The 424564-nt window shown below is 41.3% G+C and overlaps 11 protein-coding genes and 1 long non-coding RNA gene across 33 annotated transcripts; 9 read left to right on the plus strand and 3 right to left on the minus strand.

The window, feature by feature from the left end:
* The first annotated feature begins 17024 nt into the window (after nucleotides 1-17024).
* On the plus strand, nucleotides 17025-83285 carry DGKA (diacylglycerol kinase alpha). 7 transcript variants are annotated; one of them, XM_088138246.1, is made up of 25 exons: nucleotides 17025-17178; nucleotides 18027-18077; nucleotides 53758-53853; nucleotides 54557-54633; nucleotides 56931-57060; nucleotides 57282-57362; nucleotides 58228-58277; nucleotides 59245-59319; nucleotides 60241-60360; nucleotides 61554-61671; nucleotides 65564-65652; nucleotides 66607-66726; nucleotides 67860-67958; nucleotides 69435-69518; nucleotides 71191-71264; nucleotides 72140-72214; nucleotides 72322-72407; nucleotides 73522-73611; nucleotides 75448-75608; nucleotides 76035-76099; nucleotides 76479-76569; nucleotides 77003-77201; nucleotides 77461-77581; nucleotides 78110-78170; nucleotides 79772-83283. In XM_088138246.1, exons 3-25 carry the CDS (start codon nucleotides 53784-53786, stop codon nucleotides 79868-79870), a joined length of 2235 nt encoding a protein of 744 aa, XP_087994372.1. In that variant the 5' UTR covers nucleotides 17025-17178; nucleotides 18027-18077; nucleotides 53758-53783; the 3' UTR covers nucleotides 79871-83283. The 7 variants fall into 7 exon arrangements, with proteins under 7 accessions (XP_087994372.1, XP_007427065.1, XP_087994371.1 ...); XM_007427003.3 differs by lacking the exon at nucleotides 18027-18077; XM_088138245.1 differs by lacking the exon at nucleotides 17025-17178 and having other exon boundaries at nucleotides 17730-18077.
* Nucleotides 83286-86136: 2851 nt separating this feature from the next.
* On the minus strand, nucleotides 86137-100149 carry PMEL (premelanosome protein). Of its 2 annotated transcripts, none has more exons than XM_088138250.1 (12): nucleotides 99993-100149; nucleotides 96249-96377; nucleotides 95644-95790; nucleotides 95389-95526; nucleotides 93198-93359; nucleotides 92467-92871; nucleotides 90818-91195; nucleotides 89342-89506; nucleotides 88804-88897; nucleotides 88327-88529; nucleotides 87802-87892; nucleotides 86137-86764 (listed from the first exon to the last, which is right to left on the minus strand). In XM_088138250.1, the coding sequence occupies exons 1-12, from the start codon at nucleotides 100147-100149 to the stop codon at nucleotides 86617-86619; spliced, it is 2217 nt and encodes a 738-aa protein (XP_087994376.1). In that variant the 3' UTR covers nucleotides 86137-86616. The 2 variants fall into 2 exon arrangements, with proteins under 2 accessions (XP_087994376.1, XP_007427067.2); XM_007427005.3 differs by having other exon boundaries at nucleotides 89342-89503; nucleotides 90761-91195; nucleotides 99993-100059.
* Nucleotides 100150-103674: 3525 nt separating this feature from the next.
* Nucleotides 103675-116159, plus strand: CDK2 (cyclin dependent kinase 2). The gene is made up of 7 exons (XM_007427006.3): nucleotides 103675-104119; nucleotides 105927-106004; nucleotides 106409-106532; nucleotides 107893-108063; nucleotides 111309-111410; nucleotides 112207-112410; nucleotides 113019-116159. The coding sequence occupies exons 1-7, from the start codon at nucleotides 104004-104006 to the stop codon at nucleotides 113121-113123; spliced, it is 900 nt and encodes a 299-aa protein (XP_007427068.1). The 5' UTR covers nucleotides 103675-104003; the 3' UTR covers nucleotides 113124-116159.
* A 3227-nt stretch (nucleotides 116160-119386) lies between these two features.
* RAB5B (RAB5B, member RAS oncogene family) lies at nucleotides 119387-147664 on the plus strand. 5 transcript variants are annotated; one of them, XM_007427007.3, is made up of 6 exons: nucleotides 119387-119475; nucleotides 134633-134932; nucleotides 135930-136081; nucleotides 140861-140983; nucleotides 142702-142795; nucleotides 145108-147664. In XM_007427007.3, exons 2-6 carry the CDS (start codon nucleotides 134770-134772, stop codon nucleotides 145218-145220), a joined length of 645 nt encoding a protein of 214 aa, XP_007427069.1. In that variant the 5' UTR covers nucleotides 119387-119475; nucleotides 134633-134769; the 3' UTR covers nucleotides 145221-147664. The 5 variants fall into 5 exon arrangements, with proteins under 5 accessions (XP_007427069.1, XP_025021693.1, XP_025021692.1 ...); XM_025165925.2 differs by lacking the exon at nucleotides 119387-119475 and adding an exon at nucleotides 119581-119897; XM_025165924.2 differs by lacking the exon at nucleotides 119387-119475 and adding an exon at nucleotides 121009-121108.
* A 310-nt stretch (nucleotides 147665-147974) lies between these two features.
* Nucleotides 147975-167773, plus strand: SUOX (sulfite oxidase). Of its 3 annotated transcripts, none has more exons than XM_088138252.1 (4): nucleotides 147975-148109; nucleotides 157376-157442; nucleotides 159988-160159; nucleotides 160630-167773. In XM_088138252.1, the coding sequence occupies exons 2-4, from the start codon at nucleotides 157387-157389 to the stop codon at nucleotides 162058-162060; spliced, it is 1659 nt and encodes a 552-aa protein (XP_087994378.1). In that variant the 5' UTR covers nucleotides 147975-148109; nucleotides 157376-157386; the 3' UTR covers nucleotides 162061-167773. The 3 variants fall into 3 exon arrangements, with proteins under 3 accessions (XP_087994378.1, XP_087994377.1, XP_007427070.1); XM_088138251.1 differs by lacking the exon at nucleotides 147975-148109 and adding an exon at nucleotides 149972-151632 and having other exon boundaries at nucleotides 151750-157442; XM_007427008.3 differs by lacking the exon at nucleotides 147975-148109 and adding an exon at nucleotides 151710-154192.
* An 8995-nt stretch (nucleotides 167774-176768) lies between these two features.
* On the plus strand, nucleotides 176769-244396 carry IKZF4 (IKAROS family zinc finger 4). Of its 4 annotated transcripts, XM_088138255.1 has the most exons (10): nucleotides 176769-177016; nucleotides 186812-186933; nucleotides 203240-203294; nucleotides 209774-209919; nucleotides 214164-214268; nucleotides 220264-220524; nucleotides 225610-225777; nucleotides 236932-237081; nucleotides 237856-237987; nucleotides 238217-244396. In XM_088138255.1, exons 6-10 carry the CDS (start codon nucleotides 220284-220286, stop codon nucleotides 238963-238965), a joined length of 1440 nt encoding a protein of 479 aa, XP_087994381.1. In that variant the 5' UTR covers nucleotides 176769-177016; nucleotides 186812-186933; nucleotides 203240-203294; nucleotides 209774-209919; nucleotides 214164-214268; nucleotides 220264-220283; the 3' UTR covers nucleotides 238966-244396. The 4 variants fall into 4 exon arrangements, with proteins under 4 accessions (XP_087994381.1, XP_025029451.1, XP_087994380.1 ...); XM_025173683.2 differs by lacking the exon at nucleotides 209774-209919; XM_088138254.1 differs by lacking the exon at nucleotides 186812-186933.
* A 2178-nt stretch (nucleotides 244397-246574) lies between these two features.
* On the minus strand, nucleotides 246575-258875 carry LOC103055399 (uncharacterized). Its single transcript, XM_007439026.3, has 4 exons — nucleotides 258709-258875; nucleotides 254488-255485; nucleotides 253001-253124; nucleotides 246575-251739 (listed from the first exon to the last, which is right to left on the minus strand). Exons 2-4 carry the CDS (start codon nucleotides 255172-255174, stop codon nucleotides 250742-250744), a joined length of 1809 nt encoding a protein of 602 aa, XP_007439088.1. The 5' UTR covers nucleotides 255175-255485; nucleotides 258709-258875; the 3' UTR covers nucleotides 246575-250741.
* A 5451-nt stretch (nucleotides 258876-264326) lies between these two features.
* RPS26 (ribosomal protein S26) lies at nucleotides 264327-267907 on the plus strand (the record flags this gene model as incomplete). Its single annotated transcript, XM_088138256.1, has 4 exons — nucleotides 264327-264473; nucleotides 266079-266256; nucleotides 267023-267153; nucleotides 267811-267907. Coding segments are annotated over 4 exons (492 nt in total), but the record flags the coding sequence as incomplete, so codon positions are not given.
* A 17927-nt stretch (nucleotides 267908-285834) lies between these two features.
* Nucleotides 285835-383808, plus strand: ERBB3 (erb-b2 receptor tyrosine kinase 3). Its single transcript, XM_007423530.4, has 28 exons — nucleotides 285835-286225; nucleotides 332666-332817; nucleotides 336344-336530; nucleotides 344490-344615; nucleotides 346302-346367; nucleotides 347590-347708; nucleotides 348304-348445; nucleotides 348676-348789; nucleotides 352584-352704; nucleotides 353176-353249; nucleotides 354263-354353; nucleotides 354695-354894; nucleotides 356547-356679; nucleotides 356777-356867; nucleotides 359639-359793; nucleotides 361824-361877; nucleotides 365632-365773; nucleotides 366870-366989; nucleotides 368608-368706; nucleotides 369318-369503; nucleotides 371081-371236; nucleotides 371725-371800; nucleotides 373763-373909; nucleotides 374060-374157; nucleotides 375020-375169; nucleotides 376071-376142; nucleotides 376924-377191; nucleotides 377941-383808. The coding sequence occupies exons 1-28, from the start codon at nucleotides 286144-286146 to the stop codon at nucleotides 378480-378482; spliced, it is 3963 nt and encodes a 1320-aa protein (XP_007423592.2). The 5' UTR covers nucleotides 285835-286143; the 3' UTR covers nucleotides 378483-383808.
* LOC148216317 (uncharacterized) lies at nucleotides 314243-321831 on the minus strand. The gene is made up of 3 exons (XR_015795722.1): nucleotides 321726-321831; nucleotides 319812-319902; nucleotides 314243-314377 (listed from the first exon to the last, which is right to left on the minus strand). It is a non-coding gene; the product is annotated as an uncharacterized LOC148216317 (long non-coding RNA).
* Nucleotides 383809-385947: 2139 nt separating the features above from the next.
* PA2G4 (proliferation-associated 2G4) lies at nucleotides 385948-407031 on the plus strand. 2 transcript variants are annotated; one of them, XM_088138257.1, is made up of 13 exons: nucleotides 385948-386229; nucleotides 389191-389319; nucleotides 392107-392212; nucleotides 392560-392629; nucleotides 394784-394876; nucleotides 395914-395977; nucleotides 399039-399117; nucleotides 399304-399382; nucleotides 400923-401056; nucleotides 401756-401850; nucleotides 402598-402725; nucleotides 403325-403378; nucleotides 404043-407031. In XM_088138257.1, exons 1-13 carry the CDS (start codon nucleotides 386142-386144, stop codon nucleotides 404106-404108), a joined length of 1185 nt encoding a protein of 394 aa, XP_087994383.1. In that variant the 5' UTR covers nucleotides 385948-386141; the 3' UTR covers nucleotides 404109-407031. The 2 variants fall into 2 exon arrangements, with proteins under 2 accessions (XP_087994383.1, XP_087994384.1); XM_088138258.1 differs by lacking the exon at nucleotides 385948-386229 and adding an exon at nucleotides 387127-387216.
* A 2311-nt stretch (nucleotides 407032-409342) lies between these two features.
* ZC3H10 (zinc finger CCCH-type containing 10) lies at nucleotides 409343-420164 on the plus strand. 5 transcript variants are annotated; one of them, XM_025163611.2, is made up of 6 exons: nucleotides 409343-409512; nucleotides 410311-410333; nucleotides 411712-413862; nucleotides 414136-414295; nucleotides 415017-415070; nucleotides 417609-420164. In XM_025163611.2, the coding sequence occupies exon 6, from the start codon at nucleotides 417643-417645 to the stop codon at nucleotides 418828-418830; it is 1188 nt and encodes a 395-aa protein (XP_025019379.1). In that variant the 5' UTR covers nucleotides 409343-409512; nucleotides 410311-410333; nucleotides 411712-413862; nucleotides 414136-414295; nucleotides 415017-415070; nucleotides 417609-417642; the 3' UTR covers nucleotides 418831-420164. The 5 variants fall into 5 exon arrangements, with proteins under 5 accessions (XP_025019379.1, XP_025019378.1, XP_007423594.1 ...); XM_025163610.2 differs by having other exon boundaries at nucleotides 414136-414275; XM_007423532.4 differs by lacking the exon at nucleotides 414136-414295.
* Nucleotides 420165-424564: the final 4400 nt, after the last annotated feature.

Here is a 424564-nt window from a genome sequence, read left to right on the forward strand (position 1 = left end):
CCCCTTGGGTAAACTTGTTGCCAGGAAAGAGCGCTAACATCACCATCTGACCTCCAAATCTTAGGTTGACATTTCTTTCAGATTTTGTCTCCACTGTTATATAGTAGTTAGGATAACAACTGGAAAAAGAATAATTTTTCTGCCCCGACTTCTTTATTTGTACATACTGTGCTGCCCTTTGCTATGAGACATGAAGATCACAGGCACTGCATCATTGTGCTTTTCCTTAGAGTTAACTCCTCTATTAAATAAACTAAATAGTGCAATAAGAAATGTTGCCAATGTTTTAAATTTTTCAGTAAGTACCTTTCATATGCCACAAACTTATTTTAAGTATGACATCCTTAAAAATGACTTTGCACTGATAATACTGCCATTTTCTATCTACATTTCATCAACTTGAAGAAAGATTGTTTTGTTGGGGGGCGGCAATTGTGCCCTTGGCCACTTGTGTTTTAAATCTGCAGATTTGTATCCCTTGAAATGAAGCACATATACAGCTCTCTGGAGCATCTGTCCTCTAAGCATCAAGGTGGTCTGGCAGCTCTGTTGAAAGCCATGTGGAAAGCTATTATCAGCCAGCCCAGTCTTGTTCTGAAGACTCTTAAGAGTGAGGAAAGAGGGCTGGCTCTTTGGAGTACCCAGTAGCTGCCTGCTGACACCTTGCTCTGAAGGTGGCCAGAGCAAGGCACAGTGGGGAAGTCTCATGCCTGCCCCAGTACCTCCTCCGAAGGATTCTGGGAATGAGGCATCAAAAGTACCGTGTGTTCTGAAGAGCCAGGCCAGCTATTTTCCTGTCACACAGAGGAATGGTGCCTGGCATGGCTCTCCAGAACACATGCCAGGCACAAATGATTCATTGTGAGCAGGCCTTAGAGGAAAGTATTGTGGAAGAGCTGGCCACTGCAACATTAAGTGGTCTCCGTAGCTATTTCACTCACAGTGCTTCCTTGTGAAGGTCCTCCTGAATAACACAAAGTAGGGTGGAAGGGGACAGATGAATGATCTGTCATTGGTGGGTGGCTTAGTGTCTCTCCCCCAACTTTCAGGCAGCAAGTCCTTTTGGCTGTCCTGCCAAGGGTGGTCCCTGGGAAGATCGCTGTGCAGAAGCCTAAATGGAATATATGAACTATATGCCACAAATGAACATTTTTTTGGAATCCAAAGGGAAAGAAATGGTTGGCAGACAGGGGTCCTGTTCACAAGCGATGAATGCTGTACAGGACTATAATTATAGTTGTGTAATAATATTATTTTGCCAGTGCTACATATTGCCATTAGAATGCTTCTACGGCTGGATACTATCCATACAGGATAAAAATCTATCTGGAACTGGGAATGCCTGAGGAAGTGTGCTTAGTTTAGATCCTATAGTCCTTAAGACTTGGTCCAGTGTGTGGAATGGGTCCAAAGATATTTTTATTACTCCAGGAACTGCTGTAATTCAGAAAGCAGGGCACTGACAGAAATATGATATTTGCACTCTCCAAATGGTCAGCTGGAGGCAGCACTGACGGCTTCATCATGTTCCCTGCCCACTGGCCTCATCCATACCCTCTCATTGACGTGCTTTCCTCCCATGCTTGAGATGGAAGGAAAATCTGTTGATTGGAGAAGCGCTGCCCCCACAACATTCCTCTTTCTGTGCCTCCAGAATCTGGCTGGCAGAGTCATTGCTGGCACAAGGGGGTGAGGGTTAGCTGCTGCTATTCTTACAGGAGTGAAGCACAGCAGAGAGAATCCTTCTCCTTTTCTGCTGCCTGCCTGGCTCTCCCCAAGCCAGGCACATACTCTTTACCTTCTCTGCTCGTTCTGATCACAGAAACAGTAGCAAGTCACCGCCACATCCAGGCCTAGCACAAATCCTTACCGTGATGGCAGAGGGCTGCAGCTGTTTCTGCTGTTGGGGGTGGGGGTGGGGATGATCTTCAGCAAGGATGGAAGTAAAGAAAGGTGCGGCAAAGGGGAAAGGAACAGGAAAGGCATGGCTGGGGTCAAGGACAGAGGCAGACAGGTGATGTGGAGATTAATTCCCTTCCCCCGCCCTGCTTCTCTTTGCTTGGGTGCCTGTTAGGGAGAGAAAGGGGGCAGGCAGGAGAAGAATGAGGCAGGGAGTCAGAGGAGACTGAGACTGGTTGTGCAGAGGTTACTGGTGGGAATAGGGACCTCACAGAAAGCATGCCGCCTGGTCGATATTCCCCGGAGCAAAAAAGAAAAGAAAGCTTTGACTGTCAGGAGATGTTGTGGTCCCTCCAGCAGCCAAAGAGGAAATAGCCATGAAAGCACAGAGAGCCCAGCAGCTGGATGGGAAGGGGTGATTCTGCAGTGGGTCAATGAAGCCCAGCAGATCAGCCACCTCCGTCCTTCTCCTCTTCCTCTCCCTGCAAGACAGGGTTGTGGCAAAGAAGAGGAAACTCCACAGCCAGATCACCTTGATCTGGCTGCAGCCTGCCTCAGCAGTGGGCTGGCAACAAGATGAAGCCACTGCTGTGAAGGTACGTTATCTGTAAAAGGGAAGTGAGCCATCTTGGAGCTGGGGCACGGAGGCTGTGGGAATGAACACATTGCCAGTAATCCAAGGTCAGCTGGAGCGAAGACAGTTGCACGGGCAAATTCAAACCCCTCCAGAAGCATCAGAGAGTAGAAACTGTGCTGTTTGCAATGGCTCACTGTGCAAACTACTTGGGAGAAAATCACATTTTATCAGGCCGCCTCATGGTGTCTGAGGTCTGATAGGAATCCATTATTTTAATATCTGTGCCTTTTAAAGTTTCTGACTATGCGTAAAGGTAGCAGAGCAAATGTAGTATTTTTAACTTGACTTGTTTGCCACAGCCATAACCCAGGGTGAGGGCTAGGAAATTTCAGAGTAACTTTGAACAGCCTGAAACGTTGGTGTGGGTACACACAGAGCCCTAGATCTTTAGGCAGATAATAGCAACCTATTTAGTATCTTTTGTTCTTGTGCTATTTCTGGCTATAGGCTTGAATTTCTGCAGCTCTACTGCTCCCAAGGTGTTTACAAGCTGAAAAAGAACAGTTCTGTGGGTTTAAAAAAAAATTTTTTTTGGTCAAGATGCTAAACATCAGTAAGTTTTGTTTGAATCAGGCGGTTGTAATAAGCAGCTACATACAAACATTCCAACAATGCTATGCCCCTTTGGGTAAACAATATTATACAAAGCCCACAACAACAACAAAAACAACAAGCTAAATAAATTAAAGGTAGGGGACAAGAAAAAAGGAAAGAAACATAACTAAATCTAGTTTCCACCAACACCATGCACTATGTGTCTCCATGTCTTTCCATCCTTACAAACCCTCCGCATCCATCAGCGGCTTCATACCTTGCCTTTCGTTCTTAAACTTCTCACCTCTCTTTTTAAGGGTTCATCAACTCCATCTAACCACGATTTTCTCAGTCTTCATCTTTGTCTCAACCTCTTCCTTCTTCCTTCTTGATATTATGATTTAATTCTCATTCTTTCTGTATGACCAAACCACCTTGAGGTACTTCTTTCCTACTTTGGTGTTCAATCCACATTCATTCATCACCCGTTCCTTCTTGACTCTCTCTCTTATTGTTGTTATGAACTCTATTCCCACTGCATGCAACTTACTTTCCCTGATATACTCAACTCTCCCTTCCATACAACAAAGTGGGTAGAAGCCCACTCTTACATACAACTGTTTTCCTTTCTTCCAAGAAATGTCCATGCCTTGTAATTGACCAGACCCCAGATGCTTCCCATGATCTTTCTCCTAGCATCTGCATATCAAAATTTCTCAGTCCAATTCCCATCTTTAGTAAACATTCCACCACAATACACAAATTAATCTACTTGCTCTATGTGTTTGCCTTTTATGTACAACTTGCAGTCATTCACTCCATCTTCCCTGCCATACTTAGACAAAGTTGTCCAACTCAGCTACTGTTTTCAGATCCATGACCCTTGTTGCATCCCTTAGCGGGGAGTTGCCTACCTGCTAACTCTTCCAATTCCAGAATGCCATTTAAACTGGTTTAAGTACAGTCATGATGTGGCTTTGCAATAGATGTTTCATTGTTTCTCATTATTTTTTTTATGGTTTTTCCTGCTGTTTTATTTGGTTTTGTTTTTATTGCTGCTTTGTCTTTATTGCATTCTGCTTTGCAAAAAAATTACCTGAAAAATAAAATATGATTGGGGTTTCTTAAGTAAAGAAGACAGTTCTTGATAGCATATTAGCTGCATGAAATTGTTAAGAAACTGAGATTGGAAGGTGAAATTTTGTATATTTCTGCCCTGAGCAGGGAGTATTGGTGGGGGGGGAGCAAGGGACATAGCCAGTGCTGCCACATTGGGACCTAAATCTGCCCCTTGTGTACTTGTGTGTGACATCATGATGCAATTATGAAAGGGCAGAGCTTGCATTGTGACATCATTATGTACACTGGCCAGCATCATGACTAGTTGTGCACAACTCTGTGAATGGCTTCTGACTGCTGAAAAAGTCTAAATTGGATGCATTTTATATTAAATTGTCAATGTTTGTGATATGGAATTATGTATTTCTGAATCTCAGGTATGGAAATATAAGCCAATTCACTAGTTTTATCCTCTTTACCCACATATTGTGCAGTCTTCCAGCAGAGGGGAATTTGCACTGGCCCCAGTGATGTATTTTTGTTTCTAGAACATGCCATATTTGCTACGATTTAATAGTTCAATTAGATTCAGAGAAGCAAACAATAGTATATTTCTAATTTTGTTCTGTATAAGAGTTGTATAAATGTTTATTACATCAGATTTGTTATCATATATAAGCATATGTGTATGCTTGACTCAAAACCAGACCCAAGTTTTTCACTGCCCCCACAAAGCTCACTGTGCACACAGTTATCTTAACTTGTTACACAATAGGAAGGTTGGAAAATAAAAGGGATACTGTCGATGGTATTAGAACGTTCATGTTTTGAGTGGAGAAACATACATCATACGGTATTCTTAAGCGCCAGCGTCAGCTTACAAGACATTGAACAATTCCAGTTTTCAGAGAGCTAACTTTTGTAAAATACTCAGTTTCCCAAGTCTCAGCAAAATATTTCTTGAGGACCAGATGCAAATCAATGCAGTCCTGTAACTGTTTGCTTAGAACTCATACTGACTACAGTGGAGCTTCTTCATGCAATAAGCCTGCAATACAGGCAATCCCCTACTTGCCCGTATTGCAGACTTATTGCAGAAAGGTAGTATTTTTTGAAGGTTGCTATCACTCCCTGGTCCATCGGCTGCAGGAGGGAGGTGGTGTTGGGAGGCAGATACACAACCTTCGTGTTCGGATGGAAATCATCCAGGTAAGGTGGATGACCTGGGGCATTATCCAATAGCAGCAGAATCTTGAACTTGATGTTTTTGTGTGGCAGTGCCTCTCCACTTCTGGGATGAAATGGTGGAAAAACCAGTCCTCAAAGATGAGAAAGGCGACCAAAGCTTTCTTGTTAGCCTTCCACACGACAGGAAGTGAGCTTTTTGAGATGTTCTTGAGAGCTTGTGGGTTCTCAGAAGGTAGTCTAGGAAAGGTTTTAGGCTCAGGCCACCAGAAGTGTTGCCACCTAGCAGCACAGTTAGCCTATCCTCTGCAGCTTTGAAGCCTGGCATGGTCTTCTCCTCCTTGCTGATGTATGTTCTGTCTGGCATTTTCTCCCAATAAAGCCCCATTTCATCCACATGGAATATTTGCTGGGGCAAATAACCATCTTCCTTGATGATCTCCTTGAGGGTTTCCAGGAACTCCTTGGCTGCAGCCTCGTCTGCACTTGCTGCCTCGCCACTGACTTTCATGTTATGAAGGTTCATACCAGCCTTAAAGCGGTGGAACCACCCATGGCTTGCAGTGAACGCCTCTTCAGCAGCACCTTCACCAGCCTTCTGTTGTAAGTCATGGAATAAGCTCTGGATCAGCATTAGGCTAAGTGGAACATGCTGCTGATGTTGGTCTTTGATCCACATGCCAAGCAGTGCCTCCATCTCTTCCATTACTTTTCCTCTCCTCTTGCTTATTATCGTGGATTGCATGGCACTGAACTTTTCACATGTTCCATGATCTTGTCTCTATTCTTAATGATCGTTCCGATAGTGGAACAATTCATCCCATAGGAACTTACCACGTTCACCATCTTCTCCCCTCCTCCATTTTCTTCAATATCTCCATCTTCATGAGCATCGTAATGGATTGCCGCTTCTTTGCGCTACCCTCCTCCCCTTCAGGACTCTTGCACTTAATTGCAGACATTTGCAGTCTGCAATTTGCAGTCACCACACACCAAACACAACCGACCATGTGAGAAGTCAGGACCGGAAGTTGGAACCGGAAGTCAGGAGACGGCGGGAAAGGGTTAGTTTGCGGCATGCCTCCTCCCGACTTCCAGCCCAACTTCCGTCTCCAACTTCCAGGTCCATCTTGTTCGTATTGGCGGAAGTTCACAACTTGAAAGTTTGCATCTAGGAGACTGTCTGTATTAATATTGTTAATAGCTATCATAGAAATGTTTCTCATCCCCCAGTAGCAGAAGAGGGCAATGTAAACTTGCATTGGCCATATGGTAGTTGAAGTTCAACAGCATTTAAAGGTGGCTTGTTGTACCTCCTGTTTCTTCAAACCATGAGGAAAAGAGACAAGAGAAGCTTCTAAGACACAGAGAGGAAAAAAAGCATAAAATGTCAGTGTTATTAGATACTTATTTATTTGTTTGTTTGTTTTGTGGTTCGAGGAAACCTGGAAACAAACAAAGCCAGTAAAAGTCTCTTTTTTTTAAAAAACTATCATAGCAATTCAGTTAAGTTCACTTGGTTGTTGTTCTGAAAGGAAAATGATGAGGAGATAATGCAGAGAAAGGAGTGGGCGACGAAACTGACAACTGAAATGATGCTGTTAGGGGAAACCTAGCAACAGTCCCTCATGTGGAGAACTGGTACAACTAAATACAAGTTGCTCCTCCTTCCACCAAGCTAGTGCATGAAACTGAAGGCTGGTATTTGCACTGCACTCATTAAAATAGGGGAAACACCCCAACTTAGTTTAAGCAGGGATAGGCAACGTTTGGCCTTCCAGTTGTGGAGCAAGAACTACCTCCTCCCTCACTTTGGGACAAGTTGGCTAGAGCTGATGAAAGTTGACTTGCCACACATTGCTCATCTCTGTTCTAAAGTAAAATTGCTTTGCGATTTGAGATGTATAGGTTGAGAACAGCATTTTGAATGATGCTCAGAAGACTGTGGGAAACAGCCCTAAGACCTGAAAAACAAATATTTGCTTCTAAGGCAGTGGGGGGGGGGGGCGGGCTCAACTCAGCTGCTACTTCTGCATCCTCTGAAGATACTTCAAAGACTATTTCCCATAAAGGGCTTCCTATTCTTCATTCAGTACTGAGAATTTGCCTGTCTTTTCTGCAGAACCAACAATGGGGCGGAGGAAGTGCATTTAGAATATGATTTCTTTGCTGCCTTTGAGGTGTTGAAAACACAGACCGTTTTCTGGGTCAGCAGCATCTGTGATAAAATGTTGAACTGTTATAGCACTTTACTATGATAACAATAATAACTGGTATAATAGAATACCAATTATTAGAAACAAAATAATCCTTGGTAGCATCTCAAAATCTTATAGATACATAATGCCATGTTATTTCACGATATACAGACAGACTTCATCCATACGTTGCAAGCTATAATCAAAATTCATGCCACAATACACTTGGTAATCTTTAACACGCTGAAAAGGTCTCTCTTGTCTGATGATGCGTACATCTGCCTGAGAAAGGAGAACTGCACACATTATGTTTGGGATGCCCCTACAGAGGCTTCCCTGTGCACAAGCCATTTTAAAAATAGATTAATGAACCAAGCTGGGAATTCCATAGGAAAGCTCCTGGCAGACTGAAGAATTTGGACAGGTGCTACATTTGATGAAAGACAAATTATTTACTGTGTATTCAATTCAAATTATTCAAAGTTGCCTTTTGTAGAAGAACTCAGGGCAGCATATGTAGCACTCCCTTCACCTACTTCTCCTCACAACAACAACCCCTGTGAGGTGGGTTGGGCTTAGAGGGACCAAAGTCACTTCGGGAGCTTTCCTGACTAAAGGTGAACCTGGGTCTCACCACTCCTAGTCTAGCACCACACTGGTTTTCATTAAGCAACAACAACAACATTATACGGCTATATTTTTATAGGAATGTGACTGTGGATCAATAAGGTCTTGTCAGAGAAGATAAATGGCAGCCATGGAACTGCAACCAGGCAAAATTTATTTCTTTAGACTATTTCTCAGCTTAGAGAAATACAATTAAACCTAAAGAAATACAATGAAAAGAAACCTCAAAACATAATTAAAACAATAAACAATCCAATAGGTGCTATATTTCATTCTCTCTCATATTGTTAAAGTTATTATAACTTGGGAGTTTACTGGAGAAATGTCCAGTTATATGCTATATCAGCAGTTCCCCCTCTTTCTGGGCTAGTGGACACACAGAGAAATTTGACAGCATGTTATGAATGTTCTTGCAAAATGACTATCATGATAGGCATGACCAACACAGAATACCCATTTCCCAAATATTATGCTGCAGCCCCGTCATTCTTATTTTCTAAGAATGGCTCTGGAATATAGGAGCGGCTTGAAGTCTTCTTGGAAATACAGACCATATTTATGGCTCGTGCTTTGTTCTGCAGATATGTCACTGAGAAGAAGGAAAAGGATTTTGGGCCCAATTTTTTTCCTTTGGGTTTTTTTGGGGAAGGACCAACTGTTATGAGTGTTATATATTTATTAGGGTCTTAATGTATCAATTTTACTCGATTTCCTGGCAAAAGCTGGCAGAAAATCATGCCTCCATTATTCAACATTTATCACTCAATTTTGGCTGTGTGATTTTGAGCTCAGGGATCCGTAAGAAAAGGCTTTGAAGTCATGAGTGACCTATGAAGCTACGGACATTTCATTGAAAGAGATGATGTAATAAGTTACTGGAGTAGTCATATGAGTATTGAGCCATATTGACCCCCTTCATATTTAGAGGGGAGCAACTGTATGCCTACCGCCTTCTCTCTGGTCTGTGTGTTGTGGGATCTTGCAACAATCCTCATGGTCTTCTTGAAGGGAGATGAACTACAGATGCAGGTCAGTATGAATACAATGATCCTTCTTTTGCTTCTCAAATAAGTAATCAGTGTACAAGGCATAATGGGATCGGCCAGCTTCCACTGCTCTGCAAATATTGTTTTAATAAACAAAGCACTTTGCCTGAACATCCCTATTCTTTACCGCACTAATCAGTAATGACCTTCTATAACTCTGCACTATGGATCCATCTCCCCAAAAATGAAAGTAGAGATCTCATTGTTCTTGACATAGCAAAATTTGCTATACTACCAAATAACTCTTTGAACTATTTCTGATCTATTATGTTGCTAAATTCAAGGGCAGAGCAGGAACATATCTGTCCCAATCTTAGAATGATTGCAAAATTTTCTCCTGGTATTTGCAGTTTCTGGTTTTGAACCCCCTGGATTCATTATTTTGTAGTCACCCATAATTTTTTGTGGGATGTTACTTAGGTATTTCAGTTTGGGGAAGAACATATATTGGTTCCATAAACATGGACACTTGCATGGTTTTATAAGTTTCTTCAGCTCCTACTAAATGTCTCATCTTTATCTGAAATAGACTGGCAACTCTATTATTTGTATACATGGACATCGGGGCCCAGTAATGGTCTATCAGAGTTTCCGTAATTTTTGCTCCACTCATCAAGTGGAACCTCAATCACTCCATGCAACAAACTTATTTGTTGGATACTACAGGTAGTCCTTGTTTAAGCAACTGCCTTAGCAGTTATGACAGTGATGAAAAAGTAACTTTATGACCAATCCTCTCATTTACGACTTTTGCAGGTTTGTAAAGCAAAGGAAAGCTAAAGTAAGCTCATAAGCACAGTCACAGTTTCACTTAGTGACCACTTTGCTTAACGACTGAGTTGCCAGTCCCAATTGCAGTCGCTAAATAAGGACTACCTGTAATATAATGTGAAACTTCACAGTAGATATATAGCACCATCTTATATCATAATCTGACCAATATGCTTCCAGTTTCTATTCAAAATGTATCATACAATCCATTGTTGACTTCCCAGACTTAGGAAACATAAAGCTTGGGGGTGGGGGGAGGACACAGGGGGATTCCTAATAACTCAGAAGGTGGCTCATGGTTAAAAGGGATCTTGATGAACTTAAACACTGGGTCCTATCCAACACTATGCAATTCAATAGTGAGGAATGTAAGATATTCCTGCACTTAGGTATGAAAAATCAGATGCACAGGATTTGGGCATCCTGGTAGATGAAACGGGAGCCAGAAATGTTCAGGCCACACCTGGAATACAGCATCCACTTCTGGTTGCCACAATCAAGAAGGATGCTGAGGAACTAGAAAGAGTGCAGAGAAGAGTGGCAAAAGGCTTGGAAGCTAAATCCTATAGAGAATGGTTAAAGGAACTGGTCATGTTTGACCTAAAGATGAGAGATTCAGGAGACTTCCAATATTTGACAGCAGTCTTCCAATATTTGTCACAGGGAAGAGAGTGTGGATTTATTTTCCATAGTGCCAATGGGTAGGACAAGAACCAATGGGTGGAAGTTTTATAGAGGGAGATCCACACTTGAAATAAGGAGGAATTTCCTGACTGTGAGAGTTACATATCAAGCCAGTGTACGACCTGAGAGAACATGAGGTGAGAGGGAATATTATATTATGTTAAGCTGCCTTGAGTTTCTGGAGGAAAAGTGTAATATGAAGTTGACAAGTAAATACATAAATATGTTCATCTTCCATATAGGTTCATAATCCTACTCATCTTTACATTGAACAAGTTGACTTATCTTTCTGCAATGAACAAACATAAATCTGACACCAGAAATAGCAATATTTTTAAAAAAGAAAACAAAAGGGGAAACATACAACTTCAAGACACTATCTCTCACCTCATGATGGCCCTTCTTAAGGAGAGCTACTGCACAGACTAATCTATCCAGAAACAGTTGTTAGGGTATTTATTTCAGAGAAATTAAACTGATCAGAATTTCTCATCACAGTACAGTTGGGTTGTACATTGCACTAAGCCACGCTTAGCTACACTTTACTGAATAAATGTTTTACAAATCACAACAACCAAGCTTATATAATTATTGAAGCCAAACAAGGCCACCTAATAGCTTAGCAGATTGAGAAAATCCAACCTCTATGAATTACTTAGCTCAGCAATGCAAGGATGTCACACCCACAACTGTCTTACATCTATCAGTTGGCAAGTCACACTTCTTCTGACCTCTGTTTTACAAGTGTCCCATTCCCTGCCCAACAATGTCTGTGTGTGTGTGTGTGTCTGTGTACACACACACACACAAAATACTCTTCTCTGGGATAATAGTCCAGGAAGTAGGCTGATAGTATCTTTTCTGACCAGCAAATATTATTAAAAGGCATAAGCTTTCACTAGCTGCAGTTCATTTCATCAGATGCATAGAGTGGCTAGACTGGAGTGGCATTTAAATTGGGGTGAGGCAGTAGGGAAAGGAGGGAAGAGCTTGATTATACAGATGCTATATGTGCTGCAGATGACTAGTCCCTTATCAATTAGCAATGGTAATGTGCTAAAAATCCATTGTGTCTGTGATTGCCTATGATCTTTTGTTGTATGTGAGTTCAGCAATCTCTTGTTCAGTTGTTAGGAAGTGAACTGTGATTCCCTCCCAAAGGCTATCTACAATACATTGGTGAGGCTTAAGGTGCCTGGTTTGGCTCCCACTCTGGACCTTAGCCCTCTGGACCTTAGCCCAGGCAGAGGAGTCCAAGGCAATGCAGGAAGTTGCTAACAGGCAGGCACTTGAGCTCCCCACCTACAGACTTGGCCATCTGTGCACCTGGTGTTTTCAGAGCTGAAGTAACAGTTCCTGTCTCTTTATATTATGTTACTCTCTGTTAGCAGGTGGGGCTTCCTTTGGGAGTGGAGATTAAAAGGGTGACATTTTCTTGCCATTGAGATGTGGGGCTGGAAGGATTAATTAGCTAATGATAGTAATTGGATCGAGAAATTTAACTGCTGAGTGGGCTGCAAGTGTCTCTGTGTATGTGACTGTTTACAAACCGCAGTACCAACACCTCCCGCCCACACATATTTAACAGACAGAGGCGACATCTGCAGCCTTCAAAGGGGAAATTCCAGATGCAGCATTTATGACATCATAAGTGGGAGGGAGTTCTTCTCCAGGCATCCCCTTATCTGGGTATAGCACCAGCAGATCCTATCTCACCAGAAAGAAGGAAACCAAGTTAACTATCTTAAAGAAATCACCTCCAGTGTGGGGGTGGGGGAAGGGAAAATAACCAGACTGACCACATAATGAAGCCTAACAATTTCAGTTACAACCTGACTGAGTTGTCACCAGTCCCATGGAAGCAAATTTTGTCTCTTGAGACTTGTGGGATTACATCAACAGGGCTAAGAAAGATCACCGACTATAAATAGTCAGTTCAGCAGTCTCTGCAATGAAGTGAACTGCGTTAAACAACAACAAACAACCACTCCAGACCTGTAGAAGAGTTATAAGCAGGGCCAGCTTGATTTCTCTAGAAAAGGCTCAGTGTCACAGCAATACTAGCTCTTCATCTACCAGCTTCAGGAACAATGGTGAAGTTGTACCTTCTCCCTTCTTCTCTCCCCAAAATAGGACAACTCTTGATACCAGCCTTCAGAAGTGCAAAACTCAGGTCCATTAGGAGATGTGGACTACTTAATTTGTTTGTAAGTGTGTGTCCTCCCAGAGTTATCCCTTTAGTGGCTCACAGTTATAAAGGATATAATAATTCACAACAGAATATATTTCAAACCATAGATCATGGCAAAATACGCCACATTGTGAATAGCTAGAGTTCCTTCCAGAATATTACCTGGCTAAGATTTTAGGATGAAACTCAGAAAGACTCTTATACAGATAGTCCTCACTTAACAACCACAACAGGGACCAGAAAATTCATTAAGTGGGATGGTTGTTAAGTGAGTTTCGCCCAATTTTACAACCTTTTTTGCAGCAATCATTAAGTGAATCACTGCAGGTGTTAAGCGAATCACACAGTTGTTAAGCAAATCACACAGTACCCCATTGATTTTGCTTGCTGGAAGCTGTCTGGGAAGATCATAAATGGCAATCACGTGACCCTGGGATGCTGCAACTGTTGTAAATGCAAGCTGGTTGCCAAGTGCCTGGATCATGATCACGTGACTGCAGGGGTGCTGTGATGGTTGTAAGTGCAAGGACCAGTTGTAGGGCCCTTTGTTCAGCACCGCTGTAACTTCGAATGGTCACTAAACGAATGGTTTTTAAGTGAGGACTACCTGTAGTCCAATTTTAAGCATACCTACTCAGAAATAATCCCAACATCATCCAGAAGGATTTTCTCTTTAATAAGCAGTGTGTGCTTAGTATTTCAACCATACAGGAGCAATTTACTGATGGAAGTTAGTTACTGATGTTGTAAGCCTATAGATACTTCCAAGGTGACACATGTCTATTCAGAAAATAAGATATATGTTGATGTTTGCTCTCAGATAAATGTGTATAGGATTGCAACTTGAGTATTTGCAAAACTGCACCACTTTCCATTGCTCACTAAGTTGGTCTGGATGAATGGAGCATCTATTGGCTTGGACTGACATAGCAAGCAGGTGCTTCCAGTTTTACCATCCTAGATTCATTCAGATAATATTGCACATTACTGTGAAAACAAAGCCAATTCAAGCATAATTTTTTTTCCTGGTTTGGAAAGTTCTAAAGAGGCCTTGTTCTTTCTTTATTGCCATTTATAGTACTCTCTTATAGAAAATATAGGGAAGACTATTATTTGTTGGTTGGAGAAGGCCCATTAATGGATCAATGTTCTGACCTACATCTTTTAAAGCACATTCATATATACTATGAAATGTCAACATATCTGGGCAACAGACATGTTTCATTTGGAGTGAGAAAATACAGAATCAATATAAATTGTATATCCTTGGAACGGGCATTCCAAAACCACAATTTTCTTAATACAGAGATGCATAATACATGTGCCTTAATCAAAATGATTGGCGAAGAACTTCCTCTGCAAATCTTAATGCATTACTTATCATGCTAATCTTCTATGACCCTAGCTGGATGAAGCAAAAAAGTTAAATATTTAATCAATAAAAACTAAATAAACATTTTTCAGCTGTAGCTTGATCACATCTGTTCACACAAAGGGGTTGAAACAGGCACACGGCATTTATACAAAAATCAACAGGATTATTGAGTCCAAAGCAACCCCATCACCACCCACGCAAGCCTCCTTCCACAGGATGGCCACTGTGGATGCCAACTCCCTTTACCTTGAATTTTAACTGGTCCATCCGAGGCAAGCTAAGAGCACACTCAGCAGAAAGCGTCTTGATTCCCAGATGCCTAAGCGTGCCCCACACACAGAGGGAAAGAAATAGGGAAGTAAGGCACTGCTTGCATTTTTCATATCGACTTGCACACGTACAATTATATATAGTTAATAATGTCACTCACAGAACCTCCCAGTATGCATTTTTATCTAGTATTGACAGGTAATTTAAAGATATGAAACCCAGCAGCCAAGTGTACTTTGACCTTCCACCATGTGCCAAGTAGCAATGCTGAGAAAGACACGTACATGCACAACGGAATACAGACAGATGGAGTCCAGACAGAGGATGGGGGTCAACACCATCCGCCTGTCGCTCACCTACTCTCGTGCCTAAGTTTTCTTCTTCTCTCTTCCTCTCCTTTAGCAGCAGGTAGAGGCAAGTACACAAGCAGCCTTGTCCTAGCTGTGGGCTTAAGTTTGTGCCAAGAAGGAAACCCTGTGGAGGAAACAAACAAATAACAGTGATGGGTGTAACTTCTGCCTGAGCCAAAGAGTGAGCAGGGTGTGTGGAATGCATTTGTTCAGAGCCCTTTGCAGGACAGATTTTCACAAGCACCTAGTCCCATTTTAATGCTCCTGTAAGGACCAGGTTGCCTCTAAGTGTCCAGTTCCTCCTGTTTTGTCCTAATACAAATATCTACACTCCTGGAAGAAGGAGCCAGCAGTTTCCATGACCACGTTATAGGCATAATGTGTAAGGTTCACAAATTTGCAGTGCTGCAGACACAATGGGAACTGTAAAATAGAATGTGAAATTTCAGGAAATCAAATTATTTTCTTTCGGCCAGTAAGATATAACTATGTTTGGAAGAGAACCATTGGTGTAAAATTGGTCTGTAGGTGACAGACTGTTGTTTTGTTGAGGGGGGGGGGTGGATGGATGGATGGATGGATGGATAGATAGATAGATAGATAGATAGATAGATAGATAGATAGATAGATAGCCTCCAAAGCTGTAGATTGTACACTGTATGGGCTGGTAATGAAAATTAGTCCTAATCTTTCAAGCACAGTCCTTACTGGATGTGTTAGCAATCCAGCTTTGTGTCAGACTAATTTATATAGCCATCATTGTCAAAGTGGGATGTTAAATATATATACAATATGTTTTTAATAAGCTCCCAACTTTGTATCTTGAATCAGTCCTGAGAAACTGCTTAGGTTTGTGTATTGTCCTAAAGCATGATTTGTTTTAACTGTGATTTGTTGTGAAATCTGCAGTTGGATAGACTCACAGCACACCAACCAAACCTCAGTATGCTTAACATGGCCCTCTTTAATTCGTGCCCTTCACATGAATTGGGACTGCAACTCCCCTAGTCACTCCTATGCTGGCCAGGAATTCTGGGATTAGCAGTCCCAACATGTCTGGAGGCAGCCAGGTACAGGAAAGCTGGCGTCTAACATGATCTAGGAGCACACCCACTAATACCTTTCAGTGGATTTGAAGGAAGTTAAATAAGAAAACACTGAGCATGTTTTTTTTTAATGATGTGCTATTTAAAATATACCATTCTGAACAGATGTGGTGTGTCAGTGTGTGTGTGGTTGGTAGTTAGATGAACACCCACAAACAAAAGTGGATTCTCTGCATCAAAATGTTTAAACATGGAGGGCTCTGCCTGGTATTCCAGCTTGCAAACCTGCCTTTTTTCAGGATACAGCCCCTTCCATCCATCTTTCTTACAACAACCAACCATATTTGTCTTGTTTTTTCTTTTTGCTTCTCCAACACTGATGCTTTTGTTTTCAGCAGCCCAATTTTGACTATATAGTCTTTATTATGTAGTGTACAAGTCTGTTTCTAGCACACATGATAATTAATTGTTTGATGATGTGGAATGATCTCAGTGAGTTTAATAACAGTTGGCTACTTGCTTTAATTGCTGGTGAGATTTGGTAGATTTTTATCTATGTATCAAGGACAAGGAATTTTCAAACAGCTTCTGGAAACACAAGAAGCTTATCAGGGTCATTCAAAACCGATTTTTCTCATGCTGTCCAAATGGGAGCAGATTTAGCTCTGGTGAAGCAATAGTCCCCACCTGCATCTTCTAGATTCTTGTGCACCCTAAGGAAGGATAGAATTATCTGCAGAAGAAACACCAGTCTATTTTTGTGGAAAAGACTCCAAAGATAATCTGTGAAAATCACCAAGCTGGGATGCTCTTTTCCTCCAGAACGCTTCACGTAACTTTCCCTCTCCCTTTTGTTCTTGTGATCTCCGTGAAAACTTCTTCATAGACAACTGAACTGTGTAAGCCTGGATGTGAAAGGACTGCGAAAGAATTGGGGCGAGGCAATCGAAGGAATAATATTGAAGCCACGGGGAGAGCCTCCGGGCCATCTCCCCATTCCTCATTCTTAAGAGATAGGTGTGCTCTTTAAAACCGTGGGGCTAATTTCAGCTCAAGGCCCACCCTTGGAACGGCCCGTTCTTCTCCGTGAAAGCAGCTGTGCTCTTTTGGCCAGCCGTCTCCACCCTCCAGAGGTGCACGTTGAAGGTACACAGCGCGAGAGCCAAGTCGAGAGGGAACTCCTTCGTGCTGATGTCAGGCGAAGGCTGGCTCGCAAGAGGGTGTGATTGCGTTTGGCTGAGCTTCAGACAGCCCTCTATCTTCTCCTGCTAACTTCCAGTCTGCTGAGGCGAGCTGCACGAACAAGGTACGGCACCCTCCCCCCGCCCGCTTTCTGCTTCTTCTCGCCTCGCTCGCTCGAGAAAGCGGGTGGCGCGCGCGCGCCGAAGGAAGGCATCCGACGAGGGGAGCGGGGCGGGCGGTAGCAGAAGTTGGAGAAGATGCAAAGCGCGGACGCTTTCAGGGCCGGCGGGACGCCCTTGGGCGCCAAAGGGATTCTGAAGCGGCCGTCCAAGCCCCTGGCTGCGCTCTCGGCCGTAATCGAAGCAGTTGCGATTGGGTGGGGGGAAACCTGTGCAAATGGAGTGAGATCCTCATTGCCGCTCCCGCTCCCAACTCTTTTCGCTCGCCCTCTTGTCTTTCGGCCCGATTTGGGGGAGGGGGAGTGCCCGCGCCTGGGTATGCGTGTAGATATGTGCGTGCGGCCGAGAGTCTGCGAGAGATGCAATCTGGGAAGGGTCAGAAAATAGGTTTCTTTAAAATATGTATGACTCCGAGGCAGGTCCTTGAGGAAGCGAGCTGACGACTTCTTATTTTAGCAGCCAGGGAGGGAGGGAGGGTGCGAGAGAGAGAGAGAGAGAGAGAGAAAGAAAGAAAGAGAACTTTGTGTGTTCCAAGCGAGAAAAGATGGGTATTGAAACTGTAGCGTAGCGTCTCTGGTGATTCACCTCTGGCTGATTGCAGAAATGGCACGCAGTGTTGCCCCGAGAAGCCGTGCAAGCCGCAAACTTTCTTTGCTTTTAAACGGTCCCTCCCCGCCCTCTAAGAGGAAGGAAAACTATTTTAATCCAGGCAGTTGTGGGTTGGAGAGCGCGTGTTGAGAACTACTTTCAACGTGGATGTTGCCCTGCTGCTTCAGCTTTTCTTTCTTTGAAGGCTCTGCTGCTTTATCTGACCCCGGGGAAGGCCTGCCTGGCTTCATTTCCTGTGAGTAAGTGGGCGTTGATTCTTTGGATTTATTGAGGATAACATGGCATTGCATGCCTCAGTTTAGCAGCATAAGTATGGAACATGATCTTGCGCTGAGGATCTGAGTATGCTTGTGCTCTTTCCAAATGGCTCTATCTATCTCTGCAACGTAGGAGATAATTACCTCCAATTAACTTTAGGTAGCTTACCCTTAAGAAAAAGAAAAAAAGAGCACATTTGAAAGAATTGCTTGGTATTTCTTCAAACTAAAAAATGGTGAAGTCCCTTTCTAAGGATAAGAACGTAACCAGTGCTCTGCTGGATCAGATTCCTGGCCCATCTTGTGTGGCAGTCTGCTCTCACAGTGGCCAACTAGCTATCTGTGGAAGCCCACTAGTCTCCTGGCAGATGCCCTTCAGAGGCAGTGCCATCCAGGCTAATAGCCCTTGATCCCCATGACTCCCACGAATTGGTCCAACTGTTTTTTGAAGCCAGCCAGACTGGTAGCTAGCACCAAATCGCTTAGTTCTGCTACATACAATATGGTCTAAGAAAAACAGCCTCTTTTTCTGCCAGTAGGGTTTATTCCACAGCCCACATTGTAAAAGTGTCAGAAATAAGTTTTCTTTAGTTTCCTTCCTGAGGACTCTTAAATGAAAATGTGGAAATGTCATAAGAAACAGTATTTTTTGAATAGCTAGCTTGCATTACTGTACTATAGCCTCTCTGTCAGTCTAAATGATAGACAGCAGCCAAGTTTCAATATACACCTTCCCACAGGCATCAGGAGATTCCCTCAACCCCTCCCCACCAGAAAGCTTCAGAAGGAATTTCAGGAATTTGCAGCGGAAGGAGACTTACTCCTTTGCACACAGAGTGAAAAGACCATATACTGGTTCAAATGTGCGGGAGCCAATGCAGTCAAGGTAAACAGAGAACTGACACAATTTGAACAGTTTGTGGTTCAAACTGTGATCTGATTGGGTCTATAATGAAGTCTTCCACTTGGGACCTAAAACCACGGAGGCAGCTGGAGAGATATCCAGAAGCTAGTGGGTTCCAGACTTCTGGGGCCCATGGAAATGTATCAGTCTGACTACCTCAAAGTATTTGTAAGATGAGAGGAAACCTGACCAATCACGAATGTCTTAAAGTGAAAGCCAAAATAAACCAGGTTGCATCTACAAGTCATGGGCCAGAAGAACTGTCTGGTAAAGACTTTCTCAAGAGAGTAGTCTACCCCCTTACCCAGTAAGGCAAGTGAATGTGATATTGGATGGGCATCCTGTAGTGATTTGGAGAGACACCAGAGCTGCAGTCTCTACTGTATACACCTCACATGTCAAGACAGTACTTTGTCAAGGGACAAGTAGATATAGCCCTTCCACTGAAAAGCTATCTTTTCAGTGGAAACACTGGAATGGAATTTTGCAATGATGGAGGATCATCCCTATGCCCTGCTATTTAGGGATGATTGAGCAGAACACATATGGAAGAGCTACCAAGAAGGCTCAAGAATCAGCTGAGAATGGACGTCCTGATCCTGACATAAGGGATCAGCTGGAGTGAGGAACTGAGTTCAGATACAGGCTGAAGGTGGAAGGCCAAGTACCTCTGGTAGCAGAGAATAGGCCCACTCACCCAGGATCCCAACATCCATTAGATGGCACAGAATTAGACCTTAGAATTAGCATGAGCCTCCTCAGTCATCTTTGTCATCAATGTCTGGGGAAGAAAGATGTTTCTGTATGGTCTACAGAAAACTTCATAAGAAAACAGTCAAACAGCTCTCCTGTGCCTTGCACTGATGACCTGCTGGAGCAACTTTGGAGAGCCAAATACATTGGAGTAGCCAAAGGATACTGGCAAAGGCCCTTGGCAGAAAGTGATGTGGTGCATGATGTAGGCTGACTTCTCCATAAGGTGTTTGAATTTAACAAGTTCCTGCTTGGCCTTTCCAAAAACTGGTCCCTGAGCTGCTCATGGATTTAAATGGCTTCCTTCTTTTGGTGGCTTCAAGTCAGTCTGTCTCGTGACAACTGCTTGCACAAGTCCCTACTCCCTTGGCAAGATTTCAGAAGTGGTTTGCCCTTGCCTCCTTCCTAGGGATGAGAGACAGTGACTGGCCCAAGGTCACCCAGCTGGCTTTGTGCCTAAGGCGGGACTAGAACTCACAGTCTGCCAGTTTCAAAGCTGGTATCTTAACTACTGTACCAGACTGGCTCTCCCTAAATGGTTTTGCCATGGTGTATTTAGGTAATGTGGCCATCTTTTCAACTACCTGAAAGCAGCAGCTAGAACACCTAGAAATGGTTTCGTAGTATATCAGGAATACCAGATTTACTATCAAAACCAAGATATTCACAATTGACCTGAACCAGATCGTTGGGTAGGCCATTTTGTTATATCACCTTTGGTAGGAAAGGAACAGTCTATCTAGGAATGGTCTGTCCCAACAAGAAAAAAGTAGACGTGGTTTTTCTTCGGATTAGCCAGTTACTAGAGTTTGTACCAAGGAAGTCAACTCACAAGAACGAACCCAGTGTGGTGTGTAGGCTGAGGAGTGCTGGGTTGCATTTGAACAGCTGAAAGAGTCCTCAGCAGTCGTGTGATATTACGAGTTCCAGACTTTGCTATGTTATGCCTCATATGTTATGCCATTGATGCCTCAGTAAGGGGTCGTGAGACAGAGTTAATGCAAGTGGGTGCAAACCAAGCTCTTTATCTGGGGATCTCCTGATGATAAAGTGTCAGGGAATCACATTGGTTTGCATCAGAGAAGGAATGTGAGGCTGTTGTCTGTCTCCTTGAGAAGCTAAGCCATTACCACATTACCTGTGGGGCCATTGTTTTGAATGCAGAACTGCCCATGTTACATTGAAGTGGCTAAAATAAGTCTAACACAAGAAGTTTGTACACTGGAGTCTTGCCCTAGGAGTATGATTTCAAGATTAAATAAATTTCAGGGAGGATGAACACAGTGCTAGATGTGCTGCCCAGAGATTCCTTTGAGGAAGTCAGTGGATCATAGTGGACTGTAGAGGAAAAGTTGATCAAATAATGGAAGGATAGCGTGTATATGTTATCTTGTTTCATTTTCTCTGTATAATATTTCCCATAAGAACTTTCAGGAGATGTAGGGTGATTTCAAAGCAGCTTTGACTCCTTAGTCTACTTTTAAAGTGGGAGGTGTTTTGAATAACCAGCCTCATTGTCAATACTGCAGCCTCGCTGCCAGTCTAACTGCCACACCATGTCTAAGTTGGAATACACACCTACTCCCAGGCAAGGAGGCTTGGGAGATTCTCTCAACCCCTCCCCTACTTGACAAAGAAAAAGTTTTGTTCTTTTAAAATACAAATATAGTACTCTGGAGACATGGAGCTAGATGTTTTTGTGTCTGAGCTGGAGAAACAAGTGGAATGTAGCATCTCCCCAGCAGCTCTGATAAATGTTTGCAATTAAGCCAAGAAGTTGCTGGAGGTCCAAAGGCAAAGAACCAGAAAGCTTTGCTTCAGAATTCAAGTTGTCTCTAAGAAGTAGGTAGCTGCTTTAATTAGACATTGTGTTAAGTTATATCTTTCTGCATTCATTTTAAATTGAATTCAAGATATAAATTTCTCTTAATTAATTTCTTGGGAGCTGAGGTATAAAATCATTCATTTATAGCAGTCCTGGTTGAGGACCATCTTGTGATCTGCCAAGAACATTGCACATATTTTGTAAATCGAGTTTTCGATATCATGTCTTTTGAATTACATTTTTAAAATAAAGTTTGATTTTGTTTATCATGTATAAGATTGATTTATCTCCCAAAGGCTGGAGGAAGGGCTGAAAGCACCAGTCACAAGCCTTTATGCTACAGGACAAAATGTTGTGTTACATAAATTTTTATCTTTGATTTGGAAGAAAGGTGGTCACTTTTCCATGTCACTCTCACCATTTCTACATTTTCCCTGAAAACAGATTTTTGTGGTTTAAAAAAAAAAAAGAGTAGCTGCCCTGTGACTTTTAGTTGGAAATACCAGAAGCTTTCTTTCAGGGCATATGCAATGTTATAGAAGTTAGATAGGCTAGATCTGCAGTTAAAAGTGCATTTCCATGTATTTATGAGTGCTTTTATCAACATTTAATCGGTTACATTGAGAGGCAAACAGATCAAGTCATATGTCTCAGAGGCCTTGAATAATTACTGTATTGTTTAGCTAATGTGCATCAAATGCGAATAAAATTGTAAAGTGCTTTGGATAGTGAATATTCCTAAAAATTAGTAACAAAATCTTTAATAAATTTCCCCCCACCATCTCTGCTGAGATTATAACTAAAATTAAGCCAGCAGTGATCAAATAGAGGCATATCAATTAGTAGTGTTAACATCTGCCGAGGCTGCCATGGAGAAGTAGCTCTTAGCTTCCTGGAGTGAATTGCAGTGGTTCTAAAACAAGGCCTATGATTCCTTGTTGGATTCACTTCCTTTGTATTTTGGATAAACCTGCCAAGCGTTTTTCTGATAATTCAGAAATTCCGAAAACGTTATGAGTCATCAAGGTGGTATGGCCAGAAAACAAACTGTGTTATTGCATGTGTGCAAAACAGTCTAGTGGTTTGGAGAAGGCTGGTGTAAAAATCTCACAAGGTTTAAGCATGCTGCCTGATCTTGCAGAAGTGGATCATGAATGTTTGAGCCTGTTTATTTTTTTAAGATGCAGCTGCTCAGCATAGAGCCATGTAAGAGTTTTATTTTTAAAATTCTTTGTGGTTCTTGTAAATATGAAGTTTTCGGGGAAATACAAGTCTGGAGAATTGCACATCTAGGATGTGGCATTTATTTTGGAGGGGAAAATATTTTCTTGAGTATCTTCCAATACATATTTAAGCATGTATTATATATTTTATAAATATATTGTGTTGAGGTTAGGGGTAGTGGAAAGGAGATAGGCAAGAGATGGCTCAGAGTTATAAAGAATGTATCTTTAGGTTTCACTATTTGTGCTCTGCAAAAATTCTTCAACTATGCTGAACGAGTACTTATTTTTTCAGCTATTAACACATCAAGAATAACGTCTAGTTTAATATAAAGTGTTCCTGCTGTGTGATTCAGATGTGAAGCAATCAAAGTGTGTAGGGTGATACCTTTAATTGAACTATCAGCCAGTATTTAACAGAGGAATTTTATGCACATCTATTGAGAAAATGGTTCTGTTGAATTTGCGAGGTAATATTAGAATTATAACCAAAAAGCTGGTTTTTCACTCTGTAATATATGGCTTGACGTTTTAAAGTTTTTTCCTAGGTTTGGAGAAACTTTTTTGTACAGATGGAAAAGGCTAGGGAACAGTTTGCTTGAACACAGTTAGTCCTTGCTTAACGACCATTCATTTAACGACAGTTCAAAGTTACGATGGCCTTGGAAAAAGTGCTTTACGACCTGTACTCTCACTTATGACTGTTGCAAATTGCCTCACCATCTCCCATGGTTAATATGATCGTGATTTGCGACCTTTTTATCATAGTCATTAAGTGAATCACCATAGTCGTTAAGCAAATCATGTGGTCATTAAACAAATTCTGGCAAAAAAGGTCAATTTTGGAAGCTGGATTTGCTTAACAACCGCAGTGATTCACTTAACAATCATCATAAAAATGTCATAAGATCAGGTCCGGTCAACCACCCCACTTAACAACCAATATTCCAGTCCTTATTGTGGTTGTTAAACAAGGACTCCCTGTAGAAAGAATCATTCAGAAACCAAATCTAAAGCATGGGTAGGAGTCCTGTCCCACAGAGGAGGCTCTTTTCATGGACAGAGATAATCGTAAGCATAAATATTTTTTGTAATCAAACAAGCAAACAGCAGAGACATGGTTTAGCACACAGTCCAAGAATCATTGAAGCTAATGATTAGTTCCAAACAACTAGGGTTACATAAAATAATTAAATCAGGCTGCAAAAGAACTAAATCCAAGAGTTTTGATCTAAGGTGGGAGATAGGAGTTGAGGCAGCCTGTCACAGGAGCTTACAAAGCAAAGTTGTTGATCCCAGCACTGCGTTACATTCCAATGGTAAAGTTTATTTCAGAGGCAGCAAACCTTTACCTACAACATAGCTGGGTTACATCAACTAACTCCACAGGTGGCTGGAACAAACCACGATGACGCAAAAATGATGAAATGTGCATTGCCATGTCACGACACACCCCCTAGCCTTTTGTATCTGAGTCCTGACATTGAGTATGCATACACAGATCACAGATCACACTGACTTCCAAGTGAACTTTTACTCCCAAGGAGTTCTTGCTTGCATGCATACACTTGCGAGCCACCCAGACGTCTGATAATCCACTTGGTGATCCTGTTCCCCCACAGGTTTAAATATGGTTTAGAGGCATCTTTGTCAGAGTTTTGGGTTGAGGGTCCTTTGCTAATAGGCAGCATATTTTCCCTGCCTTCTGAGTTGGACCAGAGTTCTGGGCATTTGCCAGCTTCAGATTCTTCCCCAGGAACATCTTCATCCTCCAAAGATGAGTCTATGACATCAGATAATCTAATGTCAACTTTATAGTTTGGACTTCAGTTCCCATCAGTACGGCCACAGACAAATTATGGTAGCTGTAGTGTAAAACTCTGAAGAACACCAGGTTGTCTACTCCTCATCTTAAAAAAAAAAAAAAAAAGTTATGAATACATTAATCCAAGCCTACAACTTCCTTTCTGGTCTAAGGTTGCACTTATCTTTGAGTGATGTGGCCCTGCAATCCAAAAAGTGGGTGGAGCTGGGCAAAAATGATTTGAATCAAATATTATTTATTTATTTATTTATATTTCGAATTTAGATACACCCATCTCACGAAGAAGTGACTCTGGGCGGTTCACAATAAAATAACAATTAAACATTAAAATACAATAAAAACAGTATGAAAATACAGTAAAAATACAATAAAACCAAACACATACACAAATAATAATATCTTCCAAGATACTGGTGATCAGTAAGGTGTTAACATATGGGAGCATCTTCAAGGTGCTAGCCACCCCCAGGGTTGGTTGTCCCTTTTTTTTTGCCCCAAGCCAGTTGGCAGAGCCAGGTCTTGACTATCAATATAGTTTAAGTAAATGTTCCCAATGTATTCCTTTGGTCTCATTAAAAAGTACAAGTTGGTAACACTTGGAGAGATTCTGGGGTTACCATCTGTGGCCCCTGGTTGTGCATTAGTGGCTTCCCCACTCCCCCTTTGATCTGGAATTGTCATCCTTCGTTCCCTGTGTTTTGGAAACCATTCTGTGGGTACGACTATCAGCACTTTGCATCCTAAAGCTTTGCTGACCTGATGGATAGCAATGTTGGTAATAAAATGATACTGTAGCATCAACGTGCAGTGCGGATCGTAAAGGTGCCACTGTCCACTTTTAAAAGCTCCTTTGCCTTGTTTGTTTAATTTTATTAAGAAGAAAGAAAAGAACACATAGAAAGTGCTTTAACAAAAAAGTGAAATACAACAAAGAAAAAAGTTAATGTGTCATTATAACAGTAAACAATTACAGTTCTTCATATACTTATCTAATGCAAATGTTATTCGAGTGCATATATATTTCTAATACATTTGTATGATTATGTTTTTTTTAACCTACTGTATTTTGTATAGATGAGTCCCCTATTTCATTATAGTTGTCCATACAAAGTCTGCACCTCTAGGTGATCCGCTCATAAGTAGCTCCTTTGCCCTTAACCAACTTCTATGTATATGTATAGCCTGCTTTTATAATTTACTGTTCAGCATGACTGGAGGATTAATGGTGAAGACTTTCTTAAAATTGCCACATGGGCAGTGGGAACCTTTAATTACTATAGTCTTACAGCTATTTATAGATAATTCATTATAAACATGAAGAGAAACAATTTGAGAGCAAATCAATAAAGCCTCTCCTCCCAGCACCTATTAGTGATGAATAGCCTATAAACTGCTCCAATACTCCATCTGCCAACATTAAAAATAAATAAAACTGGCCAAGCAAGCGAGGAGACTGTAAATAAACGTTGCTGGGACCTCCTGCTGAATAGGAAAAAGACATGCTTTTGATTTCTCATTATTGCAGTGTCTCATGACTCTATCGGCTAGTTTGTTTTCCCTGTGGTGCCTTTTGTCTGCTGAACTGATATTCTAAGATGAAGGGCAGATTAAAAATACTTTTAATAATAAATCAATATTATAAGAGGATCTGAGCCACGGGGAGACGACACGCTTCATAATACGGCACTATATTTAGGGCTTGTGCACGGCCATAATTTTATTCCACTTTCTGCTAATTACAGAACACCGGTGCCAGGCACGGGTTCTTCTGCAGGAAAAAAACAACCACCTTCTTTTGTCGACTGAAAGATCTTGCCGTAAACTCACTTCTGGCCTAAAGCGGAGCTAAAATTCGGGAAAGGTAGCTCCCAGCCTGCCTTTCCCCGTAATTCAGTAGGGTGGGGCAGTCATCAGGTTTACCCCAGAAGGAACATGAAACAGAAAAATGAGATGGAGAGTTATGGCTGTTGTAATTGCAGAGTGGGAGAACAGTTTGGCTCTAGGTGAAAATAGGAGAATGCCATAGGACAGTGTTGGGAAAAGTTTCTAAGTCAGAGAGAGCATGTATAGCTGACAACATTCTGTGGCAAATATCTCAAAAATGGTGATTACAGTCAATCAGGTAGGTCAGCCTTTCTCAGACAAGCATCCTCCAGATAAGCTGGGATTACAGCTCTCATAATTCCCAGCCAGCAAAGCATTGGCTGTGGCTGGCTGACAACTGCAGTCAAAACACATCTCTGCAAGGTGGGGAAGGCTGCACTATTGAGTTGCAGTTTGATTTACAGTGGGGAGCGATAACTATATTTTGCCATATAAATGCAGCCTTAAAAGAATAGGTGTGTCCCCAAATTCATTTTCAATTAAACAAACCATTAAGTTACATACAGTGAAGTCTGTGTACATGTGAAAATATTTTTAGAATCATTCCTTGTAAATATGTTAGGTTGCAAACAGTTTCAGTTAATTGCTAGACCATTTTTAAAAAAAGATACGAAAAATCCTGATACGGTGGGAAGAATAAATTAGAGTTTATTTTTATTGCCGATCTGCAATATTAAAATAACGCTTTGTATTTTTATGGCTACCTCTTTAAAAAGTTATTTGCGTATTTCTGGAAATCTGATTGGAATCCAGTGGATCATTGGAAACACATCCTGTGCTTCACGTTCTACATTATCCATCTGTGCCCCAGATTGTATTCCACTGGATTCGAAGCATTTTGATTTCTTATATCCTTTGTACTTTCCCTGTTTACCTTAATTTTATGGCTTTATTTATAGTTAAGTAATTAATATTCTATTTTGATTCAACAGCCATCTCATCCAGGAAAGTTGGCATAAAACTAATTGACAGTCTACTGATCTATAAGTGTGGCTGCCTACCCAAATTAGATTGGTGAGCTATTTTGTTATTTAGTTCCGTTTGGGAGAGAGGAAAAGCAGTGCCGCAGTAAGAAATCTTAACCTACCCTATCTCCCACATGCTGTAGTTTTTATTTTAAAATTGCCCTTTGTATTGAAGCAGAAATATGCAGACATTCTGCAGTTATCAGTATGTTTCTCCTTATGTTCAGTTTGAGGGGTAAAAATGAATGAACAGCAAGACACCTTGGAATCACCTTTACGGTCTGGATTGATAAGCCACAATGGCTGCTTGATTTTTAAAAATACCCATAGGAGTTGAAATCACAGACATCTCATCATTATTTTTGCCTCTTTAGCTGATTTCTGAACAGCTGCAACCAGATACCTACACATGTCAAAGTCCATATTTACCCTGTTCTTGGACAAAGATCAATGAACTTTACCTATTTCAACTGCAATTATTTTTAATTTAGGTATATAAAATAACTTCCTGTTCAAAAATTAACTCAAAAACCAATTTGGGCACTAATCTGCAAGGAATATTATCATTAAACTAAAAGTGGACATTTCAAAACCTGTAAGTAATTTGGACATCTGGAATCTTACTGCACTTGTAAGAACTTTGCTATCCAGCGTACTGGGGACAATCCACTATATATTTGGATTGTAAAAGTACTGTACAGTAGTAGCAATGCTCTGACAAAAAATGCAATTTATTGAATGGAGCAGGATGTGACATCTGGTGGATAGGGGATATAGGTGTTTCTAAAGATCTAAAATGTTGAGTTTGTTTTTGGATGTTCTTTCTGTAGTATTTTGAGAAGACTCAGCTCTAATGCAGAGAAAGGTAGAGGCAAAGAGAAGAGAACAACCAGCAGCAAGGTGGATGGACTCAGTTGCAGTGGGTACACCATTGGAAGAGCTGAAAGACCAGGTTAGGGACGGATCATCATGGAGAAAATCTGTGTGAGTTGCTAAGAGTCGAGACTGACTCACTGGCACTTAATCAGTCAAACAAGCATATGCATGTATTTTGAAAAGTTGATTATGGGGGAAAAAAAGCTTGGAATGTCTGCCTAACCTTCCAGTTCTTCCATTCCTAAATAATATGTTTTTCTTTATTGAACAAGTCCTATAAAATTTTATATCACAGGGTTACCCTTGGATAACCTGGAGCTAGCATGAGGGTCTGACTTTCTGCCATGTCAGGAGATAGAGGTGGTAGTAGTAAGAAATGTCAACAGAAGATTGTTTTCTCTGTGCAAGCAAACATCTGTTCTCTCTCTTAAATTGTGCAAAGTCCATACAGGGATCTAATAAGCTCAGGTGTGTTTGCTCTGGGATTTCAGGTGTTTCTTAAGGTGTGCTTATTCCCTGGGTGATGGACATTGTAGTTGAAGGAAGGAAGGAATATTTTTTTATAGTAATTTTATTAAACATTACAATTAAAAAGATAAAAACTAAGAAAAACAAAAGAATAAAAAGAAAAATAGAAAGTGCAGAAAATAAAAAATAGAAAAAAAGAAAAAATAATATAATAAAAATATGTAAAGAAATTATTTCTCCCTTCATCACAACAAGTATAAACAATTTTAGTAACATTATCTACTATTAAAATAAAACAAATGATCTCTTCTTTCCATATCTTATCTCTTATCTATAAACAAATCCTTAAAACCTCATAGTTCAGTCCTAGTCAGCAAAAGTCTATTAAGAATTAGAGATAACATATCTATTTTAACCTTGATCAAATAAATCAACTTTATATCCTTTTAATGATTTTGATCTTTAATCCCTTCAAATAAAGTCCTAGAACTTGATTTCTTTTCATTTTTTCTTAGTCCCTTCTCACAAAATTCTTCAAAATTTTAACAAATCTCTTTGTAAATCCAATATAGGAAAGTTATCCAGGTCACTCTCTTGGTTTGTTATTTGTATATCCCTTTTAATTATTAAGACATCAGCTGGTTTCTTTTGTATGTCCAATGTAGCATCTTTTTCCATATCATTCTTGTAGCCTGTCATTTTTAAATTCACTTTCAGATCAATCTCAGTCTCGTCCGGTGAAACTTGTTCCGCTTCCATAACATCTTTTAAACACATTCTGTCTATGATGGCAGACACTCTTAAAATTAACTTCTGGGTCCATTGTAGGAAGGAAGGAAGGAATTGTTCTTTAACGGCTGCTTGTAACTTGTCAGCCGTTGAATTTACCTGATAGATGGAGACGCAACCTGTTATATTTCATACCTTCATTTCCCAGTGGGAGATGCATTGACTGAGCAGGTGGGGTGGGGGAGAGAGAGAGAGAAATTGTGGGCTAAGATGTGAGAAGAGGAAGAAGGGAACTGATGTTGCCTGACCTTGTTATAATACCAAAGCTCCGAAAATACGTGAACGGGGAAAGCAGGAGCAACATGAGAAGAACAAAGAGAAGGAATCCTAAGTACAATTTAGGTACTAGGTAGAATGCACTGGAGGTTACAGACAGAGAGGAAACATAATTAATGGATTTGGGAACACTTCCTGTCTCAGAAGTACTCTGGCCTTTTCTCTTCTTCCTTTTCTCTTTCTAGGACTGTGCAATGCTTGGGATTTAGCTCAGAAAAGGTAGTTTGGCGTACGTGGGAGTGCAAGTGCAGCACCTTCATTAAATTGTGCCTTTTTCCCCAGGATCATGCGGCTGCTGCAGGGAGGTACACGTGTGCTCAGAAGCACTTTTAAAGAACCAAATCTAAAGCACTGCACAGCCCTAGTGGTTTCTGCATAATCAGAGGAAAACTCCACTCCCCCCAATAATCAAAGTTTGTAAATAAAAAGCAAAACGTATATTTTTTAGAAAGCCCACAATTGCTTGAGAAGGACTGGAAAGCTTTGAGAATAAATAATACACTAAGTTGTTAGTTGAGGTGACAGAAATTGGAGGTGGAAGAAATGGGGAATTGGTGTTCCAACATTGTTGAGAGAATCTTTCGGAGGTGGTAATTAAGGAGAGGATTAGTATGGGTCAGGGGTGCTATGAGGATAAAAAACCCCTCCCATCTCTGGATTATATACAGCTCTTTCAGGAACCAAGATAAAAAAGACTCTTCAGAATCTCTCTTTTATTGCTTCGCTCTTTCTCCCAGGGTGTTGAATAACGAAATAATAAAATCTGAATTCCCGGTGCTGTATAATAGAGCAGACTGAGATGCACTACAAGGTTCCTCTTCCACCACCATCCCAAGGGTTGACAAGCGAACTTGAATGAATGATTGCTGATCATTTTTTATATACTGTTTCAGGTTCACCTTCAGCAAGCAGGTTACTGTATTTTTCCATAAATCTGTTTGATGAGAATTGACCAAAGAGGGACAAGATTGAGATATCGTGCCTCCCTCAAAGTGCACTCTGTCTCCAGCCTTTATTTATATGGCTGGACTCAGGACTGCCTCTTCCCGATTATGTGTGCCCATCCCATCAGGTCCAGCAGAAGAAGTATGTTGCGGGTTCTGTCTATTAAGGAATTACATCTGGCAGAACACAGGAGACGGGCCTTTTCTGCTGTGGCGCCCGCCCTGTGGAACATCATCCCTCCCCAGGCAAGACTGGTCCTATCCTTGGTAGCCTTCTGGAAGCCCCTCAAAATATGGTTATGTCAACAGGCTTGGGGGTTTCAAGGTAATGGTGACTTAATGAGATGACTACATTGTCTGTAACATTGAAGATGCTCTCTTCTAGTCTTTTTTAAAAATAATATTGATGATCTTATTGTGGAATGTTTTTAATGTTTATTTTTTATGGTGGTTTTTTATTGTATGCCGCCCAGAGTCACGTTTGTGAGATGGGTGGCTATATAAATGTGATAAATAAATAAATAAGGGAGCAGGATAGGGATCAGATGAAGAACAAATAACAAAACAAACTCTGTGATGCTTCTTTCATGCAGGATGGGAAATAGAACTGTGATTTCAGCCCATGTTTTAATCTGCTTCTCTGTCCAAACCAGTAAATTGCCAGTCATGAATGCAGAACTTGTTTTAGGCCCAACAGGCAACATTATAAGCACTAAATGCCATTGTCTACCTGATGGCATTCCTTGCAAACCCTGGGTCTATATTGTGAAGTTGAAACACTCCTCCGCCTTGTGAATTAACTCAAGACTTTGCTGATGAAATGGTGAAAGAAAGCCCAACAAAGGAAAGGCATTGAAAAGAGAGAGATAGGCTTTCTCCTTTTTGCTTGCTTGAATCACCAGTTACGGAGCCTGTCACGTGGCTGGATGAAGTTGAAGCCACCGGGAAGATCCCAAGTGACACGGAGAGGCAGTTTGGACCCCGTTCTGATTTTACAAGGTACCAGCCAGAACAGTGCTATTTTGAAGAAGCTGGTTAAAAAGACAGAGCAGGGATAGACAACTAAACTACAATGGAAGGAATAAGACCTAGGATCCCTCTTCCAACCTTCATTTTTCCTTTTCCAATGCCACGTCCACCATTTCAGAGTCAGAAAAGATTATCTTTGCTTGTATGAAGGCCAGCCCAACTCTTGTTTTGCTTTCAGAAGTAAAGGTAAGATGTTCCTCATCTGTGTCTGGGTTGGCACTTGAGCCTCACTTCAGCCTGGTGATGGAAGACGGTTCTCCATACTGGAATCAGAAAGCCAGCTTAGGAGAGCTCAGGCTGGCTGGTGGGCAAACCAACCTCTGCTTTCTAGTGAAGGAGAACATCTGGAGACTTCATGAGGGTCAGGCGGCCACCCTTGCTGTTTCCAACATTGGTGTCTGAGCAGCTGCACCTTCAGCCTATGGCCAACTTAGAGCTGTTGTGCTCCTAGGCAGGGCAAAAGATGAAGGCAACCTCATGGACATATGGGGAAAAAAAATTACCAAAGCACATTTGTGCTGTGGTTAGATGCAACTGGGGAAGACCCTTAATGGATAAGACTGAAGCATGGCCCAGTGCTGAGGTGGGCTTCTGCCCCCTGTGCAAGGAGGTGGTAGTGGTTATGACTCTCTGCCCACTCCCTTTTGTTAACAACTAAGAGGGTAAGGGAGTGCTGCCCCCCCGAATATGAATCCACATCCAGTGATGGTCAGGCTCACACTATGCTGCCTGCAAATAACGCTTAATCCAAGCATCTTCCCATTGTTGGCAATCCTAGGCAATCTTGGTCATCAGCCAACAGTAAGGCTTCTGCTCTCCAGTGAAACAAGCATTTGGACAGTGGTTGAGGCAGCCATCAGGAAGCAAGCAGCTAGAGAGTCCAGAGGTTTCAGATCTAACATGAACTATTGAACAGCAGGTGGTGGTTTTGGATGAACAGCTCTTTGGTGTAGTGGAAAAAGCTGGATTCCAGAGGTTTATCTGCTTGTTCCTGACCACCAGCTCCCTTTGTGCACCATCTTCAGCAGGCAGATAAGGCCTTCCAATATTACTGATGGAGTGGCCCTGGTGCAAACCTTCGCTGCAAACATTTGGTCCAGTCAAGATGGAGTGAACACATCTTGCTTCTCCTTCTCTCACTGTGCCATTATTACCACCAGTACCTCCTATCTTGGTTCATTCCAAGATGCTGGACCTGACTTATGGAAGACGAGGTGAGCATGGCCATGTTGCTTGTAGGAAAGAATTGACTGACTGGGAACCAAATTTCAAGCATAGTTTTATAGTCGTTAGATTGTGCAGAGCATTTTTGATTGGGCAGAGATGCTTCAAAATGCATGGAAATGTGAAGGCAGCTCCTGTCTGCAACTCATTAAAGCAGTCGTGTCTGTTTTCATGATTGTGCAGCTGTAGTAGAAGCAGCCCCATTGTCCTGGGAAAAGACATGGTTGCTATATTGAGTTGCACATGAGTGCTGAGTTTGTGCTTCTGTGCATTGTGATGAACCTCTTCCTAGTTGATTCTGAAACATTTCCCAGCCAGTGAAGAAGAGTCTGTCAGGTGTAGTCTATCAGCATCAATTGAGCTGCCTACAAAAAATACCTGATTGTGCTGGTCTGGAAGAGGCCAGCATGGTAATAGAGAAGTGTTGTAAGATATTTTGGCATTTCCACTGAGAAGGGAGGATGATAGACCAGTTCCCGGCCAAGTCCGCAGCTGTTGGAACTCCACCTACCTGCTGTTCAAGCAGCAGTTTCAGAAGCTCCTGGCCATGTGTGACATGATGAGCATGTAACTGTGTACCTCCTGACTGCTGAGAATACAGACTTATGGCTGAGGAAGTTTCTCCGCTTGAGGTATTTTCTTTGTGACAGACCTCTTAAGAATAGAAACATTCTCTAATGTATGATATGCATCTTATGATAAAATCTATCTATCTATCTATCTATCTATCTATCTATCTATCTATCTATCTATCTATCTATCTATCTATCTATCTATCTATCTATCTGAGATAAGTGCAGTTAGACAAGATCTGCCCTTAGTTCTTCCAAATGTATCCCTGAGAGAATTCCAGGAGAAGTTGGATCCAAGGACAGTGGAGATTTTGTACCCTGACTGTAGTCATGCAGCAGCTAAAACCTTCCTAGTTGTGGAAGGAGCTGCCAACCAAGAATACCACATCCAGGAGAAGAGGGCTAGGCATCAAGGAGATGTTTCCCTCCTAGCAGCTGCTAAAGTCCTGATTAAAGGATAGGGTTCTCCTTGGCAGGCCTGAGCATGCCAACCTCATCTTGGGGTAGCATGTCCTAGAGCAGTGTTTTTCAAACTTGGCAACTTAAAGATGTGTGGACTTCAGCTCCCAGAATTCATGCTGGCTGGAGAATTCTGGGACTTGGTCCACACATCATAAAGTTGCCAAGTCTGAGAAACACTGAGCTAGAGGAAGGTGAGGATGCTATCCAGCTACCTTCCTCTGATGGCTTCTCGCATGCAATGGTTTGGTGTGTATGTACTCTGTGTGTGCTGCTTTTTCATTCAGGGATAAATTTAAGAAACTGAAAATACTGTCTGTATTGATTTGGTTGTTGGTTGTAGGTAGAGTTTTGCATCTTAACTTGAGCTGTAATAGGGTGCTGTTGCTGACAAAGCTTGGGAAAATAATAGTGGGAATGGGTGGTATTTTAATTATTTTATCATCTTAGTGCTGCTTCATTGGATGAATAGTTCAGCCCTCTTTTGCACTAAGCATAGCCACCTGAATGGGATGTTGGAAACAGTCAAGGATATGCAAAATTTACAGTTCTGGAGTACACCGTTCTGGTTTTCTCCCTAAATGCTCCATTTTTCTGATCTGGCTAAGAAGTAGATCTCCTGTTATAGGAGATTTACTTTTGGAAAAGTTCTGAGCTATCTCCAAATGGCTAGAACTGCATATTCCAAAAAAGAAAAAACCCAGAGCTTTCTCAGGGATAACAAACCATTCTATCCCTGGAATAATGAATTTTGCACTTGAGTAGAAACATTTAAAAAACCTTGTATCATAGCAACTGATGGAATGATTAGATTGGGAGGTGCTAACCAACTGCTAATTGAGGAATGTAAGAGAATTCAATGTTTGTCCTAGTGTTGGATCCATTGTCTCAGTGTAAGACAGTTCTCTGTTTTATCAGTTTATGTGTGTTTGTGTGTGTTCTCATTTTGTTGTAATAGTACCTTTTGTCATTTTTTCTGCAAGTTGGCTGGTGAGTAGCAGTCAGCGTGGGCTGCCAACCTACCTCTTTTTATGGCTGTGGAGTAAAAATTAAGAGAGCAAGAAACTACTACCAAGTTCCTGTTGTTTCCCCTTGTTTCATATGGCTGGATCATTCTTTGAGTTTTTGTTGCAATAGAACATACACCACTCAAGTTCTTTTTAAGTTTTGTTCTGTTCTAATTCAGCTGAATCTCAGTGTTCTGACAGAAATATCTGGGTGAAATAAAAATGTGTTTTTATTTTATGCACACCTATAAGCAAAACTAGGATATGGAAAGTCAGCGATAAAGTCAGAGATAAAGGGCAGTTGTGCGGTCTTGGTGAACCTTTTTTCCAGAGAAGACTGATGGAATATTTATAATTGGATTCTACAGGTTGAAGATGGGTAGAAGGTTATCCAATTAGATTAGGTCAAGTAGCAGAATCCTATACCAGGACCGTTCCTTGTCAGTGTAGAGAACAGTACTCTTAATGCATTTGTCAGTAGTGCAAGCAGTCTTGAAGAATTGTTGCCATTGATGGGATTGGTTGAGCATCAATGCACAAATTAACCATGGGATTGTAAGCAATTTAATTGACTTTAAGTACAAAGAAGAGAAGTGCTGCTTACTGTGGTTCCTTTTGTGTTAGTCATTTTACTGTTCTTTGATGGCAAATAAACTCAATATGCAGCTTATTCTTTTTTTTTTTTCTGACAATTTCTGAGAAGTAATATAAGTACCCATTGGTGCAATGTAATAATATATTAGGTTGCTCTGATGTGACACAGGAGGGTGCTGTTTCAAAATGTGTGGGGGTAGAAGTATTACAGAGTGGAGGTGGTACCCATTATCTGGAAAATAAGCTAATAACTTATTTAGGAAGTATATCTCCTGTCCACCTTTGATTAAAAACATAGATCTGAAATGGTTTAAAAAAATAAATATATCAATAAATCATAAAAATGCCTAAACCTAAGATTAAGAACAACATATATAAAACTGCATCTCTCACTATTTCAAAGGCCTCCTGAAAAAGAAAGGCATTTGCTACCCTTTGGAAGGCAACCACAGATTGGATTTTGCAGAGATCCGGAGGGAGAAATCTCAGCATTAAGAAATCTCTAATTGTTTGAGCTACTAATATTGTTACTGAAGCTTTTCGCACATGAATCTGAGAACAAAGGAATATGCCGGCTTCTATAGCTAGTCTGTAGAATTCAAGTAATTTAAAGATGAGTGTGTCATCACTGAACTAAGCCAGCAAAAAAAAAGTAACTAAATTATGACAATTTTGTAGGATGGAGAAAAATCATTTTAAATTCTCCTTTCCTCTGTTTGTCATTCTCTTGCTTTTGTCAAGTTACCCGTTTTTACTGCCCACACAATCCCACAAGTGTTAATCAGTTTCAAAGCCTCCAAGTGTGACAGGACAAACTCTAGTGATGCATCCTCAGGGACTGCTGTATATTTTAGTTGCAGACACGGAGGGAAGAGCAACGTTGGGAGGTAATATGAGATAAACATTGAGATTGATCTGCTTCTGTTAATTGAACTGCGGGGAACTGGTGCTTGTTGCCCCCAAATATTGGATTGTTGTACTTCCTGTTTCTTTAAGCAGCCACCTAAGTGACCTATGAAAATATATAATGTTTTTCAGCATTATTAGGCAATCTTTGGCCTAACTTGAAGTTCATGGAATCCCTTGAAGACAGCAAGAAAACACAATTTTTAAAAAAAAACTACACGGGTTGTTTTGAAAGAAGTGTATTTGTTGGTGGTTTTGCAAAGAAAACGGCAGAGGGGAAGAAGTGGGCGAGGAAACTGACAACTCAAATGTTGCAGTTGTTGGAAGCCTAGTGACAGTCCCAGTAGAGGATTGTTACAACTGAACTATAATTGTGCCTCTTCCTATTGATTAGATAGCAAGTGGAACTGCAAGTTGGTGTTTGAATGCTGGGTGTAAAGTAACAGATTCATGGACCTAATAATGTATATGGAGGACTGGATGATGTATGGCCCTCCAAATGCAGCTCATATAATTCTCTACATTAGCCGTGTTGTCTAGAATTGAAGGGAGTCATGTCAACATCTGAAAGACCACATGTTCCTCATCTCTGCTTTGAGTGAATACTAGTGTTGTTGCAAAGTTTAGTTACCTTTGTATATACCATAATCATACAACTGGCTTTAGTTTGAAAGGCTGATTCTTAGCTCTGGGTAGGTGACACAATGTTGGATCTGTGATGCCTTGATGGATTTTCTCTTTGGGTTATATGGGGTGGAGGAAAGGACCGTCTTTCCCTATTGCCAGTTAAAGACATGTGTAAATAAGGTTTCATCCAATTTTGGGAGGCCCAAGGATGGTAGAGATGGTAAAAGGTTGCAAAGTGGGAGGATGATGTGTCACAAATGTACAGTACCTGTACTGTAAGGCCGGGTTTTTGTTTCTGAGTTTGGGGGTGGTGCCCCTTCATGTAACCTGTTAAACTTATTTTAGCACTTATACTACAGGTTCCAGGTATTTCCTGCCTCAAAATGGTGAGAAACTGGCACCAGGTTTTATTAATTATGACAGGAGGAGGTTCTGGAGTTGCAAAAGGGGTTTGGGGACCACATGCAGCCTTGAGGATTCAGGTTGCTTTCCGTTGATGTACACAATAGGGGTAAAGGGAAGGAAACAGAGAATTGGAAAACATAGCCATGGGTGTCTTTTTTTTTGTTTTTTTGGAATATAGCAGACCCGTGACCAGGCTTTGTAGGATAGGTGGTTGATCCTTCATGCTCCATTAAGGAAGGTTTCATTTTCTTCACAAGAAGAAGCCAGATGGCTTTAAATGAGCCCTGTGTATCTCTCAACTACATCATAATGCAGAGAACAACGCAGTAGAGGGTTAAAGCTCTTTTTTTTTCTTTCCAAGTAGTTGCTAAATAAGAAATGATTAAAAATTGTAAACTTTCCAGGCACTTAAAGTTGTGCCTTAGCATTTGATCCATCCTGAACAGTGAATGTCCTCAACTCATGGCAAATAAGCATTTCTCCCCCTTTCCTTTTTTTGGGTGCTTACAGGATTCAGTTAAGGGGAGAGAAGACAATTGGCTCCAGGCTTAGTTTATGCTGCCAAGTTTTACCATTCTTATATGGCACAGTCTAGAAAGGCGGTGAGCAAGTGCTATGTTCAAATACATTTGCTAGTGATACCATTGTTGTAGCAAAAGAAACCCAACATCAAGAGCAGAAACTGGGAAGTCTGCCTTTTACTCTCTCACGTAACTATTTTGTTATCTCTTGGATTATATTCTAACTTCATGTTGTACATAATTAAGTTGACTTTTCAATGCGTCTTGGCAAAATCAACATGTTACCAACCTGCACCTCTATTTGTTATACATACGTAAATATAATATGGGAAATTACATGTTCACATTGCCCACATACTTACCAATGAACATGAAGTTTTGGAAGATTGAAGACCAACATGTGTTGGAAATATCTAGCCTGACCAATTTGTGTTCCCTATTACATTATGCAAGATTCCTATGAAGGCATTAACTTGAACATTTTCTTAAAAAAATAAATAAAATGAAAAGCCACTTATCCTCTTCTTGGGAATTAGGGTTGCTTAGTTGCTGCTGGCAGAAGAAAGCTTTATGCATCAACTAAATAAAACATAAGAGAAAGGTAGTCTAGCTAGCATATGGCATAGTTAGTAATGACATCCCATAATCTACCAATACGGTATACATATAAATTCTTCTTGAATGTGGGGTCTTTTTGCCTATTTGTTTTAGGTTCAAAATGAAACCTATGATTTATGGTTGGCTGTTGCCAGTCCGCCAGGGTTTTACTTTTAAGTATACATCTCTCTACCCCATCCGCCTTACAGACCACGTAATGCATATGCATTTTCTTTCTTTATGGCTATACTATCTTGGTGGCATGTGGCCTGTTGTCTACTTACAGAGCTGCGTTATGATTGCCTGCATTTGATGATTCAAGGGGTATCATCTCATTGCCCTTTCCTATCACTTTCAGATAGGATTCATTGCATTTGGGCGGATACTGCTATGACTTTCTGATAAGGAAACTTCCTGAGCAGATTCCAAGGGTTTCTTCCCCTGCGATCTGAGTCCAGCCTAAGAGACTGGGATGTTGATCTCTGGCTTCTTTCTTTCTAGCATCTGGTTTGCATTGTGAACTCCTGCCCCCTCAAGCCAAGGGCATCTGCTGAAAATCTAAAATTAGCAGCGTGTGTTGATCTAGTTAGCTGGGCTTGGTGACTCCAGCCTCCTGGGCTGGCTCCAGAGCTGACTCATTTCTTCTATTCAATGTATTCTGCTCAGACATTTGTGAAAGTGTGATTAGATTCATGTCTAGTGTAGCAATGTCCCCTTGGGTCTCATTTTTGTAGTTCTAATAGTGATAGAAGAATGTGTTTCCCTAACTTATTTGCTGCAAGCTGGTTTCATTTTCACCGCCGGGATTGGCTCTTTCAGCATTCAGGGTTGGGTGGAAGAATAGGCTCTCCCTTTTGTGCTGAGCCTGCTGACACATGCCTCAACAGATTATGAGATGGGCCACAGAATTTACAAATGTAAACCAGCATTTTTGTGGCGTCCTGCAGCTGAGCTCTAGGGTAAGGGGGAGACCCTTGCTACTCAGTCATTCTGGTATGATAAAGCAAGAACTGATTTAGAGCACGTACTAGATGAGGGGAACAGTAATTCCCCGAAGTCCTATAGGGCTTGGCCAAAACAAAAGTTTCTCCTGTGACTCAGATATAAGACTCATGAAGCAATGTGCCACTTCCTGCTCTGAAGAAAAGGCAAAGTGACTTCACAGATGCCATACGTTCAACCGCATTGGCATTTGTTTTAAACTTCTTCCGAACAGAGCATTAGCTGTTTTTGTCAAATGGGTACAGTGTTACAAGATATAAAGAAGAGTACCATGTCCAACTATTGCATACAAGTCTGTCTTTGTTGTAAGCAATTCAGGTGTTCCTGGGGCCATTGCAAAACATCAACAAGTTATCATGCAAATCACAGAAGATTGATCACAAGGCCTTATTGCAAGCACTGTATATCTTTTTCTTCTGTTCTTCCAAGAGGCATCTGTGATGCAAAGCGATAACCATCTCCTTGCCGTTTGCAGGCATCTTTTTATTGCCCTTTAGGCCTTCTGCTATGGAGTACTCACTTCATCACCACTGCTTCTGCCCTTTTATTATTTATTAAAAACATCTATATGTAAGACTTCCCATTAAAACACATTCAAGCAGTTTGAATGCAGTCATAAAATGAAAATAAATTGAGATAATATAAGATAGATACTGTAACAATACATGGGGGGAAATGTCTCTATCATTCACACAGAAAAGACCTGCATGAAAAGATGGGCCTTATTTGTCCCAGCTGCCAAAACAACCCAAAACCCAAACCCAGAACAACCAATCTTTGCTGCTTTCCTTTCTGCTGATGGAAAAATACCAGGGGAAGACAGACCACCAGATATTTGGAGACTGAAGGGGACCCCTTTTGGCTCAGATGTTCATGACATTCATAATGTTACAAAATCATGCATTTATTTGCCTGATAAATATACACTACCTCTGTTTGAATGAAAATGGAATTTACTTTGGTAGTTTGTACTTCTTTATCCTCGGGACCCTCTTCCCCCGTCCCTCCCCCCCCAAAGTCACGATGTTGTCTAGGCCCTCAGAGGAACTGAGATCTGTGGTGTTTAAATAGCTGGGAATTTGTATTTACAGAGCCAAGTTGCAAAAAATCCCAAGTTGCTCGATTTGAATAATTTTGAATTACTGACCATTATGCACATCGTAAGTTGCATTTGGGAGCTGAGCTAGAAAATAATCTGTACTTCTTCAAGATGAATCCATTAACAGGAAGACTGTTGAGCTAATTGCACAGACTGAAAGATGGAATAGACAGATACATAATAAACTGTGGTATAGATGAGAAGCATGTGTCTGATTATTTTAAAATATAAGTGATGGGATTTTCCCCTGGCAAAGATACATTGTTTCCCACTTTCCTATTTTTCTGTAATGAGAATTCTCTATCAAGGATAAGACTTGAATGCTGAAAACTAGGGATCCAAATGCCATTGAATCCAGTTGTTCAGTGGAGGAGTCCTTATTAAAATATCTTCCACTGAACAACTGGATTCAACTCAGCTTATTCATTCTAAGTAATTGGCACCATTTTATTTAAGAAGGCTTGTTATCATTTCTCATTTGCCATAATCTTCCTGAATTAGGAGGCAGGGGAGTAGAAAAGGGGGGTCAAAATAGGTTATTTTCATCTACTAAATTCCCTCCCCACCCTGCGATATCCCTGCATCACAAGACATACACCTCTGGGGCTCTCAGAAACCTAAAAGTGCGGCCATCAGGCTCCAAAGTTTACCTGCCTCTATTTTACTTTAAATGTTACCAAATTCAGTTCTGGGATTTGACCAGTCAGGATTTTTTGTTTTTAATGGTGAATGGTAGCTTAATTAAATAATGGTAATAGGGATTGAAGATAAATAACAATCTGATGAGAATAATTTTATCTTCTAATTTACAGAAGTAATTACCTCCACTGTAAAATAAGTAAAAATGTGCATGCAATCTGTTATTGTTCCAAGTAACATTATAACTTCATCTTGAGAGATAAATTGGTGACATACAAGAATGTTGAGTTCTTGTTTTCAAATCCCCAAAACAGCAAAAGACGAAGGAGAAGCCTATTGACAGTGGAAGATTGAGAAAAGTAGATCCGTAATTTGAGCTTGCTGCACTGAAAGAAACGTAAGGAGAAAAGGAATCCTTCACTGGGTACTGTCTCGCACACTATTTCTAAACATTAAATTACACAAAAAGGCCAAATCTGCATTTCTGAATGTACAAAAATTTTCAATTGCTTAATATTGTGCAAAAAGGCAAAGCAACTACATTTCAACACTAAAGCCAACTTCTTTCTGTCAAGATAAGGAACAATCAAAGACACTTTAGGGGCTGAGTAAGGGCCCATCTAAGTGAAAAAAACTATACCAATAAAGAAAATTTATTGTTAGTGTGCTGCTCTTGATTTATTTTCCAAAATCTTCCCTCTGAGACAAGCCACTTCACGTGCCTACTGAAAGGCAGCTGCAATGTGCTGTCCTTCCATCCCTTCCTCCCTCCATCCCATCCCATCTCAACTAACTCACAGTACAGCATGCAAGTATATTGCAAAGCATAAGTGGAGCATATATTTACCAACACTGCAACCAACAATAAGAAAAATACAAATACATCGGAAGCAGAAAATTAGTTAGTGAAACAACTGGTTTATTGGATGACAAGGAAATTTAAAAAGTATTGAAAAGATTAGAGGGAAGGTAAAAAAAAAAAAAAATTCTGAGAGAAGATATTTGGCAAGTAGAGGTGTGCAGATGTTTTAAGGTCAAAATGTTCCAGTCCTGTTTGTTCTGATCTCACCAGAAGTCTTCTGACATCAAAATGGGCTATTCCAAATTTACTGGAAGTGGTCTGACCTTAAAATGGGATACTGACTGCCAAACAGAGGTTAGAATGGCCTGTTTCGAGGTTGGACCATTTCCAGGAAAAGCTCATAAGGTTGGATCAGTCTATCTGACCTCGGAACAAAATGCTTGGAGATTGGAACACCTTGACCTTGAAATGCTTCGCTAAAAAAGGTGATAGAAATAACCTGGCCAACTGTAGACCAATTAACCTTTTAAGTATAATTAGTAAATTATATGCATGGTACCTATACATAAAATTGAATACCTGGGCTATTGAGGAGGACATTATTGATCCTGGATAAGCAGGATTCCAGGGGGTAGATCAGCAATTGATAACTCCTGGTGTTACAATTCCTTGCTGAAAAATGCATCACACAGCTACATTCTAAATGATATGCTGAGCTGGTTGATTTCTGAGTAGCATTTGACCTGATTTGAAGGAGCAAGCTATGGGTAATTTTAAGTAACTCCTTGATAGATAAGCACCTCCCACTTCTGATATATGTAGTATGAGAAGATGGGTTTACAAATAAGGTACAGTCCCCAGGGGACCTTTCTAGCTATATTAAGACTTCTAGGGGGGTGAAGCAAGGTTGTGTATTAGCTCCACTTCTTTTTAATAGATACATAAACTTACTAGTAAAAACTGGGTATTCATGCCCCAAAATTAGCAGAAAGAAGAATTCCCATTCTTTCATATGCAGATGATGCAACAATACTTTCACACATACAATTTGGCATGAGACAAGAAATGAAAACTTCGGCATCCTCTTGCAAAACTGAACGCTTTATTATAAGTTATGAAAAAACCAAAAAATTTAGTGCTTTCCAAAGCAAATGAAAGCACAAATGGACAATTAATAGCTATACCAGTTATTCAGTGTAAGTATCTAGTGGTTATTTTCCAAAGCAGTAGGAAATTAAAGGCTCAAATTATGTATGCTGCTTTGAAGGCACAGAGGAGGGCCACATCCATTCTAAGATTTTATAGAAAATGAGGGAAATTTGCCCTGGCAGCGATTAAGCTATTTCAGGCCAAATGATCAGCACAAATGATGGATCCATCTTCATATTTTACAACGTATGAACAGATTCAATCAGCTTTCCTTAGGGCCACAATAGGTGCCCCCGGATGTACAGTATGTCTAACATAATCCTAAGGCTGGAAGTAGGCTTGCCAGTGTTGAAACTCAGGCCTGGTCCAGAATACTAACAACTTGGATCAGAGATACTTTAAACCCCAGTGGATTATTTCCGCTGTTAATGGATAAATATAAAGACAACCGGCAATTAGTTTGAGAACAAAAGCTCATTACCTCTGCTTCTCACTTGTATAACTAAGCCAACCAGGATATGAGGATACTATGAGAATGGTTAAAGGATTTGGAGCACCAGAAGCTGGCCCAAGCTCCATGCTTCTGTTGCTTATTGGGTGGATGATACTAATGGTGGCCCGGCCAATTATTTCCAAAATCTTATTTTTTACCAACACAGATGGGTCTTTTCAAGGGCACTCATTAATGCTTTCCCCTCTGCAGTCTTGGAGGGCAGATATAAAAAGAGTTCATGAATAGAAAAGCTCTGCCAATGTGGAAAGAGGGAAAGAGAATCAACGGCTCACATTCTTCCCAGTTGTTCCTTTAGTGAGCAAACCAGACAACCAAGGATAACTCCACTTATTAAAAGGCTGAAAGGGCAGTCCACACAATTTCAACTTCACCTGTTGCTGAAGGATACAACCCTAATGTTTTGGTTCAAGTTGTATGATTCTGCTCTAAAGCCATACAAAAGCGTAAGTGCCTTATGGATAAAAAACGTGCAAGGCAAAATTCTATGTTTTATCCCATTTTAATATTGTATGTCATAGAATTATTTACTTCCTCCATTTGTTTTTTCTGTCTTTCTTATTCTCACATGCATCCGGCCAAGAATAGCAAAGTAGCAAATAAAGTAGGTAAGTTTTATAGGTAACAGGTTTTGTAGTTTAATAAACTAAATTAACTAAATCAACAAATTTTATTGCTTTTAAGTTTTAATTTGCTATGCTATCTTAAATTTACCCATTTTACTTATGCGTACATGGATATTTTGTTTTTTCTTTCTTTTTTTCTTTTGCACTAGTCATTGACCATAATAAAATTTGTTCTGTTCTCTTCTGTTCTGAAAAGTTTTGCAAGTAAAGATAAAGATTCTTTTAAGGTGAGCTTGATTTCTGGTAGCTGTATGGTCACGTGTGTGCAGTTTTCTTGGCAGTTGTAAGAAGTGGTTGTCAGGTTCCTCTTTTGAGATGTTCTTTCCAGGCTAGCATATCACTCTAGTATTGTCTGGCAGGCTCCCCTCCAATACTAACCAGGCCCAAACCCTGCTTAGCTTCTGAGCCGAAACAAACATGGCTGGTGTTTTGCATTACTTCATATGAATGTGATGCTTGAACTGATATTTTCAGGGAAGGATCTGAAGAACAAAGGCCAACAGTGATAACAAGGCATAAAGCTTGAGGGTGGTGCAACACATACCTTTCTATGAATTCTTCCTTCGGAAAGTAATCCTTTGTCCCCAGTCATAATACAGTAGGTGGAGGGATTTTTTTTTCTTCTCTTTGTATTTTCCTCCTCCTTAGCAGCGTCCAGATGTTCTGTAACATTCAAAGAAGGCACAGCTGCTTCAGTTGCACTCCTAGCAAACAGTTATGAAGCTAAGTGTTGAAGCCATCTCCATTAGTAAGAGTTATAGTACAAGACTGAAATACATTTTTCTTGGTAGCATAGAAGAAGCGATTGCTCAAGGAATCACTATAAAAGTGGTTGGGGTAAAAAATGGCTGCATGAGTTGGGTTGGGAAATGTATGCAATGCCTTGTGAATGAATATATTACAGTGTCCAGATAAAGTGCTTGGGTTGATTAGCTCCGGAAAAGCACCTTGGAGTTATCACAATTACTTTGATGAAAACATATTTTGTTATGAAAAATACCAATTCTATATTTGGAATCATCCAGAAAAGAAAATCACACAGTAAACATCATATACAACTTTATAGTCTCGTCGTATTTGGAATGCAGCATTCAGGTTACAAAACCTGAAGAACAACATTATGGAATGGGATAAAATACCCCCCCAAAAGGCAACCAACTTGACTCAGAATCTGGAATCTATAAGAAAAGGCTACATCTGGTGCCTTTTATCTTAGAAAAGCAATGAATAAGTATTCTCATAACTCTAGAACCTGGATAAACCTAATTGGGAAATTCAGGACAAATAAAAGGAAGTATTTCCTTAGGTTGTCTGACCAAATGTTGTGGTGAGTTGGAGGATATAACAAGTGAGATTGAGGGGAGGGAAACTCCTCTTTTCAAAGTCTCATCCCTTTCAAAGGGATATTGTCTTTTGTCAGCTTTGGCCAGTAAAAGAAGACACCATTGTTTGTGCTCTAGCTGGACCACCTGGAAGTGAAGCCCTGCTTCTGGAGCCCTATGTCGTTCTCACTGGAAAAGGCATGGAGAAATAAAAGATGGTGAACCACAGGTGACAGTTGGCAGTGGCAAGTGCCATTCAAGATATCTTGGGTCAGATTAAGCCCACTGACTAAAGGATTCCTATTCCTGTCATAGTGCATAGTTCAAATATGTTGTTTTCTTTTACAGGATGTAATGATAGCTGCTAAATTGGATAGCTTTAAAAGGAATCACACAAATTCTTGATGGATCAGGCTCAGATGTCAAAGCTGCATCCAGGAACAATACCAACTGGCCTTTCAGTACCAATTTTATTGATTGAATACATTTGATTTGATTTGTATGGCTGCCCATCTTAGCAAGTGACTGGGCGGCAAACAATTTTAAGATAAATTAAAAACAAATTTCCATCATAAATATAAAAATTAAAATACACAGCAGTGTAACACAAATGCCAAATGAGAGCTTGTTCCCAACAGCTGCTGTTCTTGTGGATTTTCCATAGATATCTGGCTGGCCCTTTTGAGAAGAGAACATTGGCCAAGGCAAGCTTTTGGCCCAATTCACCAGGACTTTTATGTTCTGAATGTTTTCAGTCTCAGAGCATTTATGAGCTGAAAAACTGCATGGTTATTGACTTTCTTGATGTACCACCAGTTGGGAAACAGGACTGATCGCAATGCTTTGATTTGCTGTTTATGGTATTAGGTCCTTGGGATTGCTATTTATATAACGCCCCCCACCCCCACCCCAGGCCTGCCCAGTTCATAAATTAGGTGCTTTATTCTACTGTCCTGTAGCTCCAACACTCTCTTGTGTTTCCTCCTTCTCTTTTTCTAAGGGACGTGTACATATACATGTGTTTATGAAATAGTATTAGCCCATCTTTGTAGCTTTGCTAGCTACATGGAAGAATGGGGCCTCAGATTCATGGGATTAAGTGTTTGAGGGATTCAGTATTGGCATGGCTTTATAATTTAGCACTCTCAGAGACCAAAGGGAGTTCTGTGGTTTAAGAGGAACATTTCTAACTCAATTATCTCAATGGATCTCTCTGCCCTTAAAAAGTATGAAATTATGGCTGAAGCCACTTAGTTCTGTTCCCAGAATGCATTGGTTGCCCTGCATGGGCTGTACTGTATTGTTTTAGCAGTGAGAACCATGCTCTTGTTTCCAGCAACAAAACCGCTGTTATTTAGTGGCTTCAATAACCTTGGGCAATGTTATTCTGGTTGCCAGGGAAACGTTTCCTTTGTTGGAGCGCACAAACTATTGGGTGTAATTTATGGATTTATTTACGTTTTGGTCCTGACAAGCAGGTTACAGTTGGGAAGAGAACAGGACTGTGGCCTGCGAAAGAGGAGCCGTTACTGAAATGCTAAAAACTGAAACTCCCAAGCCAAGCCCTTGTGCCCTGAGATTTATTTCCTTTCAGTCCTGGTGGTCAGCCCCTTTTGCAACTTTTGAAAATTCAAGCTCCAAAGTCTTAATTCTTCAAGGACGGCACCTAAACTCTACGGTCCACAAAACAAGCCAAATCGCAGATACTGTATATATGTTTTCCTTAATTGACAGGCCATATGTTGACTAGTTTGACGTTGCTTTAAAAAATATTTTTATGTTCTGCTTTATTTCCTTTTTTATCAAAGAGCAGAAAGAACTGGCAGAATGTGATGAGACACACGGGAATACTTAGAACTGGCATAGAGTGGCTGGGTGGGTGGGGAAATGAATCGTTTGTATCTGTCGTGCTCTGTCATTTCCCCCCTCCTAAAATGCAGACCAGCCTCCAGCAGCATGACCAAGATTGCGGGCGATAGGATTTGGTTCGTGTTGGTGTAATTGCCACGGGTGCCTGGTGCTGGGTACTGCCTCTGGCAAATCACACATCCTCATCTCTCTTGTGCCCTCAAATGCTCAGAACTCCGTTTTGTAAATCAAGCTTTTTTCTTTTAAAGCAATATTTATGATGCAAAAAATAGGATCAATATCTACATACGCTCCATATGTTAAAGAATATGTTCAGTAACAACATTTTTTGGTGAGATAGTGTTGATTTAGAATGGCTAATTTTGTGTATGTGTGTGTGTGTGTGTGTGTGTGCGCGCGTGCATCTATACATACACTTGCACGTATAGTCAGGAGGCTCTATGTAGCTTTCCCCCCCCCCGGAAAACATTTTCTCTCTCTCTCTCTCTCTCTCTCTCCCCCCCTGAAAAAAATGGGTGGGGGGAGAAAGTGGTGGAAAACGAGAGGGTTACCCTATAAATAGTAGGTTCTCAATCTTGAGTCTGTAGCTAGAAAAATACCATAAAGTTCCTTAACCGTCATAACACTTTTTCCAAGTCACAATATCCTTCCATCTGCTCTGCTGGAAGGCTAATTTCATAAAATGAGCCCTGTCCTTGAGGTTCTGGGGTGGCCAAAGCAGTTGGCCATGCCCAGCTATACTGCCAATTTTATAAATAAATATGAATCTAAACAGTGAACCAACTGTTGTCACCCTCCCCGCTCCCCCGCCATAGCAAACTTTCCAGACTACCTAGATGAATTTCTGCTCACTCTTTCAGGCAGTTTGCTACTACCTACCACAGTGTTTCTCAACCTCAGCAACTTTAAGAGATGTGGACCAACTCTTGCTGGCTGGGGAATTCTGGGAGTTAAAGTCCATACCTCTTAAAGTTATGAGGTTAAGAAACACTGACCTATCAGGTAGCAAAATTTGGTGCAGTGGCCTTTGGAGGGCAGTTACAAATAGCAAGCATTCATAATCAAAGCTGATCACCCATTTCTTTGGGCTTGTAGGGTGTTTTAAGTGGCCTTTAGCCATAATAAAGAATTCATTCATGAGAGGGATATGAATAGAAGAATTGTTATCTTGACCCTTTATAAAGATTCTGGGTTGAGACAGAACAGTTGCACAATGAAAATTTCATCTGGAAGCATCATTTTTGTTTGTTTGTTTGTTTAATACTCTGGGACTAGAGGGGAACTATCCCATTTATTGTTCTAGATGAATTAACATACTTAAAGATTAGGTGGCCATTACTTGATGGATGGCATTGTTACAATCTGCGTGGTAAACCTAGAGTTCCTAAAAATAAAAAATGTGGCCTCTTCTTAGCACTGAGGCTAGAAAAAGAGCACCCCGGTTGTTGCTTTTGGAGAAGATATTGGTTGGGCCTTTTGTGCTACAGCTACCCAGTCTGTTTGGGAAGGAGAGTTTTGTAACAAGGTTACCATAGATCTTCTGTGCTCTTTCCCATGAGGGAAATTTAATCTCAACATCTGCCTTAGTATTTCATCTTTCTGGGAAAGGGGAGCCAAGAGGTAGTGAAGGGCTGCAAATTGTTGCTAAAGTTGGCAGGCCCACTGTGGGTCAGGGTTGTTTGGTTTTTCTTTTCTCTCCCCCCCCCGCCCCCCGCCCCCCATATTGATGAATATCAGGAACAAGGTGTGTGGCTAAAGAGACAACAAGGGAAGGGGAATGTGGGAAAGGATGAGGGAAAACTGTGAAGAAAAAATTAACAGCAAGAGCATGCACACCTGCAGTGCTAGAGTTAAAAAGAGGGACGGGGAAATCCATATGGGCAATAAAGTGGCTATTAGGGCTGGAGAGGGCCCTTCCTCTTCCATTCTGTTAAATGCTGCTAATTGCAATCAGTCCTATTAGCGCTAATGGGTTTGAGCACAGGGCCCTCTTCTGCACACCCAGTGGAGAACATGGAGCGCTTGGTATTCCTTTTTAGCTCAGCAAAATAAGGGCTGGGTGTGTCAGAGCATGAATTAATGATACTTCTGGGAGGTTCCTGCCTGAAGCATGATGAATAGCAGCTGGATCAAACCTGGGAGTGAAATGGAAAAATCTGACCCAAGAAGATGCTGACTCTACTTTTAGGGGGAGGGGCTTGGATCATGACCTAGGGAAACTGAGGCATGGCATATTGTAGTAGCTATAACTTTGACTCACAACTTTTAGGGCTCATTCTAGGTCCCCCTGTTCCTTCTTACCTTGGACCCCAGAAATACTTCCTTTATGTATTTGTGGAAATGTTGTAGCTCAGTGGTACAGGACTTGCCACGTGCATAGGTATACAAGGAAAAGTCCTTAGCAATCCCTAGAGCAGTGTTTCTCAACCTTGGCAACTTTAAGATGGCTGGCTGGAGAATTCTGGGAGTTGAAGTCGACCCATCTTAAAGTTGCCAAGGTTGAGAAACACCGCTCTAGATGGATGTGAGGAAAAAAGGCTTGGTCTCTGCCAGTCAGTGTGGATTTGCAGGATATGTGCCAATCAGGTCCTAATGCATAGGGAGTTTTTCATATATTTGCTATTGGACTTCCCCTCTCCCCTCCCTCAATTACAAGATAGCATAGGCAAGTTGTAAGGGGCAAAATGCTCTTCAGGAAACCAGCTTCATTTCCTCTTTGCATCTCTTACTGGGAAATCCATTCCCATGTGAATCTTCTGGTCTTTACTTTCCCAACTGAGGAGGTTGGATGTTCATTGTGCCCCTTGCCTCTCAGCTTATGTTTTACACACATACTCAGCCAGCAGCTAGCTGCAGTGAACTGCTGAATGCTGTCTCATAATGGTTAAAGTGCCATCTGGGTTCATAGATGGTGCATTTATTACTGTTTATTATTACTAACACAAATTTGAATGGAGTTCCTTAATTTGCCTAGTTAAAATAGCATAATTGTTGATGGTCTTGGAATATAGCATCTTTCATTTATTTCCCCTTTTTCTAACTATGTAAAGTGAAATGGCCCAAACAGTGTCTTAAACTTTACAAAGGGCATGGCAGAGCAGGAAATAACTTAAAAAGGACTAATTTGGCTCATAGGAGAGACAGCTGGAAAAGGTTACAATGGCTGGAAAGTAGAAAAAAAGAGAAAGCCCTGACACTAATGGCACTTTGGGGAAACTGTGAGGGTATGAAAGCCTGGCCCTGTATGGGTGTGGTTCACTAGGATTGTAAGCCCCCCAAGATGTATGGAATCTGATGGGGAATCTTGGGCATTGTGGGGAATTGTCCAGAAACTACAGTAGGTAATCTTGTTAAGCCCTTATTGACCTATGGAATAGGGAAACAGAATGGACCCCTGAAACAATCCCCCCAAGTGCCTGCTTCAGGGCTGCAGACCTGGATTTTTCCTGGTTACCCTGGAGAGAGCTCCAGGGGAATGAAGCAGGCCAGGAGGCAGCTTGAGCAGAGTGGTATAAGATTGAATGAATAATTGCACATTGAAGCCAGCTGGATGTTACTGCAGTGCCTATTGCATGACACTAAAGACTGCAGAGAAGGCTTACTTCATAGCCGCCGTTGCATCCTCAACTAGCCGTCCAGTAAGATTCTGTAGGGTGGCCAAGGACTTATTGTTACCTGCTCTAGAAAGCCCAGTGTTGCAGCTCTCAAAGTATTGACGTGACAGATTTGTGAAGCATTTTTATGCCAACTTAAAGGATGCTTTTAATACAGGTCACAATGCGCAGTATACCATTTGGTCTAATTGTGTGGGATCACTTTCAGTTTATGAAGCCTCAGGTCATGGACAAGATGGTTTTAGTTCTCTGGCCTACCGCATGCTCCTTTAACTCCTGCTGATCTTGACTTATTCATACTAGTTGAGGGAGGTTGTCTAGGTGGATCCAGAAAGTAGTGAGTGGAGGAAGTGGTACCTCCAGCATTTCAAGAGGCAATGGTCTGTCCAGTCTTGAAGAAGCTCTCTCTAGATTCAGAAGATTTGATCAAATATTGCCTTACTGTATTATAAATATTGCTTGTTTGGATAAGTTGCTTCAGAGGGCAGTGGGCTTGTTTGGGTAAGTTGCTTCTATACAGTTGCCAGTTCTTGAGTATACACAGCTATCTTGATCTTTTTCAACCTGGGTTCTGGCTTCATTTTGGAAACTATCAGCTTGATAAATGTTAAAAAAAGGCAAAGGGAGTATGACTCCTTTGATTTTGCTTGATGTTATAGCTTTTGATATCACTGACGCAGTCTCTCTCTGGACTATCTTCATAAGCTGTGGGCTCAGATCTGTGTCCACACTTTGCTTCTACTTTCAAGAGCAGCCTCAGAGAGTAGTACGGTGACTGTGCTCTGGACCCTGGGCTGATGCTACCCGTGGGTGTTCCAAAACATCTTCCCCACTTTGAATCTGAATGTCTAAAGAGCCCTGTGGCTGTTCTTAGACCTCCTGCTTGTCACTGGAATCCTAAGTGAATTCTGTGGCCAGGAGTGCCTATTGCCAGCTTCAGCTTGTATATCAACTGTGACCTTTCTTGAATAGTCTAGCAGTGTTCATGCATTGATCACTTTAGACTTCAATTACGGTAATGCACTCTGTTTGGGGCTTCCCTTGTACTTGGTCTGGAAATTGCAGCTGGGGAAAAATGCAGTGGCCAGGTTGCTGAGCAGGGCACTTGATGTATACATATTGCGCATGTGCTGAAGCAACCGCACTGGCTACCAATTAGCTGGTGAGCCAAGTTCAAGATTTTGTTTATGGCATCTAAGGATACTTGATAAGCCATCTCCATCTTTACCATTAAAGATCTTATTGATTGCTGAAATTGTTGGGGAGATTCTACTGCATCTGCCTAGATCTAGAGATTGTCACCTTGGAGTCGCTTGCAGATAGGCTTTTTCTTGTGGTAGCACCTACACTCTGGGAAGCTTTCTCCCCTGAAATTCACGAGTGCCTATGACATCTCAGACTGATCTCTTGACCCAGACCTTCTTTAAGTAATATGGGATGGGATGAATGGTTTTTGTTTCTGGTATCAGATTGGGGATTCCAGATTATGACATGTTCTTAGTTCTACTCAGTTTCCAGAACTTTTCTTCTTTAAGTGAGCTGCCAAAAAAGTACCCCCCCGCCAGCTTCCTGCTCATCTCCCTTGCACTCACTGCCAGGATTGTATCTCTGTAAAATGTGTGGCATTTCCGCCAATAACACTCAAAACCTCCATTAAATTTTAATGGGATTAAGTTTGGCACCATCTGCAGCAGAATGGTATAAATTGCTAAATTGATTTTTCCCCCCAAACTGCTTTTCCTTCAACCTTCTACTTGGGTGATCTTGTTGTCCATCTACTGCCTTGCCTCTGGATCTCTCCATCTTTCCTAACCCTGTCGGGGTCTCTGGAAATGGGCTTGCCTTGGGGCAAGAGGTGCCACAATTGCTCTGCCAGCTGCTCACCCACCTACGCAGGTAATTGGGGACTGTCCCTTTAACAGGCTGAATGCGTGAGCTTGTCCAGATTAAAAAACTGCTGTGCAACATGTTTCCTCCTTTTGGCGATGCCCCACCGCCGGCTTCTTTTGCTCAGCTTCAGTCGGGATTCCACCTGCATCAGGAGCAAAGCCGTTTGGGTATATATCTGTCTTCCTCCAGGAGTTAAATCTGCCAGTGGTACGTCTCTCTTTCTGAGCCTGTGCAACTGGAATCTTGCCTCTCCAGTGGCTGCATGTGCTGTGGCAAAATTCCCGGTTGCTGCTCTGGAAACCAATCATGCCAGGGAAGAATGTGCCGGCTCAGCGGATCAGTCCGGAGAATGTGAGGAGACCAGAGAGGGGGAGAGAGAGATTGTGCCCAAAGCGCCTTCTCTGCCCATTTCATCTTCATCCCCTGCTGTCTAACGACATCTCCTGACTCTTCTATTTGCAGGCGTAAAGTGGAGCAAGAGCAGCATCATGTCTGACAGCAAGGAGTGGGCCACCCTCAGCCCGGAGGAGTTCACCCAGCTGCAGAAGTATATTGACTGTGAGTCCTTTTCCTTCTCCTCTCATACCAGTAGGCTGCCCCCCACCCCTTGATAGGAATAGAGGCCAGTGATCCCTATGGGCAGGCAGGACCATTAGAACTAGAACTCCCTCTCTAAAATCAGAGGTCATACCAACTCCTTAGAACTTGAATCTGGTTTACTTGAGTTATTGAGAAAGGAGGAGCAGCCATTTCTGTGCTGGTCCAAGCAAGGCTCATAGGATAATTCTTTCATGCTACTCCATGTCCATCTGTTCCCTCCCTCCACTCCACTCTACCCCCCCCCAAACTCAGTAGTATTAGCTTGATATCTCATGTGCTATGCAGAAACCACAATCGAGTATCCACAGACAAATATAGAGGAAGGGATAGTCTAGTTTGTGAGGAATCTGACAGGCATAATCTTTAGCCTTTGGCTTATCTTGAATTAAAATTCTTGGGCCACCCATCCTACAAAGTTAGATGCCCAACGTTTTAACGCCCATGTTCAGAATGTTCTGAAATTGTATCAGCTGGATTGGACATCTCACTGCAGCCTGCTGATACTTATACCACTTTGAAACTTAGGATAGAATTCACAGAGTTCTGATTCTTGGCCAATTCATGTGTTCTGCCTGGCACATCTCCTGGTTATGGCATGTACTGTATCAGTTCCTACACTTCCCCCCCCCCTTCTCAATCTTCATTTTTCTTTGCTCTACAGACAGCAGCAAGAAAGTGCAGGATGTGCTGAAGGAATTTTATGGAGAGGGTACATTGTCCCAACATCTGCAAGGGGATGTGAGTATCCTCCTCTTCTTCTCCCACAAACATCTTCATCTGTTGCCTTGCTAGATTGTATATTTGCCCTAAGTGTTTACAGCCAAGGTGGCCTTGCAGATCAATATGACATCTTTCCAAAACCTGTGTACTACTTTGGGTGTCTTCTGTCTTTCACGCATAGAACCTGTGTTTCCATGGTGCTTAACTGCATCATGGGATGTCATGGAGGGCAGTAAAAGTGTCATATAAACTCTGAAACCCAGCTGTTTGACCCAGAGTGGGTTAGATTTAGCTCCAGAGAGACCTGATCTTGTTTTCAACTAAACCACTCTTCCATCAACTCCTCTGCCATGTCATAACCATACTTTGTAAAGGTTAATGATCTCTCCCAGTATCTATGATCAAGATAAAGTCCTAGAGAGGCCCCATGAAAATGGAACTGCATTTAGGGAAATGGTTCATCTGTGTGGCTGTTTTGGTTTCAACTACTTTTTGGTCACACTGGTGTTGTGCATGAGAAAAAGGAGCAGAAACAAGTGAGGTAGAATGTGGCTCTCTGAAGCCTATCCAAGGTAGCACAATGCCCATATTGCCCATGCCTATCTCCCTCCTGGAGGAAAATAAAAAAATGCAGGAAGTGGTTAGGGAAGTGACTGCATTCCAGCCTTCTTTGTAGCAGTTAGTGGGAGAGGGAGACTAAAAATATGGTTGCTGTCTGACCCAGCTATTTCAGATGGTTGACATATGAAAGTGAGATGCTAGTATGGGTCAGCTGTGCTATGCAAACAGAGCCATAGAATTATAGAGAGGGCTTTGTAGGCATTGTAGTCCAATGCCCAATTCAGGACAGGAAATCCAGTGCTAGAGCTAGAAGATATCAGTCAGATTCTGATTGAAGACTTCCAGCAGAGAGGACCCCCCCCAAGGAATTGGTTCAGTTGTCAAACTTTCGTGTGATTAAAACATTTCTCCTAATGTTTATATAACACCTACCATTTTGTAATCTAGTTCTAGCTCTACTTCCTGAAGAGGCAGAGAACAACCCTTTGTCCACTCTTGTGTGATAACTCTTTCCAAGACTACCTGAGGGGCTCTCAGATTCCCTCTATTGGTCTTCTCTTCACCAGGCTACAAATACCCATTTCCTTTCATCTTTTTTCCTAAGACTTATTTTCTGTATTCCCAAGGGCCTTTGTTGCCATCCTCTGAACCAATCTCATTGTGTCTTATCAGTGGTAGGCAACATGGTGACCTTCAGATGTTTTGGACTCAGCTCTAGCATGCATGACCAATAGCAAGAAGTTGTTGTAGGCCAAAACATTTGGAAAGTACTGCATTGTCTAGCTCCAGTCCACATCCTTCTCAAAATGTTTCTTGCCCAGAACTGAAAGCATAACTTTAAGTACAGTTTGAAGTATTATTGTTATTATTACTACTAATACTTCAGCTTGGTTGCACTCCTGGGTCTTCTTTTGTTTCATTAACTAAATTTCTTTTCTACTGTTCACCCTAGTGTACTCCCCCCACCCATCTATGAAGAACTTGGCCTTTGTTTTTTGTTTTCCATTCTGTCAGTTATTTGAGGATTTATTCCTGCCTTCTGAGATGTTGGTGAATCCTTTAATACATTTTATGTTACTCTCAGATATGATATTCTCCCACTCCTTCATTTAAACTGAACACATTCAGAAGTATAGAACTCAGTTATGTGGCAGCCACTCATGACCTCCCTCCAGGCTCTGTGAGTTTTGCAGTCTCATCTTCTAGTCTGCAATGAACTAGCTTTTTAACCAAAATGAGTTTTTGTCCCACAATCCCTTTTGCTAATTATACTGGTTTTTTAGTCTACTTATATTCCATCTTTCTGTTCAGATAGAACACTTAAGGTGACATATATCATAAAAACTGACTTTAGCCTCCCTTCCTATATTCTGACATTCTATAGCCCCACTATGGCTCATCCTAAATCTGTCTCCCCCCCCCCCCATCACCCCACATGTTCTTCTTGTTTGAATTACTCTTCTTGTATGATGATTCCTTCTTGGGTCCATTAATCACAGTTTCATTAGTTCCAGTAGCAACCAAGCAATGGGGAACAGCCATCCCCCTTCCCATTAAAATGAGAAAGGAGAAAATTTTTACCCTTCCCTGCATATAATAATATATCTAGCACTGAAGTGACACATTATTATCTGATTCAAAGCTCCACTTTTGGCACAATCAGTAGAGAATGCAATGCAATACAATCAGTAGTTGTGATTCCTTGCATTCTTCTCTTTTGCTTTGCCTTATTCCTCTGATAATGCTGTTCTCAGTTAATAGACTTTGAAGGCTTCAAGCTCTTCCTGAAAACCTACTTGGAAGCAGAGGAGATCTCTGATGAACTTTGCTGTCACCTCTTCATGTCTTTCCAGACTACAGCAGGACAAGCGACAAAAGAGCCAGGTATCCCATCTGGCAAACTGCCTCCCATAAAACATTGTCTTTTCTCTGAGGGTTTGGGGAAGGAGGTGGGTTTGCATCTTTTCTGTCCCCTCCTTGTCCAATATCTCTCTTTGCCAAGGATCTCGTTGGTGAGGGTTTGGTTTGGCAGCTGGAATATCTTGCAGTTCCTAGGATGAAGGATTACCAACACATCTTAACCCAATGTACTCTCTGCTTTTCAGCCAGTGGTTTCGTTTGCGTCAATGACGTCTCTTGTTACTTCTCACTGCTAGAAGGCGGGAGGCCTGAAGACAAACTGGAATGTGAGTACTGCAAAAGATCAAGAGAGCAGGAGTAGCAGCCAAAGGTCTCAGTTTAGCTTGATTTTTGGTGGATGAGTGGGGAGGAGAGGCACATTGTGACAGAGAAAATCTGATCTTGGCATTTCTTCAGGACAGAGAATCAACTTGCTGTCATTAACATATCTCTGGCCTGCCTGCCTGCCTGCCTGCCTGCCTGCCTGCCTGCCTGCCTGCCTTCCTTCCTTCCTTCCTTCCTTCCTTCCTTCCTTCCTTCCTTCCTTCCTTCCTTCCTTCCTTCCTTCCTTCCTTCCTTCCTTCCTTCCTTCCTTCCTTCCTTCTCATAAATACCACTTTAACATTCCAAGAGTCTCCTGCCAAATATATTATCATATGTACATATAATTTTGATTAATTTTTACTCACTTTTCTGTGAAAGAGGTTTTAACTGGCTTGATATTCAGAGGGGTAGCATTCTCTAGTATGCTCTGGGCAATCATGTTCGTCTCCCATTTGTGTGAGACAACGGTCATTCTTTTCCTGATATCACTCTTAAGCCCATACAGTTTTGTCAACATAAGAATGCCTCTGATGCTCTACAGTAAATTTGTAGAAGTCCTTTGAAATCTTTTCTGAAACCTGACCTTTTAAACTGTTTGGGAATTTGTGCAGGGTGTGTGCAAAAGAAATACATCTTGCTCTCCAACTGAAGAAGCCTGCTTTAGTAATATGCTTTGCCTTCCTCATGTAAGATTAAACAAAAACCCTTGATGAATTGTTGACATTGTGGGAAGATGCCTGGAGCAAGAGGGTAAAGGCACAGTTGCATATATTTGGTGATCCCTCATCTAGAAGCTTCCATTTCTGATTTCCTTTTTTCCTCCCACAGTCACCTTCAAGCTTTATGACAAAGATGGAAATGGTCTTCTTGACAATTCAGTAAGTAGCATGAGGCCATGAGAAGATTATATAGACTTTTGGAACTGGATCCCATCTCCCTGCCCCTTTTGACTTCACTTCAGGCAGAAGAACTGGTTTATCCACACAACACACACACACACACACACACAACACAGTGCCCAGCTTTTTGTGCTGGAATAGGCCCAAGGTATTTTGATGCCAAATCTTTCCATACAAATCTTTCCAAAGTAGTGCTGTGGATGAAGTATTGTGCTGCAATATAGCTGACCCACCTGCTAGTTTATATCAGTCTGATTTTCGTTGGTTCCTGTTTGTTTAGCACCAAAAGGTACCATCTTTTTTGGTTTTGAGCAGAGTGCAGTGAACTTGCTCCAGGGGCTGTGGTGAGGCCACAACAAAAATTAAATTTGGTTTGATTTAATGTGAGTATAAATGTAATCACGGTTAAATCAAGATAATTAAATACAGTTAAAATAATTCTTAGAAGTTTTAGGAATGAGGGTTCCCATTCTTTCATATTATAAAGGATATTTTGGTAAAACTTCTGAAGGTACTCTGGAGACCACATCCTGTGGAGGCTTTGGGAGGGAGAAGAAATTTGTTCCCTTCTAATTAAACAGCTGCATGGCAGGAAGGAAATCAGCAGGTGATACTTTGCCCCATCACTTTATCTCCTGGAAGCCAAGAATATCTCATTTTCAATAGGCTAGGACATACTGTTTTTGTTTGATTCCTTTCTACTCTCTGATAAGAACTGGGGGCACCTGCTTTTAATCTGAGCTCTAAATTTACCTTCTGTCAGTCTTCACCAACACAGTTCCCCTTGATATACTGGGCTACAACATCATGGATATCCGTTGTTAGGAATTCTGGGAACTATAGTCTAACATGGTTGGAGGTGCCAGACTGGCAAATGCTTGCATGCTGGCCCTTTCATATGAGCCACCACACTTTAATACTGGTTCTAAACTATGTTCTTCTCTAGGAAGTAGATCGCATCATAACACAGATGATGCGCGTAGCTGAATATCTGGACTGGGATGTCACTGAGCTTAAACCAGTAAGTGCAGAATTCCTTCAATTGCTTCTTGTACCCCTTCCCCATCTACTTACGACATATATATGCTTATATGACCATGATGGGCTCTGTTGGCTTCAGAATGAAGGTGTCTGTGTCAGGGGCTCTGGAACTGGGGTTGCTGTCAATGATACTTTTTGCAACAGCGCCAAAAGGGAAAAAGCCCAAACTCTGTGCATTTAGGAGGAAAGATGAGGAGTCAGTTGGAAGAGAAGGAACCTAGAGCTAAATGAGGTACAGCAGGATATGGCACTTTAATATAGAATCAGTATTTAGTTAATGGGATTTACCTAATAAAATGGTGTCTTCCTTTTCTGCTTCTGTTAAGAGATGAGAGAGGTTTTGAGTTTTCTGGGTTTTGGAGGAGGATCTTTTTTTCAGGTTTTTTTTTTTTTCCAGGAGATAGAGTGGTTGAGAGAGTATAAGCTCTTACTCCGTGTTTCTGCTCAATAGTTGTTGCCATTTAGATATGTGTACAGAAGAATGAGGGATGCTGGATGGGTATGAGGGATAATTATGTATTATTGTTTTGAATGATTTACGTTGAAGGGCTGGTTTTCCTAATTCAGAAGGCATAAGATTAGTTCTGTGCCTAATTTTAGATACAGCATTATCTTAACTTGGGGTTTCTTTTCACTTTATTAATGGAGCTGTTTTTCAAAGATTTGCATGAATAAGGACCTGGGAATGAGGAACCAGTTCAGTGTTGTGCATGAGGAAAGAGTGGTGCCTGCCTTATGCTGCAGATAATTGTAGCTTCTTTTACAAAGAAAGGCATGCTCTCGAAATGCTCCTCTTAAAATGAGGGTTGCAAGCCAGTTTGGGACAAATGAAATGCAACAAGCAGGGAAATTGCTCCCTCCTAAGGCTCCCCTTTTCGGATCTCCCCTCCCCTCCACCCAGATCCTGCAGGAGATGATGCGTGAAATTGATTATGATAGCAGCGGTACTGTCTCTCTCTCTGAATGGCTCCGCGGTGGTGCCACCACTGTCCCCCTCCTGGTGCTACTCGGGCTGGAGGCGGTAAGTGCAGGGGACAAAGGCCTTTTTGCCTTGGTTCTAACTCACTGTTGAATGTGGTGTTTTGATTTTCTTGTGCAACACATGATAAGGAAAGCAATTGGCTGATTTCTTTGCCTTCCCTGATCCATCGTCTTCCCATCATGACACTAGAGTAGGGATGCTGGTCTGGCTGTCTCTCACCTCTAGGCTCCTTCCAGTGACCCTGCTCCTATCTCCTATTCTGTTGTACCCCAGGGTGAATCAAGTTAAACATTTTAAAAAACAGTTCAGAATCACACAGAGAACTGTGTCATAAGCAGCATTTTTACTAAGGATTTCTCTCCCCTTTCCCCCCTTTTTCTATAGACAACAAACAAGATATTACCTATTTCTCCATGCTCCTGGGGGGGAGGGGATATTCTGGCATGCCACTGTTCTGCTATTTCAGCCTTCCCCTAAACTGGTGGTGGCCAGGGAGTTAAAGCACTTAGAGGACTGTTCAGTTGGTAGTCTAGCGCTGTTTGCAATTCTGTTGCTGTCTCCAGCTCCATTGGGAACTGCAGCAGGATGATGGCGTGTAAGGCTGACTGGGGACTGGAGGAAAAGGCCAGCATCATCCTGAAATGGCCATACGACCTTCAGCTAAGCACCTGATTTCACCTCTGACATAACAAATGGTGAAACTAACCGATTTTAAATGTTTCAAGCAGCTTTGGATGTGGGTTGGCTTAAGGGGGAAAACATTACTCAGGCAACTAAGAGGACTTAAGGCCACCTTGCTCTTGGGCTAGGAACAAGATGAAGGCAGGACGCAGCAGAAAAAAAAGTGGTCTGGGCAAGTGTGTTCTATGGCAGGTGAAAGGTTAAAAATGGCCCTCGTTTGCTCCTAGGGCACAGCTGTGTGGTCTCATAGTGAACTTGGTTGCATTTTTCTCCACAACAATCTAATTGCTCTTTGAGGAGGCACGAACAGAAATTTCTGTTTTCCGGGGAGCTTGAATACAATGGACATTTAGGTGCAAGCCGTTCCATGCATCCTCCAAAAGTAATACTACTTTTGTGCTCAGGAAAAGCAACTTTTATCCCAAATCCTGCCTCCACTCCAATCTTCTGTTCCCCCTCAGGGAGCCTTGATACCTCCCCTTCCCTTCGGCTCCCAAACCAGCCACCCCAAAAACCTTCTCCTTAATGGCTGACTTTCTCCATTGCTTCAGACGATGAAAGACGACGGGCAGCACCTGTGGCGCCTGAAGCACTTTAACCGTCCTGTTTACTGCAATGTGTGTGAGACGCTGCTCTTGGGGCTACGCAAGCAGGGGCTGCGCTGTACTTGTGAGTGAGTTGCTCTCTCCTGGGGTTGTGTGGGAAGAGGGGGTATGGCTCCATGGTCCGTCCGTCTTCCTGGTGGCTCAGGCTTCCAGCACTTTAAGGGGCTTGAGACAACTCTGATGGTGGAAGCAGGAGGAGAGTGTTTCCTCCAGCCACTGCTTTAGCAGAGATCCTAGTAGATCGAATGAGAAGCTGCAATGTTCCAAGTCACTCCATTGATCCATCTAGCCTAGTTGTGTCAGTCCTGACTGGCAGTATCAGATTGAACTTGGTCTGACAGGAGTCTTTCCCAGCCCTCTCTGAAGACACTTAGAAAAACTGGAATCTCCTGCGTGCAAGGCAGGTGCTGTATCATGAAACTTGGTCCTTCCTTGGGAATTGCTGTGTTTCTGTGGCTCTTTCACCACTCTGCCAGCTAACATCTCTCATAGAGTAGGATGGCATCATATTGTTCAACATATTATCCGGGTGTAGTCTCCCCAGAAGGTCCTGCTGGTTGGGGAATTGCACCAGATTTGGGTAAATTGTCTTAGATGTGACCAGGAAGAATGGAGAAAAAAGCACAATGCTCCCTGTGTTTTCTGACATTTAGTTCTGCTAACAAGGTATGGACAAATGTCATGTCCAAAGGCCCCTCCCAACATGACTTTAGTTGCACAGTGGCCATTGCTACAACATGGTTCCTTGTCCTAATATCATTTGCCCTTTTCTGGGAGGCAACAGTGACATGGAAAGGAGCAATGTGATAAAGATCTCCTGTGGATCCTGAGATTTCTGATGCTACTAGAATGATTTGCATCGGCACTTGAAAGCTGTAATAAGAACCAAAAAAGACCCCTCTTCCCTCAGTAGACTCTCCTACCTGTATAGGGAGTGATGTATACATGCATTTCAAATCACCAGCCATCTGCCAAAGAAGCAGTACCATGGATTCTATGACCCATGTCGTGTGTTAACTTAGTTAACTGGTCCAAATCCAGAATTCTGTAACCTAAAATCAGATCTAGTAACTTCATTGTGAAGATTAATGTTGTTCACAGGTTTCTCTTATTGGATTATATATTACATATTAGGCACAACTGAAAAAATCCTAAGTTTAGAATTGTACCTAACCCCAGAAAAAGGTAAAAGAGTTGTTTATTTTTATTCAATTACAATTTTTCAGAAGTGGGGGTTATAGTGGAGAAAATGTTTTTCTCTAAAATCTAAATCTAGCACAGTCATGGCCTTTTGCCAAATTAGATTTCCATGTTTCTGTAATAATTCAAACAGTTCCCAGGGAAAACCTAATAAGAAAATGAAAGGGGACTTTCCTTAAGAGCTTTCTTGCAGCTTGGCCAGCGCTACTGTAATGGAGGATGAGGCTTTTAGAGGTTTCTCTTATGGCTGAAATTGACTACCCAGAAATTTCTGGTGATCAAATATGTGGATTCTCAAAAACTACATGCTTGTATTTTTGCTTTGAAAACTCCATGGAATTCCACCCCCGCGGCAGAAGCACTTCCTCTTCAAGCTTCTCCTTGAGAATCAAATCAAATATTTTATTTTTGAACAAAAAAAAACCAGTACAAAAACAGCAAAACAAACCATTGTATAATCACATGCAGATTTTGCTTTGTACTTTAACACTGTTCATCACTTTGAGTTGCCCAGAACTCTTTGTCAGATGAAATAATGCAGCAAACAGGTGGAAGAAAGATTTCTTTCTTTTTTTTTAAGTGCAAAGATTAAGCCAATTGGTTGTGGCCATTAAGTTTTCTGTTTAGACTCAGTCTGGAGATGGAGATTGCAGTTGGATTGAATTAGTCACAAAGTTCTATATGAACCTGCTATTCCTAGCTGTAATTTGTCTTTTACCTTGGGTATGATCTGTCTTTTACCTTGGATGAAATACATAAGAATTCTCACCAGACAACAATAAAAGTTATATATTCTTATATTAGCAAAGCTGGAAAATAAATTTAGATTAGAATAAATTTCCTTCATCATCATGTGTTTGCTGTGTAAGTTCTCCATAATCACGAGGACAAGAAACTTAAATTTTCTTTAAAGGAAAAAAGAAAGGATTTCCAGAAGCCATCATTTTCTATGAGGACCAATGAAAATGTCACAAAAGAGCATGCAACCCCTTGAGTTACCCAGTTTAACTGCCCCTGTAAAAGAAAGGAGAAACCTTTCAAACCTGGTTCATAAAATTGGATAGGTTTTGGATGGGTGAGATCATGTTTTAAATTAGCGGTGAAGTCAAGCTCAATTCCCGGTGATTGTGTAAACTGAACCATGCAGTTTTCTCACTAACAGAATGAAAGCTGTTTGCTGTTGCCACCTTCTGATATTTTTTTGACTTCCTAATCCAGCCTTCAATTCTGGTATTCTGTGATGGATTCCCATCCAAGTTTTAATGAGGTCTCTTCTGCTTGGCTTCTGAGCCAGGCAAGGTCAGCCCCGTGCTGCCACCTGCAGGAGCACAGTAACACTGCTCGTCACTAATTATGTTGACAATTTACATTCGTGGACCGGACATCAAGTACAGCATTCATAATGGCAGTAACTTAATTTATCCAGGACAAGCATTTGTCTTTACATATTCTTAAGTAAAAAATGGATGTAAAAGAATTCTGCTATGGATTCTATTTGGATCAGTTTGAGGATTTTCCCTCCCTGTGAAACAAGCACTAGTATATACAAGTCTCACTAGTGTTCTTCATGTTTTAAAAAAATACCTTTTTAGATATATGTAATAGCTAGAGACATTGCATATATGTGTACATGTGTGTATCCTGTACTCACAGCAGTGCAAGGCTGCTTGTTAAGGATTATTTCTTCTTCAGTACTTGGAATATTTGTGTGATCTGGCCACCTAGAAATATAACATTAGCTTTCTCTGCCTCTGAACAAGCCAGCAATTTTTTTCTCTGGGTGTTTATAAAACATTCAGAGAGAGAGAGAAAAGAATGCCAACCCAGAAATCTCTCTCAGCATTCCAAATTCAAAACAGTTGCAGCTTGGTTATTTAGAAAGGGTGAAATTCCTTCAACAACAGTCTGCTTGTGCTTAGCAGAAGCCTAAGAATTAATGTTGACATTAAACAAGAAGATAAAACTCTGCTAAATTCTCGTGTTCTCTTTTCCAAGAGTTTCTTTTTAGCTGTGTTCTCATCACACACTAAACTGGGTCATTAAACAGGTTAGTGTGTCATGTGAATATTTAAACCAAGAGTGGGGTTAGAGAAAGTTGCTTTTATCCTACAATAGCTAATCTTCCACGGTCAACATGTCATGTGAACATAGAAGAGAGACTTAATAACAGGTTAACCCTCTCTTCCAGGCAAATATCCAAAGTGGCCCCACAAAAAACAGGACTTCTTTAGAAATTCCTCCTCTGGTTCTTTTATTTTTCAGCCTTTCCTCTCCATGACATTCATGTTTGGGGATAAACCTGGCAGAAAGGGATTCAGGGTGCCTTGATCAACCACCTCCAATTTTGTCTGATGATGCTGATCCTGACTGGGTCACTCACCACAGATTTTTCTAATGTGATTTTTGCCTAGCTAGATTTCTTTAAAATGGCTGCTGATCATTTAATCAGGCCTTCCCTGCTTATCTGCTGCTGGCACATGGGGGCCTTTCTCCAGGATAGCACCAGGGTGGTTCAGCTGTTTCATGTGAACATGGTTGCTGGATCTCTATGTCTGAAAAAATACTCAACAAAAAAATAAGGGCGAGGAAGCTATAGGGAGGGAGGGGAGGAGATGCTACACTAAGTTTGTAAGATCAACTCTTGATGGAGAAATTTTATACAGAATACAGAAAAGCTGTATGCTGCTTGTGGGCAAAAAGTGCTTATTTAGTTTCTACTAGCATGTCATTGAATCCATCCTTCTTTTTTCCAACAGTCTGTAAGTACACAGTGCATGAACGCTGTGCTCGGAAGGCTCCTCCAAGCTGCATCAGCACCTATGCCAAGAACCGCCGTGACACCAACGTGAGTAACCTAGCAAGGGAGGGTTCTGCATCTATCAGCCAGCCTTCTGTATTTCTGCCTTCACTATCCAGGATTTCTGGTTTCTCAGTTTCCATTGTCTCCTTCATCTTCCCAATCCATCCCTTCATTCTTCTAAGAAATCTAGGCGGTTCTCCTGTTTCCATTCCTCAGTATGTGAGATCAAAATTGACCCTTTTTATATCCCAGGCAGTTGTTCCTTTTTGCCCTGACTCATTTGTTATCTCTGCCCTTCCTTGGCCTTGGTATCAGTGTCATAATCACCTCCAGAAGTCTTTTGGAGGAATGAATGTATTTTCCATACATTCCATACAACTTGTATTGTACGCTGAGAGACGTATTAAAAAAAAAACCAGGAAAAAAGTATGTGACAGCCAAAAGGGGTCATCTTTTTAAAAAGACAATGTCTAAATTAATATTTAATTTAAAAGTAAATAAAATATATACTCTGTTTCTGGTAGTGGCCAATTAGGTACTTATGGGAGGGCCAGAAGTGTGGCATGGGAGCAGACAAGAAACCATTCTCCCTTATGTATCTTTGCTACTATTTTTCAAATTAGCAATGGATTCTCAGTAGCAAATGAACAGGCTGGAGGAACCATGTGTGGTTACAGCTGCCCACCCCTACTGCTATCTAATCCTGAAGACTTTAGTTCATTCAGTAGTGAGTGATTAAAACTTCAGTCCTTGCTTTTGAAAACTTACAGTATTCTTACTTTTAACTAAATTGCCTGCAAGAGGTGAGAGAGAATGCCAAGAAGATCCCAGGAGTTCTAGTTCCCATCCCTTCCCTTGTCCCCATTTTATCTTCTTAGACCTCCCTTCTTTTGAAGAGTGTCAGGAAGGTAGAACCCATAGCTTGGGGGCTGCAGTTGGGCTGATCCAGCCCGCTAGTTTTCTCTCCAGATTTCATTATTCCTCACTTCCCTCCTATAGGTGCAAGCACATGTTTGGGTAAGAGGAGGCTGTGACGGCAGTAAGTGTGACAAGTGTCAAAAGAAGATTAAGAGTTTCCAGAGCCTCACAGGCATGCACTGTGTCTGGTGCCATCAAAAGGCAAGTTGATGACTCATGATTCTCCTTGCTTTAAATGGGGATACTGCCATCAAAAATCAGGAGGGGATTCTCATTAGATGGTTTTTATTCTGTAGGTAGTTCATGCACAAGAAAAGTTCATTTGCCTGGCAGGGAAATTTGGGGAAATATTATTTAGGGGTCTGTGGAGAGGGGCAATATTCCCTGGGATTACAGCATGAGGAAAAGGACTATGCTGTGGTCAGTATTCTGGTTAGGTTGTCCCACATTTGCCATTTCTGTTTAAAGAAAGCCTGAAATGGGATTGTGCAGAGCTTATTTCACTAAGACATTTCTTTCTTGGGCCTCTATTTATGCCATCTCTAATTATATAATATATTTCAAATGAAACTGAAAGGGAAGGAGAATACAAAGGAAAGAGTTCTCAGGAGCATTTTTGGGGAAAGGAGGATCTAAATGAGGGTTGTAGTAGAGCAGAAGCCCTAACCGTATCTGCTCTCTACCTATTAATAGATTAACTGTCCAACATTATGATGACCCCATGGATATTTTGCCAGGGCCAGATAATTTTCATCAATGTCTAAAAATATATGTTTCCCTGTTTTAGAAATACTGTATACACAAATAAATGTATTTTGGAGATAGTTGGGATTTATCAGTTTACTTCTCAGGTTTCAGACTCACATCACTTTGAATATTGACTCTTTCGTAGATATAGATGGATATAGAGTTGGAAGGGCAGAGGCATAGATAAGGTCATTGTTTGTTTAACAAATTGCCTTTACAGGACATCATTCTTGCAAAGGAGTACAATTTGTTTTCATATAAGCATACCTAATTTTCATATATGGCGTATATGATGTAAAATCTGATGTAATCTTCAAAAAGCTTACTGTTCATTTCTTCCAAAAATTTAGAATTCAGCCTTCTATATCCAAGTCAAAATCTTGTTTTATCAACTCAAAGTAGGGTTTTTTTCCCCTTGCTTCATGATACAGAAGGCAAAATCATAAGTAATGAACCCAACCTGATGTTCCCTGGGAGAGGGAAGAAAAAGTTGTATCTAAGGTTTTGGTGGGGTGTCTGCCCACTTTCAATGTTTTGAGGCCTAACCCGGCATTGAGAAACACTTGCTGTGTGTCTTGATCTTCTAGATCCATGATGAGTGCCTGCCTCTCATGCCTTCCACCTGTGACTGCGGGATCCTCAGGGACCATATCCTGCCTCCTTCAGCAATCTACCCTGTTGTATTGGTAAGAGCAAGGAGTCTTTTCAGACAGTTATTGTAATTGACAGTCATGTGCAGAAACTTAAAGGCAAAGTTTAGAGTAATCTTTGCATATAGATCAGTGTTTCTCAATCTCAGCCACTTTAAGATGTGTGGACTTCAGCTCCCAGAATTCCCCAGCCAGTCACACATTTTAAAGTGGCTGAGACTGAGAAACACTGATCTGTATGCAAAGATTACTCTAAACTTCAACAGAACAGTATGACTGACAACAAGAAGGACCGTGTTTCTCATCCAACACATAGAAGAGAGGGGAAAATAGGAAAGCATGCTTATTTTGTTATGGATCCTCTCATGTTGTTTTGCATGTGCTTGGGCGGTAGCATAGATATTTAAAACACATCCATACCACGCACGTAAAAAAAGGAAAGTAAGCAGTGCCAGTTCTTAAAGGAAAAAAAAATCCTTAGTTGGGCAATATCTTTATCGGGACCAGTCCAAATGCCACAGAAGCTTGGAATGCAGATTTCCAAGTTCTCCAGAACTCTTTTTTCAAGCAAAAGGGTACAAAAAGCAGTGGATGGAAAAGAAAAAAACTAAAAAAAAAACAACCAACCCAGGGTGTGCAGTGTGTCATTTATCATGTTGATGCTGCTGCAAGAGATGTTTGGGTCTATTTCCTCTTTTGGGAGGAATGGCCCAAAGTTATTTTTAAACTGTTTTAGTTTCATTCCTTTGGGGGGGGGGGTGCAGCCTCCTGTGCGTGTAGCACTTAGGAGGAAGAACGTATGTTTCTCTGAGGTTCAAATTGCCTTCATCGTATGCTACTTGCAGTGTAATTTAATCTACAAGAGGAGAGTCAGAGGGAGGGGCCACAGCTCAGTGACAGAGCACATGCCAGGCATGCAGGAGGCTCCCAGTTCAATTCTTGGCATTCCTGGAGAAGTGCTACCGGTCAGTACGTACAAAGTTGCCATAGATTGAGCAATAGTTTGACTTAGAATAAAGCAGCTTCCGATATTCATCCGGGGAATCTGCTGTAGAAGCACACTCACCCCACTTCTGATGTACACGCAACCTCCTTTCTTATTTTGAGAAGCAGTGTAAAATATTTGGCGGGGGGGGGTTGCCAATCATGAAATGCCTCCCCCCCAGAACAGGCTAGTGAATAGATGAAATGAGATGACTTTGCATCGGTAAGGGACTAAGCACAAGCTGCTCCTCTGAGCAGTTTCAAAAGAGCAAAGACTTTGAGAAAGCTTTGAGCAATAATCCCTTTGTGCTTGGGAAGGGGGAAAAAAACCCCTCCAGATCAAAGCAGACCATCTGCTTGAAAGAGGAAGGAACTGATCTGTTTTGGTTCTGGAGACCTGCAAACATAACCATCAAGACAGGAGCTGTTTTTTACAGGCCATGCCTGTGGCATTCCTACCCAAAACTTTCTCTCCCAGCTGCTGCCCAGCTCTGGTGTCCCACTTGCCTTTCCCCCTGTGTGTCACAGGAACGGCAGAACAGCCAAAAGAACGGGACCCCTTCAGATGAACCAGTTCAACCATTCACTACTCCTGAGGGACAGGCCTTGCGGGTGAGTCTGGGGTTACGTGGATGGAGCTGGTTGCCAAGCCCTCCATCCCTCTCAGGGCTCGGAGCTCTCTGAGCACTCCCTGCTGTTCAGGGTTGGGGTAAGCAGGGTGGGAGGGAAGAGAGGCCATCGTTGGGGCTGCCTGTTCCCCTGTGTGTAAAATGAAAATCAGCACTTTTATGCTGAAATTATTGTTATCAGTACTTGTTAGAAACTAGGGTGAGTGGTAACAAGCAGAGGCAATTAGCACATTTCCAACGTTGGGTTTTTTTTAGTTTGGTCATAAATCAACGGAGGAGCTGCAGGCTGTGAATTAGGCAGAGAAAGACCTGCAGAGAAAGTATTGTTTGCCTGTAACTCATAGCTGGAGCTTCAGTTGCCAAGAAGAGCAGGCCTTGTTGCAGTCCAGTAGTCTGAGCCATTGTAGCGGCCATATCCAGCCCAGAGGTCATAAGCAGGGCCTGTCAGAGGAACACGGGTCTGGTAAGGGAGAGTGGCTTCCAACATGAGGAGGGAGGCTGGGAGATGCCCTGAATGAACTGGGGTTCAAGGCCTTGCCTAAGTGGAAGAACTGATGCCCTTTCCTCTCCAGGAGACATGTCAATTTCCACTGCTTGGCTCTCCATTAGCTGACAGCATCCTTGAAGGCTTGGCACTCTCTGAATCGCCAGCATAGGGGACCACAAAGGAGAGCTGGGGGGCAAATGACAAAATCAGCATTGTGCTGCCACCCTGCAAACCCCACCCCTTTTGTATGTGTGTTGTGACATCCCATACAGACAAAACAGGGAGAGCTGTTTCAAAATGATGAAAGCATCAGATCCTGCGGGTGCCTCTGAACAGCAGTCACCTGTACTGGGCCTGGGTTGTTACGCACAGATGGCTGACTGCTTGTTGTCTCCCAGCTACAGGGTGGGGGTCTGTCAGGTTCTCCTTTTCAGCCTTGGAATCAGAGGAGGACGAAAGAGACATCCAATACATCAAATTTAGATGTGGTAAATTGTGGAGGAACTGATATTGCTCAACTGCAACTTCCAGCAGCCCTAGCCACCTTGGCCAGTAATGAAGAGTGCTGGGAGTTGTGATTCAGCAACACATCTAAAAAAAAGGACCAGAGGGAAGGGGTGAACTGGAACCCTTCCTTCCCTCCCACCCTAGCTGTCTGTTAATCCCAGCTATCCTGCCTTTCCATTTGGAAAGGAAACCTATTTTAGAGCATTCCAGATGCAGCTGCTTCTCATTGCAATGAAAGATTTATCAGATCAGAAGATAAATGCAAAGCTATTTCTGGTGGGCACATCTAGGGATTAATAATGTTAATGTTCCTAGATGTTTGCGCAATTGATTTTATTTTAGCCATTAAGGGATGGAAGAGAAAAAACACATTTTTTGTTTAAAGCTGATTGACATACATTCATAGCAGTAATGAGAATTGTTATGTGCATCTTTGCTATCCATAGACCACTCTGGGAACAAGCCTTATAGTAAAGGGAAGCACATGTAGCTGCATGACTAAGACTGATGTAATTTCTGGCTACCCAGCCCAGTCTATCCCTGTTTTTCTATCTCTACGTGTGCTGTGCTGTATCCCAGTCTGAATCCTACTGTCACAGTACAGGGCAGTCAGATCTGGCCATTTACCAAGGCTGTTTGTGTTTCTAACCCCTTTCTACAGATCATCCCTTTGCCTGACACACACCCCTTGCTTGTCTTTGTCAATCCTAAGAGTGGTGGAAAACAAGGAGAGAGGTGAGAATGGAACAGGGTTGGAAGTGTGAATGTGGGAGTAGGGGCAGGCTAGGCATCTTAGGATCAGTGCCAACTTTGCTTTTGAACACAGTAGCTAGAACTAAGCTTTTCTTAGTTCTTTTCATTTTTTCTTACATTCCCAAATGTTTCTCTTGGGCATAATATAAAACCTGGGCTGGCTATATAATGCCCATGAGTCCAGTATCATTGGTGGAACCCCAAAATTAAATTAAAAAAATACAAATTATGCATGTCTAAAAGTTGGGTGTAGTGGTTAAGGCACCAGACCAGAAACCGGGAAGCTGTGAGTTCTAGTCCCACCTTAGGCACAAAGCTAGCTGGGTGACTTTGGGCCAGTCACTATCACAGTCGTGTCTCAGCCCAAGGAAGAAGAAGACAATGGCAAACCACTTCTGAACTCATGCCAAGAAAACTGCAGGGACTAGTCTAGGCAGTCACCAGGAGTCAAAAAACTGACTTGAAGATACAAAAAAAAATAAAATAAAATAATCAAAATTGTCAAATTCTGTGAAATTTCAATATTTTTGCATGAAAATTTGCAGGTTGTCTGTAGAGAGATTGCTGAAACTTCACCAATGATAGGACATATTTAATTTTTAGTCAATCATTTGTTTAAAAAACGTTGGCACCCATTGCTGAAAAGGTGGCCATCTCTGATGCAGAAGATACAAGCATGGTTTGTCTCCATGTTTGGGAAGGTTCCCAAGGGACCCAGAGTTGGGGTTCCTGATCAGATCTAAAGGTCACTGGCATCCCTGTTTTGTGGGATTCAAAATTTATTTCTCTGTCAAACTGGGTTTCTAGTTCAGATTTCACTGCGGTAGTTTTTTTGACTGGTTATATCTTGTTGGCAGAGTGCTGCGGAAATTTCAATACCTCCTCAACCCACGACAGGTTTATAACTTATTAAAGGGAGGTCCTGGACCTGGGTGAGTTAATGTGAAGTTCTGTACATCAGTCTGATTTTTCTGTTTACCTATATTTTGTGTCTTTTTGCAGAATCAGTAGCTAATTTTTGTGTGTGTTTTTGTTCAAGCCTCAATTTTTTCCGAGATGTACCAGATTTCCGTATCCTAGTTTGTGGTGGTGATGGCACTGTGGGATGGATCTTGGATGCCATTGGTAAGTATTTTTATATAATTTTATTAAAGATTTTTTTAAAAGAAGATAGAAGCTAAACTAATATAAAGTGAGAAAAAGGAAAGAAATCAAAGAGAAAGCTAAAAGTGCAAGAAAGGAAAAAAAAGTAAAAGAAAAATAGAAAAGAAAGAAAAAAGATACTGTACAAAGAATTGGCTTCCAATCTTCTTTACAGCAGTTATAAGTACAATTATAAATTTACCTCTTACTCTATGGTTAATTATAACCCTCTTCTTTCTATAATCTATTCTGTCTAATCATCAAAACCATATATCATAACTTCATTTTTTTCTGTTTCACACAAAAATCCTATAAGGGGCTTCCAGTCAGCAATAAATGTAGATATTGTCTTTTCTCTGATCAAAGAAGTCAATTTAGCCATCTCAGCAAGTTCCATCATATTCACAACCATTCCTCCATTGTTCAGTCTTTTATAAATTTCATAAATTTCAGTCTTTTCAGCCACATATTTTCCCATTGTTCCATCTGTATTATAACCAAAATTTTTAGCCCACTTCATCATACATTCTTTCACTTGTTCTTCTTTTTCAAATTTCAGTAAAGGTTTATATATTTTAGCAATTACATGTTCATCATTCGTACACAATTCAGTCTTACAGTGTTCAAAACTATAAATTCTTTTTTCCCTTGACAAAATTCTAGTATCTCATGATAAGTTAGCCATTTGTGTTTCCCTATTATTTCTCATCTATAAAATGCTTCTTGTGCTGAGAGCCACAGAGGTGTTTTTGGGCACAACCTGGGTTTGTATCTGTTCCATATGCTCAGTATGGCATGTCTAACATAATGATTTTCAAAATCCACATTAACCTTGACTTTATCGTACCACCATTGGTAAGTATTTCAGAAACATGAATACAGTTTCCTAGTTGCTGTGGTTCATTAATTAAAACAATATTTTTTGCACCAAAACCCAAAGGCCACTTAAAAGTATCAGTAACATACTTACCTTCCTACCAACTGGCTGTCAGCTAACATCCCTGTTTTCACTCATGGCATCCTATAAAGAAAGGACTGTTGCCAAATAATTCTAACAAATCATGCACAGATTCTTTTTGTGTTACTTCCTCCTCAGATAAAGCCAACCTACCAAGCCGGCCACCAGTGGCTGTCTTGCCTCTAGGAACTGGCAATGATCTGGCCCGCTGCCTTCGTTGGGGTGGAGGTGAGTAACAACTACCAGCAGGCCTAGTAGTCCTTCCCTCTGCTAAACCTATGAACTCCCAGAGCTTGAGCATTTGCTTTGATCTTATGAAGGCTATTCATCATATCATATTTCTTCCAAGCCTTGGTTATGACCAGTGAGCCTACTGAATACCAGCATGGAAAGGAACTTGAGAGGAAGGCAACCAAACTAATGAGCTTAGTCAGCCTCTTGATTTGTTTCTGGAGTTGTAGATTCTGGGTATGGTCTATTGTGGTTCCAGGAGATCCCAAAACTTGATGTTTGGCCCCATCCCCACCTCATGGATGTGCGAGAGACGCCATGTTGCTCCAAGGAATGTGAATTATTAGTTAAATTGAGACCTTTCATTTTTTCTAACAAAAGTTCTGCATGTACAAAGATTGCAGCAATTAAGGAAAAGAATGCAGTAGTGAAACTCTAATCAGCATCTGACCCAGAGAGTTTCAGAGAAGGAGCAACTGATAATTTAAACATGGTTTGGAGTCTTGAGAGGGAGATTAGATTGAAGTGCAATCAAAAAGTTCTAAACTGCACTAGGGAAAGAAGAAAAAACTATTTGTACTGAAAAAAAGATAGGAAAATGGAGAGAAGCTTTGGATTTTTTCACTTGCTTGCTTTTATGAATTTGAGTTTTGATTAAAGTGGGACTAAGTAGTGAATGAAGGACTCTACTTTCTATTTGGGGGGCGGGGGCTGGTCTTTAAGTCATTGTTGATACCTGGCAACTGCCTGGACAAGTTCCTGCAGTTTTCTTGACAAGATTTTGGAAGTAGTTTGCCATTGCCTGCTTCCCAGAGCTGAGAGAGACTGGCCCAAATCCATTGGTTCATTAATTTGGTTTCTTTTCATCTCTACTGTGTGCTCTTTTGATTATATTTATATCTTTCTGTACCTTTAATTTGTAATGAAATAATTACAATGAAGGAAGAAGACTTCATTTATAAATGAAATCTAGAAGTATGTCTGGGAAAGGATTCTATTCTGACAATAAGGTTTGTTGTTGGGAATAAGGTGATGTCAAAATCTAAAGCTTTAGGAGACAGATGAAGTTGAGCTCTAAATAAATCCCATTTAGAAGTAGACTTCCACAACATGATTAGGCTTCTCTCATATTCTATCTTTTAAAAAATCCAACCTGTAGAATTTGAATTCATATATTCATGAGTTGAACATATGAGTCCAAGTATTAATACCTCACCATTTATAATGAGATATAGCAATTAAGAGGGATGAAGCCCAGTTGGGGCACCCTTTCTTCAGATCTCCACTCAGCCATTTAATTTCTGCATACTTCTCATGGTCACTGCCTTTCTGAGCAGGAGTAAATAGTCAAAAGCACAGCTACACATCTGAAATGAATCAACTTCTGCTTTTTAAGGGCTTCTGACAGAGTTAGCTCTGTATCACAACTGTTTTCCATTCTGGCTTAAGTTATTCCACACTAGCAATTTATAGCATCTTGTAGGGCTACCCAACCATTTTTGTGCCAAAATAATAGTAAAGCAGGCAATCTTTATATCACTTTACTGATGGGTAGGTGATGCTGTGAAGATGTTTTAAGTTGCTAGTATGAAAACAACCTTAATTTTGCTCTTAAACAGTACCAATATGAGCAGTAGCATGTGAATTAGTGTTACTATATAAGCAGGAAAAACAAGCTTGAACTTCCGGGCTGGATTCACTCTTAGTTGAAGATTGCCTGGACAAGGTGAGAAAAGGCCAGATGACAGAGTTTTTTCCCTGGCCTTTCCTAAAAAGTGTGATCATAGATCAATGACCGTTAATTCTCCTGACTAATGCTCTGTCCTTTCCCAGGTTATGATGGTGAGAATCTGGTAAAAATACTAAAAGATATTGAAGCAAGCAGCATCTTACAGATGGATCGCTGGTCAGTGCAGGTGATGCCAGAGAACCCTGATGAGAAAGGAGACCCTGTGCCCTATGAGATAATCAATAACTATTTCTCCATTGGCGTAGTAAGTATGGTGTGGAGGAACAAATGAAAACACCAGAGAAGGATCAAGAAGGCAGGGAGAGGATATCTACTCTCTACATGCACCAAGAGAAAGAGCAGCAATGGTGCTGTAAGCTTGTCGATGCCCCTGAAGACAATAGGCCCAGGAAGAAAATGGCCATCATAAACAGCCACAGGAATGAATAGGCAGAAGGATTTAGTGAGCTCAGACCAACAGGAGGACACAAGGTGGTAGCATTGGGATGAACTAGAGAGGATGTTAATGGATTTAAGAAATGGAAGGGAGAGAGTACTTGGGGTTGTTCCACTCTTGCTCTGAGATGGGGCATACCCTTCCTCATGGTTGCCTCTCATCTCAGGCGTCTCTCATCTCCACAAAGCATCTCTTCAGTCCTGACTTCTTCTCTTTCACTTTCCTTTTCTTCAGGATGCCTCTATTGCCCACCGATTTCACGTCATGAGAGAGAAATACCCGGAGAAATTTAACAGCAGGTTAGTTCAGTTGGGGAAGGGAGGAGGGGGGAGGGAGCACCTAGTGCTGCTATCCTGTTTCTTTTCAAGGTTGATTTGGCAGCTTTGGAATCTCAAGTCTTCCTCTGAAACCTGGCCTGTTTAATTCTTTTGTGTTCAGGAAACTCTGCCTCTAGCAAGGTCCCCACTCCCTTTGACACCGTGATTTGATTTTCCTGGGAATATGTAAGGGCAGCTGCCACATGGTCACATAGAGAGGATGGTCCTGCACTGGGCAGTGAAAAGGGAATACTCTCCCATGGAGTGGGGCTCTTGGCTGGCAAGCCCTGCCAGTGGATGTGCTTGGGCAGAAGTGGGGCTCACCTGTGCACCCTTTCTACGTTGCCCCTTTTCTGAATAGGATGAAGAACAAGCTCTGGTATTTTGAATTTGCCACATCAGAGACCATCTTTGCCACATGCAAAAAGCTCAAGGAGTGTTTGTCTATAGAGGTGAGCATTTTCTTTGTGGTCTTGAGGTAAGCAGCTGTTCTGGGATGGGAATGCTATTCACTCCTTTAACCAACATGCAATTCTTTGCAGCAGTGCCTACCATAGAGTCAAGCTTTAGTATGAAAATGATTTTGTTTTGGCCTTGCAAATTGTTTCCTTTGAACATGTCTAAAGTGCTTTTCTTTCTTTTATGCTGATTAGCCAGGAGCAACCTACTACATATTTGGCATTAGGACCAACTCAGACAAAATAGTTGATAAGAAGCTTGAGCTCTCAGACCTTCCTGCTCATACTAGTGTCCTTTCTGTGCTTTATCCCCAGCTATGCAAGGATGGATTTAGAACTTGGATTCTATAGTGCTGTTCCAATTGCATTCTTAAAAAGCCAGTTATTGTGTTGCTCACCTTCTTCTTTCATGTATATCTCTACCAAGTGCTGCGGGCAGTCCCTTGACCTCAGTGGAGCCCTTTCTGGAATAGCTGTCCTCAATATTCCCAGCATGCATGGTGGTTCCAACCTCTGGGGTGAGACCAAAAGACCTTTGGGGGAGGCAGCAGCACGTAGCACAGCTGGAGGAGCAGCACAGCCTCAAGTCATCACTGAAGCTGAAATCCTGAAGAACTGTGTACAAGGTGAGCCAGAAGGGTGGTTAGATGGTACAAAGTTTGGAGCCTTGTAGATTGGGCTATTTACCTTGTAGGTATGACAGATAAAAGCAGGCATGTCTTGAGAGGGTGAATGAAGAATGGTGTACGATTCCTAAGAGGCCAAGATAGATTAATATTGTGCTGCCCCTTCAGAAACATTGCAGTGAGGATTTACTAGGAAAGCTTGAGATCATGGGGTGACTTTTCTTATCTTTGGCTTTTCTCCCTCTAATTTTCTATCCAGATCTGAGTGATCGGAGGATGGAGGTGGTGGGCCTGGAGGGTGTGTTTGAAATGGGACAGATCTACACAGGTTTGAAGAATGCAGGCACACGGCTGGCCAAGTGCTCTGAGATCACACTGAGGTAAGTGGGCTGTCAAGTCAATGAGTGTATTGTCTCCTCTTGCAGTTGCTGTTTGAGACTATCACAACCTTTCCTACAACTTTCCCAAAGAGGGCAGGGGAGGAAAGAAGCCGTGCACCTGACCATGGTACATGTGAAATAATAATGCCTCTGTGAACATTCAGAGTGAATTTCTATTAGTAGTAATTGACACCCTTCTAGGCTGAGTTGAATCAGTACAGTTGTATACAATGACTCAGCCAGTGTTCTTAGGCAGCCACTATCCCTGAGCCTCACCCCAGTCCTACATCTGCCATATGAGACTAAGAATTCTGACCCTAAAGATAGCTGTGGTAATAAGTGATATGAAGGTGTGGTGGTGCTAGTTGTAGTACCAACAGATCAAGGCAGGAATTCAATGCTAAGATGCCCCATATTTACTGTTATCTTCAGCACTTGTTCTTTGTATAATGGCATGAGGACCTCTGCGAAATCTGGGTGTTCATAATCTCATGCCAACTTCCTGTTTTTCTCATGTCCTTTTTGCAGAACCTTCAAACATCTTCCCATGCAGATCGACGGAGAGCCATGGATGCAAGCGCCGTGCACAGTAAGCATCTACTAAGGCCATATTCTGTGTTTTATAGGGCTGGAGATGAAGACCTACCTTGGCGAGGGCACAGAACTCCTACGAGAAGCTGCCTTATTATAGGAGGCTTTCTAACCAGCTCATGCACACAGCCAGTGTCATTTTACAAAATCTCAAAACTGCAATGCGTTAATTGCTGGAATATGAAAATTGCTAGGAACAGTAGATGAAGGGGTTTTATTACTTTAAGCTAATCCATAAAGGCAGACATTTCGTGAGAATATATGTAACCTAAATGATTTCAAATAAAATATAATTTCACAATGTCCATCGGCAATGAATACCAATTAAAAGCTATCAAGAACAGATGAGTTTTTAAAACCCACTTGAAAGCAGCTACAGATGGGGCCAGCCATTTGCCTTCTGAGAGGAAATTTTATGAAATAGGGCCACTGAGAGGCGTTCAATCTATCTCTTGGGTGGTCAGTAAGAAGGCTTGTAAGAGTGATCTTAAAACTTAAGTAAGTTCATGTCATATGAAGGCAAACCTCAAGCTTCAAGTGATCATTGGCTGCTTTCTGTATAGCCAAAAGAACATTTCCTGCACCCCCACCCTTTCTTACAACACAGCTGATCAGTGATCATCTGGGCAATGAGGAATAAATGATTATTTCCAACAGTGATCTTCATCAGGATGGAGTATGATTGATTTAGTGGAGTATGATTAAAGCCTTTTCCCTTCACCGGTGGTTCTGTGTGTAAGCAGGAGAAAATGGCTGCATAACATGCTTAATCGGATAATTTTAAGTGCTGTTGTATTGTGCAAATTCATTAGCCTGACCTTTTCTTGGCTAAGAACACCCACCACCACCAAGAACTCTGACTTAATTGTAGAGTTACTTATTCTATCCTGGCCTAAATATCACACATACTTGGAAGAAAGATGAAAGAGAATTAACCCTCTCTCTGCCTGAGCCTTCTATTTTTGCTAGGTTTTTTTTTAGTTTTCAGTATGGTTTTCAGTTAAAAAAAAATGAAAGAAAACTGGAGAGTAGTTCCAACTCCATTTGGGTCACTGCAGATTTTTTTTAGGACATTTTTTCTCAAATTTCCAGAAATACTCCAAACACCCAGGAAGTGACAGCCACCAGAAAAGCTGGTAGGCTGTTTTTCAAAACTGCCACTCCTAGCAAACTGAAGCAAGCCACATTACTAATGAAATAGTTGTCCAAGAGTAGCAGCAGGCATAGTGGGGATTGGACTGGTGGGTATGTTCTTGTCCACCCAGAGAGCTCTAAAGGCCAAAGTATCACTTCAAACAGGCTGGCAACTGCTAAGTAGTCCTCCACTTCACCTGGACTCAGATTAGGGCTTTAAAGGTCAACTAACTGAGCTGGAAGCTCTATCTTGATGGATTGATTGAATGCCATCAGGTCAGTGTTGACTTTTAGTGACCAGATACCTATCTATGTCTTAGTTTGGGGAAGAGGAGATGCAGCCAGACAGTGATTGGTGTGTTCTAATCATTCAAAAGCTGTGGTATAGATGGTTGAATGGGCAAGTGGAGGAAAGGCCTGAGTCCTGCTGAAGTGTTGACACGTCTTGTTCTGTCTTTCTTTCAGATCAGAATAACTCACAAGAATCAAGCTCCAATGCTCATTGCACCGCCTCCCCGTTCCTCCAGCTTTTTTGGCCTGAAAAAGGGACCTCAGGAGACCTAAACAGGGTTTCTGTTCCTTTCAGGAAGTAGCTGCCTCCACAGAAATGCAACTTTGGGGCCTCTGTTGGGAAATCCTGCCGCTTTGCACCACAAGGATAGCCCTGTTCCGTCACCACCATCCATAGCAAATTAGAGGAAGCCAAACTTCTCCTCTCTAGTATTTGACAAGGCGGGAGTATGCTATATCAAAATTCTTAGCTTTTGCAACACAGATTGGCCTTGCCAGTTTCCTAATCTGAAGCAGGAGAACTTGGGCCCTCTACCCTTTTAGGTTTTGCGGCACCCTGTAATTTGGTGTTGCCCTCAGGTTTCCTACCTATGTTAGTATCCCTTTTAATGTGTGGATGCCAAATTCTTCCTTTTTTGCCCACCAAAAAGCCTCTGTACACTGCTGTCTCTTGTTCTTCAAATTCTGTTCCTTGTAGATTTTGCTCTTTGCACTTGCAGTAACTACTGAAAGACAATGGTGGCACCAGCTGTTCTTTCTTTCTTTTCTTCCTTCCTTCCTCCTCCTCTCCTCTCCTCTCTTTATTTATTATGATTCCATGCCAAGTCCTTCCCTGTACAGTTTTCTCAGAAGAGCTTCAACGTGGTAATAAAGGGCTGGGCTTGGATTTGTTCTCCCATTGTAGTCAGTTTTCTTGGTTGTAAGCAGATATTAGTTCTTAGGCTGTGGGTGTCCCAGTTTTTAAAACTTTATTTGCCTTTTGGTCAAAGCTTGTAGAAAATGAAACAAGGCGTTTTATTTTGCTGGGGATACGTATGTGCATGTGCATGTGTAAGTGTGACTACATGTACACAAGCAATCTTACATGATTTCAGCCCACAAAGGATAGTGAAATGGAATCTCACCATTGGCTCATTTACTTGCAGTTGTGGGAGCATTGTCTCAGTCAGGCCTAGCTACATTGGCATTGAATACTAGGGCAGGAATAGCCCTTTAGATGTGATGAACTTCAACACCTAACCAACACAGCCAGTGGCAAATGATGCATTCAGCAACATCTGGAGGGCCACAAGGTCCCCCCCCCCCAGGTTCTTTGCACACTGGCTTTGTAACTGCTTGCAGCTGTGCAGCAAAATATGCCCAGAGGCATGGAACACTCGTGCAATGCATTGCAATCGTATGGAGGATCCAAACTGAAGACCAGCATATTTGCTGGTACAGCTGCTCATGATGAAAACCTTAATTGGATTTATAAAGGTGTCAGCCTGGATTTGCTGTGTGTTTCCTGCTTTGTGGGTTATCCTGCACTATATTGTGTGCAAGAAGGCAGTGTAAGAATTTAAGGGTAATAGCAAGCACTATAGATTTTCACTGTTACTGGATTTCTCAAATCCCTTTCACCTTTAGTCTGTACAGTATATGGATAGTTATGACTTTAGGGCCGTGGAAACAACTTCAACTTCATTCCTACTGTGGGAACAACCATGATCCAGGAGTATGTAATACAAGAGGGATAGTAGCTGAGTTAAACATGTGCATTAAGAGAAATAGCTTTTGTTAGAAAAGCCTCTTGTTCCCATAAATGACTGTGATACGATTAAATTCTTAAGACAAGTTTACCAGCTGTCAGTTTATCTTCTAAAGGAAAGTGTTTTTTTTCTACATTCCTGTTTTTTTTTAAAGTAGAAGAAAATAAGTAGGAGTATCCATCTGTCTTTTCAATATCAAAAATGAGCCCCCCTCCCAAAAAAAGAACATGGTTCCCAAAGCATAGTAGGCATGATTAGGGAAAAAAATGTAGTCTATCAAAGAAAGATGTTTGCTATAGTCATCCCACATTCTATCTGTCAAGGACTGGGATAGCTTTTTAGTACCAAGTATGCAAAAACTTGTTCAACAAGATTAGGGGGGCACTAGACAATTGTCAAGAAAGTTTTTCACTATCCATCTTATGAAGTCAGAAGGCTGCTTTTTATTTCAGATTAAAACCTATTGTTTATTCCTTTGTGGCACGAGGGTTGTGCTCTGCTTCAGAATGTATCCGAAGACTCAGATGAAGATTCCTACCATACTTCTCCAGCTGAAATTTCCAGGCACATGGCACTACAGTGCAATTGTATTGTGTGAAGACCCAACACTTTTTTTCTGTTGCAAGGCGCCCATGAAAGCAGAACATAGTAGAAGAGCTTATTCCCTTTTCCCTGAAATCATCCTTACCTTTAGCTGATTTTATCCCCATAATGTCTCAGGCCTGCCTTTGGGAGGCACAAGCTTTAGAGGCCAAGTGTTGGTTAGGGAAAGAGTAGAGCATTTATTTTCCCTGAATTCAGCAGAGGCTGGGTTCACCTCGTTCTAAGACATCAAAGGGGTTGGTTTGTAATGGTGAGTCCAGCCATTGTGCTTTGTAAACACTGGTTTATAGCTTAGTGTGAACCCAGCCAATGTGGCTTATCAACAAACCATAGCTAGGTGATGTATGAACCATTCTCTCCCTCACACTTTCTTCAGTAAAACATCCTCTGCTGGAGGGCTGTGCAATAAAGGAGGAAGACTCTGGCTTGTTAGACCTGGTTGCAATATATTGTTTTTGGCCTGGGATGGGAGATAGGGATCCATGCAGTATCTCAGGAGATACCACGCCTTTCTCAACAGAAGGGCAGGAGGCCAAAGTCAATGAACATATCATGTTTGAAGAATTAAGGCCTTTCCATACTTCCATTTTTAGCACAATAGAAGTGCAGTTGTTCATCTACTGTATCTAGCTTTGTACATTTGTTGCAGCAGTATCACGTTTACACACACAGAGAATCTGGCACTGCGGTTTTTGTTTGGTGACTTGTACAATGAAAAAATGCAGTTGGTGTGTCTGTGTTGTAGGATCATATGGGAAAATCCATAGCAATTTTAACCTACAGGTATTTGTCTCAGAAGTACAACGTGCTGATATCTACGGTTTCCAAGGTTCTGGAAACCGCCGTGGCTGTTTTCATGAGCTGCAGACAAGTGCTGTGTATGTGCTCTTGCATGTTCCCAAGTGCCTGTTTCTGGTTGAATCTGAAGCACTGCACAGGCCTAACCTGGTTAGAAAGTCAGGCTGAAACTGGGGAGGCCCAGTTCACATCCCCATTCAGCCAGGAGCCACACTGAGTGATGGGGCTCAGAGCTCTGCGATTAAAATGGGAGCGAGGGGAAGCAAGAGGCACATGGCCTAGGGCTTCCAGAGGAAAAGCACAATGTAAGTACTGTGCATTACTGGTAATGAGAAAACCTGCTACGTCATTTCAACGTATTTAAAAGCAACATCTAACACGGCTCTCAACTTAGCAGCATGAACTGGCAAAACGGAAATAAAAACATTTCAAAATAAAAGACATCAGATGTTGCATAAAAAAAGAAATACTTTTTTGTGCCTGCTGAGCATGACAAGGCTACTTAAAAGGGTCAGTATTCACAAAGAGTTTCTTAGATTTTATTGGACTTAAGGATGCTTCTGCATTATTATAAAATAAGGAATGAATCTGAACGCAGGCATCCTCTATTGAAATTCTAGTAGGGTATGGCATGGGTGGTGCGTGAAGGAAAGCAGGCAGTCTGGTGGTTGTCTCCAATACTGTAGTGGAAACAAAACAGTTGGCTGCACCAGAGTGGACTCCATTCAGAACTCTGCCTTTAGTCTTACACAGCCTTTACTCTGTCTTGGTGTTAGTAATATTGTGAAAGTTTTAGTCCAGTTGGGACTCAGGCCCTCAACAAATCTTGAATTAATGTAACCTTCATGAGCCTGGGGCCCTCTGGATGTGTTGGACTACTGCTTTTACATCCTGGAACCAGTCTGACCAATGACCACAAGTCAAGGATGCCTGACTGGGGAAAGGTTAATTAGGAAATGGAAGAATTTATACAAGAAGATATACCAAGATGGGCATTGTGGCCAAAAATGTGCAGCTCTAAACATCATAGTTTGCCCTACTGTAGGATTGGTTCCACACCCAGCAATTCTAACAATATCTGTTCAGCAGACATTGCTGAGTTATTTCTACCTTGGCTGTGAAACATACTCTGCAAGTGCTGTGAAGCTAGTTTATTTTTTGAGATGCTCTGGTTCTCAGGAGCTTATGGGTGGGCTATTGATCCATTTGTGGAAACACTTGCCTCCTGCTCCTTGCACCAGCAAGAGTTTCCAGGGAAAAATGGCTTTGATGACTTTTCAGCACTTCACATAACAACTCCTGGGATTTTTGCAGACAGCCAAATAAATGCAGTATGAAATAAGGATGAAGATGGGGAAGTCATTTATTTTACTGGCCTTTAACATCATGCAGTGGGTTTAGTTTTCTGGTGTCACATTCTTGGCATCTTGGAGTAGAGCAGTAATTTTTTTCACTCATTTCTGGAGTTTCCAAATTGCTTTGGGGGGTTTCAGGAGCAAAAACTGGTGTGTGGGAGGAACCAAAACCACCTTACAGTAATAGGCTCAAATGGGACAAATGATAATCCCTGATCATTCCAAAATCTTCCTGATGAGAACTTTTTATTGATTGAAGTGACTTAAGTGATCAGCTCTTGCTTGCTGCCTTTGCACTTTCTGCCTTATTTCACCCTCAACTGCAGGTAAGTTAAACCTGATAAACCCCAATCTTACTTTTGTGGATAATGATACAAACGTAATAAAGAAGAAAACCCTCATCAGGATGAGTAGCCTTCTTGCAGAACTATGCCAGCTTTTGTTTTCCCCCAAAGTTTTGTTATAAGGCGATACAGGAAGTCTTCATATTGCTGTGGCAAAGTGGTTGATCTGTTTTTGGTGGTGGTTTTCCCAAATGGCTTGTAGCTGCTCATACAGATATCCATCTGTACTTAGAAAAATCAAGACAGCTAAACTAGTCTTAGATTGGAAGTCAAGCATATCAGTTTAGTTGAAAAGCCCCCTTTATACCCTGCAGTTTCAGAATTTGTAAAGAGGTCCATCCCTATACAACAGTGTTTCTCAACCTTGGCAACTTTAAGATGCGTGGACTTCAACTCCCAGAATTCCCCAGCCAGCATGGCTGGCTGGGAAATTCTGGAAGTTGAAGTCCACACATCTTAAAGTTGCCAAGGTTGAGAAACACAGCTATATAATATTTTGTCTTCACCTACTGAATTACTCTGTGTCAAATTATTTTTCTGTATTGGAGTGGGAGTGGTTGTGTGCTTAAGTGACTTTCATTCTAACAGATGGCTCACCCATCCCTCTGCATTCCATGACTTTGTCCAGAAATGTAGGACCACAGCAAACCCTGCCTCGCCTGCTGTCCAAGAAACCCTAGACCATGCCCTTGCCTGAGAATTATTTTTGATTTAAATTGTGGATTCCTTTGCCTGCTTTGACTTGCTTCATATCACTATCTGCCCAGGCATCCAATTTCAAAGGAGATTTTGAAGTTACAAGAATATGAAATGGTTGCAGATATTCATGCTCACTTTATATCAGCCTGTCCTGTTTCTCCTGTTCTCAGTGCTAGCACCTCTCTTTGGAAGAAGTTTTTCCAGAATTTGAGATGCCACCCTCGTTCCCCACTTCTAGCTCTAGAATTGCCCAGGCATGCTTCTGTTTCTTCTCTCTCATCTCTTTCTGTAGTGTTCCCTGGAGCCACCAGTACCCCAGTTTGAGCTCTGGTATATTGCTCATGTGCAGTGTCCATCAACGGGGCAGCTGGAAATCTATTCCCTTATGAGGTGGCCTATTGGCGCTGACCAGGTCAGGCAAATTCTGGACTACCATTCAGCTAGCAACTGGGGAATCGCCATTTGACTGCTCTTCCACACATAAATGGCTCACATGGTGTAGACAATGATCACACTGAGAAGTAGTCCATCAACCTTTGATATATTTGTTCATGACACATAAAGGAGATACTGGTTTTTTTTTAAGAAAAGATGGACAAACAAAAATTAAAAAATACTGATCTGCTCCATTGGTAAATGATACCAGCCTACCATCTTGTTGGTTCTGTCTGGGTTTGCATGATATGGGTTAAACCTAATTTGCCTCTTCCTTGGGGAAATGCTTATGCATAATGGTAAGGCACTACTGGGGACACCTTGGAAGCAACCAACTCTGAGCCATTTCAAGCATGGCAGAGTTCTGTCACTTCATGCAGCTTGTTCCTTTTTTTTTCCTTAATTTTTTGGGGGGGAAATAAAAATTTGCAGTGGCTGATTGGAGCTGATGCCACTGGAGACAAGGTGGGGGCAATATTATCTCCCTCACGTCTGTCTTCCCATGATTCAGTTCCTCATCTAGTTATGGGGCATAGAAAATAAAATGGGGTGAGAGTTACTAATGTAGCCCCATTTTTGAGGGGCTGCTTTAGGATGTTTCCTCTGTACCAGAAACTGGTTAACAGGGTTAGCCTCTTATCATTTGTTGGAAGAGGTGGTCAATTGTGGGAGGTTAATTTAGACACAATCCTAGAGCTAAACCCTGTTGCTGACTTCCTCCTTGACCCAACTAAGTATGTCATGGGAAGAAACCCAAATGAATGGCTCTCTTGACTATAATTTTTTCCCTAGAAGCAGCATGGCACAGGCTGAATGTGATTGTGGTGCTCTAAAAACTACACTTTGATGCTGTCTCTATCTCCCCACCCAGGTAGGCACTGAGATGGTACTTCAAGGTATCCAAGTGTTTACTTGGCTGGCATCAGAAGAACATCAACTTAAAGGAAATATAGGGGGGATGATCTCCTTTTCGGGTGTGGGCTCAACATGGCATTCAGGTTTTAGTTTGCAAGGCTTGTTGACTTTAATTTCCATCTTTAGATAACATGGCCACTGAGCAAGGGGCTGCTTTCCCCCTTGGCCCCCTGGCCCAAAAAGAGACGTACAGCTGTGCGATCAGGAAACCAGTTCCTTGGAGAAGGGCCAGCAGACATCACGGCCCGTAGAGGGATGTATTTCAAATGCCTGTAACCAAGGAAGATGTTAGTAACAATCTTGAGCAAATGGAAGTTTGAGAGCACCAAAAATATCTCATTGTTTCTTACCCTGCTTGTTCTTTTGAATAAGAACTCTTAACATTCTTTATTTGACAAAAGAGAAGAGCTCAAACTGTAAAGATTTAGTCTGCTGTTCAACAGCCCCATGAGGGACAGAGACCTCCACCAGGTGGACTCTGCAAAATTTCTGCCATAAACAATATGACAAGACTGACCTGGCCATTCAGTGGTTAGTTTATAGTTGGAATAGTATACAGAAAGCCAAGTGGCAAGATACCCTAACCCTGAAAAAAACCAGAACAGCCAGTGGGAGCAATTAATGAAATTCTGGGGAGGAAGATTTGTTGTGTAGAAGCTTCACAGAAACTTTGAACATGGATCAATTTGGGAGGCTTTTAATTCTGCTGATCAAATTAACTCCTTTGCTATGTGTTTAGGCAAGATGTCACATTTTACAATTGCCCTTGCTACTATGGCTGGCCCTAGTAAAGCTGCTCCATCTCTACTGTTCTTTCCCAGATGTCAAAATACATAATGGAAAATTGTAATAGATGAAAGGAAGTCTGTGCTTGGATCAAAACTCCTCTGTGGTAGGCCTTGTTTAAGGAGTGTAGCTTCAGGGCAAACCTTTGCTTGTGATCTTGGAGAGTCGCTGTAAGTCAACAACAGGCCAGATAGACTCTTTCTCTGTCCTGATGTGGTACAGGGCAACTTAATATGCTCCAAAGATTAATCGCCTTGCTATTTCAGATCCATCCCAGATGCCATAAAGACTTCGTTTTTGTGGGTGAGCAGTCAAAAGCATAAATCCCCTTGCATCATCTCCCAGCCAAAGCAGAATATGACTATTAGGCCAGGATTTAACCCACAGCCCTTGATCTTAGTTGGGAAATGTCAGACTTTCCTATCTTCAACCACGTGTTAGTAGCTACTGTAGCTCCTAAGTTGATATATTTACTCCTGGCTCACACTGTCCAACCCAAATATGAATGGGAGCAGACTCACCGACAGGTGTAGATAGCAGCCCCCATGGCAGCAATGGCCAGCAGCATTCCAACTACAAATGTAATTTGGGCTGAGGCTGGACTTCTTTCTGCTGTAAGAGACAAAGGAATTTAGTGTTGCTTATCATGAGGATTGTGTGCTTTTCTTTTAGAAATATAGGGCAAACTATTCCCTTAGAATAGCCCCATATTTCTAATGGAAAAGTATACAACCCTTACTATGAGCAACTCTACCTCAATTTTACCATACTTAAAAGCAAAAAACACAGAGAAATTGGTTACGTTCACATATGCTGTGTTAAGCCATAATGCAATTTATTTGTTTTTGGCTTAGCATGTATGTGAACCTAGCCATTGTGGTTGTTAACTGTGGTTTAAGGTTTAGAATGATGTATTGTGTTTGGCCCCTGGTTGTCAGGATACTGGGAGGAGAGATTGCAATAAAACTGCTGATTACTATAAAGAGAAAACAGAAGGAATCTTGTCCTGCAGAAGACTAATTCCACAACAGAACAGTGGGCCATACCCTGGATGTTGACTTGGGTGCTGGCAACAGCCAGGGTGTTGGCATCAGCCAGTGAGATGTTGACGCAGTAGAGGCCAGATTGATTGAAGGCCTGGCGCAAAACAAGCTGGCAGTCTGGGCTTGGCGGAACAGGATTGCACACAGCCTCCTGGACTATCAAACACTCAGGATCTGAAATAGTTGTGCACACTTCTTCAGGGAGGCTACAAGTGAAACAAGGCTATTAGTCCATCCATCAGAAAAAGGCCATTCCCTTCCCATGACCCTCCCCTCTCCAAGGTTTCCATGTTACTGCTACGCTGTTCAAATATTGCCATTCAGGAATCTTTCCCACCATTCTGAGAGTGACTTGTTCCACAGATCTGGTTGCTCTGTGTCTAATACCCTTTCTTTTTGCTCCACAATCCCACATGCTTCAGCCACCATTTTAAGAAAGTGGGAATCTATCAGAGTCATTATTTTACCTATGAAACCTACCTTCCTTGGCAGGTCACAGTGAGATCTACTGCGTTCTCAGCAATAGCAGGCATCAGTGGCATTACCTGCACAATTTCCACACTCTCTATGCCCTCTGCAATAGAAGTGAACAAAGAAATGTTCAGTACACAAGCAAACAACCAAGCTCTGAGAGCACTGCAGACTCCACAAAATGGACACACCTTCAGATTTGGAAACTAGAATGTGGAATGGACATTTTAACTTCCACAGGACATCTTTATCTAACTTTTAGCCCCAGGCATGTCACATTATTCTTGCCTAATCTATCTTCTAGTTATGCTGGGACCACAATTCCCAGAATTCCCTGTCAGCTTGGAACTTAAAAAAATACGTGGAGCAGATTGATTTGGGGAAGGCTGTCTTACAGTGATTACATTAGTCTGTCATCTTCTATAGGTAGATGGCTCTGCATGTGGTTTAGGTCCATCCTCCTTGCCTAATGATGCCCAACCACCTTTGGCCTAGCTTGAATGGATGCTCAACTGTTCCTCTTGCCCACACCATTCCCTAGACTCACGGATGATATCCAGATGAGTAGAGAAGGTTCCATAACGATAGAGGAGGCATCCAGTGGGTGCCTGGCGTTTCACCAGGAGCTGGACCACATTTCCTGCGACTGTTCCTGTGACAGGCGTAACTGAACCCATTAGATTGATGGTTGCTGTGTCTTCAGATGTATCTGTTGGAAAAATATTACTGGAAAAATATTACAATATTCAAGGATAAAAGCTCATTTTTATTCCCCCATGGCTTCAGGTGTCACTACCTCAAAAATGGTAGTACTTTCCAGATGTTCTGGACCACAGCTTCTGACAGCCCTTGCCATTGGCTCTTGCCTGGGGCTGATGGCAATTGAAATTAAACATCTGGAGGGGACTAGGTTGCCTACTCCTGGTTTAAGATGAGCAACAGGAATATGATAACTGTTTAGAAGAGATAGGTGTTGCTAAGGCAGCCTTCCCCACAGGCATCTGGGGGGGAAATAATGAAATATGTGTCATGACAAACTCTTTCCCTTGTGTGTGTGTGTGTGTGTATTGTAATGCCACAAATATGCAAGTGGTGGTGCTTGTGTCATATTATGACAAGTTTTGCCATTTTGGTGAAACACCTGAACTCATCATTAACCTGATGCTTTCAGAGGTATTACAGTTTCAAGAAACTGAACATGCAGTCCTAGCACTAGAAGGCAACAGGTTGGGAAAGGCAATACTAGGACATCCAAGAGAAGAAATACTATCATGATGTCAGCCCTTTGAGGTAGACCAGACTAGGAAACCAAAGTCATGCAGCTTAATATTACTTTTATTATAAAGTTATAGTAACAGAATCTTGGAAGTCTGAATGTGCTTCCCCTTCCCTTTATTTTCAGGAGAATTAGGGAGGGTCTTGTCTCAGATTACAGTTCTGGTCCGGACTCAAATCTTATCTGACTGTTGCCTTGGTAATGGCTTTTCTTCCTGTTCCTCAAGGTCATTCGTTGTACCCATTACGCATGCTTTCTTGCATATGGGTTGGAAACCTCATACCTCAAATGTTTCTGAACCACAACTCCTACTAGCCCTATGTGGCATGTCCATCAGCAAGAGATACTGTGAGCAGTGTTTGGAAGGCTTCACCTCTACTCTAGAACGGCCTTAACACTGCATTTTTTTTAATCAATTGGGGAAACTTTGTAGAACCTCCAAATAGTCCACCAGATGGCCTACTGTTCACCCAGTTGATTTAGGTCATTCAGCCACCATACTTTTCCTACAAATAGTTTTCCATTCCTGCCTTTTAGGTCAAACTCCCCGTGATGAGCACAACTGGATTTCCTCTCTGTTCTATAATGTCATTGAGAAACTCTACCCTTCACATGCAGATAAAGGTAAAAAGCACAGCCAAAAGCACCAGACTATTCTCAGAGGCACAAGGAATCCCCTGCTAGGCCTACCTGCTGCCAAAGAGAGAGGGGCATTAGCTGTGGTAAAAAGTGTTGTTGAAGCCCCTGAAAGCACATTTGTAGGTGCTGCAGATGACAAAGCAGTGGGTTCCAGTGTGCCTGGGTTGTTCTCAGGTACTACTGTGGATGAAGAACCAGAAGCCACAGAGCCTGGTGGAGATGCAGAAGCTGCAGTAGATACCAGGGCCATGGTATTTGGGAGAGATGCAGACATGGCGACCATCACACCCACAGTGGGTACACTATCTTCAGCTGCATCGGATGATGAAACACTTGCAGGTTCCACAGAAACAGGTGCTGAATCTGCTCCTTCAGGCCTGGCACTGATGATTGTGGCAGGAGCTGCTACAGCTGTGGCCACAGACGCTGCCTCTTCAGTTTCTGCTGATGGTACAGTGGAAAGCACTGAAGTTGCAGAAGCTGGGACTAAAGATGCAAAAGGTAGGTGGGATAGAAGAAAGAGAGAATGAGAAATGTACTGAACATAATTTCTGTAGGACAGTTAAAACCTACTAGACGAACCAATTCTTTTGGTATAATTCATAAACATGTCCCATCAAGGGCTGGTGTGAACCCTGCATTTTATTCTTTTATATAAAGCTTCCCTTTCAGTTTGGCATAGGCTGGCTATTCATGGAATAAGTTAGGCAATGGGACTGTTTCAAGAAACTGGAACAGCCTTTCCCAACTGGATGTCCTCTAGATCTGTCAGGTTTTGATTTACACAGGCTCAAGAGGGTCCTATACATATAAGGTAGCAAAGGTTGATTTGGAATATGAGTCCCACCCAGAATATGGAGTATCAAGGATAGTTTTTGCCTGGGAAAATATATATTCCAGGAAAAGGCAGAAGCAGTTTTGTGGATTCAAGATTTAGAACCAGGATATAGACTCCTTCTCTTGTAATGAAAATGCTTGAATATTGCTCTAGAGGGAGCAAAGAGGGAGAAATTAATCAACTCTGGAAAAACCCTAGGAGGAGAATAAAAGTTGAAGAACTGTTTTTGATCTCAGGAACATTTGGGGTTTCCGGGGTTTCATATTTTCTTTAAGAAGCTTCCCCAAATCCCAGCTGCCATTCTAAAGGATTCTAAGGAAGCATCCCCCAACTTCTGCCCTCCAGACCACAGGTTTCAACTACAATTCCTAATCATCCCCAACCCTCAAAGTCACTAAAGTTGCAAGATGAAAATCATGGGAGCTGCCGTCCAATTCATTTCCAGGACAATTGGTTGGGAAAGTTTCTGTAGGATTCATTCAGCTAGTGTCCATTCTTGTTTGGATTCATCACCCAGTATGAACTGAGAGTGAGATTACAACATACAGACAACTCCTTGATGGTTTTGAGGATTAGAAAAGATGGACAAAATGTCATTTAGGTAAGTGACTGAGGGGACCCCTTCCCATCCCAGTTTTTCTAGAAGAGTTTGAAAAACATCGTGCTCAACTTTCTACTGGTGTATTATGCTGCTGTTCCACTTCCTGTTGAAAGCTCTTAATTATCAACACTCCTACCCTAGACCTGAAAATTCATTCTAGAAATAAAATAGATTATGTCAACATCTTAGCTGTATTCCAATTTATTTGAAAAATATATTTAGTCTCAGTACAGAACCTGAGCTTGTTTTTTGGAGCAGAAAAAAATCAGGTGAATACTGGCTAAAAAAAGCTAGCAAGGAGAGGAGCTGGGTACTTACCAGAGGTCAGAACCTCTTCAGAGCTTGCCCCAGTTATGCTACTTATGGTGGAAAAAACACTGGAAGCTTGAACCGTGGTACCACTCAGAGTGGTTGTAGGCATGATGAATGGCTCTTCTGAAGTACTGCTTCCACATGAGGCCACAGGGATGGCAGCCTGAAGCACCACACGTGGACTGAATATACCAGCAGAAAGGTAGGTGTGAGTGACCATGGTTGCCCGAGAAATCAGTGTCCCACTCTGGTCACCAAAATCCCAGGAGTAGGAAATGTCAGCATCATGGAGGTATTGGCTAGGATCATGGAGCTGCACAGCAAAGGAGATGGCTCGGTTTCGCACAAAACGGCTATCTGTCCCATCTATATCAAGAACTTGTGCAATGTTCACTTTGAACGGGATCTGGTCTGGGAAAGGAAGCAGAGGATCAACGGTGGACATGGAAACTTAATTTGGAGAGAGTGAGCAGCTTTTATGGAAGAGACCTGCTCCATTCCTCCCAGGAATCCAACTTGGCTACTCCACAACTGGCTTTGTCTTCTTATCAGTTCAGCAGCTCCTCTTCTGTCAACCAAAAGCTAGCTGGAATTACAAGGAAACCTAGCCTTTCTAGCTTTTATTATAGATCCCTTGGCCGTTTTAGATGTCTACGTTCAGAAGACAGGAGACAAGGTCACTAAACCCCTAGATTTATCAAGCACTGTCCCCAGCAGAGTCCACCATTCATATTTACCCGTGATGCTAAACTGTGATGAGGTACTACCAATAGGGATGAATTTCTCACGTCCCCGGTAATGATAGACTTCCACATCCATGGTATAGGAACCCAAAGCTGTATCACCTGTTTCAATGGTCAACAAGGATGTGGGACCATCTACTACTTGCCAGTAGCGCCCTGCAGGGAGAAAAAGAATATGGGAAAAACACCAGTAATGAAGATAGCAGGCACAAGATGCCACTTCCTAAGTTGAGAAGGGAAACTGCCATTCCTCCTGGTACAGTTTATATCAGAACTGGATGCTTTCCAGATGTGCCGGCCACCGCTCCTGCAATTCCCAGCCAGCATGTCCATTGGCCATCTTGCCATTTGAAAAGCTAGTTAAAACTTGGTAATAATGAGTCCCTTTTTTGGTTCAGATAGCAGGAATACAAGTTAACTTCAAGAAGAAAAATAGGAATGTAAAAGAATGCAGTTAGACATCTGGAGTCCACCATAGCTCAGGCAGTTTACTGACTATGCTTCCTAACAGGGATCTTGTGCTTTCAACTGCTACATAAATAAGCAGTACTTTAGCAGGACTTTTTTTTGTATTAGCCTCTGAAAGTCATCTGCTGAATATATATTTATATCTATCTATCATCTATCTCTCTGTCTCTCTATCTGAACATAGTCTGAAGTATTAAAAAAGGCTGAAATGATACCAATTCTATAACTTGCACAGAGAAATAAAGAACATGAGCGTCAGCCCAATACAGCAAACAAACAAACAAACATCTATCTATCAACAGGAAACAAGCTGTCCAGAAAAGAAACAACCCTAATCATTTATGTAATAAATCTCATATCTTAAAGCTAAATCATGCAAATATAGGTTATCATTTAGTGACTGCAATTGGTTCCGATGACTCGGTTGTTAAGCAAACTGGTTGTTAAGTGAATATGTGACTGAAAGAGAGAGAGAGATGTTGCAAAGATCACTGGTTGCTGTAGTCTCATTCCGATAAAGTTCTCTCCTATAGCGTCTTGTGCCTGACCCATTTTTTTTCCTTTTCTTGCCCCCTCACAGGGCTGATTGCTTAAACAAGCTACCTCTTCCTGAGCTGCTTTTCTCCACAGCACAGCACTTCCCTAAAAAGTGCTAACCACAAGTTAACAAGCTCACCAGTGACCTTGATTAGTTGATTAGAACCCTCCAGCAGCTGGCAGCTGCTACCTGAAACTGACCAGACCTTAATCAATTTCATACTGAAGGCTTTTGTTGTGGTAAATGTGTGCATTGGTCAGAAAATGAATTTTTTATTACTGTTTATTACTGCCATATTTGCAAATGGTCGCTATCTGAGGCAGTCGCTAAATGAGGGCTACCTGTAATTAGGAAGTAATCTTCACAGGGAGGCTACCTTTCTCTATATGCTTTTTTTAAAAAAATGCAAAACACTATTTTTTTAAGGAAAATCATTTTCAATAGCAGCTCTATTTATCTATTTGTGTGCCGTCCGACTCAATAAAGCATATTCTCACAGATAGATCCATTCATTCACAGTGAAAACATTCCTAATTGTGCCACATCCTGTGGATTTTCCTTTTATGTCAGCCAGGAAGGGGCCTTTTCTGCTTTGGAACACTTTCTCCTTATCATGTGCCAATTTTGTTTCAGTTTTATGCACGTATTGAAACATGTTCTGTCTCCGTGGCATATGATATCTCACAATGGTACTCTTTGAGGACTCAAGACCGTGGGTTTATACATTTTATGTGATTAAATATAAATCACTACTTTTGTTGCTTTATGATTTACCTATTTTTATTTGAAATCATGTGACATATATTTTGTTGATGTTTCCCACCTGGATATACTCAGCACAACAAGCGATGTAAAAATATTTTAAAGAAATATAAACATTTATAATAAGCCATGCACAAACCACCTTATGGTTTAGCACAATGTATGAATTCAGCCACTGTCTAGCTCAGTTTTTCTCAACCTTGACAACTTTAAGATGTGTGGACTTCAGCTCCCAGAATTCCCTAGCCACCATGGCTGGCTTGGGAATTCTGGGATTTGAAGTCCACACATCTTAAGGTTGTCAAGGTTGAGAAAGACTGAGCTAGCTTGTTATGCTAGAGTAACGGAGAAGAAAAGACTGTGAAGGACTCCGAAATGTGTGGGACCCTCCCACTAAGGGCCCAACCAGCAACTTACCCCAGGTCTGCCAGACATAGACAAACTTGCCACGCCGGCGATCACTTGAGGAGAAGGGTTGTCCATCAGGAAACACATAATCAGAAGCATTGGCTTCCTGATCTGGGAAAACAGGATCCCCTTGTCTCATACGGGTGCCTGCAAAGAAGAAAGAGATGGAGAAATGAAAAAAAATGGTGAATAAGGCTCTGGAGGGCCTGAGTTGAAATCGCAGCACCCCTACAGGTATATTACATTTGAACATGTGCAGCTTACCATTTATGGTGCAGTTCTGGCTCCATACTACACGTCCATCTGCCAGCACAGTTTGGCTGTTGGGAAAGCGCAAAGCAATGCTGAATGTGGCTCTGGCCCCTGTTAAAGTTGGGGCATCGTTGCTGATGTCAATTGCTACATTGCCGCCTAGAAAGAAAAAGAAAAGGAAGGTGTCCAAAAGTTTCTGAGCTATGCCACAGCTGGGGGTGCACTTCCATATATCCACTTTTGAGGATAAAAGAGGGCACAGGCTTGCAAAAGTGTGTCAGTGCCAACTTAAAAGAACAGAAGCACATTTAGAAACAAATGGGATAACTGCAGGAAAGACACAGTACATCTCAACAAGGAGGCCTGTGATCGGGTGACCACAGAAGTCCACACAGAGATGCAAAGATGCTGATCTTTGGGTTCTTCATGGTTGAGTGGAATTTAGGCCAGACAGAGGATGCCTCCCCACAGAGGATGATCCTTTGACAGCTGTTCTGAAGAACTGCGAGTAGGGTCCATGGCCACCCTAACCACCAACCCTGAGGCCTAGAAGCCTCAACCGATTGTTTCCCCTTCTTGTTCAGACCCACTGCCCTTGCATCAAGCTTATCCCGTACCTCGCCAGCAGTTTGACTGCCTGGGATCTCCTTCTCTCCACCGGGGGTAAAGGTTGGAGTTCCACGTCTTGTATGCCGAGTACCCCTGGCTCCCGTTTTGTCCCCATCTGTTGTTCCTGCCACTGACCCCTAAAAGAAAGACATTTACTTCAGTCCACTGGGGGAGTGGTCAAAAAAGTCCAGAGGGTAGGCACGACCATGGAGTTGAACCCCCCTCCCCATGTGTAGCACAAAGAAAAGGGGACAGGCTTCAACTGCATAGCTGCCAACCTCCTCTCGAATTTTTTGACAGCCCCCCCCCCAGATGCTCCTGCTTTAGTCTGTTTTCTGCCTCATAATTTCTAATATGTCAGAGATAAAGTTGGGCACTATGGCGTAATATCACTCTAAAAGTCACTTTGTGATTCCTATCCCCCCCAAGACTTTTATTTTTCATTGCTAGAAAATGTTAACTTAATTCTGCCAAAGCCTGCTTCTGAATAAGTAAATGAACCTATGTGTGTACATAAATGGATTATAGATGTTCAAAATATATTTTTTTAGTGGCCTGATTAAAGACCATCCTGAGCTGGATGGACAGCGAATGGATGTCCTAGTGTTTTCTGCTCAATTCCTTTATGGCGATCTTGGGGGCCCCTGTCTCATGCTGAACCTGCCCAGATCTGAAGGTCCTTGAACATGCTGGGTCCTTCCCAAACTGTGCAAAGTCTTCTCTGGAAAGCTACACTCTGGATTTTAGGAACCTGCACAAGACACATCAGACCAGTCTTCGGTTTTGATGTGTGCCAGGTTATTTTTACAGCTTTCCATATTTTTCACTTAAAAATGAAAAGTGACATAAAATTGCACCAAGAAGGCACCCAAAAGAACCAAGGGTCTCTTGTCTTGAACAACGGCATAGAAGAGGAGATTGCAGCAAAGGTAGCATGTACGGACCTTCAGAACTGGAGGGCTGTAGTTGGCCTTTGTATAGTTTGGCAGAGGAATCCCCTCCAATCAGCTATAACAGCAACAGCATCTGTTTAACTGATATTAATTTTAATACATTTAAATCTTCTAAACTTTAAATAGCATTCTCTTCTGTGACATTAAATGTTATAATTTGAAGGCAACTTTCAGAAGGCTTCTGGGGCAGCATCCAAGGCTTGAGAGCTGTCTAGTGCCTCACTCATATCACCTAAGGGGACCTCTTCTTGCCCCTGGGTTGTATGAATCAGCCTCTAGTGGAAGGAGGGACAGAGGTGGGGTTAGGCAAGCTTTAGACCTGTAGAGGCTGACCTCCCTTACTGCGCAGTGACTACAGAGGCCTGCCTCAGCTGAGAGTCACATGAAAGAGCTTGAACAGAGGCCGCCAAACCCCATGTGATATGAGCCCCCCCAGCACTGGGGTGGGCTGTGCTGTCACATGCTGTCTGTACCTACAGCAGAGGAAAAAATCTTGAGCGCTTAGCCACACCATTGGCAGTGGGGAGAGACAGTACAGGGAAGGGTGTTCCCAGGAACTTATGGGGATCAGAGAAAGCATGTAGGAAACTATGGGGTGAAAAGGAAAATAGCATTCACCCAAAGTTAGAAAATAACGTTGTTTCCATTTTCCAAGGTTTTATCATTAGTTACACAGGCTGCTCCAAGACACTTATCTTAAAAAAAAAAAAAAACTTTCAGTTCTCCTGAATCAAGGTAAAAAAGGGAAGCAATGGAAAAAACTCACTGCAAAATAAATGGGAAGCTGCATTACACCTAACCAGCCATTTCATTCAGTATTGTCTACGTTAATTTTCCCTAAACTGGTGAGAAGGGTTGGACTTCAGTTCTGGTTGGGAATTACTGGAGTTCAGGTCCATCAGATCTGGAAAGTATCAGGTTGGGGAAGGCAGAGGCTGTCTGCCAAGAATTTTTGCCCACCTCCCTGGAGATGTTTCAGTAGGTAGCAGCATCTGTTGGACTTTCTTTGGCCTTGAGAGATAAGCAAGATCATACCTGACTAGTACTTGGATGCGCAATCACCAGGAAATCTTAGGGCTATAAACTAGATTGGAAAATCAAAAAACAGCCCCGAAGACAGCAACAGCAAGCCACTTCTGTACCACTGCTGAGAAAATATCAGCATATAGTCAGCAGGAATTGAGCTTGGCTCAAGGCAATTTTACCCTTTACTTGGGGATATCACGGAATGGACTGAATTTGGGATTTGCTGCATGTAAAACAGATGTTCTAACACAAAACTATGGCCCTTCTCCTCCTTCTCAGGGCCATGTCCAGTAAACATTAGTTTGTGCCAATTCTTACTGAAGTTGCTCAGAAAGACCCATACCTGGAAACTTCCCTGATGAAAGAAAGGAAGAATTCACAAAGAACAAAGGATACACAACCACAACCAGTAGCTGGAAGTTAGGCTGGTAAGATTTGAAATGGAGGATCTTCCCACACGCCCACTTTAACGCAATCAGGGTGATTAATAATTGGATCTGACTGAGCATGGAGAGACTCTCCATCATCAGTCTTCAGAAAATTAGGCACACACATTCCATATCCCAAACCACAAGCACCAACAAAAGAGGATTAGTGAGTCTTGTCTGCCTAGACACAAATCCAGATCACCACAAGGTTTGGCTTTTACAAGAGTTCTGTGTGTGCGTGAGGGGGTATGTAATGTAACCATCAAATTAACCCAAAGCTCCAATGGATTTTCAGTGGCAAAGTGGCATCGCTATTTTTTATCACACTAAGTAGGGGTAAAATAGTCCCAAATAACATTTTTATAAGAATTCTGAATATTCCAGGACTGATCCAAAATTTATAACTACAGCAAATTGGCTTTTCTTTTGATGCCAATATTTTTTTCCTCCATGGCTGACCTCTAGATGAAGACTATTTTCTAGGTTAGAGCTACGTGCCAGGGAATCAATTTGGATTCTCCACTCACTGCCCTTCACTGCATATCTTATTTGCTCACCGTTCCTTCTGCAAAATCTACTTCCCATTCATACAGTTAGCAGTTGTGAAATGAATCAAATCTAGTTTGATTTGTAGATGTACAAGTGTTGTACGTGCATGTAACATATATTATTTAAAACAAATCTTATTTAATCTTTAATCTAAATTGATCTTATATAGAATCATATTTTGCTGAGAATGTTTTTATTAAAAAGGAAAGTTTGAAAAACAATGGAAATCTAGATTTTGCATGCAAAAAATGTTTGAAGGTATATATGCATAAGAGGGGTTCTTTATTCAGTAAAGTAATGTAATATATACATACATACATATACACACACACACAGTATATATATATATATATAATAAAATGCTCCCAACATTAATGTTTATAGGAGTTGTAGGCCTAACTGTACTGTACGGTTTTGTGTTCCTTTGATCCCTGTGCTAAATTGCCTGGTTTGTACACTCCCAAATTAGAATTATTCTTCTGCAATTCAAAAATTTTTCTTTTTCTAGAAAAAGAAGATGCAGATGAGGAACTTATCTTCTGATGGTGATGACAACACAGTAAAGGAACAGCTGTTAAGTCTCTTGAGCTGTGAACATTTTCGAACCACAACACAGAGAATATTCAGAAGATCACACTTTCTACATAGACCAAATCAATAGATGCTACTCATGCTATAGCAAGTGGTTACCTCACAGCACTGAGTTAAGGTGGGAGCTCAATCTGATCTTTGGAAATATCCAGGCACACAGGATTCTAATTTATGGTGGGGCAACTTCTGTGGGTGAAGTACTTACTGCGTTGAGCTGTGGCAGTAGCCAGGAGGGCCCAAACTGTAGCCCATAGGAACAAGGTCCGTGACATCTTCAAATCTTTAGTTCTTTGCAGTCTCTTGAACAATTGATGGCAAAAGAAGGCAAGAAAGAACCTCCCGCTATTAAAAAGGGAGCTCATTTGCATATACCCACCTCTCTTTGGAGCATGAAGGCATTACTTTCTTTCCGGCAGGGGACCGTCTCCCTCCTCTTTCTAATAACTGGGATGGGGGAAGGGGGAGACCATAGACTGTGTGATCTGGTCACAAGTTTGCATTGTGGTGAACACAAAGAGGCCCCCTCTTTAAATCCCATAGCTGGAATGCCAGGGCAGGGGATGGGCGATGCTTAAACACTGAGGTGCTTCACAGCAGAGAAGGAAGCTTGGGGTAATTGGAGAGATAACAAGAGAGAGCCAAATGACTAGTTATGCAACTTTGTTAAAGGACATCACTGGGGTGAGATTACAGGGCACACCACCACTCACCTCTTGGTTGCCTCTCTGGACCTTATCCAGGTCCAGATTTAAGACAATGGAGCCTAAGCAAACTACACCAAGCAGCTAAAGAACTCAGAGAGGTAGCTGATAGAAAAGCGAAACTTCCAGTTAAACCCTTCAAGTTGAAATTGATTCCATAGCAATATTAAAGATGCATGTGTCTAGGGGTTTTTGATAATAATAAAGAAGTGGTTTGCTGTTGGCTCCTTCTAGTATGCCTTAAAAAAAAACCACCTTCCTAATCTAGCCTAAAGCCCTGCAATTTCCCAAGAGTCTCCGTCCAGTCCTCCCTCTGTAACAGCAGAGCAAGTAGAAATCAGGCCTGATCCTAGTCAACGTTTGAAGATTAGCCAACATCAGCTAGATGCTACCACACTGCTGGATCTTTATCACTCTAAGAAATCAAGGACTTGTTGCTATTTCAAGGCCCATCAGGACATGATGGCGAGCCAAAAGACTCTGAAACCCATCCCGATTACCTTTCATTCAAACTCAGTGCTGATCTTCAGCAGTTCACACTGTCTCTCAACCTCATCTGCCTTATGATATTGTGAAAGCAAGTATGATACTTCCAACTTCACTATCTTCGAAATTATATAGAAGTATATACTTAATACAGGAGTATATATTTTTAACAGTATGAAGTCATGGACTGCCATATCTTTTAAGCATAAAAGTGTTATAAAATATAAGTTGCTTTATAAAGATAATAAACAAGCCCATATATGATTGACTGCATAGATCTGCTTAGTTTCTGGAATGGGATTTGTTCTTTCCAAATTCAGTATCTAGTTTGTATAACAAATTTTGCCCTCAGTTAAGTGAATTTTGCTGGTTTATAATCTATAATCTATCTATCTATCTATCATCTCAATTATTCCTTGTTGCATGAAAACACTAAATTTTAGCTCCCCTCCTAAGATGGTTTATTTCCCAGAATTGTAAGGCACATCATCAGGTTTAGGGAAAATTAAAGCCACTTTAGAGAGGCAAGCAGGCTTCATGGTCATTAAGAACTCTCCCAGAATAATTAGATTTCATGGAAAAGTATACAGGTCGTCCTCGCTTAATGACCAAAGTTACAATGGTGCTAAAAATGTGACTTACAACCAGTGTCCGAAGTTACAACCATTGTAGCACCCTTGCGGTCATGCGATCATGATCTGGGCGCTTGGCAACCAGCTCGCACTTACAATAGTTACAGCATCCCAGGGTCACATGATTGCCATTTACGACCTTCCCAGCCAGCTTCCGGTAAGCAAAATCAATTGGGAACCACGTGATTCACTTAATGACCATGTGACTCACTTAATGACCACATGATTCACTTAACAACCACAGTAATTTGCTTAACAACTGCTGCAAAAAAGGTCATAACATCGGGTCCGGTCATGTGATGATTCGCTTAAGGACTGCATCGCTTAGTGACCTAAATTCTGGTTCCAATTGTGGTTGTTAAGCGAGGACTACCTCTAGACATTGAACAGACTTTCTCTACACAGCATATGTCTGTTTTCATTTCTGTGCCTGCAATGGCTCACAGAAGCATTGTGTTTCTTTAACAATTTCCACTGCCAGAGTTCTTAAATCAACCAAAATTTGTATCTCAGTTGCTGTTACAGAGGGAGGACTGGATTTTACTTCAACCAGGAAAATCCCACCAAAACTCTATGCAAAATAATAAGTGGACCACAGATCTTTTTTTAAACATGGCAATATTCAGAAATCAGTGGAGGAAAAGAGAATTTCCCTGGGATTTGCTACTGAAAGCCACGGTTATTCTACAACAGCAGCGGGCAACCTGTAGGTCACAGATTGCATACAGTTCCCCAGCCACATTTTTGTGCATCTTGACATCTAATTGCCAACATTCAGTGGTCAATTATAAAATAACAGTGCAAGGTCTTGCCAATTTTTGGCAGAAAATGACCAAAAGTAGATTTATTAACTCACTAATAAGCCTAACACATCTATTATTATGTTAAATCCCATTGGGAAAAATTCTAAAAAGAGAAAGTGGCCAGAAAATTCTGTTAAATCCTTTACGATTGAGTTAAAATATCGCCATTTTAATCTTGTATCATGTCAAGTATTACAAGTTGTCAGCAACCTTTGGAGGAGTTCTGGAGGTTGCACCCAAGGCTGTGCATACCCCTGCCTTAGAGGCCATTGAGAGCTGCATTTTAGAAAGGAAACTCTTCTCATGACCTTGTATTAATTCGTTCACACCCAGAATGCATCCATAATCACATGGAAGAGGAAGAAATAGACATTTTAACCAGTGTGCCGGGGGTGGGGGTGGGGTGGGGGGAGGACCTAATTTTAAAAACATTTCTCAGGAGCTTTTTCAATGAAAAAAAATAAAGCAACTGGTTCCATTGTTCAGACATACACACACAAACACAAACCACAAAAGACAGCAGTAGACAACACTGCATTAGTGAACAGCAATTCCTTGGAGCCATGTTCCTGTACTCATTATAGCAGTGGTTCTCAAGTGGGGACAACTTATAGTCTATGAAGATACTACAGAGGGTCCACATATAGAGTGTGTATAAGTGTGTGCGCACATGCATGCCAAAATCCCTTAGAATCACAAATGTTGCAAGATTTTGGCGTTCTCACCCCAAATCTCACAAGATTTTAACACTAAACCCCTCAGATACGGTAATCTCAAAATACTTTAGCCATATTTAATTACTAAAAAATAATATCTATTTCACATTGGGGTTGGATGGAGACCATCTGGGTGGGGTCACACATGCCAGGGTTCCCACAACACCTTGTTGCCCTCCCCTCCATTTACCGGGGGATCTTCAAACTGGCCAACTACCATCGCCACCTAGCGAGACGGTTGTGCAAACACAGCCACCATGTTCAGCTGATTTTCTCCTTTGTGTTAATATCTATTCAAGGTCTTCTTCTGTTGGTTTTTAAAATCTACCTGAATTCGAATTAATCTGAAGCTTAACCCTGCTGTCGTCAATAGAGACTACATCAGATCGGCATTTTCGCATGAATCCGTACTTAGGCGCTTATCATCAAAACTCTCCTTCTCGAAAACTACCGTACTCGCCCTTTAAGAAAAACTTCCCGTATTCTCTTTCTCTCCCGCCACACAACGTGCTTCGCTATAACCCTGGAGCCAATAGGGTGGAAGGAAGGGGCGGAGCGAGTGGAACGCGGGAAGCCGGAGGAAAGGAGGAGGGGAGCTGGAATCGTTAGTATTGTTTTAAGTTCAGCGTCGCGCGCGGGAAAAGGGAGCGAAAGAGAAGAAGCCGCGGCAACGCAACTGCCGAGCAGAAATACACCGCGTTCGATCGGCGTCGCGTGAGTGCGTGGCCATTCGAGTCTCTTCTAACCGCAGCCACCGCCGGGCGGCCCTGCGACCGTGCCCTGCTTGGGTCTTGCGGACCACCACCTCTCCTTCCTTCTCTGTGCCGCCTAGGATCTTTAGGGCAAACTGGGATCCACCCCAGCCAACGTCTCCTCCGATGGAGAACTTCCAGAAAGTGGAGAAGATCGGGGAAGGCACGTACGGCGTGGTCTATAAAGCAAAGAACAAAGTCACCGGCGAGGTGGTCGCGCTTAAAAAAATCCGCTTGGACACGTGAGTGGAAGACCTTTCCTCCCCTCCATCCAGCAGCACCCCCACACACACCCCCCACACACACAGTGGGAAGAGTGATCGTTTCTCCGCTTAAAGGAGAAAGAGGAGCCCGAACCTCGCTTTGCCTTAGGAAGAAGCCGGGAAGCGTAGCTTCGGAGTGGTGGGCGAGGAGCAAAGGGTATGGGGGGGAAACTGAGACTTGTAAGCCCCGGCTGCCTGCTCGGCTCCTCCTCCTTCGCCATTAGGGAAGGCTTAGATTGAAGGCTTGGTTAAGCGGAGGGCGGTTATGCTTTCCTCTGTTCTTGATCCACGTCCAAATTTTTTAGAAAGTTACGAAGACCGAGAGGAGACGCGCAGTGCCTCGTCGCCTCCGCGGCTCCTCCTCACCTTGCTTTAATAAGGTGATAATTTTACCTGCATGCAAATGCTGCGTGGCCCAGAACAGTGCGCGAGCTCTTTCGCCACGTAGGTACCTGGCGAAATAGATCGCTTCGTACGCAGGATGGGGCCCGTGGGCTGGGAGAAGCTCTTGAGAAAGGGGCAATGGAATTAGCATCGCCAGGGAGCTTGCTTTACAAGTTCCTACTTTGTAATTATTTCATTATATGGCTGGCTGAGATTGGAGCTAAGGTGAAGCCGCCGGAAAGCCCTGGATTTCCTCCATAACTGAGCAGTTGAGGTTGCTATTTCTTTGCTGCTTTTATTAGTTGACTGAAGAGAAAGGTGATTCTCCATCTCTCTCTGACTAACCAGTGGCCATATTAGCCTTCCCTAACCTGATCCTTGCAGATGCTTTGGACTGCAACCTCCAACTTCCTCCCCAGCCAGGAAGACATCTGGAAGGCACCAGGTTGGAGAAGGTGGCTGCCTATCTAAAGGAACCTCTAAGTAATTTTCTTCCACATTTCAAGATAAAAGTATGCTGCCAGCAACAGAGAATCTTATGTGTCCAATACTTAAAAATATCATTCTTTGCTATGAAAAGTAGTGCAAAATACTTAACTAAATAGATGTCTCTCTTGTGTGCAGTAGAATACCCAGCTAGCATCTTGGATTCAGTTAATGGTGCTAGGTCTTGAGTCAGCCTTACTTTCTCCCTTTGTTTTGTTTGGGCATGATAAAACCATGGGCATTGGCTTCATTTATTACATATATCCCCCCTTTTCTTTTCTGCTAGAAGCTGAAGGGTGGTATACATGTACATCTTCATTTCTTTCCTTCCCCTTAATGATATCCTCATGGTAATTCTGTGAGCAAGAAAGAATGATTTGAGGAATATTTATATTCTGGATTTTCCCAGGTTTTGTCCCTGTAAAGCTAAGGGAGTTAGATTAGAAGCCCAAACTGTATTTTTTTTTTTTTTTAAAGCTGGCCCTGCCTTCCTTAAAGGTGTTGCAAACCCAGGTAACTAGAAAGTCAGTTCTAAATAAAATTAGCAGTTTACCTTAATTGTTTAATTTCTAAAACAAGCGGTGTTCTAGTACTAACTTTTGTCTATAAATCAATTGAAGGATTCAGTTTCATATGTGAACCCAGACATTAGATACAAAATCAGCAAGAAAATGGGGATGGTTGCCTCATTCATATATCAAAGATTGTTAATACAGGAAGTTCTAGCATATCCTATTTAAACTTCATTACTGATCTGTTGTTCTACCTGTGTTGAATAATCATCCATTATGCACAATTTTTTCATTTACAACTTTCTGGTGCTTAGTTTTCTATCTTAGCATCTCAAATAGTCAATTTAGTTTAGTGCTAGTTTCATCTCCTCCCTTCTTAACGTGATACTTTTCCTTGCTTTCAGAGAGACAGAAGGTGTTCCCAGCACAGCCATCAGAGAGATTTCGCTCTTAAAGGAATTGAACCATCCCAACATAGTCAAGTAAGTATGAGGAGGACAGGAGGAGATGATCTGGACAGAAGTAAATAGAATGCTATTTTTTGGTAGGTCTTCAGGCCATTTAACAAAGAGACATAATTGAGGTGCCAGTGCTGCAGTTTCCCAGCTAAATTGGGAAGGGGCATTTTTATGGACCAGTATCTAACAGTAACTGATCTGGGATAAATTGCTTCAAAGATTTCATAGTAAACTGGAAGTTACACAATTACTTGTTCCTTATTAATTCTATTTCTGCTAAATTTAGAAACATATGGGCAGCTTGGATATAATTTGTGGCCTTCTGGGCCAGTAATGGCATTGAACTTGTGACAAATCTATAGTTTCCTCATCAGCATCCAAATGTTATTGTTTGTCTTCTACCACTTATCCCTTCCTTGACTCCCCAGATTGTTGGATGTAATCCATACCGAGAATAAACTCTATTTGGTCTTTGAATTCTTACATCAAGATCTAAAGAAATTCATGGATTCTTCTACTTCCATCAGTGGTGTAGAGTTACCTCTTATCAAGGTAAGCTATGCAGAGCAGGTGGGCAAAGAAAAAAGCAACATAGTTCTGGGTTCACAGGTACGCTAGATGCATTTCTTTTTACTTGACGAAAGAGCTGCAGGTCTGCAAGCCAAGGATTTTGAGGAGAGTTTTGTATTTTCAGTGGAATATGCACTTAAATGTAGAAGGTCATATAGAGCTTCTCCATGAATAATGTGTGCAGTAACACTGGCTTTGCTCTTAAATACTGCTGAGTTGACTAAAATCTTTATATAGACCCAAATGAAATCATATAGCTCTGCTAATTGTTCGAGGTGTTTCCTCTTGGTTATGTTTTTTGAAATGGTAAAACAAAGCAACAGCATCCTCTACTTTGGCTTACCAAATGGGGGTTGGAGGCAGCATAGTCCAGCAGTATAGCCCTCCCTGGCTTGTCCTTAGGGCAAGCTGTTTGTGACCTTACAGACTGAGAGTCTGGGAGATGTGCCAGAGTGGGGAAGGACAAATTGCTGGGTTTGACCCTGGTCATATCCAAAAGACCTGGGTGTGTGTATGTCTCTAATTTAGCATTCTGTGTGCCATTTTATGAAGAACCGTGTCTTCGCCTAATCCCATCAGACCCAAATTGACATTCCCTGCCCCAGACAAAGCCCTCTGCAATCCCATCAAACCAAAGAAAAGAAGCCTCCTCACCTGCTCAAGGGCAACCCTTAGAAGGGAATTGCAACAGAGAACCCCCAATCTTCCATTCTCTATCAGCTGATGATCTTAATATTCTGTCTCCATAACAATGAACTTGCTCAGGTCTGCTGCCCTCCTGAAAGGCCCATTGTGCCTAACAATAGAACTCACCCCAGGTACACTGATAAAGGGCTTGCCTAGCTTTCCCAAACTGGCCAACCAATCAGATCCCTAGGATTTCCCTCCTTGTGTCCCTCAACTTCTTTAAAAATCTTTGCTTTTCCATTGTTCAGAGTCCCTCTTTCTTGTAAAGCGGGGGCACCCAACCATCGTTGCAATAAACATGGTCCTCAGCATCATGCTCCTTCAGACTAAATCCACGGCATATTTGTCTTCCTTTCATTCCATTTATTTGTCAATTTATATTCTATCATTTACCCCTCTTATATTCCAAGTTGCAGTCCTCCATATACCAGATGGGCCCACTGATATGACCCATTATGGCTTTGGTCAATCAAGGTTTCAAATAATATTACCTAGTAAGATAGAAGGTAGACTAGGGTCCAGCCATAGTCTTACCCATGTTACATGCAGCATTAATGGTAAATACAGTACTGGTTAGTCTTGGCACATTTTGGCCAATAGGCCACAAGTACAACCAAAGCCGTTTTACTCCAAGTATGTTCATGTTTTTTCCCAGAGCTATCTGTTCCAGCTGCTGCAGGGCCTTGCCTTCTGCCACTCCCATCGTGTACTCCATCGAGATCTTAAGCCACAGAACCTCCTCATCAATGCAGAGGGAGCAATAAAACTTGCCGACTTTGGGCTTGCTCGTGCATTTGGTGTGCCAGTGAGAACCTACACTCATGAGGTGAGCAATTTGTCCTTCCCTACTCTGGCATTCTTTGCTATGCAGGTAGTCCTTATGATGGCAATTGGGACCGGAATTTCTGTTGCTAAGCAATGTGGTCGTAAACCGCATTGCTTAATGCGGCAATCCCTGCAGTCCCAGTTGCCGTTGTTAACTTAATCCCATGATCATTAGGTGAGGCAACTTCCTGCTGGCTTCCCATAACCAAATCAGTGGAGAAGGCAGCAGGAAGTTGCAAGTCCCAGGCAGGCAGGTAAGAGGCGGGGGGGTGCGCAAGGACACAGCAAAGCTCAGTGAGGGTGCATGGGGGGATGTGAGGGAGGCATGGGTTGGGGAGAGTGCACAAGAGGGTTGGGGAGGGTGTAAGGAGATGCACAAGGGAGGTGTGAGGCTTGGGGAGGGTGCGTGGGAGTGCCCTGGCAGCACAAACATAGAGGGGCTGGGTAGGATGCGCGATTGGTGGAGACTTACCCCAGTGATTTGTGACCTTCCCTGCCGGCTTCCCCACTGACTTTTTGGGGAAGTTGGCAGGGAAGGTTGCAAATGGCAATCACATGATTGTGGGGCACTGCAACCAGTCCTAAGTGCAAACTGATTACCATGTGCCCAGATTGTGATCATGTGACCACATGGATGCTGGGATGGCTGGAACTCCCAGGATCATTTGTAACCACCATTCATTCAGCACTGTCATAACTTTGAATGGTCACTGAGCAAATGGTCATAGGTCAAGGACTACCTGTAGTCTGTTCGATTTGGGAAATATTGATTTTCACATTGTAGCTACATACAATTACTGGCTCTTTTCTTTCTCTTTTATATTTCATATCTATCTGTGCACACACAAACATGATTGACTGATTGATTGATTACATGCCATCAAGTTGGGGTTAACGTTTAGCAACCTACTCCAAGATGATCTGGCCCTTCAAGTTATCCAATGGTATACCAGTTTGTACTGTAATTGAGTCCATTTACCTTGCTGTTTCTCTTTCCTTCCGCCTTTCCTAGGCTTCTCAAGAGAGCTCAATCTTCACATAATATGTCCAAAATATAATTTGAACCTGATCAATTTGTGCCTTGAGTGAGAAATCTGGATTGATTTGTTTTATGGTCCATTTTTTTTCTTGGCTTTTTTTCCTATATTAGTGCTTCTCAACCTTGGCAACTTTAAGATATGTGGATTTCAACTCCCAGAATTCTCCAGCCAGCATGCTCTATATGTATACACAAACATATGTGTAGACACGAGCATGGGTAATACTAGGAAAACATGACAACTTCTTTAATATCACACTGGCCATGCATGTGGCACAAATTTATTTCCTTCAGATTTCCCTCACCCACCCAGGTTGATAGCACACAAACTATTTGCATTCCAGTTGAAAGTGACTGTATTCTAAGATGTTTATGTTGAAATGCAGCTGCTGCACAGGTAGTCCTTGACTTAGAACCACAGTTAACTGAGAATCGTGGGTCACTGAAGAAGGACCCACCCCAAGCCAAGCCATTCCAGGCTTGGTCCCTCCCAGCCCCAAGAACCAGTAAGGTAAGGGATGCCTCCATCTCCCCTCACCCACCTATGTCCCCTCCATCTCTGCCCTTTTGACCACCCTGCACCCTGCCTTTTGGGGTGGCAAGCAGTACCAGAACCGTGCAGCTCTGGGCATGCTTGCCACACCCTGGGAAGCTCCAGCCACCCCAGCCCAATCTCAGCTGCAGTTGCCCTCACCACCCTGCACTCCGAGTCCCTTGCTGCTCTGCGCTCCATTGCCCAGCTGACCTTTGCCACTATCTTCTTGCTCCAAAAAGCCCCTTTGCAAAAAGCTCCTGGGCAGGACAGGGCTTTTGCTTCACACAGCAGGGAGGGGGAGCCAAAAACTCTGCCCAGCCCTGCCCAGAAGCTTTTTGCAAAGGGGCATTTTGACATGCTGCTTAGATGCTGCTTTTAGCTTTTGTGTGTGTGTGTGTGTGTGTGTGTGTGTGTGTGTTTTGGCAGTGCACCAGAAAGCTTCAGCTCCAGAGTTCCTGGGAGCGGGCTTATCTACCCGTGGGGGAAGGAAAAAAAAAGTGAGAGGGAAGAAGGGAGTGCTGCTTTTTTTTTTCCCTGCAGCATTTTGGCATACTGAGCTCCAGGAGTTTTTTGCAAAGGGGCTTTTTGGAGCAAGAAGTCATGAAGAGCAGCTTGGGTGGGTGGTGGAGTGCAGGGTGACAGGAGGCCAAGAGGGCATAGATGGGGGAGATAGGTGGGTGAGGGGAGTTGAAGCACCCCTGTGATCATAAGTGGGCAGGCTGCCAAGCGCCTGAATTTTGATCACGTGACAGCAGGGGCACTGCATTGACCGTAACTTCAGGCACCAGTTGTAACTTTTTTCAACAAGTTCGTAACTTCAAACTCTCGCTGAATGAATGTTCGTAAGTCAAGGACTATCTGTATTAATTTCTGGGAGTACAGTTTGGATCATGTGTCTTAAACTATCTTTGTTGGCTATGTTTTGTTTCCATGCTCAGTCCAAAACACTGATTAAAGTTATTTTAATTGAAAAGTAAAGCCTAAATGGCTAAGATTTGAATATTTTAGTAATAGTCTTCCATTCTGTTCAGCACGGAGATCCTGCATTTTCTGTTGTAGGCCAGGATAGGACAACTGCTTCCTAGCTGCATTAAGTTCTGTGGTATATAAACAGGAAGATGTTTGTTAATATTAATCACATTACTTCACTGTATATGTTCACAAGAATATCCTTGGCATCACTTCCCAGACTACCTCTGAGATGGACAAACCCAAGAATGATTTCTGAAATACTTTTTCCTCTCCTCTTATCTAGAAAACATGTTCATTTAATCATTGTTGACACCATTTTATATACCAAATAGGATACAATAGCTCAGGGATCCCATTTTTTGTTCTTGGCTTCTACAAGAAACTGGGAGCTGCCTTATGCTTATTGGTGCCTCTAACCTAGTTTCAGAGTCTTTCCCAGTCCTCCCTGGAGAGGCCAAGAACTGAATCTGGCCTCTTCTGTATGTGGGTCATGTGTTGAACTGTTGAAAAGTGACTCCAGTCCATACAGTGTTTCTCTTAAGTAGCTCTTAATCTGAATTAATTTGGTGGTACTATATGACGTGTTACAAAAAAATGGGAGGATAGAGCTTGTGACGCAGAGAACAGGTTGAAAGTGTCCATTCCTGAATAGCTTGCTATTTAATTGTACATCCATTATGGGGTTTGTGCTTCACACCAGGTGGTGACTCTTTGGTATCGAGCTCCAGAAATTCTCCTTGGCTGCAAATACTATTCAACAGCAGTGGACATATGGAGCCTGGGGTGCATCTTTGCAGAGATGGTATGTATTTTGGGAATGAAGTTGGGATGGACCAGTGAACTGGACTTGAATCTGGCACTGAAAGGAGGCATTTGATTGGCAGGAGCAAGAAATGTAGCTAGTGATGTTAAGGTCTCAAGGTTATTGCGCAGATGTGGGTAACTATGCCATTGCAGACCTCAAACATCTGAAAATACTGCCCCTCTTAAGACCATCTTTAATGCTATACAACATGCTCTCATTCATTCATTTCAGTGTGGGAAGCATGGGTTAGGTTAAATAAGGCCTGCTGACAGGATCAGTTGACTTCCAAGGAATGAATTGGGCTTTGGAGAAAGCTGCTTCCTTCCTGCTAGGGGCTATTTGTGCTCCAAAAGTGGAGAACTGGGTCATACATTGAGCATGTGCTGAGGACTGTTTGTCATGTCAAATGATTGGAATGAAGGAATAGATTCCTTCTGTCCATCTTAATTATTGGTGGTCTGTATTACTATATAATCCTTATCCAAGTGTCTTCATATATGGGGCTTTTAACTCTTGGAAGGGCCATCATGATGAAAATTATGGGTTTTTTTAATGTCCTCCTGTTTTTGTCTCATAACTGTAGTTTGCATAATATTTTTGATAATTGTATATCAAATAGCCAATGAAACAGAATAAAAGCACTGAGTAACAAAGAACAGTGTTAAAACATATTGATTCTTAACATTAAAAATTGGAGTACTAAATATGCCACACTGTAAATGGAAGACAGAGCAACTAGGCTAGGAAAGCATACCGTACTGTGGTTCTGACCTTTTGTTCTTCTGCTAAGTAGTTAACCCGGAGAGCTCTCTTCCCTGGGGATTCAGAAATCGACCAGCTGTTTCGCATCTTCCGCACACTGGGCACGCCAGATGAGACTGTGTGGCCAGGAGTCACCTCTATGCCTGACTATAAGTCGAGTTTTCCCAAGTGGGCCCGACAGGACTTTAGCAAAGTAGTACCACCACTGGATGAAGAAGGCAGAAAACTTCTAGCAGTGAGTTTTATGTAGAGTGAGAAGTATTCTGATCTGAAGCATGTGGTTACCATACTAATCTAAGAAAAGGTATGGGTACTTTAAGGAGCGTCTGACAGAACTGGCAACAGCACTGCCAAATCAAAAGCGCCTTTATTGATTTGTGCTATATATAATTGGTATTTTTTATCTAATTCTTATTCAGAGTTTGCACTGTGTCCATATTTTCCTGTGTTGTCCTGCTTTAAAGTTTTCTCTCCACTTAGCGCCAGGACTGAACCATGTCAGTGTAGAACTTGTAAGCTCTACGCATGCATTATCCACCAAGCGTTGACTAGGAGAAAAAATGGTTTTCGTGTTTATTTTGCTTTGAGTTTCCTGACTGTTGTAACTGTTCGTATTCCTTTTAGGGGACAGACTCTAAAGTCACACTTTTAGTTGCTAGATTTTGTTTCTTGTCATTAACAACTTGTCATATGAGTGTAACACCATAGCACTGACTTGGGCAAAATATTTGAAGTGAGAGTTGAGAAGTGTAAACCACTTCAACTACCACCATTTTGACTATAGTATGGTGTAAGATTGTAATGAATCTTGGTTTGATTTGATACTCTCTTTTTCCCCTTTAGCTAATGCTGCATTATGATCCCAACAAGAGGATCTCGGCCAAGACTGCTCTCAATCATCCCTTCTTTCGAGATGTCACAGAAGTTTTGCCACATCTCCGCTTGTGAAATGGAATTGGGGCCAGCAGCGTTGCTGCGGTGCAGGCTCTGCAACATGCCTTTTCCTTGGGCAGCCCTGGTTGCTTGCACTTAACTTTTCAACTTAACCCTGAAGAGAACACTGGTGGTCCAGTTGGGGCACAGCCTACACTTTTAGGATTTTATTCCTGAACTCACCTTAAAGCACTAAGCTGAGCTTGAGGATTCACTGATTCCAAGCTGCCTTGTGAAGAGAGAAGGGCCTCCAGAGCCACCAGCCACAAGGATTCAACCCGCTTGAGAAGCACCCCTTTCATTCTTCACAGGTTTCACCCCCCATGAGTCCCATGCCATTCTCCTTGGTGACTTCTACAAAATAATGTATTCTGTATTTGCTTACTCTCCAGCCGTTAACATCTCGGCAAAAGTACAGTGTAGATGCTTCTTTTTCCTTCAGTTGTAGAAGGAACTTTTATTATAGAAGGCTAAGGGACTTTGGCAACATCTGTCATGGTGCACTCTTCATCTGTGATGCTAGTCAGTATAACCCACTGATCACTAGAAAAATCCTGAAGAGATGGAATTGCTGAAGCGTGCCCTCTGGCAGTACAGTATGGCTTGCTAACTATTCAAATGAATACTGGCTACATCACTAAGCTCTTTTTGACATCTGATATGCAGAGTACTTTTTTAAAAAAAACCTCCAACAATTGCTCATTTGGTGGGGAAATGGGCAAATCTTTACTCGCTCAGTATTGTGTTGTGTTATATATCTGTTTTCTTATTCTATATCAATAAGCTGATGGTCTTTCTGTGTTTGCAGCCAATTAATACCTTATGCTTGGCAATTGTGGTTTGCCATTCCAAGACCATCTTCCTACAATAGTTGGGAAAGTTTCAGATGCCATAGTTCTGATGGATTGGCCTTACACCCTTGGCTTCAAGTAACATCTTGCAAATATAGACTGCTTAAATTGTATGTGAGCTTTGCAATACATATCTAGTTGTCTCCTATAATCTCCAGCCACACATCTTGAGCAAAATAATGTAAGTCTTACACTCACAGAATTCACATTAGTAAACTTTTCTGGCCTGGAGAGCCTGGAAATATCAACGTCTACATCTTTGTGTCAGCCTGTTTTGGAGGCAGTTGGATTGTTCAGGGTATATCAGCCAAATGTCATCTAAGATCTGATTTTTTTTTTTTAATTTAGTCTGAACAGTAGCTAAACCAAAAATCATGATTGGTTTCTGGTCAATGCCACATGGAGGTGAAGTATAGTCATAAAAGTTTCATATTGGAGAATTTTTAAGGACCACTTAGATTGACCTAATGGTAGAATACTTTCCTGCAAAATTCAGGATTTAATTCCAGAGTAAGGCAGTGTGAAGTACAGAAATCTAAAGCCTGTCTCTAGCATGCAGCAATAACTTGGAAATGTTAACTTAAATCTAATTTTGAAATAACTCCAAATCTCGCTCTTTTTCAACCAATTGTGTGATGCACCCTAAATATGAGGCTTCACTAAAGCCATCTGGTATTTGCTTTCCTGAAATGCATATTTTTATTAAAAGCATTTACGGTAGGGTAATGCTCATTTATTGTAGGAATGAAACATGTACAGCATTTTAAGATAGTGAGGACTATACTTTCCTCAATGGGGGAAAAGTTCCCATTTATTCTATGCCGTAGTTCTTATGTTCTACACTTATAGATGAAATATCCATTGTTTCAAATATGGATGGAGACTTTAAAAATTCTATACATTCTATGAACTGCTATATTTTGATTTGGAACAGAATACTGAACAGTCTGATATGCACGAGTCTTCACTAAGAAAGTTGATTATTTTAGGACCTCTAAGTTAAAATGGACATTCTTGCATAAGATTGCTTAGACTAATAATGCAGCAATACCAATGTGTTATATTTTTCATGCCACTATTTACAAGTAATATTTGGAACCATGGCATCCTTCTTCTTCTTCACTGTTGGACTGGAAATATATATATATATATAAGTTTTAAAGAGAGTTCTGGATTTGTTAGTCTAAGCACCTTGACTTTTTTGTAATATAATCTTTTAAAGAAAAGTAATTATTTTATTTTGTTAGCTTTTTGTAAGACAAATATTTCTAAATACAGTACTACTGTGAAATCAGTTTATAAATAATTAAATACTAGCAATTTTAACATGTGGCTTCCTTTTCTTGGAAGCAAAGGTACTCATTTTATTATCAGCTTCATCACAGTTAAGGATTTTTGGGATGAAATGTAAATGGTCTAGATCAGGAGTTCTCAACCATTTTGGTTTCAGGATCCTTTTACAGTCTTAGAGATGATTGAGGACCCCCAAAAAGTTTTGGATTATGTAGGTTATTTTGACTTTGCAACCCCCTGAAAGGGTCTCGGAGACCCCCAGGTGTCCTGAGACCACACCTTGAAAACCACTGGTCTAGACTTTGCATTTCCCCTGTATATACATAGAGACATGTTTAAACCTTTGTTCTGAAATAGAAAAGATTTAATTATATAATTGTCTTTTGCTACAAATGGTTTGTACTCTGTACCAAAGCTTGCCTTTTATATCCAAGATATATATTGTTCTCTTGCCTCTTAGATCCAAGAATATGCGATTCAGTAGGGATACAGTGATCAGGACAGATGTTCTTTGCAAATCTCAAAAGATTTGCAATTATTCTGCAAGTAATTCTGAATTACTACTGTCAGGGAGACTTGTGAAAATGAAAATTGATATGTGGGTGAGTCTAACTAAATTATGAGTATGTACAGTCTGTAGGTCTACTGCTATTGTACCAAGTTCATAAGGTCTTTTAACATTGGTCTAAAGAGCTAATTATTTTCTACAGTACAGTAGGTTTCAAGGCCCCAAATGCATTACTCTACAATTTTGAGATGATGTCCCAAAGTCACCCACTAACCTGCTGTGGCTAACAGTGGACTAGAATCTGGGTTTCACTTCTAGCCCAACACCTTAACTGCAACACCACATTACCTATCTTTGAAAAATTATGTGAAATCCAAGGTAATCAGCTCTCCTAAGGGAATAAATTGAATCAGTATTCCAATCACATGATCATGTGTGAGTTTGGGGGGTCCTCCCTAACTTAAACAGTTATCTTGACAACAGATTTGTGGAAGCAAATCAGATCCCAGTTAAAAGGCATCTATGGACCACAGCGAAAGGGTTGCCAATGCTCACAGGGCTAGAAAAGATTTAAACAATTGCCAAAAATGTTACCTTCCATCAATCTGTAATTAGGTAGTATGTAAATGGAGAAAGTGCAACACCATTGTTAATCTTTCCAGGAGTGGTTGTCCAATGAAAAACACTTAAATACAAGGCACACAACGCTGGGAAGCTGCAAAAGAATCCTAGGATAATGACAGGTCTGCAAGCCACTCTGGTACCAGTAGTCATGAGTCCACCATAAGCAAAAGACAAGAAGAGTGGTGTACATGGAAGGATATCAAGGAGGAAATTGTTCCTCTCCTGAAAGCAGATTGCCACCCATACCAATTCTGTCAAAGGGCGCTTGAATGATCCAGCAGGCCATCAGATCTATGTTCTGTGGGCAGATGAAAGTGGAACATTTTGGTTCTATGCTGGAGAAAGCAAGACACTGATACATCTGTGAGGCATGATGGTGGGAGTATTATGGCTTGGGGCTGCTTTGCAGTCCTAGAACTTGGAAAGCTCACAATCACTAAGGGAATTCTGGACTCTGCTAACAAATTCTATGGGTTATCAAAGTATCTGTAGGTTATGAAACCCAGCACATGCCCCAAAATATTAGTGAGCTGAAGCAGTTTTGTATAGAGGAATGGATCAAAATATGTCCAGGCCAACATCAGGTATTGATCAACACTTATAGGAAGGATTGGACTGAAGCCATTCAGAACCAGTCTGATTGAAGACAGCCAGTTTGGTCTAGTGATAAATGTTCCACGCTAGAAATCAGGAGACTGAGTTCTAGTCCTGCCTTAGGCATGAAAACTGGCTGAGTGGCTTTGGGCCAGTCACTTTCTCTTAGACCCCTCCCCCCACTTGTCAGGCTCGGGTGACAAGCCAGTCAGTCAATTCCTGTAACAACCAAATCAGCGTTTGGTTGATCCAAAAAAGGAAGACACTGCATGCAGGAAAAACGCTAGGAAGAAAAAATTGAAGTAATTGTTACTAAAGGAGATGCTACCAACTGCTAAATCTAAAACTTCACATATTTTTCCAGTAAAGGCAGTGAAATGTGACTCTTCAGTAAAAACATGACACAGAACATAGTCTTGGGTGTTTCGTTTTTAACTAGAATCTCTATTAAGAGAGAGAGAGTTTGGTGTAAAGTTAAGGCACCAGGCTAGAAACCAGGAGGCCGTGAGTTCTAGTCCGGCCTTAGGCATAAAGTCAGCTGGATGACCTTGGGCCAGTCGCGCGCGCTCAGCCCTGGGAAACAGGCAATGGCAAACTACTGTACTGTACTTCGGAAATCTTGCCAAGAAAACAGCAGGGACTAATCCAGACAGTTGCCAGGACTCAACACTGACTCAAAGTGCATGCATGCGCACACACACACACAATTAATAGGACTGATGAAACTCCCACTGCATTTTAGCTAGCAGAATTGTTGGATTACAGAGTTCTAATGCTGATAAATATACTGTACTCTCCCCTTTGCTGTTCATATAGGATGTATACATTTAGTAATGCAGTGATACCCAGCCCAGGAAGAAAATTGTTCCTTCATACTTGGGTTTGGCTTGTAGCAAAACTTGAATTTGGACTTATAAGCAATGTGGCGTGAGCTCTGAGAAATGTAGGTCAGAACGGTTCACAGCAATCTGCAGTACTGTCCAGGTCACTTTTGTACTATATGTGGGAGGAAGACCAAAGCTAAGTACTATGACACTATTTTTAAAAAATGGAGCTAATATCCAATAGTGAAGGGTAAAATTAAAAACAACTTGTATTGTCCTCCATTGTTGAGGATTCTTATTTTTAATTGTCAATCTATATGATGAGCCTGATTTCTGATATTAATTGCTAATGATATTAGCAACATGCAAACTGACTCTATTGTCCACAGGACCTACATTCATATTATCTATTGTCCACATTACCTACATTCATTACCACACTGTTTACATTTTTGATGTATGAGAATCGATGATGCTGAACACTATCAAACAGGCAACAGCAGGCTCATCTCAACCACAGGAAAGGGATCCTTAATTTACCATCTCGCTCCCCGATAGAAACACTTCGCAGAAGCGGCTCATGCTCCGTGGACTTCGTTCCCTTTCGATTATGTGAAAGAAATTGCTCAGATGAAACAGAAAACCAGGGGCCGTTGGCTCCTATACTTTCTCTCTCCCAGTTGCTGAGATCTAACCCTGTGGCTATCCCTACTTTTTATACTAGCCAGAGGATGGACCCGCCGCCTTCAAGGGCCGCAGGTAGTCGGATCCTCAAACACCAAGCGGTAGTTCACAGGAGGGAGAACTGGATTAATCCTCCCCTCAGCCGAGTTTCTTTCTTTGTGGTCCAGCACCTCCTTGCTGTATGAATCTTAAGCGTTACTCAGAAGTAGGTCCCGCTGAGACCACTTTCTCCTTAGCAACGGCGCTCGGGAGCGCAGTTTCAGTGCTCAGGCACATGCGGCGCTTGCCACACCCCTCACACGATTTCCCCTTTCTAGAACTCCGCCCCAGCTCACGCGGTCCAATGGGGTCAAGGGTCACATGACTCCCGGAAGTCACTTTTCCCCTAGTGCCATTCAAATTCTCCATGCCTTTTCATTGGCCCCAGGCGACAATGTGATCGCTGATTGGGCAAAGAAAGTTCGGCGCACGTCCACCTACCTTCCTGTCAATTACCTTCGGCCTCTCGCTAGGAGCCATGGAGGACGTGATCTGCGATTGGGCAATAGCAGCTACAGTGCGAGTTGTGACTGGTTGGCGATGCCAGACAGGTCCGCCCCCTTAAGTCACCTTATTTGTTGTTTATGAAACCTCCTGAATCGGCGACCATTCTACTGGCTGATTTACTCGTCGATTAAAACAGCACTTGTCTTTTCTATTGGCTAGAAGCTTTTTAACTCGCTATCCCGCCTCCTCCGCCGCATTGGTGCTAGAGCTGCTGCCCGTCCTTCCCTTCGCGGAGTTCCAATTAGCTAGATGAGGCAAGGGTGCGGTTTCCCATAAGATGATTGGTCGAGAACGCGTTCTCGCGCCCCAGGTGCCTAGCGCCCATTGGTTTAGAACACAGTCTAACTCCGCCTTCCGGCACAGAGTTGGGTTTGGTTGAGGTAGTTTGTTTGTGTGCGAAATAGTCGAGGGCCGCGAAGTGGGGGGAGCCAGAGCCGTCTCAGGTACCTGTGTGGGGCTCTTAGGCCGCGCCGGGTGTCTGGGTTCTCGAGGGATCGTTTTTGCTCCCTGGGAGTGGCTCCCTCGGGCAGCAGTTACTTGGCTACAGGGGGGATAGGATGAAGTTGGGCCCTTCGTATGGATGGGAGGGAGCAAGAGGAGGGAGTGGGCTTGACTAGCGATTCCTTCTGATAGGGAGACGGCGGCCTTGTGGCTGTGGGAACGGAATGAGAGGCTAATTGGAGGGCCTGCCCTCTCCCACCCGGCTACGGTGGGAGGACTTGGGAGGGATGGATATGTGCACGGAGCGAGGTGGTCTGGAGAAGCCAGAAGTGGGGTGGAGCGAAGGACCTCTAACATCCAGGACAGCTGAACGGTGGCGAGCGGGGTGAAGGACGTTTCTTCGCATTAAGAGTTTGACTAGGAGGTAGAGTTGAAACGGGGTCTCCAGGCGTGAGCGTTGTAGAACATACGCGTCGGAATGGCGACTGTCTCTCCCGGGAGATGTTTCTGTATGTAGCCTTTCTGACGTAGAGAACCAACTGGGCTGAGTTATGAAGACTTTCTACTTAAGTGGAAATGATGGTAGAGTGGGATCAGAATAATAATGGGCTGTCGTGAGAAGTTCAGGGGTTATTAATCGATCAGTAGTTGACATAAACTGCGCATGGATCCTTCTCGTGGTCACTTCGATACTGTTAAGCTTCCCTTGACTTTAAAGCTATTAGGAATTTCTAGTACAGAATAGATTGCGTGCTTACTCATTAGTAAAATCTGGTTGAATTATTGTAGGACCTATCAAAGGTTCCTAGCCTGCTTCTTGGGTTAAGAAAAAAGAACTTTGTACTACCACGATAGTCAGTGAACTTAGTTGTTTAGGATTTTGCTAGCTGTTGCACGACCCAAGCTTGGTTGCTTACTTGTTAAAGCTTTTGCTGTTTGTCTTTCCATGTTTTCGTTACGTTGAAAGGTTTATGTCTTCACAGAGCACTGAGTTTCTCCCCCTTCCATGGGTTTCCTGATCAATTATGGTTCCTTTCTTAAATGTAGTTGCCTAGGAGGAGCAAATGGTTTCGCTCTTTCAAAGAAGAGCCAATTGCATGGTCAGCATTCAGAGTGTCTGTGATTTGGCTTAAATTTATGGTAATACTATAGTCAGGCATGTGTGATGCTTTTGCTAACCCTTGTAATTAACCTCTGAAAGGCATATTGAGGCTTCATAGATGTTTTAAGGGGGTTTCTGTTTTCCTTAAAGTTGTACTCCATTAAAAATGCATTGATATGGGAAAGCTGCCCAGGAAACAAGAGGGAAGAGAGAAGAAACCCTGATGTTCCTTGTTAAATCAGTATAAGAAATAGACTTAGCCAAGATGCAGTGCTTAATGTATCCTACATCCATAAGGTATTATAAGGCTTTGCTAGCTGATGGAAATGCACTGATACCAAACTTAAATCTAAGAAGGATGTAATGTGAAGAATAAGTGAATGAATTTCCATGTATTGCATTATGGATTATTTAAGAAATAGTGTTTTCCTAGATTGAATTCTCCTGATTCCACACGGGTGTAAAACTAGATTCTGGATATTATGAAGGATACAACTCTTGGAGATTAGCAGTAAACTTTATTTTGTTTAATGGTGAGAAACTTTCTTTTAATCTTCACAAAGTTCTCTCTCCCTAGTTTTATCATTACTGTCCTTTGCCATTGTTGCAACTTTTTTGTTAGACAACCAAGTGATTTTTCTAAGCTCTTCTTAAGAACGAGAGTTTATTCATTATCAGTATAACTGAAATCAAAGAATGTTTATAAAAATAAAGCTAGTATGCATAAGTGTTTACAAAAACCTGACTGAAATGATAAGCTAATGTAGAAGTGAATTGCTATTACTGTATTTAAAATTGATGGTGAGTATGGATTCATATTTTTGGCCAATACTGTGTCTTCCATCCATTTTCAGCTTTGGCTGTGCACTTGTCTTTTTCTTCCATTAAAATTTTAATTGAAAAGTTACATTTAGATTCTTAGATCACAGAGTTGGTTTTAAATTTTATCCTTCCATTTTTTTCTGTATGTTATCTTTAGTTCTCTCTTTGCAAAAAGATTTCAATGCCTTTGTCTTCCTACTGTCTATAGGTGTGCATTTGCTTACTAATTCTAAAAATGTCCCATCACTAGTTTGGGATAATAGTATTCTTTACAGGTGACAAATCTCTTTCCCATTATGGAAAAGAATAGTTTTAACTTGTTACTTCATATGACAAACAGCTTGGAATCTGAAAACTAGAAGCTTTTCATCTTGAAAACACATCCAGCTCTTTTTGTCACAATGGCAAACTGGGTACATAATTTGCCGATTGTATGCATTAAATACTGATTGCAAGAAAGAATGAAAAACTTTAACAGGTTTTATGGTTATGCTTTAAATACTGGGTAGTAAGGGAAAGTTGTTATCTTCATAATTTGCTTTTAAACGTCCTCTGAGCATAAATCAGCAGGAATTTAGAAACAGAATGCAGACTGACCTTGGGTCTGATTAAGCATGGCAGTGTATGTCATTCCTTATTGATATTAGGGAGCTATGGTTCCTTCTCCTGGTTGGCCCTTATTGTATAACTTTCTGACTTGAACTATTTGAAAGTGGAGTCCTTTGTCTTAATCTGAGTGAAAAGGTAATTGTAGTTTTTGTTGGTAAGGAGCTCTCTAACTCTCCAGGGCATTGGGTATGTTTTGCAATTCCTGCTAGGTCTTAACAAGCCTTGTATGTTCTTCCTTTGTTGTATATTAATCTACTTTACTCGTTAACCCTTGTGAGCAAAGGGGCAATCTAAATCTAAGCCTGAATTGGTTTTTAAGTAAGATGAGCTTCATATGAGCTCTGCGTACAAGGCGTTCCATGAATATGAAGTAGCATTTCTGTTTAGGTCTCCAGCATTCATTTGGACAGTGGTTCTCTCTTGATCAGGTTAGAAGTAAGATACAAGGAAGGAAGCTATTTAAAAATAGGTAGGGGCTAATCACATTAGGGCTGTGGTATAACCAACACTTTGAACTTACTTAGCTGCTTGAAGGCACTGTAAATTTTGGAGCAGTAGCAACATCTACTTCCTACTATCAGCCCTTCTTAGAAGATGAGGTATTACCTTTAGGGATCACTTGCAAAGGTAGAATGTATCTCTATATAGAATCTCTCATATTAGCTGAGCCTTAATGTTATTGAGGAATTGATCCAAATGGGAAAGAACTGATTACAGTGGTAGGTTGAGTGTTCAAGTAGTTGGAAACAGTCTCAAATTCTCTCTAGCTTGAGATTGTCAACTTATCAACAGTATAGAACTTAAGTGATAGAAAAAATGTCCAAGGCACTGTGATTTTATAGAAGGCCAACGTATTTATTGTATGTGTTATAATTAATTTGATACTTTTAGTGTTGTCAACTTCAAATTCTTGAAAACAAACATATCCTTTTAAGAGCCTTTTTCATTCCTTTTTAAATGTGTAGAACATGTGTTACAAAGGTCTTTTTATTATTTATCCCTGTGTGTTTTGGGCATCACATATATACATGCTGCAGGCATATTGCACTGCTTACCCATATGTGACTCTTACATAACTCTACTAACTGAGCTGGTCTGTTTAGGCAATTAAAGGAGAATTGTGCCTTGGGATGGGTAGGCATATATAGTCCTATGCATGCATAAGTATTCACAGAGGTGAGGATTCTTGATTTCAGGCAGAAAAAACTCATTTTTCTTTAGAGTAAAAAAAAAACTTGTTTATACATAGTGGTATGAAGATCATGATGGTACATGATAGCTAGAGTCCTCCAGTGTATATTTGCTGCTTTAATGCACAGTAAACAGTTGGTTGTCTACCATCTCAAGTAAGATGTAGCTGAAGGTTTAGGGTTAGGATAGACTACTCCTGTAAATTTTGTTGAGAAAAATATCTTAGTGGTTAGTAGGTACCCTAACAAGGATACCCTATATATAATCAGATCTTTAAATAATATATTGCTGATATTGGTAGAAACTCATCTTTTTACTTAAAAAATGACATGTCTGATAGCTATAGTGGCAATATTAAATGAACTAACAAATCAGTGAAATAAAGGGCCTTGGGATGCATGAGATGAACAGTCTGAGGTAATATCTCAGCTGCTTTCTGCGTCTTGTTCTTAAGCTCTGACGCAATATCCCTGGCAAACTTCAGCTTCCCAACTAGCTCTATTATATATAAAGACTTTCAAGCTAGGACAGTAGGAGGAATGAACATGTAATCTCAAATCTTCTAGGCTTGTCTTTGAATGTGTGCAGTGCAAATATAGCTAGTTACAACTACTATATTACATTTTATGTTTCTGCTTAAGATGGAGAAAAGCTTGACTTCAAGGTAAAGTCCATCAGTTATTAAATTTGAAATTAGGAGATTCAATTATGTATTCTCGCTTCAGCATGTTTTTGCTTAGTCTTTAGGGTAGTGTATGTAGTAAAACAGTACACTGTAGTGTGGATTGGATATCTGTAGGACCTCTTTGTAGAAAATCCAACTTCCATTACTTGAACAATATGTTTGGTTTATAAAACTTTGCAAACTATACTGAAGAGTCACAGGTTACCAGGTTCAGTGTTTGTGAGAATTCTAGCACAGAGTTTTCTACACTTATTATATCTATGATGTTCTTAGTCACAACAGCACAGAACTACTAACTTGTTTAGCTGTAAATAAAGTTCATAACTTCATATACAAGAGATAGATTGTAAGATGTTCTCAACCTCTGTTTTTTGAATATCTTAGTGGTTGTTAAAGGTATTTTCAGAGTAGAATTTATAAAAGGAAAGATTCCTGTGAAGGGGAGACCATTCTGATTTACATTTTGGATATAGTAACAACTGGTATCAAGGTGGTAAAAGAAAGAAGATTGGCTCTTTTAACAAGTAGATATACAAATGGTTAATCAGCATGACTCATTAATCCTTAGCTGGCACAAGTAAATACTTGTCCCATCTCAAATACTACTCCATATATATAAATTCATTTCTATCTATGTGGTGTCCAGTTTACCACATTATCTTCTAGATCTTTGCTATTCAGAGGTTACGGTTAGTCTCCTAAATTTTTTGCTTTGTGTCCAAGTGTTAACTTTTTTCTTTCCAGTTCTAAATTAGTCAGAAGGAAATACAAGTTGTACAGAAGAAGAATGCTGTGCCAGATTTTGAGTGCGTTGCAGAAAAATCAGAGTGTGCTCATGAACTACTGCTGACAGAGGTGGTTTGCTAAAACAGTGGTTTTGAATTGAAATAATAATGACACACCACTTCCAGTGTAGCAGAAAATATGTCAATCTTGTTTGGACAAATCTCTACAGAAGTGTATTCACATTGCTAAGCCTGGAATAAAATAAAATAAAAAATAAGATAAATAAATATATGCCAAATCTTAACTCATAGATAGGTGAGTTATCGTCCTAAAAATAGAATAAAATAATCTTAGGGACAGAATTATTTAGGCATATAAAATTGCTGAGTTGAACATTCTGGTATTTCCCCAAACATTGATATTGTGTTCTCCAGAATGTATGTAGAACTTATACAGATCTTTAAACACTGTATCTGAAAAGCACTATTTCCTACAAATTAATGACTTTTTAATCACAACCAAGGGAAATGGTCTAAAACCATTTGTTGTTTGTCAACTGAACCATCACCAAATCTACCATTATATTTATTTTAAATATTGTATGCTAACTTTCTAGAGAAAACCCATCAGTGGATGTTATAAACATAAGAATCTCACTGCCAACAAGAAAGCTGTAATCAAAGACTCTAGCTTAGCTCTAAAACTGGCTGTGTAGAGTTATAAAGTGGCTCAAAAAATAAAAATCTCTATAAATAATGAACCAGTTGAAGAACATATCTCAGGACATGTCAAACTTAATTCTGGACTTTTTCTTTGTGCAAGCTGTACAGAAAATTATGTCTTGTGTGCTTTAGCATTGGGGGGGAAAGACAGCTGATACAAAAAGGATAAAATGTTTGGCTTTTCTGTTGCCAGCCATCTTGGATGTTCAATGGGGGAATCTGCTGTATATCTATTGTACAACAAAGAGTGAAATCAGAATCACTTTTATATTATTTGAGGACAAAGCTCCCAAAGAACTATCAACAATTTCAGCTTTTTTCTACATTCAGATGGTTAATCAGCGTTAGGAATTCCATCAAAGAAAAGGCCAGACATATCCTACATGATAATTTCTTTACTTACTTTCTGATTTTTATTAGCATTTCAGGCTTCAGAAGCAAAAATAATAATTGTAACTATAAATTTCAATTTGTCCAATGACTTTCAGGGATAGCAAATGGTTTGGTTCTCCTTGGTTTTAGTCTGACATTCCTGCTAATTCTGATCACCAATCTTATCTTTGGTAATCAGAATTAGCAGGAATGTCACCCACCCCTGAATTGTCTTTGAGTGACTTGCTAATTTCCTGTGTTTCCACACTTTTAGAATCTGGATGATTAATAGCACAAACCTCAGAGCCTACTTGCATGTGGCATTAACAGAGCAGGGTAGGATAATTCATATTATTTAACCAACTTCTGAAAGGCTTTGCTTCCCTAATTCATTGTGTTATGCCTCCCTGGATAATACAGAGATACTGTAACTTGAGAAGCTGGATTATCTACTGTGAAAAATCAAGGCAGTATGAGTTTTTGGGCTGTGTGTGTGTGTATATATGTGTGTATAAATGTGATATAACATCACATTTGGGTATAAACATTTTCAGGTCAGCTGAACTTCATCATGTTTAATAGGGTAAATGGGTGAACAATTAATAGGGTGAATGGGGTAAACAATTGCAAGGTATACATAAACTCTGAAAAAATTGAGCAACTAGATGAATGTAGGTTGGTAGGTTGGGAAAATGGATGGAGATAGAATAGGAAACTGATGGAGAAATTTTAAGGTATACAAATGTTAGAGGGGTAATAAACAGTATGTGCTCAGTTGTGAGGAATGTCAAAAGAAGTGAAATTGGCTGTGCATAAGAGTGCTTCTGTCTACTTTGTTATATAGGAGTGAGAATTGGTTATGGCAGCTGAAACATAAAAATATGTTGAAGTAATCCAATCCTATTATGTAGGATATAACAACGAGAGAAGTTTAAGAATGAATGAGAGGAGGTTAGTTCATCATGTAGATAGAATAAATGAGGATTGAATTACAAAATAAATATTTGAAGGAAGATTGAATAAATTGTGGGAAAGGAATGGGTAAAAAAGATGTTTGAACAGAGTTGATGGAATCCTGAAAAACAGATGTGAGAAGTTTAAAGAACAAAAGTCAGTTTATGAAATATTGTACAGATGTACTAGAACCAAGGATAGGAAAGTATGGTGAGGTATAGTGAATGGCAGTGTAAACTAAATCTTGTTAGATTTCCTTTTGTCTCATCTCCTGCCTTTTCTTAGCCTTACTATTGCTTACTGTTTTTCTGCATTTTGCATAAGATGGCTTATCCCAAAAGGGATGAATGTATGTACATAGTCATTGTTAATCCAGTTATTTGTCCAGCCAATATATTTATACCTGGATGTTGGAAATCTTAATCTTTTCATTGGTTATTTATTTCAGACTGTACCTTAGCTCTAACTGGAATGTGGTTGATAAATTCTTGTTATTCTGGATTGTATTCAGCATGTAATGGCTTTGCAGAGTTAATAAGTAAAAACACTTCCTAATCAGATCACCTCTAAAAGTGCCTGATTAATTCACCTAGAAGAATTTTTGAAGCCTGTTACAGCAAATATAGCAAAGTCTCATGGCATAATTTGCTAGTCCTGTGTTTCTGCTGAATAAGAGAATGGACTTTGACTTTGCTATAAGGATTACTTTGTTAAAAAATAAAGACTTCCTAAAACAATTTCTAGGAAAGATTTCAAAACAGAAACCATTCTGGCAGTTTCTTCTATTTCCTTGAGATATTTCTGGCAAAGAATTAATGCCATAATGCTTTTTGTTAAATAAGTTATTATACAATATATCTGTGGAACTATATAATTTAATAGGAAATTATATTGTATAACTTTCCCTGTCATTTGGGCTCTGCAAATATGTTGAGGGTATAGCCTCTATAGTTCCCAACACTGGTCATGTTGGCTATGGATTCTTAGTATTGTAGTCCTTATATATCTGGGTGGTGCTATATTTGGGAAGGTTAGTATAAATTACATAATGGGAGAATTGAGGATTAATTTAGTTGTATGTTGATGAGTATCTTGATTAAACTTGATAATTGCACAGAATTTTGTGAAAGAATCCCTATTGCTATTTACTCTTTCCAAAAACAAATGTTTACCTCAGTGATGAAGAATTCAGAAATAGTATGCATAGATATTCTCTGGTTTGTGAATATCAATATATACCATTGGCTTAATGTAAAAGTTTTGCTACAGGCTCTATTTATCTATCTTACCTTTAATATCTAACCTGTTACACTGTCAAATGGAAACAAATTGGATTAACTCCTGCATGTGCTATTCTTTGGATAGAAAAATTTCTAACATTTAGATAATGATTTTATACAGTAGGTTTATACTGTGACCACAAGTGAACTGCTAGATATGTCGGAGAACTCTAGGAACCTTTTGGAAAATTTAGATAGATAGATAATTAGAGCATAACATGTCAGCAAGTTTGTGTGAATAGACTAGTATCAGCTGTGCAAAGTTTGTCTAAAAAATATGGGCAGGGTGCCAGTACCTTCATTTTTCAGCTGTTTTATATTTAAATGTAGGTCTTAGAAAAGATTTAGCTGTATTTAAAGTTGCTGGGTGATATCTGATGGTTTACCTGACACTAAGACTATGGAACTCCTTCAGAAGTTCTTTTTCACAACACGGAGGAGTGCATACAAACCAGCTCTTTCCAAATAATTAAAGTAACTGCAATTTTTTCCAGGTTTGTGTGGATGCTTTGTAAGTGGCACCTGGCTGTCTTGGCATGCATGTCCATACACTGCTGATTTGCTTTTTTTTCTCAGTGCCCAGTAAAGTCAACCCTTGCTTGCACCTGAGAAACATGTAGTTCAACCTCCTCCAACCTGATTCTCCTAATGTGTCGAATGGCAATTTCCTTAATTCTTGGTTGCCATGGCCAAGAGTTGCATTGGGTCAATGTGTTAGGAATTATAAAACGTTTATATAAAATGCATTGAGTTGGGGAAGAGTAAGCTAAGTATACCACTGATAATTACTGGATCATATCAAAAGTCAATCTAGCCCAGCAATGTTTTTCAAACAGCGGCCAATCAGAAGCCTGTGGGAAGTGCACAAATAGAATGTGAAAGCAATAATCTCTTCCATCATTGCTTCCTGCCATCTTGTGTGATGGTCATATAACTATTATGTCATTCATAGCTTTAGTTTTTCATAAGGATATGTAATCTTTTAAGCTGCCTGTACTAATATTTGTACTGTGTTGTATTGTTTTTCTGTTCATGCCCAATTTGGATGATCATTTCTCATCTTTCAATATAAAACCTTTCCCTGGGCATGTGTCTCTGATCTTTTCACAGTAAAGTGTGGCTAAAATTATAAAGCTTCTATCCATAGTTTATGTTTGCTCACAAGTGCTTCCAAAGAAAGTGTTTTTCTTTACAGTCTTCAAAGAAAACTAGTATAAATTTATATGTTAACTTTTTTTGTCAGTTATAATTTCAGTAGTTATTAGTCAATGACTGAATATTGTATTGGGTTTGATCTCCAGTTTTAGATTTATCTCATTGTAACAGGCTTTACACATTATGCTAGACTATATTTTGAATCAATTATAATAGTGAGTTTATGCAATACCTTATGCAAGAACATTCTGGCTTAATGCACTGTGTGAATCAGACCACAATTGCAAAAACAAAGCTGCATGAGTAATTTCCTTTTTTTAAATATAATTTTTATTAAGAACTTTGATTACAATAGTAAAAACTGATACAAACTAAACTTACAGAAAAAGAGAATAGGAAAAAAGAATAAAGTGCAGGAAAAAAAAGAAAGAATATAATAAGGAAAAAGAAAAATATATAAAGAAGTAACTTCCAACCTTCATCACAACAGGTATAAACAAATTTAGTAACTCCTCTCCCCCTATAAGGTTACAAACAGATATCTCTTCATCCCATATCCCATCCCTTCTCTATAAGCACATCCATAAAACATCAAATTTTCAATCCTGGTGTCAGCAAAAAGTCCATAAAGGGTTGCCAGAACTTTGGGGGGGGGAAAAAGTCTTATTTTAACCTTGATCAAATAAACCAACATTAAATTCCTTCCTTTTACTTCTAACAGTCTTAATCTTGAATTCAATCAAATATTGTTGTAGGATTTGATTTCTCTTCAATTCTTTATCTCATCACACAGATTCTTCAAGGCTTTAACAAGCCTCTTTTGTAAATCCACTAAGATGACATTTTCCAGGTCATTCTCTTGGTTTATCATTTGTATTTCCCTTTTAATTTTTAAAACTTCAGCCAGTTTCTTTTGTATATCCAGTAAAGTGTTGTTTTCTCTTGGCGTGTCATTTGTAGTTCCACTTTTGGTACTTTGTCTTGTCAGATAAAATTTGTTCCACATCTGTCATTCCTTCATTAACATCTTTTAGACATAGTCTATCTATAGAAGCAAACATCATTACTGACCATGTTGATATTGTAGATACTAATTTCTGGGCCCATTTTTCAAATATCTCCTTTAATGTTTCCGATGTTATAATGTTTTGTTGCATGAGTGATTTCCTAAAACCTTAATATCAGGAAATGTTTTGGTATCATTTCCAGTTGTCTGATGGTAATTGTGCTTTGTTTTGGCCTACAGGTTCCCCTTATATTGTCTTACTGCTCCCAATGAAACTTTGGAATAAATTGTTAAAATATTGGAGAACACTCATCCAAATAAAGTCTATCCAGATTTCAAAATAAATATGTCCTGCATTTTCAGAAGTCTTATGCCAAACTGCAATTACATTGTAAATAGAATATTGTTATTAATTAGGGAATTTGAATTCACAGCTGGTGGTAGATTTTCATTTCTTGAATGAAATGCACACCTGTCTCCAAAGCATCTAGCTGAGATGTGAAAGTTACCTAAAATAATACCTGCCTCATATGATGCAGAAAATTCATTGCATTCACACATTGTGCTGAACTGTGCTTTGTTGAACCAGGGTCAGTCCTTCAGATAAGCAAAATAATAAGCTTGTTCAGCCAGTTCCTAGTTTATCTTCCTTCTTTCTTCAGCTGTTTCTTGACTTGTACTTCTGTGAATTGATTTGGTGGAAAACTAAACCCAACCATAAGCCAGGAAGCCCATTTCCATTTCATTCCATATCTCAAATACAGTTAATAACTGAACAATAAACCATGGTTTCAGACATGAAATCACTGTCATAAAACAAGCTATGACTTCTTTGTTCCCATTCACATATCCACAAAGCCAAAAATGAGCAACCCTCATTAAGACTTAGCACGGTGTATAATGAACTCAGGATGGTGCTAAAACATAATATGGTGTAAACGTAATGTGAATTCAGCCATTGTGATTCATAAACCATTGTTTATGGCCTAATTCAATATGTGAACCTACCATATCTATGTGGTTGCTAAGAGTCAACAACAACTTGATGGCACATAATCATAAGACCAGAATTTACTTACATTGGTTTGGGATATAATTTTGATGTACAGTCAGGTCCAGAAATATTGGGACATCGACACAATTTTAACATCTTTGGCTCTATACACCACCACAATGGATTTGGAATGAAACAAACACAATGTGCTTTAACTGCAGACTGTCAGCTTTAATTTGAGGGTATGTACATCCAACTTAGGTGAACGGTGTAGGAATTACAACAGTTTGCATATGTGCCTCCCACTTGTCAAGGGACCAAAAGTAATGGGACAGAATAATAATCATAAATCAAACTTTCCCTTTTTAATACTTGGTTGCAAATCCATTGCAGTCAATCACAGCCTGAAGCCTGGAACTCACAGACATCACCAGACGCTGGGTTTCATCCCTGGTGATGCTCTGCCAGGCCTCTACTGCAACTGTCTTCAGTTCCTGCTTGTTCTTGGGGCATTTTCCCTTCAGTTTTGTCTTCGGTAAGTGAAATGCATGCTCAATGGGATTCAGGTCAGGTGATTGACTTGGCCATTGCATAACATTCCACTTCTGTCCCTTCAAAGACTCTTTGGTTGCTTTTGCAGTATGCTTTGGGTCATTGTCCATCTGTACTGTGAAGTGCAGTCCAATGAGTTCTGCAGCATTTGGCTGAATGTGAGCAGATAATATTGCCCGAAACACTGCAGAACTCATCCTGCTGCTTTTGTCAGCAGTCACATCATCAATAAATACAAGAGAACCAGTTCCATTGGCAGCCATACATGCCCACACCATGACACTACCACCACCATGCTTCACTGATGAGGTGGTATGCTTAGGATCATGAGCAGTTCCTTTCCTTCTCCATACTCTTCTCTTCCCATCACTCTGGTACAAGTTGATCTTGGTCTCATCTGTCCATAGGATGTTGTTCCAGAACTGTGAAGGTTTTTTTAGATGTCGTTTGGCAAACTCTAATCTGGCCTTCCTGTTTTTGAGGCTCACCAATGGTTTACATCTTGTGGTGAACCCTCTGTATTCACTCTGGTAAAGTCTTCTTTTGATTGTTGACTTTGACACACGTACACCTACCTCCTGGAGAGTGTTCTTGATCTGGCCAACTGTTGTGAAGGGTGTTTTCTTCACCAGGGAAAGGATTCTTCGGTCATCCACCACAGTTGTTTTCCGTTGTCTCCCGGGTCTTTTGGTGTTGCTGGGCTCACCGGTGCGTTCCTTCTTTTTGAGAATGTTCCAAACAGTTGTTTTGGCCACACCTAATGTTCTTGCTATCTCTCTGATGGGTTTCTTTTGTTTCTTCAGCCTACTGATGGCTTGCTTCACTGATAGTGACAGCTCTTTGGATCTCATCTTGAGAGTTGACAGCAACAGATTCCAAATGCAAATAGCACACTTGAAATGAACTCTGGGCCTTTTATCTGCACATTGTAATTGGGGTACTGAGGGGATATCACACACCTGGCCATGGAACAGCTGAGGAGCCAATTGTCCCATTACTTTTGGTCCCTTAACAAGTGGGAGGCACATATGCAAACTGTTGTACTTCCTACACCGTTCACCTGAGTTGGATGTACATACCCTCAAATTAAAGCTGACAGTCTGCAGTTAAGGCACATTGTGTTTGTTTCATTCCAAATCCATTGTGGTGGTGCATAGGGCCAAAGATGTTAGAATTGTGTCGATGTCCCAATATTTCTGGACCTGACTGTATATAGTCTGAGTTCACACACAGTGCTAAGCTGGATTTTAAGCCATGTTTGTTGAACAGACCTTAATGGTTTGGTTTGAATATTATGCTATTTTATAGTGGGTGAGTTTGTACAGCATACTGTGCCAGCATTTCTCAAAATATGAGTCTGGGCCCAGCATTTCCTTGGAGAGCCACAGACACTTTGTTCCTGCCTACTTGCCGCCATTCTAATATAAAAAGAATTATAGACAAGTAACTTGAAGCTATATTGAAAAAGATAGCAGCAGATCAAAAAGATAAAGAATCTTACAAATAACGGATTATTTTTCTTCTTACTAAATGTTTCTCTCAGAAGATTGTTTCTTTCAGTGATAGTTGTTGTTCACGCTCTTCCTCTTCCTGTTGCCAGGAAGATCTTTTTGATCTGCTGCTATCTTTTTCAATATAGCTTCAAGTTAATTGCCTGGCCTTCATGGTTTTTAGTCTTCTCAAGTGGGCCCTAAAGATAGAAAGTTGAGAAGTCCTGTCCTAGACTAGCTAGCTAGACTAAAATGCATCTTACATCATGTGTAAACCATACCATAGAGTTCCCTTCTGTGTGGATGTATTAAAATGCTAGTTCAGGTACTGGGGATCAGTAGTTCATTCCTAGTTTTTCCTAGGCTTTCATAATGATTTCGTTTCTTTTTCTAGTTTGTGAAGCCAGAATAATAGCAGGATCTAAAATAGAAAGAAATTGGCAGGTACAAAATGCAGGTGGTTTAATATGTGGCTATTTGTGCCAAAGATATCAGTTTGTTCTAGGAAAAAATTGAATGTATGTGTTTATGAACTGCTTTGCCAGATGAATGCAGTGGAAAACAACATGGAGCTTTTTAATTTGTTCTCAAAGAATTCCCAAAAATACCATAACAACAGGATACCTAGGAATTTGAAAAGCTTAGCTTCTTTTTGTCTTTTTATTCCAATATACACATTAATCTTTAAATTGGGTTGGGTATGAAGAAAAATTTGCCTGAAAAAAATGATGAAAAATGTTTGGCTGATCATTCTGCATTATGAAGTTTGCACACAGTTGTTGCCTATAAATTCTAGTGATGGCCTCACCAGATTTTGTAATGACACTGAGATGTTAAACGCTGTCTTAATGTAATATTTGGGCAAGTTCAGTGATGTTTCTCCTTTAGATCTGGCTCTGGTCATCACATGATGTGACAGGCATTCCATGCCAAGAGCTGTTTGCTACACCTTAAGGAATGCAAGCAAGAAAGATATCTGCATGAGTTGCTGACTCATTGATCACAGAGATTCATCACACGTGTGGTGCTTTTCTTTCCAGTCTTAACTCTGGAAGGCTGACGTTTTTAAAGGTTTGGTTTCCTCAGTGGTCATTTCAAAAATAATTTATTTCTTAAAGATTGGGCACTGGGGTTTTAGTATTTTAATTCCTGTATGTGATCCTTAGGTAAAATATAGGAGAGAGCAAGAATCTAATTTGCTTTTTTGCTGAGTTTATTTTAATTGGATTGCATGGTGTGGGCTGCTTGTGGGGTAAACATTGTTAAATATAAAATGAGGGGAGAGCAATACTATACCTGTACTCTTATGTCCTCTTCTGACAGAGCTGCCTTTTTCATTTCATACATGGAGGAACTAGACTTGTTATCTCCATATTACTTAGGTTTCATTGAAGTAATTTTGTTGCTTAGTTCTGTCAGTCATTCCTAGATAAATTTGCAAATCCAAACCTCCTTGGCATCCTTCACTTATTAAAACATTAAACTATCTCTTATTTCAGAAATAAGCTACTTGATACTGGAAGAAATTGTCATCCTGTTCGAAGCAGGTGGGGGGAAAATCCTGTGTCACAAGCTCTGGTCAGTGGCGGTAGTTTTTGCATTGGCTGGAGCACAGGTTGCTCTTGGAGTCTAGGCCATGACCAGCAGAGGAGCTGCCAGGCCGAATGGGCAATCACAAGCCAGCAAGATCTGCCAATTCAAGCTAGTACTGTTGGGCGAATCAGCAGTAGGCAAGTCCAGCCTGGTGCTGCGTTTTGTCAAGGGACAGTTTCACGAATATCAGGAGAGCACCATTGGAGGTAAGGAAGCTTCTGATATCTCTTCTTCAAAGGAGCAAAAGCTTTAGCTTAGACCTTAGATACTCCCTAGATCCCATCATAGCTGTATGAATTTATAGTCTCCCGTAGGACATCAACATTTATTTGTGTGGTTCCTTATGCTTTCATCCCATAGTACTCTGTTCCTTACCTTGCTCTTTCAAGAATCCGGTGGGATAGTGATGAGGTTTACTGTACTGTGATAAGTAAATAAATAAATAAATCAGAATCCAGATAATTAATCACCCATTTTAAAATGTGTGTTGCACAGCTCAATGCTTTACTTTGTCTACAAAAGGCTTTATATGGGACAAACTATTCACTGGTTTTCAAAATTATATTTTAAAATAATGCACTTGTAAAAATAACTTATGAACCTTTTACATAATTGCCTTGATAAGAGTACCATAGAAAACCTGTTTATAGGGACACCTTTATAATCACTGGGTCATCAAAACTCATCATTTATGAGAAATACTACACTGAGTTAAAGCATTTTTATGTATGAACATATTACATTTTTGTAAAATAAAACATAATGTTTCCTTTAAAAATACTATTTAAACTTAAGGCTTTTTTGTTCGTAGTTAGGATGGGAGGAGATCTAAATTCTGTACCAGTTAGAGACATGTTGGAAGAAAGTTTGTTTTTCTGCATGTAGTTGTTCTAAGAGGACATTGAAGCATGTGTTTCTTTATCTTACTTTGAAATAATTTAATTCTAGGAAGGCTGCATCACGTGATCTCTACCTGTCTAGCTGGCCCTAGCAAACTTTGTTTGCAGGACAAAAGTTTAACACACCTTTCACTTCTGTGTGCAGCTCTGTACCGATTACCCCATGCATAATTAGATAGGCATTCATTAAATGACCTCTAACAATTTGATGAACCAAACAGCTTAGTAATCCTGTATTTAAATTTAAAGGATTGCACCTGTTCTGTTCTCATCTCAATAACTGGCTTTCTGTTTTCTTTTACAGCGGCTTTCCTCACACAGTCTGTCTGCCTAGATGATACAACAGTAAAGTTTGAAATTTGGGATACAGCTGGTCAAGAAAGATATCACAGTTTGGCTCCTATGTATTACCGAGGGGCTCAGGCTGCCATTGTGGTTTATGATATAACTAACCAAGTAAGTTTTCACTGTTTGCTAATGTTCAGAGAGAAGTGAGTATTGTTAATGTGAAGGGTCTGCTAACAGGCAGTTTTTAGCTTCTTTAAACTCCTCTTCTTATCCTCTGCACATATAGATCATTTTGATGTGGGGCAGAAAATTTAGCCTCCTTCCATCTATATCTCCTGATGTAGATGGCTGTTTCCATTTATGACTGCTGGGTGCCAGGAGAGTTAAAGCCTCTCCCTGCAGACTGTCTTATTAGGATTGCAATCCTGATAAAGGTCACTGTTTTGTTGCAGTTGTTGTCTCCATTACCACCAGATGTTTGATCAGCTGGATGGTTGGGAAAAATAACTACCAGATTCAGAGCACACAGAACATTGGAGGTTCTTTCTGGGTTTTTGAGTTGCCCATTTAAAATAGGTGACAGTTGTTCAGAAACGCTATCCCTGCCTGATCGGAGACTTGCACAATACCAGTTTAATATGAGCACAAAATTCTTCACCACAGTGGTTGACTTTTGATTTCTTTGAAAACCATACATTGCTGTCTGTGTCTGTCAGGAGTGGGGATGGACAATCTGCAGCCCCTGGACCTGTTTTTTGTAGCTCCCTGGTAATTCACTGCTGAAATTAGAAGGCAAATTGCTACAAACAACAGATATAATTTTGGGTAGAATCATTGGAGAAACTTAACACATTTAAATAGCAAGGCTTCCCCAGATTGCAGAGGATTCTTATCCAGCCCATTTGTGTGATGTTACAATATTATTGTCCTATTATTGTCCTATCAGCTACCAAAAAGAGGGCAGTCTTTTGTCACCAAAACATTGCTTGGCCCCTAATTTGAAGAATATATGTGTGATCTTCTTGGTGCATTTAGTAAATACAACTCTTGCCCCAAAGAGATCAAATTATTCTGGACGGCTTAAATGATTAACTGGGATTTCTAAAAAGTACTGGTTAAAAAGTTATTTAGACTGAAATAGAACTTACTTGCAAATCACCATATTTAGATTTTCAGTTGAATATAGCTACTGTGGGGTGGGTTTGTATCTAATGTTCAGATCATATTGTATCTAATATTGTATCTAATATTCAGAATCACTCGGATTGAAATGGGCAGTTATGGAAATTGAATAAATAAAATATTCACTGATGACATTTGATATCTTATTTGGAAATGTGTGGGTTTTTATTGTATAATTATGTTGGCATTTTGATTCCTGCCATTAGCTGTTTGTTGCTGTGTTTATGTGAAGATAAAGCACTGTCAGTTTTATATTTCCATTAATTTAGCTTTATATTCAGCTAGCTTAAATGTTACAATGATAAAGGTACTCTTGTCTATAAACTCTGAAACTCTTGACATTTCCTGTACCGTGCAAGGGACATCATTTCTTTTGGCGTTACGGAGGATTTTAACTTTCCTTGGTCCATGCTCTTTGCGCATAAGGATGTGAAATAAGCTTACTCTTTGCATGTACATCAAATCAATGTGCACCTCTATTCCAATAATTATTTTCAGAATTGATGTAATATATATGTATTATAATAAGAACGTTGCTGTGCTTATCCATTTACTTATTCTTTTCTGGATGGATGTTCCTGTCAAAGATTAGGAGGAGGATGCTCTGCAACTAGTTTTAGTGATGGTCACTAGATTAGCTGGCTTAAGGAAGGAATTAAACTAATTCAGAGTAAATTAGGTACCATCTACAGACATTAAGAGCCAGTTTGGCTCTTAGTATTAACTATTATAGAACCATAAAAGGCCATAAAACTGTTAATGGAAACATTTCATATCTGTGGAGAATATTCTGGATGTAAAACTAATGCTCAAATAATCACTAGATTTTTAACACAAGAAGAAATTAATTTTTTGCAAGAAGAATCTGTCAGATAGCACTTTCAGTGAAATATCTTGAAAACTATCAAGAAATATATCAAAACAACTATGTTAAATTATGGCAAGAGATTAAAAGAGACCTTGAAAGGTGAAGGAACCTAAAGCTATCTTGATTAGGATCAATTGCCATTAAAATGAATGTACTACCCAAGATAAATTATTTACAGGTAGTCTTCGCTTAACAACCATTCGTTCAGCGACCTTTCAAAATTATAATAGTGCTGAACAAATGGTATTTATGACTGGTCCTCAAAGTTATGGCCCCCGCAGTGCCCCCACAGTCATGTAATCAAAATTCAAGTGCTTGGCCGCCACATGCATTTATAACTGCAGATGTGCTTCAACTCCCCCCACCTACCTATCTCCCTCCTCATCTCTGCCCTTTTGGTCACCCTGCATTCCACCAGCCCCAGCTGACCTTCACCATTTCTTCCCGCTGCTGATGAGGCGGCCTGCCCTCTCTGCAAGGCCACGGGGAGGCCTCGCAAGATGCCAGCAGCTGCCTTGGCCAGGTGCACTTCAGCAGCAGGAGGAAGAAGATGACAAAGGTCAGCTGGGGCTGGCGGGGGGCAGCAGGGGTAGGAAGTGGCAGAATGCAGAGCAGCCAAAAGGGCAGAGATGGGGGGGAGATAGGCAGATGGGGGAGTTGAAGCAAAGGTGAGCACAGCTGGGCAGGATAAGCATGAGGCCCTTGCCTAATGACCGCAACTGGGACTACCAGAAAAAAATTTGCCATCACTAAGCGATGCAGTCACATGATATTTCGCCTAATGATCACTTCATTTAGCAATGAGAATTCCAGTCCCAATTAGGGTGGTTGAGCAAGGACTACCTGTACATATGCAGATATGGTCCACTCAGATTCTATGAATAGATTAAAAACACAGCAAGAACAACTTAGTGAAGGCTGGAATATACTATGGTTGATGTATCTATAAATAGCCAGAAAGATAAAATCAGATCTCAAAAAGGAAGGAGATATATTAAGGGGAAAAAAACTGAATTTGAAACGCTAATACAAAACCAACACCACCTATTAAGATGTATATATACATTTTTACTTATATATGACAGATACAACAAAGAAAAAAACTGTATGATAAAATGGACACAAAATTTTAAAGAGACAGAACACAACAATGGGAAGAATTATGGACTAAATCTATAGGATTTACACCAAGTTAAAACCTAAAGGAAAATTAGTATAAAATGTTCTACAGATGGTATACAACCCTATCAATAATGTCCAAGATAGATAAGTCATACAGTAATAGATGCTGGAAATGTCGTGAAACAGAAGGAATGTTTTATGACGTGGGGGACATGTAAAAAAATCCCCAAAATACTGGATGCAGAAAATGCAGAAAAGTGTGGGATTTAAATTTAAAATGAAACCACTTTTCCTATTAGGTATAATCTCAGAAAAAACAAGAAACATACTAATTTAATGAGATACATGCTTACAGCAGCAAAAATAAATTTCGTTCAACATTCGAAGAAGGATACAATTCTGACAATATGTGACTGGGAACTTAAACTTGGAGAATACGCAGCAATGGGAAAACTAACAATATATGTACATAATATAAGTTTAACAATTTAAGCAAGAATGGTTCCCATACATACAACACGTCATGCAGCACCGCAAATATAATCACAGTTTGACTTCTAAGGGGGTTTCTTTACAAATATTGCAAATCAGTAGATGTAAAAAAAGGGGAAAGTCAGAAATGCTTTAAAAAAAGCTTTAAAAAAAAACTTTTACTTTTTTTTCTTCTTTGCCTTCTCTTTTTCTTATTTGGTTTTTAGTATTTTAATTTTGTTAAACTTGCTTTATCCATCTATTTTTTTTATTAACACACACACATATACACACACACATATGCCAAGTAACAATACAGTGGAGATTTCAATACCGAGTAATTTAGCTTAAGACTGAAACCTTTATTACATAACAAATACCTAGGTGTATGTCTCAGCATGTTGTTCTTTCATCTCTTCCTTTTCAATGCTACATTTAAGTTTGAATGAAAAAAAATTATAATCACTTGTAACACTGAAATATATACTTTTCTTTTTTCTTTATTTCCAATACAGTACTATAAGATATCTACATAAAAAAAATCAAGAATTTAATTATACTATACAAATATCACTGTATTGAAATAATATAATGTATCAAGATTTATAATAACACAATAAAAAGGAAAAAAAAGAGCCAGTTTGCCACTTGATCTGAACTACTGAAATTAATAATAGGAGAGGAATACAGGTAGTTCTTGCCTAACAACCACAGTTGGGACCAGAATTTAGGTCGCTAAGCATTGCAGTCATTAAGTGAATCATCACACGACTGGACCCAATTTTACAACCTTTATTGTGACAATTGTTAAGCGAATCACTGCAGTTGTTAAGTGAATCCTGCGGTCATTAAGTGAATCATGTGGTTATTAAGTGAAACACGTGGTTCCCCATTGATTTTGCTTGCCAGAAGCCAGCTGGGAAGGTCGCAAATGGTGTAACCATCATAAGTGCAAGCTGGTTGCCAAACGTCCGGATCACAATCATGTGACCGCAGGGGCGCTGCGATGGTCGTAACTTTAGGCACTTTAAGTAAGCCACCATAACTTCAAACGGTTGCTAAACAAACGGTCATTAAGCAAGGACTACCTGTATTACCTTCGTGACCTCTTCCTTTCATGGCTTCCCAGAGTGATTTGGCCACTGGGAAATGAAATGCTTAAGTAGTTAGACCTTCATTTTAATCCAAAAGGTCTCCTTTTATTCCATGAAAATCAACCAGTTTGAGTAACTGCTGAAATATTGCATTGGTAGTAGTTAGGAAGCATATTTTTCTGATATTTTTGTGTTTTTCTTTTCTGAAAGGAAACATTTGCACGAGCAAAAACATGGGTGAAAGAACTCCAACGGCAAGCTAGCCCAAATATTGTTATAGCCTTAGCAGGAAATAAGGCTGATCTTGCCAACAAGCGCATGGTAGAATATGAAGTAAGTGATATCTCTTGATTAAGTTTATTTTTGGACAGAAGGAATTGTTCAAAGATTGGTAGACGCTTCTGTAATTCTGCAATACTGAACATCAATTTGGGACCATCCAGCTTAGTATTTTCAACTCTGGCTTTCTGATGCCTCCGGGAAATATCTTTGAGCCCTGTCCTTTTAATTAGAGGTAACTAGGATTAATATTTAGAGTTTCTGCATTGAAGGGTGGCCCCCAAAAGTTGCAAGTGTGGCATTCTTACTAATGTTCTATTTTATTTCATACTTAATAATATTTTTCATGCCTCTGACATAAAGCAAATATGTATTCCCCACATTTTATTATAAGGCCTTTACCATGAGTTACCCGTATTGCCATACTTAACAGGTAAGAGGGAATTATTGCTTTGAAAGAGATTCCATTATATTGATAATTTGGCCCAAAGGAAGTACATAATGTGGGTTCAGAATAGTTGCAGTGCATATAAATATAGTGCCTGTGGATGTGTGGAAAATTAAAATTTAAGAAGGGGAGGTTTACAAATGCAACAAGAAAAAAGCTCAGATCCACAGAGCTTCCCTCAACCTTATTTTCGAAAGAAAAAGATGGTTCATGTACATGAAATTGTGATGCAAAGTAGGCTTGTGGATGCAGCTGCTTGGATGTACGGTATTAAAATTAGCAGTCTTTAATCACAGTTACAGGCACCAATTCACACCAGTGTACTACATGTTATTCACAATATAATATCACGTATAATATCACTAGGAAGTGAGAGTGATAAATATAAAAATTCAAAAGCACGTTTTTGATTGAGGAATTTCTGAATTGGCCCATGAACCCTTTGGTGATTACACTCTTAAAACTGTTACAATCTTCATGCCATTCTCCACATAATTTCCAGGTCTGTGAAGCAGCTAGAAATTGCTTTTATTAAATTAATAATGAAATAAAAAACAGGTTCAGGTTGCATAGAGATGAAATAGAATCAGCAATGATTATATACAATGTTGCAAGCTATTTTTATTGGATGTATATAATATCTTTCTTTCTAGACCCCAAAATGTACATTTTTCTCTTAATCCTCATAACAGCCCTAAGATCTAGCTTAGGTTGAGAGATGGATTGCTTCCTTTTGCCCTTTTAGATCTATGATATTCAAGGCTCAATGTGGTAGAACTCAGTAGGAAAGTTTTGTAACATGTGTAAACACAGCATTTTAAAGCTAAGGTAGACTCTGAAGCTCAGATACCATTTGCAGTTTGTTTACTGTACTTTTCCAAACTCCAGTCTTAGAAACTTATCTTTGTATGATGTTCCCTTATATCTGTCATCATGACAGAGGATCTAGATCAGGGTTTCTCAACCTTGGCAACTTTAAGACGTGTGGACTTCAACTCCCAGAATTCCCCAGCCAGGGCTGGCTGGGGAATTCTGAGAGTTGAAGTCCACATGTCTTAAAGTTGCCAAAGTTGAGAAACCCTGCTCTAGATTGAAATGGGGGTTCTAGTTAACTTATTTCATCCTAGTGGTTCTGTTAGGAAAGACAAAATGCTCTCCCCTCCCAATTGCCCAAGCCCATTTATTGCTATTCCTCAGAGATATCCATTCTGAGAATATTGTATTTTAAACAGTAAACAATGTTGTCCACTTTGCTTTGGCTAATTTAGAGCATTTAAACTTGTCTAAAGTTCAGCCTGTACTTCTTTGTCTTATTGTCCTGCAGGAGGCCCAGGCTTATGCAGATGACAACAGTCTATTGTTTATGGAAACATCAGCCAAGACAGCAATGAACGTTAATGATCTCTTCCTCGCAATAGGTAATGTGCAAGGCGTTCATTACATTACTTACTAAGGGCTCTGACTTAACAAAGTTCAGATGGATTGGTTTCACATCAAACTATCCATCTTGATGGATAGCTGTTTCCTTCATGTGAAACTGCCTCCTCTTGTTTAAAGATATTTGCAAATAACTGCTGATTAGAGCACATATGTGGAAATATTCTCTAGCTAACCTGTTTTAATAGATGCAAATATTTTCTGAAGAGAGGGAGAGCTATTTGCAACTATTTCTATAGGCTTTATGTTACACACTCATGGCCTACAGTTTAGAGCAGAGATGGGGAAACTTGTCCTCCAGAAGTTGCCCAGCTACAGCTTTTAGCATCCCTCACCATTAGCCATTCTGGTTGCAGACTTCCAACCATAGTTCAGCAATTTCGGAAGGGTCACAGGCTCCCCACCCTGATTTAGAGCTTACATTTCATTTCCCCCAAAATGGCTTTCATGTTCTTAGCATTCTCAAGAAGGAGAAAGTGAGACAGATACCAGCTATACTTTCTAACTGTCCTCAGAGTTTGTGCCTTCTGAGGACCTCAGCTGTTTTACTGATGAAGTCATCTGTAAATTTAAGTTTTGAGCCTAGTTAGCTAGCAGGGGACAGCAAAAGATTATTGGTTTCTCTTCAGGGTTTGCTCAATGCTAGCAAGTGGATTTATAAGGGCTGTAATTTCTTATTTCAGCCTATTCTGTATAAATCATCAGTGTACAGCTTTTTGGTGCCAGGATCTGCACTTGGCTTTTAAATGGTATGTTGAGAGTTACGCTCCAAAAAGGGGTGGGCGAGATTAAATTATTTAATTTGGCCTTAGATATAATTGATTTTCCAGTCATGTATTTAATAATCCCCCCCCATCAAATTAAATTACAATTTTGGAACAAGTTTTGGAATTCCCTGGGACTGTATGCAATCCTGGGATCATACAATGTGTACCTCTGGCGTGAATAATTATGCATTTATCAAATTATTGACCAAAAATTAAAGAAATACTACCATCACCCCACCTAACCAAGTTTGAATGGTGGGGTGGGGGTTGTTTTAAGCTGGCCCCTTATAAATTCCAGCTTAGGTAGAAGTATAACACTTCTCTGTATTACAACCCTTTGCAGTTCTGGTTTTTATGTGATCATACCTATTTAGCATTCAATGCAATATCTATTTTGACTTTAATTTCATTATTTCCATGGTGGATGGAAATATTGCAAGTATTTTAGTGCAAACCTGCTATTTTGGTATACCTAGGCTCACTGCTTTTATTCCAATAATTGGTCATGTAAGAGCAGGGACCATTTGGTTAGCCAGTGCTGCAGAAACCTGACATTGCTGGTACTAAGCTTCAGCAGTATCAACACTGTGGAGAACTCATTGGGAATGTCCTCTAGACCAGGGTTTTTCATACTGTGTCCCCAGAACCCTAGGGTTGTGCAAGAACTTGATGGGATTCCATAAGAGATGTCTACTTAAGCACAGCCAGTTTTCTATCACTACAGTTTTGCCTCTTGATCAGAGGCTCTGGGATTTTTTTTTTTTTGTACCTAAAGGTTTCCACAGCCTGGAGAAGTTTGAAAACCCCTGCTTTAAACAGTTAAATGTAGATGAATTTGCAAAAAGAAACTTTCATGTCTAGTATGTTCTAAATAATTCCAGAAGAAAAGGATGAGTTCTTTTGGTGTACAGAGTGAGTGACTGATAAGTCTTGGGTAAGATTTGTTTTGTCTTCTGATTGCACAAGCTGTGGATGCCACAGTGTTCAATTACATCCCGCCTGTTACATCTGTGATTGTCTAGCAAGTGCCTTAGACTTGTGCATGAGAAAGCATATGAAAGAAGAATGCTTAGTATTAACTAGCCTGAAGTATTTTATTTAAAATGTTCATATCAAGTCATTTCATGTGGATGGCTTACCTTAATTCTCTCTACTTTTGATTATTGTGTTTTAGTGTGGTAGACTGTCTTCAAAGACGGGTTTTTGAAGGCTAAAAGTTGATACATAAATGGATTAATAACATGTGTTACTATATATTAATATTTAAATATAGGTGAATTATAGAATAAAACAACATATAATCAATAAAGTAATTCAAGCAAAACAAATCGATGGTAGAAAAGCAATCCTAGTTCAGCAGGGGCCCCAAGCATGCTTCTAAAATAAGTTTTAACTTGTCAGATGAAGGCCAGTAATGGGGGAGTAGCATATAGCTGCGGTACATATGTATTTTATTTATTCAGAACTCTATAGGATTAAATGAAGTAACTACTTTCCCTCAGTAACATCTTTGTCTGTTCTTCTAGCTAAGAAGCTGCCAAAGAGTGAGCCCCAGAGCACAGGTGGTGCTGTGGGGCGGCGAGGTGTGGACCTTCACGAGCAGTCCCAGCAGAACAAGAGCCAGTGTTGTAGCAACTGAATGGTGGCGTTCAGGCAGCAAGAGATAAGATATAATCTCCATTTCTACCCCACTCCACCTCACCTCCCCTCCAATAACAGCATTGGCACATTTGGAAGCCGTCCCCTCCGTCTCCTGAGAGCTCCGTTTAACTGCACATCTAATGCTTCAGAAACCATCACCAGACGTCTGTTATCACCACCCAAAGGAAAGTGGAGATAGACCGACCAGGGACTTAACTTCCAAAAACAAACTCTTATTCACTTTGTATTATAGGTGCAAATAGCTACCTACTTATTTGGATCCCCCTGCTCTGTTTTCTCCCTGATAATACTCCTTTCCTTTGCCATTTCTTATCCCTCCAGCGCACGTACACCCATACACATTCACACTGTCTTTGCTCTGATAAAATATGTGTTCTTAGTCCTATAACATCCACCACCACCCTTCACCTCCTCTTTCCTTCATTTTCTTTAATAATCTGGGGGACAGTCACAAGCAAGGAGAAGCATAATTCTTGTAGATTTATTTTTTAAGAGCAAGATTAACTGACTTTCTCAAAAAAATGCACAGTTTTTTGAGAAGATCTTCTTAGGAGTTCTCTTACTCATTTTCCATATTCAGAAAAGCTGCAGTGTCCTCAGTTAACTTTTTTCAGGGCCGAGTTTTATAGCTAGATTGGAGAGGATGATGGTATTTGCTTGGATTTCCTGGCTATGGCACAAGAGCGGTCCTATGTCTCAGTGCCATGAATACAAGAATGAAATGGTTATAAATGTAGAGTATAAGAAATACTTTTCAGGACCCTTGGATTGCTCTTGATTGATGCCTTATATTTTTTTTGTTGGCCAGGACCGTATGGGGAGGGGGGAGGGGGAATGGAAATAAGTATGATTTTTAAAATTGGTGTGAAGGCTACAGTGTCTCTCCTCTATTAACGTTCATTTGTCAGTCCCATTAGGTGAAGAAAGATAGAATCACTGTCTGTAGAAATAATGTACAAAGAAGACTAAGTTCTCTTTGTTACCTTGGACCCTGCATCAGGATTCTCCTTGAATAGATTCTTTCCACTTAGCCTGCACCTTGCAGTAACATATACACAACATTTGTCCATTAAGTAGGAAGGTGTTCTAAATTGCCAAAAGGAAAAAAGTCCATGTGTCCTTAGCAGAACTTGAATAGAGACAGTTCCCAAGGGTCACTGCAGATTTTAGAAGTTTTAAGCTACATGATTGGGATGCAGAAATGAGAAAAAAAGGCAGCACTCTTGTTGGGAAGATTTGCCAGCAGGAAGACTAGTACTGTACTCGGTATGTTTTCCTTGTTGAGAAGCACCAAGCTTTTTGCCTTCTGAATCCTTCCTCACATACAAGTCTTGGCTCTGTAACACTGCTGAGAAGTGGCACTTTGAGTAGCTGCTTGAGCAATTCCATCCCTCAGACCTCAAAGGCCATCTAAACTTGAGAACTGTTTAACAGCTTTTTTGTGCTTGCAAACACAAAAAATTAAGGAGGTGGGTGACTCTGGGATTTTTACTTTCCTGCTATTAGCTAAACAAAAGTAATAGCTTTTAAAATTTAACTGTAGATAGTGCTGCACTGTAAAATAAAGTACTCCACCCTCTCTCAAATAGCCAGCAACAATCTGTTCTCCCTATAAGAACTGTCTCCCCTCTCAACCGTGGCCTTTACTAAGTTAATAACATATTCATCCAGCCCCACGCTCTCCCCCTAACTGTTCGGTTTTTTCATGCTTCAAACTTGAATACAGTTTCTGAAGAGGAGCTGTTTCCCGGTGCTATCTAGATCTGGTTTTAGGAGCATTTCTTGGATGTATTATGTCTACTCCATGCAAATTTCTCACATGGTTGAATGTTCTACCACGACAGCTTGACATGGGTTTATAAACACACACACAAGCACATCTTTTCTCCATTATTTCCCCATGCATTTTAATACTGTGTTTTGCACATAATTTCCTCTTGTATTCTATATAAAGGCTTGCATTTTCTCCCATTCACTGGTGTAACTTAAGTACTGATGTCCACTTAATCAGTGTGAGCATTTAGCATTTAAATTCTAAGCCACCTTGTAGCCTTATGTGGAAACTGTTAAACTCTGCACTGCTGCTGGCATACAGCATTACTATGCTGCCATTATAAAGGCTAGCTATCTCTGGTGGTGGCTTTATTGAGCTGGAAGCAATGAATGGTGGAGTCAAACTAGCCTGTAGCTTTAATTCTTCAGCAAGAAGCTGCAGAGTTAAGTTGTATGTGCTGTAACATCTTCCCTCACCCAATTCACATACACAGTTACCTCTTCGGGTTTAATGTGGCTTTTCTCTAGAAAGATTCATATAGTCTGTCTGTGATCATCTATGTTCCCTTAAGCATTTCTCAGTACTTCCTAAGGCTTGTTTCAAATCTAATCCCTTTTTTGTTCGAACCCCCATAGTTCTGCCTGAACCCTGAAATGGAGTGTTGTACTTACAGATTCATTAACTGTAAATTCTTCTTCGCTGACGGTGCTCTGATTACATGGACATAAAATGACACTTGCACCCATTGTGGAGGACCCAGGAGGAGTCAGTAAGCATGTCCTCTCCCTCTTCAATAAAGCTGAAATACTGCATTGTGCTCAGCTCATGGCAGTGGAAAAGTCGATTTCATATTTAAGAAACAAACCCATTTATTGCCCACAACTTGTTTTTACTGCTTCTCTGTTAACTCCTAGACCAAGCGAGGACACTGCAGCTTTTTCTTAACAGAGCAATTCCCCCTTTTTCCTCAACTTACTCTTCTCATCTGATCAGAATTCTTTTTTTTCTTCTTCTGAGAAACCTCTTCTATTGCATTTAAAATAACAAATCATGGTAACAGAATTCAGCTGCTGATTTACCAATGTATTTAATGTAAGTAAACAAAAATCAGTGTATTAGATGAGCTTGCTGCTTTATTGTGATTTAAAATACATGCTGAATGATGATAGAAATACGAGGGAACTTTGAAAAGTGTAAATATCCTTTTGCAGGGGGAAAGAGATGGCACCAGCCCAGAGCTAGCCCAGCCTAGAAGCAGATTAGACGGCTACTTAGGATACTTTTGAGTTCAAGAAGTTTCCTCCAAAGTGCCTAATAAACCAGGCTTAGCTCTTGGACTCTTGTCAGTTTACTGGGAAAGGTAGGGCTACATATGCTAGATCAGTTAACGTAAAATAATTACTTAGCTTAAAACTTGAGCCTGCCATAGGCAAATATGATTCTGTATAGCAGAAGACAGTAGAAGAATCAAACCCAGCAGGTTTAGATAAAACTCTTCTTAAAATTCAAGCAGCACAAGTTTTATCTAATGAAAAATAAAGGGATTTGAAATGGATAATAGGATATAGAAGTACTTTATAACAAATTTTCTTAGAATAAGTTACAGAAAATATGTATAGTGATTAGTCCAAGCTACTCATCTTTATTTGGTATACTTCCGCTTATTTGAGTAAGATTTTGTTCCCCCAAAAAATATTCATAAAATTTCAGCCATCTACAGCTATTTCCTGAAATGTGATCACCATAGGATGGGCATGGAAAAATTCCACATACTAGCACCTTGGACATTTCTGCTGAAATTCACCTGGGAAAGAAGCGTCAGTTCAATTGAAAAGAGTTAATGGTATTGGCTTAAGGGTGAAAAATGCTCCCAATTCATCATTCACAAGGTACCTTGTATGAGTTTGTAAATAAGACATCTGTAAATACTGCCAAACATGTTGGGTAGCAAAATGAACAACTTAACAGTGTGTGAAAATTGCTCATTTTTTTCCTAATGAGAGTATAAACCTTTTGCAAGGGTAGTGGTAAAGATATTTAATAAATACAGCCAACTCCCAATCTTGGGGAATCTTTTAGGCATTGCTGTCTCATGCACAATTTCCAGTTTTGAAGTTGGAGAATCCAGATCTTCAGAGGCTGGAACTCTTACTTCCAGTGGTCTTCGTGAGCCTCTAGCATACATTTATGCAGCTGTATGCGTAGGGTTGGAAACGGTGGAACTCTGCAAAGGTGGGGTTGGAATGTTTGTTTACCTTCTTGGCAGAAACTAATAGGAGTTGAAGTCCAGGCACTTCTGGAGGGCCACAGCAACTGGGCCACGATCAGTAACAATCACCCACCTCTAGATTTCACCGTTGCCCCTATTAAAATCATGCAATATGAATATATGTTTTGTGTTTCAAACATGCAAGTGAACTGACAAAATGAGAGCATGAGTATCCCTCGGCTTATTGCATATTATGTATTACAGCTTACTATGAGCTGCTTTCTGTACATACTGTACCATCAGAGCTGCAACACAAATTATTCCATTATTAATGCTTGTGAGCCTGTACTTGCATCTAAGCCACATTCTTTCCTTCCCCTTGTAGACACTTCTTCAGTCTGGCCACCATAAACTTTTACATTAGTATGCGGAAAGCAAGGACTCGCTCTAAAAGAAAGGGCAACTGCAGCTTGGCAACACTTTTGACTGTATTTCTGCATGGTGGCCTGTAGGGAGTGCTGCTGAGTAATGTCAGTTTGGGAAGCTGGGGCCTTGGATGGAATATGTTATTTCCAAAAAGGATGAAAAGAAAAAACTTGTTGCAAAAATTATTTCAGTATTATGGATTTTCCTTGGGATGAGCAAATTAAATGAATACAACAGGGGCCTAAACCCATTTTAGTCAAGATACTCACTGCTGGTTAATACTGGATTCAAACTCTCTTAGTATTTCATGTTCTATTCCTTTTCTTTTCCCCAGTAATTATCAAAATACTATTGAATTCCTGAAGGCTGATTGTACTGATAATGGTTAAAAGTGGAACCAGTATTTGGGGGAAAGGGTTTCAAACAAATGTGTCAGTTCAGTGTTTGCCCAAAATAGTTTTGTTCTATTGAATATTGCTAAACACCAGGAGTATCCTCCCCATGCACACATTCTTGTCCTTGTCCACTCTCAACCCCCTACCAGAACGAACTTTCTTTCCTGCTACCCCAGTTCCTTTTGATATAGATTTAGACATTATAGCCTGTCTGTCTGTCTGTCTATTAGCCAGCATTTATATTAATGGATAAAAACGGCATCCTTGATCAGAACTTAAAATATAAGTAAACCAGCTGAGTTACAACTTGCTCTTGATAAATTAGACAAAGCACCTTTTTAGACTTTAAAGGGTGGCCTCCAGAAACAATACTTGACAAAAAGCTACTGTGTGTGGATAGCTTTGATCAAGGGAAATTTTGTCAAAGTAATATACCATTTTTTTCCTCCAACAGTGTCAGTTTGTCAAATACTCAGTCTGCCTTTTTGGAATGTGGACAGCTTAAGGATTCTAATCATTTTGGAAGACATACTTAAACTGAAATTATATACTCCTGTAATTGATCGATCAGTAATAGTAAACCTGAATCCAATGTATGCCTGTTTTTGAAGTTCCACAGACTTCAGTGGGATGCTTGGGAAATATATGTGAAACTCAAGAACCAACACACTCTTGGGAGGAAAGCTAGTTGCTATCAGGATGATTCACATGAATATTTTATAACATGACATACTTTTCCCATAGAGCCAGTATTGATTTTCTACATCTGTCTTGTCGGGCAGAGTGATAATCACAAACACTCCTGTTTGTGCAGAGCGCAGCAAAAACTCCAGGAAAATATTAGCCATGAAAGCAAACACAATGCAATGTCCATTTCTTGTTTCCCAAAGAAATCCAGTCAGAAAATATATACTAACTGGTGTTTATTGATAAAAATGCAAAATTCCATAAAATACAAATATCATACAAAATATAAAGAAAAACACATCTTATGTAATTGTAGCATCCAAGACTTATTAGCAACACAAGCTTAACAAAATCTCTAGCTACAAACTCTTAGAGAAGAGGTACACTACTTGGTAATTTGTTACAACTACATAGCCCATAAAACCTACATAGTGGCTAACACTAAAACAACTAACAACTACTCAGAGAGGCTGCACATTTTCCTCCCCTTGTATTATAGCTCTATGCCACCCCCACTGGGTAACTAGCATACACACGCCAATAGGTGGCAGTAAATAGCACAATACACAACACACAATAACAGGTGTTTTTCACATGATCTCTGTAGTCAAAATATTATTTGTTATTGTAAAGATAACGAGATGAATCCTTTCCCATGAGAAAGAAAATCCTGACATGTCTTTGCCTGCACCCTGCCAATTTACCACCATTATTTTATGATATCAAGGTTGGTTGCCTGTTTTATATAGCGCAGCCCTTTTAAAATCTTCTGTGAATGTAGATGGTTTGGGATGCCTTTTAGAGTTAGCTGGAGGGATGTGACTTTTTAATAAAGGCACCACCATTTCCAGAGATTCACTGGCTGATTTTACACTTCAGCCTTGGTGTATAATCCAGTGTTTCTCAACCTTGGCAACTTGAAAGACATGTGGACTTAAACTCCCAGAATTCCCCAGCCAGCATGCTGGCTGGGGAATTCTGGGAGTTGAAGTCCACACGTCTTAAAGTTGCCAAGGTTGAGAAATGCTGGTAATAATCAGTTCTCTCCAATTACAATGTTTTATCTAAAAAAGTATCTTCTAGGGCTCCCCCCCTTTTAAAATTTAAAACACTACTTCCCCAAAAGCTTTAACCATCTTAACATTCTTGAATATAAATTGAATAAAAACACTTGCAACTATGCTTTTAAACCAGACTTTCCAATTTTTTTTATCACAGCTAATAATTTTTAATGCCAGAAAGGTATTCTAAACAAGTAAAGAATAGACGTGTATAAAACAGCTCAAATTTGAAATTCCCTGTTTCAATCATTTTGGAACTGTTTTGAGCTCAAGGACGTTTTGCTGTATTTTAGTGAATGCCAACTTCATGTAGCAGCTGTGAAGATCTGAACACTCTTGGGCATGAATAAAAATTGCCCAGGAATGTTAACGGTTACATTGTAGCAGTCGTAAGTCATGTGTTGATATTAACATGGCAGAGGTACAGTAAATAAATGTTAATGATAGTTGGATGTGTTATTCTCTCATGCACACTTAACAATTTTGTTTGCACTGAAATGAGAATAGGAAAAGTTTGTACCACTAAATGTGTAGAATAGATGAAGAAATGCTGTTTCTAAATCTTGAAAAGGGCTCTTTTCATTCACCATTCATGATCTAGCAGAGGCATTTATTGCTACAATCTTAATTGCATTCTGTCATTTTTATTACCAACAGTGTCATAAATGGGGAGGCTGGCTGTTTATAGTAAAGAAAATTCAGCATAGGAATCCTTAGTCCACTATTAACCCATGTTCATGTATCTTAATTGTGTTATAAAATATTCAGCATGAGTTCCTGATGCTGGAGAAAGTAATCTCAGAACTCTCTATTCTGCATGCCAGAACATGTTGCTTGTCAAAAAGAGTGGGATAGACTGGTTGAGTGCTATCATTTGGCTTCCAGTGTTTTCTTCCTTTGCTAAATTTAGCCAGAGACAATCAAGTAAACTAGGATTGTTAATGATCTGGTTCAAGTGGAGGTGAAAACTTCACAAACTTTCCCATGTAGCAAATGTCTGTACCTCAGTGATACAGCAAGTGCTTTGCATACAGAAGGTTTTAGGTTCAGTCTTCATCAGTTTTGGGAAATATGCCACAGCACCATATGCGCTCCTTGTTTTCTTTGTGTAGGGCACTCTTCTATCATATAGGAACAGCACTACTGTATTAACTACTAACGGTGAAGATGACACCTTTACTTTTTGCCCAGTATCTTGCTGGGAATCATTGTATTCCATTCTTCCTTGAGCTACTTGAGGCCTTTTATGTGAATTAGGTGCTTGGAGCTCAGTTTTCAGCATGTTCACTCAGAGGTTTGGGGGATTCCGTTCAGTGGGATTTACACTCAAGCTTAGTTGTGCAATGTGGTGCAGTGGTTAAAAATGTTGGTCTTGAGAGGCATGGGTTCAAGTCCACCCTTAGCCATGGAAACTCATTTCCATGTCTGAACTCAATCTTCCCGTAGACGGGAGGGTGGGGATCAGACTAGTGATCAGGTGCACCACCCTGAGCTCTTGAAAGAAAAGGGAGGTTATAAACCTAACCAATACCAATCCATGTGACTTAGCTTAGAGGCTTCCTCCTGCCTTAAGATATCAACTATCCTAATTTGCATTTTACAGATAAAGGACCTGCAAAGACTCTGGAAGGGAAAGCTTCCTCTGGACATAGCATTTACCAACTTCCCAAGCCATTACAATCTTCTGTTTTAGACTATAATAGTTAAATGCGTTACATCAGTATAGACGCAGGGTTATATTATTAACATGATTAGAATAGTTAATTATAAAAAGTTGAAGTTTTGTGCAATCCTACTTTGGCAAAATGCCAACTACCTTAGGGCATTTAGGAGTTCACTTTTTATTCTATATATTTAAAAACACAGTAGGTATTAGTAAACATGATAGACTTCTCGGGCCCCTGGTGGCTGAGGACTATGGGATTTGTACTCCAGCATCCTCGGAAGGGCATGGCTTGCACAAGGCTGAGCCACCCTGTAGGACGCCCCGCGCGCTTCGACCTAAACCAAGCAGTCGGAACCAACCACAGGGTGAGATACACCCGCAGCCCCCAATCTGTGCGGGCGAAGGCGGGGCCAGCCTGGCGGCACCTGCGCACCACAAACTCCACGCGGCAATAGGAGCATCTTAAAGGGCGTGCGCCGGCGAGGAAGCCTGGGGTTGAGCCACGTTCCGGAGGGACTTGTGAGGGTAATTTGCATCCGCACGTCATTGAGCTTGGAGCGGGCGCTGGCCGGGGCGTCTTCCCGCTTTTCGAAGCCTTCCTCTTTCGCAGCAGGCGCTGGTGGACGAGATCGTAAGAGCCGGTCCTCTCCCTGCGGTCTCTGCAAGGCGAAGGCGCGTCGCTGTCGCCGAGAGCGCTCCTTCCTCGGGCCCCAGGCAGGCTCGACTCGAAGGTGGGCGGAGGGCGCGAGGACCGAGAAGGTGCTGGGCTCGGCCCGAAGGGAAAGGAGTGGGCGGCTCTTCCTTCAGTGGGGATTGGGGGGAATCGGGCTTGGAGTGCCAACAGCGTTTCGGACCAGATCCCGGCGGATTAATCGGGTGGAGTTTGGGGCAAGTTGTCTTTCCAGCGCGCTTGCATGGTCTGGCAGGGCCAAGTGACACGTGTTGGGTCTGTCCTTGTGTCCTCCGCTCTCGTTGGGATCTTCTCCGGAGCGCGCGCGACCTTTCGAGTTGGAGGACGGCCCGCGGGATCGTCGCTCCCGGCGCCGGAGTGTGCCGCTGGCCGGCCTTGGGACTAAGCTCTGAAAGCCTTTCCCTCTTTCGGCGTGGTGGTGGTTCAAAATGGCCTGTCGCTTGCTGTGATCGAAGAGAAGACCTGAGGGGTCTCCTTTTAGCGCTTTAGTCGTTCCGCTCTAGAATCGTTTGGCATCCAGCCCGACCTTACAGGGCAGTAACGCTGAACTTGGTGACCTTCCCGTTGTATTTGGCTACAACTTCCGTTGTCCCTAGCCTGCCCAATGGTTTGATTCGCTTTTTCTGTTAGAGGTATTGTCCACCTTTTCCTCAGGAAATGAAGATGGCATAAGTAATATCCTGTCCTTTAATTGTTGTCAGTAGCTTCGACTGAGAGTGAGTGACTGGCCCACAATCACCTGCTGCCTTATGGTGGACTTGAATTTGGCTCTTCCTAGTCCAGTACCATAACCATTACACCACATTGGCTCTTAATCAGGGGTACAGTAATGCTATTCCCAACTAACACAGCCAAGGGTGATAAAATTGTAATTTAAACGTGTCAGGGATATACCTGAATGGAAGAAACTATGTACTTGGGTGAATGGCTCATTTATATGCAATAGGGCTTAACTGGGTAGTGTCTAGATGAAAGCACTGTAAAATTTAGCATATACTCGTATTTTTGTTTCACAACTATTGGGTATTTTCCATGTATAACAAAATAGACACCATGACTTCTAAGCTAGTTTGACACACAACTGTTACTGTAAGTAAAGGTTTTTGTCCTACCACATATTTTTTAGCTGACCTTTTGCTATCCTGTTCCTATTTTTTTTTTTTTGTTTCTTTCCCCATAATCCGACATACAGCAGTGAGCTTCCTTAATAAAAGTGATGGGAAAACTGCTAACATATGATTTTTATGGTCCTGTGTAGATAAAAACAGGACTGAAAAACAATATAAAATGAAAAATTATTATGTAAATGGGTGTAAAGCAGCAATACACAACTTCCTTGACCTCTGGCACCTGTTTTGCTCTTAAGCTTTGCTGCTGCAGTTCCCAGAAAAGCCCCAGAATGTGTGGGTTCCTCCCATGCTACAGAAACTCTGGAGGCTGCAGAAGTTTTGCTTGTGGGTTGCACAAAATCTGTATATTTGCATAGAGCTTCTTTTTAAAAGGTCACTTATTAGCAGTATGGGAGAGGTTATCTTTCTGTACTGTATTTGGGAAGCAAGGGAGGGGTGCCGGATGTGCAACTCCAAATTTATTTCCTGGAGTTCTAATTGTCTGTAGCCCCTTAATTGCTGGGTATGTGTCTGGTTAAGGATATTTTGCTTAAAATAATATGAACTTGCTCAGGTGTATTAACTGTGTAATTGTTTAGAATTATGTGCATGTGAATAATGCAATAGACATTCTTAGCAATGTTATACCATTAATGTATATCACATATTCAAAGGCCATCATATACAATATACCTTATCTAACTAGGATTAGCATACGCCTTGCAGTATAGGCTAATCTAGTCATTCCTATATGTATCATAGGACCCAGGTGATACACTGGGCCAAGAAAATTGTATTACTCCCCATAATTCAGATGAAGCCTAATAGCAGGAAGTGCATTTTTCATTTAAATTTAGCTTAAATTTGCCCATAGAGAAATAGATCTATCCACAAAAGAATAAAAACAGATCAGAAAATGTATCAAGGAATGTTCAGAATTTTGAAAGTGAGCTTTCTTGTTTTAGTGCAATATGGGACACAGTTGAAAAAGGAACTCTTCTTTTGCTTTTCTCTGTGACTATCAAGCTACTAGAGCTGTCAGTGGCTTCAGGAAATTTCTTGGTATCTGTTCAGAGTTGATGGATTTCATTAAAAAACAGTCTATCCCTATTCCTCCAACCAAAAGCTTCAGAAATAACAATGTCTAGAAAGTTGGATTTGGACCTGGACTTGCAACCTTTCAGTGCAAGCTCACTGGATGGCTTGGGACAAGCTATTATTTGATTCTAAGTTATACTTCTAACTGGATGTATTAGACACCAGTTTTCATAATTCCTCAGCCAGTCTGGGGATTAATGACTATATATTTGTTTGGAGAAGTTACTTCAAAATACTGTCTACCTTATAATTGAAATAGAAATAGACCATGTTGCACAATTAAAATGGGTAGAGGTCCTCAGTTATTATTTGGAGATTTGCCTGTCTAGGTCTTCTGCTCCACTTTAGTTTCCATCTGCTGGAACAAGCCATACTTTTATTTAATCCCCCAACAGCTGCCTGTGTCTTTTTTTTTTTCCAAAGAGAGCCGGAAGAAACTGCAGCTGAATGTTTCCCAGTGTTCTTTTCAAAAAGTCCATACTATGATGTGATCTCTGGGTTATATCTGAGCCTTTTTTATAATGAAGCTAGGCTAAAGAATTTTTGCTCATTTAAAACCAGATGGAGACCAGCTTCACTGAATCTTATTCTCAGGCTTGCCTGCCTGCTTACAGGAAGTTACAGATTTTATAGGAACTATAGTGTCCCATAGAATAATCAGATTTGACAAACTACTTTCTCAATTTCCTGCAATGAAAGAAGTATTGAGGAAGAGGAGGAACTGCATAGCTTTGTCAAGAACTAGGGTTGCTGATTCCTACTCTAATTGTGATTGTTCATGAATTACAACTAATAATAATTACTAAATTTACATGCTGCTCGTTTCCCAGCGACTCTGGGGGGTTTATTTAAAAAACATTTAAAAAACAAAGAACAATAGAGAAAACATAAAAACAGCACAAGACAAAGAGACAAAGATGGCAGAGGGGAACAGAAAGAAGAAAGAGGCATCAACCGTCTCTTTTGGGGATTTTTTTTTCCTGCAAACTTTTGCTGATTCTCTCCTTTGCATATAGGTCTGGGGAAGATGATCCTGTCCAGATCCAGCAGAAATGGTCTCTGCACTCTTCAGAGAACATACTGGTATGGAAAAAGAGTTACTGATTTGAAGGCATATTTACAGTGAAGGGAAATTTTTAATCCCAAACAATACATCCACATTCAGAATTCCTGCTACTCATAATCCTGTCAAAGTGGATGCCAAAAGCTGCTGTCCAGAGCACTTTGTCAATGGAATCTCAGAAATGGTGGCAATAAATAAAGATATCAGAGATTTTTTTATTTGTTAGAACTATCTTGACAAAGTTAGAAGGGTAAAACTCTTGGGTTCAGCTAAAATAATTTCTCTAAGGAGAAAAAAGATGAGATAACTTGTCATTATATGAAGATTACTCAAATGATATTGGAATATCATTGCTGACCTTTCCCCTTTAGGTCCATTTTTAGACAACGAATTTGTTTCTACATTGCTACTATCTTACAGGATTGAAAGAAAGGCAGTAAAGCTCAAAGGTTTTCTTTTTAATTGACCCAGGAGTGTTGATACTGTCAAAAAACTTCTAAGTTACCCAGCTTCTAACCTCCGGCAAGACTAAATCAATTTTATCAAATAACGTAAGTCTTCCAAGAGCTTATCTTAGCCTGTCACCTTCTTGCTGTTCTCCTTTCAAGCCTGTTCCAATGCCATCCTACTATTTTCCTCACTCCCAAGTGGTGCTACAGATTCTATAACCTAATAAAAAGAAAGCCAGACACCTTAACTGAACTTCCCTAAACAACCTTGTTTCAGACTAATTTGCCTTGGCTTCTTGCCCTGATATATATGGACACTAATCTTATCTATAAATGCTTCCTTTCCCTTTTAGCGTGGCTTCTGCCTCTACAGTTCCAGGCTAAGGATACAAACTTAGAGATCTTTTTTATTACCCCTTCAATTTCTCCTTGAGTGGAGGCGAAAGTTAATCAGTAATCTTTGAGCTTCCTGGAAAGCAGAAATCTGCCTCCTATTGCTACTGAATGCAAGAATCCTATGTTCAGAAGTTTAGGCTCTTCTACAAAGATTGAGTGATCACAGTGTAGCAGAGAACAGTTGTTTTTTTTTTAATTGATGTTATATTAGTGGAATACAATGCTAGGTGTAATTTTCTGAGGCTAGCAGTTGGTCACCATGTGGAGGATCGTAGAGTCCTGTGGGAGGTTGCTCTAGTTTTAAGCCTTTAGGGAAGGGATGGGCAATCCCAGCCCCATTTCTGTGATCCTCAGAATAATCCCAGTGGTACCACTGACATTTGGTGACTGGACTGCTGTTTTTTGTTTTCCATTACTGGTTTACTCATGCATTTATGCATGCACAGAGCCTGGAGAGGCATGTTAAGCTTCCTGAAAAGTTTGATCCACGTGCTCTGGTGACATCATGGTCTTGCTGGCCAAACCCATTCTGGCCTTAGAGGCCCAAATGATTTTTTTAAGAAGAAGGAACAATCCAACTGCAAAATGTTTGCTTGTCTCTGCTTTCAGGGAAATGTTTTGCCTGTTTCTAATAATCATCCAGAAGCTGCTTTCCTGCTGGCTTTATTTTAAAAGTTTCAGAAGCTGCTGCAAGTGCTGAATGCAGGGTGCTTTAAAAAACAAAAACCAAATGCTGACAAGCCATAAGAATGCCAGCCAGGGAACTGAACAAACTCTTGTTTTATTGATCTGGCAAACAGCCCTCTAGGTCGCATGTTCACACTTCTCTCTGTGGAAATAGGAAACTGACCTTTTGTTTCAGAAGATGTATTTGAAAGTAGGCTAGGGAATTCTTAAGTTTTGTTACTTGGAGACCAGAAAAGAGCTCTTTCTTTCTCAGCCTTTCTGCTTCCTGGCAGCCGCACTCTAATGCTCCCCCTTCCTTGTAAAATGTATTTCTAGTTTCCATTGCCTTCACTTTTCTGTATTACATCACAGTTTTGTAAGTCTATGGAGTGCAATTCAGCACATTCTAAAGATTACAGTTACGCCACAGTGCGTTCAAAGGACACTGGGAGACCTCTTATATTTGCTGCTTGCAGAATAGAGTACGTGCTTTCCAGGATCAGAAAGGACTCATCCATGGGGTGCACGCAGTACCCAGCTTGAAAACCATTTAGCTGTCATTACTGTCCATGAAGAAGTGAGGGGTAAATAGCTTTGTGAGGTTGCTGAGAATTCTGGATTGGCAAACCTGAAGCCCTTCAGAATATAGGGCAGGCCTGGTAGAAGGGTTCAAACATCCATCTAGTTTGGCATCCTCCTTTCATGGGTGACAAACCAGTTATTTCCAGGAACTGTGTAAACTGGGTAATACTGAACAGCTGATCCATGTTCCTTGTCCCTAACATTCAGAGTTATAGCTTCTAGCTTGTTATTAGGTTAATTTCCATAAACATGTCTCTTTTCCTCCCTCTCTTTTTAAAAGCCCCCTAAGATAATGGATATTTCATTGTCTTTCTTTGGGAAACTATGATGTGTCTCTCATCTTTCATTAAGAGTTAGGAAGGCTTAACTTGGGGGTGGAGTGTATGCATACACACACACACACACATACGTGCATACATACATACATGTCTTCTTAAAGTACTGCATTTTGCCTGTTTTTTTTTTTAAACAGGTTAAGAGAGATGACTTGGAGAACCTGCCCTCCCACTTGTTGGGTCAGGATTCCCTTCTGTGCCCATAGCACTTGGGACACTGCTGGAAGCAGGAGGCGCAGGCTTATGGTGGCAGCGGGGGCAGGTCTGGGTGTATGCACCATCTTGGCTTATGGAAATCACCATCGGCAGGTGAGTGAGTGAAAGATGGGATGGCATAGTATGTCACCAAGGGAAGAATGGAACATGAAAGGCTTGAGGCTGTTGTGGGAGGAAGTTGTTGAAACTTTGCCTTGGTTGAGGCTTCTTAAATGCTTTGCTTCATAACTTTCTGATTTAAGAAAATGGACCCTATTTAAGGCTGACTGGCTCCATTACCGAACGGGCACAAAAGGTATGTTCCAGGCCATGTGCAGTCACCGTTATCCCATTCGTGGCCCCATAACGGATAGAGTCAAATATCTGCCCCCCCCCACGTTTTTTTTATTTTGCTGCTTAAAACTCCTGAAACTGCTTCCCTAAATGGGCCCTGGCACACCCTATTTTGGAGTGTGGCCCTTGACATTTCAAACCATGTCTGGTGTGGCTCTTGAGCTGAGAGAAGTTGTGCATCCCTGAGTACCGTTCCTTTCCTGATCGTCTCTCTTCTGGTTTTCTTGCAGGGAGCCAAGGCTGAGCTTCCAGTACCCACACCTACTCCCTCATTCCCTCGCTTTACCCGAGAAGAGGTGGCTCGCCATCATAATGAAGCTAATCGGGTGTGGGTGACTTATGGAAGTGAAGTTTTTGATGTCACTGATTTCTTAGAGCTACATCCTGGGGGCAGAAGTAAGATTCTTCTGGCAGCAGGGGGTGCTTTGGAACCATTTTGGGCTCTCTATGCCATGCACAAACAAGAGCATGTACAAGAGATCCTTCAGGAATATAAAGTGGGAGAGCTGAGCCCAGAAGAGCCTCCTCCGCCAAGCCCTGATGACCCTTATGCTAACGATCCTCCACGACACCCTGCCCTCCGAGTCAATACCTCCAAGCCCTTCAATGCAGAACCTCCTCCAGAGTTACTCTCAGAATATTTTCTGACTCCCAACCAGCTCTTCTTCAAGCGCAATCATCTTCCTGTGCCAGTTGTGGACCCTGAAACGTACCGCCTGTGTATTCAGAGTCCCTCTGGACAGACACTTTCCCTTTCTCTGCAAGACCTGAAAAAGAATTTTCAAAAGCATGAAGTCACAGCCACCCTACAGTGTGCTGGCAATCGTCGTGCAGAGATGAACACCATCCAGAATACCAACAGGCTTGGGTGGAGTGTTGGGGCTATTAGCAATGCCTGTTGGGGTGGTGCCCGGCTTCGGGATGTTCTGATACAAGCTGGGTATCAACCAGGTGATGAGGGGCATGTCTCCTTTGAGGGCCTGGACAAGGATCATAGTGGCACTGTGTATGGAGCCTCCATCCCATTTAAAAAAGCCATGAGTCCTGATGGGGATGTCTTGTTGGCTTATGAGATGAATGGGGAGGAGCTGCCTCGGGATCATGGGTTCCCACTCAGAGTTATTGTGCCAGGTGTAGTGGGGGCTCGTAATGTTAAATGGCTGGCCCGGATTACAGTGGGACCAGAGGAAAGCAAGAGTCACTGGCAGCAGAAGGATTACAAGGGATTCTCTCGTTCTGTAACCTGGGAGACAGTGGACTTCTCCAAGGCACCTGCCATTCAAGAGATGTCCATCCAGTCCGCCATCACCGAGCCATCTCCTGAGACCTCTGTCTCCCCTGGGGAGCTCACGGTGAAAGGCTATGCCTGGAGTGGTGGGGGGCAAAGGGTGATCCGTGTAGATGTTTCACTGGATGGTGGAAAAAGCTGGCAAGAGGCTACACTAACTGGGGAGGAGCAGTTGCCTGGCCGAGCCTGGGCTTGGAAGCTATGGCAGCTGGACACTTCTGTGCCTGCTGGAACCAAGGAGTTGAACATTGTCTGCAAGGCTGTGGATACCAGCTACAATGTGCAACCTGAGCACGTGGGGCCGATCTGGAACATTTTGGGAGTGCTCAACAATGCTTGGCATCGGGTACATGTCTGCGTGGGAGAGAACTGAGAGGCCTGACTGTGCCTAAAAGCATGGAGGGCTATGGATCTTGGCTTCTCTACATTTATCTGCTGCTGCTGTGGGGACATTAGCCCATGCCCCTTTGAAGAAGCCAAGAAGAAGAGCTGAGTCCTTGAGTGGGAGTCTTGTGACTTCTGGCCTTCATTCCTCATTCCCTGTACAACTCCTGAATGTAGCAGTTTTAGGACTAGGGTGCTTCTCTTTCTAAGGATGTGGTGGTCTCAGAGGCAAGTGTTGATGACTCTCCTTCACTTAGCTTTCTCCTTAACTGAGATCCACTTTCCTCAGGAATCTTGAATTGTAGCTTTTATAGTCTTCAGAATTTTTTTCAGTTGTCAAAGTTACCTACTTGTTTGCTGTCTGGAGATCTTTTTTAATACCCCCTCCAAAGATAGAGATTTATTAAAGGTATTTGATCACTTAACACTAAATACCCCATCATTTTAGGAACATGGCCAACTTTATTATCTTGCTTTCTCTTTTCAGTGGGGTGCCCACTTCAATCTTACCATATTTAATGTCTTTAGCTGTTTTATGGGAGAACTTGAGTAGCTGATATTTCTCCCACTTTAACGCTGAGCAGTATCAGAAACTGTTAGCATTCACCTTTAAAGACTTGGGAACCTTGCCCCACATCAAGTCTGGCACCCCACTGAAAGGAGAAAGCAAGATAATAAAGTTGGCCATGTTCTTGTTGCATGAATGCACTTAGACCACCTCTTCTCTTAAGCTATCATTCTGGACAGATTTTGCTGTCCCCTAGAATCCATAATACTGGGGTAAGAAACCTGATGCTCCCAGCTGCTTTGATCTACTGCTCTCAAGCAACACAGACTTGCTTATGTCTGACTTAGTGGTTTCTCTTTTGTATTTCAAATGTTTCTGTGTTGTAACCACAGAATAGGATTCTTGAACCATTGGAAGACTGGGAAGAAGAGCAGATTTCATCAGTTGTTATCCTCACGGGAATTCTTCGTGTCTGGGGATCTACCCCTGTTCTTTATCTGTGGAGAAGGGTCTTGACATGCACTTTGAGAAATGTTTTAAATTAAGTCTCCTGAGCCAGCAGGTTTCAGAGAGAGAAAGGCTCAAGAAGAGAAACTGCCATGTACGGGGATCCTGTTCTGTGAAAACAGCCAGGCAAGCAGGGAGCCTTCTGGTAGGAAAAGCGATCTCTTTCTTTGAATGGCCTGAGCTTCACAGAGGGGCTCATGTTGCCACAAGAATTGCAGCTTCTGGTGGTAGCAGGTATTTAATTTTTCTTCCAGGCCATTCTGGGATCCATTTTCGTTTTTGTACAGAGAAGTCTCTGTGCCCTTTTGAGCATGTTGTGCCTTCCTGACACCCTTCTTGATACCCATGATACATCCTATTAATAATAGTATAGATTAGGCCCAATTGAAATTCAGAAGTGAATTATTTAAGATCCTAGATCAGTAAAAAAAAATATGTTTGACTGCCACCTAAAAAATAGTAAGTGCCAGATTAACTGCCCTTGGAGAACAGCCTACAGGTGGAATGCCACCAAGAGAAAACTCTTCCCTGCTTGTAACCCATTAGTTATTTGGCACTAGCACCTTGAGAAGCTCTAGCCATGATTTTTGGGAATAGCCAGACGGGGGGATGTCAGAGACTCTTCAGCTGCCCCAAATCTAAGATATTAAGCTCAGTATCTCAGCACACTGAATTGTATCTAGAAAGGGACAGAAAGCCCATGGAATTCACATAAGGTGCTAAACCATAGTTTAATCATGACTTAATAAACCATAATTGGTCCTGTATGACTCATGAAACTGTGAACCCTATTTTATAACCATTAGTGGCTGGGTTCACGCAACATTCTAGTCCAAACACAAGCAAACCTCACAATAGCTTAGCATGTCATTTGAACCTGGACCAAGTTCCTTCTTGCCACCCAAAATTGAATTTTTGTTACATTACTCTTTGCTTCTTGCAGATCAGGGCCATCCTGCTTGAGAGCAGTAGATTAAAACAGCTGGGGAGCGGGATAGATTTCCTGCAGGCGGTTATGCAGAAGCTCTTCTGCAAGATTGCTTTGTTGCTCAGGACATCAGTTCAAGCAGGCAGCTGGATTGATTCCTTAAGGTTGACTTAGGAGCTTGTTTGCAGTTCACCTGAATGTTGGCACTGCTATATCAATCCTCAGCATGAGAGTTGGTGGTAGTGAAAGTGGTCGATGTAGAGAAAGCATTTCTGTGGATGTATTCAGCGTGGCCCAGGATTGTCTTCGCATCTTTGATAGGCTAAAGCAAAAGAGAGAATGAAAAAGTATCAGATGAAAGTTCTCCTGTAACACTTCCTAAGCTCCGGAATCCAATTTTGAATGAACCCCCCATCCTACCATAAAAAAGACATTTGTGTGCCTTTTTCACCCTTGTTTCTTAAAAATACCATTTGCTTCCCCATGTTGGAAGGAGTAGGAAATGAATTTATTTTAGTAATGCTCTCACCCTCTTGTTGGGGACTTGTAGAGATTGTAGGGCTAGGTAGATCTTCCCCACTGCCACCATACTATAGCACTTCATAAGGGGGAAAGCTATCAGGAATTGTTTTACTTTTGCTGAGGTAACTACATTTTACGGGTAATTCCAACAAATTATTCTGTTTGGTTAGACCCTGGATCCTGTTAACTCTAGGAACACCAATGGTGGGGAATGGACCTTTCAGTTATTCAGCAACAGAAGCTGACTCCCAGGTTGGCTGATGTTGGATCATGATGTCTATCACCCTCAAGCAAAAATTAAGTGGCCAGAAATGGTAGAACATAGATCAATTCCTCAAGTGGTGCTGGGTTGAGAAGGCTGGGTTGATATGGCATCATGATTCAAGCAAAGCCCAAGCGTTATTTTTGGAAGCCCAGTACACACTTATCAAACTTATCCAAGAGCCAACATGCATGGAATCTCCTGAGTCAAAATTCTGATTTTGAAATGAGGAACTTGGTATTTGTTTTCATCATTAATTGAGACCAATCCAAGTTAAGTTTTTCCATACTCTGGCTGAAGTTATTGTCTCCTGAAAAACTGGAAGACTGATGTTAGCTTTTTTCTTAGTTTCCTTTGTTTATGTTTCCAGCTTCCTTGATTGTATTTATAGCATCATAAATAAGGTGAATGTGTGTGAGTTTGTGAGATTCCATTGTGAAGACTGGACTCCCAACCATGATCCTCCCTCTGGGCTTGATCTGGACCAGTATTCTGTGTTTCAGAGAAGGGCCTGGGCCAGCAATTACTGACTCTAGACAGTTTCACAAAACCTGGACAATACATATACTGAGATACAAAGAAATACATGACAAATGGATACATAACTGAACCTAATGTTTTCTGCTATGATAATGTGGCTACAGCACAGACTTCCCCTTCCTGATCTGACCTAGCGAGTATACTCCTCTCCTATAAGCATGCTTGATCATAGCCAGGGGGGAAACTACAAGAAGTTGTTTCAGGACCTTAAAGAGTCCAAGAAAGAAGGGAGCTGCCCTTTTATTTTCTCCTGCCTGGTGCAGATTTTTTTAAAGATTTTTTTTTATTCCCCCTTTATTGTTTTTATAAATAACTTGAGGCAGCAAACATACCTAATACTCCCTCCTCCTATTTTCCCCACAACAACCACCCTGTGAGGTGAGTTGGGCTGAGAGAGGGACTGGCCCAAAGTCACCCAGCCAGCTTTCATGCTAAGGGGGGACTAGAACTCACAGTCTCCTGCTTTCTAGCCTGGTGCCTTCACCACTAGACCAAACTGGCTCTCTCAGTTCCATTGTCCTCATAGCCAGTGGGGGAGCCCCAGGATCAAACCGGTACAGTCAAGGAACTGGGTTAAAGGAGAGGAAAAAACTGCTCCATATTCCCGAAATGATGTCAAAGGGGAAGTCATTTCCATATACGCCCTGGGCTATTCTCTCAAGTGGATGTTTTGTTGCCCAAGGAGGTTGAGTTAGTTAGCCATAAAGAATGAACAACAGTATCAGGGATGAGTAACTCGGTGCCCTTCATGTGATATGAGAATTACAGTTCTCATAATCTCTTTAGCCTTCACTGGTGTTGGAAGGACATCAGGTGGGCTATGGAATCTAACTGGAAGGCTGTCTAGACTGCTGGCTATGAAGGGGCCAAGTGCCTTGTCTAGTTACTAGGGCTGAGCCTTTCCCAAGATGATACTTTGGTTGTCCTCTTGGCTGGGGATGTTGAAAGTTGTTCTCCAATACATTTTTCACGTTGAAAAGAGACTTCAGGAAGTGTGACCACATCTATAAGCAAACAGGACTATTTTCTGTTAGTTGGTATTAAGGATTACAGAGAATTGGTGGCATGCAAAACATTTGTGGTGAGAGCCTGTAGTTATATCAAGTTGTGTTGATGGATTTAATTAGCTAGACTCTACCTCTGGTTGTAGCACATGCAATTTTATCAGACGGAGCTTTCTTATCCTGTATTTCAGGCTATAGGAATTTCTGTCTTTGCAATCTAAGCAGACCAGCTGGTCTACACAGTAGTTGGGAAGAAAGGTCAACCAACTGGCCAGATAAATGTAATCCTGTGGATATCATTAAGTGTGTCCTGAGCAGTCTGAGTCCACCTGCAGGAGCTAGTATAACTATATAGTGACTCCTTATATTCTGTTTGTGATCTGTCTTCATTCCAAAATTATACAGGAAGCTGGCGCTTGTCAGAAAAGTAATGCATTTGTTGTGTAACATTTGAAAGAACCCTTCCCCCATAGTAATCAATAAAAGCTCTATCTTGGTTTTCATTCCACCTTTGTATACAGTACCTTTTCTCCTTCCTCTGTTACAAGTTGTAGATGCTGTTGTTTTCTTGCTCTCATTTAGATAAGGAACAGCCAGGGATGAACCAATAAGGCTGTCATTTTGTTAACAGGACTACAGAAAGCCGCCTTTTTCACTTGCGTTCCAATACACCAGGGAACTCAGTCTGGGATCTTTTGTATGTAAAACAGATGGTCTACTGCTGAGCTATAACCTTTCTCTACTAGGTACCTAAGGAAATGATCTGTTACTGAATGAGATTTGGGTTTGAAATTAACATTTACTTCTTCCATGTAAGAAACTGATTGATTGATTGATTGATTGATTGATTGATTGATTGATTGATTTTGGTGCCTTTGAGTCAGTGTTGAATCTTGGCAAATACCTGGACAAGTCCCTGCAGTCTTCTTGGCAAGATTTTCGAAAGTAGCTTGCCATTCCTAGGGCTGAGAGAGGGAGACTGGCCCCAAGTCACCCAGCTGGCTTTGTGCCTAAGGCGGGACTCGAACTCATAGTCTCCCGGCTTCTAGCTTACTCCACCTTTCAAGACCTCGAGTTGATATACTTCCCCACTTGGATCCAGAACACAGGGGGGGTACTCTTGGGCTTGTGGAACCTTCTTCTGTGCCCAGGAAGATCTTTCCGCAACACCCCAGGGATCAGATGACCCTACTGGCTTTCTGTAGAGATGTAAAGTCCTGGCTTTTCCCTTACGCACTGGGTTGGGATGGTAGGTCAGCCTATTCTGCAATATGTGTGTGTGTTATCATTGCCAGCCTTTTTGTTCACTTTTTTAAAGTGCTTTTTATGCATTTCTTTGAAAGTGTATGTATTTGCATTGTAACTATCTTTGTGTTTTATTCCTTTTCCTTTTCTGTTACTCTATTTTAAAAGCAAAAAAAAAAAAAAATTGCCAGCCTTGATTATGTGTTAATTGCATGTTCTTTTTGCTTATTTTGGTTTGGCATTGTATTTTTTTTATTTTGATTTTTTCCCCCTGATTTGTATTGTCATATGCTACCCAGAGTTACAGCTTTTATTAAGTACTATGGGGGGGAGGGATTCTTTCAAATGTAACACAACAAATGCATTATCAATCTCTTAAATAAAGAGTCATTGGGAATCAGATGGCATACAGATTTGATAAATAAAAAGTATTCCATTCTCCTGTTTTGCCTCCAAACAACAACCCTGTGAGGTAGCTTGGGCCAAGAAAGAATAACAACAACCAAACAGCAACACTGAGCTGCTGTGCCTGACCAGAACCTGCTCTCTCTGCAGCTAGTCCAACGGTTTAACTACTCCACCGCACTGGCTCTCTTTTTTATCCCATACTGTCATTTTAATTAATTTGAGGTATAGGGGAACTTGCTTTCACTCTCTGGGATATGATGGTGGATATACCCACACCATCAAACTTAAAAGTTTGGTCCCTGTGGCCTGTCGGATGTTTGGATATAAAGACAATAACCTTACTGGTTGCTTTCAAGCAACTGAATGCTGTGACTGAAACCAAACTTTGTTGTACTCCACTTTTAGTGAGATGGATGGTCATAAATAATTAGATAGATAGACAGACAGACAGACAGGTTGCTTGGTAAAAATGAAATGGAATAGGGAGAAGAAAAGAAAATGTATGTTGAAGCTGTGTCTAAATCAGCCATTATAAACTACAAATTAGCCAACCGTATTTTAAACTAGTACAAGTAGTCCTCATTTAGCAAGTACAATTGGGACTGGCAACTCAGTCATTAAGCGAAGTGGTTGCTAAGTGAAACCGTGACTACTTATGATCTTACTTCAGCTTTCCTTTCTCTACAGACCTGTGAAGGTCATAAATGTGAGGATTGGTCATAAAGTTACTCTTTCATCACCGTCATAACTGAACGGTCACTAAATGAGTCAGTCCCTAAATGAGGATTACCTGTAGTATGTAAATGGAGCTTTTATTTATTTATGTCATTTCTATACACAGACTCCCTAAGGACTCCTAACGGTTTGTAGAAATTGACAATAAAAACCATAAAATACCAACAGAAACCATAAAAACAAAATGTTTCCTGACGCCTAACTGAAAACCTGGCATCCAGCAACTTATTATTCCTCATTCATTAAAAGAGTTGTTTTTTAGAGTCTCTGAAAGTTTGTTCATTCATGGTTCAGTGTTATGTACAAACTCAAAAAACTGAGTTGAATAAACCATGGTTGGGTTAACCATTGGTAAAGATATTATGCAAATATGAACTTTTTTAGATGGGATGTGAAAGTACGCCCCAAACATACACATTGCAATGTGGATGTTAGAGGGCTAGAATGATGAAATAAGCAATTAAAAAAAAACACCCTTGTTTTTAAATACCACTGTTAAATCAAAACTGGTCCTCATCCTTAGACAAAACAGAGTGATCGCTCCTTAAGACAGAAAATAAAAGAGACACATGGGCTGAATTCACATATTATCTGGTTTTGAACTTAGTAGGTTGTGTGAACCCTGCCTCTGTGGGTTATGCTTAACCAAGTATGAGTTCAAGCTGGGTGTGAAGCTTGAACTCTGGCAAAAACTAGCCAACCTGGCCAAGATCTGGTGGGGACATGATAGCGTTTTACTTAGCAATTCCAAATGTTTGAGAATGACCCCAAGTACAACACAGTAGAGTAAGGAAGATGACCTTGACAGAAACACGCAGGAGCCTGCCGTTAGCTAGGCAAAAGGGGCTGAAGATTTTTAAAGTCCAGAATGGCTGGAAAACACTCAGAGGCAGCTCAGGCAGATGCCTCCCTAATTCACTACATATAAGAAGGGGAAGGAGGTGCAGCACAACCAGACTTGTTAAAGTTCTGTCATCTCAATAAAGGTAGTTTTAGCCTTCTGGGGGAATTGATTTCCTGGTCTGCTCTACCAAATGGGGCTGATTAGCCATACTAGATTCCAGAAAAAGGTAGGTCTGGATTTGTCTTTTTTTTTTTTTTTTGTCTGCGCTCAGTCATTGCTGACCCTGCAGTGACTGCTTGGACAAGTCCTTGCAGTTTTCAAGGCAATTGTTTTTCGGAAGTGGTTTGCCAGAGCCTCCTTCCCAGAGCAGACCCCAGCTGGCAAGCACAGGAGGCGGGGTTTCCGTTGCTTCGCGCCCTTTTCGGGTGCGCGCGGTTTTTCGCGCTTACCGGCAACTGCTCCCAACTCCTTTTTTTTTTGCAAGGTGCTGGATTTGTCATTAGCCTTAGGTAAACCTAATGGAGCCTAGTCATGCCAAATTAGACTAGGTTAGTGTCGGAGAACTCTGCTATGAAAATAAACAGTAGCCTAATAAAATGTACTAGAGATGAAAGGATTGCTTTTGCTTCAGAATATATCGCAGTTTGAGCCCAGTGATTTTAAAAAATGCATAAATAAATAAACAATGTATGGTATAATTTGAGGACAGTCCTGATTCTGTTTCCCTGCCCAGGACTGATATGTTTGAAGTGCATCTTGAATCTAGATCAAAGAGATTCTTAGAGGCAAAGGTAACGTGGATTATATCAGTGCTGCTGATATAAGAAGAAAGAAACTGGTTTAATTAGCTAATTCGTCAGCAATAACCTCCAAAGAAGGTCACATTAGCACACATAGAGTGAAAACAACCACTTCTAATGTATTCCTTAGACAATGCTGCCAGCTTCAAAAAGAATCTTAAAATTGGTCAAGAAACAAATTTAAATTTATTACTAAGCATAGTCCTTCATGGGAATTTTTTTGTGCTACTTACCTTTCCAATTACCCTATGGATCTGAGTATTATTATTATTATTAACAAATGAGAAAATCCACAGGCTTTGTGCTTGAGTATAAATTTAATCCTAATTTATCACAAATATGAAAAAACCCTTTACAATATTTTTAGTCATCTATGAAAGGATCCTATAATATCTAATTTTATTTCTATGAATTAGGTAATCATGATACTAAACTGTATAAAAACATCCAGCTTTTAAATATAAAGTATTGTTTCTCTGCTGGAGATAGGTTTCCATTAAAAATAAGAAATTGCTCATTGTCTATGTCTTCCTCACACCTTTTCAAACCATCACAGCACCAGGTAGACTGTCTACAGCATTGACCACAGTCTCCTCACTCATTCCTAACATATTGATCTATAATTTTTGAAACATTGCCTATTTTGATTGACTTTTTGGGTTGGTTTATCATGAATTTTTGGAATTTTCTTACATGATCCTACTATCAGTGCTTTTCTAATCAGAGAGGGGTGATCTTGTAACTGGTAATTCTAAGGTTTTGTGAGGAAATATTTACAATTTATGTCTTACGGCTCAGTAGGGCGAAGGAATTAGTCCATTCACTCACTTTGGACATTTCCATGCTGCCAACCACTTCTACTCTCCAATACCTCAAAAGCATTTGAAAACTTTGTTGACTTTGCACCTGTGGGAACAAGAATCAGTGCATCTCAGAAAGAAAAAGGGGATATTAGAAGAGGCTTGAGCTGCAGCACTTCTATCAAACCATCTCCAGGACAGAGCGAAAATAGCTTGTTTCCCCTACTCCCATCTCCCGGAGTGATTGAGTTGTTTCTGCATGTGGAGATTCCATTTTTACTTATTAAACTTATCCTCTTAGGCCCACTTAGCTGGAATTAAGTGCCATACTAAGTGCCAGTGGGTTTTTCATGCTTAGGTTAGCAAGCCAATTATTCTAACAGCAAAATTTATTTATAATTTAGAGAGCCATCCAACTCCATAAAGACTCTTGGACCGTGGACCATATAACATTACAGAACAGTTAGAACCAAAATAAAAAGAACAATGTAGTCCAGACTCCAAAAGGGGGGAAAAAACATTTAAGCTAACATAAAATTCAAAAAGAGCCTTATCACCGATCCTAATCCAAGGCCTGGGGGAAAAGCCAGGTTTTTGGTCTTTTTAAAAACAGCCAGGATGGGAGCCATACGGATCAGGGAGGAGAGGAGGTGATGCTTCCTGGGACCCATCAAGTGACATCATTTGATTGATGGGAGCAGAGCATGCCAACTCCGTCAAATCATACAGGTTGGGCAGAAACTATTGGGTTCCAACAAGCAAGTTAATTTACTTAACTTAATCTTACCTGCTGGAACAATTTTGTGGTGGGGAGACATTGTGTCTCAGGCAGCAAAGGCAACACGATCATGTGGCTCCATAAACACTACAAAATCCCTATCAGGATCAGCAGGCTTGAAACAGCAGCTGGGTGGCCCAAAACCTCACGTCATTATTCCACATTTCTTGGAATTTACGTTCTCATATGACTCTTTGTTGATTTGTACTTCAAATAAACTTGTGCTGGTAACTTATATTGAATCAAATTGGTGGGGCACAGGAAGTGTAACTTCATATAATGTTAGTAAAACACTAAGTCAAGAAATATAAACTCTGCCTTGTTGCAAAATAAAAGTGGCATTGATTGATTGATTTATATATTCATACATACATACATACATATAACAGAAGCTGCCAAGTCTCCACAAGATTCTGGCCTACTTACAACTTTAAAAATAGGAAGCAATAATACAAGAACCTAAGTCTTAGATATATTCAGATGCTGATTAATATGCAGCCTTTCTCTTTTTAGAGAAAACACACACATTCGATTCCATGATGGAATACGCGCTTAAGGAACTAGCCACTGAATTGCAAAATAATAATAAAAATAAATCTATATATATATCAAACACCAGTGTATGTGTGTGTATAAATTTTAAAAAACTCTTCTCTCACCTCTATAGGAGGTATGTGTCTTTCGTCAATCTCAGATCCTCTACCGGAGGCCTGGGAGTTTGAGGGTTCTGCGCAGTATCTTAGCTGTTCCTAGCACTGCACAATTCTGGTCAGAGAGCTCTGATGTTGTTCCTAGGATCTGTTGGAGCCACTCTCCCAGCTTAGGAGTCACAGCCCCGAGTACTACTACCACCACAGGGACCACTTTGGCCTTGACTTTCCACATCCTCTCTTCCTTCCTTCCACATCCTTCCTTCAGGCCCTGGTACTTCTCCAGCTTCTCATACTCCTTCTTCCTGATGTTGCTGTCACTTGGCATTGCTACATCTATCACTGGCTGATTAACCAGTACCTGCCTGTCCATCTGGATCTGGAAGTCCCACAGGATCTTAGCCCTGTTATTCTCCACAACCTTCTATGGAATCTCCCATCTGGACTTGGGAGGGTCTAGCCCATATACTCTGCAGATGTTCCTGTACACAATGCCAGATACTTGGTTGTGCCGTTCAATGTATGCTGTTCCTGCCCGCATCTTATACCCTGCCACTATGTGTTGGACTGTCCCCGAGGCCTCTCTGCACAGTATGCACCTTGGATCCTGTCTAATGTGGTAGACTCCTGCTTCTATAGATCTGGTGCTTAGTGCCTGTTCTTGTGCTGCTATGATCAGTGCCTCAGTGCTGTCTTTTAGTCCAGCCCTTTCCAGACACTGGTAGGATTTCCCAGTGTTAGTCACCTCATCTATCTGTTGATGGTACATCCTATGAAGAGTCTTGTCTTGCCATGGTACTTCCTCTGCTTGAACTTCCTCTCATGTCTGCTGCTGCCTCAGGGATTCTCTCAGCAACTCATCTTTGGGTTCCATCTTACTGATATACTCCTGGATGCTCTGGGTTTTCTCCAGGACAGTGGCTTTGACACTCACCACACTGCACCCACCCTCTTTTTGGCTGGTGTACAGTCTCTAGCGTTGGACTTAGGATGGAAACCTCTGTACATTGGGAGGAGCTTCTGGGTCTTGCAACAGCAGTCTCCATGTCCTCCTTTGGCCAGCTCACTATACTGGCAGGGTGCCTAATGACTAGCAGGGTGTACGTGTTGATGGCATGGATCTTGTTCTTCCCATTGAGCTGGCTCTTCAGGACCTGTCATCCTTTGATGGTATTTGGATATTGCTCTTTTCCTATCTCCTCATTGTGGTTCCCATGTGACTGTGGGATACCAAGTCTCTATGTCTGCTATGTCTGCTATCTAGTCTCTAGGTCTGCTATGTGGCCTGCTGGTAGTTCCACCCCATCAGTCTTAACTACCTTCCCTTTCTTTACTGCCATCTGGCCACACTTCTCCAGTCTGAATGACATCTCAATGTCCTCATTGTAGATCCATGTTTGGGTGGATTGGGGAGTTGATGTCTTGTTCACTCTTGGCGTACAGCTTGATGTCATCCATGTAGAGGAGGTGTCTGATGGCAGTTCCACTCTTCAACTTGCATCCGTATCCAGTCTTTGTGATTATCTGGCTGAGGGGGTTGAAGCCTATGCGGAACAGCAGCGGGGACAGTGCATCACCTTGGTATATGCTGCATTTGATGGTCACTTGTGCAAGGTGTCTTGAGTTGACTTCCAGTGTGGTCTTCCACAATCCCACTTTCTTGAGGAAGGTCCTTTGTGTCCTGTGAACTTTGTGTAGTGCCAGGCACTGACAGATCTATGTGTGTGGCATAGAGTTGTAGGCTTTCCTGTAGTTAATCTAGGCCGTACTCAGATTGGTCCATCTAGACCAGTGATGGCAAACCTTTTGGGCTCAGCGTGTCAAAAATTCAGAAAATGCCTAACTTGACTCTGCTGTCGCGTCACCACCCCCAACCAAAAGACAAACAATTCTTTACATATTCATTAAAAAAAAATACAGTCCAATCATGTGTGGTGCTATGTATTATATAAAGAAACATCAAATAATTTCAAAAATGAAATATGAGTAAAACAAACTCAGTTTCTTTAGTAACTCAAATAGGGAGAATAGTTGTTGGGTGTTGGTGAACACTGGCGTGTCACCCAAAACATTGTGGTGTATCACCTTTGACACATGTGCCATAGGTTCGCCATCACTGGTCTAGACCTTTTGAGCAACTGCTCTATCTATGAGCAACTGGTGTTTTGAGCCTCTAGTGTTGTTCCCAATGCCCTTCTGAGCTGTGTTCATGTACTGGCCCATATGGTCCTGTAGCCTGGTGGGTATGATGCCTGATAGGACTTTCCATGTTGTGGGGAGGCAGGTTATTGGCCGGTAGTTGGCCAGTGCTGTTCCCTGTGGAGGTCTTTCATGATCAGCACTGTCCTTCCTTGTGTTAGCCAGTCTGGGTGGGAGCCTGCTGCTAGCAGCCGGTTCATCTGTGCTGCTAGGCGTTCATGCACTGCTGTTAGTTTCTTTAGCCAGTAGGTGTGGATCATGTCTGGGCCAGGTGCTGTCCAGCTCTTCATGTTCTTGACCCGCTATTGGATGTCTGCTACTGTGATGGTGACTGGTTCCTGTTCTGGGAGATTGCTGTGGTCTGCTCTCAGGTCCTGCAGCCACTTTGCACTGGTGTTATGTGTCTTCTCTTTTTCCCATATGGTCTTCCAGTATTGTTCAGTTTGTGCTGTTGCTGGCTCTGCTATTACTGTACTGTTGCACTGCAGTTGGGAGTACACCTTGGATGGTTCTTTGAAGAACAGGGATTTATCTTCTTGGCCTCTGCTTCTCTAGTGTATCTCCTTAGCTTGGCAGCTAGTGCTGTGAGCCTTTGTTTAGCAGTCTCTAGGGCTTCAGATGGAGTCAGGTTCATGTATTTTTTCAGTAGCCGAGTCTTATCCTTAATCTCCACACCCTTCTGTAGTTCCACCAGTTGACTGAGTTCTCCCCGGGTTGCCTTGATCTTAGCCTCCAACCTCATTTTTGGGAGGGGGGGTATGTACTGCTGTTCTTCTTGTGTAGCCAAGCATTTCCAGGATTACAATGGCTCTAGTATATACCAGTTCATTGGTTTGAGTTATGGTGGTAGTAGGGATTGTCTGGAGGCTCTATTGACATCTTCTAGCATACTATCCAATGGTACTTCTCCACTGACCCTTGGTAATTGGGCTCGAGGGTTGACCGTAACTAGTTTATCCATGATGTTATGCCTCATATCAGCTGCTGTGCTCCATAATGGAGGGGTGGCAGTGATGTTCCAGCTTCAAGTGTTGGCTGCACATCCAGCTGTTCTTCCAGGTCTTCTTGCATCCGGGACGTAATGTATAGTTGCTCTATTGTGAGAGCAGCTTCCTCTTCACTATGTTGAAGCATTGAGTAACTAGCTGTTTCTCAGTTAGTGTGGATGTAGGTCTTCTCTCCATCCATAGTTCCCTCATATGTTTCATATATCCCCTCTCATTAGGTCTACTGTTGTAGTAGCATTCCATCAATTCCAGGTTCTCTTGTCTCATCCATGTATGGCTTATATCTATATCTATCGAACACTAATGTGTATGTATGTGTGTGTGTGTGCGTGTGTATATATATATATATATATATATATATATATATATATATATATGCATACATACATACACACACATACATACCAACTCAAGGTGGCATACATACCTTGCCTCCTATACTCCTGCCTCCTATTTTTGTTTGGACTGGGATATAAAGAAAACCCTGAGATCTTAAGAGCAATCCGTTCCATCTAGTTCCCACTGTAAAGGATCAATTGACAAATGTAATACCTTTTATTAAGGAGCAAGCCGGGGGTACTGACGCAACCAGCGATATTAATGAATCGCATACTGTACTGTATTCGACTTCGAGACACGCCCCACCGCTTTCCTTTACTGTACTCGCGGCCCCCTCTCGATGCTTTCGAAGTTCGGCTGTGCTGCCTTCTCTTTCCCCTCATAACTCCAAACGCCGGTGCTGCTTAACATGCTCATCGATTCGCTAGGCATTCGAATTTGTTCCTGCAATTCAGGAATCTCCGAATCTAGGCTCTTTCCCACCCCTCCTCTGGCTACGACGCTTCCTTCCCATCTCTCCATCGATTCGTTCGGTCTTCTACTTACTCCCCTTCTTACAACGGAACGAGTCTCTTGGAGTGTGTTCGATGCGCTCAGTGCTCACCCACCCCCTGACGGAACGATGCCCTGGGCGCTTTCATTGACCACTCGAACCTCTCGACACTCTTCTTTCCGTGCCTGTCTCCTAGCAGAGGGACCGGAAGTGGCTCGGGGAGGGGAGGGGGGCTCGGTCCCTCCTCAGGTGAAGGCGCTGCTGATGGAGCCGCCGTTGCGGAGCAATTGAGCCCCCCTCCAGCGCCCCCCACCCCCCTCCCAGCGGCTGGGCCGGGGGGGCCCTCCCCATAACGAGCTTGGAGCCCCGCAATTAGGTGAGGAGGAAGAGGCACGGTTTACGGGGGCCAGCCGGGGACAACGAGCAGAGAGGCAGCCGGAAAAGTGGGGAGTCGGAAAGTGGGGTTGAGATAACAGAGGGGGGACAGTTGGGGCAGAGCTCTGAGGCTCCGAGTGCCTTGGGGAGAGGCGACATGATCGGGGCTGAGAGGCGATGATGGGAGCCGAGGCAAAGTGTGGCTGCTTATTTGGAGTCACTATTGTAAGAGGTGGTAACTAAGGAACTGCTGCCAGTAGGGAGAACGGCTCAGAGGAAACTTGGGCTGCGCCTTGGGGAAGCAAGGATTTGCTGTGCGACGAAACAAAGAGGAATTGTGTACTTAGGGGTGCCTGGGGGGCAGTTGGGAGTGCAGCTGATCGTGGGTGGTGGAGGCAGCTGACGAAGTTGCAGTTATTGAGGGGTGAGCTTGATTCAACGGGTTGCGAAGTGCAAGGAAGCAGTTGTCATTTTCAATGTACTCTTGCTTGAACTGTTTAAAAGCAGTCACAAATGTTTGAAGTCCTTTAGTGATAAGTACTTTGAATATTGCCTTGTGCCAAGGCTACAAATCATAGGATATTATGCATGTTTTGGAGACTTAGTTTCACACCATAGTGACATCTCTTTTGGCCAGAAATATGTTTCCAGCTGTACCTTTTTCTTGTTGCAGTTATCTACCATGCAGTATTTTATCTTCAGGTACAACTTTGCCTGAAAGGGTGGGTGTTTTGGCAGGGTGCTTCTGTTGCATAATGCTCAGTGTAGCTTCCTTCTAGGAAAAATCTTATGTGCATTAGTTGTCAACCTGGGGGAAAAACTGATAATTTTTGCTGATTTGAAATCCAAAATACTCTAAAGCTCACTTATATAGTTTGATTATCTATAGTGCATTTCAGTGGAGAAAAACTTCCCTCTTGCCAATAAACTTTGTTAGCAGCTGGTTACTCTAAACCCCAATCTTTTGTACGTTCCAGTTCTTGCTATATTAAACAGTTTGTTATTAAAAAAGCATTTCATTTTTAAAACATGATAATACATTTTTCCTCTGTGTGTGTTTCTGTGTGTCTGGGAGAGATGAAAATAGCAGCAAGTGCCAGTATCTCTGAAAATGCAGTCTAAGAAAAACCTGTTGAGCAATGTGTAGAAAGTTAATTTTCACTATTTTGTTCTCTTTTAATTTGAGAACTTGTTTGCTAATACATTGGGATTTGCTTTTGGGAGATGATTATTATTCAAACCAGCTAAAGGTCAAACTGTAGGGCCCACCTTGCTTTGGAACCAATGGTTTATGTGGGTAGAAATCAATACTATAGCATCCAGTATCAAATTCCAATTTGCATAGCTCTCAGGTTAGGCTGCTTTGTCACCTCTAATTAATAAAGGTTTGCTTTGAGGCAATCAAAGGATGCTAAGCCAGCTTTTGTCACAGTATATTTAAGTGACAAGTTTGTGTAAGGCTTTCTGACAAGTACTTTCAGCTACATTGGAGAAGTGGCTACTATGATTATCTTGATGAATCATTTGATCACTCTTAGATTTTGGGTGAGTTTTTTGCACATTACAAAACAGTTATGGGAGTGATGGAAAATGTGTTCAGTTATTGAAATCTAGCTAGTGGAGTCTCAGATCAAATCAGAGGCTCAGTGTTATGAGTGAAACAATATCTACTGTCAAAAAGCATTATTTGTGGTGGCCAAAGTGCTCTCTCTTAGTTAGGTTACTCTACAAAACAGACTTCATTCATTCTCTAGAGCAGTGTTTCTCAACCTTGGCAACTTTAAGATGCGTGGACTTCAACTCCCAGAATTCCTCAGCCAGCATGGGAGTTGAAGTCCACACATCTTAAAGTTACCAAGGTTGAGAAACACTGCTCTCGAATATGTCTAATTCTATCAGGCAAATGAATCTTAGGATGGTTTTAAGATTGTTAACTTTATGAGCTGGCACTGACTTTGAAGATAGGGATTTTTTTTAGTCCAAAACTGGTTGTTAGGTATCATTTTTCCTTTGCTCCTTTATGCTAATGATATGCCATGTTACTTTCTGATCAGTGATAGTTTCTTTGTCTTCATTGGAACAATACAACTTGCTGACTTGAAGATCTTAGTGTTTAATATGATTGGATAGATTAATTTCATCAGACTTCATTATGAAATGGGCAATTTCTTGTTACTGACTAAAAACTGATTTTATCATAATTTTGGGGATTTTCTCTTTCAGGTATAATAGCCTAGCTTTATACAAGTTTAGTTAGAAATAAAGCCCCACTGTGTGTAATGGGACTATAAGGTTGACAATGATGGTTTTGCAGTCTTTCTGGCTGACAGAGTGACTCAGTCAATCTGTTTAGTTTATGATAAAGATTTCTATTAGGATACACTACCTAATTTATAGTTCTGAGTCCAAGGTGCTGTATTGCATCACATACAGGTTGAAAATATGTAATTTTGATAAATGGATGGTGTGCTATATTTAATGCCTCCTTCAGGTGGCTGTGGTGGAAGAAAAAACAGGCTATTGTTTTTGTTCGAAATGATGGGGTTCTACATGTGTTAGCAACTGTCACTTCCAAATCATCTTTTGTGGTCTCAAGTTCAAACAAGAACCGTTTTTGAGAACCTTGCTCAGACTGTGTGTCTAACCATTATGGCAAGAAATTGTATGGAACCAAGTTTTCTGACACCCCTGGAACTGTAAGGATATAGTCGTAACATTACTTTAAATTATGCAGAGTAATTCTAAGTTTTAGTGGCCTTGGTTAAGTATATTATGGGTAGCTTTGGTTCATTATAATAAATCTTTCAGTAAAATATTGTTTTTATTCTTTTTGCAAGGTTTCTACATTCTTTTAAATTTTGGGACAGAAGGGCTTTAAAAATGGAGCACACTAAGATATGTTTTGACTGTTTAAGGATGTTCTGTGCTAGTACTCATGTATTTAAAATCTGGACACATGACTATCAAGGGTTAAAAGTGATATCTAAGGAGAAAATTAGGCCCATTTTCCAGAGCTTCTTTTATAAAAATCGATTAAATGTGGCTCAAAAATTCCAGACCATCTTTTAGGGCAAGCAAAAACAGAAAAGTTCAGAAATGGTCAGTTGTTTTAAAATGAAACGGAGTATGAAATTTCCTAACCAAGATTTTGCTAACCAGAAACTCAACCTTATGAATAATGGATTTATGGAAATAGGGAATAGTCCAGATAATGATGGAATCTCTCTGTCTATATATGGCCATTTTTCCTGTTGAGGGAGGTTAAGTTTATCACTGTCAGAGATTCAAACAAACCATCTGCTCCAATCAGTATCAGCCCAACCGGTTAGAATAGTTAGGGAGAAACTTCTTATAATCTCAGATTTCTGAGAGGTTTGAGGGGCTGAGGCTAGATGGCGCTGCTTTTTTTCTGGCAGTACTGTACTCTGGAATAACTTCCAAAGGGAGATCAGGCTGGCCCCCTTCTTGTCGGTTTTCTGGAAACTTTTAAAAACAGAGTTGTTTTGGAGGACCTTACCTTGAGTTAATATCTGATGCCAGCTTGATTTTTTTTCTTGTTTTATTCTTTGTTCTTGTTATTTTTTGCGACTTTAAGTTTCTGTGTAGGGGCTGACAGTGGTTATTTTTGTCGTGATTGTTTTGATTGGTTTTAACCTCATTGTGGATATTTTAATTTTTGTTTATGCAGCCTGTAAACTGCCAAGAGTTGTTTGTTGTGGGGGAGAAGTTAAATAAATACAATGTTAGAGCTTTAGATTAAAGTTGACTATAGTTTCTTGAAGTTTTATCTTAGTTATGAAAGATAAATACATTTTTTAACCAAAAGTTAAAAGTGTAAAATGATAATTAAAAAAATATTTTGGATCAAATTCCTTGGCTGAAATACTTTGGGATATTATTCTTGTTAACATCTCCATTTATTTGAATGCATTTACCTTGGATATGCAGGGTGGGTAACATCTAAAAATAGTAGAAAAATAAAATAATGTATATTTTCAAATATGCAGAGCTGCATATCTTTTATTGCCAAAAGCATGATCAAATTTAAAGGTGGTCCCTGGCTTGTGTGATTGGTTCAGGCAAGAAGTTTGGTTGAGTTACCTTGAAATATGTCACCACTTATAGCCAAGGGTGGCACGGTTTCCTCAGGATGGCTAGAATTTTGTAATGAAATGTTGACATCATGGGTATTTGGCCTTCCACCATGTAAATTGATGATTATGTGAGGTCAGATATAGAGAAGAAGGCATAGATGTGAGGGAAAACTGAGTCGCAGAGGGGAGAAAGAGAAGCTGGTTAATTTCTTTTTTTCTATGATCCACTTCAATTTGAAATGTGTATGGATCTATCCTTAATAATGGTAGTTATAGTATATCTCCATTTCTCGAAATATTAGTGTTGAGAAGTGGCATACACTATTTATTTTCTGCGGAGGCTGAATTGCAGCAGTAGGAAGGAGTTTTCTACTTCAGACAAAAGCATTTTTAACTTAGCCACTTGGATGGGCCATGAAAGTTTAGCCTGCCAAATGAAATGATATGCTCCTGTGTTGACACTGCCATTAAGCAGATTATGGCCCAAAGAACATAGGAGTGGTGGACAAAAGGCATAAGAATGTCAGCAGTGGTAAAAAGTTTTCCTAATTTATTAACTCCATTGTTTATTTATTTAGTGAACTTGTTGTTTAGTGTGGTACTGAGGTAGTATCTTAGCAGTGGTCTTTTGCCAGGTGCCTGTGTATGTCTGTATGCCACCTATCTGAGCTCAGCCCTCTGACACAGAGAAGTGCAACTTATAATCATTTTTGCAAATCCTGATATCTAAATTCTCTATCATTATCCTGATGTTCCTAATATATTTGTTATGCATCACACTGATAATAGTGATGCCACCGAATTATTCACAGATTTAGTTGATTTAATTCACATTAATTTTCATATTACAATGCTAGAACAATTATGAAGCAAAAAGCATACTTCTTTTGTTTTCAGATAATCCATTAATGTCATAACAAGAATTGTAACATTATGATAACTTTGGGGGAAAAGGAGAAATGCTTCCTTTAAAATTGCAAGTGCCATTTGCATTTTTTGAAGTAGTTCTGCTGGTGCTATTCTAGTGCTTGATTAGTTGAGTCACCTTCTTAGCCCATTATGCTTCTACTCTTATGCCCATTTATCTGGAATTAAGTGCCTTGAACTCAGTGGAACTTGTTTCTGAGTATCCTTCTGCAGTATATAGGATTGGCCTGTAAACATTTTTGTTGTAAGTGTTATTACATATTCAATGTTTCAGCTCTAATTTTTGTACCCTGTTTGGGACTGAGGAGAATGAAGGATGAAGCCATGTCAGAGGCCCAGAGAGAGTTATAGATACCAGCTACAAATCTGAATATCTGAGATCTTACTAGAATCTGGACTCATGCAGAGAATGAAGTGTGTGTGTGTGTTATCTATACTAGTCTATCAGTAGCAGCCCTACTGTTATGATTATTCTGTAGCCAAAACAGGGTTCTGAAAAAAGAGAGAGCTATCAGCAAATCCAGGAAAAATCCAAGGTTTACAGAAACCAAAAAGAAGGAGAAGGAGAGAGAATGAGCATTAACTTCCCAGAAAACAAAAAAGTGAGGACTTGAGCATGTTAGGTGGCCATGGAGTACTGTCTTCTGGGGACAGTGCCCCCCACAAATGAGAGGGAATGAAATATTCTGGAACAGAAAGGCCTGCTTGGAATATTGACTGCTTTTGTCTGACAATTTCTGCTTGTGACATCTGAAAATGCAAGAGCTTTTGCAGAACTTTGAGAATTCCATGTAATGCTGTTTTATTTTTTGCTGCTTACTTTCTTTCTTATATTCACGATGACAAAGAAATATGACAAGATTCTTGTTAAGAACCTTACAAACAAAATTCTGGGCAGATTTCCTACCATCTTGGGGTAAGCAACCCATGGTCAGCAAACAGTCCCCATCTTCCCCAGATTGCCACCAAAATGTGTTGGGCCAGGTTTTGGAAGAGTACTTAATAAGAAACGAAGTGGATAGATTAAGAAATTTTTAAAAAATTACACACATACACACAGTGTCATCACTGCCACCTCCCTTTGGTGCTTGGAGTCCAGAGCAAAAGAGAACAAAATGGTTAACCACTCTGCAATGTTCAGTTTTTTCCAAGGATCAGTGGATATTCAGAATTCTTTACTTAGTATTGCCCATTTTTCCAGTCCCTAAAAGCTTCAAAACTTAGACTGTCATCACACAAACAATCTATGCCTGTCATGATGCCTGGATTGTGTGTGTGTAAACTAGTAGAGCTCTCTTCCAGTTTACAAAATCCTTTTAGCCGCTGACCAGCCTTCCTTAGAGAGCTCTCTTCTCTTTTTAGAATAAGAAAATTCTACAAAGCTGACATTTTTTTCACAGGATTGCTAACCTGTATTTTCCCATGCCTATCCTTACAACATAGTTGCTTAGGAATTCTCATAGAAATAATCCAATAACTGGTCAAATATGGTATTATAGAGACATAATGCAGTGACTTCTTGCTGAATTCCCCTCATTATATACACTAAGGCAGAATACTTTTGTGAAAAAGTCTCTTTTTTTTAACTACTTGCAATGCTCCCATGGATTCCAGCAAATTTGTTCTGTTTTGGTTTGGCCCTATTTCTGTGACACAGGATTTAGCTAACGTGGGTTTCCTGGGGAGATGAAAACAGCATGGGAAACTGGGAAGGTGAACTACCCTCCCTGTTTAAATTTCTATCTTTCTGGGAATTGCCTCTTGCTCTGCAGTATTTCCAACCAAGTTGCTGGCAAGAAAAGGTAAAGTGTGTGTTTGATACAGAAATTCCTGCATGAATGTTAAAGTAATGCTCACATTACTTTGGCAGTGGTCCATAAGTCATTTAAAAATAATAATTATTGACTTTATTCCCCATAAGTTTTTAACTTCTCTCAGAAGATCCAGACTCTCTTATCATCTGTGCTTAATCCTTTAAGAATAAAAGTACCTGGTGCAAGTGGTTTGAAGAATTTGTATGTAAATTTCTTTCAGAGAATAACATTTTAGTGTATTAGCCTACAAGGTAGACATAAGGGAGATATCTAGAGCTCTGTTTGAAATAAGCATAAGTGCTAAATGGAAAGGTTATTTTTTTTTAATATTAAATGCTTGAATTTTGAACAACTCTAAGGTTACTCTGACAAATGAATATATCACAGGTGTGGGCTACAACAGCATATTAGTGTCTTTGAAGTCTATAGTTAATATGCGTATAATATTTTTATTAGTTAACCCTAGAAAGCTGAACATGTATGTAACAGAGTTTTTGATAACGATTACCTATCATTTTGCACTAAGATGGTCATAGACCACATCTAGAAGACAAGTTTTAGTCTTAGCATGCATCCAGTTAGCTAAATGTTCAGTAATGATTCACTCTAGAAATGATAAAATATGTTAAGAAAAGCATTTGTTACTGCTACTGTGTTTTTAAGCACAAAGTTAGAAGTAGTTGTTTAACTGAAAGCTGAAGTTTGAGATTTTTCAGAGAAGAGCCAGTTTGGTCTAGTGGTTAAGACACCAGGCTGGAAAGCAGGAGACTGTGAGTTCTAGTCCTGCCTTAAAGCATGAAAGCCAGCTGGGTGACTTTGGGCCAGTCCCCCTCCCAACTTACCTCACAGGGTTGTTGTGGGGAAAATAAGAGGAGGAAGGAGTATTAGGTATGGTCACCACCTTGAGTTAGTTATAAACAAATAAGAAAGGTAGGATAAAAAAATTGTGTGCGTGCATGTGTGATGAGAGGCAGGGGAAAAGCTTGTCTACATTTACAGCATTGTAGTGTGATTCTTAAATGTAACAAGAGTTGGAACTCCTGGGAGCTTAATCTTGAAACATGGAAAAACAGTATGTACTAATCTTCAAATTTACGCAAAGTCTGATTCCACCTCTCTTTCAACATCAGTTTGATTCACATGCTGCACAGGTTTACTTTGGCACTTTGAAGTGTTCACATTCATACAAGTGCAGCGCTGGCAGTAATAGGGTGCCTTGCAAATTGCTTCCCAATTGCGTTCTCTCTTCTTTTGCCATAGGATTCCACTTTTCACTCAGTTTCTCCCTGCCACCGTTACATGTTCATAGTTAAGAGTATCAGCATTTTGGGAAAACATTTTCTTCAGTGCTCAATATTTAGCTATGTTAGCTTTTTGTTAATTTACAAATAAAAGGGTTTTTTTTAAGCTTGCTTTTTGAAATATTCCTGATGATCCAGATTTCCCCTTCCTCTTCCTCTGAATGGTTGGTTCATCTGACTAACTTCTCTTTGCAACAGGAGTGGAAAACAAATGTTCACAGAGGAAAATAGGCTACTGCTCATGGAAACAGTGGTTGAGGAAAAACCAGTAGAGTTTTTCTAGACCTGACTAAGTTTTCCCATAACTCAGTAAGGTTCAAGGTGTTAATTATGGTCTCCAGTTACCAGGTTAGCTTCAAGTCATTGTTTTCCCTGAACTACATGCTTTTTGAAATCCCTGAATGGAAACATACAATTGCTAATGGGGTTTTAATGGGAATTGGGTGCTTAACTGCTTCTTTTCCTTGCCTTTGTATCTCAATGGTGGCAGCATATGATAGAAGTTTGAAAAAAGCTGCTTCTCCTCTACTTCTCTTTCCACATGCACAATTGCCAGCCCTTTCAGTTCCCCTCTTGCTCTTACTGTAATCCATTTGTTCATTATATTCTCCACTACTGATAGTAATTCCTTATGGCTAAATTGAAAGCACGCTACTTCTCAATTTTGCTGTGAAGAGCTGCAGTAATTGGATGTCTTAAATAAAAGATTAGTGTGGGGTTAAGGGGGTTTGCCTAATGCCACCAGACATTACCAGTAAGGCTAGGACCCTTTTGTAAACCCTATGAAAATTTCATATTTTGAGAATTAGGTATGGCCTGGACATAGGTCTATTATGAAAGTTGAATTATGTGTCTTGAGTTAAACTTTGATGGGCTTTGCCTTTTAATTGAAAAAAAATAAACCTTAGTTTGAGGGCTGATTTGTATTATATTTTGGGGCTAGATATACATGTGATGTAAGATTAGAGAAGCTGATTGTGGACATGTTTTGCAACTACTGATGTGTAGCCTCAGAAGTGAGTCAAAGCTTGAATTGGACTTCCTTGGTATAGGGAATAACTTGCTGCTATTTTTTGTGGAAAATATTTTTGTTTTCTTATTTGTGTTGCAAATCTGTGATCTCCCTTAGAATAGTATTGAACTGTAGAGCTGGAAAGAGAAGGATCATTTAAGCCACCACTTTGCTCTGTGCAAAAACCCAAACTAATGCATCCCAGGCAGGTATTTTTCTAGACTCTGCTTGAACACATCCAGTGAAGGGGAACCCATCACCTCCCTGGATAATTGGTTCCACTGTTGAAATGCTCTTCTTGTCAGGATTTTTTTTCTAATCTTAAATCAGCATTTGCCTCCCTCTAACTTAAATATATTATTCTTTCTTCTGCACTCTGGAATGAGAGAAAACAGGTCTTGACTTTCTATGTGATATCATTGTGGGTGTCATACCCCCATTCAGTTTTTTTTTTTAAGGCCAAACATATCTACCTTCTTTATTCTAGTCCCCTGATCATATTCAGTGCCCTTCTCTGAACCCTTTCTGATCCTCAGAACTTGATGTGGAGTTTGTCCAGTGCAGAATAGGGTGGAATCATTTCATCCTGTGATTTGGAAATTATACTTCTGCTGGTGCAGCCTAACTTTTCATTTGCCTTTTTTGCAGCCACATCACGCTGCTGGTTCATGCTTTTGAGCGAGAATGGATATTCTTAACGTATTGTGCAGCTCCTCCTCAGTGTAAGGACTGAAGCTGAAGAGGCAAAAGCTGCAGCTCTCAAGTTAGAGGTAAACATTATGTCAACAAAATCAAGTGCCTTCCTAGGCCATGAAGAAAACACCCAAGTATCCATTGATCTGAAAAGGCAAGAGGAAAAAGCCTAGAATTTAAATGCAGCAGCATAGATTTATATAGAGGTTTGGAATTTGTGTTCTGCAGTAAACAAGCCTTCTATATGTGTATATAGCTTCATTCTTGGCTTTGATAAAGAGACTGATTAAGCCAAGTCATGCCTATGGACCTTTTGCGGATTGAGCCAGTTCCTGAATATGGGATTAAATGTCTGGAAAGCCCAGCTTTACAGCTGAGCCTACTGTAAGCTTGACATTTGCCTTTTATTCCAGCCATTCAATTATTATATTCTGGTCATGTCAGTCATCCCATCACACCTCCATTGTACTTATCTTTTTAGCACTTCTCTGCTAACTGCTCAAGCTCTCCTGGTTTTTTCCCATGCTCCGAATGTTAGTATGTATACAATGAAGACCATTAACTTTATGAGCCTATGTTCTTTCTGATTTTTCTTTGAGTGGTTTAAGAGGCCCCATTTCAACAGCACCCCCACTTTCCAGGGTGTACAAGTTCTTACCTGAGGTTCTGACTTCAGGGTTTTTGTTTCTACCTCCACAGGCTTGTGTTTAAAATTCTCCTAATCAGACTTACCATGTGTTGGTAAAACATTTTTACCATGTGAGATGCAATCCATTTCATGCCAGCAGTCTGTTAACTAGATAATTCAGATGATGGGCCTGGAAACCAAATCTCTCCCATCGACACTATTTGCATTGGCAGTTGTTAATTTGCAGTACAGGTAGTCCTCGTTTAACAACCACTTGTTCAGCGACCGTTCAAACTTATGACAGTGCTGAATGAGTGCTAGTTATGACCAAATCTTGTACTTACAGCTGTCATAGTGTCCCTGGGGTCACGTGATCATGATTTGTGATCTTCCTTGCTGTTTTCCCATAAACAAAGTCAATGGGGAAGCTGGCAGGAAGTCAGAAGTCACGGTCACATGAGGTCCTTGCTTAACAACCTACGTGGTCCTCATTTAATGACAGCAGTTGGACTGCCGGAACTGCCATTGCTAAGCAGCATGGTCACATGGTCTCTTTCTTATAACTGCATCACTTAACAGCGGAGTTTCCAGTCCCAATTACCATTGTTAAACAAGGGCTACCTGTATTCTTTCCCTTTTTTATTTCTCTTCCATTCAGTAGAAGAATGGATATGAATATTACCTGAACTCCCAGAGTGTTAGTGGTAGAACAGATGAAGTCAGAAAGGCATGTGTCGGCCGCACTATCTAGACCAGGCTAGAAAATCAGCTCCACAGGAAGACTAGAAGTATGATTTATTGAGATAGGCTATACTAGCAGAATCTTGCAAGTCTAATTGTGCTTTACCTCCCCTCCTCATTATACTCCAGTGAATCAGAAAGGTGTTGACTTCAACTGCTTCCAGATATTATCTTGCTTCCAGGACTTATAGAATTTTCAGCTCCCTTTGCCTAGGTAACAGTTCTTGCATATTTCTGTCAAGGTCCCCTCCCTTACTCTCTACAGCATGAGACCAGAACACTCTGTTACCATAACAGTGGTTAGGTGTCAACAGCTTGCTCTGCCAAGAAACAAATAGGACATGATACAGGAGTGGGAGAAAAAGATGTAGTAGTTGAACTTTAGGTCTGCTATATATATTGAGTCTTGCAGCTTGTAGTAGCTGGTTTGTTGTTTTCTAATATCTGTAGTACAACTATCTTATCAAGAACTATGTCCTTGATTCTCTCTCTGCCTACACATATCTTCTCTTTCAAGTATTGGTTTGGCTTGACATAAGGTCTTGTCAAAGTCTGCAGTAATAATGCTTTTTGCAATATTGCTTGTCCCTACATGCATCACCACACATTTCTTTTAATTTCTCATAAAAGTGAGTCACCAACAACCATGATTCTTCTTTTTGACTTTTTATAGGGCATTGTTGCATCTCTAGAGGTACACCATTCTGTTTTCCATTCTGCAGTATCTCTTTTTTCTTTCCCAGGACATCAGAGCCTGTTTCATTTGCAAAGGCCAGAATTTTTTTTTCAGTAGTACAAAATATTTTCTACATGTATTGTATGTGCTTGTTGTTCTCATTCACAGTAATTGTTCCTTTCTGTATCTATCTGCCTACAGAGGGTTTATTTATTTATTTAAAAGATTTGTGTGGCTACTCATATAAAATAACTCTGGACAACTTATAACAAATAGGTAACAATTTTTTTTTCATTATGGCACTGAATCGGAATGCTTGTCTGGAACGGGTGCTGTTGTTTGGAGGATTTTAGTATGTTGTGGATGGTTGGAAGTTTAATGTTTTGGAATGGATGGTGGAGTCCTTTGGGGTTGTTTCCCAACTGGTCCGAGCTAGACTGGTCCTCTATCTGGCCTGTGCAGCTTGTATCCCTTGCTGGGCTGTTTGGTGGCTTGGGACAGAATCAAACGTGGAGCCCATTGATCATTCTCTTACCTGGGTTGTGGCTTGGAGAGTTGGTCTTGGAGGATTGGAGCCAGCAGTGGTCGCGGCTGGACTGTTGGATCGCCGGGTGCACGGATTGGCTGCTTCACGCTGGAGGTGCTCCATGCATGTTGCAGCATTTGGTGACGTGGTGGTAGGAAGGAGTCCGGCACTGCTGACAATGATGGAGGAAGCTCTCTATCGGCTGACAGAAGGGACGTGTGCTTCAGAGTGAGGATGAAGGTGCTACAGAAGTGCAGATGAGGACTGCCTTTTCTTCTCATTGTGGTTGCGTGGAGGTGAGGGGTTTGGCTGTGGTGGAGGCAGGGCTGGGTCAGGGAGGTTGCACTGCCTGGGCCCTGTGGCTGCAGCTTCTGTCTCCCCACGTAGTTGGGTAGCCATCTTACCTCCTTCCTGGCTGGGAGCTGGAAGGCATCTTGTAACAGCCATTTTTGTGTGGGCTGTTTTCAAACGGAAGTCATCACAACCCACAAGGACTTTGACTGGGAGGATTGGATTAGGAAATTGGATTGGTCATCAAGTAGGAAAGACTGTGAGTTGTGGATTGTGATTCTGCCTACCTTCCCACAGGTGAGAGCCGGGGGAGGGTTTTTTTGGATCATTGGGACTGTGAATATTTGGGTGTCTAACCAGTCTGATGAGAGAGGACTGGCTGAAGGCATTGTGTGGTGGTGAGGTGGTTCCATGATTAGCTGGAGGTGCTGAGTGCTCTGCAGAAGTGTCTCTGGTTTTAGGGGCCCCTGGTTGGTTGGTTGATTGTGTCAGTAAGGTGAGGGTGTGGGCTTGGGCATGGACCTTTATTGACAGGGGAGGGGGGAAGGCTCTGAAGGGATGGGACAGGCTATAACATCCCAATACAGGTAGTCCTCGATTTATGACTATTTGTTTAATGACCATTCCAAATTATGACGGCGCTGAAAAAAGTAACTTATAGCAGGTCCTCGCACTTACAACCGTTGCAGTGTCCCCTCAGTCACGTGATCAAAATTTGGGTGTTTGGCAACTGACATGTAGTTGCAACAGTTGCAGGGTCCTAGGGTCATGTGATCACCATTTGTGACTTTCCCAGGGGGCTTCTGACAAGCAAAGTCAATGGGAGAATCTGGAGTCGCTTAACAACTGTGGGGAAAAAAGTTGTAAAATGGGGTGTGACTCATTTAATAACTGCATCACTTAGCAACAGAAATTCTGGTCCCAATTGTGGTCATAAGTTGAGGACTACCTATAGTGATGGGTAAAGGGAGATATGATGGGAGACAGGTGGGCTGCTCATGGGGACCATGCCACAGGTATATTGTTCCTATGGTGTATTCTAGCCCCACAAGCTTGTTCCCAGGCCCCAGATGGCAGACCTTCAAGGGCCTGGGTTGTTGGCTGCTGCTGCTGCTGCTGAATGGCAGGTCAGTCTGCAATAAGGCCACCCTCATTCACGACTTGATTGTTGATGAAAAGGCTGACCTGGGATGCATTACCGAGACCTGGCTGGGACAGGGGAGGGGGTTCCCCTCTCTGAAGTGTGCCCAGCTGGGTTCCGGGTATGGCACCAGCCAAGACCCCAGGGTAGGGGTGGTGAGGTGGTGGTGGTCATCCAAGATACTTGGGAGGCATCCAGGGGCTTGCCCCTCAGATTGCTGGGTGCGAGACTCTATTTGTTAAGTTGGGCTCTAAGAGGGATCAGTTGGGACTGTTGCTATTGTACCAGCTTCCCTGCTGCATAGCAACCTCCCTACCTGAGCTTCTTGACTCCATTGGTCAGGTTGGTGGTAGAGGTCCCCAGGCTTATGGTCTTGGGGGACTTCAGTTTGCCTTCTCTGGGTGTGGGGTCTGAGGTAGCTTGGGAGGTCATGGCTACCATGAGAGCCATGGGCCTGTCCCAAGTCATCCAGGGCCCAACACATAATAGTGGTCATACGCCTGACCTGGTTTTTCTGCTGGAGCAGTGGCAGGATGTTCTGGGTTTCGGGGAGATATTAGTTTCTCCCCTGTCATGGTCAGATCATGCCCTGGTGAGCCTCCAGTTCTTTGGCACCACTCTGCTCCACAGGAAGGCTGGGCCTATTAAATTGGCCCATTCCAGAGGGAGCTTGGGTTTTTTTCCAGTCTGCTACATGGTCTGGTCAAAGGCTTGGCGGGTGCTTGGAATGGGAGAGCAGCTGTGGCTCTGGACTGGATTGCGCCTGAGTGGCCTCTCCGCACCCATGGATCCATGGGTTTACAGATGAGTTGAGGGAAATGGAGAGGGCAAAGAGATGCCTAGAGCACTGCTGGCAAAGACAATCAAACACGAGCTAGAACCATTATTAGAGCCTATCTTGTGATGGTAAGGGCAGCAAAACACAATTATTTCTCTCCCCTTATTGCATCTGCAGATAGCTATCCAGAAGCCCTGTTTTGGGTGACCTAGTCCCTCCTCGGAGGGAGTAATACTGGAATTCACCTACAGGGTCACTGTGAGGAATATGCTGAACACCTGGCGGATAAAGTCACTTGGATTCGCTCTATGTGGGACTCCAGCCTTAGGGCAGAACCAGAGGAGATTAAGGGGGTTGAATCTTGTACAGTTATCTGGGGGGAGTTTGATCCCATTGAACCTGAGGAAGTGGACAGGTTCTTGTAGCTGTTAGTTCGGCCACATCTGTGTTAGATCTGTGCCCGTCCTGGCTGGTCAAGGCTGCCTGGGAGAGGACAAGTGATTGGGTCTAGGCAGTGGTTAATTCCTCCTTGAGGGAGGGGGTGGTCCCACCAGCTCTTAAGGAGGCGATGGTGCTGCCTCTTCTCAAGGGGCCATCACTTGACCCAACTAGTATGGACAGTTTTCATCCAGTCTTCAACCTCCCCTTTTTAGGGAAGGTCGTAGATAAAGTGGTCGCACGGCAGTTTCAAAGGACCCTAGATGAAGCGAATTATCTGGACTGGATCCCTTTCAGTCAGAATTCAGGCCAGGGTTTGGGGCTGACACAGTATTGATCGTGCTCTTGGATGACCGCTGGGAGAAACGGGATGGGGGTAGGGCATCCATCCTTGCTCTTCTTGACCTCTCAGTGGCTTTTGATACCATCAGTCATGGTATCCTTCTGGACCAGCTTTGGGAATTGGGGGTGGGCGGCACTGTGTTGCACTGGTTCTCCTCCTTCCTCTGGGATCAGCTCCAGTCGGTGTTGATGGAGGGGAGAGGTCCAGCCCGCAGCCTCTACTTTGTGGGGTGCCCCAGGGCTTGGTCCTCACTTATTTAACATCCATGTGAGGCTGCTGGGTGAGATGATCTGGTGGTTATCTCCACCCTGAGCTGCCTGAGTGATCCCGTGGATGTCCTGTCCCAGTGCCTGGAGGCTGTTGGGGCCTGAATGGGGCACAGTGGGCTTCAGCTCAACCCAAGCAAGACTGAGTGGCTTTGTTACTTGAGCCTTCCAGTGGCAAGATTTTTTCACCTTTGGTCCTGGATGGGGTGACATTGCCCCAGACAGACCCTGTGCAATCTGTGGGTCCTCTTGAACTCATGGCTCCTGCTCAAAGAGCAGGTGGCAGCTGTGGCTAGGTGGGCCTTTGCATACCTTCAGGTTGTGTGCCAGTTGCGCTAATTCCTGGCCTGGGAGGCTTTGCTCATAGTCACTCATGCCCTTGTGACCTCCTCCTGTCTGGGTTGCTACAATGTGCTCTAAATGGGGCTGCCCTTGAAGAACATCCAGAAACTTCAAGTGGTGCAGAATGCAGCTGCACGGGTAGTAAATGGTGTCAGATATTCGACACATGTAACACCACTACTTTGTGAGCTGCATTGGTTGCCAGCGTGTTTCTGAGTGCAATTCAAGGTGCTGGTTGTCACCTTTAAAGCCCTTCGTGACTTGGGACCAGGTTACCTGAGGGACTGTCTTCTCCCAGTTGTTTTTACCCATCCAATTTGGTCCAGCAGGTTGGGCATGCTACAGATCCTGTCAGCCAAGGAATGTCAGCTGGTGGGGACTAGGAAGAATGCCTTCTCTGCTGCAGCCCCTGCCCTCTGGAACATTCTCCCTCCAGAGATTAGGATGGCCCCAACCCTGTTGGCCTTTCGTAAGGCCTTGAAGACCTGGTTATGTGCCCGGGCCTGGGGCCCTGAGTGTGTTGAGGGCCCCGTTTCCTGGTTATATTAACATCTATGGTTATAATTTTTCTCGGCTGCTATACATATTTATTTTTGAATTGTGTTTGTACTTGGTTTTAACTGATTTTATTATTGTTTGCCGCCCAGAGTCACTTGTTTGAGATGGGTGGTGATAGAAATTGAATGAACAAATAAATACATAAATAAAACAAAATACAAAATTTTTTTTAAAACCTTCTCATGCACCAAGCCCTATAACAATCCTATCACAAAACCACAAATTTTTGGCTCACCTTCCCTCCTAATCCAGTGCCTGAGGGAAAAGCCAAGTCTTAAGAACCTTCTGGAAGGCAAGAAGCGTAGAGACCCTCCACGCCTCAGAGGGAAGGCTGTTCCACAAGATAGGTGCAGTTACAGAAAAGGCTTGCTTCCTAGGTCCCACCAGATGACAACGCTTAAGCAAAGCCACACTATCCAATCTAGTTGGATGGGTATTTAAAGAACCAGCACCTTGAATTGAATAGGAGGAAACTGGGAGCCACTGCAGCTTGTGCAACAGTGGTGTAACACAGGCAAACCATGGGGTGCCCAGAACTGTGTGTGCTGCCATATTGTAGACCAGTGAAGTTTCTGGATGATCTTTAAGGACAGCCCCGTGTACAGCGTGTTGCATTTGTCCAAACGGGAAGTGGCATTTGTCCAAACGGGAAGCATTGTGACCATTAGTAGGTCTTCCTGGTCCAGGAATGGGTACAATTAATGCACAAGGCTAACCTGTGCAAAGGGCCCCTGGCTGCAGCTGCTACCTGCTCCTTAAGCAGGAACCACAAGTCCAGTTGGACTCCCAAAGTGGTTGCTTCTGCTGTCCTTTTTTCTTTGTAGAGTTTCCTTTCTCTAAACTGATAAATCCCCATCCTTTCTTCTTGGCTCAAGTGTGGCCACTTGCTGTTGGCAATCTTTTGACTTTTTCTTCATGGATTGCTACCAGTCCTTGCTACCAATTTGAAGAAAATATATGCCATGTTGTTTTCCGGCAAGAAAATGAACATGTCTCGATCATTGCAGGTCACAATTGGCAGGCTTTTTTTACAAAATCTTCTCTTTTTCTATTTAGAGTACCATCAGTAAAAAAGCTTTCTCTTCTTGTTCCTTTTTCAGATTAGTCAAGTATCTTGTTCAGTGACTCCCTAGCAAACTTCTGTTAGCCGTTTGTTCACTTCCTCACTGAATTTTCCCTAGAACCAGGCTGCCTTATACAGGTAGTCCCCGGGTTACAGACGACCCATAGTTAAGAGCGGAGCCTATTGTAGCAAAATTTGTGTTAAATACACAGCGATTCAAGGTAAATACACAATGGTTTGAGTTCATTACACAATGCTACTTATACAGTATTAAGCAATAATACTGTTCTGGCTTATGTACAAATTTGACTTAAGGACAGACCTTGGGAACAGAACTCAGGTTCTTAAACTGGGGACTACCTGTATCCTCTTACAGTCTCTGTTTACTCAGCAGGAAGCAGTCGCCCAATCAGCCATGATGTGCATTCACCACCTGTTAAGACACACCTCCTGGAAGGAGCAGCTCTTCAGGAGGTGACCTTTTTGCCTCTCACAGCTCAGCCTGCAGTCCCTCAAAACACACAGTTCCTCTGATTACTCCTGTAATCCTTTTGAGCTCTCCAGGCTAACTGTTGTTAGCAGTCCCTAATTGTCTGTCTTTGCTCTACATAGAATAAAACAAACAGATTTAATAAGAGGAGGCTGTCTTGAAAAAATATAGTATATATTAGAGTTTTGTTTGTTATGCCCGTTGTGAAAGCAGCAATAGCAAAGTATGATGACAGTTATGAAGAGTTATTTAACCATTTTGCAGCTATATTTTTTATAGAAGTACTTTAATTACTGAAATAACCTGATATGTCTAATTCTATTTTTGCCACATTAAAATCCTTGATTACTATAATTCCTTTGGGAGTGCAGTAGGATTGCCCGAACAACCCTGTGGTGATTTGGAAAAATATAAAGAAAAAAATTAATAATAATAAAAATATTTACTAGAGCATGCATCAACCTGTAATATAGTCTTCTAAGCCAGAGTTTTTCAAACTGAGTTCTGCAGAACCCTAGAGTTCCATGAGAACATGATGGGATTCTGTGAGATAGTCAGAAAAAATAGTCCACTTGAACACATCTTTTCTATTACTAGAGCTTTGCCTTTTGATTGGGGTTCTGGGATTTTAAAAAAAGAAATCAGGTTCTGTGGCCTGAAGAAGTTTGAAAATTCCATAATACGCTAACATTCTGAGGGCAAACATGGCAACGTGAAGATTCCTTGGCTGCAGTTATATGTTAGTTTTTGCTTGAAACAAACTTGTCTTTTTGGTTGTGCCCAATAAAAAAATTGAACTTGGATTTGGATTTTAGTGTTGCCTAGAGGTTGGATTTATCGATGTCTGTCCATTTTATATGTAGAAGATCTTATTTTTGTATAAGGGTGATTTGAACTAAAAGCAGTGAAACTTTTATACATAACTGCAGTTGAAGTGGTATATATGCAGCTAGTTAATCATAATGATGATGATTATTATGATTTCTGAGAAAAATCTTTAATAACATTATCGCCCTGTATGTTTTAACTGCTATGTTCTCCTAGTTCTATTTTATTTTCAATATTTTGGAGCCATCCTGAAGATAATATGTGAACAAACTGGTCTAAAGCATAATGTGGTTTTTTTATTGTTAGAGTTGTGGCTTGTTAATTATGCTTCGAGGGATAGTAGTATGTTTGACTCTGGCCATTGTGATTTGTTCCACAAATTACAGGTAAAAGCTGTGGCTTAGCACTGTATGTGAATGCAGTGCTATATTAGAAATATATATTTTGTATAGAGTTTTTGCACTGTATTTGTGCACAGTTCATATACATTTTTGTCAACATGTTTGCTTGATGATTGTGTCTACGTTGGACATGCATTGCAGTGGCATGACTTTGATATGATCACATTGCTATTGGCATAGCAATACTACACTATACTGCACTACAGGATCTATGGGTAGGGTGGGGATTTTTGAAATGTAGAAGACTTGGTAAGTAAGACACTCCCTAAATATCTATCATAAGTTGCTTCAACATTCTGGGCTTTTATCCGCAGCAACAAAGAGAGAGAAAGCTAAAATTTCAACAACTCAGAAAAGGCCTTCTTATGTTGTACTTTGTCATTTCCAGCCAGAATAGGATGCTGGCTGGGGATTATCAGATATTAAATCCAATATAAATTAAGGGTTCTAGATTGGGAATAGCATGGCACATCTCATAACCCACACTCTTTTTTTCCTTAAATTCCATAAACCCTTTGGGTGTACTTGTCTTTACATTGAGCTTTTAAGAAACTTCAGTTGGTGCAGAAATATTGGAGTGTTTAGGATTATCTAATTGAGTGATATCTTCTTCTAAAGCAGATACATTGGTTCTTGGGACCCAAGTCAAAATGCTGGTCTTGGTCTTTATAGCTCTATAAAGCTTAGAGGCTCTTCTACAAGTCCTCCCATCTGCAGAGGGGAGGCAGGTAGTCAGTCACCTGAGATATCTATTTTTCTTATTTATCTTGCCTTTCCTCCAGGAGCTCAAAGTGGCATATGTAACACTCCCTCCTCCGATTTTTCTCCTCAACAATTTGGACCAAGTAATTGGCTCAAAACCACTCAGTGAGCTTCTATGGCTGAGAATGGATTTGAACCTGGATTTTACTCTCTGTAAAGTTAAGAACCTCGTTTCAAAACTGGAAATATATTCTCCATTTTGCTATATATTGAAATTATTTTTACTAGCAACTCATAAGCAGTAACAATAAAAACTGCTGATGTTCATGTCTGTTAATTATATTCATGCTGGTAAAAGTCGTTTCACTTTTATAATTTCTTAAGGACTTAAGGAAGGATGGATCTTTATTGTTTCCTTTATAAATTTTATTAAGTTTTCCACAAAAGTTAAAATACAGAAAAATTAAGAAAAAAAGAAGGGAAAAAATAGGAAAAAGAAGAAAAAAGCAGGGGGGAAAGAGGGACACAAGAAAGAGACAGTAGCTTCCGACTTTCCTTGGTACAGGTATAGATAGAAAATATATTTGCCTCTTACTTAATATCTAAAAATTTACATAGTAAGAAATAGTTTTTAATCTAATATTCAGAAAGATTCCTAAAAATTATTCTATTTGAATAATACATATAATTTGTACAAGATATTTCTATAAGTATAACATCAATCAGCAAATCCCAAAGTCAAGGTTGCATTTTTTTGAGTATCAAGCAAAAAGTCTAAGAGTGTTTTCCAATTAGAGACATAGTTAGATAGTGCCCTGTCTTTGAGCAAAACAGTAAGTTTCACCATCTCAGCCAATTCCATTAATTCAATATCCATTCTTGGGCACTAGGTATTTGTATATTTTTCCATTTTTGCGTATATAGAAGTCTCACCGCAGTTATCATATAAAGAAATAAATTTCCGTGTTGTCTTTCCCTTTGTTTATCGATCATACCTAAAAGAAAACTCTGGTTTCAATTGCAAATATGTTTTCAAAATCTTTTGAATCAAAGTACATATCATATTCCAATATTTCTTGATTACATTTCCAACAAACATTTGAGATACCTTTATACATCTTTGACAATTTATCTGATGTTAAATACAAATGGTAATCATTTTATTAAAAAATTCTTTTAACATATAATTAAGAGTAAACTTTAACCCTTTATTCCTCATATTTTCCAACTGGTCTAACATTATATTATATACAAAGTTTTTTGCCCATTTAACCATACAATCTTTAACATATTCATCTTCCAAATTCATCTTTAACAAAAGTTTATATATTTTAGCAATAAGACGTTCATCATTAGTACACAAAGCATATTCAAACTCAGTTTTCTCAGTGGTAAATTCATAGTTTTTCTTATCTAGTTTAAATTTTTCCAGCAACTGTGCATATGTAAACCATTGGCAAACAAAACCTTCCAATTCTAATTCTTCTCTCCTCTTCAAGTTAGGTTCTCCTTCAGACAACAATAAGAGAGTTGCATACATCAACCATGGTTGCTTAACCGTCATTTCTCTTCTATAGAAAGCTTCTTGAGGTGACAACCATAAAGGAATTTTTGGAGACAGTCTTACCTTATATTTATTCCAAATTCTCAATATAGAATGTCTGATAAAATTATTCTTAAAATCAATGTTAGCTTTCACTTTGTCATACCATAAATATCCATGCCATCCAAATCTTAACTTATGTCCTTCTAACTCCAGTAACGTCTTGTTTTGTAAAATCATTCATTCTTTCATCCATACCAGACAACAATCATTATGCAATGACATTATAGGTGTGAAATTACTCCCCCCCCCATTACCCTTTCTGTTTGCTATGATCTTTAACCTTGACATGAAACTGTTAAGTGAGGTCATCTGGAATTTTGGTTTGAGGGATCATCATTAATTGGATGATGCTCCAGCCTTTTCTCCATCTTCCAAAATCCAACTAAGAAATGAGGGTACTAAATCAAAGACTAGTTTCAGGGATAGACTCACTGATGGTCAGTATACTGACATTCTTTCCAAACTGTAGATATGTTTTCATTATGCAAATTTACTGACCTGCCCATAAATTAAATTGTAACCCTTGAAGCAGTTTTTCACCCACCATGTGACATTAGTTGCTCACCATCACAATTAGAGGCTAATAATGTGTGTGGCTGTACAACCATCTGTTTTCCAGGTAATGCTGGACAATTTGTTTGGAATATACTACTGGGTAGTTGGGGGTATTGGGAGATTATGGAATGTTCTTCTCCTGGCCTTTTATTTTAGATATAGTACACTGTTGTGAAGGAGAAGAGCTTTGGTAGGCCATGCTGTAACTACAAGAGACTTAAAAGAATCCCACCCAGTTAAAGGACAATGTGAACCACAGTTTGCCATTGGTTCCCGATCCCTTGAGCATTGGCAAATCCTATCCTATCCTTGTTTGATCTCCAAGGCATGCAAACTGCCGAATAAAGCAGCTTTTCAATACTTTGGTTTTAGTCACGTGGTTGTGCCCATGCAAGGGAATTGTGGATCCTGTTGATGCGACCAGGGTTGTTTGTCACGTTGCCATGCAACCTCTCTGCCTTCATAACCTGTTAACTTTTGTTGTATGTATTTGAATGTTAGATTTGTATAGCTCACAGTTTAGAAAACAAACAGCTTAGGGTTCTCTTGAATTGCTATGCTACTGTAAGTGTTGTGTGTGGTTTGAAGCTGGCAGACGATATCTTAGCTCTTGGCATTGTGTTCCATCCCATTCATAACTTCCCTCTTCAGCAGGATAGAGCTTTAAGCAAGGGAGGGGAAGCTCATTGTATTCTTACTAAGGAAGGTCTGTATTTCCTTGATGAGGCTTTTTTTTTTTTTCTGTTCATTTCTGGGGTCTGGAATTACAAGGGAATACATCAAGGCCTGTCTAGATTTTGTTTCCCTGTAGCTTTTCAGTAACTGTTTTCCATCAAGAAAACACTGATCTTTCTTTCTTTTGTAAAGATTGCAAATCAACAACATCATGCGAAAGTTGCAGTGTGCATGTCTGTTTAAAATAATTGGGTTACTTCTGAAGGTTTTATTCCCTAGGTTTTGTCACTTAGGGAGGAAAAATTCATTATTTCAAAGTGAAAAGAACTTCAAGGGCTTCTGAAGCCACTGTGCTCTACTTTTAAAGTGCTAATGTTCTCAACTCACGGAGCCTGAGGGGATTCTAGACACTGTCCCTGTTTCTCGCTTGTAATAGGTAAAGTCTGAAAACTTGTATTTTAGGTTTATATCTCAAGGAAGTATGAATTTTACCCTCCCTTGGAGGTAAAATCATACCACAGTATGTATCTTTTTAAATTATCAAAGTCTGTTACAAAGCATATGAATATATGTAGACCTGATTTGATTTCTGTTTATTTTCTTGTGGACATTAATGATCCCTCTCCTCCCTTGTCTGTCTGATAGCCAGAATAGATTATCACTGCTTACATTTAATATCATAAGTCTAAGCAGCAGATATATATTCAACAAAAACGTGTTTAAAATGAAGGGAGATTGTTCTGACTGGATTAATTTAGCCATATTAGACAAGTATTCTTTCTCTACAAATTGAGTGGATGTAGTGAGAAGGGATTTGGAAAGGAGAAGAATAGATGGAAAAAGTATCCACAGAACTGAACAGCTTTTCAAGAACAGGCTATTGTGGACATAATTAACAATTGAATTTCACATGTTGTCAGACATACAGTTACCAAATTGCTAAATTTTTGTCTGACTGCATTTGACATTTCAAATTAATCTGAAACAAATTGTCAAAATAATCAAACCCACTTTTTAAAACCCCAGAATGTATAAATATTTGTGAGGGCTTCTACACTGTCAAAACCTCATATTCCCATAGTTACCCATTATTGGATACTTATGGCCTCACTCCAAAAACCAGTTGCAGTGAAAGCATACTTTTATATAATATTCTAAGAAATATACAATGTTCTGGTTTGTGAGTGATTACTTCAGCAACACAATTATACACCTGAGAAAGGTAGTAAATGTCGCAGTTTCTCGTTCTCTTGGTTGGCATTTTTAACCTGTTTTCTCAAACTGCTGTAACTGATAAAATTACTTATAACGGTCAGACAAAACAAGTTAAGCATATATGGAACAGAAATAAATGCTGGACAGAGAGATCTCATATTGTGAACACCCTTTAAGGACGTTTGCATATTTTGTTCCATTCTGATGTTTAAAAATTATGAAAGTCAGTGAGTTTCCAAGAACAGTTTTCAGCCTAGGATAAAATATCCTTAATGAAAGGTGAATTTTCCTTAATGGGACTTTCATTCATACTCTATGTTTAGACAGCATTTTGACTTTTAGTAAAAGGTATTAGTTACTTGGTGTCTTTTACAGGATAAAAATGTATATTTTTATTGTGTATTTTGTACTCAAGCAATTTGTATAATGAAGCTCAAGCTCAGATACTTTGGTCACCTAATGCGAAGAGAGGACTCTTTGGAAAAGACCCTGATGCTGGGAAAGATTGAAGGCAAAAGGAGAAGAGGACGGCAGAGGATGAGATGGTTAGATAGCATCACTGAAGCAATGAGCATGAAACTGAGCAAACTCAGGGAGGCAGTGAAGGACCGGAAGGCCTGGCGCAGTATGGTTCATGGGGTCACGGAGAGTCGGACACGACTTAACGACTAAACAACAACAACAAGTCCTCAGTTAACAACCATTTGTTCAGCAACCATTCAAAGTTATGATGGCGCTGAACAAATGGTACTTACGCCTGGTCCCTGAAGTTATAGCGATTGCAGTGCTTCTGCAGTCACAGGATCAAAATTTGGGCGCTTGGCAGCCTGCCTGTACTTATGACCACAGGGGCACTTCAGTTCCCCCCACCTGCCTATCTGCCCCCCATCTCTGCCCTTTTGGTCGCCTCTGCCGGCCCTGCTGCCCCAGCTGTCCTTTACCATCTTCTTTCTGCTGTTGATGAGGCATTTTTGTGAGGCAGCTGCTGGCTGCACAAGGCTTTCTTCCAGAGGCTGCATGTGGCCTTCTCACAAGGCTTCAGAAGCCTTCTGAGGCCTTCCAAAGCCTTGCTTGAAGGCTGCATGTGTGGCCAGCAGGTGCCTCATGAAGGGCCAGCCCAGGTACGTCTCATCAGCAGCTGGAGGAAGAAGACCCCAAAGGTCAGCTGAGTTTACCTTCAGGCTTATAACATTAGTTCAAAATGGCTTGTGGTTTTCACTCATATTTTTTTCACCATTAAGTGTAATTAGAGGAAAGTCATTAAACATATAAAATGTGAATTAACTTCATGAGATGCTAAGTTTCAGTATTACATTTAGCATGTTCTTTTCTTCTCACTGGCAAAGTAAAGCTGTGTTTTTGTATTTAAAACGGTGCAGTGTCATTATAGAGACTCAATTTTCTTTAAAGTGAATTGCAATGGACAGTTGTTACTGTAACTTGCTACTGAAGGATTCCACGTTAGCAGTGGCCTGTTGTATTCTTGACCAATGAAGACTGAGCCCAGCATTGCCTCATCAAACAAGACTGACAGCTCTTCGATGCAACTTTTTGAAGGATCATTCAGCTTCTATTTTGTCAATTAATTATTATTTGGCAGTTTCCTTCCTTGCGTGAATGGCAACTGATTTTGGACATAATAACAAGCAACTTGGAGGAGTATTTACTATATTTTTGTTATTGAATATGCAAGTTACTAATATGTGAACTTGCAGACATGGATACAGCTTTTTATTCCCAGCAGAAAATATGTTTGTGTTTGTGCATGTGTACGAGAGAGAGAGAGAGAGAGAGAGAGAGAGAGAGAGCGAGCGCATGTTATAATTTGGCATCTGTTTATGCAGTTCTAAATTCCAACTGTGTTTGTGCGTGAAATATGTTCATTTCTTTTTGCCAATGTTTTAAAAATGATTTGATATACAATTGCAAATAACATTGCAGCGATAACCTGGAAATATGTGTTAATACAGTACAATTAAAGTGGTTTAGTTAGCTCTTGTATACTCAAATAATATGACATCCCAGTTGAGCCAAAGGGGAGGATTATCTAGCAAAAAAAGCTCCTGTTTTAGCTTGCTTGGTGTTCTGACAGACCCCTGTTTTTCTCCTTTTTTTCTTAGTGAAGTATTTTCAAGATGGAGCTAGAAGACTGCAATGGGCGATCTTACATATCTGGTATGGGATTTTTTGGCCTTTCTCTGATTGAAATTGATATTGTAATATATTTTGTCTTATTCGTATATCTTATTATAAAATACATTGTAGGACTTCTAGTTTTTTTTATCAGAGTAAACTCTACTTCCAGCACTTTTATACAAGAATGTTCAAAATGACTGAAGGTTGAGGACCCTCATGATTTCTTTCCCAATGTAAGGTGGGAATTAATTTCTCCATCTGTTGCTCTCTTGAAGATCTGGGGATAGAAGTATGGGAGAATAATTTTTTTATCCACCTTTTTGCCCTTAATCTGTGGTGCTTGCTCCAAGGAATGACTGATAATGGAGGTCAGATAATGTAAGTTGGTTCAATTCAACAGAAGAAATATCCTAGAGCAAGGGGTCTTAACTTGGATGTGTGAATAGATTTTGAATGGAAAAATAATTTCAACTTTATTTTCACTAACTTAAAATTGAAATTTAGCTTGTCTTGTAATTGATTTAATGGATTAATAAAGAAGCACATGCATTACTCTATTGCATATTTATTGTTTCTTTAGTATTTTGATAATTGTATTTGAGCATAATTGGTTTCCTTTGTAACACAGTCTATATCTACACATTTTATTTTGTGCATTCTTCTGAGAAAGGGTCCATAGGTTTCATCAGACTCTAAAGGGGTCCATTGCACAAAAACATTAAGAATCCCTAGCTTCGAAAATTGTAACTTCGTTCCTTGCCTTCCTTATAGAGTTCTGGGTGCTCTCTGAGCTTGGTTGTTTACTTGCAGATGTTTCATTACCCCACTAGGTAACATCATCAGTGTTAACGTGGGGTTTGCTGCATGTTTATATATAGTAGCTTGCCCTGCCAGATTAGGTGGGGTGAGCTTTCCCCCTTGGTGGTTCCTTGATTAGAGTATTGTTTTCTGCCAAAACTGGCAGAGCAAGCTACTATATATAAATAGGCAGCAAATCCTAGCTGGGTAACGAAAAGTCTGCAGGCAAACAACCAAGCTCAAAGAGCACCAAGAATTCCACCGTTGGATCCTGAGCTATAGATATTCTCTTCTATTGGCTTCCCTTCCTTCCTCTACCCATGTTCAACTCTGGTCAATTCCCCAAAGCACAATTTGACTCAGGAGTTTCCATACCAGGTTACTGAGCACTCTCATCTTTTTCCTGGCTCTGTTGGCTTGAAGCAGTGTGCCAAAATTGGAATGGTGAGGGATGGGTGAGGTGGTCTTACCAGGCTGCTGCACAGTGATTGTGCTTGGAAGAGCAGGTGTGGAAAAATACTGGAGTTTGTCCTCAACTCACTGTCAAATTTGGCATAAATTTTTGCTATGAAATATAGCAGACCTGCAGCTTGGGCCACTAATTCATAACAATTAAATTAGTTGTTTGTCTGACAGTCTCCTGTTCTAGAAATGATAGGTTTCTCTAAGTTTATTAGCTGAGAATAATCAATTCACTACAAATTTAAATTAAACCTTTGTCCACCAGAATAAAGAAAAAACCATTTTTCCATCACCTGACTGATGCAAACAGTTCTCACTGAACACAGTCTGTTTTCCAGGTTTATCTGATAATGGCATACTTAATTTTCCTTCCCCCAATTTTTGTCAGCTTGGTCATTGGCTGCATTTTTTGTTATTATGGGATTAATATGGGATTCAGCAGTATATATGCATGTAGGCACCCCTTTGCTCTCCTTTTTGAACCATCTCTCTTGTTAAATCTCCTGAGATCCTTTTTGATCCTATCCCTTAGCAGAGTCCTAGGCGGTCTATGAAGTAGCTGATTAGTGACATTAGACTGGAAGGAAAGGGATTGGAAATCACTGCAACAAAAATGCTGTGGTTTTTATCTCCTCTGGTGGGATGGACAATTCTTATGCCATTTCTTTTTTCCAAGGAAGGAAGAAATCAGAACATTTGTGTATTTAGAGGAGAACCTGTGCACGTGGGTTATTTATCTGTGTCTATGTCAGAAGGGAAGGGGTGTGTCTGTGTCTGTCTCCTAGACCCACACAGCCAGGAGGAGGAGAAGGACTAGCTGATATTCCCCCTTGACCCATCTTGGGCTAGCAGCAGCCCACTACTTTGAAATTTTTGGAAGGACTCCCCCCATCTATTGTATTGTATTGAAATGGAAATTCTTTTAAAATTAATTGCAATGCTTGGGAGATAAGGGGTTAGGGGAATTCCCAGTGTGAATTTAATTTAATTTGACTTCCTCTATGCATGTAATTGTTTATTTTACAGATGGAGGACTGGAAGTAAATTCCTTTTACTGTTGGAAAGGGAGGGAATAAATTTATTAGTACTATTATTAAAGTTGGGATAGGTGGGGCAAATAAATACAATAATTGTAAAGGTATGTAAAAATGCTAATAATTTAATTCTGTATCTTAATTTAATGTAAGTATAAATGTATTTGGCCTGACTTGGCCTGGTCTTACTTGTGAAAGGCCTTGGCTCTGTGAAAGCCTTTTTGAGGTAGTACCTTGATAATGTCTTCAAACTTCCTAATGTGCCTGTGGGCTTAAAAGTATCAGCCTGGTTGAGTATTACCCCATTCCAGATCACACTCCTGAGATGTGGGTTGGGCTGAGAAAAAGCGACTGGCCCAAAGTCTCCCAGGCATCTTTCATGCCTAAGTGAAGACTAGAACTCATGGTCTCCTGGCATCTTAGCCACTATACCAACTGGCTCTCAGTTTACATAAAGGTTCATAGGATTCACATAGGAAGGGAATGTAGAGAAGATAGAAAATGTATTTCTTGACCAAACTGATGGATGAGATGGACCAAAGGCTTTTCCAGTTATATAGTGTTTACAGAGGATTTAAATGGTACCAGGAACACAAATGAATAAATTAAACTCTATAAAGAACCTGCGTTGATATAAGTAAAATCCATACTTTGGTTGGGGTGGGAGAGGGGCCAGATTGTCTTTGGAAGAAGAGCATATGTATTTTTATTGGACAGAAAAACATCGTAGAAGAGTAATTGTGAATAAAAGGAAGATAATCAGAATTACTTGCAGATAAAACTTTATTGATTTAAATAACAAACACATGGAATATGGGTGAGATGGAACCTTTGGAAAAATGACCTGGCTGTTATGTTTTGAAAGAATGATGAAATAGATGCAACTTGTTGGCAAGGATTTTGATTACTAGAGCTGTGTCTGATACAGTAATTACCATTAGCTTACAATCAAACCCACACATTTATTGAAGAAAAATTCAGAAAGTAGAGCACCTTTTTTTGTAGACAAAATGTACTGGTGAAGTTACTGGGAGATTAATAGTTTCCAAAAGCATAAAGAATTAAACTGATGTGATATAGTCTGCGATGCAAGATGTTGGTGTAACAGAAGAAGAATGAGCCCAATTATGGTAGGAAACTACTGTACTGCTATGAATGAGCAATCTTTTGAAGCTGTGGGGTGGTGCCTTAGAGCTGAATATTTGAGAGCTACCTTAATGAATTCCTGTCACGTGAAACATGTGCTTTGTGATTAAGGATGCAGTAAATTGCCTTATGTAGTTACCTATCTAAAGTGATCAAGTTAGGAGGGTGAAAAATTAGTAATCTGTAGGTCACAAATCATAGTAATTAATAATTGTGTGCAGAACCAAATGAACAATTATACGTGGCTGTTTTGTGAAATGCTGATTACTCAGTATTTGGAAATGTGGACTAACCACATAGACAACTACAGGTAGATTTATAATATTCTCCAGGAAAATAGATCTACTGGAGATCAGGTTATGGGAACAAGATACGAAGTTCTAAAAGGCTGTAGACTAACCAAGCTTTTAGTTATTGATTGTTCAGGGAAACTGTGGAAATAATTTAAATCCTACTGGCTAAAATGCGAGAGATGCTTCCTTGCGTGTATGGGAATTAGTGAACAAATATGCATATATAATATTGAACACTTTAAGAATTGCCATTTGCTATGGCTGAAACCTTGTACACTCGCTGATCTTAATGAAGAGTCAGTAAAGAAGTAATGCCTGCCTATTTGGCTAATAATGGGGGTAAACTTAATTACACGTGTGCAGTCCAGCGTGCTACAAATTATCTGTGTCCCCTTTTCCACTGTGTTCTTCCTGTATTATTTTTGTCACACTACTGTGTCATGTGGATCAGGAAGAACAGCTAATCAGGTAAACAAAGCTACAGTATGTGAGAAAAAAACAGAAGGGAGGAAATGATTTGAGGAATCTTTCCCATTCCAAGAAATATAAATGCTTGCTGCCTTTCAACTGCACCTTTTCTTTTCTTTTGCAAAACATGGAAAATACTTTTTCAACCAGGTGTTTCCAGTGATAAGAGAAACTGTTTAATGCTATCCCAACAGGAAGAAAAAGTGCCACTGTTATGATATGTATATGGGATAAGTTTCTCCCTCCCCTAAAACAAGATCAAGATTTGATGGCAGCCATAAAATTTGGCTAGCTACCAGAGCCTGTTAAATGTTGGACTTTTGCTCCCACTTATTTTTGGATTGGTTAATAATGCTAGAAATATTTTAAACTTCATCCAAATCATGGCATCTGTCCTGTCACTGCTAAGATTTGTAACGTCATCCTGTTTCTTAGCATTGGAAGCAGCATGTATTTTCCACTATCTGTTTTCCTCTTTTCTGGGTCTTCCATCTTCTTTTTAAAAGTTTATAAATTGTATATCCCTCTTTTTTTACATTCTTACCATGAGAAGTATTGTGGGTGACTCATTGAAGAAAAAATATTTCCAGGGCAAAAATTGCTGGTGTGTCTTCCCCTTCTATTTAAAGAACTTTTAACGTGCTCACTCACATAATTTTGGCAATAGCTGTCCCTTCTTAACTACAATAGCCATGAGCAATATTCCTGGCATTTGGTTCATTATTCTCTATTCAAGTCTTTTTGACTAACATAACAAAGGTACGTAGGCAGGCCCATATAGTCACCCAAAGTTGAGCTTTGCTTGATAGAGGGAAGTCTGCTTTTATTGCATAGCATTACAGTGCTTATAGATGTACTAGAATTACTATGTGTTGGGGGCCCCAAAACAAATATTAGAAGACCAGGCTTCCACTTGTATCATAAGGAATTCCCTTCCTTCTTTCCCTCGAAGCTTTTTGTGTGAGCCATCACCAAATCTGCTCCAGGGGTCTTCTAAGCTTCCAAAGCAGAATGGGAACAGTGAGGGCTGGGGAAGATGGAAAATCCAGCCAATTCTGCAAATGGGCTAGAAAAGTCAGAAGATTATGTACAATTCTTTTTTCTGTATCAAATTCTCTTCACTATTAATAATGAGAACTCAGGAAGTAAAGGCTTGGGCTGAAATAATTAAAGGTGAATTTTAAATTGATTAAAATCACGTATTCTAACCGCTTACCTGATCCATTTTAAAAAGTGTCCCTGATTAATTGGGCGAAAGATCTTTAATGCTATTCCTAATAAAACATAGATAAAAATAAGGGTAGCAGTTACCATCTCACTAGAGGTAATGTCTCTTCTCTCTTACCCATCGGGAATGAGTTCCTTCAGAGAAAATGCTTGCTGTTGCATTTATGCATAACTGAAAATTTTAAATATTTCTTTTAAACTATTTTTATTATGTGAATTGATTACATTTGTGTAACACTCCTATATCATCCTTTTTTTTCTTTTTGAGACTGATCTTTTTAAAAAGGTTAGGATAGAAATGTAATGTATGTTTCCAATAAAAAATCAAAAGCTTAATTCCAGGAAGTTGATAAATTCTGAGTAGAGATAGCAAAAGGAAACAAATCTTTTCTGTATGGATTTCAATAGAATAATGGACTTTTCTTAGGACACATCCAGTATATTTAGGCTAGCTTTCAAGGTTCTTTTTAAAGGCTGAATAGTAATTTATCTCTATAGATACTTCTGTCCAAAAGAGTAGAATAATGCATTTTCTTTATTTCTGTTTTCCACATATTCATGATTTTCCACTTTCAATTTATAACAGGGAATATTCTATTTATTTATTCTCACCATGCACTGATAGTTTGGATTTGGCTACTGCTTTGTCATGATAATTAGACCAAAACACAGGGACCGTTTAAGCCTCATTGGATTAGGTCTGAAGCAATCACCAGTATATTTTTCCTCAATGAAACAAAGAGAGACCTTATTTCAGTTTACAGAGTGCTAAAAACTCCTGGATGGGTGCCCTTACCTTTTTAGAGTGGCACATTCTTTCCTGTACAGCATCCATGACAGTTGCCCAAGTGATGGCGAGCAGATAACTGGTTTTGTTGTTGTTGTTGTTACCCTCAGTTAGTCTGGTCAAGATTTTTTTTTTTATTCCCCAAAGCATGCCACCCAGAAGCTGATTTAGAAGACAGGACATAAAGCATTGAGGGAAGGAGCCTTAGTCTGAGCCCAGGGGGACAGAGATTGCAGCCGTATAGATTCCTGCTCTCACAGTGCTGCTTGACTGTAAAATGACGGCCGTTTCTCTCACTTCCAGGAATCTCTTCTTCCTGGAAGGTGAGTGGCTGAGTTCACCCTACTGCCGAGATGCAGCCACACACACTCACAGTCTGTATTCCACTGCTGTTTCCAAGGAGTTGGCTGTGATAACACTCCAGGGTATCTTCAGCAAGCTAGAATAATGTAAGTTAAACGGGGAGGGTGTCTGTCTGGAATAACTCCATGCTGCTTCTGTTTTTATTTACACTTGGCGCCATGGGGAGTGTTGGTAGAGGGTGTTTTTGATGCCATGCAAAACAGCGGAGGAAGTCAATCTCTAGAATTCCTTATCTGTGCAAGGAGAACAGTGGCAGCTTGGAAATGCATCTGCAGGCTTTTGGATATGGATGAACAAGGAACAACAAAAAGAGCGAGATAAGACAGTTTCTGTTTATGAAAGGAACTGATAAGCCTCTGTTAAAGACTCCCAGTTTTCCTCCTCTCCCCTCCCTCCCTGACTTCAATAAAATCCTGGGGGAGAGGTGGGACCATAATTCACTCTGTATGTTATGGCATAGTGCAGAAAAAAATCCTTGGTCCAAGTAACTCGATGGTACTAGGGAGAACAAATTCTTGGTTTAAATTGCTGATAGTTTTTGCTGGCTATTTTGCATAATCATGTTATCACTAACTTCTAATTCAAAACATTACTAGGAATATGCCACTATTTCTGGGCATGCACATAGGTGAAAATGTACCTCAGATCTTTCTGTTTAGCCCTTTGAGGAATCAAGGTGTTAAGACAGTGGTTGAGAGATGATCATCCGGGTCCAAAAGTCTCAGTTCTAGGGAGATGGGGACAAAACATTTCAAAATTCATAAATACTTAGCTGTACAGATATTAATCCTGGGTTCATCTGGCTAACATTATATGTTTCCAGGAAATGCTGGAACATGTTAAACAATGTGAGTGTAAGAATGCAGATGCAGAAGAAAGTTACCTGTTTCTCTACTAAAAGTTTCACCACTCTCTCCAGATTTGAGCTGGCATTTAAAGTATACAAATGTTTCTAGGAATGGGAACACTTAAGGGGAACTGAAAGGTGTGGGGAACTACCCCATGAAACAGTTGTGGAGGAATTTGACCTTGTTTGGAGTGCAGTCTCTGGGTTATCATGATAGATCTGCTGTCCCAGATGCATAGCAAGTGCCAGCAGGGAGGTTGTCCACATTGTTATATGTATACATTTGTATTATCACCCTCAATAGTATGTCTGGAGGTCACCAGAATAAATATAAGGCTTAGAGAAAGCAAATTATTAATAGCGATACATCTGGTATTAGGGTGCCCTGCTGGCAATTAAAGAATATTGTCTCTCTTTACTGTGAATAAAAAAAGTTAAGCTAGGCTCTTGTAGGGAAGCAGATTTACAGCAGCAAGAGTCTACCTCTCACTAAATTATGAACAGAATTCACATACTATACAAAATCATTGGTTTCTGAATAATTAGAATATTCAGTTCACTGGGTGACTTTGGGTCAGTCACCCTGTCTCAGCCCAACCTCCCTCATAGAGAAAAATGGGAGGAGGGAGCACGTGTGCTGCCTTGAGCACCCAAGCAAACTAGTTCTAAGAGATAACTAAATACAAGAGGCCAAAATTGTAAACCACAATGCCAGAGTTCATACTAGCATGCTGGTAAACTACATTTTGGCTTAATGTGGTGTGTGATCCCAGCCTTTGCTAGAGCATTTCAGGCAGTCTAACTAAATATTTCTCCATAAATAAACATTACAATGCACACAGCATTAGAAGTCAAAAGAGTTATGCTAGTGTTCTTCTAATAAGTATATTATTAGTTTGCATTGGAAGAGCATTTGTTTATCTGATCCCCAATCTGCAATTTGAAATATAGTTATGACAGTTTTTAGCCATCTTAATAAAAACGAAGTAAATTTTTATAGAGTCTACACTTAGAGTTTTGTACTGTCTGCTTTGCTTTCCCACATCTTATGTACGGAGCTTCTTCTGTTGTAACAATCTTGGTTGCTCCTTCATTGCATATCAGTTCTGATGCAGTGACTCTGGTTTTTCCTTGATGTCAGTTACTGATTAGCATCTCTTATACTGTAGCTTGATCCTGATTTAAGATGAGTGTTAATAATCTGGATTTAGTAGTAATATAGGATTGCTACCTAGATTAGAATTCCATTCAGACATAATGTGAAAACTCTGGTTTAAACAAACCACAATAATGTCTAAGTCTCAGCATTTTAAATTGTGCCCCTTTTCCAAATTTCCTTTAAACTAGTCATACCTAATTTCTGTAATTTTGCATTATATGGGATGATTTAAGCATCATATTGCATTTTAGTCATTTAAATTTAATATTATCAGCATGTTTCACCCCATTCCTCCTCCAATATATTGTTGGCTGGTCAGAGAGATAGCTATTTATATATTCTTAATTAGTCACATGTAATTAAAGGAGAATGTGGTGAGGAATCATTTTTACCTTGCAAAATGCCTTGAAAGTTCCCGGTGACTTTTTAGTTGGCAATGGTTTCTAAAATGTCCAGGAGTGAACTTTAGCAGCTGAAACTTAGTGCTGCAAGAGACCAATAACCTCCAAAATTCCATGAATGCTGGAAGTCTGCCCAAATTTGGCCTGGCTTATAAATGGAATGTGGGGGCAGGTTGGATAGAGAGTAATTTGAATTTGTCTCCTTTTTTCTAGGATCAATAAGATCTCTTGAAGATCTTATGAATCTCTGTTCTTCAAAATCTCTTGATTGGTTTGATTGAGAAGTACAGCTATAACAATGCCTGTAATTTACAGAGACAATTAATAATTATGTCTAAGTATCCTAAAGATCATTCCTAAACTGATATGTTATCATACAGACCTAAATTGGTTACAGTTAGATATCATCTCACGAGAACTGAGAAAGAAAGAGCCTCATATTTTGTCAGCATTCATAAATGCATATTGAGACTGATAACGCCCCTCCCAAAGTATGTGACTGCAGCCGAAGCATACTTAAGGTACTTAAGACATTTTAAGAAGAAACACGGTAGGATAACTTTTGAATAAATATGGAGAAGATTTCACTATTGGAATTTTTTTTAAAAAAATGATATAATGGGCTTTTAGAATTTTAAAACTCAGAAGTAGGCACATTGGATTAACCAGTTCAGTAAACTACAATATAGGCAGAGGATACCTAAAACAATTAGAATAAACAATTACTTTAAATTCTCGTGAGTGTGTGTGAGCAAGAAAGATACAGTCTTTATAAAAATAATTTTGCAAAGAGTATAAAATGGTATTATATGGGCAGTAATTACAGGTAGGCACAGCCAGGCAAGTATTAAGAGAGAGTGTTCATTGTAAGGTTCTTTTTCTTTTTAAGTACAAGCACTTTTATATGATGAAGAATGTGTGACTGTGAAGAAACTAAAGGTTCACTAAGCAAATACAGCTCTACTGAGAGTTTTTCCTCTTATCGTATTCAGTTAAATAAGAAAAACAACAGCAAATCAGGAGTATTATTCTAATAAAGAAATGAAATCAAGCTTCTAATTCATTATGGTGAACAGTTTTGGACTATTTATACATGTAATAAGATCATTTTTCCAGATTCCCAAATGAGCAGAATATTGACATGAGAATGAGAAGAAATAAATCCACACACTTAAAAATAAAGAGGTTTGATGTAGGTGCACTTTGAGATAAAGTAACCTAGCACAATAGCTTAGTTTCTCCAAAAAGGCAAGTTATCTGATGTTTTGAACATGCTGAGGATCTAGCAATTTATAGTTCTATGGCCATACACTAGGTCTTGTTTATATATTTATGAAAGTTCATATTTAAACTGAAGTCTCTCTGTCTAATCATTGGCATGATATGTACACTTTTTAAAGGAACCCCAACTGCTACTGCATATATTGATTACAAGCATTCAGGTGGGAACCATATTATTTTGACAATGCACACTCAACAGCTGCCAGAATTCTGAACATGTTTGTGAATTCTCAGTCTGATGAACATGAGCATTACAGCCTTTATGTAATTTGCTTGGCTTTACCAGTATCTGGTATCTCTCTTCTGAACATTGATCAGATGCAGGTCAGCAATGAGTGATGGGTCCAGAAGATCCTCTGATCATCACAAATTATATTGTATGAAAATACAGTATGATTACTATACTGTGCTGTTTTGATTCTGATAAGCTTGGATTTTGCTTCCTGTATTATTCACTAGGAGCAACAGTAGGTAGTTTTTCTGTAGCAGGTTGCAAAGGCTACATTCTCTTTAGTTACATGAGGAGAGACATTTTTCTCCTCAGCTATCCTGGTCATAGAGGAAATATATTTATTTCTTGAGATATTCTTGCAACAAGTTACCTAGATTTATCTCTGCTCCCTTCTTCTTTCCTTGCTAAAGGTAGTGGAGATTCCTCTTTGGAAAAGGAGTTCACCTCCACAATTGTGGGGCCCACAGTGAGCACACCAAACAGCCAGCACTCCTCCCCAAGCCGGTCCCTTAGTGGTGAGTACACAATTTTCTGATTCCAGTAGGTTACGCCTAAAATGTGTCGCACTATTTGTGGTCAGAGCAGAGACTGCCTCTTGTCTGTCTAAGGCAATAATTGTTTTCCCTTTAATTTTATCTGAAAAGGCCTAGATAATGACCATCAGATTAAGAATGTGCCTGGCATTTATTTTGTGTGTGACGCTGGTTGAAAAAAATACAACAGAGAGAACAAAAGAGTGGGGCTTTCTGGATTTTTCTGCAGAAAAAGTTATTCTTTTTCATTGCTTTATAGTTTTCACTCTAAACTTAGGAAGCCCCTTGCTCAGATATATACATGACATATTTTGTCTGAGAAATTGAGTCATTCCACAATTTTTGTTCGTATGGCCAGTCACCAGCAATTTGGATGGTTGAGGAGATAAAGATGGAAAATTTTGGGGGGAAGATTTATATATATTGATTTAGCCTTTATATCTTCAGCAGCCATATTTTCCTGCTAAAATAGCAACTGACATTTGTGAAAACTACCAATTTTGGGTGGCACATGCATACCTGTGCTTCTCTTAGACAGAATGTACATTACATATATAGAAAATTATTATTCTTAAATTAGTTTGTTTCTATTATTCTGTCTGATAGTTATTCTTCATATTAGGCATTTTTGCCATTTTTAATTTGAAGCTGAAGAGTTTATATAGGTGTCCAATACTGAATTGGAAATAATACGACGGAACCCACTTCTAGTAATTTAGACCCAGTTCAGAATTTCCTGTAATGCATTCAGGGCCTTGAAAGCTGGTTGTATTAGTTGAAGGCATTCTATTACTTGTGCAGTGAAACATAAAAGGAATTCTGCATATGTTTTGTCAAAGCCCCAAAAGATACCTTCCCCTTTACAGGGAGAAGCTGGCTGATGTTTTGCTCCTGATCTGTCTTGATTCATTGCTGGATAGGCCAACAAGCTTATGTCCTGGTGGAGCAGAAATATTGCATAACATGTTTTGCCAGCATGATCAAATACTGCTATTCTTCTGTAAGGAAAATTGAAGAACAATAGTTAGTCATCCAGGATTGGAAAAACATCCAGATTCAACCAGCATTCATGTATTTGAGCAGTTCCTGCCCCAGTGAGCAACCTTGTACTTCATATTTATGCACAGCAATGTCAGGTTGTGTTGGATCTCCAGAGTGCTGTTTTTGATAAATAAAGCCTTTTTCCCCTGTTAAATCCATTATTTCCTACTCCTCTACATGTTGTGATACAAGTACCAGCTTCCAACATTATTTATTTATTTTTTTGTAATGTGGTAAACTTGTTTAAATTATTTCTCATGACACACACAAATACCCCTTTATTTTTCTACTGATAAAGATACGGTGTTTAGAGCTGGAGATCCTAAGCTGATACAGTGCCTTGCTCTGCACTGGCTCACTGCTGCACGCAAAGGCTAAATGTTGACTTGCAAAGGATTTCAACTGAAATTTTAACTGCATCATTTGCTTCTCTCGTGTGGGTGTGTAAATATTTGTATATTGTTTCCCATTAAAAAAATGTCTCCCAACAATCTGAATGTAGAAGCTGCTGCTTTTCTGGAACCAAGAGCTCGTGTGTGTATGTGTGTAAGAAAGCACCTCAGTAGCCAAAATGGATGGCATGCTAACATACCCCTATCTTATCCTGTAGAAATGCCCGAGTCCTGCTCAGTGTACTACCCAGTTGTAAGCCATATTTGTGAAGAGATTTCTTAGGCAACTCTGCTGCTGAATATGTCCTTATACAAATAGGGACACAACAAAGTCTACTAAATTCTCTATTGCTATTAATACTAGATGTGAATGTGTTCACCCTTTGTCTGTCTCTGGATAGACAGAAGGCTGTCAAAATGGAAAGCCATGAAATCCCATTATATTAAATCCTATCAATTCCCAGTTTTTCCTGAGCAAAAAATTGGTCTCTGTGGCACTAAGACAAAGTTGAGCCTCTTGCAGCTCCCTTCAAGTGTGCTGAACTGCAACTCCCATAATCCCCAATCATCATGATCAGTTTAGGAAAGTCTTGTTGTATCTGTTTGCCTTCCAAAAAACTAACTATGATCTGAGTCACTATTTACTCCCTCCCATCATGCCAAATAGAACAATTTACATCTATTTGTCCAATTCTTTTAGAAGTACTTTAATGGAGTAAAAAATGTGGGGACTCAGGTTTATTGGACATAAAGGCCTAGTTCCCACACCCAGCCTTTTAATTTACGCTGAGATATTCTGGGCTGACAGGCAATTTCTATAACTAAGCTGCTCTGGTTGTCTATAAGTAGTACCTGTGTATGCCCATCAAGGTGCCTCCCTTGCACCTTTTTTTCTTCAGTTCTGTATCATGATAAGCTATAAGAAGATGTGGGGGGAAGATGTGTTGGCAATGACCTACATTCTTAACTGTTTTAATGCTCTGTGGAATGCCACAAATGAAGCAGCTTTTAGCAAAAAATACATCATAATTAGATGATAATAGCTACCTTTATTTTAGAGGCTATCTCACAGTGTGTGGGTTTTCCAATAATATATAAGGGGGAAAATGTTATCTTTGGAGTCAAACTAGATACAGCTGCAGCACCTGTAATGTTCATATGTCTGCATGAAGTGAAAGACTTCCTATCTGAATAGAAACATAACTGAACCTCTATCTCCTTATTGTGCTATGTGCCATTGTCCCGGGCAGTTGTTTTCCAGCCTGATACAAGAAATGGGCTGGGTTCAAAAGACCTTGGGCCACAGATCATGAGGCAGTAAGGAGGGGTTTAGGTCAGCTTCCTTTTTAATTGTAAGAAGCTTCATCTTCATTTTTAAGTGAGCAGGTCAGACACAGAGAGAGGAAGCACAAGCGATCAGCAGTAGGGCATTTGCTTACATCTTCACACAGGAGGAGGAAAAGCTCTTGTCTGAAACCCTGTTGAGCTATTGCATCTCAGCATCGACAACACCGAAATGTATGGACCACTGATTTAATCATTTAAGGCTTTTTATAATCCTAAACAAGGCTTCCCCATTGCATCTAGTCTAGTTTTTGTTTTTGCTACCTTTCCAGTGCCACAGAATGCAATGTAGAAGAGAATGTACAGATTAGGAGGAGATGTGAATATTAGATACCATCTCTACAAATACATTTCAACTGAAATGGAATGGTTAAACAATTATATATCATGAAATAGAAACAGGACTTCCTCATTTTTCATACTGTAATTTGGGGAGCTATATTACGGTGCAGTCCCACACCAGATGCCCTTTGCTTTCTAAGTTGCAAAGTCCCACCTGATGTACCAGATTCCTTCAATCTGTCCACAGTGGAAAAGCATCTATCTTCAGAGTCTCAGGATGGAGCTTTCCCCCACTGCTTAGCAGTGATCCTGTCCACATTGTTATTTGGCTGGTAGGAAAAAATGGGTAGAACTTTAAGGATCTCTGAGGACCATTGTATGTCTCTTAGCTCATAGGCTGTTTGTGCCTAAGGCTTTTATTTCAGTTCTGGGAACATGTCCAGCATTGTAGCTACTTGCGCACTTTCTTTAATGAATGAAAGGCAAAGAATATTTGTAGATGATATCTATGAAATGCTTCACATTCATTTACCAGTTGGCTAATCAGATATGAAACAGAAATTCCAGATTCCTTTAGAAAGAAGGAATATCTTACTTCTAACTTCTATCTTGCTATCTTACTTGATTTTCCTGGTTTTAAATACATAATATATTTTATCTCTTGAGAGCATCCCTTGGACATTATCTGATGAGATTGGATTTGCTAGTCTACTGCATTTTCTCCCAACAGGAATTAGCACTATACTCTAATATACAGTACTGTGCAAAAGTTTTAGGCAGGTGTGAAAAAATGCTGTAAAATAAGAATGCTTGTATATTGTAATTGTTTATGTTTATCAATTTACAAAATGCAAAGTGAGCAAACAGAAGAGAAATCCAAATCAAATCAATATTTGGTGTGACCACCCTTTGCCTTCAAACCAGCATCAGTTCTTACATTTGCACACTTTGTACACTTGCACAAAGTCAGGGATCTTGTAGGATTAGAGTCAGGTGTATGATTAACCAATTATACCAAGCAGGTGCTAATGTTCATCAATTTCATATGTCAGTTGAAACAGTCATTAGCTGAAACAAACGGCTGCGTAGGAGGCTTAAAACTGGGTGAGGAACAGCCAAACTCTGCTACTAAGGTGAGGTTGTGGAAGACAGTTTCATGTCACAGGTTATACACCATGGCAAGACTGAGCACAGGAAGGTTTCTCCCAGGCAAAAATTTCAAAGCAGAGTGGAGTTTCAAGATGTGCTGTTCAAGCTCTTTTGAAGAAGCACAAAGAAACGGGCAACGTTGAGGACTGTAAATGCAGTGGTCGGCCAAGGAAACTTAATGCAGCAGATGAAAGACACATCATGCTTATTTCCCTTCAACATCAGAAGATGTCCAGCAGTGCCATCAGCACAGAACTGGCAGAAACCAGTGGGACCCAGGTACACCCATCTACTGTCCGGAGAAGTCTGGCCAGAAGTGGTCTTCATGGAAGAATTGCAGCCAAAAAGCCATACCTCCGACATGGAAACAAGGCTAAGCAACTCAATTCTGCATGAAAACATAGGAACAGAAAAATGGCAGCAGGTGCTCTGGACTGATGAGTCAAAATTTGAAAGATTTGGCTGTAGCAGGAGGCAGTTTGTTTGCCGAAGGGCTGGAGAGCGGTACAATAATGAGTGTCTGCAGGCAACAGTGAAGCATGATGGAGGTTCCTTGCAAGTTTGGGGCTGCATTTCTGCAAATGGAGTTGGAGGTTTGGTCAGGATCAATGGTGTCCTCAATGCTGAGAAATACAGGCAGATATTTATCCATCATGCCATACCATCAGGGAGGCGTGTGATTGGCCCCAAATTTATTCTGCAGCAGGACAACGACCCCAAACATACAGCCAATGTCATTAAGAACTATCTTCAGCGTAAAGAAGAACAAGGAGTCCTGGAAGTGACGGTTTGGCCCCCACAGAGCCCTGATCTCAACATCATTGAGTCTGTCTGGGATTATGTGAAGAGACAGGATTTGAGGCAGCCTACATCCACAGGAGATCTGTGGTTAGGTCTCCAAGATGTTTGGACAATCTACCTGCCAAGTTCCTTCAAAAACTGTGTGCAAGTGTACCTAGAAGAATTGATGCTGTTTTGAAGGCAAAGGGTGGTCAAACCAAATATTGATTTGATTTGGGTTTTTCTTCTGTTCACTCACTTTGCATTTTGTAAATTGATAAACATAAACAATTACAATATATATTTTTGAAAGCATTCTTACTTTACAACATTTTTCACACCTGCCGAAAACTTTTGCACAGTACTGTATAAGTACAGGTATCCTCGCCTAACAACCACAATTGGGACCGGAATCTCAGTCGTTGACTGAAGTGGTCGTTAAGCAAGATTACCATGTGACTGTTTCGCTCAACTACCACAATCCAGGCACTTCCGGTTGCGGTCATTAAGCGATCTCCTGGGTTGTTAAGCAGACTTTTGTGGCACTCCAAAAATAAATAACTATGATGGCATCAGATTTTCTACAAATATCCCCTTCATTAGATGCATGCAGCATTATACTTGGGTGGATCTCCAGTGGAAGGTACTATTCCTCCTTTCTTATGGCAGGTCCTAATTTAGTTTGAAATAGTAATGCAATTTGACCTTTCTTAGTTTCATGGTCTTGAATTTAGTAATTGGAAAATTCTAATATTATGAGAGAAAGGGAAGAAAGCATTATTTCTCCATAGCATGTATTACATTAAAATTTATGTTTTTTGTCCAGTCTTAAACGCCAAAGGTCCTTCAGTAATTTTTAATTTTTGCTCATTACCAAAGTTTCCATCATCCAGAGCCCTTAGAGTATTTTTTTTTAAATGCTTACTATTTGCAAGTATTTAATACTATACTGTTAATAGATTGTTTTTTTATTCTTTTTTTTCCCACAGCAAATTCTATCAAGGTGGAAATGTACAGTGATGAAGAATCTAGCCGGCTGCTGTCACATGATGACCGGCTCATTGAAAAAGAGGACAGCGTGATTGTAGAGGATTCCCTCTCTGAGCCCCTTGGTTACTGTGATGGAACAGGACAAGAACCGCATTCCCCAGGTGGCATACGGCTACCCAATGGCAAATTGAAATGTGACATCTGTGGAATGGTGTGCATTGGCCCAAATGTACTGATGGTGCACAAACGCAGTCACACTGGTGAGCAGACTTCTGGGAAGCATAAGCAGTAAAGGCTGATGCTTATGCTTGTCCTTTGCATAGTTCTTTAAGGTTTTAATAGTCTGAGACCCTGCTAGTCCTACTCAGGTCTTCTAAGGTGCTTTTGTATTGAGTTGCCAAGCACTGAAGCTAGGATCTTCCACAAGCGTAGTTATGGAACTGTGGGCCTTTGCTTTGGCAAATCTAAGACCTGCTGGTGATTTTGTTATTAAGACAGGCTTTGAACTGGGGAATCTACTGGTTCATACTCTTACAGTGCATTCGGAAAGTATTCAGACCCCTTTCACTTTTTTCAATTTTGTTATGTTGCAGCCTACAACATACAACCGTTCAAATTCATTTTTTTTCTCATTAATCTACACCCATAATGACAAAGTGAAAACAGAATTTTAGAAATGTCTGTAAATTTATTAAAAAGAAAAAACTGAAATATCACATGTACTTAAGTATTCAGACCCTTTACTCAGTACTTTGTTGAAGCACCTTTGGCAGCAATTACAGCCTCGAATATTTTTTGGTATGACACGACAAGCTTTGCACACCTGGATTGGGGGATTTTCTGCCGTTCTTCTTTGCAAATCCTCTCAAGCTCAATCAAGTTGGATGGGGACTATCGGTGGACAGCCATTTCCAGGTCTCTCCAGAGATGTTCAATAGGGTTCACGTCAGGGCTCTGGCTGGGCCACTCTAGGACATTCACAGAGTTGTCCCTAAGCCATTCCTGTGTAGTCTTGGCTGTGTGCTTAGGATCGTTGTCATGTTGGAAGGTGAACCTTCGGCCCAGTCTGAGGTCCTGAGCGCTGTGGAACAGGTTTTCGTTGAGGAGAACTCTGTACTTTGCTCCATTCAGCTTTCCCTCAACCCTGACCAGTCTCCCAGTCCCTGCTGCTGAAAAACACCCCCACAGCATGATGCTGCCCCCACCATGCTTCACTGTTGGGATGGTATTGGGCAGGTGACGAGCGGTGCCTAGTTTCCTCCAGACATAACGTTTAGAATTGAGGCCAAACAATTCAATCTTGGTTTCATGAGACCAGAGAATCTTGTTCCTCACAGTCTGAGAGTCCTTCAGGTGCTTTTTTGCAAACTCCAAGCAGGCTTTCATGTGTTTTGCACTGAGGAGAGACTTCCATCTAGCCACTCTGCCAGAAAGCCCAGATCGGTGGAGGGCTGCAGTGATGGTTGTCCTTCTAGAACTTTGTCCCATCTCCACACAGGATCTCTGGAGCTCAGTCAGAGTGACCATCGGGTTCTTGGTCACCTCTCTTACTAAGGCTCTTCTCCCCCGATTGCTGAGTTTGGCCAAGCGACCAGCTTTTGGAAGAGTCCAAACTGTGCCAAACTTCTTCCATTTGAGAATTATGGAGGCCACTGTGCTCTTGGGAACCTTCAGGGCAGCAGAAATTTTTTTATAGCCTTCCCCAGATCTGTGCCTTGCAATAATCCTGTCTCTGAGCTCTGCGGGCAGTTCCTTTGACCTTACGGCTTTTGCTCTGGTACAGTATGCATTGTCAGCTGTGAGGCCTTCTATAGAGAGGTGTGTGCCTTTCCAAGTCATGTCCAATCAATTTAATTTACCACAGGTGGACTCCAGTTAAGGTGTAGAAACAGCTCAGCAACTATCAAGAGAAATGGGAGGCACCTGAGCTAAATTTCAAGTGTTGTTGAATACTTATGCCAATGTGATATTTCAGTTTTTTATTTTTAATAAATTTACAGACATTTCTAAAATCCTGTTTTCACTTTGTCATTATGGGGTACTGAGTGTAGATTAATGAGGAAAAAAATGAATTTGAATGATTGTAGTATCAGGCTGCAACATAACAAAATTGAAAAAAGTGAAGGGGGTCTGAATACTTTCCAAATGCACTGTAGCTTCTAAATAATGCTAGCTGTTAATATAGGTCAGAGCTGAGTAGTGCGCAGCCTTCATTGTAGCTTCACATGGCCTTTGGGTTAATTTTAAAACACTATTGTGATTTAAGTATATGTTAAGTTTATGAATCCTTTAGAACCAACTGTAATCCTATACTATTGTGACCTACAGTGCAATCAGAACTTCATCTAAGTCCTGTTAATAGATAAAAAGAATCAGGTTAAACAAACAACACCCAGAACACTGTACTGTGTCATGTCTTTGTTGAAAACCGTCAGCCAACATTCACTGTTTTCGGAAAAAGTATGAGAAGCCCAGGATAATCAGGTCTCTTAAGGGAGTTCAGCTGAGCCAGATGTTCCAATCAAGCAGATGATGATCAGGTATGAGTTTGAGGGACGTGCATGTTTGTTGCTACCATTAGAAGTATATTTTTGCAACAGAGGCTTGTGAAGTGAATCATATTCCAATCAGAGGACATTTTTGTAGACCACAAAAAGATCCTCATGAAGCTAGTAAGGGTTACAACACCATTGTCAAAGACTTTTGTCTCCATCAATCCACAGTCAGGCAGATAGTATACAAATGAAGAAAATGCAACACAATTGTTATTATTCACCAGAACAGTCGCCCAACAAAATCACCTCAAGACCAAGGTGTGCAGTAATCACGGGGGTTGTAAAGAATCCCAAGGTAATGGCAAAGGATCTTCAGGCCACTCTTGTAATTCTGTATCAGTGTTCATGAATCTACCATAAGAAAAATACTGCTCTCCAGAAAGCCTGCTGTTGCTCATCTCAATTTGGTCAAAGACCACTTGAATGATCCAGCAGACCATTGGATTAATGTTCTGTCAACGATGAAACTAGTGGACCTTTCTGGCATTAATGAGAAACATTACGTTTGGAGAAAACAAAGTGTTGGACTCCCAAACGAAGAATCTTATCCCAATCGTGAAGCATAGTGGTAGAAATAGCAAACTTCAGGAGCCAGGTGGCTCACAAGCATTACTCTAACAATGGATTTTGACCTGTACCAGCAAATTCTATAGGTGATTGTCAGTGTACCCATCCATGAGCTGAAGCCTAAATGAATGTGGGTCATATAGCACAACAATAATCCTAAACACATAAATCAATCCACAATAGAATGGCTGAAGCAGAAGAAATTTTATGTTTTCAAATGGTTGAATCAAATCCCTGAATTTAACCCAATTAAAATGTTGTGGCAAGACCCAGAGAGAGCAGTTCATGCAGGATAAACCAAAAATACCGATGAATTGAAGTCAGACTGAGCCAAAATACCTCCAAGCCAATGTGTGGATCAACAGAAAGAGGAAATGTTTTGTTGAAGTCAGTTACTACATTTAAAGGTTCTCTCATACAGCTTTCAACCAAGGCAGTGAATATTGGCTCACTGAGTTCAATAAAAGCATGCCAAGAACATTGTTTTGTGTGGGAGTTTAAAGAGTTCACAAACTTTCGTTCACTGCTTTAGGCAACAGCTCAGTTCATACCTTGTTAAGAACTATTTCTCCTTTTCCTTCAGCCAGCTCCTTGGAAAAAGAAGATACTGGAAAGAGAATGAGTGAAAAAGAAGGGTATAAACAGTATTAAAGAATGGGTGTCCCTATCACTTCACTTTTGATTCTTATACTGCTTGCTTTAGCCTAATATACTAAACCCTCCCCCAGCAAAATAGTTAAGGCATAAGTGGAAAAGGGCATTCCAACTATAGGTAAGAGCAACACATGAAGAGAAGGCATTCAGGAATTGTTGCATAATGAAGCAAAGCATAAGTCAAAATAAAGGTAACAATATAATGATATTTCATGATAGAAGTACAGATAATGTGCATTATCATCCCCCAACTGCTCCATGGATGAGCTGCTTTAGTTGTTTCTGGAAGGCCATTAAGATGGGTGCTGAGCTGGCAACCTTGGAGAGATGGTTTCATAACATAGGAGCTGCATCAGAAAAATATTGTCCTTGAGCCTGTGCTTCCTTATCTTTTTGGTAAGGGGGGGTCTGTTAATAGATATTGCTGGGTTGATGCATTGGACAAGCCAATTCCACATGGAGAACTGTGCATGTGCCCATGCACACACATACTCACACATATATAACTGTAAATGGTGTAATGTAACATCAGAGGAAGAGGTGACAACTTGGAAATTTATATCATTGACAAAACAATTCTAAAACATTTGACAGAATTATTAAAAGTCCTCTATTTTACCCCTTGTCAAAAAAAGTGAATCAAATGTTGAGAAACACATATGATTGCTACAAATATATAGATTTATTCTAGGCTGTTCATCCCACATGCTTAGAAAGTACACAGTTCTTGATGTCTTGATAGATTCCAATTGTTGAGGATATAGTTAAGAAAGAGTATTTTGTTGATACTCAACAAAATTTTTAAAAAATTATTTTAACATTAAAAGAGGCTAAATTTTGCAACCTTTTAAGCATCCTTTTCCCAATTTACAATAGGATTTGCACTCAATATTCCATAGGTTGTATAAATGATATCAATTTCATCAAATTATTACAGCTTCTTAAACAGGATTTCTGGTTTAAGAGTCTTGGTTCATTACTCCAAAATCTTTCATGGATCTGGAACCAGAAGTAGCAATAATATCAGGACTAAATGGTCCAAACAAACAAATGCTTGAGTTGAATCTGCTGCCGAAAAATGCTCTGAGCTAAATCTTTCTAGGTTTTAAGCTCTCCAAACATTTGTATCAAAGAACAAATTTAGTTCAGAGCAATAATATAAAGAGAGTCCCTATTTTTGTCTCCAAAATGGATTTGCTGTCTCTTTTTAAATAGGGTTATTCCAACATACAAGCTTTTTATGGGTTTTTAAAAAAAGGAATAGGTTGACAAAAGGATAAAAAGCCAAGCCATTGGCAGATTCTTTCCTTGCCAGCAGTACAGGAATGTTTGCCACTGCCCTCTTCTGGGGGCTTCTCTTTCAACTTTCAAGTCTAACCTATAGTCCTGAAATTCCTGATACTGTAGTTTCTTATTTAAAAAATAATCAGGCCTGACCATGTTTAGCTTCTGAACCTAGGTTGGTGCTAAAAGGATGAGAAGAAAAAATTATGTACGAGATAGCTTCAGCAAGACAAAAGAGCCAAGCAAGCTTCTCTGGTGACTTGGTTATGGTACCCTTCCTTCTAGGTGAGAGACCATTCCATTGCAATCAGTGTGGTGCCTCCTTCACCCAAAAGGGCAACCTCCTGCGCCACATCAAGCTGCATTCAGGCGAGAAGCCCTTCAAATGCCCCTTCTGCAACTATGCTTGCCGGAGAAGAGATGCCCTCACCGGTCACCTCCGCACACACTCAGGTGAGTAACCAACATTCCTCTTGGGTCAAGTACTGTAGGATATCTTGTTAGACTGATAGACTGATTTCTTGCTCTGCTGCCTGTGCCCAGACCACTGCCAAAATTACTTGGTGTTAAAGAAAGTCTTATTGCCCACTGCCTGCATTTCTTCTGTTCTTATTTTGGCTCGATGCCTCCAGTGCTTCCTTTTGATTTGTACCTACTGCAAGTATGACATCTTTCTCTCTTGCAGATGCTATTTACATACATATCTAATACTTCCTTCCAAGAACTCATTGTAACATAGATAGGCTCTCAAATCTAGCAGTGGCTCTATGCAGTCTTTCTTAACATTGAAGGTATGAGTACTTTCATACCATTCTCTACCATTATCCAAATCTTATTTTTAAGGAATGTCTCAACTTAAATTGAACCTGGAAATCTTTCTGCTAATGACATTACTTTAGATAAATCAGTGAAGAATCTTCTGCTATACCACAAAGACTAACAAATTTATGATCACATAAAGTTCTTCTAAATCAGTCTACTTTATGAAATGCATAGACTGTAGTCTGTATTCCATGATAAAGTTACTGAGATCCACAGAAGCTCCTACAGTAATGAATTGTTAGCTCTCAAAGTTCTACAGAAATGCTTTCTTTTTTGGCTGCAACAAACTTATATGGCTACTTCTCTGGAAACAGTCACCTGTTAAAAATGGTCATCATAATCTCATGAAGAGCTGAATTTATTATATTTCTTTGTCCAATAGATAAATCTGATATATTGTCCTTGAATAAAATAAGTACAGTGGGGCAAAAAAGTATTTAGTCAGCCACCAATTGTGCAAGTTCTCCCACTTAAAAAGATGAGAGAGGCCTGTAACTTTCATCATAGGTATACCTCAACTATGAGAGACAAAATGGGGGAAAAAATCCAGAAAATCACATTGTCTGATTTTTAAAGAATTTATTTGCAAATCATGGTGGAAAATAAGTATTTGGTCAATATCAAAAGTTCATCTCAATACTTTGTTATATATCCTTTGTTGGCAATGACAGAGGTCAAACGTTTTCTGTAAGTCTTCACAAGGTTTTCACACACTGTTGCTGGTATTTTGGCCCATTCCTCCATGCAGATCTCCTCTAGAGCAGTGATGTTTTGGGGCTGTCGCTGGGCAACACGGACTTTCAACTCCCTCCAAAGGTTTTCCATGGGGTTGAGATCTGGAGACTGGCTAGGCCACTCCAGGACCTTGAAATGCTTCTTACGAAGCCACTCCTTCGTTGCCTGGGCGGTGTGTTTGGGATCATTGTCATGCTGAAAGACCCAGCCACGTTTCATCTTCAATGCCCTTGCTGATGGAAGGAGGTGTTCACTCAAAATCTCACAATACATGGCCCCATTCATTCTTTCCTTTACACGGATCAGTCGTCCTGGTCCCTTTGCAGAAAAACAGCCCCAAAGCATGATGTTTCCACCCCCATGCTTCACAGTAGGTATGGTGTTCTTTGGATGCAACTCAGCATTCTCTCTCCTCCAAACACGACGAGTTGAGTTTAGACCAAAACATTCTACTTTGGTTTCATCTGACCATATGACATTCTCCCAATCCTCTTCTGGATCATCCAAATGCTCTCTAGCAAAATTCAGACGGGCCCGGACATGTACTGGCTTAAGCAGGGGGACATGTCTGGCACTGGAGGATTTGAGTCCCTGGCGGCATAGTGTGTTACTGATGGTAGCCTTTGTTACTTTGGTCCCAGCTCTCTGCAGGTCATTCACTAGGTCCCCCCGTGTGGTTCTGGGATTTTTGCTCACCGTTCTTGTGATCATTTTGACCCCACGGGGTGAGATCTTGCGTGGAGCCCCAGATCAAGGGAGATTATCAGTGGTCTTATATGTCTTCCATTTTCTAATTATTGCTCCCACAGTTGATTTCTTCACACCAAGCTGCTTGCCTATTGCAGATTCAGTCTTCCCAGCCTGGTGCAGTTCTACAATTTTGTTTCTGGTGTCCTTCAACAGCTCTTTGGTCTTGGCTATAGTGGAGTTTGGAGTGTGACTGTTTGAGGTTGTGGACAGGTGTCTTTTATACTGATAACAAGGTCAAACAGGTGCCATTACTACAGGTAACAAGTGGAGGACAGAGGAGCCTCTTAGTTACAGGTCTGTGAGAGCCAGACATCTTGCTTGTTTGTAGGTGACCAAATACTTATTTTCCACCATGATTTGCAAATAAATTCTTTAAAAATCAGACAATGTGATTTTCTGGATTTTTTCCCCCATTTTGTCTCTTATAGTTGAGGTATACCTATGATGAAAATTACAGGCCTCTCTCATCTTTTTAAGTGGGAGAACTTGCACAATTGGTGGCTGACTAAATACTTTTTTGCCCCACTGTAGTTATATTGATTGTTGACATGGAAATGAATGGATAGGCTTCACAAAGATCTTCTAAAATATGCCATTTTATGTTGTTTTTTTAATGTTATAACAGCTAGATTGTTTTTTGTAGAGAGTGAAATCTGCTCATCTATTTTGCTTTTATTGTTTTTCCTTGGTTTCTGTATTTGGATTGGGTTAGGGCTTTTTAACTTCATATGTGTTTTTACGTATCTGTGATGCTTGTCACTTCATATTTCAAGTGTCAAATAGGAGAAATGGTTGTTAGATTTGTCATTATTACGATGGTTTCTTTATTCTCCCAGATCCATCTAGTGATTTCTTATCTAGACAAATTATGTGTTGTAAGACAGAAAGCATTTGAGCTGCACAGAAATGTTCTTTGTGTAAGAACAATGTCTCTGTTGTAGAGGACCTTGCAGAATTGGTCCAATAAAAAATAACTGAACTTTGTCCTATTCACAAAATCAACACTTTGAGCACTTTTCTCTGTTAGATTAGAATTTTACAGAATAAAATTACTTATGTTCCAGTCTCTCTACTGTATGACCTTGAACTGAATAAGCTACCTGACACCTTCCAGAAATTTTGAATTACATCTCTGAATAACTGGCCATGTTTGCTGCTGCTGCAGCAGCACATCCAAGATCCTGAAAGGCATTATTAGGTTGCCTGCGCTTGATGATCATACTGGGTGGTTTTACATGAATAGTATTAATGAGAGTCATCATATTGCTATGCCCTTTCTTAAGATTTTAGTAAAATTTACAGTGTCCATTTTTCACTTGGAACCTTAGTTATTCTTGTGTTCTCATCCTTGTGAAATGAACTAGTTTCAGTAAATTTGAAGGTACGTGAATTTTCCATGAATGGCTAGTATGATCCACAGTTAAAAACAGTAACGTTTCTGATCTGGGAAAAGAATACAGTCAATCATCTTATTGCTAGACTATAATTGTTTAAAATTTAGAACTGGTTATGAAGTGGGGGAGAGGGTACTTACCTGTTGCCAGTATCTTATATCTTGATAATAGATGAAACTGCACTTTGGGTGAATTTCACCATGTTGAACACAGCCAAGTCATAAGAAATTAGTCTTTTCAAGTCCAATTATGTATAGTTTTTCTAAGCATGTATTTTATTCTCATTTCTGGGAAAATGAATATCACAGCCTCTGTTGCATAGCTGAGGATAGAATGAAGTTTGTTCTCTTCTGTACTGTAATGGGAGAGATGGAAAAAATGGAGAGGAGAATGTGCATTCCAATATAAGTGGCAACACATTTGTAGAGCAGCCCATCTATTCTTTTGAGAACGATAATTCTGACTTCAGTTGGAATAGTGTTTTTGTTGCATTCTGGTTTTTATGATATTCCTCTTGTCTTGATTGAATTCATTTGAAGGTAGGTAGTGATTTGTAGTAAAAGTAGTTGTATACTTGGAGAATCATAAATACTTGATCTTCATGAACTTACATTCTACAACAATCAAAATCAATTGTCGCTGTGTCTAGCCAGTTTCCACTTGGATTGTTTCTGGTAACAGTTAGCAATAGTGACATCTTGGATTTTCTGACACTTTGGCGAACTAGCCAGTAAGTGTCCAGTATGCTTAGCATGGACTCAGTATTATTTGGTGTGTAACATTTTTAGACCTAAAAAAAGCTGAAATTTGGGGGTTTGTTTAGTAGCCATTAATGAAAATGTGTTGGCATTTGCCATCAAGTGTTTTGCTGTCTTTGTGAAGATCAATTCAGGGTCATTCTGAAACATCAAAAAAAGTCTTTTGTGAGAACTGGCATATCACTTAAGTCAGTGTCCCATCTTCAGAAGACTTGTTCACCTACTGAATATACTAGCTGGGGCTGGAAGGCCGGCTTCTTCTCTTTCGTGGCTATTTACAAGCAAATTAATATAGAAGAATTGTATCATCTAACATGTTGGGGACCGTAATTCCTGTGCAACATTGGTGCCTTGGAGATACAGTATGTGACAAATAAATCAATTGGTCAAAGCAATTTAAATAGTCTTATTAATTACAAAGGTTAACCATCAACAAGAATTAGTAAGATAATACTTGTTGCTATTCTACCTCCTCTCCCACTTGCCACTTCTCAATGGTGTGGTAATTATCTGGGCTTTACCATTTTAAAGTACAAATGAGGGTCCTTATTCCTCATCCCACCCAAAGCTAGCTTTCTCCATGATGTCCTTGTGGTTTTGTGGTTTGTTTTTTTTAGCAGGGAATGTTTTTGGGGATAATTATGTAAATTCCCACCTGCAGAATGCCCCATTTTTCGGACATTGACAAATAAAATGCACCCAGAATGGAGCAGCAGAATTGATCTTTGTTTTCTTTTTCTTATTCATTTCTTTGTCACCCATGACATCTCTTGCCTCTCCAAAATACACAGTATTTGAAATTGAATGTATCTTAAAGACTCATAGAACATTGCAATCCAGGTGTAAGAAAATTAATATACCCCTATCCATTACAAAAGCATATAATCTGTGATAACTGGGGAAGCATTGATTTGCAGAAAGCCGTAGATGCTGACCTTAAGAATGAGGAGGCAGTGGGATGACCAAACTGTGACAACCATCTTCATGCATCTGTGTTGCTTACAGCAGCTATTCTCCAAGGATTCCTAGGACCTATAGTTCCATGGCAACAGATCAGGCAGAATTATTGGCATCTCCACAAATTGAAATCCTCAGAGTTGCTTGTGGTCATGAAAACATACATAGTCCATCCCTTTCTCCCAAAGGAGATTAGGGAGGTATACTAATTTTTTAAAATGTGTGATAATGTTTTTATTTTAATAACTTTTTATCTTTTTATAATGCTTGCTTTTATTCACTTGTTATTTTATTTAATAGTTGTATGCTCCCCAGAGTCACTTTGTGTGAGATGGGCAGCTACATAAATGTGACATACATACATACATACAACATAATCAAGTAATTACGTAACAGTTATTCAAGCAATTGTATATAGATTGAAATATGCAGTGTAATATATATTTGCTGTCTCCTTCTGGCCATTTGTGAAAATGTAATAAATGAGTACCCTAAAACATAACTTAATTATTTGGATCATTAGCACTAGTTTGGATGTATAACCCAATCTACTTTTTCATGAAATCACTGAGTATTAATGTTTACAGAGCCTTAAATGGAGATCTTTGCAGAACAAACCAACTATATCCTAATTTATCCTATTCTTTTTAAACTATCAATAGGAGAGCTTTCTAGATATATACCTTTTAATTAACAGTGAGGGTTTGGAGAAAATGTATGGTGCTTTTTCTCTTCATGTCCTTTCTGTCCTTTATCTTTTCAACTCCTGCTAAGATTTGGTTACCTCAAGGCGATGAAATCTGCAGAACAATTTTGCATTAAGCAACAAAGGATTGGCATAAAACCATGTACAGGCACCAGTACGTATTCATTTGAATTTCTAGTCCCCTACATCCCAATACTTTAGGCTCCTAATCATAGTTTTAAAAAAGCCTCCAAAAGTAAACCTAAAACACAAAATAATTAAATATGACAATGATTTTCCAATTTCATTGTTCCCACTAAAAGCCTGTTCAGATAAAATGCTTTTACAATGCTTTCTAAAAATGTATGGCCTGTCTGAGTCGTAAAGGGAAGGGAGTATTATAGGTAAACGGGCAGCTGAGAAGGTTCTGTCCTTGTAGAATGTACTGATGATATGCTATACTGTGGGCTCACCCTACTAATGTGACCATTATGCTTGAAGCTTAAATGAGCCAGCACAACTTGGTACAACCTCAGCCAGAGAGTGAGGTTAGGAAGAGCTGGGAAACCCAGTCTCAAATCCTCACCTTAGACTTTACAGAAGGAAGTGAGGGAAAAAAAACTGTAATGGGCTACAGAGAAAGAGGCATTTTCTCTTGATACATGGGGTTGAAGCCAGGACGCCTATTCATAGGATTTCGGTTATGTGAATGGCTTTTGCATTGAAGCTAGAAAGGGATGTATAACGTAAACTGTGTGATCTGCAGACACCGTGTTCTTATTGTATTATTATTGTATTGTAGAAGATATCTTGTTAGTCCAGTGATGGGATACAGTGACCTGTGTGATTCTTGCCTCTCATATGATTGACAGTAGCAGAAAAAAAATATGTAAAATGAGCAGCATAATGATTCATATGGGGTGTGAAATTCCATTTTCTTGACTTGACATTTGAATAACTTTGATTCAGAGTTTTCTTCTTATGTCCATGCAGCATACAAACTTTGAGGTGTAGCTCACACCGTATCTGTCTGAAACTAGCATGAGTACATGCGCAGTCTCTCTCACCATATATAATATATGCAAATCCAGGTAATCCTTGCTTAACAACCACAATTGGGACTGTCAGCTCCATCGCTAAGCAACATGGTTATTAAGCAAGACATCACGTGACTACAATTTGTGATTTTACTGTCAGTTTCTCCATTGACTCTGCTTGTCGGAAGCCATCTGTGAAGCACGCAAATGGTGATCACGTGACCGCAGGATACTGCAGTGGTCATAAACACCTGCCAGTTGCAAAGTGCTCAAATCTTGATCAAGTGACCATGGGGATCCTGCAATGTTAAGTGCGAGGACCAGTTGTGAAGTTACTTTTTAGCACTGTTGTAAGTTTAAATGGTCGCTAAACAGAGCAGCCATTAAGCTAGGACTACCTGTATATACAGACTAATTTACAGGTAGACCTCGCTTAACAACCACTCGTTAAGCGACGATTCGAACTTACAACAACGCTGAACAAGTGGTACTTACGACCAGTCCTTGTAGTTGCCACCATCGCAGCTTCCCCGCAGTCACGTGATTGCAATCCAGGCATTCAGCAACCAGTTCACAATTATGACATCACAGTGTCCCACGGTCATGTGATTGCCATTTGTGACCTTCACTGCTGGCTTCCAACAAGCAAAGTCAATGGGGAAGCTGGCAGGAGATTGCAAATGGTGACCATGTGATGTTGCACTTAATGACGTCGCAGGATTCACTTACCAATGGCAACCAAAAGTGCTGGAACTGCTGTCATTAAGCAGCATAGTCACGTGACGTTGTGCTTTACGACTGCATTGCTTAACGACAGAAATTCCAGTCCCAATTACCATTGTTAACCAAGGACTACATGTAAATTGAAAGTTGGCAATTGTGCATATACATTTTTCACATAATCTATGTGAATAGATGTGTTGATACACAAAACCTCAGTAATATTTTTTGCTGTGTCAGAGAAGGAATTCTATTCCTAACCTTTTTTTTTCTTTTGGAGTTATTTCCAAGTGATATGTACTGAGTCTTATCCAGCTCTAGGATAGAAGAGAGACTAATAGTCTAATCTGTCAGTGGCCAACTAGAAGCCTATAGAAAGCCCATGAGTAGGACAAGAAAGCAATAACAGATTTTCAGCTGTGGTCTTCAATAACAGATACTGAGAAATATATTGCTTCTGATGCTGTAATTAATATCTAGCCATCCTGACTAGAAATCTTGATAGCCTTATCCTCCATGAATGTCTGATCTCCTTTTAAAGGTACATCAGTACATCCTTTGGTAGCAAATTCCATATTTTAAATAGGTACTGTGTGAAAAAAATACTTCCTTTCATTTGCTGTAAATCTCCCACCATTTATGATCATGGATAACTTCAGGTTGTAGTACTGAAACAACTAACTTCCTTTCTGCTTTTTGCACATATGTGTAATTTTCTAAGACAAAAAGTTCCAGGTGTTGTAATCTTTAGACCTAGGTGAATTGCTTCACTCATTTCTTCTACAGTATTTCATTTTTAATTCTTTCTCTAATAATCCCCAGCATAGTTTTTGGGAGTTTTTTTAAACAGTGAACTGCACACAAGATTGACCTTTTCATCTACATTCCCACTACCACCCCATATTCCCTTGCCTGGTAATCCTCACCACCAGCTCAGATACCGTCAACATATATGTGAAACCTTGTTTGTCTTAATAGGCATCTCTTGCTTACACTGAGCTGCAGCTCCTACTTTAATGCTTATTCCCTAGTTTAGAGATGATTTTGAAGGTCCAAGCTACATTTTGGGACTGAATCACTCTAAATCAGTGGGTATCATCAGCAGATTTACCCTTACTGCATATACTAAAGTCTCAGTTAGTTATGAGTATATTAGAAAAGACTGCTGCAAACATCATGGAGAAGATACTTAGTTCCTGGCAGTCTCTGAGTTTTAGTAGTTTAACCCATGACATTGAAAGAACATACTTTGATAAATCACCAGTTATTGCCTGGAGGCCATTGTCTATTCATTGGGAACTTCAGCTTCAATAGAAGAGCCACTGCTTACAGTGTTTATAGTACTACTTTCTAAAAAAAAAAAAAGGTACAAGGAAATAGTTGTGCATGAAACTGCAACCAGTTCAGACTATTGGTTTACAGTACACTGACCTACACTACTTCTTCAGAATTTCATACAGAAGTATTTTCCAGCCCTACTTGGGAGATGTTGGAGGTTGAACTTGAGATCTGCAATCATCTGCCTTATTTCTGAGCTCTGGTCCTTCTACAAATTGCTGCATGGCCAAAAATGGCCAAAATACTGAGGAACATTCTGCTTTATTATCTGCTATCAGAAAAAGAAAAAAAAATCAAAACATGTTAGAAATATTGACAGAAATATGGGAACAATCAGTCACAGTTCCTTCTCAAATATCTGTTTAGAAAACCTTTTTTGAAGTCAGGATTTCAATTTGATTCTGTAGAGAAGCAGTGCTTTCTTTTTCCAAGGCCTGATCTTTTATTGCATCACTGTATTTTCTTTGTCACTAAACTTCCATGGGTCAAAACACGTCAGTTATAGATATTAGAAACAAAACATTAGGATTGGGATAGTTAGCATAATAAAAAAATAATAAAATCATACATCAGCAGATTATTAATGGAGAAAATAGCAGAAGGGGGAATAGCAGCATCCTTATCAATGTTTGGATTGTGGAGCTGTAAAAATAGCTTGTCCACCTGGGAGAGGTAAGAAAGGAATAATCTATCATCTCCCTTCCCACCCACCCCATAACATGATATGCTGTCCTCGGGTGATGCGGTTGCTTTCATCTCTGAAGATCTGCCTGCAAAACAAAAGCGAGAATTTATAAGCCAGATCAGCACATTTCATCATTTAGAACTAGGTCCAACCTGGATCCATAGACTGGGGTCTCCTCCTGTTTGATCACCTCATTTCAAAAAGACACACACTCCTTTTTGTTCTCTCTGTAGCTCAGTAAATGTATGAACTGGGCATTTGCGTTTTACCAATTTTGCCACAAACTCAATTTCTAAACAAATGTCATAGTTGTCATAGTCTTTCCCTTCTCATTGCATCTTTCTTAAAGTACATTGGGAAACTGTATTTCCTGTTTCAGTATTTCATTATTTGTTCTAGCAACTAGGTCCTAAGAATGTATTTGAACATCAAAACCAAGAATGGGGAGGTTAGAATAGTCTCATACGTTTTTCACAGTGAATCAGCTTCATCTCATATGGAAATTTAGGAGGGGGGAATTCATCCCCCATAATAAACAAACAAACAAACACACTGCTTAAAAGTTACTTACATGATGGTCCATGGACTATTGTCTTCTTTTTTCTTCTTGTGTTAGAAGTACCAATCGCCTAGAACCGCTAGAAATTATCTGACCTTGTTATTGTTATGGGGAAAATGGTTACTATTTCTCATGAGAGAGATTGGATCTGAAGACTTGTGTTGCTCTCAAAAAGATCTGAAAAAAATAGCTCCTTCCTTGTAAGGAATCAAACTGGCAAGGCAGGGGGGACTACAGGTTCCCAGGCCAGAGAAAACCAAAATATCAGCCAAGATCAGGAGCTTTTCAAGGCCATAAAGAGAACAGCCAAGTATCACTTGGCATGGAAAGGTGGAAATAAAAAGCCTAAAATTTAAACCCCGGAGCACAACCGTATGTATAAGCATTGGCTTCTGTGTTCTATGGTGTGTATATGGCTTCATTATTGTCAGCAATACAGAGTCGATTTTGTCTGGCTGTTTCTATGAAAGTTTAAGTGACTGGAGAACCCAGATTCACAGCTGCGTTATCACCCGGTGTTCACTTTGCCTGTACAAGGACCATGCAAGAAAAATCAATATTATTTTTATTGTCCAAATGGGGAACCAAATATAACTCACCAAGTAATATGTGAGACAGAAACACAACACCTGGATTTCCTGAAATTAGTATAGTCCACCTGGGAGAGGTAAGAAAGGAATAATCTATCATCTCCCTTCCCATCCACCCCATAACATGATATGCTAGTTTAGGTGGGAAAACTGAGCTTGAAAACTGAAATTTCAAGCAGGTGGTTATTATCTGTTGCCCTAACTCTCTTCTTCAAGAAATAGTGGCTAAAAGTGAACCCATACCTTTAATCCAGAACATATTACACCTACATAAAATGTTCCTAGCTGGTGGGTTTGGGTACCAAAGGTGATATAGCTCAGCCAGACATGTGATATAAACAGCTCTCTAACTGAAGGCTGTGATGTCGTTCTGTGTCTGCACAAGTTCTTAGTTATCAGGAACATAACTGTGAGAAATATATTGACAGCATAGCAGTTTTAAGTTTGTGCCATATACTTGTGGTCACACGCAAACTGTCCACACTTCCCAATTCTTGCTGATCCATAGGTTGCTATGATAGTTCAAGTGATAACAATTTTTATTATAGGACTCCTTTTGTTTCTGTTCCCTTTTTAGTCTCTTCCCCCACAGTCGGCAAGCCCTACAAATGCAACTATTGTGGTCGCAGCTACAAGCAGCAAAGCACGTTGGAAGAGCACAAGGAACGCTGTCACAACTACCTGCAAAGTCTTAACACTGAACCACAGTCGCTGGCTGGCCAGCAAGGTAAGCCTGCTGCCAGGCTAGAACAGAGACAAACATAAGAAGAGTGCCATTGGTTGTTTTGTGATGGAAATTTGGAAATTTTTGCAAATATTAAAGACACTGGGAGGCTCAATAAGGATGGCACAGGCTACCTATAGAGACAAGCCTTGGCTCAATCTTCCCACACTGATGCTTCCCCCATATGTTGAGCTATTGCTGCTACTAGGCCCAGCCAGCATAGCTATCAATACAGATAACTGTGAATGGTTGCTAAATGAGGATTGCCTGTATGTTTATTGTGAATTCTGGAAGTTGGAAGTCTAACACATCTGGAAACTACCAATTTGAGAATAGCTGGTCCCAGTTGGTACAAAGTCCCTTTTTCAAATGCCATTTACTAGTTTAGTATTATAGTCATTGCAGTTTCATTTATATTTTTTGTATCAAGACTAGGATTCTCATTTCTAGGGTGGGTAGAAACTAGCTTTAGTGGCCAGACATGGGGATGGGAGACATGAGAGGTGCTAGTACTTAAATACCATGAAGCAGAAGAATAGAAGCTAAATGAGATTATCATGGACAGGGGCAACAGGCTCTAATAGGGTCAATTCAAGTTAGCACTGGGTGCCAGTTCTATCCTTATCTATTCTGCTGTATTTTTTTTTCTCCAACAAATTAATTATCAGTATCATTCATTTATTGCTTTTGTAACCTTGTACATGTCCTTAAAAGAAGAAGATAGGGTAGAATTATGCTGGACAACCAAAAATGAAACCAATTTTGTTTTATTACCAGGTGACGAGATGCGAGACTTGGAGATGGTGCCGGACTCCATGCTTCATTCCTCAGCAGATCGGCCGACCTTTATTGACCGACTAGCAAACAGCATCACCAAACGAAAACGCTCCACACCTCAAAAATTTGTAGGTAAGGTGCATCTCAAACATTTCTGGAAAAAGGGCAGGTGTTCTTGTCAGCCAAGAGTTGTTAGATTATAGGATGTCTTGGGTGCTTCTCCCTGAGCTGAAGAACTCCCACCTATAGGTTTTTATAGTGTTGTTTTTCCATCAACATTATTTGTCTTATTCTCATAATAAGCTTATTATCTGATAGTAGAGTGGATTTGTAATCTGATCCCTTTTACCCCATGCATTAGGAGAGAAGCAGATGCGGTTTGGCCTCTCCGACATGGCATTTGATGTCAACTCCAGCTTTGAGAAGGACGTGGAGATGGTGGCTGCCCACCATCCCATGGATGCGAGCTTTGGCAGTTCATTGTCATTCATGGGAGCAGAACATTTGCGCCCCCTCAGACTCCCACCTACAAACTGCATCTCTGAGATCACACCTGTCATCAGCTCTGTCTACACTCAAATCCAGCCCCTTCCAGGCAGGTTGGAAATTGCAGGTAGTCGGGAAGCTGCTGAAGGCCATGAGGATCTTCCTGATGGGACACAGATTGTGTATCGGGCATCACGGGAGCCAAGCATGGTATCACCTAGCAATGGTTGCCAGGATTCCACAGACACTGAGAGCATCCATGAGGAGAGGGGCTCACAGCAGCCGCTGCTGTCCAGCATTGGGAATTGCACCAGCAGCCGGCAGAGTCCAGCCTACGCCAAAGAGGACCCAAAATTGCAGGAGGGCATCATTCCCACCACTACTCGGTCAACTCCCAGTTCAGCCAAAGAAGCCCTACGTGTGGTGAATGATGAAGGGGAACAGGTAAAAGCCTTCAAATGCGAGCACTGCCGGATCTTATTCCTGGACCATGTCATGTTCACCATCCATATGGGCTGCCACGGCTTCAGAGACCCTTTTGAATGCAACATCTGTGGCTATCACAGCCAAGACCGGTACGAGTTCTCTTCCCACATAGTGCGAGGGGAACATAAAGTAGGCTAATCTTACTCTGTCCCCTTACTCATCTCTCCCCATCTCTAGTGCTCTATCCTAGTTGGGCATGGAACTGTTCATTTCTTTTGTACTCCTTTGCACTGACTTTGGCTAAAAAAGAGAAATATTAAAAAAAAAAAGAACCCTAAGTTAAAAAAAATACAATGAACTTGAGACGGGGAGGAGCTCATAACATTTTGCCTTTCTCTATGCTGTGTTATTTAAAAGTTGATAATTAATTTTAAAATTTGTGCTTTTCTTTCACACTTGTAGTTATTTATTAACTTTTCCCTTCCTTCCTTCCTTTTTCTGAATAGCTTTTTTAGTCATTTCACCAGGAATGTCCTTTACTGAGGAGCAAGTAGGGGCTGGCATACACACCAGCAGCAAGCTTGTCTCTTTAAGGTCTAGGTCTCTTCTTCTTCTGTTTGGACTTTTTTTTGGTTTCAGTCCCCATATCTCTGTTAAGCCACCATGTTAGGTATTAAGAACCTCAGATCAGGTGCTAAACACATTATAGAGCTTCCCCCATTCAAGGGGCTAGGAAAGCCACGGCTTGAGGTATATTGCCGTTCAGATGAACCGTATATATCTTCTTTTTATGGGTGGCTATGAAATGGAGCATATAAAGTATCCCGCTAGGAACGCTGTGGTCCCAAGAATTTAATACCTCTCTGCATCTACTTAACACAGCTTTGAACTGATTTGTGTTATTTCCTCTATTGGGGCCCAGAAGGGATAGTGAATTTTGCATCTGGTGATGATGAAGGAGCTACAGTGTTTCAACGAAGATGATGAGCACTTTGTATATGAAGAATGCTGCCTTTCCAAATTGAACTGAGGATTAGCATTGGGAAAGCAAACGCTGTTTCCAGGATGCAATGAAGGAACCTTAGCATCGTCTGGTTAAGATATATTCTGCTTCTAAAGAGTCTGGGATGTCCTGTCTTCTCTCCAGATGGGTTGTCTGAGCTAATTTTCTTTGAGCTTCCTATGGTTAGCGCTTAAAGAATAATTGTTGCTGGAGGCTTTAGAATCAGGGTAGGCAAAATGTAGCCTTTACAACTCCCATCATTTCTCAGTACTATCTGAGCTGGTTGGATTAATGGGAGGTGGAGTACAGCAACATTTGGAAGCTCAAAGGTTGCCACTCCAAGTTTTGGAAGATGTAAGCCTCCCAAGTGAGTGCGTGTCATTAACTTTTCTCTCCAAAAGTATGTAGGTTCCTTAGAGCATTAATGGGCCTGGCTTTGCTGACCATTAATTGATCTGTAAGACACAAAGGAAGAGTTTTCAATGGGAGGTAAGAAAGATGCTAGCAACAATTGCTGGAGTCAGCTTAGGAATCTCTCTACAACTACTAGAGCCAAAGGAATGAGGAGTCAAGTCCTGCCAGTGTCTCTGTTCCAGTGCCTAACTTACACCTCCTCCCTCAGATTCCCAGCAATCAATTATTGCTGAGCAGCTTGGAATTGGACTTAGTTTCTCAGTCAGTTTAGCTGTCCTTGTTTGTGTCGATCAGTTCTAAATAAGCCTTACGGATCTGTGTCCAGAAAGCATGCCTTTTGTGGACCCATGATCTGAGAGTGGCAGCCTTGTGGTGAAAGTTCTCTGTATCTATGGAAGACCATACACTGCTCATCCCAAACTAAGGGGACGTAACAGTTTGCAGCAACAGTTTCAAGTCTCCTTAAAGAGAAATCTTTTCTCCAGATCAGAGACAACAACAACTTCTAAGCTGATTTTGCTGAAAAAGTAAAGGAAAAGCCAGCAAGATCTGCATGGTAATGAACCCCCTGTTTTTTCACAGGTACATGGCCCATGGTATCAGAGGGGAACATTAGATTTCTGCAGTAAGGGCCCTGCAAGGACACCTTATTATGTGTACTTAGTGTCTTAAAAGCTTTGATCATCATCAAGGGCAAAAAACTCCATTCTGTAATTGGGTTGCAGATTGCTGCTGATAATAGGCTGTAGGCAAGGGATAAAATCACCACTTGTCTGTATTATGCAGTCATTCCCCCCCTCCCCAGTCTGAGTGGAAATCCTGTTGATAATTGCTTTTCAAGAGGGTAATCACCAAATTAGGAGGGTTATGTGCTGAGCCAATAAAACTTGAAGCTTGCCTTTTTCCAGGGCTTGCTCTATCTTTGTCTGTTAGAAACATCTCATCTGACAGAAAGGGGTGTAAGATTAAAATAGCCTCTCTAGTCATAGCTGGGCCATGGATGTGGCAAGAGGGGGAGCGCTTTTGGTTTGAGATAAATGCCCTTAATGCATAAAGATACGTTGCTCAACAGCAGCCCAGGGAACTGCTTCCTTGCAGGATAAACCAAAGGCTGTTCTTTTTCTACTTAAAAAGCAAACCTCAAGTTGCAGTGTTTTGTTTGTTTTCCCTCTTTATTGATTTTTGTGATGTGAAATACAGAACTGAGCTTTTTTAAAAAAATAAACAGGCCAGACCAATTTGATTAACTGGAAAGGCCTGATTGGATGAGATGTTTTGGGGAATTGGCCAAGGAGATGGGAGTGGAAGTTTTCTTTAAATAGTCTGACTCCGCTTCTGCCATACTTTAAAAATGTTGACCTTTTCTGGTACAATATCACTTTCTCCCTTCTGCTTTCTCTTTTTTACATTCAGTATACGAATGGCATCTTAGAGGCTTGGGAGGCATTTTGAGCTGGTCCCAGCAACGTATATTTTCAGCAGGAGAAGTGGACTAATACAGTCTTTGTCATTCTGATTATATTGTGCAATATAAATGAAACATGCTGAGAGACTTTGCCAAATTGTTAAGGGAGTTTGAAAGTCCAGTTCTTATGTCTTTATCTATTAGAATGATACTTCTGGCTCCCTGTAGTTCTCCTGGCCCTAAGGTAAAGGATTTTTTTCTCCTATTGATGTACTCATGTCTTCTATTGATGTACATTTAAAGTATTCAACACTTTTTGTGATTGTTAATCTAAAGAGTTCTTTCACGTGACATAGTTTTCCCTATAATAATCTCCACGATTTCAGTGCTCATTAGAATGTCTTGTGTGAATGAAATCCTAGAGGGAATTATAGGAACTCTCCTTTGAGTGGAAAAGGTCACAAGAACCAGCTTTTATACATTGTAATTTTGAATGTTTAATGTCATCCTGCTCTAAAGGTTGAGATTCCTTCACTGCCTCCTTTAAAACTATGAAGATTTTTTTTTAAATTAACACCACAATTTGATAAGATTATAATTGCATTGAATGAATGAATTTAAGGTGTTATTCAAAGTGTTCAGGTTGTGCTCCAGAAATCTGAGAGAATATATCTTTAGGTTTCTTCTAAGCTACTGTTAAAACATACAGGTGGGTTCCTGGGAAACCTTATGAGAAGATCTGTAAAAGCAAAATGTTGGACATCAAATACATATTTATTGCATATAGTAAAACCTCCAAGCTGATTTCCAACATTCCCAACAAAATAAAACCGTTGTATTTGTTGCCCATTTGGTGAGCATGGAGATGTGTGTGTGTCATACATACATAATACACACACATACCACACACACACATGCACCTCTTTCAGAATGAGTTACCCAAATATTTGTCCTTGGGCAAGAAATGGGCTACTCAAATAACTGTCTAAGACAAGAATTTTAGATTCCTCTGCTAAGTTTTTTCCCTAAAAAATTATTAGTTCTGGCAGTACAGTATAGCTTGTTCACGTAAGTGCATCTGAAGAAAGTCCAGATGGTTATCATCTAGGCATTCAGTGTCACAATGGAATTAGACCTCTGAGAAAAGGGAAGGTGCAGATAGGCCTACGTAATAATAATAGAAATGAGAGGAGCAGTCCCTAAATTCAGTTGTGTGCATGTTTCTTTTCCCATGTGAATCTAGATCTAAATAGAGCATGTATAGTCACTCCTCAGTTTTATAGGTAGCATTTATCCCTTGTGGGATCAGACAAACAGCACTTCCTTCTAGGTACCTGAGACCTTCTGGACTTCTGGTATGCTGTATGTTCTCCAGAGTACTGGGGTGAAATCCATTTACTTTAACTGGAGAGCATACATTTAGTCGTTACAAAGTCCTATAACCAAATTCCAAAAATATCCAATTCTGCAGAGAAAGGATGCCAACTAAGTTTATGTAATCAATCTTTTAAGCAAAACTGGAAATAAAACAGCAAGATTTATACCTGTTTTCTTTCCATATACTGTACTAAATCCGCCGAAGCAAGATAAATACTTTTTCAACAGATGGAAATTTGAGCTTGTGTTAAAGATACCAGGAGTATGAGTTTTGCTGAGATATCTCTTTGATGTCTGAGTTTTATTATCAGTGCCCTGATATTTTCCATGTGAGATGTGAATTACTTCTAGTTCCAATAGAAAAAATTATGGAAAGATACCTTTTTTTCCCCCATGCAGACTAAAATTTCTGTCAAAGCAATGTAAAACATATTGAACAGATGACCAGATATGCTTTCCATCTGAATATATTTGTCAAGAGGAGGAAGCATTTATTGGCTTCTTAGAAGATGACGTTGGGAAGAAAATACGCTTGTGACGTTTTCCTTATTTATGTACTGTTCCTGAAATAAGCATGAAACTTTGACAAGGAAGAAAGAAAATAAAGCTTAGATAGTTGGATACTGACTTACTGAAAGCCAAAGATGGCCCTTGGGTGCTTGGCCTCACTTCATTGCCACACTGATAAAGCACCTAAAGTGTCATTTTTACTGGGTTTTTTAAAAGCTATCCTTTGTGCCTCCATACAAAGCCCACATTCAGAATTGCTCTGCTTCCTGTTTCTAGTGGGAATAGGACCACTCTATGCAGGAGCCATTTATTTTTGTTTTAATGGGAAATATTAGACAGTTCTAGAGCTAAATTAAGATGTCCAGAACATCATTTGTGAACTGTATTTACTGCACTGTGGAATGGTACTAATCTGTCTCCGCCCTGCTTCAGGGAACAAGAATCCTGCTTCGGACTTCACGTATTACCTCCTGCTTGTCCCCTTTTGTGAAAATGAAAACAGGTTTGTTTTTAGAGAAACAAAGCTCTGAAATTTCTAAGAAATCAGTGTTCCTTTTTATTTTTGCTTTCACCTGTATGAAGAGCCTAAAAAAACAAATGTAGGAATTTTGTAAAACTCCAGGTCTCTTTAACTTGTGTAAATATATATATTTTTTAACCAGATGTATGAAGAACAAAAAAGATGTGCAATATCCCCAACCTGCTACAATATTCTTCACTTGTTTCTAACAAGCTTTCATTTGTATATTGTTAATGGGTTTGCTGGTGTGGCGCTCTTCTCCCCCCCCTTTTTTTTTTTGGTGGGGCTAAACTTGCTTTTAAATAAAAGAAAAACCTCTTACTGCAAAAGCTTTTTTGTATTTGTAATATATTGTAAGTACCTATTTGTGTAATGGAGATTATACTACTGTTAAGTTTTGTACTGTACTGGCTGAAGGTCTGTTATAAATAAACATGAGTAATTTAACAGTCGGGTTCCTGGCTGTCCTTAGCTAATATTGCTGATACTTGTGCTGACTCTTCAATCTTAGATCAGCATCCTGATTCAGCGCCATGTTGATGCCTTGCACAGGCTCCCTCACTCATGCCAGCAGAATGAGCAGATGAGCAAATTGGAAGGGAATTTGCATGTGGTTCTCTTGCTTGTAAAGAAATCAACAGCGTAGCCCTTTAGAGAAGGCAGCCTTTTTGCTTCAGAGAGATAAGCCTTGTGCTAAACATTTACATATCCAAGCGCGAACTGTTATTCCATGATTCCAGGGAAACAAAGGTAAAATGTAAATCAAGGGTGGACAATCTCTTTGGGCGGGAACCACAACGCGCTCTCCTGACCAGCTGTTAGTCTACAGAATGCTTTCTGGTAATATCTCCAGAAGGCAAGGAACCAACGTTAAGCTATTTTCTTCTTTAGCTTGTGGCATAGGGAGATAGGGAGTAGGAGGTAAACTGCTTCCATTTTGACTTTTAAAAATGATTTGGAATTACATCACCGTTTGGGGGGTTGTTGGAGAGATTTATGGGTGGAAATGGGAATGGTTAGCCTCCCAGAGACTTTCCCATGCTTGTTTTCATGCCTTTTTTTTTTTTTTTAATCTATATACCTGAAAATAGACGGTTTTACCATCAGACTTATGTTGCATGATTTCTGGAGGCACTGGAGAACTGCATGGAAGCCATAGGTTCCCCCACCTAGGGAATAAAAATGAACCATATACTGTGGTATAGAATTGAAATGTATGAGCCTACAACAGACTTTTGCAGAATCCCTCTTTAAACTAAGATTAGAACACACGCTGGCAGCTGAACTACAGGTCTTTATATTTAGGTACTTTAGAAGGAGTGTCCATGTTTCTACTTTTGAAAAATGGAAGGCTTTGATAATTTATTTGTTGCTGAGTACCTAATATTTTAGCAGTTCAGGCATAATTGGTGTGTGTGATGATCGAGTATAGGCAGAAAAGAATATTATGTACTGGGAGTCACAATGGATGTGGATCTAGAGTACAGTCCATTTTAGGAGCCCCACATCTTAATAATTAGCACTTTCCGTCAATGAATTGACTTTCACTTGTAATAAAAGAATAAATGAAGGAGCAAGTTCCTTTTTATCTCTATCATAGGAATCTGATACAAGAGTACCTTCTTCCTACTCCAGCTGCTACTTATAGTGGAACCTAATGCATATGGGAGGTCTGGATGAATACGTTAATTTTAGTAGCTGTTAACGGACTGCTTCACACAAATATCCCAATCTCAGTGGCAGATTCCAAGAGGGAAAATCTGAATAAAAAGGCTATTTTCTCTGGCAAAAGAAAAGTGCCCTTCAGCTTTGGCTGTTTCTAGATCCTGATTTATAGAATTTATTTTATCTCAAAAATGCATTAGTTTCCCTATAACTAAGGACAACATTCAATAAAACAAAGTTTTATTCAACTTTGATTAAAGTTGAAGTTAACAAGGGTATTTGATTAAAAAAAACCCTCACATATTTTACATATATATTTGGGATTGAATACCCTTTTAAAATTTGCAAAAACCTTCCTACAAAGGTTCTTCGTAAATAGGTGGTCACCACCATGACTGTTCACCCCCTCATCAGCATGAGGCAGGAAATGAGATTGAGCTCTTAACAAAGAAGTTAAGGTCTGAAACAAGTTGGACAAGCTAAAATTTTAAAAACCTTCAAGAACCTAGAAAATAATGTCTTCCCTTTTTAAATTTAAGAACTACCATTCCCTCTTCATGAGCAAAAAGAACAAAGACTCCAATACTACCAAGGGGATTTATATCCCCAACAAAATGGCGGTCATTTCTTCCAATAGCAATACTTGTCTCTCCAATGTAATACTATACTCCTTAACTGATCAAAAGGCACATAATATTTCTGCTTTCTTAAATCCTTTTTATTTTTGTGCACTGTATATTAGTCCTGTTTTCAACTTTATGTGGGCTAAGTGAAACCTGACAGCATTTGCTTAACCAATTTCCATAGTTGTGCATGTTTATCCAGGCTCTCATTAAATCAACAGCTTCCAAACTATGTTTTTTCCTTTCCAGGAAAGGAAGTGATAGGTCCAATGCTAATTACAGATTTTTTTTCCAAAGGATTCATTTATTCTGAGACTTCCAAAACCTTGGGGCTTAGCTCTCTTACGTAATTTCTCTTCAGCTACAAAAAATAGAAGCCACAAACCTGTATCCTTTTTTTGTGCTCATCTCATCCAAATAATTCATACTTTGCAGAATTGTCCACATTTTGTTACTGTCCATCCTACTTATTGTTGATTGATGTCCTGCTCATCAATCAAAAATCAAAAAATTTCCCATTTTTGTGGTATTGCAAAAAGTCTGATAATCTAACATTCCGAGCTGGGTACACATTAGGGCTGAATAAAATATGCAAACATATAGTAGATTACACCACTGGGTCTCAACCATTTGTTTCTTAAGGCCCATCTGTCATTCAGTGAAACAAGTGGGACCTATTATGATGGAAACAAAACACCCATTTTTTTGCCCAGAAGGACCCTTATAAGCTTATGTAATTTTTATGCAGTTATAATTTATCCTTAATGGAAAGTTTTAAAAACCTAATTAAAATGTCAGTGACTTATCTTGTCTCCATCTTAAAATATTTCTGAGTCCCCTCCTCCTCCTTGATATGTTGACCCTTGGGAATTATACAACTTCTCCTCTTGGCTAAGCATTGACTCAGAATGTGGGTGCTTCAGCACTGTATGTACTGTTCATATGTCTCCCTATACAAAGATTTTACACCCTTTTAAACCAAAAGCTAAGTGCCAAGTTATCTTCTGCATGTCAGCTTTCTACCATGATTATACCCCAGCTTTGATAGCACACTGTCATGAATCCTGTTCAGATAATATGAAGAATATAATCCTTCCCTCCAGTCACTGATTTGCCTTTGTTTACCAACAGCACCTCACACAGGAGGCTGAGTCAGTCATATGGCCACCGTTTTTTAATTTCTTCTAGCCACCGCAAAGGAGACTAGGTTGCCATTTGTCACTTCCACCAATCCCAGCTTCCTGCCTCCCCACAGGATAAAACAGAAATTGGGCCTCTCTTGGATGGTGTCTCAGTCCTGGGAGTAGGAAAAATCAAGAAATACTGATAAGCAGTTTGCATGAACTTGATCTATTTGGGGCTAAAATTAATTACCCCTTTCCCCTCTGAATTAAGGTTAGTGATTGATTGATTGATTGATTGATTGATTGAATTTATATGCTGCCCATCTCCCCTAGAGGGTGACTCTGGGCAGTTCACAATTAAAATAAAACCCCAAAACAGTTAAAAATATAAATGTCCACATTCATTTAGTTAAAAAGATGAACTATATAAAAAGACCATATACATAAAAAGGCTAAAAACATTCAAGATGATGGGGAGGGTAGAATCAATTACCCCACGAGCCAATTTCAAACGTGCAAGCCCCCATCCAGCACTCAGGCCATCTGGCATAGCCAAGATTTCACACTCTTCCAGAAGGCTATGAGAGTGGGGGCACACCACGCTTCAGGTGGTAAGTTGTTCCACAGAGTGAGGGCCACGACAGAAAAGACCCGCTTCCTAGACCCCACCAGTCGAAATTCCTTGACTGGTGGGGTCCACAACATGCCGAGTGGGGCGGGCTGATGTAACGGAGTGGGCCGGGCTGATATAACGGAGGTGAGACAGCTCCTCAGATAACCTGGTCCTATGCCATGAAGGGCTCTAAAGGTATTAACCAACACCTTGAATTAGACCCAGAAGCAAACCAGCAACCAATGCAGCTTGCATAACAGAGGTGTTATATGGGCCCCCCAGGGGCATTCAGAACTGCCCGCGCCGCTGCATTCTGCGTCAGCTGTAGCTTCCGAATTTTTAGGATAGAAAGTTTGCCAAACATGCTTACTCCCACCCTGACCTTGTTAGGGGAACAGATCCATAAACACCGTAAGTTTTATGAACAAACCACATAACATTCAGCAAGCCAGCTACTTGTGTGAGAGAAACTAGTCCATATATTAGAGTACATGAGCACAGACGATGGAGGCCGAGAACAGGCATCTCTGATGGCTTTCCAGTTGCTGTAAATGCGGCTGAGAAGCTGTCGTTTTTTTGCTGATTTCTTAAAAATACATATTTACCCTAGGAATCTAAAATTAACTCCTAGGTTGACAAGAGGTGACAGAAGCAAATGAGGGAAGAAATGTTTACAACTGCCTCATTGCTTACCATTCCAAACTCAACATTTAACAAAAAGAGGACTAATGATATATAGGATCATAGTTCTGTTTATTAAATCATGTGCGACTGCCAGTATTTTTTACCTCTATATCAGGCATCTTCTAAAAGAAATATGTGAATTGTGTATTAGAAGTCTGCTGAGTGAGGTATCTTGCCCTCATGTTACTTTATTAAGGGAAGAGAGAAAAAGTTACAAAAGTGCCCAAATACTTAATAATTGAGCATCTGGCTCTGGATAAGCATGTCTTGCTTCTGGAATTCCACCAGCATATTTATAAATTTTATCTTCACAATTATGAACATTAATAACCTCTTTAATTTAATGTTAATATTAAATATAACCTCTTCAACATGCTAAGTTCTTTACTTCTTCAGAATCATATGCACAGTCCTGCCTAAAGTTGTTATATGTACTTTTTGCCAATTCCAGATTAAAAATTTGAATTCATTCTAAGACACCTTTGGAACAGGTATCACTTTATCATAGTCAATAGAGCATGCTCAGGAGCTACTATTTCCCACCAACCTAAGCTTACCAATTTCATATTCAGCTTATTTCCATTCAAATGGCAATGCTGGCCAGAAAATAGCAGTGGGAGATCAGCCACTGAGGTAAACTGAATTGCTACCTACTTTTGTCTCCTACAGTTCCAGGGCCTTTAATAGATGAAATTGAGCAAGTCAAGCTTTCTCATAAATTACTGTCCATACCTGAGGCCAAGTCTCAACAAAATAAAAGTAACAGCAGCCAGTAAAAAGTGACTTCATTTGCTTCAAGTCCCCACACTGCACAAACAAAATTTAGATATTGCTCTTTTTGCTCACTATCGCCATTTGCAATCCAGAGCTTCATCCATGTCTTTTCCTTCATCAACACTGTAATTGGGAGGTATGTGAGGTAACATACCTCACATTGGTCAGTCTACTAGCAAGTGGGGGCTGGGGCAGAGAACCATGTTCCATACCTTTGGGGGTTGTCTGCTTGCCAGAATTTATAAAAATGAATCTCAGAACTACTTTAGCTACTGTAACTCAGACGTCATACTACAGTTAGCGGTGTAGTCCACAACCGACATGTATACAAAGCCCCAACCCCAAATTCTGCCAGCTCCTTTCAAGAATTTCTAGTCACAGGCTGGGAAAGTTGACCTTCCTGACATCTTAGAGATGTGTGGCCAGTCAGACTAGATGGTACCAAAGGCCCAACATGATAAAAAGTTCATCCTTATCACATCCTTATCCTTCTTCAAATTATCCTGGAGGTGAGCTAGGACAGAAATGAAAAGATGACATTCAGCATCCCAGATGGATTGACAGCTGCTTGGGCTTTAACACAGAGAAGTGGAAGGTGATAGAGCTATCATTATTATCAATCTAGAAAGGTTACCAGCTCATACCATTATCACAGCAGTATTCCTGTACATTGCCTGAGCTCTGCTGACCTTATGATGATCTGGCTGCTTTTTCCAGTTTCTGCCTGACATTTCCTAGGCAGAGAAAAACTTCATTAAATCATCATATGGAATTTGTCCTGGCCAGACTTTGAATATATTACAGAGACAGGTGTGTTCAGTTTCTGTCTCTTTTTAGTTGTCTGGAAGCTATTCTTTAAGAAAAGAAAGCTATTCCTCTTTTACCTGGCCAGCAAAGGGAAGTTAATTACTTGGAAAAGGATTATTCCAACTGGTGCACACAGAGTCATCTGTGTTATTTCAGCTGCTTCCAAAGGTTACTGTATGCAGATAAAGGAAAACCAGCCATATAATGGAGGAAAAGACAAGTTTACTCTTGGTGCCTTTTCTATCCTAACTTAACACCTCTATCTATAAATGCCCCTCCTCTTTTTGGAGTGTTGTATATAAAAACACAAGGAGACGGCATGATGAGCAGCTACCTTCATGTCCACTTTTTGGTCAGTAGTAGAGGAATAGAAAAAGGAGCTTTGTGAAAAGCTCACTCTCTAGTCTACAAAATGATTGATCCCTCTGTAAGCAGCTGTGTAAGAGTGATAAGCATCAGGGACTGGGAGAGAGAATCAAGCTGGGTTCTGCCTGATCTTCCAGTTCTTTCTCCAGCTTCATCTCATGAGCTTTGAATGGACTTTTAGCTTGAGATTCAGTGGACAGGATGGCCTCACTTCCTTTTGGATTTTCTTTTGAATGGCACCTCTGATGTTTCACCAGCACTCCCCTCTGTCTGAATCTTCTCCCACACTCAAGGCAGCGGTAGGGTTTTTCTCCCGTATGGATTCGTTGGTGTGTAATGAGGTCAGATAGCCTAGTGAATCTTCTCTCACACTCATCACAGGAGTAAGGTTTCTCTCCAGTATGGATTTTTTGGTGTCGTGTGAGATCAGAAGGGTAGGCAAACTTCCGGCTGCACACCTTACAGGAGAATGGCTTCTCCCCTGAGTGTGTTCGCTGGTGAGAGACCAAGTTGGAGTGCTGGATGAACCTTTTCCCGCACACCCCACAGGCGTGAGGTTTTTCTCCTGTATGGATCCTCCTGTGTGTAGTGAGAGAAGATGAGGAAACAAACCGTTTCCCGCAGTCGGTACAGGCATAAGGCTTCTGGCCCATGTGGTTCCGCTCATGGATCTTAAGAGCAGACTGGTGGCTAAAGCATTTCTGACAATAAGAACAGTGGAATGGCTGCTCTCCTGAATGACTCCTTTGATGGCTGACAAGATATGCCCGTTGGCTGAAGGTATCTCCACACTCAGAACAGATGTGAGGCTTCTCCCCTGAGTGAATTTTCTGATGTCTTGTAAGATGGGAAAGCTGGCTAAAGCTTTTCCCACACTCAATGCAAAGGTAGGGTCTTTCGCCTGTGTGAACATTAAGATGTTTTGCCAGATCTGAGGGACGAGTGAAGCTTTTGCCACATTCGATACAGACATGGCTTTTCTCTTTCCTTTGGGTTCCCCCAGAGGCTGGGCGGGCTGCCACAGTCTCCTCTTCCTTGGACTCTGGATGCTGTTCCAGTTCCTCAGTTCTGCTAACTAGATTGACACCTGCAAGGGGAGGAAGGCAGTCACAATGCTGTTCCATAGATCATTGCTAAGGAGGAGGTAGGCATCTCATATATGCTTTTCTAAGCATTCTTGTGCTAAATCAAACCAAAGTTAGACCAGAATTTTGCCTTCTGTAGTGTCCAACCAGATTGCTCTGGAAAGATCTCTTCAGGGGCTTAAAGGAATCAGCCTTCCCATCTTGTTTGTCTATTGCATCTGGTATTTAAGAATGATGGTACTTGTAAAGTTAACTAAAGAATTAGCGATCACCACATATTGTTACATTGTGGTAGCAATTTCCATAAATTGTTTTTGAGCTTTGATTAGACATCGTGCCCCTTCCAATGAGACTGGCTACAGTTCCCATAATTCCAAATGAGCATGGCTACTGGCTGAGTATTCAGCATGGTTTTCACTGGCTGAGAATTCTGGGGTACTGTAATCAAACACAACTGAAAAGTTGCAGGTTGGGGAAAATTGTTCAGTCTAGACATTACCATAAATTTAAGTGTCCATACACAGCAGCAATGTGTGGTAATTTATGGAGTATCTCATGGTCCTGCAACTAGAACCTAATATAAGAAATGTCAAATACCTGTAAACTGAAGAACCCAATGTCCATTTTGAAAATCATGGGAATTCACAACTATTTTAAACATCCTTCGTGAACACTTGTATTAGAATTAGAGGTAACTTTGAGGCGTTATACCTCAAAGAAATTTATGAGCCTCTGTAACAAACACTATAAACATACACTATAGTTAAGGGAAGAAATCAGAACACAAATTTAAACATTAAGAGAGAAGCTAGATAAAGGTAACATTCAGTTCTGGTCTGAAAAGGCTGGTGACAGCAAACATGTTTTTTTCTTGGAAGGCTATGGAGCTCAATAAGGAGCAGTCTTGTGAGCCTTGTGATCATCTGACAAACTAAAACTGAATGGGCAGGTTCACCAGTTTTCAAGATAGTCTCATTTTTGGAGTTGAACTTCCACATCCTGCAGATTCATGGAAATACTGAATGGCTTCAGAGACAAGATAGAATTCTGCGGAAATTCCTTGGAATAATTCCCATGGGAAAGAGGAGGAGTCTGTCAGCATCACTTTCTGGAACTATACTGTGAAGCTAAAAATGAACAATTCCCACCCCACCCACCCACCCTACAACATATCCCCAAAATGCCATATACTTCATGAAGACTCCAATCCACAGCTGTTCTAGAAGTGGCAAAGGTGCAAACTGAGGCTAAACATGTCCTTACCCACTGAGAGGTTAACAACATCCACCCTCCTTATCTTGCTGTCAGATTGCTGCTGGCTGACCTCCAATGACGCTCTCTGTGCTTCTGAAAAGTCCACAGCCACGTCTTGAGATGATCGAGGCTCCTGAAATAACAGTGAAGGTCAAGTTCATGGAGACATGATGGGTGAAGGTGTACTGAACTGTAGGCAGTATACATTGAGTATATTCAAGGATCCCAAGATAAATAGCTCTTAATACCACCAAAGTATTGTGTACAGCTATTGCTTTTTTCCCTTCCTTGCTAGATTTCCTGAAGAAGATGGAAATAGAAACAGCAAAACATGGAAGAGTTATAAGTAGCCGATGATAAAGACTTTTGCATCTATAAATGAAGCTGGGTGAAAAAACAATAAAAACTTGTTTTTATAAACTTCAGGGGCAGCAACAACATTAGTGGAAATAGGTGAAACATTATATCTCACTCCCTTTCATCACTTAAGCATCTCCGGACTGCCAGTAAAGTAACTTTCATTATGACCTGAATTTGCATCTAATACTATTGATATACTCCATTTATTTGGTACAAATGTTCTCTCTCCATCTTGAAGAATGGAACTTCCACTTCTGCAAGCATTTATATTTTTTTAGAATGATATGTGTGTGTAATGTTACAACTGCAACTTATAATTGGAAGAAAGCATTTAGAAGTAACATTGGGGGACTTTCTCATTAATTTTGGGTGGGCAATTAGCAGCTCTCCAGATTTGTTAAATTTCAGTTTCCTCCAAGCGTGATAGCATAATTGCCAAGAGTGGGGGATGATGTCGAGCTGAACTCCAACAAAGTTGGATGGTCAACATGGCTCACCCTCTTTAGCCCTGTGAGCATGTTGATTCCCAATAGTGATGAGTTTATAGGAGCATTGGACTGCCTGCCCATCAGACGATACCCCCAGATAGGTCACATTAGCAATAAGGAGGACTTTTTGAGGTGATCAGGGAAAGCAGAGCAAAATCCTTTCTTTATTGCTGATTCTGAGCCATCAGAAGTTAACACTGTACAAATTAATTATAGTTCCCATTTTGCTGTTTCTCAGTGTTCCGGCTTCCCCAGCCTGTTTTGGAAAGCCGAGAGTTCAGAAGATGAAAACTAGCCAGAGAGGAAAGAAGGGGGTCTTTTTCATTAACGGAGGATCACTTCCTTTCCCTTTATTCCAAGCAGGAGACTGAAGAGATGAACATGTTTTCTCGCTGCTAGTTTATGCAGCTAGTAGCAGTTACTTCACTTTTTTAAATAAAAAGGTGAAAGGTTGACAGCTGTGTTCCTCTCAACATCCCTCAACATTGGTCCTATGTCTTGGACTGACAAGAGCCATAATTCCACCCTAAGAGGAGCAGCGTAAGCTTCCTATCCTAAGATGACATAACCCAAGTGAAGCATCTGATTTCATGAGCAGAGAGAGAAGGGAGCCAGGTCTGCGGCTGCCCTCGAACGAATGGGTCTCACCTGCTCCTCCTGCTGCTCGCCTTCTTGCTGCCGCAAGATGAAGCCTTCGGCCAGGGCCACTGCTTGGGCACAGGTCTCTGGGCTACGTTCCCTGACCTGACTTTGGATTTCCTGGGGCAAGATGGTCAAGAACTGCTCTAAAATCAGCAGCTCCACAATCTGCTCTTTGGTACGACTCTCTGGCTCCAGCCAGCAATGGCAGAGTTCCCGCAGGCGGCCACAGACCTCACGAGGCCCCTCGGCTTCCTGGTAACAGAACTGCCTGAAGCGCTGGCGGTGCAGCTCTGTGCTGGGGGAGTTTTCTTGCAGGAAGATGGCCTTGACTTTCCCAGAGTCTTTTTTGCCTCTGTTGTTCCTGCCACCCAATGCTTGCTGGTCTTCTGCACTGAACGCAGGCTTCAGTCGGGTCACCCCGTCAACTCTAGGCCACTGGCAGGCCCCAAACACTCTCTCAAAAGTGATCAAGTCATCCCAAGAGGTCAGGTCTGGAAGCCCTGGGCTGCCCCAGACTGTGGCCGGAGAGGGCGTCATCTTCAGGAAATCCCACCACTGAGTGGGCATGCCCTCCGGCTGCAGTGTTGCCCGGTGGGGTAGCTCCCATCTGATCCTAGGCTGAATGGCAAAATGGTCTCTTCCTGTTCCTTCTGATCCCTCTGCTGGCCCAGGCCCTGCTGGCACTTTCTCCATTTTCTGTACCAGGCACACCGTCTTGTCAAATGTTTCCTGAACTATTACCTCTCACACTTAGTCAGCCACACTTATGTATTCAAATCAGATATTTCACCCCTCTGGAGATATATCCAAATCCAGTGTTATCCCTCCTCCCCCCATTATTGTCTTGCCATTTTCAGGGCCTCCCCTACTTTCACGCCCTGGCCCTCCTGTGTCCTTGAGCCAGTTTAAAAAATAACTCCACAGCAACTGTGGGCTTGAAGCAAGGGGCCAAGGCCTGTCAGTGACTGGCTCAGAGTTCTTGTTCAGTTATCTGGAGCTTCTTCCTGGAAAGAAACAGAAATAAAACACCATTTATACATTTGTCTCATCTTCCCAGAGAGCTTGGGAATGTGTACACAAAGTTTTGAATTTCTTCTTTAAAAAAAACACCAAAACCTTGAGCCAGGTGAAGTTGAGAAAGAAAGTTGATCACCCAGAGAGTTCAGGGGCTTCTCTGAACAGACTGGCCAACACATCATATATTTTAACATGGCAGATATTAATGCCAGATATGGCACATACACCCATATATACACTTACTGCCCCAGAACTAAGTTTAAAATGCATGACATGTAGCAAAAGAGTGAAAACCACAATTATGTTGCAGCAACAAAACAGTAATGCTGCTGTGTAGATTATGAAAAAAAGATGCTAACTCCTCTAAATAAAGTTGTTACACTTGACTGTGATAATTGCTGTTTTCTTCCAACTTTATTTTTTTTTGGTGCAAAAAATATGTGCCATGGCTTCTGCCAGCCTTTCCCAAACTGATATACAGATAATCCTTGCTTAGCAACCACTCGAAGTTATGATGGCGCTGAATGAGGCTTATGGATGGTCCTCAAAGTTGCAGCAGTTGCAGCATCCCCATAGTTACGTGATCACAATTTGGGCACTTGGCAACTGGTGCACAATTACAAGAATTGCAGTGTCCCATGGTCACGTGATCACCATTTGTGGTCTTCTCTGCCAGCTTCCATGGGGAAGCTGGCAGGAAGTCATAAGCCATGGTCACGTGTTATCACTCTTAACAACTGTGAGTGATTCACTTCATGACCGCAACTGGAACTGCCATTGTAAGTCAGTGCAGTCACATGATTTTTTACTTTACAACCATATTGCTTAGCGACACAGTTCCAGATCCCAATTATGGTTGTTAACTGAGGACTACCTGTACTCCAGACATACAGGATGTACTCCAGAATATCCACTGACAAAGCTGGCTTGGCAGTGATGAGAGTTGTAATCCCAATATCTGGAGGACACCATGTTAAAGAGGGCTGGATTATATTTCAATGAAAATCAGCAATACTAGTTTAAGAACTGTACTCTGCCAGTTTGGTGTAGTGGTTAAGGCATCAGGCTAGAAACCGGAAGAATGTGAGTTCTAGTCCTGCCTTAGGCACAAAGCCAGTTGGGTGATCCTGGGCCAGTCACTCTCTCTCAGCCCTAGGAAGGAGGCAAGGGCAAACCACTTCTGAAAAACTTTGCCAAGAAAACTGCAAGGACTAGTCAAGGCAGTCACCAGGAATCAAAAACTGACTTGAAGGCACACACAGACTCTGTAAGAACATCTCACTTTTGTGCTGAGAATAAGGAACACCTGGATTTCACTGATTTTATGCATCACTGTATGAGTACTGTACAATCTGATTTACAGCTCTCCCTCTCTACTATGTACCATCTTTCCTTCAGTTTTCAGAAAAGCACATGATATTCCCAAGGAAAATTTTCATCAAATGTTCTAGTCAGGCCCATGCTTCCATAATTGAAGAGACTGAACCACTATGAGCCCCATATTTCTGACAATGCTTTGGTTTGAGAATCCCTGGTTCGTTATCTAAGAGTTTGGGACCAGCTCCATCCTTATGCAGAGAACAGCTGCAGCCCACAAAGTTTTGCTGCCTGTCATTTTCAGTAAAAAGGATCAGGGAAGAGGCCAGGAGAAATCTCCTTCCCTTCTCTTTCTGAACCCTTTGAAAAATCACTGCACATGGCTGACAGCACTGGTCTAGATGGAGGAACCTTTCCTCACTGGCTCCATCCAACCTGGTGCCTTCCAAAGGTGTTGAGGTTTCAGCTCCAATACCTTCTAGCCATGGCCACATTGGCTAGGGCTTACGGGCCCTGAAGCGTCAATGCTTCTGCCATGTACCAGTCAGGGTGAAAACGCCACAGAAGCAGCAGCATCAGGATTTAGCGGGAGGCCACCTGCTCTCTGTTTACACATGCTGTCTTTGAAAAATTGCTCTCCTCGACTCTGGGTACTCCCTTCTTAGGAGGCTTTATTGGGCTAAGTATCACCATGAAATAAGCTCCATGTCAGGCGATTTGTAATTTATTCTTCTCTGGAGCAACACATGACAACAAGTGATGGGCCAACCAAATTCACAGATGTACATTTTCCCCTCCCAGTTTATGACAACTTGCACACACTTAGGGGGGAGAGGAGGGAAAATAAATGTCAAATATTCTTGACCAATACTCTGAAAGAGTTTATCACTTGGAGCCATTGAATGGTGATGAAGGATGTTGTCTAAATATTTCCCTGGCATTTGTTGTTTCCTTGCTTGTTTCCTTGCCGTTTGGGTGAGCTATAATAGACTAAAAAAAGGAAACAGAGGTATTATTATCTGAAGACAGACACCAAGTGCAGGCTAAGCGCAGACTCCTTAATCAGCTCGGAAGGTAAATGCCTTCTGTGGAGGAGGAGTTCGGGGGCTGCCCCCCATCATGCACCGCCCCTCCCCGTGGGTCCTCCGACCGCTCCTCAAGCCCCGCAGGCAGCGTCGGGAAACCGGAAGAGCCTGTTGGATAGATGGGGGGACGGGGCTTTTATCGGACCCCGTGATTCTCCATCTCCACGCTCTCTCCTCCTCCCTCCCCCGATTACAAGGTCCGATAGATTCTTCTTTACCCGGGAGGCTGGAGAACTCTTGGGTGGAAAAAAAATGGCTTGATGGGACACCCCCCCCCCAGTGCCATTATTCAGGCTTGGTTAACGAGACACAGGGAAAATCCCCCTTCCTTTCTTCGCCATAAAGACACAAAGCACAAATCTGGCATTTTGTTGCTGTTGTCGATAAGGAAGAAGTGAAGCCCACGCTGGCTCCCCCCCCCCCCCGCCACTTCTGTCTTCTTTTTAATTTAATGCATCCATGAAGCTTGGAGCGGACTTGTTTGGCTGTAGCCCGGTGGGGCGGAGGGCCAGTGACGAACTAGCAGCGCTGGACAAAGGAGGCGAAGGGGCTCCGTCGGAGGCCCGCAGAAGCGCCACCCTGCCCACCGCTCGCGTGGCTCGGAGCCCCCGCCGCCTAACTTCACAAAGAGGCGGGTGGCGACCCCCCGAAAAAACTCTACCGAAGTCCGGGAGAAAGCCCCCCCTCCTCTCCAGCCCCTCCCCTCCCCACCCAGATTTTGTTCCTCGACTCCGCCTGATTCCCCCCCCCCGTTCCCGCCCTTGCAGATGCATCGGCTTCCCTTCGCCCCGCTGCCCCTCAGACTCACCGCTCCCCATAATTCCTGCCTCCATGAAGACCCCTGAGATCTCGAGCCCCGCAGACAATCCCACCACCCCTTAATAAAAGTCAGATTCCAAGGCTTTTAATCCAGGGCGGAGCAGGATGGAGCCTTGGCTACCGCATCCCCCTCTCGGCTTCCTGGGCCTCTCCAGGGTTTAGCTCTCGCTCAATAGGACTAAGCCGGCTTAAGTCCAAGGGCTCCTGTTTAACTGGTTTGAGGATCGGGCTGCCAGTCATTGTAACTCTTGACGCGCCTCAGCACTGCGGGGGTGTGGGGGTGTGGAAATAGTTGAGGGTGACTTTGACGCTTGGCAGCGCTAAGTATTCCTGGCGGTGCTTAAATGCGAGCCTCTTCTTTGAATCCCATGGCACGAAGTATTTTTTCCCCATGCTAGTGCCACCTGAACCAAAATAGCCAGATGCAGAGTGCAACACATTTCCAAAGCAGCAATGCACAACGGTTTCTGAATGTTTCTTTAGCATGTCAACTAGCCAAACCGGGGACCAATTCAGTTTTTATGGCTGTGTCCCACTTACTGGCTGTTTAACTTGAAGGTGTTAAGGTCAGTATCTCTAAGTGAAGCTGTTTCCCATGTACAGTATAAAATACTCTTGAAGTGGGAACCAAGATTCTGTTAGTAGGCAGCAGTCAAGTTTGCAGAGCTGAGGAAAGGATGGCAAATAAATATTAGCCTCAAAATGGGATATTAGGGATGGAGCTGCACAGGCATCTTGCATATTTTTTAAGTTAGATTCAGAACATACAGAATGGCTCAGATTTCATGCATAGCTTAATATACTAAACTGTATCTCGGCATGGAACTCTGTTTTTGTACTAGCTGCAGTCAGTGGGACAATCTGTTAGGCCATGCCAGCTTCAGGTAAAAGGATCCAACCAGATATGGGTCCACTCATTGGCTTGGTTCATACACCATATCAACTGGGTCCAATGCAGAGATGGATTGGTGATTTTATGGGTGTCCTAACCCAGTTAATTAACCAGACAATCCATTATTTTTTTCTGATGGTTTTACCCTTCTAGCCATCAGGCTGCTGGAGACAGAAAACTGATTTTTGCCAATGATCTGGTCTGAACCAGGCCTTAAAATGATAGGTTACACTCAGTAAGGTCAACTGAGAAGGTCATCTTGATACTGTTTGATGTGCCTAATGGTTGCTAAATCCAGAAGCAGACAGCATTCCTTTCTCCCCTTTGGGGCTTCTCTACAACAGATAAAGCCATTTTCCCTGGTGATCACCAACATTTGCACAAGTACATATTGGGAAGAAGCATTCTGGTTCATTTTTAAAAACAAGTTGCAGTTTCAATTCCAAAGATTGCATTCTAGTCAAGTGATGGGGTGCGTGTGCGTGCATGCATGTGTGTGTGTTTTATTTTGTTGTGGCTTGGTTATATTCTATTGGAAGTTTAGGATTGCATATGCATAATGTATGATTTTTGTTTGATTTTTCATTACTTACTCCTTTATGATATGGAGCTGAATAAAGATGTGAACTGAGCTCTAGTGCACTGTTTGTACCAACATGAGAAGTTTTTCTAGTTGTATGGGGTTAGATGAGCATGAAACTGAGCAAACTCAGGGAGGCAGTGAAGGACAGGAAGGCCTGGCGCAATATAGTTCATGGGGTCACGAAGGGTCGGACACGACTTAACGACTAAACAACAAATGGGATTGGAGGTGAGGAGTTCATTTCCATGTCACTAACTGCTGCAGTAATCATCAAATTAAACACACGTTGAATGTGCCCTTACTTCGGCTACTCATTTTGAAACTTGAGGATGAAGCAAAACATATCTAAATATTGTATTGTTGAAGGCTTTAATAATATATAAATATTAATAAATTAAATACCCAACGCTAACCATTCCCTGGTATATCCTTGCAAATCAACAAAGACAAATCTATTGTCGAAGGCTTTCACGGCCGGCATACGATGGCTGGTGTGGGTCTTCCGGGCTGTGTGGCTGTGTTCTGGAAGTTTTGTTTCCTACCGTTTCGCCAGCACCTGTGACCGGCATCTTCAGAGTGCAGGAGCACAGACAGGAGCAGTTCTCTCTGTGCTGCTCCTGTCTGTGCTCCTGCACTCTGAAGATGCCGGTCACAGGTGCTGGCGAAACGGTAGGAAACAAAACTTCCAGAACACGGCCACACAGCCCAGAAGACCCACACCAGCCAAAGACAAATCTGTACCCTTTCATGCATAAAGCTCACTCTGGCATTCCCAATCTTATGAGGCATACACCATAATTTCAAACAGGTCGAATGTCTTATTATCATGGTACTATATGTAAAAAATGTATTGAATTTGTATCCCTGCTTCACTTTATGAACTCTCCTTACCTGATGAGAGAGGGCCACCTTAAGGAACAGGATTTCACGACTTTGATTTTCCATTTTTGTGATGTTAGTATTTGGGGAAGCTATTACAGAGTATGTTATTTTTAAAATTTCGCCTAGGATTTAAAATCTCAAAATAGTAACATCAGCAACAAATGAATAAATATATATAAGAAAACCAACCATATATATAGTTGTCTGTGTGGTATTTCTTGGATAAAAGAAAATTATTTTGTTTTGAAGTTACAGTTTAAGAAATTGTTTGAGGCATGTTGTTTCTCATCCCCAAGGAAAGCTTTCTCACTCATATGATCACGTTATGCATGCAAAACAGAACCAGTGTAACCATTCTCTTCTGCTAAATGATGGGACCTGTAACTGTGGGTTATGTTGATGCCACTGCAATTTAATCCTAAATCAGGAAGATGCACTCCATTACCATTATACCTACATTAAATTGTATACATTGAAACAAAATATCTGGGTCTAGGATAATACATGTAAAAATTATATCTCTAGGTATCCTACCCATGCTATAATCTGTTCCCAACATCCTAAATAAGAATATGGGAGTATAATAATTTTATTGGCTCTTGTTCCTTTCTTGCTCACCAATGACTTTTGTGTCAATTGTGTCCATGTATTTCAACTGTCTTGCCCTTCCCCCCCCCAAATGGGTTAGGGTTATTGGTCAATGGTTAACAGTAATCTCTGCAAATTTATGTGCCAATCACAACAAGTATATCATACCAATCAATTAAGTCCGCAGTGAGCAAAAATTTCAGACATGAGCTTTTAACACTAGTGGCAGGCAAAAAAGGAACAAGAGCCATTTTATTGCAACATTACTCACATTTAGACCATGTTCACATGACATAGCTAATTGAGATATCCCCTCTCTTACATTAATTGTGTGTGCTGATAATACATTATCAAGGATATCTTGATTAGTCAGTCATGCAGTGACCATATTTACAGTCCTCCCAGCCCCAGCAAAGAGGTGGGAAACTCACTTCTCTTCCAACTTCCTGGCATTTTTTTTTCACTATAGTGAAAATAATAATTTTAAAATCCCCAGTGACACAATCATGGTTGGTACCACCACAGGCATTACTGAAAATGAAAACAGACATACAGATGGGATGTCTAAAGTGCCTCATTTTCACAAGGCCTTTCTAGAACTTCATCAGAACCATTTTCAGGCAATTAACCCTTTGGTCAACCCATGTGGACAACAGCATGAGTTAGTTTAACCCCAAACAAGACCAGGATTGAGACTAAATCTAATTCCCTTAGGGTTAATGGGCTGGGTCATTTTAGTTTTCATGTCATCCCTGACCTAGTTAAGTGTGCCTTACAAGTTTTGTAGAGTTTTACCAGTGCAAGTGCTAGAATGGCCAGCTATTCTAGCCCCAATGCATGGAAGCTCACATGCCCACTGCAGTCCTTATGTTTGAATTGATTGTATCATTGTCATCAAGTCACGGTCGACTCTTAGCAATCACATACATAGATTTTCTCCATGGCGATTTGTCTCTAACCTGGTCTTTCAGCTCTTTCAATGGTGCCCCAATCATTGTAACTAAGTCCATCCACCTTGTTACTGATTGTTCTCTTCTCTCTCCTTCCACCTTTCCCAGCATTACAGCCTTCACCAGAGAGCTAGATCTTTGCATAACGTGTCCGAAGTAGGATAATTTCAGCCTGGTCATTTGTTCCTTGAGTGAGAACTCTGAGTTGACTTTGATGATCCATTGGTTTGTTTTCTTGGCTGCCCACAGTATTATCAGGAGCCTTCTCCAACACCAAAGTTCAAAAGCGTCAATACTCTTTCTATCCTACTTCTTCAAAGTCCACATGTCTGAACACTATCTACTACGGTATTTGCTAACACGTTATAAAACAGCTTTCTGAGACACGCTTGTAGTTATTCTGATGCTGCCCAAAAGACAGTTCGTTAGTACAGATTGCAGGAGAATGTTACCTATATTATTAGGAAGACGTTTAACCAACAGACTTCATGAGAACTCTGGAAATGAATAGCCTCTGCCCCCCTTCATTTGAAATGTACAAAGAACCCATATAACTTTGATTTGCAGTCATATTAACATAGGGATCTAGAGGACAAACTGAATTTGTCAAATCTGAATTTGTCAAAAAGTACAGATTCCCCAGTCATCAACACACCTGTCTCGAGTCTTAGTAAACAAAGCTGCTTGAATAGATACCTAGCACGAGCCAACTGTTATTCAGCCCACTCTTAAAATGGAATTCTGCACTACGTGTGCTTTCTCTTACAAGAAATGTTGGAGAGCCACCTAAAACTCCAAAGGTATGGAAACGTAACAGTTAAAAAATGCTAATAATGCAAGTTAAATTACGGTTATATGTTGGATTTATTGCAACAAAAGCGGGAAAAAAGACAAATAATTAAACTGCAACTTTAAAAAATTGAGTAAACGGGAGCAAAAAATTACTATGCCTCCCTTGCAAATTCCTCAAGGCCTCTGTTCCCCTCCTACATGCCCAGCAAATGCTCCGCAAAAGAACAAAAGTACAGTACAACCCTTCGTGCACGCGCTAGACTGTCACTCTAGGACAGAAAAAAAACCACAAGTCCCAATATACACTTCTTTAACAGACGCAAGAAACTCAAGTTACGCTCCCGTAATGCATTCTGGGATACATCCGGGAATTTTCAGATTTTAAACTATACAATATCCTTCCGCTGAAATCAGAAAACATATAGTCCCATTCATAAACGTCCCAGAGATAAACGAAGAAATAGGAACGATTTTTTTTTGCCGTTATGGAAATCTATATTATGTCGTATTATTCTCTCTCAAACCTTCTGAGAGAATCAAAGGGTTTTGACTGTAGAAGGAAGTATTGCTAAGTGTTTCCGCTTGGCGGAGGGAAGCAATATAAGGGAACCAAGGAAAGAGCCAGGCCCTCTTTCGCCTCCTCAGCGTCAAAATGGTGGGTGCCGCGCGCGCGAGGTAGCGGGCCGCAAGAGGGAAGCGCGGGAGTCAAAACCAACCCCAGAGAAGGGGAAGGAAGAATCTGAGACATCAGTGAAGTTGAAGGAGGGAGGGGAGGTGGCTGTTGTGTTAAATCTTGGCCCACGGCATATGCGTCCCATTTAAGCGAGCTTGGCGGAAAGCTAGTCCTGTGGTCATACTCGCCCTCCTCCGGTATCTTGGGGCTCCTGGCACATCCCCCCCCCTCGTCCCCTCAGTGGTAAAGTCTCTCTTGCCCCGGGGAGTTCTCAGAACATTGCGAACGTTCTCGGCTCGCGATCCTACCCCCAGCAGGGACGGGCCATCCGCGTGCGCCTCCACGCCTGCAAGAGACGGGAGACCGCGACCTTTCCCGGTCCGGTGGCCTCCAGGTGTGCTGGGTTGCGATGCTGTGCTAGTTGGGAATGATAATGGGGTTTACACTCCGGAACTTCTGGAGGGCACCAGGTTAGGGGAGGCCATTGTAGTAGGGCGGGCCGGACTTACATGGCGCCTGAAACCAAGCTGGGTTAGGACTTCGATAGCACATGTTCTGTATCTATTCTGGCTTCTCTGGAAAAGAACCTTAGTGAAGGAATGTTTAGTGAAAATACTTTATACAAACACAATTTAATGTGAAATGGACAGTCTAGTAATTCAACTGTATAGCCATAGCATCTTTAAATGCTATTTTTTCCTGGAATGCTCTAGGCGTTTCCTGGAAGGCACATGCCAAAGGCACCTTACTCCAGTTTAGAAAACTTGATTACTTGATTATTAATAAGATTTTTTTAAAAAAAGTGTAAGAGGCAAATATTGGGACTGTTTTGTGGGGAAGACATTTAGAAATAGATTTAGGGTGTGTAGAGATAAGATGTCCATCTTTTCCAATATGTTGGTTTAAACACTGGCTTCTTGGTATGTATGTATGTATGTATGTATGTATATATATATATATATATATATATATATATATATATATAAAATTCAGAAGACATCTTTCGCATTAACATATGAATGTTTCCTCATACATGTGGATTTGCATTTGTCTTTTTTATTTTTGAAAAAAAACACAAGAAAAAACTCAATAATGGTTCTGTTTGTATGTGTACATGCACATACACATGCAGAGAAAATAATGGAGAATATATAGTTTGTAGATAGAAGTTCCGTGTAGTCAGCTCTTGGGAAGCTTGGAAAGTATCAAAGCCATGTGATCCCTGCAAAATACAGTGGTACCTCGGTTCACGAACTTAATTCGTTCTGCGACTCTGGTCGCGACCCGAATTGGTTGCGATCCGAATCAAATTTTCCCATAAGGTTCAATGTAAATATGGTTAATCCGTTCTGACCCCTACGAATTTGGTCGCCAACCGATTTTGATTGCGACCCGAATCAAATTTTCCCATAAGGTTCAATATAATTACGGTTAATCTGTTCTGAACCATATGTTTTTTTTTTTTTAACCACAAAAATATGACACAAAGTACAGTACGAAGAGAGAGAACGCTAACCTTGCTCAATGCGACTTCTGGCATGGAGGACAGGAAGGCGGGTGGGGAGGCGGATATTGCTTGGAGGGAGAGTCCCCCTCCCTACAGGAAGCCACGACCATGTGTCACAGCAGGGAAAATGGCCGCGGATCCTGTTCGTCACCCGATCCGGTGTTCGCGAACGGAGCAAAATTTTGTGAACGGTGCTGTTCATAACCCAAATTGGTCGTGAACAGAAGCGTTCGTGACCCGAGGTACCACTGTATATGTTTGAGTTAAAGAGCTGTTAAGGAGATAGTGACAGGACAGTAATGCTACCTGCTTGTCAAAGTAGGTACTGTCCTGTAATAGTACTGTTTGCCCTTAGAGGAAGGTATTTTCTTGTGTGGTGGTTCTAGAATTATGTGAGCCACCGCAACATATTCTCACATTGTATCACTTTGCATTGCATAGTCGGTCTTTCAGTGATTAACATTTTGTTACAAATTTTGTTCCTTTAAACAGACAAGGAAGAGAAGAAATAACGGCCGTGCCAAGAAGGGCCGGGGACATGTCCAGCCTATACGCTGCACCAACTGTGCCCGTTGCGTCCCCAAGGACAAAGCTATTAAGAAATTTGTCATCCGAAATATTGTAGAAGCAGCTGCAGTCCGAGATATCTCTGAAGCGAGTGTCTTTGACTGTAAGCACCTTCTCTTGCTGTGCCCTACTTTTAATTGCCAATGTAAAGTTGAGACCAGAAAATTAAAGCATTAGGAGAAGACATTGCAATGAAAGGTCATATCTTCCTTCATATTGGAGATGAGCAATGTGAAGATTGATGTTTTCTAGCCCACTACTGTGGTGCTCATTGTTAATATTCTGTATTCGCCTGCTGTGTCTGATAGGAATCTTTTGAATTAAAAACCTTAATGCTGTTTGATATTTCATCATCCAAATCTTTCATATTTGTGGTATTGTAATCTTCACTGATTCAAGATCCATCAGAAGAAAAGATAGGAAGGAAAGAACCAGAAGTAGAACTCAGATGAGAGTTCTCATAAATTTCAACTGGAGTTTGATGGAAAGTTTACTTTTGCAAAAAAAAAAAACCCAAACCCTCCATTGGTTTTAATTTGATATCTGTAGGAGTGGTAGAAGTTGAGATTTTTCTTAGTAAGATCTTTTCTTGAGGAACCTTGCTTTAAAATTAATTGTTGAGAGGGCAGGAAATTAAGTTCTAGCTGCTGAAAATATTTTGTTCAGATTTGTTCATTATGTCTTATTTGGCAAAATAAAGTTGAAGCGTGTTTTTCTTTCTACTTTTTAGATTAGGTAATTTATTCTTTCCTGGTGATGAAAAGAACCCTTGGGCAGATTGTAAAGTAGACTTTCAGGGGGAACCATGAGAACTGACTGTTTTGTCTAATGTTGAAATCTTACCCAGTTACCTTTTGTTTTTTCCTCAGCCTATGTGTTACCCAAGCTCTATGTGAAGCTTCACTATTGTGTTAGCTGTGCTATCCACAGCAAGGTGGTGAGGAACCGATCCCGTGAGGCCCGAAAGGACCGCACTCCTCCTCCCCGGTTCAGGCCAGCAGTAAGTGTATGATCAACTGCAAGTTACTGCATTATGGCTAACCAAAAAAGAAAAAAATCTAACTTAGTTGGTGGAGTACAAATAGTCATGCCTTGTTTTTGCATGATTATATAAGCCAAGGGTGTGTAGGGGGCACTCTAAAAGTTGGTGGGGCCAGGGCCCATTTTGGGAAAGGATTTCAGTAGTTTCCAACCCCCCTAGATTATGTATTTATAAAAGCTAATAATTACCTGCAGCTTTTTAATCTAATAGGAAATGAAAGGTTACAAATAAAAGGGATGCATATTGTCAATGAACTGTTGAAGCAGTTAGCAATATATATATAATATAAAATATAATATAAATTATATTACATTATATAAATATAATAAATAATATTAAATAATATATAATATTTTTATTATTAATATATAATGTATTATCTGTATATGTTATATATTATATATCTTATATATTTATAAAATAAATATAATAAATATAAAATAAATATAAAATAGTTACCTGGCAGAGGCCACATATGTTCTTTGCTTTACAAGGCAGCTACATTTTGAATCTCTGCTGAGATAGAAATTAAGGACTTCTTAATTTGTTATAATTATCATTAGTGATAAAGTTAAATGAATGTCTTCTAACACACTCCTTATTTTTCTCCTTCAGGGTGCTGCACCGAGACCACCCCCTAAGCCTATGTAAGGAGATGGTTTTAAAAGATGTAAATTCCAAATATTGATTCAATAAATACACTTACAAGTGATGATTGTTTGTGTTAATCCTAAAGTGTTTTTAAAGGGGTGGTCTTTGAAAGTGGCTGGGGTACAAGTTTAATTAAATTCCTTTTAAATATGCTGCAAATAACATTAAAGAGTAACTTGAGTGACCCAGCTAGCCTTGAAAACACAACTCTTCAGCAGAGAGGGCATGTTACGGGTTCTGTCGCCTAGGGAACTACATTTGGCAGGCTTCAGGTGGCGGGCCTTTTCTGCTGTGTTGCCTGTGCTGTGGAATCTTCTCCCCCCTGAGGTGAGGTTGGCCTCGTCATTGCTGAACTTCCAGAGGTCCCTTAACACTTGGTTGTGCCAGCAGGCCTGGGGACCCCAGGGGACGGGGGAATTAGTGAGGTGGCTCCCTTATTTTTAACATCTTTTTATTCTCTTTTATTTTGTTTTTTATATTTTAATGTATTTATTGACTGTTTTTAGCTTTGTTGTACACCGCACAGAGTTGCCTGTGATGAGATGGGCAGCTATATAAATTGGTTTAATAATAATAAATAATTTCGCTCAGCTCATAGGACCCAATATTGCTTCATGAAGCAGCTTTGAGAGAGCTCTCAAACCTTCACTTGATGGCAACACTTTTTCTTTAAGGGGGTTCCTCCCATTTCTGAGAGTGTGGACTTATCACACCCTTCCTCCTCTTGCATACTATCCTAAAAAAAGTATCTCAGTGGTTTACAAGTATCCAGTAAAATGTACCATTCCAAATGCTGTAGAATAGCTATTGCAGCTTTTAACCATTGCCTTCCAGAATTAATGTAACAAGCAGCTATCTGAAAGTTAATTGTGGTTTATTGAACAGGCAGTAAAGAATGAAAAAATCTTAACGCAAAACATTTTTCTGGATTTTTTTTTTTTTTTTTTTGCTGTCATGGGGATATGTATGAAATAACCGATTCTGCAAGAACAATACAAATGCGGTATATAAAATTAATTTTTGACAGGATCCTGTAAACTAAAATAAGTCTTGTTATAATTATTAATAGTTTATGAGGTACATACATGGTGAAATTTAGAAATCTATGATTGGGTGTTGGCAAGCCAGTTTGGTGTAGTAGATGAAGGCACCAGACTAGAAACCAGGAGACTGTGAGTTCTAGTCCTGTGTTAGGCACACAGGCAGCGGGGTGACCTTGGGCCAGTCCCTCTCTCCCGGCCTTAGGGAGAAGGCAGTGGCAAACCACTTCTGAAATCGTGCCAAGAAAACTGCAGGGACCTGTCCAGGCAGCCTCCAGGAGTTAATGCTGACTTGAAGGCACCAAAAAAAAAAAAAAAGATTGGGTATAGCACAATACCTTGGCCATGCAGGTGGTTTGTGTAAAATATTGGAAGTACAGGCAATAAGCTTTCAAGCTAGAGGGAAGAGTGGGCATCAACGTGCCGATGGAACTGCCTATTCCTCCCCTCGCCTGTGCTCTCCAAAAATCTTCTCTAAAGTACCATCATCCTTGTCCTCTGGAGTAGATCTGAAGAGGATGGCAGCTGCAGTAGCATGGGAAAATCTGTTTTCAGGTGGATGGCCAATAACTGGATTTCACCAATAAATTTTCCTAATAAGGGACATTAATCTTTCTGTAGTACAAGATGGACTTTGATGGGAAAACGCAGTTTAATACCAAGAGGTACGTGTGTAGAATTTTAACAGGAATGTTGAGAGTTTCTCTGCTTAGAGATTCTACTCGTGCATACGCAGCCCTCTACTGTGGAAATCCATCCGAGCATGTGACTACTGGTGGTGTCAGGGAAGATCATGAGTATCCTGTTCCACTTCTTGGTGGCAATAGTTAATATAGCTGAACACTGTTGATCTGTAATGTTTATATCTTACTGGGAATAAGTCTTAAGCTATACTTTTGGGTTGATACGGTATTCATTTCAATCAGTTATTTAACAAAAGGCATATTTCTGAAGAGGAAAAGCAAGTACTTGCATTAAATAGATGTTTCTCAGGTGAATGCCTGCTACAAATGCCGTGGTTTGCCGTGGCTGTCTAGAACAAGGATTTGCCAAATCACAAATCAAGCGCTAAGACAATTTTGCCTGAGCTAAACAAAGCTGGACATGTCATGTGTTGCATTATTTTCTTTATAAAATAGTAGTGCTATGTATATGTCTCTGCTTATAATTAAAAAGCAAGGTAGGAAAAAGTAAATTAGTTCATACTGAACACCTGATGGATAAAATCGCTCAGATCCGTTCTCAGTTGGAAGCCAAGCGTGGAGTAGGTCCAGGGGAGTTGCCCAGGGAGCGTTCTTGCCCAGTTATCTGGGAATGGTTTGATCCTGTTGCCCCTGAGGAAGTGGACAGGGTCCTCGGGGCTGTCAGTGCGACCACCTGTGGTTTAGATCCTTGTCCCTCCTGGTTAGTTAAAGCTACCAAGGAGGTGACTTTAGGGTGGGATCTGGTGGTGGTTAATTCATCCTTGCAGGAGGGGGTGTTTCCGAAGCCTTTCAAAGAGGCTTTGGTCCACCCACTCCTCAAGAAACTGCTGCTAGACCCCACCCTCCTGGACAATCTTCGTCCAGTCTCCCACCTCCCCTTTTTAGGAAAGGTGGTAGAAAAGGTGGTCACGCGGCAGCTTCAGAGGATCCTGGAGGAAACGGATTATCTGGACCCCTATCAGTCAGGATTCACGCCCGGTTATGGGACAGAAACAGGATTGGTCGCACTTTTAGATCTCTGGCGAGAGCAGGATGGGGAGAGTGCATCCATCCTTGCTCTTCTTGACCTCGGCGGCTTTCAATACCATCGACCATGGTATCCTTTTGGGTCGGCTGCAGGAGTTGGGGCTGGGCGGCACAATGTTGTGCTGGTTCAGCTCCTTTCTCCAAGGCCAAACCCAATCGGTGTTGATAGGGAGCGAGAGGTCCAGCCCCTGGCCCCTACTTTGTGGGGTGCCACAGGGGTCAGTGCTTTCACCGCTCCTATTTAATATCTACATGAAACTGCTGGGTGAGATCATCCGGCACCATGGGGTGAGGTATCATCAGTATGCTGATGATACCCAACTATACATCTCCATCCCAGGTGCCTTAAGTGACGCTGTGTCTGCCCTCTCGCGGTGCCTGGAGGCTGTGGGGGCCTGGATGGGGGACAACAGGCTTCAGCTGAACCCTGGTAAGACGGAGTGGCTGTGGATACGGGGAGCCTCAGGATCTAGGAGCTTGTCATCTTTGGCTCTTGACGGGGTTGCACTACCCCAGACAGACCCGGTGTGTAATCTGGGGGTTCTCCTGGACTCACGACTCCTGCTCGAAGAGCAGGTGGCAGTCGTAGCTAGGAGGGCCTTTGCACAACTTCGTGTTGTGCAGCAGTTACGCCCCTTCCTGGATCAGGAGGACCTCCTCACGGTCACTCATGCCCTGGTCACCTCCGGGTTGGACTACTGTAATGCACTGTACATGGGGCTACCCTTGAAGAGTATCTGGAAGCTACAGCTGGTACAGAATGCGGCGGCGCGGACAGTTCTTAATGCCCCTAGGAGGGCACATATAACACCTCTGTTGCGTGAGCTGCATTGGTTGCCAGTTTGTTTCCGGGTCCAATTCAAGGTGTTGGTCATCACCTTTAAAGCCCTTCATGGCATGGGACCAGGTTATCTGAGGAACTGCCTCGCCCCGGTTATTTCAGCCTGCCCCACTCGGTCCAGCAGAAGGGGCAGGTTGCAGACCCCACCAGTCAAGGAATTTCGATTGGTGGGGTCTAGCCAGAGAGCCTTTTCTGCTGTAGCGCCCGCCCTATGGAACATCCTGCCTCCTGAGGTGCAGTGTGCCCCCTCCCTCGTGGCCTTCAGGAAAGGGATCAAATCCTGGCTGTGCCAGAAGGCCTGGGGGCCAGAGGGGGGCCCGCACCTGTGGAGATGGCTGGTGGGGTGATGGGTTGTCCTCCCCCCCAGCATCTTACAGGTTTTTTAGGGCTAAAATCATAGGAGGTTTTAGGGCATTTTTAATATATGTTTTTTAATTATTTATAGATTGTATTCATGTCTGGAGAATGTGTTTTTTCTTCTTTTTTATTATTGTGAGCCGCCCAGAGTCACCCATTGGGGGAGATGGGCAGCATACAAGTTTGAAAATAAATAAAAAATAAAATATGTATAACTTCAAATGCTGTTGGTTTTGGCCATAATTAATCTTCAAAGGCCTCAGCAGGTGGCAGCACCTGGCCAACCTTGTCTGAGTTTGGAAGCTAAGCTGGGTCAGACCAGTTTAACTCTGGGATGGGAGAGTACCAAGGAATCCAAGGGTTGTAGTTTAGATTGGAAAATCAAAAAATGTCCTGGAAGAGGTTAATGCTTGTTCATGAAATCAAGCTTGCTTCAGCTGAGACATTCCCTTTAATCTTCAGAGGGCCCTAAGACTTCACAGCGATTTGCCATAATAATGCATCTTTTTAAAGAGGCAAAAGAAGTAACTGCAGACTTCCAAACTAGGAGAGGAGCTGGAAATAAGGTATTTAAGGAAGATGCTTGGGCATAAGTTGGCCCTTGTATCTTTAAGACAGATCTGCAATACGGAGCATAGATTTCTTGGTGTATCCAGGACTGAATGACCATCTTATTGGGGCAGTTCTCCCTTCTTAGTAACCATGGCACCTGCAAGTTGCTGCCAAAATTCCCAATGTTCCCACTGCCCTAAAAATTGTCTCTGGATAGGATCTGGAAGGGTGGCATGTTCTTAAGAACATTCATTGCCCTTGTTTTCATCATTTGACAATGTGGCAGTAACCTTTTTGACAGCCAGCATAGTAGTTATTACTATAATAATGGACAGCACCAAATTTAAGGTCGCTGTAGTTCAGGGGTATGTGATCGATGTCAGTGGAAGGTCTGCACTCCAAAAGTGGTGATGGATTCTGGCATTGGGGGGGTTAAGTGGGTGCCTCTAGCACTCTGCTCCTTAAGCGCCTTCCTCCATTGCAAAAGAAATGGAGGAACTGTGTGCAGCAAAAGGGGTGCTGACAAGCCACCTATGGCCCCCGAGCTGGACTCTCGGCACTCCTGTAGTTCCTGCCAGCAGCTGAAGGGGTCACCAGAGGGCAGCCTCAGGCGCTTGCTTTGCTTCCCAAATCTCAGCCCGGTTGAGGAAAGTTCCTCCATTCCAAGTACTGTAAGCAAGGGTCAGTACTGTCCATTAAGAAAAGCATGTTCCCTTGTTTTATGAGTGCTGTGCCTCAGAACAAAGGGACCAAACAGCGGGAAGGGAAGGGAAGGGAAGGGAAGGGAAGAGGTGAATTTAAAGACAAGATAGGGTGGCCTTAAGGCCCGTGAGACCAAGCACCTACCAAAAAAAAAAGTAGGGAGGAAGCTGGTAGGTGGGTTTTCTTTTTATCTCCCTTGCTCTCTCTCCCATGGCAAAATACTCAAGTTTGTTAAACTGGAATTTTGGCATTGTTCGTGCAGTACATTAAAGAAATAACATCATTTGTGGCATAGTACCTAGTTCTTAGTACCTTAGTACGGCATGTGCTGTTAACCTAGTCAGTTATGGCAATATAGCAAATTATGGTTAAAACAAATTGTGAATACAGGGTGTGAATCCAGCCCATATCTCCTGATGTGAAATTTACATGGGACTGGGCTGAGCTGGAGCCCAAGGAAAGAATCCGTTTTGTGGTGGGAATTAGCTCTATAACCTTTTTCCTCTCTGGTGTCACCTGTGTCCAGTGTGATTTTCCTTCTGGGGAGGTGGAGAGAAATCTTACCAGAAGCAAGGATGCTTGTGGGGGGGAGCAGTAAGCGTCTAATTTGGGGGTCAGATGGGCAGGGTTGTGGGTTGAGCTAGATTAGTTCTGGGTTGCCTCTGAAAGCTGCTGTAATTGAGGGAAAGACCTGGACACTTAAGTTTCGGTCAAAGCATAGTTATGGCTATTCATATTGTGCCTAATTGTCCCCTCTCCACTATGATAATGCCAGTTTGGAGAAGAAATGTATTGGGTTGAGTCAGAGATTATACCTGCCCTTATTGTGATTTATATCAAGGCAGATTATAAGAAAAGATGTTAAGGTCCTTTTGGTTATCTAATCACAGCTGTCCATCTAATGTCTGATTGTTGGTCTTAACCCTGATTTCTGTGGCTCTTACCTTTGGATGGGGTTACCATTAGTGGAATTGGAACTGAGCTCTGCCCTTCAGATCGGTTTTGAGTTTTTGAGTTCCCTTTGTCTTTTCCCCTCCATTGGAAACATGGTCCCAGATCCTGAACAGAGGGCTCCCTTTGGAGAGCTACCAGCCTGAATGAAATCAGGCCACAAGGCTTCCAATGGGCCATTGTTCCATGCCCCGGGACGTCTTTGGCTGGATCTCCTCAGGATATTTTCCTTGGACTTAAAATAAACACTTGCTCTTTGTTAGCTGCGGGATTTTATGTTTTCCAAAGTGGGAAGACAGCTGCTACTGTTGCTTTTTCCCAGAAGCCCTCTGTGGAATCTCAGATCTCTTACTCCCATAGCATAAAATAATTTAATTATGTCTGCCTGACACCTCTGGCATTCCATATTAAGAGAGTAACAAACTGCAGACTTCGGGGCTCCGCCGTCATGTTCTCTGCATATCTCACACAGCAACCGCACTGTGAATGGCCCCATCTCCTGACTTCCCCCTCCAAAAAGGAGTGCGAATATAATAATCCTTTCTCAGGACTAGACTTCATGTGTCTGATGAAGTGGAACAGAACCCTTACAAGCTCGTGCACAATACACTGGATCGTTTTTAAGGTGCCATAAAATTATGGCAACAAGCTGAGCCTTGTCCCTCCTTAATGACATTTGAAATAATTCTAGGAAAAGCATTACATTACTGTGGAGATTCCTTTTTTTCAGACAGGCAACAATAGTTGGTTATCTATTATGGATGTTTTCAGTAGAGGACCAGTGACTTCAAGTGCATCATGATGCAAATTATGTCATGGTGTGGTCAGTCACACCATGACCCAAATTATATAATTCACTTCCTTAGTGTGATTATGTCATAATACATGTATCATCACTGTGGCTTCTACCAGGTGCCTGTGCTATCTAGGACTTTTATATTATTTTATTGTATCCTGTTATTTATCTCTATTTTACCTCACTTTTAAAACATAGAAAACTCAGGGTAGACTACACCACCACCACAAACCTATAAAATTATTTTTTTTTAAATTGTAAGCTTTGGAGTTTGTCCAATAACTGGACATCATGTTTGAGAAGTACAATGTGTGACTTGTTTTTCTCCAGTAGGCAATTCCAGCTTTTAATTTTGAACACCCTCCCTGTAAAGTTCTGGAAAATGATGGGAACATGCAATAGAGCAGTGCAGAAAACCATGCCTGAGCTTCCCTGCTTTGTACCCAGCATGCACAACCCACTCTTCCAAACAGATATGTCTACACAATTCTGTTCTGTACACTGGCAAATGCAAATCCCTTTTGGGGCTGGGAGAAGGACTAGTGAACTGCCTTGAAGGTTACATTCCTTCTCTTAATGGCTCTCATATCATTTCCTCCCACTCTCCACCTGATCATGTCCATAGTTCAAGGCACCCACTCCTGATTCTTTGCCATCATCTTCCCCTCTCCTAGACAGGACCAGTGACCTTGCCAATAGCTCTGCTAAAGGTCTCAGGATCCCACCACTCCCTCCTGCCAGGATGCCAGAAAGCTGGGGCAGAAAGAACTGAGAAGTTCAGCCTGCTAGGAGGGAGCTGGAAGGCCACACTTTGTTGAGTCTTCTTCCCAACCTTGCATCTGTCTAGAGGAGAGGCAAGGGGTGGCTATTTCAGACTTGCTTCTTTCCAGTGGAAATACAGGATGCTGCTTTACCTTGAGTCAGACCATTGATCTGTCTGGCTCAGCAATGTCTCTGTACGTTTTGGCAGTCACCCTGCAACGTTTTCATAATAGAATGTTTCCCAACCTTGCCTGCCTGGAGATGCACATGGTGAAACCTGGGCTCTTTTGCATGCAAAGCATGTGCTTTCCTACCACACTATGGCTCTTCTGAGGAAGGGCATTCCTGATTAATCCAGTCATGGGAGACCTCATCTTAACACACTCCGATTCCTTTTCCCATTGATCCTGCCCTTTGCATGTCTTCCTTTATGAAAAAACAAGACAGAGGATGAGGTGTCCATCCACCCTCAGTAACCCATCAGAGGTTACTGTGAGAAGAAATTAGCTGAAGCTGAAGGAAGGTGCCATGATTTCTTAGTGTCTTTCAATTCCTTCAGTAGAGCAGAAGCTTTTGGAGAGTCCAGCAGCTCATGACTCTAAATCAGTTGTTTCCATGCTGGTAGGCTTTAGGCATGTTGAACCACAGGTCCCGACACCTCTGTATATTAGTGTCTGGGAATTCCAGGAGTTGTACTCCAATGACGCAAAGCCAAACAGGTTGGGAAGGGCTGCAGTAAACTCTGTCTTGCACAGAGACAAGTGGTAGGACGTGGCTTTGGAGAAGAGACAAATGTCAGCTTTTTCATTTTAGATTCAGCTATGCTCATTTAGGAGTTGCCTATGAGAACACTGGAAGCAATTTTCTGTGATCCTGCCTAAGGAGCCAAACATGCAAGGGGAACAATTAATTAAAATACTTAAAAATCCAAAGGAATGTGTGGTAGAAACAGGCCACCCATTGCTTGGCTGCTTTTAAAAAATGCAGAGTAAAACACGTTTGGTTAGTAGAGAATATTTCCTGCACAATTATGCTTATTTGTTTACTTCATTTTCAAAATCTCTATACTGCCTTCCCAAACAACTCTATGTAGTGTAAAATCTAAAAAACAAAAATCCATCCTTAAACTAATAAACCCCACCTTTATAAAATAACAAATAAAATAATAAATCCTTCAGCACTGAAAATATAGCTAGAAACAGCCACCCAGTTATCATTGGACAAAGTATCAAGCATCTACTTAAAAAGAAGCGTCTCCAGGATCTTCTGGAGTCCCAGAAGCGAAGGACCAAATGCCCTCCTGGGGCAGCATAATCCATATGGGGGCAACCACAGAGAAGGCTTTTCTTCTGGCCATGTGTGTCTCATGAAGTTAGGACCTTAAACAGGCCTTCTCACAGAATGGACAGAATCATTTTGGATAAGGCAGTCCCTAACATAGCCTGCTGCCATCCTGAGAGGGCTTTATAAGTAATGGCCAGCACCTTAAATTTGGTCTAGAAGTGTTATGTGGCAGTACTGGGATTTGCCTGCTGGCAGTCTGGCTGCTGTACTGGGTATCAGTTGTAGCTTCAGGGTTATCTTCAAAGATAGCCCCGTGTAGAGCTCATTGCAGATGTCAGCAGTGATGAGCCATGAACACCATCACCAAGGCTTTTTGGTCCAGGTACAGTAGAGTCATACCTGGTGTACAGCTGACTGGCCAAAGGCTCCCTGACCGTGACCTCCACCTGCTACTCAAGCAGGAGCATTGAATCCAGAAGAACCCCCATGTCACAACCTTCTCTAGAACTGACACGGAACCGACATTTTTGGAAAGCCCAGCTGTTTACAGACAAGCAGCACCTCTGTGTTGTTAGGTTTAATCTGAGTTTGTTTCTCTCCATCCAGTTTCTCACAAGACTCCTATAGCAGTTCTGGCCCAGACTGGGATGTAATGTTCAATTAAGTGTCCTTTAGTGTAGTGATAACACCTCATTTCAAAATTGTAGATGACTTCTCCAAGTAGTTTCATACAGATTTTAAATAACATTGGGAAAGGGACTAAGCTTTGTTGTAGCTCATGACCACAGGATCAATTGCTCCTCTTGCACAACTGGAAGAGTTGTATGGTATTGTCCAGCCAAGTAAGAGTGGAATCACTGTAAAACAGTGCCTCCGAATACCAGTCCTGGTAGGTGTTCTCTAAGGATACCATGGCTAATGATATTTAGTACCACCAAGAGATCTAATAGGAGCAGGAGGAGCATACTTCCACCAACTGATGAAGGTAATCCACCACAGGGAACCAGTTCTGTTTCCATCTATGCTGGGCCTGAATCCTGAATGGAAGGGATCTAGATAATTTGCATTTTCTAGAATCCTCTCTAGCTGATTCCCCATCCCTTTCTCAACAACTTTTCCCCAAAAGAAAGGTTGGAGACTGAGTAGAAGTTGTCTAATACTGGTGGAGTGAGAGATTACTTCTCAAAAGAGAGGCATACCACTGCCTCTTTTAATGTAGGTGGCATCTCATCCTTCCTCAGAGAGGCATTATACCCACCTCCTGAATCCAGCTGCACATTTCGCCCACCAGTTGTCTGAGTAAGTTAGCTTGGGAATGAATCCAGTCCATGGTTGATGGAGGTCATATTACAAAGCATCTTTTCTACTGCCCAGGATCCATAAGCTCAAAATAATTCCAGCTCACATAGTGGTAACCATTCACTTCCATAACTCTACCCAATTGGCATTTGTTTGATTTCAGAGTTGTGGTTGCTTTCAATGATCTACAGTAGGAGTGGGGAATTACTTTTAACTCTCAACATGAGATGCTTCTCTGGACTTACACATATTCATTCATGTAACTGAGGAATGAGTCCTGATAAATAATCTGGATGACTTTTCCAAAGTGGCTGCCATCAGGGAGGAGCACACACATCCGGTCCCCCTTTGTGATGCTAATGAATTCTGCATGTAATCTAAAGAAAAACCCGTTCTTTAAGTCTCTGACAAGATACTCCATATTCTGGTACACCAGACACCTTTCGAAGTGGCAGAGCAAGTACTACTGCTAAATGGATGTTTGTCAGACAAATGTCTGCCATAGAAGTCTATGAGTCATACCTGGCCACGGCAGTGTGGAGGAAGGACTCTGCTTTATCATGAGCTGACTTGTTGACATCCTGAATTGAACAGATTATCCTGCAACACCAATTTGCCTTGCAGAAATAAGGGTGGTGGACACAGTCTACCTTGCATCCTTTTGCTTAGGGAGCATCTTACTTGATATGTTATTGCCTCAGCTTGAATCAGATCTGTCTCTGCTTCTTGTGTAAACAGATGTTCTCAGACATGATGAGAACACGCTTCTCATTCTTAAGGCCAGCAGAGCCTTGGTTCAATCTGAGGCCATTGGCAGAACATGGGTCTATAGACAAAAATGCCACTAGGCTTACTAGTGGCATCTACTACATAGTGCTTCAGTTTACAGTCTGTTGACCTGCCAGATTGTGTTGAGTTCTACTTGATTTCAGAGCCAGTAATACCGACAATACCCAGTGAACACAGATTAAAATTAAGAGGATCCATAAATATTATGAAAAATAACTACTTCCACATAGCAAAGATGCAACAAAGCTAATGTGATTTCAAGTGTCACCACATTCCAGATATGCCCTATTGGAAAGGTATGTATTAAAATATTTGTAAAAAAAAAAAAAGTTTGACCCTTAATGATTGCTACCTTGCGCACTAATATTCTTAAACTGAAAATGGATTCATATGTTCTCTGTTGTTGTTTTTTCCCCCACATCTCTTGGACAGTTGCATTTAAAAAAAATACCTGAAACATACCCAATGTATGTTTCAGAAATTTGATCTTGATTTTGTTAGGAAGGAATGAACTTGGCTACAGTATTTTTACAGTTGTAGTTGGTCTCCAAGGTAGTCTATACTTTCAGCCACAGAGAGGCGCCAAAGGGCAACAGCAGATATTTCTTCCACCTTTCTAGTACCCCAGTTCTTCTCAAATATTGATATTCCAGTAGTTAAGGGGATTATTTGTCATGACTGAGGAAGTGTTTCTGTTTTGATTCAGAGTAAAGGAATAAAGTCCACAGGAGAAGAAACAGTCATTTGGGGACAAAATGGAAACTGTTTCAAGCATAAAGGATTAAAGCAACCTGAAATGGATGAAATCAAGTCCTTAGGAAGACTTGAGTAGGACACAAGAAGAGCCTCCATGTTATTTACCAAGGTTTGCCTTAGGCTTGCTGCATTGGCTTCCAGGCCAAGACTCAGCCAGGGGCCCTAATTAGTTAAAAAGTAATACTCTTTTTCCTCTCTGCTGTCACTTACATCCGGTTGTGATTCACCTTGGGTGGGGTGGAGAGAATTCTGGTTTTAGAACCCAGCCCTGCCTTGAGTAACAGAATGATGTGGCAGGCATGGGGCTCCTCCCTCTGGGCCAGGTGGGCAGGGCTCTGGGCTCACCTGCATTCGTTCTGGGCCATACCTGGAAGCCCCTTTAACTGAGGGATGAATGTAAATATGGTCAAAGCTACTCATATTGTGCCTGTTCGTGAACCCCAGGAGTGTTCCTGAGGCATGGTCAAAGAAGTCAAGATGGTGACCGCAACAGTGCAGTCAAAGCTTCGCCTATTTTTTATTTATGCAACACTGATGAAAAACGGAGTTTGATTGCACCATGGCGGACACCATCCTTTGATCACACCTTGAGGTCACTCCTGCAAAAGCTAATAGTAGCCTAACAAGGGGCAGACTGGGTGGTGGCATATCCTAAAATTGATTGTGCTTCTGCCCTCACAGTGATTCAGAATTGAGGTTGATTGTAAGCATGTTTTTAACTAGAGGCATTGGCATATCAAGTTGTAGACCTTACATGCAATGGGGGATTTTGTCTCTGCCATGTTTTGTTATCTCAGTAAAGCTAAATTACCCAACTGACTAGGGCAGAGTTTAATCTCCCCTTCCACATTTGTTCTTTAAATTTTGCCCCTCCTTCTGGTTGCTGCTGGGGTCTGGTGTCATTTAAATGTTTCAACTTTGGATGCAGAAAAAACAATCAACCAATTCTGTCCTATAATTTCTGGGTAGCCACAAACACTGCAGTTTATTAGTGATTATGCTTGGAAACTATTAAGTGAGTTTAGAAACTATAAAGTAAGTTGGATTTAACTTTGACAAATCTCAGTTGGGTGGTTTGAAGCATAAAAGGAATACTCTGCAGAACTGTGCCTTCCTTCAGTGATTTGTGTGTCTTGTGTGACTTTTATCATGAGTCCATAGTCTTTCAAACAAAACCGCATATCAAAGCCAGGTGAGCCTTAATCTCTTCTGGTGGGGAGTCCTTGGCTGGCAAGCATCCATGAATATTGCTTTCCCTCTCTGGCTACTCTGATCTCATTTCCTCCCACTCTCCTCTGACTATGGCCATTGTTCAGGGCGCCTACTCCTGAATCTCTGCCATCATCTCTGCATCATGTGTTGTGACCTTGCCAATGGTGACACTTTCCCTGCTGTGTTCTCTAGCTAAAGATCTTGTGATTCCGTAAATGGGGGACACAATTCCAGCCCTCTTGCCAGGATGCCAGGATTCTGGAAGTTCATGAGTTGTTGTTGTTCAGTTGTTAAGTCATGTCCGACTCTTCGTGACCCCATGAACCATATCGTGCCAGGCCTTCCTGTCCTTCACTGCCTCCCTGAGTTTGCTCAGTTTCATGCTCATTGCTTCAGTGATGCTATCTAACTATCTCATCCTCTGCCGTCCTCTTCTCTTTTTGCCTTCAATCTTTCCCAGCATCGAGGTCTTTTCCAAAGAGTCCTCTCTTCGCATTAGGTGACCAAAGTATCTGAGCTTGAGCTTCATTATCAATCCTTCCAATGAGCAGTCAGGGTTGATTTCCTTTACGATCAACTGGTTTGACCTCCTAGCAGTCCAGGGGACTCTCAAGAGTCTTCTCCAGCACCACAGTTCAAAGGCATCAATTCTTCGGCGCTCGGCCTTTTTTATGGTCCAGCTCTCACAGCCATACATCACTACTGGAAAAACCATAGCTTTGACTATGCGGATCTTTGTTGGCAGGGTGACGTCTTCTGCTTTTTAATATGCTGTCTAGGTTTGCCATAGCTTTCCTCCCAAGGAGCAAACGTCTCTTAATTTTATGGCTGCAGTCTCCGTCTGTGGTGATCTTGGAGCCCAAATAAATGAAGTCTGTTACTGCTTCCATTTCTGCCCCTTCTATTTGCCAGGAATTTATGGGTCCAGATGCCACGATCTTAGTTTTTTTAACGTCGAGATTCAAGCCAGCTTTCGCACTCTCCTCTTTCACCCTCATCAAGAGGCTCTTTAGTTCTTCTTCACTTTCTGCCACTAGGGTGGTATCATCTGCATATCTGAGGTTGTTGATGTTTCTCCCTGCAATCTTAAATCTGGCTTGTGATTCTTCCAGCCTGGCATTTCTCATTATGTACTCTGCATATAGGTTAAATAAGCAAGGTGACAGTATACAGCCTTGTCGTACTCCTTTCCCTATTTTGAACCAATCGGTTGTTCCGTGACCAGTTCTAACCATTGCTTCTTGGCCCGCATACAGATTTCTCAGGAGACAGGTAAGATGGTCTGGTACCCTCATCTCTTTAAGAATTTGCCACAGTTTGTTGTGATCCACACAATCGAAAGATTTTGCATAGTCAATGAAGCAGAAGTAGATGTTTTTCTGGAACTCTCGTGCTTTCTCCATGATCCAGCAAATGTTGGCAATTTGATCTCTAGTTCCTCTGCCTCTTTGAAACCCAGCTTGTATATCCGGTAGTTCTCAGTTCACGTACTGCTGAAGTCTAGCTTGTAGGATTTTGAGCATAACCTTGCTAGCATGTGAAATGAGTGCAATTGTGTGATAGTTTGAGCATTCTTTGGCATTGCCCTTCTTTGGAATTGGAATGTAAACTGACCTTTTCCAATCCCGTGGCCACTGTTGCGTTTTCCAAACTTGCTGGCATATTGAGTGCAGCACTTTAACAGCATCATCTTTTAGTATTTTAAATAACTCAGCTGGAATACTGTCATCTCCACTAGCTTTGTTGTTAGTAATGCTTCCTAAGGCCCACTTGACTTCACTCTCTAGGATGTCTGGCTCAAGGTCAGTGACCACACCAGCATGGACATCAGAGACATTAAGATCTTTCTTGTATAGTTCTTCTGTGTATTCTTGCCACCTCTTCTTAGTCTTTTCTGCTTCTGTTAGGTCCTTGCCTTTTTTGTCCTTTATCATGTCCATCTTTGCACTAAACGTTCCTTTGATATCTCCAATTTTCTTGAAGAGATCTCTAGTCTTCCCCATTCTATTGTTTTCCTCGATTTCTTTGCATTGTTCATTTAAGAAGGCCTTCTTATCTCTCCTTGCTATTCTCTGGAAAAGTGCATTCAGTTGTTTATATCTTTCCCTTTCACCCTTGCTTTTCGCATTCCTTCTTTCCACAGCTATTTGTAAAGCCTCATCAGACAGCCATTTTGCTTTCTTGCATTTCTTTTTCCTTGGGATGGTTTTAGTTGCTGCCTCTTGTACAATGTTATGGACCTCCATCCATAGTTCTTCAGGCACTCTGTCTACCAAATCTAATCCTCTAAATCTATTCATCACCTTCACTGTGTACTCACAAGGAATATGATCTAAGTCATACCTGAGTGGTCTACTGGTTTTCCCTACGTTCTTCAATTTAAGCCTAAATTTTGCAGTAAGCAGCTCATGATCTGAGCCACAGTCAGCTCCTGGTCTTGTTTTTGCTGTCTGTATAGAGCTTCTCCATCTTTGGCTGCAAAGTATATAATCAATCTGGTTTCGGTATTGAAAGTTCATGAGTGCCCATGAGAAAATAGAGGGTAAATTTTAAATTGGTTACTTTCCCAACAGGGTGGAACCATGAGCAAAACTGCTCCCAAACTTGCCAGATGGAAGGTCAGCGGGCTGAGATTGAGCATCACAATGGTAGAGAAAAACAGAAATATTGTATCCTCACACTCAGCAACTCTGTTGCTGACTTCCTAAGATTTCTACATAATCACATCCATAGTCATGGCAAATAGATGATGGGCTGTTGAACCTTTTCTCAAATCCATAATTGGGGATGAGATCATCTACTCACCTTAGAAGCCAGCCTTTCTGATTCCTAGATTAATTTGCATGTAGACAAGGCTGGTCTAAGTGCCCTTCACTAGTTCAGATGTTACTTCCCAAGACCCTCCCATGCTAGGTGGTAGCATAAGACAGGGAAGGACTGTTGTAGACTGGAGGAACTCATGCTTAAAATGAAGAAGGTCCCAGATTCAATCTCCAGCTCCAATTCAGGAAATTCTGCCTGAAGTCCCAAGAACATTACAGACAGAATGGAACTAAGATGGACTAATGATTTGTAGAAGGCAGCTTCATATGTTTCTTCTACTGTAATATGTTCAGCCTCTTCTTAGCTTCCAAATATTACACTTTTTTACACTTTGGAAACCTGTTCAATGAACACATTACTTCCCAAGATGTATTCCATATATTTTTCCAGTAACCTTGTAAGGCAAGCCAAGCTAAACTGAGATAGCAAGCTACCTAAAATCTTTTGGTGAGTCTTGTGGCTATGCAGGGATTTGTAGCTGGATCTCCCATAACAAAAGGGAGTGATGATGGTTAGCCTATGATTGTGTCCTCATGATACATTGAACAACAAACTAGTCCACCAAATGTTGATTGATTATGTGCCATCAAGTTGATGTCGACTCCTAGTGACTGGAAATAGATTTTCTCCATGACTATCAGTCCCTAAACTGGTCTTGCAGGTCTTCCAATGATGCATCCTTTGCTACTATAACTGAGTCCATCCACCTTGCTGCTGGCCATCCTCCTTCTCTTTTATTTATTTATTTATTTTATTTATTTATTTATTAAATTTGTCTCCCGCCCATCTCCCCCCAATGGGGGACTCTGGGCAGCTCACAACACGTTAAAACAATAAATAAATATACAATTAAAACCTACAACAATTCACATTCACAAAAATAAAAGGGAAAAAAATCCAGGAGGCCAATGGTTCATGGCAGTGATGCCAGGCCACTAAGGGACAAGCCAACCCCACACTTGATGATCCCCCTCCTCACCCCAGGCCAGATGACAGAACCAGGTCTTCAGATCCCCCTGAAAGGGCAGGAGTGAGGGGGCCAATCTCACCTTCAGGAGCAGGATATTCCAAAGGGCGGGGGCTACAGCAGAGAAGGCCCATCCCCTGGACCCCGCTAGTCGGAGTTTTTTGCCGAAGGTCTGGAGCATGCCCTCTCTGTGTGATCAGGTGGGACGGGATGAACTCGTGGGGGAGAGGCGGTCCCTCAGGTAACCTGGTCCCATGCCATGTAGGGCTTTAAAGGTGTTAACCAACACTTTGAATTGGACCCAGAAGCAAACTGGTACCGATTGCGGCTTGCAAAGCAGTGGTGTTATATGGGTCCTTCTTTGGGCCCCAAAAATAGCTTGTGCAGCTGCATTCTGGACCAGCTGAAGCTTCCAGATACTCTTCAAGGGTAGCCCCATGTAGAGCGCATTGCAGTAGTCTATCTGGGAGATAACAAGGGCATGAGTGACCCCTTTTATTCCACCTATCCCAGCATTAGAGCCTCTTCCAGAGACCTGGGTCTTAATGTGTCAAAAGTAGGATACATTATGTAAGAGACAAAGTAGAGTACCAAATGTTAGCCTAAGAAATGTTGTTAACCCAACCCTTGGGGTTAATGCAGATCAGATTAACTTTAGTAAATGGGCTAACTGGGATAACTATGGGGGACAGATTGTGAGCACTAATAATCTGTGGGAAGTACAAGAGTGGTGGTGGAAAATGGTAGTAGGGGGGGCAATGAAAGAGATTTCTAAGTTATCCATGAAGAAGACTTCATTTTGAAGGTGAGCACATGAATGAAATGATCAAATGCGACAGAATCGCTTTCGTTTGGGCCCCATCCGAAGCTATCCAACCACCAGCGATTGCTGTACTGATGCATCAATTAATTTATATCGCGACAGAGATGGTGGGACGATGTTACAATAAACTGCTGGCACGGGTCGACTCTCGCGCGCGCGCTCTCCTTCTCAAAACAAATCTCCGCTTTTCATTCCTCATTCCGGAGTCTCTCGTTGTCCTCTGATTGGCCAGAGCGCGGCGCAGCCCCAGCCAATTACGCAGGAGCTTCTCTTGAATGAAGTGTGTGTAATTTGTGAGTTGTGTGTGAGTAAAACAGATCAAAGCGCCACGGCCGGGGCTCGTGGCTCCGATGGGGGGAATTTGCCACTTTGGGGGACTAAGAAAAGGCGTCGACGGAGGGGACTCGCCAAAGACCCAGTGAAACAGGAAAGCAGCAGTTGATCGCCCCCCGTCAGAGCTGACTCCTTTCCCTTGGGTCTGGATCAGGTGCCTCTCATTTCGGCGGCTGCTTTCCCATCCCACGGCGGAATGCTGTAGCCTGAAATACTGTACGCGCCGGGAGAAAAGGGGAAAGGGCTCTCCTCGAGTAAAGCTGAAGACCTCCTCGCAACCATGAAGAAGAACCAGATCCGAAGTTGCCTGCCTGCGCTAACTCTTCTCCTGTGGAGCGTCCGCCCTGCAGGTTCTCAAGCAGGTAAGCCCTCGTCGCCTGTTCTTTCCCGCGGCCTCGGGTGGTTGTGAGCGGAATCGTGCGGAGAAATTGCCCTTTACGCGGGGACAATCGAGTATCTGTTTAGCCCTAAACAGGATCTTAAGCTGTGGGTGTGTTGAACACGGGCGCGATGCTGGCTTTCTCGCTTCCTGGAAATCGGACCCCCGAGTCGGGATGGAAGTTTTCTCTTATTTGGTCCGCGGCGGGGAGGGGGAGCGGGCGAGAGTTTCGCCCCACCGAGCGACGCCTTTGAACCTGCGCGCCGCCGCCGCCGAGAGGCAAAACCTGTTTGTCTCCCTCCCCGGACACCCCTCTCCTCCCCTGTCAGAGGGAGCGGTGAATGGTTTGGATTTAGCGTTTAGTCTGGTTTAGTTTAGTCTAGTTTAGTTTAGTGTTTTCGTAACGTCCTCGCGTTCGAGGCTAGATCGCGACTGACGCGGTGGGGTTGGAAAGAAGCGCGGGGTATCCCCAAAACCGCAAAGGGAAAGCCGAAACTTAAAAGACAGATCTTCTGTGGAATTTGCAAAATGTTGTTTCGCCGGCTTCGCCGCCTAAATCATTCTCTGCCTGAAAGGGAGTGAAGGGCTGGGCGTCGGGAAGTTTTCTTTACCAGGGCGCGGGGGGGGGGGGGGAGTATTCTTTAGGGCATTAGTCAAAGCCGTGAAGAACCCGGGCTTGTTTCTAGCGCCTTCCCTCGGAGCGTACGTGGAGAAATGCCCATAATTCGTAAGTGTCTCAGAACATGTACAGAGAGCGTTTACTCTTCCATAGCTGCCCACAGCTCACCCTTATATAACTGAGATTTGGGGTCTAAAGGATGCTAAGGGTCACAGGGTGTGCTTTCCAAGTGATTCTGAGCTTTTTCGTGGATTAAATTTTGTCCAGAACTGTTATTGTTATGGGTAACAGGTCTGTTCTCCAGAATTCTATTAACAGCCACAAACATTTAATTTTTCTGAGAAAGTAAAATCAAATTATACCTGTATACACACACACACACACACACACACACACACACACACCCATATACTGTACCTTCAAACTACAAAACATATTTTCAGTTGCAGACATGGTAGGATACATGTGCCTTTTGCTAATGATGTTGGCTGACATAAGAAAAGTGAAGCAGAATTAGTAGTTAGATGGGACACCTCCAGGAGATCCCATATTTGTAAACTATTTAATAAGTTTTTTAAAAATCCAAGAAGCAATGGCAAACTTTTCTCAAAGCAGGAAATTTATTTATTTGATTTATACTCTGCATTTCTGTCTCTCTGAAAATCAAGGTAGCTGATATGAATAAAACAACCAACACATAGATCAAACAACAATATAACTATAATACAGATAAAAGTTAAACATTAAAATAAAATATATTTAAAATTAAGAATTAAAATTAAGAATTAAATGTTTGGAGGAAGAGATGCGATGTGCTTTCACCAACCTCCTAAATACTGCTTGTGCACAAATTATGCAGAGGAGGCTTCTGATTAAGCAGCATCTCCTTGTGTGTTTGGGGGAGGACTTCTCAGAACCCTTTCAGCCTTCCCATCATCCACTGCTGACTTGCACCAGGGAAAGGAGAGGGAAAACTTATTTTGCAAACGCTGACCCCACCTAAGATGTCTGTATGTTGGGGAGGAAGGTGCCAAGTGTTAAGATTAACATTAAATTGCACTGAAGATGTTACCTAGTTGGGTAATGAAATGTCTGCAAGAAAACAACCAAGCTCAGAGAACCCCAAGGACTCCACAGTTCAACCCTGAGCTACATACATTCTCTTCTAAGATTAAACAGACACCATTAAGGGAAAAAAGGGTTTGATTTACGAAGGGCTAAGTCCACTGGGTCTTGTTTTATGGCTTCTTACGCCAACCGGCAGGGATAAGGTGGGGGAGATTCTTTAAATAGATGCTGTTCAAAAGGTTAATCACACTGCCTAGGCACTGTGGTACTTGATAGGTTCCCTTCTTCCTTAGACTCTGGACGTAAAGGCACAAGAAGTAACCCCTTTCTAATGTACTGCTCCCTCCAAGTCTCTAGGGCATGATTCCCATCCTTCCCAGTCACAATGACCATTCTTATTGTCTCGATCTACATTTCCAGATTGGAGGTGGCTTCCTTAAACCAATAAATTGGCTGCACCTTGAGGTGATGAGAATTTCTGAATTGAACCAGAAAGTCAGATCGATTGGATTACCAGATTTTGGAATTGATTTAGAAAATCAGTCTGATCCTGTCTGGACTTTGGAAAAACATGTTTGTGCATGTGCCAATTTCCAAATTGATCCAGAATCTTTCCAAATTAATTTAGAGTATCTGATTCAGTTTGATGGTTCAAACTGCTTTGGAAATATGATTTGAAAAAAATAATTGTTTTAATTAAATTGTCTTCAAATCAAATCTCTGAACGGAATAATTGCACAGCCATAATAAAGTATGCTTGAGTCACTAAAATACTTTCCGATGAAGCAAAAGTATGTAATATCTACCTTGTCCCTCAAAGAAGACCAAAAGGCCAGTTTTTCATTCCAAAAAGATACAGCAGATAAGCCAAACTCAAAGAGGAAATAACTTTCCTTAAAATGAAGGAATTGTAGCAGAAATAAAACCATTTCAACATCTGTCAAAGGTAGAGCTCTGCCTTTGGCATCAGGACTTTGGGTTTTTTTAGGTACAGGTATTCCTCGTTTAGCGACCACAATTGGGACCGGCAACTTGGTCGATAAACGAAACAATCACTAAGGGAAACCGCGACTGTGCTTATGATCTTACTTCAGCTTTCCTTTGCTTTGCAGACCTGCAAAAGGTCATACATGCAAGAATTGGTCATAAAGGTACTTTTTTATCACCGTTGTAACTGTGAATGGTTGCTCAATGAGGCAGTTGCTAAACGAGGACTACCTGTATATGCTTGCTGCTAGGAAAGGGAAGTGGGGTTCTGTTTCAGGTGCCAAAATATCTGGGTGACTTTGGGGACAAAGTATTTATGAGGGGCAGCAACCCTTGGCTCTGCCTTGAGCTATAAAACTTCTAGACCCAGACCGATCACACACAGAAGGCCACTTTATTTCTTCTCCTCCTCCTAAACCAAACGGGAAACTTGAAAGTCTATTTTACTCTGCAATGTTCTTGATGCTTAAAATAAATAAAATAAAAATTCTTATAAAGTAGGGTCTAGAGAAGCAAGCTGCTAATCTGGTCCAACTCTGAGGGTTGTGAACTGAAATGGAATTGCAAGTATTTGAGTTTAATTAGGATGCAAATCTGGGAGGCACTCATCCGATTAGCCCCAGCCTGATTTCTGCTGCAGACGATTGGGACATTTCCTCACTTGCAGCAATGCCCCCAGGAGGGAAGGGAGGGGCTGGGGATCCTCCTTTGTCCTGGGCCCCGCTCTCCAAAATCCAACCCCCTGCAAAACTCATCTGTTTCCATCTAACTGTTCCCCTTGAGAATTGCTGCTGGGGACAGTCACTCACAGGAATGGCATGGGTATGTTTTTGCTTTCTTAATTTAGGGATTAATGGATTAGTAAACTGCCATGTGCATGTTCAGTTGAAAAGCAATGCTTTAAATCACACCTGACAAACAAGGTGTCACTTGGTGGTTGGTAGCAGCCAACAGCCAAACAGGCAGGGCCACCCACAGGGAATGATCAGAGAAGTCAGAACGGGAGCCGCGATCAAAGCTCTGTCTGTTTTTCATGTGAAACTTTGCTTGCACTGTCATGACTGCCAACTTGAAGCAAGAACCAAAATTGTTGGCCCCCATCAACAACAATTACTTGAGTTGTCCTGAGCTCTTATTTGCATCTGCTGGTGGACTGGTTCATCAGGTCCCTTCCTTGCTTCTCTAAGGCTGTTTCTACGAAATGCTCGCCGGGTGGTCACCCAACATACTTGTTTTGCCCAGGTATCAGGTGCAGCCTGGCCGTTAGAACCTCTTCTGATGAAGTGCTGCACAGACGAGTAGGGAGGGGTGAAGTGATCGAGCCCGATTTTGCTCAAATCAAACAGAAAAAAAACCCCAATCAAACTTTTATTCCAATGAAAGATGATCTTCTCCCAGTAAAATACCTAACAGATAAAAATAAGCTACGTGCACCAAAATAACAAAACAGCATAAAAGTAAGATGCAAGCCAGAATAAAACAAGGGAATAGAAATTGAAAAATACAAAGGGGACGAACTACAGGGATAATAAAAGAATTTCCTACTAGTGGGAATCCAGAAATGGGGTCCAGTTATCCCTGTCAAACTGTCTCTCTGTGCCAATTCAGGTGTTTTCCCTTCAAAGTTTCAAAAGAATATATTTGGACGTAGGCCTTTTAAAATGTACCTGAGAATTTGTATTTGCTTCATGCGTATTTCTGCTAATGCATGTACTTTGTATGCAGTTTTCCTAATATTCACCTTTTTTACAAGCATTTTGCTTATAATATGGTTTTTGCCTGTATTTTCACCATGAGTACACTTTCTGGTATTGTTTTTCACTGGAATAATTGCATTGAATCCGTAAGATGGCTAATATCAGTGCATAAGGGTGTTTTAGTTCAAGCCCTGCAAATAAGTTCTCATTAAAAATAACTAGAAGTGTTTCTTCCCTTTCCCTATAAATGCTTGATTCTGTTTTGCATTTTGATGCAGAGCTTGATTTTGTGTGACGTTTTGGTGGTTCTACCTTCAGCTGCTAAATCTTTGCCTTGTGCTATGATACACGTCTGCATCAGCAATTCACCCTTGAACATTGAAGTGATTAAGCCATCAGATAGATGCAGCTGCACATTTAGGGGAAGTTGCCTTTTCTGCAGGGAGTTGTAATTGGGTGTGCCGTTTTCTGCACCAGCATTACAGAGTTGTGGTCCAGGTCTCCTCTTCAGAGCTCTTGTTGCCTGCTTGTAAAGGAATGATTCCTCAAGTAGACTGACCAGGATATACATTTTTGTGAAATCTTCCCAACTTGTCAAAAGTCCCACCTATACTCCTTGGCTAGAAAATCTCCTCCTTCTCCTTCTCCTCCCTCCTCTCTTTTCTCCTCCTCCTCCTGTCCTCCTCCTCCTCCTTCCTGGGTTAATGAGCTGATCTCTCTTTTTTTTTTGCAGGGTTTGGTGGCAGCTGGAGGACAAGTGCAGTGAACTTTGTTTATGTTTTTGCAAACAGGGTTTACTAATGAGCCCTCTTGCTTGCCTCTCCCTGGCATATAATAGAGGCCAGGTTTCCCTGGTTGCTTGGAACCAGTTTTGTGTCAACATTCTTGACCTCTGCTAATTGCTTTCCCCTTGTATGCCGCAGTGATTGTCAAGTGGAGAGAAAAACAAACAGTGCCTGTCAGAACAACAGGGAGGAAACCCTCCCTTTCTCTAGTAGGCCCAGTTCAAACACACACCTGCCTAGGACAAACTGGGACTAGGGAGAAACCAGAGCTGTTTTCAGAGTCCTTGAGCCACCGTACTATTCCCACACGATGGCCTAAAAACTTCCTTTAACAGCAACACCAGCAAAAAGTTTCCCCTAAAATAGTATTTTGATGAATGCACCTAGATGAGTTTCCTGGCATTTTTCATACATTTAAGTGTATAGAACACAACTTTTCCAGAGTTGCATTTGTCAACTCTGCACCAAACATGATCATTCTAATGTCTGAATGCTTTCTCAAGAGTGCTGGCTTAACACAGAATGTGATTTCTTACCAACGCTTACTTTGAGAATATGAGATCAAAAGATGATACACTGAACATGATCTATCTGGGACTAAGATAAAAGTGGAACACGTTTGAGTTGCATTAAGTGCCTGCGTTTTTCATTTTAAACATCCAAACCAGTTCCAGTTTGGCCATACTTTGAATGCATTGCTTAAGATGCAAATCAAGCAGCCAATTAAATTATATAGCCTAGCCTTGATCCAGGAATTCTCTTCAGCTGATATTTGGGCTCATTCTCATTATTCTAGGTTAAAATGTAGCTTCTCCAAGGGCGTCCTATATTGATCTGAAGGTTATGAAATCCATCTCAGCTTCCCGAAGCCCTGTCCCAACATCTCTTCAGCACTCTCCTCCACTCAGCATTGCTCTTTCCAGTTATCAACATTTCTGCATTCACACTTCCATTGTGTGTGGTCTTTTCTCCATTGCAGAAAGAGGCATTGTCTAGGGAGGACAACTCTTAAGATGGAAGTCTGCATTGGCTTCCCTTTGTCCAGCCATTCCCTGCTCTGTTAATAGACCCAGCAACCTTACGTAGGTCCTTTTTCTCAAGGTTCTTGCCAAAGAATTGTATCTTAGGTAGGGAGGTACCTGTAGATCAGTTCTATTTGGATCCTCCCAACTGTGTTTGCTACAAATTACTTCTCAGTAGGTCACCCTGCAATGAAACTCAGAGCAAGAGCAAACGAAATGCAAGTGCCCAAGTAAACACTCAACTCCAATTCCCATCATTAGCAAGTGAGTCAAACCCATGTCACTGGGGAAGGGAAAGCACAAAGGTAGGAAGCCACCAAATCTATTATGTATTTGTCACTGATGTATGCTGCCCTTTCTCCAAGACTCTAAGGGATGCTGCTTATTTCTATATTTACAACAATCTGGCAAAAGAAAAGAAAAAGCTATTGGAGTACAAGATAAGTAATTGTGAAACCTAATAATGCATCTGCTTTCATTTGCTGCAGATTAAACTAGATTTTTTTTTTTTTTGGTACCTTTTGTACCTTTAAGTCAGTCTTGACTCCTGGAGATTACCTGGACTCTGCAGTTTTCTTGGCAAGATTTTGGAAGTGGCTTCCTGTTGCCTGCTTCCTAGGGCTGGGAGAGAGTGACTGGCCCAAGGTCACCCACTGGCTTTAGGCCTAAGGCAGGACTAGAATTCACAGCCTTCCGGTTTCTAGCCTGTTGCCTTAACCACTGCACCATACTGGCTCTCCAAACTGGATTTGCCAGGCAGAAATGTAGGGGTTCCTGTGTTGTTAGAGACAGACTGTTTTGCTCAATGTTAAACACAATGGGTGGAATTGGACACCATAATAAATCAAAGACAATCAAACCCACATTCTAATGTGGGGTTCTAGATAAGGCATGCCTAAATTTGGGTTTGTGTGTGTGTGTGTGTGTGTGTGTGGTTTTCGTTTCAAGGTGCTACATATGTATTTGTCTGGAGGAGAAGCATCTGTGGGGCTGAGATGAAGACGGTCAAGAGGCAGTGGCCTAACAAAAGCAGTTATTTCTGAGATACGTTTGTTTCTAACTGGAATGTCTCCAGTTTCTAGCTCAGACTGTGTTTCCCCCTCCAAGATTAAAGAACTCTTTGTTGCCAGAAAGCTCCTTTACTTGTTTGCTAAGTTAAAGAGGACTAAACATCTTAGATCTCATGCTTGGTGTTTAATTTGAAAAATGGGAAGTGTTACTGAATTCACAACGGTAGTGTTTACCTTCATTGGAATTTGATTGTGGATGTCAGGAAGCCATAACTGATTAATTTTAAAAAAATAATTAGCAGGTCTTGTGCCAGAAAAATGGTTTTTGCTGGCTGTGATGATTCCCCAGAGAGAGAACAGCCCTTGGTGCGGGCTTAGAGGCTTTGGATAAGCTGTCTAGCCATCTTGCTGGAGAAACAGCCTAGAATACAGTCATCCCATAGATATTTCTGCAAGTCGAGCAGCCCAGAGATTCTTACAGGAGGTCTTGGCAAGTTTTGATTCTTGAGATGCATGGAACTGCCCTACTTGCCCTGAGCCTCCAGTGAGTTGTGTTTGCCTACAGCAGTGAAGTCTGACAGGGGAATACTTGGAACAGAAGGGACCATGAGACAGAGGTGGTTCAACTGCACACTCTCTTCCCAAAGCAAAACTATCTAGCTTATCGTCATCATCATCATCACCACCACCACTAGGGAAATCCAGGACACATGGTGGCAATGAGTGGAGAGCCTGGGGTTGGGAGCATTGTGGTTAGAATATTGGAGTAGGACTCTGGCAGCCCGATTCCTGTCTTTGGTATTGATTATCTAATTTCTGGTCCTCAAAAAAGTATAATGTTCTCATGGGTGATCAGGGCCAGCTGCCATCTCTGAGCACAGCCAACTTTTCAGAGTTCCTGTGAGGATAAAATGATGGAGAAAAATCTTACCAGTTGCCTTGAGTTCCTTGAAGAAAAGAGGGACATACATAAAAAGGGTGACTTGCTGACACAGTTAGTTGAAAATATTTCAGGCTACCAGTTGCAAGAAAAGACCAATAAACCCTGCAAAGCTTTCTAGCAAATTCCTCCCTGATAATAGTGAGTTTCAGTTCTAATAATTTTTGAAAAGGGGTTTCCCCCCACTCTGCCTGCCTCAGGGAGTCCACTGCCTGTCTATAAACAAACCCTGGCTAGAAAGAGAGGACCCATCCCAAATATGCTGGTACTCTGGTTGAATCTTCCCTACATCAACACCTGAACCTCTTTTTGAGGCTTCCAAGTGCTTTCCTTCTCCCTCCAGACCACCACATTTCAGATTCCAGTTACTTTAAAAAGGGAAGTTACAACAGCACAAATATGCTGGTACTCTGGTTGAATCTTCCCTACATCAACTCCTGAACCTCTTTTTGAGGCTTCCAAGTGCTTTCCTTCTCCCTCCAGACCACCACATTTCAGATTCCAGTTACTTTAAAAAGGGAAGTTACAACAGCAATCAGGTATCCCTTAAATGGTCAGAACCCTATTTTAATGAGAACTAAGAAAGACCTCAGTCTCATCAAAGACCCAGAAAAAAAGAGAAAATCTCACCCCCAGCCCTGAGAATGACCCCATACCGATACGTGAGCGTCCCACCTTCTGCACCTCCTGTCTCTCCCAAAGACCGGAGTGGCTTCCCACTTGCAAAAAGTCACTCATCCCCTACTTACTGCTTTCCCAGATGTATCACACCCATCAGGTGCAGTGGGGATGAGAGGAGTGGTGATCCCACACATCTGGATTGGGAAGGCTCTACTTCAAATAGTCTGGGATCCTGAATCATGGCACTGATTGCATGTTATGCTTTAGTGCTGGCTCCCGTTCCTCCCGTCACACTTTGGCTTGCTTTCTCTGTCGCCCCTCCAATTTTTCAGCAGAGGTACAGACAGACGAATCTGCATGGTACAACGGCAGGGTAGGCCAAGGGGCCGTGCCCCAATCCCGCCCTCCGCACAGAGCTTTAGGCTGTCAGAGATACATGGCCAGGCTGGGGAGGACCGTCCCTCCCACCTGAATCACTTGTGGAGGGACCTTTCATTACAGGTAGGGCTGGCTGAGTAAACCGCTCCCAGCAAAAACAAAGACTGCTGGCCATGAAGCAACTCAAACAGGCAGCAAGACAAGAGGGAAAATACTAGAGAGATGGTCTGCTCTGGGGAAAAACAGCTGGGCAGCTGACTCTACCACAGCTGGGATGGGTCCTCTCTTTCTAGCCAGGGTTTGTTTATAGACAGGCAGTGGACTCCCTGAGGCAGGAAACAAGATACATGGTGAGAGGAGAGGCAAGGAGAGGAGAGAGAAATTTCATGGCCCTGCAAGCACTGAGCAGTCCTGGAATATGGGAAGGGTTTGGGCCGGGAGAAATGTTGTGGAAGATGGTGCTTACCATGGAGTGATTCTACTAGGCAGCAAAATTCCAGGCAGCCACTAGATGGCAACAGGTAGTCTGATTTTCTGTATCTCTTGGCTGCCTCAGCTAAGCATCCAGATTTTTGGCGCCCAGGTGTGGTAGCCCTATTATACTCATTTCTGTATGATCTAATGTATACACCAGACTGACCCATGTTTTGTTTAATCATGATTTCTTGAATGCCACAATTGGCTGGCCTCACCCAACATCTAAGCCAAAACCAAACAAGCCACATTATAGTTTAGTGTTGTGTGTGAACCTGGTCACAGTCAGCCTTGCCCCACCAAGTACCTCCCTGATTTGTTCTGAGTCTGGTTTCCAGAATCCTCTAGATTGAAAAAGGCTCTCCTAGTATTTTGATTCCTTGCTCTCTTTCAACAATTTGAGATTCCTTCCCTAAAGAAAGGTGTGTTAGATCAAAAGAGAGGAAGATTGCATTTACCCATTTCCTTGGGAGTAAACTCTACTGAGCTTAGTGAAACAGGACTTCTTTCTGAGGTAACTTATCCAGAAGATATGTCTTCTGGCTCTTTCTGTTTTACCTTTTATGCTCTGCTAAAATTAATCAGGATCTGGGACAAACCAGGAGGAGCTGAATGCTTGCCTCTTTCCTCTTTCAGGGCTAAGATGGGAAAGGAGGAAGTGGGGGGGGAGTCACCACCTGTGCCCTCCAGGGCAGCTGCCTGTGCTAATTTTAGGCCTTTCAGCATTGACATTGGCCCCTGTAAAAATACCTTCCAAAGTTTGCCTTCTTGGACATTCTTACACCTCCTCCTGACCAAGGATTGCCCTTTGCAACCTGGATATGGCAGGAGAAGCACAGATCTCTCCCTACAAGGATCGCTATTTCACAGCATCCATTCTCTTTGCTGTAGTGTGAAAATTCATAACTGGGTGATTGACAGTAGTAGGCCCTCAGCATTTTATGCTTGACATTTGTAGCCTATGACTTCTCCAGAGAGCTTTGATGACTTTAACTCTCCTTTTCATATCACAAACCTGAGGCTTCAAGAGAAGTTCTGAATGCATGCTCCTGGTGTCCTGAAAGGGAATTTGAATCCTTTTCTCCCTCAATCTGGCAACTGCTAGACATCCACCACAGACAATTTTGCTCAGAAAACAAGGATGAATTCAGTCCTTGTGGATTAAAGCACTATTTGGCCTTCCTAGAACTTCTCACTTTCTCCAAGCTGGAGTGAAGGTGGCATTATAACTGGGCCACAGGTGTTTTTTTTCCTCCAAGAGTCTTATCGAAATCTCATTGAAGTCTAAGGGTAGACTGAGTGTATTGCCTCCACAGCAGTAGTAGATGATGGACAGAGGCCTTCAAGGTGTTTCCATTTGCTGGAGGACAAAACTCCATGTTCCACTGTGCCCTTTGGCTGACATGGAGGATGCTGCCCTACTCATAGTAGGAAAATAAGATTCCATTGCCAGCCTGGTAGGTTTCTTTAGGGGAAACCCATGGATTGGGGGGATCTTATTTTGTCCAGTGCTTCAGCAAATTTGTTTTGATCCAATCATGTTGTAGCTGGTGGATAGTTGGATAAAAGAGCCGTGGATGGAGGTTGATGGGAGAACCTTCTGCTGTCTTACATCTAATTGATGGTCACATTTAAATGTACAGGAAGGAACTCCTTGAGTCACTTAGCAAATTACTGTCACTCCTTACTTGGACTTGAAGAGAAACTTTCTGGTCTGTGTTTTAATTTGTTTGACCTCTGAGTCACCATGGTGTCACTGGAGATGCAGGGCCAAAATTTCAGCCCCTTTTTGGTGGGGCTGTGTGAATTTAAGGGGCAAATAGGTGCCCCAAGTTCCATGACCCCAATTTCCAGCAGGATTAGGGAGTATTAATAGGAAAATATGGTGCTTTAATTCTCTTCCACACTAGTATACAGAAACATGGGGACAGTGTTTTCAAAAGGTTGCTGTAAAAAGCACAGTAGCAGGGCTTTTAACGAAGATGAGGTATTTTAAAACACAGAAATGCCTGTACACAGTCCCTTTCAAGCTGTCTCCTTTTGCTCCCAACAAGCTTGCAATTGCATTTCCACCATGTCACTAACCGTGGTTTAAAAGACAGCTGTCTACCTGGTGCCCTCTGGAAATGTTGAGAGGATGTGTGTCACCAACAGATCTGGAGGGTACCCATCAGAGGAAAGTAGGTCAAAGGCGAGCTCTGTTTCTCAAGTACTTGTGCACTGGAGGAACAAGCTACCTCTTTACAATCACCACATCGGTTTGAGTTCAGAAGTTGTAGGAGTCTTGCCAAATGGTCAGTCTGGAACCAGGAGCTGTTTGCTGCCTCTGAGCTCTTATTTTTCAGGCTGCAGAACATATTTTGGGAGAAAGCAAGGTCTTGAAAAAATGCCTGGATACTATAGGATGCCATATAGGAAAACGTTGACATGTTCTGATTGCAGTGGGCTCTGATAATGTGGATAAAATAGAGCGACTGCTAATCAGGTCCCTGTTTCTTTCATTTCCACTAAAAGGCAGCTCAGACAGAAAGCAGATTCATTTCCAAAAGTTCTCCAGGATATGCTGAGGCTCCAGCATTTGACCACATGACTTTGCTGATCATCCTTGTCTCATAAAGCTGGTCTCTGGAGATATTCTAAAGGACGTAGGAGAGAATTATGTTTTTTTAAATAAGAACTTTATTAAGTTATAAAAAGCATAAAGGTAAAAACAAACAAGAACTAATAATCAAAGAGAAAAGTAGAGAACAAGAGAGTTAGAGATAAAGAAAGAATACAAAAGTGATGGAACGTAAAGAAAAGGGAAGAAAGGAAAAATTACAAAAAGAATGACTTTGGACTTCTTAGGCAGCAGATATAGATAAATCATATAGTAACCTCTTATTCTAAAACTACATCTTAACATACATATTTTGTATAACCTATTATTTTAACTAATCATCAAATCCATATATAATTATTATTAGAACTATCTTTTTTTTGGAGGAGGAGGGGGTTTTCTCTTCAGATTGTTCCAAAGTTGGATTTTCCTTTTTCTCATTCCTATGGAAGAAAGGAAAGAATTGTATTAGTTAGACTGCATGTCTGATTGTTAAAAACTGTTCTGTAGTAGATGAGCACCAAAGAGATGAATCAAAGCCAAGGTGAGCCAATGTTGGTCCCAAGGGCTGCCCTTGTTTCCCATGTTGGCAGAAGAAGAACCTATCCACCATCTCTTGTTATCCTTGCTGAGAATTCAGGGCGTTGGTTTCAACACTTCTGGAGATCACCCAATTGGGGAAAGCTGCACTAAAGCCAGCAGAAAAAACAAAACCTGAACTATATGTGCCAGGATTCTGGCACTGGAAACCCTGGCTGACCTGAGAAGATCATTGTGGGAGAACCAATGGATCTCAGAAGGCCCTCCTGACCACATGGAAGGAAACACAGAAAAATGTCTGCTGCTGAAACCGCCCCACTTAACTGGCTATTGGTGCTCTGATTCTTTCTTCCCATAAATCCTGTGCAGACAGCGAGTGTGTCAAGCATGTGATTTGCACAGATATGGATGGTGGTGGTTCTCTCTCTGATGGCACTGGCCCCATTTGGCATCAGGAGGAAAAAGGGTGGCTGGGGTTGGCAAGGTTTGATGGCCGTTGGCAATGGCCAAGTGCCAGGTCTGAGTACATCACTGGGTGCCAGTGAGCTATAGAAAATGGAGCTGAAGCTTTGGGTAGGAAAAGTCAATCATGGTATGTTTTGTAACTTTCTGTAGAAGTCAACAGTCTCCTGGGCTTGGCCTTGCAGGTAGACTTTGAACTCAGCCTACACAAATGGCAATCATGTTGCGTGCAAGACAAACAATTGCTATCATTATTTCTCCAAAAAAAAAAAAAAAACACCTGAAATTTACTGAGTGCTGTGCAAAGGTTAAACGCTGACAGTTCCTGCTCATAGCCTTGCAATTTAATGGGTGTAACTTAAGAAGAAAAAGGAAGAGGAGGGAAGAGGAAACATCTACAGGTTGTTGAGGGCTGAGTCAAAGTTGTTGTTTTTTAGATTGGAAATATGCAGTTCAGGTTTAATTTTGTTTCAGGATCTGTGTTGTAGAGCTAGAAAGGCGTCAAGAGCTGCATTTATACACTGAAGTATGTATAGAGGATGTGAGAGCAGAGTTCTCACTGTAGGGGTACATACGTTACCATGCTAACTATCTACAAACATTGCTCTCTGCACAAAAGCATCATAGAACTGTCAAACATTCTGAAATATCCAGGGGTGCATCATTCTATGCTGTCTCTAAATCACCAAGTTCTGTTCTGTCTGCAAGGCACTTGTGTTGATTTGGAACTGACCTTGGCAGCTACCTTTAACAGAGGAAGCTCACAAAAACTCAGGTGGAGGGGTACCACTTTCATTTAGCACAAGACATGCTTAGTTGTGATTTTGGGCATTTCAGGCTTCCATTGTGGAATTGGCGGGAAACAGGGAGGAACTAGGGGTACCCCACAGAAAGCAAGATTCATAGCCAAGCTGAGCGATCTGCTCTTGGATATGTTCAAGCTCATCTGGTGAAACAAAACAGTGCATCTTAAGCAAATGCGGGGGCTGCTTGATATATCAGAACCAACAGAGGTAGAACATTTATGTGGGATAATCATGTACATTTTGAAATGGGGGGGGTGGCGAGCATTGATTGCACCTTCCCTAAACACTGTCCCTGATTGTGAAGGTTCTCTGCCTTTGTGGTAGAACGGAATCTTCTGCTGGGAAATTCTTTGCTGTGAGCATAAAAAGGTTCCTCTTTGTGCTGATTTTCATGAATTCAGCCTCTCTACTTTTTCTCCCCCTTCCTCGTCCAAATGCTTTATCCCTCTCTGCTGAAGTTTTCAGACGTGGCTTAGTCAAGCCTGACAACCTCTTTCTGCAGCCTGAGTCATTTTCTGTCTCACCTTTTGATGTGAGACAGTAAGAGGGTGAGGGACAGAAAGGAAGCTGGTGGTCTGAAAAGAGGCTGGGGACCAGAAGGAGAGAAAGAGATAAAATGCTGGACAGCAAGCCCAAAATGGAAACAGCGGCGGTGGCACTCTAGCCAGAGGGAGGCTTTGTGGATGTATGTTGCTGGGCGTGTAGGAATGTGGCTGGTACAGTCCTTAGTTTCACGTGGCAAATACCAGCTCCACACAGGAATGCACAGAGATTGCTCTGAATGAGGACTAGAGTACTGGTGGGTTCTATCTAAAAATTGCTCTGGGCCACCTGGAATGTAGGAAACATTTAGCAGGTGGGCTGGTGTCATTTTTGAAGGTATGACTCAGATTCCTAAAACCTTTGAAAATGTAAAGGACGGGGTTTCGTACTAATCTGCGTCAGTGCTCTCGGTGCCCCTGAAAGAACGGTGGTCCCTCAGTCACGTTCATGCCAATTCTGCGCTGTGAAAAGCTCAGCTCTGCCACATTTCCAAATTTGCATATATTTGCATACCCTTTCTTCCTCCTAATCACAGAGGAAGCTCGCATAGATTTGCATGTCTTTTTTCCTCCTCCTAATCAGGGTGAAAGCTCAAGAGTGTCTGTGCAGAAGGCCGAGATTTACTCCGCTCCCCCTGCGTGCATTCACCTGCCGCTGGTTATCCATTCAAAAGCCTATCCTTGCAGCCTTCCGCATCCCTTGGTGAGGAAAGCAGGCGTTCTCACGATGGTGAATTTAGCCCTCTTGGCAAATTCGGCTTAGGCAGGACGTGATGGCGGCAAAGACCCCAAAGTATTCTCCAGCTATTTCCATTTCTTGGCCACCCTGGCAGCTTCTCCAGTTGGAGGGAGCTCTTTTTCCTGCTGAGAACATGGATTTCTCTCTCCCCCCGCCCCGCTTCTTTTTTTTCCCTTTTAATCTGGGGACATGGTGCTTTCTGTCTCTGTGGCTCTTTTGTTCCAGGCTCCTGGCTGCTCTGACAAGCCAGCATTATAGAAAAGCCCCTAATGGGCCACAGCAGTGAAATGAAAGGCAGCCCAACGCCTTTTCCATGCAAGGGCATGAAGGCTCCTCATTGTGTAGCCATGACAGCCTTTTAATTGGAGGGAGCTCTGGGTCAGGACCCCGGGGCAGCCTGCAGCTCCGAAAGGCCTGCCTCTTTGCTACCCGCCTACCCCCGGCTAGCCAGCAAAGCGGAGGCCGGCGCTGTGGGGAGGAGGGAGCGCCCCTCCCTCGGAGAGACGCGGGAAGCCCCTATTTTCTCTGGGAGGGAAAGGAGATGGAAAGAGGATGAGAAAAGGCGCTCAGGAGGTCATTTATTTCAGGCCTGCCCGTCTGGGGGGGAAGCCAGGGAGGCACATGTTTGCCCCTGCAACTTTTCTTCCTCTGGTCCATCTTTTAAGGTTTCCCTGCTGCATGTTATTTGTTCCTCCAACAGAGTCAAAGAGAGGATTTATTTCTCAAAGTTAACCAGCAAACTTGTTACTAAATATACCTAGGTTGCCCCTGTTTAAGTTCAGTGGTCAAATTCCTGCACGCCATTGGTTCTCACTGATTCCTAGACTATGTTTTTGTGGCTGTCTAAGGTAGTGTTTCTCAACCTTGGCCGCTTTAAGCTGTGTGGACTTCTACTCCCAGAATTCCCCAGCCAGCATGGCTGGCTGGGGACTTCTGGGAGTAGAAGTCCACATAGCTTAAAGCAGCCAAGATTGAGAAACACTGCTCTAAGGACTAGAAACCTGTTTTTGAAAATAGAAATAAAAGACAAGCTTAATACATCCTAAGCATTCCCTTGAACAGGGGAGGTGCCTCAAGAGGCCAAGTTTTGCCCCATGCGGTACTTGTGGTGGACCTGATCCTGACCAATTTTTGCTTGGTTTTTTGGGGGGGTGGGGGTGAGGCTTGGATTTCTGAAACAAGTGACTTGACAGAGGTGTGTTTCCTTTAGGTCTTTGCAAGATGGAAACCTCTAATGTATGTATGCATGTATTTGTTAGATTAATATCCCATCTTCCCTCCCAGATTTCAAGGAGGAATACATAACACTCTCTCCGCCCATTTTTCCCTACAACAACAACCCTGTAAAGCAGGTCAGGGTGAGTGGAAGTCACCCAGTAAATTTCTATGTCTGAGGATGAACTGGTCTCTTCAATCCTAGTCCAGCACTTGAACCACTACGCTATGCTCTACTCTTATCCTTGGAGCTTTATTTTTCCATTTTTCAAGCTTGCTCTATTTAAGTTGCTTCACTCCTCTTCTGTTGTCTCTTAACTTGAAGCTGACATAATATTTTTTTTCTGTCTACATTTCTAAGTATTTGGTACTCTTTCATAATTGTGCTGATCCACCCTGGTCCTGCAAGATCTGTACTGGCCTATGTCTCCCGCCATCTTCAGTCAGAACTGGATTTTATAGGAAGCCATAAGAAAGCCATTCGCAGCCTGCACAGCTCAACTTCTAGCATCTAAACCAGAAAACCTCCCTTTCTGGGAAGCCCGGCAGTAGAAACAAATGAGCCACTGTCGTGCTTTCTGTAAGAAAGAGCTGGATTTTAATCAACCAGCCATCTACTAGAATGATACATTGCTCCAATTAGCAGTAACCATGAGAAGCTATTAGATCCATTATTTACTAGGCTATGCCCAGTTTGGGCCTTAGCGTGCCCTATTCTTCTTGGCCATGTTGACCGGGAATTCTGGGAGTTGGAAGGTGAAGGCTGAGGAAAGTTGCCCAGTTGTGGCTCCAGATCTTCTACATATGCACCTCCAAGGGTCCATCAAGCCCTAACTTCTTCCTGCCCTAGCCCATACTTTCCCATCCAAAATCGGCAGTCCTAAGAGAAGGCATTGCCACCAGCACCAAATATCTATGCGTCTACCACCAGGGACTTAAGTTGTGAGAAGCCGTACAGTTTCTGCCAAAAGGTCTCTTTGTGCAGCTAGCATGGTTGCTCTGACAGCCATTTCCAAGCCCGCCTCATCTTGTGAGAGATTTTCTCTGGTTCTTTCAGAAGCCCCAGAGAAGGCACCTGCTCCTTTAAGGGGTTAACTTCTGACCGCTGTAGCAACCATTTCCTCTGTCAAAGCTCAGAGACTCTGCAGGCTTCCTAGTCCGACCAGTCCAAAGCCAGTAGGAATTCCCGTGCCTCTTCTTTGCTAGCCTATTTTCTGTGAGAAGGAAAAGGAGTGGGCAAAGAGACAAAAGGAGGTTGATGTCAACTCTCCCCCCCCCCCCCAGTACATAAACATTTATCTGGCTTTTGGAGAGCACTTAACTGAACACTTTGGCTCCTGCCATATATGTATTTGTATGTGGGTTAGTGATGGTGGGAACATATTTAATAATTCTTTCTTTGTTGCCCTTAAAACCTCTTTTACACTTCAGCGAATGGGTGGGAGGATATAAATATAAAACAAAAATGAATAACAAAGAAATAAACCCAGTGCAACCTGCAGTCCTTGATGGATAACTTGAGTTGTGGGAGTGTGGGCCAGGTAGTGCCTTCCCAGGACCAAACAAGGCCATGGGTCAGACTCGACTCATCGGAAAACCCTGACATCATGTTTTCCAAAGCAAAAACTGAGGAGGGGGTGTGCAATTCTGTACCACTGATCTAACTGGAATTACAGTTGAACGTTTGAAGCATAGAGGTCTTGTGTGAAGTTTCCTGTTGCTGTGGCCTGTCCATCTCTTTCCCACCCCCAAGATGTAGATCCTTGTCCAGCTCAAAAAAAAAGAAAAAAGAAAAAAAAGGATAGACCTTCCTTAGCAGCTGCGCTCTCTCCCTCTCCTCTTCCCTGGTGAAATGTATCCCCCTCCTTCCCCCATCCTTGCAGCCCTATCAGACCAGCATGCCATAGATATCATCCATATTCCATACATGCCTTTGCAACCCATAGCAAACATCATAGCAGCACGGCCGTCTGATAATAGATGACAGCTTGAGCTACTGTTCATGGCTGGACAGCAAAACCTTTCAGCAAATGTCTCTCAGCTCCTTGAAACTTGCCGGGGGGAGGAGGGAGGGGGAGAAGCAGCCTTGCTCTAGACAACTGTTGAGGAATAGTAATTGGCCAAATGGCTGTGATTTGAGGAGATGGTTGCCCCCCAAAGGATCACCCATTAATGATTCCTATTGTTATGTGGCTCTAGAATTGTGTTTCTCAACCTTGACAACTTTAAGATGTGTGGACGTCAACTCCCAGAACTCCCCAGGCAGCCATGTTCTGGGAGTTCTGGGAGTTGACGTCCACACATCTTAAAGTTGTCAAGGTTGAGAAACACTGCTTTAGAACATTAAATTGTTGAGAGCGTGTGAAGAACTTTGCTCCTCGTGCAGAACTTGTGAACCAGGTTCGTTCTTTCTTTGAATCGTTATGCTCCCCGTCAAGAAAATATCTACTCTGGCCAGTCCAATGTAAAGTTGTACTGTAGACTCAAAGAGTGGAAGATAAAAATAGTATTTGCCTGGTGCCAAGCAGACATTAGCAGTGAAGACAAAGCAAACCTTCCTGGAGAGAACAAATGCCACAAGGAGATCATCATCATCATCATCATCAAAAAGAATCTTTGTTCTTGACCCACCACCACTACCATCTCACCTCAGATGCTAGAGGCATCTGGAGCATAGCTTCACTGGACAGTTTCAGTGCCTGGGCCAAGCAGTTCTACTTTTCTTCCAAAATGTGAAGTTGATTCTGCAATTTAATCATAATATACAAATGTCAACTCTTTGTCATTCCCGCTCTATTTATCTTGCATAATGACCGCCATGAGGAATAATAAAGAATTATGACTCCTTTTTCTCTCTGAATCCTGGTCCGGCTTTTATTGTTTATGATATTTTTCTAAAAATGCCTCCTGCATTTTTAGAGAAATCAATGCTTGCTTTTTGTTTTTTGTTTTTAAACCAATGCAGAGATCCTTTGGACGTTGAATTCCAAACTTGATGCCAAGCTGCCTGCTTGGAGAAGAACACAATAAGCCCCTCTTACTAACGCTTGTTTTGCAAACCAGGAGTTGAATTGCAGGCCAGTGACTGGTCCTGGGTGCGTCTATGGTTCTCTTTTTCAATTGCATTGACCTCATTTTCTTACTTTTTATTCCTGAGCAACTTATTCATGTGTTCAGACTAAGGGTTGCATTCTCACGTCTTCCATTTGAACTATTTGTTTATATTTAATTTTGACTGAAATTGCCCTTCCAAAGGTGCACAATCACAGGCTCATCTCTTCTGTTGGCAAGGTACAGTTTTGGACACAATGGGTGAAAGCGTGTAGCCCTGTTTTTCACCTGCCCAGCCCTAGCAGAGCAAATGCCTACAGTGCCCATTTCACTCCACCTGACTTTTCAGTTCTCTTTTTCACTTCAAGGGCTGTCCTGTGGACACATGAGCCTTCGAACCAAACAAGGCACCTTCTGAATTCTGTTCTTCTCAAAGCAAAAAACAGCTGCAGCCTCCAAAGAGTAGGAACTCAGGGCACTTTCAAAAGAGTTAACTTCTTGATCTCTTTGAGGCAGGAAAAAAAAAAGCAGGGCTGAATCTAGCTCACTGCTCCTCTTTCAAACAGCTGACCAATAGACTTCTCTTTTGGAAAAAAGTTCCATGTCTATAACCTTGGCTGTTCAAAGGAGCAGGTTAAAGGCAGACAGAGGGAAGAAAGTTAATATCATAAGGGAGAAAATATGCCCATTTTGTGCCCTGTAGAGTGTAGAGTGTAGAATTAACTCTGAATAGCGTTAGAGCAGCTTTACCAGAGGGTAGTTGTAAGAACATGGTAAGTAAGAACTGGTGTCCTGAGTTGGCTTTTTTCATCCTCCCTAGTAATTCTTGAGGTCATTGTGGTTTGGAAACAATCTACAGCTTCACTTATGAGAATTAGCCAATTGTGGTAGTCAGCCTGGTATAGCACTATGGGCAAATCAGGATTTAACCAGAGTTTCTTCATCCTTAGTTTAAAGCTTTAATAAGCACTACACCATATTCTCTGATTTGTTTTTCAACTACCCACTTGAGATGGCTGATCTGGGTTAATGGTTATAACCACACCTGAGCTCATTTTCATATTAATAGGAGTCTTTAAAGGATGAGAATGTGGCTGTCTTTACAGCCATGTCTCCAGGAAACCATTACAAGCAAATGGCTGAGTTAATTCAGATGTTGATGACTTAGTTCTGTTAACATTATGCTCTCAATTGGATATTCTTCTGGCAACGAAGGATGTAGATCTGCATTCTTAGTTCAAATGACATTCATACATTCCCCTTTTTCAATTTGTGCAGCCTTCCATACAGGAGGAAGAAAATGTTAAAAGTGGATAAGGTAGAATTAAGTACACTGAAAATGATGCAAGGGCTGGATTGCAACAGCAGTAACAAGTTTTGAAGGGTTAAAGTACAAAATTAAAATGTAAAGCAAAATGAAGGGAAAAAAACAGCAGTAGTTTATTTTGGAACACTAATTAGGACTGTACAGGATACAGTGTTTTCCCAAATTTAAGAATTAAATCAGGCAAATTTCTATGGATGTGTTGAAACTCCCTCCCTTCTGATATTATCAAAGCATTTATGAGTCACCTGATTCTCTGTGAATCTCAGGCGCAGTAAGGCTTAGTTTACCAGGCAGTTTAGAAGTTATGGACTTTGGTGCAATGAAATGAGCAAAAGTACTTCAGAAGTGAACCCAGGCTAAAATCCATACTGATAAAGTAGTCTCTGCTTGATAGGGCAAAAGAGAAAGTAAAAAAGTAAAAACAATCTTCCATTTCAGTAACTTGGATGCTTCTGGGGAAAAAAAATCTCTAATAGGCTAATAATGACATATAAAGTACCTAAAATGAAAATGCTTTGTGTGATTGAGAGAAAAAAAATAACTTCTGTATAAGGGCTCATTTTTATTTTACTTGATTTTTAAAGATCTATGAACACCTTAATTTGCAAAGGTCTATCTGTAATTCTAGGGTTATGCTTTCTTTTTCTCCCACTAAGAATATTGTTAGATGAAAAATCAATAGATTGGATGGTCCAGTCCATAAACTTTGGTTTGCAAGTAAGATTCACACATTTCCACCCCCTGACTTAATTCTGCTTCTAGAACAAATCTCTGATTCTGCTTATTTCCTACACTTTCCTTTCCCTGAACTATTTTATATAACCTCTTAGATCCAAATCTAATCTTGGGCTAATATCCTATATCTGAGAGTAGATCTCCTGGATGACAGGGGGCTTACTTCCAAGTAAATCCAATTGGGATTGTGCTGTTAGTGCATATAAGTGAAACACAGGTGTGTCATGAGTTTACTCCTGCTATTGTAGTCCTCTGCTTTTCCTCGTGTCTCCCTATGTTGAATTATACTGAAAGTGCTTTGGTATACTTTCTCTCTGCCCATACTTTGAAGAGTGCTGTAGATACTGATGCCACCTTGTATGTAACAATGATCCTCCTAACAGATGGTTTTTCAGAACATATTTTGAATTCCAGCATAATAATTTCACATACATTTTCCATCTAAGTAACAGCATAACCAACTTTTGGAATCTAAGAAACATTGATGTTAAAGACGTTTCAGCTGCAGTGCTGAATATGCTTCCTTGGAATTAAGGTCCATCTAACCCAGTGAAACTAATCTCTAAAAAGGCATGTGCAGAACTGGGCTTTAAGGTTACGGTTCTGAACTCCTTCTTATGAAGTAAAGTACCAAATGAACACAAGGAACCCAGCTTTTGAACAAACAGGCATAGAATGTAACTGAAAGGCTAGAAGATGAGCTTGGGATGGGGTCTAATTTAGGCTCTGATCACAGCAAGTCTCCCTGTAGCTTGACCCTCTTGAAGCTGTGTGGATTATAAGTAGAGAAATTGATTTCACAGTGCAGGGTGCACTGTGAAAGTGACATGTAGCTCTGTGGGCTTCACAACAGGCCCTTTTGTGGAATGACGGGTTCTCGAAGTCTTGGCACGCTCCCCAGAAGTTTCCTAATTTGGCTTTGATGAATTTGCTGAAAGGCTATTTTCAGTCCCCATAGGATCAGTCAGAAAACAGAAGCTGCCATTCACGTTCTGTAAAATGTTACGGTGGCAGGTTGCAAATAACTCCTTTGGCCCTCCCTTGGGTTTGTAAGGAGCTTGAAGGTGATTAAAACGGAGAAGAGTCAAATACTTTGTTTATTCCTTATCTTTGTTATGCTCCCAGTTTGACCTTTATAAAATAATTATTGACAAGTCAAAACCTGTGTGCGGAGTGGTGATTGTTATCTCCAAACAAGGCTGCTGTGTTTGAGAATTCTGGATCTCCCTTCATATGGATATATTTTTGGAATTTACCAAGGTGGTTTGGAAGTTATATCCCAATTTGCACGCTTTAACCAGTTGGCCTCTCCAGAAGATGCTAATTAATTAGTGTCCATTTATCTATTCATGTTGAAATTTGTGAAGGGCACTTTGCAGGCTACCTTCTAAATTAGGTTACCATCAGAGGCATCTGCAGCTGGCCACAGGGATGCCAAAATGATAAAAAGTGCATTGTGTCATCACAAGTTCCATGGGTTCATACTTATCTCATGACATCACAATGTGATAGCCCACATTTCAACACTTTCCACTTTCCTGGGGACACCCCTAGTTACCAGTAGCCCTAAAATGGCATTTGATGCTTTACCCACAGAGCAATAAGCAGAAATTCAACAAGAAACGTATTCCCAATATTATTTTCTTTATGGGCTTTTGTGGAAGACAATCCTTGGGCTCAGATTTATCTGCATAACTGCCTGTGGCTTTCTGTCAGAACAGATAAAACACAGGTTCCCAACTTTGCCAATCAATGCTTTTGAAGCTGTTACATCTTTAGTGGGCTCCTGATTTAGATCCAAGATGGCTCAAAATAACTGAAATGTCCTAAAATGTATTAGAATTATTCATGGAAAAGTCACATTGATAGCACAAGGCAGACAATGCATAAAAGAATTCTTGCTGCTCGGATTTCCATCTCTATATATTATAGAGTCCAGGCATTTTCTATCTATTGCACAGCAAAGACAGGCGGAATTCAAGCTGGTCAAGCTCTGTTTTTTTTTTTTTTTTACTGCATCATACAGTCATATGTACATCCATCCTTCATGCAATTGCCTTTTGGGATAAGCAACTATATGTTAAGTACTAAAAAGGAGCAAGTCAAGAAATGAAGACATGAGATAAGTACAAGAAAAAAAATATGGCTAACTCTACAATACCCTTCACTTATTTATGTAGTTACAGCTTTATAGCCCACCCGAAGCAAGACTATGGGCTGCTTACAACAGAGGGAAAAAAGTAAAAATAGCAATGATGCATGCTCCCCCCTCCCCCCATCCCAAGGATGTTGCTAACATTCATTTAGGAGTGTTTTCAGTGATCTTTGTGAGTGATGGAGCTTCTAAGGGAAATAGAGAGTTCCAAAGTGTGAGGTCTACCACAGAGAAGGCCTAAAGTCTCCCTAATTTCAGATGGAGGTGAGACTCTTAATAGGCCTTCTCAAGACGTTCTTACCAGATGGACAGATTCAATTTTGGCAAGGCAGTGGCTGATACTTTCTATCCTTGCAAGCAGCCCCTGCCTCCAGCCTGGTCCTTTACCACTTGTTACTGACATTTGTTTTTTAAACTTCTCACCTCTATTTGAAGATCTCATCAGCAACATACAGTCATGACTTTCTCGGTTTTCCCCTTCACCTTGACCCATTCATTCTTCCTTCATAATTTCATTTTGTGATCTGCTTTTCAACTCATTCTCTCTATATGAAAAAATCATCTCACTATACTTCTTTCATGCTGGTCACTAACTTTTGTATTCAGTCCACATTCATTCATTACCCATTCATTTTTAATCCTCTTTCTTGTTTCACTGTACCCGCTTGCACTCAAGTTATTTTTCAACGTTTCTGCTATTGTATCCAATTCTCACTTCTGTATAACCAGTGGGCAGAAGCACACTCTTAAACAGTCATTTTAGCTTCTTTCGACAAACAGTAACTCCTTGCAACAGACCACACTACTTTCCAATAGCATCTGCACGTCTTAAAATTTCTCAGTTTTCTCCTTTCTAGCAAACATTTACCAAAGTACAGAAATTCATCTACTTATTCTGGTTTTCTACCATTTATGTATGCTTTGCAATAACTCACTCTTGAGTATTTTCCCTGTCATGTAAAAATACCTTGATATTTGATGCATTAATTTTCAGATCCGTTTGTCTCATTGCATCACATGGTCTGTCTTACATACACAGCAAATAATTAGGTTTCTCAGCCCACCACACAACATTATCTGCATACGAAAGTACCCAGTTATTTACTTCGCCAACACACACATCTCTAATGTCACCACAAGCATTCCTTATATATTTATATGTTTGTACGTTAGATAATCAGAAGTACATCATACATCCTTGCCTTACTTCCTGCTTAGCACTGAACCTTTTGTAAACATTCCATTTACAATTAAACATTTTACTTTCATCATCATATCACCCCTACTGCATTCAATTTCATGTTTTTACAAAAGACTATATAATTCAAGCCTATTCGCCACCTTATACTTTTTCTACATCAACAAATGTACAATAGAATTTTCTCACGTTCATAGTTCCCCAGTGATCTGTTGAAGAGCTAAAATCTGGTCTGTACACTCTCTGTCCAGCAGCAGTTTTTACTGCAGTTTCCAAATTTTGCTCATCGTCACCTCTTGTACAGTTTCCATCAAAATTCCCCAATACCAGTTAATACCTCTATAGGTGTTGCTTAAGTTTTGCTACCTTTCTCTTTGGAAGAATGCCATTATTGTTCTCCATACATGTGGATTCAGTCTGCATGCATGTTAAAAAAGTTGTCAGCCACTCCATAAACAAACCACGTCCATATTTTAACATTTGTTCAGTTGCACCATTTAAATTTGCAGCCTTATTTTTCAATCTTATCACAGCATTTATTGCTTTTCACATTTTTTTTCTCAAGCTCTAACATATTAATGGTATTTGTTTCAGTTCTGTTGGTTTTTAATTCCATTCACTCTGCTGGAAACTGTTTAGCTCTTTCTTCCCATCAAAATTCTTTGGTGTTTTCTCTGCTGCTTTAAAACTTATCCATTCCTTACTCTTTGATTACATTCTTTGCAACTCTTTCTTTCTGTATAAGGATATTATTACAATAACTTTCATTTTTGCAGCAATCATTCCCTTATATGCATTTTCTTCTCATCCATAGTCTCTTTCATTTCATCACTACATATGCCATTTTTCTTCATACTTCCCATTAGCTTTACTACTCATACTTTGTGGCATTCGGTAGCATCATTCTTTTCCCTCTATTTTAAGCAGCTTTCACATCCTTGTTCCTTATGTCCACTTTTTGTTCATTCTCTTGGGAGACTTATCTGTCTTTTAATCATTCTGCAGTTGTTCTACTTTCACTCTTGTTTCTTTCATGTCTTCCTTTACACTCAACACTACCAAATAATGGTCACTCTCACATTCAGACCCTCTCATCACTTTTGTATTCATCGCTAATTCTCTTACTCTTATAAACAAATCTATCATGCTTTTCAGTTCACTCCTTTTCCATATATATATATACGTACGTACGTACAGTATGTATGTATGTATGTATGAACAAACTTAGGCATAAATCACAAATTTGAAACAAACAGCAGATGCTGAGCATATGCTCACTAAACAGTCTTCATTGAATGGTCCAATCGTTTTTTTCAGTATTCTCTCATCTTGTCTCCTCTCATCAATTCATGGTGCCTAATAGAATAATTTTCCCAATTTTCTTGACCATTATACCAAAGTGATTTACTACTGCCTTCTTCCAGGATGTTTTTTCAACTCGCAGGTCAAACCTCCAGCCCTGGGATTTATTTCCTAATGGTCTCCATCCAAACAGTAACCAGGTCTGTCCTTCCTCAGTTTTTCAAGATCAGCCATGGCTAGCTACGTATTATCATATTTGCTATATATAAAGTCTCCAAAATGGGCAGACCATGTTGGATTCATCCTGTGATTAGAAAAATTATATGCCTGTGTGAAGTAGCAGATGAGAAGGACTATTCTGGAAAAATATAGGATGCAACAGTTGGAGTCTAAATACATTGAGAAAGAGGCGCTTAAGATGATATTTGAGGAGCACATACTTACACATGATTCTTAATGAATATTCTGATCTGTAGCCAAAGAAACACGCAACTCACTCTTTTTGTACTTGAAAAGGTTTTGAGATTGTGTTTTGCAGGCACCAGCTTCCTGTGCCACCAGGCAAACATCTTTTGAAACTGTGGAGAGCTTCAAATGCAGTCTGCTATATGATAAACCTGAATAATAGGGCAGCTGGCCATTAAAAGTGGGAAAAACCTAACTCCTCACTGAGACTGTCCCAAATGTAGGTTTTTGGAACTTCTGTTTGATAGAGCTGTGACAGAGAAGAAGCAAATGCAACAACCATACATACAAAAGGAGAATATATGATTTTTCATGTCCTTGTCCTAAATTAATTTATTTTAATTTGCAGGAAAACAATAATTGGCAAAAGATTGCCCATGCACCAAGCCTGTGGTATTTGACATTTATATACCCATGATATTGTAAAACTCAGGGCTCTCAAGTTACATTTTTTGAGACAGAGAATGTATTTTTAACTTTCACAAGGGCAACAGCTGTCCAAATTCTACCTATAGCTATAGGAAACTCAGAGTCTTTACTGTGTAACAAATCTGTTTGAAAGGCGGCATGGACAGAATTATTGGTATTCCTAACCTAATATTTCTTAGCACACCCTTTTGAGGCAGTAACTGCAATCAAGCACTTTCTCTTACTTCAGTTTATTTAATTTTTAAAATTTATTTTATTAAAAAGATTTGTATGGCCACCTATCTTAAAGCACAACTCTGGGCAGCTCACAGCAACAATAAAACCACAAAACCATATCACGGAAAGTAAAAATCCAGTGCCTCAGTGATCCCCCTGGGTTGCCCCAACAACCAGCCACAGACACCATGACTCTACCCCAGTGCCTGGGTAAAGAGCCAGGTCTTTATGGCCTTCTGGAAGGCTAAAAGGGTGAGGCTTGCCGGATCACCCAAGGGAGGGTGTTTCACAAGATAGGGGCAGCCACACAAAAGGTACACTTCCCAGATCCCGGTAGATGGTAACATTTCAGGGACGGGACCTGAAGTGTGCCTACCCTATCCAATCTGGTAGGACAGGCAGATACTCTCAGGGAGAGGTGGTCCAGTTGTATGTGTACTGAAATAAATTCAGATTTTCTGTGCATCCAGACTCTTTTTCCCACTCTTTTCATTTTTGTTTTTCTTTCTATTTTACATAATAAGTTATTTGTGGCAGGGACCTGACAAATGTCGTGTATAGAAATGGTCACATCTGTGGTGCAACTGATTTTTTGTTCTTGGGGAGAATTTCAGAGAGCCATAATAGTAAGATTTTTGTTGTTGCTGCTGCTGCTGCTTGAAATAAAGGACAAGGTAGAGTCTGTCCCCATCTTGAACAGGCACCAAACAGTTTAGCAGCCAAATCAGATTTCACTGCTGATAATGGAACCAACTGTGGAAAGAATAATGGATTGTTAATGTAAAAATAATACCATGACAATCAGTAAGTATACCTGCACTCTGCCATCTGCTCCATGACTATAAAATGTTGGGTGTTCAGTTTTCCTTTAAAGAAGAAAGAAGGGTTGGGGGTTTTTTTGTTGTTGTTTTTGTGTGTGCTTTCAAGTCAGTTTTTGTGTGTGCTTTCAAGTCAGTTTTTGACTAGTCCCTGCAGTTTTCTCAGCAAGGTTTTTCAGAAGTGGTTTGCCATTGCCTCCTTCTAGGGCTGAGAGAGAGGGACTGGCCCAAGGTCACCCAGCTGGCTTTGTGCCTAAGGTGGGACCAGAACTCATGGTTTCCCGGTTTCTGGGCCAGTGCCTTTAACTACTACATCAAACTGGGCCTTGGGGTACCCTTATCAGCTCAGGAATTGCCATCAAGCCTCTTTGGAGCTGCCCCCATCACCTGCTACTCTCTGAGTGGGACATCTGGGCATTCCTTGCACAGTTGCATCCTCAACTGCATCTTATGAGCTAAAGGTGCTTTCTCAACAGGCTTTCTGGCACTTCCAGGTCTGTCTTTCATTCCTTGCTTCAGTTTCCTGCCTCAGAGGTTCAGTTACCTAAGATGGCTGTTTGATTGTGGGGCTACCCTGTTAATAGTTAATAACATTAACTGAATGTTTTTATAGCACTTAGGTCAGGTGCTCAGAGTATGTTCTATGCCATCGGGCTATATCCTTCACAGCAATGCTATAACAGTTGTTGTTGTTTTTTCCCCTAATTTCTATCCTGTAAAGGTGGGGTGTGGAGGCAGAAGCTGAGGTGAAGAGGCCTACATTGTTCTTGGGGAATAGAGGAGTAATTTCTGCTGGTACTTCCGGGTTCATGGGCCATTTTCTGTGTCTTAACCATTATGCTACTTTCGTCATTAGAAGGCAGAGTTAAAAACAAAAACAAGAGTTGGGATAACAAAAGTATAAGCAGTTGGAATGGAGAGGTATTAATATAAAAGCATTACGGGGTTGTGTAAATATCATTGTTGTGTTTCAGGTTGGTTGGGTCAAGGCCATGTCTGTTTGTGGTTTTAATTTGTAAAGGAGCATAGTGGGTGGATAATTATTTACTCGGTGATGCCTGTATCCCAGAGCACCACAACACCCAAACACTTCATCACCAAACTGAAATCATTGACTGCCTTGGCAGAACTGAAATAAAACGTAGAGGTCCTCAAGCTGTCCCCAGTATTTGGTGGGGTGGGTGGGTGGGAATTGTTCTTCCCAGCCTCATTTATGGTTAGGAATGGAAAAAGTGCGGGGACAGTTTCCAGAATATGCCCTTCTTTTCATTCAATCCCCAAATCTATCAGTTGGGAGCTGTAACTCGGGAAAGAAAGAAAGCTCATCCTGGAAATTTGTTTGGAATACCCAAGCCAGACTTTGTACGCAAGGCCTAAATCTACTCCAATTTCCCCATAACCTTTCTTGATTTCAGCAGTCCCATTTAGGTGGATAGCCTATTGAAGGGAACAGGATTGAAATGACACAACTTTAATGCTTCTTGGGTAACTGTGATCTCATAGCTGTCTCTCCAGAATCTCCTGGAATAAAGATGGGATACAGGTATAATCACAATGTGCTAGGAATCTGGTGTCTTCAGATGTAGGGAGGAGAACCCAGGAGCAGGGATCATGGTCTCTGCTGTTTTTGTGGTGTCCCCAATGTCAGGAGACTGCAATCTCATTTCTCCTATTTCCAGTAGAATTTTGTGGACTGGTGGTAATTTTTCTTTCTTTAAAAATATTGATTTTCCACCTCCAACTCTCCTATTAGTGAACAGAACCCTATGATTCACTCCCAATGATTCAGCTTTTATTTGTCCCCTCTCAGATGAGGAGCGAACAGCTGGATCCATAATGAAGTGTGTATTTGTACATATATAGCATCCAAAATAAAACACATATCTTTCAGCAAATGAAGATGCAAAGAGGCAGAGTTAATTGAAACGGTAGGAGCTGAACAGGTGGTATTTTTAGAATCTGCTAGAACATCTTCTTTGGGGATCTGTGTGTTTTATTGCTAGTTTGCAAAAGATAAAGGGATGAAAGAGTGTTGATTTAGTTGGGAAAAGGTGAAACAGAGGAGTATTAAGGAAGAATGATTGATCCTGCAGCAAGATGAAGTTACTAATTCCTTTCATTACAGGTTTTTTTCTTAGGATAATCTACCTATATTACCAGCTGGCTCTCTCTTTCCTCTCCTTTTCCTGCCTTCTCTCAATGAGGAAATATGTTGATTATTGGAGCTGAACAATGTATGTAGTCCTCCACCTGGGGGGCTCTGAGTCATCTACTGAGGAAATTGGACGTGAGCGGTCTGGTGAATTTGGTTTGATGTTAATTTGTTGATTGAGGTTTCTTGGGAAGATTTGCGCTTCTTATACCTCAAGTTTCAACTCTTAACCAAACTCTGATTTCATCCAAACTGGTAAATGTTGATTATTCTAAAATAATGGGTGACTTCATTCTGAATACCCTTGCCTGAAATATAAGGTTACCTCTCACAGAATCATAGAATTGGAAGGGGCCACTGAGGCCAATCTTTGTCCTGCTCTAGCCTTTGATTGAACCCATTAGGATAAGGGGGAGTCCACCACTTCTCTGGATAAGGGTTCTTACTACTAGGAAACTTTTACTAACATAGTGTTGGAATCTGCTTTTCTATCCATAAATTCATTGTTTGGTGTTCTGCAATCCGGAACAAGACAGAACAGCCTTTGACCCTCTATATGACATCCTTTTAGGTATTTAGAGAGTGCCATCTCCTCTTCTTAAGGATAAACTCCCAATTCTATTCTTTCTTTTTATGACTTAGTTTCTTGCCCTTTGATCATCCTCTTTGAACCTGTTTTAATTTCCTGAGTCCTCCTTAAAATCTTCATAGTAATTTTATTAAAAATTATAATTACAATAATAAAAAACTAATACAAACTAAAAAAAAAAAGAATAAAAGGAAAAAACAGAAGGTGCAGAAAAGAAAAATAGAAAAAACAGAAAAGAAAGAAACAATAAGACTATAATAAGGAAAAATAAAAGAAATATATAAATGACCCCCCCTTCATCATAACAAGTATAAACAATTTTAATTACTTATCACCTTCTCTTAAAATACAACACATGATCTCTGCTTCCCATATCCCATCTCTTATCTATAAACAAATCCTTAAAACCTCGTCATTTCAGTTCTGAACAGCAAAAGTCCAGTAAGGGTTACAAGAGATAACACCATATCTATTTTAACCTTGATCACATAAACCAAATTTATATTCCATCCCTTTACTTTTTACAATCTTGATCTTTAATCCCTTCAAGTTCATGTCCTAGAACTTGATTTCTTTTCATTTTTTCTTTGTCCCTTCTCACAAAATTTTTCAAACCTTTAACAAGCCTCTTTTGTAAATCCAATTTAGGAAAATTACCCAGGTCACTCTCTTGGTTTGTTATTTGTATATCCCTTTTAATTATTAAGACATCAGCTGGTTTCATTTGTATGTCCAGTGTAGCATCTTTCTCCATATCATATTTGTAGCCTGTCAGTTTTAAATCTACTTTCAGATCAGTCTCAGCCTTGTCCAGTAAAACTTCCATAACATCTTTTAAACACAGTCTTATCTATAGAGACGGACACTCTTAAAATTAACTTCAGGGTCCATTGTTCAAAAATTTCATTCAATATGTCCAATGTTAAAATATTTTGCTCCATTCTGTATTAGGAAGTCAAATTTAAGTGTTCTTCTCCTTTAATTGTAATTTTTAGTTCCTTCTAGTTCCCTCTAGTGTCCGACCTTCAAAGTCCCATCCTATCATATTTTTTTTTAAGAATTCAAAACAAAAGCATTTTCCCATGGGAAGGATTCTTATAATTAATTCCAAAATCTTATTTCAAATCCATCTGGACCCCTAGTCCATTTGTAACTTTCCAAAATCAACATTCTAATCACCCTTTTGCTGTTTTAAGTCCTTAAACTTGTATTTAAAACTTATTTTGCTATGGATTGAAGGCAACTCACCTGGCAATTTCCAAAAATTGATTAGAAAAATAAGTATGTGAACCCAGTGGTTTGAGTAAGTTGGCTATTTCCTCATCTCCCACAGCATTAAATCGACCAGAGACCGCTGTCTTGTGGTCTCCTTGCGAGGAGCAACCATCTGGAGCACTTGTGGGTGATCAAAAGTCCTCTCTTGTCTGGAGAGGAATTATGAAGAGCCACTCTATTCACTGGCTCTTCATTCCACTGCAGTCGTCGGCTCGCTTTTGCAGAGCCGTCTTTAGTTCATCATTTCTTCCCCAGTGGTCCTGAGTCCTCCTTAATATGTGGTGTCCAGAGCTGGACATAAAAGTTGAGGTGAGGTCTGACGAGTGCAGAATAAAGTAGTTTCCTGTGATTTGGAATCTGCACTTCTATCGATGCAGTCTAAAATTTCCCTTTTTTGCAGCCATATCACACTGTTGGCTTTATTCAGTTTATTGATCAGCTACTATTCCAAGTTCCTGTATTCTTTTATCCCATTTCTACATCTGTGCATTTGATTTCTGTTTCTAAGTTAACTTTGTCTCTCTTAATTTTTTAAAAAATTTTTTAGTCTATTCGTCTCACCCATCCAGATGGTTTCAAATTTTATTTCTGTCAGGGTATTAGCTATCCTATGCAATTTTGTGTCTCTTGCAAATTTGATAAGGATTCTTTCCATGCCCTCATCCAAATTGTAAGCAAAAATATTGATGAATTCAGGGTGCAAGATTGAACCTTGTGATACCATAATTGACATCTTATTCCAGTTTGATTAAATGCCACTGATGAGCACTGATGGTGTGAGATTTTTGAGCCAGCTGTGGGTCTATCAACCAATCATACCATCTAGACCATACTTAATTAACTGTTAGATAAAATGCCATAAAGTGCTTTCTGAATGCTTTGTGGAAGCAAGATATATTAATCCTACAGAAGTCTTAATTTCTAATACAGAAATTAAGACTTGAATCAAGCCGAACTTGGGTCTTCATGGACATGTAGTTTTCTTGGCAACATTATGGAATTTATTTTATAAATTCTGGTCTAGCCTTATAGCCCAGTGACATTTGGTGGTCTCCCATCCAAACAATAACTTGGGTCAATGTTGCTTAGCCTTCTGAGATCATTCAAGTTCAGCTACATGCTATCACCTTGATCAAAAAATGAGGCAAGGTTAGTTTGGCAAGACTTGTACTTGACATATCCATATTGACTTGTGGCAATTACTGCATTGTTTTCAATGTACTTACAGATTGACATATTTATTATCTGCTCTAGAATCTTTCAGATACTTATGTTAGAGTGACTGATCTGTAGTTCCCTGGATCCTCCTTCTCCCCTGTTTGAAGGTAGGAATGTTTGCCCTCCTCCACTTACCTGTCACCCATTCTCCAGGATTTCTTCCATAAATGTTCAGCTAAACCATCAGCAAGTTTCTTCAGCGCCCTAGGATATAATTCATCTGGTCCTGGAGATTTAAGGTCATTCAAAGGAAGTAGAAGTTGCCTGATAATGTTTCTGTCAGTCTCAAATTTCAGTACTCATCCTACTTTCCACAAGTGTCTGGTGGAACATACACCTTCTTCTCAAAGAAGACAGGGACAAATAGGAGGACTTTTTTTTTGTTGTCTGTTGGGATTTTGCTGTTTCATGCAGCAGCTGAGATACTGATTCTTTTCTTTAAAGAGTCTCCCCTCTGCCCCAAGTCTTCACCAACTACAACAAAAGCTGAGCTTTCCTGACACCATCTCTATAGTTCTGAGCTACCTGGTTTTTCATCTCCAATCCTAGAGAATATATGTGAAAGCCCTTCTGATTAAGCAATCCGTGCTTCAGGCAAACACTTTTCTACCAGTCATTATGAAATACAACCCATCTCTTACCAGTGGTCCACCATAACTCTCCTGTATAACCAATCATTCATTTGCAGTGGATGAGAACACCACCCAATTTCTTGAGCTTCTGTCCTAGATCTTCAGAGTTCATGGCCATATGATTGTGGCTGTTCTTTGAAGTGTCATTTATCCTCACATGGATTTGTAGGAAGGGATGATTGGACATTATTTTGTCACTTCCCTGAGTCCTGCTCTAGGCAGACAGCACACTTCACAACCTAATGGGTCCACTTGAAAAATATTTGTTTCAACTCACTATAGTAGTAGTATCAACTACTAGGATTGCTCTTTGTCTTATTGCAAGGAACAATTGCATCCCCTCTACTCTTGAAGAACTCCCCATCCTGTGTCCTGTTTTGCAGGATCTCTTTTTCCTCCTCTGAAAAGCCTTTTTCTTCTGCCAACTAAAGGCCAGGATCAATGGGAAGTGCCACAAAGGATCCAGGGAACCAGTGGGTTACAAATAGTTTCCTCTCCTCTCCTTTTCTCATTAAAGATGTATAGAGTGTTGATATTCTTGTTTGTGATGGTGGAAGTAAACCCATTCTCCCTACATCTGAAAAGTGGAGCTACAGGCTGGAGCACTGAGAAAGTAAAGTTTAAACATCAGTGTTTAAACAACAATGTTGTTTTTTCACAACTTCTGTCAATGTACAGTACATGATTTGACACACCCACTCAAGCAGCCAAGGTTATAATTAAATAGTCAACATGTAGGTTGACTCGTGGCCTGCCAAATTAACTAAAGTTGGTTTAGTTATGTAAGAATGGTCTTATATATTGCTTTAGTTGGGTTCAGATGACTCTCTCTCCAATGTTCAGGGAATGGATGAGGATATGTGGATCTCAGTCTACTTCCTTCTTATGTGGCGGATCTTAGTACACATGCACAGAGCCTTTTTTTTAAATGCATGCAGAATGCATGTAAGTGAGGCTGGCTGTGCCCTTTCAGAACTCCCCACCATCTTTCCATGTGCCAAGGAGGTCATCTCAGCTCTGCATTTGTCTGTGTGATTCCTTTGTGGAGCCATGTAGCTGACAGCGACTCCCGAGGGCTCAGTAATTAGCCTCTCAGGCATTTTGTTTGAAACATTGAAATGGCTGGGTCCTCTGACTTCTACAGGTACTTCCTGCATATCTGAATAGACTTAGAAATGGCTTTCTGGAGCTCAACCCTGGAACCATCCAATTCCCAGTGAAAATCAGGGCCTACAAGAGGGTAAAGCATGAACCCATTTCACAGGAGGGTTACTTACCCAGCATTTCCAGTGCAGGACTGGGACACTCAATGGACCTGATGAAAGGCTCTTATGGGGCATTTTTTAGCGAGAGTCTCTGATTTATATTTCTTCATTCATACGAGGCTGCCATTTCCAGGAATAGATTGTATACATACCATTGGAGGAATAATGTTCCTGTACAAAAGCCAACTCAGGTGTCCTTGCTTTGATAGGGCAGAGACGCTGAAATTATGGTGAAGTCTATGGTGGCTGGGGGAGGAGAAATAGTTCTTATCTCAGCCTGGGCAGAGACAAAACTGCTTTTTTTCCTCCGCTGCTCAGCTCTGAGTCACGTCTGGGACTTGAATAGCGGCCCTGCAAAGGACTTGTCACTATGACAGGGGGACAAAACCCAGTGTCCTGGCTCCTAGCCCTCTCCGGCTTCCAAACCACTACTTGTCATTTCCTCCCCGCCCCCTCCAGCCCAAACTCAGCATAGACTCCAAAAATGACCGTCCTTTCTTTGTAATACACGTCTACACCATTGAGGGCTGCCACCCAGGGAAAAGTATTCAGCATTTTGGCCTTAAACTCTTAGAGCTGTTCAGAATGGGGAGGTCTGACCTGGGATCCCAGTCTCCAAGGCTGAAGAAGGAAAGCATGAGGGATGATTGAGAGGTGGTAAACATTTCCTCCTTCCCGCCTTCCTTCCCACCCCTCTTTTTTGTACCCCCCTCTCTTGTACTGTTATCTCTTCAGGAAGTGCCTTCATATGTCTGGCTGTTGCCTCCCTCCCAGGCTGGAGCCACTGTCTGGATTAGGGAGAAGGGGGTGGGGGCAAAGTTGCCAATGCTCTTTTATCTCTGCCTATTTTGCCCATTGAGGGAGGAGGCTGCCAGCGGAGTGGAGTAGGAGAGATGTGTGCCATTCATGTCCAGGGGTAAGAAACAGACTCTCAAAGGCAAGTGTACAACACGGCATCTTCCTCCACAGTATCAAGGACACTAACACCACAGCGTGCAAAGAAAGTGAGAGTGTGGGTATTAAGAGAGCGTGTAAAGCAGTGGCTAGCTGAGATCTGGGATTTCAGCTGAATATGGGGAAGGTTCTGTACTAGCCATTGTTTGGGTCCAGAATCAGATTGTCTTTCTAAGCACATCAGTTGTTTATACCTAGATAGGAGGCCTATTAAATGTAAGAAATCTGGCTCTGGCCTCTCATCTCTCAATTCTCATCCTGAATCACACACACACACACACACACACACACGAGAGGTGTGAGTTGGAACTCAATGTTGGAGGCTGCATCTCAAATTTACTTTGGTCCATTCCTCCAAATAGATAGTCCTAAATCCTTGGAATAAATTTTAGCAGTTCAACAAGAAGACATTGGATCAATAGAAATCCCTGTTTATTCGCTCCCTCTACTTTGGCTTGCTGACTTTCTTACAGGCTTAGATTTAATTGTTGTCATTCACTTGAGACCATTTTTTGGTGGAAAAGTGATGGGTGGGAAAATATTGTAGATTAGAACAACACAATCTCACTAAGGCACAGGGTGGGCAAACAATGATTGTAATGGAAGGACACAACCAGATCTAATTGGTGAGTGAGTTGACTACCTTGATGAACTGTCTTGGGGCATCACTTTGGTGGATTCAGCTGCATCCTCTTGAAAACTACTTTACATCATGGATGTTATAGCTACTCTTCTTGCCTGGCTTGACCAACTCCTGGCTGCTTGAAAAGTCTACAGTATAGGGGGGAAGAAAAGAAGTTGGTTGGCCAATTGCAAGAGCAAGGGATTATTTGCAACCTGGCCCACTTCACAGGATTCCTGCGAACACGTACCTAGTTGTGAGGACCCACATGATGCAGCCATCTTGATAAAGCAAGCTCTTGTGGGTCTGGGCTCAGCTTGGAGGAGAGACTACCTGGAATACCCATGCATGCTGCTTTAAATGGGTTCTGTAAGAAAAAAAAGTAAAATAAATAAAGGTTTGCCAAGGAGCTGATAGTTGTCTATAGTGGCACCCCAAGGACTCTAAAATGAGAAAGGATAATGATAGCTTTCGTTTTCATTTTCTAATAATCAACTGCATACTATATTTCTGGCTGTAGAATGCTTAATACAGTGTTTTCTGACACCTGGTAGATGCCCTGGCCGTATTACTTAAGGGTGGTAAGAATTGAAGTTAAACTCATCTGGAGAATACCGGATTGTGGAAAGCAACATTAAGCTGACCAAAGGCAAAAGGATATTTTAGCGGGTGCACTTTTTCTTCTCTTGCAGTACCCTTAGATGCATCTATCAATCTCCTTTCTTCTGCGTAATGGATAGATTTTCAGGACACCTGTTCTCTTTCTGAGGCTGTAGAACAAGAGTGAGAAACCTATAGCCCTCCAGACAATGACTCTCAGCATCCCTCACCATTGACCATGATGGTTGGAGTTTTGGGGAGTGATAGTTCAGTCATCCACTCCTGCCCTAGAGCAGGGGCTTCCATTCCATGTTATCCTTGCATAGAAACTTAGCAGGAGTTCCTTCATGAGAATATCAGCCATGTTGGCCTTCTTATGCAGTGCAGGGACTGTTGAATCTATTGTATATGATTTCTTGGATTGTTCAGATGACATTAAAATTCATGTCAGTCAGTGTTTCTTTTGAACTTAGTGCAGGCCCTAGAACAGTCACCCCTCCAACTCTTTGCAGCATGCTAATTGGGTGGCTGTTGTGAAGCTGCCTGATAGCCCTGTGGCTTCATTGAGTTGCAGTGTGGTAGAATACCCCGGAGAGAAAGAGAGAGTAAGGCTGGGAGCAAAAACCAAGCCAGTGCCTCTGCAGGGGACGTGGAGTGGAGGCTGCTCTTAGAGCAGCTCCAGTTCTATGGCTTCATGTAGCCTTGGGGCAAGATCTGTTATGTCCTTGCTAGGGTGGAGTTCTTAGCCAGGCCTCCAATTCCTTCCACCTTCCCATGGATAATCAACCCGTTGTTGTCCAGCCAGGACATTGCCTGAAGCAGCCTCTTCAGAAATGGGGCTGGGAGCAGAGCAGCCCATCCAAGGACAATGCAACCCCTGTGACTGTACTTCCCGCCCTTTTCAGAGCTGGCAGGGGTTTCTGTCTCCACACCCAAGAGGCCCAATTCTTCTGTGATTGCTTGGACCCTCTGGATGACTCATGGGGTGAAAAAGATTTGAATTATGAGATCAGCCAGGAGAACCATGGAACAGATTTTAAATTATTGAATAGACTTTTAACATGCCTCTCAAGTTAAATTCATCAAGCGGGATCAGTCTCTTAATTCTACTAGAGATGCATCACAGAAGCAGTCAACCAATGAGTAAGGACTGTGATCTTCTAGATGTTGCTGAGCTACAAAACCAGGATGGAGTCATGGTTAAAGTGCCGAGCTGGCAGCAGGGACACCTTCAGCCCTTCAAGCTCACCACTTTGGGTCAGTTATTCTCTCTTAGCCAAGTTGTTGCTACAGAGGAAAATTGGAAACGGATTGAGTTCCTTATCAACAACAATAATAATATGTCTCAGCATCCTTTCTAACTCCCCCTGCTGTCTGGGGCTGCCAGGAGTTGCAGTGTAGCAACATCTGGAGGCCCATTGCTTCCCTCCCCTTATGCTCAGGAATCCAGTGTTGTCATTTCTAGCCACAACTGTATCTCTTTGTCTTCGTCCCTGCGGTTAGGAAAGTTGTGATACGTGTTTGGAATGCCAAATCCTGTTGTGTTCTGGGTACCAACCAACCCTCTGAACGTCAGTCACTCTGGACTCTTAATTGGCTGAAACTGTTGGTTGAGCCGGTTGGTTGGTGGGTTGTGCCACACTTGGCAAAAGAAGCTGCCCAGCCAGTTTGGTGGTGTGTCAGTTTTGAGGTGATAGGAGGAGAAAGCTTGTGAGCTTAGGAAGGCTTACATTTAACTCCTGTAAATGTCATAGATACTAAACAACTGTACACACCCAAACTGGGGCCTTCAGTAGGGCAAAACATAGCAGCAATTCAGTAGTGTGAAGCCTAGCCTTCTCCCCCCATCCTAAAATCATTTATTAATTTCTAGAGATTCTTTTTTTGACTGCATTACTATCTCATTTATGTAGAAAGAAAGCCCACTGAACTTAATAGTACTTTCTTCTGAGTGTGAACAAAGTCCTTCATCTCTTAGTTGAACGACAGGAAATAAGCAGGATAATATATATATATTTATCTCCTAGAATTTATTTTCTAAATTTTGAAGGATGGAGCTTTCATTATTCAGTGACGGGGGAAAGTATTTTTTGCATGCTCTTTCACTAGGCCTACAACTGAAATTGCTTCTTTATGCACCTACAATCTATTTATTTACTGGGTATTTGCTTTTTCTGGACCACTAGCTTCCCTTTATGCACCTACAATCTATTTATTTACTAGCTATTTGCTTTTTCTGGACCACTAGCTTCCCAGACTAGGATCAGAGGTCATCCAGTGAAGCGACTGGAAGGAGATTTTGACCAAACAAAAGAAAGCACTTCTTTACACAGTGTATAATGAACATGTGAAGTTTATTTCCACAAGAAATAGTGATGGCCACTAACTTGGATGACTTTAAATGGAGATTAACTAAGTCCATAGAGGATTCTTTTAAGGAGCTATGAGTCCTGAAATGTCAGTCTTCAAGAGAGCTCCATTAGCAATATAGGACACAGAGACATTGGCAATATTCTGCAAAAGCTGATATTTCTCTGCAAACATTCCATATAACAAAAATATTAACATGGGGAAAGGGAAGGTGGTTTTTGATGGCTGTCTCTAGTTTCTAAGCAGAGTGAATTATTTTAGCTCAGTGTTTCAGATGTTGTCCACTTATCTTAAAGTTGCCAAGTTTGAAAACACTGCTTTAGCTGTATGATCCAATCACAATGCTTTGGGGGAAGAATGCAGGGGGCTGTTCTAGAATTCAGTGCCCTTTGCTTGTTCTCTCTCCTGACAGCGGAAATATTTAACCATTAAATAATTTTGGTGGAGTCTGTGGACTCGGGAAGCTGCAAATTGGATGTTTGTTTGGAAATGCTGGATGTTCAAGTTCTTGTGCCACTGTATCTCCTCATATCCATCATATGCCCTGTGTGACTACAGTTTCAATTATTTGATGACTGTTTTCCACTCATCTTAACTTCCTAACCCCAACACTTATTTTGAAATTTTGCAAGGTCCCTCCCCTGAAGCGCCTTTCTGATGTAACTATTTTTCATATCGATTGCTAAGGCACAGAATAGGAGGTCTGCTGAGTCCATCTTGGACATGAAAGTAGGTGTCAGGATCTACGCAAACCAGAACCTTCAATTGTTTTTATTTTGCTTTTATTGTTAACCATACTTTTGCTTTTATTGCTAACCATAGATCAATAGTGAAATACTGGGAATGTTATTCTAACCGTTTGCTTGACCTGCCATAAAAGGGGGGAAGAGGAGGCCAGGTGCCGTTATCTCTATCTTGAAACAGACATCCAAGGCCAGGAGGTGTGAGAACCGGGGCAAGGCGCGAAGAGCTGCAAGCGGGAATAGAAACCTAGAGGGGGGGGAAGTTGGGCTTAAAAGGGCAAGGCTTTGCTATGTAGAATTAGACTCAACAAACTATGATGCTGTATGCTTCTCCTGAATAAAGAAATCTCTGATGGAACTTTTGGTCTCCAGAGGATTTACTGAACTTTGGGATTGAGTGTGCAGACTCTGACAGTAGGGCTGCCAAATCTGGGCTGCAAAACTCCAGGCGACCACTAGATGGCAGCAAAGCAGTTTGCTGCCATCTAATAGTCATCTAGAGTTTTGCAGTTCAAAACTGATAGCTCTACATTAAATGAAAACCAAATCACATTACAGGTAGTCCTCAGGTAGCGACGATAAGTGGGACCAGGAACTTCATCACTAAGTGATGCAGTTGTAAAGTACGACATCATGTGACCACGCTGACTTACATCAGCAGTTCTAGTTCCCAGTGTTAGGTGAATCCTGTGCAGTCATTAGGTGCAACGTCACATGATCGCCATTTGCAACCTCCTGCTGGCTTTCCCATTGAGTTTGCTTGTCAGAAGCCAGCAGGGAAGGTTGCAAGTAGCAATCAAGTGACCGCGGGACATTGCAATGTCATGATTGTGAGCCAATTGCCAAGTGCCTGAATCACAGTCACGTGACCGTGGGGATGCTGTGACAGCTGTAATTACAAGGCTCAGTCATCAGTCTGCTTGTTCAGCGCCATCGTAACTTTGAACAGTCGCTGAACAAGTGGTTGCTGAACAAGGACTACCTGTATGTTTTAGCATAATGTATGAACCAGGCCAGTGCCTCTATAACAGTGTTGTCCAAACCTGGCCACTTTAAGATGAGTTAACTTCAACTCCCAGAATTCCCCAGCCAGCATGGCTGGCTGGGGAATTCTGGGAGTTGAAGTCCACTCATCTTAAAGTGGCCAAGTTTGGACAACACTGCTCTATAACAAAGAAATTATGACAGCCTTAGCAGGACATAGTTCTGAATTTGGAAACATAGTTCTGGAGAAGATAGAAGTAGACCATTTTCTTTCTCCTTAGCAGGAAATCCAGCTAAGTCGATGGATGGATGGATGGATGGATGGATGGATGGATGGATGATGTGTCATCAAGTTGTTTTTGACTCCTAGCAACCACATAGATAAATGTTCTCCATGACAACCTGTCCCTAACCTGTTCTTTCTGGTTTCCCAATGGTGCACTCATCACCACAGTAACAAAGTCCATTCATCTTGCTGCTGGTTGTCCTCTTCTCTTTCCTTCCACATTTTCCAGCATTAGAGCCTTTTTCAGAGACCTGGGTCTTTGCATAATGTGTGCAAAAGTAGGATAATTTGAGCCAGGTGATTTGTGCCTCGAGTGAGAATTCTGGGTTGATTTGTTTGATGATCCATTGGTTTGTTTTCTTGGCTGTCCACGGTATTCTCAGGAGTCTTCTCCAACACCAAAGTTCAAAGATGTCAATACTCTTCTTATCCTGCTTCTTTAAAGCCCAGCTTTTGCTTCCATAGAGCGTCACAGGGAGTACCATGACTTGCATGATCCTGATCTTTGTAGGTATAGACACATCACAGCATCCAGGGATACAAATTACTGCAGAGATTATTCTACTGACTAAAGACAAACGCAAAATAATGGCCAGCAAGGTGTACCCCTGGGCATGTGCCCAGCCTGGGGATTCGTTTCAATCCCAGAACAATTCTGTTCAAGAGAAATCTATCCTCTTTCCTTCCGCCAAGATTTCTAGATTTAATTTGGGTAACAGAAAAGGCTTTTGTTTCTGCTGTGACCGTGAAGTCTTTGCTGACCTCCTGTGAAACTTTGTGTGCAACAGACCAAATTGTGTTGCAACTCACATCATTTGTGTAATGATATCATAATGGAAATGACACAGGATTGATGCAAATTGCATCGTTTGTGACAATTTGCATCGTGACGTCATTACACAAATGTGCAAATACATACAAATGATGGAATTTGCATCATTTATTTACAGTTCAGTTCACCAGACATTGGGAAAAAATGTGTCCCCCTTTCCCCCCATTAGTTCATTAAAGTGAGGTGTACTACTGAGGATCTTTGGAGGTGTTCTAATAAACTCCAGTTGACGTGGTTTAATCCAATCTAGTGAATTAAAGAAGATGGGCGCCCCACCCTCTTGTTATTCATACTGTGTTTATATGCAGGTCTTGATTCAAGAATCTATAGTGCTTGTGCATAAGAAATAGGACGTGAGGTATGCATTTAAAGGCTGGATAGAGTTTCCTTCTTTGTTATATATTAACTCTGAATCAATGCACTCATGGAAAACAACCAGTGGGTCAAAGCTCCCTTAACCTATGGTCTGTGACCAAAGTGTGGAGTGCAAATGCCAAATACTGAAGATTATACCTCTGTTTTCAAGGCAAAATAATCCAGTCCAGAATCTTCACTCATTACTCCCCTGCTCCATTTTTGTATTTGTTCATCTAGATTGGCACCTCTTTCCCCTTTACTGATAAATGTGATTCAAAACAGTAAAACTCCACCCATGTACAATTTAATCAATATTGAAACAGCTTTTGAAGCTTAGTCACAATATTCCACCTGACTCCAGTGTTTTTTATAGATTCTTTTAATTAAAAAAGGTACACAGGTGTAAAGAATCAAGCTTTAAAATTTTCATTTACAAGGATGTCTTTGAGCCCCACAAACCTTCTGCCAGAAACATCTGGGGGAGGGTCGTCAAAAAAGTCAAGATGGCAGTTGCTGCAGTGCAGTCAAAGGCCCGTCCCTTTGTAGGTACACACCACGCCAAAACACATATGACAGGGGGAAGGCTGTGATCATGCTGCTGTGGCTGCCACCTTGACTTTTGTGATCCTCCCAGTAGATGCTCAGAAGATTAAAGTGGCGGAAGGCTGTAGCTCAGTGCTTTATTTGAAAGTGTGCCTACTTGTCTGGAAAAAGATAAAAGCAAGGTGGGGTATTGGAAGCCGCTGGGGAGGAGGTGGCCAGGAGCAGCCTATTCTCTTTGCCTTCTTGTTCATGGGCATTTTATGAGTGAAAGTTCCATGGTGGCAACTTTTTTGTGTGAGTGCCTGTAGCATGCTCTCAAACTCCGAACTGTGCTCACTGACAAATTGGAGATCCCTGCACTGATGGTGTGTGCTTGTTTGTGGCTTAGTGTATTGTGTGAGCCTCACCCATTTTGGTTAATTCAGCCAACTGTGGCTTAGTGTGTTCTGCAACACAAGCTCTTATATTTATGGCGGCAGAGTAAGAATGCCACCCTTTGGAAACATTTTCATCTGATAAGCTATAGAGTCAGGTATATGAGTACCATTCACCCAAAGAGTGTGCATCTTATCTTCACTCTCATGGTGAGTGGCTGGGTTTATATATCTAGTGCTTTGTTTGGTTTTGACTTGCTGTAGTGCACAACTGTGGCCATTATGGTTTGAAAGCATAGTTTATTACTTAGTAAGTGAAACCAGCCAAATGTGGCTTCTTTAAAAAGCAAGATTAATAGAAATTCTAGCTTATGGCCTATATGGATCCAGCAGATAGTCCTTTTTACTTTTTCAGGGCTTACTTTTCCAGTCTACTGTTCTGATCTGATCTCTGTGGTAGATACAGGAAGAGTAGTCAGTTATGCTTGCTTGCTTGTTTATTCAATTAATATTTTTATATACCACTTCCTGTTACTGTAAATCTCAAAGTGGATTTTGTGTTTTCAGGTAACTAGATCCAAAGGGGGTTGATCCTGATGTCATCAAGCATCCTAGTTCCTCATGGTTTCAGCCTTATCACACTCTTCCTCCTCCAGCGTGGTTAATTTGTACTACTTAAGCTGTGGGGGAGAATGTGACTGTTTATTTACCTTCTGGGAGAGGGCACTGGGTGTGCAGATGCTCGTGGTTTTCATTCATCTGTTTGGCAGTGTGCCAGCTAGGACCGGGTGAATTTGGTCAGAACTAGGAAGCAGGGCACCACAGTGACTATTTTATACCCTTTTCTAAGCTGCTTGGTAGCACTGCTTCCAGTAGAGCAGCTCGCAACCTCCAGATAGGTTAAGATGGCAGTTTTCAGCATTCCTAGTTAGCATTCATATTTTGACTCAGAGGTCTTATTGTAAAAGTGAATTATAGATCTATACTCCACAGTCCGGGGTGACAATCTTTCTTGAGGCTTGGTGATGGATCTTCATACACTGTAAAACTGAAAGTAAAACTTTTTGGTCTTCCTAAGAAACATTGAGCTTCTTCTGTTTGGATGTGACTTTCCTACTCCTCAGGATAAACATGTTCAGAAGCTAGGGAGAGGGAAGAATTAATAATAGCTTGTAAATGGCAAAAGGAGAAAGGAGGAGGAGGAGGAGGAGGAGGAAGAACAACAGCAATAATAATGGGGAATGTAAAATGTTCTAGTTTGTAGGACACACACCTGAAATTTCTCTTTGGATATTAGCCATCATTACTATCCTTCTGAGGAATTCACAGGTAGATGTCTATCTGTATTGATAATAGTTCCAAGAAGGAAGCAAAAACTGAATTTGGCAGGGGATGCCATCAAACATAGTTGTTTGGCATTGCCCTCACTGGATTTTGCCACATCTTCTGATCCTTTTTACCAGTTTGGATTAGCGGCAACCTGTTTTAGGAAAACCCCATTATGGATTATGGTTCTGTTTCTTACATACCTTTGTTATGTGTATCTCTGTTCCTCTGCCCTGGAAGCATTACATTAGAGTCCATGGGGAATATTTAAGGACAACAGCTTCTCTATTTCCCAGCTTTTTGGTTCCCGTACAAAATGTACCTGAGATTGATCCAGGCTATTTTGGCTGTAGATTTATTCCCAGTCTTGCATTCCTTACAGCTCCTCCTGCCAGTTAAAGTAGCCCAGGCAAAGTGAACAGGGGCAAAATTGACTGGAGTTAATTAAACCAGTTTGAACTGTCTGCTATCTTTTTTCCCCATGACTTGAAATGAAATTGCCTTGAAATTGAAGCTCCCCATCCATAGAAACTATAGGGACATAATGAGATTTTGCTCAATTGCAGTTGCCCTTGGTCATGATGCCATTAGATCATCAGGGAGCTTATTCCATCTCAAAACTGGGACAGCACCTTTGTCTAGTAACCCCTTTATAAAACTGACTTCAATGTTTAATCATCTGTCCTTGTCCCTGAAGAATTCTTCAAATAGTAATCCTGGAAGAGGTAGCAACAATATCTTAGCACCATCATAAAAAACTAATTCATGTGTTTTTAGATGGAGCCCATGACAGTGAAACTGACCTAAGACTGGTACAGGGTAAATATATACTCATCAAGACTGATAGTTTGATTAATTTGATAGAAGTGTTTGGAACGAAGTGCCCTGTAAGAACTTTGATCGTCCTGGAGCACCTTATCTGGTCCATTCCTGATATTTAATTGTGCCATGCTCTAGTGGACATGGTTGATCAAAACAGAAAGTGGTGATATGTGGATGACTCTGCTTTTTATGATAGAGACTATTATAGAATGATGACTGAACGATGGCTAGTGGGCTTCATGAATGATTTATGCATTTCCTTTCTTTTTTTCCTTGCAGTCTGTGCAGGCACCCAAAACGAGCTCAGCGTGACAGGAGATGCCCAGCAACGGTATCAGACACTGTATAAAATGTACAACAACTGTGAGATCGTCATGGGTAACCTTGAGATAGTGCTCATTGGACAAAACCAGGATCTTTCTTTCTTGCAGGTAACTAGGAGTGGTGAGGGACTTACACGTTTTCCTTTTTTTCAGCAGGTGTGAAGCTAGCACAGAAAGTTCACTGTGGGAATCTTGGCTTTCTCCATCTACTGTACATTCATAAGTCAACTTTCTGTTTCCATTAATGACTGTGAATAGACATGACAAGCCATTGTCTCACTTGCCCCTGGCACATTAAAAAACAAACAAACAGTGGTACAGCATATCTCACTGGGGAGGTTTCTTACTTTGTTATATTCTCCAAAAAGATTCTAGTTCATTTGACTGATTGCAGAGAAAAACCAGAAAATGTCTACATATCCATTCCATTGTATCCCATCATTCTTTTCCCTTCCCTGAATACCTCAGTCATGGGAGACTAATGATTTTGAACAATTTAAATAATTTAAACAGCTTTACTCAGAGGTACATAAATTTAGGATTGGAGCTCCATTTGTATAATTTAATGTTTTGAAGTATCAAAAATTTCAGTAGATCTTAGATTATGGCTTATTCAATGAAAACTAATACTTTGGGCTTATTTATTTATTTCAAGAACTTACATGGCCATTTATTTCACACAGTGATCTTATTGGATTCCATCGCATTTGTATAGGAAAAGGATGAGTAAATGATCATATTGTTGGAAATTCAGTGAGAATAAGATTTAATTAAAGAATATGTTTTTATGATGTCATAAAATTATTATGTTCTGGGGAAAAGTAATCATATATATTAATTTGACCTTGAGCCTACATTTCTGAGTAATCAGAAGTCCCCAACACTTTTGGAGCAGCAGGAATTTTGAGAATTTATTGTGGATTGCTGACAAAATGTCCTCAGTGGAGAAGGGAGTTGCGAATTCACATAATAGCTGCCTTTTTAAGCATAACCAAATAATAAAATAGCCATATCCTGGAAGAGGCTGTAGTGATTTACCTGGGCATCTTTGTACAAGTGAGACTCCACACTTTTCTGTTCCTGTTCAGAGAAAGTAACCAAGTGTTATTCAGAGACACCCGATGCACAGAGAAAGCACATGCTTCACCAAAATGCACACAAAAAGACAAAAAAGGATAAACCCTACAAATACATGGAGCACAGCCAATGCACTCTATCTCCTTCCTATCCTCTCTGGCCCCACTGTCCTTCCTACCATTTCCCATAGCTTACTTTATCTTTTTTCTGTCACATTTCCAAACAGTATACTGGTGCTATAGGTATACAATATTTCTATTTATAAAAATGTTTCTTGATCCATGGAGTGTCCAAAGGTACTCTTGGAATTAAAGGAGGTTTTGAAGGCCAGCATTCCGTTTTGCTGACCATCAGCATTCCGATTAGTTTCCTTTTTAATTCAACAACAACAACAACAACCCAAGAGTGGTAGAGGATGCCCATAGTCAGCATATTGGGTAACTCCAGACATAGAAAGGAAGCCTCCTTTGTTTTAAAAAAATGAAAAAAAGAGGGATTTGTGCTGTTGGGAAGAACATAGAATGGGTTGGTAGTAGTTTACTGCCTGGCTGAACACTTCTCTGTTGGGGTAATTTGTTTTCATTTCATTATTGAGGCAGTGGAGGTTTGGATTATACTCAGAAAAGCAGCTGCGAGGGTGAGATACCCATCTCTGAATGGCTGTATGATAACATTAATCTAGACTGAGCCTGCCTATGGAATGTGGAATCCATGTCATCGCGAGTAGAAAAGACAAATGGGACCAAGTTAACTTGGCATGATAGTGGCATAATAATCTGTCAACTATTAACCCAATGAGTGTTTTCGGAAATCACAGAGGTTCTTTCCTTGCCCATTTGCTCTCCCACAATAATCTGGGGTTTCTGAAAGGTCTTTTCTGAAGCTAGCCAACTCCTGGCTCCAATACTGACACATTGTTGACTAAAGAATTCACAATGTGATGACCACCATGCAATATGGCAGCTGACTGAAAGAGAATTGGTTATGTGTATGGCCAATAGGCCTGTCATTGCATCCAGCTATAACAACCAGTGTCAAGCCATTATGTTCGGACATTATGTATACAGTGGTACCGCGGGATACAAACTTAATCCGTTCCGTAACTCTGGTTGCAACTCGAGTTGGTCTCAAGTCGAGGTAAAGTTTCCCATAAGGTTCAATGTAAATACGGTTAATCCGTTCCGCCCTCCGAATTTGGTCGCAACCCGAGGCAATTTTCTCTTCAGAGCCTTACTCCCGCCAAGCCTGCTCTGCATTTTCTTTGGAGCCATGCTAACACGCACACCAAAAACCTTCGCAAAACACCGCAAAACACACCACAAGCCTCACCGAACGTCTCCTTGCTACCGCGACCTCTCCCACAGGAAGCCGCGACCGCGTAGCAGCAGGGAAAATGGCTGCGGATCCGGTTCGTAAGTAGAGGCAAGTTCGTAACCCGAGGTAAATTTTTTCTGCCAAAGCTGGTCGTAACCCGAAATGTTCGCTAGTAGAGGCGTTCGTATCCCGAGGTACCACTGTATCTTACTATGAAATGTTCAGGATAGCTGCAGTAGGCTTTCTGGATTTATTTATTTATAATAGGGATGTAGTATTTTTCAAGAAGATAAAGATTCCTTCAAGTTTCACTTATTTCTTGGTGACTTCATGGACACAACTGTATATATACATGATTAAAATGATCTCTTGACATCTACATTTAGGGTGTAGACTGAAATGTAATCATTTGTTTTTCTTATTCCCAAAAGAACCAAATAGTAACTAGTGAAATGAGAGACCGGGTGGTGGTGGTAGAGCTGGAGAACTGCTGTGCAGCCAAAGCACTATGAAAGTATGAAACATTTAGTGTACGCTTACACATTATGGGGAATATCTGAGTTTTTAGATATGGATGACATCCAAATAACAGTGTAGTAGATGATATGGAGTACCTGGTGGCGGGAAATTTTTTTTGCCCACCTCCCACATCATTTCTGCCAACTATGCTGCTTCCCAGACACAGCTGGCTGGCAGAAAATTGAAAAGTGGATGGTAGTAGCTCTGCAAGATCTACCCTTCCTCCCTGTTTGGCACATTTCAATCAGAAATTGCTCCCCCTGCTGATTTATTGTTCCTTGGCAGTGACCTCTGTTTGAAGATGTGAGTCTGTTTAGCTTCACTCTACCAATAGATCCTTTCCTCTGTTTCTTGTTGTAGTCCATCAGAACTGCGTCTAAACTTGATGCCTGTGGAACCACTATCATATCCAACACAGCTTTTCAGATTGCCGTCAGTTGAGAAGAACGGGGGAAACCAATTACAGTCACATGCATTTTCCTCTCCCATCAGGTCATGGCATCTGAAGGTGGCATCTATTTTGCCTGGGAGCCTGACTAATTAACAAAATGACTAGCCACACAGTTGATAGTGAATATATGCAATGGATGTTACGGCAGTTTACCCCGGCTTGGTGCATCATTCCCAACCAGCATGGCAAACAATCTCTAAAGGGTATATTTAGTATGTTGTTAAGTATGGCTGAGTTATGGTGTCTTTTATGATTTCACTTCATTCTTCCTAGACTATCCGAGAAGTGACTGGCTATGTTTTGATCGCCATGAATGTCTTCACTTACCTGCCATTGCAGAACCTCCGCATGATACGTGGGACCCAGTACTACGAGGACAAGTATGCCCTCTATGTGGTCCTCAACTATGAAAAAAATGTCACACATGCTCTACACCAGATGGGTTTCAATCAACTCACGGGTAAGATGATGATGGAGTTTGGGCTCCAGGCAAACCAGACAATGTTCCTTTACATGTGAAACCACCACCAGTTAGTTGGAACAACTTATAGCGTTATGCAGGCTTGCTGAAAATCAGTGGTGTATATACAGTCAAAGTAAGGGTGGTAGTTGCTTCGCGACCCCCAAGCACAAGGGTCACCAGCCAAGCATTTGTCTAGAGTGGCATGATGGGTGGGAGCCAAGTGGCAAGTGGGAGCAGGCAACATGTAAGTGGGGTGACCTCTATGTGGCAGCAAAGTGTTAAAGAAAACTCTAACTCTTTGCTACTATCTAGTGGTCTTTTGGATTTTTGCAGCCCTGATCAGACAGCCCTAGTACTGATGCAACTTGCTGGCACTGCCCCACCCCATGGAGAGTGTCCTGAACTAACACTGTTGCTGTTCCTGCCTAAGAGCAGATTGTATGCACAAGCCCAGGGCCTTAGAACAAGTGTAGCCAGTAGCTCTTTAAGTAATAGCTGATGTTGGGATGCCATCTGAGAGGTTTGTCTTGAGAGTGCTTGAGAGGGGACCCAGAATGGGCTACTTCCTTTCCTGATGAAAATGATTCCCAGATCAGAAGGAAGGAACATGTGGAGGGCACTGTGCTCTCCAATATTCTGAACACATGGTACAAGTCAATGTTATGAGGAGAAGCCTTCAGTCGGTAAATAGAGTTAGTAAGAAGGAAGAGGAAAAGGATGAGGAAAAAGCAAAGGGGTCACACTGCAGCCCATCTTTTGAGCTTCCTATTTCCCATGAAGGTAGCCAAGAGTTGCCTGAAATAGCCTTCTAGGATATTTGTTCCCAACAGCTTAAATTCAGAGGCTCCCCACTTCTGGACCTGGAGATCTAGCATAGCCACCATGACTATCAACAAATTTGTCTGATTACCTTTTAAATGGAAAGCCACCATACTCTCTGATAACAGTATGTTTAATCAATTCTGCATTGTGTGAGGAGGTCTGTCTAATTGTGTGACCCTGAATACTAATATTATGAGAGGAAGAGAAAAAGGGGTTCCCTCTACTTTATATAAACCATCACGTTTTAGAATGAAAAGTATTGTTTGGAAAATATCCCTGGTTTTGCCAAATGCAGAACCAGGAGTCATTTAGATAAAGGGAGTTGTTGTGAGATAAAGAGAAGCCTACAATTTGTCAGGATTAAAATTCCATTTGCCTCTGATACCTTGATGGAAGCCATCAACAGGTAAGTAGTTGCTAGGCTTGTGACTATACAAGATGTGTACGACAAGACACATGGATCTTAAAAGTACATGGCGAGAAGATGTATAGATTATATGTTATTCAGCAGGTAACAGAAGCCCTGTATTATAGTGGTTAGATTTGTACTGTGAAGAAGATAATGCAGCATAGTGGATAAGGTTAGACATGAAACAACAGGTACAAGTTTGGTTTTCTATTCAGTCATGAGGTTCAGTGGTGGTTGGGAGTTGGTTTTCTTTTGAACTGAATTTTTATGAGGCTCACGTGAAATAATCCTGTGAACACCTTCAGGAGGGATGAAACTTGAAAAAGAAACCTAAAAATAAGAGCTTCAGGACCAAATTATGGCCACAAAAGCAAATTTAAGGAACTAGTTTCAAAATAGCTTCCTCGTTATTGTAATTTGTGAAGTGAATTCCTGAAGATTCAAAAGGCACAAACCACTTCAGGTTGTTAAAGCAGAGTTTGAGAATAATCTCTCCCTTCTCCTAGCACTCCACCAACTTGGGCTAATTCTTAGGAGGGGCATTATAATAGCACTATATATTTACTGCTGTGAAAACGTTTTAGATTGTTCCCCCCCCCCCAGAGAACTCTAGTAGAAGTCCTACTTTCATAATGAGAGCTTAGCTCTCAGAGCACCTCGCTGCAGTTCATAGGGACTGTTGACAGAAACTGTAATAATTACCCAATATGAATGTGTGTGTAGACAAGCTCTTACTTGTGACTTTTGAGCCCTTACCTTAGCATTTTTTGCTATCCTCATGATGATTGCATTTATCGGGAAGAGGGACTGAAGGCTGAAAGGAAGTGTAATCAGATCCACACAGATTGCATCAATAGCACAACAGACAGCAGGGAAGAAGTGAGCTCAGATCTGTGGGATCTGCTTGGCTTTCCTTTTCATTAAAATTCTTCATATATGGAAGGGAAGCTACATTGAACTCTCCTACCATAGAAAACTCCACTCTGGAGTTACCTGTTCCCCCTCCTCTGACCTTCATAATTTCAGCAATATACTTTTGAGATGGGATCATTCTGCTGTTGCTATTGTAGTAAATAGTTGGATGTCAGAAATTACTGACTTTTAACTCAACCAGTAATCTACCAGTAAATTTCCCTTCTGCCTATTCCAGATACTCAGGAAGGATTTTGAACTGTGTAGCTTTAAAAAAAATTAATAGTACATGTACTTTGACCTGTAATGAAACCTGCTAAGGGTAGAAATAGTGTACATAAAACCCATTCTCAAACCAAGGCAGTGATGGGACTTAGTGGCCTCCTAGATGGTTAGACTACAGTCTCCATAAACCAGACTGAACAATGGTCAGGAACAACAGAATTGTCATTCAGCAACATCTGAAGGGCAACACATTCCTCATTTTTTATTCGTAATATTTATTTATTCTCTGTTCTTCAGTAGCAAATTTCAGTCATTGCTTAATTGACTAAAGTAGAACTTCAGTGGCTGGTTTCTACATTGAACAATGACGTGATCATCCTGAAGCTGTTGAGCAGGAGCTTCTAGAAGTCATCTTTGCTATGTTCATTTGTTAGTTTTTGAATAGTACCTGCCCTGCAAAATATTTAAATTGCCATTTTCCCAACCATTCTCCAAACCAATTTTCTAGCCCTCAGAAAAGCTGTGCATCTTGAAATATAGTTGATAAGTTTGTTGGTAAACACTTCCATTTTGAAAACTAGATTAGGGCTCTGATGGGGAATTCTTTAATTCAACCGCAGCTCAGATTATTTCCCCATGACTCCCATATAACATTTTCAGTTAAGAAAAAAACACCATTACAAAAGACATGTTTAAGTGCATATGCAGTTGGCATAATGTAGTCTTTTTGGTGGTGATAGAACTTAAACTTTATAATATAGTATTCCAAATTATATATTATGGGCTATAAGGCACCATCTCAGATGAAACCAATTAGCCACCCTGTCAACTCTGGCTGGTACAGCTTTTTCAGTCCCAACTCCAATATTGGGAAATTTAAAATCAAAGGTGTAAGAGAAAACTCAGGAGAATAGAAAGAAAAACATAGACTCTTCATTAAGGTACATAAGATAAGGTGAAAGGGTTTTGTTTTGTTGTTGTGTTGTTCTGGGCCAGCTTCCATTGGTGTGGCTTTGTTGCAACACAGAGTAGTTTGTGACAGTGGTGGGAGTATTTAGCACGGCATGGAATGGACTCCTCTGTAATTAATTTGTGGCTTTGCCTGTGTTTTCTTATAAAGCATCCTCGGCACTGTCAGAGTTAGGAAACAGGGCTGGGTGTTCTGTCTTCAGATCATAATTCTGAGATAGCTTTATGGATGTTGTTTATTGGGATGTTCTACCGTGTTTAAGGAGGGAGCACCATGTCCTCTGTGCAAGATAACTTGAGTACTTGCCCCAAAGCAGTGTTGTCCAAACTTGGACACTTTAAGATGAGTGGACTTCAACTCCCAGAATTCAACTCCCAGAACAAGCAAGCATGGCTGGCTGGGGAATTCTGGGAGTTGAAGTCCACTCATCTTAAAATGGCCAAGTTTGGACAACACTGCCCCAAAGGAATTCAAACTCAGTCAAGAAAGTTGCAAGAAACTCTGTTTGTACAGAACTGTAGACTCCGCAGATGGCTGAATTAAAACAGCTTTCAGTATTACAACTGGAATGGGACAAAATATTTTATATATGTTTATATTTTATATAAAACATATAATATATTACACACACATATATTATGTATATGCTTATATTTATATATATTTTATATAAAATCTATTTATATATATTTTTATGTTCCTCCAGCACAATCCATAAAAGCCAATGAGGCCAATTTTTGACAGCTCTTAATACAGGGATGATTTCACGCCAAGGAGAGAAAACAAACTTGTGTATCTCTTCTCAGCCACTGAGTCAGGTGTTTTAAGTGGCAGCCTACACCCCTGTTCCTCCTATTACTGTCTCTCTGAACTTCTGATTATATCTGAAATCAGTTCTCTGATTTGGAGGTTTGTAAGTGAAAGTCCAATCCACGGAAAGAATTTATGGGTCCACTTAGACGATAAGCCTTCAGGATTTAACTTAATTGTCTCTTTATCAGTTCCAAGAAACAGCTTTATCAGCCAGTCATATTTTGCTGTCTTCTAGCTGGTCAGACCTTAAATTGTACAACAGGGAGAGGCTAATAAACAATAAGAGTAGAGGCCTGGTTCATGGTCAAATTCATACACAGTGGCGTACCTGGAATTCACTGATGAAATAGCTAGATTCGACTCTATAATTTGGGGACAAAGCTTTCAGGAAAACATATACCAACTACTTACTGTAGCTGAGTGATACAGTGCCCCTGCTTGTCTAACTATGATGAAATTGATATTATGCAAGATCTTGGCATTAATTTGCAACATATGGAATCATCAACTATTTTACACAATAAATGCATAACACAATCTGATTAAGCAGATTCTGGGTTCCTAAAAGGAACTTTTTTCTGATTCTTGTCCAGGATTACAGCATGTAGCCACATTAGAAGAAGAAATGTTAGCAGTTGGTAGGTGTTTTGGGGTTTTGCATTGCTTGGGATTTGATAGACTCCTGAGTTTGCTGCAATGTGGAGGTTAAGTTTTAGAAAAGTGGACAGCACATAAGTCTGCAAATCAGTTCTCTGCCCTTTCACAGGCTATAGGATTTGGCGAACTGAGTATTTTCAATGCCTGAAACAAATATGCCTGATACAGCGAGGTTCTTTTGTTTTCCTTGGGGATAAATCAAATGGGAGGAGAACAATAAAAGAAAAGAGAATACTAAGCCCAATTTCATGAATTGTAAAGTATGTATTTGAAAAGCATTTCAGGAGGATTCGGTGTGGGTTTTTTTCTCCAGAAATCATTGCTGCAATATGATATTTGTTCTGTGATTCACTTTCTTAGTGACTAGACAGGGTTACTTTATCCAGATTCTGGAATAAGTGCTGAATAGTTTAGCGGGTTGAAGTTCCAGATCAATCCTTATATTGAAAATGCTTTGTACAAATAATATCCCAAAGATTAATTTATATTTTACACAACTGTCAAAGGTACAGCTTATTTCCAAGTGTCTTCTAGTCAATGTTGTTCTTGATCCCCATGCTAGATTAAAACTTAGTCCTGCACAGGACAAAAACATATCACAGGGCTCTCTCCAAGTTGATCAGCCTTCCATTTCTGGTGCCATCTATGTTCTGAACCTGCACAGATTATGAAAACCATCTTGAGAGCAGAAGGTTTAATTGCCATAGCAGATATTCAGGTAGTAGACTCTCCTGCAGATAAACTCTTTCAGAGGTTAGGAAAGTGAATCCAACTTCTCATCTTTATCCCCAAACAGGCAATTAGCAGAATTGAAGCAAATGTGGATCAGATGATTTTGATAGAGATGTGCTTAAAAGTCCCACAAGGGTTCTTTGGTGCTAATAAATTGGTCCCTATGATTGAGTTCTAATCCAACTCAGCTTTGCCTTCTGTGGATCATAGAAGCTGCTTCTATGTTTGTGTGAAACCTCAGTTTAGATCGGCTACCCATATGGATTAGCAAAGAGTTTTCCAAGTCTGATTTAATGTATCTTTTAGTTAAACCCAGATGACTAGAGCTGCACAAGAGTTTTTGGGATTATGTCAACAGAATTAGAGTAAAGCAGTAAACCTGAAGCAGGTCTGTGCATGTTCTAGATTCCTGCCCCAACCAACCTGTTTGGTTGATGTTGATGTTGTTGTTGTTGAGCTACTGTGGCATTAAGAGACAACACCTGCCTATCTATTTTCCCATCACTTGATCTTTCTGTTGGCTGACAGAACAGCCTTGGCTGGGGAGACACTATGTGTTTTCAGAATAATATGGGTAACATTGCTTATTACATGAAAGTGCCTTTGGGGTTTCATGTCTGTTGCTATTATTTAGAATGTATTTCATGCTATTAACAGTATGCTTGGTAGAATAGTAGAATGCAGAATGTACTGTGTACTTTCTGATTAAAAATTACTAATTTTGGGTCAAATTCTGGTTTACATCAGTGAAGAATATGCTAACACCTGCTACTTAGTCTTACTGCCAACAGGAGTGTCTAAGTTAGCAGAGGGAATTTCATGGCTCTTCCGCTGGGGCTAAACTACAACTCCCAGCAGCTCCAGCCAGCATAGTCAGTTGAGAGGGATGATGGGAGTATTGTTCAGCAATGTTTGATTCAAAGCAAACTCCTGCCAGGATTTGTCTACTGGATATTTATGCTGAGATCACTAGCTTATTTCAAGCCAAGATCCAAAAGCTTGTTAGGAACAAGCTAGAATTCTTAGTCTGCACATTTCAGTAAACATATAACTCATGGAAGTTATCTAGGTTTCTTAGCTATGTCTCCTAGTAGGAGGTGTGATTGAGTAGCACATAGAAAGTTGTTACTGGTTCCTTTGCAAGCCACATTTTAGAAGAAAAGAAATTTATATTGGCAGTGTCAATTAAATGTAAACATTGCTGGCCTTTGCTGATAAATGTTTATCTTTCCCTGTGGCATGTGCATTTTAAGATTATCAAAATATGACAAACTTTAGCAAATAATTTGGCTAATTTCATAGCTGTCTATCTGCAAACTTTAAGGATTCTAGAAGATCCAGAGTATTTTCACACAATAATCAAGTTACTTCATTGGTAATCCAAAGTAATCAGTCACTCAGGTAACCAATCCAAAAATAGGAAATGTAATTGTGGACTCTATTTGGTGTGATGTATTGGCAATCTAGATTTTTATATTTTAAATAGGGCAGTTAGTCAGAGTTGCCTGAGAGAACTTCTGTGCCAGGTAGGAACTAAAGTACATCAATAAATATGAAATATTATACTAGGCCTGCCTACTCCAGAAACTTCCTACTGCAACCATTTTAGACAACAAATATCCATAATCCTTTCTGTACCTAAAGAAACCCTTGGGGCTTCAAACATATATAACGATAGTACCCACCCCAAGCTGCTGGTGGGGGTCATACACTTGACCTGGATTCATTTGATTAAACATCTGGCTCCAAGAACCAAAGATGCTAATTTAGTGTATATATCTGTATGTGTATAAGTATGCATGCATTCATGCATACAGTCATGAAAAAAGCACAGAAAGGGGAATGGGACAAGAAACCAAAGATTTGTAATAGCATTTTGGAGTGGAGGTGGAACAAATAAGAAAAAAAATACGCTTTGTAAGAAGCATTGAGACAGACCACCTCTTTGGGAGTGCATTCTTTTTGATGTTGTATGATTGCACAGATTGTCATGGAGGAAATCTGTGTGGTCACTAAGAGTCGACACCGACTTGATGGCACATAATCAATAACTGTACAGAGATGAAGATCTACACATGTACATAATGATGTCTGAAAAGAGCCCTTGCATACAGATGTTAGATGCCTAGAACTTCTGTGTATAGCCAGTGACCCAGAAAGAGCAGGAGCCTTCTTCGTTTACGCCGAAGTTCTTTTACACTTATCAGACTCTGGGAATTGGATGTTCAAGATCCCATTTCCCTTTCTTCTTCTGCATTCTGAAACAGGCTCGGTGGAGATACTCAGCACGTTTTTGCCTTTTGGTAATTTCCAACAGGAAGACCGGAGAATAGCAGACATGAAACAGTATCTTATAGAGGCTCAGCATACTGCTCTAAGTGTACAAGAGGAAATGATTGCAGTTTTTGTCTTTCAGAAATCCTCTCTGGGGGTGTCTATATTGGGAAGAACAAACAGTTGTGTCACGTGAACACAATTGATTGGGAAGACATCATCCGAGATCCAAAATTCCATGCAGTGGTCCATGACAATGGGGAGAAGTGTGAGTATTGGTCATCTGTTCACATCCCCTATAACTGGTCTTTCATTTACACAGGAGACTTTAAAGACTGGGTTCTTCTTCCAGATGAATGGCTTAGCCTTACCAAACTGGTGTCTTCCAGATAGGTTGGGATGGCAACTCCCAAAGTTGAATTAATAGCCACACTGCTGGTTGGGAATTCTGAGAGTTGCAGTACCAATACAGGTAATCCTTGATCTATGACCATTCGAAGTTATGACAGTGCTGAACGAATGGTGGTTACAACCAGTCCTTGGAATTTCGGCCATCCCATAACCCTGTGGTCACATTATTGTGATCTGGGTGCTTGGCAACCAGTTCTCACTTACAACTGGTTGCAGTGCCCCGTGATCACCATCCCTGCAGTTCCTGTTGCCATCATTAACCAAATCCCACAGTTGTTAGGCATGGCAACTTCCTGCTGGCTTTCCACAACCAAAGTCAGTGAGGAAGCTAGCAGGGAAGGTCATAAGTCGCTGGGGTAAGTCTCCTCCACCTGCACACCCCCGTGCACCCTTGCACACCCTCCCCAACTCATGCCACACCCTACACACCCTCCCTAACCCTCACTGCACTCTTGCGCACCCTCCCTGACCCTCGCTACACCCTCTCCAACCTTGCTGCACCCTCCCTGACCCACACTGCACCCTTGTGCACCCTCCCTGACCCTTGCTGTACCTTTCACGCACTCTCACACACCCCCTCGTTCCCTTCCCCACCTGGCAGCAGCCACTTACCTACCTGCCGGCCTGGGACTTGCAACTTCCTACCAGCTTCCCCACTGACTTTGGTTATGGGAAACCAGCAGGAAGTTGTCTTGCCTAACAACCATGCGATTTGGTTAATGACGGCAACCAGGACTGCAGGGATTGCCATAGCTAAGCAATGTGGTTGTGCTTTATGACTGCATCACTTAGCGATTGAAATTCCAGTCCCAGTTGCTGTCGTAGGTCGAGGACTACCTGTACATAGTTTAAGGTCTCTAGGTTGGGGAAAGTAGGTTTAATCTTTCAGGGAAAGTTTGGGGATTTGGGATGTATTTGGCCATTCAGTGCAAAATATTCCCTCTCCATATTAACCTATGGAATCAATCTTACCTGTATGCATCTTACCACCTCCCATCATTCTCTTCCTTTTCTCCATTTTGTAATCATTTATCAACAACAAGAGCTACCTGTAGCTCCTTCTCTCAGCCTTCAGAGGTAATTGGGAATGCTAAGGTCTTCTTAACACCTTCCAGTCCTCCCCTCTCCCTAGTTACATGCAACCATTGCCTCTGTTTTTCCTGTTGCCTGTATACTCTAGTAATCTTCCATCATGGAACTTGGGATAGTGACCTGGGCATCAGATATGCACGAGTTGATTCCATTTTATTTCATTCATAACAATCCTGGGATAGTCTGCCCTGACAATGGCCTGCCCCAGGGGTTTTGGAAGAGTCTCCTGGCTGGGGAAGAGGGTCAGCCCTGCTCACTAGATAAGCATCATTTAGATTCATTCACCTTTAGCCATTTTAAAATGATCCTTTTACAGATTTTAAAGGGTTCAACCTAAAGGTCCTATTGGTATAAGGCCAGCATTTGTCTTGCATGGTAAGCCTGCCTTTGATCCATCAAGCTCATCATCTCTGTTGTGATGCTGTGTGTCTTTTCGTCCACCCCCATGCAGGTACTCCATGCCATGAAAACTGCAACAGCCATTGTTGGGGGCCTGGTCCTGAGGACTGTCAAAAATGTAAGCATTACAACTATCTGGCATAATTCAGCTGTTGTCTTTGATTAAAAATTGGGACTCAGCATTTCTCCAGCCTTTTTAGGACTTTTTCTAACAGCGGTGTAGTTCTACCTTTTCAGCAAGATGAACAAATAGTGTTGAAGCCAGAAGCTTGAGGTGGTGATACATTACAACTTATGCCCATCATTGCCATGAACAGGAAAATTCCCTTTCAAGGCAATTGCTTGTAGGCTGTGCAAAGCATTTGAAAGACATAGTTCATGAAGTGTCTTAGCATAAGTGACATGTCCCTCCTTGAGGCAATAAAGCATCTGGAGATGGCATTCAGAGCAGCCACATCAGTTTTGCAGAGGATGGGGCTGCTTTAAGACTTCAGAAAGGGTGCTTCACTTTTGCTAGCTCACTTTCAAATGCTTTACCCAGCTCTAGTGACTTGTGGGGAAAAAAATACAAGCTTTGCACCACCTGACTCAGGGAAGTGGAAACAAACCAAACATCTGGCAATTTTAACCCTTTTGTTATGGCTGAGCTACTGTGACTTGGGAAGAGTTGCAAGGATCTGCAGCTAGTTAAACTAGTCCAGATCAATTCCAAGTAAGTTTTAAAATAGAATCAGAATATTCAGGCAACAAAATGGATGGTTGTCCGAACATGCCATTAAAATTAGTTTTTAGGTCTGGGACATCCCAACCAACGTGGGCAGTAGTGATGCTAGATGGGAATTCTGGGAGCTGTAGTCAAGTATTAATTGTTAATTTTCATTAAAAAGTTCATTTTTCATCAGCCAAGTGGCCCATGTACAGGCAGAAACAGAATCAATCCTGCTGTTTCAGAATGGTCCACTGTGTAGTAAATGGTTTTATTTAGTTGCTCTCAATTATGTATGTTCCCCACCTGTGGAAAACCAGTGCAAAAGCACCCTTTAAAAAAACATAAGCTGCAAATGCAACAAAGCCATCTTCCCATTCATGGCAATTCAGTGTCGTTTATTTACAGTAGCTCTGGGATTAGAGTTTGCTAAAGTTTGGTCTGAGCAGCATACTAAGGACAACATCCCAAAGGCTTTCACTTTTCATTATTATTTAGAAAGGTTCTGTGTTAAAGGTAACAAATCAGCATAAAATGTACTTATGTACATGCCCAAAGTCCTTGGATGGGAGAGAGAGAGAATGACTGAGTGCCACCTGGAAACTGACCAGCATTTTTTCTATCTCTACCGTAGTGACAAAGACCATCTGTGCTCCCCAGTGCAATGGACGCTGCTTTGGTCCCAACCCCAACGAATGCTGTCATGACGAGTGTGCAGGAGGCTGCACTGGGCCTCTCAAGACAAAGTGTTTTGTATGTAACCACGCCCATTTTTGGGGTTGACCCTCACAATTGCCAGAACCTCACCTGACAACTCTGCCTCTTTTTCTGCATTTGGGCTAGCTTCCTCATTTTTACTCTCTTGTCAGGATTGTCAATATTTCCAAAATGTCGTGCTATCTGAATCCTACTGCCTTCTCCTGGCTTCTGGAGTTTTGATGCCAGGGTCTGCCAGCCAACACCATCATCCTCTTTCCTAAATCTTTGCACTATTTTGCACAGTCCTGCCATTGCTCTAGTCCTTGAACATTGGGGCCTTTTGTTTTCATCCCAGAATCGATGTATCCCGCCTTTCTGCCTTGCCTGTGTTTCTTCCCACTTTTTCTCTCTTCAGTTTCCCTTGTCCTATAACCACAGTTTTTTGTGAGGTTCCAGGGAGAATTTGAACCCTTGTTTTGCAATATCCCTCCCAAGCTTATGTCTCCCTTTGATTTGTTCAGGTTCTGTGTGTGCTATCAGGAGCAGTGGGAGAGAGTCTGCCTTTCATTAGGAGAAAGGTCTCTTGGCTTGGGATGATGGGGACAAAGATCTAATCCATCGTTCAGTGACATTCTTTCCTCCATCCCAGGCCTGTCGCCATTTCAATGACAGTGGAGCCTGTGAAACCCTCTGCCCTCAGCCAATGATCTACAACAGACTCACCTTTCAGCTGGAGCCCAATCCTGATGCTAAATACCAGTATGGTGGCGTGTGTGTCAAAAATTGCCCACGTAAGTGCCAGGTCATGAATACAGCAATACACTCACATGAAACAGAAATAGATTATATTCTTTGGGGCTTTTCCTTCTGCTCTGTGACCTTCTGTATTCCCTTTCCAAAGATGGAGATAGTCATCAGTGTTCTGTCTCCCACCATTTCTTTGATTCTCAACTATCCTACTCGCTAGCTACCCGTTTCTTACAACTTTATTTTTCCCACCCTTTATTTCACCTCCTCACAGATAATTTTGTGGTGGATCAGACCTCCTGTGTCAGGACCTGTCCCAATGACAAAATGGAAGTTGACAAAAATGGCCAGAAGATCTGTCAGCTTTGTGAGGGACTCTGCCCAAAAGGTATGAATGGGAAGCACTATCAATTTGGCAAAGAATTTTGAAAATATCCAACCACTGTTAGCCTAGGTTGTTGGAACAGAAAATAAGGTTGGAAGAGATATTGAAATTTTCAGCTTCCCATTTGCATGGGCCTTTCAAGTCTATCTCCACTAATCCCATATAAAGTCTGTGGATCAGAAGTGTTAGTTGTTACCATCTGGAATTAATAAATGTAGTCAACTTTATTTGATAGCCTATGGTTTAAAAAAAACATTAACTTATGATGGCTACTGATAATTAGCTGCTTTCACCCAAAAGCTCTTAACCTAGAGAGGGAGGAAATAAATATGTGATATACCATTAGGGACTTAATGTTTCGTTCATTTTGCTCAGCAAGGGCTCAGGTGAGCTCAGTTGGACCAGAAAAGATCACTTAGGTATTAAAATAACGTTTGGAGCATCCTGGATCAGTGCAAAATCTGTAAACCAGCCATGGGTTAAAGACACAATTCTTGGTAGAACTCATTAAGCTGTGGTTTACTTCTGTATGTTATATACAAAATATTTCTGCTTTAGACTGCTATCTAACCCTGATCGGTGCTCCGTTCTGTCTCAGTTGAGGTTGCATTTCTGGTCACGTTTCTGGTATTTTCTTCATTACCTACACTTATCATTACAGATCTCTCTGTGTACATGTGTCTTTATGTAGGGCAGTTGGTACCATCTTGAGGGCTTGATAAGATACTTCTTTTAAATATCCTATCACCTTACTGAAATGATAATGGTAATAAAATATTACGTAAAATAAGATCATGATGAATTTTAGTGGTAGAAGCTCTCTTCCATCATTTTTTGCATTTAAAAGTCATGGGAATATGGTAGGACAAATTCACCAGTGCACAAATCTATTCAAGGCTTGCTTGACTGAGTTTTGCCAAGCATTTTGATCTGCACGATATAGTCACAGCTAAGCTGTTGAAGACAAACATGATTTTCATTCTGACTTGGGACTAGATAATCATGACCATTACTTTTATGACCAATTAAAACATTGGTGACAAACATTTCTAGTGAGTTGGCTGTTTTTCAGGCGTTTTGAGTGCAGATATGACAGTCACAATATGCTGGCATAATAATGATAATGATGCAGTGTAAAAGTAATAATAATAATTGCTATGAAATCATGATCTGTTTAAAATACATCCCCGTGGCTTTTATTTCACATACTTGTCACTTGTTTTGTCACATACTCATATCTGAGTTTTCATAGGACGTGCATTGGATTTCACTGAATTGTGAGCCCACTCAGCCCATTTCTGTGGCTTCTTGAGATAGTGGGATCTCTCCAAAATAAATTGGACAAATCATTAATAAGTATTTTAACCTCTTTTAAGAGTAGAAATCCTATCAAGGCGGCTAACAGCAAAAAAGTTACACATACAGTAATAAAATTAATAATAAAATAGCTAATATTAGAAAATGATATTAGATATTAGGATGATAACATTTGCAGGCAACAGCAACCTAATATTCCTCTCCCTAATACTGTGCTTGGGGAAACTCTGATAAATTGATCCTTTTGATTAGAACACACACAAAAAAGCCCTTTAAAGCCCTTCATGGCATGGGACCAGGTTATCTGAGGAACCGCCTCGCCCCGGTCATTTCAGCCTGCCCCACTCGGTCCAGCAGAAGGGGCAGGTTGCAGACCCCACCAGTCAAGGAATTTCGATTGGTGGGGTCTAGCCAGAGAGCCTTTTCTGCAGTAGCGCCCGCCCTATGGAACATCCTGCCTCCTGAGGTGCAGTGTGCCCCCTCCCTCGTGGCCTTCAGGAAAGGGATCAAATCCTGGCTGTGCCAGAAGGCCTGGGGGCCAGAGGGGGGCCCGCACCTGTGGAGATGGCTGATGAGGTGATGGGTTGTCCCCCCCCCCAGCATCTTACAGGTTTTTTAGGGCTAAAATCATAGGAGGTTTTAGGGCATTTTTAATATATGTTTTTTAATTATTTATAGATTGTATTCATGTCTGGAGAGACCTGTGTTTTTTCTTCTTTTTTATTATTGTGAGCCGCCCACAGTCACCCGTTGGGGGAGATGGGCGGCATACAAGTTTGATGATAAATAAATAATTTAATTAATTAAGCCCACAAAAGTGCGGTTAGTCATTTCTAAGCACTGCAAAAGGCAGGGCATAATTTCCCCACATCCTCCTTTCTCTCCCTTTCACATACTATTTTTCAATTTCTTTTTTCTTTCAAATTACAGGATGGGGAGAAGGGATGGAGAAATATGTAGAGGACTGACACTTTGTGTTCTAATCAAAAGGATCAATTTATCAGAGTTTCCCCAATCACAGTATTAGGGAGAGGAATATTAGGTTGCTGTTGCCTGCAAATGTTATCATCCTAATATCTAATATCATTTTCTAATTCTTTTTAAAATAAATAAATTACACAAACTGCCTTTTTTTTCAGAAATTGGAAAATAAAACAATCTTACTTTGAAATGCTGTTTTTTGGAAGTTGGGGTTTTTTTTCAAATGTTTCTTATATGTTTTTATTGGTACTGTGAGCCAACCAGAGTTATGGTATATAAGATGAGCAGCTATATACGTTTAAAATAAAATAAAATAAAATAATAAAATAAAATAAAACCTCTGCATATAACTTCTGTAATTTGGCAGGTATTCCATCAAGAAGCACCTTACAGTTTCATAGACATTCACTAAATAATGGGTGGGATTAATATTTTGATTCTCACACAAGCATGCACAACACAGCCGCACACACTAAAGGCCTCCTTTGCCAAAAAACCCTCTGTGCCTCTCTGCCTGCAATTGCACAGATGGACGTAAGGGACAACTCTTCCTGCAAATGAAATTTAAATTTGTCTAAAACCAAAACAACAAAGGCACTTATTTAAAAAAAATACTCCTGGCAACTATTGCTCTGAAATTGGGCAGGCTTCACCCTGCTTCTTATTGGTTGAAGTGAAACCAGTTTCCAAATTACCAAACTGGCCTCAGATGTAATCTTCCAGTTGGTGTAACTTTAGTTTTTGATTCTCCCAACTCAAATTAAGTGTTTCCTTGGATGGGGAAGTTAGAAAGAAAAACCAGAATCTCAATGAACCCGAGTGAAATCCGAAAAGCTGAATCTTTATATGTAGGTTTTATAGATTTTGCGTAGTCTATTCTCCATTGGGGGTGGGGGTGCTGCTAAGAGTTATTTCAATGCATTTTGAACTTTTTCATGTCAGCTTGAGCATCCAGTGACCCAAATCAATGAAAATGTGAATCATATTATCCCTGATAGAATGCTATTTATTTTTGATTATTCTGTTGTACTAGATTAAGGGAGTGGCTGGGGGTGAAAGCTATCTACAATGGCCACCCTAGCTATACTGATTTTACCAGGGTCACAGGCTATCATATAATAGCTACCCCATTCAGTTACTCCAGATGTCCTTGGACATACAGGGCTTGTGCATGACAAATTAGCTGTACATTATTCTAGAAAAACTTAGGCGGGTTTGCTAGAAATGTATTGGGCTGCTACTTATGAAGTTTTTAAAGAAACAAGTGTAGAAGTAGACACTTCTGAGACTTTATACCCTTGTCCTTGGAAATATGCATGTTGATTACAACAGGTAAAATCAGATAAACCTAAACTTGGAGCCATTCCAAAACCTGGGGAAGAACCCAGTCACCTAAACCTTCCTTCTTCCATTAATTTCATGGGAATTTATGGAATGGGAGGCTAAACTGGAGTCATTTACCACCTGATTGTTCATTCCATACTTTCTCTTCTCTACAGCTTGTGAAGGGACCGGTATTGGAAGTAAATATCAGACAGTGGATTCCAGCAACATTCACCGATTTATCAACTGCACCAAAATCTTGGGCAACTTGGATTTTCTTATCACTGGTCTAGAAGGGTATGTACGTGTGTGTGTGTGTGTGTGTGTGTGTGTGTGTATTATTTCAAATTATATCCTGTCTTTCTACCACTCAAATATGCAAGGACCGTGTCTCATTCTAAAACACAGCTATACTTGTTGAGTGGGACAATCTTACCTTGGGTTGTCCTCACATATCTCTGGATCCCACCAAATTGGAGTGGAGATGGATATAGCACCTCTTTTATCATTCTTCCTTTGCCATTCAGTTGCCAAGCATTTTTGTTGGAATTTGGTGATGTACAGGTAACAAGCATGAGGCTGTCCTTGAACTCATGGATGTTATATTCATAGTCATGTAAATAATCATACTTGTAATTATGGAAATAAACTGTTGGAATAAGTTATCCTGTAATATATGTTCCTATAATGAAATTCTTGAAGGAAAATGCTATCAGATTCCTTCTCAAGGTGCTCCACTGGTTTTGACCAGCTCCATTCTTCCAACAGAGACCCTTGGCACAACATAAGTGCCCTGGATCCAGAAAAACTCAATGTCTTCCGGACAGTGCGAGAGATCACTGGTGAGTTGGGGTGTAGAGAACTTTATACAAATATGGAACACGTACCATTTTGTGTATAGTGTAGATCAGGGTTCCTCAACCTCAGCAACTTTAAGATGGGTGGACTTCAACTTCCAGAATTCCCCAGCCATGCTGGCTGGGGAATTCTGGGAGTTGAAGTCCACCCATCTTAAAGTTGCTGAGGTTGAGGAACCCTGGTGTAGATGGTAAGAGCAGTGTCTCCTTGATATTTGATATGGTGTCTGGCGTCCTCCTCCTGGCATGAAACAATCTAGAAAGTTAGAGAAAGTTATTTGGAAAAGAGAGTTTGGAACTCTGAGGAAGGTCATACTCTGGGTTTTTTGGGAAGAAAAGCTCACATTTCCCAGCTGCTGAGTTCTACATTTCTCTTGTGAGCTTTGAACCCTAAGTTGGCAGAATGATAGAATACAAGTAAGGTAAATTCCAAATAAAATTAAATTAAATGGTTGGAACAGATTATGCAGGATGTAATAAAACAAGCTCAGATCCATGCAGGTCACAATGTATCACATGAAATATACAGGTTTCCTATTAGAAAGGAAAACTTACACAATAACACTACTTGGGGAGGTGGTAACCTATTAGTCATGCTGGTCAGTGATTATGGGAATTCTCTGGAGAGCACCAGAAAGCTAGGCAAGGCTGCTCTGGAAGTTAGAAAAATAGTAAAATTTACATGCAGGAGTTTGAATTTTGGAGGTGGCATAATGGTTGTTCACAAAGTATGATTCCTAATGTCACTAATCAATATACACAGTGCAACCATTTCATCTACTTTTTGAGAATTTTCTGAGCTAAGAAACAGGATGGAAGAAGCATTGATAGGGCTACAAATAGCCATGTTGCCTCCTTGCAAAATTCTGTGAGTGAGGCAAGTCAGTTACATGGTAAAATATCTTTTTTGGAGGCACCTGGAGAGGTGGATATATGGTGATGATGGAACAAGGTTTAGGGGATATGCTTCAGAAATTACCAGCTTGTTCTTGTTTTAGGCTACTTGAATATCCAGTCATGGCCCAAGCACATGCAGAATTTCAGCATCTTCTCCAACCTGGTCACCATTGGTGGGCGCAGCCTGTATAAGTAAGCATTTTTTCCTTGATTAGCATCTTTTACCTTTGCGTTTGAGCTGTAGGAAACTTTAAGGCTGGTGATCCCTCCAGCTCGCCTCTCCTGCTATAGAGAAGCTGGCAACTTTGAAAAGCCACTAAAGCCACTATCATAAAAACAACTGAGTTTGCATATGAAGACTCCTGTGTGTGTGATCCAGGGATGGGATTGAAAAAGGTATTTGGATTCTGCTCTGCCAGTTTCCCACATTCGTGGTGCCTCCAGTAATTGCAAGATTAAACAAGTTGCTTTTTTATTCCCAGTTGTTGTGCCATTCCTCTTCTGAGATCAAGGCTGTTGTGTGCTTTTTCTAGCCGTGGATTTTCTTTGCTGATCATGAAGAACATGAACGTCACCTCTTTAGACTTCCGCTCGCTTCGGGAGATCAGTGCTGGCCAGGTCTACATCACTGAGAATCGGCAACTTTGCTATTATCACACCATCAACTGGGCACGTCTCTCTCGCCGACGTCCGGATCTTAACATCAGGAGTAATAAATCTCCCAGGAAATGCAGTAAGTGTGGGTAATAGAAAAGGGAGACAGGCCGTGGAGGGCATGGCATCTCGTGCATAAACAGAATCAAACAGCAACAGAAAGTTTCTGCAGCAGTAATACGGGATGTGGCTAATTGCTGCACAAGGAATTATTTTTCTTCTTCACATGTGAGCAAACGTACACATGCACATTACATAAACCCATTTAGCCCAACCTGCTGCCCTCCAGATATGTTGGTTTATAGTTCTCAGAAATTGGAGACAGCATGAAGCACATCTATCACATAAGACTGAATCTGTCACTTTTCCTCTCGAGGACTACTCTTACAAGGACATCCCAGAGCGCTCTCTTCACCCTCCTAGAAAGGGAGCACTGTCATAGGAAGGGGTGTTACACACACTCCCAGGTTCGGCTTATGGTCACTCCTTCACACACAGCCTGTTGAGGCACGCGTGTCTTGTAAGTCCCCTCCCCCTTGCTTTCTACCTGGGCTTTCCAGATAGGTGCGCCTAGAGCAGACAAGACACACAGCCGGGAAAAAATTAGGAACATAAATTGCTTCCAACCAAACACTGAGGCACAAGAGGTTCTTTGGAATACACGGAGACCCAGTGAATTTAAAGTAACAGCAAACTTTACTGGTTACAGTGTACTTTTGCTCTTTCTCACATGCGCGCACACACACACTCAGCCACACTTATCCATGTTCTTCTCAACTAGGCTGCCAGGCGCTAGCTGGAGGGACGGAAGCTGACAAGTCTAGATCCAAAAATGACTCAAGGAGTGGGTGGGCTTCAGGACCCCTTTTTATCCCCAAAAGTTCTTGTTTTGTTGATTAGCTGGGATTAGGTTTTTTCCATGTGCTCAGGCCCAGCTTCCTTTGTCTGCTTCAGGTGACATTTTTCCTTTGTTTCCTTAACAACTTGTTTCCTTCTTACCTACCTCCTGAAGGGATCTTTTAGTCAAAATTCCTAGCCTTTTGTCCTCTCCAGCTTATGTGCCTGGTTCATCTTTAGATTCTGGCAGCTTCATGCTTACGTGCCTGGTTCATTATGGCAGCTTCAGTCTAGCCTTCAGCTGAGTCTCACAGGGGAAAGTGAATTTTGATTTGATCAGACTCACTCAGACCACACACATTTCCCACTTGCATTGTGCTTCTGCTTCTGGGTGTCCGTACATAATGAATGTTGTGGATCTGCTTCTGTCAAGAGATTACTTGCTGGTGGAGAGTGTGTGATTGTTCCAGCCACATATACAGGACCAGTCTCAGGTCTTTCTTACACATGTGATAGCCTCTCTCCCATCCAGTTGCAATGAACAAGACAACTGCAACCTCATAATATCCGTACACCAAAAATGCTCATCCTGTTTTGCCCTCAGCTGTCTTGGCCAGTGCTGCTCGCAGATCTTCCACTAACTTCTTGATGATATGCCTGACGAGCATGCTGGTTGCTTGCAGTAAGAGCAGTGTTGTCTGGGGACAGCAAGAGCTATTTAGCAAACAGGCATTGGCATTTTCAAAGGATAGAGTTCTGTTTAAAATATATAATCTAAGATGATTGGATTTTATCAGTTTTCCTACAGACAGCTCAGGATGAACAAAAGGGGCTTGACACATGGCCCCCACTTTAAGGCACTGTTATGATCCAGACATTCTCTTTTTCTACCAGTTCAAGAGGGAAAGGTCTGTGATCCTCTTTGCTCCAGTGATGGTTGTTGGGGGCCTGGCCCAGATCAGTGTGTCTCCTGCCGTAACTACAGCCGTGAAGGTGTCTGCATTGTCTCCTGCGATTTTTACGAGGGGTAAGAATAACAGCCAAGAGCACTTGCTTCCCTCCTCTCTGGTTCCACCCTGGACCCATGTTTCTAACACTTCCTTTTGTCCCTTTGCTACGTGCAGGGAGAGTCGAGAATTTGCTCAAGGGGATGTTTGCTTGCTGTGTCATCCACAATGCCGGAAGATCGAGGGAGGCCTCACCTGTAATGGACAAGTATGACAGAACACATTTTTTAAGGAAGCATTGAGGGTGGGGCTGGGAGGGAGTACAAAAATATCTTCATTTAAATTACTTCTTCATTTAAACTCTCTATATCCTGCATTTTCAGATGTAAGAAGCAGTTTACAACATCTAGCATAATTTCCAAGAGTTGTCCTGGGGCAAAACAGCTGCTCTGTCTCCTATCCCTGTGACTGCTTTTCCTGAACAAATGCAGTCTTTCCCGAAGGCTAGACAGGAAAAGCTGAGATGTTCCTCTCTTGGGTGGTAGTTTCAGGGGGACAGTAAAGGCCCTGTTCCTTGTAGGCAACACATGGAGATTACTGGGAACAGGGTCACTTACAGGTGCTGGCTTTTTAGCGTCTTAAAAAGCTGGCTTAAGCTTTTTGAAGTTTGGGTCCCAGGCCAGGGATGCAAGGCCATTGGCTGCCCCAAAATTGTTTCATTTTCTTTTCCAAGTACTGAACTAAGCATGTAAGAAATTAGCTAGTTAGTTTACAGGTAGTCCTTGGTTAAGAATTGGAGGAGATGGGCAGCATATAAATGTTATAATAAATAAATAATAAATTGGGACTGGCGACTCCATCACTAAGTGATACAACCGTAAAGTGAGACATGTGACTGCAACTTGCAACCCCCCGCTGGCTTCCCCTTTGATTTTGCTTGTTGGAAACTGGCTGTGAAGTTTGCAGATGGCAATTGTGTGTCCACAGGACACTGTGACCATCACAAGTGTGAGCCAATTGCCAAGTGCCCAAATCACAATCAGTGGCTGCAACTTCAAGAACTGGTCATAAGTCTCCTTGTTCAGCACCATCATAACTTTGAACGGTCCCTGAACAAGTGGTTGTTAAGCAAAGACTACTTGCATTTATTTATTTATAGAAAAGTTTATGTGCTGCCCTACTTCGAAGGATTCAGGATAGTTTACAATAGAATATCAATGTTGCAATCATGCAACTTTTTATTTCTGGAAATTAAGTTTCGTTATTTATTGTTTGGTTTTTAACAATAAATAACAAAATATTTCCAGAAATAAAAAGTTGTACTGAAGGCTGTTCAGAGGTGAATGATTTTCACAGCCTTATGAAAAATGACTTGGGGGGGGTCCTTGTGCCATAGGGGCCAAGGTGTGCCAGAACATGGGGGTTCCTATGAGAAGACAAGCTTTCAGGTACCCAGTCTTTTCACCTCACTAGGGGAAGGAGCCCTCAGGAAGGATCTTAAGATGAACATACCAGTTGGGCTGAATCCGAGTGGGAGAGACAGTTCTGTAACTACACAGTTGTTGAGCTATGTAGACCTTTACAAGTCAGAACCAGCATCTTCACAGGAAGACTATCACCAACCAAAGTACAACCAACTCCTTGCTCTTAGCCAGGCTGCTACATTTTGCACCAATAGCCACTTTTGAGTTGTCTTCAAGGGCAGCTCCATGTAAATTATGTTGCAGTAGTCTAGATGTGAGGTGAGAAGGATATGCATCATTGTTATAAAGGCATCCTGGTCCAAGAAGGCCTGTGATGACCAGGTAAACCTGGGTAAATGCCCCCCCAACCATGACCTTCACTTGCTGCCCAAATAGGAGTACCCCAAGTCAAGGATCCTATCTAGAGCCAGACCAAGAATGGGAATCAGATCATCTACAAACAACATCTTGCAGGAATTAATTCAGCTTGTTTTGAACCATCCAGACCCTCAGAGCCTCCAGGCATGAGGTCAGGATCTCCACAGCATCTCCGGCTGAGCCTGGAGGGGCAGTATAAATCTGAGCTTTAATTTTTAGATAATTATAAGCCACTTTTCCAAATCTTCAGAATGAATATTTTTAAAGAAGCATAATGAAATAGTAATGCATATATAGATGTAGCAAAACCAGCTCCAGAACAAAACTAGGTACTGAACAGAATGAGCCAAATAATTGCTGGAAAAGATAATATTTGCCAGAAAAGGTAATATTTGCCATAACTTAAGATTAAGATCTCTACAGAAATGTAGAATCTCACACCGCTTAGAGAAAGAGAAGCTAACATTGAGGAGCAAGACCTTCCAGTCCTTGCTTATCCTCAATTTACCCTGATATAGAGAGGCTCACCTGAAAGGCTCCCTTGTAACTCTTCAGCGGTTAGTGGCTCAGCTTGCTTGCATGGCAAAGGGCCTGAGAGCAGGGCTGATCTCCTCCTCTCTGAATGTTTGGACTGGGTCCAGCGGGACCTTAAGGTAGGTGGAGTAAACAAAACTGACTTGCCAAAAGCCTGTTTGATTTTCAGTTGTACAAGTTGAGAAAGTAAGATCAGGACCTTTTATTGCTAAGTCTCAAGACACATTTCACAGTTGTATAAATTCAAGTCAAATGGGGCAATTTCTGTACGCCTTTCTTAACAGCAGCTATGGAGAAATTTATAGGAGGATGTGACCATGGGATATTATTTCATTACTTCCTATACTACTGACTGTCTCAATGGATGGCAGCACTTGGCTAATTTTGTTTGGGCTTGGAAGCCAAGCCATACTGGGTTGTATGGGAGATTAACAGGAAATATCAGGCTGTAGGCTAGACTGGGAAACATATATTTTTTAAAATCCTGGAAGAAGAAATGGCAAACTACCGCTCTACTGCTGCCCACAAACTGCCATTCATTGGAAACGTGACTGATAGCCCTAACTTCTGAACTGTCTCTGTCCTGGGATGCCTACCTGCTCTGACTCAAGGCTTTGGGATTGTCCCCTTCCCATATACTATGGTGTCCCATTTTCTTCCTCAGGGTGCTGATGAGTGTGTGATCTGTGCAAACTATAAGGATGGGCCACATTGCGTTGAAAGCTGCCCAGCAGGGATCCTTGGGGTGAAGGGACTAATCTTCAAGTACCCTGATGCCAACAAAGAGTGCTGGCCATGCCATGAGAACTGCTCCGAGGGGTAAGGGTTAAAAACAATGCCCAGATCGTCGCAGTAGTGTCTTCTCCTGCACTATTTCATTGAATTCAGTCTCTCATGCTGGCTGGGGAATACTGGGAGTTGAAATCCACACATCTTAAAGTTGCCAAGGTTGAAAAACACTGGTGTAAGGGATTGGGAAAAGAAAGGGGAGGGGAGGAGAGGGAGGGATATATATACACATGCATGCACATACATACACACACAAAGAAGACTTCTTACTGAGAATGGCATTTGTTCCATAGAAGATACAACTTGCGTCTTTTATTTTGTTTTAGCTACCAGCCTGCCTGGTTTTGTTATAACATGCTTCTGGTTTGTAATCTTTGTTACAGCCTTTCATTGGTTTTAATTGCTAGTAACCATCCTGAGAGGTCCACAAGTGCTCTCTGGACAGGATATAATATTTGTACAAATAATACCAGAGAACCAACATACTTATCTATCAAAGTGCCTAGAAAAGAAACAACATTTTCAGGTACGATGTATTGTCGAAGGCTTTCACGGCTGGCATACGATGGCTGGTGTGGGTCTTCCGGGCTGTGTGGCCGTGTTCTGGAAGTTTTGTTTCCTAACGTTTCGTTCGCCAGCACCTGTGACCGGCATCTTCAGAGTGCAGGAGCACAGACAGGAGCAGTTCTCTCTGTGCCCAGGGTGATGTGACCCTTTTGTGGGTATTTATAGAGATGGGGGGGGAACGTGTGAACAGTTCACACAATGAACTTGCTAATCACCCCCAGCAGCCCCTCGTTAACAATTCAATAGAAGAAAAAACCCTGCCTAATCCCCAGGAAGATACACACAGATTCTGACATCAAAACAAGCAGCCGCTCAGTAACCCAACCCCCCCTCCAATCCCCCCTTCCCCCCCCCTCAGATCTTTATAAATACCCACAAAAGGGTCACATCACCCTGGGCACAGAGAGAACTGCTCCTGTCTGTGCTCCTGCTCTCTGAAGATGCCGGTCACAGGTGCTGGTGAAACGTTAGGAAACAAAACTTCCAGAACATGGCCACACAGCCCGGAAGACCCACACCAGCCATTTTCAGGTACCTTTCAAGAAAAGGACACATTCAAAAATGCTAAGGTTCCTGCTCCCACCCCAAGCCCAGGGCTTAGTGATTTCAGTCCAAAGTGTGAAAATAAGGTCACTTGGTTAAGATTCTTGAGGTAGCTAGGCTGGCACTGTTATGACTGTAGGCACAAATATTTATTGTTCAAATGTCAGGAACATGGCAGGGTGTGGAAGAGAGTGGAAAGTGCATAGACAATACACTTTCTTTCTGGAGAAGCTTCAGGTGCAGTGGTGTACAGAGTCAAGGGAGCACAGTCCTTACAACTTGAAAATACACCTGTCAATCCAAATCACTTCCCAAGAAACATAACAAGCAATCATAGCCATGTTGGTCTGTGAGGAAGGGGGGAAAAAATCTCCAAACCATATTTGATTGATATATTTATTAGCACTACCTAAAATGATACAAAAGTAGGTGCAAGATTTTGAGTTCTTCGAATTTTTCATTGGGCAAGATGGTACTAAAAGCAGGAAATAGGGGAAAGTCCAAAAATTACACCTGAGGTTTATGCCAGGCCAAAATCACTATCAAGATAGAGTTTGTGGACTGAAGTAATGTCAGATGAGTCATAATGTTTGGGGACAAAGAATTGGTTGCTCCCCCAGCTCTGAAAAAAATGAAGGCTTATAGTCCCCAGAAGGGCAAAATTCACAGGCTCCTGGTCTTGGAAAAGCACAACCACAGGAAAGTCATATCTGTAATAGTCTGTGTTTGCTTGAAAAAGGTGGTCATCCCCCTGCCCTGCTAGATGTTGCTACTTCTGTAGAAAGCAGTGGCTGGCTTCTCAGCATAGTCTGTTTGGTGGTTCAAGGCATTCTGCAATGCATTGTGGTTAGTTTATGGTTTGGGAAGTTGTATGAATCCAGGCAGTTGGATTAATTTAGTAAATCTGGGTTCAGGTAAGCAAGCTAACCCTGGGCTTCCATTCCTTGCAGGTGTACTGGTCCAGAGATTGGAGACTGCATCATTGTGGTACAGCCTAACTCCAGGTACCTGTCAGGAGCTGTTGGGGGGGCTGGGGAGACAGGGAGAGAATATAGAAAGATTGGGTAGGTCAAAAGAATCTTTCTGATTCTTTCTGCGCTCCCAGATTACTAATATTAGAAAGAAACCCTACCATTCATTACAAAGGATTGCTCAGAGAACCTAGACCACCTAGGCATTAAATCACTGTTTCTTTGTACCAAGAGAGTCCTAAGTTCTGTCTCTAGCATCTCCTGTTCAGACAATATGTGTGAGCAACCCACAGGCTACAGGTAGCCCTTAATGGTGTCTGCATGGCTTACAAACTCTCAGGAAGCTTTATTACCCATTTTTCACTGCCATTCAGTGGACAGCCTGTAATAGCCTCTTTATTGCAAAGCCTCTTATCTTGACTGTTTCAGGATTGCTTGAAAAAGGGAAGGGAAAAAAAGGGAGAAGGAGAGGGGGCAAGATTCACATCTCTACCCTGGTCCAGCAATTGAGATAGCAGCAGAGGAGCAGACGATGCTCCTGATCATGATTGCTTCTCCCTCTCCCTGAGGTCCTGATAGTCATCGCTGAGGGCCAGCGTTGGGGAAGATTTTTCCTCCTCTCCTCCCAGATTCCTTCAGATAAGCTCATGCTTTAGCACGAAAACAGCAAACTGGAATGGGGTTGCTGGGGGAGACAAGAGAGACTTGCATCTCCCCACCCCACCCCCACATTAGTAATCCTCATACTGAAAGGAAGAGAATGCTGTGTGAATGCATGAGAGTGTGTGTTTGGGTGTACAAGAAAGGTGATGTGGGCCTGTATGTATGTATTATGGATGAATGTATTCCAGTGCCACTTGTCACTATTCTATCTACCACTATCTCCATCAGAGTCTGAGCCTCAAACAGGTCTGTGGAAACTCATGTAATTTCCATCTGCTGTATTAAACCCATCTCAGTCTCTGTCTGAAACACTGAGTGCCTACCAAGCCATTCAGAGCACACAGTCCATGGTCAGTCCTCAGACTCTGTATGAGGTCTAACTTCCTAACTTTAAAGCAGGGCTGGGCCCTGCCTTAAAGCTTTACCCTCCTTTTGGTAGCCCCTAGACCATCCTGCTGAAATTCAACAATAACATGTTGGATTATGGCTATATCATTTTTACTCGTGTTTTAAATAGGTAGTCAAGCGGGTTCATGAGCTTCCAAAAAGCTTAATATGCTCCTTTTATTTTACTTTTTAAAAGGAGAGAGCAGACAAACTAAACAAGATGTCTCAGTGATTGTTACATAGGCTGTGATGACCCCTGGTTTGAATCACTTCTTAAGTATAAATCACATCTCAAAAAGGAACAGCGCTCTCCTTTTCTGTGTTCCTTGAGGACAATGGTGGCTGCCCTTTAAAACAATTGTAAGGATGATGGAGATAATGAACTGGTTCCAGATGATGATTTCACTCAGTTTACATGGAACACTTGGGACACCGGAAATAGATCGTTTCTTTTGGATTGTGATTATTACTTTGCTCTCCTCTTGAGGATCTTCCTCCAACCGCTAGAAAATCACTTCAGCAGTTTCTGGTTTTGGTATACAGTATAATACTGTATCCTCTGGCCCTGAGCATACTATGAACAGCTGGTTGAAGATAACAGATGGTAGTAACTTTTGAGGAGTTAAGCTCTCCTTCCATTAAAACCTGGTTAAAATAAATGCTTTTGCTTTCTTATTTTGACCATTTTTTTAGCCAAAGGGTTCCTCTTTCAAATTCCTTTTCCAAATGAAACTCTAATTGCAGCATGAATTCTCTCCAAGATTAACCCCTTTCAAGATAGTGGGGCTTGAAGGAGCACTCTGGCACACCACGGGCCAAGACAAGAAAACTGGCCAGGATCACAGCCCCTTCTCTCTGTTGCCTCCCGTTGTTGTTGTTGCCCTTCCACCTAAGACAGGCCCTCCTGTGAAAAAAGGTTTCACAACCTGAGTTCTCAGCTCCCTCACACAGAAAGAATCCCATGGGTAAGAAATAAAAAAAATATGTATGGGGGGGGGAGGTTTAGGAAGAAATTAAAATATTTTGATTTGGGTCTCACACATGCACACTGGAGCAAAATCTCTGCCTCTTCCAGTGCTGGCTTAAAAGGGCCCTTCCTCTCACCCCATTTCCACTTTCTCCTGCTCCATTTGCAGCCTTCTGCCTTTCTCCCACCAGTGCCCATTTTTTCCCCTGGAGGCCTTCACGGGTGGCACAAAAGGAGGGCTGGGCTACTACAGGTCCTGGCCTGCTGCCGGAGGGCGAGGATCGTCCCACTTTGATCTCCTTCCCACACACTTGTTTTCTCCCATAAGAAGGGAAAGAAAGTTCCCACCTTTTTGCAAAAGCTCGTTTCCCTTCCCTTTCTTCTCCTGCTCTTGAAACAGGGCCAAGAATGCAGCGGGGAAAGTCATCAGAGCAGCAGAGAAGAGGCTTGCGGCCTTTGGGCTCCCTGTTGGCTTGGGGCCTAGTTAGGTGGCAGCACCTTGGCTGGTCTTGAAAAGCTAAGCAGGGTCAAACCAGGGTCGTGCCTCGATGGAGGATCACAGGAAATCCTTAGGCTAGACTGGGAAGTCAGAAAAACATTCTGGAAAAAGGGAATTGCATACCATTTGCTACCAAGATTATTACATGCTTATACCCATAAACTCGCCCCAAGAGTTGAGTTTCATTCAAAGGAATCTTTCTGGCTTGGAAAGTAAACTTCTGGAATTGGGCTCCACTTGGTAAAACACCGAACAAACAAACAGAAACAGCCAACCCCCACCAAAACCCCTTGTTATGGATAAGAGGCAGTTTCTATGATGAAAGGGGAGAGTTTCAACAGATTATAAAACAATTTGGCTCAAACGCTTTAGGTTGGATGTGTTTGATATTGCTGGGATTTACAGTTTGTCTTGATCCTGGCAATTGGAGCAGAACAGGATAGCTCAACGCAGAGCAGCTTGGAGGAAGACGGCTGTTTCTGGACATGGCTCAGGAGAGACAGATTTCTCTTTGCTCCTTGAGGGGCAGCAGGCTAGCCAAAGGGGTGCAGGAGACGCTCTGCTCGCCAAGAAAGGAGAATGGTGGAGGCATTTATGAGGAATTGCCCCCAAGCACCTGCTATCTGGGTTGCCTCCCCCACTCTGATTTGTTAGCACCTCTGCGGCTCCGCCTCTGGCTTGCAAAGGATTGTGGAACCATGGCATGCTCTGTGATGCTGGGCAGCGAGGATGAAGGTTCACAGCACTTCTCTTGATTGTCCTAGGGCTTCGTCTGCCAAATGCATCACGCTTTTGCTGAAGCACCTCCAACGCCAGGCCTTTGTGTGCTAAAAATGATTATGAGCAATCTTCTCAAAGGAAAATAAATGTGCTCGCTGGGTAAATTATTTATATGAGCATTCTATTTTAGAATGTTCAGCATGTTCCCCTTTCGTTTTCCATAGTAATTCTTAAAAGAGGTCTGAAAGGGTGAGGTTTTTTTCTTATTTCTAAATTCAGATTAAACCTGTTTTCCTATATTTGCCCATTTATTCTGCCTCTGTCCCTCCTACAAGAAAAATCTTACATGTCTGCCATCCCACTACTGAAGGTTAACTGGTTCTCATTTCACCAGTTACAGCTTAAGGGCCAGAAACTTGTTTTCAGATGAAGACTAGGATGTTCAGGTTGCTGAAATCTCTCCCTCCCCCCTTCTCTTCCTGACTGTTTTTTCCATGCCGGTGTGGAACCGTGATGCGCGCACAGTCCTAACATACAGTGTTTGTATTCAGGAAAGCTCCAACAGTGATTGCTGTGATGGTTGTGGGCTGCCTCTTCGCCTTCTGTTCATGTGTTTTGCTCACCTTCTTGTACTGCCGTGGCAAGAAGATTCAGAAGAAGAGAGCCATGCGCAGATACTTGGAGAGAGGGGAGGTAAGATGATATACCCATGCCACCTTAGGGATCAGAGGTAACCGGTCAGATTTGATTGTATGGAGGGAAGGGGGAGACTTACATTTATTATTTAAGCCCTGATCCTGGTCTGTTTATGTTGAGGGGCAGCAGTCTACTAAAGCTACACTCTTCCCTGGGAGTAAGTCCAAATTAAACCCAAAGAAGCTGCCTTCAGAGTATAGAACTGTACTTCGCATGAAGTAGAGCCAAATACCTTGAAATGGGAAACCTTACATAGAGCAAAATGAAGGAGTGTTCCATCTAGGGGTGCCTTTTACGTGCATTGATATGTGCAAAATATGTTTAAAAAGGGCGGACTTCAGTTGCCCGGCTGTGCCTGCCATTTGACGCTGTTAACACCTCCCTTCTCCCCACCCCCACAGATACCCCTGGGTCCATCAGTAGCTTTGCTCGCTGGGGAGCTGATGGGAGATATTGTGCCCGTTCTTTAGGACTATGAGAAATGCCTCTTCCTAAAAGAAGTATTGGTACTAACTAGAAATTCCACTGGAAAGTGCTGGTATGATGGGAAAGAATTTCACAGTTTACTTATTTGGCACCATCATGGTTTCTAGAAGCTGCGCTAGTTATAATAGCAGACAAACCCAATTGAAGTGAAGCTCATTTTAAAAATCTTAAGTGCTTTGGTATATTTGAGAAGCAAATTATGATGCTTCTATCACAGGAATAAGCAGCAGTGTTTTCCCCCAGGCACAAATATGCCTTAGATTCCTAGCCCTCCTGACTTCGAAGATTCTTTTAACAAAAATAAATGATTAGAAAAGTTGCCTGCAGCAAAGCAAAACACTAGCTCTCTGCATCATATTTATATCTAACAAAGCCTTCGAACACCTACAAAAATCCCACTAGGAGGGGAGCAGGCAACGTGTGAAGGCTAGTCTCCTCTTCTCACAAATGGATGTTTTGTGATAGTATCCATTTTATGATTAGGCACGTTTCCTGGGGTAATCCTTTTGTGCTCTTCAGCCCCAAAAGGTTGCCCACCCCTGCCCTATCGAAGAGGAATACTGAGAAAACAAGGCTTCAGTTACCTGTTTTTCTTTCTTTCCTGTAGAGTTTGGAACCTCTGGATCCCAGTGAGAAGGCCAATAAGGTCCTGGCTCGAATCTTCAAGGAGACAGAATTAAAGAAGCTGAAAGTTCTAGGATCGGGAGTATTTGGAACAGTGCACAAAGTGAGTTGGAAACCTGGAAGGGAGAGCTTCTGTTTTGGTGTAGTTAAACATGCTTCAGGCTGCTTCATGTAGCAAGGGGCAGATAATATTGCGTTGCCCGTAAAGAAGGATTCACAACTAGACAATTGTATCTAGTACAGCTGGGGCAGTTGGGGAACCTAGTGAATGGGATAAGATTGCACGGGATGGTTTTTGATCCTTTGCAGGGCTGTTGATTCTCTGCAGCATTCTGCTTGTATCTGGGCTCCTCCAGGTGTGGTGGGCCTACAGTTCCCAGAAGCTGACTAGGCATTCTGGAAATGGTACTACCAACACATCTAATTAAGTGCTACTGAGAAATGATCCAGTTCCTTTCAGAGGAAGGAGCCAGATCGTGCTAAGCTAGATACAGTAAGTGAACTGTCCCCAATATTTCAAAGATGGCCAGAAGCGATGCCTCTTGTCCTGCTTTTTGTCGCTTTTCCTTCAGCAGCTGCTCTAGATATTTGTGAGAGCACAGTGGCCCCTGGAAAATCCTCTACTCTGCGGTGAGAGAGGGAGGCCAGGGTACCAAGAATCACAGAGTTGGGAGAGGCCATTTAGGCCATCAAGACCAACCCTTGCTCCTTGCAGGTAGTTAAATTACAGCATCCCAGACAGATGGCTGGCTACACCCATGAATCAGAGTCCACTGCTTCCTGTATAATTGGTTCTTCTCTCAAGCTGCTCTTATTATTGTGCTCTTTTTCTAATATAACTTAAATACATTATTCCATATCCTGCATCCTGGAACTAGAGAGCAGATCCCGATGTTTTTCTACATGACATCTTTCTAGATAGTTGAAGGGAAAAATGATTAAGGAGGGAGCACTGTCATATCTCTCCTCAGCCATTTTTTTAAGGCTAACCATACCCAGCTCCTTCAATCTCTCTTCATAAGACTTAGTTTTTAGTCCCTGATCATCCCCGCTGCCCTCCTATGAATCTGTTCCAATTTCTCTGAAACCTTCTTAAAGTGCAGTGCCCAGTACTAAACATGGTACTTGAGGTGTGGTCTGATCAAATCAGAATAAAAAGGAATAATTGGTTTCCATGATTTAGTTGCTATGCTTCTGTTGATGCAGCCTAAAACTGCAGTTACCTTGTTTAGCAGCTGGATCACACTACTGTCCTACTTCCAGTTCATGATCAGCTACTGTTCACAAGTATCTTTACCAAGTCAAACATCCTTCATTCTGTGCCTGTATGTTTGCTTCCTGTTTCCTAAGTAACTTTGCATTTGTCTCTGTTAAGAGAAGTGACTTCGCTCAATATGTTGAGAGGACCACCCCTTGACTTTCTACTTTGCCTGTGATGGGGCTGTAAAATATTCTGATGGTCGGCAGATATGACTAATAATCAGAGCAATCACTGCTCCATGATTAAAAGTTTAGACCAGTAGGATCCTTTGCTTCTTGTTTTCTCTGAAAAGAGAAGTGGATAGGAAAAATTCCACCTAGTGTTTGTTGAATGACAGATAGGATAAGGCAGATCAGAATTTTAGAAGACCGTGATTTCCAGTGATTTCTCAACATTTATTGTTTTATGAGTGGCTTCTTATTTTAAACAATTGGTCATTCCCAGTTTTCTTTCCCTTCAGGGTGTCTGGATTCCAGAAGGAGACTCTCTTAAGATCCCTGTAAGCATCAAAGTTATCCAGGACCCGAGTGGCCGACAGTCCTTCCATGCTGTGACCGATGTAAGTGCTATATAGGTCACAGGCAGAGAAGTTGGGATTGGCCTCCCCAAATTCCTTGTTGTGCACAGGCAAACAGACGAGAAATTAATAGATTAGTATCTATTGATAAATCTCTTGGAATGTGCAGTAAATCCCAAAGGGCATCAGGTTCCCTGTTTTTCATCTACAAGAAAATCATCTTCAGCATGGTTGATCTGGTTATTAATTGGTTGCTTTTGGCTGAATATTTATTCAGCTTTGCTGGTCACTTAATTGTGTTAGAATTGCTGATAGTTGATAACTCAGAAGGACATGTGAATGTATAATGTATCAGTTCAGTGGGTGTGCAATGCATGGTGAACTTCATCCCTGAGCTACTGTTTTTTGTTGGTAGACCTCAGTGGTTCAGTGAGACGGAAGACTTCTCATCTGTGATTATGGCCTTCGTAGTTTTGGGCTTCTCTTTGTAGTCCCAATCAGAAACACATCATCTAACATGGAAAATGAGGGTGGCGGTGGTTGTTATTTATCCCACCTTTTTAAGATATAAGTCAAGGTGGGGAATATATCTGATACCTTTGGCTGTAATCAGATCCTTGCCCTGATGCTATGTTTCTTTTTCTTTTGTGCAGCACATGCTAGCCATAGGTAGTCTGGATCATGCATATATTGTCCGTCTCTTGGGCATCTGTATTGGTCCCCAGCTGCAACTTGTCACCCAGCTTCTGCCACTGGGCTCCCTGCTGGAGTATGTTCGCAAAAACAGGGATGCCATCGGTCCTCAACTGATGCTCAACTGGTGTGTCCAGATTGCCAAGGTAGGTTTTGCACAAGAATAGCAGGGATCCTATTCCAGGTCAATTAGGATGGAGTTCATCCCCCAGATTATCGTGTGAGGGAAGGAATGCCTTCCATTTTAATTCCCATATATCAAACTTCAGGAATTGAGGAATTCTCCAGAGCAGTGTTTCTCAACCGTGGCAACTTTAAGATACGTGGACTTAACTCCCAGAATTCCCCAGCCAACTGGCTGGGGAATTCTGGGAGTTGAAGTCTACATATCTTAAAGTTGCCACGGTTGAGAAACACTGCTCTAGAATAATACAAGATGTACCCCGGGGCCACTAGCGGGATAGGGGAACTGCAAAACTTCAAAACTTGAGGGTGGAAGATGTTTTGTAGGAGCACAAGTACATTTTCACTGACATAAGGGGCTGGAGAAACTTCCCTGAATTTTTTTTAATGTTCTGTTTAACTTATCTTGCAGTTATGCATCTGCACAAGGGTGTTGTTCCTGGTTGCTCTTTTGACTCATACAGTGCAGGCACATGCCTAAACAGATCTAATCTAACACAAACTGACTGTACATCCTAAAACTTGTTTCAGAATCTTCTACGATGTAATATGATTTTCATAAGTTCCACAAATCTTCATCCTCCCCCATTTTTGCTCCTCCCCAACACATTCTTGAATGGCCCCACTGATGAGAGTTTTTACAGATCCCTGGGTTTGCAGTCATTCCAGCACTCACAGTCTCTTGAAGAGAGGAGGCATAAAATGAAATACTTGATTTACATTAGGATGAGCTGAGCTAACATGTATGGGCAGGGCTAGCATAGCGTATTACTCTGGTGAATCAGACACTCAAACTATAATGAATCCAACTGGCTTAAGTGTGGAAATATAGTCATTCACGTGAAGGGTCATTTAACCATGCAGGGTGGACTTGCGAAAAAGCAAAAGAAATATTGGATACAGATACATATAACGATACAAAGAATTCTAAAGATAAACATTCAGATGAAACCAGAACTATTCTTATTGGGACTTACGGATAACCAATTAGAAAAGACTTATGGAAGATTGGTTTTATATACGATAACTGCAGCGGGACTACTGTATGCACAAAGATGGAAAAATACTGAAATACCCACAATGGAGGAATGGATTGTAAAGATGATGGAATTCGCGGAAATGGCAGAAACGACCTCTTTGATCAGGGATGAGACGACAAGTACTTTTATTAAAGACTGGAAACTTCTGATGGACTTTTTGCTGACAATGGGAAAAAATGAACTGTGACTTATGGATCTGCTGATTAAAAAGGGTTGATTATGGGAAGAAGAGAATAATGATGTAATTTTAATAAGGGAGGAGAGAGGATAAGTTTGCAACTGCTGTAAAGAAAATTGGAAGTTGCTTCTTTATATCTTTTTTTTCTATTTGTATTTTCACATTTTTCTTAACTTTTTCACTTCACGTTACTCTTTCTTCTTTTTCTTTTCTTTAATTTTATTTCATGTTTATCTTTTACCTCTGATTTTTTTAGATAAAAATGGTTAAAGGAAAAAATGGAAATACAGCCATTCATCTATTCTTCCTTCTTAATATTCAGGGTATGTACTATCTGGAAGAACATCGCATGGTGCACCGCAATCTTGCTGCCCGTAATGTTTTGGTTAAATCCCCGAGCCAAGTACAAGTGGCAGACTTTGGCATTGCTGATTTACTCTACCCAGATGACAAGAAATACTTTTACAATGAAATTAAGGTTAGTGCCTATTTGAGTGAGACTCCATCCATCCATCCGATATATAGATAGAAGCACTTCTGCATGAGTGTTTTGTACCAGTTTAGATTCAGGTGTAGATCTGTCAGATCTCACAATATGGTCTGGTTTGGGAAGAAAAGTTAATCATTTCTAGCTCTGCACTGGATTATTTGAAACCGGAGCAAAGCTGGCTTTGTATGCTGAGTGGTGATTTTCCACAAGCAGCCAGTTGGGGCAGGACACCAACTGAATGGTGCTTGTCTCATCTTTACACTTCTCTTGGTTGGCTGGAAGGACCATGATTGACATATGACGTGTCAAGGCTGAATTCCCAAGGACCACTTTATTTCAAAAGTTCCAGGGGAAAGGAGTCACATTCAGAGTTGCTCAACCCACAAAGAAACTTCTACCAGTCTCTCCATGTATGTGTATCTGCAGGTAGATCAAATTCATTCTTAGAATTTACCTTTCTGATTTGTGTTTTTCAGACACCAATAAAGTGGATGGCACTAGAGAGTATACACTTTGGAAAATATACACACCAGAGTGATGTGTGGAGTTATGGTATGTGTCTGACTATTGCCATCTATTGAGAATTTGATTATGGCTGCTCCATCTATGTTATTGTCATACGTTTCCAGAAATCAAGAATTTTTACTTGAGCCTGCTAGGTGGTACCTATGTTTGCCTTCGTAGTGTTCAGATTTGTCTCTAATGACAAAACAAGCATTTCAGGACAGAGAGGCAGATTCAGGCTATGAAATACTACATTTAAAGACTGAATTTAAAGATTTCAGTTGAAGATCTTAATCTTAAAATAAACGTGACACGTTGAATTGAACTGAATGCTATTGAATTGACTAGTTCAATCAAATTAGCTCAATCTGATGATTTCATAATTTGAATTGACTCATGTCATTGAATTATTTAAATCAGATCAAGGGTGACTCTCACAGCCCTAATGTAGCTGCCTTCATTATGCTTTAAGATTCTTTGAAATCTTTGGTGAGCTGATCCAGTAAGAACTCAGAGATACTCCAAGGCTTTAATCACTAACAGTCAGCATAAGAACTGTGAAGCACTTGTCCTCTTTGTGCACGGGGAAAAGAGGCCTGTAATCTCTAATTTTCCTCCTTCCAGATCAAGACATGTAGTAAATGAGAAGAATGGAGGAGCAATCTGCCCAAACTCTTGGCAACTGTTTTAGTCTCCCTGACAACATTCCTCTTGCTTTTTTAGGAATCCTTGTGCTAGGCTATGAAGAGCTCCTGTTTGCTGATCCCCCACTGTTAGTGCCCATTAGACACTAATCATGTCTCCTTCTGGGGTTGTAGAAGTCTTCTGGCTTATTCAGAGTTACAATGTTAGGTGCCATAAGACTTTCTCCTCTAATGTTCTATAGTTTAAAAAGGGGGTTCTAAACTTGGGGCTCTGTGGATAGATTTCAAGAGGGTTGTGAACTTGGGTGGGAAAAAATTTACAACTTTATTTTCACATATATTACAGGTAGTCCTCGACTTATGACCATTTGGTCAGTGACCGTTCCAAATTACGACAGCATTGAACGAATAGTGGTTACAACCAGTTCTCGGAGTTCTGGCCATCCCAGCATTCCTGCAGTCACATGATCACGATCTTGGTGCTTGGCAACCTGTTTGCACTTGGTTGCCAAGCGCCCTGTGATCATGTGATTGCCATTTGCAACCTCCCCTGCCAGCTACCCCAGAAAGTCAATGGGGAAGCTGGCAGGGAAGGTCTCAAGTTGCTGGGGTAAGTCTTCCCCACCCATGCATCCTCCCCCAGCCCCTCTGCTCTCACATCAGGCCAGCCACTTGCACACCCTAGCGCACCCTCCCCAACCCATGCCACACTCTCCCCGACCCATGCCCCACCCTTGTGCACCCTCCCCGACCTGCACCTCTCACATTCCTCCTCATTCCCTCCCCCACCTGGCAGCAGCCAGTTACTTGTCTGTGGGCCTGGGATTTGCAGCTTCCTGCCAGCTTCCTCACTGATTTGGTTGTGGGAAGTGATCATATCGCTTAGCGACAGAAATTCTGGTTCCAATTGCCACTTTAAGTCGAGGACTACCTGCATTATATTATGCATTTGTTATTCTTTAATTGGATAAGTTTCACCAGCCCTTCAAAGTTCTTAATCTTAACAAAAAGTTTAAGACTCCCTGATTTAAAGTGACTATTTCATCTAATCATTAGGAAATACCATTCTCCATTGGAAATGTAATATTCAAGAACTTTCACTATCATGCAACTACATCTTCCCACTATTTTCCTCCTCGCCCCCTCCTTTGGGGAGGATGGAAGTGGAAGAGCAGGCCACTTGCACTTCTGCTTAACTTTTTGCATTCAGGACCATTCTGCAATGACTCTTGATCTTTTTCTAAGCTAGGACACACTTACCCATATCTTTGCTGTGAAGTTTTTCTCACTGTATCCTCATTGCTGAACAGCTAACCATGCAACACCTAGTTTTCATTCACATTTTTCATCACTTCATCCCATACAGGAGTGACATTGTGGGAGATGATGACTTTTGGAGGAGAACCTTATGCTGGAATTCACCTTTCAGAAGTTCCTGACCTACTGGAAAAGGGAGAACGCCTCTCACAACCCCAGATCTGCACCATTGATGTCTACATGGTAATGGTAAAATGTATGTAATTTTTTTACACTCCTACCTCACCAACCCCTTTCAAAACGTTTGTTCATTAACTAATCAAGAACCCACAGGCTTGGGGTGTTACCCTAAACTACAGGAGATGTCCTATTCGGTGCTTACTTGAAAGATTTTCTAATCTCACAGGTTGGATGATTGATGAGAACATTCGTCCCACCTTCAAAGAACTAGCCAATGAGTTCACACGAATGGCCCGTGACCCTCCTCGCTACCTGGTGATCAAGGTCAGTTGTTGACTCCCTTTCCCCGCTGAAGTTACAAATTACACCAATGGAGACCTTAAAGGTGTTAAATACTCAACAGTTTGGTCAAGCGTGCATTTGTTACTTCCATGAGACCTTGTCTTGCTTTTCTTCTGCACTCCTACCAGCTAGGAAACACTTACTCACAAATTTGCCCTGAAGTGGTTATATCCTGCCTGTTAGACAGGACCTGCCCATGTTTCATTTTTCCAAGATAGGCAAATAGAAAAGTAGTGCGTGTGGCATAGGGGGACATGCCAATTTTTATAAAAAATAAAACTTTTTCTTAATGGAAATATGATCTTGGAAAATTAACATTTCCCATGTCACTGCTAAAGTAGTTAGATTGCCAGGAAGTGTCTATGCCCCATTAAACAGCAACTCAGAATAGTTCCATAGGTTCTCATCTCATAGCTGAGTTCTCTGGCAGGACAAGAGATGCCTTTAAGAACCCAAGGCTCACTATGGAACCTGCTTGAAACACAAGAGCTCGGTTCCATAGCATCTAGCTTGATCTAGTAAGAGAAATTTGTCTGCTGGGATTGTTTGGTTTGCAGTTCATCCATATGCAGTTTGGACTCTCCTCTCTCATCGTGCCTGGACATTATGTAAGCCAAGACCTGCAGGGAGTGTGGGATGGTCTTCCAGGAAAACTGGAGGCCTGATACTTCTCCTTTCTTAAAGTGAGGCTCTACCTAAAGGCCTGTAATCCAGAGACAAAATGTTCTGCTCTCACTGTGTTACTCTCAATGATGCTTGATGACAATGCTCAGAAGCTGAGGCATGGTATTAAGAAGTTACCATTTGAAATAATATTAAAGGTAATACTTGGCCTTCTCCACAGAGAGAAAGTGGGACACTATCTCCACTTGAGCCACCCACACTCAGTGAAAAGGAGTTAGATGAGATGGAGACACTGGAGATGGAATCAGAGTTGGAGGAGGAGGAACTTCACAACCTCTTTGCCTCCCGGCAATGGGTGGACTCCACGCGGGTAAGAAGGTCCCCCCTCACCATGGTCTATGACCCTGCCTGTCACAGCTACTTTAGAATAGGATCAGAAAGTTGGGTCTGGAGCTGTAGAATGTTTTATTAGATTACACTTAGGCCATCAATACATGTATCTCTACTGTTTGGGACAATCAAATGAGCTGTTGGATTTCTGACGAGGAAATTAATTGGAGGACTATGCTGGAAGGCCCCTTTTTACTTGGGAAAACATTTGCTTTTCAGTAGCACTGAGGGAAGCATGTTTGTAGAGAGCAATGTTCTGCTGCCATAGCTGATGAAGAGGCTTTGCTTCCAAGGATTGTCTTATTACCTTTATTTCTCCCACTCAGAAAGTAGAGGAATGTAGGATGGCCTAATACACAGCAAAATGTTCAGGAGGCAGCATAGGGGACAGGCCAGGAGACCTGGAAGTGTGGGGCTGAGGAAAAGTAGTTGTGGGTGAATATCAGGTCCTCAGCAGGGAACTGGGGCTCCCTGGGAAACTGTAAGAGGGAGGGTCAACCTGGATCCTCAGCAGAGTGGAAGCCTGGAGATCTGTGCGCTGCGGCTCACTATGCTGCTGAGGTTTGAGAGTGGGCTTCCAATCAGTGCAACCCCAGAGAATAGAACATCCAGTATCCCTCTTCCTTCTGCATTTCCTACAGCCTCTGCCAACCAGAGTTCTGGTAGCTCCATTCCTCAAGGGAAAATGTACAGATTTAGGATTAAGACACATTTGTAAATGAATGTTAACTCTTTCCCCATTATATGATACTAAGTACCTTGAAAACTTTTGTTGAAAAGCAGAATGAAACTATTCTATGTGTATATTAAGAAAAAAACAATTGAGTCAGCTCAGCTTATCTGTACAACTCCTCCTTCTCCTCCTTCTCCTTCCACTCCAGCCTCCAAATCTGCTGAACTCCTCTGCTGGATACATCCCCATGAATCAAAGCAGCCTCAGTGGAAATCGGCAGGTATGAATTTCTTCTAAGTTTGTATGGAGAAAAAAGCTGGAGTAGAATAAAGCACTGTAGGTCCACCATTACTATAGGGGGGAGGGAGGCGGTGAATTGGGAGGTTGTTGTATGTAGGATGGCAGGAAAGGGAACGCCTTAACACTCTTCAGAAAATTTATCTTAGCTTTTTCTAATGTGTCTCCAAATGAGTTACACTATTATTCCCAGACAGTGCAAGTATTGGGTTATGCTAATGAGGAAATCTGGGAGCTGTGCTCCAAAATATCTGGAGTGTGCCAGGTTGGAGAATGCTTCATTAGAAGGTCTGGTGTCTGCTATTAAAGGAGCTCAGGTAGAGATCTTGCAGAGTGAAGGCCATCCCACCGAGACCAGCCTCATAATTTGTGACTCCCGAAGTTCACTAGCCATGCACTTGTATACATTAGGCCCTTGACAAATTTCCTGATTTGCATCTCCTGAGCTTCTGAATGAGTACCATTGACAACCAGAGGCCTGGGCCTTCTTGGCAGGTCATGAAATGTGTCAGCCTACTATAGAGCATGACCAAATGACTCCTTACGGTTAGAACTTTGGGACACCATTACCCAGCCTAGGTATCCCCTGGATGTGTGGACTTCAACTCCCAGAATTCTCATCAGTGACAAAGTGGGCTGTAGAATTTTGGAAATAGTCATTTGTAGGGTACAATTACCAGTTCTAGCAATCAGAAAAAATGGGAGTCTTCCAGGTTTCAATAAATCTTTATCATTACCTAATTTCTGACTCCTTTTGGATCCAGGGTACAGGACTGGGCTCCCGGCAGACTTCGCGCATAAGGCAGGAGTCGATGGGTCGTACCATATCTGAGTCCTCTGAAGGACGAGGCACAGCCTCCGAGTATGATCTCACAGAGGATATGTCACTGTCTGGAAGCTTATGCCGCAGCCTGCAGTCCCGGGGAGACAGTGCTTACCTGTCTCAGCGGGAAAGTCTCATGCTACCAGTTGGAAATGCTGATGGAGAGGAAGATGTCAATGGCTACGTCATGCCAGATCGAAATGGCAGAGGTAAGAGCAGTGCCAGAAATGGCCCTGCAGGGAAATGAGATGCAGTCCATGCCCTCCTACACATAGAACATTAAATGTTCCCACACCACAATGGGAAAAGCAGGGTTATAACAGATCTGCCCCGTAGGGACAGTAGATAGATCTTGGCTCTCCCTCCACCATGGCTTGCTTCAGTTGTTGGCCATAGCTAATAATTTTGATTTACTTACTCCGAAGTGAATACAGCCACACTGAAATAGAATAAACAAAAACTATGATCCAAGGGAGTTGCTACTACCCCTTCCCTCCACCTCCTCCCTGGAGCAGTGGAATTATCTCAGATGCCTGAGACTGGTGTAGCCCTATAATGGAGTTGTAGGTACAGCCTTCATGATCCTGCTCTGCAGTCAACTCAGCTCTGCAATGTTGTGGGGCTGCACCTGGGATTGTCTTTTTCTGATTTCTTACCTTATCCCTTAGAATAGGGATGCGTCAACTGCATATAAGCGTAACACTGCCTGCTTTCACACAAGGCAGCACTAGACAGTCTGCTTATGCTGTTCATTTTTATTCCATTGTTCCTAGAAGCAGACCCCAAGTATAACTTGCCCAAACCCTTCCACGTAGCACATGCATTGCAGTGCTGAATCCACTTAATGCGCAGTTCTATTCCAATTTCAGGGGGATTACTATCTCAACCTTAGCAATGGCTGTTTCTTATCCTGGGTGACCGCAGAATGACAAAACCCTTGTTCCCCTTTTCCGTGCAGAGCGTGCTGCTGGTATTGCTGCCTCCCTGTTGCATAGCTCCATCCCTGTGCATGAAGTGGAGGAAGAGTATGAATACATGAACCGCCGTGCTCCACAATCCTCGCAGCCCCGGCCAGCCTCTCTGGAGGAGCTTGGTTATGAGTATATGGATCTTGGCTCAGAGCTGAGCGCATCTTTGGGCAGTGTGCCAAGCTCCCAATTGACTACACCTTGCAGGGAGGATGAAGATGAGGAAGAGGACTACGAGTACATGAACAAACAGCCCAAACTTAGCAAGTCCCTGAGTAGCATCCGCAGTTCTCGGGGAGACTATACCGATATGGATTCTGGCATCACCCAGGGCTCCCCAGATGAGCAGGGGTATGAGGAAATGGGTGCTGTGTTGCCCCCAGTTCAATGTCCTGGCTGCCAGAGTCCACCCTGTCCCAAGAATGGTTTCATGAAACCCTTGCGCACACTGGAGTCCTCAGACTGTGCTTTCGATAATCCAGATTACTGGCATAGCCGGATGTTCAGCAAAGTTGATGCTCAGAGGACATAGCTGGGGCCTGGAAACTTCCTCTGACTCTTTATGGGTAGCTAAAACCCTTGCTCTTTAGCAGCGATCACACTTTATGGTGATTGTGGACTGCAAAGGCAAACGTCTGTTCATCTCCAAAGCCTCTGTGATGTTGACCATAGCAAGCAAATATATCTAGACCAATGATGGGCTTCTCAAGAATTACAGTTTTCCCATCTTGCATTGTGGATCAACAGCCATACAGGAGGTATCTTTGGTTCAAATGCTCTGGACCTGCAAGGCAAATAGGACCAGTTGGGGAGCACAGTTCAAACTGGAATCCATTCCTGTATACAACCCTAGAGTGAGGCCTGCTTCTGCAGTACAGGCTTTTGAAAGAGACTTGCTAGCTGCTGTTCTAGACAAACATGCCCTGCCTACAGGTGGATGACACTGGAAGCAGCTCTGATAAAGCCAGAGAGAGCCTTCTGTGCTGTCTAGGAAAGTGTTGCGCTCTGGGACAGCCCTCTGTCCACCACAAGCAGAGCAGCCTTAATCATGAGCCAAGCATGCTGAGCCTTACAGATGGCCAGAAGGCTGAAGGGACAACCTTCTTGAGAAAAAAGATGCCGACACTTGTTATATCTCCCTCTAGCAAGATGCATAACAGTAGAGGAGATGATTAATTATCAGGGTAGATATGAAGGATAATGGTACTTCTTCTAAGAACTTGTCACAAGCAACCTCACTGAAGAAGCCAGTGTGCCCAAGCATGGGCTATGAGATGACTTTGGGTTTTGCTCCTACCTCTCAGTAAGACATTTGGCACTCCTGGTTCTGCCTATGTCATGATGTTTCAATCTGCTGTTAGGAACCCTCATATCACAATGAGATATTTGAGATGGGTGGGTATTAATGAAGTCTGAACATGCAGGAGGCTAACTTCCATTTTTGGCAGTTAGATATTCATGATTACAAGCAACTTAAATTTTATTTCCTGGCTGTGGAAGATCTAGCAATCTCAAACACTGCCAAACCACAAGCAGTAGGGAGAGAGTACCAATTATTATAAGGGGGGGGGGAATCTTTCTGTTGTCCTATGCAGAAGAAGCTAGAGGCAAAGAGATTTTTTGAAAGGCAGTAATCTTCATATTCTTTGCTAGAAAGGAATATGGGATGTTTCTCAGATTAGGAACCAAGGAAAGAGACTAGCAGTAATTTAAGCCTTGCTACAACAAATCGACAATAGAGAGGAAGTCTCCTTATTCCTGAAATTAATTTCAGTACTTCTGTTGGAAAGGGTATAAGGTGGAACTCTCAGCTTTAATGGCATTATTTTGATTCTTTTGAGTCAGGCTCATTTATACAAGAGTGTGATTTGGGACCAATTTTTCCCTTTCCTCACCACCATTCCTCCCTACCCCAAGGGCTCGTTACAGAGTACACAACCTTGACATAACCCACGTGTTCTGGATTGCATCACATAAATGGGTATTTACAAAAGGGAAAAATCCATCCCAATTTGGGAGAGGCAAAGGTTGTGATTTGAGCATGCTGGGTTTGTTTGTTTGTTTGTTTTTGGAATCCTGGTGCCGGTTTCTGCACAGTTTGAACAGCGTGTTCCTCTCTTCTATAATCGGTCAACATTCTGGCCCAGCTTAGAATTTACCATGCAAAACACTGTTGCAGTCAGAGCAGTTATCCAGATTGTTTTAGGGCCCACCCTACTGGGCCCTTTGAATTCCCAATGTCTGACTAAAATTTCAATGGAGATTTCAGAAAACCTCCATATGTATCTAATCAAGTCAGGCTGCTTTGATGGTTTCTGGTTAAACTACTTCTTTCCCTCTAAATCACACTGAAGGAAAAATAAGAGTGTGTAATATAAAGGGAAATTCTATTCTTTGCCTATGAGAGCTATATCCAACCATTATGATGTATTTTCAGGTGTACCTCCTTGAACTGACAGTTGAACTCAGCTGGATTTAAACTGACCTTGAGTTTCAAGGGATTTTAAAGGAATCCATTGCAGGTTCTTAGACTCTGACCATTAGTGGTCCTTTGCTACTGCTGATTCTGGGGAACACAAAATGCTGATAGAACAAATCAACTCTGTTCCTGTCCAGATCAGAATTCCTTAAGGTACAATCATACCTGAAGGGCTGAACACTGCCCAATTCATCTGGGTCCTGCCAATTAGAAGTGCTAGAAAACCATATACAAGAGAAGGATGCTAGAGATGCTAGTAGGCTGCCCTCTAGTGAGTAAACGACATAAAATGTACTGCTATTTGACTGAACTGAGAAATTCACTAAAATGAAATCTTTGAGGAAATGGGAAATACAAATTTATTCTCCTCGTTCATTAAATGCTTCTCCCATTCTTTCTGCCTACATAGCAGAACAAATATGGGTAAAACATTTTAAATATATGAAATGAAATGAAATGAAAAATGAAATGAAACGAAACGAAACGAAATGAAATGAAATGAAATGAAATGAACGAGACCCAGTTTGGTCCAGTGGTTAAGGCTCCAGGCTAGAAACCAGGAGACTTTGAGTTCTAGTCCTGCCTTAGGCGTGAAAGTTGGTTGGGTGACTTTGGGCCGGTCACTCTTTCTCAGCCCACAGTGTCAGGCTCAGGTGACAAGCTGGTCGGTCAATTCCTGTTGCAAACAACAAATCAACAGTGAGTTGATCCAAAAAGAAAAAAACCTTGGACCCTGCACATGAGGGAAAAATGCTAGAATGAAAAAAAAAGTATGCCCTGAACATTCATAAAATAATGGAGTATGCCCAGTTGGACATAGTAGGATTTATTTCTGAGTAAACCTACATAGAATTGCAATATTCTGAAATCAAAATCCATCAGAGCTGTGTGTAAATTGCAAAAGAGTTCTTGGTTTGATTTTTGAGCCAGGAAGTTTCTTCCACCTCTTTTTTCAAAGCTTCTTTCCCATTCTTCCAAAACATCAATACCTCTAGATCAGGATGTTCAGTAGAAATATTTTTAAATTTTGATTAGACAAATTAGTCCATCTTCCTTCAAGAAAAAACCCAAATGCAGTGAATTTTGGAGGAAAAGTTCCCATAGAACAAAACTGAAATTAGAAGGCAGTTGTTCTAACAGTTCTGGTTTTGGACTATTTGGACCTGTGTGGATCTGGATTCCTGAAAGTACAAAGAAGCAAAACTCACCATTGATGCTCATTTTGTGACAGTTTTTATGCAAAGAGAGCATAAAATACTCCAGATAAATCAAGGCATATTCTAGTAGACGTAGGTATGCTAAAATTTAGCAGTAATTCATAACCAGACATAATACTATTTGGATTTGCAGACAGAGTTTCCAAAGGCTACAATCTAAAACTTTTTATTCCAGAATATCCCTGGCAAGAAAAGAAATTGTTGGGTGTGCACTACTTGTACTTACAATAGAGATCAGTATGAAGAAACATTAGCTGAAGCTTTTCATAGCATAAAGATGAATAGTGACTAGGATCCAGTGCTCATCTGTGCTTTGTTTAACAAGCCCCAGTTGACTGGGTTCACTCATACTAACCCAAAGCCAGCCAAACGATATTATCACTTAGCATGAAGGATGATCCCTGGTTACCATCACCATCTAATTGCTACAGATCAAATTCTTAATAGAAGGAAGAGCTACGTTAAGCCACTTGCAAATCTAGCAAGTCTATGATAGACTCACCCCTGAGAATTTCTTTTATATATATGGAGGGGGGGGGAGAAAACCCCACCAACTGCTACTCCTCCCTTCACTACATCATTTGCTAGGAATTATCACATTTATTGAAATGCTCTATTTTGTGCAACCCTGACAGCCCTAGTTTATGTGTGCTTCTTTGGTTTGTAGGAAAGTGCTTCTTTTATTTGTAGGAAAGAAATTTGAGCCACCCTCAGTTTAAGGAGAAAAGAAAAATGATAAATCAGAGTTAAAATAAAGGGATTGGATTTGGTGGGATTTTGAAGTGGAGGTGTGAACCCTAACCCTAACCCTAACCCTGCACTTATTCCAACTGCTATTGCTTCTCTCTTCGGTTACACATCTGTGCCATATGAACAGTAACCAACATCAGAGATAAGGCATTTCACAGAGGTACAACGAATAGATGCCAATTGTTGCAGGCTATGGCGAAAACAAAAACATGAAAGCAGCTCATTGAATTGTTTTAGAACTGGTACTTTTTGTTCATTGTTTGTGTAGGATAAAAGTGCCACTTTTAATGTTTCCCTATTCTGTATATTGTTTGTCATAAAAATCATGTCGGATTGCTTTGTTTTATTTTTGCCCTGCTCTGTAACTGGTGAAATGAAGGTTTTTGTCTTTTTTTTTTTTAAACCAAATTGGAAGGAATCCAAATATTGGCATACTTTGAATGGCTTAGTGCATTGTTCCAGCTTCAGTATAACAAGGAATAATAGTGGTATTTTAAAAACAAACAAATATGAGCTATCTCTATTGTCACTGGCTATGATGATGGGAGTTCTTTCCTGTGCCAAAACGTAAATAAATTGCAAGAATAGCAACAGGCATGGATCACACATGGAGTTACATTTAGAAGGGTTTACATGCCATCACAACTTTCTGCTTCCTTATCAAAGCAGTGCTGATTAGGAAGTTGAATCTAGCAAGGTGATAGGTTTCCAAGATTTGGGGAGGGGGGTGCAGTTATTATGACTTTACTAAAAGCTGGATATAAATCATACCTCCACAGACCGTGGTGGATTTGAGGCTTATTTCTTGCTGGGCAAGGACTAGATATTTAACCATTTTCAAGGAAAGAATGGTTGAGTTTTTCCAGACAGAGGTACTTCCTGTTGCAGAAGACCTTACAGAAGTTTGTGTGTGTGTGTGTGTGTGTGTGTGTGTAATACAAAATAAAAAGTTATTGATAAAGCACAGTGTTTATATCCATGTCTGTTGATGAAAATTAATAGGGGGTGGCAGAGGTAATTTTATTTAGCATTTCACATTATAATGTATTTCAACTGTTCTGTATACTTCCTCTGTGTTACCTCAATAATAATGAGCTGAGAAGTTGGGTGTATGGACATTTGATGTTTGAGAGTCATAATGGTGTTGTTGCCCCCTTTCTCGAAGGGGGGAGTTGCTGCAGAACAAAGACTGTTTCTTACATGAAGTAATGAAAGACAGCTTTCCTCATCACTGCAATTTGTATTTGAGAAAAAAATGTACCAGTGACTTTCTGCCAACAGAAGAGCTTTAACAAGAGAGAAATAGAATGAGAAAACTAGGTTTGCTTATTATGGACAGCATGATTTGCCTTAGCCATAATTGGTGGTATAAGCCACAAAACCTGCTCACTCATGCCATAAATCACAGTTGACAAGCTACAATGGTTAGTTTCAGATAATCTGTTAAGTCATACCTAGAGAAACCATATGATGATTTAATACAGTTTGTGAACCCAACCAATGATATCAACCCACGGAGCTGTCAAACTTGTTTTTGCCCAAACTGCTTCTCATTCAAAGGCCAAGTGGGCTCTGGCCTGGGAAAGTTTCACATCCCTTTCAAATAGCATCTTGATGGCCTTCAGCACAAACTATCCCAGCAGCCAAGCCAGTAAGATCTAGGAATTCTTGGAGAAGGAGATTGAGGCCACCCATCCCATCTTTCCCCATATCTATTCTATGCCACAGAGGATTCCTCAGCCCAAAGGGGTTGGAAAGCCTTTGTGCATGGGAATGCACAATCTTTGTGTTGGTGGAGATGACACATACCTGTTCTGTCCAAGCCTCCCTCAGTTTGGGGGGTATGTGGCACCAACAACTTCCTGAATACAAGCACCTGGTCATTCAGCAGGTGCCCAGAGTGCAGCAGAGGCCAAGGGGCTGCTCCAATGTTACCTTTGTTTCTCTGTACCCAACCGCCTGCTTGACAGGCTGCCAATCTCAAGGATCATCAGCCCCAGATTAACAATTAAGCAAAATAAGTACATGCTTAGGGCACCAAAGGAAGGGGGGGGCACCACGGTGATTTTCCCTTAACTATCATGCAGACTCACTGCCAGACTCCACAGTCAATTTTTTTTGTAATTGTCCTTATCTGCCATGTTCAACTTTAACCTGCATTCTTAAAGAACTCTTTGGCATGGTGAATGACTAAAGTTTAAAAGTTTGATTTGAAGGGGTCATCAGATGTCACCTTTGTTCCCATCTCATGGCATGAGAGTTTCACAGCTGTTGAGGGGCACCATCTTCGGGCTATGCTTAATCCAGCTGCTGGCTATCATCAAGTCAGGAACAGGCAACCTGGAGCTCTCCTGATTTTTCTGACCTACTCCCAACAGCCTCAGCCAGCATGCCAATAGCAAAGGATTATGAAAACTATAGTTCACAATACCTGGAAGGCATGAGGTTGTCTGTCTCTGGCATTCTGTCAGGGTACAGTACTTTGACTTGTCAACTGCATCGTTGCTCATCCCTTTTCCCCTGATTTCCCATCAGCCTCGAAGCCACCCTTCCAACCAAAGCTGCCGCATCAACTGAGAACCTATATCCATCACAGACCTTTTTGTTTTCCAATTTTTTTTCTGCTGAATAAGTATCTCACTAGCGGGATTCACAAGATCACCGTCCCTAGATTAGTCCTTCATTACCCACCCTATGCTCACAACGCAGCAAACACCTGCGACTTTTCTTTCTTTCTTTCTTTCTTTCTTTCTTTCTTTCTTTCTTTCTTTTTCTTTCTTTCTCTTTCTTTCTTTCTTTTTCTTTCTTTCTTTTCTTTCTCTCTCTCTCTCTCTCTCTATTTCCTCTTTCTTTCTTTCTTTCTTTCTTTTTCTTTCTTTCTTTCTTTCTTTCTTTTTCTTTCTCTTTCTTTCTTTCTTTCTTTCTTTCTTTCTTTCTTTCTTTCTTTCTTTCTTTCTTTCTTTCTTTCTTTCTTTCTTTCTTTCTTTCTTTCTTTCTTTCTTTCTTTCTTTCTTTCTTTCTTTCTTTCTTTCTTTCTTTCTTTCTTTCATACTGTCTGACTCGAAGAGATTTGGAAAGTATGCCCGTAGTTCGGGCGTTTGAGTTGGTCGTAATAAGCAGGATGCCGATTTCCCCCCTCCCTTGGTGGATCAACGTCTCTTTGTTTTTAACGTGACCAAATAAATGCAAAAGGGTGGATGTTTCGCACAGTTTCAAGGTAAGTTTATCAGTGACGTGGCATTTTTGATCAGCATTTATGTTTGCTGGCTACACACCCAAGGAACAGCAATTCCGGATTAAGTGCCCGTAAAACGCACCCTACAAGCTGCGCCAGTCGCCAAAGGGTTGGGCAACCAGAATAAACGTCAGAGAATGAATGGGAGAAGAGCACGTAATAATGCCTGTAATCTCCTCCATGGCCATTAAGAGACGCTAGTTAACAGGATGAGGAGGTCTCGTTTTTCCCGTCGTACCTCGCCAGCTTGCTTCGTCTTCGGCCCGACGGGAGTTGTAGTTCTTTGCCGCCGAAAGAGTGGACTCGATTCCCAGTGTGCCACGCGCAAAGCCCGCGCGCTCGCTCCCTTCCAGCCTGTCTCGCGTTCCGCCTTGGTGAGGCGGCGGCGGCGGCGGCGGGAGCAGCAAGCGCGGCAGCCACCAGCATCAACACCCGCCCCCCCCCCCCCGGCGCGTGGAGAGAGAAAAGACTTGAGGCGAGGCAGCGGCGGCGGCGCGGCTTGGTCCGACCATGTCGGGCGAGGAAGAGGCGGCCGAGCTGACGATCGCGGAAGACGCAGTCGTGAACAAGTACAAGATGGGGGGAGAGATCGCCAACCGTGAGTATGGCCCGGCGGGGGGCTGGGACAGGGGCCTGGGTGGAAGGGCGTCCCCGCCGTCGGGAGTCGGCGGGGAAGCTGTCAGGGAGCGCATGGACCCCGGTCAGGACAGGCGGCAGTGGACGGCGGGGGTGACAGAGAGGGCGCTAAGGAAGGTGGGGAGATCGCGGGAGTCCTGGGGGCGTATCTTGCCCGGCAGGACGGATCGAGCCGAGTGCAAGTCGTGAGAGCCGGGCTGGAAAAAACGGGAGGAACCGGCTCAGGAGCCTCCAGCTGCCTCTGCGGGGGAGAGACCCGTTTTTAAGGGTGTCCCACCTAGGACTAGGTTTAAAAAAAAACCTCTTGGGGCGATGAGAGATTCCGCTTCCTCCAGGAGAGTCGAAGTGCCCGTGATAGTCGACCTCTCGTATTGTGTACTTTAAAAAAAAAAAAAATCATTTCCACCATCTTTATGTTCTTTTATTTTTTCTCTCCCTCCCAGCTTCAGTAACCCAAAAATCTGGAGGGGAAATATACAGTTTTCCTTGCATTAATAGCGCTTGGCTTGGGGGAAAAGGAGGGAATTTCACTTGTTACCTGAACTCCTTTGGCAATAGTTTAAGAAAAGAAATTATATTCGTCCTTTAGGTGTTCCGATTCTTTGGGGGGCGGGAGGAGAGGTGGTTATCCTCGATCCCCCTGGGGAATGGAGACGCCGTCCTCCGGGAGCTGCAAGGCACATGGTCTGCGACTTGCCATGTGCTGCTGGCGCTCGCTCTCTCGTGCACTATCTTCCGACGTCCTGGCTCCCTCCCAGGTTTCCCCTTTTGTTTAAGGAAGAATGTCTGCTTCGGATCAGATCACCTTAAAAAAAAAAAAAAGTCACCGTATTCTAGGAAGTCGACAATTAGGCAGGCGCGGAGATAGGCGAAGGGAAGTCCTTTCTTTCAGCTCAGCCATAATTTGCCTGTATTTGGGGATATGGAGGCTTTCCCTTTAGCAAACTAGGTATGTATATATAGCACAGTTGACTTTTCGGCCTGAGTGGTTTCTGTGTGTGAACAGACAGGCACAGACAGATTGGGTAATCAAATACCTTGGTTTGCTTCATTAGAGGTACATCCAGCTTACCATTTTAAAATTTATTTTTGCTCTATCAAGGATGAGGTTTGCTACTAAAAGCTTCACCCTTCAAGATAAGCTAGCACATTTGTCTGCTTAGGATAACTGCATGGTGTATATACCCGGCAATAAATGTTACTGGGGAACATTCAGAATCTAAAGAAATGGTAGGCTTATTACCATTAAAGTTGGCAGATGCTAGCTTTACGTTGGCTCACATAGTAATCAAGAGATAGCAGTCTTATTTTTCAATCACAATTTTTCCTGGAGATGGAGTTAGCAATCCTTTCCTTGCATTTTTTTAGCAGCTATGTTAGAGTAACATGAGATGGATCATAACATTGCTTAAAAAGGATGAAAACTATTTATGCAACCAACTGAGATCACCTAATTGAAATACCTTGTTGTAAATTGTGTATTAACCTAAACCTACTGATTATATTGCACCTAAAATAATTTGGATGATGTATCTGGTGTGTTTGGTTTTGATTCTCTTATGTTTTACATGAGTTAAATAATTACATGTTCTTGTTAATGCTAGATGTTATAGAAATGTTTATTTAATAGTGGTGACTTATTTTAATGGAAATAAGCACACAAGAATTACTAACCTGCAAAAAATAAATTACTGTACTGGCCTACTGGGAGAGAATAGAGATAAAAATAGAGAGCTGTTCTGTTCTGGGTTTAGAAGAAGGGGTTTTCCTCTTGTAGCAGTCTTTGGTTTTTATGTTGGGCGTGTATAGAATTTCATGCACTAATCTTACTGCAGCTCCTGAGGACCTGTGTAGCTACTAAGATGCTTCTTAAATTCACAGAACTATAGAGTCCCTTAAAACTCTGTGTATGTTTAAATTAGATCAGGAGTTTCTTAAGGGCAGAAAGATGTCAGACTGGAAAAACTACCATAATGGGATAGAGTCAGTGCTTAAGATTTCACCACCCTATGCATATTTAATTCAGAGTTCTGAAAATATTTTTATAGTGCTTTGATGTAGTTGGGGTCTCTTAATTCAATGCATATTAATTGCATAAAGATAGAATTTGATACATTTTGAACGGGCAGTTGATGTGGACATACAGTATAATCTGAGGTTCATATGTTCTAGTGACTTTATATATCATATAGTCTTAGTGGCACTGTATGTTATATTTTGTGGCATTGAATGTACCCTGGGACTCCTATTACCAGAACCCTGTTTAAACTACAGTGCATTTCAGAATAGCATTATGCTACATTTTTGAAGATACAGAATGTTCTGTTGCCCAAATTCTGGCATAACCCATGTAAAGTTACTTATTGAATAGAATGCTCAAAGTTGGAGAACTAATTTTTCCTCAAGTGAAAGAAAGTAGGGGAAAATCCTTAGCAGAGAGTTGCAGTGTGAAGATAAATAATGTTTAAGGAAAAAATTCACTTTTGCTGGACCAATTTGCGGTTAATTGTTCCTAGGAAACAAGATGAGATTGAATATGATCAGAGATGTATTATAGTTTTCAGAAAGTCAACATGGGGTTCCTTTGTCTTTTTGAACTGTATCCTAACCAGGTTTAGGCTGAAGGAAATTCTACTGGTGTCAGTAGTACTTTTTAAAAATATGGTGTATGCTTAAATGTTAATGAAAATAATGTCCTGAACATGTGTATCAGTATCCTACAGTTAGAAAGAAAGAAAGGATTTTCTTTCAAGCAGACTCTGTGCTGATAATCAGACAGTTCTAGGTGCATGAAGAATACTAAAACTACTACAAAGTTCATGACTGACTTAGTGGCATTTTCCCCCAAATATGGTGTGGCAAAATTCTGTGAAACTGTAAAATATATCAACATTTTAATTTGTATTTTTATGTTGAACTTCAGGTGTCTTGCGTACGGTGGTAGAGGCAGCTAAATCTGGAGTGTCTGTCCTCAGCTTGTGTGAGAGAGGAGATGTCATGATCATGGAAGAAACTGGCAAAATCTTTAAGAAAGAGAAAGATATCAAGAAAGGTATTACATAGCTACAATGTTTTTAATATATAAATTGTTCCCTATTTAAATTCCATCCATTATTTCATGCACTTACGTGTGTAGAAATGTTAATATGGAAATTGTTGGAATATAGCCGTAGTATTTGCTGCTACCAGCAAATCCAACCCAGATTTTTGTCTGTGTGGGGTTTGTACTAGTTACTAGGCTGTAGATTTGAAGGATAAAATGTGATGTGGAGCAGTGCATATAGCACCTTTTCTTGGATTTGCATTGCTGCCTTTTACAGCTGATGTACAGTGCCAGGAAAAGACACGTTTTGGTTTAAGGTAGGGCTGTGCAGAAAATGAACAAGGTTTTTTGTTCCAAGCTGGAAACAAATCATTGTGTTCTGGGAGTTTCAAATCATTTCAGATCAGGCACAATTCAGAGAAATAAAACATTGAACATTTTAATTGTTCCATATGTTGTCTGAACCATAAACTGGAAAGATCCCATAGTAATTTTATGAGGGAAGTAGGCCACGGTTGATGCTTGTCACTTTTCCCTCCCCTCCTTCAAAAGAAAGGTGCAGATACTTTTCTGAGGTACCTGCCTACCTGCTTCTTGCCACCTGCCTACCTGCTTCTTCCTGCAGTGATCTCAGTAGATCCCGGAATAGCAGATTGACTGGCTGACTGACCCTCCCCTGATCTTCCCAATACCTTTCTTTTCATCCTACTTTTCCTCATTTACCACCGCTGCTGACCACATGGTGAATGTGGGCCTTCTGCACTATGTATGGACCTTCTCAACGTTCCAATGGCCATGTAAGCGTTCGGCCCCTCTCTTTTCACCTTTCACCGCTTGCCACCTTGCTGTTAGTGATATAGATGCACATTGTTGTAAAGGAAACCCCTCAACCTTGGCTTTTTCTTCCTTTTAAATTCCCCCCCCCAACACCTCTCCTTAGAACAGCATTTCAAATAAGTGTCTGGAGCAAAAGAGCCTTGTTTTGTCCTAAAACAACACATATGAAACACAGATCAGGCACAGACCACCTGAGGCTAGTTGTTCCTCGCACAGGACAGTTAATTTTTTAAAAATAATTTTTTGCACATCCCTGGTTTATAGGGTTCCCAGCAGTTACCTTGTGCACTCCCAAGTATGCTCCAGATCTCATTTTGCCTTTCAAATCCATATTTCTGCACAGCCCTGCTAGTTTGTTTGTAAGCCATAGCAGAATTAGCTATTCCTACTAATGGTAATAAATTATACTTTAGAATATCAGACATTTAATTTTTGCTAATTTAGAACTTCTGGGTAAGTCTTGTCTGTAGCACTGGAAAGCATCACACAACTACTACTCATGTTTCTGGGAGCCTGTGTTATCTGGTTAACTGAAAACAGTGAATTAAAGGTTTGTTTGTTCTGTCCTAGTGGGTCATTTGATACTGTGAGCAGCTAATTTATCAATTTCCCCCCTTTTTCTTGGATTCATGTACTTTGAAGCATTGCAGAACTTCTAAAGCGTCCGTTTATTTATATATCTGCTTACTTACTGGGCTTATAGCCAGCTCCAAACTTAATAGACTCTGAGCTGTATACATACCTGGTAGAACAATTGGATAAAAACAAACAGATAAAAATATATAATCTCAAATACCCCAATATATTTGAGGTACCAGTAGTATGACTTACATCTAGATATAAGGAATATAAATTCCTACATCTAGGAATAAGATATATCAAAGCCTGATTTTTCATCAAAGGCATGATGAAAAATCCAGGTTATTATGGTGTTTTGAAAACTCAGGAGCACAGGCCCTGATCTTTGGTGAAATGCTGTTCTAGAGCTGGAAAGAGCATTTTCCCAGAGATTAGCGGATTCTCCCTACAAGATGACATTCCATGTAGGAAGGGACCTGGAGAAGGCCTTGTCTTCCAAATCTTAGTGGAAGGGCAGTAACCACTGGGAGTTGGCAGTCCTGAAGATACCCAGATCTTAACCCATGAAGGGCTTTAAAGGTGATAACCAACACCTTGAATTGTGCTCAGGTATGAAAACCAAACCACATCAATGTTCTTGGGGATTTTAAAGTAGCATAAATGTTGTCAGTCTTGGAGGCAGAGAACGTAAGCCTATTTAAAGATGAATAGTACTATCTGACCTACATACTTAGAAGTAATCAGAAATGGGGTTCATGACTTAAGTCAGTATCTTGAATGACTTTTCTTTAGTTCCAGAGAACTAAGATATAAGCTACAGGATGCGTTTCAAATCAGTGCACACTTGGAAGACCACCCTATTGAACAAAATAAGATTTATTTCCATCTGAGCATGCAATAAGATTACAGCACTAGAGTGGCTAAATTTGCCTTCACCTCTTGATTAACTTCATCACATGCATTGTAATCCTTGGGAAAAGTTGTCTGGAAATATACTTTATGCTTCTTCAGCTATTCCTGGTCACACCTTAAGTGTCTGCCTCTACGTACTGACCAAGCCCAAAGAAGCTGTTGTTATAAGACAAGTTTGTGCAGCTGTAGCAAATACTATACATTCACAGTGCCAGCAGAAAAAAAGATAATTCGAATGAGCAGTTTGTGGGGCAGATGAAGTTTCTGAATTATGTAGAGATCCACAGTATTACTCCATTTATTTCTGCCTTGCTTTAAAAAATGGATAAGCAAAACCAAGTGTCTAATATGAAATGTCTAATATTACAATGATAAAATTTGCACATTCAACTAATAAATATATATATTTAAAGTGGGGAGGTGTTACAGGACTAGTATGAACTCACTGCGGCTCCCTTTTTTGTGTAGGTATTGCCTTTCCCACAAGTATATCGGTAAATAACTGTGTCTGTCACTTCTCCCCCTTGAAGAGTGACCAGGATTACATCCTCAAAGATGGCGATTTGGTCAAAATGTAAGTGTCTTTGATTACATTTCTTTTGCTAATGTTTACTTAATTAATTTACTGAGCTATACATAACAAGGAGCCAGAAATGTATCATTGGTGTAACGCGCAGGAGTGCTATTGGCATAGTGCGGATTTCCCATGACAGGGACAGGATAAAGTTAGTTGGCTGTGCCCTGCTTATCAGGTGGAGACTGTTGGTTTAGCTGCCAGCTGTTGGTTTTACTATAGTACATTTGAGACATTGAGGACAAATGTCTTGTAAGCAGAATATTTAAATCCTAGAATGTCACAAGAATTGTCCTTGTCGCTTATTTTAAAAACATTTTAAGCTGTTTTTCCTCTTTGTGCTGCAGTGACTTGGGAGTCCATGTCGATGGCTTCATAGCAAATGTAGCACATACTTTTGTCATTGAGGCATCGAAGGTAAGTGACTTGCATGCAGCTTTGGGAAATCACAGACACTCAAAGTAGATTTGGTCTAGTAGAGGGAATTTATATAACCAGCATCCCTAAGTAAAAGTAGCTTGCACCGGAGTTCCAGATGGATGGCTGTAGCAGTGGAAATGCCCATGCCCTTCTCTCTGGTGTCCCTTTTAAAGGGCCTGCCCAGGGAAGGGAAGGGGCCTGCCTTTCAAAAAGCCTCAGCCAGGGAAGCAGCAACAGAAAAGAGGAGGCCTGTGTGCAGGCCAGAGAGGAAGAGGTCAGAGAGGACCAGAGGGAGCATGGCAGAGTTGTGGTGTGGGTGACCACCGCACACTTTAGCAGGTGCAAGGAAGTGGGGTGACCTGAGGACCCAAGCCAGGATCATGGGAAAGACAACGACCCAGTTACCAGTACTATTGTCAGGAAAAGAAGAGAAGGCTGACATTGCCAGGAAGAGCTATCCCCATTACCACGGGAGAAGACAGAGGCCCAGGTCACTTAGAGGAGAAAGAATCTGAAACATAATAAGCCAGGCAAAGAACACCGTGGATCTTTAAGTACCTGTCAACATTGAATGCTATTAAGGAAGCCCAAAAGATCAGCTGCAGTCTCTTGCCCTGCTCTCTGGCACTTGGGCTAGAAGAGGCTCCTAAAGAGACAGGGAACGAAGCCAAGGTCAAGCATAAGCCCAAGGACAAAAAGAAATGCATAGAAATCAAACACAGAACATAGAAATACAGCACCATAGAATGTAGTATCACAGAATAAGAAATAGCAGATTTAAATAAGATAGTAGGAATGAATGTAAGAGTAAGGTACAGAATAGATAACAAGTAGGAGAGATAGAAATAGAAGGTAAGAAATTGGACTATTATGGCAACTAAAAGAGCCCTGTATTATTTAACAGAAGGCAAAGTATATTTTCTATGGAACATTTTGTACAAAAAAGCGGAGGGGGGGGATTTTCCCCTAATGGGACTTAGCTTACGCCTTGCCTGATTCTATACCATCCACCCTTGATAGGGTTTTGCAATACCACTGAAAAGAAAGGTTTTTTAAGTGCCACAGACAAACTTTCTGCAACTGTATAATGCAAAAATAATATTGGTGGTGGTGTCTTATGAATGTTCAATGGAAATTAGATATCTAAGATAGCAGGTTTTATCATTTTAGTCCCCTAGGTACTTTGGAAAGATAATTCACAAACATTACTTCAGATCAAGCTGGCTGCCATGACTCAATAAACTCTGTTGTAGGCATGTGAAACCATGGCTTTCACATTTGGTTTTGCCAAATTTTCTTAAGATTTTTATTCTAGCAACTTGCTTCTGTGATATTTATTGCTCAGAATGTTTGTACTGGGTAAACTTGCTATATGCAAATGGCTGCCTCTGTTGATGGGAGCAGTTGAATCTACGTATAGTGGGGATCTCTGTTGTTGCCAAAAGGAGCAAATAGCTGTATTGATTGGTCAGATCATCAGGTGATGTACATTATTTACAGCTTTTTGAAGGATTTGTCCTATTCAGTTTGGCCAGGGGAGTCAGCATAAAAAGATAGCAAAATTATTAGAGCCACAGATCTACAAAATGATAGGACAGAAGACAGTAATGAATAATAAAAGGCTAAACATGGGTCATGCTGTCACTATCAAGGTGTCTTTTGAGCTTCCACTCAGTTGTTGCAGATATAGTAATGGACCATTCCTGTATGTATGGATGGATTTAAATTTATTATAGCCAGCCAACTCCAATGGACTAAGAGGAATAACTCAGTCTAATAAAGAATAGTAACAGTATGGATTATTGTTCCTATAACTTGTTTGTTAAGATTCTTGAATCTTAGGAGGTACTAATCTAGCACCAAAAACAGAACCCTGGGGAAAACATTACCTTGTGTATCCCAAATGTCTTGCAGGCCTTGGGTGGCAAAGCATCTGGGCCTACTCAAGATAGTCCCATGTAGTAATGAAGGTCAGTGAGACAGAGTTTTCACTTTTAGCCAAGTTCTATCTTTTATGTTCTGTGCAGCTTCATTCTGTTATCAGAATTTTTGAGTTTATGTCTTACATATCAGTTAGAAAGCTCTTAGTAAACTTTTTTTCCACTTTTAAAATGAATGCTTCTGTATTACTGTTTTTTCTCCCCATGTCAGGAAGCTCCAGTGACAGGTCGCAAAGCTGACGTCATAAAAGCCGCTCACCTCTGTGCTGAAGCTGCTCTGCGCTTGGTCAAGCCGGGAAACCAGGTAAAATTATAGGCAGTGGCTTTTCACATGGGCTGCAGCAGATTGAGGGAGATGGCCAAGACTTTCCAGCTCCAGTTCAAGCCTGAACTAATTCTGAGTATCCAAATGAGAAACTCTGACTTATTCTGAGAGGAGCTAATGTGAGGAATCTAGGGAACAGAGCTGCTGTCTAGACTGGGTGGTGAGCAGATTGCTGTTGCTCTGAGACTGCCAAGCAAGGATGGGTAACAGGCCTCTCTGAAAACTCAGGCCTTGCCAACATAACTGATAATCTGAGAGGGCAGAGGTAGTGCTCCAGCGGCAGCTAGAGAACCACACATTGTCGCCTCCTACTTTAAAGGGCTTGTAAGTGCCCAGTCAGCATTTAACCTTTTGCTTGTGAAAAAATGAGGGTCCTGGAAATACCTAAAGGTTCTTGATGTGTTTTCAAAAAGGTGGCACAAATGTTTAGTAGCTTAGAATAAAAAAAATGGGACTGATCTTTCCTTTTTCCATTTAATTAATCCATCCTTGTCTCCCAAGGATTTCTGCCCTAAAAACTAGAAATCATAGATTTGTTTTCTTTCAGTTATTGACTGTATTCATCTCTGTTTTTGCCTGCACAGCTTTTCGATAGCAATCAATTTTTCCCCCATCACCTTGCTCTTAAATTGAAAGCTTTTTCTTCTCTCTTGCAATGCAGAACGTTTTTGTTAAGCCTTTGGAGTTCATCGTATTCAGTGTTGGGCTGTGTACCCTTTGAAATTGATTGGAATAAGTCTTTCTGACCTTGTGTAACACCTCTCTGCTATTTATTAAAGCATAGGCATCTTTTTCAGTTTTCTGTTGGAGCCTGAAAAAACACACATTGTGCTTTAATGAATACTACAAAATTATTGTGGTTATACTTTTCAAATAATTTTTGGAGCATGCACAGCCCTAGTTCTGTGTATATGCTTGGGATGTGTGGAGGAAATGCATATCCAATGTTGTAAATTTCCAGAAGAGTGAAATTGCATTATATGGTCATATTTGAATTGGGTCCATATTTTCAACAGAATTCACAAGTAACGGATGCCTGGAACAAGATTGCTCACTCATTTAACTGCACACCAATTGAAGGTAAGAGTTGGCTGGCTGAAGAGTGAAGTTGATGCAGAATAATAATAGAAGAGCATTTATTGTAAGCAAAAGTCTGATCTGTACAACTTGAATTATGAGAAGTGTTAATTATTACAGTGAATTGTAGCATGCCAGATTTAGATGCCTTAATAACTCTTGATATAACATTCTTGCAAATAATTGTTCTGGGCCATTTCTTTCTAACCTCTTAGAATCTCTTTTTACAATCCCTGAACAATAATTTCTAAACTACATATCTGCCTGTTTGGGTAGCAAGATTAATAATTTAATTTGGGGATTACAGTTCAGAGCTGAGAGGTATACCTATGGTGCACTGAAAGGCTTTGCTGGAAACTGCAACAGAGAGGTCAACAGAATCAGTTCAAGCTATTAATTCTGTGGTGTCTTTGACAGTTCTTTATGAGGTACCTAGCAAAATAAGCCCAATGCCTGGGATTAAAGGTTATCAGAAAAGGCTCGTGGGAGTGGATTTTGTTTTAGGTTCTGTGAAGATGGATGTCAGAGTAATGTGATGTTCAAATGCTGTATCAAAAAAAAGTCTTCTTGCCACCTGTCCATGAAACTCTTTATATCATTTCATTATGGTAACTTGGAGACTTGCCCAACTCAATACCCTTTGAAAAAGGTGTTAAACAAGAGTGCAGACTTTCTCCCTTGCTACGTAATTTCTGTATTAATTCATCTGTCAAAAAACACGTTCCATTCTACGCTTCTGAGGAGTAAACCCACATCTGTCCTTGGATGCTGACATAGTTATTTTATCTCTGACCCAGGTGGGCCTAAGGTGAAGTTTGCAAGCATTAACAGCTTATTTCAATAAAGGAAAATTGAACATTTATTATGCCAGAACTAATACATTGTATTTACCAAGAAACACAATATTTATAACTGGAAGAGAAATAAAATCCACGTTGAACACATAGGACTGAAAATATTTGAGAGTCTTCTTCCAATCTTCCATAAAATGGAAGAACCAAACAAAATGTGTCATTGTTCAAGCCTCAAAGATATTTAATGTACTTTGATTTGCTAGCTGCAGATGTGTTACTTTTGTTCTTACAACAGTAAAAGTCTTTAAGACTATGGAGTTAGCACATAGTTTTATATGTATAAGGACTTAAGAGACTTAGGAGTAATCCACATTAGCCTGATGTTTGTCAAATGCTCTCTTGCATATGGAAGCTTGTCTTTCCTCCACAATAAAGATACTGAGTAACTAAACTGTAGAAAATATCATCAAATGTGTTTCCTCCTGGAAGAAAAGCTTAGGCACAGATGTAAGGCAGCAGTTCTATGAGAAAATGTCATTGCAGATTTTAAAAAGTATGCTTGACTCTCATTTACAGGTTTGCTGTGTTCCTCCCCCTGTAGAAAAACTGTCAACTCTGTAGTAAAGAGGCAGCTGTTCTTTTAGAAACAAGTGCTGGCAGAAGTATAAAAATTCAGTTTCTTAAACTAAATAGAGTAGCCATCTACCATTCACCTGATTGAGGAAGACCCTCGTTTGTGTGTGCCTTATATTTTCCCTGATAAGGGGAAGGCCAGATCCATCCATCTATTCTTGTAGAAAAAACACTCCTTCATGGAGAAATGAACAACACCAAAAAGAAAGCTTTGCCTTCATTAAGTTTTGTTCCTTGACATCACTTAGTCTGTAGAGCAAGTGGGAGGCTGGATGTAATCTCTGGACTACACCCAGTTCATCTCCCATCTGACATTTCTTTTTGAGTATGAAAAAGACATACAGGCAGTCCTGAGGTTACGACGGCAATTGGGGCCGGGATTGCCGTTGCTAAGTGATGAGGTTGTAAAGTGATGCCATTGTAACCCCAAGACTGCGTGTGTCATTAAGCAGGAAGAGACGAGAGTCCCAGGCAAAGAGCTGGGGGCTGCCACAGACAGGTGCTACGGAGTGTGGATCGGCCAGTAGGGGCCACAGGTGCTATGGAGTGTGAGCAACTTGGCAGGGCCCACAGGCAAGCATTACAGAGTGCAGGCGGGCCAGTGGGGGCTGCAGGCATGTGTGCACTCTGGGGTGCAGGCGGGTGGGGGGTTGCTATGGGATCTCATACTCTGTAGCGGGGCTCCTTGGAAGAAAATGTTGCAGAAGCAACTTGTAACCTTCCCTGCCGGCTTCCCCATTGACTTTGCTTGTGGGAAGCTGGCAGGTCACAAATGGTGGTCACGTGACCACAGGATACTGCAATCATTGTAAGTGCAAGCCAGTTGCCAAGTGCCCGAATCATGATCACATGGCCATGGGGATGCTGCAACAGCCGGAACTTCGAGGACCGGTTGTAAGTATCATTTGTTCAGTGCTGTCATAACTTTGAACAGTTGCTGAACTAGTGGTCGTAAGCCAAGGACTACCTGTAGCCTGTTTAGATGTACTGTACCAACTGTACCAATGAATGCATTCAGCTGCAAGTTCCTATTACCATGCAATGTATAGAAGGACTCGTGTTAGAAATTAGTGCAGTGCATAGTGTTTACTTCAGGAAGGTGCAATTGAAGCAAGATGAAGGAGACACAGAAACAACATGGAAGTGCAAAAGTTTGTGGGGATGGAAAACAATGCAAGATAACAGAAATGTGCTATAGAGAAAGTGATGTTGAGTGGGAGTAGAAAGAGTTAAAAGTTTAGGATGGGTGAAGCAGCTGGAGATTGGGAGAATAGGGAGAAGGAGCTGAGTCAATCTGTCTTAACAGACTTAGAAACATCACATAATAGATGTTATGACTGCCTTCATAACAGTGTTAGAGTTGAGTTGTGTGTCACTATTTAGGGCAATAAAATGTAAAGATGATTCCTGAATAATTACAAAGAATTTTATTGCCAATTACCAGTAGCAATAATATCACACTTTCCTGCATCAGCTATAGTCCTAAAGACATGCTTTGCTAATGAGTACAATCAGACTTTTAGGCAAAAGATATACTAGTTCTGATTTCAAAGCATGCAGTGCCTTGAAATCTCAGCACTTAAGTCATCCAGCCTACCTTACAATACCAATACTAACAGAAGTTCTTCTCTTGATAGGGATGCTATCACACCAGCTAAAGCAGCATGTGATAGATGGAGAGAAGACCATCATCCAGAACCCCACAGACCAGCAAAGGTATGGGACTATTTGGAACTGATGGCTACCCCTGTTTTGAGAATGACTTGCAGTTTTTTTAATGTTATCACAGTTTTGATGGAAAGTGAAATGGAATCCCTGATTTTCAGTTAGTAGTTTATTTTATACAGCTTTCCAAACACTGTTCAGATGGAAATGGTCTTTATATGTTTATTTCTTATCTAGAAAGGACCATGAAAAGGCAGAGTTTGAGGTCCATGAAGTTTACGCCATTGATGTTCTTATTAGCACTGGAGAAGGAAAAGTAAGTCTGCCTATCTTATATCTCCCTTGTAAGTGGGTATTCCATAAGATACCCAACATACTATTATGTAACATAATAAAATATATTCCTGACTAGGTTGCTTGGCCTAATGTCTTGGAAAAACCACTTAAGTTGCTAATTCCTGCAGAACTAATAAAAGTTAACAGAGTAGTAGGTTCCTGTGTTGGCCTCCCTCTTCAACATGTATTGATTGGGATATTCAGATGCCCAAAGACTGATGTGTTCTGTTCCAGTCCCAATCTTTAAGAAAGGCAATAAATTTGATCCTGTTGTATTTCCACTCAATCAGTCATTAAGTGTTATTAGTAAACTGTATGCTCTACATCTGCATGAGAAGCACTGATTGGCTAGAATAGCAAGTCTTGGCTGGTGAACAAGAAGCTTCAGGGCAAGACAAAAAGTAATAGATCAGAGTATTATTCTAAGTCATCTGATAAAAAAATAATTCTCTCGTTCTCAAGATTCTCTTTATGCCACCTTTATAATTTGAAGGCAGCTTTTGATTCAGTCTCTAGAGAGAGACTGTGGTGAAAAATACTAAATACTTCTATAGATCACTGTCTTATTACACTTACTGCAGGTGGAGGTCTTTCTGCCCCAATTTCTACTGTAAGAAGAGGCTGTATCTTGGTCCTTTTTTAATTTAATCTTTATATTCACTCCCTAATTCAAGCCCTAACAAAAAGTAAAATTTTCTTCCCAATGGTAGCAAACAAACCAGTATTTGTTTTGGTTTATGCAGATGACACAGTCATCCTTTTCCTGACATAAGTTTATCTTCAACAGAGTACAAGTCTTAGACACTTATTGTAGGGAAGAAAAACTAGAAATTAATTAAACGTCATATTCACAAAATGATGTGTGGATGTCCTTCATAAATGGAAAATCAACAGCAATCAGGCTGAGCAAATCAAATCTTTTAAATACTTAGGAATTGTGTTATATCCTTTAATACATGGAGAGAGCATGAAAAGGCTATTTCATCACACACACAAAATTTCCAATGCAACAATTACGTTTGCCAACCACCATGGAAATAATTATGTTCCCTCACAATCATGCTTTTGGGGGCCAAAGTATTGAGCCTAATACTCTATGGTGCACAAATCTGTGCCTAATATGATGCAGTTTGGAGGCAATTTAGTCCAAGTTCTTAAGAGCAATGCTTCATGTCCCTTGTTGCCTTCAAACATGAGCTTGAGGCTGGAGCTAGGTTGTGTGTCAATCAAGGCTCGCATGAGGATTTGCCAATTGAAATACTGGCTAAAACTAATTTTGGGAGAAAGATCTCTGTCCCAGTTAGTTCACAAGTTGTTATTTGATAGTTTACATAGTAGTTTGGTCTATGATTGTAAATAAATAAACTGGGAAAGTCACTTAAGTTGGGAATGATTCCATAAAATCATAGTTGTATTTCAGAAAAATTGTCTTTTCTCCTTCTTTGCCATATGCCTGCCATCATGAGAGTAATCGTGAGACTGTGTTGCTGAAACTGTTGTGAATTACCCTTTGTTTTTAGGCCAAGGATGCTGGGCAAAGAACCACCATTTACAAAAGGGACCCTTCCAAACAGTATGGTTTGAAAATGAAAACTTCCCGTGCCTTTTTTAGTGAGGTGGAGAGACGATTTGATGCTATGCCTTTCACTCTCAGGTTTGTGTGTAACGCTTCATAGCAGGAATTCCACTTGGCTGCTCAGCCGTTGAATAATTCTAACCACTGAATAGTTTCTGCTCAATCTAAATCAATACTTACCTTTTACAGTATATCTTATAATAGTAAGATATACTGTAAAGGAAAGCTATTGTTTTAAATTGCATTGCTTTTTCTACTCTGAAGGATAGGAAGGTTGGTGCACTGGCTTGTGATTAAGAAGCAGGATTATAACACTGTGCTGAGGGAGTCTAAGAGACTGCATAAGTGAAGTACACTGACTGGGTTCACACAATGCATTAAGCTGGAGTTTGTGCAATCATGAATGGATGAACCATGGTTGAATGCATTTGCACCATATGCCAAATCAAATAAAGTATGTTGTGGCTTAGTGCAATGTATGAGCCAGGCTCCTTGCAAAGTCAGTTATGGAGGACTCTGGTAGTCTATTAAGTGCTCTTTTTGGCTTATATGAGTCACCCACACATTTTCCAAATCAAATTTGCAGTCATAAGAGCTAGAAAAGCTAAGGTACCTAGGGAGCTGAATCCCGTGCCTGGTGCCAGCTTCTTTACTTGGGCAGACACAGGATTCTTTGCAGTTAGAGCCAGCTTGTCTTCCTGAAAAAATTCTTGAGTAACCAGAAAATCCTGAAAGACGTATGTTTGGATTCTGAATCTGTTCTTCTATTTCCCATAGGGCATTTGAGGATGAAAAGAAGGCCAGGATGGGGGTAGTTGAATGTGCCAAACATGAGCTGCTCCAGCCCTTTAATGTCCTCTATGAGAAAGAAGGTGAATACTTGCTGCTGAATGTCAGAGCTATTTTTGTCTTGCATCAGGCTAGACAGTTTCCTTCCAGAGCCAGTTGCTAGGCATTGCTTTGCAGGGTGAGAAACCACTGGCCTTTCAGGTGTTCCTGGAAACTTCCAGGGTTCCTAATCACTGGCCAGGCTGCTTTGGAAATAGGGACAGGGAGACCTCTTTCTACTTCGTGAGACTCCTGAAATCCAGTGTAATTGCAGTGCTTCCCTCCTGCTGCTTCCAAGCCTGGCAAAATTGGGGGAGGCTCATTTTTGCAGTTCGGTGAGGCTTGGTAGATTTTAAAGCAAAAGGGCATCTTCCTGCCTTTGAGCATTTTGGACAATAACACCACGATGAGACTGATCACTCTGTCGAGGGAGGGGCAGAGTCAATGGTAATTACAAGTTTTAACTGGGCATTTGCCCAGCCAGGTTTGTGGTTTTCGGATCGCGGGCAGTGATGTCTCAGGCCAAGTAGCAGACAAGTATGTTGCTGCTCAGACAGGAACCTGCCCAGAAATGTTGCCTTGGATTAAGGCAAGTTTAAGAGGGGTGGGGCCCACTTTCTGGATGACTGACATGACGCTTCATTTCCCCTGTGGGGGCAGATGGGGCAGAACCAAAGTAATGTGACCTTCTGGTGCATTATTTTTTTTCTTGCTTTGCGCACATCTTGTTGCTAATGGTTGTTTGCTATATTGCTCTGTTGTTAATCTTCTACTCCCCCTCCCCCGACTAGGAGAGTTTGTTGCCCAGTTTAAGTTCACGGTGCTTTTAATGCCCAACGGCCCCATGAGAATAACCAGTGGCCCCTTTGAGCCTGAACTCTACAAATCAGAATTTGAAGTTCAAGATGCCGATCTGAAGGTTAGTACAATTATTGTGCTCTTGTAAGAATCAAAGTCACAAGAACAGTTGTCATAGCGGAGAGAATGGTTTGAATTTCCTATTCTGGTGGTAAAAACACCATGCAATAAATATTCAAAGTTATTCTCCCATACTTGTTTAACATATCCAAAGGACACAAGTAGCGAAATGGAAATTTTTATCAAAGTTTTATAGAGAAAGAGCAATAAGCATATCACTGCCATTACACCTAAGTCCATTGGAACTTGTGAAAATTATTTTGAATTAAAATTAAACATTTTCCTGTCTTAGGTTAGTGTATATTGTGCAACTATATAGCTGTTTTTTTTAAATAGAGATATACTGACTCTTCCAGATCTTCCTAGTCATAGCTACTATCCAGTAATTCTCTACAAACTGGTGAAAAGGGAAGCAGCTGGCTCCAAAGGATGCATAGCTCAGCTCTGTGTGATTCCAAGGGTCCATCCCAGGGTGTGTCAAACATTCTAGGGCTGGTTACATTCCTACACGGCTGGCAGTGATTTCTCCTTTATTTTTGTCTTAGAAGAAAGGGAAGCGCTTACTAGGTACCTTTACTCCTGATATTTTTCTTTTTCTAGGCACTCCTACAAAGCTCAGCAAGCCGTAAAGCCCAAAAAAAGAAGAAAAAGAAGGTAACTTGGCTCTGAGATGTATGGTGATGTAACACAGTTGAGCTCCTGCAAGTAGTGAGAGCTCAAATATATTTATGCCTTAGATCATCCTTAACAGAGAGTCTTGCTCTGAACGGATTATTCAGTATAATATGTAATCCATACAGCATTATATAATATTGTGTAGTTCTGTAGACCTAACCTCAGTGGCAAATGGACAATATACTTAGATTCTAGGAGGTTCAGTTCAAAAGAAGTGATCACATTAGATAAGTTTTAATATACTTTGATTTGCAGAAGAGTAAAGTGGTACGGCCAGTTACGCAAAGAAAAATGCCAACTCTACATAGTTTGGGGCTTTCCATCAGCAGGTGGCAGCACCCAAGTGACCTTGGCTGAGCTCCAAAAAAGCTAAGCAGGTTTGAAAGATTAATAGGAAATCTCAGCTGTAGGCTAAGACTAGAAATCCCAGAAGAGGGCAGTGGCAAGCCATTTCCATGTTGCTGCCAAGAAAACGGATGCGTTCCTGTAGTCCACCAGGAATCAAACTTGACTTATTATGTCTGTCTGGATGTGATTTCATCTCCCTTATAAATAGAGTAACTCACATCTTTGGATCTAACCAAAGGCTGAATTGCTTAAGCTTCGTACAGCCAACTCTCCCTTCCTTCCTTTGTTTTTCTAGGCCTCCAAGAATGCTGAGAATGCCACAACAGGGGAAACAGCAGAAGACAATGAGGCTGGCGACTGAACGGCTCAGCTTTCCTCTGCCTCGCACCTGATTCTTTCTCTCCCATGTCCCCCTCTAACAAGAGAAACGAGCATCCCTGCATGGCTGTTTGTCTCCTAGGACCACAGGACAAACAGCCTGGACTTCCCACAAAGTGCAACCAGCTGAGATTGACTTGGCCACTAAGGGAGGAGTCTCTTGGCCACTTCAGAATACTTTTAAACGTGTGAAATAATAAAATCAGGAGTAAAAAAACAGTCTACATTCAATCTTTCTAGCCTTTGATACTACTTGTGCTCCTTAGAAGTGAGCAAATGCAGTTCTCAGCAAGAACAGGAGCTTTCTTCTCGCTCCACCTCTCTCCTTCCCTATTAAAGGTACTTTAACTCTTCTGAAAAATCCTTTGACATCTTTGCAACTAATTATACATGCAAAAACTCAAATCTTGACTTCAGAATTGCATTACATGCAGCTAGTATATCTTGCATGTCACTGCTTTTTCACTGTTTAGGCAGTTTTTCCCTCTTAAAACTCTAGGATGTTCTTAAGTTACGGGAGGGGAGGATTTGCTTTTTCAACCCCCAATGATACATTTTAATTTTTGCAGAAAGGCTCTTTGAAGATTATTCTGTTCCTCTAGGCAGTATCATTTTGTGTGTACAGAATTATTTTCATTTGGTTATATATTATTGTTGGTTTAAATTATCACCCCAGAACAAAGATAGGTTAATTAACCACCTAGTAAAATCCTTTCCAGGCTCCAGGAGAAATAAACGGGATTTATTTCTGATTTAACGGGAGCTCTTTGATGTTTTTTGACATTTTGTGCATTTGTATTTACTTATCCCCCACACACTTGCCTTTTCATTACTAAAACATTTCACTGTACTAATATATATGATACCTAAAGTAGGATTTTTCAGAAGAATTCCTCCATATATATAATTTTTACATGAATGAATGGAATGCTACAGAAGTGGTTGGACCTGGAATCAATTCCATTTATGAGAATCTCTTTTCTATAGTATGTCTTTCTAAATTGTCCATTTCAATTGTATATGATCATGTGGGATGTTTTTTCTATGTTATTCCAAACCAGGTTCTTGTCTATACCCTTAATGTAGCTGAATTGATTCCTGTAAAACTGCTTTGTGCTGTATGGCAGGCAATACCCTTCTGTCCAATATACCTGGAGTTTAGCATTTAAAAGTCTCAGTTACTACCAAAGGTTAAGACCATCAAAAAAATTTTTAAAGTGTCTTTTTTTCTGTTTTTTTCCCCATCGGTTTGTAAACTTCTACATTAGTTCTAGAGTGCTTGCCTGCTTTTTGTAAGGATCACTTTCAACGCTGAGTTAGGAAAGTACAATGGGGAACATGTTGAGTGGAGACTGAATCATATGGAAGTAATGAGCTTGGAGAGGATCATGCACAAGACTTGCAATGAGCTGCCAATTTAGTTTTAAACTGCTCCCAGTTGTTAACCATGAATTTAAGAGAAGGGGGGGTGGAGGGGGGAATACTACTTGTTCCTAGTAAGGAACATTTTAGCATTTATAAGTAATATGTTTTCTTATTTCCCTTCCTTTATGGTTCAGCCACATTACCAGTTTATAAACCACTAAGGCTTGCGGTTTATTTAATTTTTCTTTATTTTGAAACTATAAAGCAATTGTATCCCTTGATTTAAAAAAAATGCAGTTGGAAATTTTGGAAGAAAATTCCCACAAATTGTTCTGTAACTTGTTTTTTTTTCCAAATAAAATCGATTAGTGACACCCATGGATAGATTAATGGGTCTGCTATGTTGAGGGGGTGGAGGAGTCTGAAATTTGAAATATTTTGATACAAAATAGTATATACTTGAAGAAATGTCTGCTTGTATGCACTTACTAACTGAAAATGTTAGGAAGAGTTGATTGCTCTTAACTATTACTACCTACTGGATTCTTCCCATTTCTGAAGATCCGAAGTTGTCGTGTAGTGCTATGTTTCTTACTTGAGATAAGCGTCTATGCCTGATTCATTGAATATTCTACAATGCATTTAAGAAACAGTAGGTTTATTTTCCTCCTATTTAAAAAGGTGGCTTTTGTTTTGATAATTAGCCTGTCCCCCCCCCCCCCATTTTTTGGAAAGAAAGAATGACCTTTGAATTCTGGCATTAAGTACAGCTGGTTCTTTGCTTTGGTTAATTCTGTTTGCAACAAAATTCTCGATCCTGATCATACATTTTGCCATGCATCAGCAATAGAACTCGAGATGGGTCTTACATTTCCACCATTAGATACATTGACCCATCAGTAGTTAATATTCCTAGAAAAAAGCAATGGCAACTTTAACTTACACTAATGGAGAGAGAAATAATTTTAGTACTATGCTATGGACTTTGGTTAAGTGTTACAGTGCACAAAACCACACAATCCACACAAAACCACACATGATAACTAGTTTACCAGGTAATTACACCGATGTATTCGAAAGTGGCTACTAGCAACTTATAATAGCTGCCAATGGTTTTGGCCAACATTTGAGGGAACAGTCTGTTTCTTTGACAACTTGTATTGTTCCTAATAGTTTTTATTTTCCACAACTCCAACCAAAGGGCTTCACAGCACAGTTGAATGCACCATAGAGCTGTTCAATTTGGTTTTAATGCAGGTCGAATGGAGACCTCTGTATTAGTTGGGAAATCTATGTTTCTAAGTTTTAAAGTGCCTTTATGAGTCTTGAATAGAATGTAATTTAATTACTGACTTGTTTCTATACAGGAAATTGGGAAGCTCCCAACATGAATTCTGTTTTGGGGTGTCAGTCAACCTTACTGTGTCTGTCTTGAATATCAGTGTTATGATCACTAGGGTTAGTAATAATATTTTCAAGCTCTTTTTGACTGCCCTGTACTAGAAATGTAGATTTCAATAAAGCACTTCATTATAATTGGGCCTCAACCAAATGAGCTATGTTATTTATTTGCTCCTTTCCATCTCTGATTGTACAAGGTGGATGCAGTATCTTTATGATGAGCTTTTTTAGATGGCCTAAAATCCATGGGGCCACTAACCTTTCTTTATTATATTGATATTCCCCCCTGTTCACAAGCTAAAGGTAATGCTCCCTCCCTATTTTATTTTTCCTTGCAATAACCCTGTGATATAATTGATCTAGTTACTAGCTGGATTCACACTGTGGTTTGGGTTTCAGAGTCTTGTGTTAACTCGGCCAGCTTAAGCCATGATTTAATACAGCACGTGAATTCAGCTGCTTTCCCAGCGAGCTTCATAAGCGAGTAGTGATTTAAACTCAGGTCTTGGGACTACAGCAGCTCAGTATTTGATACTGCATTGTATGTTCAATATCTGGATTCTGATTCTGAGCTGAACTGTGACTTGCAATGTGATTTGAAGGATCTGACTGGCTTCATTTGCACACCAAACCATAAACTAACCAACCATGCTTTATTATGTGAACCCAGCCCATGGGTTATCATTTGTTCTAGTGTGATGTGTGGACCTGTCCCTAAAATTGAGCTAATTGAATAAACTATAATTAACCATTTGTAAAAATAAGAAACACAATCAATTCCAGGAGGATTGCAGAGATGTTTGGTGAATAAGCCCCCAACACTTGTACATACAGTATTTAGAAGTTCTGAGGATAAGGAGATCATTGAAGTTGAGAAGTTTTGAAAAACAGAACTGGGGTGTGTGGTTTTGATTGCGTCTATCCCTCAGTCCCGTATCCCCTACAAGACTCAGGGGCAAGTCCCTAATTGCCCATGGAACTAGCCAGGTTACTGAACCCCTGGTTCAGCCCAGCCTACTTCACAGAGTTGGGGGGAGGCTCCTGCATCAGAGAAAAAGGTACAAATGCCGGAATCAATATTCATTCTGCCCAGAACAAGAAGTTCAGGTAATGGCAGCCACATACATTGAAGCTGCCAGTGCAGGGTTAGGCCAGGTTGGAGCCTACAAACCTCCCCCCGGCTCAGCATTAGATTGTCTCCTGCAGGAGGCGTGTGGCGGCTAGAGTGAGTATTAAAGCCCTATTCAGCGCTGGATCCCGAATCCACAGTATAATCCGATAATCTCCGGAACAGACCATGCAAGCAGCATTCCTGTAGCACTCTGTATCTTGACCATCGACATACTAGGTTTGGGGGAGAAATAAAATAGCCCACTGAGAATATAGATGATGATGATGATGATGGATCTGCCATATTATTGGCATCCCTAGGACTCTGGTTCTATGTAGATTTACTTGAATGCAAGCTCCATTAGCCAATACTATTACTGAGGTATTGTGTTGATTTTTCATGCATTAAAACCCAGTATCTCTTCAATGAAGTGGCTTTCTAAAAATTTTTTAAAAAATGCTGCAGCATTAGCAATGCTCTTCTTAGTCATGGCCTTCTAATGTCTTGTACATCTGGTTGCCCTAACAGGATGCCATTGTGAATGTGTACAGTACTTTAGCATTTAGGATGTGAGAAAGTTTTTTGGAACTTAATATTTATCAAGGTTGGGGGGGAAAGGTAAACTCAAAGGATTGCCTTAAAACGTTTTTGATGCTCCCAGTCTTCTGTTGTCAACAGTACGTGCAATTCTCCTGTATAAAATTACAGCCTTATCTGTTCTTGGGATTTAAGTCCCTAAGAGAGCAGTTCGGCAGTTTTGAATTAGTAGGCTTTAGGTCTGAGGAGATTATGAGGGTTGCTAATCCACCAAGAGTTGTGAGATGGGGCCACATATCAATTCAGTAAATAATCCTAACCCCGTCCTTAGCTACAATAAATTGGGAAGTGGAAGGATTGCAGGTTAAAATAATCTTTTATTCATACTTCGTTACTGTGCAGGGCAATACTGATTTTTAAGATTAAAGCAGGCAATTAAACTGACAAAGTATTTTGGGAAGGGCCTTCTGTACACAGGTAGGGGCAGATTGTGCTCTATACGCAGCAGTTCATTACCGGACGAAAATTACATTCTGGGCTGTGTTTGTTCACTTTTAATCCTAAACTCTTTTCCCCGTAACTCCATGGGAATTAATTGTGCATGGCTATCACGTCTTACTATTTAGGCAAGCATTGGTGGAGTAAAAATTACTTTAAATTCAAAATGGTGGAAAACTGTACAGACCTAACCGGAAAATAAATAACAAGCACCTTTATAAGTGCAAACTACGTTTCCCATCATGCAATGCGGCAGGCACTTACGGCCTTGCCCCGCCCTCTCACAAAGGGATCTATAAATAGCAGCCGACGGCCTTCCTAGGCCTTTCCGCTGTTTGACGACGGCGCCATTTTGTGCGCGAGGCGCTTGATGGTGGTTGGTGCGGTCTTGTCTATCCGTTGCCATCCGGCTATAGCCTTGCCGTCTATTTTCAGGGAGTGATCCCAGGGGCTTCGCCCCGTTATGAGAGCTAAGGTGAGTGGTGTCTCGAGCCCGGAAACGTAGCTTGGGTTTGCAGTCTGTGTATTTCGGCACCCCTTTCGATGGGTGGCCAAAAGCAAGCAGGGTCTTAATGCTAGTTGGCGGGCGGACGGTTTGAAACAAAAAAACTGGAAATGCTGCTGGAATACCTCTGGCGAACAAAGCTGTTTTGAGCCTATATACTGAAATCTGAGCTGAGGCCCCGATTAGTTTAAAGCATGAAAAGTGGGAGCATGTCGTATGTAGCCTGCAGGAAAGACAGTAAAACATGGAGCCTTTTAAGCCGCCAAAACGCTTAAAGGATAGGGAACCGATCTGAAAAGCTTTTATTTAAATGGAGATGTTCAGTTTTTCGTTTCAATCCCTTTCCATCACATTCGTAGATAATGGCCCTATTGAACTCTGTGGGCCCCACTTCTGATGAAATGTATATTTATTTATTGATCACCACTAACTCCTGAATGGCTGTTATGTATAAGTAACTCTTGCTCTGTAGTAGAATGCAGTGCTCAAGATGCCTTCTAGATACCTAAATATATAGATGTGTTGTGTAGTATTCTGTGCACTCCATGTTGATTTAAATGCAGGCTTCTTTATTTTCATGTTAAAGGGTCTTTGCAGCTTTTTGGTCATTTCTACAATTATCAATTGACTTATACATATTGGTGAAATTTTGCAAAATACAATTTAAAATATGTAACTGAATATATGGATTTTTTTCCATTTGTATGAATCATTGGCGCTATCATAAATTCTAATGTGATTTTTTTTTTTCTATCCCACCATCTTTAGTGGCGAAAGAAGCGAATGCGCAGGTATGTGAGCATATGTTTTTACTTTATTCTGTTGCTCATTTGTTTGCTCTAAAAGGGTATTGGACAGTCTTAACTTTTAATCTCTTTTTAATAAGATTTTTTTTACCTATGGCTGGTTTAAAATTAAGTGGTAGTTTGTCCAAGCTCAGGATTGATGTTACAGCCCCTTTGTACCTGGGATTGCAACTGACTACCTTGCAGTGAAGATGCTAGATTTCTATTTTAACCAGTCCCTCCTTTACTAGGTCAAATAATTGATAGAGATGTAACTAAAATTGCTAGGGCTAGCTTGTACTGTTTTTGGATTGATAACAATAAGCATTTGTTAGATTGTAGTGGCTAGGCTAACAGCAGCATTTAAGAAACACAAGAGTTACCTCAAGACTCCAGTGAAGTGTCTGTAGTGCCCTGGGATATGCAGAGCGTATACCCCATCATTCAGACTTGTGCAAGAATAAATGGACTTCATTGGAATTAAATAAGTAATAAATGGAACATTGATTTTGCAATAACCAAAAACCCTTTAAAGGCAAACCTCAGCTCCTCTATTGTATATGCCCTCTCTTTATTGTGGTTCTGCATTAAATGATTAATCTATTCCTCAATATGTCCTGTTCTTCTCTGCACAGGTTATAAGCTTAAGACTTGGATATTTCAGGGGCCAGCAAATGGACATCCCTGTTTCATAAACTGAGGAATTTTAAGAATTGATAGTGTAAGAAAGCAGAATACACCAAGTATACTTCATGTGATGCTTGTTTATTAATGTTTCTGTATAGGTGGAAGCTTTAAGGGTTAGGGCTACTGTAATTTTTTTTTGAATACACTAAAAATATGTCATAGAATAAGTTCCTTGAGTAGATACAAAAACTGGCAATTTTTATTTTTATCTTCTGGTATTGCACTGACATTGCCTGATTTGGATTGGATTGGTTAGTATTTTGAATGGACGACCATCTGAGAATTTCTGGGAAACCACTTCAGTAATGCTACCAAGAAAATAGTATCGATATAGTCATCAACCTGTGCTTTTGCATGTTGATCTGGAGATTTATAATTTATTTGCTTTTTGCCCCCTGTGCTGTAGAAGTTCCTATTATCAAAAAAAAAAGCAATTATTAAACTGAACAGTCCATAATGATTATTGGGGATTTCTGTTTGATGGCTCCTGAAGTGTTCAGTCTAAACCTGCTTATCAGAAATTGATCTGGAGAATGAGTAGGTTCTATATCTTACCTTATTTCCTCTCACTTCTCCTATATGCCATCTCAAAAGTTCTGTTTTTGCAAGCATTTTGTGTATACCAGAAATGCCCTGAGCCTTATTTGAACTGTTATAACATTACTTTAGTATTTTCAGTTAATATTATTTTTTCTAGGCTGAAGCGCAAAAGGAGAAAGATGAGGCAAAGGTCCAAGTAGACATCCATCACAGTGCTACTGAAGCTGCAAAACAGCATAGAAGGGTGGAGTTTGGGGAGCTGACTTCCAGATAATGCCTTCTCTTTGCTGCTGCTAGACGACTCCTTGCCTATCTTCAGGAGATTCCATCTCCAAGCCTGGGAGCAGTGATCCTTCAAGGGTGGCACCCCTGAGCTTTACTATTCTGGACTGATCTTGTCCTTGATGGCTTGATGTAGCAACTGTATCAAATAAAAACCCCTTTTTGGGGGAATTCTATGTTTTTTCTTTCAAATGTTAATTCTTCAGTAAAAAGATTTTGAAATTATGGTGACCCAGATGCGGTTTCTGGGTGATTTCAATTTGACTTTGGAAAAGGAGGTCTGTGCTTATTTTATTTCTAATTAGCTCATGGTGTCTTTTCACAGTTTGGTAAACCATTCTACATATGCAGCTAGTGTTTTGGGTTCTGATGATTGCATTGTGGAGTGAGATGCAGTCTTCTGGTATTCAGATTTCAAAAAGGTGCTTTTGAAGGAAAAAAGCATTCTGCTTACAATCCAACTAGCACCATTTCTTCATGAAAAAAGGTAATGGTTTTCAGCTCCACAAGTACCTTGGGTGACTTTGGGGAGAAGGGTATTTTTTATATACTATACTGATGAAGTGGAAGCAGATTTCTCCTGTTGGGTTATTCCGGAAACAGTATGAAATCTGCCCCATGTGTTTCTAAGCTCAAAGTGGAGAGTTTGCGATTATTCATTACATAATGGATGGGGTGAGCTTGTTTACTATTCAAAACTGGTCTGGCTAAAAAACTTGAAAAGCATGTGCTGTTACCTGTTTCAATGACCTGAATATTCTTAATGGGCTGTAGTAATCAGTTCTAGTGAATTGGTTTTTTTCAATTTCTGTGGAAGTAATATCCACTGTAAAAGGGTGATGGTAAACCAGTGCTAGAAAACAAAGGCTGCATAAATGTCCTGATGTCAAATGCAGTATAGATGACTGCCTACCTGAATGTCACAGTAAGATAACGTTCTTAAAGTTTGATCTAAAGCACAATTGTGCATGTCAATGATTTCAAAGCAATGACCAATTTAATCTGAACAGGAGAATGTATGGCTATAACATGCTTTTAAAAAGCTTGCAGTGATTTCCAAAATGCACTTAAATCAATCTGTTTATTGCAAACTTCCACTTTAGAAGGTAAGAAAACTTTCAACATTCAATAGAAAATCATGTCAGTTATTAGTGCATGTTGCTGTACAGTACAGTTCATGTATTCAGACTATGAAGATACTGGGGTTGGGAAAGAACCATGATTGTCAAGTTCCTTGTAAATTTACTAATGCTCAGAAATGTAATAAATTCTCCCTGAAGGGTCATCACATCAAAAACTAATTTCTATTACTGTACATTACTGCACTATAAATCCTTGGGGGTCACTAACTGTTCCTTTCCAAAAATAATTAATTTTATAGAGTGTTCTAAAAATGTGGTTCATGAATAACTACCCCCTATGGTGTAGTTACTTGTGGGGATGATGCACAAGTTTGAATTAGTGCATAAAGTACAATTAATGATGTCATTACTGCCAATGATGAATGTCACCAGGTAGGGTTAAAAAAAAAAACTCAGGTATTTGACGTTCGTCTTTTTTCCCATTATGTATTTAAAATGGCATCCCCATGTGTTTGTCCTTCCTCTGCGGTCATGAAGGGGCTTGTAATAATGACGCCGCCAGCCCCGGTTGGGTTCAGTCGCTGACAAAAAGCGAGGGTTGCAAGAAAACGGTAACAAAGCGCAGGAAGCAGGAACACGATTCACTACGGGAGCCTTAAGTAGGGACTCCCCGCCACGAAAAACTTAGGAGTCGTCCCGCTCGTAACGTAGACCGGCGAGGCGGGACAGGGCCACTTCGTCCACCGCTCCTTTCCGCAAGTCGTGGGGCGGAAGCAGAGGAAGAGAACGTCGCGGTTGCTGTGGCAACCTTGACAGCCGGGAACGTCGGTCGACGTCCCGGCTGAGGACGAAGCATAGAGTACTTCCGGCGACAGCGGCAAGAGGGGAAGATTACGACCGGAAGGGGTTGCGCTTTGTTTGGAGCAGAAGAGGTCGGAGTAAGGGTGAGTGGGTGGAGGTGGAAGTGTGGGGGATCGGCTCCCTCGTGGGGCTCCAGTGCCCCCCCCATTTCCCCTAGAAATGAACAGCGTGTCCTTCGAGAGCCTTAGGAACCGTCTTGCCGAGCCCCTTCCCGGGGCCACTCACAGGGACGCCCAGCTCCCCTTCTGTTCCCAGTAGGCTGCTTGACCCTTCCCCAAAGCAAACTCAGCTCTCCCTCGGTCTTTCCCTCTCAGGAAGCTCTGGTTTTTTTGTTTTGTTTTGTTTTGTTTTTCAAGGTTTGCCTTCTGGGACTTGAGAAGTATTCAAGATCTTGAACAGGGCTTGGATAATTAGCAGAAAGCTCAGAAATAAACTATGGGGTAGCCGTCTGTCGCAGCGTTTCTGCCCCAAGCAAGATGCATCCTCACCACTGAAAGTAAAGAGCTTTGTTCTGAGGTTTGATTTAAGAAATATTCAGGACTTTAGTGTATGACCTGTCATCAAAGCTGGACAGAATGGGGCCATAAAGTAAAAACTCATTTCAAAAATTATTTGATGGGGTTGTACAACTCCTCGTTGTGCTTATTGTCCTCACAAGGTGTGCATGGGACACTGCTCCTTTTATTAAAGTATATATGCTACTGAAATATGAATCCAGTATTCTGATATTATAAAAAACATACAGCAAATTATCTCAGCATGTGGGACTGGGCAACGGTATGAAATAAGTTGGTTGCTTCAAATGTTGTGTTTAGATGTTATGGGATTTCTCAGAAGATTCCTACAAATTCCTAGATCCAAATATCAATATTTGACAGACTTCCTCAGTGATGCCTCTTTTTCTTCACTATAAGCCATAGAAGGAATGCTGGGCACGTTCTATTTTCAGTTTGTGTGAGATGATTTACAAGCCTGGCCAGGCCTTATAGATACTAAGCACATCCAGGAAACTAAATGCATTCTGTTTTCTCCAATACTTGAAGACTCAGTAGCAGATTTCTAGGTATTCCTTAGCAGGTTGGAAGCTGGCAAGCCCCTGGAATAACTAGAAACCAGTTTCCTTGAGACTAGGATTGTGGTAGGAAAGAATTGAGACTTAGTTACATAGTCACAAGTGCAACACCAAGTACGTGTAGAAGGGTTTTCATGTCTTATTTTTTGCATTTTCTTCCTTTAGGTCTTGGGGCCATAACCCATTCTGGAATGTCTTTGAAAAATTTGTATCACAAAGGTAAAGTTCAAATTAGAAATGAGTGGCTTATCTTTAAAAAATATCTTATTAGTGAAATATTAAATGTTCTTAGTTTAGTGGAGAGCTTTAAATTCAATTTATAGTCATGACAGGATTGTAATTTGAATTATGGACTGTGAGTATGGGAATTTCCTTACACTGTTTTACCATACAGTTTGAAACTGGGAGAAGTATGATGACTCAAAAAAAAACACTCCTCCATATGTAGGGTTTTGTGTCTTTTTTCATTATTTGTAATTGTGCCATCTGAGCTGACACCTCTCTCCACTTAGCACAGCTTCACATAAACAATGGCACATTGTGATCTTAATGATGGACAATAGAATGGGAAATAGAATGTGGAGTAGAATGAAGTGAAGACAAGCACTCAGATTCTTTTCTCTTTGTATGGCATTGATTTAGGATAGGTTTGATTTCACATAACAGAGGGAATGGGTGACCTTTAGATCTGAATGTATATAATCAAAGTAATTTGCATAATTTATGTAATTAGGTAATTGAGGTAATTATATCATTTGTATGAAGTTACAACATTTACAAATGATGCTACACAAATGATATAAATTGACATCATTTGCAGATGATGTTGCACAAATAATGTAAATTTATGCAAGTGACAGAATAACTTTAATTACATAATTATGTGAATGATGTAAATTAAATCAATTATCTTGACTGCTTCAGAAGATGTTGACCGTTATTTGGAGGTGAAGTCTGAACTAAAAATTTTTTGGTTGCATCCAGAATTTGGTGAATGGAGTTCATAAAATTGAATGGGCTCATAAAATTGAGTATAAAATTTCAGTGTACTGATGATAGCTAATTCTGAACTTAATCTGTTGTGGCAGAGATGGAAAGGGGAGCTAGGTGAGTTTTTGGTTCACCTACAGAAGGAATGTGGAGCCTCTGGCTGATTGTGGCTATCCAGCATTCTAGCCCAGTCCCTCTAGAGCAGTGTTGTCCAAACTTGGCCACTTTAAGATGAGTGGACTTCAACTCCCAGAATTCCCCAGCCAGCCATGGAATTCTGGGAGTTGAAGTCCACTCATCTTAAAGTGGCCAAGTTTGGACAACACTGCTCTAGCCTGTGGAGCCTCAAGTGAGGCTCAGCCTCCAATGCCTCACTCCTTGCAGGAAATCTTGCTTGCAGGCTCTTCCAGATGAAGTGCCACTCAGCTTAGGCTGCTTTCAAATGAAGGCTTAAGCTGCTCCCTATCTTTGTTTTCTGGGAATTATGAGTAGCAGCAGCAGCAGCTGGCAAGAACTGCAGAGCTGAGCGGTCCCCACAAGTCCCTAGAAATCTCTGCTTAAAGCTATCCAATGAGAGCACCATCACTCGCTAGCTCCCAGGGAAGAGCTCCTTTAAGTGCTTCTGATACTTTGAAGCTGCTTCCCTCTAAAAGTGGGTAACAGCTGTAGGGATGGACGATGTCCGCTCTGCAGGAAAAAGACCTGTTTCCTCCCCAACTGTTCTTTATTTTAAAGTTCACAACATCATTATATTTTTGTTAGCTAGTTAAATATGGCCATTTTAGTTGTGAAAACCATGTTTTCCTAAGTGCAGGTATTTGGTTGCATCATTGGAAAGGTCATTCAGAAAAATTATGGCGTAGCTAAATTATTCCAGTGTAAAGATGTATACCATAGACTACTACAGGTAGGCCGTGATTAGTGTGAGTTCAAAGAGTGCAATATTCGATTTAGTGCGAATTATAAATTGATACCAGGTTGCGTTTAATGCAAGTCAAAAATCAGTGTGAGGCTAGTGTGCACGCAGCTGAGGCTAGTGCATGCACAGTTATGGTTGGGGTTTTGTTGTATGTGTAAAATGGAGAAAAGAAGGTTCCATTCAAGGAAAGCCTGAAAAAGAAGAGACTCGTTTTGAAAAACTATAGCAGAATACAGGAGATAGCAAGTATGCTTTGGGTGTGGGTTTATCCTCCAGCTGGTCCTTTTTTCACTTGACTTATTTATTTATGAGATCTGTCTATCTAGATAGGTTGATGAGATTCTCTATCTTAGAAATTATCAACACTAATCGAGACCAACCTGTATAATGAGGTAAAATAAAAAAGTGAGAATTACAAAAAAAAGAAGAAGATAGGAAATACTGAGATAAATTCTACACTCATCCCCTTCCCTTTGGCAGAATAGGAGAAAAATACTAAAATAGTGGTAGTGAGGTCCTGTAATTCAAGGAAATGCTATAAGATAAAGGTACCAGTTAAGGCAATTCTCACCAACAGGTGAGAAACTAGATTCAACTTTTCAGTAAACCATAATACCATTTGATTTTAGCTTACCATGTTGCATTAACCCAGCCATAGCTGCTTGTAAACTGTAGGGTACAAATTTCATGCTGCAGGAACCCAGTCAACCATTAATGCAAAGTGTTTAAAAGGTGGGTTAATGCAATATATGAATCCAGCTACAAACCCTCCCCCCCCCAAAAAAACCAGATCTGTTAACAGCCTCTTTTCCCCTTATGTTTCTTACTTGGTCTCTTGTCCTGCACAGTTGCTTGATTTAAGGACACAGCCACCAAAAGAAGATGCCTGACCGTGACAACACCTATAATGGTAGTGGTAGCGATGAGGCAAGTGCCAACTCAGATGACATCTGTCGAGATTTCCTGCGCAATGTCTGCAAGCGAGGCAAACGTTGTCGTTTCCGCCATCCTGACATTAACGAGGTGACTAATTTGGGGGTTAGCAAGAACGAGTTCATCTTTTGCCATGACTTTCAGAACAAGGAGTGTGTCCGCATCAATTGCCGCTTCATCCATGGTACCAAGGAGGATGAAGACTGCTACAAAAAGACTGGGGAACTTCCCCCACGTCTCCGCCAGAAAGTGGCAGCCGGGCTTGGCCTGTCCCCAGCTGATCTCCCCAACAGCAAGGAGGAAGTTCCCATTTGTCGAGATTTTCTCAAGGGGGATTGCCAGCGTGGGGCCAAATGCAAATTCCAGCACCTGCAGCGGGATTATGAGTATGATGCCCGGGGCCTGGCTACCCGGGAACAGGGTATCACCACACCTGTGCGTCGATATGACCCCTATGACCCAATGTATGACTCTGACAGATGCTATGATGACCACGACCCTGTGCTCAAAAGGCGGCGGGTGGATGGGCTCCACTTTGAAACCTACGAATATAACTTCACTAGTCCACGTACGGTGGAATATCGTCTCCTGGAAGAAGAAAACATCATGCTCCGCAAACGAGTAGAGGACCTAAAGAAGCAGGTCAACAACCTCCTGGCCACCAACGAGGTCCTTTTGGAACAGAATGCCCAGTTCCGCAACCAAGCCAAAGTGATGACCCTCAGCTCCACGGCTACAGCTACTGAGCAGACTCTGGCCCCAACAGTGGGCACTGTTACCAACTATAATCACAGCATCGCCCAGACTCATACGACTCTGAGCAGCCAAGCCCTGCAGCCACGGCCTGTCTCCCAGCAGGATTTGGTTGCTCCTGCTGGAGCGCAGGCAGCTCCCCCAAGCAACGCAGCCCCTCCTATGAACCCTGAAATCACCCCGCTGTCAGCAGCTTTGGCTCAGACCATTGCCCAGGGGATGGCTCCCCCTGTATCCATGGCCCCAGTAGCTGTATCGGTAGCGCCAGTGGCTGTGTCGATGGCTCAGCCTCTGGGGGGCATTACCATGAGCCATGCCACGACTCCCATGGTGACCTACCCCATAGCCTCCCAGAGTATGAGGATAACAGCCATGCCTCACTAGCCCATGTTCAAAGGGAGTGTCATTGTTCAGTCTATGCCGTGCTGTCCCTAGGTCAAGGGTGGGCACAAATCCTGTTGAAAGATAAGGAAAAGAGAAGGATACCGATTCCAGATGTGGATCTTAAAGCCCCTGGAATGCTCATGGGAAAGGACTATAACTTGGGTTGGCGTTTTGTCTGAAGCAGGTGTGCGAGCTCTCCTTTCACAGGTCAGCAGAGCCCAGACATAACAGAACAACCACCACCACCACCACAGAAGCATTTGAAAAGTATGGAGATCTCAAAGCTTTTTCTCTGTATCTTATTTCGGTTTTGCACTGTTGGAGGAGTTACTAAGCACTCCTCCAACAGTGCTTTTGTGTGTAATAACTGAGCATGTTTTCCAGCCTGTGGATTACAGAGTCTGTTGTGTGGCTGAGCAGAGGGAAAATACGGTTCGCTCCCTGGTACATGTTCACGGAGCGGAGGACAACTTTCCTTAACTCAGTCCGATGAAAGGGCAGAGACTTAAACCAATAGCAGCTCCGCAGACTAAGCCAGCCTGAACTTTTGGACTCTTTTTCTTGGTGTAGAAAGGCAGGGATCCAGGCATCTGGAAAATACTAACTTAAGTTATGTTGGTTTAATAGATGATAAACTGGAAAGAGTTGTAGGAATAGAATGTCCCTTCCTTTGGCCTAGGTTAGCTTTTAGTTCTGGAAAGAACAGGTTGAATGCACATATACAGCGTGCATAACTTGATAGTTTGTAGGGTGAAGGTGATTGCGTGTATGTGTATCTGTGTGTGTATCCACACACCGCATTAATACACACACGTGTAGATGGCATCTCTTTATATTAATGTTGAGGGTTTCAAGGAGTCCAGGGTTTAGTGACAGGATCTCTTGCCACGGAGCAGCTGAATTTCTGATTGAAACTGACAGGGATGGGCACTCTTACAAACCCAGAACAGCTCACTTGTTTCTTCCCACTTGCCTGGTCTTTCCACTTTTTTGCTTTCTGGCTGGATTTTGTGTCTGAATTCTCCTCACATCCAAGGACTTTGCAGTAGGAACCTACCTGTGGTATGTTACTTCACTTTTTATTTTACAGTGCAGCACTTTTTTAAAAAATACGGATATCTTCCCTCAGTGTGTGTTTTTGATTTTATTTTCGGAGGGGTGGGTGGGTATTCTTCCTTTTTTTAATGTGAACTTCAGCTCCTACTTGGGTCTGAAGTAACCGTTTCTATTAGAATGATTTAAAGAAAATGAGAAAAATGTTTGATGACACAGCTGTTTCTACAGTTAACAGTGTAAATGTTTTCAGCTATTAAAACAAACGTACAGTCCTCACATATATTCAGCACTGTTATGTTTTTGTAGATTCGAAAAAGACCCTCTTCTTCTGCCTTCCCCCAGCACTTCAGAGATTTCTGTACACGCAGTACAGAATTTCTGGTGGGAAATTGTTCAGGTCTTGAAGTGCACTCTGCTGTGGAGCAGAAGGCAAGTACTCATCAGCTTCCTAAAATACTGACAGCATTGCCAGGAAGAGTGAGACTGTAAAGGAAGTAAGGGAGAAAGGAGACTTTAAATTTCAAGAAAAATCTGGGCGGCTCATAGGTGTCATTCTGCTCAGGAAGCATTGAGATGGATCACAGGTTAAGAGGAGGTCTGCCCAGTTTTTTGAGCAGGGGGGTGCTGGTGTTGCCTCTGTGCAGAGCTCCTTAGAGTAGCTGCATCTTTTCCCAGAGTCAACTGCAGTGCACTTCTGGCAAGAGGCAGGTTAGGTTGAAGGAGTTGCAGACAGGAGTTATGGGTGCCCCCCCCCCACTTCAACACTGCATTGTCCTGTGGATCTGTCAGTGGAATCAGGCTACTATCGTTTTTATCTCAGTGCTGGACCAAGGAAGTAAATCCTCTTACATACTAATGAGCAGTGTAGTCTTATCAAGTTCACTTTGAAGTACTTACTGTTTACAGGGGCTCACCCCCTAGCAAGAGTGTTTGGGTGCCATTAAAAGACACGGGATCAGCACATCTCTGAACTCTTCAAAACCAAAATGAAGAAGGCAATGGAATCTTGGTGCGTATCAGTTTATGTGCACACCCACCGGATGTCTCCTTGCTGCTACCTGCGTAGGAGTGTGACAATAGTTAACTGGTTTTCACTGTTTGATAGCCCTTGATATAATGGGAGAATAAAAATGGAAGTCCAATGGGACCCCCTCCCCAAATGGAAGCAAATGAAATAGAAACGGAGGCCCTTCCGAGGCCACAGATGTGGCAGGGAGAGGGAATGTGAGTGATTGTCAGGGAGGAAACACACCCTTGCCCAGTTTGAGAACCAAGTGATGATTTGCATTCACCTTATTTTAGTTGATATGTTTTTGTGGGGCCGAAAAAAAGAAATAGAATTACTATTTTCTTTCACTGCCATTTTTATCAAGGATTCTAGTGGTGTTCATTGTATTCACCAGTTGCAGTCTTTGTTGTCATTTTCTGTTGCAAAAATATCAATTCTAAATACTAGGAAGTAGCATACAACCAGATTTGTCTTTACGTGGGACTCATCACATATGCATAGCCACAAGTCTTTTGATGGGGTTCACACCCTCTCCTGGGAATGGAACCCATAGGCCAGTGCACTTTCGATAATTCTGTTGTTTGCAGGAAGGGATTGTACAGACTCAATCCGAATGGTATACACAGTCCACCCTTCAGAGCAGAGAGATCCAGATGTTACATACATCCTGCCCTCATTTACAAGTTTTTACATGACATCCACCATTGCCCTCTGAGAAGTGGGGGGAGGAGTTCTAAGAGGGAGGGTGGAAGTCATGCCTCCCAAGGCCGTAGGGCCTGTGAAGATCTTGGGAAGCTGAACAGATTATCAGCTGTTCCACAGGAAATACCATGAAGATCACTTTGCAGATTTCCCCCCAAAAAACAAATGCAGCAAGGAAATGACTGAGAAGGGAGGAGGAAAGAACAGAAACTGGAGTGTTGACTCTTGCCTCCAACGTGGGCCAGCTGAGGGGCCTTTCTGCCCTTCCCCTTCTTTTTCCTTTTCCCCAGCCCCGGGGGGCAGGAGTCGGGATGCTCACATCAGAGCGGGTGGGAGGTGCAGCCAGAAGCTGTCCGGCAGTCCCCTTTTTAACTTTATAGTTTCAGTTGGGAGCCACACAAGTGAGTTGAGGCGTGTTCACGTGCCAAGCAAAAGGAAAGTGTTAATAAGAATGCACAGGCCCAACTCCCAGGAACGTCTGGCTTGTCATCCAGAGTCTGAGACTTAGGGGTTGCCTCTTTCAAGACTCTCATTCTGGATTTGCTGAAAACAAAATGTGTATCTTCCTGCAAGTTTTGTTTCTCTCATGCCTTTAAGGATTTTATGTCTTCCCGTTGTTTGTATGGCTCAAGCAGAACCCACTTCACCTGCTAACTTGTGGTGCAGATTTAGTGATGGTCTCTGTGTCCTAGGAATGGAAACCCAGCACACACACTGGGAGCTTCTACCCTGGTCTTCTGGCCCTGATGAGAAAAAGGCAAAATAATTCCCTAACAGTAATGTTGCATTACCTGCAAATTATTTTTACTAAAGGCATACATCGGGAGGGGAAAGGGAATAAGGTTGCATTAAAATGGTGAATAGTGATCCAGTGTGAAACAGCAGCATATCTTGCACAGTATCTGTAACTCAAGTATATATTCAATTTCCATTCCAATTTCTAAATTAGTAAGTCATATATTACAAGGACATAATCCTTTCAGAAAAATGCACCCTGAATCTGCTTTTGCAACCCAATTTATCGGAACTGAGGTTAAAACAGGAACATTTCCTTCACATCAAGCTTCATCCCTGGTCACATCCATGACCTGGTCTGTTAAAAAGGTGGTCTGTCCCCTTCTGGATTTTTCTGTGCTCTGTGCATATCTTTGCCACTGAATGTCAACAGAGTTTCCCATAAGTCCACCAATACCTAAAGAGAAACTAAGCAAACAAAAATGCTTGGTGTCTGTTTCATTTGTTTCATAAATAAAGTCATCCGAACTGTGTGATGTGTCAGTGTGAAAAAGCAATTGCCAGTTCAGTCAATTCAATTAAAAGGATAACCAGGGCCAGAACAGAGTATCTTTATTATTATCCACTGACTGACCAGAATAGTATACAGTGTGGTGACAGGGTTTACAGAGCTCAAATGGAGGGAGAGGGATACAGGTATAGATATGGATATGGATAAAAGGAATGTGCTAGAGTGCCAAAAAGGTTAAATACTCAAGATTAAATTATCAGTCCTTTGCTAGGAAAAAAAAATACATAGGTATAAAGTAGAATAATATCATAACATAACATTAAATTTTAGATGCATTGCCAAATTACATAATTTGTTTCTAGTCATATAGTATAATTTAGCAAGCTACTGAGCAAAGAAGGGATCTCTTCCCAAGTATTTATAACCATATTGATAGCTTTTTCGGGGGGCGGAGAGGGTGTAAGTGAATGATGAAAAAAGGTATTGGTGTTATCTCCTTGAGTCTTTTGATCACATCTTTTAAAGAGATCTCTAACAAACTTTATAAATTGTTCTGCTGAAATTTATGGTGAACCAGCTTTTCCTGCAGAAGTTCCAGACAATTTCACTTCGAGGACAATGTCAAGATTACCTGTACAATCAGGTAGTGTTTTACTTGAGTAGACTTAAGAGGTAGTTTTTTTCAACTCAGTTAAAAGAAGGCATGTCTGTTCATTTCAATCATGAATTAAGTCACATCTTATTATCTTGTCATCATATGCCCTAAGTCCCAATAAAACCTCACAGTGGGATAAGGATTAATTAATTAATTAATTAAATTAAAATAACTAATTAATTAATAATTAATTACGTACCTACAACCTGTGTAAGGTAAAGACTTCATCTAGCTAAATTAACAGAATTGACATTTTTTCCTTGGTAAAAAGTTTAATCTGAGACCTGTATTTCTTCCTTGCTCGGAAGATTCAATCTGAAATAATCACGCTGATTGGTGCACAGCATTTCCAAGGGAGCATGTTTTCTTCCAAAATGGGGAGTACCACAGCCCATTTGTGCAAGCTTGAAGAAGAAGGTAGCATGCTTTGAGATATAGGATCTCTGTCGCTTAGCTTCATGCTGACAATACCTCTCTTTTCAAGTGTATTAAAGCTGCAGAAGACCTAGGACAGGTGGCCCATTTCTCATAGTTTTCACTGGACTTGGCTGCACATATTATAAAATCCATGCTCTTCATTTCAGTGTAACATTGACAGAAAGTTTCTGCAATTGGTTTCTCCACAGGTGACAATGGCAGGAAAAGCACCAAAAAGATCTCCTTGGGAAGGCTCATTCATACTGCTTTGTTCATTTACTTTAGTTTGGTTCTAATCTAAATGTTTTCATCACAAGACTCTGCATTCCCTTCAAGGGAATGATTATGTCCACTGCAAATTACCCAGTTTTTCTGATTAAACAGATGAAGTTGTTTCTGAAATTCAAATGGGCTCATCTTGTTGGAATAATTCTCTGTGAAGTATGAACTGGTGACATAAGTTCTTTATGCGTGGAGTACAAATGTTGCACACTGGAATTTTTATCAAAATCAGATATAAAGAACACAGTCATGTGTGTCAAAAAGTTGACAAACCTGAGATCTTCCTTTCCTCATTTGTTTATAACAAATATCTACCAGAGGAAGTCATCAAAGTACTTTAGACTATTTGTTAATTTGATAATTTTCT

The sequence above is a fragment of the Python bivittatus genome, unplaced genomic scaffold (genome assembly GCF_059951505.1).
Source record: "Python bivittatus isolate LINGU-HERP-01145 unplaced genomic scaffold, Pbiv_v1 ctg000220_np1212, whole genome shotgun sequence".
Lineage (NCBI taxonomy): Eukaryota > Metazoa > Chordata > Lepidosauria > Squamata > Pythonidae > Python > Python bivittatus.

Coding starts and splice junctions, on each gene's coding strand:
- DGKA (XM_088138244.1), top strand. CDS start 53,391: ATGCCCCACCGCCGGCTTCTTTTGCTCAGCTTCAGTCGGGATTCCACC. Junction 73,612..75,447: donor CTGCCTTCGTTGGGGTGGAG/GTGAGTAACAAC, acceptor GTCCTTTCCCAG/GTTATGATGGTGAGAATCTG. Junction 77,202..77,460: donor CCTGAAGAACTGTGTACAAG/GTGAGCCAGAAG, acceptor TTTTCTATCCAG/ATCTGAGTGATCGGAGGATG.
- PMEL (XM_088138250.1), bottom strand. CDS start 100,149: ATGAGCTCCCTTTTTAATAGCGGGAGGTTCTTTCTTGCCTTCTTTTGC. Junction 95,527..95,643: donor CCAGAACTGCACCATAAATG/GTAAGCTGCACA, acceptor TCTTCTTTGCAG/GCACCCGTATGAGACAAGGG. Junction 86,765..87,801: donor GCTGCTATCTACACCTGTCG/GTGAGTCTGCTC, acceptor CCTTGGTTACAG/GCATTTGAAATACATCCCTC.
- CDK2 (XM_007427006.3), top strand. CDS start 104,004: ATGGAGAACTTCCAGAAAGTGGAGAAGATCGGGGAAGGCACGTACGGC. Junction 106,005..106,408: donor AACCATCCCAACATAGTCAA/GTAAGTATGAGG, acceptor TTGACTCCCCAG/ATTGTTGGATGTAATCCATA. Junction 108,064..111,308: donor TGAGAACCTACACTCATGAG/GTGAGCAATTTG, acceptor GCTTCACACCAG/GTGGTGACTCTTTGGTATCG.
- RAB5B (XM_007427007.3), top strand. CDS start 134,770: ATGACCAGCAGAGGAGCTGCCAGGCCGAATGGGCAATCACAAGCCAGC. Junction 136,082..140,860: donor TTTATGATATAACTAACCAA/GTAAGTTTTCAC, acceptor CTTTTCTGAAAG/GAAACATTTGCACGAGCAAA. Junction 140,984..142,701: donor AGCGCATGGTAGAATATGAA/GTAAGTGATATC, acceptor ATTGTCCTGCAG/GAGGCCCAGGCTTATGCAGA.
- SUOX (XM_088138252.1), top strand. CDS start 157,387: ATGATCCTGTCCAGATCCAGCAGAAATGGTCTCTGCACTCTTCAGAGA. Junction 157,443..159,987: donor ACTCTTCAGAGAACATACTG/GTATGGAAAAAG, acceptor TTTTTTAAACAG/GTTAAGAGAGATGACTTGGA. Junction 160,160..160,629: donor ATGGAAATCACCATCGGCAG/GTGAGTGAGTGA, acceptor GTTTTCTTGCAG/GGAGCCAAGGCTGAGCTTCC.
- IKZF4 (XM_025173683.2), top strand. CDS start 203,255: ATGGAGCTAGAAGACTGCAATGGGCGATCTTACATATCTG. Junction 203,295..214,163: donor TGGGCGATCTTACATATCTG/GTATGGGATTTT, acceptor TCCTTGCTAAAG/GTAGTGGAGATTCCTCTTTG. Junction 237,988..238,216: donor CACACCTCAAAAATTTGTAG/GTAAGGTGCATC, acceptor CCCATGCATTAG/GAGAGAAGCAGATGCGGTTT.
- LOC103055399 (XM_007439026.3), bottom strand. CDS start 255,174: ATGGAGAAAGTGCCAGCAGGGCCTGGGCCAGCAGAGGGATCAGAAGGA. Junction 253,125..254,487: donor GCGAGCAGCAGGAGGAGCAG/GTGAGACCCATT, acceptor CTGTTATTTCAG/GAGCCTCGATCATCTCAAGA. Junction 251,740..253,000: donor TGTTGTTAACCTCTCAGTGG/GTAAGGACATGT, acceptor CTCCCCTTGCAG/GTGTCAATCTAGTTAGCAGA.
- ERBB3 (XM_007423530.4), top strand. CDS start 286,144: ATGAAGAAGAACCAGATCCGAAGTTGCCTGCCTGCGCTAACTCTTCTC. Junction 332,818..336,343: donor AGGATCTTTCTTTCTTGCAG/GTAACTAGGAGT, acceptor CATTCTTCCTAG/ACTATCCGAGAAGTGACTGG. Junction 356,680..356,776: donor TCCTGCGATTTTTACGAGGG/GTAAGAATAACA, acceptor TGCTACGTGCAG/GGAGAGTCGAGAATTTGCTC.
- PA2G4 (XM_088138257.1), top strand. CDS start 386,142: ATGTCGGGCGAGGAAGAGGCGGCCGAGCTGACGATCGCGGAAGACGCA. Junction 394,877..395,913: donor TGGTCAAGCCGGGAAACCAG/GTAAAATTATAG, acceptor TATTTTCAACAG/AATTCACAAGTAACGGATGC. Junction 403,379..404,042: donor AAAAAAAGAAGAAAAAGAAG/GTAACTTGGCTC, acceptor TTGTTTTTCTAG/GCCTCCAAGAATGCTGAGAA.
- ZC3H10 (XM_025163611.2), top strand. CDS start 417,643: ATGCCTGACCGTGACAACACCTATAATGGTAGTGGTAGCGATGAGGCA.